This window comes from Dermacentor variabilis, chromosome 2 (genome assembly GCF_050947875.1).
Source record: "Dermacentor variabilis isolate Ectoservices chromosome 2, ASM5094787v1, whole genome shotgun sequence".
Taxonomy (NCBI): Eukaryota; Metazoa; Arthropoda; class Arachnida; order Ixodida; family Ixodidae; genus Dermacentor; species Dermacentor variabilis.
The window spans coordinates 119,442,329-120,019,044 of NC_134569.1; the positions used below are offsets into that span (position 1 = coordinate 119,442,329).

Genomic DNA, 576,716 nt, shown 5'->3' on the forward strand with positions numbered 1-576,716 from the left:
CGTGGAGCCAAATACCAACCAGAATACCGAGTGCTGGACATGCGAGATCTCGGTGCTGTTGTCGAGATCTAGCATCAGCGTTCTCTCCTCGTTCCGCATCGACATTTTTTTTAGAATTATTAACTTTGGGAAACACTTTTGCAAATGTATACGCTGCTAGAGCGCTGCGACACGATGTCAATGCGTGATGCGACACTCATTTCGGGGGCCCGCAAATAAGAACAAGGCATTTGGAATCGAGCGGTAGTTATTTTTTATTGCTCTATAATACACAGGAGCGCTGCGTCAAGTGTTCTCGTTTACATATACATACTGTACAAAGATGCACATGGCCGCGCGATGCGGACGCCATGCGGCGGCGGCAGCAGCAGTAGCGGAGGGACTTGGATGAGGAATGGCGGGACGGGGGTTCGTAGAAAACAAAGGGAAGTGCGCATGCGCGTTGTGCGGGAGCCCTCTGGGGCCCTGCCGGCAAGCCCACACCATCAGGCACCGAGGGGCCCTGCTGCACACACTAGCAGTGGACATACACGCCTGCGCGCTTCCCACCATAGCATATACCAAAATAGTCGCAGCAAGCGCCGCTGGCAAAGGAAGCCAGCGTACCTCTCTTGTCTTTTGTTTGCAAGGGTGAGAGGGATACGCGATCTCTATCACCGTGCAAAGGATGGGCAGTGCACAACGGTCACTGCAAGCAGCTGTACAAAAAAAAAAAAAGTAAGCCACCACCCACAGAGGGGTGCAGAGACGGCAAGTGCCCTTTCTTGCATTTTCTTTGTTTTGTTTTTTTTCACTTTGTACACTCAACTTTCTTTCGCGCGCAACACACCGGAATGCAAGGAGAAAGTGTGACCACGACACGACAATACACGCGCACACACACACACACATTACACATCCAACCTATGGAGTCACACCTCCTTGCACTGGTCGCACATCTCTCTCCCCTCGTTAAAGGTCTCCATACGGGGGCAGCTAGTGCCTGAATCCATGCAACCTGAACCACTACTGGGCTGGCCATGCAGCTGATTCAAGCAACAAAGAAATTCCAGCGCATTAACAGATCTGAGAGGCACTGGAGGCCACGTAAAAACAAGATGCAGGGATGCAGTCATAATCTGGCTTATTTCTGCACAGCAGGACATGCAGCACAGTGCACAAGTGAGCACCCATGCCAGTGAAATGAGCTGAACTGCTCATCTTGCACCTGTGCAAGCATGACAGTCTATTAATAATCAAGAAGTTCTTTCCTCAAGGCATTCACATTTGATATCCGAACTCTGACTAAGCTATGACCATTTAGAAAGAAGGCAAGAATAAAATAAATACTTCAATAGGTTTACAGCACACAGTGGACAGTTAAGGGTGGTTTGACAAGAGCATTGAGCAATGAGCAAAGAATGCAGCCAAACCAACACCATAGATATGTCTTGCACAGCTTTTAAATGCTGCTTTCCACAATAAGATGTGGCAGCCAAATTTAGTGTGATGCCTGCAATGCTGTTGTGGCATCAAAATACTAAATAAAAAGAACATTGTTCTTGATTAACAGACTATGCGTATTTACACATTGTGCATTTGCTGCTCCACTGTAATCAACACGAGTGCATAAAAACAAGCTTTTACTGAGGCTGGCTTCATTTTGAATGCTGTCCACTGATGCAAGCAACCTTTATTTTTAATAAAACAGTATTTAACACTGCTTAATTTTTTGTTTAGTCCCGCAGCAGCTTCCTACTGTACAACACCGAACCAACATGTATTTCTCAATACACACGCTATATAGGCTGCAATCATTCCATCAAACTAGTTAAAGGAGCCAATAGTATACAACACAGGGCAGCACAATGCACAGCAGGCTTGTGACACTTTGTTGCACATGAAAGATCACTAAACACACAACAGTTGACTAATGCAAACATCAGTCATGGCACAACAACTTGACACTGGCCAGTTCCCTAGGTGATGGATACAGGCATTACAAATCAAACAGCCAATCAAAAAATAGTACTCTAGCTCCTCAAAGAATCTATATGCATCTAAACACTCAGATCTTGCATGTAGCACAACAGTATATCGCAATGTCCATGGCCACTGAGGCCACTTTGAGAAGCATGGCGAAGATGTCATTGTAGGTGTTGAGGTCCACAGTAGGGCACACTTTGTTCTTTGTTTTGCTACTCGCCTCCAGAAAAAGAGGAAATAAATAGGCGCATCTGTCTCCAAACAGCACGACTTTAGCGCTTTTACACTGAAAGGTACGAGTAGTACAGAAATGCCACTTCTATTTCAGCTGTTGGAAAGGAAAGGAAGGAAAACCAAACATGGCAGCACAGAAACTGGACAGGTCAAAAGATGTAGGCGCATTGTGGGAGAATGGCATCATCTGAGGAGATGAAAACACCATGTTCCTAAGGAAGAGGAGGATAAAGAAAGGGGGGCGAGAGGGATTCTATCTATATAATATTTCTTGGAATGAGAAGCAAGGTTAGAAATTACTGTTACAGTCCTAACCACACTGCAATAAGCTTATCACAATGTGCTTAATACGGTAATAATAATACTAACAAAATGCAGAACCACATGGCTGACAGGACAACACAAACATTGTGTTTGCAAGTCAAAATTGTACAATACAGCACAACATAAAATACTTGAATAATATTAATAATCGTAATACATATATTCCTAAAACAATGATTAGTTAACTGGTTAGGCATGAAGCTCTCTGAAGAGCCACATGGGCTGTATAATATAACGGGTGCTCCTAACAATATAAAAAAAGTAAACCACCTTGTCGATACTATACAGAAAACGATGCAAGCTATTCAGCACTGGGGCATAAACTTCAATAAAACACACTAAAAAGAGCTTGTTAATAATTATTAACACTCCACCCAATGGTGCCCTGAGACGTATGATAAATAAATAAAACCAACACTTTCTTGGTGCTAAATAAGGTCAACCTAACACACACCGCTCAATAATAAAATGACTGCAGCACCCTCAGGAACTTCTCTGCTATATCAGCAAGCTGGCATCAAAAATCACGGCCACCAGTGCACATATAATCGACAAAAACACCGAGTGGCCTTTGGAGGCAGTGCGCCCGGGACACTCCACGTAAAAACTGGTGCACAATTATAAACATTCAACTAAATTGGTCAGCATCCTCGAGACACTCTGAGCACTGCAGACATTGGATGGACATCATTCCTTGTGACACGAGACATGCAAAAGAGTCACTGCACACAGCTGCAGGTGTTGGGTTCTCACAGAGGTGCAGTTTCGTTCAGCAACGCGTGCGAGCTGTGCTCCCACAAGCCGGCACATCAAAAATGGGCAGTGCCTTCCACATGACAATCCCATTCACTGCAATGGCATAGCAAACAGAGCTCGTGGCAAGGGCCTGTTCGTTCTTGGACATCAGGACATCGCCCTATCCCGCAGCGTTAAAAAAGAACAGAATAGGGTGGGAGTGGCTGCAGTGGAAAGTTGTAGCAGCACTGATATATCAACCTCTGCAACATATTTTTTTTTTCATCCAGCAAAGAAGTTCTGGTGCAGCATAGTCAATGTGGTTCTTGTTTACTTCAACAGAATGCAGCTTATGCAATGGTCGCACTTCCAGACTGCACCAAGATTGCATCACATCTGCTGCACTCAACTACTTTTTGAAACTTAAGGCACAGCCTTCATTGAAGCCTAAGGCCCTTTGCAATAAAGGTCCAGGCCTGCACTTAGGCAAAAGACGAGGAGGAGATGACTTGTGCACATTAAATGCATCATTGGTTATGCCAAGCTTCAACCGGGTTGCAGTTGTCAGACACTGCTCTCATTAGCTGGCCTTTGTTTCAAGAAAAGACATAAACAAAAGGAATGGTGCGAACAAAAATTTTCCAGCATGCTCTGGAAGGCTACGGCTACCCTAGCAAGGGGATTGTCGTCAATGTGGATGGCTTTCCCGAAGAATTGGCAGCAGGCGTTGCAGGCACTTCCCCATGACAGAACGATGACAAACTTGGTGCAGGCACGGTGCTTTGCCAAATGTGCTTGGACGTGTGCTGGACATGCCTGCTGACACTTCTGCTTCCTCGCGAGCATGAGTGGATCACTCAATGCCAAATGTGCTCGACTCTTCAACAGCCAGGAGCAACTTCTCGTGGAGCATATCAAACGATGAATATGGGGGCAAGTCTAGCCTGTTGAAACAGGTGTGAGCCCTGGGCAAGAGAAAAGTAAGGCAATGGTTTCAGGTCTGGTGATGCGTAACCACACACTAAAACACAATAGTCAAATCACGATATAATGAAAATGGATGTAATTAAGTAAATCTAAAATGCTTCTTGTCAATATCAACTGGTAACGAATATTGGATATAGTGACAGCATTTTCGAGATGGATGTGACTTCACTATAACGAGGTTCGGCCGTAGCAACTGCTAGACACAAATATTCATAGCAACAGCAGAATCGTAACACCGTTCAAATAGTCAATTGAGTATGCATAATAAAGAAATGTGCCTTGAATAGTTAAGCACTGTATGTTATATCCTAGCACAAGGGCCGCACCCCCAATTTAGGCCTAAATGTTTCAGAAAAAGTTATTTATGTATGGGCTGCACTCTCTTTTTCAAACATGCGCACATCATCAGACGCAGTATCCCCGTGCGGTACCGACGTGGTAAACAGATGTGTATCGGTCTCCTCTTCCCCTGCAATCTCAGCAGATAATCCTATGGCAGAAAGCTTGTCGATAAGACAGTTGCTGTTGTCACAAAATATGGTTTTTTTCAAAGCAGACACAAATTTGTTTACTTCTTGCTCGTGTATGAGCTGCACACCAAAAATTCGGGCTAAAATCTAAAGAAAGGTAAAGTCCTTAAATGACAATATATATGATAATAAAATATTTCAGTGGTTCTGAAAGTAAAGAAGAGGAACATGAAGCAATCACTAAGGACTGGAGAACAGAGAAGGGGGAAAAAAGAAAGAATAAAGAGAATAGGTCCTTCATACACACAACCTTATCTGAAGGTCGGCATAGCTAAGCAGTATTTGCTCGAGCAGAAGTCTGAAACTTGGTTAGATTAAAATGCATATTTGAAGCAAATGATGAAAAATATGCATGGGCCCCTTTTCCATGGCTGGAAGTTTGCAATGATGATAGTTACCCTGTACATTTGGCTGTAAACAAATATTTAAATAAATTGAACATCAGAATTCAATAGAATACTTCAGATTTGAAACTAAAGTGTTCAATCTGTATTTGAAATTTGGAATATTTGATAACCCCAAAAGAAGGAGCTGGCTTTATTAGGTGCCACATCGCTCTAAAGAAAACTGTGTCCCGCTCAGACAGTGCTAGGCAAATGCATTCTAACAGGGCTATGATGCGCACTTCTCATCTATGGGCCACGTGCATGTACAGGCGCCGACAAAAGTGGTATACTCCACGCAGCGGGAGCTGGAGTAACGGCAAACTGCCTCGCAACGCCATCTACAGGCACCACTGGGATCGAGACAGCCAATGGGTGCCCTTTATTATCTGCAGGCATGTTGCTTGACTCGTATCGATGTAGATGGCGTCACAATGCAGTGTGCCGCTGCTCCGGCTCCCGCTGCATGGAGTATACCACTTTTTTCGGTGCTTGTACATATGGGTAGCTGCGCTTGCAAATACAAACTATTTCTCTCAAAGTGTTGCACCTTTCTCCTGTGTAGCATGTGTCACCGGGAAGCTCTTGCTTCCTGGCAACACAAGCTACAGTGGAACCCTAATTATACGACTTTCTCGGGACCGCGAAAAAGCGTCGTAAAATTCGAACATAAGTTATGCCTATAAAAATACTACTTATTTCGCACGACGGATTTACGAGAAACTTCAATGTAAGCAACTAACATACTCTGCAGGGCTTGGAAACCCAAATTACCAAAAAAAGTAAATGCGACAAGAATTAATGCTGCTGTACAGGTACCAATCACGCTTTATTCAAACGAACCTTTACGGCACTCCACTGCCCACTGCCGCGATTCCCGCCAGCCGGCGCGAACTTTAAAAAAAGTCGGTAAGTTTCTTTTGGACCTTGTTTGATCAGTTAACCAAGAGCTTTCGCTCGAGTTGGGCAGCGTCCAAAAGGAGGTCCTCTGAAGCGTCGCGTGAACAGATGAAGTTCCGGATGCCGTCTATGTGTCGTAGCACCTCAGCGAACATGGTAGGCACAGGCACGGCATCTGTGGCGTCACCATTGTCATCGTCCGATATCGCAGATCGTATTGTTGTCGTCGGCCTCCACGCACTCGGCGAAGGTCGTGGTAAGGTTTAAACCCTCGAAATCGTCGTCAGGGAAACCTGCATCGGCCTCGAGCAGCATCAAGGTTGTTGCGTCCCCAGCACAGGAGGCAGTCTCTCGCTTAAAGCCACAGTGCTTGACAGTGCTTGAACAAGTTAGCAATTGCGCTTCATGACACTGTGTTCCACGAACTGGCAATAAAGTGCATGGCGTCGAGCACAGTGATCTTTTTTTCTGACTCACTGCGTTCCATAGCCGCCAGCCGATGCTGCACTAACTGCTTCCGGTACCCTTGCTTGACGAGCCGGCATCCAGTGGCAGCAGCTGGGTTGTGGAGTTGGCCGGGAAAAAAAACCTTTATGTTCCTCGGGCTGGACGTATCGGGTGGGTGGCACGGTGCGTTGTCCACGAAAAGCAATATTTTCCTCACCTTAGCATCCATTTGTTATCCAGATGCTGCAAAACATTGCTGAAGAGTGAAGACGTCATCCACACCTTTTTGTTGAAGTTGTAGCTGCACGGCAGCGTCTTCAAGTTCTTAAAGCACCGTGGCTTTGCAAACTTTCCAACAACGAGCACGGGCAGCCTCTTGGAACCATCCTCGTTAGCACAGAATAGTGCCATCACACGCTCTTTAGTACGCTTGCCACCATGACAGCTGTCACCCTTAAACGCAACGGTTTGCTCGGGCTGCATATAGTAAAAAATACCGCTCTCATCGGCGTTGAAAACGTCGCAGGGCTTGTATGCAGCAATCATCTCCGGCAGCGACTCCATCCACTCTTTCACCGTCGAAACGTCCATGGAAGTGCTTTCTCCACAGGAGCGACTGTACACAATCCTGTTTTGTTTTTTAAAGCGATCCAGCCACACGTTCGATGCCTGAAAGTCGTCGATGCCCAGACGCAATGCCACAAGGTCCGCCTTTTCTTTAGAATGGCGCCATCAACGTTGATCGCAGAGCTCAGTGCTTGATGCAGCCACTTGACAAGAACTTTTTCTAACTTCTCATGCTGTCCTTTTGCCACTTTCCACTTGAGCCTGAACTTGTTGGCATTCTGCAATATCACCGCTTTGTTTGCCAGGATTGTCTAAAGCGAAGATTTGGGTACCTTAAGGTCCCGGGCAATGCTGGCTTTCGTGGCTCCATGCCTGTTTTACACTTCCTCGATAATATTCAGCTTATCGCCGACTGACAGAACTGTCCACTTTCGGGACATCGTGCGTCGCGTTGCTCCACACAACTCAAAACCTCCGCTGAACGCTGGTCACTAGGGTTACGACAAAGAACACATGCGATAAATCTGGGCCTCTCCGCGCTACCTTGTCGTCGATCTGCTGCTGGGAAACTGGAAGGAGAGAAACGCTTCCCAAACACGACGAGAGGCAACGCTACCGAGAAGAGAGGGAGAAAGTGATTGTGGAGAAGAAAAGGCGCTATTTCAGCAAAGCGAGCGTCGCAGGCGGCTGCTGGTGGGGCAAGTGGCAGGGAAGAAAGCTGCGCCGGAGCGAACCATTCGAGCGGTGTCAAGCGCTCCGCATGCGGAGAGACGGAGCGAGGAAAGAGACCCGCGGCACTTTTCTTTTGCCCACCGTTCCGTCCTGCGCTTGGCGAGGGTCGTCATATAACGCGGGTCAGGCGTAAAATTGCGTCGGATAACCGGGGTTTTTCAATGCATTGCTTCTACGGGGACTTCACTGGGACTGCGCTAATCCGTAATAAAATCTTGGTCGTCGCGAAACTGGGGGACGTATAACCGGGGCTCCACTGTATGCATGCCGCCACGGACTTATGCAAAAAGCTTCTTGATGACATGAGCTCCCTCTTGCTTACGAGTGTCTGTATGTTCCACGCAGCATCGAGAACCTGGCTTTTCTGCGCATCTTAGTTGTGCAGAGGTGGAGTACACCGCATCTTGAAGGACGAAAAAAAAAACGATACCTGGGAAGCAGGGTGCTTTCAAATAGTAATTTCCCAAACAAATCTCACAATATGCTTTATGCAAATGCAGTAGTACACTGCACCTAAGCACTGACAAAACATTTTTGCTCTCTTGTGCGATTGCTCAGTGACAATGGGACAGAAATGTAAAAAGTAAGTAAATGAACACGAGTGAGAGTAGGGTGACAAGCAGAGAAACATGAGTTTGCGCCCTACCTTGGCAGGCTAGTTGGCTTGCCCCATTTTTCAATGCAGAACTTGCGAGGTCCGTTGCTCCCGCGCAGGGCGGCAAAGCCTTCATAGGGGATGCTCGAGGTGCCTGTGACAAACTGGAGCAGCCTGAGCCGCCGTTCATTGTCGAACTTCTCAATGGCCATCCAGAACCACTGGATCACAGGGTGGCCATCGTGGTAGCCTGCATAATAAGAAGGTCGATTTCAGAACCACAGTTTTAGGGTGATTAGCCCATTGGAACAGCAGCACACTAAGGTACAACAGGGACACATGAACGTAAAAAATATGCCGTAAGCTATGTACACACTAACTCAAATTCTAATGCTCAAGATCCGACAACATATAGGCAAAGCATGTTACAGTAAAAGTACAACAAGAGCATCAGTGCATTTAAGAAAGATACAGGCCTGTACAGATTATCGTCGACCCTAGGAAACCACCAATGCCCGCAATGGTCAGGTTTTGAAAATGAGTCGCACTGCAAGTTCCCACGAACTCACAGACACAGGTAAGCAGTTAATCAATGGGGACAGCATAATAAAGATATTCAACATTTACTGAAAACACTAAATTGTGTGGCTTGCCGATTTCTTAAAGAAATCAATCACTTGACTTTTTCACTGGAAAAAAGGATTGCAATGCTTAAAATGTTCCCAAGTTACTCTGTAAAGAATTTGTAGGCATCTTCTGCCAAGTGACATTTTCCAACACATAATGTCAAGGGACAGTGGATCTTGCATTTTGTGGCGTTTCGAGTGCTCCGTTGTGTTTCCGAGGGCTCCGCATCTCTCCTCCCTGCCTGGACAGGATGAAGATGTTTCAGCACTGTTTGCATTGGATTTCTTGCACTGACCACACATGAAGCTTACATGTGCCCATGCAAAGCATACATGCGATCATCTTACTGTTTGCTGTTTATTTCTTTAGCCTGACTACTGGGTCAATAGTTACTGATTAAGTGCAAGAAACAGAGCTCAAGTAATTTTGTGTTAGCTCTCCTTTACAACAGAAACCGTGCCTCAGGTTTCTTTCCTTTGAGAGCTATAATCACTTAACCATTCCTTAAACCGAGAGAGAATGTTGGTGAATACCAAGGTAAAGACTTTCTGCTCACCAGATCGGTACTCCGTGTTCTTCCTCCAGTCAGCAGTGTCTATTTCAGCTGTTCCAGCAATCACCAACTCTAGCTCTCGGGCATCAAAGACTGATACCAGGCGGGAGTCCACAACCTTTTGAAACAGAGAAAAAGAGTAATGAAGAAAATTTCAAATTTAAACTTCATCTGTTGCTTACCTTAGACAAATAACAATATACCATAGCTAAACAACATGCCAAACCAATGCTAAGCTACAACTCAAACACATTGAATTTATTGACACAGGTCGACGTTTGTAGTTTGCCTTTCTTTAATGTGGACTTTAAGAACAAGTCACTTTATGTGCCAGGTGACCATAGCTGTGTGCAGTGACCTTTAGCACTCTTAACGTATATTCACAAGAGTTTATTGACGCAGAATAAATGTTGCATATTTTCACTTATAGAAGAACAAAATTGCATGTTTTTTGTGAATTTGCAAGGGTAGTGGAGCAGAGGTTGCAGAACCAAATTGCATATATGACAAGGTGCTCAGACAACAATGACACTGTGTAGCATCAGACAACAATGACTATGTGTAGCATCAGGCAACAATGACAATGTGTAGCATCAGGCAACAATGACAATGTGTAGCTTCATGAGGCCAGTAATTAGCAGGTACACCAGCAGCATGTTAACTAACTGAACCATTTCCAACTTTCTGGAATCTTCACCATAAGTGTTACCTCCCCAGTGAATGCGTGTTTTAATATCACACCTTTCCGGGAAACAAAAAGTGCATTCATTATGTGGGTATATACAGTATATTGAAAGTGCAAGCCTTCACTTCAATAAGAACTATGAGGGTGGCTGCCCTGTAATGCTGTAACTTGTACCATTACAGGACGTAACTAAACACAAATCTTTCTTCAAAGCTTTTACTATGTGTCAAATGCCAACAAGACACACTGAACCCTTTTGAGACACGGGAAAGCCCACAATAAACTAACACTGCAATGCGAGAGACTCCTGCCTGCTTACCTCGTAGAATCCCCGCACAAGGCACTCGGTCTGCTGGGCAACACCACGCTCGAGGCGCCACTTGAGCATACGCTCAATGTACTCCTTCTTGTTGCGCTCTGAGACAGGCATAGAGCGGCCACCAGGCTTGAGCTCGCGCTCAAGCACATGGCCAGCCACCTCCTCGACCACGGAGAAGCTCAGCTCAAGGCCCATGTCGGTGATGTCATTCTCCTTGAGCCAGACTAGTGACTGGTGGAACTCCGCATCCAGGTATTCCAGGTCACTCAGCGAACAAGGTCTGCATGAACACACAAGTCACAATATAGGAATAAGAAGCATAGCAAGCTCATTCACACATTTTAAATGGATCCTGAAAGACTTTTAACAGAAGAATGCTGCAGATCTGTAGAAGAGGCTCCTGTTAACATGTGAGCCAAGCATTATTGCAATGTATGCAGCAGGGAATTTACAATCTCATGCCAAAAACAAAGAAAAATTGCTTGCTCTCGCATTCACAATGTCGTTATCGCAAGCAGAAAGGCCCACCAACAGCTACTGGCTGATGCATGATTGCGAGAACATTTGCTGTAATACTATTATTGCTAATCTGGACGAAAATAAATAAAAAAATATATATCTGCAATATCAAAAAGACAGAAAAAGCATTTCGTCTTTACACTGCCAGTCTGCACAGGACAGTTGTACGTAGCCTACGAGATAGCAGCAGCATTCTGCATAGCATATATGCCGTGTTGAGCCTTCACGGAGGTGAGATGCTCCACTTTTGGCCGAGCCTTGCCCCCTTGCCACGTCCCCTGCGTAACTTCCAGTGCACTAACGGAGACGAAAAGAGAGAGGAAGCCGCTCACTGTTGTGATAACTACGTCCAACTCAGCTTACACTTGAAGGATTTGAAAAATTTTGGTGGCAAGATGTTTGTGAGGCGACGTCCTTTAATAGTAACACCACGTTGACTAGTTATAAAAGTGTTTCAGGGTCCCTTTAAATACCGTGCTGCATTAGAACATTGGAACTGAAACCTCTCATGCACACAAAACAATAATCGATAGAATAAACTGATGTCTCAATTTATCCTTCATGATAAGCGATGATTACTGTCAAACCTCTGCATCAATGAGAACTGCGATACAAGACGAGTTCAGATCGGAGCCTCCGGCAGGCCGCCGTTGCACTGTGCGAGAGACAACTCGACCACATCACGGGGTTTGCAGCCTAGACATTGTTAAAAGCAACCCATCTTTCCTGTGCAAATGGATGTGAAAAGTGTTCTCAAAACAATGCATTTTACAATTGTAAGCAGTTGTTTTTGAAGCACTGTAGGCTACGGCTTTAACGTGAAGTGGGTTAGGCCTAGCGGGACCTTTGGCACGAGTTGAGGGAGGTGGGCGGCAGGGAGATGCTTGTGTTGTCCCTAAGACTTTCAGTTCCAGCAGAGCGTGGTGTGGCACACCATTGCGGCTCACGCAGCAATGCAATAATTCGAATACAACACCTTTCCGAGCAAGAAGTTTCACACATCAGATGAATGTCCCAGAGCATTCTGGCTGAATGAAGAGAGTGTCACAAAATGTCACTGCCTGCTTTTCATGGCTCTACTAGCATTCTGACAAAATGATGCCTTTGTCAATATGTGCATGCTTCGGCTAAAGGCTGTTATCATTTGGCTGCACCAGTGATGTACAAAAGTGGGGCTTGCATACTGCCACACACCACTTGCTTTCCGATTTATTCAAACTGCTGGCACAACCCGGTACCACCCATACAATCACTCACGACACTCACAGCCTTAGAAGGGCCTTGTAGAATGGCCGGGTGAAGAAGGCGTCTAACAAGTGCTGGTGCACCAGAGCCAAGCCAAGAACCCGGCCGCTGAAGCGGAACCACTCGTGCTGGTTGTCCACAAATGCTGCCATGGGGCTCACTTGCACCGTGTAAGTGTCGTTGGCTGAATACTCGAACAGGCCGTAGTACGGGTTGAAAAGCTCCCGTGACAGCAGGAAGAAGAACTCTCGGGAGGGTCCGCCATAATCTAGCCTGCACGAGAAAAAAGGATTTGTGCTATGTTGTTTACCACATTCAGTATAATTCTATTTCCTTCTGAGGGGGTGATGGGAGAACAAGCTGCTCAGTAATGAGGCCCTTGTCATAGAGCATTGGCTGCGCCACCTTTGCATTTGCGATACAACTTGAATACATATAAAAGAACAAACATTCGTAGAAAGATGAATAAAAAAAAATCAATTGAACAGATACAGATGAAGGGAAGGTACACACTTTCATATGTGAGTACCATTCAAAATACCAATATAAGCTGCACAAAGCCATAAACCCAAAAGCCACACGTGCAGGATTTGAGAATACAAAGCGAAAAAATCTGTGCAATTTAGTTCCCAATAACATTCAGATGCACATTTGGGACAGCAGGAGACAAACTTTATTGTTCCAAGCATGAAATCTTCTGTACCACTTAGCATACTATGGGTCCTTGAAGACGAGAGACAGATACTCATAAAAGCACTACAAACTTGCCTACAAGTATGATCTGGCGATGACTTTTTTTACTTCCACCAACTGCAACTTCACCAGTCAAAACATTATAGGAAGCTCGCTAGAATTCTGATTTCTTGGCCCTTCTTTCTTTCGTTACAATTTCAACAGTACAAGTCACCCCACTCTCTTACGCTTCAGCACCCCATCCCAACTTGGAAGATATTCCCGTCTCCTTTCTTTCACTTCTGTGACATATTCTGGTATTTTCTGTTCCCAGTTGTGGTAGTTCACGCTCATACCAGAGAGGAGCCACCCGAGAGGTCAGAGTTCTTGCATAATGCTAGTTTTCGCAAACTTAAGACCTGCCTGAGCACTATGAAAGGCTTTGTACTACATCACCCTTTAAAAATTTTCATACACGACTGGCATCTGATGTCTGATCGTCTTACATTTTTGTATTGAGAAATTTATCTCATTTAATCAATGGTAAAACCCCCCTTTTTTTTTGCAGCCTGCACTACCAAACATAAAAAATTAAGACCAACGATCGAAGCTCAAAGATATTTTAAAGCTTTTACAAGCTTAGGATGCTGAATGTCAATGCAGAAAATACTCGCCTGTTCAGCTGTAACCTAAACAGATTGTGACATGTTTACTAGCTGCCTGAAGACCCAACTAGAACACACAATGCAGTAAACCAGTACTTAGTTAAAAGAATCTCACCCTTCTTCTCCAGCAAATCCTATGTAGAGTCGAGACTTTTGAAGATCTTTTTTGGATGCAGCCATTATCTTCGTAAATGCATCCTCGAGCAGATGGTCTCGACGAATGTTTAATCTGTGGTAAATGACGCAAGCAAATGCTGTAACCAAAAGAAATGTGTGCCTAGAAAGAAATGTACCTGCTATATTCTGGCCAAAATTTACCCATTTTCTAAGCAAATAAGCTGCAAGCATGGTACACTCCTAAGCTGCCATGTAATAAAGTGTGAACACAGGAGGGCACATTTCAATCACCACAACGGATGACTAGAGGACATATTAAGGCATGATTATACATAACATGCCCATGTTTGATTTTCAGCCTGCTGAGTAATATGTTGGCCACTGCTACAGAGCTGTGCTACTGATCCAGTGGCCGCAAACACTATTTGCTCTGTGCATATCTACTGTACATTTCCTGCAGATCTCTCTGCATAACTGCTCCCGTCATATCTCTGTTCAAACATGGCCAGATGTTGTACACCTGTTAAAGCCATTAAGCCATAATTCTGCTTTCAACTGCACCTTATTCAACTATGCGTATTCAAATAAATTTTCATGGCTTTAATCACACAAGATTCTGTTTTTGCTTGGTTAGAGCAAAACAAAGTTCACTACAAAAGTGACAGAACTCACTTTAATTTGCTGGGCCCTTGACCGTAGCCTTTGGACTCCAATTTGCGGTAAAAATTCCTAAGTTTGGCTTCGAAATCCCTCCGATAAGGCGCTGGAGCTCTAAGATTAGCCCTCTGCAGACCTGGAAGAAATAACGGGGCATTGGCAACTCGCACTGTGACACACGAGCAGTTAAATACTGCGGCACAATGAGCTGATACCAGTAAACTTGCCTTAAAATTGCACAAAGGGACACTCACAATGTGCTTTACAAAATTATCAATCCTGCCAACATGGACAGCATACCCAAGCCCAATTTTTGGCGTGATACGACACAAAGCTATGCTTCGCTACTCAGAAAAACCATTCAGATGGAAACAAAGCACCAAACTTATTGCAGTAACCTATTAGGTGTGGAGAAATGCTGCGAGCAGTAGTTGGCCAGGAGAGGTATTCATGGTACGCACGGAGAGGTTTCACATGACTTGGCACCGGATGCATTGTGCAACTTTGTTCTACGCACACGGGAAACAAGTGTTCCTAGTACTGTGCCAAGACAGTGCGCGTGGTATTCAAGGAACACTGTTGATCGCAGACATCAATGCACCCGGTGCCGAGTCAAGCAACACCTCACAAAAGTGGCTAATATGGGCCCTGACTGCAAACAAAAAGATTACTTGTGGAAGTACTCTGTCTAAATGCGCAGGTGGTAAGGTGTGGAGTGCCTTAAACGCATTCAAAGAGCACACGCACACATGCAATGCACAGTTCTTACGAGCCCTTACAAACTTAATGACATTATGAATACAGTCGCTGACTGATTTTCAGGACCATGCGGGGATTGAAAAATCATCGGAAAAATCACAGTCCGAAAAAGTCAGCCAGAAAAATATATTAGACTTAGAATGGCTTAAAAACATCACTAATAATGCCCTGCCTAATAGTACGCTTGGATGCAATCAGATTCGCTTGGATTTGCGCAAGAGTGACATTGTCTCTCTATCATATAGTTTGACAAGAGCGTCACCACGTTGGCGATCTGCAATCTATATTGCTGGAGATCACCACGGGGATCGAAGAAACGAGCCATATTTCTTCGCAGCACTTGGCTCTAGTGAAGGTAAACGAGGTGGCGCTGATCACACAAATCCAAAGCTGCACAAACGCATACAAAGACGCGATGTCGTCTCCCCGAAACCTCTGCTTTGTGGACACAACACGCGCAAATAGCAACCGAAACTTTAAAATCAATAAACGAATAAAAATGGATCCTGCATTAAGTGATTATGATGATAGTGTTGACCAAAAAATGAAATAAACAAGAAAAACTACTGTCCATTCGAGCATTTTGTCAGCCAAGGAAGAGCGGGCATGGTCTCTGAGGCTGCAAGATGTTCTATGCTCCCTATTGAAGGCTCCCTATTTAGGCCCCAAAGTTCGATTTTCCAGACTAAACCTCTTGTTCCGAGCCACACTAGATGATCTTAAAGGCTGCCATGTTGAATCTTCCGCTGGCTTGGCCAAGCTTGGCTTCCAGTGGCCCATTCTGTATCCCCCAAAATTGGAACGCGCATGCTTTTAATAGATAGCGTACGACATCCCCCAGTGGGGAGGCCATGCCCTCTCTTCCTTGGTAGCCAAAATGTTCTGGGGGGCGGCACTTTTCCTGTTTATTTCTTTTTTTGGTCAGCACTATCATTATAATCACTTAATGCAAGATCCATTTTTATTAATTTATCTATTTTAAAGTATCGGTTGCTATTTGCACATGGTGTGTCCACAGAGCAGGTGGGTCTCGGAGATGACGTCGCATCTTTGTGTGTGTTAGTGCAGCTTCGCATTTGTGTGATCGGCATCACCTCGCGTGCCTTCACGAGAGCCAAGCGGTGTGAAGAAACGTGGCTCGTTTCTTCAATGTCCATGGCGATCTCCGGCAACGGATATCGCACATCGCCAACGCGGTTATGCTCTTGTCAGACTGTATATGAAGACGACGTCACTCTTGCGCAAATCCAAGCAAATCTGATAGCCTCCAAGCATAGTAGGAGCCAGGGTGTTATTAGCAATCTCTTAAAGCTGTTCTAAGCCTAATAAATTTTATTATTATTATTATTTATTTTATTTTTTTTCTTTTGCTGAGCAAAATCTTCAACCTGTTCGATTTTTTGGACTATTTTTCTGTCCCCGCGAGGTCTGGAAAATCGGTGGGCGACTGTAGTAGTATCTCTAAAAGTGATCACTTGAGAATACCACCCTTGTGGGTTTGGTTTGGTACCTGTGGCCAATGAAGCACAAATGGCGTTGACAACACGTCACGCTTTCGTAATGAAAGCTTACTTAAAAAAAAAAAATGCTTTCTTCTGTGGAGGTAAATTGTGCCTGTCAAGTTTTTTTCTGATCACGAAGCCGGGGGGGGGGGGGGGGGGGGAGGGGGGGTTCGTGCTATATTTTTCTTCTATAGATCAGGCATATTTTACATTTAGGTTCACTTTTATTTTCTTACTTTAAACCCATGAATAATTATAAGCATGTTAGATTCGGGGCATGTTAGAATCATGCAAATACGCTATACACTGCACAGCCATATACTAAGTACCTCCAAATTGTTTACTGTTTGATCCCAAGGAACAGAGCACAATTTCAATGGCAACAGAGAGAACGCCCAAGTAATGTAATTTTACAAATCCAGGGGGGGTCAAATTAAAGAACACTTACTGTAGACTATTACAAGCAAGGCTGCGATGAATCGAAGGGCTGAACTATAGTCGAATATGATACGATAACCATATCACGTGCTACCCACCTGGTGAAGCCTGGGGAGATGGCTGAGGAGAGTCCCGTGGAGAGCGATGACTAGAACTGCTCCCAGTGGAATACTGGGCCGGAATGTATGACATGATCTCCTGCTCAAACAAGCTGCAAAACAGTGAGCAGGTATGGAAGATACATAAGAAAATGTGCCTCTCAGCATGGGGACCTCGATTTAAAAAAAAAAAAAAAAGAAGGCACTGGACACTCATCTTGGGAACAATTTTTGTCTTAACCTCACAAGGCCCAATGACCATTCCACATTGAATAAAATTATAACAACTTGTTGTTACAACAAATAAACAAACAATTAAACATTATTTGAGCTATGATTAATTATTCTCATAGTTATTTGGTTTCCTACAGTATTTACAACTGAAACTTTGCTCCAGCGTGTCATAAATGCTACTATGGGCTTTGCTTTAATCTTCTCGTGCACAAATCAGCATTTTCATATATCAAGCCCAGCATATCAAAAATGATACATTGGGCTTTGCGGGGTCAAATATTCAGGAAAGTAAGAAAGGCACACTCATTTCTCGAATGGGGAGAATAAATTCTCACTGTTCTTGCTGTAATCCTAACGTGCAGGCACACCACTACAAGTGGTAGAGATCAAGTGGATCGGAAAGACATTATCGAGTACAGATTTTGCTACAAAGCTATCATGCCCAGACACAAGACATACAGCTAGAATAATATATAAACATAGTTCAAAGAAAAGTAACAACAAAATTGACTAAGAAATACCCACTCAAAAAAAGGCGTAGGTACAAAGGCTAATACAGAATAAGACCAATTACGACCGAACTCCTTGCGACTATTTCTAATTCCCACAAGAGGAAACTCGAATGAATCTTTTTTAATGTGCTCATGTGTTTCTGCTGCGCAGCGCCAATGCATCGCTAGCATCAGCTCTGCAGCAGATGCGCAATCGGACCTATCCAGCTAACCATCGAGCCCACATTCCAGCCCTTTTACAAGATTTTTGTTTTTAGAACAAAGAGGTTAGGAGAAGAGAACATAAAGTGTTGCAGATATTGAGTAACCATCTCAAAGTCAGTTTTACAGCTCAGAGGAGACATGTAAAGGCAGTTGCAGAGATAATTCATGACAGGCTGTCCCGAGCAAGCTATATTTAGTGTCTTCTGACAAATTATTTCAGGCAAGTTGGGCATCAAGGAGTTAAAACTCACTACTTGGCATGCACAAAGTGATGTGGGTGGGCACCTGAGCAAGATGGTGAGGTCGAGGTCGTGCGAGAGGCGTCCCAGGGCGGCGGTTCCCTCTGCACGGATGGCGTGCACACGGTCGCGCAGAGCGGTGTTGGATGCCATTGCAGGGTGGCGCTCGCGCAAGATGTCCAGGATGTTGGGCTGCCTGAGGAAGGCCACGACCTTATCGTTGTAGGCTGTGGGCACACTGCTGCTGGCACCCGGCAGGCTGGCCCCGGCCCCTGCTGTACTGCCCGGGGGCCGGGGTGGTGGTACGGGTCCCCCGCTGGTGCTGCTGCCACCCTGCATGCATTCACACAAGACATTGTCCACACACCGCAATTTCATACAGCACTAACATACAATTGAATACGGCAATAACAATATTGGCAGGGGAAGCGAAAAAATTCGCTTTTGCAAGAATTTCATTGCTGCGAAATGAGACAGTAGAGATAGGGAATACATCACAAAACGAAACTTTACCGTCAAAATTTCATTAGCCTACTTTGGAAAGCCTTGCTTAAAGCTGTAGAATCACACTGACAGCAGCATGAGGTGCACGCCATGTGTCGGTCAGTGATCGCGGTGCTGCCAGGAGCGGTATTCTCGGTGAATTGTTTTTGGATATATGATGACTTTTGTGAGATTCCACATGACCGGCACCAGACGTCGAGCAACAACGTTCCACGCGAGCAACATCGTTCCTCGAGCAATCAATCTCTTGTGGACACTGATATGTGTGGTGCTGAGCGCGAAAGTGATTGGGTCTTGTGTGCCTAAAAGCGACTGACCGAGAATACAGCCATTTGGTACAAACACACATCCGGTGATGCCAAATCTGCATGCAATGCTTGTTTGGTGGTACTGAAACCAGTGTCCTTGAAGCAATGGATGCGTATTGTCAAGACGATTGCTCAATAATGGTCGGCTGCATGAAAGCCCATACAGCAGCCGCCATCTAATGTGGCATAAACAAATCCATCTCGTTCGGGCATGCATTTCTTTGTCCTTGCTGCACTTCTCTCACCCAGCCCCAGGTAAGCAAAAACTATTGTCACATGACGGTAGAGACATGCAGCCGAGCATTGAAACTGGTGATCAACAAACAAGGTGGCCGCCATGGCATATTTCTGGCACACACCATCACTTTGACGTAGTAGTTCTGCGGAAGCCCGCAATTCTGCGGGCTGCAATTGCGGGCTACAATTCTGTAGTAGTTCTGCGGAAGCCTGGTAGATGTCAGATTTTCCCCTTTACACCATCACTTGTGGCACTTGGTTGTTTTTGTGAACAAAAATGGAAGTGTCCAAGCAAGCGCAAACAAAGGAGCTCACTTCGAGGTGACAACTGCCGCCCTCTGTGGAAGCAGTTACTACCACAAAGGCCTGTCTTCTGACCCTTACAAGCTGATCATCATGGAGAGCCTACTAATTGATAGAAGGCACCAACGTTGAGAACTTTCATGGGAACTGCGTCGACTCCAGGATCCCAAATTGCCACATGGTAGCCTTGTACATGGGGGCTATCGCGCTACATTGGAAGTGGAGTTCGGCAGAACGGTACGACGTCATAGGTGGGATTTTGTGAACGATTTGACGATTACGATTGGCCAAGACGGTCACCAGATTTTCTAGTCTACTCATCTAGGGAAGACGACCATTTTAAAAGGTCTTTTTTGGCTGCTCTGGTGTGCTTTTCGGACAGATGTATTCTACTCCGATCTGTAACCTGTGCTCTCCCAGAAAGGTGTAGTCTGCTCTGACCTGTAACTCATGCTACGAGAACGATGTATTGCACTCAGTGCTTCTGGTCAGTATGACCTCGTTCTGCAGATAAGTTTGCCTCTTATATGTAAATAAACTCCCTGTTCCGTTTCTCTATCCTCTCGACCTGGTAATCATCCCTAAAGAAGCAACCCTCATCAAGAAAGCAAGGCCGATAGCGTGGGCCTGTTTAGGCTCCGTGTGACGACCCGATAGCTAGGCCAGCTACCCATTGCAAGACGCACCGGCAGCATTGGCTAGAGAGTGACCGTCAGTCGATGCCAGGCTCTGAGACCATGACCCCCGAATCCTACATCATGCTTTATTACCTAAAATCACCTACACTGTGTTTGTTTGCAGAAATCGGTCAGAGAGGCTTGTTTATCAAGTAGTGTCGACATGAAAATGGCAGTCCAAGCTTGTGAAGCTGTTGATGTGAATTAAAAGTGATGCGCGTCACAGCTAAGATTTTCTAGACAATGCCACCATTGTGGCAGCACACGTAAAAGCAAAAAAGGGGAGGAGGAAGAGAACGTAAGACAAAAAATATTTGGACAACGCTTAATCTTCACTTTTAAGAGTGGAATGCAATAGCATTCAAAGATCCCCGAGTGCTTCTCACGCTTCCCGGCAACTGCAGCTTATGTAACTGTAATGTTTACCGGGAAACGCTGGTGGCAAACGCTATACACAAAGGCAAGATTCGGGGTTCTTTTTTTGATGGTGTGCAAGAACCGAGCAGGCCATGCCGATCCTACTAAGACAGACCTCAAACGGCAGCTGGAAAACGCTATTGCGTTAAAAGGGGTTTTTGTTTTAGTTTGCGCGCAACAGAATTATGTTTCCTCACATATTTAAATTACAATCTGATACGATCATGTCTGTGGGTTTTGTGCAAGCCCTTACATTACGATTTTTCTGACGCATTTTAATTTGAGAAATTCAATTAGTTCAGTAACTTCTGTATGCTACATGGAGAGCCTGTGTGGCTGGGTTTGCGTGGTTTAGAATGATTATTCCCGAGACGGCGGCAGACACTGGACACGGGACGCCGTGTTTTCTGCGACACGGAGCCCTTAACGCTATTGTGCAAAAGAGAGAGAGAAAGGGCATCGTATGGCATGCGCCGAGGCTGGTGCCACGCCGCCTCCTCCCCTCCCTGACTCGTCGAGACGATTTATCCCATTCACTGTAACAAAACTGAGCAGGACACCCGCCTCTTTATATGTAGGCAGCTGTCTCGCAAAACTCCTTGCAAAACTTTTTGCGTGTTGATAAACTGTTCATAGTAATAGAATGCTCACTTTAAACGGGGTTATTATCAATTGGTTTGATTGTAAAATGCGATTAGACACTTCTTGAAGCAACCACATTCAAAGGCTCAGAAAGAGAGAGAGAGAGAAAAAGAAAGCAAGAAGCAGGCAATAAAAAGAAGCCAAATAGGCAAAGTGAAATATCCGTAAAGGCATAACAAAACAAAGTACTACTGTCTTTCTCTATTCTCCACTTCTGTTTACCTTCGTATGAATCAGTTACTCAGCAACATGTGTGTATCTGATTGTTTATTATATGTGTGCCTGGGTGATGATCATTCCTCCTATCCCTGTTAACCTCTTCCTCTATCACATGCGAGTGGCCTGGCCTAATAAGTTGAGCCTGCACTACTCGAGTGCTGCATAGCATTAAGTCATTAAGACCGTAACTTTTGACGTGGACTTTAAAGACTGGAATTCATGTGCTCGGATTAATACAAGTGCAGCTGTATTGACATCACAGAGAAATGAGGAGTTGGAATTACTGTTCAGCAACCTTTCTGTTCACGAGACTTGTCACCATTTCTTATGGCCAGCCCTTTCTCTTTCTGCACCTGGCTTATGTAAAGCTTAGGGGCTGAACTTGTGTTGCAAGCTGTGGAAGCAGCTCAATGTTGGTTAAATAGTAATGTTGATTAAATCAAACTCCCATGACGATGAACTAGCTTCAACATAACTATAAAGCTGAATTCTCTGATAAAGTGAACAGCACAAGAAAATTTGTTTAGTTGTCTCAAGTTTAGTGAACTTTAGTTAGACACAAGTTTTAGCAAATCATCTGCTCCAGTTCCTGTATGTTTGTCTTAGGAGAAATCTATTTTATATGGCTTACCTGCATGCAGACAGTGCAAGATGTAACCATGCCAGAGCAACAGGTGACAGTAAACGTATTGCCATAATATATAATGTGGATTGCACCCTATCACTAATTCTGAAACTAAAGAACTGCAGGTGCTGAACCGCTCTGGCTCGCTCTGGCTCACCCTGGCTGCAGCTTCAGCTCTGTGCCCGTCGTCTTCCCCAGCACTGCGACTGCGCCTCCTGGCCAGGGGAACCACCAGCTTGCTTGGGTTTAAATAAGGCACATCTATGGGCAGCCGGGGATCGATGAATGTTGTGCTTCGGGACGTATGGTCAATAAAGAATTGCTGCAGCACAGAAATGCAGAAAACAGCAGCTCATGACACAACGGCAAGAACTAGCAGAAGGAAATGGTGGTAGTGCGCGATTCTGTAATCCAGCTAGGCTACCATGCTGCTAAGAGGAAGCAGGGGAGATGCAAAGGCAAAGCCACATTAGTAAAAAACTGCGTGCGTCATTTGCAATGTGTCAATGTTGGCCTGACTACTGTTAATGGCATCTCCCGCCATGATCGTCATGTGATAGCTTTTAAATTTGCATGCTCTTTCCACTTGTATCCTACAGCAGGGATCAGCAATGATCCCTGCTGTAGGATACAAGTGGAAAGAGTATGCAAATATTGAAGCAAATGTTGCCAGGAATCAGCAATGATCCCTGGCAAAAGACTAGCAATACTTTTTTATATGAATGAGTTGGCTACTTTTCACTCTCTCCTGTCGTGAGATAAGAAAAGACCCCCCGCCCCCCACACACACACAGAAGGAAGAAAGAAAGAAAGACAGGAAGAAATAGCATGAATATTAAGTTGCTCAAGAGCAGAAAAATGTTGCCACTTGCCTGTTTTGATGGCATGCATTCTGCCGCTGTCGATACTTTAATATGCTCTTGCCTAACTTAATGCTCGTATGCCCACAGTCCTTATATCTGACAGTACTGTCACTGCTGTGCTCAATATGCACTGCATTGCCACTTCTGATATAATGATTCGGTGTCAACAAGGAAACAGATCAATGGGGAAACCTTACCTTCCCTGAGCGATCCAGCTTTGTCTCCCAGCCTCTAGGAAGTTCCCTTGTCTTGTCAGCAAACTTGTTTAGCAAGCTCACCAAGTCTCGGTTGTGCTGATATCTATAATGTGTGCAAAAAAGCAAAAGATTGCGTGAGCCAGGGAACTCATCACACCGTTTAACAATGTCGTAACTCAAAACACTACTTCAAAACTCAATAAAAAAAAAAAGAAAGCAAAGTGACCTCTCAGCAAACAACATACGGAACATCATTACATGCACGTACTGTCTGGCACTCAAAGCCACAAATTATTTATTCAAACTTGACAGGACTGCCTAGAGGCACGAATATTCTGCAGTTTGAAGACACAGATTTACCAGAGAAGAAGTGTCTTCTTCTACACGTAGCTAAAAAACCTCGTCAATGTGCTGCTACGTGCAAATACGCTTGAACGCAGCCAGCTAAATCTGCATTTTGGTCATTTCTGTGCTATTGTTATAGCTAGATGAGAGTATGGCCAATGAATGCATCAAATCCTCATTGCCGGTCAACATGAACCGAGCTTGACTATGCTCTGGTAGCTGAATGACTGCGGCTTTTTATGCAGCTGTCATTGCCCAGTATTTACATCGCTTCATCATGGCCCTTGGTACAGACAGCCAGGATGTAATTGGTGCCATATGGAGCTGTCTGACGATTCCGACCATCAAAAATTCTGAACTGCAGACAATGAAGCCACTTGACACTGAGTCATTATTTAACATGTTAATGAACAAATGCTGGGGATGCAGGCTTGGTTTGGCTTGTCCCATGGTTTGGGCATGGTGAGCGACTACAGTAAAATCTCGTTAATATGCAGTCGCCGGGGAACGTGGACCATGTACTCATTAAGCAATATACTAATTACCCGACAATGAAAGATGAGCGGCTGTAGACTTACCAGCCAGAAAATAATTATGTCTTAATTCTGATTGACACAAATGCAGACAAGTTTCATTTGTGAGCCGGCAGCAAATGATGCATGAGGCAGCCTTCATGATGGTCAACACATGCGCCGCATTGGATACGGAAGGGACATCACCCACTTCCACATCGTTGTCGTGGACGACGTGGAAGCACCAAAAGCTATGGGAGCAGGAAACATGTCATGGGCACCGCGTTTTGACGTCACTATAAGTGGTGACTCCACGGTGAGTATGCGAAAGGTCCGTTCAATGCAATTTCACTATCTATGGTCTGCGCGCATGACATTTTGCTGATTTTGTGCTTGTATGTACCGAAATATGAAGGGAATACTACACACTAACCACTTGGCATGCGGTAAGCGATTACGGCTTAAACGGTCATTTAATGCACTAAGTTCAATGGGGACAGCACGGTGTATTCATCACAACTATATTTAAACCGGAATTACTTATCAAGCAGACACATATTAACTAAGTTTTACTATATAGGATTGACTAGGCTCAGTATTGAAAAGACACTTTGTGTAATATAAGAACAAGAACATTCCTCCTTTTGCTTGTCTCAGCGGATGAATGAGCATGTCATTATGCTAGTGGAGTCAGAAATATCAAACGATGCACTGTAAGGCATTCAAATTTTTGGTTGTCCTTATACGTACCTCCGTAATGTGTGGAGGCGTCGTAAAACTGTCAGTAATCGACGCTGTCTGAATAATCTGAAGTGTATTTAATAAGACTAACATTTGAGACTTGCACCTGCTTTTCGGGAGACATTAAATTTGACTAACTCAACACTGACAAGTGATGTAACACTGAATGCATAGTAACTCAATCATGCAGACTATCATAAGGTGTGCTTGGTTAAACCAGGATAACAGGGAATGAAGAGTTTACAAAAGGCTCTCAAGAAATGCAGAAAACATCAGAGGTGAGCAACATATCGATAAGAGCACCCCCCAAAAAAGCTGAATTTGTTTCTTGTATCCTTCCACCTAGTTACCATAGATGCACATTTATTAATGTTTCCTGGTTCCCTGGTGACCCAAGAGGTCAAGATTTAGTCAAGTCTGTTGCATTAGATGTAATTAATACACAATACAACAACAACCCATAACACTGAAATACCAGCACACAGCGAGAGGTTTTGCAGAGAAATGTACAGAGTGAAAACTTCAAAGAAATAATTTTTACCTTTCAAAGTTAGCAGGATCTCTTCGAATCTTTGCAATCATGTGTTTCAAGGATGAGCTTCTATTGTAAGCAGCCAACGCATCCTAGAGAGACACAAAATCATATAGGGAGAAGGGCACAACTTGTCATAGTGAGATTATGTGCAAAGCTCATCATGATTATATAACGTTAGACTAGCATATACGGCATTCCAATTCGCTGTGATTTAAGTCAAAGGAATGACTCAGACACACTCAAAGCCTTGATGCAATTAATTTAACCTGTGTACCGTGTGGCACTTCTAACATATTAATAATTAAGTGAGCCGAAGAGTTCACAATGAACTCTTGTAGGCAGAGCTCACCATATACAAGAACCTGTCAAAGATTTCAAAACTATTTTTCCCATAGGTGCAACACTAAGACTTCCTAAAGCTTCGAACAACATGCTTCTGATGTGTTCCTCATCAATGACGGCATCCATCCAACAAGCTGAAGGATAGATGCCTAAACAAGCTAAAGCAGCAATTGCACAAGCTCCAGATTAGTTTTGACCACCTGGAGCTCTAGAATGTGCAACCAAGACTGAATAAAAATGTGTTCTTGCATTCCATCCACATTAGAATGTAGCTGCTGTGGCTGAGAACTGAACCCATGACCTCGTGCTCAGCAGCGGAACACCACAGGCAAGGGTCAACTAAAGTGAACTAAACCTCCTGGAAACCACTGACTTTTGCTTCAATAAATGGAAGTGGAACAAGATATGGCATGAAATGAATTATGAGTTCTTGCATGAAAGATAGAAATAGCTGACAATTTTGAATAACACTACCGTAGACCTTAGCAGATGACTGCTTGCTTAGGTTGCCTGAGTGAGCACTTTACAATCTCCTGCATTCCTTTAAAATGACATTAATTACTCAAGTCCCACAGAACCAGCTATGTGGATAAGGTATCACATTGAAATGCCCTACTTTTGCAGCTCGACTGCATATATATCATGTGCAAGTGAGCAATGCCACAGTGAAAAAAGAACAAACAAGGATGAGATTCACCACAAAATGTGTTTGTAGATTTATGATCATGGACAGCATCCTGCCAACGGCATTGCAATCAATGCATTGTTATTTCCACCATGCAGACCCACATTTCAATCCTAGCGGTGAAAGTTCCTTTTTTCACCACTAGGATGTATCAACTCAAGGCAGCTATGATGTCTGCTCTGTTAAGGCTCATTCACACCGGCAACTGACAGCGGTTACTCAACCAAGTTCGTCGCAAATGGCTGCTTTTCTCAAAAAGCGACCATTTTGGGCTAGTCGCTTACTGCTTGGTTTTTCAGCCGTGTGACCAGTCACAAAACTGCTGAACCAATCAAATGAGCAGAAACAGAACGTCTGTATCTGCCCATACTTATTTTACGTAGCGATGCAACTGTGAGCCGATGGCGACTGGCTGGTCGCACTTGCCGGTGTGAGCATCGGTCACCTTCACTCACTTTTTGGTAGCTAGTCGCAAATGGTCGCACGACTTCCTCAAGTCGGCAGTGTGAATGAGCCTACATAGATGCATCGCAGGAAGTCGGCCGGAAGCTAAGCCACGAAATACTTGCGTGTTAAAAATAAACGATGTGTAAGGTCACAGGATCCAAAGGAGAGGAAATGCACACACGACTGCATACAGCAGCACGATGACTCTGCTAAAGCACTGACAAAACATGCTAAATATTATAGTAAATCTGCTAAGATATACCATATGAAGTTTGCCGACAAATATACAGCCTTGAAAGAGAGATGAAGATGACATAGAGGTAATGAATGAAACCGTAACTAGGCTGGCTTCAGAGGCAGCAATTGAAGTGGGAGGCAAGGCACCAAGGCAACCAGTAGGCAAGCTCTCCCATGTAACAAAGGACCTAATAAAGAAATGAGAAAGAATGAAAGTGTCCAACTCAAGAGATAAGATAGAATTCACGGAACTGTAAAAACTGATCAAGAAGGCAAAAATAAGGGATATTCGAAATTATAATGTGAGAAAGACTGAAGAAGCCGCAAGAAATGGACGCAGCCTGAAATCAGTGAGAAGGAAACTTGGCATAGGACAAGCCAAGATGTATGCACTACAACATAAGCAGGGTAATATCCTCAGCAATCTCGAAGATACAGTAACAGCAGCAGAAGAATTCTATACTGACCTGTACAATACCTAGAGGAGTCAGGATGCCTCAACTCGAAGCAGTAATGAACAGGATACAGAAACTTCTATTACTAGCGATGAGGTCAGAAGGGCCTTGCAAGACATGAAATGGGGAGAACGGCAGGAGAGGATGAAATAACAGTCGATTTAATCAAAAATGGAGGAGACATAATGCTTGGAAAACTGGCAGCTCTCTATACAAAGTGTCTATCGACTGCAAGGGTCCCAGAAGAAGAATGCAAACATTATACTAATCCACAAAAAGGGAGACATTACAGAATTGAAAAATTATAGGCCCATTAGCTTACTCCCAGTATTATATAAAATATTCACCAAGATAATTTGCAATGGAATAAGGGCAACACTAGACTTTAGCCAACCAAGGGAACAGGCTGGCTACTAAAGGTTACTATGAAGTCAAGTTAAAGTGATAAAGCAATGCTTTAGAATGTCTAACACGTCAATATAATCGCGAACAGAGCTTTAGTAACCGAGAAATTAAGATAAATGCATGACACGATTTGAGACCCCCCAGTGACATTCCGGTACTAGCCCGATGATGAAGGCACTCCTCATCATAATTTATGTCGCTAGTACTCAACTACTCATATTAAAAAGATAATTTCATTAGGTTATAAGACGGAAGAAAATGCTACTCGTCTACTTCTGTTCAATTCTAAGAAAAAATAACATTTTGACGTTACCCTTCAGTAGTATGGGTGGTCGAAAGGTTTTGTTTTTGCTCGACTCTGCGCCGCGTGCGCCTTGGAGTTTCAGTTGTTTCGTTATCACGTCCTGCTGCGCTGGTTCCGCTGGCTCGTGAAACTTGCATTTGGAACAAGCAGCGAGAATGTCTAGTCCATGTGATGCCGTGGCATGCGTGAATGGTCTGCGGAAGTTGTCCAAGGGCAGTTGCAGTGGCGAATCCAACGTTACTTATCAATGTGTGCCAACGAGTGAACCTCTCCGTTCGAAGTGGTTAAGTGCTGTACCTCTGCACAGCGCGTTGGCAAAGAGCCGAAAAATCACACAGTGTGCTCACTGCAATTTCGTCCAGAGGATTATGAATTCAACGCCGACTTACTGAAGTCGTGTGGAGTGCCTTTCAAAGCAATGCTTTCTCGTAGCGCTGTTCCGTCGGTCTTGCCTGCATTCTCCGAAGTGCAAGAACAACTGCAGGTCGAAGACGGGGCGGTGAGTGCGACATTTGGCTTTCACGAAGGAAAAGCTACAAATGTGTGAATATGTACAGCCATGACATACAGTTGCCGTCGTAGTAGTACGCAACGACCCCGGCAGCGCGAGCCCTCAGCAGCAGGTCACGTTCAGTGCTTAAATCACTGAAGTCGAACCCTGCATCGCGAGCCAATGTGTCGTTGTCAGGGTCATCCATTGCAACGAGCGTCAAAGTTGGCGTCATAAAATAAAGAACCAGCTTATCATCGCGCGCTTTCCCTTCCGCTAGCCACCATAGTTCCGCTTTTGTGCTGCTGTCGGCCCTGTCTTGGCTCCGTTTCTGGCCGCGCATTTGTGTTTTGCACAGAAAAGCCGTAGCCCCGCCTGCGGGCGCCGTTTTACTCAACGGCGGCGCAACGTCACTATGAGACCATGACGTCAACACTACTCGATCAGAGGGCGGGCGATTTGAACTGCGCTAGAGGTATGCGGACGCTTCAGAACACATTTTCTCTTAAAGTAAGTCTCTTCTTCGCATGAAACGAGCGTTTCGAGGTTTCTGGGATGGTATTTCAACAGTCCACGTTGACTTAATATTAACTTTTAGGGTCCCTTTAAGGAAGGGATACCCTACAATGGATCACATCCATTTCATTAATCAGGTAATCGAGAAATCTGTAGAGTACAATCAGCCTCTCTATATGGCTTTCATAGATTACGAAAAGGCATTTGATTCAGTAGAGACACCAGCAGCCATACAGGCATTACGTAATCAAGGAGTACAGCCCGCTTATGTAAATATCTTCGAAAATATCTAGAGATTCCACAGATACCTTAATTCTGCTCAAGAAAAGTAGGAAGTTACCTATAATGAAAGGGGTCAGACAGGGAGACACAATCTCTCCCATGCTATTCACGGCATGCTTGGAAGAAGTATTCAAGCTATTAAACTGGGAAGGCTTAGGAGAAAGGATTGACGGCGAATATCTCAGCAACCTTCGGTTTGCAATGACATTGTTTTATTCAGCAATACTGCAGACGAGTTACAACAAATGGTTGAGGACCTTAACAGAGAGAGTGCAAGAGTGGGGTTGCAGATTAATATGCAGAAGACAAAGATAATAATGAATAGCCGGGCAAGGGAACAGGAGTTCAAGATCGCCAGTCAGCCTCTAGAGTCTGTGATGGAGTATGTATATCTAGGTCAATTAATCATAAGGAACCCTAATCATGAGAAGGAAATTCATAGAAGAATAAAAATGGGTTGGATCATATACGGTAGACATTGTCAGCTCCTGACTGGAAGCTTACCATTATCATTCAAAAGGAAGGCGTACAATCAGTGCGTTTTACCGGTGCTGACATATGGGGCAGAGACTTGGAGACTAACAAAGAAGCTTGAGAACAAGTTAAGGATTGCGCAAAGAGCGCTGGAACGAAGAATGCTAGGCATAACATTAAGCGACAGAAAGAGAGCGACAGAAGAGAGCAAACAGGTATAGCAGATATTTTAATTGACATTAAGAGAAATAAATGGAGCTGGGCAGGACATGTAATGCGCAGGTTAGATAACCGTTGGACCATTAAGGTTACAGATTGGGTACCAAGAGAAGAGAAGCGCAGTCAAGGACGGCAGAAGACTAGGTGGGGTGATGAAATTAGGAAATTCACGGGAGCTAGATGAAGTCAGTTGGCGCAGGATGGATATTTGGAGATCGCAGGAAGAGGCCTTCGTACTGCAGTGGACATAAAATGGGATGATGATGATGATGAAGTTTGCTATATTGACAACATTGCTACATTGACAACAGCAGGGAACTACATAGAAGTGCGACATGAACATGCTTTGTAGTGGGTTTCTAATGATAGAGTAGCCAAGAGTTTTGAATTACGAATCAAGCCTCTGTTGCGCATGCAGTTGAACCTGGAAATGAAACAAGGCATTGTAGTTGTTTCAAAATTGTTCCCGTTGAAGTTTCCGAATGCTGTACAGAAACAGGGCAGTGATTTGCACATTGTGTTGACAATATTCACACGCCGATACAAACAGTCCACCCTTGCTCAATAGCGAGCATACATAGCAAGCATACGGCATCTGTTTGGTGTCATCTCCAGTTCATCTTCTACTTGCGGCAGCACCGCAGCGCATCGACTGTGGGTGCTGTATGAAGCTCTCCCATTGCGTTAGGCAAGTTTCATGACCAGGTGAAAAGTATTTAAGGACTTTGGCAGTATATTCTTGGAACTAAACAAGCGCCGCAAGGTTTCTGGAATGGTATTTTAACAGTCCACTTTGACTTAGTATTTGCCTTTGGTGTCCCTTTAAGATATTTAGAGCTGTACCACTTGGAGTCACAGCTCATGTCATGTAAGCTGCGACTCTAAGCTGCGGTCTGAGCTGTGGCCTGCAGAGCCTTTCTGAGAAATGCAGTACAGTCGACTCTTGTTACAACTGACCCTGATAATCCAACAAGAAACATCCGCTTCATCCGAAGTCCATAATATCTGAAACGCCTCACTTCGGAAACTTTCGACGTGACGTCCAACAAATTTATTGCAGAAGCGAGTGACGATCATCCAAAGTACAAACAAATAAAAAAAGAGTCGTAGTTTCACCCAAAAGGTGAAGCATCGCTTGCGAGAGCAAATTAAGCAAGCGTGGCAGCAGCAGCGAGCAAATTGACCTTCATGCTGTCTCTCGCTTCAATGTGAACTAAACGTCGAGAGCACAGCACATACGAAGCTACTGGCACTGGGCACACTTTGCACACATCGCAGATCGCTTTGAAGATGAGGCTTGTGCGGGCGTGCACTTTGTTCAGATCACAGGTCGATTTCAAGATAGGCACGGGCGCACACTCTGCCCACATCACAGATCGCTTTCGAGATATGGCGCACACGCGGGCAAGCACTCTGTCGACATCGCAGATCGCTTTCGAGGTATGGTGCCCATGTGGGCGAACACTTTGTCCACATCGCAGATTGTTTTCAAGATACGGCGCCCATGCCATAAGCAGCAGCTGCTGCAGTAGAACTCCCCCCACCCACCATCCGTGCCTCGCACAGGAGACAAGACGGCACATTTCTGCCCTGCCTTTCTCCCTCACGTGCGCGATATTGAGCTACGATCGTTGGCTGACCCTCGCAAGTCGCCTGTGTCGACACGGCTAAAGTACATTTTGCACGCCCAATTTTTAAAAAAATTGCCGCTAATTTCATTCACTACAGCAGATAGTCCGTTCTCTAGATAGCGCGGTCCTTTAAAAGCAAACTTTGTTGCATTAATAAAATAGGTAGAACAAACTAAGGCTGAAATATTGTCCATTATATCTGAAAGTCTGTTTTACATGGGTCCATTGCAACGAGCATAGAGTGTAGTAGGGAATAATGGAATTCCACTGCTTCTGATGCTAGGAAACCATAGTCCTTGCACTCCCTAAATAAGAGCCAGTCCAAGCTGAATCTGCTACAAGGAATAAGGAACGCTACCGGCCTTGAGCCCACATATTTTAATGTTCGATTTCATTCTCCATTCTGCTTTTGTCATCATGTGTTGCACTGAATGGCTAATAGCAGCAATAATGGCACTGTGTGGGCATCTGGGCTACATTCAAACAATGAAGAAGGATGAAAAGAATGGAAAATTAAATCAATGGATCGCAAGAAAAAGAAATCTGCGGTTCCCCCGTGCTATGGGAATCACTTTAAGCGAAGATTTCACTTACGTCGTTCATGTGCAGCACGTTGAAGAAGTCTGACCGAGTTGTGAAGCGAACAGCAGGCGATCTTAGTAGTGCCCTCTGACTGTCGGGACTGGAGACCACAGGAGCTGGAGGTGCCGACGGCGTCACGCTTGCGCTGCCACCCACGACCACCTCTTCGACCACGGGCACAGGGGAGGGAGCAGCACTGCTACAAGGAACAGCCGGAGCAGGAGGAGTTGAAGCTGCCAGGCTCAAGGGCCCTGCTGAGGCTGCAGCTGCTGCGGCTGTCATGCGAGGTGTCATGGTGCGCCGTATGCTCTGGTACCTGCAAAGCAATGGCGGTGATTAGCCCTCATGGCAAGTTCTGCAAAGTCAATTGTGGACAGCACTGCATCCTGCTATCGCATACAATTTGTGCTTTTATGAAGTGCACACAAAGCATGAGAAGCTGCCAGCAGTACCCGCATTTACATGTACCACGTCCAACACAACTAAATGAATGCTAGAGTTTGCTACACTTGTAGCAAAGGTGCACTGGCACTTTCAATGTGGTGTGTATACCTACCAGCACTGCAAACATTCATTATGCAGTTATAAAGATAATAAGCTCCTCTGCTTTTTCACAACCACGACAGTGCTCTGAACTCTGCCTTAGGGTTCAAAACTGGGCAAGTTGGCACACATTCCTCTTGCGATTTGTGCAGTGCTCACAAAAAAGAGAGAGAGTGTGTGTGCGGGGGGGGACAACAGAAAAGGTGCTTGTTTTTGGGACATTTGTTTCTGCTGCGAACATTTTTTTTTTTTTGTGAGCACTGATCAAATCTTAAGCACTCTGCCCACTTGATTTATGTGGTTTCATGCCGTAAAGGCAGTGTGGGCTAAAGCTAAAATGGGCTATCAAGAACCACGCAAAACGTTTATTTTCCTTTTAGTGTAAAGCCGGCATTCCAGGAGTCACATTATCTGGCAATGGCGTAGTTTCCTTAGCCATGCCGAGAGCAGTGTACGTTAACAAAATTACAATGAGTAAACAACAAACAAGTACAGTGCTGCATGGTACCAGATCCAGTAATACCGAATGGTGTGACACCCACTTGAAACCTGAAAAGCAAACCCGAAAATCAATCCTGAAAAATGCTCCAGCTCGACAATTAGCTCAAGGTAGCTCGCCTGTACAGTGAAGCATGGCCTCAGCAGGAAGCACTAATTAGGTATAGTGTGCAAGTAGACTACATTTCTAGTAAAGTATTTATGCAGCAACGGAAAGGATCTTACCTCCGATCAAACTGCTGCCTCTGAAGTTCATTACAGGTGGCAGCTACGCCAGCTGGCTGTGACAGCGATGGTCTGTTCCACGTGGTGGTGCGGTTTAGGTGGTCGATGTAGAAGATGCGGCCATGACTGTCAATCCGAGCTTCCCAGTCTGCCAAAAATGGCATAAAATCTTAGAACATCTTTCTCTGGCCCCTTCCATTAGGTTTTTGGCTTTACTGATACAGCCAATGTCCTTTAATTTGCTATTGTTAATTTGTGAGCAGGTTGAATTTCAGTCTCAAAAAGCCAAAGTACAAGGGCTTCAACTACAACAGAACCTTCTTAATATATACTGATGGTTAAGACGTATTTGTGATGTTCTCCGACCCAGTCTCCATAAAGCTTAATGTATTTATTGACTGCTAAGCTGTTGTGACTTGTGCTACTGATAATGGCTAGCGTGTCCCATGACCATGGTACGCACTAACTTACTGTGCTGCTGCTTACTTCTTTGTTGGTGTTGGCAAACGTGAAGAGACACGAACTTGCAGTTGCCAGGAATTTCACATACTACCGTTCAGTCGGTAGTAATGCCACATTCCCCAAAAGTATGTGTGCTAACGAAGTCCCATTGCAATCAGTTTCATTTATGCCAGGAAGTGCTTACGTGGCGGCAGTGGCTCCTCAAGCTCCACACGCTGATACCGAATTGTGCGTTCAGGAATGGAAGGCAGACGGGTAGTGGTGCTGTGCTGCTGCTGCAGCTGTTGCTGCTGTTGCGACTGTGCGACAGTGCCAGCCAAGACAGCAGCAGCTGCAGACGTTGCTGGGGATGGCTCCACAGTAGAAGTTCGGCTGCTTGCCACACTGCAACCACACGCAGTGCACGCAGCGCATACATTATGCAACAATAATATATATTGCCCATTAAAAGCCAGCTTCAGTGGAATTTTTAACCGAGTTGAGTTGATCTAGAACACATAGGATACAACAGGAAAGTTGCCTTGGCCACAGACGTATCCTAATAGCTTAAAGGGACACTAAAGGTTACCAGAAACTCAAGTTACAAGTGGTAGAGCAATGTTCTAGAACGTCTAAGGCGTCAATATAATCGCGAACAGAGCTTTAGTAACCGAGAAATTTAGGTAAATGCATGACACGATTTGAGACCCCACAGCGACATTCCGGTACTAGCCCGATGACGAAAGGACTCCTCATAATTTGTGTTACTAATACTCAACTACTCGTATTAAAAATATCATTTCATTCGATTATAAGACGGAAGAAAATGCTACTTGTCTACGTCTATTCGATTCTAAGAAAAAATAACATTTTGACGTTACCCTTCAGTAATATGGGTGTTCGAAAGGTTTCGTTTAAGCTCGACTCTGCGCGCTCGACTCTGCGCCACGCACGCTTTGGAGTTTCAGTAGTTTCGTTATCGCGTCGTGCTGTGAGGGTTCCGCTGGTTCACGAAACTTTCATTTGGAACAAGCAGCGAGAATGCCACGTCCATGTGATGTCGTGGGAAGCCCTCGTTGCTTTCCCGCTCCGGAGAGCCGGTGTCGAGGCCGCCGTCGTAGTATGCAACGACGCCGGCAGTGCGAGCCCTCAGCAGCAGGTCGCGCTCGTCGGTGCTCAAATCGCTGAAGTTGAGCCCACCATCGCGAGCCAATCTGTCGGTGTCAGGGTCCATTGCGACGAGCGTCGAAGTTAGCGTCATAGAATGAAGTACCAGCTTATGGGCGTCTTGCGCTGGAGTTTGAGGTATAGTAGCGGCGCCTGGTGGCGGTGCGGGAAACGACATCTGGGTTGTGCCAGCTTGGGTCGTATTGAGCTCTGGCTGTGGCAAAGCACGTTTCTAGGCCGAGTTTTGCGTCGATTCGCACATTTTTATTCCCTGTTGCGAATGCGAAAAGGCTCGTCGCTTCTCATAGACCACGCCGACCACGCTGCGAGCTCGCCGCAGCCTATAGTTTAGCGAAAACGGACTCTCCGTGTGCCGTGGGACGTAATGTGGGACGTAATTCGTTTCTCCTTCCGCTAGCCACCATACTCCCGCTTTCGCTCTGCTGTCGGCTCTGTCTTGGCTCTGTTTCTGGCCGCGCGTTCGCGTTTTGCGCAGAAAAGCCGTAGCGCCGTCTGTGGACGCCGTTCTACTCACCGATGGCGCAACGTCACTATGAGACCATGATGTCAGTACTCCTCGATCGGAGGGCGGGTGATTTGAACTGCGCTAGAGGTATGCGGACGCTTCAGAAAGCATTTTCTCTTAAAATGAGTCTCTCCCTGGCACGAAACAAGCGTTTCGAGGTTTCTGTGATGATATTTCAACAGTCCACGTTGACTTAATAGTAACCTTTAGTGTCCCTGAAATCTTTGTATTTACACAATTCCAACATGCTCATGACTCTAATGTGCACCCTCTTTTTCTATTTATGGGCTTGAAGTAAGTGAATAAGGCACATTCAAATCTAGGACACACCAGATTTTCTTAACTTTAGAAAAGAAAGTAGCATCACTTTAATTACTGCAATAAGAAAAAACATGAAACCATGTGGAACTTACCTTAACAAAAAAAAAAAAAAGTTATTCACATTTAACGGCCGTTGCTGTCGCTGCCACTAAAGCTCTTTGTCAAGTGGCTGAATCTATGGACTATGCCATTTGCCAAGTCGCAATGAAACGGTCTGCACGAAGTATGTGCGGATGCACAGCATAGAGCAATATTTTTGCTTGCATTTTATTAATTGCCTGACTTGGCGCTGTGTGAATAAAGTATAATATTGTCATTGTGTAGTGACACAGAAGAACCAGACAGTAGCAAAACTGTGAGTCATGAATTTTAACGCTTTATATGGTGAACTTGTGCCTAGAAAAAAAAGTGACACTCAAAGCACAACAACAGCGGCAAGCACAGTTGTTGGTCATCAAAATCTGGTCTGCAGGCCAAATCTATTGGCTATTTATACATGGCTCATTGTACATTCACGTGTAATCACCTGTGCTTAAGCACAGTTCCAGGAAGTACATTACTATTCTTTTCATGCACGCAATCTGATTACAAAGGATTTCTTTGCTACAGAATTGCCAAAAACATTCGGAAAAGTTCTGATACAAGCAGGCACATCTCGTGTCGAGCGATAATATTGTAACAGTGATTAGCCAGTGCAAAACGGCCACCGGGAAAAGATACACATCGTATGCGTGTCAATACGCACTGCACTTACCATCACTGTTTGTGCATTATAATTTTTCAGCTGGCTGCATCGATATCACTTGAGTGTTACTGTGCTGCATGGGTGCTAATGGTCGACGTAGTGCTACCAGCATTCACACGGTGAAGGCCATTAAAACAAGCACTGAGGTTGGGGAAGAGATGGGGGATGGGTGAACAGACATGCAAGGACAAACAATAATAATAAGAGGAAAGAAAAAGTAGGACAAATGCAGAAATAGTGCAGTAGGACAAGCATCTTCACATCCTTCATTCAAACTGACCATGTGCGCTGGTTCACCACGGACTGGTGAATGACACGATTCACTGTTTGTAATTCATTTGGTGCCAGCTATACTTCTAAATGCAGCATATACACGGCAAATATGCATTATTGAAGTACTGATAACTTTAAATCAAATAATTTTGAGTCAGAATCTAATCTAAACTAGCAAGCATACCTGTTATTCACAGGCAAGTTAATTTGGATGTGCATATCCATGTCCCAGCTCAAAAGTAGATCATAAACTATGGCGCCAGGACTGAAGAAGTAACCAGCTATGGAGAGGGGGATATATCTGGGAACACGTGGCCCACCTTGCATGTAGGACTGCAGGGCTCTCACTAGCAGGCAATAGGCAGGGCCTGCCATAATCACTCTCCCGGTGGCCCAACACTGCTGCTTGGGTGACCTCAGGCAGTGCCAGGCTGCTGTGGTCACTGCGGCTGTATGGCAGAAGGCCAGACCCAGCCAGCCCAGGCCCTAACCTCTGTTCTGGTATGTGGCGCCTGCAAACGAAGCATCCAAGTACAACGGTCATCATGACATTCTCGCAAGTAGACAGGTGGGCAGGCATGGCACAGAGAATGACTCATGGAAACTGGGCAACACCACAAGTTTATGGTCCAAGGCGAGGCAACCACAAGACACAAAATAGAAAAACCAGAGTGCATAGGTCAAGGTATGAATAACTATAATCACACCTATACCACCCATACTCATCACTCCTCATACCCCTCTGTTTTTGCTCTTCCCCTTATCTCTGAGAAGAGTAGCAGGCTAGGTCAACCTCTCTGCCATTTTCACAGTAAATTCTTTTGTCTGTCTCTAAAGCATGCTTTGACACTCACTCATTCCGCAATCCTTACTCACATCATTACAAGAAAGTCTGTTGACACTTTCAGCAAGTTGGGACTCATTCTGCACGAACATTCCCATTTTAATGAATTTCGTGCACGTTGGCCAATGAGACAACCATTCATATCTTAGGTTCTTGCCTTCCACGACACTGCCTGGCCATTTATTCCTCTTGTTACCAGGGTTAATCATCATTTCCTTCTTCCTTCTTTTCTCCTCATCACATGATCCAACACACTCACCCCAGCATTCCATCTAGAATCATTGCTGGAACATCTGCGATCCTTGGCAAAGTTTTTCGAAACTCTTATCTTTCGCTGTCACATCCACATGCCCGTGTCAACACCCTCATTTTAGCCACATGTATCTTCTTAAAGTTACAACCTTTTCATCAAGATAATTTCAGTTCCGTACAACACTAATGGTTTTGCCACAGTTTTGTATTATTTTCTTTTAAACTTGGCTGCCATTTTCTTGTTGCACAGAGCTTCTAAGACATCCCTCTATCCAACCTGTGTTGCTAGTTACCTTGAACTCAGATACTTGAAATGAGTTTTCCTTTTAATCACTGTATTGTCTTGTCCAACTTGCGCCTTCGTCGCAGTGATTTCTCAAGCTGAAAGCCATGTATTTGGTAGTGCATTGGCTAATCCTCAAGACCTTGTTCCTCTGAAATCTACTTCAGCTTCAATTCACTTTATTTTGACATTTGTTGCATTAACAACATTGCTTTGTGCAAAGAATTCCAAGGTGCTTGATCTATACAATGCTCTGTCAGAACAATCAGCACCCTGTTAAACAGAAAATGGTTTAGTAGCAACCTTCAGTCAAGCTCCCCTGCACATTAAAGGGATGAAAGTTGTCCAAAAATGCCTCTCAAGATCATGATATGGTGCTGGTGGAGACATGTCTCAAGATGATGGAAATAAGCATGATTTCAGTCCCTTTCAACCGTTTAACCCTTTCAGTGTCACTGACATACCGGTATGTTTCCGCATTTCTGTCCCGTCATGTTACTGAGGTACCAATACATTCCCCACTCTCCCCAATCAAAGTAACACAAAGTTGGTGTGCTCTAAAGTAGTTCCGCCATCTGTCGTATATTTCTAGAAGCATGCATCCGCAAATGGGAGAGGTGGATCCTGGACTTTATGCACTGTGAACCGCTGCAGTGGCACTGTTTCATTAAAATATTCACAGCGCAGCACAAAGCTATCTGTTGTGTGTGCTTCTGCCACCTGTTATATGTTTATAGAAGCTGTTTATTTATTTGATTTTTTTTTTTATTTTGTGATGGCCGCGCTATTGCGGAAGCGTGCACTTCAGAATGAAACTAGGTACTACGAGTGCATTTGCCATTATCTGTGTCATCTTTTTTCCCTTCTGCATAAGCAAAAATAAACTGTTGCGTTCGTTTTATAATACAGTTAAACCTCGATATAATGAAGTCAGCAAAACTGGCAATTTGCTTCATTATATCAAAATTTTCATTATGTTGAAATTAAACCTTTTGTGCAAAAAAGTGCATTCGTAGATGGATTTTTCTTGCATGGATGGGGCCATAATATTTTCCAAATTACCGGGCAATCGGAAAAACCAAACTTCAACGAGAAAAAAAATTCATTTTGTTGAATATGAGAATCAGCGGTGAAAGATAAAATTTTATGCCGTGACAACATTATCTTCACATCGGCAGTAGAAGCAAAGACAGCCACACTTTTGCATCCATTCCGACCTCTTGGCTAATAGTGTTGCCTGCAGTGGGACGATGCTGTTATGAAAAGCGCTAATAGTTCAGGAGCGAACGCTATGTCTGTCTCTCGTTCAATGCGTCTCCAAAACTGGAGGTCACACAACCTCCATTACTAAAAGCATGGGAAGACGGTGCCACATGATGCCAAGCCATCTCTGCATGCCCATTCTTTGCAGACGTGACAGTTTGTCTCTAAAACAGGGCACACAGGCTGCATATGTGCTCAGCTGCACCGACAGCCATGCGCAGCCACAGCTGTGCTAAAAAAGAAAAGACATGCGCCAACATACAGCACCTCCCCCTACGCGCGCCTGACTGCATTACCGCGAGCTCGCCCCCTCCCTTTCCCCTTGCTCACATGGGAAAACAGCGCTCATCAAGCCACTATCCTTCTCGGCAAACCATCACGCATGCATTTACTAGCACCTAAAGCATACAGCACAAGGGGGCGTAATAGGATTTTATTTCACTAGGACATTATGTGGAACATTGATGCTGCTCCGCTTCAGCGGTCACTCTTGATCATGCGGCGCAAGATTTGAGAGCTGCGTTTGCAATGAACCACCTGTAATTCAACCATTTCACCACCTCCATCCATGGAAGTTTCCATTTATTGTCCCGGTATTCCTTCGTGACAGCAATGACATTTCCTTATATTGAAATCATGTATAAACATACTTCGTTATACTGAGGTACTAAATACTTGGTGTCCAACGGACAAGTACTTTACAAAGTTAAATACTTCGTTATATCGAGCCCTTTGTTGTAGTGAAGTTCATTATATTAAGGTTTAATTTGTCAGAGAAAAAACCCAATACTGGGATGCATCACTTCTTAAAAAAAACCTGATGCTGAAAGGGTTAAAGGAAGAACTGTATTGTGATGGAGACAAGACGTAGACTTGAAGTATATTTATATGCTACTTCTGGAGAAGCCAGGGTAAGGCAATATCAATGAGGCAAGATAGTTGAAGGGAGACACATCCAAGTGCCCCATCAAAATTGCCATCGCTCAGTCAAGCTGCCCTCATCCTTGCACTCAGTCACTCCATAACAATATTTTCAGACTGGCAGAGAGAGCTGCACGATATGGCATGTAGCAGGTGACAACAGACTATGATGAAACAGTGTAACAAAATAAGTTCACATGCCATGTCACCTTGCATAGATGCCAGCACGATGGACATGCCCACACATGAAAAGGCCTTGACCAAGAGACCTTGCCCACTCTCAGATATGCACAAATGTGTAAATATTTACGCTGCCACGTGTACAAACCATGCTCACCTGCGGTGTGCCTGGTGGTGGCTGTGCCGATTGTGCTGCCTTCGAGGTCTAGTGAAAGAACACTCCGAGTCTGAGTGACACCGCTGCGGCGGGTGAACGAGCCGCCTTCGGCGCTGTGACACTTCCTGCCCAGCTGCAAGTTTCATCGTGAGGCATTTTAAAAACTTTTCTATGACAACTGCCGTGCCAAAATGTTACCAATACTGTGTCAGATTACTTTGAAGATACGATACTAATATCCTTTGTTCATTTGCAAAACAGATGTAAAAGTGAAGAAGAAACAACACCTACAAACGAAAGGAACAAGAAAAATTTGTATGCTGAAAATTACAACACAGGCCACATACATGTTGCTAATTATCAGAAAAACAATATACTACACACCACGGCTGTGTGCTTGGAGCAGCTCCTGAAACTATGTGCTTGCGCACAAGAGAATGAAACACAGATCTTTGGCAGCTCTAACTAAAGGAGCAGGCCAGGTCATTTGCTATGCAGCGGTGAATGAACAATAACGTGCTCAACAATGAATGCTGCACCGATTTCCTGGCTCTTTGTGTCTGTAGTAAAAAAATACAATACTAGTGGGGAAAAAAATTCTGCCCAAAACTAAATTAATACCACAAAAGCTTCAGCTCAAGTCCGTACACTTTCATGCTGCCTCTTCTGCAGAATGTTAAAAGTTCACGAGATCAAACATTTGAACAGTCCACTATGTACCCAGTGCCTGAACATACAGAATAAATAAAAGGATCAGTTCTCTTTGTATTCAACTTCATAGCAAATCAACGCATTAAGACCGACAGGATACAAGCTATTTGTGGGGCAATTTGACAGTCACATAAACTTTCTAATTAGTGGTGTTGCCATTACTAATCTCGAGTACAGTTCAAAAGAAAGCGCTTCACGCTTCAATGCAAGGTGGTGCATCTGAGGGTAAAGTGCTCCGAAGTGCAAGTATCTTACAGATTGGTTAAACAAAGGATCCAAAGTGAGCCAAGGCCTTTTATAATGTTGCATCAAAGCCAAACTGCTTTAACAAGCTTTGCTTTTACATTCGTCTTCTAAGCATTCTGACAACTTCACAGTTCACAGGGCCACTCGCCAGGTTTGCACAATGAGAAGTAACAAGCGTGGCAATAGTGACATGCTGTGGCAATCATGGCCTTCAGCCCTAATGTAGGAGGAGGCAGAGGAGGAAGGCGACTTGCAAGTGCTGATAGCCTCTGCTACTAGAAGGGTAACCCGCCTCCTCACACCATTGCCTTGCAGCATTTTATTTGCTTCTAACTCTACTAATAGTATTAAGCTCCATTTAAAATTGTGGTAGAATACTCCTTGAACAGAGACATTTCTGACAGGTCCTGGTAAAGGGCCTTCTGAAAGGGCCCAGCAAAAAGCATACGATTGCTTCTTAGGTGTCACTGTCCCAATGTGGCAATTTCGTGCACCAGATACATCAGCATAGATTGAGGTGAGACTATGATGATTGGATAAGGATGTAATGCATGTTACATATAACCTCATACAATAGCATATACGTAACCTTGTGGCCTTTCTGCTTCCCCCTTCATTGTGAACAAGGCTCCTGGGTGGGGGCTGAAATGTCAAGTTTTAAAGTAAAGCCTTCATTGCGAACCCTCCGGACTTTCCCGACTATGGCTGCTGGATACTGCTGCTATCTTGCCTATTAGAGACAAGGCATGAAAGTGCTGGAAATATTTAAATAATCTCGTAACCAAAATGCACCATTCATAAGCACTTGCACAATTGCACACCAATGTACGTTGAGGTATATCAGACAAACGTTCACTTCGAACTTCGCGGACAATTTTGTTTAACGAGGTGTAGGTTGTGCACCTAAAGAAACGAATTGGCACACTTACATTCCAGGTTGTTGGCCCCGGGTACTCCTTCCTCGTCACTGGCACTCAATGTTTGCGATGATGATGCCTCTGCAGATGAATCTCCCGAGGATGACGGTGCTGGTGACGCACCTCTGCTGACCTCGGGTGCTGGAGAGGGGCTGTCCTCTGCAGCTGAAGACGACACTGTGCCACCAGCATCAAACTCAAGATTGGCTGGCTCACTGTTGGCACGGTCAAAGTCACAGGCAGAAAGCTCATCTGCCGGGGCTGGACCTTCTTCATCCGAGTCCAGTGTGTCCAAAACACCACTGAGGTTCTCGAGAGATGATGGACCACCTTCCTGAAGAGATGAATCTTGCTCAGGAGTCGCCAGCGGGGCTGCTCTTGCCGTTGCCCCAGCTGGCTCGCACGTTGTCTGGAGGGCAACTGGTCGTGTTCTTCTCGGTAGTGTTGGTGGTGGGCTTGCATCTCCAGCAGTCAAAGATGTTGCACTCGAAGAGGCTAGGCTTGCTGAGCTTTCGTCAGAGTCTGCAGGCGCCTCTTCAACATCCGCCGTGAGACCAGCCACTTCCTCTCGATGCCTGGCATGTTTCCACGATGAAGAGGTTGTCTCTTCTGCTCTTGCGACAACATCCAAAGCTCGTGACCGTTCGAGAGGTCTGTGGTGGTGATGCCGCTTGGGGCCCTTCTGCTTTGGGGGTAGTGGTGGCGGCTGATCAATCGAAGCAGCGAGCCTCGGGGCCACTGCCTCCTGTTGCATCATGTACTCCATGTTTGCAAAGGAGGCAGATGCCGGTGCAGCACCTGCTGTGGCAGGCGGTCTAGGTGTTTGGGATAGTCGCCTCACTACTGCCTGTGGAGCTGCAGGGGAGTGCAGGCCATGCTCACTATTTGAACGGACACTACGCCGCGCTGCAGGTTGAGAGGAATCTCTCCTCGGAGTTGGCTCTGGATCACCCGCGGAGGAAGTTGAAGAAGAAGATGATGATGAGGTGGGTGGCGGTGCTACAATGCCACTTCCATTTGGTAGAGAGGTGGTCCTGGCTGTCAAGGGTGGATGGTGTGGCGTTGAAGCGGGTGGTGGAGGGACATCTGATGAAGGAGGTGGGCTTGAGGGGCACGGCTCTGGAGGCACATCGGACACGTAGATTGGGTTGTGGACCTGTCGAATGTGGGTCCACGGGTCTACTGCAAAATAGAACAAGTCAGTGAGAATAGAGGATGGAATGGAGGTAACCCTTATGAACTGGGCAGAAGCACTCTTCTGACTAACCTGGGCCGTGCTCCAGAACAAATGTAAAGAAAAGCTCCCCTGTGACATGGTCTGAAGGTGTTTTGTTAGCAAGAGAGAAACTCATCTCCACAGGAACACCCCTAAAGAAACAAGAGATAGAAAAAAAGAAAACATTACTCCAGCAAAATATTAAGGCAATGTAAAGCTGCTGTTGGCAGAATGCCTAATTATTAGACAGGTTCATAAATATTACCATATTTATCATTTTACCATTAAGCAGTAAGTATGATTTAATGCACACTACTGTTATGCAATTGCAGGAATAGGCTCAATTATACTGTTCCTACTTGGTGTAATGCACAATCTACAACAATAATGCACACACACGTCCTATATGAGAGAAAGTTCTTAATACCTGAGGCCACTTATAAGGCCACTTATACTCTGAGAAGCCAGCAAGAAAGGCAAGCAAGGCACAGTACACGAGGCAGTACCTACAAGACATGCAACCACTCACCCAGTGCAGCGGTCCAGGAGGTCCCACACACGTACAGCAAGCCGACCTAAAAAGCGGCCGATGATTGGCCTGCTACGGGCAAACTTGTCCTTGACCTCAAACTCCAGTACATCAGAAGGGTAGCCAATAAATTCGTACTGGCCAGGCCATGAAGGGTGCACAGTAGATTCGGCAGCACCCGTGCGACAGATTTGGCCATGGTGTGGAAGCAGCAAGACGCCATCCCCCAAACCAGGCTGGACACCCATCTTAACATAGGGATCAGGATTAAAAAACATCCCTTTCTTGAGATTTCGAGCATGTAGGTCTGCAGAGAGAAAAGAAGCAACAAGTGCTATTAGCACAATCTCGCGCTTTTGAATACCAGGTTTCCCTAAACCCAGGTAAGAAAGCAACAGGAACACATTTACCAAAACCATTCTTAAGTTATTCACAAGCCACATCTAGTTTTTATGCATACGCCAGCAGAAGACTTCGAACATATGGCTACTGTTTTCTTCTCAAAGCCATTTTAATTTTAGCCAAGTTTCAAGAAATTATGCTGTATGATTTGAATGCCACTATGCTCATGAAAGCTGTGGAGCTATAGTTTCAAATAAATGTGCACAGTAATTTGTAGTAGCACGCACCTACAAAATGATATATACTTGAGCTTTAGCCTGTCAAGAGACCCAGCATGAGAGTTTGTGTCGGTGCTAGTGCGCGCATTTGAAGCATCCCTACGCTTGCTGATTGCTCATATCTGTTGATGCCAGGTTAAAGCATAGGTTGTTTTAATGACATCAGAGTGGTGCAGCACCCTTCAAAGAGTAGTTAGGCCTTCTGCTGATAATTGAGACCAGTTCCTGAAGCAGAAAGCAAAATTATGCAAACATCTTGCACCACATGATGCCCACATTGAAATCAAAACCAAATTTGTGAAAACAGTTGTTTAAGTGTACTTCACAGTAGCAGTGAAAGGCAATGACACAAAGGCTCTTTCACAACAGTTCTACAAGGAAAGACTATTGATATGTGTGGGAATAAGATTGGTGTTCACATGACAGGTGAACATAGGAAAATAACCTGATGTGCAAGCAACTTCAGTCATGTGAGTTTGTCCTCTTCAGCCCAAGCACACACACATTGCCAATTGTAGTACATGCTCTACTTCTGAGCTCAGCATACATAGAGAGTGAAAATTTGCATGAGCACTCCTCATGCTTGTAAGAAAGGGTGACTATACCATCCAAGATAATCAAAGTGCAGAGAAAATCAGGATAGATATCATTGTGCAGTCAGTATTAGCCTTTTCTAAGACAGTGATTCCTACAACATTGTTCTGCTGCAGCTATTATTCTTGCTATGGAGGTCATATGGTCACCCTACCCATTCTGCTGAAGTAAGCAGACATCACAGTCGTGTAGGTTACCCAATGGCGACAATACTTACTGGTCAAATAAAACTTGACCATCTCCATTGGTATCTGCTGCGAAGAGTAGCCCACCAAAACATCAGAGCCATGGCCATTCTGGAAAAAGGTATTTAAGATAGTATAACGTCAAGAACATTAACAACAGCAGAAATGATTTACCAAAACTACTTTCTGAAAGAACCAAGTCACAATGCACGCCATTACGATCATTCTCTCACTGAGGTACAATGGTCGAGGGGGATTCCCACAAGAGAGTGGTGTAAAATTTAAACATGTGAGCCACCATGTGCACTGTAGTGCTTCACCAATTGTCTTTATTGCCAGTGAGTGCTGCACAAATCTCACAATGTTGCCAATCCATATGCACATGAAGCATGATATGACTGGGATGCACCAAACGACATCAGTGCATAAAGGCATTGTAGACTTGCTATCTTGGCACAATTCGACAAGACACACTTTCATGCCACTGAGGAAAGTCATGCTTGGTTTACAAAGCAACTTGCGACTTAGCCCATTCCGTTCATCTAGCCTTTACGGACAGAAATAAATATCCATGTTTAAACCATCAGAATAAGTCACTGTGTTTAGGTAGCTAGTGGTCTACAGGGTTCAAGCAACAAGGAATTGGAAATGAGCATACAAACAATCGTAGAACAAAATGCAATGAGAAGGATAGAGAGGGAAATGCACTTGTAAGCTAGGTAACTTAAAATGGAATCTGTTTGCATCACTAGAAGAGTCTAATTTGTTTAAAACAGCAGCTAAACAAGTAAAAGAAAAAGCAGAAAAGCTATTTCCTGAACAAAGAGAATTAAGTGCAAGAGTATTAACTGATCTCTACCAAAGCCCAATTCACCTAAAATACCAACACAGAAAAATCATAGACATGACATCTTTCAAGTGTATAATCTACCTAAAAATTCACGAAATTTAGAACAAAGTGGGGAAGCGACTGTTATACATGTGATCGTTGCCTTCAATTGCAGCTTCAGAGCAATGCAGAGCCTGCTGCCATGAAGAAGTTGCACCTGAACACAAAATTCACTTATAAATGCGTTCTGCATTGCAGTGAAGCCCCACACTGCAAACAGAAACAGCATTTAGCTATGATGACTGGACATTCAGCACAAGGTTGTAGCCAGTGCACTCTTCTGTGCTGACAATCAAACTGGGTTGCTTTCTTGAGGATTCAAACATTTTTTTGTATGCAGCTACTAGTATGTGCATGGATTATATGTATGGACTCTTTCTTTTCCCTACTCTAAATGCTGCAAGTAAGTGCAGATTCTCTCTCTCTTCTTTTTTTTTTTTTTAGGGCATGGTGTAAAGCACGATAATACAGCCATAAACACTAAAGATAAGCAAAGGAAGGAAGAGCTTACCATAATTCCAGTGGTGTCAGCCGACCTGCAGATGGTCACCACTGGGCTCACAGCTCTGAGAGTGCCACTTGTCCCATGGTAGTAGCGAAAGCAAACATTGGTTGTCTCTGCAACAAGCGTGTGTTCAGTGTGAGGACATATTTCATATCCCACCATGTCACATAGAGCACTGTGTGCAAAAAAGACAATGCTTGAGAAAAGAACGGCATGCCACAGACAAGATCAACAACATTCTGTTGGCGTTCGTTTTGGGTACAGCAGAGCACATGTAAAACACAGAAATGATCTCCAGTTAGGCAACCACTCAATCTGATTTGGATGTTATTTGTTGCAATCACAAGAAAATGTCACATTTTATTTATTGAACAGAGCAGATGTCTTTGTCTGGTCCCTCAATATATTAGTGAAGATTGCTTAATAGTAATAATAATAATAGTGATAACCAATAAAAAAAGTCTGTATGCCATGTTTACAACTCCACATAACTCTACAAAAAAAGTTAATACAGCAATTCCATGAACAGCACACACACAATTCTGCATTAAAAGTGGATTAAGATGATGTACTACACACGACATAACATCACAAATAACTTGTGAACTGACTCCTGCAAAACTCACATAACAGTGGTACTAACACATCTACCATGTTTATCTTATGCGCCCTAAATGTGCAATCATCAGGTGCAGTATGCATTTCATAGTTGTCAACAGGCTATCACAATTTTCTTAGATTTAAATTTCTGAACGAACAATAGCCAATCTTTTGTATGCAGCCGACTTCATTCCAATCCAGTCACCAGTTGCCTAGCGAGATATTTACTGCATTTCACACTCACACGAGCTGAGGCTTCAGAGTTTGACCAAAACTAAATCAATCCTTTTAAGTGCTCTTAATTGCTGCAGTCACAGTATGTGCAAATCACAGTTTTACATAAAGCACAGCATAACCAAATTGTCATTAGCACAACTTCTGACAATTCTGAGCTGCCAAGAAGTTCCTGTGTATAAGTCTCAATTAGAATGAATGAATGTCCCACCTTCAACAAATGCATCTTTGCAGTCTATGTTCCACAGGACCTGGCCTTTTGCAGTGTTGCTTGGGCACCGCTTGTTTTTGTGCTCCAGAAAACGAAGTGGATCCGTTTCATCTAAAGGTGTGCAAAAGTAAAAAGAAAAAGAGAGAAAAAAGAAAGAATAATCATATAGCTGACACACACATTGCAAGAAAACTACAAATTTTTTTGCCCTTGCAGCAACTTTGATAATGTTGTCCCTAACTAGCCATGAACAAAATGTTCTGCAGTAGCCTATAATGAGAGAGCAGTAGGGCACTGCGCTTTTCTTAAGCTATGCAGTGCATCATTCAAGTGGCAATAATACAGCTGATCAAAATGTCGATTCTATGAGATCAAAGCAGTCAGCAGGTAACAAAAGTGCCCTATTGAATCTATCATGTCAAACATTCCTGTAGGATAAGCAATGTCACATTTTTTCTATGATACTGAATAGCTGCAATTTTGCATTATTCCTGTTACTGCCTACAAGAAAGGCACGGAATGGGAAAAACGTTTGGCATTTATGGTGTATTTGGTGGTGCATTTTTTTCCCAAAGTGGGAAAAAATACACGACATTGGCAAAATGAAGAACAAACAACCAAGACAACATTCCCAAAATACCTATGCCAGAAAAGGTCATTGCAGGTTGTATAGTAACGGCGGGAGAGCACTCCCGCAGTTTTTCTCCAGCCAGTATTCAATAGAAGGGCTGCTGTGGTCTATGCTACAGAGGTGTGGCTAAGATTAAAATGTCCAGTGTGCTTTTGTGGTCGAAGAATGCAAACAACTTCTTTGTTCCTTTTTATCAATGACATAATTCTAAGAAACGCTGGGCTGCTGGCTTTCATAAGCAAGTAAAACACACCAGCCCTGGACTATAAAATTGCCTTTAACTGGAGGACTGACAATATTGTTGACTCACAATGTCTCTTCCAGATTTTGGAGAAATGATATTATGATTTCATTTTGTATGTATTTCTGCATCCTAAAGAAGAAATAAAGCAAGAGAAAGATTCTCGGCTAAGTATTTCTTATGCTAATTAAAGGGTTAACAGCACTGGAGGTCTCCCTGCAGTCAATCATTATAGGACCCTCTTTTGTATGTGACATTAGCATCAATTTGAAAGGAAATAATTGCCATTTACCTGACAATAGCACAAAGCTATAAAGGCACCCTGTTCGGGTTTCTCAGAACGAAAGCTTTGCAGCTGAAAAAGAAATACACCCTGGCTCTGGAACGAATCTTGGACCATTGCCCAGTGCCCTATGCTTCAGTGGCATAGACAGAAATCTATATTTGGGAAGCGGGGGGCTCTCCACCGACAACTACCACTCCTCTCCCTCCCTCTACACACACACACACTTCAAGGAACCAAGGAACTTCAAGTAAGCCAAGGAAATAGTTTACCTAACTGAATATTCACTAGAATATGAAACAGCATAGGGCACAGCAGACATCAAGTAAAAAGTGTGAAGTGCAATTTATGGAGTTATTATGTGCATCGGTATGTACAAAGTGCATATCAGTTACACTACAGCTTATCTCCATTTTGAAAAAAAAAAAAAAAATCTAATTTTCATTTGCACTGATGCTCTTAAAGCACAAGTATTAAACACGGCTGTCTAGAGAGCATGTTTTTGTGCGCTTATTCTGGCACACCTTGTTGCTGAGACACGAAGTCTCACAACTTTCCAGGGGATCCTATAGCCTTGCCAAGAGTTACAGTATTTGAATCTGCCTCTGCCATTGCATCTTCCTCGTTGCACTGTTTTTCAGCACTAACATTGGTAACAATTTCCACATCAATAGTTCAGCACAGGTAAAGGCCTCAGTGTCACTGCACAGAGTCTTCAAACGAAGTGTTGCTGTCAACATCCAGCTGTTGACATACCTCTGTCCCCGTCCTGCGGTCGATCCCCTCGTCGCGCTGTTCCTCTTGCTCACTTTCACCGCACAGGGGGGAAAGGCCTGATTTATGCCAGCAGTTTCTAATTGCAGCTGGTGTTGTTATCCACCAGGAGCCTCAAAATCATTCAACTGAAATATTTGTTATTAAGAAATTCGTTTAACTGAAAGATTTTTGGATAGAATGCATAGGAAAACTGCCGGGGATTTTCTAAGAGTGTGTTATTCTGAAATATTTCTTATTAAAGTGTTGTTCGTACAAATGAGCGTTTGCTGCACACACACACACACATTATATAGATATATATATTTATATATACTGTAATGGTAACGAAGAACACCGTAAGTGAAAGTAGAGGAAGAGAAGGGCAAGCAGAAAGATAAGAGATGTAGTAGGTGAGGGGAATGGCTGGTTTTGAAACGGCTGTGATTTGGGTCTGTTGCGTTTCACTTGGAACCCATTCAAGGTGCTGGACTCCCATCACATTTTGGTGGCAGTGGTCATGTTAATCCACAGCAATTATATATATATATATATATATGGAGGTTGAAGACCACGCAAAGACTTCTAGCGCTCCCTGGACAAGGATGCTTTAACAATGAGGATGCGTGTTATTGCGTTGCCGAAACAACAGTTTGCTTAATTTTTGACAAAAGTTCTTTATTGCTAAGGCGTGCAGCCACTTCACATCAAATTATGCTATCATCCTTATGCTATTTTTAAAAATGATATTTAGAAAAAACGAAAATTTTGTTTACGAATTGATGCATTTATATAATGGATGTCGATGGACCTAGCTGATACATCACTTCGAAAAATGAGCGCTGAAAATAGGGCCAAACAATACAGGACAGCGCACTATTGTGTCTTCTTGTTTGCGGGCCAAACTTGTTGCAGCCCTGGAAACAGTGAAGATAACTGTCGTTTTCCAGCCAGATCTTCTAGAGAGTGGTACGGCGACGGCTAAGTACGGAAGAGGGCGGGCATTATTTCGCAAGATGCCTATTACTCAGTAGCGCTTCTGGCATAAGTGGTCATGCTATATTGTTCTAGATTTAAAAATACAGGAACGAAGCTTTGCGATATAGACCTTCGATAGTATCGTATGATGCAAGTTTCACTCACTTTCAGTGACCTGTTGCCCTACTTGTTTGAAGAGATCTTTGGCAGTAACTTGTGATCACGATGTAGTAGTCATCACCCAATGCATATTTTTATTTGATGACACCTGGAACTGATGAGGCAGACAGTCCCAAGCAGGGCTGCTTCCTGTTTAGAAGCCTTAGTGAAAATTACGGTATCCGTAGTTCACAGTAAAATAAGGGCCAGTAGCTACGAGAGATTTGAAAGTGTCCTGTCTTCTGATGCCTGCCTATTCTGGAGACGTTTAGTTAGGACGGGCTCTCCGCAGCAAGTAGCACGTGTTAGAAAGGGGTAGGTGAGCTACAGCTAGGCGACTGGCCACGGCTGTCTGGTGTTGAGCGATCGCGCAGTGATGAGACGCTCTTCTTGACACCTTTTATGTGCATCCACTCCCTCCTCTCTTCATATCCAATCCATCTTAAAATTATTTTCTGTTAGTCACTGTCGCACTCTTCAGCCTTCACCGGGTTGTTGAATGGCATGGCAGCCCCTAAAATTCCTATATTTCTGTTTCAGTGTGGACTTGAGGCAATTGACCTACCTGGCCTCCCAACTGTTTGTTGTGCCGGTTTCTTAGCTTACCTAGCCTAGCACCCCCATCCTTGATAAACTTCGCTGTGCACAAATAAGCGTTCTGTAGGTTTTTCTTTCTTGTGCCAGTTTTTGCCCTGTTTCATTATTAACAGTGTATACAAACTAGCCTAACATCAAGCTCTCCTCAAGTTTATTAACATAGCGAAAGTCAGAGAAAAAAAAAATTTTAAATGGGGGTGTGCTTATTATGCGTTTCCTAAACAAGCAAGTCACTACATTTTCAGAATGATTTTCTTCAGCACAGCGTGGTTGATGATTTGGTGAAGTACCAGAAATTAGAAGCTCTCCGACGACATGAAGGCCTGGTGGGGAGCAGCAATGCCCCCAAGTTTTATCTGTGTGTTGAATTTTTAGCAGTGATCTCCCCTCAGCAGTTATGGCTAACACAATCTGATCCGGATTGAGCTAGAGGTGTGCCATGAGTGGGCAGCAGTGTTCTGCCCATTGGAGAGGCGATCAACTGCTACTCCCCCCTCCCCATCCCACCCGACAATACGTCATCCAAACAATATTTTCTGCAAGTGGATATGCCTTGCAGTTTTACCTGCCACTGCTCTCGCCTTGCTTTCACATTCGAGCTTTCCCTTTCATCCATGTCACTCTTTCAGAGCCCACCTACTGAAACTTTTTCTTCCGTGGGAAAGGGGTTAGGGTTTCTTAAGACAACTTCGGGGGGGGGGGGGGGGGGTCTGGCTAAGCCAATGAATACCAGTCCCTTTAACATCTTCTGAGCCAACCAGGAGATAGAAATAGCTTAATTTATGTTTTCGTGAAGCTTCCTACACCTTGCTGATTTCCACAGAAAGAAATTGCCGTCAGCCTGTACGTAATGTATTGTAAAAAAAGGAAAAAGAAAAAGGAAAGAAGGAACGAAAGAATGGCTTGATCTGACAGCACTAGTATCCGTTCTAAACAAGAACGAAGAAAGCACACACAAAAAAGAAAACGACTAAACGCGCGCTCGTCTGTCGTACCGGTTCGGTAGAGTCCGATCCAGTCGTCGGGGGACACCTCCTCGCGGACGTCCCAGCTGACCAGCAGCGGGGGCTCGCTGGGCGCCAGCACGTACCGGGTGCGCGACACGCTCAGGCTGGAGCGGCCCTGGAGCGCGGGCAGCCGGCGCGGCGGCACGCCGGGCGCTGCCTCGGCGGGCGCCGGCGGCGGCGGCGGCGACGAGCTGCGCCGCCGAGGCACGGGCGGCTGCTGCGCGCCGCCGCCGCCAACCAGCCGCAGCCCGTGCACGGGCGGGCTGGCGATCATGCCACGGGGGCCCCGCCGCCCACGGTGGTCACCCGCATGGGCGGCGGCGGCGGCGACCACCACCACAGGGGCTGCAACGGAACGGGGAAGGTCGCTCTCGTTGTCGGGGTCAATTTGAAAGCTTCTTTTATTTCTTTTGAGAAAGGCCACTTCACACGCATTTCCACCTTCGCGAGTCTTTTCCGCACATTTAAAGAACCCGGCAACCTGCGCCTCGGGACGTCGTAACTTGTTCAAAATGAAAAACAAGCCACTCAAAAGCTCTGCAGCTCAAAGCGAGTTCTTTTTTTTAAAGTCTCGCTGCATATAAAAACAAACGACGGGCATCCAACAGGCATAGAATAGTCAGCCCAGTGAGCCCCTACCTTGCAAGCACTCAGGGAATACTGGCAACTCGGTCATACTGGAGATACGCACTCTAAGGAAGATATGTACCCATCTCGACCCCGAACCCTAACCGTCATCTATCTCGCGTGCACTTGGTACTTTCAGGCCCCGAACGACACGCACGTATCTGGAACAGCCAATACAAGCGCAGCCTGTATCAGCGTGACATCATGTATGGTGCCATGGTCGCAATCAGCTAGCTGGCAGTGGGCGCGCAGTGCTAAGGAAAGCTTGGGCACAAGCTTGTACACAAGCTGCAACATGGGCGCTCTTAAACATTGCTCCCTTTGGGGGCTTGTCCCACAAAAAAATAATATTCTGCCTCACTTGCGTTTCCTTTCTGGAGAACTCCGCCCTTACTACTTTCGTTTCGAGAATGCCATGTCACGCTGATAACGCGCATACCGTTCGTGACCTGGAAGTACGGGGCTCGCAACGTTAAGGAAAGAAAATGAGCGCAACACAGATGACGATTATCGTTGTGGGACAAGATAATCCACAAAGGGTGCGAACTTCTTTAAGGGTGTGACAGACCCGCCGTGGTTGCTCAGTGGCTATGGTGTTGGGCTGCTGAGCACGAGGTCGCGGGATCGAATCCCGGCCACGGCGGCCGCATTTCGATGGGGGCGAAATGCGAAAACACCCGTGTGCTTAGATTTAGGTGCACGTTAATGAACCCCAGGTGGTCAAAATTTCCGGAGTCCTCTACTACGGCGTGCCTCATAATCAGAAAGTGGTTTTGGCACGTAAAACCCCAAATATTATTATTATTAAGGGTGTGACAGAACGGCGTCATTATGATGATAAACTGCGCATATAGGCAATGATAAATGGCGTCGTATCCCCACCATTTTGCAATGTCTTCCGAAACACGATGCATGTGCCAGTGAACTTAGAAACTGCGAAGTCGGAAGAACACTCAATTCCCGAGTTTTGCGCGAACAGTGATATTTAGGATCGAATAAAATACAGATAGTGCAGACTGCAGGAACAAAGTAAATCAGAACTTAACATCCGAGCACTAGCTTTTTTTTTTAAATATATATGTACAGATCAGCTCAAGGCATATCCGCAGGTTTCGCTTTAACATCGCAGAACTCCAAAACGAGTATGTTGTGTTTGCTAGGATGGTGCGTAGTAAAGCTATGCAGTTTTTTTTTTAATTATCTTATTCGAAGCAGCAACTTGTTGCAAAATGCTAGCAGAGCTAATTACAGGATCATGAGCGACTCCAAGATTGTTACCAGAGGCTCAAGCATGTCGTTGAAAACCGCGGCATAATTAGCCGTTAAGGCACGTAGCAATAAGAAATAGTAAGAAAATGCGAACGATGCAGACAGCCAGTTATTTTACACAAATCGAATACGGGTCGTCATCGACCACAACACATTCAGTCGATGTGGCGCATTTCCTTGACAAATCAGTGTGCACTGTAAAATTATTATTTCAAATCTTATTCGCATCAGTCCTTACTGCCAGAGCATTCAATATCGCCCTTCCACATCAAATTCTCGATTAAGTGATAAATAAAAGCTATAAGTTGGAAGCTGGAACACTCACATATGCTGACATAAGGAATTCGTGGTCAACGAAAAAAAAAATGTTCGAATGTTCGAAATCATCGGTTAAACTGTGACACAAAAAAACGACAAGCAAGCTTCGTACGACTCGCTCTGTAGGTACGTTTCCACCACCAAGTCGGTGGCCACTACCGGTCTGATTGTTATAAGATGACTTTGATTTCCCATTCAGGATTTGCCATTCCACCCCGGAAACCGTGTTTCATGACCTCCTTAATTACTAAATTATGTGGGAGTTCAGCTCACACTCGCGTTCCAACATAAGCTGAGCTCTGTGAAAGAGGCCGAGCCTAAGCACGTGTTTATTATGTTGTTGTTTCAAACGTTTATTAAGCAAAAAGGAAACCAAAGGCGTCTTGCCAATGCACGAGACGTAGAACGCTGTTCAAGAGGAAGGAACTGCTACCGAAGTGAACAATGGGAGTCACGTGGTTTGCTGCAGCATGCGGAAATGTTGCCAGCATTAGCATCACCAGTAAGGTCACGCACGATAATGTGCTGTATGCACTTGACAACTTCCCGCGTTTTCCCAGGCGACGTAACGAAGCTCCGGCCGCGCACTGTATACAGCGGTTGGTCTACACTACATTAATGTTCCCCGCCACAGCATTTGTTCAAGGCCAGCGGCGTGTTGCGGTCCCCGAAGCCAGACAGCGCAAATTCTCGCTGCGAGACAGGCAAAACCCTAGCGTTGTGCGTATATATAGTAACAGAGCCATTCGTTATAACGAAGTAGATGCCTCAAATCCACTGCGGGGAAAGATAACAGTTGTTGCCTGTCTAAAGTAGACAGCTGGATTGACATCACGCGTGTTTTTTAATCATTTAAAAGCAGCGTTCACAACTCGGGCTCGACATTGCTCTGATAGCCTATCTCAAGCAAAACAATGTGTATTAAAGCATGACCTCACAGAGACGGGAAAGAGGGCTGAGCGCACATGCCGGGCCACCGTTTCCTTATGCAGGGGGAGGAGCTACGGTAGTAATCAACATGAAAGAGATAGGTGGAGAGATGAACAAAAACTTTTTGGCTGGCCGCACCGTGTCAAATATTAGGCTTTGAATACCTAAACGTCGGACAACGCAAGAAAGAGGATTGGTGGAATACTATACATGGTTCAAATTATGAGAAAGTGATTAGGAAGGGGAAATGAGACGTGACGCTATCTAGTAAAATTATTTGAGCAATACGGGGCGACACCGGAATTCGACACAGCCGACGTCACAAGCGTGAGTCTACGTTCCGCCGGTTCGGGTTGCCAGCCAGCCAGAGTCGGACGACTTTCGCTTTGCCCTCTCGCCCCCCCGTTCGAGGGGGGCGAGAAGGCAAAGGCGTGCCGCGAAATACCAGTAGCGGGGAAACCTCTTTCTACGCAAAATCCGCCGTTCTGCGAGCACCGGGTGACGAGAAGGTCCCACACAGGATACGAATGCGAAATGTGGGGCACAAGCGTGCCGTGGTGGAATGGAATGAGTGCGGCGGCGGCCCGTTTCAAGTGAACCGCGCTTCCGCCGTCGCGGGTGCCAATGGTGATCGCCTTCCGGCTGTGAACAAGGTCCCTTCGCCAAGCCAAGCCCGTGGGAAGCGGTGGCGCACGTTTTTTTTTTCGTAGCGCGCGGATGGCACGCGATGAAATTCCACGAGAAAGCGCCTTCTGAAAATGATCGGCCTCTCCGTTCGCGATCGAGTTGCAAGCGTCACGCACGGGCGAAAGCGCGTCCATTTATCGTCGTAATCTCGTTCTCTATTATGCAACCATCATCACCCTCGTACAACTTATGTTCATTGGCGTGATAAAAACCTAAACAAAGGGGGATCTCAAGTTACCCGCGTCCTGCGTGGGGTCAGCAGAACCCATCATATACGCCTGCAAGCTTCCTAATCCAATGTGTATATATATAGCTCCACCTAATCTCCACACCACCATCGACTGTGTCTTGATTCTTGACAACTGGGCAGTTAAAAGACGCCACGAGCGCAAGAAGGTTGACAAGGATCAGCACAGATTCGCAACTGACATTGAAACGAAACGTCACAAAATATATAGGCTGGAATCAACTCGTACACAGAGCACCTGGTAAATGTTGAACAGAGTAAAGCGACGATCACCACGATTGTTAATTTAACTTGCCCAGCTGTCTACACTTTCAACTGTGTTTCCCTTCCATTGACACCCGTACTATCATTGCCCGAACAAATAACCGGATTGCCTGCGCCAAGCATGGCAGGAACAACCCAAGCTCCGCTACTTTTTCCCAATCTGCACTATGGAATATGGACGTGGCCGTGTGATTTAGAGATCGAACAAGGGTGGTGTACATCATCACATGCTTGGTCCAGATGACGGAAAGTGAATGCAGCGCGTTCATTCGCTCTTGAGCGTACGCGCAAACAACATTAGGAGCTTATGCGCGCAAGTGCGACGTGCACGAGAACGCGAGCGACAGCACGTGAATTCTGAGCGAGTGCATGTGCTTATCATACTGGCGAGTAAGAACGCGTGCCCATCCGCAAATTTTGCTCCACCACAGTCCACGATTGCCTCCTCGGTCGCCAACGAGACAACGTGAATGCACGCTCTCTGTCGCCGTCTCCCATTCTACAGCACAGTTTCACAACGGCAGTGACAGTGTGCTATCTACAACGACGACAGAGCTTTCTTGACACAACGGCGTCGATCAGAGGAAGTTTCATACACACTCAGACACCGTCCGCGCCTATGCTGCGGCATTTTTCCAGAATGATACAGGGGGGGGAATGTCCCCGATAGGCAACAGCGGCATCCGCTAAAGTGTCAAGAAGACAAGTGAGGCCGCAATGATCGAAAGACGATCGAGGGCAAAACCAAAGTGATATATAAAGAAATCTCCTCCCATCATCATGTATCGCTTTCCACTTGGTTGGTCCGAGCATAACGCAGCCTGTGTGCAAGCTTGAAAGCTTTGAGCAAGCTGCACGCCTTGTTAGATCACAAATCAAGATTTTGGAAGTAAAGTTTTCTGGTTGAGATAGCAGGTTTGAACACCAACCAAAAACTGAATTGCCCCATACGTCACAAATTTAAAAAAAAAAAGGGAAAAGAAAAGCATGGATGTCTCTTGGTGGTATTTATAAAGAAGGCAAGCCGGTTTCAAAAATTTTTACCGTCTGCCGCCTATACACAGACCTCGGCGTACGTATTCATCACAAATAGCGGTCGACCTTGTCCATACACTCTATACCCCGATTTACACAACTACGTAGTCCACTTTTAAGTAAGGATGCATCTCAAGAACCCCACCTTCCTTATCAATAAAGTTAGAATAAAGTTCCGCACGAAACTGCGATTCATTTCTTTTTGTCTTGTAACTTGATACGGTATGCGATGCCAAATATCCGGCTTCTTCGTGCACGTGGTTTATCACATGCTAGATTTTGCGGGGATGATTTGACAAAACGCCGATTATCATCCACAATTGGCGCAGAATGCTATTTATATATCACTGGCTGCAGCGATGGGGGAAAGGAGATGGGGGGAATGGTCCGGAAGTATTCTGACTGTGTGTTTTTTTTTCTTTCGTAAATGCATCTAAATATAAGCCTATAGGTGACGCTGTCGATCCGTGCCCTCACCAGAACGCCAGAACCTGACCAGGTATCGAACAAGGTCGATTCAAATAGGTCGCGAAGCTTCGGGCGAAAAGCGGTTCAGTACAGATTGTCACCGACATCAGCATGGGGGGTTATGGGAGCAGCGTTTGAAGCGCGACTATGTTTGGAGGGAACAAACATTGGGAAAGAAAAACGCGTTTTTTAAATTAAAACGAGACAGAGTTAGATTCATTCAACGAAAATAAAATTCCTAGTCATTCTTATATATTCGTGACGAGTTAAGAAAATACAAGTTTAATTTTATTATTATTAATAAATTCATTTCTTTTCAGCGCCCATCGCTACAGGGGGCGTTGACGCCACTATCACTCGCAATGCACGTCTTGAAATGGGCAGAAAGGCGCACTCAAAAAGTTCACCTGCTGAAATACGCCCCCCTCACAGTTTGTGCTTTCTTGCTTGTCAAAGTTCGTCTGCATTTGGTGACGCGGGTAGCTTCATCGCTTCTTAATCTGTTCAGTTAAAAGGAGTGGGTTACGACCGCCAGATAATTGTGTAGTTGTTTTCGTGAGACTGCGCTGGCCGACGGGCTTGGCATCCGACAATAGGATCAGCACTCTACACCTAAAGCTTTCCTCGGCCTCCAAAGAAAGTATGTTCTGTGCAGGGATGCGATTTCGACAACCGTACGGCTGGCCTCTTCCTGCATCGCTTTCCATGCTGAAAGCTCGAAACACCCGTCAAGTCGAATGGCGGGGCATTTGAATATATAGCTCCAAAGGAAGGACAACAAAACAAATTTCGCGCCTTCGAAAACAAAATGACGTAACTTCTGCTTTTAACGGACATGGCGTCACATTATTTTTTCTTCCGCCGGAAGTGTTCCCACCACATACAGATGGCGCTAAGCCCCATGAACTGCCCAAGGACCGCCATGTTTTCAACGTATGGGTTCCTATGGAAGCTTCGCCACCAGGTAAATTTACCTCGTATCGAACCCGTGACATCGTGTCATGCTCTGGAGCAAAGCGATACGGCCGCTGTGTGAAACGCAAGCACCGGCGCCGGTTACGTTTTTGTATAGTTTCAATGGTAACAAATGGCAAAAATAACTCGACATTGTTGATAGGCGGACCCAACAAACCCGTTACAGTAGACACACCAGCAATCTTGGCGGTGGTTGCTCTACGCGAAAAAAAAAAAAAAAAAAAGAAACGCACCCCTCGATGAAGCCCCCCCCTTCCCCCCCTTTTTTTTCTCCTTTTCTTTATTTTTGCAATATTTAGCTTAGCTGCCATCAACAGTAAGCTGTCCAGCGTTTACCTCCGAATGCAACGGCGCTAATTTAAAATATCATTAGGTGCCTTAACAATTATGTCGTGTATGTTGGTAAACTCAGTGCTGACGCTCTTGTTAGCTGAGGTTCTTTTTTATTATTATTATTGCGCGATTACGTTTTAGTAGAAAAGCACCCCTCATGTGAAATTTTGTTCGATTCAAATTACTACGACAGAATACTGGGCGTGATTATAAGCACTCTTATTAATAGGAATGCTATCCACAGGGCTCTCCACTTTGGCTTCAGGTATGGGTAGTGCTGCACTGTCGCAGATGAAGGCATACCGCGCAAAGGAAAAGGTGGCTCAACACACCTCAAGAGGCGACGCGTCTGTAAGCCTATGCGGCGCGTGACTTCTTCCAAACATCGCTAAATTACACGCACGACGAAGCACTCTACATCAAGCGTCTCCGTGCCGCGGCTTTCGCAAGCGTCATGGGTCGTACTTGAAATACACCACGTCGAAGATGCCACAAGAAACGAACATAGAACGCGACGGTATAGGCGTCACAGGCAACCGCGCCCTGGGAACGATCGGCGACATCGTCCACAAGTCCAGGCACCCTGCTTGTGCTACAAAGCGAAAGAGCTACAGCCGAGTCGACCGCATGGAACACATTTCAAGCACATTTTCAGCGTGGTATCGCCGGGCGTCTGCGCTTAACTCCGCGCGATGCGTATCACGGCCAGAATGCGCACCAGTGGAAATTTCGCTGCGCGTTCCGGCTAGAATTACAGCACGAAATGGCCGCGCAAACGCCAGAAATACATTTTATGTGGTTGGCGCTTTTTTTAAGGAAAGCGAAGGTGCGATAACGTTGAAGCGTCCCGTGCCTGCTCTGTTAACGTCTATACCTCGGAAGCAATACGACTCTGTTTCCCGAGGGCCTTTCAGAATCGTACGCATAGGCATGGGGAGCGCAACAACATGCCACCAACAGAAATCGAGTATATAGATGAAGGCGCGCTTTTATTGCGATTTTCGATGCGAACGCGTCAAATGGCTCATTGAGAGAAAGAGCCGGCATCTGTCGCAGCCAAACGGCACCTAAATTCCCATTGGCTGCGACGCCACCTCACGAGCGAGCCTCGACGGAGCGGAGTGGGCGAAAGGGAACGCCTGCTGCCGCGATAGCGTGCCAGGTGTTGCGTGAGGGGAGAGGGCATCGCCGCGACGCCAAACAACGTTGCGCCAAATCACCATCGTTCTCGGAAGCCTGCGTTACCCGTGCGTTCATTGTCCACGCACGCTCTCACCCCTGCGTTCTAACTCAACGCATTTCAACGCACTCATTTCGCCACGAGAGAGATAGAGAAAACACTTTATAGTAGGAAAGGCAGGCAGTTTTCGGGCCCTCAGTGCAGGGCGGAGGACCGCTCAGCGGCGTTCAATTGGACATTAATGCTTTCGCATTCACAACCTATAAGAAGTGCTTAGGTGTCCTCGGTTTTTTTTTTCTGTTCTTTTTTAAATGGGAGTTTAGACCTCATGAGGTAACGTGCACCAGGCCATGCGTACAGAAACCATCCATTCCGAATGCTGCACGTTGTGGCTCGTATTAGGGAAGCAGTAAAAGCATGGGATGAAATGCGTTGCTCCGAAAAAATTACGTTAACTTCTAGGGAAAAAAAAAAAAAAGGAAGGCGCTTATTTCTGCAAGCCTTTTATTTGATTACGGATTGCGGCGGCAAATAGGTCTAACAGCATAATACGCTTGAGCGTATGTTATGGAGATAATGTAGATCTACTTCACAGGTGAAAACAGTACAAGCTTACGGCCACGGCAGTACAGTGATGAATGAATGAATGAATGAATGAATTCTGTTACTTCGCAAAACAACGATCTGATTATGAGGCACGCCGTACTGCGGGACTCCGGATTAATTTTGACCACTTGGAGTTCTCTAACGTACACCCCAATGCTCGATATATGCGCGTTTTTTACATTTTGCTCTCATCGAAATGCGGCCGCAGCAGCCGGGATTTGAACCCGCGACCTTGTGCTTATTAGCAGCGCGACACCAAAGCCACTAAGCAACCACGGTGGGTTACACTGAAGCCAAATGCGCTCTCAACCGTTGTGTTTTAGCATACATTCGAGAATCTTCGCTGTATCGGCAGTGCTCGTTAAATGTCACAGGATTTGCCAAAGCGGCTCAGATCGTTACTTGCGGTAATAATACAACTAGCGCATATGTCAGTAACAGCAGGTATTACGGGACAATAATGCGCCCATACTATTATAAAAAGTAATCGCCTTGAGCTAGGCGTCAGCACTGCGGAATCTAACTTACCAACTACGCAAGCTGTTCATCACAGTCGTAGATTACGGCGCGCCGACAGCACACTGGAAAACGGTGCGCCCCAGGATTGTTCAACACGACGCAAGGCGAACAAACAGCTCCCAGGGCACGTCGTGGTGCGCACGGTGAAGCTTGCTTGAGAGCGAGCGATCGGCCGGTGGGTAAACGCAAACAAAGCACGCGCCTATCTCGTACTGCGACGTATATCGGCCCCCGTCCTCTCCTACGTGATTTCGCACAAGGTCAAGAGGAAGCATACGCATAGTTGCAAGGATGCACTGCAACGACTGCAGACAATCCCATCGTTCAAGCACTGTGACCTTCACGGGTCTTGTCTATCGAAGAGAAAGGGGAGACGACACAGGAAGTAAAAAGAAGCTGCTGCGCGCTCCCGGGGCTCAAGCCGAGCGGATCATCTTACACATGCGAAGCAGTGCTTCTCTCTCTCTCCCCTCCCCACTTCCCCACGTTGAAAAGGCGTAACTTGAGAGGACGGGACGCCGATTGTGCGGCAGCACCCTTAGCGCGAGTTAAGCAAGAGGGTTCCAAACGACACAAAGCAAAGAAGGAAACCGGAGGTAGAGGCAGCTCCGGCACAACGCGGCGGATCGTGCGACAAAAACGAGACAGTGAGCTCTTCCTTTCATGCCACACAGGGAGCGTAAAGGCGACGTGTAAACACGGGGAGAACGACGACGACCGTGACCGCGCAAACACGCGGAAGAAACGGTATGAAAAAAAGAACGGCCCCAATATAAAAGCGGCCGTCAAGGTCTAGCGACTGTCACAAAAGCTTTACGACGCGGAGGGGACGGGCGGAAATTTCGGCAACACACCGTCGTCGACTGACTGCGCCCAGGAAGCTTCGCGAACGCCAACTCTCGTGTGCGCGGCATTTGCAGGAAAGTGGGACCGAACGTGCACTGCGCTCAAGCAGTTGCGGCAACGAGCGCTCTGGTTCAGCAATCCGGCGTCGACGACACGTGGCCAGCTGGCAGGACGCGTTACATAACACGTATTGGCCGCGAGCTCCGCTCCGAATTTGATGCCACAGCAAGATACCCGGTTCAAACGTGCGCGCGCGCTTGAACGACAGAGCGAAAGGAAAAACTGGCGACACCGGAAGCAAACACAATTCAGCTCTCGAAACCTCTCCAACTTGGGACTCATGTTCGCATCCGGTACTCAGGCGAGATCGCTGACGAAACGCGAATTGTAACGGAAATTCAACGATCACGCGCGACCGCCGACAGTATGACGAAACTTAAGTTCTTGGGCTTTTACGTGTCAAAACCACGGTATGACTATGAGGCACGTCCTAGTGGGGGACACCGTATTCATTTTGACCACCTGGAGCTTTTTAACGTGTACCTAAAGGCTGAATGAAGCTAAGTACACGAACATGTTCTGCCTTTCGCCCCTCGAAATGCGGCCGCCACGGCGGGAATCGAGCCTCGAGCGCAGCACCGCAACGTCATAGCAAAGCATCAAAGGGCTCTGGTACGGCGGGTGTTTTCCTTTTTTTTTTTTTAGTTCACCACATTAAATACACAAAATGCCAATAAAAAAGAAAAAAGAAAGCGGCGGCGGCAGTGAGAGAGAGGGAGAAGTTGATGACGAGCGCGAAAGCACGCGCGATCGAAGTTGTGAAAAAAATTATCAGCGGCTGTATCAAAGACGGGGCGGGCGTGTAGACAAATGGGCACACAGCGCCCGATTGCTTCGACTACAAACCACCGCTAACGCATTGTTGCTTTGCACGAACTAGGCATGTACAAAGCAGTAGTTACGCAAGACCATGTGTATCCGATAGCAATACGGGCTTGCCCGGTCGTGACACAGATCTCGGAAAGCCGGAGCCCGGATGACTAACCTCACTAACTTCACCCCTTTCGCAACGCAATCGTTAGGGTCGAATTATTGTGCAGACAGCGTCTAGCGCTTCCCCATCACCTAATCATCGTGAATAAGTTTACACTGGGTGTTTACAGGCAGAAAAATAGTAAAGAGTACGACGTGGAAACAGCTAATGTGGAAACTTTTGTTTTCTCTGAAGGGGTTTACTAGGCATCATTTTTCATTAAGCCGTAGTCACAAAATTAGCTAACTTGATACAAAACAGAAATCAATAGTATTCACTCGTCAAGAGCTCTGATCGCCGGTTATTTCCGCAGCTATCAAACATTCGCGCTTGCAAGTCCGATGGAATTATGTCAAGTGAACATGTGTGGATGACATCTCGCATGGAGAAGCACACATTATCGACGTTGAAGTATTACAGGAAGCAACCAGAAGCGAGATGAATAGTTATATCGGTGTCTGTAAAATGCGCCCAGGGGCGTTCACGTTAATCAAAACTGTCGGAATTTCGGCAGCTACCTCCTGTAGGTCCGGCGAAGTAGGATGGAAGCGCTTTCTACTTCTGACAAGCCCGTGTCCTACGAAAGCGAGCGCGCACACATGAAAGATTTTAGACTGTTGCACCATATACGACGCCACTAGGCGGGATCAGGTTGATATGCACGTCGTTCCGCCAACAACGCGATCGTCGACAAATTTAATAAGGCCAGAGAGATGGAAATTGGTACAAAACGTTAGGCTTAGTAGGATAGGAAGCTGGCAATATTTCGTCACAATAAGCATTTAATAGGCAGCATCTCGAACTGAACGCCATTACCTGCGCTACAGTTGAAGATATAGAAAAAGAGTGAAGATGCTTACCTTGCACGAGAATCCTAACACGCGGCTCGGATCACAATCATAACAAACTCCGTACACTGAGCATCACTCGCATAACATCCCCACCATCTTGTTACGCCTGCCTGGCGGAACTGATCGAAAAACAGAACAAAAACTACAAAAAGTTGATAGGTCGCGAAAAATAAAGCAAGCGCTCACAAACTTGTTTTCTTTTTTCATTTTCAGTAAAATTTTATCGGCATGTATACGCACAATATTAGTGCATTTTAATAATTTATTTTTCTGAAAATGTTTCTTCATCTTTTGACATTGCGACACAATCGTAGCTTGAGGACTCTCGCATCGCGCCTGGCAAGACTGAACGATCAGCAGCCTTAGAGCGACTTGCGGCTTCCTCTCTCCGTTTCGTCGGCTAGTCGAGCCAAGCGCGGTTTATGTTTTCGCAGTGACGGACGGCACGTGTATCCCGAGCAAGCGATGTGGTCGTCGTCTTGTTTGTGTCATCTAGTTTCGGGAGCATGAAAAGAGAATGCTAGATGGCTGTCAGCGTAGAATATACGAGTTGTGCGTGCAATCGCAACCCCCAAGCGCTGGACTGGGGCCGTAACAATGTCGTAGCTTATGGTGCCTGCAATGCTGTTGTCTTGTACGATCCAGAGGTATTTCGTTCCTTCTCTTCGTAACGATGTTAGTTGAATTAAATATTGCTGATTGCGCAGGCCAACGGTGGTACTGGGGCTGTCACCCACACCCTTATCAACCACAGCGCCAAGGTTAACTGCGTTCGTTGGATCCGCAGAAAAAATAGTAAGCTGTCACACTACTTTTCGATTTGATGTTGTTCCTGCGAATCGTCTCCGGTTGGACGACGAGCATCATACCTAATAGTGTCTTGTCTTCTCCGCTGATCGATAAATCGTTTTCTTCAGGTGCAGAAACGGCGTTACTGAGCACGTCTGTGGATAAAACTGTGACTATATGGGACAAGAAAGAAGATCACGTATGTGTTTGCTCGAATAGGACTGCAGAGGTTGAATTTGTGGCTGTTATGCTTGAACTTACTAACTTCCAAATGTGTCAATTCACAAGTTTATTCCAGCTGCACGCCTTCTTGGCCACGAAAGCGCTGTGACGACGGCAGATGCTCTGTACTCAGGACCTGCAACAAGGGAGCTAATCATCGTTGCAAGCGCTGGCGGAGACTTTTTTATTCGAATATGGGAGGTTGACGCAGGTGCTGTTTGTTATAACTTCAGGACACCGTTCCAAACATTGCTAAATTTTAAAACAAAATCTTCGCAGGATTCACGGTGAGATGCGCCCAAGAGATCAATTTAAAAGGAAACTTTGCAATGGACATCAGGATGTGTTTTCTGCCATCCACATATGGTATGCACTCATAGTCGTTGCTTTTTTTACAGCAGCACACTGTGTTCTTCAACATCTACCTTATGACTAAGGTCTTATATATATGTCTAACAGCCAAACATCAGCAGGTACAAATTAAGATTGTTGTTATGCTGGCATGACTATTTGATGAATTCGACATTGGGCGAAGCGAGATAGCAGTTCCGTTAGTGACTTCTCACCTTTATGCAGATTATCCACACATACTTGTTAAGTAGTGATATTGCCATTTTTGTATTTTAGGCTAGCTTGAAAATAAGGAAGTAGAAGACGTAGCCTACATGCCAGCTGGAGGCCTGTTCTTCGTGCCGCATATCCCATTAAGTAAAGCTGTTTTGCTCTGGTGCACAACAATATTTATCACTGTGAAATTTATTGTGAACTACAAAATTAGTGAACATGCTAAGAGATAAGAAAGCTGCACTACAACTCTATGTAATTCTTCACATTCATAATTTATTTGAAGCAGGGATCAGAGTGGTTCGTGCAACATAATAACAATATAATAATGTGTAAGTAAATTAGTGCTGGTAATATAGCTACAACATTTGTACCACTCTGTTGCAGCAGTAGTCTGTGCTTGGAATAATCTGCAGAAGGTGTGAGCCAGGGCACTACAATGAAAAAAAGAAAAATAGCTGTTGTGCTTTGCATAATGTGTGTTTCTAAGGGGGACGAAGCAACTCAAGCGTTCACCTAGGACTTTCAGTCGTTGTAAGGCACCATTATGTGATTTACACACCCCTGACACAGAATTTAGCTTGCAAAAGCATTATGGTTATGCGTGTGCTTTCTTGTCATCTTCCAATCGATGTAGCATTGAAGTATTAATATACTCACCAATCAAAATTGAACTTAGCTGATAGTGTCCCCAACCTTTTCTACTGCAGTAATTAGTGTCACAACTTTACAGGGGGGAAAATGTGGTGTTACTAATGGTGCAAAACTATGGTATAACAACTTATCACATATACATTTCACAAATCCTTTCAACTTTGTTGTACAGTTCCGCTGCTGGCTTATGGTGGCAATGACATGATGGTCCATTGTTACTACAAGGATACGACAGCAGGTTTCCTGAAGTGCCATACCCTATACGGTCATGAGGATTGGATCAGAGGCATCGCCTTCGAGGAATGCGGTAACAAACTCTGCAGCTTCAAACATATTGATGTGGTTCATTCATTTCATACTGTTCTCACACATGGAAGAACTGTTGCTGTTTTTCCAAGAAATTAAGTGGGATAAAATGCTAGAAATATTTAGCCATTTGTGTTTAGTAAACAGCAGTAGCTTGAGACACTTAAGAAGTGCTTGTTGAGCTAAGCCTCTAGCATCACCAAATGAGGCACTTGGTATTTCTTTATATTATTATAACTGTTTTCTGCTGTAATTTTTGCCCAGGACCCCACGCAAACCGGAGCATTGTAGAAAAAAATCTTCTGATATCGGCGTGTTTTAGCACTACCGCGTGGTATTGCAGCGGTGTTTCGCAACTTGTGGCTTTCCACCACAGTGAGCATTGGGCTGAGGTTCATGAAACTATGGCAAAATTTCAAAAGGTGGCAGCAAATTATGAACACTTTAATAAAATTGGCATGAGTCTCCAATACCAACTTAACACCTTCAATGTCAGTGCAAGACTCTTCATGCTCTTTCTTTTGCACATGTGCATTTGGTATGCTTTTATTCCTTCATATACATTGTCTTTGCTTCTTATGTAGAATATATATACTAGACACTCTGTTCTAATCAATTTTGTTGTCATTCCTCTTCTAAATCCTTCTTACTCTAGCCAGATGCTGCAGTTTACAAAAAAAAAAAAAGTTGTCTGTGTGTTATGGGGGGAAGAGGGCATCTACATTCTTAGAGGCACTTGAATTTTATTATTGAAATTTTTTTAAACAATTTTGAAATGCTATCAGGATGGTGCTTTATAAATTTATGTAGCTGGAATTTCCAATGGGGCCGACTGAAAAGGCCCTTTAGAACCATGCTTTGTCTCCTACTGTGTTGATTACCTTTCCTTTAATTAATAGTCTCTGGGTTTTCTTTCAGCTGACAACAGCATATTTATTGCTTCTTGCAGTCAAGATAGTGTAATACGGATATGGAAGATATCACCAAGCAGGGATGAGGAGTCAGTTAACACTGACAGCGCTGCTGATGAAATCAAACTTCAAGGCACTACGTTTATGGCAACAGTTGATGGTGAGCAAACTGCAGTTTGTCATTTTAAATGTAGTAGCATTTGTATTTACTGTTGGGTGAAGCTCGTCAGCCGTGCATGTTCACAGGAGGCATCAAGGGTTCTAGATCCTGGTATTAACAGCGCAAAACGTAGACGGGACACGAGACGAGAAGGCGACACCACAGCGCTTGTGGTGTCGTCTTCTCGTCTCGTGTCCCGTCTACGTTTTGCGCTGTTAACACCAGGATGAAAAACCAACAAGCCCAAGCTGCTATTCAAGAGTTCTAGAGTTGTGTCAGGTGAAGAAGGCTGGTCTAAAATAAAACCCGCTTGCAGTAGCCACTCCAAGAGACTGAACTCACAGTTCTGAAATAAGTGTGTTGCAGCAGTCAACATGCTATCTACAAGCATTGTAGTGTTGACGCTCATTTTGACTGCACACTGTAGAGCTTGTAAAGTTCAAGTTGCAAGCAGTTGTGCAGTTGCTTCCTGGTTTCTAGCTTGTTCTTGGCCCCTCATCCTCGTCTGGCCAGTCCTTGGATGGTGTTTGTTTATTAATGTCCAGTAACAATAACAATTATGTGGACACTGTAGGAACGTTTGTGTGGTTTTCGTGCTGTCCTGGGTGCGAGGATGACGGCAAGGGCTCGTTGAGAAAGCTAGTGCCTTGACGTATGCTGTCCCGTTCACACATTGTTGGAAGTTGCCCAGTTTGCTGAGTTTTGGAGGCATTTCAAGGTTAAATAGTACAGGGAGCAGCAGCATATAATGTTCACTTTGAAACAAGCATGCGCACATTCCTTGCTGCTGGGGCTCCTCACCGAATCAGAGTTGTCACTATGAGTGCTTGTAGTCATCAAGCCTGATGCCATGCAGGCTTGTGTAGAAGTAAGCAAATGTTTATTGCAATTTATACTGCCTTTACGATACTGCGGCACTTACATTATGTAATATGCTTTGGGGTACTTCGCTATTGCTGTCAGTGCTTTGCCCTTTGGGAAAAACTGCAACTTTTATTTGTGGACCACCTCCTCCTTTCCTTAGTGTATAACACAAGCACTTACATGAATAGGCCAGGGACTTTTCATTGGGAGCAGAGGCCTAGATGACACAGCAGGGCACACAGAGCACAGAAGCGTCTTACTGAGCATGTGATATTTAGGGTGTGCCTCATTAGACAGTGCAGTAAAAACTCGTAATGTATGAGGCATCAGATAATGTCGAAGCGTACATTAGGCATCAGCACTAATGCTGCTATATGAATGCTTCTCATGCAGTTGTCAAGAAAACTTTGTTGAGGCCGCATTACAGTATAGAAAGAAGAATATACATATATGTCAAATCTATGTAAGAAGTTGTAATAATCAGAGTGGCCATGTGCATATTGAGTAACCTTTACAGAAAATCACTCCAGTCTCTTGTAAAGGCCAAACAACAGTTAACGCTGAAAGGTAACTTAAATATATGCCGTCCTGTTATTAAATGTTAAAACACACTAAATTACTTTATTCCACTTCATTCCTGTGTCATCGGGGGAAAGCATCTACTCTGCTACCACTGCAGCTCATATTTTGGCTGCATTATTGCTTATGATGTTTTTACAGTCTGTTTTTTACATTCAACAGCCAGATATTTATTAGGACTTGAGAGACCTTATGTGAGTAAGCCACCTATTGACCATGATTTAACTGTGCTTCATTTTGTGCATACTTTATTGCAGAATCTGCTCAAGCATTTGCAGTTGGCTTGGAGACAGTTCTGTCTGGTCATGAGGGCTGGGTTTACAGCGTGCACTGGTGCCCAGTAACATCACGAGGTGAGGTAAAACATGCCTTGGCAAGGTAAAAAAATGTGCTGTTTTGTGTGTGCTTTAAATATTGTAAAAGGATTATTGGCTTCATGGTTGCAGAACCAAAGGTTTGCTGTGCCGTTAAGGAATAAGTTATGTTACTGAGCTTTGGTCCACCGTGCCACTTACTGAAGGTGCTCGTCCTCTGGTATATGCCAACCAGTCCTCGACATATTTTCCATTAATGCCTCTGAATATTGCATGGTCACACAATATGCCAATACAGATGATGGCCAGAGGCTGAATAGTTGCTTGTCTGATGACTTTGTCAGGCGTAGATGAGTTAGGCTGTGTGTACCTTTAAAGTTGCAGTTTTGAAAGCTACTCAGTGGCATTCTTTAATGGTCTCACTAGACCAGCAAATTCAGCAGAGTGAGCAGAAGTTTTGCAACCCAGAGACTGCAGCGTGGAGCTGCCAAGTTCATCTTCCTCACTACAATGCACCATATATTAAGGATGAAAATAGCTTCTCTCAGTACGTTGCACAGGAGTACATATGCTCTGATGGGGCAAGGTAGGGCAACCACACCAAGATCAAGATGGAAGATGGAAACCACATCAAGATGTGGCGACCACACCATATAGATAGTGCAGATTATTTGCATTGGTCCTCTGGAATTTGTATAGTTTGCATTTTCTTGCAAGACGGTGCTGATCACCGACTTCATTATGTAGTACTCTAAATGATTTGAACTGGCAAATTAGAATACAGTTAAACCTCAATGTAACGAAGTTGGTAAAATCGACAATTTGCTTCCTTATATCGAAATTTCGTTGTATTGAAAGTCAACCTTTTGTGCAAGTAAGTACAGTCGCTGATCGAGGTTTTTTTTTACATGAAAAGAGGCTGCAGAATTTTTCGAATTATCTGGCAATCGAAAAAAGCAAATTTGATTGAGTTAACGATTAATTTTGTTAAATTTGAGAGTCGGCAACGAATGATACGGTATCAAGCCACACACGTCGACAATATCTTCACATCCGCGGTATGAATTAAGCAAAGCCAGCCACGCTTTCACGTGCACTCCGTCCCTGCAGCTGATAGCGTTGCCTGCACTGGGACGACGCTACCAGGAAAAGCCCTGGCAGCAGGGAGCGAATGCTTCATCTGCCTCTCGCTCCAACAGGTCACCGAAACTCGAGATTACGCAACCTCCAATACTAAACGCGCGGAAAGACAGCTTACATGGTGCAACGCCGTCTCGGCATGCCTACTCTTCGCACATGCAGCAGATTACCACTAAAGCAGGGTGCGCGGCTGCGTATGCGCTCAGCCGTGCTTAAAGCCATGCGCAGCCATCGCCGAGACATGCACGCCAGAAATCGAAACTTACCCCCACTCCACCCCTTGCGCGCTTCACCCCTTGCGAACGATATATCGCGGGTATATCGTTCCAACGATCTGCCAGCGTCGCGGCGAGCCGCCACTCGAGGAAATAACGAAGCAAAAGGAAAAGTTAAACTCAACTGGTGTTTTCTCCGGCTGTAACTTGTTCCTCAAGCATACAGACCAGCTGACTATAAACTGAATCTCTATCCTGGTCTTTGGATCAGTCTAAACAAAGAAGCTTGAGCTAACGAAGCAACAGCCATGCGTGTGACCGTTGACTAGATGGTGACAACTGTACGCATCTCGAGTTAATCGCAAGGGCACCGAATCGATGAGAAACTGGCCGTCACGCCCCAGGAGAAGCTGATAAATACCGTCATCCAAATGGAGTGAAAAAGGCAGCAAAATGTTGACCATCGAATAGCTGTCAAGTCTCAACATTGATTTGGCGGCGCTTTAGGAATGTGTGTGAGGATTGGTGGCGGGGAGGGGAGGGGGCGGGCCCCCCAGGCTCTCAACCCCCCCTCCTCCTGGGTGCTTGCCTGGCAAGAGGTTATGAAAAGTTAACACTTCATTATATTGAGAATTTTGTTATATTGAAGTTCGTTATATCAAGGTTTAACTGTATATTGTTGTTAGGCTCTAGATAGAGTGCTCGCATCAATGATTTTTCACAGATTGCTGTTATTGTTAGGCAGTTGAAGATAGTAAGCCAAAAGAAATCAAAAATAATATGAAGACATGCCTGTGCCAATTGTGCAATCGACTTTTGCTGCTGATGCATTTTAGGCGAAGATGGGAGTGAACTGCACTGTCTTCTCTCGGCATCTATGGACAAGACTGTTGTTGTATGGGAACCAGACACTTCAACAGGGCTATGGCTGGATAAGGTGAGCCCATTATTCTAAAGTTGAGTGTTTACACTGGAACCACTGTCCTTACAGAAAGCTTATAATCTCAGAAAGCACCATTGTCTCACAGGAAACAGTTACATAATAGAATGGGTTAGGGAGTAAAACATTCCATGTACAGGTAGAGTACAAATTTAACTCGTGATTCATGCAAGGGCAAACTATATACTTTTATCATGCAAATCATTCGAAACACTGAATTATTTGAAGCTAAACATTTCGACAGAATTACCTGTCTGGTTGGAAAATTGATTAGGACTTTCAGACTGACTCCAACCAAATAAGTGAATTTTATTAGCCCGACGTTTTGGAGCCTGTTCGGCTCCTTCTACAGGGGTTATTCTTAAGGGGTGGCGGTGTTCAGTTTTTAAAGGGTCATTCGTAATGAAAGTCGAAAAGCTGCAGAGACACTTGAACTCCATAGACCCGGATATACAGTTCACATATAAGCGCGAACAGGAGGGATCATTCCCATTCTTAGATGTACAAGTTACACAAACAGACGGTATTCTAAAATTTTCAGTATACCGAAAACCAACCCACATGGGCTACTACCTTCACTTCGATTCCAACCATCCGGCAAACCACGAGGCATCGGTTTAGATTCTTTATTCAAAAGAGCCGAAACTCATTCCTAATCGGAATCAGCTCAAAAGAAAGAAAAGAGAATGGTTCTCAATGAACTTAAAAGGAATGGCTACACAGAGGACTTCATTCGAAAAACAACCAGACAACAACAACAAAAGAAAGAGAGAGAGAGAGAAGAAAGAAACAAACTACGGGACCTTCAACCGTTGACTTCTCCCCTACCCCGCAAACAAGCGTCCATCATCGTCAAAGGTACCAGCGTAGCTCTCAGCCGAATATTGAAAAAAGATGGCTTCAAAGTTGTGCACAAACCGATAAACACTGTTAATATCCTCCTCCCTAAACCAAAAGATCGTCCACCAAAAAAAAAAGCTCAAGGTGTCGTCTACAAAATCAGCAGTGCCGACTGTCTGCTGCCGTACATGGGGGAAACCAAAAACCTAAAAGAAAGAATCAGACAACACGAGAATGATGTCAGAACATTAAACCGTATACGCAGCTCCACCGCTGAACATTCTGAAGACGCCGACCAGAAAATTGCTTTACAAAAAACGCAGATCCTTCAAACAGAGATGAACTCGCGAAAAGGACTACTACTGGAGACATGGCACATTCAGAATACGGGGGGTAACATGAACTGCGTGAAGGGTAACCTACCCTCAGTGTATGTCTATGGCCTTGGCGACATGACGAAAAGAAGAAAAGGACGCCCAGCCAGGTTGATCCCCGCTCGAGGTCGCCAACACCAAAAGGTTGGGCTAATAAAATTCACTTATTTGGTTGGATTCAGTCTAAAAGTCCTACTCATTTATTTGCACTGTCACATGCTCCATAAGATCAGTTTATAAAAACCACTAGGGTTTGACATCTCAGCTTGCATCAAATACTACTATTGAAAAATATCACCAACAAATGATTGTCGTGACCACAAGTATGCACACAGCCAAGAAGAAAGCCGTTTGCCTGCAGTGAAACAATCTGCTGCCTTAAAGCTATTATTGATTACTAGGTTGCCAAGTCCTTTGCAGCCTGAAGCACTGAATTGTCTGAGGGACAATTATTCCATAGCAGTTCCATGAGAGACATGTTCCATAGCATGGTATGCACTTGTTATTCATTAATGCCTCAAGCAACTCTTCTGCAGTTGATGCATTGCAAACTGCTGCATGATACGGCTACTATTTTCCTTGATGACAAAGATAACATATTTGGAATGAAGTTAAGAACCTTGTGCAAGCTTTCACATATTCGCCCATGTGGACATGGGGATGGGCTAGACTGAAGCTTTTCTGCAGATCTTTTTTGTGAGGACTGTATTATGATGCTGCTGCAATACTACTACTGTCTTTCCTTTTCAGGCTCGGTTTGGTGATATAGGTGGAAACACATTGGGCTTTCTTGGGGCAGTATTTGACCCCAGTGGGAACAGAATCCTAGGCCATGGCTTCCAGGGCTCACTTCATATGTGGAAGAGGCCAGAGGTATGCTGCTCCTTCTTACGAGCAATTGGAAAGACTGGGCTCATTGACTGAGATCTTATTTCTTGTAAATTGCCACATTCATTGCAACCTGAAACCTACTTACTGCATTTTGGGTGCACCTATCACTTCTTTCAGATCTTTTCTATTAGGGCTCTTAAGTATTTGTTGTTTTGAGGTTGTACTGTTGTACATGTTGTATGTTAGGAGGGCAGATAGCTGGTATATAACATTTTGATTTTGGAGAAAGAGGGGGATTTTCTTTTTCTTTTTCTTTTTTTCAGCAGACATCTACTATTTGCAATGAGCAGGAGCAGTGCATACAGCTATACATGTCAATTTCCAGTATGTCATTTCAGTGTCAGGTCTCTCCTCTGTAGAATTTTTCCAGTTTGCTTTGCCTTTCTTTTTTCCTTCCTTTCCTTTTAAATTATTACCTGCTCAGTCTTCTGGCTTTAAAGTCATCCTCAATGATGTTTCACCACATGAGCCAGCTTTATTTATTTCAACCGTAAACTTTAGTATTCACAGCCATCTTTCACTCTGTATTTCTTTATCACTATTACTTTGAGAAACTGCCTGAGCCTTCTGTCTTGAACTTTGGCTGCAATAACTATCACCTTTGCCACTTCTCAAACATATCAATTTGAAGCTGTAATTTTGCCATCACACTGTACATGTCTCTGTGCATTGTTGTTTCATCTGATCAGAACTTTTGAAAAAGTTACGAGTCTTCGTAAAATGTGTTTATTTTTAATGCTGCATTGGTAATCGACATCACATTGCTGTTTTGCACCCTCGACATTCTGTCTTGGCTGTTATCTTTGTGCACAGAAACCTTGTGACAGTGTTTGGGTCTTTGGCCACGACCAAATTGTTTTCGGTCTTTGCAACTGAGTTTAGCATTCTGATGAGCTCTGCATAGTCTCATCTAATAAAAGACAAGGGCTCATCTAAAAAAAGAAATGCGCCCAGCTGCAAACCATGATAAATGGAAACACAGAAGCAGCACTGTAGCTTTCATTGTTGCTGAACCTTTTAAACGCAAATGTAGCAATATGTTTGTATTTCATTTTTTTCGTGTCGTCTTCCACACTGTGTTAATTTGTTTCTGTGAATTATGAGGTTACTCAAGCCTCCATACTAGAACCAAAGAACCCAAACAAAAACCTTTTGTTTTTATTATTGTTCCTTTTTTTCCAGAACAACAAAGATAACCTGTGGCAGACCAGTGTGACACCTGGTGGTCACTTTGACAAAGTGGGAGACATTGCCTGGTCTGCTGGTGGTGAATACCTGCTGAGTTGCAGCTCTGATCAAACCACAAGACTTCATGCTCCTTGGATGACACCTCAAGGCAGAGTGAGTGGCCTAAGACATCTGATACACTTACGAACAGCTTTTTCTATCTGTGAAGACAAATCTGCTTCACTAAGGCTTACTTGTTGCGCCTCTGTTCGAAATGATGGTGTGCCTTTGCTCACTTTTTCTGGTGTACAAAACAGAACACAATTATTTGTGACTCATTGTGAATTGTTTTACCGTCTTTGGAAAGCCAAGTGGTGTCCGCATCCTGTGCCTACTGCCATGGGCAGGACAACTACTCAGCCTGCTTCAGATATTTATGACAAACTTCAGCAACAAAGGACTGTCAACACAGAAAAAGCTAGTAGTTGTGCAATGTTTGTACCGCCCTAATATGGCCGTCTTTGTGAAAGCAACCAATCTACACAAATTCTGATAAACAAAAAGTGGTGACAAATTCGCCTGGACTATTCAGTGCAGTATTACATGTGCAGAAGCCTTTCCCTTATAACTTCGCCTTTATAGCGTAGAAACGTAAAAAGTTTTTCGTGAGTATACGTCGCCATTTGTTGTTTTGTATTGTTGGCCAATTTGTAACTCGCTGCTTCATGTGAAAAAGAAACAGCTGAATCCTTATTCTGCCCATGTAAATGCATTTATTGAGTGCAGTAAAAATGTGCATGAATGCTTTACATGCATGAGTTCTTCTTTTCAAAATTGTCAAGAAAAACTTCCATTGGGCTCGTATTTATGCATGCAACTACAGTACAGTAGTACCTCATTCCTACATGCTGGAAAAATATGCGAGTAATAATGTACTAATAGGGAAAACTTGAAGTTCAAAGTCACAAGAAAATTTAGCAAACTCAGTGATAGTTGACATTTACGTATTGCGAAGTGTTGTGCAAATCATTGCAGCACGAGTCGGTGACACGCGCTGAGATGGTTGGGCCCAAGCGGTTCTAGACTTAGAGCTGTACCGTATAATGTAGAATATAGGTTGAGGCGGTATATAGGTCGACCCCCTTGCATTAAAGCAAGGAATTCAGCATAAAAATTATAAGGCACAAAACTTCGTTTTATTTAGTGGTGCCGCCAGACTCGTCACCTGCTCAATCATTCGAGCTGTCTGAACTCTCGTCCAAAGACGACTGCTTTTCACTGGCTGCGTCCCACAACGTGTCATCCTCGGTGCCGTCCAAGGAGTTGCTAATGCAACACTTCTTGAATGCCCGCACCACCATATCGTCGGGCAGCGAGCGCCAAGCCTGCGACACGCATGTGTCCACAGTGGCGAGAGGCTGCCTCCGCAGCCGGCCGGTTGGAGTCGTTGGGTTGTCGCCGGCCATCCACTGATTATACTGTCACGGACACAGTCCTTAAAGGGCTTGTTGAGCACGACGTCCAGTGGCTGAAGTGTTGACGTCATGCCTCCCGGAATGACGGCAAGCTCTGTCCTCCCATCGCGGAGTGCCTGCTTCACACCTGTGTTCAAATGCCCACGAAAGGCATCCAAGACGAGCATGCTCGGACACCACAGGAGTGTGCCGGGTCACCGATTCCAGATGGTCTTGATCCAATTGAGCATGAGGGCCTCGTCCATATAGCCCTTTCATTCACGCGAATGACAACATCCTGCGGGAAAGCCTCTTTTGGCAGCGCGTCTTGATTTTGAAGATTATGTATGGGGGCAGCTTTCTGCCGTCTGCAGTACACGCAAGCATCACCGTGAAGCGCGAATGCTCGTTCCCCGTAGAAAGAAGCTTGACTTCTTTTGCGCCGCGTTCGCACACTGTGATGGGCGACGGTGTGTCTAACCACACCGGCGTTTCATCAGCGTTGCCGATCTGTCCCAACATGTAGCCATGCTGCTGCCGGTTATGGATAACATTATGGATAAGCTGGAATTCAACCAGCTTTTCCTCGTATGCCTCTGGCAGCTTCTGGCAGATTGATGTGCACCGTCGAAGTGCAAATCCCTTGCGTCGCATGAAGCGATGAACCCAGTAAATGGAGCCCTTGAATTGTTCCTTGGGCAGTCCGGATTCTAAGGCGATCTTGATAGCTTTCATGCGGTTGAGTTCTACTGTCACTGGCAAAGATCTGGCACGATGCTCACGGGACGGTGCTTACCACGCTCCTGTCAAGGTGTCCTGGGTCTCCGAGAACAATGCAAATCCGAAGTCACAATATACCGGCATTCCCATGGATACCACAGCGCAGCAGCGCCAGATTTCCCTCTAGGTAGCATAGTAAGAAACTCTATGGCGTTGGTCGCCAAGGAGGTGATAACAATGCGGATGCCGAAAGGTCTGCGCTCCTACATGTTGCCAGATGAATATTCAGGTTGTGCCAAGGGCTGGTATATAAGTCGAGGGGACCTTTTAGTAATATTTTTTGGAAAAAAACCTCGACCTATATTCCGCACTATACGGTAGTTTTTGCGGCTTTGCCAAGTTTATTTGCATGTTCCTCAGATTCCGCTTGAATCGGCAGCTTCTTTGGGTGGGGCATTCTGGTGGGAAGTTTTGATGTGCCCACCTGGCGAGAATCGCTGCGGCACGAGATGCCAATGCACATCGAGCAGGTGGGGCTCAAGCGGCCGGACACACTTTGTGGTTTTCCTATTGCATAATGTTTTATGATTGCAAAGGGAAACCAAAATGAAATCGAACTGGTGGGCGACTGGAATAGAATGGCGCCAGAGTGAAACATGACACTCATTTTGGGTCGCTTGTCACGGGGAACAGCGGCAGGTTTTGGTTATTACTTATTAAATGCATGCAGTATGCTTCCAACGGCACTACGCCACATGCTCTGTCAATCAGATAAATGAAGATGCTTATCGTGATAGGGTTGGCAGTGATAGCAGTGAATGCAGCATGCGACAACCCACAAGGGAAGCTAATGCAGCGAATGGTTGTTCAAGATCATGCGCCTTGTGCCGTTTCTTGTTCACATGGGATCGAGCAGCCGGAAAGGGTGTCATGCTGTCACAGTTTGGCGATGCGCTGGACGTTGTTGCCGAAAGATCGTGTTTTCTGGGAACATATTAACCACCAGAAGAAGCATAACTGTATTGGGTCATTTTTTATGTTCATGGTCGCAAACGTTGGTGTTGAAAAATTGTACAAAATGGGGGGGGGGGGGGGACGTATCAACGAGGTCCTGCTGTAGATGTCTTTCAGTACTTGTTTTGTTAATCAATCACCTAGTTATCTTTTCCCTGCTTTGCATTTTTTAAATCGAAAATGAGGAAGTGTATATTTGTTGAACTAGGGCAGTTAATAACTGCAAATTTATAGAACACAGTATGCAGCATTTTGCATTGTTTATGTCCTTTCTTTGTAGTCCTGGAAAGAGATTGCCAGGCCACAAGTGCATGGCCATGACCTTGCGTGCATCACATCGACTGGACGGCTCCAGTTTGTCACTGGTGCTGAGGAAAAGGTGTTGAGAGCGTTCGAAGGCACCCGCAACTTCATTGACAATTTCAAGAGATTGTGTGGTGTCGACCTGCTTGAACACTCCAGCATTAAGGTACCTTTCCAACAACAAAATCACTGTGCCTGTAGCATGCAAGCCTTTATGAAAGCAATGAGGTAGTTTATTTCCTTAAAGGCCCCCAAGGGTGGGATTACATTTCGAATAGGAAAAACAAACAGCGAAGATTATTTAACATTAAAAATGATCAGTTACACGTTCTTGAAAAGCAGATGATGTACCAATGGAGACGATGTCATAGGGCAGGCTGTTCCAATCTGTAGCTGCTCTAGAAAATAACAAAGTAGAAAACATAGTAATGTGCGATGGTGAACGGGCAACTTGAAATGGATGACAGGTGCAGTAGGATATGCTGCAGCTGTAATATAGGATGCTTGATGGAGAGAATAGAAAAACATGTGAAAAAGGGTGAGACTAGCAAGGTGGCAACGATAGGAGAGGGTGGTAGTCCAGATTGTGCTTTTGAAGATGAAGTACTGACATCATATGAATGAATCAGGCGGCAAGATTTTGAACAGCTTCCAATACTTTGGTTAGATACACTTGATACGGCTTGATAAGGGCTTGATAGTCACCGTAAGCGACACTCATCGCACAGGCACATGGAGAAAGATAGACATGAGAAATCAAAAGTGTACATTAAGAAGAAATAGGGCCCAGAAAAACTAAGCAAGCACTTTAGTGGCAGTGGGAGTCATTAGCTAAGTCAGTAGTCAACACAGGCTGCAGTCAGGCCCTACTTATAGTGCATCATCAAGTGTCTTTAGAATCAGTCTGGAGCCATCACAACAATTCTGGCATGTACTATATATGCATTGTGTACAATCTGATGCGACAGGCTTGTCTTTCTGAAAGCAGCTACAACAGTAACATTACAATGCCCTTATGTTAGAGTGCATGTTGCACGATATGGTAGAGGTGATAACACCAGAAACACTAAACAATGAAAATACAAAAAAAGAACGATGTATTTACAAGCAGTTGCAGCTGCTACCAGCTTTGTAAAAGTTCGTCAGGCCAGTGGAAATGGCAGGCATGAAGAGAGATCATTCTCCGAGGTGGCACCATTATTGCTCTGTGCTCTCTGTCTGTAAGATTAATGAGGCATGATAAATGGCAGCACTTTCTCGGTGACCTTTCAGTATCTTTCAGTATTTCGTGACCTTACAGTATCTGTAAATTCCATTGCCTGTGTTTCCAAGTGATTGTCTGCGGTGATGTTCCCTCTTTAGTGCATTTTTCCTTTTTGTTCATCACAATTTTGGTCTCTGTTCTTTTTTTTTATTGCAGAAGTTCTTGCTTCCTTTGTGTTTTCAAGCCAATCTGGTTTAAGCGCTACAATTGCCCACTTTCATGCGTTTGTGTGCCTAAATGTGGCAGTAAACTTATTCATCTATCCTAAAGGCCTGAGGGCATTACATAGGGGGGGAGTAGTATGCACACCTTAAATCAATTCACGAATCAAGTACAGAAAGGATATATAGATAGAAACGAATGTAAACTACTATATAGACGAATCTTACAAACTAAAAAGGAAAGCATAACAGAATAAGCTAACAAGGCTAAGCATTCACATCCTAAAAGAGTAGTCAAGTGAACGAATTTATGTATGTTATATAGTCTTTTTAACAAGTTCGTAAATGAATATATGTGTAAAGGTCACAAGTTTTAAAGAAAGGCACTAAACATTATCATGATGATTTGTGTCAACATGTATTCCGGACGCCAGGAGCCTATTCTTTCACTGTTTCCTTATGTTTTCTTTTTCTCACTCCAGGAGCTGGCAGAAGGTGCCAGCGTGCCCTCTCTAGGGCTGTCCAACAAGGCTGTGTACGAGAGCGACCTGACTCGCAACATTGATGATGCAGAGCGACACCCGAAAAACCAGTTTCCAGAGTTTTATTTTACGCCCGTTGTCCTCACAGGTGGCCGTTCCTTTCTCACTGCTACACAGTCACTTCAGCATGGTTGCCCACAATTACAAATTTATCATAAGATGCCCAATCTTTAAAGCTTATTGCAGTCGTTCAATAGGCACCAATGCTTTCACAAGTATTTCTTTACGTTCATCCAGTTTGGGGCATAATCTGTTTTAAGAAATACAAATGTGGCCACCGATCGATTTTCAGAGCCGGATTTTTTGGATCTGCTTGATTATTCAGATGCATGCCCTCATCACAGTCGACCACTTCATCGAACCAGCATATAACAGTAACCAAACACCAACTACTCTTACGTGAATAGTTCATAAATTAATTTAATAAATATTTGCGTTTGTGGTGCAATTATAGCTGTGAATATAGTAAAGAAAGCTTGTTAGCCACATCCCTACATAACAAAGTTCGTGAATTATTTTAAAAAGCATTCAACATCTCAACATCTTGAATACTAAAACAATTTGTGTTATATATTTAGATACCTGTAATAGTCACAGTCTTGTTTGTAAAGCCAATAACTTTACTGGTTTTAGTGGTTAATGTTTTCTATTTTCTTTGCCGATTCCTATACAGTTGCCCTTGTCAGTCCTCTAATTGTGCCACAACAAGCAGGAAGGAGTTCTGTATTTGGATAGCCACATTAGGACAAAATTTGCTGTTGTACAGCTGAAAAATAACCACCTTTTATTATGGGCTATGGATGATGAATAGATAACTGAACCTTTCCTTAGAATCAAGAGAATGCGACACATCAAACAGCTTAAAACAAAAACATTAGACTAACCATCCGACACCCATTTACCTGTGTTATCTCCTATTTGTAGTGATCTCATTGCAGTAAACGGACTATATTTTTTTGCTCTTCATAGTTTTTCTAAAGCACTGCAACCTGCATATGGTTCTGTATTTCCGAGTTTCTTTAGGTTTTGAATATTTGTGACAGAACTGTTAATAACTGTTGCATGCTTTCCCAGAGCCACCTACAGAGGAAGACCTCCTGCAGAACACATTGTGGACAGAAGTGAGGAAGCTTTACGGACATGGCTACGAACTCTTTGCACTGACAAGCACACATGATGGCAAACTCGTTGCATCTGCCTGCAAGGTATGGAAGCATATTAGCATCCTTTATGAGCCTTTACCTGCAAACCAGCAAGCATTGTGGACACTATGGTATTGAGTGAGGCATTGGATGTTTGCATCTTAGTACAGCACTTTTTCAAGTTTGCACCTATATTTGTTGTTGCGATAGCATTTATGTGGACACTCCTGTCGCATTCATGGCGTTGGCACGTCCTGCCTACCTGCAGCCTGCCTTGGGCAGCAAAAGAGAATGCAGAACTTGCATTCTGTGTGCACCACACAAAGTGTTACTCTGTCAAATGTGACGTGGTACGCTTGAGCAGTAGCATGTGAGCACGAAACCCTCCCCCCCCCCCCCCCCAAATAAAGAACACTTTGCAGCACGAGCAACACTTCACAAGACTCTGACCACAGCATATCTGATGGTACAACCATAGGTGCATGGAAAATGAATACATCACCATGTCTCTCGTCTCATCACATGGTGAGACTGAGAACTACCTCCCCAAGTGCACTCTGAGTTACAGCACCCACATACACAATAGCATTAATGATAGGAACAATGGTGTTCCCATCAGGCGTATCTCGGCAGATATACTGAGAAGCTGTCACTTGACTTTGACAATCGTCCTCCAATGGTTTCTACATTGAAAGGTTACAATGCATGTCTTGTTGACAGAGACTCAGGGCAGCAACTTACCAGCTCTCTCTCTCTCTCTCTTTCTCTCTCTCAAGGTGCTTGAGAACGGGAATACTGACAGCTTCTTTTGGTGGAAGTTTCTAGTTTGTTATGTCTGGCTCGTATGCAGCGAATAACATTGCTACACAAGCATGTTCTGTTGTCTCACTTCTCATTGCATACACTATGCCTTCCAATCAGTTTTTGGTTGCTACTTTGCAGCATCTTCTTCAAGCTAGTGTTGCAGGCTTTGTTACTCAGTAGCACTGGAATTATGTGCGCAACAGCATTTGCTGTTAGTGTTTTATGCTAGGGTTATTTGCTTGCTCATCAGGCAGAAAGCTCTCTCTCCCACAGTTCTCTGTTTTGCCCTCTTGTCCACCAGCTTCAAGGCATTTGCCCCCCAGGCCATGGGAACATTTTATTGGTAGAGCAGGAACCCCTTCTTGTGCGGTACTTCTACCGCTTGTTCTGTCACATGTGCCATTTCATTGTCTGTTCACCCAGTGAAGTTCAGCAGATGGCTTAAACTGTGCTTTACATTTCTGCTGCATAACTTGTCAATTAACAGTGTTCGCTTGGGTATCTTTTAATACACTACAGAGTGAATTTTTTCACCAAAATACTGATGTAGCTATCAGGACATGACCATTTTAGTTTCAGCTGATGTGTCTTGTCAACTCATTACTTCTTGGGTTGACAGATATGAACATCTTTGCAAACATTGGTGCTAAATTACTTCATGTTCTGAACAGCACCAAACACTATCAAATGAACTCTTTTGTGATTCACCCCAAATTTACAATACACCCTCTACGGCCAATTGAAAATTTATTCAAAAATTTGTTTTGCATTTAAAATTTTGCTTTGTGACTTGTCTCATACATTCAGAGTGATGGAAATGTACAGCTGCAAAATGAATTTGAAACTTTTAATTCTTCAGTGAGTTTTGTCTAGTTTACAGAAGGTGAACTCCACGTGAGAACTCTTTATAAGAACGTCAGAAATGAGAATATATCAACTATTTCATGTCTGGTACAATTAGAAAGCACTTATTCACACACTTCAAATATATGTATGATGTAAAACATTGTGAAAACAATGAAAGAAGTGAACCCATTACATGAAGACAAACTTGCACTGCGAAGACAAACATCCAGCTGTCTACCTCCCAACTCATTTTACTAAAACACTTCACACTTACCGTATTTAGTCGCATAATGATCACACTTTCTTGTACAAAAAATTGGCGCAATTCAGGGGTGCGGTCATTACACCAGGTTAAACTTGCCGCAAAAGAAAAAAAAAATTTTTTTTTCATCCCACATTTGCTGCGGGATGACAAAAGGTGAACAAGCAGGCGGCTGCCTCTGAACAGTGCGGGACATCAAAACAGAAATGGCGGCCGGCGGAGCAAGCCGAACGCAATTTTTTTTCTTCTCGTAAGTACATTACGCGCATTGAAACAGTTTCTTCCGTATCAATAATGAGTAATATCGTAAATATTGGCAAGCTTGCGACAATAACTTAGCCATGTCCACTTTGAGGGGACTGAAACAGAGATGGGCGTGCATAACTGCCAGTGACATAGAAACACATGGCGGGCACGCTGCAGAAACTGCGGCATTTGTCTTACTACCATCCTAATACTGCACGTTTCCACTAAGGGTGGGCGAACATCTTAGCTGTGTTACAAGCTTCGACGTATGAATAGGGTACACTGCTAACGTATCAGTGTAAACGTGGCCATTATCGTTGTCGCTCGCGATTTGTTGCTTGCCCACGAGTGCAGACGAGATAAATCGAAAGGCGCCTTTTCTGTTGTTGTTTTTAACCAAAACCATTATGAAGCATACAAATATTAAAGCCAAGGAAGTTTGGTTGTAGTTCTGTTTTTTTCATGGAAGTGGTGAAAGGGATGAAATGGGACATCTGCTTATGAATGTTTGGTGCATGCAGACCGCTTGGTATGTCATTCAAGAGTTATGCGCGTGGCATTCGACAGATGGTAAGCGCGATCATCATTAGCTAGACTTGGTACACGACATATCGCTGCGACAAGTTCGGGGTGCGGTCATTACACCCGAAAGAAAAAAAATCAAATTTTGACGACAAAATTCAGGGGTGCGATCATTACGCGAGTAAATACAGTATTATTTGAACTTGAAGCAGAGGTCCAATAAGAAGTGCTTGAAGATGATGTTTGCAACAAGTTTAACATATCCTAATTTTAATCAGTGCTTTTGATTTTGATGCACTATCTTCACATGCACAAATGTGCACTGCGCCTGAAGATGATAATATCATTTTGACGATGCAGTTTCCGAGCTTTCCTATCGACATCCCAAATATGGCTCCAATATGCAGTTTCTTAAGCATGTTCTTTTTGTACATCTTTGTTTTTTCTGCTCTTGGGATATCTTATTTGATATTAATCTCGTTTTCTGAACTATGCCATTCGCAGCATTTTCATGCATTACCTGTGTTTGAGTTTACTGGCACTTGTTTAGTGTCTGCAATTGCTAGTGGACTCTTTTGAGGGCCTCCTCCATTATTGGTGTTCTAAGTCAGAAACCTGAGGTGCTCCTATATTTCTGCATAGTACTATCAGGGTGTGCTGTGTGTTGTACAGAATGCAGTCCACAACACAGCTTCGAGACAGCATTGATAATAATTTGCAAGTGGGCCATGTAACATTTTACACAGACCATCCTGTACTCCTTGCTCTATACCATACTGTAGTCAATTATGAGCTAAGAATGCAGGAAAGTGGTGGAAAGTGACGCGTGCCTTAGTTCCTCTATGCTTCAATGTGGCTCCTCATAATGGCAACAATGAGCATGCCACAGTCATTTACTACACATGTGAATGGCCATCAGGTCTGGAGTGAGGAAGACAACTCATAGCACAAACGGCTGTGTTGAAAAGGGATCAGGAGAGGAATTTCCCTGACCTCCTGTCCAAAGAATCTCGTCACCACCAATTCGCCCTGAGGTGAATACCCACAGTAGCTGAGAAGAATAGTGCACCACAGGAGGCTGAATGGCCCCAGTTCATCCCTTGACACGTGGACATAAGCATAACTCACACTTCAGGAAGAAAATGCTGCCCTATCTTGGCGAAGAGTTCGAGGATGCCACAGTGCCTGAGGCTAAGGCAGGTGTCATAATTCATTAAGCACATGTATCTACATGCCTTTCGTAGAGCACTTGCCTCGGCATTCTTAGCCTGTCAGTGATTGTAGTATGTTACAACTTATAAAATACTAGTGAATAACTCATAAAGGAATGTTAACTGTAGACAGCACTTAATATAGGGAAGCATATCATGAGGTGCTCCAAAGTGACTTGATAGGAATTTCTTGTTTCTGAAGATGGGCTTGTGGGTTCTGTTGCCCACATTTACAAATGTAGCACTCTGGTGTTATCTTTTATCTTCCCTTTGGTCCTTGTCCTGAGTGCAGGCAAGCACACAGCAGCATGCAGCCATAATTCTCTGGGACACTGCCACATGGAAGCAAGTAGGGGAGCTTGTGTTCCACAACCTGACAGTAACTCAAATGGAGTTTTCACCTGACAACCTTCACCTGTTGAGCGTCTCGAGAGACAGGTCATGGTGCATACACAGAATTGACATCAGCGGTAAGCCTTGGGGTCATTGTCTTTTTTTTACTCCTAAATTCTTTTTGAGAGGTACTGAAGGAATATTGAGTTAGATTGGAAAAATGGTGCTTCTGAAATAGCAAACAGGTGACTAATTACAAAGAACAGGCTTGGTATACTGGAAAATGAAGCATAACTTGGGCAGCCGGAGACTCTATGGTAAAGTGGACTTACTATCACTTTCTCTGCTGCTCTCTTCGTTTAGGAAACATGTTCATCAGAGAAGCATTTGCGGATAAGAAGACTGCTATCCACCAGAGAATTATTTGGAGCTGTGCCTGGTCTCACGATGGCTTGTACTTTGCAACAGCATCAAGGGATAAAAAGGTAATCTGAAATGGCTACCTTGAACTCTTTTGGCACCCTGTATTCTATGATGCGAGAAGGTGCGAGTATTACGCCTCTATGAGTAGGAAGCATTTCTCTTTCTTGTTCTTTAAAGACATTTCCAGAAGCCTTCAGATTGTGAGCATAGAAGCAATAATGGCTTCAACAGAACTCGGGACATTGTATCTTTCTTGTGTCATCCGGATTCCAACTGTGCTTGCAAATCCCCTAACCTCATTAAAGCTCTCAAGTCTGTTTTCCTTTCTTTGGCAGCTATTCTGCAACCCGTAATAGACCACCAGTTAAATGGTCTGCACATTACATGACCTGTCTGACTTTGCTTCTTTTCTTTAATCTCAATTACATCATCTACCCATGTTTTCCTTTTAATCCATACTGGCATTTAACCCTTGCCACACCTATAATTTTTTTTGTTCTATCACTTGTGCATAGTCCTTAGTTTTTTCTCAAGCTTCTTTGTTATTCTTAAAGTTTCTGCCCGATAGATTAATGCCAGTAGAATGCAGTGATTGTACACTCACCCTTTCAAGGATATTGATAAGCTGCAGATCGCTACTTGAGAATGCCTTCCATATGCACTCCAACCCATTTTTGTTTGCCTGGAGATTTCCTTCTCATGATCCAGGCCTCCAGAGATTACTTGGAATAGAGAAGCTTCTTGGCTGTCTGCCAATCATAGACTCTCATTTCCTTGTCAGGCTTTTGAACATTAATTTAGCCTTCTGGATATTAATTTTCACACCTACCTTTAGACATTGTCAATGCAGCTTCTGAATCAATTTGTTGCGAGCTGTCTCCAGCATAGCTACACAGGAAAATGTTGTGTGGAAGCCACTGACATTGTCCATATGATATGGCTTTTCAGTGGCTCTAAGATGGTTGCTGCTGAAATAGAGCGAAACAATAAGTGTTACATATGGCTGTGTGCAAAAATAAGCTGTGCGTTTTAGATAATGTGACTTGTCAGGCTTCTGTGTATTGTTTAGGTCGTGGTCTGGGGCTGGAGAGCAGACGGTCCTTCTTCAGAAACAAGTCTGGGACTCTTTGAGAGCAAGGCACAGTTGAGTGTGGAGGATTCAGCCACAGCTATCAGCTTTGCACCAGGTTTCTGTAGAGGTGACAGGTAAGAAAGTGCAAAACTCGTTGTTGGCAGCTGTACGAGAGCTTTCATGTTGAAAACCCAGGTACCTTGTAGCCATAGGACTTGAGAACGGAACTATTCACCTTCACCACTGGAGTTCCAAGTCTGGGTGGACTCCTTACGAAACACTGCAACAATCGTATCCTTTGCCATATTTCTTATTATGGGTATTTTCTAGCAGAATGCAGCAACGTGATGAAAATGAGTCCTGTTGAGAAACATTTGGCAGTTTCCTTGCCAATGTTGTAAGCAAGAGGGGAAAGTTTAAGCATGACTGTTGTAGTTTTCTTGAGATAGAAAGGTGCAGTGAAGTTTATTCTGGCCACCTGCCTTATAGGGGTAGCAGAGAGCAAACACAAATGCACAATGCTTATTGCACCCTTGAAACCATTTTGCATTGCTGTCACCTCTTTGCCAGCAGCATCAGCTATTTACTGGAAAATTAAAGCAAATACTAGTGTGTACGATAATGTCAAAGCTGTTAAGGCTGCAGCTAGCCAACATATTCTTGTTCTAGTTCCATATTAATTCAAGTGTCTGTATAATGCTGTTGTATTCTATGTATGTAAGGGCATGAAAAAACCCAGTAAGTTCTGCCTAAAGTGTGCAGGTCTCATAGCTGTGAACAGTTTTTGAGCCCTCCTGCTATAGGAAGCAAGCAGTGGTATTCGGGAAAATGAAACAGTGGACAGGAATAGGTAAAAGTAGCACACAGGAAGTTAAACCGCATTAAAAGCAGGAGTCAAGAACAGGTCATTGTAGATGCCCTAATCACGCGACCCTTGTGCTTGCAGAGGATTGTGAAATTAATGGTCGCAATTGGCAATATGAGCACACAGGTTTGCTGGCACATAATGCTACGTACTGCCCGACTTGCAAGATGGAATATTTGCTCAAGTCCTGCGTCCTTTCATAGCGGGCTGCACTGTGCAATCGTGAACACAAAATGCAGAAAAAAGGCTAGGGGCAAGTAAAATGTGTTTTGTGCCCACTTCCTGTTGTGCTGGCAAGATCGCAGCTTGCACACTTACTTTGAAGCCTGCACAATCTCTGGCAACCCAATGTCAGATCATGTTCTCACGCATGTGTTTTGCAAGGTTGTTTCTCACAAACATGGCAGTGCTAGTCTTTCTGGCACTACCCTTACAGGAAATTAGCTTCTGCACATTGTGGTGTGTAGAAACATTGGTAAGCTTGTGCTAGAAGAGACATGTAGTGGAAATCCTTGACTACTGAAACCAGCATTGCACACCACCTATCAGTGAAGAGATTGAAGTTTTCCCCCAGACAAGACCATGAATCAAGTGCTGCATTTCAGCTGGCAAGCTGTGGAGATGACCACATCGTGCGAGTATACAACATCCCCATGTCAAGCATGAAGCTGTAATTAAAATATATTGTTCCCGTTGGCATCAATGAAGTCACACTGGCAAGAAGGTAGAACTTTAATATTATACTTTGCCATCAAGTTACAAGAGCATGCTATGTGTCTCGCCAGGTATAGTATGTATGTACACAAAATTTCATGCAATTGTTTTATTAGCTTACAAACACAGGACTTTTGAGATGTATGTACAAAAAAATGAACCACAAGGCTCAAGCAAATTAAAATAGTGTACACACCCAGTCACACTTGTCTAGAATACACCGACGATGAAATCTAGATTGCAGCCACCATGCTTACAAGTGACAGTAGGCTTGAAACAGCCTGTAAGCAAATGCTGCTATATGCACAGTATTTCAGCCATTGCATCATAGAAACTGTTATGAAGCCCAGCAGTCACAAGTTATCTCTGCATCATTTGCACATTCTCGTATGTGTGACTGGGTCTGTACAACAGCATGCAAACAATGTGTGCAGCGCAAACTACAACAGTCATTTTGTGAAGGCACTGAAAAGAATACACATTTTTGACATGCCGAGGTTGTCATGTTTCTTTAAGTAAAACTGCTCTTGGCTGGTTGTGCACCTGGTGCGAGCTGGAACTTGTTGAGAGAAAAAAAAAATACATTTTGTATTAAAAATCTGTTTATTAAAGATCCTCTTGGCTCAGACATATTAGGCACCCAGGAGAACAGCCTTGCAGTAAGCAAAGATTCTCTAGGCCAGGAAATGTTATAGGTTTCGGCAAGTGCAGTTTGGATGGTTTCAGAATATCAGAACCAAATACTGCTATAGCATGACAATGAAGCAGGACCTCCGGCCATGACAGTTTCGCAAAGAATGGTAGTGCATTGCAGGGCCACCCACTAAGTTTTAAATAGTAGCTGCAGTCGCAGAGCTCGCTGAAACTACAGTGGACATTACTGCTTTTAATAATAGCCATTCTTGGCTCAAAAGTGGGAATGAAATGCACTTTACCGTCCTATTGCGACGCCACTGAAACACAGGTCTTAAAAGTTTTGAAACATTGCTGAAGATGAGCATTATGAGGGTGTGTTTACACGTGTGAAATGAGTAAAAAATGCGACAACACTGTTCATTATAGCACTCGGCATGTCAGTCAGGAAAAGATTTTTCCTGGTGGCAGTTTCATGCGGAATCTCTCAAGCTGTAAACTCCCATTTTGCCACAAGGTACAAAAACCCAGCTTGACTTAAATTTCGTTTCATAGTATCAAAGTAAAGACTTGCCAACAAACAAAACACATTGTGTGACAAGTACCCACCCTCCCCGATTGCGGAGTTTGGCAAATTAAAAAAAAAAAAAAACAGCCTGAACAAACCATGACCACATTTGACAAATACCAGACAGAAGACGTCGAAGTCTGCTTCAAGCAAAACATGCACAATAAAAGTACAGCTGCGCAACTATTTCTTCCCGTCCCTGACCCCCACACATAGAAATAAAAAGGAATTGTTCTGTCGTACCTGCGACGATAGTGCTAAAAACTGATCTTTCTTGCACCAGACATCATGCTGTACCTGTGGAGGGTGGCCAGGATGTACACATCTGTCGTGTGCACTCAAGACATGGAGGCAGACTGCCTTTGCTGTACGGCCAACTTGGTCCGCGCGCAGTCGTTAAACCCCTCGAAGTCTCGTAAAAAGATCATTTTCCAGCAGAGTCGCAAAACGCCTTTTTGTTGTGGCAACACGTGGGGTGCCGTCTAGCGAGGAAGATGCTCTGCCGCCCTAGTTGACGGAGAACACAGCCTGTCCACCACGGAGATTGTTTCTGACCAGCAGTGGGAGGAGGATTGTCAGCGCAATGATGGCGATGGCAATGGTGTTTACGAAGATTCCCTCTTCGGGAAGATCCTGGTAGTTCGGCGCTCCATTCGCACCACTGCAACAACAAATTGAAGAGAAATAAGCTACTGTGTATACTGCACACAGGCATCAACCAACACCATAGAAGCGATTAGAACTCTGAAGACGTGCAGCGAATCAGCAACACAAACAAGAGTGCCAAACCAATAAAGAGGCAAAGCAAGCAGAATCACGACTTCTGGGATGCTAATTTGAGGTGCAATCTGGTAACGGTTTGGAAAGCAAACTGTTCACTTTCCAAACCATTTTGAGACTACACCCCTAGACCCTCAAATTCTGCCATATCTGTATTCTGACCCAGTCAGAATAACTGCCCTGTGAACCAGTCGGAACTGATGATATGGTGGAGTTTGAAGGTGTCCAGAGATGTCAGAAGGGTACAGAGCCAAGACGGTTGTAGGTGTTCATTAGTAACCAGAGTGTTGAACCAAAAGTCCTTGTTATGATTCACCAAAAATGGTGCAGTACCAGTTCAACTTCGGAGCAAGAAATAAAGGTTCAAACAAGTTCAAGTTCATGTGCATAACAGAATAATTATAGGAATACAGCAATAATTTATTTCGTACAGAAACGTCATGCTGCTGCTAAGCTCCACTGAAAGATTACACCTGTTTGTTCAGGCTGCATGTTGTTACAAAATTATCCAGATCAGACACCAACTGGAAACTTATTGGAGAGAGAGAATATATTGAGGAAATGCAGAGAGTTCTCCAGCTTGCTGCTGTGCTCAGGGGGAAAGGGAACAAGAGAAACATATGGAAATAAGGAGTAATGATGAGGACAGGCAGTAGGACATGATTATATACACATTCGTGTTCAGAGGGCCCGGTCACAGCCTTGAAGCAAGGCCTTGACTAAATATTTAAGAGCCTTGATGGCTCGCTTCATTGATGTTTGGTCAATGGCCCAGTAACACTTTCACTGAATGGCCTGTTAATTGGCGCTAACGAAGAGATCAGTGCCTGCCATTCAAAGCCATACTGGTGACAAGCAAGAAGTATATGTGCTGTACTGTCAGGTACTTCGCACGCATTACAGTCTGGCTAGTCCACGCGTTGGATGCGACGCAAATGTCACGTTAACGCTGATAACTACATAGCCTGTCCACTGAGGCAATGCGCTAAAAACCGCACAACAGTGCTGCTACTTTTACAATCACTTGAAGATTGTGCATATTTACAAACGAGGTAGCATATTTGAGCCGCAAGTGCAGGCAATGGATGGAGAAAAAGCTCCAGAAAAGGTGGCAAACTTAAACGGAAAATCATTACGTTCTGGTTTAGTTCCGGTTCGGTACCCTGGTGTAAACACCTAAACAGTGTAAACACCTCCATGTAATACACGGTTGTGTCGTGAATTCGCCATAAATTCTGGCGCACCCGGAGAGCACTAGAATTGTGGTGTACGTGATAGAAGGGCTTAGCGTGTCCTAGAAATAGCGCTAGCGATGCTGAGCATGCGCAGAAGTTATCTTAAAGATTAACCAGAGCAGACAGCGCATGCTAACGCATGATATTAGTTCTTGCCGTTGAGTGCGGGAGTTTGCCGACGTTAAGGAGGATTTTGCGAACAGGTTTATTTACATTATTCACAGTAATAACAAAGTAATGAACAGCCATGAAGTCATTGACGGCCAGCAGCAAATGGGACGCTGTGGCCCGTGGTAAGACCGAAAAAAAACTCCCTGTATCTCGCTTTTAACCCCTTCGGTTCTTGAGGTCACGTCGTTTTCGGCCAATCGTCGAGCCAGCTCAGGAGTCATTTTCCTCCAATGGCATAGACGCCCGAGCAAGTGCCGTCACATTCGGCCAAAGGGGACGCACCAAGAGCTCCATTGTCCGAGCGTTGAGACTTGCCTCCGGCGTCGCCTCCTCGCCTGGAAGCGCTCAGCTGTAGGAGGCTGGTTATTCTTGAACGACCTTCCAGAGCCGCAAAACAGCTTTGCTCGGGACCAAGATCGATTACCTGGAACCGTGCCAGCCTCCCGTTGCACTTTCGGGAAGAGTCAAGCATGGGGGAAGACAATAGCTCGACGTGCGGCTCATGAGGTGGGGGTCGCCAACCTGTCCGACGGGTCCGGTAACGTGGTAGATGCGCACCGGCGCACCATAATTGGAATGCGACGGTGATTGGATGTGGTCGGGGAACTTGAGTGCCGGCAGGAAAAGGGTCCGCACCCAACAATGGTCAGAATTGTTTCCAAAACTTTCTGAGCTGATGCTCGATAGTGTAGGCAGTCTCGGGTACGGGGTACATTTCAAAACCTAAACGCGGTGTAAGGACATCGAGCGAGTAATGTGCCAGAGCTGCAACTATAGGCTTGAAGAACCGCCATATGCTATATTATGTACCTACGCAGTCTTTAAGGGAGGACATCTTGTGAACACACCTGGCACACCAGAGATTAAGACGCGGTATTCCCAACGACTAATCATTTGCGGTTGCTGGCGTCGTGATTTGTGTGGTAGCTGACATAGGCGTACTTACCGGGGGGGGGGGGGGGCACTTTTTTTGTTGTTGTTGATAACTGGAAATAAAACTGCTCTGACAATGCCAAAAATGCGAAGCGAATAGAGGCGACAGCACAAGCGGGAAGTATGCGAGCTGCGAAAGCAGAGCGGGATGCAGGAATAGCGGCGCGAACACATACAAGGCAGTTTCCGGTACTCTGGATCTAAGGCCGGCGTAACGCGACGATTATATTCCAATGAGATTCCTTTTTGCGCTTCATCAGTGGTGTCGGCGGCCCCCGCCTTCGTTATCACCAGGATCGGACGGTCGTGAGCGGTGGATGATAGAAAAAGAATAGAATCGGTCGACAGGAATCCTTGCATTATCCGACCCGAATTTCGTCGTAGCCGGCACATTAACTCGAATATAAAAGTTCGGTGAATATATGCTTTTCTGTATAAGATTAGCACATTTCTATTCTATAACCTCGGATGAGTGGAGAAATCGAGAAATTTTTTGAATTTCCGCGACTTCAGTAGTTTCCTTAAAAAAAAAAAACCTTTGTGTATGGCTCTTGACTGTTCACACAAGTTTTGCGAGCGCGGAAGTCGCTGAAAATTTGGCTGTTTACGGAACTGTTTATGCCAGTAAAGCTTATCTCCAAGGACGGTCTTCCTATTTATTTTTGTCACCTTTCCATACCTGCTGACCTTGGGCAGGTGTGAACCTGGTGTGAGGCAGGATCACTGCTGATCGATGGGCAGGTATGAACCCTGCCCTAGACAGTCGCGCTGCAGTGAACCGGCTTTCCTCTTCTCAGTCAACCAATCTGTCTCTGACTGTTCTTTCGTTACTGTAAGCTGTGTAGTTCGCGTACGTTTTGAGCGAGGTAGTAGCGCCGCAATGTGTCAAGTTCTTTGCATTAGACAGATGCATCGCAATGTGCAGTGTCCGGCCAGATGTGAACTGCATGTGAAGTACAGTTTCCTATAAAGATTGTACAGATACGCGCGCGTACATACCCGTGCATCCAAAGCTACATATAGACCGTACTTATATCCATGCCTGGCAGTGGCATAGTCTCTTTTAAGGGGGCGGGACGAGGGCGGCACACACTTGACCGGGAATGGGGAGGAAGGGCGGGGCGTGCCTCAAACTAACAAAAAAATTGCGAGAGGTGGAGGGGAGGCGAGCCCGGTGTGCCACCTCCTGGCTATGCCGCTGATGTCTGGATACACCTGCTGATAGTTCAAGCCCAGACATGACACTTGTGCATAACATATACGTCACGCAACTGTCCTATACTACGTCTCCTCGAACTGAACCCGACGACACTGTCCGCAGCAGGCAACCCGCGCGGGCGTGGCTGCACTCACTTGAATCGAGTCTTGGCCGTCTGCATGAGGCCCGTGACGCAGGCAGCCGCCGCGATGCTGAAGATGATCAGGCCGAAGTTGGTGTGAATCGGCACCAGGCGTTGCCGGTAGGTGACGGTGGCCTTGTCGCAACACAGAAGCACCAGGAACGACACGAACCCCACGATGAACTGGGAGATTAGGAGTGAGGATTAAACAGTATAAGGACGAGGAGGAGTTTATTCTTTCGCTTCTGGAAAAGGTCAAAAAGAAGCTACATGTGGTCTAAATTAGGACAGTAATGCAGAAAATGTGGACACAAATATATGTTGGGTGTCCAGTTCGCGTTTCTCTAGCCCATGCTATCAAGGACGACGTAGCGTAGGGTTTTCGGGCACGGTGTAGGAATAATTATTCTTACACCGTGGTTTTCGGGGTTTCATTTGGACCTTGTGGAGCTGTCAATGCGCTACGAGATCTCGTGGTACAAACGTACGCTTGCCACGTGGCATGCGAGATCTTGCGCTGCCGTGGATACCTTAACGTTTGTCCCGCCCACGGCGGATTGACAGAAACATGCTGAATTGGAAGCTGGACTTGGTATGTGGAAGTCACGTTTTAGTGCGTCGGAAGCGCTCAAGAGTTTTGGCTGGAAGCATGTTAGCATCCTAAAGCGCTTCAGCGTCCCCGAGCCTCTCTCCGCGGCATCATGCAAGGTGAAAGCATGAAGGCTTCTTCACAAAGGTCGAAGGCCCCACGGTTTTCATTTCTGTTGCGAAAGGACTCTGGCCGCGTCGTATTGTGGCGCGTGTTCGCGCGCTTCCCTCCCAAACGGTATACTTGCAAGTCGTATGCGCGTGCTGTGCACGTGATTGTGTGCCATGCAGTTATCCTTCTCATTGCACTAGTTCACTAGCGCGTCCAGTGCAGTAGCACCGTCAAGGGACAGCCGATTACACCTTAAGGAAATGAGTGCGCTGTTACACTACGAACATCGTACCTGCAAAGCGAAGAGTCCCATAGTTCCGAGGCCGATCCACGAGTGCAAACTGTAGAAGTGCTTCGGGTCAGCACTGCTGTTGTGCGCCATGAAGGCGGACACTATGCCAATGGTGATGGCCGATATGGACAGCACGAAGAAGATGGTGTGCAGAAGCTTGTTGTAGATCTTTTTGCAGCAGGTGAAGCTGCGGTACACCAGCATCGCTGCAGGAACAGGAGAAACGCTGCCATGTAAAACCGCACGTGCAGACCGCTTGTTATCATATCTGGTTGAACAGTGCCTACGCGCTGGTCATCTGAGCCAACATCGCATATTATGCAATATATAATGGCACACAAATAACCACGTTTCCCCTACTGCGCTCCCTCTTCGCCCACTAAGTTCTTACGGCGCCCATAGTATGTTCGATGTAGCTCAGCCGACCTTAATTAGCGCAAACGTACTACAGTTTGGATATGTGCATGAGCGCAAATTCTTTGTACAGAGCAACCGAAGTTTCATCGAAGGTGGTGATCGACGAGACGCTGCATTTCCCATACATCGCGGTGATAAAGCCTTGCGATTTATGTTCTACAAAGACAGCAACTCAGCTACGACCGCTATGATGATACTTCGTTAAAGACCGTCGACTTGATTCGTGCTATACTCCGAGGCCCACACAAAACTTTACAAAACTTATATCCGAAGTGCCGTACGCGCAGTGGCAACTTTCTCACTAGCTTGCAACGTCAGCAGGGGTATATAGCCGCGGAGCAGATGCTGTGGCGAGCGCCACAGAAGCGCAGCACAGAAATAGCAGCACTTTTCGTTGCCCCAAGGCTTTTTCAAACCAGCTCTTATTGAAAGGCATATATTGAGGCGATGTAATCACCGTGTCCGTTGAGGAAGATGAATCCCCCGGTCATGAGGATGTAGTGGAGGTTGAACTGCTTCTTGATGTCGTTGGCCCATGCGACGCCGCCCTGGTAGTTGAAGATCCAGTAGATGAGCAGCGTGATGGTGCCGAACAGCAGCACCTCGGCCAGGAAAAGCAGCAGGTAGAAGAGCGCCTTCATGGCCGCAGACTCGGTGGCAGCCTTGGAGGCCGCCGCGACCGCACCTCCGGCCTCGCCGCCGCCGCCGCTACGCTGACCGTTGCTGGCCGACTGCTGCTGCTGCTTTCTGCACCGGACACAGACAGGACAAACACTTTAGCACGGAGATGGGCGCACTGCACAAGGGGTCATCTACTCCCAAAGCTTTATATTCTGCATGAGCGAGCGCTTGTGCCAAAGGAAGGAGAGAGATGAATAAGGCAAATTGCAAAAAGAAAGACAAGAAAAGCGCCTATGTACACGAACTGTGTTGTCTCAACACTACGTATTACATATGCGCACATGAAAAACACGGGGAATGCGGTAGATGGAAGTTCAAGACGATGAGCAAAACGAGAACAAGGTGATCGAAAGCAGGAGCCACCTTTTCACCTTGTTCTCGTTTTGCTCATCATATACGCACATGGTCTTATGTATGTACACGTGCCACACAATGTATGTATGTGGAATAGTGAAACGAGACCAGTCAGACACGATCGATTATACCATCGACCATACTGTGCTGGAAATCTAGGGAAGCTAAGCTGCGTTGTATTTGGCCAGCCCTTAGCTACAGGAAGGAGACCATCTGGGTGCGGCGAGTGCTGATGTTACTTTAATTTGTACCGCGGAACAGTATGTGCATATATTCGAAATCAAGAGTTCGACGAAAACTCCTCTGGTCGGTATTGCTGATAGTCAAAGGTAAAACGGACGCCGACCAAAAACATTAAAAGAAAAGAAACCAAGACGTTCCGCCCCCCCTCCCTTCCCCATTGGTCAAGCTTGACCAGTGTATATGTTTGTACTAAGCGATAGTTACTGTCTCCGACGGCATTTCCCTAAAGCTTTACGGGACAGTTCGTACTGGAAATGAAATGTAGAATTTATTAGGTGTTTTTTATATTGCAGTTCTTTGCTATAGATAGCATGGTATTCCAGCCCTACACAGCTCGAGCACCATCTTGCTGTCTCGCTGCCAGTGAGGCCTGAATTTTCGTACTCGGAGTTCATTTGTTCGCGACAGTCCACTTGAACCAAGTTGATTAGCTCGACGACGTCAGTGTTTTCGCGCTCGCTTGTGCAAATTGTTGCGTTTCGCCTGCGACACGTGGTTTTGCCGGCGCGACGGCGGCGGGGCGGCGGACATTTTGGCCCGATCGTCGTCACCGCAACACTCATCGCCAGGTGTTTCCAGGCGCGTCTGCGGCGATGCGACCGCCTAGGGATTTCGTTCCAGTCATTGTGCCCGAAACAGGCGAGGCCAAAGCAGGGACCATCTTCTCGTTACAGTCATTGTGTCCGACCGGCAGCGCCACGACAGTGTGCTGCGCAGCGCCACGACCAGGTGCTACGAGATCGTGCGCAGCGCCACGACATGGTGCTACGGCATCGCTACGACAGTGTGCGTCACCATTAGCCCATTGTACATTCACGTGCTCGTCTTTTGAGGGGTTCCTTCTTGCCCTCAACTGCGAGAGTATAAAAACAGCTGCCCCCGGACGCCAAAAGGAGGGCTCCGATTTCTTCTGTTGAGTAAAGTGCTCTCCCGTCTCTCTACTTCGGTCAACCTGACCGCCAACTCTTTGCGATGTTAAAATAAACAAGTTGTTTCGTTGTTACCTGTCGACTCATGCTTTGCCGGGACCTTCGGATGCTTGCAGTTGTACCCCAGGCCGCCAGGCCAACGCTACCCTTGGGGCTTGCGACCCAGGTACAACCACGGGCGTCAGCGCCGAGTTCCCAACAGATCGTACCAGCAGTCCGATCCCAAACATCTGGTTGCCAGCGGTGAGATCGCCTACGACTTCAAACAACGGTCTGCCAGCGGCGAGATCGCGACAACGGAGGCCAGCAGCAAAGAGATGCAGTTGACTGTATGCTGAGCAGCTCAACGTCGATCCGGGAGCAGTGCAACGAGCCCTGTGTGACGACTGGTTGCCTGCAGCGGAACGACTGCGCGGAATTCCTGCCTGCGAGGTTTGGTGAGTGCGGGACTTTCTTCTACTGAGCTTTGCCAGGCTTTTTGTTAGTGTCAGAAACAGAGCTGGTAATTGTGGTTGTCGTTGCTGCCGGGTTAGTTTGCGGCAAGACAATAGTAAGCAGTAGAAAAAGCAGCATTCAGAGCAGCCATGGATTTGAAGTCGTTGCGCAAACCGAAATTGTTGGAGCTTGCAAGAGAGTTGGGTCTGGATGTCTCAGACAAACTAAGAAAACCGGAACTGATAACGGCTATTCTTGAGTTAGAGGCTGAGGATGACGAGCTGTCGGAATGCCTTGAGACTATTGAGGAGAGGTCAAAAAGACAGGAGCGCGAACTTAAAGAGCAGAAAGAAAAAGAAGAGCGCGAACACGCTTTGGAAATGAAGCGTCTCGAGGTAGAGATGGAACGCGCTCGTAATGGAAGTCAGGCACACGGTGCAGGAGAACGCGTATTGTTCAAAATGACTGACCTGATGCGGCCGTTTAAGCTGGGAGAGGACATTGGTTTGTTCCTGGTTAACTTTGAGCGAACGTGCGAGAAGCAGGGGTTCTCTCGGGAAACGTGGCCACAGCGCTTGCTCACTTTGTTACCCGGCGAGGCGGCCGACGTAGTCGCTCGCTTGGATAGAGAGGAAGCAGAGGATTTCGACAAAGTAAAATCGAGTCTGCTAAAAAAGTACCGGCTGTCTGCGGAAGCGTTCCGTCGGAAGTTTCGGGAAAATGAGAAAGGCAAAAGTGAGTCATATACAGAGTTTGCGTATAGGCTTATGTCGAACATGCAGGAGTGGCTCAAAGAAGAGAAAGCGTTTGGTGACCACGATAAAGTTCTGCAGTGTTTCGGGCTAGAACAGTTTTATAGTCGGTTACCGGAGAACGTGCGATACTGGGTCTTGGATAGGCCAGACGTGAGTACGGTGGCTAGAGCCGCTGAGCTAGCCGAGGAGTTTGTGACGCGTCGAGCTCGCGGAGCTAAGGACGGTCAAAAGGGTGAATTTGGCTCGAAGTTCGAGAGGCCAAAGTTCACACCCATGAGATTAAAGGGGGACACGCGTAGTGCGGATGCGAGCGAAAGCAGTCCGACCAAACGTAAAGAGACGGCGGCAGCCAAACGCAGAAAGCGGTTCGAGATGAGGCGAGCGCGCTTGTGTTATACGTGCCAGAAGCCGGGTCACTTTTCGGCGCAGTGTCCGGAAACAACACCAAAAGTTGTGTTTTTTTCAATAGGCAGCACGGACGAGAACATGAAGCTTCTCGAGCCTTACATGCGAGACCTCCTCGTGAACGGGAAAGAGTGCCGAGTGCTTCGCGATTCCGCAGCAACGATGGATGTAGTTCACCCGTCTTACGTAGAACCCCATATGTTCACGGGCGAGTGCGCATGGATCAAGCAAGCCGTGGAAGCTCATAGCGTGTGTCTGCCGGTAGCAAAAGTGCTTATTGAAGGACCTTTCGGAGCGCTTGAGACGGAGGCGGCAGTGTCATCTATGCTGCCAACCCAGTACCCGTACCTATTTTCAAACAGGTCCGATCACCTCCTGCGCGAGAAGGGGCTTTTGTTTGGTGAAGCTAGTGTTCAGGCCTTAACCAGATCGAAGGTTCGGGAGCTCGCTGCAAAGGCGGTAGTTGCGGGGCCGACGTTATCAAACAACGAAAAAGGGTCAGAGGCGCAGCAAGCTGATATTCAGAGCACGCCCGAACAGAATAGAATTGAGTCTGTAGCGTTGAAGGCGCCAGATACTGGAGAGGAAAATCCCGACGCGGGAAAGTTAGAAGAGCTATCTACTGATTTGCTCATCGCGCCTACGTCAGACGGACTTGATAGGTTGCTAAAAGTCAGCCGGACGGCTTTGATAGCCGAACAAAAAAAGGATGGCAGCCTGGAAAACGTGCGCTGCAATGTCAAAGAAGGTATCGCCAGGAAAACTGCGCGTTTTGTGGAAAGAGGTGGAGTCCTGTACCGGAAGTATCTAGACCGCCGAGGAGTGGAGTTCGATCAGCTGGTCGTGCCTCAATGCTATCGTCAGGATCTGTTGCGCTTGTCACATGGGGGTTCGTGGTCCGGACACCTAGGAGTTAAGAAAACTAAGGACCGTCTCTTGCAAGAGTACTATTGGCCAGGGTGTTTTCGGGACGCAGACCATTTCGTGAGGACATGTGACACTTGTCAGCGGGTGGGCAAACCAGGGGACAAATCGAGGGCGCCGTTGAAATTGGTACCTATCATTACGGAGCCTTTTAGACGGCTCGTTATTGATACAGTGGGACCTCTGCCGGTAACAGCCACGGGGTACAGACACCTTTTGACTGTGATCTGCCCAGCGACAAAGTTCCCTGAAGCAGTGCCGCTTAAAGAACTCAGCTCAGTTGAGATAGTTAATGCACTACTGTCCATATTTGCGCAAGTTGGTTTTCCTGCAGAAATTCAATCAGATCAGGGCACAGTGTTTACTAGCGCTTTGACGACAACTTTTCTCGAAAGGTGTGGGGTAAAGCTGCTACACAGCTCAGTGTACCACCCACAGTCGAATTCCGTTGAGAAGCTCCACTCCGTCATGAAGCGCGTGTTGAGAGCGTTGTGTTTTGAACATCGAACTGACTGGGAGCGGTGTCTGCCTGGGGTGATGTTTGCTTTAAGGACCGCGCCGCATGCGGCTACGGGGTTTTCGCCAGCTGAACTGGTGTACGGTCGCTCGCTTCGATCTCCGCTTCGCATGCTTCGAGAATCATGGGAAGGTAGGGGCGACGACCCAGTCGTGGTGGAGTACGTGCTTAAGCTCCTCGAACGCTTAAGAAGGGCACAGGAGTTGTCAGGTGAAGCAATGACAAAGGCCCAGCAGAGGGCCAAGGTTTATTATGATCGGACAGCCAGGGCCCGTCGTTTTGAGGTTGGCGATGAGGTCATGATATTGCGCACATCGCTAAACAACAAACTAGACGTGCAGTGGGAGGGCCCAGCGCGAATTGTTCAGAAACTGTCGGACGTTAACTACGTGGTAAGTCTGCCAGGAAAGCGGAAAGCACAGCAAGTTTACCACTGTAATCTGCTCAAACCTTATAGACAAAGGGAAGCAGTGGTGTGCATGATGGTAAACGTTCCTGAAGAGCTTCCGGTCGAGCTTCCGGGACTAGGCTCAGTGACGAACAGGGAAGACACCGGTCAAGTCATTAGTGACCTTATCAGTAAAGCACCGCTGTCGCCTGAGCAGAAAACCGAACTACACCAGCTATTACAAGAGTTTCAAGGTCTGTTCTCTGAGAGGCCTGGTAGGACTTCTGTACTTACTCATGATATAGAACTTACCTCCACAGAGCCAGTACGATCCAAGGCGTATCGGGTGTCACCCCGCCAGAGCGATATTATGGAGGCTGAGGTAAAGAAAATGCTACAGCTCGGTGTTATTGAGGCAGGTGAGAGTGATTATACCTCCCCTTTGATTTTAGTTGAGGTACCGGGCAAGGAACCTCGTCCTTGCGTCGACTACCGCAGGCTTAATTCCATCACTAAGGATCAAATTTATCCGATCCCTAACATCGAGGAGCGCCTTGAGAAAGTTAGTAGCGCTCAGTTTATTTCCACCCTAGATCTTGTCAGGGGTTATTGGCAGGTTCCACTTACAGAAGAGGCTAGTAGGTATGCGGCGTTCATTTCACCAATGGGAACATTCCGTCCTAAAGTGTTGAGTTTTGGTTTGAAGAACGCGCCATACTGTTTTTCAAGTCTCATGGATAAAGTGTTGCGGGGACAGCAAGAATTCGCTTTACCGTATCTAGACGACGTAGCGATATTCTCCGCATCCTGGTCTGAGCATATGACACACTTGCGGGCAGTGCTAACCCGCCTGCGCGAAGCAGGCTTGACAGTAAAGGCTCCTAAGTGCCAGTTAGCACAGGCCGAGGTTGTCTACCTCGGTCACATGATTGGTCAGGGTCGTCGCCGCCCCTCTGAAATAAAAGTGGCCGCTGTGCGAGACTTTCCGCAACCGCGCACAAAGACCGATATTCGGTCGTTCTTAGGTGTCGCCGGCTACTATCAGAGGTACATCCCTAGGTACTCTGATATCGCGGCTTCCCTGACGGATGCTCTAAGAAAGACAGAGCCTCAAACAGTCGTCTGGGACGAGACAAAGGAAAGAGCTTTTAGCGCCCTAAAGAGTGCCCTAACAAGCCAGCCTGTGCTACGATCGCCAGACTATACAAAAGGGTTCATTGTTCAGTGCGATGCTAGTGAGCGAGGCATGGGCGTTGTACTGTGCCAACGGGAAAATGGAGAAGTAGAACACCCCGTCCTGTATGCTAGTCGTAAGCTGACCAGTCGTGAGCAGGCGTATAGCGCCACCGAGAAAGAGTGTGCATGTCTCGTGTGGGCCGTTCAGAAATTGTCATGCTATCTAGCCGGCTCGAGGTTTATCATTGAGACAGATCACTGCCCTCTCCAATGGCTGCAGACCATCTCTCCCAAAAATGGCCGCCTCCTGCGCTGGAGCCTCGCTTTACAACAATATTCCTTTGAGGTGCGTTACAAAAAGGGGAGTCTCAACGGTAACGCCGATGGCTTAAGTCGAAGCCCCTAACGTAGGAATCAGCCTCAAAATTGTTTGTTACTGATGTTTTTCTTCCTGAGGCAGGATTTTATTTAACATATTGCTTTTGTTTAGTGTTTCAAAGTGATGATATGCTTTCTAGTGCAATTTTTCAATTTGTGGACGCGTTCTGAGTGATGCTAGACTACTGTAAGGAACTAGGCAGTGGTATAAAAAGGGGAAAGAGCCTGGCAGGGCTTAGTGAGGGTTGTGCCGTGCTTGCTGACTGAGCGGTTGAGTTTTCAGCGTAGTTCTAACGCTTGCCGGGAACGAGAACAAAAATGTGAACTCTCCCGAAGTCACTTTGCAGTGTCCCGTGCGAACCTGAACGAGAGAACGAGGCCTTCTCTGTGCGCTGCGCTCAAGAAACGTCAAGGGACGCCCGACTTCGGTTATGCGCATCATCGAGCGACATCCCTCCGGACAGCGGATGCAGTCCCCTGTCCATCGGGATCTCCTTTCCCCGGCGGGGCGGTCTGTTGCGTTTCGCCTGCGACACGTGGTTTTGCCGGCGCGACGGCGGCGGGGCGGCGGACATTTTGGCCCGATCGTCGTCACCGCAACACTCATCGCCAGGTGTTTCCAGGCGCGTCTGCGGCGATGCGACCGCCTAGGGATTTCGTTCCAGTCATTGTGCCCGAAACAGGCGAGGCCAAAGCAGGGACCATCTTCTCGTTACAGTCATTGTGTCCGACCGGCAGCGCCACGACAGTGTGCTGCGCAGCGCCACGACAGTATGCTGCGCAGCGCCACGACAGTGTGCTGCGCAGCGCCACGACCAGGTGCTACGAGATCGTGCGCAGCGCCACGACATGGTGCTACGGCATCGCTACGACAGTGTGCGTCACCATTAGCCCATTGTACATTCACGTGCTCGTCTTTTGAGGGGTTCCTTCTTGCCCTCAACTGCGAGAGTATAAAAACAGCTGCCCCCGGACGCCAGAGGAGGGCTCCGATTTCTTCTGCTGAGTGAAGTGCTCTCCCGTCTCTCTACTTCGGTCAAACCTGACCGCCAACTCTTTGCGATGTTAAAATAAACAAGTTGTTTCGTTGTTACCTGTCGACTCATGCTTTGCCGGGACCTTCGGATGCTTGCAGTTGTACCCCAGGCCGCCAGGCCAACGCTACCCTTGGGGCTTGCGACCCAGGTACAACCACGGGCGTCAGCGCCGAGTTCCCAACAGATCGTACCAGCAGTCCGATCCCAAACAAAATGCTCTTGAGAACCACGGCTGCTCTGATCAACGTACCACTCCTTAGGCAGCATTTGTGTTCTCCCTTTGTTGTCCCTTTACCTGGCGCTGTTTTGAAACTTCGCTATCGTGTACGGTCTTTTGGCCGCATGCGTCCTTTCACAACAGAAACAGACATGCAGATTCCGAGCATCTCGCTATACTTTACGTTTCTTCGAAAAATGTACCATCTGAGGACAGTTTACTTAAATTGTTTACTGCGTTTATTTCACTCGGATTGATCTAAGTGAACCGCGAAGTGTCCATGAATTCTGCGCAAAAAACTGATACGGACTGAAGACGATGATGATGTAATTAAATATGGTTGTGCAAAAGGTTACGGAGCACGAAACTGAAGACCAATAGGAACCCCCTCGCCATCTGGCAACCTGAAAACAAAGACAGCGCATAGGTCGCACGTGAACCCGCTAAGTGCGGATCCGACAGATTTCTGGCTGAATGTCACGCAATACGGCCAGGTAGTATCTTCTTCCGCAGTGAAAGCGTTCCGACAACTTACGCCTGAATACGAAGGTTTATTTCAGTTCCTACCCACCACTCAAGTTGGTCGGAACAAATCAGAGGCAGCTTGCTATCTAACAGTTCAGAATTATATTGGCGGACAGTACGTGTCGGCCGTGTGCACAGACATTATCACACTATTCTGATCGCATTTACAACGGTGTTCAAAAGCACAGTATCTGATACTCGCAAATTCTTGCAATATCAGGTGTATAAAACAGTCACGTAATTATAGACTTTCCTGCTAGCATATCGCTTGATGTGTAGCGGACACTCACTTTGCTTCTGAAGAAACCCGAACTGATCAAAAAAGGAAAATATCGAATCCGGGCAGCTGACGATGTTTCTGAAATACGGATATATACCCGTAATAAGAAAAAAAGAAAGGAAGAAAATGCGGCCGCGTTATACACACCGTATCTAGAGCATCCGCGCCACCAAAAGCTACCCGGCTCCTTTCAAGGCTACATTAATTTCATAAAGCGTGGGCGCAGCAAGCGGTATGCATGGCTGCGCCCGCGAAACAATTTTTTCGAGTTTCGCCCGAAAAGCGCGTTGCCTCGAGGAGGACATCGGAGGAGGGAAGAATCGGCATCGCATAATGTGGTGCGGCCATGGGTGCGGCCGTTGCTCGCGAAGTCGGAGAACGCCGGAAACAAGGTCGGAGCGCTTGGCAACGCGCGCGCGGGCAGCCGGCCCAGCATCGCGGCGCGGACAATCGGATACGAGCCGCTCTGATTCGCCCTTTGACGTGCGGGCAAACGACGCCGGCATCGCTCGCCGCATGCGATGCGGGCGCGAAGACGCCCCGATCCCTTGCATCGCTGCGCGAGAAGAGGCGGTTGCTTCGCCCTGGCCTTGTGCACACGGGCGGGATGCCGTCTGCTGCTGCCGCGGCCGCCTTCAATGCACACGCAGAACTAATGCCTGTATTGCGAGCCGCAATAGCCGCCCCCACCCAACACCACGATGGGCAGGTCAAGACCCGCGCAACGGGAGAAAAGAAATTCCTTTATTCATTCCTTTATTTACGAAATGAGCTATATCCTAGATATGCGTTCGAGCGAATTGTTGCAACAACGCCACAAGAAAAGAAGGGGGGGGGGAGGAGTCCTGTAGAGGGTGAGTCATTCGAGCTACTTCAGTTTGACGAAGTGAGCGATACATGCGTTTTCGGGGTAGAAGCGCTCTTCGACCGTGTACCAGCGCAGCATTCGGGGCATGACAAAGGCATGCGCGGTATATTCTCCCACCCTGTTTGCTGCGCGTGGCATATGGTCAAAATAAAGTACCAACTATAGCTCAAACCGCCAACTTGTTGAAACGCCTTCAACCCTGCGTGTAGACTATTTCTCGTAGGCTACTTCAATTCCGGTCCACGGACCCTGCTGTTAAGGACTAGAGCAGTTACACGCGAAGGGGCCAGGCGTTCCCGCAATTGTGAAATTACTAACGCGTCAGTATAAGCCCACGTACCTTAAGTTTGCGAAGAGTTGGTTAACATGTGCGCTAGCAAGTACTACGGAGTAACCAGTGCGTTTGAAGAGTTTTCGTATTCAATACACACCGGAACGAATAGATAATATGCTTAGTGAGATGGCAAATTTTGAACAAAACACCTATACAGAGTGGTTCTTCTTTAAAGTTCTTTTTTTTTTTTTTTAATCGCCTGTGGCATAGAGCACAAATCTACCCATCGAGTTGGATTACCCGAAGAGGCGGGCATTTGTTACTGAAAATAAAATTTCACAATCGACCGAGAATATTTCGCTTATCAACTTTATAGCTAATTACTTTAGCACACATATTACAGCATGCGAATTGAAGCTAGTGATTTTAAGAGGCACATCCACTTCAAACGACTTTTTAATATAGCACCAATTTCAAATGCGTAGGCATTTCTATGCCTACCCAACGAGAAAATTGTCCGTCACGTAAAACAATGAATGGCTCATAGCCCGTAACGAAGCAAAAATTGCACTGGCTCGTGCCCACGTAAGGCAGGGGCTACAAGCGCTTAGCAAAGTGAAGCGAACAGTGCATACATTCATTGACATCACCTACACAACACAGAACAGCATGCGTTTAAAGAACAAGCTCAAAACAAGCACCCGATCCACCAACAAAGCATTGCGTATACCCCCCCTCAGCAAATGTAGTGGTTTTGCAACAGCTTCGCTAAATTAACGCTAATTCACCTTAATTAACACCAAAGGTCGAGGGTTCGAGTGCCTTAGTGAACTATATCTTAACTAAACCAGCCTTAACATAAGCGAACGAACGACGAGGGTTGATAAGGGTTTATGCTGGTCGGATCAAGTTCCATAACATTGATAATGACACCGGGCTGCGTGGAGATGAGCAAGTGGCACAGTGCTTACGCATACTTAGACAAATACCAGAGGAATTTCTGCAGGAATTTTTTCAGATAAGCGCTGTCAAACTTGCGGTAATATTTCACTGTTCTTCCACTTTAATAAAACGCCTTTTTATGCACCGAGGGTAAGAAATTACCGGAACACCAGTGCATTTCGTTGCAAACTTTTGAAACGCATATCTCGAGATAGTGCCATCCTCAGAATTCGTTCCATGTGCGCCTGACTTTCGCAGGCACCGGCTACAATACGTAAATTACAATATGTGTCGTAAAGTAACTTAAAAGTTAATGAACGAAACTTTGTTGACTAGTGAAATATTCATTTCGATTTCCCGGCCGAATGAAATCCGCTGCTGAGATAATCCATCTCATGATGTAGAATTGTGCTACAAGCCACGAGTAATGTTTGAAAATTCTGTCAACGATAGAAAAAGAAACACCATATAATACAGCACGCACAACTGAGTATTGGCGCCAGTACTGTCGATCTCTGAAGGCAGTTTCCACCTAACTTGGATAAAAGGCTTCCCTTGATTTCCCTAGATCTGAAAATGTGGCTGTTTAGCTTGCCAATATGATTTCGGTAATAATACATTTTTAATTAAGAAAAAAGGAGGCATCCACCCAATCGTAGCAATTGCAACGAAGGTGGATCTCTCCACCTTGCGGGTTTCCGCAAAACTATTACGTCAAATGATACATTTTTGTGTTATGCAAACAGGCTGCAAATTTTATTTTATATTTCTAAGCTCCGTTCAAAACCCATATTCAACGAAAGATGTCAGCACGTATATACTTTGTTGTTGACCATAGTCCTTTTTGCACATAGAGCAAAGTACCAAGATTACTCGGAATCTTATCTGAAATGTAATGAAAGTGGGTGCCGCAACTCCCTTACAAGGCGCAATTGTTAAAATAGTGGGCTATACTTCAAGACACCAACTTAAATGATGTTAATATTTGTTGTATGATGCGTACTAGCGTAGACTCGCCACACTTACGCGCTTATGCGTCATTTACAGCGAAGCACGCAGATATGCGTGCCAATTTTTGTTCTTTCCTCCAAAGCAAAACACTCCCAAACACATGATCACTGGTGCTCTCTCCAAGGTTGCTCCACCTGCTCCGTTCACGGTGAGCTTTAGTACACGTGTTGCGTAGCCAGCTGTTCAGCACCACGACCGCGTTGTCACGCCTGGTGCTACAGGTGTACGTTTCCGCTTACGCCCAGAATTGACCGTGCTGTTTTGTTTGCTGTTACAGCGTACGTTTGTTTCGCCGGTAACAGAAATATTTCATTCAGAGAGCACAGGAGATGCGATACTTCATTAAAGGGCCCATGTGTATCCGCACCCGGTCGTTTACTTGGCGAGATGCATCCACTGTACTGCTGTACGGTCAAAAGTCGCAGTTTGCGTGCTAATGCTAAGGTAGTTTGCGGGGACTGAAATCAAAACACGCCGTCGCGTCAAAGTCTTAGCGTGAAATCCCCGTCGACTTAAATAAGTTTCCCTAATTACCTAAGGAAAACACAAATTCCCTAGAGTTGGCAGCATTCATTGGCACACGCGTCGTTTTAGAGCTGGCTATACTACGGGCACCAAATGATCACGGATTAGTTTCCTAGATTACGTAACTCTTACTTTGGTTCTGGCATTCACGTGCGTACCAACATCGGAGCTCATCTTACTTGCTCAATCCCTCATTTAGTATCATACTTAGTGTTTCCCGCTTTGTTTATGAATCTAGTGTGTCTGTAAAGTCACTTTCTTTCACAGCTCTCATCTATATTGGATTACAGACGTACATCTATTATTCCCCTTACCCGGCCCTTTTCCCCAGCACAGGGTAGCCAAACCAGCCGGTCTGAGCACTGGCTAACCTCCCTGTCTTTCGGCCTATTTCTCCTCTTCATGCGCGTAACCTACCGTGTTTCCTGTGTTACAGGGGGGCGAAGGCCTTTCGAGCTGCGTCACAGAAGCTTTTGCCTCGGCCTCTTCCGTTTGTTGTAAATTGACTCATATGAATGCAGAAAATCTAGAATGGTGGCATGCAGGGGCGGATACAGGGTAGCACAGAGGGTGGATCTGCCATTGCCCAAGGGTAACTGTTGAAATCGTTTAGCTGATCTTCGCCGATAGTGCGAAACACGACATACCGGCGTATTTGTTTTTCCACTAAGACCATCCAACGCTATAACTGTTCGTGTCAAGCACTAGAGAAATACTTCTGCGCTCAGGACGTTCTTTTTTTTTTTTTCCAAGCACAGTATGCTTACCACAATCACTAAGCGCGACTGGGCCATGCAAGTGTACTAGATCTTTCTGAGCGTGAGCACGGGAGCCTGTGGCATTCGGTACTGTCAGAGCTGTAACGGTGGCGCCAAAATGTTCTGCGCATGCTCAGTAGGTGCAGCGTAAAGGAATTATTACTTCGCGCGCATGTCGTGACGCCATCGTATATTCGTCGTCTGCTACGCCATGTTTTACGGCTGAGAAACGAAGCATTAGCCTCTGGAAAACTTATATCGGGGTTCTTGAAAGGAGCCGTGGTGGAACGTCAATTTGTACTACCACAGCAGACTAGCGGTGACATTGGTTTGCGAAGAATTGGGAAACCTGAGAGCAGGCAAACTTCCGTGCCAACTGTCTACAATTTGCTACCGTGTAGAATCGCACGCAGAAATGGTTTCGGCCGAATTAGAATGTTTCACCGAGTGCTCCGTTGCAAACAGCGGTTAATCCCATTCCGCAGCTATCAAGTTTGTAACTGTGTCTAAACTGTTTCCAAACTTGAACTAAATTATGAAAAATGGTCCGCAGCTTCCTTCGGGTACCCTGTTTCTCTCGCTGCATAGAATTCCCGCACTAATAAATTTGCTAATAACTAATAAACTGCGAGATCAAACGCACCGTTTGATCTCGCAGCTGCGTAGTGTGGCCTATGAGTTAGCTGCGACCTTCACTGAAGAAAAGAATTAAGAGCGCCTATGGCTCTGCCTATAGCGAACTACATGCGAGTGCCCCGACGACGTAATGCGCCGCTAAGGAAGGCTACTCTCGTCACTCACAATGGTTCTGCGCTGCCGCTATATGCTGCACTCGTGGTGCACTAAAAGTCACGTACGCGCTCCCGCGTTCACGCTCAAAACGATCTAGTACACAGCGCACGCTCGATCGAAAAGTTTGAACAGGCGAGGGGAAGCTAATGCGTTTCGGGCTGTTCGGCAATGATGTGAGACAATTATCCTCTACTATTTCTTTTTCTATTAGGGAGCTTTGCCAATAGACATACGTATAAAAAATCTTTAAAAAGTGAAATTAAACAAACCAACGCAGCGACCCGCCGTGGTTGCTCAGTGGCTATGGTGTTGGGCTGCTGAGCACGAGGTCGCGGGATCGAATCCCGGCCACGGCGGCCGCATTTCGATGGGGGCGAAATGCGAAAACACCCGTGTGCTTAGATTTAGGTGCACGTTAAAGAACCCCAGGTGGTCAAAATTTCCGGAGTCCTCCACTACGGCGTGCCTCATAATCAGAAAGTGGTTTTGGCACGTAAAACCCCAAATATCATAATCGAACCAACGCAGCTAGCCTGCGATGCAGTTACTGCAGCAGTTGAGTTTGAGCAACTGACCGTTATCCAGCGGTCACAGTGTCGTAGCGCCTTGTGGCTAATGTCGCGAGCATATACGCTACATATATACTGCATAGCTGCAGCAGGTGACGAGTGTCTGCCGCAAGTGCAGGAGTCGGGCACATGTCACGTTACTTACACGATCAAAGCAGTAAGTATAATCACCGTTGCCGCACTCACGCGAACCGTATATATATAGCACCGAGCGCGGCGACTCGGTCAGTGCACATTACTCTTTCGGATAACAGTATCAGTTGGTTCCCCAAGCCACGTAGGAAGCGTGCGACCGCAGCTTCCTACGTGACTGCGCTCGCATACGCTCGACCGCGATATTCACAAGAATGTCGCGGGCACTTTTACATGCTATAAAAAACAAAACAAGAATTAACACTCGAAAAGTGTGATCAGGTAACGTCCACAGAAAAGCGACGGGGTGCAAAGAAGGCGGAAAATAAAGACAACACAGTATAGGCATGCCGGGAACGAATCGAGAGACGATGCGCGTGTGGAGAGAAAAACGGGCGACCGTGTGAAGGATATAAATGGCACGAAATAAAGAGAATGTCCAAGACTTGAGGAACGGAAGGCGGTGGGAGTCGGGGCAGCGATCGGCCGCGCCGGCCACCTGAACGGAAAGTCAGCGGCACATCCAAGAATAGAGCGAGGCGTAAAAGGCAAAGTGAACGAAGGAATTTACTGGAATGCCATAAAGAAAAGAGTAAAACAAATGTAGGGAAGTGGGTGCATAGTGCATACGAGCAGAGACAAGATGTGCCATCGCGAGAAGGCGTTTCAGAATACTCACCTCGGGCGATGCTCGTGCCGACTATGCCTGGAACGACACAAACGGCGAGTTTCGCAGTCAGCACTGGTTCACAAAAGGTGCAGACGCGCTCGACACTATCGACGGCAGCGATGAGATAGGAGCCTCGCACACGATACCGCAATCAGTTGGCGTGAACGCCCTATATATATATACGCGTACCAACTACACTGGGCGCAAGCAGCGACGCCATCTCGGAGTATCGGAAGTATCGGCTGTAATCGCGCTCCGAAAGCACTCGTCGCTGAGTGGCACATAAATTTCGCTATACAACAAGTAGTTCCGGTCACGGTCATAAAAATCGCGGCGCCAAATATTTGCCGTCGGTGTGTACAGATAGCAGCAAACGCCGCGAAGTCGATCATGCTTCCGCCTTGCATGCGATATTGAATTTAATGCGCAGCATATGCGGCCAGACAGTTTACCACGTGCGCACTGCCATTCTCCGTTTGGATAGTTAATTAAGCAGTACTCGAAAGCGCGAAGAGGAGTTTGCATGTTTATCGTACTTTGCGATTGACAGCGATTCAGAGTGGGGACGGATAAACTACGTTGTCCACTCGGTTTTACATTAGCAGCTAAAATATTCGACGCTCGGTATGCTCGTACTCGATCAAGTTTTCAAATAAAAAGGCGTGACACGTCCAAGGCAAGTTTTCTTGCCTTGCATACGCACCTCTTCAAAGTTCTTGCGCCTGCTCGGCAGACGATCGTCTCATGCCTGCTCCGGAACATTTTTGTCCATCAGGAAGATAACCGGTTAGCAGCGCCTAATTTTAAAGCTTCTCGTCATTGTAACCTCCAACTGTACCAAATATACGGAAGCGTACCAAGCCCTAGTGTGTGTACGTTTAAACTGCAATGTCCGAACGACCAGTATCCAAGGCTCGGAGAGTGCCACAAAGCAAGGGTTTTCGTGGCAGCCAGTTGCCGCATAACTTCCTGCTGCGTAGAAGCAGCAACTACATGGATCGTATTTGCGGCGTACTTAAGGCGCGCCGCCGCCGCGTCATTTCACGCCGCGAGATGCCCTTTGCCGTAAATCAGGGATGAATGAACAACCACGTGGAGACGGAACGCGGCAGCGACCAAGAACGAATTTCGTTCACAAATGCAGAGCGGACAACGTTCGGCACGAAAGACGCGGCAACGCAGCCTCAAACACGTTTGATGTGGTCTAGACGCTGCATTAACACAGTCTATACGGTAAACGAGCAAAACACATGGCTAAGAACGAACGTGTATACCCCTACTAAGAGTGAACGGGAAAGCTATTTTCCTTCCGCCTGAGTTTGACAAAAAAAAAATTTGATAACTTCGCATACACTCCAGTATTTTGGCTCTCGGTCGAAAAATAAATGAAATTAACCGTTGACCAGCCTCGTGTCATGCTCAGTTCATATATGCTGTCTCGACCGCGCGCTAACCTGTAAGTCCACAATCGGATCGCGCCACGAAACAAGCGTCAACACGCGAATCGACTCGAGAAGGACCACACGGAAGACACTCACCCGGGCCTGTAGTACACTCGCTCCGGCGTTTCATAAATACGGTCCAACACGTGCACCAGCTTGGTGTGCGCCTCCGCGTTTCTCGGCCGCATGTTGACGAAAGGATCGACGACGCGCCGTGAAAATACTGCTACAGCGAGGGTTCGCTCGAGAGCGGACGGGAATTCGCGAGGGCAGATTAGGAAGACGACGACGTTCGGCGGCGGCGACGGCCACTGGCCGCGGACGGCGCGCGGCTTCCTTGCACGCCACGCGTCGAGCGGGACTGCGCCGCCTCGTTACGTGCACGCGCCGGCGCTCCTTCGATAGCACAGTCATCGTCGCCTGGTTGTCGTCTCGCGTGCAGGGGGGCGCGACAGCGGACGCGCTCTCTGATAGACGCATCCGTATTCGGTGACCAACAGCGCCTGCCTGGCTGCCGCGTGACGTCAGTCGGGAAACGGAGTGTATGCGTATACAACGCGCGCACCGCCGTTACACTCGAGACGTGCAGAAGTCGATGGGCGTCACTGGTGCGCGTCTAGAGTGCACCTATGTACGCCGTCAGTGGTCGATACAAGCTGGTCATTTTTAGCGGTCTCGGCCGCGTGTTGTCCGATGTCGCGAATCGCTCAATGAAAAGCAACCGCCGAATCCCTGTCCCGTAACAAGATACTGAAGATACCTCGTGTTTAAATACGTGTACGGACAGCACTTCAGTTAAAGTCGCTCGAGCAAACCAGAAGTTCTGAGAAAACACAAAAGTGCCTTCACTCTCTCCCTTTCTCTTCCCCTTCTCCCTTCCCCCAGTGTAGGGTAGCCAACCAGACTATTGACTGGTTAACATCCCTGCCTTCCTGTATTCTTTCTCTCTCTCTCTACCTCGTGTTCTTGGACGTCGTGCCCCGTACAGAGAGGAAAGATAGAATGTCGTTATTACGACATTTAAATGACATCATCTCGCTTCGTTATTACAGAAGTCTTTCGAACTAGTTACCAGTAGTATTATATTGTGCACAAACGGATGCACGCTGCGATTGTCGCTGCGAGCCCGGTACTTCCCAGTAAATAACGGCATGCGCGTTATCAGCATGACATAACATTCCCGACCGGAAAGTAGCGGGCGCGGAGTTTTCAAGAAAGGAAACGCAAGCAAGGCAGACGACGATTATCGTTGTGTGGCAGATATGCAGCCCAAAAGGTGTACCTTTGTCTAAGAGTGCGCAATAAAGCGTTTTTTTCATGTTTTTTTAAAGGAACGGTCGTTACAGTACGATGGTGAATCGATCGAAGCTATAAACTGGTAAGAGACATTGTCGCCAAGAGCGACATCGACGTCGTAGAAGTCAAAGTTTACGCAACTGTTGTCTGCATGGAGGCAAGAAACTTTTTCGTTCTTTCATTTCCGTCCAATGGGCGCCGCCATTATGAAAGCGATGCGGTCGTGACACTTTCGCAACGTTTCACACAGCGGCGCTCATGTGTACGTCGCATTATTTCGCTCTCAGAAGCCGGCCACAACACCCGACTGTTGCGCTGTGCAGTTAGGGAACTTCCGTGTCAAACGGCAAATATGATCACGACCAAATGCTTTCTGCCGAAAAGCTTAAAGTGCAGGGTAGCAAACCAGAAGCTCTCCCTATTAACTTCCCTATACCTTTACCGCCCCATTCTCTCTCTCTCTCTCTCTCTCTCTCTCTCTCTCTCTCTCTCTCTCTCTCTCTCTCTCTCTCTCTCTCTCTCTCTCTCTCTCTCTCTCTCTCTCTCTCTCTCTCTCAAAGAATCTAAGTTCGCGCTCTGCATACGTTGGACGCTAGCAGCATTCGTAATGTCTTTCTCAGTCACGCGGAACAAACTCTACAGTGTGATCCACCCTGTAGGAACGCACATTAGGTTAGTATTGCCACACTGATTACATTTGAAAGATTTATCGAAGGTCCGCAGATTAATTTTAGTAGATATGCCTATATGCCGTAATATTAGCAATTTGCTTAAAATAATAGGTTACAGTAATCTTGCAGTTACATGTGCTCTATCAGCATATAGGTGTTCCTTGTTAAATTACAGGATTCACGAGGGGAGGTATAGTGGTCACATACTGCGCCGGGGAGGCGAATTCCTGCTCTGGCAAGGGAGCGTCTTTTGGAGCTGCGAGTCGGACAGGGATAATCGGAGATCGCTGGGGGAAGTATTCGTCCTACAGTGGACATATATAGTCAGCTGATCATGAATTCTCTTTAACCATGGGCACACACCGAGAAAGCGCCCGCGGGGAACGCGTTCGTGACGTATTTATCCTGTGACGACGATTAACTACCATGACGAGAAGAGATTAGAGAATGCCACTACGTAGTACAAACTACAAAAAAAAAGTATAGAAACAGGAGGGGGGGAGGCGGTGTGGGGCACATGTCAGTGTGACAGACAGACAGCACGTCACTCAGGGATGGCATCCCTTCCGGTTCCCCGCTGTGCGAAATTAGCTTTGACACTGGCCTTGAAAGCTTCGCCGTTTCATTTCGCCGTCGGGAAGGGACCACGCACGCCCATAGTGCAATACTGCGCGCTCTTGATGCGGGGATCGTTTTAGCGGATCTTGAGGAAGCGTATCATGGATGCTGGTGTTTAATGCCGTGTATTGTTGCAAGAACTGTGCTCCGGTATCATAATCATGGAGGTATTACTTGGAAATTTACACTTACAACCGCAGAGCAACAAGCGGAAATGACCAAACCAGACTAATCAAGCAAGTGCAAGTCGTGTTCCCACTGTGTAGGTAGTGCAACGCGGACTCGCTCGAAGCTGCATGGCGGGTTGACTTTTTTTTCCCGTAAGGAGTAGAATCTCGCGAAATGCAGGACATCTGGCAACCACTCGCATACACAAAGAAAGGAATTAAACTAGGAGGTAGCATGACGTAACGTAACCAGCATTTGCAAGCCAACCCTCCGTGAAGCCGTCGCCTTTGCGAGCAGTAAAAACAGCGCTAAACAACAGGACGAGGAGAGGGACACTAACAACTGCGCTGCTCGTAATCATGAACCAACCAGCCCAAATGCGCACTCGTTCGTCGCCTTCGCTCTCTCTCTCTCTCTCTCTCTCTCTCTCTCTCTCTCTCTCTCTCTCTCTCGTGCCTCTAAAAGACAGCCCTGAGTCCGCCGGAGTCGGCACCGTGCGCTTGGTTACCGCTGTGTTATGTTAAGTGGGCACTTGTTCGAGTGGTTTGCCAACCGCTCCGCACACATTTTTCACCAGCCGAACGCCGCATCCACAGGTGATGTGAGGCCCGTGGCCAACAAGTGCACATATTTTTTTCAGGAATTTACACTTGTTACCCGAAGACGGTAACATTTTAGGGCTCATGAAGTGCTCTTGTTGGCGAGTGTTTGGATAGACTGTGTACGTAAATCTGGGTTGTATGTAATATACAGACGAATGTGAACATGTCCGGCCACGCTAACATTAGTACGATTTTTTTATGGAAAGTGGGTTACTGTATTTTGCTCTTGACGTATTACTCCTCGTCTGCTGCTTGCGACTTCTATGGCATCTTGCCTGCTTGCAACTTTGATATATTATTGGTGTTCTATACCTAGATATAATTCGCTTATTAGATAAGACACTGCGATCACTTGATGTAAATATACACGCAAACAGCAGTCAGACCACGTGCAGCGCATGTCTTCATTTTTCTAGTGTGACAATGAGAAACATGTCCAGCAATTGCGGACATTGCTCCTTCGGTCATCTGTTGAACTTCACCGCAATGCACCAGCGTAACTCAATGGGGAGCATATTCAGAAAAACGTTATTTCAGAATTTTGACCCAATTTCAACAACCTTCAATTAGCAATGGCGAGAGAGCACTTTCTAATAACATACGCATTTACGGCACTTTGTGGAGTTAACGCTGGTGCATTGCAGTGAAGTTCAGGTGCCCGAAGGGGCACAACGCCCAGAATTCATGGGTACGCCGGCACCAGTATCGGGTGCTAACATATCAATATACACGCACTCCTGCCACTAATAAATTATTATTAATAATAGTCATAACAATCAATCGCTATGACTTGCTTGGCCTGGTTATTCCGTCGGAAGAAAGTATGGAATGTAGTTTATTTTTTTGTCTCATTCTCTCGGGTAGGATTTCTGCAACAGTTCTCGCCAGTTGTCATGCTACTGTTACTTTATTTGCCTGACACGAGATATTCGCACGAGCACGTTCATGCAAGCACGTGAACGCAGAGTCATCTGTTAAAATGTGAAGCAAAGCCATCTTTTGACTTCTTTTTTTTTCGGGCTAAGCACTTCAACCCACTTTCTTGGCGCCATTAGCGCAAGGAAATCAGCTCGCGTCAAGCCTGCGATTGCGCAGCCTGATGCAGTGATTCGCGGAACTCGACCCTGCAGCTATCGTCGCACTGCAGGTGTTCGTATATGTACGCCATTACGCGTGGTTTCTGAGTGGCTTTGTCTACATCAAACCAGCTCTTTGCCTGCAGTATGGGCTTCACGCTTCAAACCTACAGCTGACCGTCTAACGGAAGAGACGGCTACGCCGTACGGCGAAGGGAGTAATTAAGGCACGCGCCCAGGGCTCTCAAACGCATCGGCACACGTGTGTATTTCTTACGTGGCACTGTAGGATCGGAATATGGTCCCAACTGTCGGGAGTCTAGCCGCAGTGTCCTCCAGCCCATGGAGCACGAGACGCAATTGCCGATGCTACGAAGATGGGTCTTTTACAATCGGACAAGATACATAGCAAAATAGATTTTGTTATGTCAACTTTGACGGAAGGTCGATTGACATCTACCGCGGAATTCTCGGCGCTTTCAATCAAGCCCACGCACCTGGTAAACTCCTTGCGAACGGTAAAAAAAAATACATAACGTACGTAAATGAAGACGTTGGGGATCTCCGTCGGCGTCGCCGCCGCTGCGAGGCGGCTCTCAAAAGTTCGGAGTTGAAAGACCAGCTCTGGGCCGTCCGGCAACGCGAGTATGCCATCCGAGTCCAATGACGTCGAGCCGCCACCTGAGGCCACCACAACCAAAACTGCCGGACCATTCTTTTTAATAAAGTTTATTTTCTTCTTCTCGCGTTGGTAAAACGAATGCGGCTCACAGACTGTGCTCCGAGTAGTTGCCGATCATTTCTGTGACCGTAGCTAAGTAAAAATACAGAAAACTGTTTTTCGTATATACTAGTGCAGGCTGCAAATACGAATACCAGACGTGGTGGGCGGGGGGGCGGGGTGCTCCGTGACCATGGCTGCGAAAATATTAAGTTTATTTCTCAGCATATCCCGCCGCCCGTAAGCTCTTTGATGCCAACTGTACATGTAACAGCCTGTTTGACACGATGACTGGTGCTGCAATAACATACTGCACTGTAACGTGGACGCTCCGTTCAGACCTAACGAAAAATAATCAAGGCATCCAAGGACCGCATGACTGCCAGTGAACGTAAAAGAGCGGCGGTCGCCTAAAATTGTCAAAACATGTGCCCATTAAAAAAAAATCTTACTGCTCGCTAGCGCACATGCTCTGGCAATGCTCCGCGTTAAGCGGCACCGTGTTCACTAAAGAAGAAGACTGGGTGGACGCCCTGCAAAGCGACGACCACCAGACCCAGCTCCGGGCCGTCCAGAGGGCTCACGAGAGGGCGGAGGCTCACGGGCTTCCCGTCCCAACGTGGGTGCGGCCCGCGACCCCTGCCGACAACTAAACCAAGAGTGGGTGGGGAGGGGTTCCTCAGGACACATTAAAGTTATTTCCTCCTCCCGTTTCTTAAGAGTGTACGTATATAAACCGCTTGCGGATGCAGTTGCAGAGAAAACTTCAAACGAAAATAAAGAAAGGCGCTATGAACTTTCTTCCAGCTCCCCCGAAACAGAAGCAAAAAAAAAAAAAAAATCTTGGAGCGAGAGACGTTTCAGCTTACAAGTCCTGAAGCCAGTCGTCCATTTCCGACGCAGGACGGTAGTGAACAGTCTCGAGAGGTCGCATCTGCAGATCCATGTTTCCGCGCCGCGGCATGCTGTAACGCAATTTCTTCGACGCCGTCACCGCCGAGAATGACGGGAGAATCGCGTTATACACAAAAATCCGGCGGCCGGGAACGAGCTGCTATCCTTGCCCGATTTTGGGGACGGCGCGCCCACTTCCCTGTTCGCGACACGGCGCATCGCGATCACCGTGCCACACAGGTGCAAGCGGCGGCATTGAAAAAAAAAAAAAAAAAAAAAAGAGTGACGCACGCGGAATTTGGAGAACGCAGCGTCACGCGGACGGCTCGCCGCGAGTCGTATTTCACTCACGCGCAAAACACACGCGACGGCCACCGCCCGTTGCTTGACGAGTCCGCTGCGTGCGACCTCGCCTGTTGCTCGGCCCGAAGCGCGATATTGGCATTGTTGCCACTCTCCACACACGTATCCACACCTTCTCTCTCTTCCCCTTCTCCCTTCCCCCAGCGTAGGGTAGCCAACCAGACTTGACTGGTTAACATCCCTGCCTTCCCATCTCTCTCTCTCTCTTCTTGCCACTCTTAAACGGTGGAGCGGGCGTGAACTGAGAGTTGCGCGTCGAGCATGAAGTCGTACGGGCTGCCGTGTTAGCCCTGTAATGCCAAACAGTTCCTCATCAAGAAAACGTTGGAAGGACACGTTCACCTTTGTTTATGACCACGAAGTATACGCTTGTAGAAGAAGAAAATGAGGAAGAAAATACGACGCAGCAGACGACTGCGGTTTGATTTTGACCGCAGAGTTTCATAGAAAAATTACCAGAAGGAACTCTGGCGCTAGTGTCCACGGGAGCTGCAGTGGGAGCGGTTGAGCCAGCATGGGAAGTATGGGAAGTGCATGGATTTGCCTAAACCTTGTCCTTCTGGCTTCAAACGGCGTCGTGACCTTGTAAGCTCGTCATGGTCAACAAAGTGATGTGTAATGAATAGTTAAATCAACAGTATTAAGATAGTCCGACGGCAGGAATTCGAACACAGCACCTGTGGCACAGAAGCCCGATATTGAAACCATTATGTCACGGACTCATGCATTGACAAGCGATATAAGATGCCCTTATGAATTTATCGCGGGCAAGCCAGTGCCTTGAGACGCTTGGCGCGTTTCGATTTGGACACCTGGACCGTCTGAACCGTTGCAATTAGTAGCTACTGTGCGTGTTCGCATCGTCTTCTGCACTTCGCAAAGTGCAGATTGCTCTGAAATTTACGACAGTGAAGGCATATAAAGCGTAATGAACAAAGCCACAAGAACGTTTGAATCCACAAGCACGAAGATAAGACAAATCCATGCACTCCCCATTATTCCCGTGGTGGCTGAACGATTTCAGCGCCAGGGTTCCCTCTAGTAATTGTTGTAGGAAACTGACTGACCACCACATGTACCGACGCTGGACATCAAAGCCGTGGACTTGCGCAAAACGTAGAAATACTATATCTGTTAAGCCATCTCGGAGAGTAAAGTATACGTACTGTATAGATTCGATACGTATATAGTTTGAGACTTAATTCGAACACGCGATAACTACGTATTTTGTGTTTTGCGTTTTTCTTTCCAACTTTGCCCAGTGTTGGTTTTTGAATACAGAGACAAACCACGGCGCCAGTGGTTATCAGCGTGACGTCAGAAACCTAGCGGTAACCTTCAAATTGTGGTCGTTCTAGAGCAAGAAAGCTAAAATTTTCATGCTGCGTTTTCGCACGCCTTCGAAGGTAATACAGTATGTTTTACAATGATAAACCATTAATTGTGAACTGTTGCCCGCCTAATCTGATAAGCAATGTATGAGCTATGAGCTTGCGGTAAGTTATTCTATTTCTTTAATCAAATGCACACTTCTATTGGCTTTCCTGCAAGAATGAAGACACGGATGCTGGATAAGTTGAGGTGTAATGACATACGTTTGCTGCTTTTTTTCGTAGGTGCATTGTATAAGTCTGAAATGTATGCCATTTTTGCTGTATAGCATCTAGGGGCCACAGAACTTAATTTTTGCTGTTTTTCGCTTGCAGTCTGCTCGGTAACCTCTCAATATACGCAAGGAACTTAAAACCACGTTTCAACTAGGTTCGAGCAAGCTTTTAAAATGGCGATAGTGAGTTTTAGAAATAGAGCACCCTAAAGTCTTTGTAACTAAAGCCAATAAACTACCGACCTATCTACGACTAATTCCTTTGGAACACTAATGCACCCCGATGGCTGTGAGGCTCTATATAAGGCTATCTGCCGATCGATGCACTGAGAGCCTATCGAAACTGTAACGAAACAAGATTCCGAGGAAATTTTTGGCAGGGTGGAGTTAGTGAACGGTGTAGCCCGAGGGCAATGCCATAGTCGTATAAAAAGCGTTCCTTAAGTAAAGGGTACACTATTTTCTTATTTTTGTAACGCTATCTTTCTTAAAAAGCGTCTTGAAATTGACTTGGATTAATGTTGGCATATGTAGTTTTGTACCATATCTGAGTGCAGTTTGGTCGACTTTGACTGACAAGCACCAATCAGAAAAAGGCGTCTTCACTCTTCGCTTAATCGCCAGTCTTCACGGGTATTCGGTCATCACAAACAACAATGGGAAGTTTCTATTCAGCAGCCATGGATATAGACGGTAAATTACACTCCTGCCGCCAGCCTAATGACTGTTCACACACGTATACAGTTCGCTGCTCTCGTCACAAACTTGTTCCGCACAATTTTCCTTAACACGAAGTTAAAGAAAGAAAGAAAGAAAGAAAGAAAGAAAGAAAGAAAGAAAGAAAGAAAGAAAGAAAGAAGGAAGTGGTCTGGGATATACCGAACAGAAACGACAATCGGCGATGCGAGACGGATTGCACATTACGGAACAAACACACAGATTTCTCCCACCAGGAAATGGCTTCGAAAGGAAAACATCGCGCGTCCACACGGTGCAGAGATGACGCTCACCCACAGTCCGCACGGCAGCAGTATATTTTACGACGTGCTGCGGAAAGCCTGCCGGGGAGATCTTTATGTTGGTCCTTCCGGATCCGCCGGCTTGCGTGCCCTCTCTAGTGATCCGAAGGCTACTCCAACGGGTGAAAACGTCCAGGAAAGCCTGCCGGGGAGATCTTTATGTTGGTCCTTCCGGATCCGCCGGCTTGCGTGCCCTCTCTAGTGATCCGAAGGCTACTCCAACGGGTGAAAACGTCCAGAGGTGTCCAATAGGCGCTCAAGAAACAGAGGAGCATGAATGATGGCACGGGAAGAACGCGCAGCACGGGCCGGAATGAAGTAAGTATAATACGGCCACCTAACCGGCTGTCTCGCGTAGAGTTGGCCGCTTGAAGGGGGCGCGGGCGCGCGTTGGCCCAAGCCAGAAGCTGCGGCGCCGAGCGAACGAGACGGTGACGCTGCAAGCCGGCGCGGCCGCCGAGGGCGCGAAGCAGCGATGCGCAAGAGAGAAGGAGGCGCTGGACGGTCGCCAGACGCAAGGGGAGGCCCTCCCGACTATGTCCGGACACTCTCCTTTCTGGCGCTGGCGACGGGGTCCCTTCTTCGCGCCCTTGACACCACCGCGCTCTCAACTTTTTGGCTGCGGACGGGCCCAATCATGGCTGCATGCTCGCTCGGTCTCTTGTTCTTCGAAACGCCGCAACGCGTTCGGCGTTGCTTTTTGCTTGCGCGCGTGCGCGTACACTCGAGTTGCGCAAGCACGAGAGATGGCTGTTCTGCAGAAAAGACAGCTTTCGCGCAGTTGGTCTTCGCGGCACACACGCGACGTACGTGCGGTGTCGGTGGAAAACTGATATCGTGAGAGATACTGCGGGGTTCTTCAACGTGCACCCGATGCACGGTATACACGAGCGTTCTTTGCATCCTGCGTCCGGATAAGAATGCGGCTGCCGCGGCCGGGGTCGAACCCGTGGCCTCGTGCTCAGCTGGGGGATGCCACACCACGGCAGGTTCAGAGAGAAAGAAGGTACGCCCGTGGGGAGGAGGGAGAGGACGATGTACGTACGTATATACATTGATTGAACGAGATGAGCAGCGAATGAGCACTGAACCAACTGAACGTGAACGAAAGTAGCCGAGGCCTGTTCATGGTTTCGGCGCGAAGGTTTCCTATCCTCACATCCCACACACGCGCACTCCCTCTCGGTTATTAACTGCCACAAAACAGGAAGTTTCTCTAAGCACACTCCCTGGACGCAGTGAGAGAGCCCTTCGAAACTGTCACGAAGCAATCTTCCGACGGAGAAATTACACGCAAGGAAAACTGAAGCCGGACTCCATTTTTGAAAAAAAGAATTGAAAGGTGCATATGGCTACATCATGTACTGAGGAACATTCTTAGATCACAAAGAAATAAGGGGATCCACTGCACCAGCATTCCTAGCTCGTTGTGCGGATTTGCCGCGTTTTCGAAGCAGCAATGTGTCCCATGCCATGAAGGAGCTCCATCGCGACCACCACCGCACCTATAGCAATGATTGGGTCATAAGGAGGTCATAATGGAGAATCACCAGAGCACAACACGTCGTCAAAGGAACGTGTACGCCGAGTTTCTGGAAGCTGCATGCGGATCTGAAATGCAGCCTGCGAATAAAGCGCAGAGAAAACAACGTGACGTATCGAAATAACAAATGTTGCGATTGTTCACAATTTTCCGAGTCATCACGTTGCGCGCGCCCGGAATACGAATAAGGCGGAGGAAAATGGCGTGTGCTGTTGCGTTTCGCCTGCGACACGTGGTTTTGCCGGCGCGACTGCGGCGGGGCGGCAGACATTTTGGCCCGATCGTCGTCGCCGCAACACTCATCGCCAGGTGTTTCCAGGCGCGTCTGCGGCGATGCGACCGCCTAGGGATCCTCCTCGCATTCCAGTCATTGTGCCCGAAACAGGCGATGCCAAAGCAGGGATCTCATTCCAGTTATTGGGCCCGAAACAGGCGATGCCAAAGCAGGGATCTCGTTCCAGTCATTGTGCCCGAAACAGGCGATGCCAAAGCAGGGATCTCATTCCAGTTATTGGGCCCGAAACAGGCGATGCCAAAGCAGGGATCTCGTTCCAGTCATTGTGCCCGAAACAGGCGATGCCAAAGCAGGGACCAGCCTCTCATTACAGTCATTGTGTCCGACCGGCAGCGCCACGACAGGGTGCTACGAGATCGTGCGCAGCGCCACGACAGAGTGCTACGAGATCGTGCGCAGCGCCACGACAGGGTGCTACGAGATCGTGCGCAGCGCCACGACAGGGTGCTACGAGATCGTGCGCAGCGCCACGACAGTGTGCGTCACCATTAGCCCATTGTACATTCACGTGCTCGTCTTTTGAGGGGTTCCTTCTTGCCCTCAACTGCGAGAGTATAAAAACAGCTGCCCCCGGACGCCAAAAAGGAGGGCTCCGATTTCTTCTGTTGAGTGAAGTGCTCTCCCGTCTCTCTACTTCGGTCAAACCTGACCGCCAACTCTTTGCGATGTTAAAATAAACAAGTTGTTTCGTTGTTACCAGTCGACTCATGCTTTGCCGGGACCTTCGGATGCTTCGAGTTGTACCCCAGGCCGCCAGGCCAACGCTACCCTTGGGGCTTGCGACCCAGGTACAACCACGGGCGTCAGCGCCGAGTTCCCAACAGATCGTAACAGCGGTCAGATCCAAACATCTGGTTGGCAGCGGTGAGATCGCCTACGACTTCAAACAACGGTCTGCCAGCGGCGAGATCGCGACAACGGAGGCCAGCAGCAAAGAGATGCAGTTGACAGTATGCTGAGCAGCTCAACGACGATCCGGGAGCAGTGCAACGAGCCCTGTGTGACGACTGGTTGCCTGCAGCGGAACGACTGCGCGGAATTCCTGCCTGCGAGGTTTGGTGAGTGCGGGACTTTCTTCTTCTGAGCTTTGCCAGGCTTTTGTTAGTGTCAGAAACAGAGCTGGTAATTGTGGTTGTCGTTGCTGCCGGGTTAGTTGCGGCAAGACAATAGTAAGCAGTAGAGAAAGCAGCATTCAGAGCAGCCATGGATTTGAAGTCGTTGCGCAAACCGAAATTGTTGGAGCTTGCAAGAGAGTTGGGTCTGGAGGTCTCAGACAAACTAAGAAAACCGGAACTGATAAAGGCTATTCTTGAGTTAGAGGCTGAGGATGACGAGCTGTCGGAATGCCTTGAGACCATTGAAGAGAGAGAGACTGCAAAAAGACAGGAGCGCGAACTTAAAGAGCAAAAAGAAAAAGAAGAGCGCGAACGTAAAGAACAGAAAGAGCGAGAGCAACAAGAGAAAAAAGAAGAGCGTGACCGTCAACACGCTTTGGAAATGAAGCGTCTCGAGATAGAGATGGAACGCGCTCGTAATGGAAGTCAGGCACACGGTGCAGGAGAACGCGTATTGTTCAAAATGACTGACCTAATGCGGCCGTTTAAGCTTGGAGAGGACATTGGTTTGTTCCTGGTTAACTTTGAGCGAACGTGCGAGAAGCAGGGGTTCTCTCGGGAAACGTGGCCACAGCGCTTGCTCACTTTGTTACCCGGCGAGGCGGCCGACGTAGTCGCTCGCTTGGATAGAGAGGAGGCAGAGGATTTCGACACAGTGAAATCGAGTCTTCTAAAAAAGTACCGGCTGTCTGCGGAGGCGTTCCGTCGGAAGTTTCGGGAAAATGAGAAAGGCAAAAGTGAGTCATATACAGAGTTTGCGTATAGGCTTATGTCGAACATGCAGGAGTGGCTCAAAGAAGAGAAAGCGTTTGGTGACCACGATAAAGTTCTGCAGTGCTTCGGGCTAGAACAGTTTTATAGTCGGTTACCGGAGAACGTGCGATACTGGGTCTTGGATAGGCCAGACGTGAGTACGGTGGCTAGAGCCGCTGAGCTAGCCGAGGAGTTTGCGACGCGTCGAGCTCGCGGAGCTAAGGACGGTCAAAAGGGTGAATTTGGCTCCAAGTTTGAGAGGCCGAAGTTCACGCCCATGAGATTTAAGGGGGACACGCGTAGTGAGGATGCGAGTGAAAGCAGTCCGACCAAACGTAAAGAGACGGCGGCAGCCAAACGCAGAAAGCGGTTCGAGATGAGGCGAGCGGGCGTTTGTTATACGTGCCAGAAGCCGGGTCACTTTTCGGCGCAGTGTCCGGAAACAACACCAAAAGTTGTGTTTTTTTCAATAGGCAGCACGGACGAGAACATGAAGCTTCTCGAGCCTTACATGCGAGACCTCCTCGTGAACGGGAAAGAGTGCCGAGTGCTTCGCGATTCCGCAGCTACGATGGATGTAGTTCACCCGTCTTATGTAGAACCCCATATGTTCACGGGCGAGTGCGCATGGATCAAGCAAGCCGTGGAAGCTCATAGCGTGTGTCTGCCGGTAGCAAAAGTGCTTATTGAAGGACCTTTCGGAGCGCTTGAGACGGAGGCCGCAGTGTCATCTATGCTGCCACCCCAGTACCCGTACCTATTTTCAAACAGGTCCGATCACCTCCTGCGCGAGAAGGGGCTTTTGTTTGGTGAAGCTAGTGTTCAGGCCTTAACCAGATCGAAGGTTCGGGAGCTCGCTGCAAAGGCGGTAGTTGCGGGGCCGACGTTATCAAACAACGAAAAAGGGTCAGAGGCGCAGCAAGCTGATATTCAGAGCACGCCCGAACTGAATGAACTTGAGTCTGTAACGTTGAAGGCGCCAGATACTGGAGAGGAAACGCCCGACACGGGAAAGTTAGAAGAGCTATCTACTGATTTGCTCATCGCGCCTACGTCAGACGGACTTGATAGGTTGCTAAAAGTCAGCCGGACGGCTTTGATAGCCGAGCAAAACAAGGATGGCAGCCTGGAAAACGTGCGCTGCAATGTCAAAGAAGGTATCGCCAGGAAAACTGCGCGTTTTGTGGAAAGAGGTGGAGTCCTGTACCGGAAGTATCTAGACCGCAGAGGAGTGGAGTTCGATCAGCTGGTCGTGCCTCAATGCTATCGTCAGGATCTGTTGCGCTTGTCACACGGGGGTTCGTGGTCCGGACACCTAGGAGTTAAGAAAACTAAGGACCGTCTCTTGCAAGAGTACTATTGGCCAGGGTGTTTTCGGGACGCAGACCATTTCGTGAGGACATGTGACACTTGTCAGCGGGTGGGCAAACCAGGGGACAAATCGAGGGCGCCGTTGAAATTGGTACCTATCATTACGGAGCCTTTTAGACGGCTCGTTATTGATACTGTGGGACCTCTGCCGGTAACAGCCACGGGGTACAGACACATTTTGACTGTGATCTGCCCAGCGACAAAGTTCCCTGAAGCAGTGCCGCTTAAAGAACTCAGCTCAGTTGAGATAGTTAATGCACTACTGTCCATATTTGCGCGAGTTGGTTTTCCTGCGGAAATCCAATCAGATCAGGGCACAGTGTTTACTAGCGCTTTGACGACAACTTTTCTCGAAAGGTGTGGGGTAAAGCTGCTACACAGCTCAGTGTACCACCCACAGTCGAATTCCGTTGAGAAACTCCACTCCGTCATGAAGCGCGTGTTGAGAGCGTTGTGTTTTGAACATCAAACTGACTGGGAGCTGTGTCTGCCTGGGGTGATGTTTGCTTTAAGGACCGCGCCGCATGCGGCTACGGGGTTTTCGCCAGCTGAACTGGTGTACGGTCGCTCGCTTCGATCTCCGCTTCGCATGCTTCGAGAATCGTGGGAAGGTAGGGGCGACGACCCAGTCGTGGTGGAGTACGTGCTTAAGCTCCTCGAACGCTTAAGAAGGGCACAGGAGTTGTCAGGTGAAGCAATGACAAAGGCCCAGCAGAGGGCCAAGGTTTATTATGATCGGACAGCCAGGGCCCGTCGTTTTGAGGTTGGCGATGAGGTCATGATATTGCGCACATCGCTAAACAACAAACTAGACGTGCAGTGGGAGGGCCCAGCACGAATTGTTCAGAAACTGTCGGACGTTAACTACGTGGTAAGTCTGCCAGGAAAGCGGAAAGCACAGCAAGTTTACCACTGTAATCTGCTCAAACCTTATAGACAAAGGGAAGCAGTGGTGTGCATGATGGTAAACGTTCCTGAAGAGCTTCCGGTCGAGCTTCCGGGACTAGGCTCAGTGACGAACAGGGAAGACACCGGTCAAGTCATTAGTGACCTTATCAGTAAAGCACCGCTGTCGCCCGAGCAGAAAACCGAACTACACCAGCTATTACAAGAGTTTCAAGGTCTGTTCTCTGAGAGGCCTGGTAGGACTTCTGTACTTACTCATGATATAGAACTTACCTCCACAGAGCCAGTACGATCCAAGGCGTATCGGGTGTCACCCCGCCAGAGCGATATTATGAAGGCTGAGGTAAAGAAAATGCTACAGCTCGGTGTTATTGAGGCAGGTGAGAGTGATTATACCTCCCCTTTGATTTTAGTTGAGGTACCGGGCAAGGAACCTCGTCCTTGCGTCGACTACCGCAGGCTTAATTCCATCACTAAGGATCAAATTTATCCGATCCCTAACATCGAGGAGCGCCTTGAGAAAGTTAGTAGCGCTCAGTTTATTTCCACCCTAGATCTTGTCAGGGGTTATTGGCAGGTTCCACTTACAGAAGAGGCTAGTAGGTATGCGGCGTTCATTTCACCAATGGGAACATTCCGTCCTAAAGTGTTGAGTTTTGGTTTGAAGAACGCGCCATACTGTTTTTCAAGTCTCATGGATAAAGTGTTGCGGGGACAGCAAGAATTCGCTTTACCGTATCTAGACGACGTAGCGATATTCTCCGCATCCTGGTCTGAGCATATGACACACTTGCGGGCAGTGCTAACCCGCCTGCGCGAAGCGGGCTTGACAGTCAAGGCTCCTAAGTGCCAGTTAGCACAGGCCGAGGTTGTCTACCTCGGTCACGTGATTGGTCAGGGTCGTCGCCGCCCCTCTGAAATAAAAGTGGCCGCTGTGCGAGACTTTCCGCAACCGCGCACCAAGACCGATATTCGGTCGTTCTTGGGTGTCGCCGGCTACTATCAGAGGTACATCCCTAGGTACTCTGATATCGCGGCTCCCCTGACGGATGCTCTAAGAAAAACAGAGCCTCAAACAGTCGTCTGGGACGAGACCAAGGAAAGAGCTTTTAGCGCCCTAAAGAGTGCCCTAACAAGCCAGCCTGTGCTACGATCGCCAGACTATACAAAAGGGTTCATTGTTCAGTGCGATGCTAGTGAGCGAGGCATGGGCGTTGTACTGTGCCAACGGGAAAATGGAGAAGTAGAACACCCCGTCCTGTATGCTAGTCGTAAGCTGACCAGTCGTGAGCAGGCGTATAGCGCCACCGAGAAAGAGTGTGCGTGTCTCGTGTGGGCCGTTCAGAAATTGTCATGCTATCTAGCCGGCTCGAGGTTTATCATTGAGACGGATCACTGCCCTCTCCAATGGCTGCAGACCATCTCTCCCAAAAATGGCCGCCTCCTGCGCTGGAGCCTCGCTTTACAACAATATTCCTTTGAGGTGCGTTACAAAAAGGGGAGTCTCAACGGTAACGCCGATGGCTTAAGTCGAAGCCCCTAACGTAGGAATCAGCCTCAAAATTGTTTGTTACTGATGTTTTCTTCCTGAGGCAGGATTTTTTTTAACATATTGCTTTTGTTTAGTGTTTCAAAGTGATGATATGCTTTCTAGTGCAATTTTTCAATTTGTGGACGCGTTCTGAGTGATGCTAGACTACTGTAAGGAACTAGGCAGTGGTATAAAAAGGGGAAAGAGCCTGGCAGGGCTTAGTGAGGGTTGTGCCGTGCTTGCTGACTGAGCGGTTGAGTTTTCAGCGTAGTTCTAACGCTTGCCGGGAACGAGAACAAAAATGTGAACTCTCCCGAAGTCACTTTGCAGTGTCCCGTGCGAACCTGAACGAGAGAACGAGGCCTTCTCTGTGCGCTGCGCTCAAGAAACGTCAAGGGACGCCCGACTTCGGTTATGAGCATCATCGAGCGACATCCCTCCGGACAGCGGATGCAGTCCCCTGTCCATCGGGATCTCCTTCCCCCGGCGGGGCGGTCTGTTGCGTTTCGCCTGCGACACGTGGTTTTGCCGGCGCGACTGCGGCGGGGCGGCAGACATTTTGGCCCGATCGTCGTCGCCGCAACACTCATCGCCAGGTGTTTCCAGGCGCGTCTGCGGCGATGCGACCGCCTAGGGATCCTCCTCGCATTCCAGTCATTGTGCCCGAAACAGGCGATGCCAAAGCAGGGATCTCATTCCAGTTATTGGGCCCGAAACAGGCGATGCCAAAGCAGGGATCTCGTTCCAGTCATTGTGCCCGAAACAGGCGATGCCAAAGCAGGGATCTCATTCCAGTTATTGGGCCCGAAACAGGCGATGCCAAAGCAGGGATCTCGTTCCAGTCATTGTGCCCGAAACAGGCGATGCCAAAGCAGGGACCAGCCTCTCATTACAGTCATTGTGTCCGACCGGCAGCGCCACGACAGGGTGCTACGAGATCGTGCGCAGCGCCACGACAGAGTGCTACGAGATCGTGCGCAGCGCCACGACAGGGTGCTACGAGATCGTGCGCAGCGCCACGACAGGGTGCTACGAGATCGTGCGCAGCGCCACGACAGTGTGCGTCACCATTAGCCCATTGTACATTCACGTGCTCGTCTTTTGAGGGGTTCCTTCTTGCCCTCAACTGCGGGAGTATAAAAACAGCTGCCCCCGGACGCCAAAAAGGAGGGCTCCGATTTCTTCTGTTGAGTGAAGTGCTCTCCCGTCTCTCTACTTCGGTCAAACCTGACCGCCAACTCTTTGCGATGTTAAAATAAACAAGTTGTTTCGTTGTTACCAGTCGACTCATGCTTTGCCGGGACCTTCGGATGCTTCGAGTTGTACCCCAGGCCGCCAGGCCAACGCTACCCTTGGGGCTTGCGACCCAGGTACAACCACGGGCGTCAGCGCCGAGTTCCCAACAGATCGTAACAGCGGTCAGATCCAAACAGTGCCCACAAAGACCCGTCAACGCAAAAACTCGCACAAAACGAGACGGTCACGATTGCCAGCTCGTATACGCTCGCAGCAGCGCGACCCTCGCAATTCTACTCCCTCGCATGGTGACGGAGAGGCCTGTAGCTCGCACGCTGCAGACGCACAGAAAACCCAGGGCGAGGCCATGGGGCCTCATGTTGCGGTCGGCCTTGCCACTCGTGTCGTGTGCGTACGTGTGCGGGCGCCAGGGAGTCATGCAGACTTTTGCGATGCTCGCAGCACGAGACTTGTGCCGCCCGAGTGGCCCCTCGAGGCACTCAATGCGTGTAATTGCGAACTTCTTTCGCGTTCGGGAAAACACTAATGTAGCACGTATATATTGAGCAAGAGAAAAGCGGCATCGGGAGTTTTTTTCATGATACTTTACAATTTTCTCGTTGACACATTTACTAATTATAATAATTGAGAAGTTGATTAATTAAGGCTATTTATATAGTTAGGCGGGATGCAATAAATAATCAGAGCATCTCCAAGCGACGGCAAACATTACCTTGGTTCCGTCAAGCTACGTAGCATTTGCATATTTTTAAAAGTTTGGCTGAGGCTAAGTGAAACACCATGTAGAGAGGCTGACAGCGCCTCTCTACAAAATCTCAGCTCAGAAATCGCCGTGGGTATGCAACGCTGCGTCATGCGCGTATTATCTCAGTCGAATGAAGCATTGGTCTCACGGTCGATTTATTGTCAGTAGCTTACCGACGGGTTAAAAACGGGCGAAGTTGGCCTGATCGCACAATTAGAACAACGGCGCTAAACAACGAAGCGCACAGGGAAGAAATCAGAACAGGCACCGAATCTTAAGGCTATATAGTTACAAAAACCTTGCCAAAATTCGCGATTAACTGAATACAAAAGGTGAAATATTTGTGTTGGCTAAAATTAATGGAATTTATTGCGCTGGCTATACCTGGGGTTTATCGTGAGAGACAAATAATTGCCGCTAAGTCTCTTTTAAACAAATATCAACGCTACAAAGTCATTATGAGTATATTACGATCATTCGATAGCGTTCCTTCTATGCAATTTTCGTTCCTCCATTTTTTTTTACGCGTCTTTGAGGTGGTGATACGTGTGTTTCACAGCGAACTGAATAACAGCGGTATTGTAAGACTGTGCGAATTTAGGACTGCTATTCCGAACTGCTCGAAAACACACAAGCTGACACACGTGCCGATCGATTGAGAAAAAACGTACAGTCAACCGTGCCTATTCGACCGTAGAGGGAGCTATCTTTAGTTTAGGACTGTTGGCCTTGCGCGGATGAAAAGGCGTGACACTGCGCGTTCCCAGTACGGTGCGGAGTCGCACGCAATTAGCAGGACACAGCGCACGCGCGCATCTGTGCGTCTCGCTGTACGAGACAGCCGCAAGCGCGCGGAGGCTGCAGGCAGATAGAGGGCGGAGCGGTCGGCTCGCCATTGCTTTACAATGGCAGCTTCGGTGCATTATGCACGCGCGCCGGCCGCGTGCTGCAACACGCTCGAAGAACGATGCTTCGCGCTCCTTTTCAACGTATACACCGCGTTCATTAGCAAAGGCTTCCCGCCCGACCGCGCGGACAGTTATTGTGCAGGGCCCGTGAAGATGTCCCGCTCATGAATTGGTAACCCCTTTTTTTGGAGAAGCCGCGGCGGCCATAATAGAGCCACTTTCTTGGCGGCAAAGCGTCCCGGATAGCATCGCAACAAAATGGCCTGCGAGTGCTGCCTAACGTTGCCGCGACCCGGGCGTGGCTTGAGGTATGCCTGGTAATGTCCGAAGGCTGAATTCGCAGTGTCTGCTCACCCATGCATGCCGTCCACTCGCAAATGCACCGATGAAGGCGGCGCTGATAGACGGATGTAAAAAACACGTGCATTCCTTTTAATGAGGAGAACTTTCTGGCGCAAGGCATATCACCGCATTCTTGTTTAAGATTCGTAATTGATCTGCGCCTTTACATATGGCTGCAGAAGGGTGAACGACACGCAACGTGCATAAACTCGAAGCCAAACCACGAGGCCAGGTTCGGATTTATTTATTCATTTATTTAGAGGCGAACAGTATTATGTCTGCAACCACTTCCAAAGGTACACAAACATTGCAACCCGAAAGAAAGATGGCAGAAATAGTGAATCTAGAACACTTTGGGCGGTTGTGCGGCGGCGGTCGAGATGAAAGCAACTCGGCGGACACGGAACACAGCCACCCAGGCATTACGGAAACGAAGAATAAAAGGGAACAACGCTCTCAGCCACTTGCACTATAAAGCATGTACGCACTCCCTGTGTAGCATGTGTACATATATGGCTCCCATGCAGATGGGGCTTCAGAAGGGGCACTCACGACAGCGATCCCACGCCGCGTGCACTGAACGCACCATGTTCCGTGGACGTATACTACGGTACATACTACACAGCATACAGGAGCAGAGCGAATGTGCTTTACTGCCAGCAGTAAACGATGCGTTACGCGTGACCGCGTATACGGACGACGCAGACATGACACGCGGTGCTGTATGTACCTGCAGGTACACACGAGACGAGAGCGCAGTGTGTACATACGCCCACATAGCGCGATCGAGATCGCTGTGTGCACCTCCACAGACGTCGGGGCGAGACAGAGAGCGAGGGAAAGCTCGAATGACTCCATTTATATTTTGCCGTCCCAAGTTCAAGCTCGCGGCGGCGAGAGAGAGAGAGGCAGAGCGGCCTTGGCTGCTTCCGCATTCAAGTCCAATGCCAAATGCACGCACTGGTTGGGTTTTCTAAGTGCGCGCGTCCTCCACTTCGGCGGCCCATGCGCGTGCGTGCGGTTGCGAATAAAAAGCGTTTATGCGAAGAGCAAGCGAGCGCGGGTGCGATCCCGGCCGCGTCGGAGCCGCGCGCGAGGCGCCAAGAGCACGCGTGCGCGTGGCGCACCGTGCGAGACGACACTTTGCGTTGTCGAAAGGGCGCAATTATGTGCGAAAGTCAAGGACGCGCCATTATTTTTCTCGCATTCGCAGGCCGTCTCCAAACATCGACAGAAAAAAAAAAACGAGAGGCGTTTTAACGAAGGATTTGCTTCGACGTGGTGGCATTGGACACACCTACACTTGTTGCACGCATCAAGGTGAACCTAAATTTATGTATTTCACGGCATTCTATCTGCATGAAAAGGTGCAGTTACGCATGTAGGAGACGAGAAAGAAGAGCAAATGAAAGTATTTGCTTCGGTTATCAGGGATATTTGGTGGGCCCATGTTGTATGGTATATAGGGTAACTGGCCCTGTACAGAAAGGACAAAGGGGTTGACAAAGGGTAGGGTACATCGCGTGGAGGAGCGTGAGGTGAGGATAGGCGTTGGTCTGGAGTTGCAATGCCTCCAGGCCGTGGCTTCAGCTCTGGTGAGAGATGGGTGTGGTGGCGGCATCGCTCTTCTCAAAAGGCGGCAGTGTTGAAGTGTTTCACAGGAAGTGTGTAGTGCTCGTGGAATGGGGTCTTCTGTCGTCTCTTACAGTGCCCCGGTTGCAGCGACCTCGGGCTATCGTGTGTGCACTATGGTTTCCGCCGACGTCTTCGTGTCCCGGTGTCGATTATCGTGGTGCGGGGTATTTCGTTGAGTCGGTTGAGGATATCGCAAGCTGCTTTATGCAGATGGGTTGTTCACGTATAGGCTCTATACAAGCTGATTGACAATATGTAAGAATATATATTTCCTTACCCTATCTTGATACCGAGATGGCGAGGACAATGGCGATCTCTTCTGCTGCGACGAAGTTGTGTGTATACGAACGGAGACGCGGATGACAGTTCCTCTGGTCTGTCTTGCCACGCCGATTACCATGCCCTAGTGGCTAGCAGAATCTTTCGCCGTCTTGCCATAATCAAGCATTAGCGTCACGTGCGCGATAAGCCAGCGCGATCAGAAATCATAAGCTTTCGTCATCTGCAGTTCCACAGCATTCTGAAGGGTGCGAGTTCAGCTCCACCTCCATTCATTCATCACGATACAAATATGCTTTGGTTTGCTTGTCTGCGTACTGCATTTATTTGTGCTCGCACTACATTATCACCCAAAGCATTTCATACGAGTATTCTTGCATTCCACCCTAGAATATATTTAGGAACGACGTTGTGAGGTGTATATATAAGCGACAAATAAAGAAACACGATCACACTCCGGGGTAACGCACGACGGCTCCCTATAACGCACACGCCCACTCGGGTAATGGAGGAAACAATGGGAGATATCGTAATTCGTGACGACCATTGTGACGTCGCTTTCCATCATGCGACCTTCCATGCGTCCGTATGTACCGAAAGCGACGTGGGAACACTCTCGCGTCGGCACCGGAAGGGCCCTACGCGATTGTCTTCCACTCCGCAAGCATTCATCGCATACGTAAGCCGGTCTCCCACCGCACCTGGCGTTTACTGCACCATGCTTTCGATAAATTTCAACGCTTGAAGAAAGGCGGAAGACTAGAGCTCGCTGAAAATTATGTAACCTTTTGATCTCACATAGCACGTGTTCAGAGCAAGGATCGGTTTGATTTGAAAGATATAATGCTCTCGCGTCTACACTTGCAGTTCTATAACGAAATGGAGTCGCGTGGTTTATTCGTGGCTTAACAGGCGCGTCGACCCCACAGCTCGACAGCGATCACTCGACAGCTACGCCCGTCCAATACATTTGACTCACGAGGCCGTGCAAGTTGAAGAAATGTCTATCGCACACATGCATACGCATACGTTCATCAGAATAGGAACGCCAACTGGGCTAGCCTATATGCCACTGCGTTGCAGCGTTGGCCATAACAGCGAGCCCACCGAGTGCTTTGTATTACATAAGGAGCCGCACTCTTCACCCTTTATTCGCACGCCAACGAAAATTCCGAGGAGACTTTCGGCGTGGGGGGTGCGGTACAGGAGTGCCTACATAACGTCGTTACTACGAGACACTTCCTGTCTGTATAGCATTCCGCGAGTGGCGGCTTGAGAGCGGCAGGGCGAGTGGAATAGAACGCCGGCACATCAACGGGTCAGAGAGAAGTATAGCTGTGGGAGGGCCACACTGAGAGAGCGCACACTATGGTGGCGACCTCTCGCTCTCCGTGCCACGAATGCCAAGAGGACGAAGGTCAGGACGCGGGCGCGTACACAATGCTAATTCGCCGTCGAACGCCGCGCGCTCCCGCGGATGCAGACGAGCGCGTCGTCGGGTCCGTCCCGCGCGCATGCACTACGCAACTCAGCCGCGCAGCGAGTGAGGTGTGGGAAAGGGAAAGAGGTCCCGTGCATCTCCAACGGCGCGGTGTGGTGGTCGGTGTTCGTCTGCGGGTGGGTATGTGGGCCACACACGTGACCACAGCGCATCGAGATGAGTCTCTTAGCTTGCGCACCGCTACGCCGGTCGTGGGAGCGGGCACGGCGCGATAGTCAGCCTCGGATGCAGATGCTTCGCAACCTTATACTACGGGCACAGCACGCATTTTTTTTTTTTTTTTGGCAGCACGGTGGCTGAACAGTGCTTCTTAAAATCGAGGGAGGAGTGGGGGGCGGGGCTTGGTCTCTCCTCCATTTTTTTTAAGAACTGCTCGCCCGCCCATCTCCCCCCTCCTCCGCGGTACACTGTAGCACTGCAGCACCCACTTTACAGGCGCTGGAGGTGATTTTATTACTAGCTTTGTGCGGGGCAGTTCTAACTCTCCCATGTTTTGATTAATGATTCAATCGCGATTAACCGGTCAATGTAGCATGAGTAAAAACAGGAAAGCAGGTGTTGTCGCACTGCTGCACGTATTTCACCGAGGCAGTGCACGTGACGGTCACCGCCCTTTGTTCGACGAAGATTCCTAGCGCAGCATACTGTCTCGTGAGCCACCTGAGCGTGAAGCTACCTGCTCGTGAATTAGTGAAAGTTAACCTCGCTTTATCTAGGTTGCCAGTGAATTCTCATTAATTTAGTTGTGCATTATGTGTGCTGTGTTATACCAAAGACGCATGAATTTTGTACACTTTTGTAGACAAGGAGGTGTGAAACCATAAAATATGTTGTTGTAGTGCCTGAGGTTGTCAATGAAGCAAGACAACTAATGTTCTGCGTTGCAACTAGACTTACTTGCTTTGAGCTCACGTATCTTGAACCCTTTACGTCCCGAGTTATTCTTGAAAAAAAAAAAGACGTTTCCAAAATGCCAATTTTTCCTAAATGCTTGATTGAATCGGCACATGAAATAAATGCTCGAAATACACTCAACATAATATATTTGCAGAACACCCATAAAAATGTCTAATTATAGAGAAAGTTGGCTTCACTACACTACTTGAAATAAGCTTTTACTCGTTGCTTATATATATAAATATAAATATATATATATATATATATAGTAACTCGGTGTGTGCGCGTGTGTGTGCGTGCGTGTGTGTGCGCGCGTGCGCGTGTGTGTGCGTGTGCGTGCGCGCGCGCGCTTTACTGGTCGCCGCCATATGAGACCTCCCCTCCCCCCCCTGTACTGAAGGGAGACTAAGCACTGGGGCTGAATAAAACTTCATAACTCTTTCAGTGTAGTTTTCTCCGCATTATTTGCTTGGAACATTTTTTGAACACGATGAAATATGAAATAAAATACGAATAGCCAGCGTTGTCTAACATGCATCAAGCACCTCCTTGAATACAATTAATAACTATAGTAAAGAAAACTGTATTCGTTGTCATTTGCCTTCTTCGTGCTTGCGTGGACAGATTCTTTTGCTGTCTTCTCTTCGTTTCTCCTCATCCGTTCCCTTTTTCCCATTGCTGAGTAAACCTGGTAAAGCTCTTTGCCTTTCATCTCTTATTTTTCCTCCCTTGCAATGAGGTTACGGGCAGAGTAAAATTTGACGCCGCATAACTCAACATGTCGTTGTTTGATATGCGTGTCAGGTATACGCCACCTACTAAGAGGCTCCGTGTTTTCGTTTAGAGGAGAGAAAGTCCCCACCGAAACATTTTTCTTTCCATGTTCGAAGAAAGTTCGCTGCAGTTAGTAGTTAGCAGTGACGGTGCGCAAGGCAATGCAAGGTGGTGCTGGTGGCGGTGTGCGTTTTTTTTTTTTTTTTTTTTACAGCGCCAGCTTTTAAAACATTTCCAACTAAAACCTTTCCTATGCTGCTCCACCTACTGAATGTGTAACGTGACGTTAATGTCAGCTTCATGGGCCTGCTTGCGACTGTCCGAGATCGCTACGGGCAGACAAGTAAATGAATCGAAGTGAAACTTTGCAGGAACCGAGAAGAACGTGCATATATACGGGTGAGCTACGCGATACGTGCTTGGTAAATTGCTAATTATTTACCGAAGTCTCAACGAACCTTTGCAAAGCCGGTGGGCTTCACGGGGAGCCCTCTAGTTTATGTATGGTCTTCATGCGAACCTCTGCACTCTTGAGCGAACCATTGCGGAGACAGCTGCAGTACCGGCTAAAAATCGTGTAAAGAAATTCATGCTGTCCTCCAGTTTATTCTAGAAAGACTGAAAGTTGAGCAAGTTCGCATAAGGTTAAACTGGTAACGGGAACCGAAGTTAAAGTGATATAAACCTCGTTTCAGCTGATGTACGCACAATATTTTTGTAAGATAGCCTGCAAAACGGACTCATAAAACGAGGTTTCTTGTGCAGTATCGCCGGCACAACTAGAGCGGCCCAAACCCGAGGTTCCGCCCACTCACTGCGAGCCACATAACGGGCATCATTGTAAGAAACGCCTTCGACGACAGCAGCGCGTGCGGCAAGGTTTCTCACCTATAAGCTCGCGTTCACACCTGCGGTTTTCTCAACGCGCTCGCACTGAGCAGAGCTCGGTCGCAAGCTGCTAGCGCTCGACATTGCGCACGGGGGGAGGTGACACACGCGAGGCGCCTGCAGGTGGCGCGCACGCGAGGAGCTTTATCGGTTCAATTAAGCCAGCGTCCGCGCGCTTACGCGCACGCTGTTGCCTTATCGACCGCGGAACCGGCGGGCACACGAAAACGGCCAGCGCCTCGCCAGCTTGTGGGTGGAAGGAGGGGGGGGGATGAATTCTATGGGGAGCGCTGAAACGGACGTGGAAAGGAAGAGCGAAAATTTACGAGCGCTAAATGCCAGCCTCATTATGCCGGGGGCCTCATTAAGCGCACGTCAGAGCAGCAGGATCTCAGTCTGAACAGAACGGAAAAAAAGTCGAGAACAAGAAAACGCGGAGAAAGACGCCGAAAGAGAAAAGGTGGGAGGCGAGAGGACCCACATCTGAGTGCAGGGGCGCGGCGACGGAAGGCGAAATGAGGAACGACTCGACGGAGAGGAGCGGAGGCAGGACCCACGGATGTGCTTTGCGCCTGGATTGATGAAGCATTTAGGCCCAAGCACGGCGACCAGCAGGTTGATTGCGAGTCTCGTGATTGAAACAACGGAGACTAATTGCGAGTGCTTGCGTCGCGCTCTTCTTGATTGTTCCCCTGTGTAGAGGGCACTGAGTTCCGATAACGAGTCTGCATATGTCGACTATGCCCTGCAGACTATGCTATGCATATGTCGACTATGCCCTGCAGCTTGCTCACTTCTAACAGCGTGCGTGCGCGAGAGCTCCGCTTTGTATCAGCGTGAATGTCTCATCTCACACCGCAGAGAGAGAGAGAGAGAGAGAGAGAGAGAGAGAGAGAGAGAGAGAGAGAGAGAGAGAGAGAGAGACTAATGGGCTCCCAGCCAAGTTACGTGTCCGCGCGAAAAATCTGCATACAACCTTTGTTGCGTTTCGCCTGCGACACGTGGTTTTGCCGGCGCGACGGCGGCGGGGCGGCGGACATTTTGGCCCGATCGTCGTCACCGCAACACTCATCGCCAGGTGTTTCCAGGCGCGTCTGCGGCGATGCGACCGCCTAGGGATTTCGTTCCAGTCATTGTGCCCGAAACAGGCGAGGCCAAAGCAGGGATCTCCTTCCAGTTATTGGGCCCGAAACAGGCGATGCCAAAGCAGGGATCTCGTTCCAGTCATTGTGCCCGAAACAGGCGATGCCAAAGCAGGGACCATCTTCTCGTTACAGTCATTGTGTCCGACCGGCAGCGCCACGACAGTGTGCTGCGCAGCGCCACGACAGTATGCTGCGCAGCGCCACGACAGTGTGCTGCGCAGCGCTACGACCAGGTGCTACGAGATCGTGCGCAGCGCCACGACATGGTGCTACGGCATCGCTACGACAGTGTGCGTCACCATTAGCCCATTGTACATTCACGTGCTCGTCTTTTGAGGGGTTCCTTCTTGCCCTCAACTGCGAGAGTATAAAAACAGCTGCCCCCGGACGCCAGAGGAGGGCTCCGATTTCTTCTGCTGAGTGAAGTGCTCTCCCGTCTCTCTACTTCGGTCAACCTGACCGCCAACTCTTTGCGATGTTAAAATAAACAAGTTGTTTCGTTGTTACCAGTCGACTCATGCTTTGCCGGGACCTTCGGATGCTTCGAGTTGTACCCCAGGCCGCCAGGCCAACGCTACCCTTGGGGCTTGCGACCCAGGTACAACCACGGGCGTCAGCGCCGAGTTCCCAAGTCGATCGCTCCAGTGTCGCGATCAAAACATCTGGTTGCCAGCGGTGAGATCGCCTACGACTTCAAACAACGGTCTGCCAGCGGCGAGATCGCGACAACGGAGGCCAGCAGCAAAGAGATGCAGTTGACAGTATGCTGAGCAGCTCAACGACGATCCGGGAGCAGTGCAACGAGCCCTGTGTGACGACTGGTTGCCTGCAGCGGAACGACTGCGCGGAATTCCTGCCTGCGAGGTTTGGTGAGTGCGGGACTTTCTTCTACTGAGCTTTGCCAGGCTTTTTGTTAGTGTCAGAAACAGAGCTGGTAATTGTGGTTGTCGTTGCTGCCGGGTTAGTTTGCGGCAAGACAATAGTAAGCAGTAGAGAAAGCAGCATTCAGAGCAGCCATGGATTTGAAGTCGTTGCGCAAACCGAAATTGTTGGAGCTTGCAAGAGAGTTGGGTCTGGATGTCTCAGACAAACTAAGAAAACCGGAACTGATAACGGCTATTCTTGAGTTAGAGGCTGAGGATGACGAGCTGTCGGAATGCCTTGAGACTATTGAGGAGAGGTCAAAAAGACAGGAGCGCGAACTTAAAGAGCAGAAAGAAAAAGAAGAGCGCGAACACGCTTTGGAAATGAAGCGTCTCGAGGTAGAGATGGAACGCGCTCGTAATGGAAGTCAGGCACACGGTGCAGGAGAACGCGTATTGTTCAAAATGACTGACCTGATGCGGCCGTTTAAGCTTGGAGAGGACATTGGTTTGTTCCTGGTTAACTTTGAGCGAACGTGCGAGAAGCAGGGGTTCTCTCGGGAAACGTGGCCACAGCGCTTGCTCACTTTGTTACCCGGCGAGGCGGCCGACGTAGTCGCTCGCTTGGATAGAGAGGAAGCAGAGGATTTCGACAAAGTAAAATCGAGTCTGCTAAAAAAGTACCGGCTGTCTGCGGAAGCGTTCCGTCGGAAGTTTCGGGAAAATGAGAAAGGCAAAAGTGAGTCATATACAGAGTTTGCGTATAGGCTTATGTCGAACATGCAGGAGTGGCTCAAAGAAGAGAAAGCGTTTGGTGACCACGATAAAGTTCTGCAGTGTTTCGGGCTAGAACAGTTTTATAGTCGGTTACCGGAGAACGTGCGATACTGGGTCTTGGATAGGCCAGACGTGAGTACGGTGGCTAGAGCCGCTGAGCTAGCCGAGGAGTTTGTGACGCGTCGAGCTCGCGGAGCTAAGGACGGTCAAAAGGGTGAATTTGGCTCCAAGTCTGAGAGGCCAAGGTTCACGCCCATGAGATTTAAGGGGGACACGCGTAGTGAGGATGCGAGTGAAAGCAATCCGACCAAACGTAAAGAGACGGCGGCAGCCAAACGCAGAAAGCGGTTCGAGATGAGGCGAGCGCGCTTGTGTTATACGTGCCAGAAGCCGGGTCACTTTTCGGCGCAGTGTCCGGAAACAACACCAAAAGTTGTGTTTTTTTCAATAGGCAGCACTGACGAGAACATGAAGCTTCTCGAGCCTTACATGCGAGACCTCCTCGTGAACGGGAAAGAGTGCCGAGTGCTTCGCGATTCCGCAGCTACGATGGATGTAGTTCACCCGTCTTACGTAGAACCCCATATGTTCACGGGCGAGTGCGCGTGGATCAAGCAAGCCGTGGAAGCTCATAGCGTGTGTCTGCCGGTAGCAAAAGTGCTTATTGAAGGACCTTTCGGAGCGCTTGAGACGGAGGCGGCAGTGTCATCTATGCTGCCACCCCAGTACCCGTACCTATTTTCAAACAGGTCCGATCACCTCCTGCGCGAGAAGGGGCTTTTGTTTGGTGAAGCTAGTGTTCAGGCCTTAACCAGATCGAAGGTTCGGGAGCTCGCTGCAAAGGCGGTAGTTGCGGGGCCGACGTTATCAAACAACGAAAAAGGGTCAGAGGCGCAGCAAGCTGATATTCAGAGCACGCCCGAACAGAATAGAATTGAGTCTGTAGCGTTGAAGGCGCCAGATACTGGAGAGGAAAATCCCGACGCGGGAAAGTTAGAAGAGCTATCTACTGATTTGCTCATCGCGCCTACGTCAGACGGACTTGATAGGTTGCTAAAAGTCAGCCGGACGGCTTTGATAGCCGAGCAAAAAAAGGATGGCAGCCTGGAAAACGTGCGCTGCAATGTCAAAGAAGGTATCGCCAGGAAAACTGCGCGTTTTGTGGAAAGAGGTGGAGTCCTGTACCGGAAGTATCTAGACCGCCGAGGAGTGGAGTTCGATCAGCTGGTCGTGCCTCAATGCTATCGTCAGGATCTGTTGCGCTTGTCACACGGGGGTTCGTGGTCCGGACACCTAGGAGTTAAGAAAACTAAGGACCGTCTCTTGCAAGAGTACTATTGGCCAGGGTGTTTTCGGGACGCAGACCATTTCGTGAGGACATGTGACACTTGTCAGCGGGTGGGCAAACCAGGGGACAAATCGAGGGCGCCGTTGAAATTGGTACCTATCATTACGGAGCCTTTTAGACGGCTCGTTATTGATACAGTGGGACCTCTGCCGGTAACAGCCACGGGGTACAGACACATTTTGACTGTGATCTGCCCAGCGACAAAGTTCCCTGAAGCAGTGCCGCTTAAAGAACTCAGCTCAGTTGAGATAGTTAATGCACTACTGTCCATATTTGCGCGAGTTGGTTTTCCTGCAGAAATTCAATCAGATCAGGGCACAGTGTTTACTAGCGCTTTGACGACAACTTTTCTCGAAAGGTGTGGGGTAAAGCTGCTACACAGCTCAGTGTACCACCCACAGTCGAATTCCGTTGAGAAGCTCCACTCCGTCATGAAGCGCGTGTTGAGAGCGTTGTGTTTTGAACATCGAACTGACTGGGAGCTGTGTCTGCCTGGGGTGATGTTTGCTTTAAGGACCGCGCCGCATGCGGCTACGGGGTTTTCGCCAGCTGAACTGGTGTACGGTCGCTCGCTTCGATCTCCGCTTCGCATGCTTCGAGAATCATGGGAAGGTAGGGGCGACGACCCAGTCGTGGTGGAGTACGTGCTTAAGCTCCTCGAACGCTTAAGAAGGGCACAGGAGTTGTCAGGTGAAGCAATGACAAAGGCCCAGCAGAGGGCCAAGGTTTATTATGATCGGACAGCCAGGGCCCGTCGTTTTGAGGTTGGCGATGAGGTCATGATATTGAGCACATCGCTAAACAACAAACTAGACGTGCAGTGGGAGGGCCCAGCGCGAATTGTTCAGAAACTGTCGGACGTTAACTACGTGGTAAGTCTGCCAGGAAAGCGGAAAGCACAGCAAGTTTACCACTGTAATCTGCTCAAACCTTATAGACAAAGGGAAGCAGTGGTGTGCATGATGGTAAACGTTCCTGAAGAGCTTCCGGTCGAGCTTCCGGGACTAGGCTCAGTGACGAACAGGGAAGACACCGGTCAAGTCATTAGTGACCTTATCAGTAAAGCACCGCTGTCGCCTGAGCAGAAAACCGAACTACACCAGCTATTACAAGAGTTTCAAGGTCTGTTCTCTGAGAGGCCTGGTAGGACTTCTGTACTTACTCATGATATAGAACTTACCTCCACAGAGCCAGTACGATCCAAGGCGTATCGGGTGTCACCCCGCCAGAGCGATATTATGGAGGCTGAGGTAAAGAAAATGCTACAGCTCGGTGTTATTGAGGCAGGTGAGAGTGATTATACCTCCCCTTTGATTTTAGTTGAGGTACCGGGCAAGGAACCTCGTCCTTGCGTCGACTACCGCAGGCTTAATTCCATCACTAAGGATCAAATTTATCCGATCCCTAACATCGAAGAGCGCCTTGAGAAAGTTAGTAGCGCTCAGTTTATTTCCACCCTAGATCTTGTCAGGGGTTATTGGCAGGTTCCACTTACAGAAGAGGCTAGTAGGTATGCGGCGTTCATTTCACCAATGGGAACATTCCGTCCTAAAGTGTTGAGTTTTGGTTTGAAGAACGCGCCATACTGTTTTTCAAGTCTCATGGATAAAGTGTTGCGGGGACAGCAAGAATTCGCTTTACCGTATCTAGACGACGTAGCGATATTCTCCGCATCCTGGTCTGAGCATATGACACACTTGCGGGCAGTGCTAACCCGCCTGCGCGAAGCAGGCTTGACAGTAAAGGCTCCTAAGTGCCAGTTAGCACAGGCCGAGGTTGTCTACCTCGGTCACGTGATTGGTCAGGGTCGTCGCCGCCCCTCTGAAATAAAAGTGGCCGCTGTGCGAGACTTTCCGCAACCGCGCACAAAGACCGATATTCGGTCGTTCTTAGGTGTCGCCGGCTACTATCAGAGGTACATCCCTAGGTACTCTGATATCGCGGCTCCCCTGACGGATGCTCTAAGAAAGACAGAGCCTCAAACAGTCGTCTGGGACGAGACAAAGGAAAGAGCTTTTAGCGCCCTAAAGAGTGCCCTAACAAGCCAGCCTGTGCTACGATCGCCAGACTATACAAAAGGGTTCATTGTTCAGTGCGATGCTAGTGAGCGAGGCATGGGCGTTGTACTGTGCCAACGGGAAAATGGAGAAGTAGAACACCCCGTCCTGTATGCTAGTCGTAAGCTGACCAGTCGTGAGCAGGCGTATAGCGCCACCGAGAAAGAGTGTGCATGTCTCGTGTGGGCCGTTCAGAAATTGTCATGCTATCTAGCCGGCTCGAGGTTTATCATTGAGACAGATCACTGCCCTCTCCAATGGCTGCAGACCATCTCTCCCAAAAATGGCCGCCTCCTGCGCTGGAGCCTCGCTTTACAACAATATTCCTTTGAGGTGCGTTACAAAAAGGGGAGTCTCAACGGTAACGCCGATGGCTTAAGTCGAAGCCCCTAACGTAGGAATCAGCCTCAAAATTGTTTGTTACTGATGTTTTTTCTTCCTGAGGCAGGATTTTTTTTAACATATTGCTTTTGTTTAGTGTTTCAAAGTGATGATATGCTTTCTAGTGCAATTTTTCAATTTGTGGACGCGTTCTGAGTGATGCTAGACTACTGTAAGGAACTAGGCAGTGGTATAAAAAGGGGAAAGAGCCTGGCAGGGCTTAGTGAGGGTTGTGCCGTGCTTGCTGACTGAGCGGTTGAGTTTTCAGCGTAGTTCTAACGCTTGCCGGGAACGAGAACAAAAATGTGAACTCTCCCGAAGTCACTTTGCAGTGTCCCGTGCGAACCTGAACGAGAGAACGAGGCCTTCTCTGTGCGCTGCGCTCAAGAAACGTCAAGGGACGCCCGACTTCGGTTATGAGCATCATCGAGCGACATCCCTCCGGACAGCGGATGCAGTCCCCTGTCCATCGGGATCTCCTTTCCCCGGCGGGGCGGTCTGTTGCGTTTCGCCTGCGACACGTGGTTTTGCCGGCGCGACGGCGGCGGGGCGGCGGACATTTTGGCCCGATCGTCGTCACCGCAACACTCATCGCCAGGTGTTTCCAGGCGCGTCTGCGGCGATGCGACCGCCTAGGGATTTCGTTCCAGTCATTGTGCCCGAAACAGGCGAGGCCAAAGCAGGGATCTCCTTCCAGTTATTGGGCCCGAAACAGGCGATGCCAAAGCAGGGATCTCGTTCCAGTCATTGTGCCCGAAACAGGCGATGCCAAAGCAGGGATCTCGTTCCAGTCATTGTGCCCGAAACAGGCGATGCCAAAGCAGGGACCATCTTCTCGTTACAGTCATTGTGTCCGACCGGCAGCGCCACGACAGTGTGCTGCGCAGCGCCACGACAGTATGCTGCGCAGCGCCACGACAGTGTGCTGCGCAGCGCCACGACCAGGTGCTACGAGATCGTGCGCAGCGCCACGACATGGTGCTACGGCATCGCTACGACAGTGTGCGTCACCATTAGCCCATTGTACATTCACGTGCTCGTCTTTTGAGGGGTTCCTTCTTGCCCTCAACTGCGAGAGTATAAAAACAGCTGCCCCCGGACGCCAGAGGAGGGCTCCGATTTCTTCTGCTGAGTGAAGTGCTCTCCCGTCTCTCTACTTCGGTCAACCTGACCGCCAACTCTTTGCGATGTTAAAATAAACAAGTTGTTTCGTTGTTACCAGTCGACTCATGCTTTGCCGGGACCTTCGGATGCTTCGAGTTGTACCCCAGGCCGCCAGGCCAACGCTACCCTTGGGGCTTGCGACCCAGGTACAACCACGGGCGTCAGCGCCGAGTTCCCAACAGATCGTACCAGCAGTCCGATCCAAACACCTTGTCGACAACGTGCGCAAGCGCTTCGACCACTGTAGCGCGTGATACAATGCTGTCGGGAAACTACTACTGCGCCATGTATGCCCGCATACGTACCCAATAAGGTGGACGAGTTATGTAATACATCTTACGTTACAGCAACAGCTGAACAGAGAAAATGCGTGCAAACGTGCAGACAGCACAGACGGTGAATAAAAGGTTTATTCGGGCGAAGGGAAACTTTGTACTTAATACAGGACTCAGAAAATAATCATTTAACACGGTTTATCGAATAACGGGAGTGTTTATAGCCAGCTTTTATGGTCAATTTTCGGCACTCGTTGCCTCTCGCCGCACCAAACTGCTGCCCTGGGTGGAAGCCGCCGCCTATACGTGCTCTTTTAAAGCCGCAATCTATATTTTATACTGGCTACGGTCTCCCACATGAAGTGCGTCTAATTGCCATGGTTTCGTTACAACCCGTTAAAGGATAACGTGATCGAAAGACGATGAGCAGAGCTCTACAGGGCACGCGTATGAGCAAACAGCAGCGCAAGCGTCCACAATATAGCAATAGCAAAATCCCTCTTCTCCGCCAGAAAAACGAGCAGGACGAGTCTCGCGAGGAGAGGAAGTGTTCCGAAAAAAAAGACCAACGTCCCCAAATCACCCACCTTCATCGCGGAAAGCAAGCAAGGAAGGAAGAGGCAGCAGGTCACGAACTGTAGCGTGGCGGTTCGGTGTGCACTTGTATGGGAGAAGTCTACACGGGGCCTGCGGAGAAGCTTCCGTCGCGGGAACCACGCATGGCGATACGTGCGAGCTCCGTGACCTTACGGCGTAAAACAGCGCGGCCAGAGGTCCACGCGACCTGCCACAGGAAAAGGCCAGAGAAAAGGCCACGGGGGCAAGGTTGGCAACGGCAAGCAGCTTGCCGCCGCGCACACCAGCTCAGAAGCTCGCTTGCAAGCGAATCGCTCGACGCAACGCCGTCCCTTGCGAGCAACAAAACGTCGCCCGAGCTGCCGCGCATGCCCGCACGACAATGCCGGAGTTGGTACCGCACAGAGGACGTGCGAAAACGGGCCGACGCCCCGTGGGCCCTTTGTCTGCGCCGTGCTACGCCTTTGAAATGAAAATGAGACAAAGCGATCGCTGATAGCGACGCAGTCGCCGTACGTGTCAAGGACAGTTCGCATGAGCTGGCCGCTGTAAAGCTGCATCTCATGGGCAGGACCTTGCGCGGGCAATCAAAAAAAGAAAAAAAAAAGCTTGTCGCAACAACGCGGAATGCTTCCTTGTTAAATGTTTCCTATACTTGGACGTGTTTATATGGCCTAGTACCGTGTCACGGGCGAGATTGGATGGGCTTTGAGATAAAAGCGGTTGCGCCGTCATTGCATAAGCGGTGTTTGTCTCCCCAGCTTTACAGCGTATTCTGCGGTCACGTGTATCCTAACAAACCTGCATGAGCAGTTGCATGGGGCACGGTCTTTGACAAATGAATTTCTCAATAAACTGAAACTATTCCGTTTCAGTTATGCCTATAGCAGAAGCACCTTCGGCAAGAAGGGACCTGGAGCTATACGAAGAGAGAAGATTGAACCTATAGGTGCCATCTAGAAGACCGTCGTAGCAGACTACGACTCTCGGCGCTACAGTGGTTGTAGATATATCACCCATGGGAGCACGCCATTTCTTCGACGACGTGAACTTTCGCACGCTACCTTAAATTATCCCAACCGCAGACAAAGTGCATCTTAAACATATATCTAAGGCTCACTGTGTCGCCGGCAAACGAGGGGGTCGGAACCCATACACCGTGAAACATTGCTGGTGCGTCAGTGTTAGCCGAGTTCTACAATATTAGCCTGTGTGAGAATTTGGGTACAACATTTCTTTCGGAATGTTTCTAATCTCCGCAATGCGAATGGGGGCAATAACGCTACCGTTCGGTTGTTACCAGCGTTTGTAGCCTCAGCCGCCTGTATTTTTACAGCGCAGCTGTACGTGGCTAGGGTTCCATGTATTTTCCGTGTCCGTGCGTCAGCAATAAAAAAAAAAGGTGAGCGATATACCGGGCCGATCCGCGGTGGAGGCGAAGCAGACTTCAAGCACTCTACCCCTAATAATAATCATAAATAATAACAACAAATCAAATAAATCAATCAAGATGAATTGTATCAAGTCGGTGGGTATGCTTGAATTGTTTGTGAACAGCACATGGACTCACGAGCAGGAGGCGTTGCCATATATGCGAGTTTAGGAACGATTCTTGTCCTGACATTTTTTAGGTCCGGAGTACTACGAGTAACTCGAAGGCCTCACTACACGGCGTGAACTCCGGGTGAACATTACGAGCCTACTGAACCTACAACTCCATCAAATTCACTTTGACAACCCGGTTAAAATGTATCATAGAAGCCGGCAAGGAACCAGCCACGACCGGCTCAAAAATGGACTATAATTGGATTCAACCGGTGGCTCGTTCTCACCTCGGGAGTCAACACCGAACCAGAGCACAGTGTGCGCACTTATGACGTGCCGTCTTTCTTGTTCGGCAACGCACTCTGTGCACACAAGCGCATTGGGCACGCACACAGACGGATGCGCAGCAGTCGGGCGGAAACGTGGACAGGACCCATAATCTGGCGCCGGGGCGTTCGGCTGACTCACTACTGTACGCGGTCCCAGAGGACCGGAAATGCAATTACTCGGAAAACACTAGCCGACAAGAAAAGCGACAAGAAAAGCGACGACGACGCGACGTTCACGCTCCGCTGAGTGCGAAGCGATGAAGCTGGCGCGGCGGTGATGCCGTGTGCCCGCGTGTAGGAACCTCGTTTTCGGGCGCGCGGCGTCGTTTGCTGCAGAGACGCCGCGATGGACCCTGCGGGCAAGGCTGGAGACAGCCGTACGCAACGATGCTTTCCGTTTCAGCCGGCAGCATGTTAACTTGCAGGGCTAAATGCACCTCTTGGAAGCCAGTGGAACTAGAAGGTGCTATTATACAATACGGAAACATCAGTATTTCTTTGCTTTTACTTTTCTTTGAGAATTTCATTTACGTTTAACGGAACAGATAAAGAGGTAGAATTTCCACATGGATGTCGGCGTGCGCGGCTCAACTGTGGCACTTGATGGAATCACATGGAATGACGTTGTCGAGATTCTTTCCGCCTTGCGTTCTCTTTGTTTTCTTCCTGCGTCCCGCCCCCCGCTTGCATGTCCCCGTCCTTCGCGCTTTTTAGACTTGGATATGTACACCAGCCAGCCCACGTAAACGGCCATGTTATGCGACTGCATGTGAACCTGTATTGTCCCTTTGTGACCCGTGTTGTCCCTTTCTTGCTCACTGCATCAAAGTGCGTGCGCGTGCGTATAAGGTAAACGTGTGTACTTTACTGTTTAATTCATTGGGTTTAACGTCCCAAAGCAACACTGGGGCTATGATGCGACGACATAGCGAAAGGCTCCGGGAGTAGTTCTGACCACCTGGGGCTATTTAATGTGCATCCGAAATCTTAGTGCATGACGTCCTTTTCATTTCGTCCCTGCCGAAATGTGCCGAAATGTGCGGCCGGTAACAGAACGCGTGACCTTGTGCTCGGGGGCAGAACGCCATTGCGCCATCGCGGCGGGTGTTTGCGTATACGCTGATGTACTTGCCAATTTAACGGTGTCGCTGAGTTACTATATATATATGATATAATGAAAAGTCTGGACTTAGAAAAACACGAAACAAAGCATATCTTTAGGTGAACGATCTTCTTATCTGACTTGAAAGAACTATAATATATATGTATGCACATATAACAAAAACAGTCTTAAAGCAGTGCAAACAGTTTACACCGTCGGCTACCCAGCTGTCGCCACAATGGCCGACAGACATGGCTGCAACGTCTGCAGATCCAGCTAAAGACAATCGGACAACCTAAATGCGCAAGTGCGCTCGCTCCAACGAGTACACAATGGCGACCCATTTACGTCGCACGACGGCATGGCACGGCGGATAGTCTCACAGCATCTGTCGGAAGAGCGCGCGGCCGGACTCTCGGATATTGGTCTCAACCGGTCATCAGAGACTGCAGCGGGGGCTCTGCTCCTATTTCTCGGCCCTGTGCAATGGGCTGTGACGATGCGACGCACTTTACCTCTCGTGTACACGTGCGCACGCATTAGGCTTTCATTGCTTATACTTGCGCTCGCTCGTCTATCCGATTACTTCGAGAGACGGACTCAGTCGTTAGTTTCTCCCGTACCTTTTTCGAGTATTAGTCTGTCTTCACTCGCTTCCTTTTCACCGAACCTCTGCAAGGAGCCAGTATGCACTACGGTTGTCTAAGCTGCGTGCGCGCCATTAGGATGCAACTTCCTTTGGGACTATACTGAAGGTACAGGTGCGACGATGGCACGAGTCGTTGGAGAGCAAAATTACTGGTTTAAAGCTTGACATACCGGCTAACTATAGTAGCCAGCGAGTAAAACGACAACGACTTTACTTATTAGTTCGTTCTTCTTAAACAGATCGTAGCAGCTGCAAGTCTAGTGTACGAGCACCATCAGAGTTTGAACGAACATGAACAACAGAGCAGCAGCTTCCAAATCTTTCGCGACACCGTAAACTGCAGACTGCGTAAATGTTGTACCGGACTCGCTTTCTATTCTGATAGCCCCAGTCCCGCCTCACCTCCCCTTCCCCCAAATAAAAAATAGATATAAGAGAAAGAAGGCAAGAAAGAAGAAAGAACTCAGAGGCGATGCGCGGGCTCTTAATTACCGTGTGCCCACTTCCTCACAGGCAACACCAGAAGGGTGGAGCAAGTTTCTCTGATGAGAATCCGGGCAGGGGAAGCCCTCACCCCCTGTCGTCACTTGCCAGTGGAAGGGCTTAATGAAGGACAACGCTACGTGCCTCAACTGTATATTACCCTAGCACTAGAAACCGCTGTGTACCATCTGCTGTGGCCTTGCCCAGGGACACGCGCGGCTTAACCGGAAGCTCTCGCTCAGACATGTATGTACGTCTCGCCTCCGCAGTGACCGGTATACGCATGCCTTCAGCACGTGGATTAAAGGTTACTCTAATTTCAGAGCATTATTGGTCTTCCTGCAGGATGCTGGGGTTCATCCACTGACGTCACCATCATATTTCGTGTACACTGCAGGACGAGGGCCTCTGCCTGAGATATCCAATTATCCACTGAATTATCCACAAATATCCACTTATATAGGAAGCTTTTATTACGGATGTTTCTAAGGAAGCCTTAGAAAATTTTCAAATTCTTGTGTCAAAGGATCCCAGTTTCGTGCGTGGGGCATTGTCGACCTACATGCTGACAATGCTGCAAATTAGCGGTGCTTATTGTTGTATCGGCTTAAGAGATGTGCCACGTATGTATACCGCTGCCAGATGCAGTGATAGTGTTGTTGCATATCTGCGCGTGCGCCAGTGTAATTTACACATATACGCATGTTCTTGTATTGTACCGGCAGTTGTCTGTATGCTACCAGTTTGCGCAGCGCTAACAATATTTTTTTTTCTTTTTAATCACCCAAACGCTTCATCTTGTGGATGCCTCATTTATGTGCGGAATTATATAGTGATATGAGCGCCCCAAGTATTACTAGCATTATTTATTTTCTGCGCTCCTTCACGTCAAGTTCTGACTGCTTTCTTTCGCTCACTGTCACTGAATCATAGACAACAAGGTCTCAAAGGCAAACGATTCGCTGAAAAATGTTACGATTGCAACGCGGAATTGAAGCAGCGTAACTTCCAAGCAAAGGACGAGCGGACGAAAAATATGAGAAAAATCCAGACAGACATCACGCATTCTTTCTGCGTGTCCCTTCCCATAGAAAGAAAGAAAGAAAGAAAGAAAGAAAGAAAGAAAGAAAGAAAGAAAGAAAGAAAGAAAGAAAGAAAGAAAGACGTTCGACTCAAAACCATCTGGCCAATATGTTCGGGCAGTTGTGCACCTTGAGCTAAAACACTATGCACCCATCGAGTTTCGGCCATTTTCTTGCACTGATCTTCCCATCCTATAGAGACACCTTTGAAGATCATGCATTCGTACCCACCTTTTTTTCCCTCCACACTCGTGAGTACCCTGTTTACTAGACTGATGACACACACGCACACGCACACGCACGCACACACACACACACACACACACACACACACACACACACACACACACACACACACACACACACACACACGCACACACGCACACGCACGCACACACGCACACGCACGCACGCACGCACGCACGCACGCACGCACGCACGCACTTAATATATTTGCAGAAGAGGTCACAACTGCGAATGTAGCGGCGAAAGATGGAAAAGCGGAGCCAGCGCGTAAGGACAGGATGGCAGAGAGGTAAACGTGTGAAGTGACAAAAAAATAATAATAAAGGCGCACGAAAAGAAAAAGAAAAAAAAACACGCAAATAAAGGCACAGTAATTAAATATACAGCCTCAGTGCCGCGCTCTATGTTTGAGGGCGGAGCAATCAATAGGCGGCATACCGCGCCCTTGGCTACATATTTACGTCTCCCATCGACTTCTGCTCTCGATCACGCGTATAGGTCACTATATATAAAGGCCGAAAAACATCGCGACACTCCTTCAGCCACACTCGCAACGGAAAAAAAAAGGTTGCTATGGCAATGCAGAGACTGTAAACATGGTATACATGCCGTGTTTACATACTCTTACTACGAGGTCTCACGAGGTGGTATACACACCGCTCATATGAAACGGAACGTTCCAGTGGGCATGGCCTACGCCCCGCGTGAGCTGTTTATAGCGCCACCAACAGGTGACTATGTGGAAACGCTCTACAGCAATCGGCAGTCAGAAGAACGACGAACGCGAAGCCACAGCTATACGGTGGAGTATAAAAGAAACTCAAAGCGGCATGCACCTGAAGTTGCCACTATAGCACCTGCACAGCTTATTGCAGTCGCCTCGCGTAGCTGCACGATAAGCAGCCGCTGCGAATCGCAGGCTATATAGACGATATCACGTGACCCCTTTCGTATGGAGGCGTTTGCTTGTGTACACCTAATGAATACTAACCCAAAGTATTTAAAATAAATTATGCGGTTCTCGGTGCTAAAACCAAGGTCTGGTTACATATAGGGCACGCCGTAGCGGGGGGTTGCGGATTAATTCAATTTTGACCAGCTTGTGTTCATTCAACGTGCACGTAACCATAAGTACACGAAAGGTTTTCCTTTTTTTTTTTTAGTTTCCTCTCCACAAAAATAAGGCCACCGCTGCCGGGATCGAATCTGCGACCTCGAGCTCAGCAGTGCAACATCATACAGGGTGTCGATCCCAGCTAACTTTAGCCAGACTTTAAAAATATGCGAATGCCACGTAGCTGGACTAAATCAAGGTAATGTTTGCCGTCAGGCCGACCTCTCGGCATTTCGTATCATTAAACTTCTCTCTCTCTCTTGCCGTTGCTTGGAAATACTCAGATTAATTCTTGCATTCCGCGTAATTACATTAGTCTTAATTAATCAACTTCTCAAATATTCTAATTACATGAAAAGTGTCCGTGCGAAAATTGTAGACTAACGTGAAAAACTCAGGATACAACTTTCTGATGCTCAATATACGCGCTACATAAGCTTTTCCGAGCGTATAAAAGGAGCCCGCAAATGCACGCAAAATTGTCGCGCGATTGACCGCTCGAGGCACTTTGCGTGTATTCGTGGGCTTCTTTCACGCTCGGAAGAACACTTATGTAGCACTTATTGAGCAACAGAAAACTGTATCGGGAGTTTCTCATGCCGCTCTGCAATTTTCGCATTGACACTTCTCATCTAACTATAATACTTGAGAAGTTGATTACTTACCTAATTAATACTAATTATCTAATTAGGTGAAATGAAAAAATAATTTGAGCACCTCCAAGCGGCGACAAACAACATTACCTTGGTTCTGTCCAGCTACGTGGCATTCGCATATTGTTAAGCTGTGTTTAAAGTTAGCTGGGACACCCTGTATAGTCACTGGACTACTGCGGTGCGCGTCCGCATAATAAACATTTTACTTAACATTTTAATATCTGAAAAGATTCATATAGTTGCGATCTTCGCAAGCATGGCACTCGCACGATATTTGTGGTCAAATGAATTTACGATCCACAAAAAGTAACGACTCGTCCGCGCTGCATTCAGAAGGTGCGAGCGCAATTAAAGCACAAAAATTTGTTTCCACGTTTGAGGTAACATTGAGCCTGCGTATGCAGTCGAGCAAACAATCGTAACCGGTGTGACCCAGTGCGATAAGCTATAGCTTATCGCATTGCGTCACATTGGTTACGATTGTTTGCCTATATATAGGCCGGAATCGAAAAAAGAAAGAAAAGGTTACGTGCCTATGTAGGCTGTTCGTATTTTCGAGCGCGGACGCTATCTGCTAGTTCGTGGGATATATGCGTGAACTCAATTTCTCCCATGTTTCGTGTCCCCTTTGGAAGTGAGCATTCAGTTTGCATTGTGCAAAACGGTCCGAGTGCGCCAAAAACTTGATTAAATAAATTTCAGCATTGCCATTTGTTGGGCCTGTTGGTAAACTGAAAGCATATTTAGCGCTAGCGCATTGTGGTGTCGTCTCCCTTCCGTCCTTGTTTGCTAGCGCTAAATATGCTTTCAGTTTACCAACACGCCCAACAAATGGCAATGTTGATTAAATAACCCGGACGCACACGTGCGATTTCGACTTCGTGGCGTACGCGTATACTATTACGAGACAAGGATGCCCTCAAGGCGTCAACATTTTAAAAATTCACCTCATAAAACCGATTGTGCCTGATATAACATAAACAGAGCTTTCACGCTGCTCATTGTCTCTCGAAATCGAATGTTTACGTGTTGCGTATTGAAGCGACCAAAAGGAATAGGGAAGAAAAAGAAAGCAATGCAGTTTTCCACGTATACGGAATCTAAGCTTTCCGTAAAGAATTAAGTCTGGAGATGGCTTATGGAGATTGAAACTTCTAAATTCCAATCGTGAGTTTGTGAATTAAGAATTGCCCCAAATTATTTGAAGGCTGCACACTGCCTTAGGCACGTAACATGCCTTACCGGCGACAGGCTTCAAGGATGAGCTATACTGAGGCTGCAACGGGAATATTTGCGAAGCTTTAGGAAGCGCCAATAAATATGCGGCAAGAAGTTTGCAGACGATAGGCCGTCGGATCTCACTGGACACCAACCTCTGAAATCTCGATATAGTTTTGTCTCGGTCTGCGTCAGGCATCACCTGTAAACCGCGATTCCCATCAGGAACCATTGGATCATAAAGATATGCCACTGGCCGCGCCAAGAGATCATCCGGCAGTGCACGCCATAGCGCAAACGGCGTTCGGTTCGGCGAAGCGCCGAGACGAATTGGCGCTTTCGTACCCCGCTCAGGTGAGCAAACACGTCTATAAAGAACAGTCTATGCCACATAAGCGATCATGTGCCCGCTGCATGACATCAATGCATCGTGACAGAAACACCACGCTTACTGCGGGGGACCTATACGAGAAACAGCGCTGGCAGTCGAATTGACGGATGGAAGCACGTATACAAAACATTTAACTGTTCCCTTGCGCCGGTCGGCGATATAAATGCAGCCCATTACACAGAACAAAAGCAACTGTTCTTTACAGTCTCATCGTCGGACTGGTTAAGGAACCAATCAAGCGAATCCAATCCGCCCGTTTAATTCCCTTCAAGACGTTATAGCCTACTCTCTTCGCGTCAATCTTCTATTGTTCAACAGACCAAATCGTTAATTTAATTGATTTCGGGCGTAAGTTTTGCAGGGGACCGCACAGCATGCAAGCTCGTGCGCGGTACGCGGTGCGGTTTTATTCTGCCGCCGCGGACGCTATATCGAAGTTGGCAAAGCCGCGGGGCTCGAACAACAGCTTGGAAATTGACCGCACAAGAGAAACGGAGCACTGCAATCCGCGTATACCGCATGCAGTCAGTGCACTGAAAGACAGAACGCGCGCGTGCAATGACAGAACGCAAGATGGAGACGAAAGAAACAAATAACCACAGGGCTCATGTACTGTACTCACACTTCGGGGAGCGGTCGCACGGGCCTGAATTCCGACAGCCACAGCGATTCGGAAGCCATTTCTCCTCAAACACCTCTCTTTCTTTTCTCCCCCTATTTTTCTTTTTTTTTTGCGTTTTCCTCGCGGCAAGTGACACTTACACACGTACTACAGCTGTTGCCTGCAAGGACGGCAGCCACCGACGAGAGCAGCTGACGAACATCATGGGACAGGGGGCGGGGAAGCCACGAGTGCGAGAGTGCGTGCGTTAAATCACGACAGAACGGTCCCAGAACGCCTTCTCCTCCCTAACAGCGCCAGCGACGCCCATGCGCGATATAGGATTTATCGCCGATAAGACGGCGGCGATGCGCGCATGATTTAGAGTTCGGCCTCCCCCGCTGTGCCAGTGACACCCGGGACAACGCCTTCGAGCGCGGCGGTCGCATTCGGCTTGCGGGTCAAAAAGCGCGGGAATTCCGGCACACATCCATTGCTGCAACGGCGAATGTTTCGTGTGTTTTAGCGTATAGTCATCGTGCCAATATGGAAGGGAACACCTAATCTGTGTTCAAGCGACGATTTCCGCAAATGTGCGTCAAAACCTCACTCACATCATTTGCTGTATAGTTCTCGTGTTAATTGCAGAGTCCCTATTACGAAACTTTATTTCAGTGCTCTCTCTAACAGCTCTCTAATGAACAGATCGCTCTCTCGCACGCACGCACGCACGCACAGAGAGAGAGAGAGAGTCTGTGTAAATTGCACTCGACGAGGATCCTATATTTAGATTAGGCTCCTGCGCAAGATCTCCCGCCATACAACTACGATCAGGGCGACTTTCTGTTGAAATCTTATGCAGGAGCCGCCATTGAGTTTAGTTCCGGTGCCTCGGATTCAAAACCAGCAAGTGGTTGCGCTTGGCTAAGGCTATATACGGCAGGGATCCAGAAGAAAAAAAGAAAAAGACAGAACTCGCAGGAAAAAAAAAAAAAGAACGATGCAAGCTCGTCTGGAGTTTTCGCTTTTTGAAAAGCCGGGGGTCGTTAAACCCATCGTCTTTCCTGTTAGCCTCGCTCTACGGCTTCACCTGGACTGCACGAAATGCGCACGCGCGCCCTTATGTTACATGTGGTCCTCTATTTCCCTGGCTTTTTTTTTATGCTTTTTATTTTCAGGTATGAGACGGAGAAGCGGCCCCCTCTTGCTCAGAGATCGTGACTATCCGTGTTACATTCCGCGGTAGGCTGTGTAACTCTTCCGGGCTCCTTCTTTCATCTTTTCATCAAAGTTCCGACAGGGCTTTTGAAAATGCGCAACACGTTCTTCTTACTCATTTCATTCTTTGCTTGTTGGTATTATCTAACAAAGAAAAGTTCGATACCTGTTTTCCCATTCTGCGTACAGGAGAGCTCTCGTCGGCAAGTGCAAAACAACGTCAAGTCGTTATCCGAGCATGCGCAGCTCTCGAGGTCTCGGCTGTGACCTTGCGAAGCATTTCCGGCACTTCGTGAAGCGCAATTTTAGGAGCCATTCGAGTATTCACTACACTACAACTGCGAAAAGAATGCTGCAGTAAATGACAATAAATGTCTCGGCAACTCTATTTCCAAGCATCTAACCGTGAAAATGACGTACACCACGACGTATTGCACACGGCAACCAATCAAATCGCGTTGTTATCACGAGCATCTTTTTTTTTTTTTTCTCTCACACGGTTTTCGTGGCGCTCTCTTTCTTACCTCGTTCACGGTGTTATAACGGTCTAATCGGAACGACGCCGATGGCTCGTTAAAAATGACAAAATAATGACTGTTAAGGCGACGACCCGTGTTTTCTTTTTTTTTTTAAGTGTACGCATTCGCAGCTGTTCGCGTGTCATTACGTCGCCGCGTCGCCGTGGCAATCATCATCATCGCGCCGTCGTCATCGGTATTCTTGTAATCACCATCGCGAATTGACGTATATAAATATCGCCGGTCATTCGCGGTCCAACGTGCCTATGCATATCAAACATACGTTGTCGCGTTTTCTCCCAGCACCATCAGCTCGACAAACCTTGACGAACGACGTCGTTTAACGGCAGAAATGAGGAAAATGGGGCGTTCGGCCACGTCGTTATAGAGTGTCCTTGTCCCGTGTAAAATGTGGTACGCCCCGGATACTTGCTGCTAAATTTGAGATTAGATCGAAGCAAACAAAATTGTGATACTATACATAAGCAGAGCTACTTAGTTTCTATTTGCTTTTTGCGCACGGACACGGTGGGCCAAGGAATGCAAAGGTGAAGACTGAAGTTCCCGGCCGCTAATTCCACTGTAAACATTTACTGTACATTTGTGAACGCTATTCCGCTTCGCCGCTCTTCTAAGCTAGCAAAGTGAACAGAACATTGTACATATATGCTGCACGCTATAATAGAACACATTAAGCGAGAGAGAAATCAAGGATAATAAATGGCAGGGAGGTAGACCAAACGAGCGTCCGGTTTGCTACCCCACACTAAGTGGAAGCGAAAAGGGAAATATGAATAGGAAGCATTGTACGTAAAGCTATGGTTCCACGCAAGAAGAGCCGCTTGTAGGTGCATACAAAGGGAGGAATTAATGACGCGCTCAAAGCGCCGCGGTCGTTCGATCAAAACACGACGTGTTTTATTTTGATCGAGCGGTCGTGGTAATTGCGAGTTCACAGTCGTGCAGCTCTAGAAGCAAGCGCGCATGCCAAGAGCCCTTGGCATCTGAGACGCGCGGCGAGGCACGTTGCTATCTTTCATGCAAGGACGACCCAGCCAGGGTCCTTGGATGGACACGCGAGATATCGCTCGCAAGAGCGTAGAATGATCGCATTCGTTAAACTTCCATGCCCAACGTGCGCGGCAGTCCTCCCTGCGCGCGCGTGTACACACTTGTGCACCTACTTTGTACAGCGTGAACTTACTCCAGTGCAAAATCAATCAATCAATCAATCAATCAATCAATCAATCAATCAATCAATCAATCAATCAATCAATCAATCAATCAATCAATCAATCAATCAATCAATCAATGATGTTTATTTAATGATTATATTTATAGTAGTAGTAGTAGTAGTAGTAGTAGTAGTAGTAGTAGTAGGAGGAGGAGGAGGAGGAGGAGGAGGAGGAGGAGGCGTCCGACTGGGTTGTGCTGGTGGGTTTGTGCCTACAAAAAAACCCCGTTGTCGTCTCCTTAAGCGCGACTTCACGTGAGAACACGAGAGCGGAAGCTGCAAGGGTAGGCCCACGAGCTTTCCCCGTGGGAACGCCAGCGCCAACCCGACTTCCGCTATTTGCTTTCGCGCGCTCCCCGAATCTCGCATGCACGGCGCTGACGAATCGCCCCGCGCAGCTGCGATGCCCGCATGCAGCCAACTTCTGCATTGGCTGGGATGGGCACACGCAGTGTGCATAGCGCGACATTGTTCTTCTCGTTTTTTTTTTAATCCGCGAATCGAGAAATTCGTTGTACAGTCAATCAGCCACCAACGCTCGCGGTATATGCACACGATCTGCGAGGAAGCTAAACCCCCGCGAGGCCTGGGACCGCGGCCTCGAATTCGAATTTCATATTTAGTGGCGGCCTTTGCGACCTACGCAGCGATACATAATATTTGAATCGTAATTTTATGTTTTTTTTTTTCTAATTTCCCAGAAATTCACATTCGTCGTGACACCAGCTTTGTCAGAAACCGGCTGCACACGATCGACTCACGTCGCATCACACGTTGGTTCGATCATTACTCACGTGTGTGGTCACACCATGTCCAGCGCGGTGCGCAACAAGCGGAGGCCGCAAAACACCGCAACTCCGCAGCTTAGGAATCTGAACAATGACTTTTCTTCGTTTTGCACCTGCAGCCTACGGATCGCGTGATACAACGATGACCGCGTATGGGCGTAATCGATGCCGGCTATATATGCGCGGGATAAAGGTCGTCACGCGAACTGCATGCACGCGTCTTCCGTCTCTGGCTGCGCAAAACAAAGGAATAAAGTGGGCGTGCTATCGATTCGCGCGCTTTATACAGCGACACGGCACTGAGCCAGCGAGCATTCATTTCTATAGTTCCACACCTTTCATTAGTAGGCAAATCGACTATATGGGCTTGTTTCTGTGGGTTCCCAGTTCTTGCCGAGCATCGCAAGAAGTACCCCAGATGTACTTGATGGCCTTTTTTGGTTTGTTTGTTTTGCTCTTGTTTTTGAGGGGAAGGGGGAAGATGGTTTTGTCTACGTTTGGTTTCATACAGCAAGACGCCACGGTTTCTAAATTGGCGTGGTCACCTACTGAACCTTTTGGCATTCGCGGTATTTTACTGTCTTGCATGCGATAGGGTAAAGAGCAAACCATTTACATAGCCTTCAAGCTCTAAACACGCAAGAGAGAGAGAGAGAGAGAGAGAGAGAGAGAGAGAGAGAGAGCTCCACGCCTTCCGCCCTTAACGGAGCAGCAACGAGCTCCTGTCCGCACTGCCGTCTGCGCTGCATCGCCACGCACGCGAGGATCCAAGCCAGGGCAAGGGAGTTGCAACTAGACGTCCAACAAGACAAGCGCATTGTCTCCGAGCACGCGACCTTCCCTATAGTCCACGGCCTGACCGAAAGGCCACGGCAGCGATCCACGCGGCCACTTAACAGGTGCCCAGTGGGTATCTTGGTGCAACGTGGGGAAGGAAGACAACCTGCAGCTACTGCATGCAAGGTCAGCCACTGCCCGCTCCACGGAGAGCAGTCGAGAAACGTAATAAAGCATCTTTTGTCTCGCGTAATCGCTTCCTGGAGTTCTCGCTGTCACGGTCTGCTGCTTCGAGAGTGCGATCTGATGGGTTAACTCGGCCCAACTCAAGCGCAGACAAAGAAGAAGAAAAAAAATAACAACGTGCAAAAATATTCGCTGGAGCATCACGTTTGCGGAAAACCAACGCGCGCGCGATATACATGGCATGTTATTTTAGTTTTGTAGCCTGCATATTAGTGTCAGATATGTGTTCTCACAGTTCGAAGGAAGAGGTCTGTCTGGCTTAGAACATTGAGGCATAAAGCGTAAAGAAAAAAGAAGTATGTGCATTATATTTTTTTCTAGTTTGTCGCTTTTTAGTTTAAACGCCTTTCATTCTTTGAGGACGTTACGCGACATGAGCTGCGGAGATACGTCTCGTCCAGGCCAGGCCAGCAACTCCTCAAAATGTTCCCTGAATGTGTCCGTTAAGAAAACGCGGCAGCCGTGCTGCATAGGCGTTCAAGCCATTGCATTACACTGCAGCCTAATATGCATGGATGTATCATAAGTAGTCATTGCCCACATTGTTATGCGTTTCGTCGATTCGCAATAGTGCAGGCGCTTAAAAACAAATCTACGCCTGCGTAAATGTTGCCAAACTATGTGGAAATTATTGTTAGCTTTTTCGTGTTTCATATTCCTCCATCTACTGCCACACGTATACATAGTAACAACTATGAGGGCTAAGACCTTCAGTGCATGTCAACGTATATCTGGCTATTTGGTTTGTACTTTTACAAGTAAACAAACAATCCCACTGGCAGCCGTTGCTTTGCAAGTACATCTGCTACAGCGAGGGAGAGGTCCAACGAACAATAGATGTAATGACGTCAACCGCCGCAAACAAAGCAAATAGGCGGCGCTGCTCAGAACATACACAGAAGGCGCCCGCGGCCCGCGGAGTACGAGAATTCCACGTCGCCGCTTACCTCCCGCCCCCATCCCCTGCTATTTAGATATCACAGGCCATTACACAACGACGTCCGCAACCCACGTACACAGGTGGAAGTGCGCGGCTGCTGTAGACCAGCGCGAACGGGGCGGCTGCGCCAGGCACCAGCGTCAATCTAGCGTGACGGCCGGCCTCCCCTCACGGCTGTCAGCGGCGGCCGTCAAAGACAAGAACCTCGGACAACGACGACGACGGGCACTTCCTTGCGAAAGCACTGTCAGATACACTGCTGCCAACCAAAGCGAACCTATAGCTGTTCTCGACACAGAGTATACACGACAGTGCAAGGGGCCCCGTGCACACCGCACACCGGGCTCTGTCCCATTGAGAAAGTGGGGCAGCTGGCATAGGGAGCCGCGCGTTCCGCTATTTTCGCGCGGCTGATGTAAGAGCCATAGGGCACGCGGTCGCAAAGATAGAAAGAAAAGTCTGTGCCACTACCGAAGAACACATGTGTAGGCGACGCAGGAAAAGGCAGGTCGCTAATAAGTGGCGGCACGAGATGAACTCGTGAAAAAGGAAACGGTAAAGAAAGGAAGCAGAGCTAAGAAAGAAGAGGAACAAGAAGAAGAAGAGGAGGCTACAGACGTCTTGAGTTCACACTATGGTCTCTCTCCTTAACCCTCCCCTATAGCCCTCTTGCGCCATCTTGCCATTGCGAAAGTCAGACAACAATGGTATACGCGTCGTTGTTTTTAATATTCCAGAGGTCCGTGAATATAGGTTCATGAAATTCACCAAAGTTGAGCGCCGTGCTGGATTGTAGTCCCCATAAAGCTATAGGAAGTACGTATATACAGGAACGGGCCAAATGAAAACACGCTACTCTGCAAGGCAGGCATACACTCAGCGTAAAGCTTAACACGCAAAACGCGTGCGCTCTAGGTTACTATATAGACGGTGTTCAATCAACACAGTCCACAATGCAGGGAAGCTTGCCATGCAGGACTGCGTTGAAACCAGTGCGCATGTGAAAGGACATCGCCGATCTGCAGGCTTCGTGTCAAACTTTCTGCACCACAACATGGCGAGTGATAACAACCATCTCTCTCAATTAGCAGGGAAAAAAAATAGATATTGGAAATTCAGAACTCCAGTATGCGACCAATGGTTTCGAAGCTCTTAACAATGCATGGAACCAACGTATACCTACTACAGAATAGAAAGTCTCCAGGTCAGACAATTCGCGAAATTAGGGTTCTCAGTACACGAGACGTTACTACCAGACGAGCGCGTACAGTAGAAAAAAAAAAACCGAACGAAATAGTATAAAATGTAGTCGAAAAGCGCTTCCCCAAGTATTAACGTTAGTCTTTCAGCTAATAGTTACTTGTGTGCACACTTTCCTCGTGGTTACAGCAGACGCCTTTTATGAGTATTGCTCCTCTCCAACGATGTACTTTCTCCTAAGCGACTGTAACGGAACGGACGTCACAGCTATATAGCGCACATTCGTCCCCTTTTTGAGTTGGCGCGCTCTCGAATCGCCCCGAGGCTTCCCCAGCAGCCATCAGCCGCAGCTTCTACGTTGATTCAGAACGGTCGATCTTCATTTCTCATTTGCACGTCGCCCACGAGGCGCACGCGACTTCTCCGCGTGGTTTCGCCGTATGCCGGCGCGACGCCCACGTGCCAGTCGATCTCGCACGCCAAGCGTCGCCTCCGCGCACACACACAAACACGCACGCACGCACGCACGCACGCACACACACATACAAAGAGAACTTTGTTTCCCTTTTCCTGATTTCCCTTCGTTCATTGTATCGGAGTTCCGCGCAAGCCTACGCAAGCACGCCTGCTTCGAAGGTGGGAAGCTTATACTGAAGGCTCATCGGTGTCGTGTACATTTTCCTTTGACAGTTTAAATCGGCTTGCCGGCAAACATGCGCGAGAAGTTTGATTAATCCCACGAATTCTCGAGCGTTGAATATCTCTTGGCGGTTCAGATTATGAGTAAGGCGGATAAACTATTCTACCTGTTAATTGGATAAGAGTGTCTTCCGGAAGCGCGTCACGGCTGTTCCGGCCTGGAGACAAGTGCAGGGGTGGATGCAGCAGAAGTAGCTGGCTGCTTCTTGGCCTGGCAAACATTGCGGCAATCATAATTCGCCTTTCCTTCTTTTTCGTTATGACAGTAGAAAAATAGGTAAGGTGTACATATGACGCTAAGGGCACGGCATGTTGAGTATAGACATTTAAGATGTAAGGAAATAATATTCATAATGAGAGTTGGTTCCACGATGTAGGTTACAGTGTTTCGAACTCATCATTTTCAATGTCTGATTTTTCAGTGACCGCCGATGCTTGATATGAAGCTTCATGGTTCAAATAGCGGTATAACGAGGTTTGAATCAACACAAAGTTGCCGGGGCAGCTGTTTGTCGGTTTAAATTATAGCCAGCTAAAACGCATGCTTAATATCACTGTCTTGCGGGCTTCGCTACGTATACGCGAAAGACCTCTCTTAGAAGACGACGGGGGATGGTATCTCATCCTGCGGATCCGGCTGATAGTGTCCCAGGCGGCGGGAAATCGGAGGAGGCAAAATGAGATAACTAGATGTCCCAGGGACCCAGTCTTTCCAGCAGTCTCCAATTACCTGCGATATCCAAGGAATGACGGAGGAAAGGAATTCTCTCAGTCGCTCCAGCTCCTATAAATTTTCCCTTGAGATTCGCGTATTTCTTGGACACATTGCTCAACAAAGAACGCGCGCAAACTAAGCCATAGACTTTCAATTATATGGTTTAGTATCTAGAACGTCTCAGTTTTAGCAGCTAACCTAGCTCTTCGGTGTTTATACACGAAGCGTCACTGGCAGTTGCCAAGAACTTAGGCAGAGACCTTGCACATGCTTCTAGTTACATATACGGCTATAAGCGACAGAGTCGAGACAAATTTTCCTTGCCAAGCGCGAAGCATTCCGCGCCGGCTCGGAACTCACCTCAAGATTGCATCTGCCGCCAAAGGGGTCACTGTCGCTGACTCGAGCGAATAGCCACGCACTCTCACGCACGTACACCACGTCGCTCGTATATTTCGAGAAGGCGGAAAAGAGGCCTCGTCCCTGGCCGCTGCTCTCACAACTCAGCAGCGGACAAACAAAACTCAAGGGCACACACACCACACGCACAATTATTTTCTTTTTCTTTCCTTGCCGCGACGTCGCTGCCGTCCAAGGATGCTTCCTCTCGTTAAGCTCACACGAGGCTCGGCGTCTATCGTATGCGCCGAGCCAGCGACGGCAGCAGCAGCAGCAGCGGTAACGGGCGGGGTCAACGCCGCTGACAAGCAACGGTAAACCGCGTGCTGTAGAACGGTTGCAGCAGGACGCAGGAGGAGCGATGAGGCGAGAAAAAATAAAAGGCAGCGGCGTCGCTCTTATTCTCGACAACGCGCGGAGGATGACAACAGCAGCCGGGCGGCAACAGCGCCAGAGGGGTGCAACACTCACACTTTGTGCCAGAGGTGGCGGCGCGTGCGCGGTCACGAACTCGCCGTCTCGTCGACTTTGGGGTGCGCGAGCGTCGGGCCCTGGGAACCGAGTGGCCGTCGTCGGGCGAACGCTCGTTCCGGCGGCGGCGGCAGCGTCGGAGGCGCTGCGCTCTTGGCGGAGCTGCGCACCTTCTCTCCGCCGACGGTCGGGAGAGGGCCGAATGACACGGCTAACCGCCGCTGCAGAGGCCAGGAAGGAAGAAGCGCCTGCTCCGCTAAAGGAGTGGGCCCTCTGCTCCGCACAGCCTCTTCCTCGAACGAAGGACAAGCAACATCAGTTGGGGACTTAGTATGGTTGGTTAGTACAGTTAGTAGTTAGTAGAAGCATAAAAGTTGTAGTAGTAGTAGTAGTAGTAGTAGTAGTAGTAGTAGTATAGTAGCTACTGTTGGTAGCAACTGGGCAGCGATATAGGAAAATAATGTCTGTACCGTGGGTGCCGGTCAACGTCGTCTAGGAAGTCGGTCCATGTCGCCACTTCGGCCAGTACGGTGACCGGGAGCCTAACGATATGTGAGGTATCATCCCTATCAAAGAATCCAGCGTGGAGCTGTTGGCGCTTCGGTTAGCGCATGGAAGCCGGGGCCACCACAATGGTTTGGTTATGTTATTCAGTGGATTTGATTACTAGCAGAAATTGAGATATGAGGCTACTATAACATACGATAAAACGGCGCAACTAAATGGGAAGAAAGGAGAAAAACACGCCCTAACCAATTGCGACCATTACCAAGACCTTGACGGTACTGCCCTACCCAAGCGGGGGAGGGGAGGGAGGAAAAAAGCAACGAGTTCATACACTGATTAGGAGATATCGCCGAAAGTGCGGTTCGGTCTGCTGAGATCGCGTTGGCAACAGCCCAGGTACTGACTCCACTACGTTCTTGCAGATGGAACCGGACCAAAACGAACATTGTCGTTCACGCGGTGTGCACATCTCGGGTGTCGTATAAGCATGAATTCTCAGAGCCGTCACAGCTACGTCAAGAGGACGTTCGGCAGCATGCCGAAAGCCGAGTGAGAACGTAAAAAATGAAACTAATAAGAAATAATGTCCACTTCCATAAACAGTGGGGACGACTACCGTCAACAAAGGCGTTTCCCTCGCCGGCGACGCGTCCCGCATACAATAGTCGAAGCGGGCGTGGCGACAGCACCCTTGCATCCGGAGATGCCGCATCCGCCAACATCAACACGCGCTCACCGGGAGCCGGAGTGCCTACTTCAGCCGACAAGCGGGGAGGAAGGCGGTCAGGGCGTATGCGTGCGGGGGGAAGGAGTGGTGGAGAGAGAGAGGGAGAGAGGGGGGATATAGCCGACGTGCCGCCGGTTCCGGCATCACGCGCAACCTGTCCGCGGCACGGCGCGTCTTTTCACGGTGAATGCGAGAAGAGCACGGAGAGACGGCGGCACACATATCACCGACGCGTCCTCCGCGGATGCCAGCATTCCGCAGGATTATTTGCGGTTTTCCGCGCGGCCCCCTTCCAACATGTGCCGACGTCGTAGCGCATGTGATACGTCGTGCGTGTAAATTTAGTTCACTACTGCGTAAAAACACCGGGACACACGTGTCCGGTATGGAACGGAGCGCGACACAAGAGACGCCCTTCCCTCGTATATCACCAAATCCTCTTTCCCCTTCTCCGCGACAGCTCTGCTACTTTCAGGTCGCCTAAAGCTACAAAACTCCGGTGTCCGGTGTACTTCTATAAATCTTGTCCTTGCTCGTGCATTGAATTCTGATCAACTTACGGCGCAGATAGAATTTCGTGAAGTTTGTGGCCCAGCGAGTTGGTTGGTGTTAGGTCGCCTCATGTTAAAGCAGCGTGAGAGTTAGCCGAGTCACCTCAACTCGTTGCGCTCTGTATTGCATCTCGATCGACCTCTGTTGTCCTGCTTGCTAACCTCCTTCTTCATGAGGCGATATCTGAAGCTCTGGAAATGGTTGGTCTCGGCGGTCGACTTTATCATTGGACACGCAGTTATATATATATACGGTCTCTCTTTGTGAATACCGAAGACGGCCCAACTTCTCCACACTATACACCCAACGTGGAGTTCCGCAGGGTGGTGTCTTGAGGTCTTGAGCCCCACACTTTTCAACCTTGTGCTCATTTGTCTCGTAGAGTGCCTACCAAATACAGTGAAGTTGTCATTCTATATATGCCGATGACATCTGCGTCCGGACATCTGGAGTGACGCGTCCTCAAGTGCGTGCAAGGCTAAAAAAAAATCTGCGACGTTGATAACGGCGTACCTTAGCGAACAAGGCCTCAAGATTTCTTCAGAAAAATGTGCATTAGTCGCGCTTACCTGAAAACCAATGACTTCCTACGTCATATCCATCGATGGACAAAATATCTCTCATGTCAGGACGCACAGGTTTTTGGGGGGTAATCATTGACCGTGACTTCTGCTACAGACCTCATGTGGCCGACCAAAAAAAGCGCCTGACAGCCCTCTCTCGTATTTTAAAGTTTTTTAGAGGAAAAACCTGGGGTATACTTCAGTACACGTGATGATGCAACTGCACAATACGCTGTTTATTGGGTATCCGAGGTGCAGCTTGGCAGTGCTGACCAATACCTGCACAACTAACATTCGTACACTCGAAAGTGCTCAGGCCCAGGCGCTTAGGGTTTGTCCAGGGTTGCCATGATGTGCATTAACATCAGAAGCCATTGCAATTACGCTTGACTACCCAGCCAAAATTCACATTGTTATCGAAGCGCTCAGAGCACACGTCAGGCACCTTGCTCGCGCCCGTCTCCACTATATCTCGCCTCAGTGTGAGAAGACCGACCACGCACCTCTTTTCGTCGGCGATATTGCCTTATCGTGTACACCTTCCATCAGATTACACAGCTGCAGCGAGAGTTTTGTTTCCCCCTCGGTGCTTGGCTCAGCCGCAAGTTCAACTGACAGCTAGTACCAGAAATTCGAACGAATGCGCAACTCTCATCCCCAATTCTCAAGCTACTTTCGCTGCTCTTGCTGTACGAAAAGTACAATAATCATAGCCAGCCACCCTGGTCTGTTCTGCAGGATCAGGGATCTTTCCTGCGAAAGTCACCAACTTGAAGTTCGAGGAGGAGGGAAGAGAAAAGTAGAAGGCAGGGAGGTTAACCAGAATAACGTCCGGTTGGCTACCCTACACCGGGGAAATGGGAAAGGGGAAAACAAAGATCACAGGGAAAGAGAGGAGGGAAGGAAAGAAGAAAATTGCGGCGAGTTCACTGACGCGTGAGGTCTTACAGAAATTGCATTAAAAGTCACAGATGGTCGCACAAACCCGTCGTCCTTAAGAAACACAAAAGCGCCTTCACCGCTTTATGGGCCGACGGGCGATGGTGGCGGTGTTCCAGCAGCACTTGCACAGAAAGTGGCCGATTGTCCAGTGTTTGAAAAGCTTTGACAAGTTCTTGTCTCTCTGGGGCATATCTTGGACAGTGGCACAGCAGGTGGTCAATGTTTTCTTCGGTGCCACAGACCTCGCATGCTGCGCTGTCAGTCATTCCAATTAATGTAGAGTATGCCTTTGTGAAGGCCACTCCTAACCAAAGGCGGCAGAGAAGCGCAGCTTCACGTCGAGGAAGTCCGAGTGGAGGTCGGAGTTGCAGGGAGGGGTTCAGTCGATGCAGTCGCGTAAGTCGTAAGTTTGGCGAGTTCCACTCGGTCACTGTGAGACTGCGTGCCAGGTGTCTAAGCTGCCTTGCAGTCCTCGAAAGCGGAATTGGGACGCTGTGCTCTTCTTGATGTGCTGTGCGAGCAGCGTTATCGGCAGAATCATTGCCATTGATGCCACAGTGACCAGGTACCCATTGAAAAACGACCTCGTGACCTTTTTGTTGGACATCATGGTAAAGTTTCACGATTTCGTATGTCAATTGGTCATGACATTCGTGTCGGAGAACTGACTGCGTGCACTGTAATGCCGGTTTTGAATCGCAGAACACAGCCCATTTTCTAGGTCTTTCAGAATCAATGAATCCCAGTGCTCGACGCAGGGCCGTTAGTTCTGCCGCCAGACGACCTGACCAGACACACTGACCAGACGACACTGACAGCCGCGAAGCTTGCTGCTCTTCGCAGAGCACTTCGCATAATTCGAGAGGAACCACCTGAAAAATGGAGTGTCTTCAGTGACTCCAAGCCAGCTGTACATTGCTTGCTTTCTGCCTTACGCCGTCGACTCTACGAACAACTAGTCCTATAAATCCGACAGCTCCTTCACCGCCTCGTCGAGCAAGGACACGACGTCATATTTCATTGGCTCCCTAGCCACTGTGGCGTAATGGGCAACGAACATGCCGATGAAGCTGCTCGATATGCTCATGAAGACGGCGTGTAGGAACCAATGCCGCTGTCAAGAACATATGCACCAGCGAAACTTCGAGTCATGCATACAATGTTGTGGAACACAACTAGTTTCCAGCACACACGTCTGCAGCGACTGGACCCCTGTCTTCAACTTCGTCCTCCACCTGGACTATCCAGACCCGAGATAACGGTTCGTTACCGCCTGTGGCTTGGTGTTGCTTTTACAAAATCATTTCCTATCCGAATCAAAAGGGAAGATAGTGCTGCATCTGAACACTGCGGCAACGAGGAAACTATCGAACACGTTCTTTGTCATTGCCCCGATACAACGCATACAGGCAGTCAGTCACGACCGCGCTGGCGCGTCTTGGCGGCCGGCCGCTTTCGGAGCAGACAGTCTAGAACGCCGAACTGTGCAGTCGTCGCACCACAAGGGAGTCAAGGCGCTCTTGAAGCTCTTGCGTTCGAGCGGCCTATTAGAGAGACTAGTTCTCACGGACGTTCCCAGCCTCCTCTATTTATTTTTCTTGTCTTTGGTTTTTCTCCTTTATTTCCTTCCGTCTTGGATTTCCCATTACCCTTGCCACAGTGCAGGATAGCAAACCAGAATCTCCCTGTCTTTCCCACACCGTTTATATCCCTATCTCCTGTCTTGAAGGAAACTCAGAAGAGTGCCACCTCCCCCTTGCCTTATGCAGTCAAGTTGCCAAGCACCACCGCCACTTCCCTGACGGTCAGTGGATGAACATTTAAGTTACGGCTAACGTCTATACACTGACAGCGATGTAAACAGAGGTGCATTGCTTCTTTGCTCCTTGTCGCGTGCTGTATGTTTAATTTTGTTTTTGTGGATCTTTGGGCTGTTTCTCTGATGTTAGCGAGAGGCTATTTGCATATTTGCATACTGCAATATTGCATATTTGTTACTTCTCGCAGTAAATGTCACTGGTCTCATTTTCCTTTTCCCTTCTCTGTCGTTATTGCATGACAGTTACAAAATAGCTGTCGTCTCCGTTTATCTTGTTAAAGTCATAACAAGGAGAAATTCCGGCGCTCTTCCTCGCACGCCACATGGATCATGCATCGTTCAATTAAAGTAATTTGTGACGTCACCGCTCTGCGTCCTTGACCTCACGAGAAAAAAAAAAGCGAGAAAAGCTCAGCGAATCGCATTCATTACGACAGTAAAATCCGGTAACGTGTCACGGGACCGCCACCGCTAGCTGTTTTCTCGAAAGGGATGCCATCTCTTGCGCGCCACTGCCAAGTCCGAGAGGCTGCATTGACGTCTAGGGCTCTGAAAAGGCCTGGTTACCAGCAACAGGCCTAACAAAAGCCCCCTCGCGGCGCCGAAGAAAGACGCGGACGTCCCGTAAATTTCACAACGCGTCGCCCGAGTCGCCCTTGTGAGCTTTAATCAGCTGCCCCGCTGTGCACATATATACGTATACGCGACAACAGGATGTTGCCCCCGAAAAGGAAGGCACGCAGCTGGTTTGCCTTGGCTGAATTAACAGACAGTCCTTTTCCATCCACCGACCAGCGCGATTATGGCCGCCCGTCCGGTCTTTTTTTTTTTTTTTTTTTGTGCCCCGTCTGGCTTATACGCGTGTTCTTGCTTGCGCTGCTTCACAAACGCAAGTGCAATCGAGATGACGCCTCGCGCGACGATGTTGCGCGAGCCCCTCAGTCGTGCGAGCTCGCCTCAGCGGCGTCCTTACGTTATTCATCCATCGCGCAACCGATCGTAGCAGCACAGGCCCCGCGTCGCAACTGTCGCGCGTCGGTGCTCAGTCAGCAGATGAAGGCAAAGAAGAAGAAAGAAGAGTTTTAAGTTGAAATAAGTGGAAGCATCGGCGCGAAACTTGGATCTATACGTGTTTTTAGCTCCTCAACACCAACTTCAACTCCAAGCAAAACAAATATTTGTTTTTTCCCATGTATCTTCATATGTGGAAACTAACCTTCCTCAGTGAAACAAAAGATCATATATTGCTTGAACAGCGATTCACAGCAGCAGTATGACTTTCTTGTGCGCGCACTATGAAGTGTGGCATCATATACTAAACCTCGGTAAAACAGCGTTACTGTGGATGTGATGCACCAAAGAACAACGCCACAAAATGGGCGTTCTTTTTGTCGACGAGTTATTGTGCGCAAGAAGGTGAAGATTGGAATATGCTGTACCTATGCGGCACGGAAACACCTGACAGACAGAAACAGCATGCACATAACCCGGGAATCGTTATTGTATGTGATCATATGGGCGTAGATAGATAGAGAACTGCGAACAGCGCATTAACATAGTTTTCTAGGCGTATTGAGGCAAGAAAGTATCAAAATATGACTAAAGGACGCATAAGAATTACTTCAAGAGACAGGTCGTTCAGTTATGACGGACAATATCACGAAGCTTCCCCGCCGACTCGGCACCACTAGCGGGACCAGAAAAAAAGCCGCCTCATCTCCGCTCGCAGGTTCGCAATTTGCGCCCCGTCTTTCCGCATACGCAGACCGTCAAGGGAACGCATCGTACGCGAGTCCGCTCTAAATTTGCGAGAAACGCGTTTTCACGAGACCAATTTAATTTAATGTGGAATAAACGTGGTTTAATTCATATAACATCCTGCGGATCTACGACTTCTCACTTTCTTTCTTTCTTTCTTTCTTAAACTCTTTCCAATGATGCGGTGGCGAAGCTGACCTACAAGCTATATGACAATCCGCAACAGAAGCTGCAGTATCTCCATGTATGGGAGCACGAACGCATCTCGTCGTCAAACGCCTTCGCGCTTGACGCGTGTCACGTGGCACGAACGCCACGCGCCTGAATGCCCGCGCGACGCTCACGAGCGCGCGCCCTGTCAATTAAAGCGGGCGCCCTCGCCAGCTGTCACAACACGACGCGCGTGCACAGGTGGAAGGGGAAGGGGGCGTCGCGCACATTAGTTTCTCGGAACAGCTCTCTTGGCCGCTCGCGACGGCGGAGGCTCGACAGAGACGACGACGACGCCATCGAGGCGTCGTTTCGATTCGAGGCGGTCCCGGCAGAGGAGCGAGCCCACGCGGTGCAACTCGTCATTGTCCCACGCACATGCTTTCGCTTATACCAACTCGCGCGAGCTCGTGCTTTTGTGTGTGTGTGTGCGTGTGTGTGTGTGTGTGTGTGTGTGTGTGTGTGTGTGTGTGTGTGTGTGTGTGTGTGTGTGTGTGTGTGTGTGTGTGTGTGTGTGTGTGCGTGCGTGTGTGTGTGTGTGCGCGCGCGCGGGCGAGCTAACGGGTGCGACGTGGTCGGTTGGTTCCAGCGCGCTTTCCGTGGCCGAAAGTCCACACCCTCCCTGTCATACCCCACCAACGTTCCCTCCCCCAACTACACACACAAGCACGCACGCGCACCTCCCCCCAACCCTCCCTCCTCCCTCCTTCCTGTGGTTGCTCCACCGCCGACGTGCGTGCGCGCGTCAAGGTAGAAGAAACAGCTGGTCGGGCCATTTCCGCTGCGCTCGCGCTCTTAGGAATCCAGGTTAGCGCTACTTCGGTGGCAGCCGCGGAAAACGGGGTCCCGACTGACACCCGTGGCGTGTTTCCCGAGTCGCGCCCGACGTGGCAACGGTAGCGACACGCACCCGCTCTTGGGGGAAGAAGGAGCATTTCGAGTGGGTTTCGCTCTGTCGACTCCTTGCGGAGATAAACGAAGCGCGATCATGGCCACCCCGGCCCCATATGCACTACGCGCGCCATTGCGTAAGCTAGCGGCTCAAGTCTAGACGCGTTTCCACATCTTTTCGTTTCGCTTTATTTTCTTTACATTTCCTTTGTGATGCTTTGGGTGCTTTCTGTTTCGCCATGTCAGTGTTTGCAAGCAACGCGATTCCTGCCTTAGAGAACTGAACTCTGCAAGACCTGAGTCAGGAATTTCGACAGCGACAGCACAGCTAAAAAGGCAACCTGGTGCCTCACACTAATCAAAGAGAAGTGGAAAATTCGAGCTAAAGAAGTAAACTTTGTGTTCCATCTTTATTGATGTCGCGTTTGCACCTCGTGGCGCATCGCACGCACTTCGCAATGTTTGTCATAACAAAGCAAATTGTCTAGGAGAGAAAAGTGGTCAGGAACTTTTGTTCAAAATTGTAACATGGACGATGGGCCTCTTCACCATTCGACATTCCCAAGCTCGTCTACCTGCGTGACTTCTTTTTTCCCCTTTAGTTTTGTGTCCGCGCCACGATATAAAGCTTCTCTTTCTAGCCGCCTTGGTTAACGAAAAAAGCCATTTACGGCTGCGCTTGTATGTAATGCGCGAATCTTGTTTACACTCAGTCTCTTGCTTCATCTTCCCGCTCAGTATATTCATTAATTACTCCATTCCTTCACCCCTTAACCACAGCTGTAACTCTATATTCCCTCAATGAAACTTCACTGCGTTGCACGCCTGCACTGCAACTGAGCATAGCACGCTTTGACGCCAAAGGAAAATGCGGATGGTGCACATGTCCCGGGAAAGGGAACGGCGATTAAAGAAGGGCCGGTAAGCTGGCGGCGTGTACGAAGTCTATAGGATGTTCCGGGCACAGGCGTCGGAGCTCTTCCACGTCCGCTAGGCTTTTGGGTTTGCGTCTTTTGTCGCATCATATCACGCACATTAGAAAGCTAAAAGGGCGATTTCTGTGCGAGACATTCCTAAGCCCATTCAGCGACTGCCACTCGGTCTAACTGCCATTCGCTCCAGCGCATTCACTTCACCGTTTCATTCTAAAGAGAGATTAATACGCGCTTATAGAAGCGTAAAATAAGAGTGAGTGGCCCGAAACACATCGCGGGACACAGGATAGTAGCGGAAAAGAACAGGGCGTGTGTCAAACAATATTTAGAGAAACGCTTCTGCAGTACAACATATTGCAAAAGGGCCGGTAAGCCTTGAGTGCCACCCAAGAGTGATAGCTGCAGGCATGATGGCGGCAACGCGGCAACAGGGATGCCCGCAACGACGCGACGAAGACAGCAGAAACGACGACGATGGAAGCTGGCGGCATCTTCCATGACAATATGACGACACGTGCGAGAATGTCACAACGAACTCAAGCGTCGCGAAGCCCGGCATCAAGTATAATTACTTAATTCAATTGAATTAGTGCAAAATAATTCTGGTAATTTCATTATTTCAAGCTATAATCGAACAGCGAATATAACCTCCACGAAAGCTAACCTAGCAATTTTGCCGCTATAGCTCACCATCGCAAGGCCTCTCTTATTTCGCTGTTTCATAAAAATTTCCACCATACAACCTCATACTGCGGCCGCAGTACACTTCAAACCGCGTCGATAACTCTAATAAGGTAGGAATTTATTCCTGCTACCCGAAATATTTATTTCAGTCTTTCATCTCCCGTATGTCCCAGGAATGAAACGCACTAGGTTACCACGACAGGTATCTGGATGCAAAGAAGCTAGCGAATAATTCTGCGCTCTGGTTCATGTCGAGAACGAGACTTCATTGATATGCATAGAGCGTTCGATCCTTCATTACTATATACAGAGTCACATGCGCATTCAAAAAAAAAAAAAAAGAAAACGTTGGAACTGCTCGTATAAGAGCGAATCAATGCTAGGCAATCGTGACTTGAGCGATATTCTTGGCGAAGGCGACAGGCCAATGACAACAAACACTTACGAACGAAAATTTTTGTGAATACGAGCCCTGCTATTTTTACGATGCACTTACGAGGACAACGCGGAGTGTCTGTACAGTCTGTACTTCCGCGCAGTGCGTTTAGGCGTAATAAATATCTAAAAAGATAGTGCAGAGCAATATCAGTTAATTTTCGTAAGCACGACGCATGGTAGAACAAAACGCGTCGGCCTTCGATCTCCTTGCGTTCCTTGAGTCGGTTAAATCCTACTGCTACACTTTCACAGCGCAACTGTTAAAGGGCCCCTCACCCGGCCCCATAGCAAATTTTGGTTATACGCTGTCAGTACGTGTCCAATAGGGAGCGCTCTGAAGCAATTTTTTTTTTCAAATCGGCTCATTAATAGCGAGATATATATTTCAGTGCCTCTCGCCCACGGTTTCAGCAGGTGGGCTCCACTGTCAAGCAAGACGCTCTCTCCACTCGCCCTGTCTAGCCTACGCAAGCGAAATTCCTTCCCTGCGTTCTCCCATACCTGAACTCGAGGGTCGCATGACGCATACGTCACAGGCCCTGCCTTCGTTTTTTTTTTTACTCCTCGATTTTTGTTTTTTCTGCGCTACGCACTTCTGCCGACGGCGTCGCGCGCGAGCTGTTGTCTCGTTCGCGCAGCGCACGATTTTGCGCGCTGTGCACAAGGAAACATGACTAGCGGTATAATTCTACAGCGCTACACGAATACTGAGGCAGAACAAGCGGATCGCAGAGTGTGATCACGCGCTGGAACACGGTAGAAAATGGCATAGTTTCGGTACCTGCTCACGTGACTGCACGACCGTGGGAACAAGCAGACGAAGCGGAAGTACATCTCTCTTGCTTCGTTGCGAAGTAAAACAAAAAGCATGAAGACATTCCGCTTGTATGCTTTATTATTTCTCTAAACTTCAATTCGTCAATTCAAGCAACAGATCGCACAGATAACAGATGTTGTCTTGAATAATTCTCGAAGTCACGTGTCACCACGAGCGACGTCACACTGTGGACACGATTACGTAGGCGCAGGGGCATCGTTACGTCACCATCCGGCTTTGAGCATGGCGGCCGCGAGTGAAGAGGGAAACGGCGTTCGGATTGAAATTTCACATCTTTCCGCGGCGCATAGCGATGTAATACTTTGCAGACACGATTGTTATGGCGCAATGTATGCTCTGCGCTTGTCAGCTCAATATGGCCAGGCCTGGTGAGGGGCCCTTTAAGGGCTACTTTCCCCAGGATCGTGTCCGTGTGTAGACACAAACCTCCCCATACGTGGGCCGATCCCGAAGATAGCGCAATGCCGGGCCGACCCGCGATGGAGGTGAGGCAGGCGTTAAAGACTCTACATACGTGGGCCGACCCCGAAGGAAGTGCAATGCCGGGCCGACCCGCGGCGGAGGTGAAGCCGGCGTTAAGGACTCCCCATACGTGGGCCGATCCCGAAGATAGTGCAATACCGGACCGACCCGCGACGGAGGTGAAGCAGGCGCTAAGGACTACCCATACGTGGGCCGAACCCGAAGATAACGCAATGCCGGGCCGACCGGCGGCGGAGGTGCAGTTCGTCATTAAGAGGAAGCTTTAGCTCGGGTGCTCCTATCTGAATACATGTAAAAGAAGAATTCGTTTCTTTTTCGGCAACTACTGCACCAAATTTGGCATTTGTTGCATTTATAAAAAAAACTTCATATACAATGTGACTGATGGTTTCGAATTTTTTATTTAGGTCGTCAATTTTTTAATAAAAAGTGGCAAAGATTTCAAATTTTCAGAAAACGAAACTATCAAGCTTACAACGCTGTAATTCAGCAATGAAAAATGATATCACATTTATGTGAATTGCATTAATAGCACATATAAAACGGACAAAATTGATATGTTACACATGAATCTCAAAAAATTTAGTAATATGTAAATACAGCTTTTTCAGAACACTTGTACACAACGTAACAAATTCACGTAAGATACAAATTGACATACCAAATTTGTCCGCTTTGACTGTAATAATAGATGCCGTTTAAGGAATCGCAATATCTGTCCTTGATGCAGAGCTATTAGTTTGTAAGCATCATGCTTCTATTATATTAGAACTTCCGAATTTTTCAGAATAGGTTAAACAAAATTCAGGCCCTAAATCGAAATTTCGCTTACAACAGTCACTAGAATTTAACTTTCTCTCTCAAATGCAACAAATTTCATTAAAATCGGTCCAGCAGTTATCTCATAAGAACGTTTTCTGCGTTTTACATGTATTTGAATAGGCCGCATCGGAGTTGGGCCCGAGCTAAAACTTCCTCTTAAGGGGCCCACATACACAGCTTCGCTGGTCATCCTTCTTCACAGACTGGAAGGGCACTGACTTTTTTAATATATTTATAAATCATCCCCATAAATTAACGAAAATAAATGGAAAGAAAGAAAAGGAGAGAAATGATGGGAGACGAAGAATAAGTAAAGAGATAAGTGCATGGTCCAGGAAACGAAGAGAACCGTCATTTTTAGAGACCTATGCTATATAACATAGAGGTAACAGGGAATTTGTGGATATTCTCATTCACAAATGGATTCGTAAATACTGGGGCATCGTTTATCGATTAGAAGGTGCATGCCTTTCTCGAAAGTACACGTATTGGGCGGGGAAGCCCACTGTACGCTGATAAACGGATAAGTAATGCAAATATTCCTGTAAGGATTAAGTACCACGACAGGTACTAAAAAGGAAAAAAAAGAAGTGTTAAAAAGAAAGGAAAAGCGATAGACAGTGAAGATCAGTCGGCTCAAGTAAAGTACAAGCACACGGGCTTTTACAGAGCTTTCTCTTACTTTTCGTTTTGGATCTTCTAGGCTGTTATAAACATAGCCCATGATAAAGCACACTATAACTAATGGAAGTACTCATCGAAGCTCGTTACGTTGTTTATGAGAAACGCCGCGTTTTTCGAAAGAGTACGAACTCTATCCACGCTAGGAGCAACGCACGACCGTAGTACGACGCGCCCGCGTTTTGATTTGAAGCGCTACGGGCGAGCCGGCGCAAGCCTTGAGGCGCACCACACAGATGGCGCTAGGCGCGCGCTCATCTCCGGCGCTTCCTGATTCTCCCGCGCATTTCGAACGCTCGCCAGCGCGCTCCCAGCGCGTTTCCGCGGGTTCTTGACCTTCTGCGCCAAGAAACAAGCGTATTAGTTTATCTGAACGAGAAGACTTGCAGAGAAGCTGACAGGAACAAAGCCGATGCGCAGATTTGTTTTTCCATTTATAATTCTTTCAGATGTAATACGAGAAAATATTCCCCTAAATCCAGGAGAGACCACGTTAGGCTGGCTACGTGCACACAGGAAGGTGTGGTGAAAAATGACATGACGCCTTCGCTTTCACTGACCAGGCACTTTTAGCAACGCGCCATAATTGCTGACGCCGAGCCAATAGAATCGCTGGTGCAGTAGCCCCGTTCGAGCAGCGATTGTGCGGGCTGCGGTTTGTCAATAAAAGGCAGTGTGACACCGGCAACAGGCGGAACGGCGGCGTGCCGGCGTCAGGCTTCACAGAAGTTGGCGCAACGGTCTGCCGTTATAGAACACACACACACACACACACACACACACACACACACACACACACACACACACACACACACACACACACACACACTTACATACAAAAATTTTGACTTGTGTCTTTGTCCTTAGTTCACTTCTAATAATTCTTGGACACTTTGTTAAGCAGACCGAGAACGACATTAACCGTTCGTGGTTGCAAAATATTTGGTTAGTTTCGATATTCGAAAGTAAAGTAGTTCATTTTTAATACAAATACGAATAGTCAGTGTGTAATGTTCGATTCGTATCCGAAACCTCAAATATTCACATACATACATACATACATACATACATACATACATACTGTGGGGTCTCTCACACCCGTGCTCTTGGGACAAAGGAACGACAACACAGTAGTGCAAACAATCACAAGGGCATTTATTGCACCTTTCATAGATCAGTGCCTGCTAGCCGAGTTGCTATCCCCAAAACATGCCGATGGGCGCGCGACAAATCTAGAAGTCTGACTCACCGCGACCGGAAGCGAGCGAATATGTTCGCCCCATGCTGGATCCCAACGCCTGGTCGTTCGCGCGTACAGTCACGCGAATCGTGGCACGTTCGAAGGCGGCCACGCGAGGCGGTCTCGCAGAAGCATGGGTCGCCGCGCGCACGCGGGATACGTCCCCGCCGCGCGCCGACCCGCCGGGCAAGAGGGTCGCTGCACGTGCGGCACGACCGTCCCGCTTCCTGTCTCGAACCCAACAACCTGAGCGCCTTGTCTCCCGACGCCCGAGTAACCCCGCAGCGGCGCGACGCTCGCGCCATCTCTCGCACCGCGCTTGTACCACCCGACCGCCGCGGGCGCCAGGCCACGCGGGGGGCGAAGCCGCCCTGCAGGAGACGAGCCATGCGGGAAAACTAGATCTCAGGGGAGGCGTGAGAGTCACGCATCCCCACATCCCCCCAACCTTAAATCACTACATATTCCGGCGAGACATGTGACACGGTCTAACATCAAACTGTGCTTCGCAAACAAGGTAGAACATTAAACAGTGGTCGCGCCGAAGAAATGTCCGCACGCTGTCCATAACATGCGAGCCGACATTGTCCTTGGGTGCACCGCTGGCGTCCGCCGGTCACAGCGGCAGCTTTGCAGACTCGACGGCACGATGCCAGGCCAGGACTCCGGAGACGACGACGCAGTAGTCGGTACGAACAAGCGTCGCTCGCGCCGCCGCGCCCTGCTGGGAAGAGCCGCCGTAGCTGTCGGTGACCGCCGGCTCTTTTGTCCGCCACCGAGGGTTGTGAGCTAGATGCAGGAGGCCGCCGAAGTCGCCGCGCCGAACTGGCCACAGCATCACCATCGCCCGGGGTGGCTCGATCGTAGTCCGGGGCAGCAGCAGACGATGTGCAGGTGACGGCAAACCAGGGGTGACTCCAATCACGCTGCGTAAACTCAACACACTCGGCAAACACTAAAGTAGTGCAAGGGAGAGGAATTATGCATGCGCATCGCCCACGTGGTACGATGTTCAACTCGGCTAGAAAAAGATCGGGCAGATACTCAGATGCTAAGTTCACGTGAACGAAGCTCGCTTTCTTGAGTCGAACGAGTAATTTCAGTTCGTGCGAGGCTAAATAGAATGAGGGAAGCGAATTGCAACACCTCAACGCCACGGTCCACCAGGTTGTGTCCCTCCACGTGCGACAGGCAGCTTCGTAAAGCGTTAGGCCTAAAGCGTCGCTACCCTGACAACAACCGGCATCCAAAAACAACACCCAAAATGGGCGCAAAACAGGCAGCCGCGAGGAGACGTTAGCTCTGTGAGGTGGTCCTACTCCGCTCGGTGCACAAAGCATCCGAGTTGACGGCGCCCACCGTCCCAGACGGTGTCGGAGCGCCCGGTGCCAGGCCGCAATACCAGTCAGCCCGTAGTGGCACCCGTGGCCCGCGGCCACCCGGCTCCCAGAGCCGCGACTTCATCCGAGTCAAAGAGATAGAAGAAGCTATTTACATAAGAAATTCGGATCACCCACGAGGCTTCCGTACTCACTCGCTTCAGGCTTGTCACTGCTCTGCGGGCGCTCAGCCTCGCTCTCCCAGGATGCAGACCACGTGGCTCTCGTACCGACGAATGCCATTAAGAAAAAACACTTGCGAAAAGGCTTAGCATGTTGACATGTTCAAACACACTACAGCCACCATCACCTCGCTCAAGAAAGCACGCCGCCGACGCTAGCGATCAAAATTCACGCTAGGCCTACGCTTCGGTTCAAACAAAGGTCTCGAACGAAGCAAACTGTTAAAACTATCGTCCGATGCCCCAAGAGCCCCACGTTGGGCGCCAGATGTGGGGTCCTCTCACACCCGTGCTCTTGGGACAAAGGAACGACAACACAGTAGTGCAAACAATCACAAGGGCATTTATTGCACCTTTCATAGATCAGTGCCTGCTAGCCGAGTTGCTATCCCCAAAACATGCCGATGGGCGCGCGACAAATCTAGAAGTCTGACTCACCGCGACCGGAAGCGAGCGAATATGTTCGCCCCATGCTGGATCCCAACGCCTGGTCGTTCGCGCGTACAGTCACGCGAATCGTGGCACGTTCGAAGGCGGCCACGCGAGGCGGTCTCGCAGAAGCATGGGTCGCCGCGCGCACGCGGGATACGTCCCCGCCGCGCGCCGACCCGCCGGGCAAGAGGGTCGCTGCACGTGCGGCACGACCGTCCCGCTTCCTGTCTCGAACCCAACAACCTGAGCGCCTTGTCTCCCGACGCCCGAGTAACCCCGCAGCGGCGCGACGCTCGCGCCATCTCTCGCACCGCGCTTGTACCACCCGACCGCCGCGGGCGCCAGGCCACGCGGGGGGCGAAGCCGCCCTGCAGGAGACGAGCCATGCGGGAAAACTAGATCTCAGGGGAGGCGTGAGAGTCACGCATCCCCACAATACATACATACATACATACATACATACATACATACATACATACATACATACATACATACATACATACATACATACATACATACATACATACATACATTTTCCTTTTATGGGCTGAGTTTGCTGGACAGAAGTTTGCAGGGACGGCATGGCCACAATTAGTACATGACCGGGGTTGTTGGAGAAGTATGGGAGAGGCCTTTGCCCTGCAGTGGGCGTAACCAGGCTGATGATGATGATGATGATTGCTGGACAGTCTCCTGTCAGACACTCCATAAATAAACAGCAACAATGCAAAAGCCGCCGTAAGTGGTCTTCGTCTGGTCTTCGCGTATATGCCTCGAATGACTTAACGCGTGAGAAGGGGAACCGAGGGGCTCGATTTTGTTATTCATGACCACATAAAGCCAACAGGCAATGCAGGAAAGGAAAGCATCGGGGAAATTAACCGTGGTTGCAACTGGAATGTAGAAAATAATGATGAAAAGGGAAATGAAAGTGGACAAAAGGATAACCGGTGGGAGACGAGCCGGTGGGAGACGAGCGGAATGACTTAAGACGCTCAGTAAAATTTTAAAAGCGCTAGTCAATAAGTGCTTGACACTTCAACGGTACAGCCTCGTAGAATAAATAACAGTTGAACATACTTATGCCAGTCCGACAGACCTGACAGAAGATACGTCTAATCAGGTAAGCTCCTGGCGACCGTGAAATGGCACGCCCCGTATTTTAACGCGCTCTACCCTCAAAAAGACGCTAAAGAGAGAAATAATTTGAGCAGTGTGAGCTAGTTTGCTTTGTAGAAGAATAAAACTGCCACTCTTGCCGTGATAACACGCTTGGTAAGCCACAAACAACACAAGTTTCAAACATTCTTTTACTAAACCACAACGGCCCAAGTACGAGCGCATGCTTTAAAATCCGCGACGTCCCATTGACGTACCAGCGAGGAGGTTCCGGCGCGAAATTCAAAACATGACACTTTGAACTTAGTTCTCTGTTCTAATTGCCAACCGGTTATCGCGAAATTAATGAAGAGAGAGTTTCGAAAGAGTTATTTATCCGTCTAAACTGATTTAGTGTTTTTACTTGTTGTTCCTTTAGCAAACACCTGCGCATTGACGTCTTTATGGACAGTCCAAGTGATCGAAATTAACCCATGCCTCCTACGTGGTAGAGGTAGGGGACTTCTCATCGTCCACGGTATGGCTCTGAAACAGAAAATACCTCCCAGCTTTCAGTGGTTGAAACGTATTCTGCTCTCCCCTTTCTCTCCACGAAGAGTAGCAATGTCGAGAAGTTTCACTACAGGTCAACCTATCTTTCTTAACATGAAATTCACCTCTCCCGTCCTAGAAGGAAGTAATTTATTTACGTAGGCGTTTCCACCGCGTAAAATATTGTCCTGAAGAGTGGAAACTTCCAATAGTTAGAAAGAGCCACTAACGTTCCACACGGCCTCAATGATGCTGAATATCATCTTACAATTAAACAACTGTTAGCTATGGAATAATAATAATAATAATAATAATAATAATAATAATAATAATAATAATAATAATAATAATAATAATAATAATAATAATAATAATAATAATAATAATAAATAACTTTGTATGTAGTTCCTAGACTCTGTTCTTGAAGTGTAATCGTTTTCTTCTCTCTCTCTCTTTTCAGGCTAGCTCAGCAATTGTCTGAAAAAAAGAATGAGACGGTCAAACTAAAATGTGTGCTCTAAGCAAAAGACAGGTATCCTTGCGACACTTCACTCAAAACATTTCTTTTTTTTTTCAAGTGCACCCACTCAAGTTTGGCGTGAGACATGTCACGACAAAATGTCTACGCCTGTTCTTAAATGCATACACGCAAAACAGCATATACCACACGAACGGCAAAGCTGTCGCACGTGCAGCTCTCCAAAGCGGGCTGCATGCCTTCGAGCGCTGTTCTCAAAACGTGAATCTCAAAGACTCTCTGTCGTTCGCACACTGCAAGTTCATCCCTGCCGAGTTCAGGACACGGCAAATGTGCGCCGCAAGCTGAGAAAGCCGAGACGTTATCTGCCGTAATATCGTCGCAAGAGCTTTTGCAGTTGTGCTCACACTTCTGCTTAACGCACATTAACTTTTCTGTAGAGCTATGCAAAGGTTCACATATTTCGAACTTCGGCTGCCTAGTCTATTTCTGCGAATTTCCCAATAAAGAAGAAATGAGAAAGGGCAAAATAAAAATTAACAAAAAGTGAATCAAGGGGTGAAGCGACCGCTGCGACATAGTATCGTTGTCAAATCGTCAATTTCCTCCCTTCGGCGATAACAGCGCCGTACTGTAGCATCAAGCTCCCCTAGAAATCAGAACGTCGCTACTAAATTTCACTGAATTTCTATTGTCAGTACAGTGTGTTATGAACAAAAGAGCGAAACAGTTTGAATAAGAGAGTAATATTTATGATAGATGGACAGGTTGAACTCCACTGTGGACTGGCTACGTACTCCACATGGCCCTTTTACCGACGACAGAGTGTTAAAGAGAGAGGGAAGGTGAAAATTCGATAAAATATGTAGAGAGAGAGAGAGAGAGAGCACAGTTTCGTGCACATTTAAAGGTTTGCACCGGGTCTACACATGCAAATATACGTAAGGACAAAGCACGTAATTACAGTAATTGCGTGTTACACGCATCATGCATAACCTGTTCATTGCCCCATCATCTGTCTACACTAAATGCACTGCACTATAGCATGTGCACTATGTATGACAACCCATCTGCAATTTGCCTCAGCGCAGGTGCGGTGCGGTACACTCAAGGAGGTGTGCGCGCTACGCAGTATACCTTACGCCATGCGCACCGTGTATACTAAACCTTTTGTATTCCGTCGCCAGCCCAAGTTAAACGAAAGAAATTAGAAGGTCAGAAAAGAAAAACTCGGAACGCAGTAACGGCTACTGACGCTCTCGATCGTCCGGGGCGGTCGCACAGGAAACCCGGCAACGGCGAGTCCGGCAACTGCGTAGCCGCACAACGAAACAAAGATGATAAACGATGACGCGTCGGCCGAAGAAGGAGAGGGAGAAGAGGAATTAGACGCGGCGTATATACCACGAAAGCTGCGAAACCAGCCCGTGACGTCGGGAAGCGTTCGGCGGCGGCGTCAAAACGTTACAGCCGGCTTGGCCCTCATGGGCTATATCGGGCGCCCGGGATGAAAGGCTGCAGCGGCGAGCGGGCAAGGGTCGGGGCCACGTCGTGAGCGCCGCAGGAGAGGATGCTGGTGTAAGAGGAGGAGGGAGAGCTCTTCCTGACCGTCGCTCGCCGCTGCTGGACAGCGCGACGTCCTTGTTGCGTGTGTACACGGACACGTGCCACCCGGCAGCCTATTATTCGAACGCTCCGCTGACGCCGGCTCTAAACAAGGCACCTATTCAACGACCGTCAGGCACACACACACACGCACGCGCGCCTGCGATTACCCATAGGTACACCTTTCCGCGTGCGCTGCCGTCGCTACCCCTCCCCCCCCCCCCGCGCGGCAATTAAGGGGTGGCTCGCGCCGAAGACAAACGGATACCGGGTGTTGGTGCCGTCGTAGGTGGTTGTCGCGCATTACGGACGATGGCGTCGCGCGTGCCGAAGATGGATGGATGGATAAAACTTTATTGGATCTATTTAAACGTGGTTGGGCCCCTAGACATCCGGGAGCCCCCTGGCCGACATCTCTAGGCAAGCACGGTCCACCAGCCAGAGCTGGTCATCTGAGCAAGTGACCCGAAGAGCGGCCTCCCACGAGGAAGAGGAGGTGCGGGAGCAATCGGTGAAGGCATTCGCGTGACGCGTACGACGGGAGTCGAGTACTTCATTAAAGTTTTGTAGAAGAAGCACGGTCGGATGAACGTGCACGGCAGGAGCCAGGTCAGCGCCCATGTGTTCGACGAGGATTAATCCCCAACGGAGATAAACAAAATAATAATGACGAAATAGACATGTATGTCGCAGAAGTTGGACTTTCTCTCATTTTCCCGCGCGCTAAATCGCCGGCACTCAATTTCTGTTGACCCCTTTGAGATTTAGTACACCCTGGGGCGAATTACGACAAATCGGAAAAGAGAAAAAAAAACGCTGAATTTTTTTTTAAATTTTCATAGTGACACATCGCGATCGAGCTCGATCCGGGTCGAAATTTTCGACCGCGAGCGGCTCCTTCCCGCTGCTTGCGCAAAGGAGACAATCGCGATCGAGAAATTCGATACCGATCTGGCTTGACCGATGATCTAAGGTGACCAAACGATACCGGTACCGTAGAGTATGGCGTGTCTTATTTTTTCTCATCATACTTTCCAGCTACAACAGGACAAAATTGAATATCTACTCACTGTAGACGTAAGGTTATTAGATTTTGTACACTGCATTTAAGAAACGCTCAAGATCTGTCAGTAGCTATAGTCAGTTTACGTCAGTGACATGCGCAACTTCTCAGGCTGTAAGCGTCATTGACTGCTAACAACACTCTTTTAGAAACGAAGTTTTTCTTTGCGAATGACGCCGGGTTTTCGTGACCATGGGTGCTGCGCGGCTGTTCTCTATCCGAATAGGCCAAAGAATCATAGCTGAGGACGCGCGCAACATCGCCGCTGGGTTCGTGGCACCACCACCAGATGGCGCTCGCCTCCACGCATCCGCGGCAGCGGCCACAAGGGGGAAAGAAAGAAAAACAACCAGAAAGCTCACCTTCGTGCATCCGCGGCATAGGCGACGGCATTACATTAGTATCTCTAATACGCCTGAATAAAGCCTTCCGTGTCACTTTGTGCGGACATTCAATAAACGCACGCTTGTGTTCCGACTCTTTATGCACTCACACAAAGCTTCACTGTACGTAGATTCCAATTACTCGTTGGACCTGCTGCACTTCTTTATTACTAATATTATCAGCGTATCTCGCCATCACGTTATAGGATGCGTGATTACGCTCTCTCATTACACAGTCCATGAGAAGTCCACAAACTTCCCGTTGACACGCAGTCCGTCAATAACTTTGCACTCTTAACCAACTATTTATTGACTACGGGATGCGTTTCCCATGTGTGTACAACATGAGAAATCCAAGTGGCGGCTAAATATTCTAGAAATTCTACTCAAGCCTACTTGTACGTTTATATGTTTCATCAGTGATTACCTATATAGGAGTATCGATAAGCTATCGGCAGAAAAATAAATACATAATGAAGAACAATAGGCAGACAAAAGAGTCTATAAGATCACACGAATCTATCTTTATAAAGTTGCAGCGTCAGCAGAGCCCCTGAGCGCACCACGATGGCATTCGACGCACTTGAGCCGTTCTTGACGCACTCTCGAAGGTGGCGCCGATGTGCTCGCCCAGTCACTGTACTGCACGCCGCCGCGTTCGCGCCACAAGAGGCCCGGAATTAGACGGACGGCGTCAACAGTTCACGAACTCGCCGGGCCGCTGCCCCTGCGCGGCCGGAGCGCGCTCGGCAAGGCGCCAGAAACTGCCAAGCAAGCGGCGCCTTGCACCTCGATCCGGCACGACTTTCGTGTTCGCGGCGCGGCCAGTGTTTTAGGGGCACGGCATAAACGGGAGCCGCCAGCTTTTTCAACACGAGCGGCTCACGCCTGCTCGCCCGGCGATGGACGGCGACTCACGGTCAGCTGGCGAATGGTGCGTGTCAAGAAAACAAAAGAAAGCTGGCAAATAGCGTAGTAGAACGAGAAGTAACGTTGTACGCGGGAGAAGGGGGAGGGTCGTCGGCTTATACAACGGGGCCAACGAGTGTTTCGACGCGAGAGGCCATGCGTGCCAACCGGGATCGGGCGAGTTGCTTTCGCCCTCACTACTATACTGCGTGTGTCTAGGCGGTGGCGGGTGGTTTTCCAGGCAGATTTTCTTTTTTTTTTTCGCTTCATATTTTTTCTACCTCCCTCTTCGAGTCTAGATGCAATGCTCGTTGCTCTGGCGATGTCCAATGGACCGAACGACCTTGCAAGGCGACAGCCCGCGGCGGTGGTGCTCGGGGAGCAGAGAGAGGACCGATAAAGGCGCCCGAGACCGCGCTGGCTGCTGCACCCTGCCGGGTAGCTGCTCCGCACGCACACGCGACAACGCGCACCTCCTCTCACAGCCACATTTCCTCCTCTGCCTCCTCCGCAGTCTGTTTCGTTAACGGGGACGGCCCGGTTCCGCCGAATGATGAAAGACAGAAGATAAACGTTACCGCAGCGAATGGCGGTCGCGTTTGATAGGGCGCAGAAATGTGGCGAAGCTGGGGGAAGCTCGTTTCGACACCACGGCTGCAGTCTCCATCAGACGACGCGCGCACCCAGCAGCCGTGGAACGGCACTGAAGTCGTGCGTATACGTGCTCCGCACGGTGTAACCAACCAGAGACCACGACGTATAGCAGAGCACTGCGTCGCGAAGCAAGCAGCCGGATAATAAAACGAGGAGGACAAAGCGTCGCTCGGCGGCGGTTCATGTAACCGTTCGCGCGAAACGTGCGCTCTTCATCTACCATTTGCGTCATTAAGACAAATTGACAAAGGGCCGGGTCGCTCGTGGATCACCCATCATGACTCAGCGGCACTTGAAACGACGTGGACTGTCCGTGGCACAATTCCGTGCTGCTGAGTCACGTGAAGCGCGAACCGCGGACTGCATTGCCGATTTATTCCGCACTATATACACGCGCCACGTGACAGTGAGTCGTCATTCAGCTCCGCCAGTGAGCCTAACTTTAGGGAACCGATGACAGCAAGAGAGAGAGAGAGAGAGAGCTATTTAATGAATACACGAAAACGTTTTGCCTGGAGGCATGCCTGTCCTTCTACTACAGATGAATAATACGAAGCGAAATTATATGCACAGTGCACTGTCACAGATACACAACATACACAGAACGCACCACACATCAACAGGCGAAATAAATACAAGCTAAAACATCTCACTGAGAACGCCGTCTGTAATGCGAAAGGTTAAGGTTAACACCTGCACGGACATCAATTTCAGAATCAACTGGCTACGCCATAACCTTCATTGGTTCGTTAAGGCTCCACGTTTTGGCATCAGCACGAAAGTGTTGTGCGTACATATACCGACGTCGTTTACATTATAGCTGCGTGATGAAAGCTTAGCGATACGTGCTCAGTTCCTCTGGAGCCGTGGTCTTCCCAGCGAAAGCCACCACCATCAGTTTCAAGACATGTCACCCAACGACACCGATGGCCGCGGAACTTGCAGCCCTTCGCGCTGCACTTCGTCTCGTCAGCCAAGAGCAACCTCGAAGGTGGTCAATATTCAGTGACTCGAAGGCTGCACTGCAATCTTTGCTATCGGCCCTGCGGCGCGGACCACACGAACAACTGGTATTTGAGATTAGAGAACTCATTCATACCTTAACTGAGAAAGGACACCACGTGACATTTCAGTGGCTTCCAAGTCACTGCGGAGTCATAGGGAATGAACACGCTGACAACGCTGCTCGGTCGGCTCTTCAAGGGGACGAAGAGGAGCCGATACCGTTATCAAGGACAGATGCCGCTCGAAAACTTCGAACGATCAGCCGTGACATCACGTTCTCCTTGTGGAACGCTGGAAGTTTTCACGACTACCGACTCCACAATCTTGACTACTCTCTACGCCTTTGTATTCCAGCTGGACTCTGCCGTCGCGAAGCCACCCTGCTTTGTCGACTATGGCTAGGGGTGGCTTTCACCAAGTCTTTCGCTTACCGAATTGGATGGGCCGACGACGCCACGTGTGAGGACTGTGGTAACGAGGATACTTTTCAACACCTTCTTTGTGACTGTCCTCGATATAATTTACAGAGACAATCACTCGCAACCGCGATAGCGCGCTTTGACCAAAGACCTCTCACAGAGGAACTTATTTTACAATACCGCCATCACAAGCCGTCGCAGCAGAGGGCGACGAGGGCACTGTTGCGGTTTTTGAGGGCGACAGGATTGGACAGGCGGCTGTAGCCTGAACAAATGTTGATAGTGTGGCAAGTGTCACTGTGCTGTGCGATGACAGTATTCGGTGCCAGTGACCGATGGTGACTGTGTCTAGGCTCCTTCCTTTCCTTATCTCTACTTTGTTACCGCTTTACCTCCCCCTCCCCTCTCTCCCCAGTGTAGGGTAGCCAACCGGATCTTTTTCTCTGGTTAACCTCCCTGCCTTTCCCCTTTCCTCTCTCTCTCTCTCTCTCTTGACGAAGTTTTAATGAAAAGTCTATAATACCTGCGCTGACGGTATTTGTCGACACTTGAGAGTACTAGAAGACTTGTGGCTTCTTCTACAATTACCATAAATAGCATCGTTTCATTTGCTGCGTAATTCTTAAAAAAAGAAAAGACTGTTTGTGTGAATAAGTCCTTGCTACGGACATTTAAGTTAAAAAGAAATACAAAGAGAATTGTGCATCTTTCTGACACGTCAAAGAACTCTGAAGCAGGCTTCACGGCAAGCAGTTGTGAAGTGAAAAAAAGCCATCAAAAAGGGGGAAGAAAGCCTGCCCAATGCCACGCTGACAGTGATGTCAGCAAGACTTGTTCAGCCATCGCCAGCTGTCTCCTGTGACATTCTTCAGTGAAGTGGAACAGTGTTCTACACGCGGCACGTTTTGCAACTGCACCACATGCACAAGTTTCCGGAAGCTGCTCGCACGGCTCGGTCATGTCACAAGCGACAAACCTTTCAGCTCATCTTATACGCTTCCGCACGTAAAGCAGACGTCCCAGCTGCCCTTAAAAATGCGTCCGGGTACACCGCTGTATACGCTTCAAGAGCTAGGATGAAGTTGTAGCATTTGTTCTGAACTTGGGCATTTGTTTGCAATTTAACATATGCGCATCTGTACGATGCTATACAAAGAAACGTTGTCAGATCCCCCAACACACACCTTCATTTGCGTTAAAGTGACCTTTTGCTTCCTCCCCTACATGGACGGACGTTTTGTAATACATATAGTCTGTTTTACTTGCGTGTTTTTCCTTAGTGTGCGTCATGGTATCTCTCTACCTTTTCTAACGCGTGTTATCACGTCTAATTATCGGCCACATGTTTTCAGATTTTACAAATTTGCCCTCTTCCCTTTCGCAATTCATGCGTATTAAGTATATCGATCGCTTCACTTTTAAGGCCCCTTCGAGGCGTGAGGGTCAAATGAGTGAATGAAACCACCCCGACCCAAGGCTTGCAGAGTTCCATCATCATCTGGTAGCCATAGGAAATCCTCGGCTCGCTGTGCTGACCGCCGATGCACGAAAGCTCGTGACCGCGGGTAGGCAGTGGGTCAGGCGACGCCCCGGGCAGTGTCGCGATCCCGTGACCGCCGGTATAGGACACACACGAGCGCCCATCAGCCTGGAACAGGACTAGCGTGACCGTGTCGGTGCCGCTCAGCCGGATACTGACGATTCGAGAGCTAGCGACCCACGTCGAGAACGAGGCGGAATCGAATCGCCAACGCTGAGCCGATTCAGCGCTCGCGTCCGGCTGATCACGCTTTCATCAGAGTAAAAAAATGCCGCGGAACGAAGCGATGATTGCGCTGGCGTTGCGAAAGGCTAAGCATCTCGAATCACATGGCGCCTCCTGCGACGGCCAAGGATTGGTACACACTGCCGTGTGCGCGTACCTTAATTGTTTATAAGTTGGGCGTGCGTATATCATGTCGGGCAAAAGTTAATACGAGTTCGTAGCGTATACGTTCTCGCTAAGTGGTGTCGCGTACTTCGTAGACAGCTAGATGCACTCGAGGTGAAGGAATACATGGAGAACAAACACGACAGATGGCTATAACGAATAAATGACTGCATGAATTTCTCGTCACACAAGCGTTTTATTTTAAAGAGCTTATTTTCTATTTATCGCGAAATCATCGATTATTTATAATGGCCCGCATCTGACAGTAACGAGTCGGGTATATATGCAGAGCGGATGCGCTATAAGAGCGTCCCTGTGGGTTCTAGGTGAATCATGCTTATCAGCTCTATCGCGAGAAGGTCGAACGATGTATTTAGTAACTTCATGAACAAACAGCAACAGTTGTCCTGCAAGAAAAAGGGGACATTTAACATTTTCTTCAGTTCCTCACCACGTTACCGCACACGCGAGAAATATATTTGTCTCAGCATCGTACGGAATGTGAACGAAACAGAAAAGAAAATTATTTTGTCGCGCTTGTCTCGCACACATCAGCGGAGTCATCAAATCGTTTTCCACTCAACGCGGATCTTTCGACCGTGCAGAACGAAATATAATTCCTCTCGAGAAGCATTTGGCAATCATTAGCGACGTCTTTGTTCCGTGTCCTGGCTGGCCGGATTGTTACTTCCATCGCGGGAAATCGGTCGCGCGGTTCCGCCGCCTCGCCTGTCATCGGATTCCGATATGAGGACGCCGCGGGAGAAGACCCGGCTGCAACGAGGGCCGCTGTTGCTGCTGCTGTCGCTCCTGGGAGCAAGAAGATCCGTTCGAGGACACCAGACGAAAGAGGGAGCGGAGGGATGGGTGTTCCAGGAGCTATAGAAATGGGGGGGGGGTAGACGATGGGGGGAGGGAGGGGCTGAGGGGCATGTCTGTGTGTGTGTGTGTGTGTGGAGGGGGGAGGGGGGCAGATGGAGCCGTACCGCACGCCTGGCGTGCAGTCCCAGCCAGCCCGGCCGGCCGCTTTGCCGAAACGCACGGCTTGAACTCCGCGGCATCTGGGAACGATCAAACCCTCTTTCCTTCCTCTCCCATCACCTCCCTCGTTTTTGAAGAAGAAGAAAGAGGATGAGGAGGAGAACGCAGAGAGAAAGGAGGAGGAGTTCTCACTGAGCAACCGCAACGGCGTACGCGAAAACCGCAAGAAACAAACGCCGCGAGCGGTCTTCGACAGCGGGCCAGTGCGATATAGAGACGTGCTCCCACGGCCCTCTCGGGGTTCATCTGCCCTCCCTTCGTGCAGGGGCTTTGCAAGACGACCAGATGTGAATGGCCATCGCAGCGGCAGCCGAAAGTTATAGAGCGATACAGACTACGAGCATGCCTGTGTCGGCAGTGAAAGAGCGGGCGAGGGCGCGCGCAAGCGTGCACTTGAAGAGAGAAAAGCTGTTCGTTTCGTGGCACAGTTCGCCCTTGCGCGATCCTCGACAGTGACAGCTGATCTTTGCATAAGAGCGCCACTCTCTGACGCGCCGTTGCCGCCGGCCTTCCTTCGAGAGTTGCTCGCAAATTTCTGCCCGCCTCGCGACGGCTCTGCAGTGGAACAAACGAGGAGGCCGGTTCTCGCTAGAGACGGACAGTAATGACTCAGATTCTATCGACACTGACGCAAGGGGCGGGACACGTTCACCCGGCGCGTGTATCTTTATCAATTTCCTCTGACGACGTTGACGAAACGTGCGAGGCCGCTGCACTATGCTTGTCTCGCGCACGAAGGCGACTTCGCGTGTGGCGTGCAGCTGACAGAGTCGCCCTTTAGCGTTCGGCTACAAGAACAGTGCAAACAGAGTACACTTGTTAGAATAGATTCTGCATTGTAATTGTGAGCCTGATCGCAATCGCATAATCTGGTATCTGCGCGCCTAATGAGCGACATCAAAAGTGCTAACAAGGACTCCGGTTAACCTCGGTCCTGACATTTCCTACTGGTATTTCCTTTTTGCTCTCTCTCCTTCGATCTCTTACATCTAAAAAAAAATTATCACGTCTGCAGCGTTTAATCATGTGGTACAACGCCAACACATTGATGTTACTCCAACACCATTTCACCAATGAAAACCTCAGTGACACTGTTAACTTTAGCTCTTTCAGTGCTAAGGTTAACAGCTTCATTTGGCTACATGTATGTGGTCAGAATTAGTGGGCTTGGTTACCTTTTCTTTTTTTGGAACGGTAACTTCTGTCTACAGCTAGACAGAGCGCATATAAAGTGTATGCAAGCGCTGAGCCACATACTCAACAACCCCTCCTTACAGGCACGGAGCACTGTATGCACTTACGACGTACGTCCCTGGTTCCGAGTAAAAGAGGAAATAGGGAACTCTCGCAACTACACGCACTGTTTCGATCCAAGCGATCAAACGCCATTCGAGCATACGCTAGCGTATACACGCCGGTGCTTCCGAACAAGTATACAGCCGCCCGTCTCTTTCTTATAGTTTACGCTTGGAACGAGTGAGTTGCAGAGGCCGCATCGGCTACGACTCCCACAACCCCTCCCCATGGCGTGGATAATCACGTGAACCGCATCCCTGACCACACGCATGCGTGCGCGCGGAAACGGGCGGCGGACGCTTCGGTAACTTGCGGTGTCCGTGAGGGAAAAGAAATAATAAAAGAGTACAACCACAAGAGCAGGGAAACCTGGGCGCTGCTTCCTCGATGCGAAGTCACCCAGAAGCGCACGGAATCCGCAACGCATCGTCGGCATGTGGGACTCGCACACGCAGCGTGCGCGCCGTCCGTTCCGCCGCGCGTTCGTGTAACGTTTTATTTGAGCGCAGAGACAGCGGAATGCGCCGTGGCCGTATACGATATAGCGCTTGTTCCTTCGCTCCTCTCGCACTCCTTCCACTCCACCTTCTGCGCGTGTAGTCGCAGGGCACGCCGCTGAGACAAAAGGGGTACCGCGTTCGTTCGCGCACAGGAAGCCTCGATCCGAAGGCATAGTGTGCAAGGGTCAGCGCGCCAGCAGCGTTATAATTCGGTGTCTGTAGATCGGATCGGACAGTATTTAAGATACTTGCCCTTTCTTTCCCTCCTTGTTTCTTCACACGCCGCAAATATAACAAAAGAGTCGAATTATCGTTTAGGTTAGCGTGAACATATGCCACACTGGCCACAAGTTGACTTTTCTCCGACTTCGTCCGACACTGAGTCCGTTATGTGTATTGTTTGGATCCCACCGATGGCATCGGTTGTTGGGAACTCGGCGCTGACGCCCGTGGTTGTACCTGGGTCGCAAGCCCCAAGGGTAGCGTTGGCCTGGCGGCCTGGGGTACAACTGGAAGCATCCGAAGGTCCCGGCAAAGCATGAGTCGACTGGTAACAACAAAACAACTTGTTTATTTTAACATCGCAAAGAGTTGGCGGTCAGGTTTGACCGAAGTAGAGAGACGGGAGAGCACTTTACTCAACAGAAGAAATCGGAGCTGTTGCGTTTCGCCTGCGACACGTGGTTTTGCCGGCGCGACTGCGGCGGGGCGGCAGACATTTTGGCCCGATCGTCGTCGCCGCAACACTCATCGCCAGGTGTTTCCAGGCGCGACTGCGGCGATGCGACCGCCTAGGGATCATCCTCGCATTCCAGTCATTGTGCCCGAAACAGGCGATGCCAAAGCAGGGATCTCATTCCAGTCATTGTGCCCGAAACAGGCGATGCCAAAGCAGAGATCTCGTTCCAGTCATTGTGCCCGAAACAGGCGATGCCAAAGCAGGGACCATCCTCTCATTACAGTCATTGTGTCCGACCGGCAGCGCCACGACAGGGTGCTACGAGATCGTGCTCGACATGGTGCTACGGCATCGCTACGACAGTGTGCGTCACCATTAGCCCATTGTACATTCACGTGCTCGTCTTTTGAGGGGTTCCTTCTTGCCCTCAACTGCGAGAGTATAAAAACAGCTGCCCCCGGACGCCAAAAGGAGGGCTCCGATTTCTTCTGTTGAGTGAAGTGCTCTCCCGTCTCTCTACTACGGTCAAACCTGACCGCCAACTCTTTGCGATGTTAAAATAAACAAGTTGTTTCGTTGTTACCAGTCGACTCATGCTTTACCGGGACCTTCGGATGCTTCCAGTTGTACCCCAGGCCGCCAGGCTAACGCTACCCTTGGGGCTTGCGACCCAAGTACAACCACGGGCGTCAGCGCCGAGTTCCCAACAGATCGTACCAGCAGTCCGATCCAAACATCTGGTTGGCAGCGGTGAGATCGCCTACGACTTCAAACAACTGTCTGCCAGCGGTGAGATCGCGACAACGGAGGCCAGCAGCAAAGAGATGCAGTTGACTGTATGCTGAGCAGCTCAACGACGATCCGGGAGCAGTGCAACGAGCCCTGTGTGACGACTGGTTGCCTGCAGCGGAACGACTGCGCGGAATTCCTGCCTGCGAGGTTTGGTGAGTGCGGGACTTTCTTCTTCTGAGCTTTGCCAGGCTTTTTGTTAGTGTCAGAAACAGAGCTGGTAATTGTGGTTGTCGTTGCTGCCGGGTTAGTTTGCGGCAAGACAATAGTAAGCAGTAGAGAAAGCAGCATTCAGAGCAGCCATGGATTTGAAGTCGTTGCGCAAACCGAAATTGTTGGAGCTTGCAAGAGAGTTGGGTCTGGATGTCTCAGACAAACTAAGAAAACCTGAACTGCTAAAGGCTATTCTTGAGTTAGAGGCTGAGGATGACGAGCTGTCGGAATGCCTTGAGACTATTGAAGAGAGGGAGACTGCAAAAGAAAAAGAAGAGCGTGAACGTAAAGAACAGAAAGAGCGAGAGCAACAAGAGCGTGACCGTCAACACGCTTTGGAAATGAAGCGTCTTGAGGTAGAAATGGAACGCGCTCGTAATGGAAGTCAGGCACACGGTGCAGGAGAACGCGTATTGTTCAAAATGACTGACCTGATGCGGCCGTTTAAGCTTGGAGAGGACATTGGTTTGTTCCTGGTTAACTTTGAGCGAACGTGCGAGAAGCAGGGGTTCTCTCGGGAAACGTGGCCACAGCGCTTGCTCACTTTGTTACCCGGCGAGGCGGCCGACGTAGTCGCTCGCTTGGATAGAGAGGAAGCAGAGGATTTCGACAAAGTGAAATCGAGTCTTCTAAAAAAGTACCGGCTGTCTGCGGAGGCGTTCCGTCGGAAGTTTCGGGAAAATGAGAAAGGCAGAAGTGAGTCATATACAGAGTTTGCGTATAGGCTTATGTCGAACATGCAGGAGTGGCTCAAAGAAGAGAAAGCGTTTGGTGACCACGATAAAGTTCTGCAGTGCTTCGGGCTAGAACAGTTTTATAGTCGGTTACCGGAGAACGTGCGATACTGGGTCTTGGATAGGCCAGACGTGAGTACGGTGGCTAGAGCCGCTGAGCTAGCCGAGGAGTTTGTGACGCGTCGAGCTCGCGGAGCTAAGGACGGTCAAAAGGGTGAATTTGGCTCGAAGTTTGAGAGGCCGAAGTTCACACCCATGAGAGCAAAGGGGGACACGCGTAGTGCGGATGCGAGTGAAAGCAGTCCGACAGAACGTAAGGAGACGGCGGCAGCCAAACGCAGGAAGCGGTTCGAGATGAGGCGAGCGCGCGTTTGTTATACATGCCAGAAGCCGGGTCACTTTTCGGCGCAGTGTCCGGAAACAACACCAAAAGTTGTGTTTTTTTCATTAGGCAGCACTGACGAGAACATGAAGCTTCTCGAGCCTTACATGCGAGACCTCCTCGTGAACGGGAAAGAGTGCCGAGTGCTTCGCGATTCCGCAGCTACGATGGATGTAGTTCACCCATCTTACGTAGAACCCCATATGTTCACGGGCGAGTGCGCGTGGATCAAGCAAGCCGTGGAAGCTCATAGCGTGTGTCTGCCAGTAGCAAAGGTGCTTATTGAAGGACCTTTCGGAGCGCTTGAGACAGAGGCGGCAGTGTCATCTATGCTGCCACCCCAGTACCCGTACCTATTTTCAAACAGGTCCGATCACCTCCTGCGCGAGAAGGGGCTTTTGTTTGGTGAAGCTAGTGTTCAGGCCTTAACCAGATCGAAGGTTCGGGAGCTCGCTGCAAAGGCGGTAGTTGCGGGGCCGACGTTATCAAACAACGAAAAAGGGTCAGAGGCGCAGCAAGCTGATATTCCGAGCACGCCAGAACTGAATAAAATTGAGTCTGTAGCGTTGAAGGCGCCAGATACTGGAGAGGAAAATCCCGATTCGGGAAAGTTAGAAGAGCTATCTACTGATTTGCTCATCGCGCCTACGTCAGACGGACTTGATAGGTTGCTAAAAGTCAGCCGGTCGGCTTTGATAGCCGAGCAAAAAAAGGATGGCAGCCTGGAAAACGTGCGCTGCAATGTCAAAGAAGGTATCGCCAGGAAAACTGCGCGTTTTGTGGAAAGAGGTGGAGTCCTGTACCGGAAGTATCTAGACCGCAGAGGAGTGGAGTTCGATCAGCTGGTCGTGCCTCAATGCTATCGTCAGGATCTGTTGCGCTTGTCACACGGGGGTTCGTGGTCCGGACACCTAGGAGTTAAGAAAACTAAGGACCGTCTCTTGCAAGAGTACTATTGGCCAGGGTGTTTTCGGGACGCAGACCATTTCGTGAGGACATGTGACACTTGTCAGCGGGTGGGCAAACCAGGGGACAAATCGAGGGCGCCGTTGAAATTGGTACCTATCATTACGGAGCCTTTTAGACGGCTCGTTATTGATACTGTGGGACCTCTGCCGGTAACAGCCACGGGGTACAGACACATTTTGACTGTGATCTGCTCAGCGACAAAGTTCCCTGAAGCAGTGCCGCTTAAAGAACTCAGCTCAGTTGAGATAGTTAATGCACTACTGTCCATATTTGCGCGAGTTGGTTTTCCTGCAGAAATTCAATCAGATCAGGGCACAGTGTTTACTAGCGCTTTGACGACAACTTTTCTCGAAAGGTGTGGGGTAAAGCTGTTACACAGCTCAGTGTACCACCCACAGTCGAATTCCGTTGAGAAGCTCCACTCCGTCATGAAGCGCGTGTTGAGAGCGTTGTGTTTTGAACATCGAACTGACTGGGAGCTGTGTCTGCCTGGGGTGATGTTTGCTTTAAGGACCGCGCCGCATGCGGCTACGGGGTTTTCGCCAGCTGAACTGGTGTACGGTCGCTCGCTTCGATCTCCGCTTCGCATGCTTCGAGAATCATGGGAAGGTAGGGGCGACGACCCAGTCGTGGTGAAGTACGTGCTTAAGCTCCTCGAACGCTTAAGAAGGGCACAGGAGTTGTCAGGTGAAGCAATGGCAAAGGCCCAGCAGAGGGCCAAGGTTTATTATGATCGGACAGCCAGGGCCCGTCGTTTTGAGGTTGGCGATGAGGTCATGATATTGCGCACATCGCTAAACAACAAACTAGACGTGCAGTGGGAGGGCCCCGCGCGAATTGTTCAGAAACTGTCGGACGTTAACTACGTGGTAAGTCTGCCAGGAAAGCGGAAAGCACAGCAAGTTTACCACTGTAATCTGCTCAAACCTTATAGACAAAGGGAAGCAGTGGTGTGCATGATGGTAAACGTTCCTGAAGAGCTTCCGGTCGAGCTTCCGGGACTAGGCTCAGTGACGAACAGGGAAGACACCGGTCAAGTCATTAGTGACCTTATCAGTAAAGCACCGCTGTCGCCTGAGCAGAAAACCGAACTACACCGGCTATTACAAGAGTTTCAAGGTCTGTTCTCTGAGAGGCCTGGTAGGACTTCTGTACTTACTCATGATATAGAACTTACCTCCACAGAGCCAGTACGATCCAAGGCGTATCGGGTGTCACCCCGCCAGAGCGATATTATGGAGGCTGAGGTAAAGAAAATGCTACAGCTCGGTGTTATTGAGGCAGGTGAGAGTGATTATACCTCCCCTTTGATTTTAGTTGAGGTACCGGGCAAGGAACCTCGTCCTTGCGTCGACTACCGCAGGCTTAATTCCATCACTAAGGATCAAATTTATCCGATCCCTAACATCGAGGAGCGCCTTGAGAAAGTTAGTAGCGCTCAGTTTATTTCCACCCTAGATCTTGTCAGGGGTTATTGGCAGGTTCCACTTACAGAAGAGGCTAGTAGGTATGCGGCGTTCATTTCACCAATGGGAACATTCCGTCCTAAAGTGTTGAGTTTTGGTTTGAAGAACGCGCCATACTGTTTTTCAAGTCTCATGGATAAAGTGTTGCGGGGACAGCAAGAATTCGCTTTACCGTATCTAGACGACGTAGCGATATTCTCCGCATCCTGGTCTGAGCATATGGCACACTTGCGGGCAGTGCTAACCCGCCTGCGCGAAGCGGGCTTGACAGTCAAGGCTCCTAAGTGCCAGATAGCACAGGCCGAGGTTGTCTACCTCGGTCACGTGATTGGTCAGGGTCGTCGCCGCCCCTCTGAAATAAAAGTGGCCGCTGTGCGAGACTTTCCGCAACCGCGCACCAAGACCGATGTTCGGTCGTTCTTGGGTGTCGCCGGCTACTATCAGAGGTACATCCCTAGGTACTCTGATATCGCGGCTCCCCTGACGGATGCTCTAAGAAAGACAGAGCCTCAAACAGTCGTCTGGGACGAGACCAAGGAAAGAGCTTTTAGCGCCCTAAAGAGTGCCCTAACAAGCCAGCCTGTGCTACGATCGCCAGACTATACAAAAGGGTTCATTGTTCAGTGCGATGCTAGTGAGCGAGGCATGGGCGTTGTACTGTGCCAACGGGAAAATGGAGAAGTAGAACACCCCGTCCTGTATGCTAGTCGTAAGCTGACCAGTCGTGAGCAGGCGTATAGCGCCACCGAGAAAGAGTGTGCATGTCTCGTGTGGGCCGTTCAGAAATTGTCATGCTATCTAGCCGGCTCGAGGTTTATCATTGAGACGGATCACTGCCCTCTCCAATGGCTGCAGACCATCTCTCCCAAAAATGGCCGCCTCCTGCGCTGGAGCCTCGCTTTACAACAATATTCCTTTGAGGTGCGTTACAAAAAGGGGAGTCTCAACGGTAACGCCGATGGCTTAAGTCGAAGCCCCTAACGTAGGAATCAGCCTCAAAATTGTTTGTTACTGATGTTTTCTTCCTGAGGCAGGATTTTTTTTTTAACATATTGCTTTTGTTTAGTGTTTCAAAGTGATGATATGCTTTCTAGTGCAATTTTTCAATTTGTGGACGCGTTCTGAGTGATGCTAGACTACTGTAAGGAACTAGGCAGTGGTATAAAAAGGGGAAAGAGCCTGGCAGGGCTTAGTGAGGGTTGTGCCGTGCTTGCTGACTGAGCGGTTGAGTTTCAGCGTAGTTCTAACGCTTGCCGGGAACGAGAACAAAAATGTGAACTCTCCCGAAGTCACTTTGCAGTGTCCCGTGCGAACCTGAACAAGAGAACGAGGCCTTCTCTGTGCGCTGCGCTCAAGAAACGTCGAGGGACGCCCGACTTCGGTTATGAGCATCATCGAGCGACATCCCTCCGGACAGCGGATGCAGTCCCCTGTCCATCGGGATCTCCTTCCCCCGGCGGGGCGGTCTGTTGCGTTTCGCCTGCGACACGTGGTTTTGCCGGCGCGACTGCGGCGGGGCGGCAGACATTTTGGCCCGATCGTCGTCGCCGCAACACTCATCGCCAGGTGTTTCCAGGCGCGACTGCGGCGATGCGACCGCCTAGGGATCATCCTCGCATTCCAGTCATTGTGCCCGAAACAGGCGATGCCAAAGCAGGGATCTCATTCCAGTCATTGTGCCCGAAACAGGCGATGCCAAAGCAGGGATCTCGTTCCAGTCATTGTGCCCGAAACAGGCGATGCCAAAGCAGGGACCATCCTCTCATTACAGTCATTGTGTCCGACCGGCAGCGCCACGACAGGGTGCTACGAGATCGTGCTCGACATGGTGCTACGGCATCGCTACGACAGTGTGCGTCACCATTAGCCCATTGTACATTCACGTGCTCGTCTTTTGAGGGGTTCCTTCTTGCCCTCAACTGCGAGAGTATAAAAACAGCTGCCCCCGGACGCCAAAAGGAGGGCTCCGATTTCTTCTGTTGAGTGAAGTGCTCTCCCGTCTCTCTACTACGGTCAAACCTGACCGCCAACTCTTTGCGATGTTAAAATAAACAAGTTGTTTCGTTGTTACCAGTCGACTCATGCTTTGCCGGGACCTTCGGATGCTTCCAGTTGTACCCCAGGCCGCCAGGCTAACGCTACCCTTGGGGCTTGCGACCCAAGTACAACCACGGGCGTCAGCGCCGAGTTCCCAACAGATCGTACCAGCAGTCCGATCCAAACAGAGCCCTCCTTTTGGCGTCCGGGGGCAGCTGTTTTTATACTCTCGCAGTTGAGGGCAAGAAGGAACCCCCCAATAGACGAGCACGTGAATGTACAATGGGCTAATGGTGACGCACACTGTCGTAGCGCTGCCGGTCGGGCACAATGACTGTAATGAGAGGGTGATCCCTGCTTTCGCATCGCCTGGTTCGGGCACAATGACTGGAAGGAGAGGATGATCCTTTGCGGTCGCATCGCCGCAGTCGCGCCTGGAAACACCTGGCGATGAGCGTTGCGGCGACGACGATCGGGCCAAAATGTCTGCCGCCCCGCCGCAGTCGCGCCGGCAAAACCACGTGTCGCAGGCGAAACGCAACAGTATCCTCTACTTCTGTTCCGGAATGCTGACTGGAGATAACACTCGGCTTCGGAGACGTAAAGCTGTCCCAGCGCTTTCAGCATGTGTATGTTCAATTATCCCTCAAGAGAAAAGTTTACAACCAGCTGTGCCTTACCAGTACTCACGTGCGGGGCGGAAACCTGGAGGCTTACGAAAAGGGTTCTACTTAAATTGAGGACGACGCAACGAGCTATGGAAAGAAGAATGATAGGTGTAACGTTAAGGGATAAGAAAAGAGCAGATTGGGTAAGGGAACAAACGCGAGTTAATGACATCTTAGTTGAAATCAAGAAAAAGAAATGGGGGGGGGGGGGCATGTGCAGGACACGTAATGAGGAGGGAAGATAACCGATGGTCATTGAGAGTTACGGAATGGATTCCAAGGGAAGGGAAGCGTAGCAGAGGGCGGCAGAAAGTTAAGTGGGCGGTTGAGATTAAGAAGTTTGCAGGGACAACATGGCCACAATTAGTACATGACCGGGGTAGTTGGAGAAGTATGGGAGAGGCCTCTGCCCTGCAGTGGGCTTAACCATGATGATGATGATGACGATGATGATGTTCAATGCCCGGCCCAACTACTGCTTAGCGTTAAGGTAAATGCGACGTCTGTTAAGTCAATAGATGATGCTATACTGCAGCTTGCACTAAAGTAAGGACAACAGTGTGGGCAGGGCTGCTGCGGCACATATGTGCCGCATATTGTTACGTGTTCTGCAACATCGTGTCGGCCGGAAACGCGCATGTCGATATTATTATTATTATTATTATTATTATTGTTGTTGTTGTTGTTATTGTTGTTGTTGTTGTTGTTGTTGTTGTTGTTGTAGCAGGCACAAAGCGACAGAAATATACGTACGAGTGGAAGAGTCCCGTACGCTTTCATCTGTTATCCTTGCCTTTTGAAGTTAGAGAAGCGGGTGACTGAGAAATGGCTAAATTAATAATAAAGTGGCAGAGGGTATATATATAGTACTTAAGTGACGTCCAAAACGACGTTAGCTCACTTGACAATGACCTCAGTTGGTTCACGAGTTTTCCGAAGATACGGAATCAATCAATCAATCAATCAATCAATCAATCAATCAATCCGAACACAACAGTAAAGTGACACATAGGAAAATATGCAGAAGGAGCTTCCACGCTTACAAGCCACAGGCGGGATCTCCTACGATACACTTTGTGTTTACGGCGCCTCGCACAGTTGCAATGACGACACGGTGACGATAACACTCCCTTTGGCACGGAATGTGGACGGTGAAATCGAGAGAGCTGAAGGAACCCGTCGCAGTGCGTCCACTGCGCACAATTCATGCAGTCTTCCATTGAAGGATGTCATATCTTATCAGGTGTACGGCATCGAGATACGCGCACGCGTACCCGTTGTAGCCCGTAGAAACCGGCAGAGCCACTGAGGCGTTACACGAATGGGAGCGAGGAAGAGAATCAGAGGAGAGGACGAAGTCCTGAGAGAGAGAGAGAGAGAGAGAGAGAGAGAGAGAGAGAGAGAGAGCCAACGCGCGCGCACACACACCGGTCCCGCCAGGTCCGTCCCATTTGACAAGTGGAGCAGTCGCTCGGCTGCCGCCGCATGCGGCCGACGAAGACGACGACTGACAGACAGGCCGGGAGACGGCCGACGCCTGCCGCAAACTCCGCGGCACGGAAAGGAAGTCGAGAATGTTTGCCCGCCGATATCCCACGCTTCTTGGTTTTCGTGCGGGCTGCCTGCGCTACACAGGGCGCGTGTTTGCTCGCGCGGGCCCGTTACTTCTCGTGCACAGCGCGCATTGCGACTGTGCCTGTCCGGGAGAGGCGACCGCGGTACGTTATATTTTAGTACGAGTGCCGCACGTGGCTCCATGCTGAGGCTGCGAGCTGAAGGACGGCTTCGCCGGGAGAGAAGGACAAGAGAGACAATCGGCGCGGCGCGTATACTCGAGACAGAGGCATGACGTGCGGGGGTCACGTGCGTGGGCGCGCGGTGGATGCAGTACCGGGTGAAAAAAAAAAAGAAAACTCATTAAAAATGATAAAGAAACGTATACTTGCTGCCGCGAGCGGCAACGTTCACTTCGTTTGGCTTCAACATATTAACATGCCACAGACGTCCTTCTCGGGCATAGTGGTTTTCGAAGCGGTGGGGCTACGCCAGCGGTCGACTATGCGTACAGCCTCGTCGCTAAGCACGAACTTCAACGCGAGCGGTTGGTGAGACAACTGTGTCGATCGTATTGTTGCGGCTTTCCACAGCTGGGTGGCTGCGGACTGTGGTACACGTATACCTTTACAAGGTTCATGGATGTGTGATTTGCAGCTATATATGTTCACCAACAGCCGATATGCTCGTCATCGTCCTTCTAATAACTACATCTGTTGATACATGTGAAAGTACACATCAGGCAAGAACATTGATCAATCCGCACAGCACCTTCGCCTATATTTACCGCTGTTTTCAATACATATTTTCAATATAGAAACGATTACTCGCGATTTTAGAGCTAATGCTAGATAATGACAAAAGTATGACAGCGAGAAAATGTAGAAATACTTACTGCTGTATTAAACGTTGCGCTACAAGCAAAATAAAAGGGAGCAGAAGACCTCGATCGGTGTAGTGACTTTCGGCATAGGGAAAAAAGAAGTATGTAACGGTTGCATCTCACTGGACGCCAGTCTGACTCGATTACTGCAAAGCATGGTGACGTTTCTAGGTTATAATTAGCGTACTGACTCGCACGGCGTGATATTGTGCGGCATCGAGAAAAGAGAACACTATACGTGAAACCTTTCGAAGGAGAAACAGAGAGAGCGAGGTTATCGAGGGACGCGCTTAGGGTTATTGCGTCTTCGCGGCGAGGGAAAACACCGGAATTAAGTGCGCGGATGACGAAAGAGGAAATGAGGTGGCGACAAAATTTGTGGGACATTGTTGTTACTAGAAAAGTAAAAAAAGACGGCGAGACGGCACACACAGAAACACGCGCACTTCCAATTTCCCTTCGTAGTCGCTCCTTTCCTGTCGGGAGTCTACCTGAAAGCCTGACAGGAATTGCTGTTACTATACCAGGCAGACGGGTATTTTTTTTTTTCAAAGAAAACGCGGATCAGGCGGTTCCAAGGAACTCACGGCGACAAACGCAATTTATCTATACGACTGCGTGTGCTCCTGAGTCATCAGGTTGGAAAGAACCATTCACTCTTCGCATCCCGCTTCCAATACGTTTCCTCGCAACACATTTCCCACACATCAGGGCTCCGGCAGTCCTTTGTAGGACAACGGCAAATTTTTATAGGCAATTTTCCAAATAGCTAAGCCTTCCGCAGACGAGCGGCATTACAACATAATGGATGATTTGATTTGATTATGGGGTTTTACGTGCCAAAACCACTTTCTGATTATGAAGAACGCCGTAGTGGAGGACTCCGGAAATTTTGACCACCTGGGGTTCTTTAACGTTCACCTAAATATAAGCACACGGGTGTTTTCGCATTTCGCCCCCATCGAAATGCGGCCGCCGTGGCCTGGATTCGATCCCGCGACCTCGTGCTCAGCAGCCCAACACCATAGACACTGAGCAACCACGGCGGGTAACATAATGGAGGCTCGGTAAATGTTTCAAACCTGTAGCAGCTAAATGCGCATTTCATATTTTGAAGATACGTTAAGAACGCCGCCGCGGTTTCCGCATGTGAAATCATGTGCTACCGCATGTACGACGTATAAGTCACGCGTCAGGGACTTCTTTTCGAATGACGACCATGTGTCACCATCAGATGAACATATGTGCAAAGTGGAGGAGGAAACTTTACAACATCTCTTCCACATTCTTGTCATTGTTTAATAATAATAATAATAATAATAATAATAATAATAATAATAATAATAATAATAATAATAATAATAATAATAATAATAATAATAATAATAATAATAATAATAATAATAATAATAATAATAATAATAATTTTACAGCCATTCCAACCACCCGATCATCACTTAACGACATTTTTCATAAAATTGCTTCATGCTTCATTCATTTAACAATTTAACGCTGTGGAGAAGTTGGCAACATATTGTGCTTGCTACCAATATTTTCAACCCATAATAAATAAATAAATAAATAAATAAATAAATAAATAAATAAATAAATAAATCATAATGCTAGTGTGCTGCTCTTTCCAGGATCTTTGCATCACGCTGCAATTAGTGCGAATTTTGATAACTTCTTGTGGCTTTACCAATTGCTGACATGTTTGACACTCCTCCAGTATATTTTGCAAGACCCGCACTCTATCCTTCAGAGTTTCATTACGATCAAACGTTTAGTTTTATCTTGCAGAAAGCTTTCAATTACCCTCCCGGTTACTGTTATTCGACTTGGATAACGTCTTGTGACTTCCAAAATTAATCTTTATATACCTTTCGAGTTAGCCTACATACACACAACATTCTCCGCATACTTGAAATATATACGTCCCGATTCCACCATTACTTCTTCAACTATCAGTGCGGACGCGGTGGTCACAAAAACGCACGAACTAACAAGATCGACCCATTTCCTGTGTCATGACTGCTGTTCGCAGTAAAGTGGCTTGTTTGCTTGCGTAAAGCAGCCTAAGCCATCCGAGGGAGCAGTTAAGCTTCGGAGACCGTATATCCAGCTCTGAAACCTTCGATATCGTTATGCAAAACCCGAAGTATCCAGCTTATATAAAACCAGTTACGTCCGTGTCCCACGGGCGGTAGCGCCAGCAACAACATCAAAGAAAATGGTTTTGAAATAGTTCCAATTTCACCGGCACGGACCACGCAACTCGTGGTACAGCTTCCCGCACTTATGGGCCTCGCAGAAGTTTTCCCTCACCGCGTACCTCAAGCACGCACGCAAGCACGCACGCACGCACGCACGCACGCACGCACGCAGACCAGTGAAGTTGCCTTCCGGGCGAGTTGATTCGTGGCACTTAAAGAAAAGTACATAAACCAGCTCGGAAAATGCCGCAACAGGAGCATATAGGGAAGTAGACGGGACAAACCAGAATGTTTGTCTCGTTCACATTGTGTCGTTTCTGGCTCTTGCTTATCATACTGCGAGATACGAAAGCAGCGACACACAGCGCACTCGTGCGCCCATAGTCACAACCCAGCAACGCCACTGCGCAATCAAATGCGCGCCGGAGATCGAGACGTCACGCGAACCAAAAACACTCACGGAAGCGCGGCATACCGACGCTCGTTCGTTCGCACTGTATACGCTGCCGCGGCGGCGTTAAGATTGGGACGGCGCGAGCCACAGCCGCCGCGGAGGTCGCCCAAAAGACTCGCGGCGGCAGCCGACACCGGCGCGGCATATTAAGCGGCACAGGTAATTGTCAGGAGGACGATGCGAAAGCCATCGGGTCGACAGCGAGGAGTCATGCCGGGCGGCATTTGCAGCCCCCCCCCCCCCCCCCCCCAACAGGAATCGGGTCAACCGCGTGCCACTAGGCGTGCGGACCGTTTCTTCGGCGCATACGACCTCCGAGCCGGCGTCGCATCGTTAGCATCGTTCTCTTCTTCACGAAGAGCTTCGAACTCTCTCTGTCCCTCTCTCTCTCTCTCTGAACAGCTAGCCAACCTCCGAGGCGTCCTCGCTTCGCTTCCGCGGTGATCCTTTTCGTTTCGGCGGCGCTCCCCCCTTTATTTCTCTTTCGAAAGTCGCACCGACGGCGGCGTTTCAGCTCGGAAGCGTGGTGGTGGCCGAGAAAGTGTCTTCCACTGCCCCATAACCGCAGAGAAAAGAGACCCTCGCCACAGAACTTCCCCTTGCCATCTCATCCCTTTCAGACTGCAGCTCTCTCTGCAGCGTCGTCGTCGTTCGACTCGGGTCTTTGCAGATATTGGCGGCGGCAACAACTCGTCCTACTCTCCCCGCTTCTCTTGCCATTGCGTGGCTGCAGTGAAGCCGAGTCCTTTCTCTGCGAACGACAAACGGAAGAAGAGAAAACGCCCTCTGGTAACGGGAAGGGGGAGCAGACACCGTAACCCTTTTGCTTTCTCTAGCAGCTCGTTCCCGAAGGCAGTTCTGCTTCATCTTCACCGCAATCACGCGCGTGATACTCATCTCGATCTCCGCAACGTAAAAGACTCGCTTCGTGGGAACGCAAGTAATATATAAATAAGAGAGAAATGAGAAAGAGAGAAAAAAGAAAAAGAAAACGACAGCGAGCAGTCTTCCGCCGCGAGCGTCGTTGCTGGTCGCTTTTGTCGAGCCTCTTATCTCTCTCTCTCGTCTCAGTGGGGCACGCGTATATACCACACTCCAGCTATTGCGCATTTTCGTGCAGCAGCGTGATATCCATCGCTTTTGTGTCAGAGGGACAGGCTTCTCCTTTCCCTTCTTTCTTCTTTCGTTCATTTCATTAGAGGTTTTTTTTTCTGATTTATTTTGTCGTGCGTGTCTTTGTGCGCGCCGTTGCACACACTCTTACGTAAAGCAGGTGCACCGGATAGCTGCTGTAAATGTCAGATATAACTGCAGATGCGTATCTCGCGTTAATGGATGTCCATTTAGAAACAAATCGCATTACTTGATAACAGACCTGGTGAAAGCTTCGATTTACGTCTGGAGCGAGGGCATCTTCAAGTCGCCAAGATATGAATGAATGAATGAATGAATGAATGAATGAATGAATGAATGAATGTAAGCTCATTAAATGGGTATGCTACGCAGCCATGCAGCACATGCAAGCATCACCGAATGCTGCGTCTCTGCGCAGCGTCAGGCTTTCCTAACCGCGAGGTTTCCCGAACCCTGCAAATATGTTGCGCATTTGCAAGTTTCGTGTGGCCAAGCCGAAAACGCGCAGAGTCGCACGCGGTGAACGAAATCGTGTAGACTAATTTTTACCTCCTCTGGTCCATGCAAGGCAACGGAATATCGCCATATAAAGGAAGACGGCCGTTACGAAAATCAACACAAGCTATACACCACGGCTGCGCGCACACGCGTTTCGGCAGTTGTAAGTTGTAAGAGCTCGGCAGCCGTTGCAAAGCATCGGCTCGCCGCGAAAGAAGCGCGCAACGAACACACGGTGACGTTATTTTTACCCGCGACGGCCGTCAAGAGCCGATGCTTCAGCGTGACCCCGCAGCAGCCTGTCCTCCACGCCTCGACGTATCCTGCTGCGATCGCCGCCGCCTCTTGGCGTCCCTTGGCGCCGCGGTGCTTCTCTTCGACCGTATATACTTGCCGTCGTTGACGAGAGCGGTGCCGCTATGCATGTCTAATCGGCGGGCCGCCGGTGAGTGAATCTCCATTTTAGGTTTCCACTCTCCCACCCCACCTCTCTCTGAACCCGTTTGCGTCGTACCTTCCCTCCGTACAGTGCGTAGATTGCGAAACGAAGTTTATGGCCGCACATTCTGTTCGCGCCTGTGCGGAGTCACGATCTCCGCTGAAACGGTAAGCGCAAATACACGGCATTCAAAGAACGGAAATCGAGGATTAAAACGACACGAATTCACGACGCTGCGCGTGCGGAGCAGGAATTTACGCACCGAAGGTTTCGAAGGCATACGCTGCAGCGCCATCAACAAGCGGGACGCGATTAACATGGGTGTTTCTTTAACTGTATACGCCACATACAAATACGCAACGCGCATATTACGACTGATTTCTCATTTTGAGAGCAATCGAATCAAATTGGTTAGGTAAGTGGCGTTTGGTGTTCCACAAGTTTGTTAACTTGACGTGACCGAATGACAAATAGAGGAAATGTTTTGATATAGTATCCGCCGAAGTTGGCGGCGCGCCTTTATACCGTTTAGAGCGGTTGCATCTTAACAACACTACGACCACAAGCTCTGTTCACAGTGCTGTGTTTCCAGTTTACGCAGTTTTTTTTTTCTTTGCTTATATAGCGCCAGTGACCATCGCTGGAAGGGTGGAATGTTCAGCGCCTCATTCAACAATGATTATACAAAGCGGTTTTTACAAAGCTTAACGTTGTTGATCAATAACGGGCAAGTGTGCTGTGTTCTATCCTTTGGAGCTCAGTACGTAAGCTAAGTCAATTACAGCATTACGGCCAACTGCGGAATATAGTCGGCAACGACGCCAGCGCTTCGCCCACCGAGAAATACAGCGTGTGCCCCGTACGTATAAAGTCAGAAACAAACGGTAACATTGTGGCTACTAGCTTTTGACATGGCATTTGAGCAGATATTTTTCAGTTAGTTTAGCAACTCCTCCGCTTCCACTTCCTCTACACTTCGTTGCGACCGCCACCTCCACGCTTTGACGCATTCGTTGCGAAGGAATTTCAGCGTTGTTTGCGCGTTGCATTTGCATACGGTTGCTCTTTATTTATCGGTATGGCGGACAGTAACCGTTAGCGGCTACGATCTCCCACATGCCTTGTGTTATCATTCTTGCTGCAAAAAGATAAAGAAGAAGGATAAGAAAAAGAAACTCTGCGCACGTCTACCCCTAGCAGGTTCGAGGCCGTGGACGGCTCGCAGAAGATAAAATATTGAGATCACGGCCTCAGAACTATAATCTATTCACAGAAAGAGCATATAGAGCACTGCTGCGGCCCTCAGATACAAGCTGACTGTGTTGCCGTACATATGCACGTGCATCAAACACCGTCGACACCACCTACACCTGACCTATAGACTTTATCAAAGCGTTATGTGCGCGCACATAACGTTTTGATACTTCCGTTTCTTATTTTCTTGATGTCTCTCCCTTTCCCTTCGCCGCCCTTTTTCTATTTAGTGTATAGATGAGCAAACAAAGAAGTACGCAGTCGTAAACCTTCCTTCCTTTATTCCTATCATTATATTCTGTTGTGTTGTATGCACAACAGACTCTCTTTGAGGTACGTATGCTGTTTGTGGTTCCTCCCTTCTTCAAAGGAACTCATTGTGCACAGCATATATAGTATATGTATTGCCGATGTATACACTTTCGGAATAACCGGCTCTCAGGAGCAACCATTTCCCCGTACAATCATTACTTGAAAAAACAACGACACATAGGACGAAGTAACAGAGCTGTCCGTTATGCCAAACCTGCATCAGCAGCCTCTTTTGCGACACCGTCAATGGTACATCCTTTTCCCGTTGTTACTCAAGCTCTTCTTCCGCCTGCAGCTTGCGCGATCGAAGAGCTGCGGATGCGGCACAAGACGCAGAAGAATAGCAACGAAACAGATTCAACGAGGACTAAAAACAAACAAACAAACAAAAACGACGACTCCGATCGCGTGGCAACAGAGACAGAAATAACGTGCGCGCACGGCGACGAGCTATATCGCGCAAGAATGGGAACGCGCTGGTCACGAAAAGCGTGCCGTACGCGTCTAATCCATCTGTTGTGCATATACCGGTTTGTACATGGGAGCGTATAAATAGGTACGAGCGAATATTGATTGCGACGGGAAAAAAAAGTATAAACCAAAGGAGTGCGAGCTAAGGAACCGGAAGTGAGCAAGATGACAGTTGACCCCCCAGTGCCTGTGTGCGTTGTGTTCGGAACAAGCACCTATAAGCAAAGGGACAAGAAAGAGCACTATATACGTCAGGGCGCAACAGGATGGAGGCTACAGGTATGTATAGGGAACGAGAAATAAACGCGCCATCGCTGCCTGCAGGCTTGTGTGGCTGCGCACGTGCTGTATGTTAACTAACCAACAGCACGTGTGAACCGCCGCTCAAGGAGGAACGCATGCGAACACGACCCCGCATGCAAAATAAAAAAAAAATAGATAAGAAATGGAGACCCTAGTTTTGGATAGTGCGTATAAAAATAATCGAGAGGGGCATCTCTCCCAACATGCGGCGGAAAGGCTGCAGCACTCATTATTCTTCTCTCTCTCTCTTTCCAGAAACGGAACCGCGGCTTTTAACCTTGTTCCTAAATCCGAAGAAAGCTCGACTCGTTATCCAAAAAAAAAAAGAAAGAAAGAAAGAAAGAAAGAAGGGTAGTTCGGATTACGACTGCCCTCGTTGAAAACGGCGCAGTGAAGAGACTGGGACATATATAGAAGGTATACGTATAAGAACAGGAGGGAGAATTATGCTGCGAATATTACCGTATGACCTTATGTATAGTGGGTCATACAACAGGGCTATGCACTTATATTTTAAACGTTCCTTCGCGCTGCGTACCACGTTAGCAAAAAAAGAAAATTCAAAGTAAAAGAAAATTACGATAGCCCCAACGGCGCGCTCGGAGCCCACCCGCAGAGCGTGGACTGGCTTAGAGCTGTATGCGCGGCGGCCTTAAAAGCTCTACGAATATGACACGCCGAGAGCGGGTCGCCGAATGCCACGTTATCGCGATTCCACGAGCCCCGTCGGATATTCGCCGCTGTGACAAACGACGCGCGTCAGCGTAGAGCCGGAGACGTCGCATTAAACCTGGCAAGGACGAGCACCGGCGAAGATAGGCGAAGCTTCTAATCCCGGACGGCGCTCTCTCGTGTACGGTCGCATCTGGCTCCATTCATCTCGTCCGTAAAGGGGAGCGCTTGTATAAATCACACCACGCTTTCGAAGTGCGCACAGCGAAGACGTAGACTTTCGGCAAATATTTCTCGGAGCAAGCGTACGTCGCAGGGTGTGGCTCGCGCGCCCTGGTCGCCCGCGCCGGTCGACGTGCATAGGCACCGACGCAAGAGGCGTTAGACAATGCGGCCGTAGATCTCGTACATCCAGCGAATGCGTCATGTGCACGTACGGGCAGCAGCCTTCGCAACGAGGCAGCGCGAGCTATAGGACAACCCCGTCTTCTCCGCGTGTTGAGAACAACGCGTCGTCCCGCAAGCGTTTGCACGTTATTTGACATCGCTTCTCGTGAGCATACGGCTGCCGCGAGGCACCCTGTGTTCTTGTTTTTGTTGTCTCTGAATAAACAGCCTTATCATGGAGAGAGAGAGAGAGACAGAGAGAGAGAGAGAGAGAGAGAGAGAGAGAGAGTTAGGTTATCCAGAGATTATCTCCGGTGTGCTACCCTGTACTGGGGGAGGGGCAAAGGGATGCGATAGGTGAGAAATAGAAAAGGGGAAAAAAGAAAAAAAAATACGAAAGAAACACAAAACACTAGGCGCGCACGAGTTTCGGAACGCGCCCGGGACCGCCTTTTCTTACGTCAGCTTGACCTGTCCCCATAATATTTGTTCTGCACTTGTGAGGCGGCCACTATTAAAAGTAATAATAAATAAAGCGGGGGATGAGCTTGTGCATTTTATTGCCTCCAGCGTACGTACGATGCGCACGATCCATGATCGCGATGTATAGTGCATGCGCGCTAACTATAACGTACGTTTTCTTTCGTGGATAGCTGCCTCGCATAAGACAATAAATTTCAACTTGTATAGGTCACAGTACAGTACGAATAGATGGCGAGTAAATAAAGGACGGCCCCGCTTCCTGCAGATTCTACGCCATAGTGTCTTCTCAGAGTTCCGTGGTCACGCCAATGCTGCCTAAGAAATCATGTCGGTGCCGCACGAACACTGGTCATGGTCGCTGAGCACAAAGGAACTGACGTATGGCGCAATTGTAACTGCAACGTTCCAAATCTGCATCTTCATGGCAAGCGGTGACGGAAAGCAATCCTCCATCGGCAATATGAAATTACGATAACCCAAATTTGCATTCAGAAGACCATAACGGCTCAACGACTGCGCCTAAAATAAAAATGTTTCGTGAGACTAAACGTTGAACGCGAAATCTTTTTTAATACATGCCACGTGTCACGAATGAACGCGCGCATGACGAGTGACAACTGCTTGAAAATCACTTCGGTGTTCTAGCTCGTATTTCAAGACGAGCGCGCAAGTGGCGAGATGTTGGCAAAAATTGCCTAGTGGCAACACAACACCGACAAATAAATTGGTGCGTGGCTGGGAGACGGTCTTCTGTGGATCGTGCTTTCTTTGTATAACGTTCCTTACAGATTAAGCGTTTTTTCTTAAGTCTATATAATTGTAAACTACCTACCTTCCACAAACCTTCACATCTCTCTCATAAGTATATTCTTTCATCCCAATACTCTTCCATTCCTTATTGCCCAGAAATATTCGAGGGGACCATGCACTTTATTGTGAGACACTTACTGTTCCGTTTAGATTCCTGATGAAATAAACACTTCATCATCATAACCGTCAGGTCAGCATCGTCGTTGTTGACGTCAGCTTAACTTGTCAGTGATGACGCACATTCCCAGACTGATTTTGAGAGTACGTTAATGGGGCGCCTAAAGCCACAAAACTCTCCTATGTTAAACATATTAAAATAAATGAAATAAGGCGGTAACGCGCGAGAGCCTTCCGCATTCAGATTATTATTATGCGTACATGTCACGTGCCCGTGCAGTCTCCTGCACACGCCGAACGTTCGCCACGCGCGCGTCGCCCGCGGGCGCTAACTCGTAGCCTCCTTTAGTGTGTAATGCCCGTCATCAAGCACAGCTCAGAGACACGTGACGGCAGCTTCACAACGGCCTCTTACGCAGCACGGATCGGCGAGTTTATCTTTCTTTCTTTCTTTCTTTCTTTCTTTCTTTCTTTCTTTCTTTCTTTCTTTCTTTCTTTCTTTCTTTCTTTCTTTCTTTCTTTCTTTCTTTCTTTCTTTCTTTCCCTTTATTTATTTATTTGATGCAAAGAATCATGACGGACAAAGGCAGTAAAAAAAGACAGCAATTACAGAAGAAAAAGTGCACGTAATACATAGCGTTGATTCAAAGGCCGAGAAAAGTATCGCGGTCGTGAAGACCGTGTAACAAGCAGTCTATATATAGTATAAGTACTGGGAGCACACGCTACGCGCAAATAAATACTCGGGTTTCTTGGCGCGGTATACTTCTGTATTAAAGGGAGGAGTTGGAAAAGGTCGCCTCCTATATTCACCGTAGATAAAAGGAGCCGCCGTTCAAGTATAGGCCATAAACTTTAAGTACGACAAACGTATTCGGCAGCTCTTATAGGGCAGTGGTTTCTGCCGAAGAAGCACCCGGACGTCCAAATAACAGTTTGACGGCTGAAGAAGGTATTCACGACGTTGGCCTATTCAGCGCATCTGAGCTGCATGCAGACATACTTCATTAATATCATCTGAAGGAGCATCTCATATATATATATATATATATATATATATATCCAGGCTTTCTATGGCTATCTTCGCGGAAGTTGGGTTGGCTGCGTTTCTCGCCGAGTAGGCTGGGCCCATCCCGAAGGCTGTGTAATCGAAGCTGGTTATTTTGTGGGCCGATCTAGACGTGATATCATCGCAGGGATTTTAGTCTGGTTTGTATCGCGGGCTGATCATGGAGGTATAACGATATCAAAGGCATGGATCGACTGACAGATATACTGCTATCGCATTACAGTCGCTCAGGTGTAACATGTGGACTAGGTTCTTTGCCTTATTCTCTTGGTTTGACGTCAGTGTCTTGCCAAGAAGCAGCAGCAGCTCGGAGAGGGAAAGAACAAAAAACCGCTGTGACGTCAGCGTGGAGAAGTTTATAGTTTAGAGAAGAAGCACTTGTGCAGTGGCGCTGGTTTACACGTTATAGATGGTGTTAGTATATATAGCCCAGTGCGACCCCAAAGGACATTTATCAACGTCTCGTTTGGGAGGTGCAATTGATCATGTCTTTTCAAGGGCTGTAGACACTTCAAACGTAAGGTTTCGTATATTTCAGTACATGCAGCCCTAGTTGCTATTCTACGTCTATTCTACCTGCACCGCGAGACCAACAGCGTCTCGGTATTAATTGAGGATGTGATGGAAGCCGTCGCGGGTATAGATATGCTCAGATGTGAAGCAGCTGGCGATAATTCAATTAGTTCAAAGAATACAGAAGTTAACTTAATACATCCTCGTGTAAATTGCTTCAACATAAACAATGCTAACACCTTCGTGACACGAACATAGCATCTACATAACGTAAACATAGCATCTGCAAAACGTTACATAGTGTGCACATTAATGTAACCTCACATAACGTCAGCACATTTATCATTACCACAAACATGTACATCAAAGAAACTTGGCATCGGCCCATTTCTTCAGTACGTGTGGTGTGCATAATCTGTTCCATTCGTTATTTCTTTCCCAGACAAGCATTTTCTCTGGTTAACTTCGCTGTTTTTCTTTTTCTTCTCTATCTCCCTTCTGGCGCTTGTAGCACAGGACAGAACAAACGCAACACAGAATGAAATAGGCAACACAAACGATACATCGCAGTAGACCATTATTTCACGAAATGGGCGTGAGAGGTCTCTGTATCATCATCATCATCATCATCATCATCATCATCATCATCATCATCATCATCATCATCATCATCATCATCATCATCATCATCATCATCATCAGCCTGGTTACGCCCACTGCAGGGCAAAGGCCTCTCCCATACTTCTCCAACAACCCCGGTCATGTACTAATTGTGGCCATGCCGTCCCTGCAAACTTCTTAATCTCATCCGCCCACCTGACTTTCTGCCGCCCCCTGCTACGCTTCCCTTCCCTTGGGATCCAGTCCGTAACCCTTAATGACCATCGGTTATCTTCCCTCCTCATTACATGTCCTGCCCATGCCCATTTCTTTTTCTTGATTTCAACTAAGATGTCATTAACTCGCGTTTGTTCCCTCACCCAATCTGCTCTTTTCTTATCGCTTAACGTTACACCTATCATTCTTCTTTCCATAGCTCGTTGTGTCGTCCTCAATTTGAGTAGAACCCTTTTCGTAAGCCTCCAGGTTTCTGCCCCGTAGGTGAGTACTGGTAAGACACAGCTATTATATACTTTTCTCTTGAGGGATAACGGCAACCTACTGTTCGTGATTTGGGAATGCCTGCCAAACGCACTCCAGCCCATTCTTATTCTTCTGATTATTTCCGTCTCATGATCCGGATCCGCCGTCACTACCTCCCCTAAGTAGATGTATTCCCTTACGACTTCCAGTGCCTCGCTGCCTATTGTTATTTGCTGTTCTCTTCCGAGACTGTTAAACATTGCTTTAGTTTTCTGCAGATTAATTTTTAGACCCACTACCCTTCCGCTATGCCTCTCCAGGTCAGTGAGCATGCATTGCAATTGGTCCCCTGAGTTACTAAGCAAGACAATATCATCAGCGAATCGCAAGTTACTAAGGTATTCTCCATTAACTTTTATCCCCAATTCTTCCCAATCTAGGTCTCTGAATACCTCCTGTAAACACGCTGTGAATAGCATTGGAGATATCGTATCTCCCTGCCTGACGCCTTTCTTTATTAGGATTTTGTTGCTTGCTTTATGGAGGACTACGGTGGCTGTGGAGCCGCTATAGATATCTTCCAGTATTTTTACATATGGCTCATCTACACCCTGATTCCGTAATGCCTCGATGACTGCTGAGGTTTCGACTGAATCAAACGCTTTCTCGTAATCAATGAAAGCTATATACAACGGTTGCTTATATTCTGCACATTTCTCTATCACTTGATTGATAGTGTGAATATGGTCTATTGTTGAGTAGCCTTTACGGAATCCTGCCTGGTCCTTTGGTTGACAGAAATCTAAGGTGTTCCTGATTCTATTTGCAATTACCTTAGTAAATACTTTGTAGGCAACGGACAGTAAGCTGATCGGTCTATAATTTTTCAAGTCTTTGGCGTCCCCTTTCTTATGGATTAGGATTAGATTAGGTGTCTGTATCTCATCCAGCAACAACTGCAGTTGAAACTTGATTTAACGAAGTCATGCCCACGCTCGAATTGTTACGTTAAATCGAGAAGTTCAGAAAATCGAGTAAGAGATTTTTCGGTCCTTAGAAATCTAAAATCTAAAACCGCCGCCCCTATAGCGCCATCTGGTATGTAAGAACGTTAGTGAATGCTGAGGCCGTTGTGCCGTAGATGGGCGCAGCGTGCAGCATCGTCAAAATAAAGCTCGGGCCGTGACTAGGGTGCCCGGACGTTTTAACGCGATAGCGTCATATAGAGTGCACTCTGGAAGAAAAACCCGTCTGCGTCGAAATTAGCAGAAATCACAGGTTTTTTTTTTTTACTCATTTATTTGTGGAAGAGCTTCGATAAATCAGGTTTAATGCAAGCTAGTTCCGTTAATTCGGCTTGATGACAACATTGAACCTAATGGGTACTTGCCGGGGAATGGAGATTCCTTCACTAGATCGGGAACTTCGTAAACTCGGGTTTCGTTAGATCGAGTTTTAACTGTATAACGGAGATGATAGTTGGAGGCGTCAGCCTAAATATATATATAGGCGACACAGACCACTCCAGATGGTACCTGACAAAACAGCGGCGCACGCACGCACGCACGCACGCACGCATTCTGTGGAAGGCCGCGACTCCTGATCCGTAAATGTTAGTACGCTCATTGACTATATAATGAAGGTGCATTTGGGTCATCAGCGTTTCCATAATATAGCGTGCGCGTCTTCACCGTTGTGAATAGAAATAGCGTCTGCTCTGCTATCTTCGCCTCTGGAAAACACACACACACACACACACACACACACACACACACACACACACACACACACACACACACACATATATATATAGCACCCGCCGTGGTTGCTCAGTGGCTACGGTGTTGGGCTGCTGAGCACGAGGTCGCGGGATCGAATCCCGGCCACGGCGGCCGCATTTCGATGGGGGTGAAATGCGAAAACACCCGTGTGCTTAGATTTAGGTGCACGTTAAAGAACCCCAGGTGGTCAAAATTTCCGGAGTCCTCCACTACGGCGTGCCTCATAATCAGAAAGTGGTTTTGGCACGTAAAACCCCAAATATTATATATATATATATATATATATATATATATATATATATGTGTGTGTGTGTGTGTGTGTGTGTGTGTGTGTGTGTGTGTGTGGTCGAGAAGCGGATGTCAAACTGCGTTCTTCGTTTAGAAATAGTTTTAAAATTTATTCAGCAAAGCACTGATCTCCTTAGAGCCATTTACAGAGGAGCAACACATACGTTCCTCACAGGTCAAACATACCGCGCTTACAGGTTTTTGACGCCACGCTTTGGTTATCAAACTAAAATTTCACGCTGCCAGCGGGACAATAGCATTGATCGGTATTTGACGTCTCAAGCTCTGCTGTGCACTTACTATGTGAAAATGAGGCTAACAATGCTAACAAGGAAAATGTAAGAGTGATGTCTACCGGAGCAGAATGCCCATGAGTAATTATTTCCATCTATCCCATACATATTCCCAAAACGATGATATACTTGTGTCGCTGCGATGACATACTTGTTTCAAACGATAATTAATAGGCCGCTGCTATAGACTGCGTCAAGCCAACCGATCTTGCATGCATACCTAGTCCATAGCCGTGAAATATCCTCCATCTTCGATCACTGCTGCCAAGCTTCTGAATACTTATGAATTCTTTTCAGACGCCCACACACGTTTTCAATGCACTATACGCTTATCTCTTTCTCTCTCTCTCTAGCAAGTTATGTCATAATCCTCTACATCTCTCTCTCTCTTTTTTTTCTTTTTCAGCCGTCACGTCTGCGGGAGCTTCCTGGTACGATTAGGAGTCGTTTCTTGAAAGCTGTTCTCTTGCATGCACCGCAACTACGCGCACAGGTATACGTGACCCAGACAATGGCAGTATGCAGATCATTTCGTCATGGCGTAGTACAATGCGTAAAAGGCGGCTGGCACCGCTGCCGCGAGTGAGAAAGACGAGGAAGGGAGTCGTGCCGCGAGGCGGGATGCACGGACAGCACACGCATGCCGACTGGAGGGATACTCGTCGCCCGCGCTCAAGCGCTGAGCTCGGTTTATCCCTGAGAATTTCACGGCGGGGATCAAGGGAGGACAAAAGGGTGCGGGGGGCTAAGCGGCGAATGTCAGCCCTGCGCCATGTATACGTTTCGAATCTTCGCAGACACGAGCACATAGCTGCGTCGATGAAAACGTATACCACAGGGACAATGCACCGTAGCGTTGCATATCCCACCAGCGCCGTTCCGGTGGACTCCAAAAGGACGAAGGCGAGCGGTTATGAAGAAAGGTCGGCTCTCGTTCATTGGGCTTACAGATCAGCCTTTTCTTTTCGCTATTTTCGCTTGATAAAAACGTCAGTCTGCCCCTTCGACATGTTCCAGCTAAGGTACGGTATTGAAGAGGTGAAGAAGAAGCCGAGCTCGAAGCGAAAATCCCCAGCCCACGCAAAATCTGTATATTGTCCGGACTATTGCGAAGTGACGCCAGCACCCTTTGCAGTGTTGGACTATATAGAAGCTTTACGCCTCACAAAACCTATGAGCATCTCGCCGTGGTTGCTTAGTCGCCATGGTAGCCACCCTAGCTATGGTGTTGGGCTGCTAACCACGAGGTCGTGGGACCGAATCCAGGCTATGGAGGCCGAATTTCGATGGAGGCGAAATTCGAAAACACCCGTGTACGTAAATTTAGGTGCACGTGAAATAACCTCCGGTGGTTCAAATTACTACGGAGTCACCCGCTACGGCGTGCCTCATAATCAAATCGTTTTGCTACGTAAAACCTTTCTTAAAACATGTAAGCAGAATCGTATGTTTTACTACCAGGTACCTATCAGAACCTTAAGAGGTACACATGAACATAATTTCCGGATATCTCAACTGCACATTAATGCATACGCCAATTCTTTTCCCCCAGAACAATAGATGAGTGGAACAGACTACCAACAACCGTTATTCGAAGTGATACCGTAACACAATTTGAAAACAAGCTGAAGCAAATCACGTCCTAAAGAAAATTTTGTACATTATGTTAGATATAATACAGACTGTGTTTATTGTCTCCGTATATTGCTGTTGTATTTGTACTGTTACTAGTTTCCCGGTGTTTTATGAATGTATTCTCAAAAAAGGCAGTATTTGGTGTATAATTTGCGTGCATTGTGTATAATGTACATTATGTTATTTTCATTTCCTGTGCTGTACCCCACACCTGTAACGGCCTCCGGGCCAGCAGTATGACTAAATAAATAAATAAATAAATAAATAAATAAATAAATAAATAAATAAATAAATAAGTAAATAAATAAATAAATAAGTAAATAAATAAATAAATAAATAAATAAATACAGAAGACCTTCGTCCAGGAAGAACAAGAGCGCATATGTAGCATTTGCTGTACAATTAGCAATTAACAGAGAAATAAATAATTCAATGCATGCAGTCAGAACAAGCCCTCATTGGTAATCTCATGCTACATATGCACTGAATTAGGTCCTCAGATTTTACTAGCTATAGAGCAGATTGCGCGAGGCCGTCGGCTCTCGGTGTGAACGCCTAATTAATTTTCAAGGACTCATAGTAGGTTCTATTCGGAAAGAATGTCCACGGATTAACTTATCATTATCAGATATCCGGCTAGGTCTCAAAACCGGCAACTTGTCTCCACGAAGTAGAATAAACCTTGCAAGTACCTGTGGAATTGAAAGCTGTTGAGGCGTTCCCCTTACACAGCGCGGACGGCTCTGTACGAAGAAAGACAGCAGTACAAGAATCTAGAAAGCTGCAAGGTGGGAACGATCGGTTTATGCTCGTGGAAGCGTGACCTTCGGCAGAGTTGCATGCGGCCGTCCCGACATTATAGCGGCATAATTCTCTGCTCTTCTCCGCCCTCGCTCGAACGGCAGCCGGCCGCGTGCTTATGCATGCGGCGCGATCAGACGTGTCATTTCGCGAAACTTGGCGCGCAGTGCGAGCGTTGCGTCGAGCGACTGGCGATTACCTCCGCGCGCACCTCGAACCGAAGGCGCGCGCATGCGAGCGGCCGCGCTTAGCCGTCGGAATATTTCGGATAGCGTGCCCGCGTGCGTGCTCTCTGTCTTCCGTTCGTTCTCTCCCTCTATCTCTCTTCCTTTAACGCTTACGGCTGGGCGTTCTTCTTCGGCCTCGCTTTGTGGCTCCGTTCTGTGTACGTCTGCATCCAACCGACCTGTCTTAACAGAAGCCTTGGCCGGCAGAAGACACACAAGGTCGCAGTTCGCTCGCTACGCGCGCCTCACAACGGTAGTGATAAAGTGTGGCGAAGTCCCATCGGCCGCGGGCGGTGTCGATCGCTTGCGGATAGGAAGAGGAGAGATAGAGGTTTTTAAATAAATGTTAAATAGGTTTGCCTGGCAGTATGTCTAGCATGCTACTCTCGACGACAACTGGCCGACGGATACGGTACGCGCATCCTATAGAAGCATGCGTTCGGCAGAGCTACTCCACGTCACGCGGAGGTTAATTACTCGTTCGGGTCATCGCAGTCGTGCGTTGTCTTTTTCTTCTAGTCTACTCCCCCCCCCCCTTTCTTTTTTGATCATCATGAACACAAATAAGTGCATAGCATTAGCAGGCTTCGTACAAACGATGTAATTTTCCTATATATATATATATATATATATATATATTATCCTTGGGCTTGTTCACCCTTTATTCGGTTACTTCGTTCGGGTAACTCCGTTTTTCCGCTCTTCCACTGGCTATAGCACCCCATTTATTTATATTCGCCCCTTTTTTATAACGTGCGCGTTTGCACGACGAAATTAAAGCGAACGTTCACGAAACACTGCCGGAAATAGCGACTTCACTGAGGAGAAAGAACAAGAAGCTTCCTCTCAATTTATAGCACTATACTGACAGAGTTGACAATTGGGCGAGAATTCACCTAACTGCTACTCGGAACTTCACGGCTACTATTTGCGCGATCATGAGGGCGATCATGAAGGCGACCTGGAGGCGGCGGATCATCGAGGTATTCATTATCAAAGGAAGGAGTGAGCCCAGAGTCACACACACACACACACACACACACACACACACACACACACACACACACACACACACACACACACACACACACACACACACACACACACACACACACACACACACACACACACACACACACACACACACACACACACACACACACACACACACACACAGACACACACACACAGACACACACACACACACACACACACACACACACACACACACACACACACACACACACACACACACACACACACACACACACGCACGCACACGCACGCACATATATATTCAATTGAAACAGAAGGGTGTAGATCGTGATGCTTCGTTCATCGCTCTTTTCCGCCTTATACTTTTTAGCAGTGATTGTTACATTACATGCACTTTGGTAGTACAGTATATATGAAACGCTAGTCTTCGAACAAACTCAATTCGACTAAGTTTGCGCCCGTTTGTTCCATTTGTTTGCTCTTCGTATATAGGTTCGCAGAAATCTGTATCCATCTATGTGAAACACTGCAGAAACTGCAGTGTTGGAAGACACATGTGCATGGAGTCTCCGCGCCTGTCTACGCTGCTAGAATGTCCTGCTTTCGCAGCTTCCGGTGCGCTACGTAAAGTGATATGGCCGACGGCACGCGCACTTCCGTGTACGACGTGTACGTGACACAAGCACCACCACTCGTGTGCATAAAATGTGTTGTTCCTTTCTCAAAACTCTGCGCCGCCTGGTATTCGTCTGGTGTCAGAGCAGCACGGAGAAAGCAGCATTCACACTTGATGGTGCATTTACTTCAGTCATCAGTCTTGCAGCATCCACGCAAACAAAAGTCCATTTGCTATGCCATGTAAAGTTGGGTCCTGTCGGTGACACGTCGTTATCTGAACCCTATAGAAACAGGCAGTGGGGTGGGTGGTGGTTGTGCTTGGACGACACTCGTTGTCTGCGTGTTTGAATTGCGAGCTTACATACGCACAGAGGCCACCCACGTTGAAGAGAAACTCGTGTGCTTGTACCCCGTCCGTCTGACAGGGCGACGCGTTCGTGTGTGACCGCGTCGCATCGCAGTGTGAGGGCGCGGGCAACAAGGCACTCAATGACGAAGACCGGGTGCGACCCCTTGGGACGCATCTATAGCCCTCGAGGCTCAAGCAACGGACACAACTGGCCATGCCAGTCAGCCAGCCTTTTTAAACGGTTCATTCGAAGATATATATAGAGACGACGGCATTCAGCGACTGCTAAGTGCGCTGCATACGTTTAGTGCTTTATCACGCGATATGTATTCGGGGACAGCAAACAAAGGCGAAACTCCAAACACAATGGCTTCTTATTCTTGGATGTGCGTGTTGCAGGCGTATACCAATTGGCTTTCAAGGCTAACATTCCATGATCACGCAAGGGCAGCTCAATGGGTTCAAACCAAGGCGCTCAACTTCACCCAACACGCAAACGTGTATTGGGAAGTATATTTATTATAGGTAATAATTACCCTTCTATGTCATTACAAGAAACGTGTCTCCATGGGATGTTCATACCCGATAAAAAAATTCCGGCAATACTCACCTGACGAGGAATGTCAACGTTAACGGGATTAGCATTGAAGCAATGCAGGGACATGCCATGTTGCCAACGCATCATGCACGAAGCGTGTATGGGAAGTTCACACCCAACAAAAAATGCAGCCGGGCTCCTTTTTCGCGTTTCATCCGGGCACGCTGAGCCACGTATTGTTAGGGTTGGCGTCTGACACCACGTGGCGAGAGGTCATTCACACTACCACCTGAGCCGGAGCCCACGGGCGACCTCTTCCCCTGCTCTCATGGTCGTGGCATCGTGTGTGCTTACCTCATCCCCTTCCCCCCCCCCCCCTGAGCCGGAGCCCACGGGGGCCCTTTCTCCGTGCCTGTCACGTGTCATTCGACGGAAGCAAGATCCCGCCCACAACTTGTAGAGAGCCTATTTAAGGGGCTCCGAAATGTGCTCTTGAGACTTCATACTTGATACTTCATACTTCATGCTTTTCTTATTTTCTTTCAACTACCTTTGAATAAACCGTGCAAGTTTCGCACTAGCAAATCGTCTCGCCCCTGCTTGGTCGCCATGATCTACCGGATGCCTGCAGCCCGCCGACAACGCCACGCTACCCAATAAGTAATATCGGTCGAGCTTCGATAGGCAGGCGCCGCTACTTCTCGGCAGCAGTACGGTGCTCTACCCTGGAGTACGCAACAGTATATAGTGGCGCGGCGACGAAGTCCGCGCGTGGCGAGTGTGTGGATATATATCCAGACGATATCATCTGAATGTATATGACGCAGGATCGATTCCGACCAGCACCGGCGAAACTTCTTAAAGGACGCTTTTGTCGTTGAAGAGCGGCACACACCCAGTGTCACATACCCAGTGAGACATGTTGGTCCGACAGTTGATTTCGAACCCGGTTGCCCCGGCGCAGCAGCCCTATACTCTACCCATTAGACCATGGGTTATACAACGTGACCCAACTTGGTGGGAAAACGGTTAGAGACGTAGACCGACGGATAGGCAGACAGATATAGTTACCGTAAAGTGCGTGAAGTATCCCAGCTAGGAATGCTAATCGCATCAGAAGCAAGCTCTTGCTGAGCAGCCGAGCCAACTGGGGTGAGGACAAGGTGAATGGTGACGAACTTCGCGATAAAGCTTCAGCAATGGCATAGCGCTGCTCGGCCTCCTGTTTCCAACAGGCACAAATTGCCCGTCCCCGTAAAAGCCTCACCGCTGCACAATGCAGCAGGCTGGCAAAGTGAATCATTCGGTTCCCGTCATTGACAGAGGAACCGGGGCAAATGCATTGAGAGTGAGAGTAGCGCCGCTTCTCTACACGATCCAAAGAATCCGAGGGTCAAAGTATTACGAGAGGAGGAGGAGTCGCTGTGGATTCCGCGCGGTGTATACATACGCGCGGTGCACCGTGCGACTCCATTAGGTGTGGCGCGCACTCCTTCGTCGCACAGACAAAAACACGTAGAAAACGACGCGCGCGGACGCTCAGCGCCGGGGACTCGTCTTCGACGGAGCGTCTCTATTGCCTCACCCGCGACCGAATCGCGGCAGCGTGGCAGTTGGCCGTACAGCCACAGACAAAAGCCACGCGTAATGGGCGAGAGACAAAGGATTGTGCGTGCGCTGACGCTGCCGCACAGCAGCCCAAGCTGATGGAGCTGAGTGCCACCGACCGCGAGGCTTGTGCCTTCCGGCCTTGTCCATCGCCGCGCGGATGCACGGGCGCTCCGGCGAGAGAGCGAGTTGGGGTGGCTTTGCCTTTCCTCGCGAAAACCCGCGCGTAATTCTGTCTTTTCCTCTTATTGCATGTGCGCGCGCGCGCGCGCGCGTGTGTGTGTGTGTGTGTGTGTGTGTGTGTGTGTGTGTGTGTGTGTGTGTGTGTGTGTGTGTGTGTGTGTGTGTGTGTGTGTGTGTGTGTGTGTGTTTTGATTACATCAGTCGACCTCTCGTGATTCTCGGCATCCGTACGTCGGGACAAGCGACAGCACTGGGTACGTTGCGCACTGCAGAGCTTACCAGAAAGTGGGGGACGGAGAGAGAATAGAAAGAGAAGAAGGGGTAAAGACCGACCGACAGACGTTCCCTGAACGCATTCGCTCTCAATGAATGTGTCATGTGGTCGATCATATAGGCTTCTTGATATTTAAAAAAAAATGAAAACGCAATAGCGCCTCCGGGAAAAAAAAAATACCACGCAGGAGAGCTTAGCTCGCTACATCCGCAAGAAGCGTCCTTACACAGAGGAGCGCATGCATATAAACAGCCGGAAGCGATGCGTGTGTGGTACTTCTTCGTATACACTGTCATTACATATTAACGACCGGCTGTAACTGTGCCGGAGGCATAGTCTATGTTACATACGGGATACAATAGAAAAAGGTGAAGCGCGTCAACGGTACCTCCTGATGCTTCAGTCATAGCATTTATGTGCGATGGCGTAAATAGTGTTAAGAACAAGGGTAAAGAAGTGCTAGACAGACCGCGTCATTAAAAGAACGCCACCGCGATGTGATGCAACAAAAGAATTAAACAGCATACGAAAGATATCAGCCCTTCTAAGCTACGGGTCGAACTTATATGCTTCAGTTGTTATACGGCGGTAATAAAATTGACACGTATACCCGCGAAGCAGGCATCCTTTAAGGCTCACTCACATTATAGGCCGACCCGACGCTGACAGTCTGCCGACGGTCGGCGAAGAGCTTGCCGTCGGTACAGTGTGACAGAGGCGCCGACACGAACGTAAAAAACGATGTCGCCGACAGTCGGCAGTCCTATAAATCGGTGTCGGGCCGGCCTATAGTGCGAGTGAGCCTTTAGGAATGCGGAAAATTGGCGTTGCCGAGCCAAGACGCTTATCAGCAGCTCACGACCTGGTAGCTCATTCTCTGAAATCCCTGGGTTTTATTCTGGGCTTAAACACGCAAGTTCCAGAGCCGGCATTCAACAACACAGTCACGGCCGTCTTCGGACACCATCAAATAAAAAAAAAAGAAATGAAAAGTTGCGTGCCCTTCGCGTCAGTCGAACACCAAGTCCGCTGCGCGCACTGAATGGTACAACGACCGGAATCTCTTATCTCGAGATAGTCTGGCGCAAGCGCACGGCTTCGACAGGGCGGCCCATTTCGCAATCGTTAACCGATTCACGAGAAAATCAACCGCCTCGTTCGCATTTTCTGTGTCCACAAGATCCAACGCCGACTGTATATGTATACCAACATTCCCTGCGCGCCAGGCCCAGTCGAGAGAAACAGCTTCAGCGTCTTGCCTGCTACCTCGCTTCTTTCGTATCCATTGCGAGACATCGCAGAGCGATAGCACGTGATAAAGTATATAGGAACTTCTCCATGACGCGCGCTTTTGCCCGAGCGGTGGCAGTGGCCCAGTCTGCGGGCTCGCTTCCGGTTGCGCGCCCCTGGCACCTGACTCTGCCGACAAGGAAACAGGTTTTGTGCTGTACCAAATTATAGGCAATACTTTTTTTTAAATGACACATTGAACACAATCCAATGAATAAAACACAGTTCTCGGCGGCACAAGTATACTTCGAGGGTGCGCAGACGCGAACGCTCAGTATAGCGAACGGTGGTCTGTCTTGAAATGAAGGTTTCCGGAGATCGACCGGACACTTTGGCGTGTCGTAGCTCTCAGAGCTTGTGACGTGTGACTGCGCAAGACTATTCCATTTTCTTTATGTTATTATCTTCCTTCTTTTTCTCTGTGAGCCTTGTCGCGTCCTATTCTATTGGTATGCATTAATGGCATTTCGCCGTTGGTAAGTTCACCACACGTTTTTTTTTTTTTTCATGAAAGTAAATCGTTTTCTGATGATAAAGCAGAATTGCCAGCAGACACGTCGGTTTCGAAGAGCAACTATCAAATTACGGCACAAACTTCGCCGCTTCAGTTGCCACACATACACACGTAATGCAGCACTGCGCGATCATCATAGTTCGCTCTGCAGTTCATAAAACGCAAAGCAGTAGCAACGAGCCCTTTGTCAGCAGCTGCCCCTTTAGGCGCAAACCATTGCAAAAATAAATTTGCAGTCTATGGATTTTCTAGACTTCACATGGAAGTCCGTGCCTTCTTATAGACGCATTATTTCACATGTATAGAAATTATTCCAACTGTTTAACAGGTTTTCTTTTCCTTTTTTTTTGCCTGTTGAGTTCATATAGCCTAGGCTGTGTACAGTATACTATACATTCGACCTTAGTGTAAATAAAATTTATATAGAATTTGAATTGACGGTCCACATAAGTGTTTGTGCGAGCAGGGGCGTCAGCTCATATCTGTGAACTTATCTGTGGGGTTAAAACGGCTGCTGCAACAGCAAGTGGATGCGCAACAGAGAGTTTACGAGCCTGCAACGGGAAGTTGCCACTGAAGCTCGTCGCCACCATCCAAAAAGTCAAGGCTGGAATGCATAAGTGATAGCTAGCTGGAGAATACCGACGCCAAACGTCGACAAGGGGAAAACTGTGGCAAGCCGAGATAAGTAAGTTATAGGGGAGGAGTTCAACAAATTTACATGCCCGGGATGAAAGATACTTTCCGCATCCGGGTAGTCTTTGTCATTGTCCGTGCATGCTGGCAGCTGCTTTAGCGTAATAACTTTGCACTGAATGCTGACACTGGTCCTCAATGTCATTGTGGTCGCAAAGATCAGTATGTGCAGAATTGAGGAAACAGACTCTCCAATAAGATACAGTGGCGTTCGACTGGAATATCACCACGTGCGATGGCACTGTCCGGCACAGTTCCTTTTACAGAAACTTAATGGAAAGAAATTTTTGAGACTATAAAGTTGTTTTAGCGTTCGTAAGTCGCATATGTATGGATGCGCCGATGACTTGACACGACAGCAAGGAACTAGGCGCGATGATTGCAAGTTGCAAACTGAAATAAACTGTTAATAGAAAATAACTTACGTAACAAGTCAGTGCGCGTTCCCAGTGCATATTCCCGCATAAGAATTCTAATTAAGATTACTTTGGAACGTACTTAAAGAGTTTTGGCTTGACCCAAACCATATACCGCGTGCGGCGCAAACAAGAACGCTAAATATGCTGTCCGAGCGTGGGTATGAAGGGGCTGAGAGAAAGAGCGGTACACGGGATTCGAGAGACGAAAGAAAGGCGATCTCGTCAGTCCGTCACGAGACGCCGCAAAACGGTCCATTTGATCCGCCCACCAGGGACGCGCGCCTTTCCCGCGGTGCTGCTGCCTCCGTTCTTACTGTCATTATTATTTTCTTTTTCGCCGCTCACTCGGCGAGAATTGATAAATGCCAGCTCAAGCGAGGCGTGCAAGATCCGTCGGTGAGGTGATAGCGCCGCGCCATTTCCTCAAGCTTGTTGCCTTAGCGTTGACGTGCACATACCGGTCGCACACAGGCGCTCTCGATTTACGCTCGGGCAGGGGCGAGAAAAAGCGAGAGAGAGAGTGTGTGCGTCGTCGAAGGTCGAGCCTGACCCGAGGCGTCACACTAGGTCGAGAGAAAGAGTGCGGTTATTCGAAAGGGGGGAGGGGGGCGAGGTGATGGGCACGCAGCGAGCGAAAGGAGCGAACCCGACTTTCCGGCGGCCGGGCGAGCTCTCCGAGTCGCCTCTGGGCTGACCAGCGCCGGGCCGGTCGCCGCGTTCGCGTGCGCACGCGTCCACGCGTCCCGGCTGGAGGCGAACGCGGCAAGGAGAGCACGCGGAATTCCGCGGTGAGGCGAGCAGAGAAACGGCGGGGCCGCCGGACACACCCCGGCCGTGCCCCACCGGCGGCACTGCCCGGGGCCAGGCGAGGAGGCGACACCTCACCGCCGGCGGGGCCGGCTCTTGTGCGAGCGCGGAGATCTCGCCGGTGGCAAAGCGACGGGAACTCGTGCTGTGCTGCCGCGTGCGAACGGACTTGCTCTATACACTCTAAGTCCCGGGGAAAACGGGAGTAACTGCGCAGTAAGTGCTAAAAAGAGCGCTTTCGTCCTTCGAGGCACTAACTGCATGAACGTGCATGCCGTGTGCAAATTGCATGGTCGGAAAGAGAGCGACGGGAGGACGAAGAAGTAGTAGAAGCTGAGGACGCCGGCTTGAGTTATTGCACGCCATCTTGTACAACTGTCTGTCTCGCCGACGCCGGGTACAACTTCCATTGTCTGTTCGTGACAATATCTTGCTTGCAAAGAGTGCTCAAAGAACAGAAAACGGCCTTTTGAGCGCGAAAATGAGGGGCGCCGTAAGGGGACATGTACCAGCCGCTGATGTATACAGGTGTGTCGTATTCGGTCCCTTCGCGCTGTGCCGCAGTGAAGTGCTGTTTCCGGAGACTAGTATGAACCAGCGCACATATGTAGCAGCTTGCATGGTGTGTGATGTGTGAGAGTGCGGCGCGCTCAGAGTCACTGTGACACTAGGTGTGCTGTGCGTTCAACGCCCCGCTCATTGTAGCGGACAGCCACTTACTCGCAGCTAGCGTATGGTGCGAGAGGTTGGTGTTCGTGACCAGATTATACATGCTCTCCGTTATCTTTCGAAACCATTGTGCCTTGTGAAAAGCGACGTAGTGCAAACAAAGGCACAACGCTTGTTTCTTTCTTTCTTTGTTGTTTCAACATTGCAGCTTTCACTAGCTGACTGTCTCCCACCATCTTCCTGTCAGCATCTGACAGCAATTACACGAGATATTTCTACTTTTACGGAATAATTCTGCAGAATGTCTTCTGTACGCGGACGGTACCACTGTTTACACTTCTCATAACGATATCTGCACGCTACCTGAGCGTTTTAAGGGATGAACTAAATAATATCAGTAGTTGGTGTAGAAAAAAAATGCTCATTAACCCTCAGAAAACAAACTTTATAGTTCTTAGTTCACACAATATACCTCGACCTAACCTTCCACCAGCCTACATAGCGTCTCAACCAATATTACCATCTAATGAGAGTTCATGTTTAAGTGTTCTATCAGGCTCCTTTCTAAAATATAATTAGCATGTCAGCTTCTTAAAAAAGAAAACCGCTTATGGTATCACGGTGCTTTTAAAGGCAAGACGCTACTTTCAAAAACACACTCCCCTGACATTGCATTATGCCTTTATTTATAGCCATTTAAATTATCGTATCAGTTCTCGGGGTCTTACATATCACTGTCATATAGCTCCATTGGAGCACATCCATAATAACGCTGTCCGCATACCATCGCATCGGCTCCTTAAAAAGCGCATGTTACCCCCATCTTCACTGAGGTAAATCTCCTCACAATAAATAAAGTTATCTGGTATAACCACAGCATCGCTATTTACCGCCTGCTTAAAAACCCACAATTACATTTTGTCATTGGCAGAAATAGTCTTGCTTTCCCTAACACTAGTACGTTCTCTGTACAAAATAATCTGTTACTTCTAAAATTACGCTCCAATTACCGCAAACTGTTGGTTTCGCTAGTGTGAAAAATGTGGAATAATTTACCGGCTCGTGTGAAAATTTCCCCTACATTATCATCGTACCAGCGTTCACCGAGAGCTTATACACTACCCTGTATAAAGTGCATCTCTTCTTCGGTAATACTTTGTTTTTATTATTATTATGTGCATTATTTATCTTATATATGTTGCGATACGTTATATTGCTTTAACATTGTAGAAATTTAGTAACCGTCCTTTGTTTGTTCCTAACTGCAATTGAGGCCTTTTTAGTTATTTGTTATTATGTAACTAAGAACAAGAAGTCCCACCGCAGGTTCTAACTGTGGGGCCTCTTTCTGTATAACATCTCCTATATGTACCACTAATGAAACAATAAACTTGAATCTGAAATCACAACCATATCCTCTGCGTCTACCTATTTTGGTTGCGAAATCAAATGGTCCCATACTTATTTGACTGACGCCACTAACATAATGTCAAAACTATAGCAACGCCACCTATATAAGCTATCGCTGGCACACATCTGTATCATCGTCCCCTGGCTTGTCACATTCGAATTATCCCTTGGCGTCAGCAGAATGCATGTTCACCACGCGTAACTTCCGCGCGCATAAGTACAGTCGAGTGCAAAAGTTTAAGGACCAGAGTTGCCGCTAAATTTCCTTCTTTTTCTAGGCGTAAAGGATGAAAGCAAGTGTACTGCCCAGGTGCACCTGCTTTACCAGCGCCATACTTTTATACAATTTCACGTTGAACGGCTGTGCTAGAAGAAATTATTATTATTATTTTTTCATATGCCGCGTTCTCTAGACGTTTGCACTCGACTGTTCGTTTGAAAAGTCACGAAGCCCTTTACTTTTCCCAGCTTCACAGACACATCACTTTTTTGAGATCGACGCATAATAGCGACAAGGTCATGTTCACTTCTCGAGAAACGTTCGCGTATATAATGTACACCCACTAAACGATGCGACCCCGCTGCTGCCGCAAAAGAAGGATCGAAGTTGCGAGGTTTGTCCGTAAACACTTTTTTATTCCCGCAAGCGCAAGGAGCCTATATGGCACCGCAGAAGTGACGGTGACACTTTCCCGATGCGCCACTGGAGGAAATATATGGCTTGAGTTTACGGCCACTCAACCGGCGGCAACAAATGGACTGCCGCATGCGCACAGGTCACTATAACATTCCAAGTGCGAGTGCTTTCGTTTAAAAGAAAGAGCAGCTATAGAGGGCGCCACCTTTCGCGCCTCGCTAGCCAGAGAGCACATATACGCAAAGGTCCAGACGTAGTATATATATACGCATGCTTTAGAGGAAAAGAAGAGGGGCAGAATAGAGAAAAATTTCGAGGTCAACGCGATTTCAATGGGCGAAGTGCCAGCTGACAGAAGACGAAGAATGAAAGCTTGGCACGCATTGAACTGCATCGCACGGCTGCTTTGTGCGTTTAAGTGCGCCGTCGCTCCAGCGAGAGCTTGCGAAGCCGACATTCGATTGCCTTTTAACCCCGTCTGCATGGTGGAATGTGTGCAACTTCCTTGCAGTATGACGAGCTGCAGAGAACGAGAAAAGTAAGAGGTGGGTCGCCGGGATCGTGCCGTTTTATTACGTCGCGCGCGCACGCAAACACAGACACACAATTGCACACATGCACGCAGGCACACACACAAACACACACACACACACACACACACACACACACACACACACACACACACACACACACACACACACACACACACACACACACACACACACACACACACACACACGCACACACGCACGCACACGCGCGCACGCACCTACAAAAGCAGCATTTTCGTTAAAGCAAGCCTTATAGTTTAAGTCGTTTTACTCGAGAAAGGGGCTCTGCATGATACATGCCGGTGAGGCGTATAAAAAATCTGAAATCAACAGCAACTTAGAGCGCATTACCTACAAAATGTGCGTCGAAATACTCGTGTACTGTACATCGATGTTCCATGTATCGTTTACTTCAAAGGTACTCTTTACACGCACTATAATTGACAAAGCAACGTAAAATGCTCATGCATTTTGTGGCACATTTCGCAGACGTTTATCTCTCAAATGGCCTCGGTGTACGCCTTCAAAATAGACATACTATAAATGCCCTAGCTGCGCACTGACCGAGCCCAACTGCGTGATTTCAAAAGTGTCCGAATGTGGTTAATGAAAAATATTTCATCCAACCTTAGACTTAAAGGCCTGATTGACGACTATATCCTTCCTTTTCCCTCGTGGACGCAGACTGCATGTAGTACAGCGCTAAATAAAGCCTCTCTCTCTCTCTCTCTCTCTCTCTCTCTCTCTCTCTCTCTCTCTCTCTCTCTCTCTCTCTCTCAAATCTGGCAATATGGCGAATTTGAGAATGCCCGAAACACAATACCAGGAAACTACTGAAAGATTACTAGAAGACGTATTCATGTAATATTCGTGTATTCCATGAAACTTCTATATATGAGGCCTGGTTGAATACCGCAGCGGAGCATGAGCGAGCAAATTGCACATGTTCTTGTACAAAATTTAATCAACAGTCACTGACTACGAAAGTTAAGCATCAGTGGATAAAAACGCTTCTATATATATAAAAAAAATCTCTGTATAAGCGAACAGCAATGGCCGGCTGGTTATTGAGCAGGAATGGAGCACGAGGCGTCGAGTATACGTTCAGCTTCCCATTTCTTTTCTTCTTTTTCTTTTTTTTTTTGATATCCTTGAAGGAACTCTGCGCATGCTCAACATAAAAATTTGCAGAGGCTTGAGGACAATGCGGGAACCTACGTATAATTTTATGACGGCGCGATATAGCGCTCCATATTCCTCGCGCATAATAGAATTTCTTTCACCAAGAGCCCCGTCTCGTAATTCTGCGGATCATTAGAAATTTAAAGGAGGCACTATCTGACTTTCAGCCACTCCGTACGTTTATGTGGCACACCATATGCACATAAAAAGGCGTTGCCACCGCTGCCGGCCGCGCGTGGACATGTGTGCCCAGTGCAGGGCCGACCGCGCGGCGCATGTAACAGCCACCGCGGTGGAAGAGAGCGCGGAATAAAGGACGCCCCCCTTGCCCTCCGGGAGATGCATCCACCGGGGAATCCGGTTCCGCGACTCGATCGCCAAGAGCGCCGTGGAATACCACCGCTGGCAGCCAAGCGGGCCACAGAGAAGCGCCACTTAGGACGCGGCCGCCTCTCGGCCGGGGACGACCGACCCTTCGCCGAACGGTCCCGGCAGTCAACCCCGCGGCTTTACTACGAGTCAAGTGCGAAGGCATCTCTCGATCAGTGCACAGAAACAATGCAGACAAAAAGCAAACGTGCGAAGAACCGGTAGCTTACGTGCGTGGCCGCTGGCCCCTGTCATACAAGAAGGGATGCGCCTGGGACGTATAGTGCGATCCGTTATGCATTATATGTTTCTTTTGCTCGCTCAAACTTACCTGTTTTCACGGCCGCGTTAACATTCGCCGTGCAAGTATCGTATTACTCGAGCATCTCAATAAACGCAGGCTTGAGTGCACATGAGTGCCGTAACAACTGCCGGTATTTAACTTGTTTGTTTTTTTCTTCATCCGCAAACCTTGAACACTGAGAGTTGTTTGAATTTTCGAGGTGACGCATCGGCATCAGGCTGCGAGCCCTGTATGCACCAAGTACGTATCATTGCAGCTATGACCATGCGCACGCGACCTGTATGCGCATAGCCAACATGGACTTAAAGAAACAAATACCCTAATCCGGTTACCTTTACGTAGAATACGTGACTATAACGAGGCTCAATCCATCTCCTAATCACAGTCGACGGAATGATCTTGCCCCTTATAGACTATTCGGTACCACTACGTTCCTCAGTTTAAAACACATCAACCAATCTGTCAGCCGGTTCATGAAAAAATTACCACGTCCTCGATGAATACCCTCTCTAGCTATACAGATCAGACGTCGCGCAAGGCCACGAACATAATTATACTATGCGGTATGAATTATCCCGATTTCAAGTGTAGCGACCGTCACGAAGGCACCGGCATTGGTCCCCGACCGGTAGAGGAATATATAGTAAGACAAAAGTAATTTCTGCGAGCTAACATGCTGCTTACTGCATATATCATCATCATCACTCACAACCTGAAGTAGCATGTCAGGCGAACAGCCAGGCTAACATCTCCAGCATATCATTAAAGCTTGTGAGCTAACACGAGTGTGATAATTAATAACTTAGGTGAGTGTGCAAATTGCCAGGCGACAGTGCCGTTATTTTACTGGCACTAATAAGTTGGCAAGAGCCCTAAGTTTGGTCGTGGTGGTAACCGAAAACCCAGTGCGATGCCGTCTGGATCAGCCCAGTTCATTGTCCCCGCGGGTGTCCCATTAAAAGCGGACAATGCGTCTTTCAATAAGCCACGAAATGTGGGGAACATGTCTCTAGAGGATAATTATGCACCCATTACTCTTTCACATACGCTTTAATTATTACTGAATGAGCACGTAACACTTCCTCCCTCCTCTTCCACCACTCCGCACACAGGTAGAAATTTTGTAAGCAAGACGTCAAATGGTACTAACCCGGAAATAGAGTCACCACATTTATTTTGCGAGCTTAGTTTAGCACGTTTACTTATTTTTCTTTTATACCAACTGATCGTTCCGGTATATTTTGTAGTACTCTTTATAAATTTATTTATTAATCGTCATTTTAACCTTATATAAGCTCAACTGCTACAGCAATTGTCTGATATGTGTATATATATTTGTGTTCGCGACCTCTAGTTGGTTCACGTGTTAATAACTTTCTCGTTGTTGATAGCCTTCCCTCTCCCACACTGAGGCCGTAGTGCCATCTGTCTGGATAAAGGAATCCAATCAATCCGTCGCTCCTTATTGCTTGATCTACAGGCTGTGCATTATGTATATTGTATAAATTGTATAGGAAGCTTCATGTGGCATCCCCTTACCAGATGTCCAAATAAATAAATAAATAAATAAATAAATAAATAAATAAATAAATAAATAAATAAATAAATATTAATTCGTTCAGTTTTGTCGAGTAGTGCTAAGAAGGGAGTACTTCGACCAGCCGTAAGCGTGCTCGTTAACTGGAGGTAAGATTACCAACAATTTTTCAAACGCTGCAACGTCGTTCGCGCAGTGCCGTCACAACCTCGCTGACGCCAGTTTTCGTCATTCGTGCCAAGAGTGTCAAAAGCTGCGCATAATCTTCTTTCATTTCCTCCTCGCGCTATTTCTAATAGTACACCCAATGACACACTCAGAAGCACCCGATTCACCTCTGACAAATCGCGTCGGGGTGACGCACGGTCTATTTCGTATAGGTTAACGCCCTGCGCTACGAGGAAGCAAAAAAAAAAGAAAAACGTATATGCTGTGGGCTAATGAAACACTTACTATAATCTAAGGAAACTGGCTGTAAACGGTGTCTTGCCCGCACCAGCGTGACGGAGACAGCAGGACGTCGTTCGTGCTGGATGAGTACATTTCGAAGCCATTTTTTTTTTCGGGCATTTAGGTCGTGCTACGGCAAGATGAACACGCTCGCGTTCGTTCGCCGTTGATTCGGAATCACTAATCGGAGCCGCGAATATTGCACACGAACCCAGGCTGTCGAGCGAAATTGATTTTCCTTGTACTTACAGCGGAACGCTAAGAGCACTGCATGAGCCGTCCCGTTAACGTTTGAGACGACCAAATTAAGGAATTGAACTTTTTTCTTTTTTTTTTTTTTCGTCGATACTGCTTTGAACGAGCACGGATATACTTTTTCTGCTGCGAGACTTCGTAGTGCAGAAGCCCGCCTGTAGTCAAGATAAGGTGCCCCACCGTTACAAATATACGACGAAAAGTGAAAGGTGTACACTACCGGTGTAACGACGCGTGAGGAGTGTCAGTACAGCGTTTCAATATTGTGTGCACTTTCTTCGGGGTTGACATGTTCTCGAGAACGAGCGTATACTTGATGTGGGGCTATTCGCGACTTGAGACAAAGCAATTCTACAGCGTACTCCACAGTTGGCATTCTACCAAGCGCTGTGCTGAAACGCATGCATGTCAAGGCAGTGTCGTCTGCTAGATGCAATGGAGAAGAAGGAAGTTGGAGGAATAAACTGGGAGGAGTGCGCATGCGTGATCTACGGCATGCGTCCCGAGGGAGAATTGCATAATTCTAAAGTGGTGATCAGGCGGATGACGCGTTTTCTTTTTTTTTTTTCAATTTCTTGAAAGCCTGCTCCATCTCTCGCCTTTTCAGTGTTCTGGAGCACGTTCGACGCGAAGTGGTGTCGCTGATCCTCCTCCTTTTGTGCCCTGAAGGTGCCACACATTTCATCCAGTGGCATATAACTCTGCTCGTTTCGTTTTCTGCAGTATTATAGCTGCGCTTTCACGTTGTTCTTGTGCGTGTCCTGTAAGCGTGGCCTTTGGTAGTGGTGTGACTGAACTTAGTTTATGCTCAACTGGTACACGGTTCATTTAAGATAGCTTGCTGCAGACGTGTGTTTAGTCTCAGTACGGTACGCGCATTTTGCCGTTCAAACCTATAGTGGTCAAAACTCGCTAGGTTGAGCCTTTGGTTCTTGTAAACTTGAAGGTAACCCTTGCTTATCGATAAACTATAAGACAAACTGCCTACTCCCGGGAAAACGCTAATAGTTCGGGAACTAAAGCCCGCTTGCTTACGAAAAATTCGCTCACAGAAAGACTGGCGTTTTCGTTAAGAATAGAGCTGTAACTGACCAGCATAGCTTGACATTTCTCGTTAGTGTATATTCAGTTTCAAGTATTGACCCAGTAAATCGTATATAAACGTCGTGCACGTTGTGGTTATTTTACGACTCCCCAGTCCCGGAACAGCTGCATCCCTGGTTTACGGACAGTAAGCCAATATGTAATCTGTTTTTCCAAGTTTGTCTCACGTTATAGACAATGGCATGCCTACGGTTGTGGTTTCAGCGCTCCCGAACGGAGGCCTGGAGGTAGCTATAGCAGTTGAGGCGGTAAACGTATACAGGCGCCGTGAAATCATATTACACAGTGTGGGAGCAATCTACCGAGGTCAATTGCTCTCGAGTCACTCCGTGGAGCTAGAAAGCACCCCGTGGCTCAGAAGATGCTTTCACTCCGTTTAGTGAAACAATACTTCAGCTCCCTTCCTCCGCATAAACGCTTCTTTGCAGGAAGCATATAGATGAGGAGGGGGAGAACGCACCGAACGTATACGACAAGCTTCGACTGGATGCCCAAGCGTAACTGCAAGAATCGCGCGGGGGAAAGAAAGAAAGAAAGAAAGAAGAACGAAAGAAAGCCCCGCGGAGCGATATATCGTCTGCCGCAGCACCGAGTGGAGAGTGCGTGGGGGGCCGGTTCGGGCTAGTGACGGCCAACGGCGGCGCCAGGAGGCCAATGGGTCATGCCGCCGGCCCGATCGCGCTCCCACGAGGCGCATCTTGGCCGAGTGCGGTGATTTACGAAGACCAACTGAGCGTGTTTACTCGTCGACCGTGTAAGCAGCGCGTGTTTGCGTTTGTGCGCGACGCAGCAAACTCGGACGCGCGCTAGCGAGCGACGCGTTCGAAATAGAAACCTCCGGCAAGTGAGCTCTCTCTCTCTCTCTCTCTCTCTCTCTCTCTCTCTGCGTACACTCGTGCTTACATATCTCTGGACGCTCCTTAAACGAATGAAGGAATTAGAGGCCGGAATGTTGGTTTCATTACAGCGCCGCGCGCGCCACCCATTCATTACATATGATAGTGTCAACCGGGCGCCTTCTGGCCGCCGTGCTGCGTGGCCACTAGTGCACGTTCGCTGCATCACATATGCGGCTTCATTAACACGAACACCCCTGTGAAGGTTGGTGAACTGCTTATTTATCATTTGGACTGAGAAACGCAGAAACCGAGAAAATGTTGGCGCTAGCGCCGCCGGAAGCCTTTCGCACGTTGGGAAAAAAAAGAAAAGAAATGAACCAGCGAATGGACTCTTGACAGCGAGACATAAAAGCCCTACCCTTATGCATAAACACCAGTTAGCCTCTATCGGTATGGAAACGTATGCTCAAGCTCCGCAAAATCCTTAAGCTCCGTTGCTATGTTCTTGTATCTCTCCTTTCTGTTACTAATATTTTTTTTTCTTGATCCTCGTTTATATTACGTCCTTGTGAATACATGAAAAAAATTAATTATGTGGGTTTTACGTGCCAAAACCACTTTCTGATTATGAGCCACGCCGTAGTGGAGGACTCCGGAAATTTCGACCACCTGGGGTTCTTTAACGTGCACCTAAAGTGAGGATACGGGTGTTTTCGCATTTCACCCCCATCGAAATGCGGCCGCCGTGGCCGGGATTCGATCGCGCAACCTCGTGCTCAGTAGCCAAACACCATAGCCACTGAGCAACCACGGCGGGTGATACTTCATAAACAGCCAGCATGCAGTGAGACATTACGAATACTGGCGTATAATTAATTCCTCAACACCAGAGCCTCAAGCACACGGCAACAACTGACGCACTCGATCGCTGCAACCAGCCCTGCCCCGCGAAACCGGGTTTACCTGGTCGAGTCGTGCAAGCGGCTTACGTGCTTTCCACCCGACTTCGAGTGCTCTAGCGCACAGGATCAAGGAAAGACAAACGCAGAACAGCCGAGCTATAGGGCACGCAACAGACGCGTACAACCGGCGAACAGGAAAGACCCCGAAAAGTGCTTATTGCCCCGCGGCCAGAGCTTTTTTATTGACTCCGCGCGCGTCGAAGCGCGAACGCGCGAACGCAGCAGCAAAATGACGCGCACCGGCGCTCACCCAGAGACTAATCGCCGCAGCCACGCTTTCACCTTCGTCCAGCCATTACAATACTCGACTGCCGATCGTTGAACTCTGGCCGCACGGCTTCGCGCAGTGAAGCGAGCGAGCGCCCGGTACACACACACGCGCCCGCCGCGATTGCGGGAAGACTGCGCGAGTCGTAAGGAGATCATAAGGCACACTCACGTGTGTGCGCGCGCGCGCGAGTGAAGAAGTTCGCCAAAAAGTCGTACACACGCACGCACGCACGCACGCACAGAGCGTCGCATCTGCCAAGATTCATTCGTCGAGCTTTTGCCGAGAGTCGCCGGCCTCGCCGTGAATGCGCCGGCGCGAAGAAGCTCTTGCGTGCAGCCAGCCGCCAGGCAACCCGCTGCGGTGCGGTGCGGTCAGCGCTCGACGTCGTCGCATGCGCGACGTCGCGCTGTGTGCGTGCGTGCACACGAGGCACATCCGCGGGGGCCTGACCCGACCTTTTTTCCACGCTGCGTCGCTAGACAGAGGAGCCGCGCTCGAGAATTAGGATCACGACCGAAGAAGAACAAGAAACACGGGCGAAAGAAGTGAAAAAAAGAAGGGGATGGGGGGAGGCACTCCAGGAAAACGGAGAAGGCATTTTGCGCCTCCGGGTCTGTATAAAATAAATCCCCGAAGCATGTCGTAAGAGAAAACGAGGGCGGCAAAAGACGGGAGAGGGAGGGAGGGAGAGGCGCCAGCGCATTGAGGCTGAACCTTTGGCGACGACCCGACGACTCCGTCCGTGGCACGACGTGGGTGCTATACGTGTTGTGTGTGCAGACGTGGGAGCTCTGCAGAGATGCGACCGTTGCGTGCTGCCGGTAATTAGGAGTGGTGGAGTTGCCCGCGTACGAGATCGGTGAATTGAAATGCTCGTTGCACACGCCGCATCTATATACGGAGCGATTAGTCCATGTCCATAACACATCTGGAAGGTAAGCGCATGTGCGCAGGATAGGGAAAGGAAAACAGGCGGCTTAACCCGCCTGGCCACGAAACAATTAACCGTACTTCGTTTCCGTGCAACTTGTGCCGTAAAAAAACGAGCAAAAAAAAAAAGAAACTAATTTGTTTGTTCACTTTGCTAACTATATATAAAGGACATGTTGCACTGCAGCCTACGTCGCTCCGAATATAAGTACCGAGAGAATCCGTGTTTTCTTTTAATTTCGTGACCGAGAATACCATCGATTTCTATTAGGGGCTTCCATTACGGCCTTCTTTTTCTCCTAATCAAGAAAGCAGAATGCCGGAACTGCTTTGAGGGTTTACTTCATTATTAAACAAACGAACCGAAAGACACTCGGGTCATCATGAAAATAACGTTTCACATGAAGCGTGAAGAATAAATGCTCTTGAGCTAATAATAATAATAATAATAATAATAATAATAATAATAATAATAATAATAATAATAATAATAATAATAATAATAATAATAATAATAATAATAATAATAATAATAAAATCAACAGTGCATTCTGACTGTATATATGTAGGCTTTGTCAGAAGCTTCTGATTCAAACCATTACCAGCAACGTCTATGAACAGGCTCTGTTGCATCCCTCCTGTAGCTATAACTATATACTGCTCTCAAGTTCAGAATAGTGAGAAGCGCTGTTCAGGGCTTTTTAGCAACAAAACACTTATTGGTGGTTCAGTACGTGGCTCGTTCGCAACAAGTTCCTTTACACGCACAGTCCACTGACACACGCTATCCGAAAGGACAAATGAGGAATTTGTGGCACGCTTGAACTTTGCCTTCTACGCAGCGAAACCATTGTACAGCAGTTGTTACGAGAGAATCTTAGCAAACCAGTTCATACTTCTCGAATAAACACGTACTATAGAGATACTGGCACTGCGGTCCTCGGCATTTCCTTTGCATGCTCTAGCAGAAGCGACGGAGGAGATTTCAAGTGAATTATGACGCGAGGCACGTCTGGTACGACACGCACCGCAAGTGCACCCTTGGAGCAACGGAAAGTGAGCGGCAGCGCAGCAACGTGTATCCGTTCGCCACCGCGGTTATAGCGTCATCATTCAGATGCGCCGCGCACAGCTCGCCTTCCCTCAGCCATTCAACGACGGCCTTGGAGAGAAGAAGCACAATAGAATAGCTCGGCAGGCGCGGCGAACGGCGAGCGGCCGGTGAAGGAAACGATAGGCAATACATTGCATTCAGTCTAAACGCAGGTAGTTGCCACATCAGAAGAAGACGAATTTAAAGGGAAAAAAATATAAATGAAGCCAAGGAAAGCGCCTCTCGGGCAGCTCAAAGGAGCAGGACGAAGCCCGTCAAGGAGGCATCCGCGCGAAGGCCGGACGCAGGTTCGTTGATCCGGCCGCCAGCTGAGGAGGAGGAGAGAAGGGGGCGTCCCGAACCAGAACGCCTGCGCCGAGCAGCATCGGCACCCTTCCGACCGGGACGGCCCGCGGCTGCTGCTCCGCCGGAACCGATACTCGGCGTCGGGGGGCAGGAACCAAGCAAACACGAAGGCGAGGAAACGCGCGGGCACGGAGCGAAGAATCCGGAGGACCGGGAGGAGTAGCACGCAGCGCAGCCCCGCGCTCGTATTTATAGCCTCCCTCCCCCCTCGTGCAGCGCCCGCATGCACGTTCAGCCTTGCCCGCGGCAGACCCTGCCTGTCATTACGCGGCCCCTTCGCAGAGTCCGTAATCGCAGCTGGCTCCGTCCGAGCGCGTCGCCCGCTCCACCTGACTCACTCACTCTCTCGCTCTTTCGCCGCGCTAAGGCATCCCCTTCTTCTTCTTCCTCTTCCCGGCAACGCCATCTTGAAGAGATGCTGCGCTTGCACTCTGGGCGCACGAACCTTTCTCGCTCGTCTGTTTCTGTTTTGACTGCAACGTCCTCCCGCGAAGTTCCTGCCGCGTGTCACCCCCGCCGCGGAGGTATGGCGAGACGCGACGCGAAAATTCCTTCCAAGGCTACCGCTAAGAAGGGAGAAATTGCGCGGCGAAAGCACGCGCCCGCCCGCTTGGGAACAAAGGAGAATGAGTGACTCACGTCGGAGGCCACGCGACATCGGGATGGCTCGCGGAACGAAACTGTTACGAAGGTCGGACAAAAACAACGCGAGGCCGCCGCAGGACGCGATTTAACGGGACTTCCGCGCCGCGGGAACGATATCTTCGCACGCGCGGATAGCCCCAGTTTATCGGCAGCGTCCGCGGCGTAGGCACGGCCTGGTGAGTATATCTACATGAGTATACATCTACATGACTACATCTACGTGAGTATAAGCAGGCAAAGCTGACGTGTATAATGCGGCGGATGCTGAGATCAGAAGCGGACGAGTCAGTGCCGAGACGGAAGACCGCGCACGAACACGCAGAGTTCCCTCCTTTGTGAGCGCACGTAAAGCCGCATATGCGCCATTCGATTACCAGAATACCGCGCGTGTAATCGGCGGAACTGAAGGCTACGGGCACAACAAGACCGTATTATGCCCGCCCGCAGACACGCCCGTAGCTCGACCATTCACACAACGTAATAACGGATTTCATGCGTAGATATCGGAGCATAATAAGAAGGGAGGCACACCGCTGGAGCATATGGACGGGACTGGGGAAAAGCTTGATAAAGAAACGAAGCCGCGCTGTTTCGCATGACAAGAATGGTTAAAAATAAAGACAGAGTAAATAAGCGATGAGGAAGCAGTTAAGCTCCGAACACATGTGTGCGGAGTCGGCAGCCACAAGAAGCAAACGACGGAGCTAACGACCCGGCAAAAGGGAGTAACCCAAATTCAAATACAGAAGCGCTAACACCCAAGGAGGACAGATGCAGAGAAGGGGGAGAGCGTCGGAACAGTGCTCCGGGAAGCGCAGGCGAGCAAGGCAACCGCGCACTGCTGGCGCAAGCACTGCTCGCCGGGCGCGCAGCGTGAGAAGCAGCACGGCTTCGGCTGCAGCAGCTAAGCCACGCTGCCGCGGCTGGCAGCGGGGACGGAAGCCTCTTCCTAACCCTTTCCGTTGCGTGAGCCGCGCTTAAACGCTTTGCCACGCGTCAACGGCCAATCGGCGCTGTCCCGTGCCAACCGACGACCCTCATGCACTGCTGGAGTCTCGCGCTGACGGCGAGATCGCAGTATACACTCAGCCTCGCCAAGATGCAGACGTGGGGAAGGAAGGGGGCGAAGACAGGGCCGCGCAAGAGTCGCTGCCTTGCGCGGATTTTGACGTGAAGCGGGTCGACACTGCAGCGCAGCCAACCGCCGCCCCCGTGTCGCGCTCCCAGCGGCGGCCCCGCCGACCGCTGGCCACAATCTCGCATGCGCTGTTTGGACGCGCGAAATAACTGGCGTCGATTACTTGTATATTCACGCGAATACACGAAGTTACAAATGTAATCAAATGGCTAAGACTATTAAGTTGCAGAAAGAGTACCTTGAAAGGCTATTTGAGAACACGTCGATGGTTTTCCAGAGTTATATGTCTTGCACGTTAAGAGAGAGAGAGAGAGAGAGAGAGAAACTCGACGAATACAGCGTGTATGTCAAAGATTTCTTCGAGCTTTGGTCTACTGCTTGGTATATATGCATAACTGTGGCCCCATGGGCCATGTGCTTGCCGTTAGAAGATTTACCAGAAACTCTGCATGGGATACCACTAAAGTGCTTCCGCGAGTTTTTTTAAACAGAGCCCTGTATGTAACGGTTTCCTGAGAAACACTATAGAGCCGCTGCCTCTCCTGGCGGTCTCGTTTGAGTGCAGGTTTATGCATGTAAAATGCGCATGTACGTTCTGCGCCTTTTCTATTTCTTTTGTGTGTGTGTGTACTGCGAGCGTCGGAGCGGGAGGTAAGTACACCAGCTCCAAATTTGCTTCGTAAAAAAACAAAAATAAAAAAACAACACTATTTCGTTCAAGCTCATCAACCGTGTTCATATCGCCCGCTTTCATCATTTCATTTGCAGACCATGCGTGTTACCTACGTATTGGCCACCACAAGAACTCTTGTGTTCTCCACAAGAACACAAAAGAACGATGCTATTCAACGAAGTAGAGCCTTGAGCTGCCGGACGCTGTACGGGAAGCTTCGCCATCTATCATTTGCAACGAAATGCCCTTCCGTTAACCACTCGCATATCTCCGTGTCAGCACGTTTGGCACTGCGTGCGTGAACGTGCGTGATATATGTTTCCTTTTTCTTTAGGATCAGTTCCAAACACTGAATATGAACACAGCTACAGCGGGTCAGCGAAATAACTACCTGATTTTTTGCGTCCGGCTCATCGCGCCGGTGACAGCGACGAACAATTAGGTTTCGTAAAACATAAGTGCCAAGCAGAAAACGACGTTTAGCCGAGGTTATAAAGTTGATCGGGTATTTTGCGTCCCATGGGACATGAAAAAACCTCCAAACTAAACCTCACCGGCGGCTGTTTCTTAACGCGCACCTAAACATAATCACACGAGCGTTCTTTTCATTATGCCACGATCGGAATGTGGCAGTCGTTGCCGAAAATCGAGCCCCCCCCCCCCTCCCCCCCCTCCCCACCGCGTGTTCGGCAGCAGAACGCAGTAAGCGCTGAGCACGCGCTCAGTTTCCTACAGAGATACATATGCATGCGATACAGCTGTGTACAAGATCGCGGTGCGCGCCTGTCACAAGTCGTATACTGCGCCCGCTCAAGCGGCCCCGCCAGACGCAGACCTGTCCGGCCTGTCCTCCCGCGAGACGCAGTGATTAGCACCTATACGCCTGAAGTGCTGCCGCTTTCGCCTTCGGAACCGCAAGAAACGCCACGCGCCCGGCGTGCCTGCTTTGTCATATAGTTGGCTGCGTGCGCGCGCGCGCGCACCTTGACACACTTCTGCCTCGTTGTCGTCGTCCGTGCCGTATGAGACTCTAGGTGAAATGGAAAAAAAATAAAGAAAGAAAGAAAGCTGTATAATAATAATAGACGACCAGCAAAACAATACAAAGATAATCGTTCCTCCGAAACGTATAGACGGTCGCGGGCGGTGTCAACGCCACGTGCTATATCTAGGTGGCGTTGGCGGTGTGCGCACCAACCACGAGTGAGGAGCTCTAGCGGCGAGCTCATCACAAACGCGTTAGCGCCAACGCCGAATGCCTTCTCTCGCATACATAGGTATATGCTTCTTTTCCGCACAAATGGTGTGTCCAGACAAAGGACGGGGAATAGAAAGGCTCGCGTGGTCAGCGCTTGTATAGGCGTCGCTATAGCGCTATGCAGCACTTCAAGAGTAAAAGAAAGGGATAAATGAATAGGAAATCATTTCTCTCCTTAGCGAAGCGGGCACGCGAGGCTTAAATGTCCGCGGCAGGTGGGGTACGCAGTGCGCGGGGATACACCATTGTGGCCCGGAACGCTGGAGAAGCATAATTACGGCTGGCCGCGGACTGTAAGCGCGGCGCTTTTGGAAAAGCCACAAGCACGGCCTTATACAAGGCGGCCAATTTCGCTCAGCGCTGTATAGAATAGATACGGTTGCGCGTCGGCCCGCGTAATTATACGCAGGAGAGAGGAGGCATTTGTGTAGTCCGCTATTCGGCAGCCCCTGTATAGCTGTTTCGGATTCATTTAAATCGCCTGCGTATATCTTGTGGCAGTCGCGATATTTTGCGAGGCCTGCTCCCCCGACTTAGTGAACCCTGAAAGGAACATTTTCGCGCGGTTTTAACGCGATAGCGTTAATTCAGGGCCCCGCGCGTCGCAGAAAATCCTACGTCGGCGTCCAGCGTCGACCGTCGTTTCGGCAAAAATAATTCCGAACTGCGCATATACCCAACCACGCAGGCCCTCCATGTAGCGCAAAGAAGTTATACTGGACTAACTGAATTTCTTAAAGTAAAATACGTCAGAAAAACCGTAAAGTACGACTTACACACAACCTACAGGCGTGATAGCGTCGGATTGTAATTTGAATATACGAGAAAACATAATTCCGTTACGAGGAAACTCAAACACAAGCCCATTTTCCAGCGTGTCTAAAATTCATAGAGCGGCCATTCATAGAGCGCGCCCGCGCGCGCTCTACGATGGATGTATGTAACGGGGTTAACGTGATACGCTCTCGGAGCATTTCCTAGTGAACAGGAGCAACGCTTCTTTCGGGGAACTACCGCTTACCCGTGAGTAACCGAAGCGTATCGTGTCGCCTGCAGATTAAGCGCGCGCGCGTGCGTATGCCGCCGAAAGAAAGGTTCCGCCTTCCTGTGCGGATCGAGCCGAGAGAGGACGACGATCGCAGGGCTGCGCACTTCAGCTGCACCGCACCGCATTCACTCGGCAAGCGTACAGAGAGCGCGCGCGACCGATGCCGAAAGCCACTCCAATTTCCATTTCTCTCGCGCGTCGCGCGCAAAACGCAAACGCGCCGCATCCGCGCACGGCGCATATCTCACGTCAAAGGACGCGACACCTTCGGGCGGTGCCCAGGAAAACCGCGAACAGATATCGAAGAACGCATATACATCGAGTCGGCTGGTGGTATACCGCGATCGCGCGCAAGTCAAGAAAAAAAAAAACAGCAAAACGACGCAAAATGTGCCAGCATTCCGAGGGCGATCCCCGCGTATCTCGAAATGCCGCGACCGTATAGCACATACGCGCGCGGACGGTGTTATAAGGCCAGGGGACGAGGTCAACGTTACATCTTGATGCCACGGCAAAGCCGAACCGCTGACACCGCGAGTAGTTTACTAGGTACTCGGGGCGCAGCTACATTGTATCTGTTACGGTGTCGTACGTGCGACTCTGAACCGCGCAGCGGCAGCGTCGGTACAAGCGCACGGCATTCGAGGCACGCACCGCGACCGCGGCACGCTTCCGAACCCCGCCGCCGCATGCTGCTGCTCCTGCTGGAGGAAGGATGAACGGGCGGCGGCTGCGCGGCGGGTGTTGTGACGAAAGATGCCGGGCGATACGCCGTCTCCACGGGAGCGAGCTCCTCTGTTGCGGAGACGCCGACGCAAAGTCTGCCGGCAGAGCCAGGTCACCGACTTGGCAGCTGCCGCATCCTGCGCTCCAGTGATACTGATCACGGGCGCGGCGAAAACGCGGTGTTGGCGTATAAGCGTATATGCGTCTCTGACGTGGCACCGGCGTATTGTTCACCTGCACGTATTTCTTCTTCCTTTTTTAAATCTTTACTATTGTGCCTTTCGCAAATGTCACGTGCACGAAATCCGCCCGTAACGTGTCGTGAAGTTGCGTTCTAACGCCTCTATCTCCGCCATCCCACTCCTATAGCTGTGCTCCGCCTGCGTTTTATTTTTTATTTTTATTTTTATTTTATTTTTGCTTTCGTTAATCGCTTTGTCTGTTCGGCGTTCTCTCGCAAGGCTGCTGCTTTGCGGTTGCGCTCTTCTTTGGCAGACAAGCTCACAACACGCAATCCGAAAAAAAGAAAAGCAGATCCCAACATTCTGCGGGGAATCGGTTTAAGTGGTTATAACCAAACACACTCTGGTTCGATCGCTACCCTATATGCTGGGAAAAGGGGGTGAAGGGATGAGAAATAAAGGGGGGGGGGGAGGCGAGGTAGAACACGGAGTGTACGGATCCACAGTTGCACATCAAAATTACAAGCGGACACGGATGTATGTCGACTTCAGAGACACAGGCAGCTTTCTGAGCTTGCGGCGGATTATAGGCCGCAGTCCAAGGACCTTTGTCACCGATAATAGCGTTGAGACGAGGGGTGCCAGCGCGTGTGGAGCACAAACTCCGCACTTCACTCGACTCTTCGAACAGTTGCGTAGAACTATGTTCGTGGCGAAAGTGACCGCGGCCTAATGACCTACAGCTGCCTCGCGAGCACTCTGTAGGCAGTGACAAGGCTGCTAGGAAGCTCCGACGAAGGCTATAGCGTGCGACTGACTTCAATTACGGAGCTCTTAGTACAACGAATTACAAACAACACTGCCATGCGTCTCCCATCGACGATCCGTGTCCTTGTAGTCCCAACCATCAAACCTCTCCGCGGCAATGTATAAAACATGATTAAGTCAGAGCGAGAGAAACTTTCGGGCCATTATGGCTGCAGATGTGCATATACTGCGAATGCACTGCGAATTGTGGAGGACTTGCGGGGATTCCCTTTTTTTTCTCTCTAGAGTTTGCTAGTCCAACAGTTAGCTTAGAACTCGGGCGTTGTTATTCGTTGCTACCTGCTATGCTGTACTTGTGTTCGAAGCGGGGGCTGATCACCCGTCACAGAAAATAATCCTAAAACTAATGAGAGTTCTGTGCCCGTAATCACAAGAAGTTCTTAAGCTAGTAAAGTTCGTAAGAACAAAAACCGTCTGGCATTGACAGCGAACATCATATTATTATTATTATTATTATTATTATTATTATTATTATTATTATTATTATTATTATTATTATTATTATTATTAAAATGACAAATTGAAGAGGTTGGCGCCTTTATGGCGGCACCGTGATCGTGGCAGTGAACATATTATTGGCGAAAGCCACCGACCAGTCAAAAAAAGTTCAGCATGCAGGATGGATAATCGGGCGAGTTGGTATCGCTTGACGGTTACAACAGGGCGCCTAAAACCGGACATTTTTTTTGAAAGATCATTACTACTGGTCTTTATTTTTTTTGCATTTTCTTCATGTTTTTTTGTCATTTGTTTTTCTCTTTGACGCGCCTGGCTCCTTCGAAAGTTGTGTGTTTTTAACATGAAGGTTGTTTTTTTATATAGTTATCTTTGATTAGGCCGAGGGGCTGGGTAAAGATAATGCGACTGTTATGCTTTATATACTGGATGTTTCCGTGATATAAACTTGAGTAGATAATTAGCGCCGCATGGTGTTCCTTCTTTTACTCAGACCGTGTTTAGAGCAGTGCTGTTGCAACACTGCAAACATGAAGCAGAAAAAAGTTCTTACGAACAAAAATCTTTGTGAATTCAGCCCCTGAGCTGTATGAACCGCGCGTCAGCACATTACTGTTAACTTTTCTGAAGCCTGCGCCACATATGTGTGTGGCGGAAACTGAAACGGGGCAGGTACCGGCAATAACATTTCCTGCAGAAAGTATGTATGTATGTATGTATGTATGTATGTATGTATGTATGTATGTATGTATGTATGTATGTATGTATGTATGTATGTATGTATGTATGTATGTATGTATGTATGTATGTATGTATGTATGTATGTATGTATGTATGTATGTATGTATGTATGTATGTATGTATGTATGTATGTATGTATGTATGTATGTATGTGAATATTTGAAGTTTCGGATAGGAATAGAATATTACTGACTGAATATTACTGAATATTATTTGTACTCAAAAATGAACTACTTTACTTTCGAATATCGAAACTAACCAAATATTTTGCAACAACAAACTGTCAAAGTCGGGTTACAGTTTCGGCCTGCTTAACAAAGCGTCCCGAAGTTATTAAAAGTGAACTAAGGACAAAAATTTTTTTAAGGCAATGCAGAAAGTAAATGGGTAATGCGAGCTGTGTTTTAGATATCGCGGCGGTATACCTACGCGAAAACCTGTCATTTCTGTTTGTAGTCTGTAATTTATAGCGTTCCTTCGGTGTAGTCACGTATAGAAGTTTTATCTTTTACGCTACAAGTGATCCTTTTCTTGAAACGGGCTCTTTTACATAGTCCACGGCACACAAGTCATTCAGCAGCTTATATTTTTCAGTAACATCGATGTTTCTTTTTAACAACAACTTATTCAGCGTTTTTGAAAAGCTTGTCATACAGCAGCCTTTCATTCTTGAAAATCTCGTTTGCGACTAGGATCTAAAGATGTAGAGAGGCGGTTTCTGCAGTTTTTTTTGTTGACAATTATTGATCGTGAGTTGCTAATCATCTGATGCTAATTATTCGCGATGGTAGGCGGTGTTGTTTTCTTGTTGCCTTTCTTCACTTATCTGTTCAAGTGTGACACCTATTTCTACCGAAATAAATAATCCTGTATATATATTGTAATGGGTGCACTGAACAGTTCCGAAGGTAACGTCTCTTCGTAACCGAGGTGGCAGGTGACGCAGAGCAGGAACAGCTGGTTGCCCGAACGGCTCACACTCGTGCCAAGCACTGGCGATCCGGCTGGCCCACTGGTTGCACAGCAGGCATGGAAGAGACAATCTGGCTGGCCTTGTCCTTGCGCTCTTCTTCTTCATTACAATATATATATATATATATATATATATATATATATATATATATATATATATATATATATATATATATATATATATATATATATATATATATATATATATATATATATATATATACTTAGAAGACAAGAGCTTCAAAGCTCCCGTCCCCTGGTTTTGCCGGGAGTCGCGCTATCGCAGTACAACGGACGTCAATAATCTTTAGCCGGAATGAAATGTACGAACCCGGCGGAGCTGCCGAACCTCACGATTTCTGGGAAAGAATCGCGAGAAAAATCCGAGCCTTGAGCGTCGAAGCTCACGCTCAATATATGGCATTTCATAGTACGAAGAAAGCTGCAGCAGTAACTGTTGGATCCTGGCCGCAAAGTGCGGTCAGTTAGGAAGAAAAAGTTGGAAAAAGGTCTGATGCCGGCCGCAACAGTGATGCGAGGAAATCATTCGATTTTCTCGTCTTCTAATTCCACGGCATATGACCGAGTATGCTCAGACCCGACCGACCAAGCACGACTGAATTGTTGCGCGCGCAACGAAGCCAGACGACGAAATAAGCGCTGCGCACGAGGTATCGTGGTTACGCAGAAAGGCGAGTTGTTTTACGTGTGTCGTTAGAAAGAAGGAAGGCCACTCTGGCGTGTGTGCGTGGTGATGCCAACTCGTGCTCGCACTCCAAACTGCGGCTCGCAGCCCAGTGCACGCGTACGCGGCCGGATTGGATTCCGAAAGGTAAACCTTGCCTTCCACCGGCATATATGACGCACAGCGATCGAACTGTGGGAGCCATTTGAAGGCGAGCAAGTATATACGCTGCGTTCGACACGTTCACGCCCGCACAACCGCGCGCATGCATACACCCCTTCGCGTGCAGCCGCTCCTATTGTTCCTGGATTCCCGGGACTGGTTCCTTCGGCCCGCGCCTGCGTGATCGCGGCCGATTGGCCTCATATATATATGCGGGCGCGAGTCTCTGCGGAGAGCGGCGCGGGGCCGCGATGGGAGATCGGCGCCGCGCTTCACGATCGAGCCATGCACGGCTACAGCATGGGCAGCGGCAGTGCATGATTCGCGGGCGCCGAAAGGCCCACGCAGCTGTGCCACGTTTATAACTTTCATAAGTTTTTTCCCAATCTCGGCGATCGCGACTCGCCGTCGTGTATAAACGCCGCATCCGTGGAACGGCGCTGAGCTGCTTAATACCTATAGCGCACTACCGGTCCATCGGTTTGCAGCAGTCACAGATCGTGGCAGACGCGGCGAGTGACGAGGTCGAAGGAAAATCGCTGTTTTATTTTAGATGGCACCGCTTTACTCCACGCAGCAGTCACCACCAACACAGTAAGCCCCCGACATGGATTTTCCTTGGCCGACCGCGGTGAAAGGTTCGGCGTAAAAAGGCGCGAGCTCTCAGCGAGGTTCCAGTCTCGTTCGCGATCACCGCTGTGGTCATAGAATAAAGAACCGACTGTGGTGCCCACCAAGGACGAGCCTCCCAAGCGAGGCCTTAGCACCGCAGCGATCCGCGTGGCTCGACTTTCTCATCGCGTCATCGATCACAGCGCGTTATGAATCATTCAGGCGAGAAACGAATGATCCTATACACAGCAGGAAAGAAATGATGCAACGAAGTGAGCTACGAGAAATGGTTAGCAGATGCAGACGCGATCTTGGACCAGGGCGCATGACACACACGCTGTGACATTAATTACGCAATGCTCCATAATCCCTTCGTAGCTTTCGACTTTATGTAGGCCACATAAGGTGCGCGAATCGATCAGCCAATTCTACGATACTTCATTCGAGAAGCGTGTGGCGCGTCATGTGCACGTAGCGCCTCCGACGGTTTCCGCGTGAACAGGAACGGCACCCCGGCACACAGACGAGTTTGTCCTATAGAACGTGCGCATCATACACAATTTAAGGCGAAAGAACCGCTGCATCTTCAGCTTCGTTTCACGACACGGATAGATCACTGTGGTGGAACAGGAGGTGCCGATAGACAGACGGCTGGTGTATCGGAAGTCTGAGTGCCATATCAGCCTGCCTGCACACAGACGAAAACAGGAAGTGTACAACGTGTGCACGTCCGAGTCTGCCGTCTGCGCACTCTGTTCGAGAGAGAATGTGCCCGGTGGGCCGCACTCCGAAAGCAAGCGCGACAAGCTGCTACATGTTTCCGGAGCAGATACGAAAGCGTCTTTCGTGCCAATTTGTTGCCACGAGAGACATTCGGCAGGCTTCGGCGTGCTTTATGCGTGCGGTTCGGCTTTCGCTTTTGGCCCAGTCATATGTGTGTACACGATCGCTGCTATGCCTCCGCCATCCTGCTACTCTGTAAGCGGCGCTGTATAGACACACACCACACATATAGCTACGCGTTGCGGAGAAAACCGCGGTAATGCATATACGGCGTAGTTTCCGGAAGTACAACACAAATATACAATCGCGCGTGTATGCGAGTCAGCGAAATGGGCTAACAAAAATATATAAAAAAAGAATGAACAAGAAATAAATGCGGCGGCGAACAGCCTCGTAAGACCTAAGACCAGAGTCTCGAGGTGCGGCGGCTGAAGTAAGCTCCAAAAATGCGTAAAGGAACACAAGGAAAGCAATAAACAGAAGAAAACAGAGGCGGATTCCACGAACACGCGACGGTGGAAGCAAGATGGACCGCCCTATATGCCGTTCGTATCTGCGCACTCGTGCGCACAGCCGCGCACTCTCTTTCTCGCCGACGGGGAGCGCACCCCCGACGCTGCCTGCACCATTCCATTTTGGGATCGAGGTGCGCTTGCCGGGGCAAAAGCGCAGGCGCGCTGTCCCTGGCTGTGCGCGTCCCCATCGTCGCTCGCAGAGCGCGTCCGCGCAAGAGAATATTGAGTTGCGAGACTACGTCAACCAGCCGGAAAGAAGAAGGAAAAAATATATATGTACATCAAGGATATAAAACCCGAAAGTGCCGTGTGCGTATACCATGCATCAAGCGACCCGGCGAACGCACAAATCGCGCGCCTTGTTTAGACGGGGCGTGCGCGCTCCTTTTTCGGCACCCCTGCGACGAACCCCGGCGCGGCTTTCGTCGCGGGGCGAGGACCTCGGCCTTCGGGACTGTCGGCCCCTCTCCAGCTCGCTTTCCTATAGGCCGTCTCACGAAGTGTATATAGCGTTCATTAGCCGCAGCCCCGCCCGCCTTGATCGCGTATATGCGCTGGGATACGCGCAACCATCGACGGAAGTGAGTTAATGAGTTCAGCAGCATGGCCCGCGTTTGTTTTCGTCCTCGTCCGTCGACGGATGCTATACGGCGCGTTCGCCCCGTGATAAAGAGCTGACGGGTGAGTCTCGGCGGGCCATCGCTCGGTGATTCATGAACGTTATAACTTCATTATGAGAGGCCAGTGGCTTTAAGCGTACACACAACAGCCGCGGGGGAGAATTGATGTCCTCTCTCTGTCTTAAATGTGCTTCACAGATACGAAAACCTGCGCATCAGTTGACCAACCTCATCTGACGGAAGCTTGCAACCACTTTATTTTACATTAAGTCATTAAGTATACAGCGTCAATGCAAGTAAATTATATTTCAAGCATCGGTCAGATATCACTGAGAATAGAATATATCATCAGACATAAAGATTATTATTATTATTATTATTATTATTATTATTATTATTATTATTATTATTATTATTATTATTATTATTATTATTATTATTATAGTCTAGCTACTTTTTTTCGTCCACTTTCATCTCCTTACTCTTTCTACACTCCAGTTGAAACTACAAATAATTTCCCTTATGCTTTACTTGGCTTCATTATCTGTTGCTTTCATGTGGTTATAACTAACAAAATTCGGGTCCTTCGGTTCCCATTTTTCTCGTTCAGATATACAGTAGAGTACACAGGAAAGCTATATCACTGACGTTGATAATCAACCTAAATTTTTAACTGAAAATCGTCTCTATCTCCTTCTTCCAGCACAGGGTAGCAAACCTGACGTAAGTCTGTCTGTCTGTCTGTCTGTCTGTCTGTCTGTCTGTCTGTCTGTCTGTCTGTCTGTCTGTCTGTCTGTCTGTCTGTCTGTCTGTCTGTCTGTCTGTCTGTCTGTCTGTCTGTCCGTCCGTGTATTGTGGGGACGTGTCTACCTGTACTTCGACCGTCGCCCTCAAGAATGACAGCGTGGGACCATAAACAGACAAGGTTTATCTTCTTCCAGCGAAGCCAGCCAACCAGGCCAGCTCTGACCACTGGGCGTTCTGAGAGCGCGCACCAAACCTCGGGCCATCCTGCGCCACGGGAAGTACTTCTACCAGCAGCTGGCGAGAGGCGCCCCGCATGCACAATCTAATATGTAATCTTTTGGAGAAAATATTTTACCGTGATTCGAGACTGTTTTTGTCATGCTGTCAGCACTTTATTTGAGGCTCGCGAACTCATAGTTTCAAGTCCTCAAAAAGACACATCATTTGCTTCTAATGAAGCGTACCATATTCCGGCACGTATATGGGCTGCTGTAAACAGCTGTGCGCGGCGTAGACTGAGCCAGAGTGCAACTCACACAGCGACCGGGATTTCAGCAAGGGACGACTCAGACGCCCACATTTCAACGGATGAAACCATGAGAACAGCAAAACATTGTTCCTCTCACCAATAAGCGGAAAAACGTCAGCCTTTCCTGCTTCGACAGCTGCCAGCAAAAACAAGCGCTGCCTTCCGCTCGCCTCGTTTCACGGTCGCAGGCATGCACTTGACTAACGGTTTGTTTGCTTGGCCCTGCAAGACGGTTGAAGGAGCCCTTGGAGCAGCTTCAAAAGTAAATGCGGGAGGGAGAGAGAAAAGACAGCAGGTTCAAGGCGCCCCCGAGTCTAACATCCGTTCAGCCGGAACACTTGCTAACGTGGGTGTTTCGACTCGACGGATCCACTGACTCGCTAGCTTCACTGGCTAGCGGATGTTTGATTTAAAGCGTGCATCTTGCTCGTCGTCGTCGTCGTCGTCGTTGTTGTTGTTGTTGTTGTTGTTGTTGTTCCTTACTAGGAAATCGGTGGACATTCGCTCGGCCTGTATACTATGGTCCATTTTACGTTTACATGCTGACGCCTCGGTGGCAGCACCTGGTCTAGCGAACGCTTTTGGCAGATATTCACGAGGTCGGTATCGATAGATCTGCCGTCACAGCGGGATAACAATACTCAGCAATACAAGTGCCTTCACATCACGTTTTATTGACCGCTAAGTTCTTTGCAAGGCAACCTGAAACGACGAACTCGAACCTGAACACGTACCAACTCAAATATGGCAGCTACGATATAACAACCATATTTTGTTAAGCCCAACCCCTCAAATGTACGTTCTCATCCCCTCCCCCTTCCGCCACTCCCCAAGTTGGCCGAAATGTAAAACATATTTCAAGGTACAAGCAAGGAATATGATGTTATTGCAGAATATCTGGGAATTACGATCAAGCGATAGATAGATAAATCCCGCGAAAGGCGAGGACGTTAACCGGACGATGAATATACACTTTTTACCCTGCACTGGCAAAGAGGCAAGGGGAGACAGAAAGATAAAGAAATGTCCTGCCCATGTCGAAGAGAAAATTACAGTGTTCGTGAATTGCTATTCGCTATCGTAAAATTTCTGTATGGTCAGTCGCTCAAGTTAGCACTTGACAAAAATTACTTCGCGTCGCCGCTCAAGAGTTCCGTCCATGCCGGTGTCGGTATCACAAGACAGACAGCCCTCGTTTCATTTTTTGATCGAGCCTGTTTGCGGAGCTTCATTTTCCGAAAGGCTACACTACACCGACGTCTCGAACTAAACTATCATATGTTCGGAAACAAATAAGGCCCCGTTTAGATTCACTAAAATACTTATTTCTGGCTCTTGTTCTTTAAGAAGAGAGAGCAAGCGCTAAATTCGAGAAAAAAAAAAAAGGAAACGATTGCGCGCAACAATGGCTAAGCCTATGCACTATTTCAATCAGCAATGCCCTGCTCAATGTCAGTTAGATATATTTTGTACGCGCTGGAAATGGCCGTTGTGTTCTTTCTGCGCGTTGTGCAATAAACAGCCGCCTGCGACTCGAACTTCGAAGGAATAGTGAACGTGTCTGCACATTTGTGACGCATCCCTTTAAAGGTTGCTTCTTCACACTGAATATTTCTGTAGGGAGAAGCCCACCTCTGCAATTTTGCTTCAGTATAGCACGGATCACCCAGTATACCGCAACTGTAAATGCGTTCGTGTAAACAAAAACGTTAAGATGGTGACTGCACGCATTGTTATATGTATAGGGACACGTCAAGCAGGACCGATCGAACCAAAGGTTATCTATATTTTCGGACAGACATTCAACAAAACGCGCACCGTCGGACCTCTTGACGGGCGCCATCAAATACCCCTCAGGAGCCTCAGAAAGAGGCGTTTCGATGTATGGTAGCTAAAATGCACACATTTAGGTTAGTTAATAACTTTTGAGGTTGCCTGGAATACAAAGCGAATATCAAAGTCATTGGAAGCAATCAGGAAGTTGTAAAATATATGGGCCGTAGAAATGGAGGCAGGGGAAGCGTCACCGAAAGCACATGGATAGTGCACAACGGCAGCGCGCCACAGGTTTCGAAATATGGATTTCCCATCTACATTATATGGAAGGACAGGGCAAAAAGCTGGCGCAGGTTTTTTACAAATTTATTTCTCTGTCACTGTACATCTCAATTTCTACCGCGAACGTTCGCAGGCTTTGTAAGGTAAACATCGGTTCACGTTTCTTTTTTTCTTTTTTCGTGCTTCTTCTGAACGTCGCCCTTCTGCCCGAATTTTATCGAACTCATTCGCGCGTACAATATTTAAGTTGATGGGCCATTAGTGAGCGACTAGTGGGCGATGAGAGCTTTGGATCTGTAGCGAAGCAACTGTCGTAAGCGCCTACGTCTCGCCATTCATCTCCCATCCGTCCCCCCACCCCCCACTCGTACTCCTCCTCCGACCTCTGCATGTCCTTCTCAAGAGACGACGAAATCAAAAGCATCACGTGCACGTCTGAGCCCACGCAACTTATACGCACAAGGCCATGTGAACTCAGGCACGCGTGCGCAATAATTGGTTCGCGAAGATTTGCGCTACGCTGTTGCGCGGTCCGCGCGGGCATCGCCACTTACGTAACAACCCCGCGGCGGGCACTTCACAAAAGGCGGGGGCCCGTCCGACCGACTAGCTAGGTCCCCGCGATATACCGAAGGGATACACACACGCCGTTTTAATCGGCCCCTCGACAAGGACACGACCCACTGAGCATGGCAAGAAGACCGAGACATTATGTTGTGATGTTTTCCAAGCCGGCGTGGTATACATAGAATAAATTAATCGACAAGCGAAGCGCCGATCTACAGAAGAAACAGCGTGAAAGCGAAACCGAGTATCAACCGCGACGAGTCTCGATCCGCGGTGAGCTCTCGTATAGAGCGCGCGCGGGCGTGTTTTTTACACCAGCCGAGATTACGTAAAGGAGAAATCTGCGCTGCACATGCAACGAGTGCGCGGGGTCAGCTTACAGCCCGTGGCGTCGCAACTCTGGAGCCGTTGAAGCGGCGGTGCCAGCGTGGAACGCGCGGCTTGCGCAGAGGCGGATTGGCGATAAGTCTGAGCTGGAGGCGCGTGCAGATATATGATCGCTGCGGGAGAAGAAAGGGTTGGCCGCGAAGAAAAAAAGAAGAAAAGAAAAATAAAGATCACGTTAAGGAGAAAAGGTGGTGGCTGGCGCTGCTTAAAATGCAACTCGTCGACACCTCCCCGCAGATCCGGATCCCGATCTCTCGAGACTGTACGTAGACATATCGCGCGAGCGCATTCCGCACACGCCTGCGGCAAAGCTCGCCGATGAGGCGAAAGACTGCCACAAAGCCGAGCAGTGGGTCTATCGGTGAGAGTCGCGCCAAGATGCACACTCCTTGTCTCTTTCCTCCTCCTGTTGTCACGCTCTCTCTCTCTCTCTCTCTCTCTGAAGAACCGAACTCTCTAACCACATGCCGGTTACCCATACACCGTGTGCCACTTTCCAACCAGTCGATTTGCCGCGCTAATCTGTAAGACTAACTTAAAGGAAATCCTTCCTTACGTAGAAGGAATCTAAATACTCGCTCGGTGTTACGGATGCCCTTAATACGCATAGGCGGCAGCGTACTATGTTGCATAATACAAGTAATCTCCTTCATCGGTCAGCTGTATATACGTGTAACAGTATATGACAACGCCCTTGCCTTGCGTTAACCTATATAGTGCATATAACTTCAGTCATGAACATGTAAAAATACATGACGTAGCCTAATGTACTTTAACGTGTTTATAACAACATTAACGAGTGCTGCGTAGGACGCCGTAGAGGCGGTCGACGGGGAATTTCGTCGAATTCTGGACGTGACCGTTTTCGCAGCGTGTGTCTGTTTCAACAGCAGTCTCCGGAATCGGGTTCCCATAGACCGCAATTTTGAGCGCGGCACACCGTATACTAGAGTTGTGCAGGAGCCTTGGCTATAGATGACACTCCTCAGATCCAAATATTTCTATCCTCCACGCTCAGACTTCGAAAAAGAGAGAGAGAGAGAGAGAAAAAAAGGCATGATATATTTGACGCTTACACATAACGCGTTCCCCTTTATGGGCGTATTCAGGTCACGTAGGTATATGTTTAAGTTCCTGAGACATCGAGGTTTCCTCAACAAGAAGAAACGCTATTTCAAATCGCACGAACAAACAAATTTATAGCTCACGTCTCCCAAATTTTAAGTATCACTGAGCCTACTCGAAGTGCTGTCCTGCGACATGCACATATCTGTGGACTTTTCAGCGGTACACGATTTATACGCTCCACACACGGCGTCATAATACGCTCAACGTTTCATTAATTCGGCTCTGTCTTGCACTATACAGATCCTCGCATCTGAAAATTTTTGCATTCAGCAAGATCCGCTGTCACTGAATGAAATAATAAATGAAACAGTCAATGGGAGTGATGTCGTCAGCGCATACAACTCCGTCCATATTTGCCTCGGTAAATAGTAGTAGCAGGACAGACAGGACAGGACAGATAGTAGCAGGACAGAGACGTGCTCCTCCGGCCACCAACATCTTTCTGTCTATTTCTCTCCTATATAGCTAGATACGTTTCCTCTCGTTAAACTTCTTTCTTTCCTTCTCATAATCTCTCTGCCCTCGTACAGTTTCCTTTCCGTTTGATCCACCCCTTACGATTTTTCCTCGGCGATTTCAGAAACGTGTCAGTGTGCGATCGCTTAAATGCCCGTATTTACGCGTATATAGCACATGATGTATGCCGCAACGCGCCCACCTGTTTTGTCTGTATCCTCTGTTATTGTTGTTTTTCTTTTTCGCGGCAGCCGGCACAGCAGCAATTCGAGGCCTGCGCCCGCTTGCTGCTGAAAGCCCTGAAACTGGACGCGCGTTGACGCCAATGGATATGATTTAAAAAAAAAAAACTATGAGGAATAAAAAACAGAACGATGCGAGCAGCGCCAACAGGACTAGACGAGTGTTTTGCAACTCTGGAATGTTTCAAATGCTTTCAGCTACTGCCCGCAGCTTACTCCACGCGCGGCGAGCGTTAGACACGGCACGGAGAAGTCTGTCGGTAATGGCCGACTCCCCCCCCCCCCCCTTTATGCTAATCGACCATTCTTTCGACTGCTAGTGCGTGGCGTTCTCAAGGTATCTGGCCGCGGGATGCGAGCGCCGAATCCTCTCGCAGTCATTCTTATAACTCGGCTGATGCACGCAGTAATAAAAACGGTCGTGCTCTTAACTGCTGCCAGGTCACTGGGAGTCGCAGGTTCGCAGTATCGACAACCTGCACAGGGTGACGTCACCAACATGAGGCGAGGCGGCCGTTAGCATCGACGCAGACACAAACAATTTAGACAGTGCAAAAGTGCTCGCGTATTTAGATTCAGATGCATGCTAAACGACACCACGTAGACAAAATTAGTCCAGATTCCTACATGCAGTATCTCTGATATGTAGTCCCATTGTCATTGATTTGGGACGTTAAACCCCTCGAATCAACGAATACTATTATTCAAGGGGCTGAAGTGCGCAGTGTCATTGTGCTCTTTTTGCCTGCCCTGTAGCTCGCCATGTCCGCAAACATGCTGCTTCTCCGTACGCGTATATATATACGCAAACATTGTTTCTTTCGTTGCGTCTAGCTGTTAGCAAGAGTTCAGAAACGATAAGCCGCCAGGCGAGCGACACCGAAGGTCACTAGTTTCTATGCTCTTTAAGCAATTAAATATAAAAGCTTGCGTAACACATTGCGGACTATGAGAGACGCTGTATATATAGCGTGCATGACTTTGCATTTGTATCGACCCACCAGGTGATTCTGTAAGGTGCATTCAAATACTGGGATTTTTTCCGCTTTAGCACAGCGGCCAAAGAACGAATTTGCAACCTGTCATCATTTTGCGCGCGAAAAAAAAAACGCGCTTTCCGCTTGTATATGCTATAACGGCTCACATCCGCAGGCATCCGATATTATAATATCGGATGCCGTACACCTGCGCGTCCAGACGAGCGCGAGATTTCACAGATCGTTGAAGCAGCTCACATGCTACATAGCGCTACAGCGCGTAATTCTGGGCACACGAACGATAAAACACAATACAGTGTAGTGTGCACGGTACTCAACATCTAAGCTTGCCGCGGGCAATGCGGCTTCTCCTTGTGACATAGCGAAAGAAGCCGTACAAGTTAGGGGCGCGCTGCACGTAAGCGCGCGTAATACCGTGCAATATACGGCGGGTCGTACACAACGAGAACCACGCTGCGCCAAGTATAAGAAGTCCACGCACATAAGCGCCTGCAAGACTGCAGCGGAGCGTTTTTTTTTTTCTTTCGCAACGTGGCCGAGGCGCAGCGTGCATCGCCGCCGCAATTCGACGCGGGCATTCCTTAACGTGCCTCTGGGAGGAAAAAGAAAAAGAAAGAACAAGAAACAATCGGCTCTTCGGCGAGAGCTAGCTCGACCGGTATGCCGGCGGCAGTAGCCAGCGGCTACCACAGGCGCGTTAATGGACTGTATAACGGCTACACGCGGTTTATATACGCGGACCCTTGTGCGGCGACCGCAAGGCGACGCAGTGATACGACGCGCGATACGTAGGTGTCGCAAGCGGTCAATGCGAACCGTGGCGCTCAGGGCGAATGGAGACGTCATCCGTGGAATGCCACAAGAGAACTGTCCACGAGGAGGTGGGACACAAAGCGAGGAAGACGATGCATGCACGAACCGCCTGAGGGAAACGAAGGAAGCGAGGAGGAGGGGCCAGACAGAGGAGGGACGGAGTTAACGGAAGGAAGCAGATGCACGCGTGGCGTTTGCAGTGGCGACCAACGACCTTTGTGCAAAGCGACGAGCCATATGCACCATGCCCCCCAGGATGTCGCGCGGCTGCGTGCGCTACTCCGCACCTGAACCAAACATTATTGCTACTTTTTTATGTGAAGTGAAAAAAAAAACATAAATAAAAGATTCAGAGATGGGCATGGTAAATACTCCGAGTCGGGATCCACCTGACCTACCGAATGAAACGCGGTATATCCGTCGTGTGCGCTTCAGGGTGTATACTTGCTGCGTTGTTTATCGCACATACGTCACGGAACGCTGTATACAAGCTACAGGCGCCACGCGTATGGTCGTACCTTTCGCCATATTAGCTATATACAAGTTGTTTCACGTAACTTGAACCAAAGATATCTTAAAAAGTGGTTAACCGCAGCTGAATGAAACCAAAACGGCATGTAGTTTGCCGTCATGCGGCGGCAAACCATATGCCAGCAAACCAAATACGATAGCGCATGAGTGCAGTCACGTGGTTTTATTTGATATTTCGCGGGCTTTCTTTAAACGCCGAAAAAATCACTACGCAGTACGGTTGCGATAAAAAAAAGATGGATCGGTCATTTTTGAATCCCCTCTACCACGCAACGAAACGCACTTCGTCCTATAGAGTGAATATTTAAAGAAAATGCATAACTAATCTGAGTTAACTAATTAAGCGGAATATAAAAAATAATATTCTAAGGGGCCCCACATGGCGGCGAACCATATGCCGCCGGCTTCATTCAGCTGCCGTTAACCGCGTTTTTTTAAATCTTTGGCTCAAGTTAAGTGAAACACTCTGTATATAGTCTTGAACGAGATGCTTCCGTACACGAGATCACACGAAGTGTGGTGAAGGCCGGAGCTGAAAATGTTACGTTTCGTTCTGTGGGCCTGTTTAATTATGCCGTGTTATGACTGAGATTTGCAGTCGCGTCTGTTAAACCCAGCTGCAGAAGGCGTTCAATTCGAGCGAAGTGCTAAAGGCGTCGCGCATGTATAAGTGCACTGATTACTTCCATTTTAACGTGTAATTTCAACTTTAAGCAGCATTTAGTCTATAGCAGTCCTGAAAATTTATTTGTGATTACACATCTCGGGAATACTACAACCACATGCTTGGCACAATCCGCCATTTTTGTGGGCATGAAACTCATGTTCGCTGGACAACAACAACAATGAAGTGGTAGTCTTCGCAGTTGGAGAATTTCGCTGTCTCAGTAAACGAGTTCAAAGCCGAAAGCATCGCTGGAATCTGCTGCATCCATCTCTCTTTCTTTCGCCCGATATCTCTGCAAAAGTTATATATAGGATATGTCAGCCTACACGGCAGGCAGTGACTCTCAAAGATATTTATCCTTTATTATTTCGGCCAGTGATCGAACCAACGCTACCTCGCTATCAGTGAGAGTCTTTCGTTAAATAGGAAGAAACAACAGGCTCAGTAAAAGAAAATGCGGCTAGAAGATGGTAGACCGTGATCTGAAGAAAAATCACTGCAAATGATGCCGCAAGCGCACCACCCTAGCTAATATAACATGCATGCCGTTATGGATTGCTAAATCTGCTGCGGCGATTGCGAAGCAATCGCAACAGAACAAAACAGAAACATGAAAGACTCCGCATATAACACGAAGCAGTGCCCGGTACACGCGATCAACGAGTCCGAAAGAAAGGTCCACTTCGCGCCTGCGGGCATACGCCGACCTCCAGATGTAATGCCAAGAAGGAAAAATGAGTTGAGCTGTAAACAGAAACGAAAAAAAGGGAGAAAAAGAAGACGCGAAGATAAACAGGCGCGGCCGGCCGACACGTAGTCATCGTCGCAGCCTTGATGGCCGCGAGCGCTGACATCGCTTCAGATCCAGTTGTCGTGTCTCGTGGGTAGTGCCGAGAGTATGAGCTGCCAAGCCGAAAAACGAATGGAAACGCACCTCTGATCGGGCGAGACTCTCTCTCTCTCTCTCTCTCTCTCTCTCTCTCTCTCTCTCTCTCTCTCTCTCTCTCTCTCTCTCTCTCTCTCTCAGACGCCGAACACGCGTCCAGCCCGAACGATGGCGACCGCTTCGGCGCCGCTTTGTCGTAAACACGAAGGCGCGAATGACAGCATTCAAATTTTAGGGCAAGCTAGGGCCAGATCCTGATATACGAATGTATACATTCTACCACGGATAAAACCTGACAGCGCGCTTGGGGGCTGGCGTCATTATGACAGTAGACAGTGGTCAAAGTGTTGAGAGTAAGAGTGTAGACGTCCAACATATAGCAACAATTTCAGCTTGCACGTGCATGCTGATATTTAAAAACACACACACACACATTCTGGGGTTTTGCGTGCCAAAACCACAATCCGATTATGGGCGTGCACGTTATAGCGGGGGACGCATACCAGAACAATTTTTACCACCTGCAGTTGTTTAACGAGCACCCAATGCACGTTAAACGCATATATATATATATATATATATATATTAGTCGAAACCACAAACCTACAAACCTTAATAACGTTATCGCACTGTTTAAGCACAACGCGATTTTCATCAGCCACAAAGCGGGACGCGAGCCAGACAAGTAATTTCGCCGCGTAAGGGGTCGGATTACATGGGACGTCATTAACGGAGCCCATGCTGCAACGTCAGCCAAGTGCTTACTCAGAAAAAAAGTCGCGCTTTCCGGAAATGCTTGATTGCCTTAGTGCCCTAGTCTAAACAAGGACCCTGAGGGCAATTGTAGCCCCGTCGTGAGGGTTCTCGCTGACACACGAAACCGAGCACGCGCGTAAAAACGCGCCGCCTGCCACTACGTCTATATGAGATAAGCTTCGCTGCAACTGCAGGAAAGGCCGATGTACGAATTAAAGCGCTGAACACATTTTTTTAGTATAAGAATTCATATGGTATGGTGCGACTATACGTGCGCGTCATTCCGCGGAAAACACAGAGTTATGCAATATCTGGCGATTTTTATAGCACCTTCTTCTGACTGCACCACTCAAATTTTTAACGTCATTTCATGTAGAAATTGAAAAATCATTACATAAGTTTCCGAGTAACGCGTTACATGTGCACAAAATGTTAGTGAAAGACTACTTGTGCTAAATGTTACGTTCCGCATATCCTGTTTCCATAGTGGTTATTGTGTTCTTTCTGTGTTATTTTCTAAGCGTTGTTACCCAGTACAGGGCAGCCAACATGAGATATCCTCTGGTTAACTTCCTTGTCTTTCCTTTTCTCTCTCACCTTCTCTGTTGTTGATTCGTTAGTGAAAAAAGAATGGAAGTCATCATGTGTCATTACTTGTGTGCTACACGAAACGATGAAAGGGTTTTTTACAACTTTGTAGCGCCTTCATGCGAATGTGCCAAATACGTGTACCGTTTGTCACCAGGAAGGTGGGCCTCGTCAGGCAATGAACGTTTAGCCTACTCCACGAAGTGGCGATGTATGCTACCTGTACGATGTTCTATGTAGAGATGAAACTCAATAAAGTCAACGCCAAATCTTAATAAACAGAACTCGCAATATTAGCGCCTCCTCCGACAAGAAGTTCTCTGATGTGCAGCTTGGAGTGTGCACTCTCTGTCCTGAGGAGTTGCATGGCGCCACGTGGCCACTGCATCATTGCCATGTTAGGGTCACCAGCTGTAGACAGAACGATTTATTCTCGCATGTCTTGTAACAAAGGAGGCGCTGCAATGTGGGGTCTTTAGTTGAGTGCGTTAGCGCATGCGTAGATGCATTCATTGACACTTCGCTTCTTAATCGCTACCAGTTATAGTTTTTTCAGCAAAAAGCTTCTTCAGTGTTCCACCCTAGAAGGTACGCGACTGTACTTTTCGATATGCTCATCACAGTTCACTTTTTACCCACGTCCACGCGCTCACTCGCACTCGTCATTGGACGGAGCCCGCACCTCTCGATCTTTTCCGTACAGTAAAAATGACGCCTCGACGACACGTCACATGTGATCCTTCGTAAAGAAAAAGAAAACGCGAAATAAAAGAATCTGAAAAATCCGCATCCCAGCGGCACACGCGTGCACGCACGACGAGTTTTCGTTGTACAGCACTCGAGAGCCGAAACGCGCGCGCTCGCTTTCGTCCGCAACGGAGGGCCAACAGACACATCCAGTACAGGTCGCCCTGGCCACACCGGACCCAGGCGAGCGTGAACGTGTCCACACTCCGCGTGGCTGGCAACACGCCGCGCGAAAACACGGCCTCTCTCTCCGCGGTGCTTCGGAGGTGAAAGAAACAACGAGCGGGCTGCTCGCCCAGCGCAACCGTCCGCGTGCGGTTTGGCCGTCCGTGCACGTGCACGCGGAGTTCCGTGGATCGCGGACGCCGCGTGCGGCTCGGCGCCGTCGGCGACGGTCTGGCGACGACGCGCCGCCGACCGAGCATCGGCGGCAGCAAGCAGAAGTCAGCCGACCGCGACAGTCAACCGAAGCAAGGCGAAGAAGCACGGAGGTGCCCCATGAGTGCCTCGGAAGAGCCCACGTTGGGGTGCGGGACTTGTCCCGTGTTTGGAAGGAGCCCCGTCTCCCGAACCCATCATGTCAGTTTTGCTCGTATGCTTGTCTTTCGCCACTCACGGCGTTACGTGGAATTCCTATTTCTCGTTCTCTTCCCGTTATAGAAAGCGATAAGGAAGGTGAGTTTCGCCGACGCTAAAAAGAAAAAAGAAAGAAAGAAAAAGAGAAAACGGACTTGCCTCGCGCTGTCTCTGCTACGTGTCCACATCACTTAACACTAAAAACAAAGCGAGTGTCTGCAACTCATTTATGCAGGAAGAACAGATATGTGTCGCCTATTTGACTGTTTTTGAGAGTTTTCGTATTTTCCCCGAGTATGCCCAATAACAGAGAACGTGCCCCTCGTTATAACGAAACCAGTCGTTGTAAAGCTCTCGTTATAACTAAATAGTTTTATTCGAAGTATCATTTTATTCGAATTTGCAAGGCAAAAGTTAAAGAAAGTCCGAGACCACTATACTCTCCTCTCGAACACACTGGAATACACCGGTCAGTGTCGTCAGCATGTATGTATACAGGGCCGCCGACTGTTAGGCGAAGCCCTTCGTTGGTAATCAAGCAGCCCGGCAGTTCACTCAGCTTAAAGCAAAAAGTGGTATGGCGCGCACCTTACGCGGATTACCTCCTAATGAAAGATTAATCTGCAAGCCTTTATTCCTTGCCTAAGCTGCTATGTGGGCGCCTGAATACTAATTAGACGTTTCTCCTAAAGGTGTGTAACCCCGTACATGGCGCTTTAGTAATGCGCATGCGCTCACAGGATAATAATGCCAGCGCACGTATCGCGTGGTGCGTGTAAAACGACTGCCTCGACTATAGTTCGCGCACGAATGCAGGAAGGCGTCTGTGCAGCGCGAAATCAGCACACGTCAATTCGGAGTAACAGACTTGGTATAAGCCATTATTGGCCGCTACTAAATATCGCGGTCACGAATCACATCGACGGCTGCGTAGTCAATGCTTCAACAGAGAAATTACACGGCGGCCAGCGACCGGGGTATACTGAGATTTCGTCCACGCTTGGTGAAGGAATGAGACCTGGATTACACCGCAGCCGTTTGTCGACGCTCTGAGCACCGAGCACGTACACTAACGACCAGTTCTGAAATGCTACGCTAAAACGCAACCGGTATATGCCCCGACCGGAGTCGAGTTTCCCTCTAGACTCCCCCATTTCACTCACGCGAAGGAAAGGCTCAGGAACGAGCCTCTGGGCAACGACGCCGAAAATGTAAGAAGAAAGAGACGCGAAATCCGCCCAAGGTTATAAGCGCGTCCATGTAGTTGCGTTGTGTGGCGCATGACTCGCGCCCGGCGCTTGGTGACACCACGTGTTTTCTTCGACGCCGTCGTCTCGTCGGTTGCGTCTACATGGGGGGGACCTTGATGTCCAATCGAGCATCACCGTCACACGCCAGTTGGCTCCGCCGCCCAAGCAGAGCGCGTGCGTCGTTTTACACTCCACCATGGAGGTGACACCTTTTCTCCTCCGGTGGCCGCTCTCTTTAAAGGGAAAAAAACTAAAAGCGCTCGCCAGTATGTGGACACGGGAGAACATGTGTCCGCGGGAGCTAGCTGGACCTCAACACGAGAAGCGTCAGAGCGAGAAAAGGACCTTTGTTGAAAATGGCGAATAATCAGCGCGTGAATGTTGCGCTCGCTCGCCTCCCCGTCCCTCATATATGGCGAAAGGCTTTTCGAGAGCTATTCGTTTGCAAAATGGGAGCAAGGGCCGGAAGAAGACCGAACGACGAATGTCAGGTGTATCTCGGCGTTCACAACGGCCCTTGTTTCGCGGACTCAAGATCTTATTCGCCTCAGCGCTGCTGTTGTCAAGCATAACAAAGAAGGGTCGTTCGTATACAAAGTGCTATTTCCGTTTGCCAAGAAGTTCAACTGTCCTAAGCAAGTTGTAGATACTAAAGCTTCTGCTTCGACCGTATAGTATAGTGCACGTGCTCGAGGGCGTCCGCATGAGGGCGCTCTCGGCGAAGCTTCTTCATCGAACAAATTGCGTTTATAAAAGCAACTTCGAAAGGCGCATCGAATGGATCGCAGTGACCTCCTCCTGCCTCCAGAGACGTCGAGGCCGTAAGATTTCACGGGCGCCTTCTAGTGAGGCCGAACTTCGCCACCGGCGGCGGTCCAGTATGTAGTCTACAAACGATGCCGAGCGGTGATGGATTCGCTCCATTGTCACACGCCGATCCGCATTTCGGCCTGGCAAGCCGCAAATCCTAAACTCCGGAAGCAAACGCGCGCACACTCCTCAGTTCGGTTCCCCCAAGGACTCGCCCGCTTCGGCCATTGTAAAATTTCTCAAAGAAGTGATTCACGTCCGCAGCGTGTTCCGCTTTCGTCGCAACAGCAGCAGCGGCCACGCAGAAGGACGCCATCAGAGGTCGCCGGCCGCATTGTTCGCCGTCCGTGTCCCGCGCGCCGCGCATACGCGAGTTCTGACCCCACAACCCGAAATCAGAGCAGCCAGCCGATGCCCGGACCAGACGCCGCGCGAGTGGGCAGATGGCACGATGCATGCGAAAGAATGCGCTGCACTCATCTCGGCAGGCCTGTCTCTGTCACTGCAATTAGAGGCCCGGCGAACAAAAAACGCGAAGATGCATGCTGCCATTATCCTGTAGACTATAGAATGGTCGCGTCGCCGTCCGGTCCTGATGCGCGGGCGCGCCGTGCCGGGTCATTACACAGCGCGCATTAGTAAGGTCACGCGACCTATAGGAGCATAGCCAGCATATATGGGCTGTATAGAAGATGCCGTGGCACCGCCCAGACGAGCGCGGCAGCGTGTCATCGATATTAAATAAGACATCGCCAGAAGCGCAGGCAATTATGTGCTAAGTGACTTCAAACCGTGTATATGTGCGAGCTGATAAACGCAGTAAAAAGAATAGTACACATTCGTCCAGAGTCTATATATATAGAGAACGAAATTACGGCACTCCCTAACAAGCCCTTAGGTAGTAGAATATAAAAACATTTATTTGTGGCGATGCTTTGTCCACATCGTAGATATTTACGAGAAAAGCTTCAATTTACGCAGAAATAAATAAAGAGGCAAGTCGCGCGCGCGCGCGCTTTTTTAAATAACATTTATCTACCACCCTTTGCGACAGGATACAGGTCGTTATAAGTCGATACCACGCGGCTAGCGTATTCTTGTACATCCCACCGGTGCACACGCATGGCGCGCTAGTGGTTTCCTAACCAGCTTTCGTGCCAGGCTGCAGCTTCCATGCATGGGCACGTCCACATACAGCGTTTCTTTCTTTATATACATATAAGTTGGAAAACGCCAGCGCAATAATCGATATTGCATCACGTGGCAGCGTCCCTCGCGATGGTCTATAGAGCGATCACGAATGGTCAGAACTGTTTTTTGAACGATCTCTGGAAACGCCATTCGTTGGACGCAATTGTGCTTGCACTGCATGCGGAGTAGACATCACACCAGAGTCTGGTGCACAACGATATCCGCGGCCACTCCGAATCATCTCAGACAGCACTCGCCCGGTGTTTCACGAGCTCATAACGGATGCACTGCGCGGCGGGCAGCCACTGAATGCCGCGCCGGCTGGCTTCTGTCAAGAGCTGAAGTCGAGAGCCCCGCTGCAGGAGGCAGACGGCAGCTTCGACTCGCACGCTTGCCCGCGCTTGATCAACAGGGCGGCGGCTTGAAATGGACGGCTGCGTTCGCGGCTGTGCTGCGTCAATCTCTAACGCAACAATTAAGCAAGCAGCGCTTGGAGATTTCCTTTGCCGTTATTAATCTCCAACGCTTGACTGAGCCCCTTGGCAATAAATTCACGGGAGCCAGCAGTCTCGCGTTACGACGGTGCTGTTCATGCACACGACATTTCCAATAGACCTTTCTTTGTATTTTACCGCTAGTTTCGGCGATATACGGCGTCTGTCACGTTAAGGGTTGCATCGCATATATTCGCTCCAGCTTCTATACGCGGAGTTTCGGGTTTCGCATCGATGACGGATATTTTAGGTTCACGACATGACTTCCTCGATCTGGCGTGTGCGGCGTGGCGTCCCCAGTGCAGGGCTGCCAGAAGAGGCTGCTCAGCCAACTACCCCTGCCTTTCCTTTATCAATTTTACCTCCCTTTCCGGGGAGGGCACAAAAACATTTATCCGCTAATTACTGAATTACTCCACAACACTAAAACGATTCTCTTAATGTATATATCCTTGAGGATAACCAATAAGGGCTCCGGCTGTAGCATTTGCGGGTTGATGATTAATTACTCCACACGACAAAATGAGCTTCGTGACGGCTGCATGATGGTAAATATATTTACCTTTTCCCTAAGGTTTCGCGCACATTTTGAAACGAAAGAAAAGGAAAGGTGTATGTCGGAGATCTCGAAGTCTCATCTAAAAAAAAGGAAAGGAGCGTTTGTTTTAGCTGTCCCTCAAGTGTTCCTTCGCGTGCAAGATTCGGAGATTGCTCCGACGTGGGAAAATGCGCGATTGGCTGTTGTGCGCCTTGCACCGAAATTTGCATAGCGGCTTCACGAAAGTCGCGCAGTGTTTACGCCGGCGAGCTTAAAGGGGATGGTAGGGTACATAATAATTTTTTTAAAATTTTATTACTAAATAGTAATACACACTGTGCAGAGCAGAACCGTGCAGTGTCGAGCGCACAGGAGCGCTCGAAGCCATTAAAAAATGAGGCCAAGAACCGCGCCTCCTCTAGTATATAAGAATAAACATAAATTTGCGTTTATCTCAGTCACTTTTTCCACATTTTTCGAACTTTTCTGTACCTTTTCTGGAAAACTAGCCGTCCGATTACGCAGAAATTTTCTTAGTATTGGTGGCCGGCTCTACCTGTGGATTGTGAGCTACCTCAGCGGCCGTTTCGTTTACATGTCCACGCCTGACGGAGAGACTAACCGTCATCAGTTCCTCAGGGAGGAGTTCTCAGCCCAACATTATTTAATGTGGCACTGATTGGCCTGGTGAGCGAACTTTCACCTCACATCCACATCAGTGCATATGCAGATGACATCTGCATCAGGGCTTCTGGTACAACACGCCCACAACTACGTGCGAAATTACAACGGGCTGTGTCATCTACTTCACGATACATACGGCGTCAGGGTTTGCGCTTAGCTGCCGGAAAATGTGCTGTGGTTGCATTCACGCGCAAATCCGTCTGCCGCTACCCGATCTCCATTAACGGTGTCATAATACCTTATGTCTCCCACCACAGATTCTTGGGCATTATCATCGAGCGCGGTTTGTCATGGACGAGGCATGTTAATATGTTGAAGCAAAAAACTTAATCTGTTTTGCCATGTTCTTCGCTTCGCAACAGGCATGAAATGGGGCCCCACAGAAGGCTCATTACTAAGACTTTATCAGTCTCTTTTCGTAGGCTACATTCGATACAGCCTTCCGATACTCTCAAACTTGAGCATTTCCTGCTTACGGACATTAGAGAGCGTCCAAGCGCAGGCACTCAAAATATGCCTCGGGTTGCCAGAGGAAGCCCACGTATGCCCATTATCGGTATACCCGTCCCACGAACCACTTCGTGTGTATTTACGCTTACTGACACAACACCATTGCCATCCATTGACGTCGGTTCTACATGAGCGGCCGGACAGCAGTTTCACAAGTGCACTCCGCTGCCATCTACCCCACATAACATCAGGCTATGCCCTTTCATATATCACCCCGTCAAACCACCATGGGTGATGGTTCAACCTTCCGTATGCGTACATGTCCCCGGCATACTAAAGAAATCATTGGTTCCCGTCAGTGGACTACAACAACTTGCTCTCGCGTACATCTGGTCAGAATACCAGACATATGTTCATGTTTACACAGACGGCTCCGCGTCACCTAAGGCATCGACAGCAGCTGTGGTGATACCAGCCCAACAGATGACTCGAGGTTTCATACTAGACCATAATTCTACATCAACCGCTGCAGAGCTTGTGGCTATTCGGGAAGCGATTCGCCACATCTGCGGGGAAAGACCTCAAGAGTGGTGCATTTTCACGGACTCAAAACCCGCGCTGCAAATTTTGGGATGCTTCCTGCGCCACACCGCATATCAGGTTCTGGCACTGCAGATCACCGAGCTACTTTCATGCGCTCAAGAAAAACACCACCGCATAGTGTTCCAATGGATCCCGGGACACTGTGGGCTCGACGGTAATGAGATGGCCGATGCTGCAGCAAGACGCGCCCTCAGCAATGGCCTGCGAACTGTAGTGCCATTCTCCAGACCGGACATCACATGCCTCCTGTCGGAATTAATGAGGAGTGCGACGAGAAGATACTGGGCCCAGCCAGACGCTCGTCACGTCCGCCTTAAAAGGCTGGATCCCGATATGAAATTTCCTATTCTGCGTGGAATTCCACGCCCTCATACATGCCTGATACACAGACTGCGATTAGGCGTCGCCTTCACGCGCAAATATTTGCACATTATTGGACGTACAGGGTGGTTGCTTGAGCTAGTTGGTAATTCATGATCAAAAATAACGTACAGCGCGAAGGACAAGGACTGCGAAGACGACATACACAGCGCTGTGTATGTCGTCTTCGCAGTCCTTGTCCTTCGCGCTGTACGTTATTTTCGGACAGACTCCCCGGACTGTTCTGTGTGTGGCGCTGTAGAGACTATAGAAAATGTTCTCGTGGTGTGCCCTGAGTATGCGCTCGAAAGATTGACAATGGCAGATACATTGAGACTTTTACAAAATGGACCACTGTCGGAGGACCTCTTGCTAGGCCATGGCCACAGAGTTGGCAGACGACAGAGACAATGCGTGCACTTTCACGTTTCCTAGGTGACACGGGCCTGGATTCACGCCTGTGATACCAGTTGTGTAATGTGTCCTTCACTTAGTTCCTCCCATTATCATCCCCCATTGCGACCCTTTTTCTTCCCCTCTTCCCCTTCCCTTACGTAGAGTAGCAGGCCAGATGCTCCATTATCCGGCCGACCTCTCTACATTTTCCAATCATTAAAATACTTCTTCTTCTTCTTAGACTACACCTAAATCCCTTGCAAGTAGCACAAACCTAAAGCTTCGAAAAAAAAAATGTTTGAGTTAAAATTAAAAAAAAAATTTATTGGAGAGCATCTCTTATGGTACGTGAGAAGCGAGGGCAACAGTTCTTTTTTTCTTCTGAGATGAATGTAGGAACCCAAATTTTTTAAGGTTCAGATTAAAGCCACTATCAGGTGGAATTAGTGTGCAAAATTTCACGGTCATAGTATCGTTGGTTTCTGATAAAAGGTACATTTAATTTTGCTTCCCAGCCTCAAATCTGATTCTCAAGTACAAAAAAAAAAAATAGCAATGGCTGCAGTGAAAAAATACAACGTGACCAAAAGCATTCTTATCCAACACGCAAGATTTCACAATGAAATATGGAACAGTTGTTCAGATATAAAGCTGAAACCAAGATGACCCATTGGCCCTGCCATATACGCGATTAAAAGAAACAACGTTATATATTGTTCAAGGTCTTTTTTAGCACACACACACACACACACACACACACACACACACACACTATATATATATATATATATATATATATATATATATATATATATATATATATATATATATATATATATATATATATATATATATATATATAACGAGCCTACATCTTCCATACGAATCACCGACCAAACTTTGGGTATGGTCTAAAAGCGCGTTCGATCCAAAACTACGTGGCAGTACAGACAATAATATAAATAACACAAAGCTGACCTCGACAATATATCAATCACGTTGAAGCAAGGACATTTCGTACTATCATTATAAAAACGTGTTATAAAACTGTCGTGCGCAATTATACTGTCAGCGTGAGCATATGTGGATATTCGCGTTTGACACCTCAATTTTCCCGCGCTGATATTTACTAATCAGCGTTCTTCCACTCGGGGCACTAAGCTTCGACATAACTGGAAATGTGCCCCCGACGCTCGCTCGTTTGTGAAATGTAACAGAAGCACGTGATGCGCAAGATACTGTTATGCAACATATATTCAGGTGACAAACGCCAAGCATGACACGTGTTAAACGCAATTAAGGCGCATACGCAGGTTTTCTTTTCCTCCTCTTCGCAGCCACGGTTAGTGCAAGGACAGCACAGCAGCTGGAACATTGACGACGAGTATACATGTTTAACAGTGACTAAAGGCACCAGCCAAACCTCTATTTAGCGTCATATGAACACGAAAATGCCGTAGCCGAGATCCGTTTGTCCTTATTGAACGGTACAAGTCGACGGAGAGCGCGTAAACGTACTTCTGGGCAAAAAACAAACTTCGTATGTTGCGCTTTAACTGAAAGGGAAAAAAAAAGACAGAAAAAGAAAATGAAACGAGGAGGACGGGAAGGAGGAGGGGGTGAAGTGCGCAATTCTGAAGCATGGCTTCACTGCGAGACACATCTGCTTAGCGCGAGGTTGGTGGTGAAACTATACCATCTAAGCTTATTATTCGGCCTCTTCGGCCTGCACGATAGAACTATTCCTGTCAGGGCACGAAGAGCGAACAGCTCATGTGTCGAGAAAGAGTCCTTTTCTTCTTCTTTCACTGAGCAAACCTAGCTAAAGCATTTATTGATATGCAGCTCAAGACACACTGGAACCAAATCGTTCTCGAGATATAAGGTAGTTTTCAATATGCGCCGCGCTGCAAACAACACTGTGCAATTTCTTCGACTGAAAAAAAAAAAATGAAAACTGTCTTAGGTCGGACGGTGAGCAGCGGCTGACCGGCCGCAAGCGTTGCAACAAGCACTCGAAGCAGAAGCCCGCCGCATCCACGACGAAAGAACGCGCGCTCGCGCGCGTGTGCACATGTTGCTCAAACTCTTCGCACTCACTTGGATGCCATTTCTCCAACGTTGGGCGAGCGAAAAGCGTCGCAGAAAATCCGACAGAGTGGAATGGGTCACCGGGATGTTCTCGTCGACGTCGGCGACGATGTGTATGCGTCGTCGGAGCGGGAATACACCGTTATCCGCGTGCACAACTGCCACAGACGGCGACGGCAAACTTTTTCCCCCCGAGTCTCTCGCGCGTTCAACACGCTTTCCAACCGCCGAAGCTGCCGAAGCGCGCTCCTCACGCTGCGTCCAAAAGAAAGCGAAGCAAAAGCGGCGAGTCGTCACATGACCCGAGGCGCGCCCGGCGATTGGCCGACCTCCAGAGTGGGGCCCGGCGGAGAGCGGTGTAGGGGGCAAATTGCGCTGCCTCCGCCGCCGCAGCAAGAGCGACCGGACGGACGGCGGGAAAAAATAAAAGTAAAAAAAAGAAAAGAATGTCGAGCGCTCAAGTAAAGATCCAAAACTCGTCCGGCAGGTCTAAGGACCCTTAGCAAAGGGGGCGACGTTTCTTCCGTAAACCCAGCGTAACCCAAGAATGAACTGAGCGGTGCCGCCGTGGCTGACGCCGCGGGGAAAGCATTCTCGAGCGGGTGTTTCGCTGCGCCATCTACTCGCCGCTCCTATTAAAAAAAGAGAGAGAGAGAAAAGAAGAAGAACATAAGAATCTAATCGCCGCGTGCGGCGCCGTTAGGAAATCCCCGCAGGTTTGCCCGAAGTTCTAAAAAACCAAGTGAGTCAGTTTTCCGTGACTGTAATTGCTATGCAAAATAGTGTATATCATACAGTTTCTAAATAAATAGTAATATGAAACTCCATGAGTGTATATGGTATGCAGGTTCAAAACAAGCAGTCGTGTTCGCAGCCAATATCACTGATTTGCGATGAAGTGACGCAAGTATATTTAAATAATGAATTAACGTCATAACAACGCTAACATTATATATATATATATATATATATATATATATATATATATATATATATATATATCAGGGGCGTAGCCAGGGAGGGGGGCTTATGGGGCTTCAGCCCCCCCCCCCGAAATTTTTTCGTGGTGTCATGCGTCGCCGACTAAAACAACCCCCGGCGCCGGAAATCATGCTCGATTTCGCCTAGAATGTCCTTTTTACGCTCGAAAAGCGATTTTAGCGCGAACATTGCGCAATTGGGCTGGATTTCGCGGCAACGCCAACGCACCGGGAGCAACCGGGAGTCACATATCGTAACGCCCAAGGAGCTCCATCCGAGCACAAAGTTTCAAAGGCGTTTTAATGACGAGCGGGCTTGTCGCGGCATCTCGCGCAGGCCGCGGAATCTAGGGAGCGCTTGGATTTCAATTCTGAAACTTCATGGGTATAAAATTCTTGTAAACTTTTGATGCGAAAGGTGCATTGGCATTTCCAAAGTCGTGCTTTAGGTTTTAAATTCCGGAACATTGCGGATTTAATGTTATAAACATTTCACGCCAAAGGTGCATTGAGTTTTCTAAAAGAAAGTCGTACGTCGGACCATACAATGAGACAAACCAAGTCAGCACACTGTCAGACAAGTTTGCAAAGCACGCAGCGAGGTCCTAAGAGTCGAAGCGTTGTGGTGGTTCATCCGTGCCGTCATGTCAAAGAAAAGAATATCAAAATTTTTTTCGCCTGCGCCAAAGTATCCATGTCAAGACACTAAAGCCGCAGCAAATGTAGCTACGTTCTTATTCATTTTTCGAATTTGACTTTTATTCGCTAGTACACATTGAGCCTCTTCAATTTTCTTGTTCTCGCTAGCCGAGGGCTCCCAGAGCCCGCCAGAGCGCATGCGTTTTTCTCGTGTTGCTCCGACCACCGCGTGGCGCATTTTGGGGCGCATTCGTTTGTCTGACCGAGTGGATTTTCGCCTGGCAGAGTTTTGGACGCTTTCTTGCTAGCAGACGAGTAAAAGAAACAATTACTGGTCACTCGCCGCCATCACTGTGGGGACTCGACGGATTGCGACGCGTTCGCTTGAGCGCAATCTGTCCGGAAAGTCTTGTCCCGCCAGTGTAGGATGCCGAGGAGTATGCGTATGGTAATTCTCTGTGGGCCAATTGAGCGTCCTACGCTTTCTTCGATTTTCCTTCGGTAGCCACATGAGGTGCGCAAAGTAGACATTAGGTTGTGGCCAACATACTTTCCTTTGCGTTTTTTCATTTCGGTGCCCCCGCCCCACAATATAAAAAGAAATACATTGTTGCGGCGCAGTGAATTGCCGCATGGTAAAAGTTCGATTTCGTTACTTCTTTTGCGGAGGGTAAATAACCACGGGACGCTTCAGTAGCCGGGTGCTCTTATTATATTATTGCGATAGCAGTTATATAGACACTCCAGGCGCATTTCTGCCGTCGCCTTCATGTTCCGTATGAAGTCCAAGGGCGATAACATCGCGACGGCGCTCCGCACACCGTATGTGCGAGTGAAAGCGTAAAGGGGCACAAAGGCGGCATGGGTGAGCCGACAATGGCTCAGTCTTGTGTGCGCAAGGGAGAAAATCGGGGATGAAGCGCGCCGCCTTCCGTCGCGGGGCGGGGAGTGGATTGGTAGGGGGCTGTGATCTGTGAATCTATGGTTGCGCAACATGTTTATTGGCCTTGTTTGACGCATCATATATAGTGGCTTTTTCTTAGATATGGAGATTTATTGGAGACTTATACGTATATTTTGATATCTTGTTTCGAGATTCTGTGTATATGTGCAGTGAACTTTGTTTCCAGTGACACTTTTTTGTCCTAGCTGTATCTTCGCATTTTTGTATTGCATTGTATCTTCGTATTTCTAATGCGAAGGCGAGTCAAATGAAAGTGAACCAACCCCCCCCCCCCCCCTGCGCAATAATGGCACGGTTCATTATCTGCGAGGCATGCGCATGGCACAGAGGCATCTCCAATTTACAAAAGTGACACGCAGGTGTGAGGATCAAGGTTCTTTAATGCTCTCATACACTGGGTTGAACATGGTTGCGTGACATAATGGACACTCCAAAAGTTTAACAGCGGGGTGTCGTGAGGTTTCTGACAGATGAATATGTTTCCTCCCCAAAAATTCGTCTTCGCTGCCGCGTACGTTGAACATTGCATTTCATTGGCCACTGTGAAGCGTTAGAGCATACGGATAAAAAAAGCGCGATAAAGTTGCAAAGACGATCCAAGACCGGGACAAAGCCACCGCTCAATCACCCCCAACACAGTTGCAAAGGCTGATTAGACAAGAACGGAGGATAAGCATCGATGAATTGGCAGTGTGTGAATATGAGTCACGATTCGAGTCTCACCATACACTCTAAAACAAAATGACACCCTCTGGGTCGTATCTTACCACAAAACAATAAACGTCATCTGTCTTGTCCGCATTTCCTTTCTTTAACGCTGCGAGCCCGGTACTTCGCAGTAAAGAACGGTATGCGCGTTATTACCATGACATAGCATTCCCGATGGGAAAGTAGCGAGCGCGGCGTTTTCAAGAAAGGAAACGCAAGCAAGGCAGATGATGATTATTGTTCTGTGGCAGATATACACCCCAAAGGGTGTACCTTTTTCTAAGAGTGTAATTCATGAATATCTCGGTTATCGGCTCTAGTGTGCGCAACGGATGGCAGAGATTTTGAACCACCGCCAGAAGACGGAGAGGTTCGGCGCTGCCTTGACTCATCTAATCCGGTATCACGATGAGCGTGACGACTTTTTGTCTGCTATTGTCACCGCGCACGAATCATGGTGCCACTACTACGAGCCTGAAACACGACGGCAAAGCTTACAGTGCAAACATTTGAATTCACCACCCCCAAGGAAAGCAAAAGCCGTCATTGCTGCCGGAAAGGTGCTGTTGACTTTGTCTTTTCGATCGTCAGGGGCCATTATTGATCGAATTTGCTAAACCTGAAGAGACTATCAATCGTTTCCGATATTGTGAAACGTCGGATCGGCTGTGTGTTGCAATCAAGAACAACCAACGTGAAAAATTGAGGAATGGGGACATTTTGCTTCACGACAATGCCCGTCCCCACGTCGCTGGTGTGGTGAATACAAAACTGGCAAAATTCAAGTGGGAAACGCTGCAACATCTGCCATGCAGCCCAGACCTGCCGCCTTGCGACTTCCACATTTTGGAGGGTCAAACAGCTCAAGGGAACCAGATTCGTGTCGGACAATGACGTGAAAAAGTCAGTCGCAGACTTTTTGAAGCAGCAACCAAAGGGACTTTATGAGACAGGAATTACGCGACTTGTTAGTCAGTGGGACGTATGTCTAAATGCTCATGGAGACTATTTAAAAAAAAAAAAAAGTACCCCGTTTGTCATATATTTGCATTGACTCACTTTCAGTTGACTCGCCCTCGTATATTTTGCAGAAATCCTTCTTCTTATAGTGCCCTCCGTTGCGACCATAATTTCAGAGCAATTACATTACACGACCGGTGACAGCTGCTCCTGCGCAATATAGACATTCTTACAAAGGACATCGTCATTGAGATTTTTCCCTGGTCGTTGCATACGTACAAAAATGTGAACAAGGTTCTTGAATGACAGACAGAGTTTGCTCTCTCTCTGTCATTCAAGAACCTTGTTTACATTTTGAGAAAGGGAAGGAGGCTAACAAAGTTTTATAAAAATATTTGTCCTCAACTTGTTCATTTCATGGCCTTGACATTTTTCATATCAGCGGCATGCGCTGCTTTGCTGGTTACAAACTGATATAGTTCTAAAGTTTGTGTGATATTAGCTTTACTTACTAAATATACAGAAAACATGGAAGCATGGATATCAATTATTTCGGGCGCAAGTTTTGAGACATACGTGTATATTCTCTTATGAAAAAATACATATTTAACTTGTCTTGACACTGTGTAGCGTTCAAGAATTCGTTTGCAGCAGCTTTGGCAATGGCAACGCACTTATTATTAATGCTTAATGTATTTGATCGCTCGACAGTTTCTATAAGGAGTAGGCCGAGCTGCAAAGTGAGCCCTATATATATATATATATATATATATATATATATATATATATATATATATATATATATATATATATATATATATAAGAAGCCAACAAACAAGAACACCAACGACAACACAGGGGAAATTGTACTTACTGATTGAAGATCACGTACTCGTGACGCCTGCGGCTGAAAGGATGTTCCATATCCGCGCCAAGGTTTGTGAGTGGTGGCGCTGGCTAACACTCCCAGGGTTAGTACTAGCAGTAACACATAAATACCCCAGAAAGTGAATGGGAGAACGGCGCCGTGGTAGCTCAATTGGTAGAGCATCGCACGCGTAATGCGAAGACGTACGTGGGACCGTTCCTCACCTGCGGCAAGTTATTTTATTGCGATAGGAATTATATGGACACTCTAGGCGCGTTTCTGCCGTCGCCGTGAGGTTCCGTATGAGTGAAAGCGTGTGAGGGTGAGCCGGCGAACGCGGTTTAACCTCGCGTGCGCGAGCGAGGAACGCGGCCCGGATGCGTGCCCTCTCCTGTGGCGCGCGAGGCAGGGAGGTGAGGCGACGGAGGAGGGGCGTTCTTCTCTGGCGGCTGCTACGGTGCCTCGTTGTCCCCCTCGCCCGCCGCTCCGTACAGAGTGGAGGCAACCGCGGCGTCTACTACGGTGCTGGCCACGCGAATCGCGGACGCTGAAGTAGACGCTTTGGCGGACGCCGTAGGGACGCGTTGCTGGCGCTCGTGTCTTGAAAGTGATCTACGACGTTGGCTAAAGTGCACGCCCACGCGGGCCTCATCTTCAAAGCGATCTGGGATGTTTGCAGAGTGCGCGTAGTGCCGGTAGCGTCTTATGTGCTGTGCTTTCGACGTTTTGTTCGCGCTGAAGCGAGACATGCATGAAGGTCAATTCGCTTGCTTCTGCCGCAATTCCTCACTCCAGAATTTTCTCAGCGAGTTTCTGCGCTCGTCGAGTGAAATGTGTGCATGTTTACCTGTGTGCACGAGACACCGTGGTGGTTAATTTAGTCAAAACACGTTGACGGGCTAGTTGGCTTGAATCCATGATAGAATGTGTAGGCGCGACTGAACAAGGACGTAGAAAGAAGCAGACACACAAAACAGCGCTGTCTCTGTTTGTCTATTTCTTTCTACGTCCTCGTTGAGTCACGCTTACACATTCTATCATTGTTAATTTAGTTAGTTAAGTGAATGTTTACAAGTTTATACGGCTGATAAAGCTACTATCCTTACTTCGTACAGCTATCTACTAATTTGCTATCGCAATCAGTGCTTCGCCTTTTGGTCGGAACTTGCGATTTTTTTTTCATCCGCTTTAATTTTCATTAATTTATTATTTTTTAAGTTCAGTCAGTAAGTACAAGTAATTTCTCTTGTGTTGTCCTTGGTGTCTTTGTTTGTTGGCTTCTTATGCTATGATTAATAAAGATCGGGCCCCTCGGTTAAGATGAAGCTTTAGCTCGGGCCCAACTCCGACGCGGCCTATTCTAATACATGTAAAATGCAAAAACGTTTTTCTGAAATAACCCCTGAACCGATTTTAATGAATTTTTTTCATTTAAGAGAGAAAGTTAAATTCTAGGGACTGTCGGAAGCGGAATTTCGATTTAGGCCTGAATTTTGTTAAAAGGATTTTCAAAAATTCGCAAGTTTGAAAAAAAATTGTAGCACGAAGTTTACAAATTAATGACTCTGCGTCAAAAACAGATATCGCGTTTCTGTAAACGGCATCCGTTAGATCAATGAAAGCGGGCCAATTCGATGTGTTATTTTACATCTTCCGTGAATTTCTTACGTTGTATACAAAAGTTCTGCAAAAGCTGTATTTCCATAGTACTAAATTTTTTTAGATTAATGTGTAACGCATCAATTTTGTCCACTTTAGATGTACTGTTAGATGCAATTAACAGAATTGTGATATCGTTTTTCATTGCTGAGTTACCAGAGTTGTAATCTTGATAGTTTCGTTTTCTGAAAACTTTCGATTTTTACTATATTTAATAAATAATTGACGACCTAAATCGAAAATTTGAAACGAAAAGTCACTAGATATTAAGTTTTTCTTTTAAATGCAAGAAACCTCGCCAAATTTGGTGCAGTTGTTGCCAAGAAAAACGAATTCTCCTTTCACATGTATATAGATAGCAGCACTGGAGCTAAAGCTTCCTCTTAACCCCCCTTTCTTCTTGTTCATATATATATATATATATATATATATATATATATATATATATATATATATATATATATATATATATATATATATATATATATATATATATATATATATGTGTGTGTGTGTGTGTGTGATGGTTTCATATACTTGAATTTGCCTGCTAAATACGAAGAGCTGCTGAGGTGCCGTGCGTGAAATTAATGCTGCATAGATGCTGCTACATTAATCCTACTATGCGACAGGTGGTGGCGTGGCGCAGAGGTAGAGCACCGAGACTCTAATCTGAAGGTCGCAAGCTCGAATCCTTACGAGCAGTAAAAACAGCGCTAAACAACAGGACAAGCAGAGGGACAGCACTGTTGTCTGTGTCCCTCTGCTCGTCCTGTTGTTTAGCGCTGTTTTTACTGCTCGTAATCATGAACCAACTAACCCAAATGCTTACTCTTCTCGAATCCTTGTCTAGTCCCCTACATCTTGCAGGCTTGGTGTGGCGCTTGACACTGCAAAAAAAATGTGCCGAGAGCCAGTGGGGTTGTATACCAATCCAGATGTAACCAAATTAGGACGGCCCACTAAGCTTTAACAAAGACACACTCCCTCACCAGAACAGGAATCGGACTCTCTGGTGCAGTATTCAGCCACTACGTCCCTCATGGCTCCTACACCTAACCCATGGCACTGAGTCCCCATGCAGCGGCTGCGGAGCACTTGACCAAGGCAGCGGCCAGACCTGCGACGTGGCAGAAGGCACCAAGAATCTCTGGATAACGATAAGCTAATACTGGAAACTAAACCTGGCAATGTTTAACATGGGAACACTCTCTAGTGAGGCTAGCTTAGCAGGATAATTCCTGCTAAGCTAGGAATAATAGCCTGATAATTTCTTTTTAAAGGGACCCTGAAACGCTTTTGACGATTTGCTACAAACATACTGAGTCGTTAGAGTAGGTCCTTCTGATCATTAATTGACACATCTAAGTGCTCTGCGTAAAGCGTGTAATTTATTATAAGGTTTTAAAAATGCACATCGCTGCCGATCGCAGCGCACTGCTCGGCGGAATTTTAAGCCGCCCCTACCCATATGACCAAAATCACCCATATGACGTCAGTGGGGCGAGCTATCCGATTGGCTGACCAGGGCGCGTGATCGATAATTTTTCCAACTTTATGGTAAACAAATGATCTTCGTAATAGTTGGAATGTTAGTTAATTTGTTTTTATGATAAGAAAGTAGCATAAAGAGAATGCACAAGAACAATTTTTCAGTACATTAAGCACTTCCGGCACACAGCAAGTGTCGTCTGCTTGCGTTACAACGTACTCCATTTTGACGAGAGCTCCGCGGTCACAGTTGGTCTCAGTCTTTTCGCGAGCACTATGATTCGACTTTGTTGCCTTGTGGACTGCAAACGTAGCGACTGGCAATATGCCAAGCTGTGACATCGTGTCCCTCTGCAAGGCAGCGTACGAGCGAACTGGCTGCTGCGCATCGGACTACCGCTATCCGATCGGCGCCAGGATTTGCGCGTTTGTGGCCGTCACTTTACACCGGAAGATTACTAACGCAACAGCGTTTCGCGAGTCCCGTATTAGGGCAAACGTAAGCGCAAGGGGACAGGGTCTGGCCGCTTGACTGTGCCGTAACGGGATGAGCCGATATGAGCAGAAGGGCAAATGTGAATGGTCTGCACGATGCAGCCACCTGGTGGCATAGAGCGCAACCATACACAGTAGCAGCAACGAAGCGTATTCTTCTTTGCTGCTGGTGCGTATTTTTCGCAGGAGTGTAATCATCGACACGTTGTTTTTATAGATGTTTAAAATGTTTTACACTTGGTTAGAGCAATATTAGCGCTTTGTTTGGCTGGTTAAGCGCTGCGCCAACAAGTGTCCGGACCGTGTAGACCGATCAGGCCGCTCACGTACGTCTACGCCAAAGTTCCTTCATCAGCTTGAGTTTATGCCTCCAGTGATTTGCCGAAATGACCAGCTTGCATGTGGTTAACGGAATACCAGACACGTTCGGCGCTACGACAGAATGCTCGCAACGCAAGCTGCTTCGATAGCTCTCGCTTGGGGTCGACAGCCAAGCGGCTAGCGGAGAGGTCTCGCGCGGGCGGGGGCGGGTTCCAAAACAACCGGAAGTGGACGATGTGACGTCGCATCGTGACGCAGGACCAGTGAAGGCGGAGCGTAGCCCCGCTCGCTCGGCGAATGAGTTGAGGAGGAAAAGCGTGGATGGGGAGGAGGGTAACTTCTAATCGCTTGTAGCTCCATTAATACGTAACGCTTCACTTAAATTGTGGTGCGAATGTTCTACTTAAGCTCTACACTACGCGTCTACAAAATTTGTCCGAACCGTTTCAGGGGCCCTTTAAGGAATTATCAGGCGTTGCCTGGAATTTTATTGGCCTTAGTGTGATTAGAACTGGTGAGGCTTATACAGTGCTGACTATCGACCATGTCCTCTGCTACAGAGGTTTTCAGATAAGAGAGATTGTGAAATAGGATCTCTGGTCCATAAGGACACAGCAGGCAACATTGATGAACTCTCTACAGCATTAACAAGAAGTCGGCGTAATAATGCTAAATGGGAGATAAAAACTAAAGGTAGTACAAGCCTATACTCCAACCTACAGTCATGATGATGAAGAAATAGAACAGCTTTATGAAGATGTTGACTGAGCAATGAGAACGGTGCAAACTCAATATATTGTAGTCATGGGCGACTTCAATGCAAAATAGGGGAAACGGCAGGCTGGGGAACAAGCAATTGGCAACTATGGCATCAACTCTAGGAATAGTAGAGGAGAGATGTTTGTAGTATTCGCGGAGAGAAATAGACTCCGAATAAGGAATAAATTCCTCAGGAAATGCATTAACAGGAAGTGGACCTGGAAAAGCCCTAATGGAGAAGCCACAAATGAAATAGATTTCATATTTTCTGTTGATCCCTGCATAGTGCCGGATGTAGAAGTGTTAGGTAAAATGCAGTGACCGTAGGTTAGTTAGGTCCAGGCTTGCTCTCAATTTGAAGAGAGAAAGAGTAAAATGAGCAAGAACAGGCCAACCTAGACGCAGTAAAGGTAAAAGCAGATGAATTCAGGCTGGTGCTCGCAAACAACTATGAAGCTTTAGAACAGGAGGATGAAGATAACATAAAAGTAGGGATGCGCGAATATTCTAAACTTTTGAATAACGAATAGAATATTATCCTATTGAATTCAGTAGGAGCAATAATAATATGGACAATTCGATTCGGTTGTCGAATCGAATATTTAACGTTCATAAATGCAAACATTTTTCGAATACTTTCAGACTATTTCAAAACATCAACTGCGCCCAAATAAACATAAAATTGGAGCAAAATTACGGTAAATTTTTGTCCCACGTGAGCATAGTGCAGACACAAAATATGTGAACTTGCGTAATGGAGCAGGCTATGCCCCTTAGGTAGCCATACTTTACAGGTGGTACAGCGATCATTCGCACTCTCTGAAGAGCCCTTTGTGTGCGAAGAAACTATCTGTTTCCTCCTATTGCTCCATTTGTGCTTAATGAATAATGCATAATAACGTACTATACAATGACGGAAACTTGCTAACATTAAGAATACTGGGATGTCAACATTGTTTTATTTTCATTGGGATAACGGTTATTCATTATCCGAAAACTATTCGATATTCGATTCGACTCGATTCCCCTCTGGCACTATTCGATGCGTATTCGATCTGGTCTCAAAAATCCCTATTCGCAAACTTCTACATAGAAGTAATGAATGAAACTGTAACTAAGTTAATTTCAGAAGCAGCAATTGAAGTGGGAGGTAAGGCTCCAAGGCAACCAGTAGGTAAGCTCTCCCAAGTAAGAAAGAACTTAATAAACAAAAACAAAGAGTAAAAGTGTATAACTGAATAGATCAGATACAATTCACTGAACTGCCAAAGCTGATAAACATGAAGAAAGTTAGCGATATTCTAAATTATAATGACAGAAAAATTGAGAAGCAGCAAAATATTGCCGCAGCATGAAATCAGTGAGAAAAAAAAACATCGCATAGGACCGGGCAACATGTATGGAGTGAAAAATAAGCAAGGTTGCCAACAGCAACTTCGGTGATATAGTAGAAGCAGCAAGATAATTCTATACTGATATGTACAGTACTCAGAGCAGCCGTGCAAGCTTCATTTGAAGTAGTCATGAACAGGATAAGGAGGCTCCTTCCATAACTAGCAATCAAGTCAGAAGGGCCTTGAAAGACATGACCCGGGGTAAAGCGGCGTTAGCATATGGAATAACAGTCTATTTAACCAAAGATGGAAGAGATATCATGCTCGAAAAGCTTGCGGCCCATTCTACGCAATGCCCCACGGCTACAAGTGTACCAGAAAGCTGGAAGAATGCCAACATTACATAAATCCATCAAAAGGGAGATGTTAAACAATTGAACAATGATAGACACATTAGCTTGTTTTTAGTATTTTATAAGATATTCACCAAGATAACTTCCATTAGAATCAAGGCAACACTTCATTTCAGTCGACCAAGAGAACAGGCTGGCTTCAGGAAGGGATATCCTACAATGGATTTCATCCATGTCATCAATACGGTAATTGAGAAATATGTGGAATGCAATCAACTTCTGTCTATGGCTTTCATGGATTATGAAAATGCATTTGATTCGGTAGAGATAGCAGCTGTCATGGATGCATTGTGTAATCAAAGAGTACAGGAGGCTTACGTGAATACCTTGGGACATATCTACAAAGATTCCACAGCTATCTTGGTTCTCCACTAGAAAAATAGAAAATTACCGGTCAAGAAAGGGGTCAGGCGAGGAGACACAATCTCTACAATTCTATTCACTGCATGCTTACAAGTATTCAAGCTATTAGACTGGGAAGGCTTACGAGTGAGCATCAATGGCGAATATCTCAACAACCTTCGATTTGCAGATGACATTGTCCTGATCAGCAACACTGGGGATGAATTGCAACAAATGAATGAGGACCTTAACAGAGAAAGTGTAAGAGTGGGGTTGAAAATTAACATGCAGAAGACAAAGATAATGTTCAATATCCTGGCAAGGGAACAAGAGTTCAGGATCGCCAGTCAGCCTCTAGAGTCTCTAAAGGAGTACTTTTATCTAGGACAATTACTCACAGGGGACCCTGGTCATGAGAAGGAAATTTGCAAAATAAAAATGAGTTTGAGTGCATACGGCAGGCATTACCAAATTCTGACTGGAAGCTTACCACTGTCATTGAAAAGAAAAGTGTACGATTATTGCATTCTACCGGTACTAACAGAAATTTGAAGGTTAGGAATGAGGCTTGAGAAAAATTAAGTTAAGAACCACGCAACTAGAGATGGAACGAAAAATATTAGACGTAATGTTAAGAGGCAGGAAGAGAGCAATGTGTATTAGAGAGAAAACTATCGCGGAAAGCCGATATTCTAGTTGGCATGGAGGGGAAAAATCGAAGTCGGGCAGGCCATGTAATACGTAGGGCAGATTACCGATAGACCATTAGAATTACAGAATGAGTGCCAGGGAAGGGAAGCGCAGTCGAGGATGGCAGAAAATTAGGTGAGGTGATGAAATGAGGAAATTTGAAGGCGCAAGTTGGAGTCAGCTAGCGCAAGACAGGAGTAACTGGAGATGGCTCGGAGAGACCTTCGTCCTGCAGTGGACATAAAAATAGGCTGATGGTGATGACGATGATGACGACAACAGGCAAAGTGCCCGCAAGAACTGATTGTGTTACAAGTGCATAAAGGTAGTGCTATGTTAAATGCAGCACTTCGGTACTTCTTGCACTCTTGCAGACTGTGTTTTGCATTCTGCCTAACTACATAATTAGTCTTAATTAATTAATCAAGTTCTCAATTATTATGGTTAGAGGAGAAAGATGAGTGAGAAAATTGTAGAGCAACATGAAAAAACTCCCAGTACAGTTTTACGTATACCTCAATACGTGCTACATAAAAGGATTTTTTCAAGCATGAAAGAAGCCCGTAAATACATGGAAAATTGCCGCGCGACTGGCCACTCTGGGCACATTGCGTGAATACGCGGGCTTCTCTTGTGGTTGGAAAAACACTTCGTTTGTCGTTCTTCTGCGCGAGCATAATTACTACGCATAGTTGCTGCTCTAACGCAATGCTTTTTTTTCTTGTTTTTTAATTAACGATTTTCAAATTCACAATTCCATTTGAAGCCAGAAGGACGAAGCTTACGTGAAGCCATGTACTAACCATCATTCAAATGCAGGCCGAACCGCCATGCTTGCCGCGCCCATGTACACACTACAGAGTCATCTTGAAGTTTCTGGGGGAAATTCCATTCGGCAAGTGACTCGGATCGTCAGACATGGATGAGGCGACTTTGCTAGCTACAAGAATAAACGGACAACTTGCAGCGCACGAAGGGACGCAGTGAGACACAGGTACATACATCCAACAAAGCACGAGAAGCAATTAGTGTTCCAGTAGAGATAACCTACATACGCCAGCGTCGACGATAGCGCGAAAACATGCAGTGCTGGCACCGTAGGAACCATAATTGAGGAAGCCCTCTAGGTGTTTTAAGTTGATAATGATGGTGAGGGCATGGCCCAAAGGCCCAAAAGAATTAGGTTCACACACGACGCAGCCGATATAACCCGGGAACAGTTAGGTAATTTTTTTAAGCGAATATTTCTATGCGAACCCTTCACGGACCTTGCCGACTGTGACTGCTGGCTCGGTTCTGCTGTTCGAACGGGTGGATCACCTAGCTGCTGTGCTGAGGGGAATCTGGTTCGAAACCAACCGCCAGACCAATTTGGGTCGCTGGGTATATATATATATATATATATATATATATATATATATATATATATATATATATATATATATATATATATATATATATATATATATATATATATATATATATATATATATATATATATATATATATATATATTTTACTTGCCGGATGCCAGAATATTTTTCTTTTGTTCTTTATTTCCTGCATTTGAAATAATAGAAGTACATATGTGACATACTTTACAACGTATACATTAGCACATACGTTAATACAAGTACACACGGAGTGTGCCCTGCATACAGCACACAAGCACGCCACATTTTCAATGAAATTTTTTTCGCATACACTACGTGTTAATGTTGGCGTGGCAAATTCTGGTGCGTGTTGCATTCTCATCTTCCATATACTTTGAAAGCTGAGAACCATGAAGAGATCGTATGAAATTTCTTGGTGTTCAACGGGTAAAAAAGCGAATGTCATATGGCCTTATCGGAAAGTCATTTTTTAGTGTCCTTTATATAATGTGTCTCAGTGAAACGCTTGGTTCAAACAATAGATAGAAACAAAACATATTGTTCAGGTCTTCTTCCAGAGATTGCAGTTAGTCATTCATGGGACAAAGAAACTATTTTCGTGTAACTGTGTTTTAACTGATAATATGCTGACGTGCAATAAAAAAACAAAAAGAAAGACCTGAATGCAGGTTTTACTGATATTTACATACCTAAGAAAGAAAAGCCTTGGTACCAGCTTATCATAAAAATTAATGGACCAATCTCAGACATCCACATTTTACTGGTTTGGGAAAAAAATTGCATGACTTGAACGTTTCCGTCGGGAATTCCTAATAAACACGGCGAAGGCCCGATTGAAAGATTTTTGTACACTTGCTCACAGCATACACAAGGCTTGGAGAATGCGCCATGCCTTGGTCACCGAAAACATGTTGCACATAGTTGCTCTCGCGACTGTAGATAAGTCCCTGGCATGCTAGTTTTCTGTTTTCTCCCAATACAGTCTCTTTGTTCACTCCAATACTGTGTCGTTCCACGATAATGCCAAAGTGGCACACAAGTATTTTTGAAGCAAGGTTTTGCATTGTACGTATTCAAGTAATTCAGGCGTGTGGTCCCTAATTTCCATGCGAGAAACCTGAATATTTCCAGCAACTTATTACACTTCCGGATGTTTTACAGAAGGTAACTACAGGTTACAGCACTTATGCGTTTTTGATCATGGAAAAACAGCGCCACATTATCCATGTAAGCGAGTACTTTAACGACGCATGACTTAGAAGTGTTTGGCTGCGAGCTAGTTGGTACGGGTCATTCAATTTAAACAGCGCAATAATAAAAAAAAAGGACAAGGAAGAGCACAGGACCAGTGCTGGTCCTGTGCTCTTGTGATATTTGAAAGGCAGCAGCTGTATTGTGCAAGATTTCACTCCACAGGGCTTTGCTAGGCAGGCAAAAGGCCGATTTTTCTTTTTTTGTCAGTACAGGTACTGCAACCAACCGCTTAATATGTTTGCCCTGGCACTATGAGCACGTACAGTGTATATTAAATAGCCAAATTTCCTTGCTTATACACTGACACATCAAGTGTAGCATGCAAAAAAAATACAAAATACAAAATGCCGAGTTTATTGCAGCGGAGCCGAGTTATTTGCAGGTCTACAGCAGAGTTCAGGTTAACCGCCATTGGAACATATATCTACGCAACCACAAAAGAAGCGGAGGAGCCGAAAAAGACGAACACATAACTACAGTTGACAGTATCCTGCAGTGAACTTTACACACTTCGCCGAACACGCACGTTCCACAGTCTACAGTCAACAGCCTTTCCAAGCAGCAGTCGACAGTACACCTTTCTCAATGCTGCTCAAAGCTTTCTCTCTCAAATTCCCACCTGCCATGTAAAATGGAGTTGCGCACCCACAGCCGAAGAAGCACACTTTCGGTACTCTTTTCTCTGGCAATGTTAACCAGTCAGTTCGTCACCAGAAGATGGTGAGAGGCACTCCCAAGCTTTGTCTGCGGAAGCGCTTATTTGCTAGGTCCCATTGCCACGTGCGTTGCCATTAGCATCAGTGTCTCTTAATTCTGCCAGGTCTTGAGCAACGAAATTCGGCAGAGACGCTTAATACTGCTTATGTGTGGGAATGAGAAACCTGGGGCAAGAAGACGATCGAGGCAGGAAAGATACAAAAATGCTTCATTCATCGTTTTAAATAAATACCCTTGGTTTTAAATAGCATAGGAGTTATATTTTTTTTGGTTTTGTGCTTTCACAGCCTTATTTTAAAGAATGTGATGGTTTTTCTTACCGTTCATTTTCACGTTATTATTATTATTATTATTATTATTATTATTATTATTATTATTATTATTATTATTATTATTATTATTATTATTATTATTATTATTATTATTATTATTGCAAGCCTGTAGTCACGCCAGTTCACGTAGCGTAGCGTCAGCGATGCTCGCTGCAATGTTTCATCGCCAGATCACAGCTCAGAATAAACACACGCGGCACAAATGGTGCATCGTAAGCTCGCAATAATATTTCCGGCACGATAGACCACCACAAACAGTTTGGGAATCCACTCCGATGAAGGCAGACACCAGGCACGTACCCGAAATTCCACGAGTAAAATGGTTTCAGCAGTGAAATGAACTGCACTGCAGACTTTTAAGTGTCAAATGCTCAGACTCCATACATTTTGTCCATGTCTGTTGCACACCTCATCGCTTCCGCCGATGAAAAGACTCTTCAAGAACAGCAGACGCTCCGGAGGCATCAAGTACGACGCCATTTTGAAAAGGCCGCATGACGACGATTTTGTTTGCTTCTGTGATTGGCTGGCGGAGTAACACAAATCAGCGCGGTCCGTGCGTCTTTCTTGCCAACTCCTGTTATTTAAGTTCTATTCTACTAAAGTAATCTTAATTTTACACTTTCGCTTCTTTACTTATTCTTGGCAGTGTTCTTCCTGCGCTTCTTTCCTGCGCGAGTCCATTTGACGTGGTTCTTTGTTTCCCAAGGAAAGGAGAGGAGTATCGCACAGGCGTACCTGTCAGATACATCTTATTTCATTTCTCGTTTGTGGGTTTACGCGTTTTTATGGCGAATGGTGGGCGTTATTCACATTTGTACTAGTAAAGGTAACCCCCCCCCCCCAATTTGCATAGAAATGTTACCTTAGGTTGGGCCCCTCCCCCCGAAAAAAGTCCTGGGTACGTGCCTGGCAGACACACATCACTGACGTGGCTCGGCCCAGTTCGAAGCGAGGGTGGTCATCATCTCCATCGGTGGGGTCACTATGCGTCTGGCTCGTGAAGTCAATCTAGAGTGTGCGCCCATTGGTGGAGGCTTGCGTGCACACGACTATAGATGGCACTCACGTCCGCGCATCCGCAGCACCGGCTGTGCGGAGCGAAACAACAACAACAACAACAACAACAGAGAGCTCGCCTTTGCGCATAGTGTTCGTCACAAACGTTTCCCGGTAAAGATTATGACTGCATAAGGTGCAGTTGCGGGGAAGCGGCAACTTTGTGGTCGGTCTGTATATATAACGCCGCACATTGCGGCTCTGCCAGGGGGGTGCGGTGATTGGTGTGATGCCTCGATATATCACGAAATAAAAACACGTATAGAGCTGTGCTCAAATTTCGCTTTAGGAAGTATCGAAATCATCGGTGAATTTTTTCATCCCAGCACTGTGGCACTACACGAACATGTAGTGCCATTGTAAAATATGAAGACGCCTAATAAACAGAATCACATAAGAGAAGAAAACGGGACAGGGCGCCACTCGCAACTGTTTTATTTACAGGACGCAGGCACATATATACTGTAAATAAAACAGTTGCGAGTGGCGCCCTGTCCCGTTTTCTTCTCTTGTGTGCGTCTGTTTATTTGGCGTCTTCATATTTTATAATGAACAGCTACCAAATAGCCCAACAAGAAGTGCTTTTATGTAGTGCCATATGGTAACAATTTGCGCAACCATAGTCTACTAGTCTACTACCATAACAACATAGTCCATAACACCATAATCATAACAACATAGTCTACTAGCAAGATGCTTCAAGTAACACCGATTCTCACAGTGTGCGTGATCTGCAAGATTTTATTGTGACACATTCTTTGACTCGTACCAGGCACCTTTCTGCGGTAAATAGATAGGCTCCACTCTTGTCTCGTTTCGGGCTTCTTGAACAGAAAGGAAATTCAAGACCGAACCTCTGACTCCCAGGATATCAACTCGATGTTCTAACCAAGCCACGATTGATCTTCTTTTCTTCATTGCAGGGGAGTAAAACCGAAACACGTATACACTAAACACATCACATGGAAATGATTGAGCAAAATCGAACACAAATTAAAAAGGTGGTACCAGTCAAGAGCATCGCTAGAGCGCTACTTCCCGCGCATGTGAATTATTTTTTCCTAAAACTAGTTTTTTGTGCCAGCGTCAACCATAAAAGCTCTTCGATACGACAGCCGCGTGCGTCGCGTCACGTATATCATGTGCGCGCGCCGGTTTCCAAACGGCAGATGCTTCGCAGAACTATATTCTGGTCCATATAGCAAACGTGAGGTCTGCATATCTTTTTCTGTATCTTCATAATCTTGAGCAAAATATCAATGACAAGAATGCCAAGGGTTCTTAGGACCATCCTGCGACTGAAGTGACTTGCGATAGCAAATTATGCAAGTGCTTAATCACTCTGCAAACACCAGAATGTGGTACATGGTGTTAAGAATGGCCCAGCTGAAGTGCAAGTTTTGCCAGCCAGTTGCGACAGCGGCGGCAACTTTTATTGGAACGCCACCGTTGCGCTCTAGCCTCGTCGCCGTTGTGACTGAATGTGTTCGGCGGACCAACTGTTGTTACGGAGCCCACCACCGCCACCCTGGTCTGCCGCGAGCGGGGGAGCGCTCGCGGGAACGTAGCTAGAGGCTCCTTCCCACGCGCCGTCCAAGACGCAAGACAATGGGCATCGGGCCGCGCGGCAGGGGTCAGCTCGGGGAATAAAAGGCACCTTTCCTGACACAAGCCCCGAGTTCTACGAAGTCCGTCTGACGTTGGCTCCGGACCGTGAACCTCGCGCAAGGAAGTGTGTGTAAACCGTCCCGCAAAGAGGCGACTCGTTTACGATGACTGGTCGGCCGTTTCCGTCACCTGGGTATCGGGGGAGGACCGTGTGTTTATAAACCGCTGTTGTGCGGCTGCTAAGGGCACGTTCTCAAGCAGTCATGTTAGACTGATGTACTTTCTCTCGCAGTCATGCTAGACTGATGAACTGCGTGTAGATACTGTAAATAAACCCATATTCCTCGTTCTCGATGAGAAGCAGTCCTTCCCTTCATCAACGTCCTCAGCGTGGATAAGTTGGACGACGGCATGGGCCAGCTGCCTTCTAATTCATGCCCTCCAATCTTGACAACGGGTTACGAGCGATAGGATTGAGCCCCCAATCCTAACAACTGGCTGACAGCGGTGGGATGGACTTTGCGACGTGGTGTTGTGTCTGCCGCGAGTGCTTGGTTCTTGCTTTGACTCTCTAGGCTTCATTTTGTGGTTGTTCTGTTTAGAACTGTAGGGAAGCTAGATTGCTGAGTGTTAGCTAGGTTGTGTTTTCCTAGCTAGATTTAGCTAGCAGGACCAAGGAAGTAAAGCAGCAATCATGGAGTTAAGGACACTGCTGAGAGACGAGTTGTTGATTGTTGGTGAGGAACTGGGCCTAGATGTACGCAAGGAAATGCTAAAATCGTAATTATTGCAGCTAATTTCCGAACAGGCCAGTGAGGAAGAAATTGAAATGGGGTTTGAACTTCTGAAAAAGAGAGAAGAACGAGAGAGAAAAGAATAAGAGAGAGAGGAACGCGATAAAGATCGCGAGTTAAGAAAAATGCAACTTGAACTTGAAAGCAAACGTTTGGGTCTAAAGGAAGTGAAGGGGCTCTGGGACGATCAAGTAAGGCAGAATCATACCGCATGGACAGGCTATTAAAGCCATTTGAGGTCGGGACCGACATAGGCTTGTTCCTATGCAATTTTGAAAGGACTTGCGAAAAGATGAACTTCGGTCCGAGTACATGGCCACAGCGGTTGCTGTCTATGTTGCTGTGTGAGGCGGCGGAAGTAATCGCCAGACTCAGTGTACAGGATGCATAAGATTATGCAAAAGTTAAGGCTATAGTCTCCTGAAGAAATACCGCCTTTCAGCCGAAGCCTTTCGGCAAAGGTTTAGAAGCACAGGCAAGAAAGATAGCGACGGGTATCCGGAATTTGCATACGGCTTAAAGGCCAACCTAGTCGAGTGGCTGAAAAGCGCAGAAGCGTACGACAGAAGAGACATGATCATTGAATGCGTACAAAAGCATCCCCCAAGCTGTGAAACTGTGGGTGCAAGACAGATCGAATGTAAACACTGTGGAAAGGGCGGCTGAATTAGCCGAAGAGTACGCAACGCGTAGAAAGTTGAACGCCGAGGACGGTAATTGGGACGATTGAAATGGACCGCGGAAACCACTTCCGTTCAAAAAGGGTTCGCAGACTAGACGATCGAAGCCTGTAGACGTGGAGGAAAAGCCCTCAGAAAAGAGCGAGGAGAAAACTAACGGGGAAACCGTACAAAAAGAGCAGAAAAGAAAATTCGAATCTTTTAGACCAATCCACTGTTATAAATGCCACAAACTGGGACATATAGCTGTAAACTGCGGGAAGCCCCGTGTAGTTTTTTCCTACGTAGAGGAAAAAGACGAGAATATGGAACTTTTGAGCCCATATCTTCACGACCTGCAAGTTAATGGCAAACCATGCCGAGTGCTAAGAGACAGTGCCGCCACGATGGACATTGTCCATCCGTCTTACGTGACGGTAGATGACTTCACCGGAGAAGTAGCATGGATCAAACAGGTTGTAGAAGAACACAGCGTGTCTGCCCATAGCCAAAGTCAAAATCAGTGGACTACTCGGGGAGCTAGTGACTGAAGCTGCAGTTTCCAAATTCTTGTCACTACAATGCCCTTACATTTTTTCGAATCGTTCAAATCGGTTACTGCGTGAAAAAAAGCTTAAGCTGGGATAGGGCGTAGTACAGGCATTGGACCCGAGGCCAAACTCGTAAAATCGCGTCGCTTTCGGCTGAAAATGCACAAGCTGCTCCAGCGGAAGCAGAAAAAGGAATAACTTCAATACCCGAATCCGAGCTAGGCCCGAGGGACATAAAAACACTTTAGGGGAGCCTGCCAGCTGACTGACTCTAGTGATACGCTCATTGAGAGCGTATCACTAGAGTCAAAGTTCAAGCCTGCAGGAAGAGCAAGCTGATGCACTCGCAAGCGAGACAGGGTCATCACTATCACCGGCCTCAAAGAACTTTGATCAGCTCTTACGTGTGGATAGAGGGTCACTGGCAGTCGAGCAAAAGAATGATGAGAGCTTAGCTAAATTACATCACACAGCTAAAGAAGGCATTGCTAGGCGCAACGTGACGATACATGAGAGAGGAGGATTGTTGTATCGGCACTACAGAGATCGAAAGGGTAGGATTTTAGATCAGTTAGTCGTATCTACTAAGTACAGGGAGGACCTTTTGAGTCTCTGTCATGGAAATGGGTGGTCCGGTCACCTAGGCACAAACAATATCGGGTTACAGGTACTTGTTTACCATGCTGTGTCCGGCTACAAAGTTTCCAGAAGCAATCCCTCTGAAAGAGCTCAGCTCCACCGAAGTAGTAGACGCGCTTTTGACAGTGTTCGCACGAGTTGTGTTTCCAGCCGAAATTCAGACAGATCAAGGGTCAGTATCCACCAGCGCACTGACTTCCCCATTCTTGCAAAAGTGCGGGGTAAAGTTAATACACAGTTCCGTCTGTCACCCTCAGTCAAACAGTGTAGAGAGGTGGCTTTCAGTGCTTAAGCGAGTTTTGCGTGCGCTCTGTTACATGCACAAGGAGGACTGGGAGAACTGTCTGCCGGCAACTTTGTTTGCTTTGCGAACGGTTCCACAGGAAGCGACAGGGTTCTCGCCAGCAGAACTAGTGTATGGGAGGACACTCCGTTCTCCACTAAGAATGTTAAGAGAGATGTGGGAGGAAAGAGGAGAGAGTCCTACAGTGGTTGAATACGTGCTAAATCTGCTGGAACGACTAAGCGCAACCCAAGAATTAGTCGAAAAGAACATGGGAGCACCTCAAAAGAACGCCAAATTCTATTACGACAAGAACGCGAGGCTTCGTACGTTTAACACCGGAGACCAGGTACTGATCCTCAAACCTTCAAGAAAGAACAAGCTTGAAGTTCACTGGGACGGGCCCGTTAAAATGTTGCACAGACTTTCAGATACTAACTATGCTCTGAAAATGCCCGGTCGCAGGAAGGAGGTTAGGATATATCACTGCAATGTGATGAAGCCGTATATAGAGCGGAGCGGAGTCGTTAACTATACCATCAAAGAGCAGGATGGCACTAGTAACAAGTTTAAGGAGTATAGGGCGACCTCCAACTCTGAAATCGGCCTAGAAGAAGTAGTAAAACATTCGGTAAGCTCGCACGCTCTAAGACCCGAGCAGCTAGATGAGCTAAAAGGGGTGTTAGGGGAATATCTCGACAGATTCAGCGATCGGCCAGATAGAACCGAACTAATAACGCATGAAATAGAGCTGACATTAACCGAACCAGTAAGATCAAACCCTTACAGGGTGTCTCCAAGACAGAGAGAGATTATGGAGGCAGAGATACAGCGCATGCTAGAGTTGGGAGTTATTGAGCCCGCTGAGAGTGACTACACGTCACCGCTAATACTGGTAGAAACTCCTAACAAGGACCCCCGTCCGTGTGTTGACTACAGGAAGTTAAATGCCATCACTAGGGATCAGCTGTACCCGATACCCAACATTGAGGAACGAATTAAAAGAGTTAGCGCTGCTAAATGCATTTCAACTATAGATCTCGTGCGGGGGTATTGGCAAGAACGACAGAAAGCTGAGCTAGTTGGTAAGGATTCATTATGCAAATAGAAGTGAGGCGTGCAGACAGGACACAAGAGTAGAGAAGTGGACAACACGGTATTGGCAAGTTCCCCTTTCAGAAAGTGCCAGCCGCTATGGCGCATTCATCTCACCTGTAGGCACTTTTCGCCCTCTCGCATTTAGCTTCGGGCTGAAGAACGCGCCGTTTAGCTTCTCTAAGTTAATGGATATTGTCCTAAAAGACTTGCAGGAGTTCGCCTTGCCATATCTTGATGATGTAGCAATTTTTTCGGACAGCTGAGAACAACACGTATTGCACCTGAAACAGATGTTCTCACTGTTGAGGGAAGCCGGCTTAACGATGAAAGCGGAAAAGTGTAAATTTGGTTGTTCACAGGTTACTTATCTGGGCCATGTTGTCGGCCAGGGCACGAGACGGCCGGCCGAGCTGAAAATAGCTGCGATCAGGGAATTTTCTCAGCCGCACACGAAAACAGACATTCGTTCATTTTTGGGACTTGCGGGGTACTATGAACGGTACATTCCGAATTATTCGCAAATGGCAAGTCATTAATGGACGCCCCTACGAAAGGGAGCACTGAGTAGCGTACACTGGGATAAGGACAAAGAGAACACTTTCCAAAGTTTGAAAACACTATTGGTTTCTCGTCCTGTGCTTCGCGCGCCAGACTACATAAAGGATTTCATAGTTCAATGCGACGCAAGCGATAGAGGTATGGGCGTGGTACTTAGTCAGGTCGGCGACGATAACGAGGAGCATCCTATCCTCTATGCCAGCCGTAAACTAAATGTAAGAGAAGAAGCCTACAGCGCTTTAGAGAAGGAATGCGCTTGTTTAGTTTGGGCCGCCCAGAAGTTGTGTTACTTGTGCGGAGCGAAGTTCATCTTCGAGACCGACCACTGTCCTCTGACGTGGCTCAATCAAATGTCGCACAAAAGTGGCCGCTTGCTCCGATGGAGCCTCACTGTCCTAGAGTACAACTTCTCCGTTAGATATAAGGGAAAGTTGCATAGCAATGCGGATGGTTTTAAGCAGGCTAATTTGAATTCTGCGTTTGAGGGTCCCGCCTGAATTTTAGGGTTACTAGTGTTAATTTTGTTAAGCTAAGAAGATCCCCTCTCATTTAGCAGGATTCCCTCCATGATTGCTGAATTTGTCAGCACGAAATTGCTTCAAAAATTGGCATAGCGAAATGTAGCATTTTTTTTGTTTTGTTTCTGCACTTATGTTTTCTTTGAAGCCTAGCGGGTCTAAAGTGAGAGCCAAGGTACGTCATCTCGGCGCAGAGCCGTGTTATTTTGCTGTGTTCATAGGAGGTTGTGGCCAAGTACTGCACCAGGGTGGCCAATCTTGCTCTGGTGAGGGAGTGCGTTACCGGTTCTGGTCACCGGGATCAGGCCACACTCCAGGCCTGTTTGTGCAATTTTATCAACACGCGGATTTTTTTTTTTAAATCCGGTGGAAAATTGCCGGCACCGGGATTCGAACCACGGACCTCTTGCACGCGAGGCGGGTGTTCTACCTCTACGCCACCGCTGGACTAAAGTAATGCTTAACAGTCTCGGGAGAGAACAGCAATTTACAATAGGCAGCGAGGCACTGGAAGTCGTAAGGGAATACATCTACTTAGGGCAGGTAGTGACGGCGGATCCGGATCATGAGACGGAAATAATCAGAAGAATAAGAATGGGCTGGGGTGCGATTGGCAGGCATTCCCAAATCATGAACAGCAGGTTGCCATTATCCCTCAAGAGAAAAGTATATAATAGCTGTGTCTTGCCAGTACTCACCTACGGGGCAGAAACCTGGAGGCTTACTAAAAGGGTTCTACTCAAATTGAGGACGACACAACGAGCTATGGAAAGAAGAATGATAGGTGTAACGTTAAGGGATAAGAAAAGAGCAGATTGGGTGAGGGAACAAACGCGAGTTAATGACATCTTAGTTGAAATCAAGAAAAAGAAATGGGCATGGGCAGGACATGTAATGAGGAGGGAAGATAACCGATGGTCATTAAGGGTTACGGACTGGATCCCAAGGGAAGGGAAGCGTAGCAGGGGGCGGCAGAAAGTTAGGTGGGCGGATGAGATTAAGAAGTTTGCAGGGACGGCATGGCCACAATTAGTACATGACCGGGGTTGTTGGAGAAGTATGGGAGAGGCCTTTGCCCTGCAGTGGGCGTAACCAGGCTGATGATGATGATGATGATGTCCTTGTTGGATGTTTTGGGGCGGTGACATCACTACACAGGTGGTCGCTGCGAGCCAAGGCATCATCCCCCTGGCCACCAGCCGTTCTCTTCCTGCCCAGCGGTTGTCAGCGCTGGACAGTCGAGATTTTCTGGGCCATGGAGGCGCTGTTAAGAACGGCCCAGCTGAGGTGCAAGTTTTGCCAGCCAGTTGCGACAGCGGCGGCAACCTTTCTTGGAACGCCACCGTTACGCTCTAGCCTCGTCGCCGTTGTGACTGAGTGCGTTCGGCGGACCAACTATTGTTACGGAGCCTGCCACCGCCGCCCTGGTCTGCCGCGAACGGGGGAGTGCTCGCGGGAACGTAGTTCGAGGCTCCTTCCCACGCGCCGTCCACGACACAAGACAATGGGCACCCGGCCGCGCTGCAGGGGTCAGCTCGGGGAATAAAAGGCACCTTTCCTGACACAAGCCCCGAGTTCTACGAAGTCCGTCTGACGTTGGCTCCGGACCGTGAACCTGGCGCAAGTGTGTGTAAACCGTCCCGCAGAGAGGCTCCAATCTTGACAACGGGTTACGAGCGGTGGGATTGAGATCCCAATCCTAACAATGACTTGTGTGCGCTGTCGTATAGCACTTCGAAGTGCTCCTTCGCGTCTCTCGCACATGCTTACCCTAACGTATGTGTTCTTAATGCTCTTGCTCATCAAACGCCACTTCAGGTGCACGTTGACGAACTTGCGTTAGCAGGGTGCAGATTCTACCCACCTTGGAGATACCTTTGTTTACTGCGGCACTGCCCCATCTGAGACGGGGCAGCGACATATATATAGTCACCTGGCCTGGTTGAGTTAATCAGAAATGCTATGCATGCTTTTCATTCTTGGGTGCCTCGATAGCAGCGTCGCTTCTTTATTGTCCAACGGATAAGGTGACCTATCTTCCCCCCAACATGCAGGTCAGGGGGCAGGTGCGGCCACCTCAGATGCAGGCTGGGAGGTCTTGGGTCCCAGCAGCTTCAGCCAGTTGGACAAGCCGGAGCGGGAGCTCAGAGTCCAAGCTGCGCAGCAGGGTCTCCCAGGTCTCTACTACCTATATTGTGCGTACCCCCTGGAGAGTACGAGCATTCCCATATTATGTGGTCGAGGGTCCCTCTCGCCCCACAAAGATTGCATCTATCGCTCCTGGCCTCGGGGAACATGTGGTTCGCCATAACCGGGTGTGGATACGTATAAGTTTGTAGTCGTCTCCACGCGACTGCTTGTTTGTTATTTAATTTCGGGTCTGGCGGGGATACCAGTCTGCAATCCAATCTATAATGCTGCGTGATCTCCCCAGATTTTAGCATGCGCTCTCCGCTCCCTTTGTCATCGAGGGGCCCCGCAGTGGCTCAGCGGTAGAGATCTCGAGCGAGCTTGTGGGCCACCTCATTGCCGGGGATGGCTTCGTGCGCCGGAGTCCAAATTATTTGAATTTTTCTATTCTAACTTTCTCTGTTCCTAGGATTCTGGCCCCTAAAGGCGAGATCCTTCTCTTACAAAAATTTTGTATGGCAGTTTTGCTGTCACTGATCAGAAATTTCGCGTCCGTTCCAGTGCAAGCTAACGCGATCGCAATTTCCTCGGCAACCTCTATGCTCTGCCCGCGCAGAGTGGCAGCTGTCAAGGGATTACCCCGGCCGCTGACAGTCGTTGCCACCGTAAAACTGCCGCCACCTCTCGCTGCGTCCACACAGGTCCCGAAATTTTGCCAAATTTGTAATGCTTCGGCTCGTTTCTGCTTCCTGTCTTTGTTATGTTCCGAGTGCATGTTTTTTGCCAGGGGGTGATAATCAGATTTTTTCTGACTTCCCTATCGACCTCCACCTTTTGGGTGGGGCCTCCATCCGAATTTATTCCAACTTTGGTCAATATGGCTCTTCCTGTCCTCTTGGTGCTATGTCTCTCAATTTGAGAAGTTCGCATCGCTTCCGCCAGTGGGAACTCTGGTGCTAGTGTTTACAGGAGCTGTAATGGGGGCAGTAAAGCCAGCATGGGAATTATGGGAAGTACATAGCTTTGCCTAAAGTTCGTCTTTTTGGCTTCAAATGGCTTCTTGACTTTGTAAACTCGTCATTCTCAAGAAAGTACTGCGCAATAAATCATTAAATAAATGCTATTAGAATTGTCTGACAGCATGATTCGAGCATAGAAGCCCGATATTGAAACCATTATGCGACGGCCATTTGCATAGACAAACGACACAAAAGGCCCTTATGGTTTGTCGCAGGCAAGCCAGTGCCTTGAAAGGCTTGGAACGTTTCGATTTGGCCACCTCGACAAGCTGAACCATTGCAATTAGTAGTGTTCGTGCGGGTTTGCAGCATCTTCTGCACTTCGAAAAGTATAGATTGCTCCGAAATTTACAACAATGAAGACATAAAGCACAATAAACAAAGCCACAAGAATGTCTGAATCCACAAGCACGAAGATCAGACAAATCCCTGTACTGCCCATCATTCCCATTGCAGTGCCAGAGTTCCCTCTAGTAATTACTGTTGGAAACTCCATGGTACAGGTTTTTGACCTTGCCACGAAAAAAAGCCTTCACAGAACATCGCAATTTCCCTTATAGGAACTATGCATGTTTTGGGGGCAATAAAGGTTATAAAATAAGAGCGTTCCCGACACCCCACCCTCTGTTTCTTGCACACTCTTTTCTGACCTTCACCAACTAAACAAATTAGGTTTTACAATGCTGCACCTTTGTCAATGCCATTTAATTGGATGGCCCAGTGGTACGATTCAAAAACCCAATGTGATAAAGAAGGACAACCAGTGGTTTCAGGAATCTGTATCATGACATCCTTGGTAGACAAACCCCAAGTGAATTTTCTGTGACAGTGGGCAGTTCTAGACAATTAACTGCTACGGTAATGAAGAAGCCCAGGGTCAAGCATAGCCTCTTCTGGCTAGAACTTACCAGCTTTTTTCTTATCTTGCTTGTTTGAGAAAGATTTCAATGAGAGCTGGAAATGTTCACCTAAAGAAATGTATAACATGCTACTCCACATGGTTAGGGTGAAATATCAAGTAATCCCATGACACACGGGTACTGCAAAGTCCTTTGAACTAAGGGACATCTACTGTCAAGGCATACACGCGAGGTGACACGACAAAGGAGCACCTCCTTTCTGGTAAGGGTCCCTGCGGAAAGGGAGATATCCAAAGTACTTTATGGGCATAAAGGTGTAGTCCGCCTATGTAGCCCATCAACAACACAAAAGTTGCTGAAACACTTTGCAGTCCTGGTGATAATTAAATTGCTTTCAAAAATGTTTCTTACAGTTAACAGACGCCTAATTTATCTTGCAGTGAGCTTTTACTGCAACCATACATTTAATTGAAGCATATGCAACTGACCCCGTCATAGATGTCGCCTTTGTCGCATCACCACACTCGCCTCAAGCAGCTTCATCCAAATTTTTTCCAGCCATTCTTTCACTGGCCCAGCACTACAGTGAAATAGAATATATGGGCAGTGTGCCACTCGACGTGCCCTGTGTCACGCAGTGGTGCTCGTAATAGCGGCATTGGCGTAGCTAACTATTGAACACATCTAGAAAACCGTAGCTCTACCCATGGCCAGTCTGGATGCCAGACACGCATTCGAGACCAGCCACGCCTCTGCACTAGCAGCGTGCTCGCTCATTGCCCATTGCTGTTGACAAGGAAGTTCAATTTCACTACTAACAAGGCACCACACAGATAACAAATATGTGAATTGTAATGCTGCAGCAGCTCTCTTATGCATCATGCTTTCATTTCTTTTGACTGTATACTTTCTTGTTTTGCACTGAACAGGTGCACAATGTTTTGGCACTTTGTCAGTTTCAGTTAACACAAGCAGCGTCTTCCGTTTTGCTGCCACGCTTTCTGAATAAAATATAAGGGAGATCGCACCATACCGTGTGTGATCGGCAAAGCTCCTTTTCGTAAGGGGTCCTTCAGTGCAATGCAAAGGGGTTTACTTCAAAGGACTTTAGTTCACCCACGTGTCAGGAGTATTAGGGATTTATAAATGGGGCAAATCATAAAGGACTTTAGACCTGCATGTCGCAAAAAGTCGAAAGTGCCTTTTGCTTTGTGCAAAGCAAACGCAGCATTACACCAGAGTACAAGGCCATTTTACAGATTAAGGCAGGCAACTCGACAGAGGTTTAACAAACTCAATTCTTGATGTTATGAAATGCTTGCATGTACTATCGGCATTAAAAGAAACACGAACAGCGGAGCACATGACTGAAGCTAACTGACGGTATAGTGCGCGCCATCTAGTCATCAGAATTAAGAGGTATGCACATCCGGTTCGATGACGCTCCCCCTATACTGCAACATTTTCGTATCTGTTCTGGTTTTCTTTAATATTAAAGCCAGAAAAGAAGAAAACTTAAGGTAAAATATTGCAGTGTAGAGGAAGTATTATCGCATGGTGTAGTTTGCAGAGTCATCTTTCTCGCTTTCAAATAAAGCAGAACCAGAACAGAGTAAAAAAATGGCAGTACAGGGGGAGCATCAATGTGCAGTGTGGTCAAACCTGATGAGAGCGCCAGTCAATGGTGATGACCAAACGGCGCATACTGTACCTTCAGTTATGCTTCGTCTATGCACTTCACTGTCAGTGTTCCATTTGACACTGATAGTAGTACATACAGTCAAAATCCCCGGTAACGAAATTCTTGGGACAAAGAAATACTTTTGTACCCTGGCTAATGCCCATAGGATTCAATGCCTTTCGTATCTCTCAACAACGAAATCTCGCTGTACTTCAATCTCGCATCAACAAAATTTGCCAGAATGTAACCCCACATATTCCCTACTCGCGCAAGGCTAGCATGCTCCAAAATATGCACAAATGCGATTGCTTTGCATCAAAATTGCATAAAATAGCACCACATTACACTCGCGTGGGTGCCGCCATTTTTGTTTAGAGAAATAACCAAGTGCCGGAAGTGATCCCACCGAAACAAGTCATGGCCGCCATCTTGTTTGTTTATTGCCCGTTTGAAGCAGCAGCATGTTGCTACTGACATGCGAAGATGGTTTTTGCAAGCCTAGTGCAATACGTAATGTGCACCTCGGTGAGAAAAATGCAGCAAGAACAAGGAAATCCATGTCCCACCAACGTGGAATTGTTTACGTCGCTTGAAATGGCGATCGCAGCATGGAGTGCCCCAAATCGGGTAAAAATTGAGTGTTCGTCCGGGAACACACATTCTTTGCTTCAAGAAGGCTAGTTTTGGTGCCATCCGACAAGCATCATGTGTGGATTCGGTGCAGGAAGTGGATTTGTGCGAAAGGGCCGTAATCTCGATCAACTGCCTTTGGGTATACGAGATAAGATCAATTTCGTGCTCAGCACAGGATGCATCGGAGCCTAGAAGGCGTCGAGAAATGCTGCTGAATGCGTGGAGCACTGTTGCTCTGCATCCGGTGCCGAGTTACGCAAAATCCAACAAAAGTGATCGCATCTCCAAAAGCAACCGACTAAGAGCAATGCTCCATGGCAGCGCTGCCACTGGTGATTGACGCATGCTGCACACTTTGCATCGTCGGCAATGCGGCAATGCCTCGAGCAAGCTCGTGAAAGTAGGCTAACGGAATTTTGACAGTTAAGTTTTGTTCTGTGACACATTGCCTATATGTGCCGTCTCATTTCACAATAACGAAATTGTCGCGACAGTAAATTTTTTCGTGTTCCCCAACAATTTCGTTATTGCGAGGTTCAACTGTATCATATTTGTCAAGTCCTCATGAACACATTAGAGTACTGCGCTGCTGAATTTTTAATAAGGAATTATTAGTAAAAGCAATATTCAGCCAAACTAGATTCAAGCATGCACAATTACACCTGTTCGGAACACATGATAACATGTCTGTGTTGTCCTCCTAAGTGCTACATTTAACACCATGCTGCACTTATCACATAAACACAGCCTACACACTATTGAAACCTACATTCTAGGAAGCTGGCGCAGGAGTTTCCAAGTAATGTCCTTTCACCAGCCACACAACACGCAAAACAGGAAATTAATTCCTCACTGCCTTGGAGCAATGCAGTGTAGGTCTCACCCAGGATTACAAAACGCACTGAGTGCTTTTGATAACAGTTCCATCTGTTGCCATTGAATAAACACACAACACAGTAGTATTGTTGATTACCGTTTATTTTGTCACTCGCAGATGAAAGGTTGGAAATTGGGAAAAAAGCTAGCCTAATGCTCGATAGTTAAGAGAAAAATTCCCACCTACATGATTGGTTAATATTCATTCCCTCCTTGCCAGCCTGAAGTCCCATCCTATTTATCGTCACACACCAGCAACCATAGATAACTTGCAAAAGCAATCTTATGTAGTCGCAATTGTGGCAAAATGCCTGCACTAGACTACAGGGAGGAAAAAAAGTGAAAAAAAAAAAAAAAAAAACGGAATGGTGCAGAAATACCAAGGGAGATTCCAAGTCTTTAAGGTGCGTTTCTATAACTGCATACACCCCTATTTGTTCTTGATGCCCAGAATGCAGCATGCAGTTCAAAACTGTAGCATCTAACCTTCAACCAGTGCTTAGAAAAAAATATAATAATAAATAAAAAACTTGTCTTAAAAAAATTACTAGGTTAAAACCTTGCCCCAAAATGCTTGTGAGAACAACAAAGGGACTTTAGAAGCACTACTCTGATTACAGATTTACACCACCTGCTTCAGGAAGAAAAAAAAAAAAAAGACTGAATTTTTTTTTTCCATTCAAGAAAATATCTTTATATTAAAGACAATGGTGTGGCTGTCCTCCCTCCCAATCTCCAGACTTTCAGATCATTGGATGCCCGATTCGTGTCAGTTCCTCGGAATGTGAGAGAAAATGCTTTCTGCAGCTAGGGTTGCTGGCTGTTCCCCCATCTTCGTTCACAATTTTGGCTCTTTGCTTAGTGTTAAAAAACAGGCCACGCTCTTCATCCCTCCTTTTGTAGCGTCCGTTCAAGAAGAAGAAAAAGCGCTTCTGGCAACAGTTTCCGCACGGGTAACGTATAAGTGTTACAAAAACACATTTTTCTCTCTCTCTCTCTTGCAGAGCAGAGCATAGCAAAGTTATTCTTCACAATGATAAAAGACTGCGTGAGCTACGCAGGTGCATTAACTGCTGAACAAGTTGAACGTAGCTACAGCAAGAAGCCACTGAAAGATCTGTGGATGTTTCACTGCAGGAGTCCACTTCCGAAAGATTACAGTGCAATGCCACATGCACTTGTCCCTGCAATGCTCATGCAATTCGTCACAGCCTGGATGCAAAGATTGTGGAACTTCATCATTTAGTAAATAAAACAAGCAGAGGGATTTATCCCCTTCATGCAGTCCAACTATGGTGCTGCACTTTCCCACTGACAAACAGTGGAGTCTAGCTTAGTCAAGTCAGTGCACTGTAGAATGGGAATTTTGCTGTTAAATGCACAATCAAAATCACTCAAGAAGGCCTTTTTTTTTTTTTCATGTGTATGTCATGCAACACTTGCCAGCACAGCTTAGTGACTGGCCAAGTGATCCAGGATTTACACGTCTTGGAACACTTTTAAAAAAGGTCTTTTGTCTAGAAAAACGCGCTAGACTCTCTCCGAAAATGTCCAGAGGCCCCAAACGTTTGTGTTTGTCCTCCACAATAACATTTTGTCCTAGCTCTTTGAAGCAGGAGCAAACACCTTCGATCGAGTAACAAACAAATAAATATGAGAAAAAGTGCAGCCGCAGATCTCATTTAATGAGAAAGCTACTATGATTGCACCTCTCTTGCCGTTCTTGGAACAAGCAAGAGTAAACTGCACTTCAGCACAGACCTGAAAAATGCATCAATCACAAACCACCTGGATCAGCTAAGCCTGAAGTCCTAATATTAGTGCAAACAGTCCAAAGGTAAAACGAAGGGAACAAAATAAAGTATGCCTTGGCTGCTGAGAGAGCTGTTACTGAGAGAGAAATGCAATTGGCTAGAGGTAGAAGCCGATAAAAAAATGGGAAGACGTTATAGGCCAGCCTGCAGCAACTTGCCTCCTTGTCGATCGGACATGAAAGCTACATCAACCTTTGTGCAGGCTTGGCTTTGCATATAGGCCCTGCCCCACACGCGTGGGACCGGATGAACGCAACACTGCCCCAAGGTCGGATTAAGGACGCGGGTGAACGAAGAGGAGGGAACAGCCAAAGGCCGAAGTGCAGCTCATCTGACTAGAGACGGGTTTTCTTTGAACAAGGTACCTTGAACATCAAAATGCTAGGGTTTTCTGCCATGTGGGTGGCAGAACTCCTCTGTTCAATCCAGGTTGACCAGCATGCTGCTGAGCCAGGTACCCTGCCTGCCTCACTTCTTGGTCATGATCTTCAGGTACTGCAGTGCGCACCGCGCTGCAGCCACCTGTGCCTGCTCGGGCGTGTCGGCCGTGCCAAAGCACACTGCCAGCGGCAGTGACGTCAGCTGGACCAGGCACTGGTGCTTGCCTGCATCAACAAAACAAACAAGACGAAGATGAGCGGCAACATTGGGTGCGGTACTACATGCTCTTATGACAAGATGCTAGAAAATACAAGGAATGCAGTTGACCAAGCTGAAGCAGGATGGCTTGGGGAGAACGGGCTAACATTTCAGCACATTTACAGGTTCATTTTGGCACAATGAGCTGGACAAGCATCAATCATATTAGTGATTGCGTGTATGAATGATTGAGAAGATGCCTAAAATCCTGTACAAGCAAAAAAACAAAGACAACTGCTCAATCAACAGGTGTTCATAGTGTTAAGATTGGGGGCTCAATCCCATCGCTCGTGATCCGTTGTCAAAATTGGAGTCGGGTATGAATTAGAAGGTAGCTGGCCCATGCCGTCGTCCAACTTATCCACGCTGAGGACGTTGATGAAGGGAAGGACTGCGTCTCATCGAGAACGAGGAATATGGGTTTATTTACAATATTTATATCAGTCTAACATGACTGCTTGGGAGAGAGTGTCAGTCTAACATGACTGCTTAAGAAAGTGAATCGAGCATCCACACAACAGCCGTTTATAAACACTCAGTCCTCCCCCGATTTCAAGGTGGCGGATTCAGCACAAAGCCTGCTTCGTCAAGCGCATTCTAGCTGAAGCGACGGAGAGTGGAGGATGCGCGTATTGTTCCCGACACAAAGTCGACTTAGTCACGCCGTGGCTAGAGGTTGGTGGCAGTGCCCCACCGCAACTGGACGGCAAAACATGCACTGCAGCTGGCCGTTCTTAACAATAGTCATAGAATAAAATGCTAGTTCACCGACTGCGTGTTGGCGCTGCATGATCTAATTTGTTTCTTTAATTACTCACATGGCATAAAAAAAAGGAGTGCACAAATATTCTAAACTTCATATATTAATCGAACAGTCCTTGCTGTTTGATTCATATTTGACTGGAGAATTCGCTACTACACGAAACATTTGGATATTTGTTGGCTCAAATATAAGGAATTACAATAATCGGGATTCTACAGGGAGAAAGAATGATGCAAGTTAAGTGGGTTCTGAATGATTCTGCTGCAGGAAAGGTGCTGTTGCCTAGGTCGAGGCAGCAGTTGCCTTAGACCATGTGGTTACCTTAGATTAGACCACTTGTGGTTTAATAATATGCACCCAACGCTTGGTAAGGAGTGTTTTTACATTCTGTCTTGACTGGAGTACAGCTGTGGCAAACTGAGAAATACACCCACCACCTTATGCTCAGAAAAGAACTATCTCTCAGTCATAGCACACTTGCTCTCCTCCCATGGTGGAGATGACAGGCCCTGTAGTTACAGTCAATGTCTGATTTTCTGGACTTTTTACACCTAACTGCAGGTCTAAAGTGGCATTCATCTCTGCCATTTTGATTATCTCCAACGTTGAACCCCCACTCTCACATGCTGATCCGCTAGCTGTAGCCAGCTGTAGAACTGTGGCCACCGCATTGTATTGAAACCACAATCCAGCGCTCTCGCACGCCAATCCGTTGGCAGCCACAGCTTGCCTTAGCTGTAGCTTTTGTGTTTAGTTGTTTGGTGAGCCTTGCAATAGGTCGTGCGACCACGTTGTGCTGCTATGCGCCCCCTTTGACGTTCGCTGAGAAGCTTCCTGCTGTTTAGTACTGTGTTTTTCATCGAGCGGACTCACAGCTGATAGCAATGGCAATGACTACGCCTTCATCACATTCGCTCACGGCTTTGAGGCGCACAATGCCCTATCGTAGGCTGAGGATGAAAAAGAAAGTCGCCATCATCAAGCAAATTAGAAGCAGCCAGTCACAAGCTGACGTAGGCAAGGAGTTCAGAATTTCGATGCAAACAGTTTCGGATTTCATGAAAAATAAGTTGAACATCTTGGAAGTCGCCAGAAAGTCAACTGGGACTAAAAAAAAAATAATAATAATACAACACAGGGTGTTTACCCACAACTTGAGGAAGCACTCCTCGTGTGGTTAAATACCATGAAAGCAAAGCAAATCCCAGTCTCGGATGACATCTTCAAGCAAAGGGAGGAAGGAGGCTTTCGCGCTTCAAATGAACGTCAAGGACTTTCAAGTTCAGCATGGGTGGCTTAGAAATTTCAAGAACCGCAATGACCTCAAGTTCAAGAAGATGTGAGGGGAAAGCCGCACTGTCGACGATTCAGCCATTGTGCAGTATCGGAATGGAAAGCTACAGCCTTCGTTGCAGCAGTTTGCGCCTGAGAACATTTTCAACTGCGATAATAGTGGATTGTTCTACATGTTCACAGAGAAAACACTTGCAATTGCTGGTGACCCCCGCCATGGCGGCAAACACAGGAAAGAGCGGCTGACTGTCCTCGTCGGCAGCAACATCTTGGGCATCGAGAAGCTTCCGATGCTCGTCATAGGAAAATCGAAGAATTCAAGGTTTTTTAAGGGGGCAACCCTACCTGTTCAGTATGAGGCCAACAAGAAGGCCCGGATAACACAGCAGTTATTCGAAGTGTACATTTGCAAGTTGAAAATAAGGTTCGAACAGCAGAATCAAAAAGTTCCGCTCTATGTGGACAACTCTGGTGCGCATGGCAACATCAGAGACCTAAAGGCTATACAGATGCAATTTCTGCCACTGAATATCACAGCAATCCTGCAGCCAATGGACCAAGACGTGATCCGCAACCTGAAGCTTCTACACAGGTCACGCATGCTCAGCTGCATGGTGCTGTGCTCAGACAGCGGCAAAAGTTACACCGTTAACCTTAGGTCTGCTGTTGGCATGCTTGCAGACTTGTGGAACGTGGTTAGACAAGAGATGCTTAGCAACTTTGGCCATGCGGGCTTCACACTGTCTTGTCCGGAGAGAACGACAGCATCTGCGATCAATCTCCTTTCATGGATTTTGTGTTTGACGACCTGCACCCCGCTGGCGTTTTGGTTCCAATCAGCATAACTTCGCCGCTGACGACAAAAATCTCAAACTCTGTGTGGAGGATTCGGATGACTCAGACACTGAGAATGAAGAGCCAGTGTCTGCACAGCTGATGAGCTCCGATTTGATGTGAGCACTGATGACTCATCAGTGTACAGCAAAGATCTATAGCAAGTGGAACATGGTGCAAAAGAGGATGAATGATCCTTTTACGCTGCCAAGGCTGTAACAGGTAGCGCTGACCAAGCTGAAGATAGCGCCGGCTACCATTAACGACACCCTCTGTCGAACTTTTCAGAGCCACCTTGACAATGCATTGGCAGAGTTGCAGCACAAGTCTGACACTTTATCCCTGACCATCTCCATCCAAGAAATACCTATAAAATGGTGCATTTTCTACAAGAAACAGCTTTCTTGGACTGCCAAATTTTTCTGATGTTCTCATGGTTTCTTGGGTGTCAGAAAAATTAGGCATTGACTGTAATCCACAATAACCCAGTACACGACAAGTGCATTATGAAGGGTCAAGGGAATATGAACAGTGATCACATCTGTAGCGTATCTCTTATAACAATGATTCAGTGTTTTTGGTTTTTATTTTCGTAAAATATGGCAAGCTATATTCAGCTTCTATTCCCCCCCCCCAAAAGTTGTGTTTTTTTTATTAATCTTTTTTCCTGGTAAACATGCACTGCTTTATTTTTTTCGTTCGACAATGTTTATTAGAGAGTTATTTTTGTTATGGAGTTATCAGTCAATTTTTTTCAGTGAATATCTTGTGCACTAGTTTTGTTGACACTGAAATGCACTGTATAACTGAACATCCCAGGCTCTTCACCCGTGCAGTTGCACCCAATGCAAAGAATAACGATGTTTTATAACAATGTTTTAGAAATTTAAGCAAGACAAAGGCTTCAAAAGAGGATGGGGACGAAGTAATTAAGAGCGGCCGAACCGAACAAGGCATTCCACAGCCTGGAGGCAACAATTCGACAAGAGCACTTCATCGGAACAAAGATAAGTCCTTTTGCGAAGTGTTAGCTACAGCCCGAGGTTTCCATTTCATGCTCACTGATGATCACTTCGAAGCTTTAAAGAACCATTCAGCAAGCGCACGCTGCTATATGGCCATGCAGCTATGCAGGAATTAAAGATGAGGGAATTTGAGGTTCAATCACAAATGCATTGAGGCTTTATTTGCAGGTAGGAAGCTCAGACACAAATAAGACAAAGATAGCTGGGACAACCAGCTAACGTTCGACTTTGACCTCTCCAGACTCGTTGCATCGTGTAATTGCAGGCTTGCCAAGACATGCCAATTGTCATTTTATCTTTGGTGACAAATTTTCATTCAATGACCCTTTTCAGTTAAAGCTAGGCGTGTGGGAATATTAACAAATTTTGCATGGCATCAAATATTACATTTTTAATATTCAATTAGATTTGAAAACCAGGTATTTCAATATTTTCAAATACTAGATGGGATGCAAATACAGACGAACCCACTTATTATGATACCAGATTTAACAATACTCCGATACAATAAGCAACTTTTCTGTGTGTCTTATGGTAAAACAAACCACTCACTACAATGTTCCCGTGCTGCATTACTGGCTATAGAACTATTTGGCCACTAAGTAACTGTGGCAGAAAAGAAAGAAAAAAAAAGAAAAAGAAAGGAAGACAAAAAAAAAAATGCATATTGCACACCTTCGCCACACCCGCCATCATGCCCCGCACCCCTCATGACACACCTTCACCCTATGCATCACCAGCCTTGTGGGCCTCTCTCCCGTCTCCCTTGGCGACTCGTATTGAAAAGGGGTGGAAGAGAGATGAGAGAGGGGTGCGCAAGGCCGATGAAGCAACGGAAGCTTGCCGTGTCTGGTGCTGCTGTAACCGGATTGCCTTTTCCAGGCAACCCTGTTATAACAATGATAGGTTACAATGGTGGGATTTTCTTGGCATTTGATTATTGTTATAAGTGGATTATACCCCACTTATAGACTATATTTGTGGACAACTTTCTGTGGCTGTGAAGAGAAAGCTATGGGGGCGGAGCTTCTGCACGTGTTACCGCGCCAAGTAGTCCGCCAGCGTTTGACAGTGCTTTTGGTTGCTCGGAACAGGCACTGAATCAAAGCAGCTTCCACGTGCAATGGTTTCACGTTTGCCGAGATGCAGAAGGGAAAAGCCACGAAATAAGCGAACTCTTACATTCAGTGGTGTGTTTTGTCTAATTTAACGGTTGCTGATAAGGTGTTTATGTTTCCTCGTCTCCAGCTTAAACTAATGTGGATGGAAACGCGGGACTCTTTTCAGAAGCACTCTCCCTTTTGTGCGCTTCGCCTTCGTAGCTTTCCTTCCGATGGTATAGTTTCTATTGTCAAACTCGGCGGTGTTGCACGGAACCTCCACCCACCTGTGCCTTCGTGGCGCTGCAGTCGCACCCAGCTTCACTTCCTCACTAGCTGGCTACACGGACGGGCCAGACAATTCACGTGGTGCAGTGTTGGTGTATTGTGGTTGGCTGTTGACGGTGGATTTCAGCAAGCATGTTATCTGGGAAACTGGGGCCTTCACCGCGTTTGTTGCTCAGGCGTTCCACCTGCGGCCGTATTCTGAAACGATCCACTTTGGCGATACTATCGCCTCAGCAATAGTTCGCCGTCAGGCACGTGCTGATCGCTTGTTTTAGCAAAATCACATGAGCTACATCATGAGCTTTTGCTCAACCAGCCAATCAGCGTGCGCCTAACAGCGAACTATCGCTGAAGTGGATTGTCTCAGAATACAGCCCCTGCAGCCATTATCACCGAACTTAGGTCATTTGTGCCTGGAGCTTTGAAGCATCCATTTGGAGCCCTAACATCTGTGCTGTCAGCCAATGAAAGCATTATAGAACAACTAACAAAGTCAAACAAGGTGTGGTGACCTGTTCTGGGCCATCTTAGAAGAGCTGTCAGAGAATACGCTGAGTCTTGCTGGGTGCGCCTTGCACTTTCAGGAACTGAGTGCAAGCATCCTTAAATTTTATTTAGTAGCGTGCATGCATTGTTATGCATGGTTCCTCCTGGAGCAGCGGCGGGTATCCAGTCTTGAAGCAAAGGCAGCGAGGAAATGTGCCAAACTGCTGTAGGTGGAGTTGGTTTCCACGTGGGCGTAAATCATTTGCCTAGATTATGTCCCTTGCGACAGTTTAGGTCTTAGCTATATATGTGGGGCATGCAGTTGTATCTTTTCTTTTTACTTCATTCTTTTTAAGTAACGCATTCATTGTTTCACAAGAAAGTTGTGCAGTTATTTTTGTGGATAATAAATTTGGTTTCGCTGGCTGGCTTATTACTGGCCCAGGCCAAACTTAATTAAGCAAGTAATATCAGCGACGAAATGTGCCTAGTTGCTCTAGGTGAAAAGTAAACTGCGTGAAAGGTTAAGATGACAGGAAGGAACACACGACACCGAAATGCAGCTTCTGCACTTCGTCGTATGCGTTTCTTCCTTTCGTACAGTTTCCCTTATTTCAGTATGAACCAACTAGCCCGATACATCTTATTGCTGTAGGTGGATACCGCTTTCGCAAGGTATCACTAATTCGGACAAGGGAGACCGCCAGCGAGCATGAAATATGTGCAAGCTGTCCGTCTGCACGAGCTCAAGGCTGCGGCGAGGCGTCTGCAGTGGAGCTCGATCGAGCGGAACCACCATCTGGTGGCTGTCAAAGGAGTGGTGACAGCGGCGGTAAGCGCACGGGCGGAGAGTTTGACAACTGAAGCTAGTCTAGTAATGTTGGGTTCGATTGTATTCGAAGCAAATGAAACATACTGTTGGCTCTGCAGCAGCCAACACAATTCCTTGCGTTTGTTTCTATCTAATCTATGAAAATGATGTGGCCGTTTATATGCACAATTTTCTGGGGGGGGGATGGTAGAAAATTTAATGCATAAGGTACTGCATTTACTCGATTGTAATGCAAGTTTCTTTCATGATTTTTGTTGCTTAAACTATAACTGTGCGTTGTGTTCAAATAACAATAAAATTTGCAATTCTAAAACAAATATCCTAAATTCCACGGTTTTTAGCATTACATTTACAACCTGTACCTTTATGGCTTGATCCAATCTATAGACAAGTAGATCAAGGTCAAAACTTGTTTTTTTTTTTTGGCATCAACACCATTTTCACTGTACTTGTGACTGGTGCCGCGGTCACGGTGCTGCAGTACCCTGAGGTCTTTTGCATTTAGACTCTGTTTATTCATAACCTTATGACGATGTAGTGCATTCAATATGACACCAGCTTCGAGAGACTAGCAATTCTGATGGCTGAGGAGGAGGGAAATTCTAGCGTGGCTTGGTGGCTCGACGTCAACGATTCCCGGACGACAGGATGAGCAGGAAGCCCTCTTTAAATGAAAGGCCGGTCAGAAAGGCTGTGTGGACATCGTAGTGTCCTGGTACTGTCCCCAAATGGTTGTGTAGCTTCTTAAGAAGTGCTTGATCTAAAACAAGCTTGAAAATGACGTGATCACGTATAATCTCTTAGTTTTGCTTTCGTGAGACAGCTCGTCCCAGTATGAAATCTCTCAAAGTATATGGCCGATAGTGTTCTTGGCACTGATAACGAGCTTGGCCCAGCGCCAAAAACACTTTTCGGGGAGGCTTTTTGCGCAGAGTCACGTGAAATTTCGCGTAAGTTAAACTATGTCCAAAAGGGATTGCCCAAGAATACCGCCCAAGGAAACCTGAGACTTGAGACGATGTTTCCGAATCGTGATTTTTTGAATGAAGGTACCATATCTTCTTCCGTTCACCTCGCGTTACATTAGTGGTTTAATTTTTTTTTCTTTCACCTGAATGGAAAGTAGACCCTTGCGTTAAAATTGCGGTCGTGCTACATTCGAGTATAAACGATAAGCACAGCCACTGGGCAGCTAAGCTTTGCAGGAAAGCTTCGCACAGAGCATGGGCACACAAGGGGCCCTGAACCACTCTTTATCAAAGTTGAGAAATGCAGTTGACGTTAAAGTACACTCTTTCAGGAAAGCTTTACAGAAAAAATCGACACCCATCTCACGATGACTGTCAACCGTAATGTGTGTAGCACTGAAAAAATATTTCGACACAATGTATTTCCACCGTCGAAATGAGTTAGAGATGAGGCATGTAATGCAACGGGATTCTGCCTTCACGCTTCCATAAGAACACTTGGCATCTAGTGTCACCACCATGTGGCCACTGAAATGCATAGGTGAAATGCATCATGCGGCAGCTGGGCACCTCCCTTGCACTTATTTCTAAACATGCTGTGCCATCTAGTGGTGCTGCCAAGAAGCGACAGCTAATGTAGGGCCAAATGTCTCCAAGTTAGCAGGCAATACTAATGCATAGGTTGGCAAGACCAGACAGCATGAATGACAATTTTATGAATTACAAAAAGTCAAATAAACTTTTACTGTAACAGCTTACTAGACTATTTTTTGTTTTACTGCTGACAACATAATTGTGATCTTATAACATGTTAAAATATATAAAGTGAATAAATGCATCTGCATATCCATTACACTATATGATACTCAACTTTAAGCATTTGTATTCGATTTGAATTTGAAAATTTTGATCTTTGCACATTTTTAATTAAAACTGAATGTCAGAAAACAAATATGGTGCAGCTTCTTGGTTCTTGTTTCTTTGAAACGAAAATGCTATACCCTAGTTATAAAAAAGGACTTTGTGCACGCGAGAAGCAATCATGTGCAAGGTTTGTACACACAGCCGCAGAGTGATCCCTGTTTGAATGCTCATTCTGTGTTTTCATTCATAGTGAATGTGCCTCTGTTTATGCTGAACACAGTGTCAGAAAAAATAACCAGCATAACTGGAGAACTGAAGGAAGAAAAACTTGAAGCAGTACACACCATCGGGGCTGAGCTCGTCTATGGGCACGTAAGTAACCTCGAAGCTCTGCTCGTCAGCGATCTCACGCAAGAGGCCGACGTAGTCGATCCCTGCAGTGCTGAGAGAGGTGCCCTGCAGGCTGGTCAGCCGAGCACCGTCCGAGGCCTGCAACTGCCGCAGCAGCTGCCCCACCTGCTGGCTGTGCCGGGGAGTCAGCGCACTGATGTTCTGCTCCTTCAGCCCCATGTAGCACTTGGCCTCCTGGAGCACGGTGCTGCAGGGTCCCAATCCACCAGAGCCAGAGCTGAGACCAGACTCGTTAAACTTATCCTGCACGAAATTAAAAGCAGTGCAGTGTGTTCACTCATCTCTCTGGCAGCTGCAGGCACAACGGGAGGGAAAGAAAAGCTTCCTCCTGTAGCTTGCACGATCCTACCTTCAGGCCAACTGCAACGAAATTTCTGTTTAGCTAATTTTTTTTTGTACAGTGAATCCAGGATGTATTGAATTATTGTCTATATCAAACAGTTGTAACATCCCCTTGAAAATCCCATACAAAAGTATACCATTGTACTTTGTGTGTATCGAACAGCTGTTCGAACCGCTACATCAACATATCAGACATGCCCCTTCAAGTGTGTTTCTCCAAACGGGGACGCAATCACTCAGTCGAACATAATACAACTGCCCTCGCGGCATTTGTAGGATTTACCGCAAGACACTGATGTATTGCAGCAAATCGGACTTGAGGAAACTGGCCCCCTTCGTGCAACACATATTAGACCCTTGCCCATTTTTTCAGGTAAAAAAATAAAGAGTGCAACCAATTTCTACTTTGCTTAAGAGCTCTAGTGTAATTTCTATGTCAGGTTTTCTACTTGGGGCTCATTGAAGAAAGCTTGCGTTTGATTTCGGGATGTGTTAGAATCGGGCAAATACTGCCAAATGAATTGGTGGTGTGTTTGAGTTTTTTTTCTGCATCTTGTTTAATTCCACCTGCTAGATAATTAGATTAATTTTGTTGGTCCTGTCAGACTCAAATTGACAGAAGTCGACTGTATATTTATGACCACTCCGCAGTGCAAGTGACTTGCGACATTCATGTGCAAAACAACTAAGCCCTTGTGTCTTCATACGCAGAGCAGTGAATTCCTGCTTTTAACAATCTGGGAAAACTGTTCCAGATATGCGGAGATTTCAGGTAAGCTTCAGTAGTCATATGCTATATTTTGAATTGCCCATACAGTAGAAAACCGCTGATAGTTTTTCAAGAAACTGCAGAAAAAAAGAAAAAAAATCTACCAGCCAGGAAAGCATAACCGTGAGGAAGGCCGCAAATCACTACAGCAGCGTCAAAGAACCCTGAATGGCTGCCAGTACAGTTATTATACGTCTCGGTGCTCATTCTGTGACTGGGGAAGACACGCATGTATAATTAAAGGGACCACGGAAACCTTTTCTAACTAATCATAGAATGGCCTCACTGTTAAAGGACATCGTCTTGCAAATCTCATGCTTCAAATATTTTTCACATCCTTCAACTATAAGTGGCGCTGCTGCACCGGTACCCAGCTTCCTTTCTTTTTGTCTCTGCTAGTGCTCTATTTCAGAGACGCTGACTAAACAAAACCAGCAATTATGCAACACATCTAATGCTTGCCAGCCCAAAAGAATAAATGTAGCCCTGCACCAGGCAGATATGGCCCAGTGTGCATGGTTCCAGGCAGGTTTTAACCGATACACACTTCTTCAGGTGCTTTGACAACTGCTCTGTGCATGTTTTCTCCTGATATGCTTTGCAGCGCCTTGCTTGTGTTTACTGCAAAACTGTTCACTTGTTGCAACGTACCAGTTGGTCACACAGCTCAATTTATGTGACGGTCACATTCAAATGTAACGCAAGATGCCAGAACATTGCAGAATGGAGACGTGTCAAAGGGTAACATAACACATGGGAGCCAATGGGATTTATGTTGGGACCGTAAAAGTGTGATGTAGCAGCCAGGAAAACACAACAATGAGGAACATATTAGCAGGGTTCTGCTGTATATCGAATGATCTTTTGCAACAGGGAAATGTAAAAAAGTCAGTCAGGTTCACTAAGTGCACTAGAGGCCCTCCATAAATTATCCAAGTGCAAATCGCTATTAGAGGCGACATTTTGAGCATGCTGGTCAAAGCTGAAAAACATGTTAAGTAATTTCTCCCTGCTGGGTTCCAAGTCGGGTTATGCTGAGAAATAAAAATGTGGATAACTGCAATAATGTGGGCCCATGAAAGACTAATGGAAAGAAAGATCCCATTCAAGGACTCAATCTGGGTACTTCCTGTAACATTTATGTGAAAGAAATGAAACGCTACAGTGAATAAACTTCAAATGATCAAACCCGTGCTCAAAGGGAAGACATGTCAATACCAGGAACATATGAATTTTTTTTTTACATTCGAGTAGGGCACAAACACCTTACTCAAAACGTTTTATTGAAACATGAAGAAACACCAGTGTGATTGTTGGCAGCAACCTCTAACTGTGAAACAAATGTTAATAACATGTCCAGCGTTGGAAGAGAAAAAACAAAACATTCTCATGAATTTTACAAAACACCAACAAAGAGGTGCAACAGTTGAAATAAAATTTGCAGCAATTTTAGGAGCAGGAAAATCCAAACTTGGAGCAGGTTAGGAGAAAGAAAGCTCCATTTTGGAGTACTAAATTGCAAATTTGGATCATTTTAATAGACAAGAAAGCTTACTTTTAGAACAGAAAACAAAACGATATGAACTTTTACAGCAACTATGTGTAATTAGCTGCAGCAATCAGACAGGGCTACAAACCATTAAACTTCAGCACAATAATGCTTTAGTTTCAGCGGACAAAGTCCTGCAAAAGTGACCAATGAATTCTGCAGAAACCTGCAAGGTGTGGTGAATTCGTACGAATCTGCAAAACAGGTTTATCTGAATGCTTGGAATATTCTTATGACCAAGCAAAGAAATACAGCATAGAAGAAGAAGGCTGGTAGGAAAACAACAAACACATTTTTAAATCTAAACTCCAAAGTGCTCTTATACATGAGCAGCATTTGACTAGTCTAGAACTTGACAAGCTGAAACTTATTTGTAAGGATGTGCGAATACCGAATAGTAAGTCTCGAATCAAATACCAAATGGAATCAAGAAATAAAAGCCGGATGTCGAATTGAATATCGAACAACAAAATTATTTAACAGAAGCTAGAATATTTACAAGCTCTCATGAAAAAAAAAAAAACGGCTGTTGTACGTGATCTGGGGTCAACTCCCTCCGGGCCGTAACAGTGTTACCAGCCATTGAAAACAACTTTTCACTTGGTACACTCGTTGCTGGAATGCCCATGTACTTCATGGCCATCTTGCACAGTCCTGGGAAGTGTTGCTTGCCAGTTCCTTTCCAGAATGCTAGAGGGTCTTGGTCCTTACTGCAAGTGGGCTCTTGCAGGTACCGCTGAAAATCCTCGATGTTGGCTGTTTTGGAGGAGTGCCTTCTTTCTCATGATGCTGCCAACTTCTCAATGCTGTCCTAGATACCGCTGACGCGCTCCTTGTGAGCTGCAGATGTTGACGCTTCAGTACAGTCACTTGATACTCCTCCTGGAGAGCTCTGCAACTCAGTTCGTGCAAGCTCCAAGAGCCTTGTTTCCTGGAACGTTGGAGCACAAATGATGTTCTTAAACCTTGGGTCACAGGCAGTTGCCAACACATACTCCTCTTGCTCATCCTGCCCTGGAAACCTTGTCCTCATGCTTTTCAGCAAGTTTCTTGCAAACTCTGAGGTGTCATCATCGGCTGCAATGCAGTCTTTAAGGACCATTTGTGTTCCACAGAGAAATGGCACTACTGACGAGAAAGTTGCACACTTCTGGCCATTAAGGTCGCCGATGCGATTAGTTCAAGAGCTTTAATGAGCCCAGCCACTGCTTTCCACTCCTCTGGTGTCAGGTTGGGCACAGTTGTCTCAGAGGTGGCAAGCTCTAAACAGCTGCACAAGACGTGACAGCATGTCATGCTCACTGTTCCATCTCGTTTTCACCTTGTCTTGAGTAAGTTCCAAAACTGAAAGCTCCATTCATCGCTGGCAATCCTGCAGTCTTGTTGCAGCTTGGGCACCGTGTTGTTTGTAATGACCAACAATTGCGCGACACTTCTTGAGAATGGCAGTAACTCCTGCTCTTTCTTTCTTGGCATCTTTTATAGCTAGTTGCAGTGTATGGCGCATACACTGCATTGGGACACAAGAAATGCCCATAAAGGCTGCACGGAAGTTTCGTGCATTGTCCGTCACCACATAGACTGGCACTTCTTGCAGTGGCGGCTCCCAGTTATCCATCATTGCTTGCAGGTGCTCCAGGATGTTGCAAGCAGCGTGGCTCTCGGTCACACTCCGGTTGTCCAAGGCAAAGCTTCTCGTATTGAAGTTGAAGGTTAAGTAGTGGCAGGTGAGGCTGATGTAACTTTGGTTAAACCTCAACGTCCGCATGTCACTTGTAAACTAGATCGACTCTGTGCCTTCCTGGACATACGCATGCATTCTCTCCTTGACAGCCATGACTGTCTCTGTACAACCCCGGGATGATAGTCCTCGAAAACGTTGCACGGCTGGGTATATTGTACGGCTCCATGTGTTTCATCAGTTCTTTGAAACATCGACTGTCGACACAGAGGTAAGGCTGAAGGTCGAGCGCCAGCATTCGGGCAATCCTCGTGGCTATCGATGTTCTCTTGCGCTGCAAGAGGTCCTTGCCTGGCTTCAGCACACTTGTGATGAGTGGCTGTGCACTGTCTGGTCTTCCTTGCTTCCTGCTGTCTCTAAAAAAACACAGTGTGCAAAGAAAAATGCTTGTTCTTGAGATGGTTCGCAAGTGGCAGCAACGTACTCGATGGCGTTCGACGTTCCGTTTCACAACTTTTGCACGTTGTCTCTTGGGCAGAGTTCTTTACGAAATGTTTCCAAATCGCAGTTTTCATTTGTTCAGTCATGTCGCCCTTGACCAAGAGCAGGATCGTCACATAACGTTTTCCAACAGATAATGCAGATGAAATTCGAGAGCAGAACACGTTGGCTTGGTTTCCAATAACTAGGGACTTGGTGGTTTCAGACTGCCCAGTGAAATGATGCCAATGGCCAACGACGCGAAGCACACCCGGGAAACGAGGGAAGAGAAACTGGCGCCATCTCTATTCCGCTTGCAAAAGTAAGAAAGAAATTGGTTGGCTCTGCGGCCGAGAGGTGGCGTGAGTGCCGCCTGCGCCAGCCATGCAACGACGCGACGCAGCGAACCGTGGGGTGCCGTTTCGCGGTTCGCAATGGCACCCTTTCTTTTTGCGCTCGCGAATTGCAGTCTCCGATTCCTCTCAAGTGTATCTACAACTTTTGCTTGTGAAGGAAACGAGACATAGTGCAGCCTGTGCGAGCGACGCAAACAAAAGGCTGTTTTAGTTGAGTTTCACAGTTTGGCTGCGTCACGACCACAATTAAATCTGCGTGCTATTAGGTTCATGGCATGCAGGCTCTGTGTATGTAGAGCCTGTGCGCTAGACCATGATGGAACAGTAGAACTGAAATGTGTTTCGCATATTACCCGCCAACCAGGCTCCCCGAATATATCGAATATTAGAGTAACCGGGTACTTAAGATTCAATTTGCATATCGAACTATTCAACAAGTTACAATTCGATTCGTATTCATATATTCAAGTATTCGCATACCCCTACTTATTTGCATACCTAAGAGTTCTTCCATCTGAGCAAGATCTGACTGCACTGGAAAGCCATAAGACAAAATTGACTAAACTGGTCTTACCTAGGACAATAGCCTAACTAGCAGCTTTTACGTGACTAGTGCAGATGTCATTGACATGACAGCAATGCTTGCGTTTTCCAACATTTTCTTTCCGAGCAACCCAAGTTTATTGAAGTGTCTGCTCAAGGCTTGGATTTCCTTTCATTAAGAGCACATGGCTACTTTCTACCTTGTTCGTGTTTTTTTTGCTTCACACCCGAGTTGATAATTTACTCGGCATTAGTGAACAATGCCTTGCTGGCCGCCAGTTAGTCCTCTAAGCGCTCTTTTCTGCTTCAAGAGTGGGTTGCTCCGAGGCAGGCTCTTCTGTTCCCTACATGCAACTAAAGCATGCCGCAGTGTGCTGCCCGCAATTGTTTCTGGCCGCTTCCAGAATTTGCACAAACATCCATTTTTCTTAAGGAACGAATAGACTAGCGGCAGGCTTCCCCAACAGCACGCCACGCAATGTCCAGCCAGAGAGCCTCTGCTGCTGTCGTCTCAGTGTCGAGCAAGCGCCGAAAATGCTGCTAGGCCTAACCAGCTGGCTGTTTGCAGCAAGGCTGTTGCATACAGTTCTCAAGAACAACAGCTGAGGATTGCAAAATGCACCGTTTAGAGAACACTTTATTTTTCATCAAATCAATTCACACACAAAAGAAAAATGTGCTGCTACTTGCAGTGTTCAGACTGTGAGGCACGTGATGCATCTTGCATGCAGTGCAGCAGCGGCAATACACATGCTCCGAGAGTTGAACTTGCCTCGTACTGCATCTCTAGTCCGTGCTACAGATTTGACAGTGGTCGTCGCTTGTTGCCAAAGATAAAATTAAGACATCGGTTTAAATACTACCAGCCGTGCGACTGAGAACTTCAGCGGCTAGCCGAAGCATTTTCACGCAGCTTAGCAGAAAAATGGTGCCATTGTCACAGATGCTGCACCCCTGCTAACACCGATATCTCTTTTTGATCTTATTGGAAAACACTTATATTTCTTAACTTGTGTTTAAGGTTTGAGAGGCAACGGGTGGTTGACGGATCATAGCCGCAGTTGCCGTTGTGCCATAAAACTCTACATAATTAAACTATTTCGAAATCTTTGGAAGTTCAACATATCTGGGATCAACTGTATATGTACAATCACCAAACGATTATTTGGCCTTGACTGGGATCGCTTAAAGGCTCCAAAAAGTGGGAGTCCACAAAAAGCAGATTCATCACGGGTGTCTTTATTCTGCAAGTGACCAACTTGTAAATGCATTGTTGTACAAACAAACGCTTGCATTCACGCAAATCAGTCTCACAACCAAGCCTATCCCTCTGGCACAAAGTGGTTCTTGGCATCTTTAATGCATTTAACATTCACACATCATTGCAATTTATTACATGTCATTCATTCCATTCTACATAATTTTCATGTCAAAGAATACAAGTCAAAACAACTCACATCCTCGCCGTTCAGGAGGCCATTCTGAACATTCTTGATAAGTTCAATCATTTTCTTGGCAGCCTGACGTTTTGCCAGGCGTTTTGACTTGCCTTTGCCTGAAAAGAAAGAAAAGGAGGGGTGTGAGCGGGCTATGTGCCGATAAAAGTGGCCTGGGTGTGTAGCAGATATAATTAACGAATACAGTAAAACCTTGTAATTCAACCCTCGTTAATTCAGAAAATAGGATAATTCAGACTCATCCAGTGGTCCCAGCAGCCATATGCATTACTTAATACAATCAAACTTTCGTTACTTCTGATGTATTTGGCCGAACACCAGTTAATTTGGACAACTCTCTGAGCTCGGCGAACGTGTAGCACTGTAAACGTGCACCGCATGAGCAAAAATGGCGCTAGCATCCAACCAAAACAAAGTGGCAGAGTCCACAGTGCCATAGACATCACATCAGCAGAAATTTTATGTGAATGACAGCAATGCTAGAATGTTTTGTCTCTATTTGCACCTTTAATGCCTTTATTCTTGCATCAACCGCCGTGCTTAACAACGCATTGGTCTTGTGCCTTCATAAGTGTGTAGTTGCCATCCATGATCGCATCAAGAGCCATCACGGTTCCATCCACAGCTGTTTTAAATCTGTGCACATGTTGGCCGGGCGCCTTCAGAACTGCAAGATGATCAGAACTTCAAAACTGCAATGACCGTGTCAATAGCAGTTGCGGTTTCTTCCACAGTGGTTGTGGCAAACAGTCATTTCATTCTGACTTTGTGCAAAGCACTGTCGAGGATGAAAAGTACTGGCTATATCGCAATGGACGGACGATTTGTTGGCGACCAGCTCATTGGTGAAAAAATTATCAGGATGTGTGCATGGTAGCAACAAGCATGTCTCAGGTGAAGGCACGCGCCACGGTAACGCTGCGAAGGCAGTTGCGAGGCCTTCGCCACCTCAAGAGCCAGTCAGTCACGCGATGGCAAGAATTCCAGCTTCTGCACTGCCTTTGTGCAAAATAGAAACAGGATTTGCTCATTTATTCGGTAAATAAAATTGTATTCACATAGTCAGCATTTGTTTTTGTTTTCTTGATCCCTCGAGAATTTGACATTCAGTTAATTGACTTTTTTTTGGGGTCCTGTGAAATCCAAATTAATGAGGTTTTGCTGTACAAGCTGCCATCCTGCAGAAATTGTGCAATAATTTTTTCCCTGCTCAGCATTACACTGCTGCTGTCTTGTGAACCATGTTGTCACTCGACTACGTGAGTGCACTACAGTTTTCTAAGCAGGCTCGTACAGACGAGGAACTAAGCCAAATGTTTTAACATAAAAGGAAAATATCATGACTAAGTAACATGCTAATATATAGCAGGACAAATAAATCTGGTTGCTCATCAGTTCCTTACTGCCATTGTGGCCATGACCACATTACAAGTTGCAGTGCAGAGCATAGTACTAATACAGTATATACGCAACATCAAGATAACAGAAAAAGAATACAGTTAAACTTTGCAATAAGAAAATCAGCGGGAAACAAGAAAAAAGCTCATGTTCGTGAGAATTTCATTGTTGTAAAATGACAGCAGAGATTGCGAATGCATCTCGGAATGAAACCTTACAGTCACAATTTCGTTAACCTACTCTGGCAAGCCTTACTCGAGGATATGGAACCGTACTGCCGACAGCACAACGTGCGCCCCATGCAGTGGTGGCACGGCCGTGGAGCACTATTCTCAGTCGAGCGTTATTGCGAGATATTGCGAAACCCGGCACTGGACGTGGAGCAACAGCGCTCCACGCACGCAGCAGCCCTTCTCCAGCGCACGCTGTCGCCCTTACATCCAAACACACCTGGTGCCGAGCGCAACAGTGATCATATCTCATATCCCCGAAGGCGATCGATCGAGATTACGGCCCCTTCGTGCAAATCTACGTCCAGCGCCAAATCTGCGTGCAATGCCTGTTGAATGGCACCGATACCAGCGTTCTTGAAGCAAGGGACACACGTTCCCGAACGGTGACTCAATCACAGCCTGATGCGTGGCAGTCTGCGCCACGAGCACCATCTCGTAAACAAGTCCACATCGGTAGGACGTGGATTTCTTGGTTTTTGCTGCACTTTTCTCGTAGAGTCACACATTGTGCACTGCACTAGGGGTGTAAAAACCGTCGTCGCATGGCAGTAGCAACATGCGTGCCACTTCAAACAGGTGGCCATGACGTGTTTCCGGCCCACACAACAGCTTCTGGTGCTTGGTTGGTTTTGTAAACAAAAATGGTGGCACCCATGCGAGCATAATGTGGTGGTATTTCACGCAATTTTAGTGCAAAGCAAGCACATTTGAGCCCATCTTGGAGCCTGTTAGCCTTGCGTGAGTAGGTACAGTCAAACCTCAATATATACAACACAGATATATCAAACCCTTTCTAATCGCAACCCTTTCTAAAAAAATTGCATGCATTTTTAATTTTTGTATTTCAAACGGGGTCGGACGTAAAATGGATCTATAGAACTCCGCTACCCCAGGCCACGTGCACTCTGTTGATAGGCGGACAGCTTTCTCGCAACACCCTTGAAGACAGCGGTGGCGCAATGGGCGTTCATGACTTCTGCGCACTATAGCTGGACACATTGAATGTGCTAAGGGGGCCACTTGAACGTAGTGGCGTACACATGCGGCGGTTTGGCTGGTTCGACAAAATCAATGACACATTGCATTTACTGCACTGACTCCTCCTTGGCACCGTGCTCTACTCCTGCTGCGCCTCGCAAGGAATGGCGGTTTGCTTCTGCGTGTGTTCACTGGGCTCCCTCATAGGTGCCACGGCAGTCGCCACTTAATACTTTGTTATTGACGGTGTTTCAAAATGCTTCGATTGACGGATGTGGAGATTGCGGCGGAAGCAGCAGCCAAACGAAGATGCTGCCGAGGTTGATCCTGCAAGCGCTGGTGTCGCCCCGCTCTTAACCTCAACTGAGGCTGTAGCTGCTTTGGTCCTTCTACGTTGCTACTGCGGCACAACAGAAGGCACGGGCCTATCGCTTGTGGATGTTAAGGATGCCATGGTTAAGCCATGGAGTAAGACATTTAGGAGGTGAAACTCCCGTCAGCGCGAGCGAGCGCGGGCGACCAGATAAGGTCACAATTGTTGTATGTGCCGACGGGGCCATATACAGTGGCGGCGCCATGCGGCGCGTCGTAAAAGCCGCAGAGAGAGAAAAAAAAAATGCAGCGCCCGGACAGGCGGCTCCAGCGCGCTTTCAACGACGGTGATTTCTTTCCAGGCCGCTAGGCGCCGCCAGCACGATAACGGCTCCGCGGGTATGTGACTTTTTCTGGTCGCCGCAAACAGCGGAGTTTCCACTCCTAAATGTTTCTTGCTCCGTGGGTTAAGCACACGGCTGCCAATAAGAAGCAGGCTACACTGCGGCAGTACTTTCAGCCAAAGAAATAGATACTTCGTGTGAAGCTTCAAGTGAGTATTTACTGCGTTACTATTGGTTCATCAATTGATTTGTACAAGTTTTTTATGCATTTTTTATGTGATTATATATATCAAATTCAAGCTATATCAAACTATCTTGCAATCACTGCACTGTTCGATATATCGAGGTTTGACTGTAATATGCGGGACTATGTTCTGCTAAATTTCGTTGATGCGACACTTTTAGCTCAGCAACATTTCACTCTCGAGAGGTACGAAGTGCATTGAATCCTACGAGCGTTCACTGGGGATACGAAAATATTTTGTTGTCGCAGAATTTTGTTATCGCAGGCTTCGACTGTATTCAGAAGGTCATTACAAGAGTGGTGTTGATGCCAAGCTGAAATCTACAAGTAAAAACGCGAATAACTAGCAGCCTTTACAAAACAGTGTGTGATAATAAGCACAACAATAGCATACATGGGTCGCAGTTGACGTGGCATAACAGTGTAAATACAGTTGTCAACCAATAATTTCGATAGCTTCACACTACCGCCACTTCTTGCTTCATAGACATAACTGAAGAGGACTGAAATTTCCGATGCATTACAGTGTGCCATTCGACGATTTGGACTGCCTGCATGAACTAATGCAAATTCAACAATGCAATTGAGCACAAAGAGCAACGTTTTGGTTCTGACACAGTGCCTGCACTATGTCAAAAGAAAAAAGGAGAAGTGGCAAAGCCCAGCCGATCTAGTGGTCACCGACTGCGCCCAAGCCATGTGACAAGTCGAGCTGCTAAGCTGTAAAAGATACATTTGCGGTTTACCGTACGTGTTCCGTGTGTCCACAATTTGTTCATTTAGGTGTGAAATAGCGACATGGTCCTCAGCAACTTCCTGAACTGTTATTGCGTAATTCTGTCACTCTAAATCATCAAGCAGCTTCAAATGGTGCCGACTCCACCTTCACCGATTAAATTAAGTTCTAGGGTTTTGCGTGCCAAAACCACAATCTCCTGATGAGGCACACCCTGGGGGGACTCCCAATTATTTTGACAACCTGGTGTTCTTTAAAGGGATACGGACACAAAAATTGGTGGGTGGTTTTCTGCGTCAGAATAAAAGTTGAACTGTTAAAAATGACGAATACAACAAGCTGCTTAGAAAAAAAGAACGAGAAACACCTTTCTTTTGCGTTTTCTGTTGCGCCTTGCCTCCAAGCGGCCGCCGGGAGAAGCTGAAACTTGACGTCATGACACCCCCGCGTGCCCGCGCACGCGCGGCCAAGGTCAGCCACAGCCGGCACAGTCTTTCTGGAGTGTCGGTCCCTTGCAGCGTTTGTTTATTGCCGTCGGCTATGTTCGCACGTGGTCTGTCTGAAACATTATCCCCGTCAGCGCTCCATGCAGGTGGTGCATCTTACACGCGTGTTCGCACGGTCGTCGATCGGTATTGAAGCATTCTTCGTAGCGGAAGAAAATGCCCAGACATTACTGCGTCCACGGCTGTTATAACAGCATTATCGGTCGTGACACGCCGTCGCGCACGTCTCCCAGAGACAAGGTGCGTGAACTTTGCATACGTACCTGTCAGCCACCACACCCAGCATGGAGACTTCTAAAAAATGGCTTCACTTGCGCGGACCACTTCGTCAACGATGCTTATGCGACCAGGCTAGCCCGGCTGTGCTCAAAAGCCTTGGCATGCCGCTTAAAAGGCTCCTGTTGAGGCAATGCAATTCAAAGAGCGGGTGCTTAGTGACGCATTCGTAACTGTTAGCTGTGTTCGCCAACTTTTGTTGTTCTTGCAACAGACCCTCTCTCTTTCTGTATGCATGTAGCCGCAGCGGTGACCGCAGAAGTGCCTGTTGAAAGAAGGGAAATTACCCTTTCATTGGCTGTGCAAGAACAGATATTCTCGGCTTGTGACAGAAATTGTTTACCCTGCGGATGCATGTGTTTATCACAAAACAAAATAGTCATGTTGTGTGCACTCTCGCTGCGTCTAATATTGAACGACAGCATACGAGCGCTCTTTTAATTGATCAAATATACAAAACACAGCCAGTGAATGAACGCCAGACAACAGCATACATGTGTAGTAATCTAAAATGCGCAGCACATTTATCTACCTTGCCGTTTCACACGTTGCTTTTCAACCTCAAGCAAAAAATTACGAATTTTCATAGGTCTCTGCATAATCATGCGTCAAGTTTCATGACTTGGTTGTTTGCGCAGCATTTCCCTATTAAATGTCACAGCTAAAGACTTTCCTTTGTCTATGGCCACAGAATCTATGTAGCTAAGTGATCTGGTCGACGGGTCCCTAGCGCAGCCGCCCATCTCAACGAGTTCAACCAGTAAATGGCTTCTAATGGCGTGAATGTGAAAGTAGCCGTAAACACAGGGCTATGAAACGGCTGGAAAATTCTACACATGCCGTGCCTCGTCGCGTGAAAACGAAGTGCACAGCGATCAAAAGCCGACAGCGTAGGTAAGCACAAAGCGACGAGCTACGCTACCTACGATTCAGCCGTAATAGCTCCCTTTCTGCCTCAACGCGGGTCACGAAACTAGGCATTTTGCATCCTACGTAACATAATTTTAGGAACTGCTGGTGCTGCACTTCAAGTTTACTAGAAAAAGAAATTAACATTTTGCTGGCCCGGACTGCCTGACCGGCACGTTCAAGGCCGCCTGCTCTTCTTTGCCGCTTGACGCGGAAGGCTCGTAACCGTAAGCGATTACATTTCTTGCTAAGTTGGAACGGTCCTCATCTACAGACGTGTACTCATCGCTGGTAGAGGCACCAGAACCCAAATCCATGCTCGCGATTGCGGCGGCGGCGCACCTCGAATGACCGTGGCCGGCCGGCTGGCTATCCGACGGGGGTGTCGTGACGTCACGCCTTCCAACTCGCTTGGGCCGTGCGGTGTTGCGCGCGCTCACAAAAACGTCAAAAATAAAGCCATCCGCTGAAAAACGAGCGAAGTGACTACTTGTTTTCGGTGTACTCGCACACTGAGGACTCATTTTCTGTATTATCGTAAAATGTTCAGATTTTGTGTCCGTATCCCTTTAATGTGCAACCGATGCATAATACACGAGCCTTTTTAAATTCCAGCTCCCTCGGAATGCAGTTGCCACGGCCAAATTCGAAATCGTGACCTCATGACTAGGGGCACAATGCGTAGCACCACTGAGGCAAGGAAAAGGCAAGGAAGTACAGCAGACTATGATGAGTGTTGTTTGGCACGGAATACAGGAAAATTTGGTTGCAGCCATTGTTTGTTTACTATTTTACCATGCAACTATATAAAGTTCACTTCGGCAAAAATCACTACGTGAGTGTTCTGTGTTACTGCAAGTGTGCTGGTCATGTTTTCTCTGTCAGTGGTTATAAGGGATACTGTCACCCTTGCATGCAGTAGTGCCTAGTATTTTTTCTTTCTGAAAAGGCACATCAAAAGTGATATCCCCAAAAGTGATTCCAAGGCAGAGGCAATCAAGCTGACCCATTTCATTGAGGTTGTTGACAAGGCAGGAGATGCCAAAAGTGCGCTCGTGGGGTAGGCCATCCTCAATGACGGTCTCGTAGAAAGGGGGCCGCCAGCGAAGCTTCATGCAGAGCTCTTGCAGCTCCCCAACTGGGTTGCCTGCAATGCCGTCGTCCTCGGCCCCAGATGCCGCTGACGCCGTGCCCCCCAGGGTGCCTCCCAAGGGTGTGTTGCCAGGCAGCCCATTGTTGCTTGGTGCCATCTCACCTCTGCACAGGCACGTTAAACCATACATATTCCTTTGCCACAGTACCTTGCAGTGCTCACTTAAAAAAAGAACTTTGACGTTGTTTTCATAAGCTCCCCTCCCCTGCTCCAGGACATCTACATTAGCAACTTCTGGCTACTTTCTAATAAGCTTTTTTTTTTTACTATGTTAATTTAAGGCAGTAAGTTTATAAACATACCAGAGATAAGGCACAACTGCATAGAGCAATGCCTAGAACAAGCCCTGGCCAGTCATGCAAAGCTACTACGCACAGATGTACCAATGGTCGTGGATGACCTTACAGCATAAACTGTAATCTATTTGTTAATATGTACAAGTATTCCACATTTACATTGCTGTTGAGTTGCAACCTCTGACAATGGGCACAAAAATCTATCAACACAAAGATTGCTACTCATGCAAGCTAACAGGAACTGTTCCTTGTAGTATGTCTCCGTGTCCTCGGGTATGTAAAAGGCTTAGAAATCATGACTCATCCTGGGCCATAGCAAAGCATCAGCCCAAAAGATAACAACACCACGCAACATGTTTCTTGCCCCCATGCCCCATACATTGTTGGGGCAATGGATAAGTTGATAAATAACAATTTTAAAAGTTACAAACAGATGAGCTGCCATGTTCAGTGAACACAAGAAATTGCCAACTCACACTGCTGTGGTCACTGTCTCTGTTGGATCCATGGAAGGAAGGTCCTCCATGACTGCAGCACGGTACTTTGCAAATGGACCATCATCGGCAAGCAGCTTTTCAAGGATAGCCCTGGCAGCAGCGTGTTTGGCCTTTTTCTTGCTCTGGCCAGTGGCATTGGCAACCACTTCACCCACCTGCACCCTGTAAGACAAGGCAGCTACTTTAACGGGAAAAGTTAAGGTGTTGAACACTCTGGTGTCATAGCAGAAACAGAGGATATGCAGTCAATGTGTAAATAAATAGGGGAGATGGATTGAACAAGAAACTTAATGGGTTTATTGTACGGAATTTGGGACTTGCAAGGCAGTGGACAAGGATTGAGAAATTGCATGCGGAGAATTCTCAAGAGTGCAATGAAGTAAAACTGAACAACAGCACTAGCTGCAGGTCTTTGTATACAAAGAGGCACAGTCTGCAGGGTTTGAGACCACTCAAACGAAAGAGAAGTATGCCTGATACCTGGCATGAAGATTTTGCCCCCAGAACATTTCTGAGGACTACAAGGAAGTGGACCCAAAAAGCAGTGAGCCATGACGTTATTAATATAAATTATAGAGTACTACAGCATACAATCACCATTTCCAATGGTGAGGCAGCAGATACAACAGCATTCTCTCCCATATTTCTTTAATGAACACCTGACAGCTTCAGAATATCGAACAAAGACGTGCATCTAATGAAAAAATCCTAGCAGGCACCGAACTGTGAGCAAATGCATGCTCCCTACTTCTGACTTTAGATTGGCCAACCAGTGCCACCTTCCCAGAGTGCTTATTTCTTTTTCTTGATGCTCCAAGAAAGCTAACACATGCAAGTAGAACAAGAAAACAAATTGCAAATTAATCTCAAGAGCAGAATGTCTGTGCAGTGTGCCATATGTTGTTTTGTTCCCTTCTTTGTGTTTGTCATCACAATCAAGCATTGCCAGCATCGACGATGACCACACTGCAAAATAGATGTCCTTTGCTTAATTCAAAAACAAGTTGTCATAGTCCCAAATAACTAGGGATGGGCAAACATCAAAATTTTATCAAACACGAATACTCAGCATCGAATAATAATAAGCGCATGCAGTAATTAGCAAGTTGGTTTATTTTCGCATGTTGAAACATTGCAGTTATATTGTCATGGGTAAAAAAATTAAATTAGTAAGCCGTTATACAAAAATATTGTGTATTTGGCTCATGTTAGCTTTGGAAAATTTAATAATTTCTTCCAGTTGTCTGTTCTCGCCAACCCCTGTGCCTTATTATACCGCATCAATTTCCCATAAAGTCAGAGGCATTCAAACCTGTACCAGTTGTTACTCATCGTATTTGCTGTCAAGCAATAAGCTCATTACTGGGGGCAGAACCTGCACAAGAGTGCACCCGTCGCTGTTCGCAAACCCCTGCCCTTTACTACCGAGAGGCTGGCTTTCCTGCAAGTTTTCACATCCAGTGGCAAAGTGTGTTTTACAGGTGAAATTTTGCAAGCAGCACGAAATTATCGCAAAATTCAGCACAATTTCACACATTTTCTTAGATGAGGTAGAAATAAACGCTAAGAACCATGTTTGCTCCCCCATGGCCAGCAATATATTCTATTTGATTCGCATATTCGTATCCAATCGCATATTCGAAAATTTTTGAATAACTAGTTTTCAAATCAAATATGAATATTAAATATATGATCATCACCATCATCAGCAGCCTATATTTATTTCCACTGCTAGACGAAGGCCTCTCTCTATGACCTCCAATTACCCTGTCCTGCACCAAGTGATTTCAGCTTGCACCTCAAAATTTCCCATTTCATCACCCCACCTAGTTTTCTGTCGTCTTCAACTACAGTTCCTTTCTCCTGGCACCCATTCTGTAACGCTAATGGTCCGCTGGTTATCTATCCTACAGATTACATGGCCTGCCCAGCTCTATTTTTTTCTCTTAATGTCAATTGTAATATAGGCTATTCCCGATTCTCTGATCTACACTGCTCTCTTCCTGCCTCGTAACATTATGCCTAACATTTTTCATTTCATTGCTCGTTGCGAGGTCCTCGAGTTCTCGAGCTTCTTTATCAACCTCTAAGTTCCCGCCCCATATGCTAGCACCAGTAAAATGCAGTGATTGTACACCTTTCTTTTCAATGATAGTGGTAAGCTCCCAGTCAGGATTTGGCAGTGCCTGCCGTATGCACTCCAAGCCATTTTTATTTTTCTGTAAATTTTCTTCTCATGATCAGGGTCTCCTGTGAGTAATTGACCTAGATCAACATACTCCTTTACAGACTCTAGAGGCTGACTGGCAATCCTGAACTCTTGTCCCTTGCCAGGCAATAGAACATTATCTTTCTTTTCTGCATATTAATCTTCAACTTCACCCTTACACTTCCTCTGTTAAAGTCGTCAACCATTTGTTGTAACTCGTCCCCAGTGTTGCTGAACAGGACAATGTCATCTGCAAACCAAAAGTTGCTGAGACATTCACCGTTGATCCTCACTCTTAAGCCTTCCCAGTTTAATAGTTTAAATACTTCTTCCAAGCATACAGCGAATAGCATTTGAGAGATTGTATCTCCTTGCCTGACCCCTTTTTCTTGATAGGTAACCTCCTACTTTTCTCGTGGAGAACAAAGGTAGCTATGGAATCTGTAGATATTTACCAATATATTCATGTATACCTCCTGTACTCCTTGATTACATAATGCCTCTATGACTGCTGGTATCACTACTAAATCAAATGCTGTTTCATAATCTATGAAAGCCATATAGAGGGGTTGATTGTACTCTACAGATTTCTCGATTAGCTGATTGATGACTTGGATGTGATACATTGTAGATTATCAGAATATCCCTTCCTGAGCCAGCCTGTTCTCTTGGTTGAGTGAAGTGTTGCCCTTACTTTATTGGAAATTATCTTGGTGAGTATTTTATACAATACTGAAAGCAAGCTAATGGGCCTATAATTTTTCAATTCTTTAACGTTAGTCTCCCTTCTTGTGGATTAGTATAATGTTGGCATTCTTCTAGCTCTCTGGTACATTTGAAGTTGTGAGGTACTGCGCATAAAGGGCCTCAAGCTTTTCAAGCATAACATCTCGATTTTTGATTAATTCAACTGTTATTCCATTTTCTCCTGTCGCTTTTCCCCGGGCTGTGTCTTGCAAGGCCTTTCTAACTTCATTGCTAATTATAGAAGGAGCCTCTGTATCCTATTCATTACTATTTTGAATGAAGGTAGCGTGGCTGCTCCGGGTACTGTACAGGTCTGTACAGAATCCTTCTACTGCTTTTACTATATCTTCGAAATTGCTGATGATATTACCCTGCTTATCTTTCAGAGCATACATCTTTGCTTGTCTTATGCCAAGTTTTCTTCTCACCGATTTCATGCTGCGTCCATATTTTTACTGTTTCCTCAGTCTTTCTCCTGTTTTAATTTCGAATATTCCTTGCTTTCTTCTTGTTGATCAGTTTTGACAATTCCATAAATTTTATCTGATCTCTTGAGTTGGACACTTTCATGCTTTCTTTTTTCTTTATTAGGCCCTTTCTTACTTGGGAGAGCTTACCTATTGGATGCCTTGGTGCATTACCTCCCTTGCTGCTTCTGAAATCGTCCTAGTTACGGTTTCATTCATTACCTCTATGTCATTTTCAGCTCTGTTCTAAAGCTGCGTGTTTGCAAGCACCAGCCTGAAATGGTCTGCTTTTATTCTTAAAAATATAACATTAAACATTTTTGAATATTCATGCACCCCTTAAACACTTTAACTAAAAACAGATTCAACTGTTTTATTCCTGCTTTTAGTCACTGCAGTTTTTCCAGCTGCAATCGTAAATTCCTGCATTTCATTTGGCGATTTCTCTTACGATGGCTGATTTCTTTAAGTTTCTTTTTCTTTACAATTCCTGGTTTTCGATGCCTTCCAGGTTATTGGACCGTCTGGGGCGTTCTTGCCCCTTTCCTGTATTGATAGTGTAGCAATGCTTATGAGCTCGATAGTCACTGTGGATGGACTTGGAGCTACTTGAATGCCATATTGAATGTCCGTGCACTTCAAGATGTCTACGAATACAGCCTCACTTTAAGATCTGCAAGTGTCTCTTCTCTGTTGGCTCACATGGTAGAGCCACCACCCCGGAAGGCGTTGGTCCTAGATTCGATCCCCTGACGAGGACGAATCTTTCAAGTGCGAAGTTTTCTTTCTGAGAAACACATAAGTGTTTCCATGGTACCTTTGTGCAACTCTCTTGTGGATGACCAATGTATTTATTTCAGGCTACTTGAACCTGCCCAGAGTGCCACCGAGTGGCAACACCAACAGCACAGCTGATGATTTCTATTTACAGACCCTTCAAAATGGCGTGGCGACAAGCAGTCACCTAGCCTGCACAAGCTAATGAAGTTCTACTACATCTATTGCAGTCTACCATTTTCCCCATCTCTCCACCTCTTCTTGCATCATTGAAGCCTATACCTCTACATTGTACAGTTACCTGTGCCGGTACCAACCACAGTTCTAACAATAATAATATTTGGGGTTTTACGTGCCAAAACCACTTTTCTGATTATGAGGCACGCCGTAGCGGAGGACTCCGGAAATTTTGACCACCTGGGGTTCTTTAATGTGCACCTAAATCTAAGCACACGGGTGTTTTCGCATTTCGCCCCCATCGAAATGCGGCCGCCGTGGCCAGGATTCGATCCCGCGACCTCGTGCTCAGCAGCCCAACACCATAGCCACTGAGCAACCACTGCGAGTACAGTTCTAATAAGCTCTTCCCTACTCTTTTTCCCACCAATGCTCTAAACGGCTCTTACTTATACCTATTTCTGACCAGTTAATGCTCCTACCTGCTTCATATCCTAGCACTTCTGGAAGGTGGATGTTCCCTATAGTTCTTGCTTAGTGAATATTGTTATATTATAGTGACATGGAACCACCACCCAGCAAAGCAAGTGACACTCAGCAAAACCAAAGTGGCGAGCACACTCGTCTATATCATCAAAATCTGATCTGCGTGTCAGATGCTTCGGCTATTTATACTCGACTCATTGAACGTTCCAGCGTAACCAGTGGTGCTCGCACAAGTTCTAGAATGTACAACACTATTTCAGTCATGCAAGCAATCCGATTAAAACGGTTCAGCGACAACACGGGTAACAGACAGAACCAGCTACAAGAATAGAGAATCTTCTGATACATGCAGGGTGCATCTTGCACAGAGCAATGTTTGAAATTTGTTAGCTGGTGAAAAGCGGTCACCAGAAAAAGATAAACAAGTACATTTTCCAATATTGTGGCATTCTATTGCAATGTGCTAAAGCCTCTGAACTTATGCTGCAGCAGGCACACCAACAGCTCACCTGTACATGAAAGTAGGTGCATGCACTGCGCCTTCAACAGACAGCAGCTTGTACTCCGGAGTGAGGCAGTTGCGGGCACACAGCTCCTGAAGGATGCTGATGGGCGTCTTCTGGTTCACAGATGCTGCTGCTGCACATCACATGGGAGCATTCGAGAAGACAGGAGATAAGTCAAACTATAATGAGAGCCACTGAGGTACACAAATCTCAATGAAACTTGTACAATTTCATCGGCAGTTCAGCTATGGGGACCAAAGTGTCTAAAACGTGTGCAGTTTTCACACAAACTAAACTATAAAATTGGCATGAACACTCTCAGTTCATGCCATCAAAAGGTTAGCTTCTGCTGGTCTTGAAGTCAGTATGAACGTAGAAATGTTGGTGGTGACAATTTACAAAGCTGCCTATATAGAAAAAGCGTGTAGGATACTTACTGTCATGAGAGACCATGTTCAGCTTGTCAGCAGGCATGGAGGTTTCAGCTGCAATGAAACCTGCATAAAGCAATTATTGTTCTATTTTGTCTGTGGAGAAGAGTGGTGAAACATGAACAGTCAAAACTGGTTGTACCTAGCCGTTAGCACTCCTGTTCCCAGCATATGCATGTTAATAATGTCATCCCCGTCATTGGAATTAGCGGCTTTCTAGACTGACAGGTTCAGTTTTGGCATATTTTGTTTTGCTGATTTAAAATTATTTGTTTTCCTGCATAGTTAGGTAAACTGTGCACAACAGGAGATGCATCCTTCAATAGGTGTCCCAGGTGCAAGACACTCTATAAAGTAATCTGCCATTTTGGTAATTTTCCAATGAGCTGATAACAAGTTTCATTCATGGCCGATTCTAAAAAAATTTACGCAGCCTGACAATTATGAAGCACTGATCCAACTTTGACAACCAGTGAGTAGCCTGTAGTGAGGAAATACTGTGATATGCAAATCCTGGCATGGTAATAATAAATGGAATGGAAAAGGGGACTCAAGGCTAAAAGGTCTTTGAATTACCGAGCACAGTCGACCTGAACTCTTTTTTCATTACAGCTAGGCTAAAATATCTCCTAGGCCTTGCTGGCATGTGTAGTGCTAGACCTGAAAACACAGTGCACCTGATGTTGCTTTCCGCTCTGAATGGAGGCACATTAATGCAGATTGTAATTTGCATTAGAGGGTCCCTGAAACACTTTGGACAAATTCTGCAGACATGTAGGCTGCAGCTACAGTAAAACATTAGCACCACAATTTAAGTAAATTGTTTCATACTAAGAGAGCTACAGATGAATACGAAATACTGTCCTCCTCAGCCATGCATTTTCTCATTCACTGAGTGATCGGGCTATGCTCTGCCTTCACTGGCTCTGCGTGATGCGACGTCGTGTCGTCTACTTCCGGTTGTCTTGGAGCCAGCACGTAAAGCCTCTGCAACATCTCTGCTAGCCGCCTGGCCACTGATCCCCTGTGAGAGCTATCCAAACAGTGCATGCCTTGAGTGTTCTGTTGCAGCTCCAAGCGTGTCTGTTATTTCGGTAACTGCAGGTGAACTGGGCGTTTTGACCGATGGGCGGAGGCATAAACTAAAACCCCTCCATACTACTACTCCTGTTAAGCTGATGGAGGTGCTTTAGCGTAAATGTGGGCAGCCTGCATAGTGCAGCTACCTGGTGGCGTAGAGCTTAACCAGCCAAACACAGAGCTGCTATTGCTGTAACAAAGTGTAAAACATTTTAAACAAAAATGTGTTCACGATTATGCTCCTGCTGAAAATTTACACTAGTACCAAAGTAGAATGCACTTCGTTACTGCTATATTAGCTCTGTGTTTGTCTGCTTGAGGTCTGTACCGCCAGAAAAACTAAAACATATCAGACACGCTAAAACTCTCCAATGTGGTAGTGATCCTCCGGCGTCAAGTGAGGGCCGCAAATGCGTAAAAGCTGGCGCAGATTGGATACTGACAGCCCAATGCACTGCAGCCATACCGCTCACATGTTGCCTTGCAGAGGGACACAATGTTGCAGCTTGAGACGTTGGCAATTGTTAGATTTGTAGCCCACAACGTAACAAGGGCTACTCATGGTGCTTGTGAAAAGAAAGCTTGAGACCAGCACGGTCCATGCGGCTCGCTTTAACATGGAGAATGTTGTAACACAAGCAGTCAACACTTGTTGTGTGCCGGAAGTGCTTGAGTGTAGTGATAAATAGTCATTGTGCATTCTCTTTCTGTTACATTATTTTTGAAGAAACAAATTAACCAACCTTCCAACTATTACGAACAACATTTGTTCACCATAAAGTTGGAAAAATTATTGATGACGTGACCTGGGTAGCCAATCGGATAGCTCACCCAACCGACGTCAACTGGGATAACTATGTAAATTGGGAGGGGGTGGCTGAAAACACAGGATAGCAGCGCCGCTGCAATGGGTAGCAATGCACATTTTGGAAACCTTATAATAAATTCAGTGCTTTACAGGGAGCCCTACAATGAGTCACTTGGTGGTCAGAAGTACCTACCCTGACAATTAGGTACATTGGTACAAAATCAAAATCTTTTCAGGGTCCCTTTAAACCATTTTTTGCATGGCATGAAGGTTTGAGAAGAAGCCAATAAAAACAGTTTCGTGAATTCTTCACTTATTTGTTCATTTACATACAGATAATCTTAAAACCAATGTTAGTCTCACGGTTCCTGCTAAACCAAACATGCTTTAAACATTGCCTGGATTCAGTTATGCAATTACAACACTTGGCACTAAAGTAAGTGATTAAAATTTAATAAGAAAGTCATAGGAACTGTAATTTTACACAGACTAACAGTATGAACTGAGTTCACTTTATGAAGTGTAAGTGACTTAATTATAACCTGTGGCCCTATTTCTTGCAAGCAACCAAAAAGAGAATGTACAAGCCTTCCAATTTTAAGGCCTCGGGTTCCTCTAGTGTATGTTGCTTTCACTTCAATGCTTCTCCGAAAGAAGTTGCTCATTAGGCCATGGACACAGCCGAGTAAGTTGCCTACTTTACCTCTTCTGGCATTGCTGCAACGTCGGGGCAGGCTGACTGCGTTGCTTAAAATGCATTAATTCATGCTTAACTGGGGCTATCATGATACAATGGAAAAATTTCAGTCAATGACATAACACGCATAAAACTAATTGAAAAACAAAAGTATATATAGGGACACTAAAGAGAGCGGCAGTAAGATAAGGCATATTAGTAAATTATGTTTTTAGGACACTAGAAAGTTCTATCTTATTGTGAGCAGCTCATTGGTAGACCAAAGAATAGGCAAAAATTAAAAATAGCGGGTGACATGCCCCTTTGCAGTTCTTGCACCAGCTTTTCCCGACGTCAGGCATTTTGACATCACCTCCTGTCTAGTTAATTTCATAACAATAAAGACTACATTGCATCCTAAATGAACCAAAAACTCAAGCTAATAAGCTTTAAGGAAATTTTATGTGCTAGAACAGACAAAATAAAATAAAAATAACTTATATCAACAATGTCACACGGCATTGTAGTTTGGGCATGAAAGTTTGGAATTCCTCTTCCTTGCTAGTAATTAACGCTATTCCACCAAATGGAGGAAACGATTTTGAAAGAATACTTTCCCATCTGAGCTGGTTTAGCATTTATCTTAAGTGTCCCTTTAAAGATAACTCCCAGCTTCAAATACAATGAAATTTATTTATGGAGGACATTGCTTTGATACTTAAGAGCACCAAGCATGCTTCTCTTAATCTCTTTTCTTGCTTTACTTAAAACCCAATTTCGCACAAGTTCTTCTGACAGGAGCACTTACAACTTATTTATAAATGAATAGTGTTAGACAAAGCTTGGCATGTTTTGTTCAAGCAGAACCAACTGTGCAATTAACTAGGATCATACAAATCAATATTTCGATATTGTGTCATTTGAAAACTGATCATATGAAATAGTTGACACTTTTGGTTATTTAGGCTGCTTAAAAGCTAAGGCACTTACACTTATCACAAAGATGCATTGCTCAGCTCACTTAGACTACATTACTATGAAACAATTCCTATTTTGGCTTTCGAATTGAGAGTCACGATATAATGAACATTTGTGGCTTTCTCGATCAGCAAAGAAAAGAAACAATCGAAACAATCTCTTCCTCCTTTTACATAAATTGACGCACTTGATGGAAAGTGTGTGAAATATTTATAATGAGTACTGGAACACAATCCAACATTCAATATGAAAAAAACAAAGGGGGGGGGAGAGGCGGGATCAGCTAATAAAAAAAAAAGAACGAAAGGCAAGTAATCAATAAAAATCATCAAAGTGCACCGCGGTACTGTTTTGAAAGATTGCTATATATCCCCCATCCCACCCCCCTTGCGAGGACACATGAGCATGCGTGCATCCACGCGGTGCGCTTAATATCGCATTGCTGAAATGTCAGCTCTCTACGCGGGCGCAAAAGTTCGCACGCCAAGTTCTGATCAGAGAGGAGGAGGGCGAAGGTAGAGGAGGGCAGATTAGACGCACGCCGGTGTGTTCACGACTGATCGCGGTCCGCAGTTCAGAGCATACCACCATGCTACAAAACCTTTCAGGAGACGCTGAAAGGCACACTGCATATTATATTTTACAGCAGATGTAGCCCCGCCGTCCTGGATAAACTATAATAACAGGAACTCCATTCTCCACAATGAGCCATTCATAGCGGCATTTAGCTTGGATTCCCACACATTACCTCATTAGCAGCGAAACACATAAGCCGCAATGCAGAATTCCTGCGCTGCAGCGCTTATTTCGACGGCGCAGGCAAACATGATGCAGAACTTTGTACTGTGTCGCGCTATTTGAGGAAACACAGGCGTTCAGGGCTAAAGAAAGACGGAGAACTCAATGAAGTGTGGCCTACCGGCATTTGCATGCCTTTGGTCGCTCCTGCGTTTAAGCCAACCACGAGTCACCCTAATACCAGATAATCACATGCCTGCAGCAAAAAGATAAACTAGAGCAAACAGTGCAAATGGGGAAATGATAAGCCGGAAGAGTGTTGCGGAAAATAATAGCGCACGTATATTTTTTTTTGTTAGAGAAGTGGACGCTTTGCCTCGCACCAAGCGCGGTGGAGGGAAGGCTTGCAGTATACAAGGTGAAGACAGTGCATAGGGAACAGTCTTACCTGTGGACTCCATGCTTCACTTGCTCTTTGAACTATATCTTTTGTATTAAATGAACACAACACGTGCAGGACCTCCCGGACTACAAAAGAAAAGTCGGGTCCAACCCACGGACCACGGACTTGAAAAATTGCAGAAAGCGCCCTCTATGCGTCGCTGTTCTCTTAATGCATTACCATTCATATAACTTATATAACGTAACCATACAAAACTTTTAAAAATAAGCTCATTTTACGTGTCATATTTGTTTTTGTCTGCGCGCAAGTAACTTTGACTATTTTTAATGTTTGCCTTGACAAGCTTTTTTTTTTCACCGCACAAAGTTTAAGCGCTCTATGCCTACATCACCTTGTGCTTCGCTATGTAAATCCTGTTGTAGAATTGAAAGGCATGTGGCGCCCCTGCCGTGTTATTAGTGCAACAACTCTCAAGGAACGGCACAAGCTTAGAACTGTCCGCTTGGCCTTGCGATTTCCATCATTCAACATCAGTCGTAGTCGATCCGTGGACGGTGTACTGCGTCCGTCCTTGCCGTGCTCGTGCCGACACGCGGTTGTGCCGTAAACTATCGTGTTTTGTCTTCCCGGCATGGCTGTTTAGTCATTGACTTCGCTTAAGCTTTGCGATCATGGGGAAAACTAAAGGTCAGTGTTTTAGACAGAATATATTTAGGAAATAAAGAAAACAGCACTGCTTGTCATTGCTGTGTTATTGGGTTTTGCTGCGCTCTCATTGAATCGTGACCGTAGCCTTCAGTTTGTTGACTTTGTGCGTTTCCCCTTTGCTTTCAGGTGCGAAACGCTGGAAGAAAAGGCAAGAATTTGAAGAAAACACGACAGAAGAATTGGGTGATGACGACGATGGAAACGGAGGTACTGCTCACAAATTTTGCTCTCCGCACAGATGAATTCTTTGTTGGTAGCCGTAGCGGCTTTAATAAACGGTTTCGTCATTTTGTTCATCCGGTGTTGTTTATCCTTGTGTGTGTTCTCTTCGTGGTTTTTTTTGGAGATGGAGTGCCTGCTGCTGCTAGCCAGAAACTCAGCACCGCTGCAACGGAAGACGAATTCGGGGCCAAGGACTATCGTTCACAAATGGAGCTTAGGCCCGATCATACATCTCGTCCTCTTTGGGTGGTAAGGGGCTGAATATGTTTTGAGCGGTGTAAAAGCTGTGCCTTTCAATGTCCCCTGAAACTGGTCTTATTGCCTGTAATCGCTTGTTTGTGCAGTCTAAAGAAGTGTTGTGTACTTCCTAGATACAACTAGGAACGTATACGTATCACACTGCACTGCCACCCCTGTAATTTTGCTAATTCGTTGACTTTTTGTATCTCACGCAGGCTGCTGATGGCCATGTCTTTTTAGAAGCCTTTTCACCGGTGTATAAGCATGCGCACGATTTTTTGATAGCTATATCTGAGGTAAGCTGATCTTTCTCGTTGGTTTAAGTTGTGAGAATTCGGCAGCACTCTTATGCAGTTGACTGCACTACCACTTGGAGGGCTTCGTTTTCCCCAACTAAACTAATTAGTGATGTTTTAAGATAAAAAAAAAGGTGTGTTAGTGCTCTTATTGGAGATTTCATGATGGCACTTAATTGACTGAATATTGGTGACCTACATCTGTTCGGCAATGCATTAAAAGAAAAGCTTCAAAATTGCTAGTGTGTTGGCGTAAACATAGCAGTGAAATGCTGCTGGATCTCAGTTGTATATTGCGTATCGAATTGTCAGTTTACGCTATGCACATATGGAATTCAGTTTCAAAAATGGTAACCGTGTAACTTGCTTGGGACAGTTATTATCGTGATTAATTTCAGGTGCCTGTAAGGGAACAATGAAGAGGAATATTAAGTCATGACTGATTAGTACATTACAATTTTAAGGTGCCATAAAGGCCACTCTTTCGCGCATGGACCCAGAAAAAGGCATACAGCTGAAAGAAGGGTGGTGATACCACCTTGAAGTTCCAATACCAGCACACCATGACATCATCAATTTTTATGGCATTTACTTGGCAATAAAGGATTAAATTACATTGTAGAGGAACTGAGAACTCAACCTAGGGTTGCTTGAAAATCTGCTCGAGGCACAAAAACTGTGCAAGCATCTGTGAAATCACACTGATGTATTGGTCCCATGGCTAAAGATTGAAAGTCAAAAGCAGAAACATTGTATTTTCTTTTGTCCGTGCTGGATCAAATCCTGGTCACGGTGGTTGTCCTTCGTAGCAGTGAAATGCAAAAACGACCATGTGCCATGCACTGGGTACTCATTAAAGAAACCAAGGCGGTTGAAATTAATCCGGAGTCTCCCACTAGGACATGCCTCATAATTGGAATGTCCTTCTGTAACACCCCAGAATGTATCTTTTTTTCCTTTGTCAATAACCAAGCTTTTGGGCCATGTAGACAGAACCACTCTTGAAAGAATACCACACTAATCTAATCTAACTTAGTGTTACTCTTTATTGTTCCTTTACTGTATGCAGTTAACTCTTACCACTTAGTCACATTTGTGTTCTGGAAACTCCCAGCCCAGTGATATTTGCATCTGTATTGTGATTGGTGCCTGCTTTGATGGCATTAAAAGCATTCATAACCACTCGTTCTGACATGACCGCACCTTTTCTTTACAGCCAGTTTGCAGGCCCCACCACATTCATGAATACAAGCTGACATCCTATTCCTTGTATGCTGCAGTCTCTGTCGGACTTCAGACGCAAGACATCATAGAATACTTAAGGAGGCTTAGCAAGACTAGCATTCCAGAGGGCATCATAGAGTTCATAAAGGTGGAGTAGAGCAAGCGTCTTTGCTTACCGTTGTGTAGCAGCCCTTGGCAATTGAGGCAATTTATTTTGTCTACAAGTATATATTTTTTTCAGCTTTGCACTGTCAGCTATGGTAAAGTCAAACTTGTCTTGAAGCACAATCGGTACTTTGTGGAAAGTCCTTTTCCGGTAAGGGTTCCTTTTATAATAATTTATCTATGGTTTATTTTTCATTCATTTTCTGTGGGTATTCTGAGCTTGTTTGTTTGGCGCTAACTAGTTTGTGAATGAATGTTTCAGGATGTACTCCAGAAGCTTCTCAAGGATCCAGTTATACAGGCATGCCGCTTAAGGCGTGACGCTGAAAATGACACAGATCTGAGCGTTGTCACGAGGGATATCTTAAGTGCCACACTTGTAAGTTGACCCTCCACCAAGCAAAAAATCTGTGGAAACACGTAATTTCTATAACAACCTTATAGAATTTAGTAAAGCAATGAAGGGGACTAGTTGGTGAACGTTCATGGTTATATTGCGCTCAGTTTTACAAACACGACATTAAGGAAGGACAGGACGTGGACGGACGTAGCGAAATCTGAATTGCGCTACGTCCGTCCACGTCCTGTCCTTCCTTAATATCGTGTTTGTAAAACTGAGCGCAATATAACCATGAACCTTATAGAAGTTGTACAAATTCTTGTACATTTCCACTGATCCCTTTGTTTCTTTCAAGAGACTTTCTTTTTGAGTGCAATTGAATGTCAGGCATTATTTTTTTCAAGGTACCCTCTGTCACTGTGAAAACCTTAACTATCATAGTAATAATCTTAGTGTTCTTAGGGTAATGTGCATAAAAGGTTTGGGATGAGATCACCGATTGAGGCACATGCATGGCTTGTTAATGTTTGGTAAACGTGGAAGAAGTTGTCGAATGGATGATCATCTGAGCACTGCATAAAGGTTATCTTAACATGTTGTCTGTTTTTAGCCTACCAAAACTTACGCTACAGAGGACAAGGCTGACGATAAAGTTCAAGCGGCTAGCGTTCCTGATGACATTACTGCCTTTTATGAAAAAATGGAGAAGGATGAGGATGACATAGAAGACTCTCAAACAGTGTCATTTGAAGTCAACCAAGACCATATTGAAAAGTTGCAGAAGAGGTAGGGGTTTTGATCTTTCAATAGGAACCATGAAATCCACAGTATGTGCATAAGGTCTCCTGATGATATTTTTTTACATGTATATAAATGTGATCCAGAAATTCCAATAACAGTCTTTCTGCATGTTACTTTCTCTCTTTTAGTTTAAGTTTAGTTGTTTAGGGAGGAAGTGGAGTTGACCTATAGACAGAAACTTGGCAATGAGCTGTATACATGTCCTTTTTTTTTTTTTTGTACAGGGCCATCTTTTTCTTGTTTTTCTCTCTTTTCTTTTGTCATAAGGGACTGACTTTGAACTAGCTTGCACAAAGAAAACTGGTATTTGGTCCAACGAGCGTGGGTTATTTGTATGGTTCATTTAGTACGATTTGTTAAGATGCAGTGAACTGGGCAGCAGCAATGATGGACATTACCTACCTCAGCGGCTATGGAGTTCCGGTGCTGAGCTTTAGGTTGTAGGTTAGATTCCCTGTGGCATTTCGCTGTATTCAGAATGCAAAAGTGGTCATGCTTAAATTTAGGTGCACTAAAGAAAACCCAAGCGGTTGAAACTAATCCAGAGCCCCTCGCTATGATAGTGTTGCTCATAGCTGCTCTTTTGCTTTGGGATGTTAAGGTGGGGTGAGACTTTCGAACGTGGTATGGAAGAATTGCAATCAGGGAGTCATGAGCACGGTTGGGCTTTTTAAATTATTCGTATGGTATCAGCTATAGTTGGGCTGTCTATAGAGCTCAAAAATCTTTAAAAAAGTATACAGTAGACTCTGGATAAATGAAACTCACTTAAATGGAAATGCCGCATAAACGGAATGAGTGTATCATATTTGGTTGGCCATCCATAAGTAAAATGTTTACAGACTTTGTTTAAATGGATCGTTTTTTTTTCTTTTAGAATCCGGCTAAACATGCCTGGAACTGAAACTACCACGTACTTCGTAGATGGTATGCTTCATGCAAAACAAACCATACAGCAACCATGTAAAATAATGATGCTGAACAGTCAAGAAAATGCAATCTATCAGACAGTTACAGTGTTATGGCGTCACCAGCTTCTATGCAGCGTTCACATTGCTTAGTTTTCTCATTACATGCCTTGTCATGGCACCGTTCAAATAGCAAAATCGCAATGTGCTAACGCTGCCTGCAAAATTTGATGTCGTTGAAGACGTAAAGCATGGCGAAGTTTCACATGAACTTCAAATCCTAGTCACGGATAATGAAAAACGAAGAAATGATACACGCTACCACTAATGGCAGCATTTTGATGGATTGGGTGCAGTTACATACATCCCAACACAAACAAATATAAAGGGTACTGTTCTTATGGTTGTACAATCCGTGAGGCGCCAATTTTTCTATCAGTTGCCTTTCTTCAAAAGGCAATACAGCAGGGGTTGCATCTAAAACGGGCATTAATGGCTTCGCAAGAAAGACATTATTCGAAGAGCTTAGTAATGTACACTTGTTCACCGTGGTAAAGTTTAAATTCTCAATACTTTGCAAATAAAATTATTGTTCTTGATTATTGCTTCATTCACTTATGTAACTTTGGATAAATGGAACAAATTCTTATCTCATTTCGAGTAGCGTTTAAGCGAATTCTACTGTATGTCAGTTTCTGTTTTTTCACAGATGTACCTTATTCAAAACTTTTAGTCACAGAGATGTAGGATTTTGCAAAAAGCACAGTGATATTATACATTGAAACTAGAATTATACAGATGCCTAAAAAAGAATTATGGTAAACATTTTTTCTCTTCTTTATATAGCAACTGCCACTATCACATGCTTCCTGCTTGTGTACTAAGCTCCCATTAACTTATGGATATTCATCCCCAAGTATTATGTGGCACTAACTCAAATATTCACAAAATTTAGTTTATGTACACCCAACAGTTTGTTAGAAAAAGATACCAAAGTGTCATTAAATTGCATTCTGAGAAAAAGGCCAATAAAGTGGTGTTAAACTGCTTGATTTATCAAAACGTCTCTCATAATTGCAGTTTATTTTGTGGTTATCATTGCCACAGCCTTTTTCTCTGTTTCTGTGGCCCTTCCTTTGCTGTTTTGCTTTAGCTTTCAATTTGAAGTCAGTTTGTTTACCCCCTGCAAGTCCATTGAGAGAATGCACATGGAAACACACAAAGGTCCAGGAGCGGCCCCTAGGTGCTTTAGCACGCTTGTACTTCAGCACTTGAGCAGCACCAAAAAAGGCACATAATAGGTAATTGACAGATGCGAGGTAGGTATTCTCCTAAGGGCAAGCACCACTATAAACAAACAAGAGGAGTGCACGAGAGCTACTAAGACCTCCCAAATGACTCTACTGCATAGAAAAATAATGTTGCAGAACCGAAACCAAAACTCTTGATGTTCAGGTGTTGCAAACGGAAAATACTCACTATGTAAAAGAGCCTAATTTGCTGCCTAATTTTTTTAAAATTTAGCATTTTCATCTCTCTGCTTTGAACCTAGTTCTCTTGGTCACTCAGCAATGGCATACCTGCAACGAAAAAAATAGGTGCAGCAGATGGCAGTATCGACAGAGAAACTGATATTTCTTAAAATTGTTAGAATGTGGTCTTGTTGATTAAGCTTATTAAGATACATAACAGGGCTAAGTAATGAAAGACAGCCAAAAGAAATGCAACACTACGTCCTCCTGCCCCTTTGTTTATTTAACTGTGTTTTGTCTATGTTGGCACTGTTTTGCCTCCATGGTGATGCTTATTTTGCAGATGTTAGTGCTAATTAAATCTGTTCAGGCATTTGCAAGTGTTGAAGGTGCTAAAATTATACATGTAAAGCACTTTTCTTTTAGAGCTCAAAATTTTAAGAGGTTTTTTTCTGGCGCATTCACGTCAACACAGGCACCAGAGCAGGCTCAAGAAATGATAGTAAACGCAATGAAGGAATGCTGAATAAATGTTTCCTGATTGTGGCATCTGTGGTTCCATGCTCCATAGAGCATTTTTTGTACAGGTTCAGAAAATAGCCATTAGTCTGCATTGTAAGACCTATGCCCTGTGAAATTATCAGAAGATAAGGGTGAATCTTGCACGAGTAAATATGGTACGAGTTGATTTGTATAGGAAGGTTGCTTTAGAAAAAGCTGTAATATTGTTAGAAGAGCCTTTTATGTAAAAGATGAAGTTGATTTTAGCTTTACATTGTCTGTTGACTGTGGAAAAAGAAGTGCTAGATCTTGGTTTTTCTTCTCCAGATGCATAGAACTTGAGTATCCTTTGTTGGCCGAGTATGACTTCAAGAATGACACTGTCAACCCAGACATCCAGTAAGCAAGTTTTGTTCATCACGAGCAGTTGGTTTCTTCTCATAAGGAATGTATTTGAATAAAGCGCTTCATTCACTTACAGCGTTGACCTGAAGCCATCTGCCATACTCCGACCATATCAGGAGAAGAGCTTAAGAAAGATGTTTGGAAATGGACGAGGAAGATCAGGGGTTATTGTCCTTCCATGCGGTAGGCTGCCTTGAGTTCTGTTAAGGCAATTTGCTGCTGTTCTTGTATTTGAAATCATATTTTGTAGTCAGTGACAATCATAATGCTGGCTGCAGTACTCTCTTAATTACTTCATGTATTGTTTCCATTTGTCTCTTTGCACATAACGGAAATAGTAGTATCTGTTTCGGTGGATTTAGTGAGTATTAGTGAACTAGTGCTGCAGTTGTCGAAGATGATTATGCAGTGCACTTAAATTGAAATAAGCATGCATTCTTCTGCTGTAGCAACAGCATTTACAATTTTTGTTGGAAGCCTCTCGTTCTTGCAGCATGAAATACATAATAAAATAGTGGTGCGCAAAAAATTATTGCCATCTGGCAATACTCTTTTTTTGCACACAATAAATAATAATCTTGTGATTACTTCGGTGACAGGCATAACAGAATGAACGCATGATTGGTATACAAGTCCTGAGCTATACAGGCCTTCTGTCATACTTGTTTCAAGCTTGCAAACTTTCAATTGCTCTTCAGATAGAGCACTAGAATTGTATTTACTCTTTCCATGCCACAGATGAGTTTCACTTGTCCAGGGATTTCTTTATGTCTCCAAAGTGCTTGATTTCATGTGCTTTGTGCAACGGGCGTGACGTCAATGAGTGGCACTATGATCATTGGTTGAAGAGGTAGTGTGCGATTTATGTTCTCACGACTATGTGAGTACTGTGGAAAACTAGGGCTTTGCGTTTTACAACCATTTTAAATATCGCATGAGTTGTTGCAACCAATAACGCATCAACATGCCTTGGGAACACATGCCAGGCCATGGGAACACCTTCAGCAAGCTGAGCAGGCTTGGCAACCGTGGTGAACCTACTTCTGCTAATACCCTGCCACTATTGACGCCATTCTGTGATGTCATGGGAAAGTGGAATGTGGCAGCTTGAGCCGTGAAAATTCGAGTTGGGGGTAACTCTTATTTTGCCTGTCGTTAAAACTTTTTCTAGCCACTAAACTGGGTGTGTGTGCATTACTTATCATAATTTTTTTACTCTGCTTTTTGACATGCTGAGAATAGATCTAGAAGAAATATGGTAGCCTGAAAAAACTTGCTGGGCCCCTTTAATGTGGATGCTGTGCTGCTAAATGGTGCAAGCATCCCAGAAAACTGATTTTAGGCAGGCAAGGTTAGCAGAATTGGTATGCAAGTATGGCAGACCAGTATGTTAAAAACGGTGGCACAAAGTTAAGCGGCTGCAGTAGCCCCCTTCAATGGTGGAATTGGTGCTTTCTCACTCTCTCTCTCTTTTTAACGTTTATTAATTTCAAATAAATAATTAGACCTGGAAAGCTCTAGTGAGTCAGGTTCAGAGGTTCAACTTAGTATTGACAATTGGGAGCAAGAGTCCGAGCCTCTGGAAGCCGGTCTCGTATGGACACAGCTTAACGAAAACACTTTGCCGCCAGGGCCTCTCTGATTTCTTTTCCTCACAGCACCAGGAATGACTGCTCGCATGCAGGACAACAAAAGCACGCTTGACTTCTGTTCCAAAAAGTGCCAAGCCTCATATAGATTTTTTCTCTGTTCATGTCTATCTGCAACTCAAAAACATAACTGTTATAACAACTGACAATGACAAATGAACTGTTGATATTGCAATTATGACAACTGTTCACAATAAATCAGTCATAAAATTGGGAAATTACTTTGGTTTTCTGAAGGAAAAAAAAAGTGGCATGGAAAGAGTTGATTAAGGTTCTCTACAGGGTTGGGAATGACCTTGTAATGCCAATCTTGTGTGCAGGTGCTGGAAAATCGCTGGTGGGTGTCACAGCCTGCTGTACCGTACGCAAGCGATGCCTTGTATTGTGTAACTCTGGCGTGTCCGTTGAACAGTGGAAAGCACAGGTAAACATATTTGATTTTACTGGTTACTGGCAGTTGTTACTTGTTAACTTTTCATTGTTGTTATTGTTGTTATTGTTGTTATTGTTGTTATTGTTGTTGTTGTTGGCTGGTTTAGCTTCCGTGTACTTGTTTAGCTTTCATGTGCTTGGAAATTTTTAGTAATTCTGTTTTTAATTGTTGCAGTTCAAGATGTGGTCAACAGCAGATGACAGCGTCATTTGCAGGTTTACATCAGAGGCCAAGGACAAGCCTATGGGTGAGTAAAACACAATGCACTTACACTGATTGGATTGGTAGCAGTTGTTTTCTGAAAAGGTATTCTGCTATTGTGCTCAGCGGAATTTCAAGGATAGTGGTACTTACCAGCATGCATATTGTACCTTCATAAGGATATTGTATTGTGCAATGTGATGGCGACAATGTCGGGAATGCTTGAAGTTAGATGTTTTGCCTCTTCACTTGCATGTGTTTGTTACAGGCTGCACAGACAGCACATAGAGCTCTGACTGCATCTTGCCTGCCACAAATCACATGTATTGAGCATACCAGGACACTTGCTGTATTGTCCTAAAGAAATGCAATAATCTTGTTTCCTGTCACCAAAGTACTGAAGGTCGAGGTAACTTTTCACCAAGTGGATAGTCGCACGCAAGTGGGTTAACATCAGTTCGAACAAGCATGTGCAGTATAAATGTACCTTTAAATTAAAGGAGGTACTTAAAAATGGTACCACTGTACTTATTTGTGCACTTTCCTACGTAATAATAATTTTAACGGAGTACTGACACAATATTTTGAAGTCAAAGTAACTTGTGAGATTGGTTTCTGTGAACACACACATCATCTACAAAATGTCAGTGCTAAATGTAGCTTAAAACATATTTAAAATCGGTTTTAAAGTATATGTACATGCAGAAAATCACAAAGCACGACAACTCACGACATTGACATCAACAATGTGGCTTTGTAAACATCCTGGATCATAACAGTAACAGCGCTACATCACGAGTTTGTGTTGGCTACCGTGCTTGTTCCTTGCATGTTCTCTTGCTCCTCCCACGACCTAGCCCTTCATTGCCACACTCTCAGTCTGCGTCTGTTGTAGTTATAGTGGGATGCTCTCAGTGTCGCTGCAGCAGTTTTTGTCATGCTTGTTGATGTGTTCGTTGACTGAGCTGCACCGACCCCACACAGAACGCGAGTGCAGCACAATGTTGGGTGCATAGTGCGTCGTTTACCACTTCCCAACACATTCCGGGCTGGGTATAGTCATGCATAGGTTTCCTTGCAACGGCCCTCAGTGGCAGAAGTGGGCCAAGTCAGTGCATGCCACTGGACACGAGGAGTGAATCCCGCTCAAGAGCAAGCTGCATTTGCTCACCTCATTTCAACTGTGAAAAAAAAAAAAGAAGCATTTTCCACTTACCTCTGCTTTGCCTTACTGAAAGTTTGCAGAAAGATCACATTTTATTATTGCTTAGTGGTTCATTATAACACATGGCACTCTTTCTTGCCTGGCTTTTTAGGAAAAAAATTTGAATTTGCCTTCATCTGCGGCAAAGCCAGCTGTTGCCAAGACGGCGCTAGCATGGACCTGTGTTGCCACCTATTGGTAGCTGCTAAAAGCAAAGCAATTGTTCTGGCAGGGTTGCCACGTGGGCAAGGCAGTTGGTTTGAAGATGCCTGCACTTAAACGTGGTCGGCAGTGACTCCCGTCTGGAGAAAACGGTTGCCACTGAATGACAAAACAAGGACGAGGACACAGCGAGGACATTGTGCTTCATGTGTGTGCGTAGATTGAGAAAAAAAAAATAGCAACGAGTCTCACACGCTGGCATTTGAGTCACAGTTTCGTGCAATCACGTGACTAGCTGTGTTTACAAACCCACTGTCCTCTCTTGTTGCTCTCTGAAATCGAAACTTGAACTCGTTGGTATAAACAAGGCTCTAAATAATTCACTGGCTACTTATTGCAACAGAAAAGACAAGATCCAACATTTTGTGTCAGTGCTCTTTTAAAATGGTTGTTCCCACAGTAAGCTTTTGACTGCAGCATTCAATCTGCTTTTCTTTTTCCTCATTACAAGCTTTTGTATAGATTGAAAGCCATTGAGTGAATATACCTGCTACAATATTTATTCAAAGCAATTCATACTACTGAAAACGGCTAACATCCAAATACACACAACTGTTATTTGTGGATGACATTGTCTGTTATGCAAGCAGCTTGCTACAAGGGAAGGAACAAGTATGTATGGGTAGCATTGCATGGTTTCTGTAATCAGCCTCAATTTCAGACCTCCCAATTTTCTCGGTCTTAATTATTTTCCATTGCCAAAATTATCATTTTCGTCGCACTGATGTGAAAGCCTGACATTACTCGTGTAGTCATACAGCAAATACTGCTACCTGGGTACGATTTCACAGAATGCACTGTAATATAAACTTAGGCTGAAAATGCATTTAGCATATCAGAAACATCTCATTTGTTGTGAGGTGCCTTCCGTGACTTTCCAGCTGTGGGAATGGAGTCCCCACACCTTGAGGGTCAAATGAAGTCCTTTGCTTCACCACACTTTGGCAAGGCACGTATGCTGGTGTTGCAGAAAAGATGAGCCTGGTAAAAGTCAGCGTGCATGCTGTGTGCAGCGTGCATCCAATTAAGGAATTGCGATAGCTGGGTTGGTGGAAGTCACAGTGCCTGACATGCATTGTGAGCGTGAAAGAAAGTAGTGTTTTTGTCAGAGCACTGTCTTGAAGGAATCCATGTGGCTTTGTTTTTCACCTCGCCTGTGCAAGCGAGGTCAGTGGGAAAAGCTCATTGTTCTAACTCTAGTCGTCACCACTATACTTCGCGTATTTTTCCAGTTTGAATCAGATCACATGCTTTCTTTCTTTTGTTTGTTTAAGCATTTGCAGTATGTTATCTTCATTTATTTTCATAAAGGCCTGCTGCACAGAGAAAGTCAGTGTTACCATGTAGAAGTTTCACATCTTCAATTCAAGGGAGCTGAAGAAACTAGCCAGTAAAAAGCGCCAGTAAAAACAGTGATAACGAAGCGGCAGCACAAAGAATATATTTGCTTCATTAACTGCTTGCTTTTCTTGTGCAATGAAAACAGCACTTTATTTTTCTTGGAACAAGGAGTTGAATGACCTCAACAAACCCTATTTGCCCATCATTGCCACGCTTTGCCTTGTCAGCTATATTGATCATTCAGTTTGGAATTGTACTTGACCTGAGTTGGTCTAATTATGGATAACTGTTTCTTGAGGAAAGTTCCGCAGTGGACTAGTTGGTTGGACATACTTAACACTATTGTGCAGAGTGGTGAAGGGACAGGACTTGAGCGAGAAAACAACACACGACACCTGAGCGCAAAAATTGTGCTCAGGTGTTGTGTGTTGTTTTCTCGCTCAAGTCCTGTCCTTTCATTGTTCCGCGCAATAGTGTTAAGCATGTTTCTTGAGTATTGTTGCAGAGCTGACGCCAAGCTCTGTGAATTACTGTAAGAATGTTCTGAAAGGTATTATCGAGAGAAGATAAGTGTCATTTCGTACATTTTATGTATGCACATAATGGCTTTGTTATTTTTGTTTCCTTGATGTAGTCATAACCACTTAGGTTATTCTCGTAATTTTTTAACTGCATATGTTAACTTTATCTACTTTTAGGGATATTTAAGCTGCACAGAACCACAGCATTTGTTGTGCCAAATGTCATTCGCTACAAATGGCATCAAATTTTCTCTTTGTGGCCAGGGCATTAGTAATTGCATATGCACGGGATGTGTTTGCTATGGTCATATTGCACTGCCTGTATCTGTACCCACATCTTCAATGCCTTCAGTCACAGTAACTGTAAATGTTCACTATACAAGGGGAGGCCCAAAAGCTTCTTATTTTTTTTTCTTCTCATTACAGATATGCATTTATGGTTTTGGTGCAGCTGTAACTAAGAACTGGTCAAAATCTCATGCCTCGCCTTAAGATCATGGAGACGAGAGAAAATTCTGGTAAAGAAACAAGTCGTATTCGAGTAACCTTATAACAGTTGCGGAAAAAAAAAAAAGGAATGCTGGCTCTGTTCCACCATTGTTCTTTTTTTTGAAAGGGGGGGGGGGAAGCAAAACAGCAGCACATTTAAAAATTACCGAGAGCATCTGGGGTAGCCAACTGCTTCTCTCCAGAACATCCACAAATGGCCTTCACATTTTGAGGTTTGGTGTTGATGCATAAAGGAAGTGGTGCCCTAGTTCGATGCCTGCAGTTGCACTTGCAGCCCAAATAATGACAATGGCAGACACTTGCTTTAACATGTGCTGTGTGTGGCTATTAAGGAGATGAATTACGCAGATGAGCACACCACATAACGATAACTGAGCTGCACTAGTAGATTTTTCCTACCCTTCCTCTGTGTCCTGTGGCCAGATGCTTAGGAACCCAATGCCTTTATTTCCATGATATTCTTGCCAAATATTAAGAAATCAATCACATTTTCTTCAAGCGAAGAGCGGAAGACAGGTTTTCAGGTTCAGCTGTTATGTACTGCATTGAACACAGAACACATTGTACACTCTGAAGGCTTGTTTGCCAAAAGTTGTCTAGAATGTCTTGAGCACATCATGACAGGGGTCTTTTACCCTGCCTTTGTTCACGGTTTGAACAAAGGCAGGCCCCCTTTTTTATTTCAGTTTTGGGAAAGCTTTGAGGAAACAAAGGACTTGCTTTTCTATGGTAGTAGTTCAGCTTACTGGTGCACCCAAAACACCACCCTGTCCCTCTGATCTTACTTGAGCTGTTTTCTTTGCCTTAGGATATGAAGGTGCTATGCTGTCATCAAGGCAACCTGTAGAAAACTGAATAATATATCAAGGGATGATTAGCTGTATTCCAGTGCAGAACACCAATATTTGAGGAAACGTATCTCAAGGTCAATACATATACTTACAAAAGCATATCAAAATCTCAATTACAATCAGAACTCTAACATCCAAGTTTTGAAGTAAAAGAAACCTAAGTAGACTGAATGATCATTTTAAATTAGGCTTTTAGGCCTCCCCTTGTGTGTTGGGCAGTGAGAAGTCCACTTGACCTGTTGAAAACTATGAGCTACTAGTGTAACTATGTTTTGCCTACACTAGGAGTTGCATCTTCTTTTTCGGATGTACTTTCGTACTCTGCTACTTTATGCTAAGCACATCTTTTATTCAGTTACGTACACTCAAGCAGGGAGGAAACTTAATCAGCTCAGAATACTGCAGCACAATAACCTTCTTAATACTGTGTAGGCTGCTGTAATGGCTGCACATTTCTTTCCAAGATATTGTGAAAGAAAATTGGCAGGCATTCTATATGCAGATAAAAGCAAAATTTTTTGTTTGAATCAAGGACAGTGCAAAAACACGAGGTGAGCAAGGAAAACGAACTATGCAGTGCTGACCTGCAGCTGGCGTTTATTTTGGCTGAAGCGCAAGTTCAGATGAAAAGGAGCACGCAGACATGTGCGAACCTCCCTAGTGGCCAATGTTAAACATTTGACTGCGTCAAGGTAGCATGTGAAATGGCGTATATTAGTGTTCTAGGGCCCCTGCTAAAAGTACAAGAGTTCCGTATTACTGCTCACCTGAGGCCCACTTTTCACCTTCTGCTGTAGAAATGTGCTGAATCGGATGGTCTCTGTTTACAGGCTGTGGGATCTGCATCACTACATATTCCATGATCACGCACACTCAGAGACGTTCCTGGGAGGCCGAACAGGTCATGGCTTGGCTGAAAGAGCAGGAGTGGGGGCTCATGCTGCTTGATGGCAAGTGCGAAATTTAGCAGTTTATTTGTCATGTCTTAGCAGGTCTTTAGTCATTTGACAAGTCAAGACTGCAGGAGTGGCTCCTTCAAAAAAAAAAGAAGTGTGATCCGCCTGCCATTTAACCCTCTGCACTCCAACAAATTGTTCCCTTACAGTTGTCAGTGGCATAGGGATGAGGAGCTTAGCTGTTCAGCAACATTGTGCGCACTGTGGCCTTGCATACAAAGAGCTAAAATCTCTTATTGTGCACAAACAGGCTGTTTGAAGAATTGATTAGGGGACGGATATCACTGACCTTGTCAGTGATACCGCCAATTTAGCCAATGAAACACGCCAATTTAGAACTAACTAATGCACACATTTTCCATTTTCACACTCTCCAGTTCATACATTGGTGTAATTTCAGCTTGTACACTTAATCTTATGTACACACTTTATGTGTGTATGTGCATGCATGCTTGCTAGATAAGGGAGTGGATTGATCTCTTTGCAAACCTATCGCTCACACCTGATGTACAAGAGGCTCCCTCAACAGGATGAGGAGCTTCTTGGCAAGAAAGCAGCGTAGGAAAGCAAAGGCATACGAAAGATGAAGGAAGGCGAGGGGAGCTATAGATGAGGTGGCTTGCTGGCTCATGTATACATATTCTCTTTGAGTGACATTTACAACTGCATTCTTTACCTGCCACTGATTATAAGTCGTGCTGCTGCACTCAATAAAGCATCGATATTTAGTCATCATGACAGTTGGATTCCTTGTGCGCCAATAAAAGCGGTGTTACTGTATTTCATGAACCAGCATTTCATCAGGCATCTCTTTTCCATTGTAAAATGGAGGGTACAGGCCTGAAGAAAAGGACGATATGAGTCATTGCAGAAAAGAAAAAAAAAGGATTATGCATGTCATGCAACTGATTGAAAGCGAAGAACAGGTGTGTTTTGGTTAACGTGTTCAGAACTCTACAGAAGTGAGATTGTTTCATCTTATAGGGGTGCTGTTTTATCTCGTTGACATCTCTTGTGGCAAGATGAAAATGGAAATCGCAGAAAGCAACATATTTTTCACAATTCTTGTGTATGTGTCTTAATTCCTATTTTCTGTTTCTGAATTTCAAATCGTGAGTCGTTGCAATAAAATACCCACAGGCATTTATGTCAGCCTGTGCAGCACACAGTTAGCAATAAAATGCGCTTCTTCATTGAGCCTAAAATTTTTGGTGTAGCCTAAACTTCTGTGCGATTTATTATGCATGCCTAGTCTTTGCTCGAAGAAGTTCATCTTGTCGTAGCACTTGTGGTCCACAAACTTTCTTTTGCGCACTGCACTAAACAGCTGCTTTGCTTGTGGCTCTGTTGTATACTGACAAAGGCATGACTTGCCCTGCAGAGGTTCACACCATTCCAGCCAAGATGTTCAGGCGGGTGTTGACAATAGTACAAGCACACTGCAAGCTGGGTCTAACGGCCACACTGGTCCGAGAAGATGACAAGATCCAGGATCTCAACTTTCTCATTGGCCCGAAGCTGTACGAAGCGAATTGGCTTGAGCTCCAGAATAATGGTTACATTGCCAAAGTGCAGTGTGCTGAGGTGAGTGATTGGTGCCTGCCGAACTGCCATCGGATGTGAGAAGAAGATCCAGCTGATCTATTTTTGCCAGTAAGATGTCATGTAAGGTTCCTTGAGGTCCTGGCGAGCACTGAACGCCATTGAATACCAAAGCAATTTTGAGGCCTTGAAAACCTTTAAAGAGGCCATGATACCAAATTTTCAGACTTGAGATATGCATTGCGTGCTAAACCGTACATGCCCCACAGTTATCTGGCAAAACTTGAGCTCATTGTGCAGTAGAAAATGTGTATTATTAAAATTTTTTAAATTGCTGTTGAACCATGCAGAATTTTGTCAGCACTGATAGATGATGAAATGAAGCATTATGTGTGGTCAGTAGCACGGTATACACATGGTTTCGTTTTTGTATTTTTATCTTGACGGTCAGCGCGGCATACTTTCTACAAGCATTCTCTGGTTCATGCGGTTTTTATCACGCAAGTTAAAGAATTGTGGACACAGTACAATAGCAACATTCTTGCTGTGCTGTTAGGTACCATGGCATGCTGAGCAAGGATTCAGCAAGGCACGCATGCAGTCGCCCCATAGTTTTTGATGTAGCAAAAGCCATGGTAAAATGGCAGTTGCTGTTCATGAGAGGGGCTTAGAGGCAGCGATTTCAAATTGAAATTCTGGGTTAGAATGTGAGCGGGGAACCCAGTCTTTTTTGCGTGTAGTATAATCATATTGGTCCCCCTACTCTTATGGCTGTGGCACATTCAACTGGTCACTTTTGAGAGTGTTGTGGGGCTCTTTGCATTCAGTTAGTCGAAGCCGAGTACTCGGAAGAAATTCGTGTGGTTCGTTCAGAGCACCACGCTCCAGCCTAGGGTGCTTGAAGGCACTCCCAATTTCAACCTGGGAGCGCAACCGAGTTGTTACAGAATCCTGTTCTTGTGGCTACACTCATTGCTCTGGGAGCAGCTGAGCATTTGGCTGGGACAGGCCTTCTCTGTCTCTAATCTTGAGAGGGCTCCACATCGCTGTAAACAGAGTTGAAGCACGGTAGAAACTAGCCAAACAATCGAATGTGCCATCAGTTACAGTGATTAACTGAGACTAGTTGGATGAACGTGTCATGGCCCCTTTAAGTGTCATAATGTGCTTAAAGGACTTCAGAATTTGAGCCACACTTTGTAGATTTTGCTTGAGCATTTGGCCGCAAGGTTGGTGCAGTGTAAGTTCTAAAATGGGCTGGCTGGTTTGTGCACAGCGCAATCACCAGCCCAGACAACGGGACAAGTGGTACAAACAGGACATCCTGTTTGCACCACTTACCCTGTTATCTGTGTTGCTTACCCAGTCAGCAGCTCTGCGGTGGTTGGCGTTGGTTCACTCGCTAAACATTTTTCACAAACCTTCCTTATTTGTGTGCAATGAAAAAAAGAATTAGCTTATTGTTGTAGACAACATTTTGTTTTTAAGCCGTGAAACATAATGTTGTTATAAGCATTAAAAATGCTTTGTTATTGCTTTTGAAGTGTTTAAAAAAACCTTCCAAGAAACTGCTATAAACCCTGTTATACAGAGTCATTGAGCGTCTTAGTGACTGTGGCATCAGAATAAGAGAGGCACAGATGTGGTTCGGCCTTTAGTTTCTGGCCTCAATTATGCTCCAGTTCCTAAGGAACTTATTCCTTGGTTATGTGAAACTTAGGTAAATAACTTTTATGCTATAGAAACTTTATTTCTATCCTTTTGCATAGTCCTTTAGCAAATTGCAGGTACACAAATGTCTGCCTTAAAGTACCCTGTACATTGGGTAACAGCTTTGCTTTCATTTTTAAAAACACTTTGAGTGCAAAACAAACAGGGACGAAAAAAAAGGAGCAACACAAGGACGAGCGCTCTCTAAGAACTAACAAGACCCATCTGCTTAAATACCCACATATCTGCGCGATCCAGTCAACAGAACACGCCAATAACGCATATAAGAGCACTTTTGATAAAATGCCGCAGATCAACGCTACAAGGTCAACATAAAAACACCTAAGCGTATAAAACAAGCACTTAAGACGAAAATATGTCAGGAGCAAATTCTCTTTGTCTGACAATGAAACGGAGGGATGACTGATGCATTTTTGAAGTAAAAGTAAGTTCGAAAGTAAGGACGATGCAAAGAAAGAATGCAGTGTTAAACATGCACGTAAGAACCAATTTGTCGATTACACGACGAACATTGTGTATCAGATTCTAATGACGTGTGGTCATGTGTACGTAGAGCAGGCTGCAAGATGCATTAACACGAGACTAAGGGAACACTTGTCTCATCTGAAAGGTCGCCTTAGTACGCATTTGGCAATGCATTGTCAAGAGCATGCGTGCACACTTTGTCTTAGTAGCACCGACATATTGTTTAGGCATAGAAATCAAACCGCGAGAGAAATTATGGAAGCTCACTGGATTGAAAAACTAAAGGAAAAATGCATCAATCATCCTTCCGTTTCATTGTTAGACAAAGAGAATTCACTCCTGTCATCATATCTTTAACGCATTTTCGTCTTAAGTGCTTGTTTTATACGCTTAGCTGTTTTTATGTTGACCAAGTAGCGCTGATCCGTGGCATTTTGTCAAAAGTGCTGTTATATGCGCTATCGTCATGTTCTGTTGACTGGATTGCGCAGATCTGTGGGTGTTTAAGCAGATGGTTCTTCGAAAATAAAACCAGTTGCTAGAAAGCGCTCGTTCTTATGTTGCTTTTTTTCTTCATCCCTGTTTGTTTTGCGCTCAAAGTGTTTTTTAAAATGAATCTGTTCCAACTAGGCCGACTTGCAGTTATGCTTCAGCTTTGCTTTGTTCTAGGTGTGGTGCCCAATGACACCAGAGTTCTACAGGGAGTATCTGCAAGCAAGAGCATGCAAGAAGATGGTGAGCATTTTATCGCTGAATCTTTTAAAAAATATGTGCATGTAGTAGGCATGCGATTCCTATTGGTCAGGTCTTCCAATGCGACTTTGTAAATCCTTGTTTTCATTTTTTAGTCATACTTGCATTATTGCTTTACCACACTTGACTGTATCTGCCCTTTTGATTTATTGATGCACTACAAACTTGTTACTGTTCCTTGTTGTTGACAAACGGCCTTCCCACCCCATTTTTCTTGATTGGGGGTGCAATTGTGTATTTTAGGCCTTGCAGCTGCAGTTTTCACAGCAACCAAGTCATCTCCAAATGTAGAACAAGCATTGGGACGTTTCCATATGGGTAATCTAACAGTCTAGAATTCTGATTGACCAAAAGTTAAACGTAAAACGGAGTTATTTGGTTTATTGGTGGTCTGTGTGGATCAGTCTCTAGAGTTGTATCTTGGCCGTAAACTTATTACGTTTTACAGAATGCCGAGTTAACACAAGTTAACACAGCCATAGCAATGCTGATAGCGACGTCTTGTGGCACATTGTGCAACAACAATGCATTCGAAATGTTTTTGTGTAGCATGAGTGTTCTTGTCAAAGGAAAATCATAAAAGGACTGCATCTCAACAATTATGTAGCTACCGATGCTTTACAGCAGCAGTTTTAAGTAGAATATGGTAGGTCCCTGCTATAGCTGTGATTTCTGTGCTGACCCAGTATTCTGCATAGGTTTATGCATTTTCCAACAAGCTAAAACACTCTACTGTTGTCAGTGACTTGCTTTGAGCACTACAACAAGGTATTGTGGGGGTGATTTCTGTTATTTCCATGCTTACCAATTTCACTGAATGAGGATGTCCTTTACATGACCTTTCATCTGCGCATCTTTTTCAGTTGTTATTCGTCATGAACCCAAACAAGTTCAGGGCCTGCCAGTTCCTCATTAAATATCATGAGAGACGAAACGACAAGATCATAGTATTCTCTGACAATGTCTTTTCCCTCAAGCATTATGCCATCAAGATGAACAGGTGAGCCTTAATGACTAATAGGATGATGTCGTGAAACCACAACGTGGCACATAAACTTGGAAGGCAATCTGTTAACGTGGATCTTGTAAAGTGTGGTGACGTTAGTGCTTACAACTTTAGGGATATTTCTCTATATCTAGGGATTTTAGGTCTTGATTAGGTTGAAAAGGAAAATTTGTCCAAATCTAGAGGAATTTTGTGCTGAGACATTGAAACAGTAGAACGACTGACGTCCCAGCATGTTTTAATTTGCCAGCACAAATTATCTTCACATTAACATGCAAAGTATGACTTATGACTTCTGCTCATGCTGCAGTGCAGTTAACGTGTCTCACCAAGTAAATGACAGGGCGCCGATGCCCTGGGCTCTTTATGGAGACACTGTTATTCTGTTGTGCCGGTCATACATCTAGCTATGCTGTAGATGTTTGTGCACCATGAATGAAATATTTTCTCATAACTGGCTAAACAAACATATGCTGCAAGGCCAAACAAAGCAGCATGAGCAAACTTGAACGTAAGTAGAGACATATACCTAGTGCCAAGCACGACAATGTGGTCATAGTGCTAAACAGATCACTATACACACGTCTACTAAAATTTACCGGGAATTATCCATTGGCGGAGCAACCTTGCACTGAGTCACAGTGGTCATGTTTTTGGACAAGTTTTGCCGTAGAAGAAAGATAAAAATTAGTCGCGTATCTGCGTGCTTCGCTGCAAATGATGTGTGAGCACATAAGTGTGGTGGGGCTATGTCAGTACTCGCATGCAAAACAGAAAAAATTATTCTCGACTATTGCATTGGTGTCATGAAGTGGTACCCAACTTCCTTACAATACGGATAGAGTTCTGTGTAATCTTGGCAATGTGCTCTACATGCAAAACAAGTCTGCATGGTATAAACTTGCTGACGGCTTCTTCTGTGAATGTGGCTTAAGCATGAGACATCCTTGTTAGCATAACTTCCACTCCGGCATTATATCAGCTTGAGAAAAGCGACTTCATTATTTGAAACTACTATTAAAACAGCCTTACAAATAAATTTACACTATAGATGTTGTAGTCTATTTTCATAATACAAACAAAAATTAATCTTCACAGAAATCACATTTACAAACTGATAGCCAAGAATGGCACCGCCGAGCGGCGCTGCCGCGCCGGCGTGAGAGTGCCGCATGCGGGGCAAAGTTCAACTAGCCGGTGTAGAGCTCTTCCATCTCTCGTTCACACTGCCTTGATTGCCTCTTGCACTGCGCTTGTTTGGGCACGTTTCGTACCGCGCGTGGTGTGTGCCTACGTATGTGTGTGGGTGGACGTTTTATTTGAAGGACAATGTACATGTTTCTATTTGCCTTTAAGAATATTGGCATGCTTGACAATTATTTTCATTGCTGCAATGCGGCGAAAGGGCAGCGTCTGCTTAGCCATACAAGTGACACAGCAGCTAGTTGGAAACAACATTGTATGTGCCGCCAGAAAAATCGTCGGCACATACGATGTGTGTTAGCTAAAGTCATTTTTGCAGTTTCCCACAAAATGTTTGCTACAAATCTGTGTTGTCTCCGATGGCAACAACGGACTTCCATTGACACTGTGCAGAAATAAACAAAATATATCGCCGCATAGCACAAATACGACATGCGCACACAACTTTAACTAGTGCGTCCCCTACAGTACAGAGTAGAGACAGCAATGTAAATAGCTTGGCCATTTTTTAACAGTGCTCAAGAGACAGAAGTTGAAAGTATTAGTAATCATTTCTGCTTCAGCAATGCCGGCGCGACCAAGCCACGGGCGTTTATCGTTCAGTAACTCGATCGATCGGTGCAGTGGTGATGCAGGAATGAACTTCGGTCATGTTCAATGCATCGTGCACATATTCAATTTCTCGGCACGCGTGAACTTCGGCCACTGCTAGTGCATGCAACAGAAGTGGTGTCCATTCTTGGGCAGCGCACACACAAACGAAACACGAGAAAGAAGACAGGACAAGCGCTGGTCGAACAACTGTAAGTTTTTATTTGACTAAAAGGATTATATACCTAGTAATCATGAAATTCATGTGAATTACACGTAAAAAGTGTCATACACTCATGAGTGATCAATGAACGAGATCGCTTCATTTGCGAATTGTTTACTTTGTTCAGTGCACCGCAGTAATCCATGTCTGTCGTCGGCTTTTTCATACCATTTTCTTGTGAATCGGCAAAATTTCACTGGTGACATCAACCCTTTCGTGTTTACATTGCTGTCATGACAGTTAACACCACAATAATAATTTCCAGTCATCCAAAGAGGCACCGTCGCAAACAAGAGACGTTTCGTGCTCAGCGCGAACTGAACGCGGGCGCGACCTTGAAGGGAAGCAGCGGAAACGTACACCCGTTGGATGTGAAATCGTTCTGCCAGGGGAGAAATGAGCGCTGGTGTCTAGGATGAAACTTGGCTCGCGGACATCTATTAAGAACCACATTTTCCACATATCTAGAGAAATCTAGGGACATGTTTTTATTCAAGTTAGGGTAAAACTGGCTTCGGAGGTTGGCAGCACTGGGTGATGTTCCCATCCCCCTGATGTGGACGTTCTTTTCTCTAAAAATGTAAAAGTACTTTTGAAATGCAAATTTTAATACATTTCCACAGTGTATAAATTATCGGTTCGTACCTCTCATAATTTCGCATACAGTTGAACGCCTTTATAACGGAGTGCTAGGGACCTCCGAAATAGTTCACTATACGGGCTACTTCATTGTAAAAGTTGCGCACTGCACTGCTCACAATAGAAATAGGACACAATATTTCCTTGGTTATACAAGTAATTTTTGTTGTAGAGGTGCTCTACTGTTTTTAATACACTGTTATGCTTTACATGTGTAATTTGCTGATCAAGTACCGCATTTGCCAGATTGTAATGTGCCCCAGTTCACTTGAACGGAACATTCCACCAATTTGTAAAAGGAAAATATAGCATGCCCTCCGCGTTCGTGGTAAAAAAAAACCAGACATGCAGAATGAACCTTCACAGATGAGAATTTTCGTTTATCTAGTGACTTTCCATAATGAAAGTGTCGTCGCCATTTGTGCTCCATTGGCCAGAGATACTTGCACACTGGAGTGGTATTCTCGAGCGATCACTTTTAGAGAAACTGCTACAATTTTCCTGAAACTCTGCATTGGACTTGTCAAAGTATCCACCTGACAGCATTTCTGGCCCTGAGCGCAAATAGCTAGCTTGGCACAGTGCCGAAAACATTGGGGCCGATTACACTGATGCATCCGGTGCAAGTCGTGTGAAATCCCGGGAAAATGAAAGTATCTCCCTAAGTTATTGGCCGAAAATACCGCCACGATCGTAGTCAAGTACAAAATGTACCGAAAGTAGCTTTCACAAAAACTTGCTCTCGTTATTTTGTGATGGCAATGGTGCCGCGTCTGATGGCTCTGGCGGTAGCCTGTTGTCAACACTGCCAATGCAGTTTTGTTTTCATATCCGATTGTAATGTGCGGGCAATTTTCAGACCCATTTTCTAGGAAGAATAGAGCGCATTAGATGTGTGTAAATACAGTATGAACATTTATGTATATTTATGAGATTATTGGCATGAGAATGTGAGTGGCACGTCTGCTCCTCTAGCCCGGTCGTGGCTGTGCATAACTATCTGTGTGTCTGAGCACATATGCAGCCCACGTGCCTGATTGTTCTTTTAATAAAGTTTATCTATCCTATCCTTTGTACATTATCTGCAGCAGGTGCAAATTAAGGTTAATGGCAAATTGAAATGGCTGGTGGCTTTGGGTGCCCTGCGTGCACGCATGGCATCATGCTTGTTAATTAATTAGTAAACGAATGTTTACTTCAATTTATATTGCTGATAACACCACAAATCTTACTTCGTGTAGTTAGCTAATACTTTGCTATTGTAGTATCAATGCCTCACCTTTTTGGTGAAACTGCGACTTTCTTTTTTCTGTGTGTGTGTGTTCACAGTAATCACATGGCATGCACAAGTGTCATTACAGTCCATCATGCATTCATTCTGCTTTCTTTCTGTGGCTGGTTAAATATAAAAAAAAAGGCTTCACATGATTTCTGTTGTCTTCCGACAGGCCATACATCTATGGTCCTACATCTCAGCAAGAGCGAATGCAAATCCTGCAAAACTTCAAGTACAATCCCAAAGTGAACACCATCTTTGTGTCCAAGGTGGCCGACACCTCTTTTGATTTGCCAGAGGCAAATGTCCTCATCCAGGTGTCCGCTCATGGAGGCTCCAGGAGGCAGGAGGCTCAGCGATTGGGTCGTATCCTCAGGGCCAAGAAAGGTAGGTCTCATCCTTGGTGCCTGCTGTTCTAGTAGGTACAAATGGTTAGAGCCTTCCTGTATCTTGGCACAGGAAGGCTCAAACCATAGAGTTCTTACTAAAGTTACTACAAGAAAATCTGGTGTTGCAATCCAACCTTCATGGTAATGGTGGGTACTATACACAGATTCTTCTGCGATTTGACATGGCTTCATGGAGAAGTAAACTGTGGCTTCTTTTATTGGTCTTTGTGGTTAAAGAGTGCTGTGTGCTAGTCATGCAACATTTCTTCAAAGGAGTGTTGATGGCATATTATGTTCTCATTGTGTTACATACTTTTGAATGAATAAATATGTCTTGGCACTTCTGATTATCCGTCCCACTAAATCTGGATGGCCTGTGGGCTGTGGCAACAAAAAAAACTAAAGGTTTTTCAAAGCCAGAAGGACGAAGTTTAGAAAAATTCATATATTGTGCATCACTCCCATGTTGAATGAAGCATTATACGTACTGGCAGTGAACGTAGACACTAGTGCCAAATTTTGCTCTAGTAATTTTACCAGGGAACTCTGCCTTTGCCAGCCTACTGTGGCCACTCATTGGCTGTGGTGTCCCAATGCTGAGCACGAAGTGCGAGTTTTGACTGCCACTTGTGGCCGCCACATTCTGATGGAGATGCAGTGCAGGAATTCTTGTACACTGGAGCCCCCTACGACAGTGCATAGCTGCCAGCTTCCGCATATTTTTCGTAATGTTTGAGAATTCGGGCTCATTCTTCGAGTTTACAAATATTTCGTCAAGTTATACCACAAAATAACTTGTTCGCGAAAAAATATAGCTTGTCCACCTCCCCATACTCTTGGAAGATTTCTCATTGTGAAAGGACACCAGAAAAGTACCTGCTTTGACCAAGTTTATTCAGACATGTCCCTGAAGCAGCTGACGTTGGTAACAGAAATGTCGCTGAAGAATCACTGTGATCTGAAAACATAACTTGTTGCTTGTCAGTATGTGCAGTTCCAAGTTTGGTTACCGTATTTACACGATTGTAAGTCAACTCGAATGTAAGTCGACCCCCCCATATCGCTTGCCCGAAAAAAAAAAAAAAAAAGCCAGAGGGCGCATTCGATAACGAAAATTTATTAGTAGCTGACATGGTCACTGGACTACTCGTCTTCACTAGTGCTGCCATCGTCATCGTTGCTGCGGTCCCACAGCGCGTCGTGGTCTAGCGAAATTTCAGATTTGGCAAACGACCGCACCAGGACATCTTGCAGAACAGCAGCCCACGCCAAATGCACCCAACCACACGCAGCCGTCAGGGAGGCTCTTTTGACAGGTCCGGTTGGTGTAATTTCGCAGTCTTCTGCCGCCAGCCACTCGTACTCACGGCGGAGCAGAACCTTAAAATTAAGCCGAAGGTCCGGGCTTGTTTCATGACTACGTCACACTTCACTGGCAGGGACTGATCACGCATTTCAGCGACGCTGCCGCAAGCTTAGCCTACAGCTCCGGAAAGCGTCCAGACTTCGGCACGTGGGAAATTTCTCACTTGCCGCCACAGGGTGAAAATTTCGCTTCGCTGCAGTCGCCACTCTCGCACCACCCGTTTAGAAACATCGAAATTGCGGCCCGCTGCGCACTGATTTGTTTCTTCGGCGTAAAGGATGGCAGCCTTCTTGAACGCTGCTGTGAACGAGTGTCGAAAGATTAGTGGGCCTGCAGCACTCATGACGACTGGGGAAGCATAGAAGTAGCACGTAGCCGGGAGTCAAGTGGAGCGCGTCAAAAAGTTGGTCAAACCAATGCCAATGCCTTTAAACAGAGAAAGAGAAACCCGCGAACGGTGTCTGCTCTTCCATGAACTACCGATACTCCCCGCAAGCGCCGCCGTTATAACTTTCTCTATGGTTATAAGGGTGCCGCCGCAAATGGGAACAGCGGCGCTTCCATCAACTATCGACACCCCTATGAGTGTTGCATGCACTGTAAGACTAAAAAATGTTGAAAAACCCTTCCGAAAAGCGAAAAAACACGCGGGATAGCGAAAAGATACGGGTAGGACCATAGAGCAAACATAAAATTGTAACTATGTTGTAGCTCTCGTTGGTATCGCTTTTTTTTTGGCGGGGCCATGTTTTGGTTTCGATTGTAAGTCGACCCCCCAACTTCAGACTTTCAAATTTTAAAAAAGGGGTCGACTTACAATCGTGTAAATACGGTAGTAACGTGCACATGTATATCACAAAAGGTGTGCCCAGGGAAAATTTTAGAAAATACTCTCCATTCGGTGTTATGTCTGTGGGATTTTTACGAATTCTAAAGTTCGCAGGTTGGCAGGTATGATAGCGTCTCTCATAGCTTGTGTATTTATTTGGGATGTTAAATCCTGTGAATCAATCAGTGAACGACTTCTCTACCATTTTTGCAAGGGAGTGGGTTACTCCCCATCCTAACATAAGGGGATCCCACACTCCTTCAAAATGCACATGATATGAGCATTTTCTGTAGCCCCACAAACTGTATACAGTTAAAGAGATACCATGGGTCAGTTTATGCTAACGTAGTGGCTTCTCACAAACTTAGTTGCAAGCCATTTTTGGAAACTAAGCCAATAATTCAGAAGCTTTTGGAAAATAAGGTTCATTATATAGAAATCTACAATGCCCGAGTCTGCTGTAGTGCCTCAGCAAAATCGTGTTTGAGTATGTCTGTGGCGCCATCCCTAATATAAAATGCAGGAGTTCATGCACAGAAACATCACACCAGCTGTAGTGAAAACACAGGCTGAAATACTTTCTAAGATTTTGAGAGGCGAGAATGAACTGTTCATAATATTGCCCTGATTTGCGCGTTCCTTCATTGTCTCCTTTCATTATTCTTGCCATTGCGATGTCTCTATAGATGTCTTCTTTATTTTGAAGATATGGTTCTTAAATAAGCATTGTCAAAATGAGCACTTCTTTGTGGTCCTTTCCTGCCTGAGATGTCTTTTTATTAAGCATGTTTCCTCCCATGCCGTTCCTAACATTATGCAAAAAGATAGCCGTTCAGTGCAGCAAAGCACTTCTGGTTTGCAAGACATACCATGTTGCAAGAATATCAACACTTTGTTTAATGGTTTCATGCTTGGTGTCCCTGCACAGGTGCCGTGGCTGAAGAATACAATGCCTTCTTCTATTCTCTGGTATCTGAAGACACTATGGAGATGCATTACTCGCGAAAGAGACAGCGCTTCCTGGTGAACCAGGGCTACAGTTACAAGGTTATTACCAAGATGGCAGGCATGGACGAGGTGGGTTCCAGCTGCCTTTCTTGCTGGTTTATTTCTTTATTTATATGCAACAATAGTCTTTGAGGATAGTTTCAGCTGTCACTGTGTCTGTAGGCTGTGCCACAAAACTTGCTACCTCATGCAGTCTTCTTAGTATCTTTGGTTACGTGTGTGGAGGTTGTAATCTCTTTTTAACACATGTAACAATCATAAACAATCTCATTGCAGAAAACTGATACAGTCTACACTCGTTACAATGGCCCCACGTACAACAGACTTTCGGATATAAAGAACCATATTTCAATTTTCTATTAATGTAACGAAGTTTGCTTTTAACGGACCGCACTACAACAAACTATTGGCTACAGCGGATGAAATTAGAGGCAATTTTTGTCAAAATCGGGCATGTAAAACGGACTTTTGCCATGTCGACAGAGACTAACTACTGACTTGCTAGGGTCAGCCGATTATCATGGCTAAATATCGCTCGTGCAAGAAAGGAAGGCAGGGTGGAAGCACGCTGTCTTCTTTTGCGCACGAGGCATGGGGTGGGGGGGGGGGGGGGGCAAGAGAGGGGGTTCTACTTCAGCGGCTGCTGTTTAAGGTGCGGCCATCATATCTTGAAAGCGATCTGTGATTTGGACAGAGTGCGCTGTATGCGCTGTGCTTTCAATGTTTAGTTCGTGTTGAAGGGAGAGACAGCACGAAGGTCAATTCGCTCGCTGCTGCACTTCCTCCTTCCAACGTATTGAAAGTGACTTTCTGCAGTCATCGAGCGAGATGTGTTCATGCTTACCTGCGCCCGTGACACCGTGCTTGTTTATTTAGTTAGTTAGAGAATGTTTACGACTTTATACAGCCAATAAAACTAGTATCCTTACTTCGCATAGCTGTCTACTTATTTGCTATCGCAATTGATGCTTCACCTTTGGGGCGAAACTGTGACTTTTTTTTTTGACGATCGTCACTCACACTTTCCAATAACATTGTTACACATCGCAATCAAAGTTTCGGTAGTGAGGCGTTTCGGATATTACAAATTTCAGATAAAACGGACATTTTTTGTCAGATTATTAGGGTCTGTTGTAACGAGAGCCGACTGTATCTTGGAGCTGACGTCCGAGACATTTCCAGCGCCCTGGGCAGGGGAAAACAAAATGGTTCCCTCGAACAATGCAGGAAAGACTGCAGGACCGGAAAGACACTGGTCTTCAACTCCCCCCCTTCCCTATTCACCCACCCCACCTGGAAACATCAGTGATGTAAACAGTCATAACGGTAGTGAAGGCATGAAGATATCTCTTGGTTTGGTGGTACATTAGCTACTCTGCAACACACGGGCACGCTACACTGGTCACACATGTGCAGACTACCAATTTTGAAGAGCTGCCGTTGTTCCTTGCACATATTCTCACATTCTCCTCTTCCCACAGGAGGACCTTGCGTACCGCACAAAGGAGGAGCAGACAAACCTGTTGCAGCAGGTGCTGGCTGCCAATGATGCTGATGCAGAGGAGGAACGCGTTGCTGGCGAGACTGGTCCAACTGGCCACCGTGTCCAGGTTCGACCTTTTTAGTGATAGCTTTAGTGATAGAGATTATGGGCAAAGTGCCTCGAGCGGCCAGTCAAGCGGCAGTTTTGCGTGTATTTGCATGCTTCTCTCACGCTCGGAAAAAACACTTTATGTAGCACGTATTGAGCAACAGAAAGCTGTATCGGGAGTTTTTCATGTTGCTCTACAATTTTTTCTTTTACACTTTTCATCTAACTGTAGTATTTTAGCAGTTGAGTAATTAAGACTAATTATATAGTTAGATGCAATTAAAATATGACATGAGTATCTACAAGCAATGGAAAACAACATTACCTTGGTTCTGTCCAGCTACGTGGCATTTGCGTATTTTTAATGTTTGGCTCAAGTTACATGGGACACCCTTTATGATGTAACTGAAATGGGAGGCTTACAAACAAAGTGGGAGTGATTTCTCTTTGATGGCCAATGAGTGCGGAATGTCATTGCACAGCCTTTAAAGGCCTGGAATGCTTTTGTAATACCCAGTTATTCACCTTCGGCAGCCCTATTGCCTCGTGTAATTTCTCGAGACCAAAGCTTTCATGAAACAAAAATGTTGAGCACGTTGCAGTGAAACACTATTAACTTTAACCGTAATTTAACACACAGTGTGCACAAATAAAAATGTGAATGTGCTGAAATCAGTAAATTTCAAAAAAAAGAGCACAGGATGTGGCATGCACCAAGTTGCCTTATTTTCATACATATAGCCTGCCTCTGCAAATAACCTGTACTCCAATTAGTAACTCTTGGAAAAGTAAAAAAATATTTGCATGTGCAACTTGCGTAAGTAACTGCATGCAAATCTTTATAAAGCCAACCTGCCCGCAATGTCTTAACACACAGCAGTATTTCAATAACAGTGTTTGGCTTTGTCAACATTCACTGTCGGCTCCTGTTTAATCCGCAGCTATGGCCCTCTCTACTGTGTTGTAACTAATGTTTTTTTATTTTTTGGCATCAGTTAGGTAACACACAAAAATACAATGGGTTTGTTCCATTATGACCTCTATTGTACAAATGAGAAAGCTGTCTTTGCGAGAGGGCTCTGGATGTTCTGCTTGAGTGCTGCGGAATGCTTTTGTAGCTACAGTCGAACCAGGATTTATCGAGCCCACCTGTAATGAATTATTGCGTACATCGAACAGCTGTAAGATCTTGAAATTTTTCATATGAAATTTTTATTTTTTATGTTGAATTACCTATGTATCGAACTGTCTTGTGATCCCCTTCGGATTCAATATATCTGGGTTTGACTGTAATGCATGTACCTGTGTGTGCTGACATGTGCCTTAGTGCATACTGAAAAGTTTTTGCGCTAAAAAACACAACACACACAAGAAAGACGACGACACCACAGGCACTCTTTTGTGTGTGTTGTGTTTTTTGGCGCAAAATCTTTTCAGTATGCAAGATCACCAACTAGCCCAGCAGTTAACTCTCCTAAAGTATATTGCCTCAGTGCACTTATCTTTGCATTTGAGCACCATCTTTACAGTAGAGACAGCTTGTCTTTCTTGTAGCATGTGCTTGCATGAGTTTGTAAATTGGGTCACATCCACCTGCTGTAAGATCTAAACATTCTGCCATATTTACACATAACTCCCCTATGGTAATTGCATGCAGGTGTTATGTGGAAGCACTTCTGTGAGCTCTTTACAGAAATATGGGATAGAGTTGTGATATAATCTTTTTTTTTTTCATATGTGCCTCTTGTTGCTACTGAAGACATACTTCTCTAATGAATTATAAGGAGCATTCATTTTTATTTCTTGCATTTGTTGCAGATGTCAAGAAGAACTGGAAACATGAGCTCCATGTCTGGCGCCGACAGTGCAGTGTACCTAGAGTACAGGACTGATAAGAAGAAGGACATGGGCCTGAGGCATCCACTTTTCAAGCGTTTCCGGAAAACTTAATCTCAGCCTAGGTATGCTGAAAGGCATGCGACCTCTTGGCATGGGTCCATAGGTGCACAGGCACCTGGAGCCAGGTTCTAGGTACTAACACGAGTTAAGAGGAAGCTTTAGCTCGGGTGCTCCCATCTGAATACATGTAAAAGGAGAATTCGTTTCTCTCGGCAACCACTGCACCAAATTTGACAAGGTTTGTTGCATTTAAAAGAAAAACTTAAAATCTAGTGACTGTTGGTTTCGAATTTTTTATTCAGGTTGTCAATTTTTTTACTAAAAATTGGCAAAAATCGAAAATTTTCAAAATACAAAAGTATGAAGTTCACAACTCTGTAACTCAGCAACGAAAAATCATAATACGATTCTGTGAATTGCATCTAATACTGCATCTAAAGCGGACAAAATTGATATGTGACACGTGAATTCTAAAGAATTTAGTAATATGGAAATACAGCTTTTGCAGAACCCTTGTAAACAACGTAACAAATTCATGTAAGATGTAAAATGACATCGAATTTGTCCGCTTTCACTTTCAAATTTTTGGAAATTTTTGTAACAAAATTCAGGAGCGAAATCGAAATTCCGCTTCCAACAGTCACTAGAATTTAACTTTCTCAAATACAACAAATTTCATTAAAATTGGTCAAGGGGCTATCTCGGAAAAACGTTTTTACATTTTACATGTATTTGAATAGGCTGCGTCGGAGTTGGGCCCGAGCTAAAGCTTCCTCTTAATGTAAATCACTAATAGCACTTCATACTTTTGACAGTCGTATGTGTCAAATATATTGTATACTTCAATATAACAAATTTTGATTGCTATTAATATAGAGCCTACTGTGTTATCTGTGATGATTGCTTTGAAGTTGATCCTAAATGATACATGCAGTGAACATTCACCATTCAATAGTGCTAGGTATTGTATGGAGAAAAATAAAGAAAGAAAATACCTGTTAAACATACAATCCCTCTAATGTGCAGTGATGTGCATTTCTTTTCCCTCCCTTTTTGCAGTGTATAAAACATATCAAGTGGAAGAAGCAACACGTCATCGCACATTCGTATACTGTTATAATTAGTCGTTTAATAAAGCAGTAAAATGCTTTTTCTTTTTTTACTAAACGCAGGAGATTCTGCAAGAGAGCAGACAGTGGTGTATCTAAAGAGATTACTTCAAAAGAGTGGTGCCTATGTGTTATGGGCATTATTTAAATAAACACTGCAATAATTGACACACAAACTTCTGCGTGTTGTGGTTCTTGCATGGTTCAGTGGTACATCTTGTACACTGTCAAGTCATCTCGCGCTCCATTCTTCAGGTACAGCACAGCATAATAGTATAAGCTAACAACAGTACTGTGTATACTCGCGTAAGGGTTGCAGCCACCTCGACTTTGGAAGGCAAAATTTTGGGGGAAAAAATCAAAATGTCCCACTGGAAAGCGAAGTTAGTTCTGTTGCTGCTAGATGACGCTAGCTGCTTTTTCCTCAATACCATTCAGGCCAGCGCCGCCATGCCATTATTTCTTTGTGTGGCGCGTCGTCTCGGCTGTGTTTGGTGTGCTTCCAGTCAGATCAGTGGCATTTTGCCTCTAGAGAAGGGAGCCCTATTTGGGTCAGTGCTGGTCGAGGACGATGGGCCGGCATCTTAGGTCGTTTACTGCAGCGTTGTCATCTGCACCTCTCTGCTGCCGCCGGCCTGATTCGTGTGAGGGCTGCACCCAGCCAACATTCTAGAAAAAAAAAAAAGTGCGTCCTTTACATGGGTATATACGGTATTTCATTTGATCCTGCACAGAAAGTCTAGATGTATCAGGCTTCCAGTGGTTCCATTGATCCCGGAAAGGTTATTGTGAAGCATCTTGTGAGCCACAAAATCGTTGTCAGTCAATGTCTACTCTGAATGCACATCATTTGATGATGTGGCATCATTCAGGTATGTATTAACACTTTGCACTGATAGAGAGAGTAGACCTCTTTATCTGTGGTAGCTCTGAGGCATTAAAGAGGCCCTTCTATGTGATCTGTGACAGCTGTCGGTGTAATGAATCGTTTTCATCATGAAGCCGAAAGCAGCCCCACGAAATGTGTGGAACATGTGCATGCACTGCAACAACCACCCCATAGCCTGCAACATCACCTATCTTCACATACATGGGCAACATTGCTAAGCAGTCCCTCATTTACCAGTGGGTGCCCAGCCACTGTGCTATTCCAAGAAATGTTAGGGTATGTAAAACTCCCGGAAAGAGGCTCCATTACTAGAAGTAGAAGGATATCTTCAAGTAAATCCAGCAGAATTTTAGTTGTGGCAAAGAGAGATGCTTAAGAAAACGGGATTGCCTCTGGAGTCCACTGCTTCACCAGAACAACTTCCTGTGTACGGTTGACCGATGGGTAAAATTCAGAGTTGCACTGCTACGCTTCATCAAATCGATACACTGAATCATCGGCTTTGACTCTGCATCGTGGTTATAAACAGTTATGTGTCACATGGGCTGAACCACTGATCCACGCTGATAACTGCGATGGCTCAAGGCCATGGAAAATACGGGGCGATCTTCTTAAGTGTTACGGAATTTTTAAATCGCCTGTTGCAGATAACACAATTTTAGTGCCTTGAACTGGATTATTTGCACAGGTGGACATTACTTGCATGAGAAATTAAAACACATATTCAACTATTTAACAAAAATTTGCCAATTTCATAATTAATTACTTTATGGCACTTATTGTAACTAACGAATCGTAGCTGGTAGTTTGCAAGGCATATCCACTTGGAATTTCCAGGATGACACTGCACCAACAAACTCGCTGCAAAAATGCACTATTCCACTACATTTCTCACGAAACGCTCTTTTATGCACTTAAGCATGAAAGTAGCTGAAACAAACAGTCATGCATTTCGTCCCACACTTTGGGAAATACCTCAAAACTGGTGTCATCCTGGAAATTCAGTTCAAGTGGATACATCTTCTAAGCTCGCTGGCTACAGCTCATAAATTGCAACATGTGCCGTAATGTATTTAATTACAAAATTAATTAGTGAAATTTTGCTAATTAACAATATGTGTGTCAATTTATTGTGCTAGTAATCTACGCCTCTTGAAACAATACACCTCAAGGACAAGAACTCTGCTATCTGCCACAGGCAATTTTTTTTTATTCTTTAAAAATTAGGAATGATCATTGCTGTATACTACTTGAATGCCCCAGATAGCACGACGAAAGATCTTGTATCAAGTGTCAAAGGGACAACATTTCTCATGCTCCACTGAAGTTATGTGGCATCTTAAATCCCTTGCCCTGTCCATCAAAACAGCAGCAGGACTCCTTCTTCTGCCATCCTACACTCTTAAAAAAAGTTTACACCCTTTGGAGCATATATTTGCCACAAAACAATAATCGTCATCTGTCTTGCCCGCATTTCCTTTCTTGAAAGCACTGCGCTCGTTACTTTCCTGTCGGGAATGCTATGTCATGCTGATAATGCGCATGCCGTTTGTTACTGGAAAGTACCGGGCTCGTGGCGTTAAGGAAAGGAAATGCGGACAGGACAGATGACGATTATTGTTGTGTGGCAAATATACACCCCAAAGGGTGCAACTGTTTTTAGAGTGTATGAAATTTGGTCCAAATTTCTTGCCCGTCTCACCTGCAATTATTATCGCATTTACTCGCACATCTTATGTTTCTTTTTTTTTTCCCCTTCTTTTCTCCACCCTCCTCTAAAATCTCTTGAACCCCTACATGCATGGAGTACCTTGTTTGCAGTCGCATATGTGTTGGTAAAAGTTTTCTTCTTAATAAAGAGCTTCTCTCTCTCACTCTCAGCGGTATCCAGAACGATCTAACCTTTCTTGCAGCAAGACTAATTAGCATTGGTGCACTAAAGCATGTGGTCTGTGCTTTTATGTAGAACTGGTACTGTACACGTTTTACACTCTGAACAGCTTGGCCAGCTGCCCTGAAGGCAAGCACTCACACTTCTCTTTTTGTTCGAACCCACAGTTATCACCATTGCGTGCCAACTGCAACCATGTGTCTCTTGTGGAACAAACAAGTGCATTTCTTTGACACTTGCTGTGGGGGCTCGCTGGCTACGGCAGTTTGCCATGCATGAGTTTGCGGGTTTAATTCTCCACTGCCACATTGTGATGGGGCTGAAATGCAAGAATGCTCATCTGGTTAGATATAGGTGCACGTTTTTAAAGAACCCCAGGTGATCGGAATTATTAATCCAGAGCCCCTTCATGATGGCCTGACTCGTAGACACAATGTTGCTTTAAATTGTGGAACCCCATGAATAAAACGATCAATCAATTCATTTGACGCACCGGACATACATTAAGCAACAGTAGCTTGTCCAAACATATGTTGGTTTTCTTGCAGCAATAAATTGGAAGGGAAATGCCCCGGTGGGCTTGATGGATCCCACCTTCAAATACTAATTGGACCTGTTTTGTAAAGCTTTTTCTTTTTCTATGGTCGGTGACATAAGCTTTTGCTGGCATCCACAAGAGTACAGTTTCTACAAGCTCAACAGGGGCTATTGATGGCAGTTTATAATTTTGCTAAACAGGTAACACTATTTGTGACTATGGAAAACTCGATGGGATGGTTGGATGGATGGAAAGCTTTATTTGGTCCTGCAAGTAGTAATAATTAACCACTAAGCGGGTCGCTCCCACGTCGGGACCGGAAGGCCAAGCCTCACGGCCACGTCGTGAGCCTGCTGGACAGCCCAGAATTGTTCATCCACGTCCGGCCTGCGAAGTGCAGCCTCCCACCTGGACACATCCTTGATCGCAGAGTCTTGAATTCTTTCGCAAGACCAGAGCATGTGTTCGAACGTGGCTAAAGCACCACAATCTTGGCAATAAGGCTCTGTATACATCTCCGGATAAAACATGTTCAGTCTCCGTGGGCAAGGATAAGTGCCAGTCTGTAGTAAGGCCCTTGACATCAAGTAGTAAGTGCCTGAGCCCTGTTTAGTTTAGGATGCGGCAAACCGTAAACCCTGCGATTAAGATTAAGAAACCATCGGAGAAGGAGAAGAGACTCGATGCAAGGTTGGATGAAAACTGGCCATTGCTGCCTGTAAATGTTCCATGCTTATGTGGTGGTAGAACTTTTGTCTACAGGAAATGCACTGTGGATTTCCCATTATGTAATGAAGAGTCATCCAAAGGGCATGCTGTTTAAATACCTTCTGTAGTTTCCCTTACTGTTCGAATCTGCCAAGGGAAGCTCTAAAACCTTACTTTCGGTTCTAGACTTCCTGCTTTGACTGCAACCCCCGCTCCACAATTTCTGGATAAAATTGTTTTTTGTTTTTCTTATTGAATGATTTGTGTTCGGCCCTTGACAGTTTAATCCATCTTTCCACACTTTTGTGGGTTCGTTGGTCAGCGTTGCTGCTAGTGAGATTGTTCACAAAGATGCTTTGCTTTTTCCCTGTTTTTGAGGGAGCAGGGTCCTTGGGACTGTATGCACATCTTCATGCAGAGGGGGATCTATGGTGTTCGCAAATTGCTGTCCATTTTGAGTGTTTTTGAGAAACCATTGCAGATGAGCCTGTGCGCTTTTCATTTCTGTGCACTGTAGACGCACACCCCGAAATTTGCACTTGATGCGTGAATACTGTATCGATTTGTGTCTAGAAATTGAGGACCGTTAAGTCTATATGTGAGGCTGCATGTCATGTTTTGTCAGGCTGCACGTTTCACATTTTGTCAAGCTGCACATCAGTGAGTCTCATGTTTAAGGCCACGTACCTGTTGCACAGACTTTTTTCAGTCCATATATAGTGCGATGCTCCAATTTCCCCGAGTGTAGGCAAGTACATATTGTATCGGCTATTACTGCGATAAGGAACTCCAGGTTTGCACTTCTCTGATAGTGCTTTGCCAGTTGTGCATATTGATACTGCACATTTTGAAACGACTTTGTATGTTTGCATCAAATTACGTGCCAGTGCTATAAATTAGCTTGCATTATTGACCACATTTCTCACCTGCATTGAATGTCCTGCAGCATAACAAGTTCTGACGAGACAGACTGAATGCCCTGCAGTAAAACAAGTGCTGACGACAGGAATACATTGTGAACTATACAACTATACTACATTCATAGGCCTATTCAATGCAGTACTGAGATACGTGAAGCAAGGGCTTTTCCTTTAAAGTATTGTTGAGCACGGAAGTTTACAGAACATGGCAGCTTCAAGAAAGCAAAACTTTTTTTGCTATTAATGCCTGCATCTCAGAACTCAAATGCAGATCTAGTCTTGCTTCTCTATACAGAGTGTTTTAGCTGCACCAAATTTAAAAAAATAGCCAATGGCACATAGCTGAATTCTAAACCTTCATCTAAATTACTCGATGAGGCGCCCCATTACTTCTATGAGAAATCAAAATGCTTAATTGAAGAATTAACATCATTATGCTAACCTTTTTAATTACTCTACAGCACATACTTCAATATACGAATTGTACCTAGCAAGTATGCGAGGCACATCGACTTGGAATGAATTCTCAGGATTACGCCAGTTTTTAACTGTAAAAATGTCTGACGAAATGCATTGGCATTCATTACTTTTGTGCTTCAATGCATACAACATTTTCTTAAAAAGCAAGTGGCACTACAGTGCATATTTACCACAAATTTGATGGCGCATGTTCCAACACCAGTGCCATCAGAATTCATTGAGAGAAGACAATATGCCTTGCAGACGCACCAGCTACAATTCATGGATTGAAATATGCGCTATAATATCATTGAGAAGTGAATTAGCATAATTGTGTTATTTAATTTGGCATTTTGATTTCTCATGGAAGTAATGGATGCCTCATTTAGTAATTTAGATGAAAGGTTAGAATTGTTCTATCTGCCACAGGAAATCTTTAATAATTTGGTGCAGCTAAAGAAATGAACACCCTGTGTATCCGCTGCAGTTGTTCTCGGTTATACCATCTTCGGTTATACATCAGTTATACATTCAAGATACAAGAAAATAAACTGCTCCTATGCACGAGAGACTATTGCAGCAGCAATACCTTTGTGTAATGCACAGCCTTACATTGATGTCATTCTCGAGGCATAAAGAAAAGATGAGAAAAGTTCTGAACTGTAAGAGGACACAGAGCATGGCTTTAGAGCCATCCTGCAAAAGCACTTGCACCATACATACAAACCAGGTGGCCAATGCAATAGCACTCTAAGAGCATGCATCCAACTTCAACACCTTACCATTATGCTGTTATTGTTACCATCTCACCGTTATACTGTTTTCACTCTAGCAGCAGGAGCCTGACAAGAGTTTTGTAACTAGCTGCATACTTAGCAACTATATATGCAGCACATCACTTGTAGCAAATGTAGGCTATAATAACAGTTGGCTGCTACTGCTACACATCTTAGAGGCCCATGTGATGCCCACAAAAGCAGTTCTGTTAAAAAAAATGTTTGTGCTATAACAGAAGTCTCCTATAGCCTTTTTATTCTATGACTGCCCTTGACCCTAAACTGTTTTTTTTTTATAATGCCATTGTGGAGATGTGTATAAAATACAGTCCTATATATGCATGCTCTATTTTTTTGTTCTAAATGAGCTTGAAGCCTACACCAGTGTAGAGAAATGCATTCCTCTAGCAATAAAATAGTCTAAATGTATGGGTGAGGGTCATGGCAGGTCAGTAATTTTAGCAAACTGAAGGTAAGGTGGGCATAAGATTTTTAGGATGAGATGAAGGTAAACAAAATTTGAGGACATTCGTCCACCTCTGGTTTCACCATATTACAGCATTGTATATCATCCCTGTTTTCTATGGCATGCTGTTATGAGGCAGCAAAACAACCAAGTGGTCATAAACAATCATTTTAATGTCCTGCAGCATATGATATGTACAGTGGAGTACAGCAACAACAATGAAAAAAACTTGGACGTTCTCAGATGTGCACAATGAGTCCCGTGTATCAGGGCTGAGTACACTCCAGGTGAAGAGATAATGTAATGACTACCTATTATTATACACCCATGCCTTGAATGTGTGAACATGGCATTTAGTGTTTTGTTATCAGAGAGTACACAATACTGTTTTTAGTGTCTGTAGTTTTGGCAGTCACTGAACACTACAAAGTTGTGCCACACGCTACGACTGCTAAGGAAAGAGAAAAAAACTGTACTTGTCCTTTTCTCCCACATATCACAAGTGAAACGTATTCACATTAGTCTCTGTCCATAACTATGTACACCAAACAGTCCTTTATTACACCACATTCCAAACATCAACTCAACAGCACCGGGCCTGCGCTAAGCTCTTGAGCATGAGAAATGCCTCACTCTCTCTGCGCACTGGAAAAAGTCATGCGATAGATGAGAAATACTTTGTTCCCCAGCAACTTCCAGCATGGCTTGTGAAACGCACCCAAGACTGCACATCTGACTTCTCTGCCATGTCTACATTAGCTTAAAACACCCTCAAAAGAGCATTCGTGAATATTTGCTTGCTGTAACAAACGACTAAAAAAAAGTGCGGCTTAAGCTGCCGCATCTATTCAACACTCAGCACCACTTTCTCTACATTGCACTCCAACAGTGAATTGGGAGAGAAGCTTTTAAGACTGAAAATGTCACTGCTATGGAAACACCTTGCGTTACCATATTAACCTGCTTGTCTCGAAAGAAGCTCCACGACACAGCTTCTCACCATAACACTGGAGCAGGTTAGTTGTCCTTCCCACGCTCAGTTGGAGTTGCTACCATTTGCCTCAAGGCTCCTCGGGTCTGTTGCAGCTGAGGACGACAACTGAACACCTGCTCTGCACGTCAACGAACACAAAACGTTCGAACAAGAAGTTTGCTCCTTGTCGTCCGTGGCTCGTGTCCCTCTGGACAGCCAACCCTGCTCGTGTCCCACGGCTTGCTTGCTTCCGTACCTTGGTAGAGGCAATGAAGGTCGTTCTCAAGTCACTTGGCTCAGTGTGGTGGCTGTGCTCTCCGATGGGTTGAGCATCGTGAGATGCGTCAGGTCAGAGTGGAGCATCGAGAGGCTGTCGTCGGGTGGTGGGCACACCTTCTTCTGCAGGCTCTGGATGTAGCTCTGCGAAGCACCCCAACACGCCCGGAGGAACAGGTTTTCGTTGCCGAGAAATCGGTCGACGCGGTTCAACAGGCGTCGCATTGAGCAGGAGCAGCATAGATAGGGTAAAGAGGAGAGGGAGAGAAAAAAGGCCCAGTCTCTCAAACCCTGGGGACATCTCAGCTCGCATTTGATTTTGTTTGCCAGGTAAAAAAAAAAGCTGTCGCTGTGCTTGACAAGGCAGCCAAGGTTGCAAGGACACAGACATGGAGAAAAGTGGTGGTATGTTACTAAGGCAGTATGCAATCACTTTGGCAATGGTTCTAACTTAAATTTATGCACTGTTTCAGAAGTAAAGTGGACAAAAACATCCTTGGTTTTTCACAGGCTGACGAGTCGTCATGCATAAGAATGCTTGTCAAAGTGCATGACTTGCACTTACACCTTGTTGTATTAACAGCTGCATTCACATTTACTCCACATGTTACAAAGCGAGACATGGGTAAAGCATTGTGTTAAAGAGTGTGCTCATTTCGATACACATGCAAAGACCATGTCACTACACTGGCAGGGGTGGTGATTATTTTTGTTCAAATCTGCAGTTGCACAGAAAGAATCTGATGATTAAACAGCACAGATGTGAAAGCAGAAATTGTGCGTGCTTGTAGTCATGCAGTGTACTTTAAGCATTTTTAGTGCAGTGGAAGAGGTATAGGTGCACAAATGTCTTCAAGCAGACGTGTTAAGATAAGCAACAGAGGACCATGGCTGCAGAGGTAGGTACTGCATGCAGTGAGACACCCAGGGATTGAAAAGGCCCACAGCCAATGTTAGTAAGTAAAACAAAACATCTACAATATCTCGTTCATGTTTAAACAAGTCGGGTTTTTAAGACACAATGAATGCGACGCGTTTTTATTTATAGCCACAGGAGCGGCTTTGACTGGCATTAACCTTGAGCTTAGCAATTTAGCTGTGGGATATGGGGAGGGAGGAGGCTTGTTGGTAACTTGCCATAATACCTTAGAAATGTGCTGTGACAAGATACAAGACGACAGACAAAGAGGAGGACATGTACGGACCAAACACTGGTCTGTATCCCTTTTCCCATTGAAACCTTTGTGCTTTTGTGCTCTATCATAGTGTGGTTTCAAAACATTTGAGGGCACCTATGCCAGCTGACAAGACGTCCATCATTAATGCATTGCATGTATGAGGACCGAGTTTAATGCTGGTTTTTCCTTGTTACAGCACAACTTCTTCATAACTTTTAAATGTTATTAAGTGCAGGTAAAAGAATACATGAAGTGACAGCATGAGCGGCATCATTTGGACACTTCGTTGTTAGAAAACACAATACATTACATATGTAATGGAGCATGTGCTATCTTACTTTGACATAGAACAAATTTCCTTGTTGCTTTCCTTTAATATTTGCAAATTTTGGCACTGTAAGTATACCACAGCAACCTGTTATATGAAACTAAGTTATGACACCAGGCATCCTGTAAACATCAAAAAGGTGAACAAGAAGGTGGCAGGCTACTACCTCGGACATGATAATTTGGGCATTAAAGCAATTGCAGTGTAGGTAGCCAAAAGCTACATTAAGCAAAATTGAATACTTGTGTAATGCAAGCAATGTTAAAGAATAACATTATTGAAATGCAAAAAGGTGCCCACTGTAATTCAAAGGTCTTTGAGAGGTGCACAGAGCTACCATATTCATTACCACTAAAATACATTGAAATTTAATTGCCAGGAAAGCCAAAGCAGTCCTATCAGTGAGAAATAAGTTTACTAAATCAAGAATGCATTACAGAAGTGACAGACTACCAAGCAAAGCAGTTTGTGAATCACACATTTTTTTCTAGAGTAATGGCAAATACGCAATACCATGCTGCTAACAGAATGCTGTAATATAATTAAGTGAATGGCATTCTAACATCTATTACTCGTAGGTCCCTTGAGCTGAGATTATCAGTGGCATACATTATGCTAGTCACAACTGCAAATATATGCGATACTGAACAATACACTAACTATATAAAATAATTAAGATACTTTACAAGAATCTGGTGCCTCCAGACAATGTTACAAGCTATCTAGGCAATGTTACAAGCTATCTAGGCAAATTGGAGTCTGTGGCACACTGGATTTATCACAGAATGGAAAGGCTATGTTTTGTTCTGCTGCTGTCATAGCAGACAGCACAGCACTGAGTGCTTAATTTGTGCTTTGCACCACCAGCTGTCATAAGTGCATGCTCCTCGCATCAGACCTCTTCAACATTTGTATCAGCTGGTGGCTTATTGCCTGTTGGAGGCTCGGAGTCACTCTTCCTAAGAGTTTGCCGCTTTCCGGTGTTTACTAAAGCAGCAGTATTACCTTGATAAACATGACACATTTAGCGATGGCCTTAGCAATGACATACGCCTGCACATGACCACCTTCTCTAGCCCTCCCTTGGCATGTCCGTATATCTCACCTGGGAGATGACATCTCCGTGAGCAGTCCGCACCTGGTACAAGTATCGGTATTTGCGCTGTCGTTGCTCTGCACGGGATTCTTCTTGCCTTATTCTCTGTAGGTTGAGTTGACGAGACCTTCGGGATGGCCCAACTGCAGACAGGATAAAGAAAATTACTTGTATGTTGCACCAAAGATGCAGACCCCATAATGTAAGGCCAATCGGTTGCCCTGTTAGACACCGGAGGATCGATCTAGTGACAAGCCTCAAACATATTGATTGCATGGTCGCTGAAAAAGGAGTGCACTAGTAAAAACAGCATTGCTCAATGACTGTGATAGCATATCGTACGATAAAGAGTGGTACATAAAGCAAATGAGGGCAAAGGAAATGAAAGGAGGATGCATATGGTGACTAACAGAAGCTATAACAACTATGTATAAACATGATCAAGTGCTCATTGAGTGCTCCATTCCTACATGTGGACGTACATGGGCTTGGCAGACAAGCACCCCACCAGTTGACCGGAGCAGTGGAACAGACTTGACGTCAGAAAGCCGTTTATATGGATGAACATATGGTTCTCCCCGTTGTTATTTTCAAATCTCGTTATCATGAAGCACGTAGATGAAAGTAAAAGCCAAAGCCAACCAAGCTTTCCTGCAAGCCAATCCTTTTTAATAGCTGGGCTGGCAGATAGCAGACTTGGATCTGCACAATTAATTGGCAGTTTTGCCAAAAGGACCAAGCACTGATTGCCATAGCAAGCTTCAGCATTGTGCTTGATCTCCTCGGAAGGTGTTCTAATAATACACGGGGATGACATCCTGGCGCAAGGCTGCATGTGAGGCAATTGCTGCTACGTAGCAGGAACAGCAACCTGGCAGCTGCTAGGCATTGCACCTTGATGGTGTATGCGACGAGACAGACAGAAAACCGTTGCGATTTGTCAGCAGCCAATAAAAGGATTGTATCATTTTAGTTGGACGTTTACTGTCACCATCGCTAAGGCCGTTGTATGCACACAGCTGCTCGGCAGGAATGCTAGTGTGCATTTGCGCAATACTCATGCCAGCAGCAGAAGGCAGAATGCTGCTCTGTCTCTGCTGCCGAGCCGATTGAGTGACAGTACGTCCACTTGGCCTCGTCGTTTCTGCTGTCAAACACACTGCATTGTCGTGTGCATCTCTGGGGACCTTCTAACCTCTGTGCACACGCCACTCATGTGTTATTGGTGTCGTGACAGCAGCAGTGCCAATGGCCTGGATGTGCCTCAAGTTTGTATAATTGCGATCACAATAAAACAAAGGTATTGCTAGAAGTAAGTGTTCTAACATACACCCATTGGAAGTAGTGACCAATCAACCTTATCCATGGACAAACACTGCACATAAATAAATCCTCAGCACATCAAATAATCACCTAATAAGTATAGCATCTTATCCTCAATTGAGCACCCAAATCACATCAGACACCTAACAGTAACAGTACTACCATTGGCCATACACAGCCTGTGGTGTGGCAGACAAAGATATGGAGGGGAAGGTTTTACATGCTGCCTTGCTGGTGGATAGGCGTCAAGCCGGGACCACTCTTATGCTTGTTCGATGACCTCAACATATTTTTTTTAGAAGTGTCAGTGAAGGAATGGTCTAGCAAAGATGACTGGTCAGACAGAGCTAAATCTCCCTTTTTACATCTCTATCTGCTGCACTGCAGGCTACAACCAATGGTAGCATCATCACAATGGAATGAGTGAGCATGCAATGCTCCACATACTGTCAGAGTGGTAGGTGCCACGGCCAGTGAGCCGCCACTGGGTGATCACTCCGATGACGATGAGCAGTGGCCACAGAGCCAGTATGAGCCAGGAAAACCAGCACAGCGGCAGAGGGGGCTTGAGTAGGATCACACCCAGGGACCAGTCTGTCAAGCGTGACCGACTCACAAAGTAGTCCGAGCCTACCACCATCATGGCACCTCCATACACGCTCGTGCCCAGAATTGTCAGGGCTGTGTGGGGCAAAACATGTGCAAGCATGTAGTGTGGCCATAGCTAACAACTGTATTCAATGCCTATTACACTAGCCACTATGAACAAACCTTGGCAGTTTCATTTGATTTGTTAGTATCCTCATGGACCTAAGGCACTACAGAGTAAAAGAAACTAGGGAATATAGTATAATCATAGGAAATTCCTGGTTATACAATGTTAACTAATAATGTGCAACAACAAAAAATGTCTTTCATGGAGGTTACTGACACAGGAAGGCAATTCCAGTCCTCCAGAATACATGGGATAAATGAATACAGGCAAGCCATTGTGCAACATGTGTTGGTTCTGACCTAATAAATTGTGATCAATGCAGTAGCTGTTTTTATTATGACCACTGCCCTACATCATACTGAACTAATAAAATGCTCGCAATATCTATCGCTGCAAATGGCCTCTGCAGTCCTGTGTGAATATATGGAACAATTCCAGTGATAGCCATGGCACATGATTGGAGCCCTGTGTGTCCTTGTGTATTTTCTAGTAAACCTAGAATGACCTTTTGGTTATACTCTGTGAGCCCCATGACACTATTATACAGGCGCAACAAGCAGATCGAGTGGCTGACCTCAACATCTACTACACTACCTCGAGCCAGAGTGCGTCAATCTGGACAGGTAATTTCTATACAACCATCACTGAACACATCACTTTGAGCCAGGGCTTCTCTCTCGCATTTCCCTCTGTACCCGCTGTGTCATCTAGAAGTGCCGCTGCGAAGTCCTTGCATGGCATGTGTCTGAATACATATTCAGACAAGACTGCCTGAATATACAGGGTGAATTTTTTTTAGCTGCACCAAATTTTAGAAAATTTCCTGTGACAGATGGCAGAAATCTAACCCATGATCTAATTTACTCAATGAGGCGGCCATTACTTCTATGAGAAATCAAAATGACTAATTTCACACATTTCCCTCTAGTAATTGTAGCTAGTGAGTATGCAATTAGGCATAGAGACTTAGAACGAATTCTGAGGATGGCACTGGTTTCGAGATATGTGCTGTCAAACTTGTGGTAAAAATGCAATGTTGCTCCACTTGCTTTAGAAAAACGCTGTTTTATGCATTGAAGCTCAAAAGTAACTGGACAAAAGTAATTTCGTTGGACACTTTAAAAATTAATATCTCGAAACTGGTGCAGTCCTCAGAATTTGTTCCAAATGGAAACGTACGAAAAATCGGGCAGTCCGAAAAAATGAATATTGCATGTTTTTAACTGCCCCTTAGGGGCTCAAATTGTCACAGGCACGTCCAGAAAAAGCTTTTAAGGCCTGCCAGTACACTTATTAGGCATATCGGTGCTCGTACTGTGATACGAGATGGGGGTGCACCCACGTATATTTAGGGAATAGATACTGTGACCTGTGACAATTGCCCTTTCCCACATTTGTTAAGCTTCACGCAATATGTTGCATAGGCTTGACTGTGTACCGTTGCTGTATTGGCGCGAAGCTAACTTTTGGAAACGGCCATTACGCAATGCGCTGTGCTTCCTGAGCATCGAAGCCAATCGTGTGGATTACAAAGGCAGAGTTGGTGCCATTGCTGACAGCAGCGAATTCTTTCAATGAAAAAAAACACGACACCGCATGGGAAGAAGCTTAATAGCGAATGTAGAAGCAGCTAGGCCTAGCGTTGCCGCGGTAGTGGCTACGGCTGCCAGCGGATCTGCGCGCGAGAGCACTGGTTCGAGGCGGCAAGATTATCAAAATGGCGGCGATGGTGGCTTTGATTAATGCTATTTCAGACCTGCAGTCAGAGCAGAAAGTCCGAGATATCAGAGGGCGAAGTGTTCTTGAGTCCTAAATTTTAGACATTCTTATATATTGACTCTATGGGGTACGTGGTGGTGCCACGAAGCGATGCGAATTATCGGGCACATCCGAAAAATCAGGCGTCTGGAAAATCGGTCGTTAACTGTACTCTGGATACTCCTCAAGCCGATGACACGGCGTCAATGATGATTCGTTGCAATTTCTCTGTTACTGGAGCCAACATTCCCACGACTTTCGTTCCCTTTCAATAAAATTACAGCTAATCTTCCCTTATAGAAGACTATTCCCTGAGTATCTCCAAACTATTCAAATTTCCTCACAATTCCTAGTTTTCCTGGTTGGTAGACACCCTGATTCACCAGCTACACTTCATAAATTGAAATATGTGCGGCAATGTAAGTAATTAAGAAGGTTATTATGTTAATTGTTCAATTAACCATTTTGATTTGTAGAAGAAGTGGCCGCCTTGTCGAATAATTTAGCTCAAGGGTTAGAATTGGGCTGTCTTGCATGGCAAATTTTTAAAATTTGGTGCAGCTAAAAAGAACACCACGGGTTTCATTCTGCCCAGCACCCCATAAATTGCAAAAAAAAATTTTTTTTTTCATTGAAGAGTGGCACAATCCAGTGACCCAGATTGATGTCAAAGAGGTTCATTGAAGACAGCACATACCCGGTGGAACACACCCAGTGACCCAACCTGGTCCCATGGTTGGTTTTGACCCCGGTTCCCTCAGCACAGCAGCTCCATGCTCTACCCGTTAGATCATGAACTACCCAGTGACCCAAGTTGGCATGAAAGAGGTTAGATACGGACAAACAAGCAAACAGACGGCAAACTGAGTGAAGTTCCCAAAGAATGCAATCACATTCGAAGGCACTGTACAGGCCGCAGTACCTTTCTGCCAGAAGAGGTTGAGCACAGCACCCAGGATGCTGCAGGCGAGGAGGATTCCAACAGTCAGCCACACTGTGGACGGCGTGTACCAGATCCGCATCAGGGCTATGCTACCAAAGCCTGCAAACAGCCCCGTGTGGAAGCCGGTCAGGAAAAGGCCCGCATGCTGCACCAGCATGGTGATGAGGCCAAACAGCAAGCCAGCACCGAGGGAGACGCCTGCATTGCCTGCTGTTGGCAGGAGGCTCTCCACAGTGCAGATCTTGAACACCACAAAGGAGCCAAAGAGGAAGCCCGTCAGGAACATCACAGCCTTGAAGCAGCGATACCCTGGGTGCAATAGTGGCAGCAGCACAGAAAGAAATTAACGAAACAGCTTGTAGCAGTGGATGGTGTCGAAGCCACCAAGACATATTAGCACTGCTCAGTACATGCTGCCACAATCTCTTAGGTCTCACTAGTAAGTATAGGTTAGTAGCAACATGGTTTGAATGCCATTCATTTATCAATATGTTTGTTTATCACTAAGTCTGCACAAAGACACCAGCCAGCCCAAAGACAACTACTTGACTCCGCATGTAGAGTGCGAATACAGAAAATAAAAACAGCAGTTTTACTTCTCTTTCTCCTTCTCTATTATCCTCCTACAAACATTTTCCAACAATAGTCTTGCTTGGAATGAGAAATTGAACCATATTTGTGCCAAATAAAAAATGAAAATTTATGTTTCTTCCTTTTATAGATCTGTATCTGGCAGATGTTTCCCTTCAGGTTATGCACATCAACCAAATTATTTTTTTAATGCCCACAAGGTTAACTCACCATATAGTGTGTAGACAACACCAAACACCATGTACATGCCACACAGGATAGCCACTGGAATGTCATAATCAAAGGTGAATTCTTCACAGTCCAAAGTCTCAGATGAGTTGGTGTCTTGCCCATGGTCAAAGAACTGGTCCTGCATTGTTGGGCTGGAGGAGTCCCAAGAGGAAAATAAATAAAAGGGTTTGTGTTCATTAGCATACAAACTCTTTCGTCATAATGAACACTGGCATTTTGAATGTGCTGGTCATTAACACTCTCATATATTTTGCATAGCAACTAAAACTGTTTGTGTTAAAGACAACACAAGTCATGTGCAAGGCAGTTGTGCTAAATTTTAGCAGGGAGGATTCCCGACTAAACGTGCTTAGCCTCAAGAGGCCTCTAATGTCATCATTCGACAAAAGTATCCATCACAATGATGCTGTGATCTTGACAACCTGTCAAATTCCAAAGCAGGTAGCAAGTCGTTCGCTAACATGCAAAAGATACCCAAAGAAAACAAAGTGTCCGCAGGAAGAGGGAGACAAAGTGATCAGAAGTGGCTGAACAAAGGAAGCCTCAGCTGCATCCAACATTTCGACAATTGCCTTTGTAAGAGCAACAAACAATTTCCTTGGCAGCATTAAAATTAATTTAATTCTGGGGTTTTACACACCAAAACCACAACATCATCATGAAGCACACTGTAGTGACATATTCTGATTTCATTTCGACCACCTGGAGTTCTTTAATGTGTACCCAACGCACAGTACACGGGTGTTTCTGCATTTTGCCCCCATTGAAATGCAAGTGCTGTGGCTGAGATTAGATCCCGCGCACCAGGGTATAGCAGGGCAACACCAAAGCCACTACGCCACAACGGCGCGTTTTGGCAGCATTTTATAGAGCTTACTGTCCCAATCTCCAATGGGGCAGGAGAGTGAGCAGTGTGAAAAAGTAAAGTTAGGGCAGGGTAAGGGAAACGTAAATGTTTAAAAGGAGTGATTACTTATGAGTGTAAAACGGGAAGGTGGTGGATCTGCAGGTTTTTCTAAAATTGTGCAGGTAGAAAAAAAAAAATAAGATGCACAATAAGAAATGAATCGTCATGTACATGCAAGCAGCTTTTGCAGTGGCTAACCCTTGTTTATAGGAAATTATTATGTCACCATGAACAGAAAAGCTTGTACCAATCACACCAATAGCAGTAGTCTGGATCTCCATGATAGCCAGAATCGCATGATAGCCAGATCGCATGATAGCCAGAATGTGTGCAGATTTGGGTGAAATTGGAACAGAAGTGCAGTGCTTGTTGTACACGTCCCCTTTACTCCTGTCCTATCTACAGCATGCCTTTGCAATATTAAAAAGCCAGGAGGGGCAGGGTAGATGTGGAATAGTGGAGGTGTTTTCACTATGCAGGACAGTGCATGTACTGATGAGACATATTTATTTACTTATTTGTTTATTTACCAAGGAAATGACCCTTCTGAAGAAAGGCACCCCATTGAGCATGTTTTACCATAAGGCGTTGCTCTGTCTGACTATTTTCTGCTTCCAAACCAAGAAAATAGAACTGAGCACTACAGGTTTTAAGGCTATACATTGCTGCCATCTTAAAATAGCAGTTTTCAGTACCTGTCATAAGGTTCAGAGAAAGATTTCAGTTACAATGACATGCCCTTAAGAAAAGTGCCGATAGATATTCCTGCTCACATTTCACAACTTACGATATCTTTTCTGCTTGTGCAAGAAGCTGCGAATAACATTTTGCCAATGTGAATATAGCTTAACAAAGCCATTTATATACATATATTTTTTTTACAAACTGACATGACATAATATATTGAGTTGAACAGGATCAGACAGTGTGTTCCAAGCACAGTATGGTGGTTGACAAGATAATCATACATAATAGTTTCCAATTAAGTCATGTGTCTATATCCATTAGGGAAAAGACAGGGAATGCGGGAGATGGAAATTCAAGACGATGAGCAAAACGTGAACAAGGTGAATGCAGGAGCCATTAGGGGTATTTAAGGAACTAGTATTCAATTACTTTTGTTACAAGAAAAAAAGGCAGGTGGAAAAACTACACTATACAGGGTGTCCTATACAGGGTGACCCAACTAACAATATGCAACAAAGTTTAGCAAAACCAACTGCAGATTATTGGCAGACACGTGATGAATCCTCCATAATTCTGTCTCCTTGATTAGATAGAATAGTAATTTATTTAACTAACCCTTTAATTATCAAGTTTCATTAATTGTAAGCTGTTGGCAGTGACACGGTGACTATTCCGCAATTTATTTCTCCTTAAGTATAGTTAGCAATTAACTAACCTTTTAATTATCAAATTTATGGTATTGGTGAGCGTCACTATGAATATATACTAAACACATGTAATAAACATAAACAGAAAATTAAGAGAGAAAAGGAATAAATTTCATGCGTTTAAACGTGCTTCAATGCCGACACAGGCATGTTACGCACTGACGATTTTCCGTGCTCTCGGCACAGCGCGAACACGATACTTAGAAGTTCAGACATCGCAACCCACGATGCTAGCCACACAGAAACAGTTAAACGAAGGGAACAAACGGATAGGCGCACGCAGTCAGTCACGAGCTCACCTTTTAGAGGGAGACAGCTTTGGCACACATATAAACAGCAGAGACGCTGGTAGGCGTACAGGTCGAGCTCAGAACCTCCAAAGCGCGGGCTCGCAGCAGGCAGGGGTCATGCCTGCTCCGGAGGCCCCGGTGCCTGCAGAGAGTGCATGCGCGAGAGAATTAAAGACAACACGCGCGGCTGCAGGAACGAGACCGCAAAAAAGCTGCGCCAGGCTACGACAAAACAAAACGTCCCACGCACGGTCAGCAGATAGATTGTCGCGGCACGGAAGGCGGTCGACGCATGCGGAATGCGCATGTAGCTGCGCAACCAGAATAGCGGCCAACGCTTGTTTCACCGTTACCGCGTACGCGAAAATGAATCCGGGCACATATATGATATATATTTGCGCACAGCGCCGGCTGCTCGCGCCAGCTGCAGCGACACGAGGCACGCGACAGGCGCGTTCCATTATTTGGAAAGCGCGTCGCGGCGCTGCGCGTTTGAGCGTACGTTCGTCAACGCGCTTGCGTACTACACACACTATACGGCACAGAGGGCGCGACGCTGTTGCGTGCGGACCGGCAACGGCCAGCTGGTCAGTAACGAATGCCCAGATGACACGCTACGGGAAATACCGTTAAAGGAATACGCGACTGCAGCTGTCGCATAGCTAGCTGATAAGTCACCAAATCATTCCATTTCGTTCAGAAAAATAGGAGAGAGAGACGATTTTTTTTTTCTTGTCATGTTCGTACACTTTACATCGCGCGCATGCGTGACAACAGTCAACTCAGCTATGGTCAACGCAACTGCAAAGCTTGTCGGAATGAAAAGTGGACAACGGGAAGCGATCTAGACCACGTGTTTTCCTTTCCGTATTCGCCTTCGTGAGCGCTACTCACACTGCTGTGATTCACACACGCACGCTAATTTTTGAGGAATAGAGCACGTTTAGCAATGGGTTACGCCAATTATTCACTGCTAGCGCTTCGCTCCGACATGTCTGACTGCACGTATGTATATACAGCGAACAACCGTTAGAAGTACCATGCTACCACGCATAAAGCGCGCACTAGCTGGAAAATACCTCAGGATTTTGTGACTTTTATCTGCTTTAATTTTTTGCACCTCGTCATCGGATCGCACGCCGCGTCGTCGCCGTTATCACGCCGATGTCAATCATCGCTACTGATGAGCAAACAACAATTGTTACAAAATACGTAAATCGTAAAACGCTCAGACGCTTCCACGCGCAGGCACTGTAGCTATTACAGTACGAACAACTTACTCTCGACTACAGCGCGCGTCAAACACTGACAGTTCCATTGGAATTGTATAAATTAGGACAGATAATAGTTACATATATAGGCAGGTTTATAGATTTAGCTGGGCGTGTTAGGTGAAGAGGTTAGAAGCAACACGCTTCCAGCTACTGCATTTCACTTTTCGAAAAAGAAAAATAAAGAAAGAGGAGGAAGAAGGAACCACACCGGCACTGACGCGTATTGCAGAACTATGAACAAAGTTCATAAATACGCAATTAGATAAACAAGTAAATAAACCAACAAACAAGTAGAACGTGCACTAATACTATCCGAGTATACACTAACAGTGTCCGAGCTAATCAACAAGAGACATTTTGCTTGCGTCCACCCGTGTCTATTCGGCACTGAAATAAAAGTTTCGTGATTGATTGATCGAGAATTCACCCAATAAAAAGATGAAATGCAATAACGCTGATGAACGTAAAATAAAGAGTGAAAAGAAAATGTTTCAAGAACATTTGCAGGTTATCGACAGATGCGAACATCGAAATTCAATGTAAGTTCCGGAGAATTTGCAGATACATAGTATATACTACTCGAACTAAAAGATGGCGCGGAACGTGTTTATAGCATGTATGGGGAACACTGGGAATGCGTGCGGCACGTTAGGGCGACAGCAGCACATGCCTCACGCTGCATAACAAGGCAATTAACAATGCGCTCAACGAACACATCTGCTACGCTCGGGGCGCGTCACGCCACCAACCCCCTAACGTTAGCTTCTCCCCGTAGCAAGCGCGCTCAGGACGGAGCAAGCCTCGCAGGAGCAGGCAGGGACGTGGCGGATGCCATACTGGAGACTAATCAGAGTCAGACGTAGCGTAAACGCAGGAAAAGCTTACGTAAGCATGACATATCAAAGAACAGCGCTACTAGAAGTCACCTTGGCGGGACTTCTCGGGGAACCGGCCTCGACTACCGTTTGATACGTGAAAGATACGAGCGTGTGAGACTTCTGGGCGAAAATTGCGTCGCCTCAGAGTTGCCAACGTTATAAGTTCGCCGATTTTGAGCACCGCACAATGGCTTCATTTTTCTTAGTCGCACACACAAACACACAAAGAAGAGAGCGGTGGTACCTGTCACCTGCAGTAAATACGACTCCGCACTTCGTGTTCCCAAAGAAAAGAGGAAACAGAGGAGGAAGAATGAAAACTAGCAAAATTAGAAGGAGCAAACGAGGCCGCGCACGTGCCTGATGTCACAGGCAGCGCTTTTACCTTGAAGTTCACTCTTGCACTTTGAAACTTTCTACCACACTACAACACCACCAACAACAACGACAATAACTACTACTACTACTACTACTACTACTACTAATAATAATAATAATAATAATAATAATAATAATAATAATAAAACAAATGAAATAGAGCACGCATAGTGCTCAGTCAAGTGTGCGGGTGACCCGCCGCGCGCCAAGCTGCCTGTCGTCGTCAGCCCGGTTGACGAATTCTGCATCGTGCGCCGAACCCTTTCTCCACGTCTCTCAGCCAGTCGGGGCGTCGACGCGTCGCGTGCTTTTCTTTGCGGATCTCGGTAGACAAGCGCTGGGGGCGCGGTGCGCAAGTGTGTCGTCTCGCGGGCGCCCGTCGCCTGAGAGGCGACGTCCCGCAGACGCCGCCGCCGCAGGCTCGCCCTAGACACTCACTCACATTTGCGGCTCGTAAAAGCGGGTCAACGACTGCTTTGCACAGGCGGGAGAAGGTCTGCCCTGCCCCAGCCTGCGGCTGCGTCGCACTGCTGCCGAGGAAGCACCGCGGTTTCGGCAGCGGTCTACCAACCCACGCAGGGACGCCTCTAGCTCACCGATTCAGTACACGGAAATCTAGGGCGGTGTTGAGTTGCCTGTATCCGGTCTGTCCAGGACTTGTTCTTTGCCCGGCCGTTAGCGAATGTTGCGGTCGACTTCTCTAAGCACAACATCACACTCCAAAAAAAAGTTTGCACCCTTTGAAGTGTGTATATGCCACACAACAATAATCGTCATCTGCCTTGACGCGTTCCTTTTCTTTAACGCTGCGAGCCCGGTGCTTTCCAGTGACGAACTGACGAACGGCATACGCGTTATCAGCATGACATAGCATGCCCGACAGGAAAGTAACGGGCGCGGCGTTTTCAAGAAAGGAAACGCATCAAGGCAGATGACGATTATCGTTGTGTGGCAGAGATACACTCCAAAGGGTGCAAACTTTTCTTAGAGTACACAGTTACAGTTAAACACCGGCCGCAACGACAGCTAGGTTAACGGGTACCAGATCTCGAGTATGCGGGCCCAATCGGCGGTTACAATATGCATCACTCTCTATTGACTTTGAACGGAGCACTTAATTTTCAGGCGGGCAAACACGTGGACACTGCACACGTCATTTGCGAGATAAGAACAACGCTTAAAGTTAAGCGTGACAATCCGTGCGTGTCGAGCAAAATTCAACGTAAACGTTACGTTATCTTCACCGAACGACCTTTTCAAGCAATACCCGCGATGCATTACGAACGCTCGGCGTTCGCCTCTCGCTTACACACACATGCAACGCAGACGAGCGAAACGGGCGCGATCATTTTCGTGGACGCACGCGAGCTCGACGTACGCAGACGAAACGTGTCGTGCCACATGTTACGAGCTCGCGCCTCGAAAAGGCTGACTTCAACGCTAAATTAAAACGCTAGCACACACTGCGCGAATGCTCACGGCGGAAGCAAGTCCTAACGTGACTGCGAGAACGAAAGGAGGACCCGCCACGCCGGCCGTACAATCTAATCGCTTCCGCAAGCGGCGCAATTAAAATACAGATGAGGCGGGGTCGCGGCTGCGAACCGTCGGGACGTCGTCAACACGACTGCGCCTGCCTCCTCCTCATCGTTGCTTCTCCGGACCACCGCAGCGGATCCGCTCGAGAAACCAGAGTCGGAGCAGCACACGTGCACTCTTCGACGTGAACCCGAACGGCAAACTGCAGGGATGGAGTTAACCGCGTCCCTCCTCCCCCTCTCTCTGCTCCTGGGCCGCTTCCGCAGACAGCACGCCGTCTCGCGCGCGGGTAACACTAAAGATAACGCGCTCGAGACGCAGGAAAGGGGGAGGGGCGGAGATGCGGCGCAGCGGGAGAAGCGGCAGGGAGGCACGCAGGTCGAGCGAGCAACGCGACAGCCGCCGGCGCGCAGAGCGAAAGGAGAGCGGGAGAGGTCGGCTGTGCTGATGAGCGCGGCTGCAGCTCGGCGGGGAAACGGTTCGCTGCCTTCGAGCGCGCTTTCACCGGAGCAGAAGTGCTGCGGCCGACGTGGGATTCGCAACTGCATTCTTCAGGAGGCGCCGCGTGGCCAATGCGTGGACGATGGCGCGGAAGGGTGCGCGCGTGGCGTATGATGTATATACGAACCAACCTGTCGACTTGCATTAAGCCAGACTATGTGGCTGTTTTCCTGCCTCGGAGAATGAGAAAGAGAGAAAAAAAAAAAAGAAGATGGATAATGCGTGCTTGACGACTGTTTCGAGTCAACACGTCAAACTGTTACGCACGCGACATATCACTTATTCAGTCGAGATAAGAACAACGAAAGAAAGCATGAAAGCGAGATTAAAACTACATCTCTTCATTTTTACAGCAGAAAAGTAGCCGGTGTTAAGCATTAGGCCTACAGGTATGCACGCGCGAAAAGAAAGAAAACCTTTGCGGCTGGCTTCATATGCCATATCACTGCTGTAACAATGGCGGATCACGAATTGCGCTTTCCCGCCAAAGGTTTTACCGTATACCTTTTCCCACAAGGGCCCATTTCAGACGCGGCGGCTCGCCGTGGCTGAAGCTCCGCCGCGTGGAAACGTCTCGGCCACCGCTCCGGTTGTCGCGCCGCACACGCACCACGACGTCCTTCTCTTCTCCCCGGTGAAAAAACGCAGGCCGCGGCGCGCTCGAACGGTCGCACGCGTTTAAGCTTTCCCAACGTTCGGGCCGATCGGGTGTCGCAAGGCCCTCCGCCGCCGCTCGCGTCGCGACAAATGGTATACCCCGCCCCCTGGCTTCCCTTCTTCCGCGCAGCGGCCAACGTTGGCTGCCGCATGCTGCTGCTGCTACTGCGAACGCCGCAGCTTGCCGCAGCACTACGCAGGCTGCGGCAATTGCTTGGCCCTGCCACACGCTGCTCCGTTTTCTCGCTAATTCAATCTCCTTTTTTTGGCCCCCGCCGTCGTATAATATTGTTTCGCAGAGAACGGCCCGTCGTCGTCACTTCGCGAGACGACCTTGACCTCCGGTGCAGTCGGCGAGCAGATGTCGCGAGGCTCGCAATGACAACCTTCGCACAAGCCGCGCGGCAGCCGACTCCCGACTGTTCTACGAGACCGAAAAGCTTACAGCCGGCAACGACAACAGCAAAGAGAGAGAGAGAGAGGGGGGGAGAGATAAAAGAAAAAGTAAAAAAAAAACGCTACTAAAGATTAAAATTTCTCGCAGATTGTCTCTGCGCAACCTTCAAAAAAAAAAAAAAAAAAAGGAGGATGGGTGCATGGGGCTTCGCGGATTCATTGGAAATGCTGACAAGTACCGTATGTCGCCCACAGAAGTATGCGAAGTGCGCGCTTCCACGCGCTTGCTATACGAGTGAGTTTTAGTCTTCTCCCGGCTACTGTGTTCTGTCTAGGAATGCATTAAAGGCAGCATAGCCCACACATACGCTTCGTGACGCGTAGACTCAGCGGGCACAAAGAGCACAGGATTGCAGATGTGTCTGAAACAGGAAGGGGAAAAAAACAAAGGAGCTAGCTAAAGTGCCCTGCGAGTTCCTTGGCCTGTCGATCTTGAGCCGTTTTCGCATCAGATGGCGCGAAAATGACTTTCCATTATACATGGCATCCTGTGTAATTAAAATATCAGAGTTGGCATTTCTGTCGCGCGTACCTACGTTGCGAATGTCCTTTCACGCCAACTCGTTTTCAGCAAAACAACTGCCCGGCTGACAAGGCTATACATTGAAGTCACGTGTATTTCGCGACTTTTTAGCCTCTGCGCGTAATACAATGAGTGGAAAAGGAAACTATTTTATATCACATGTCTGGCGAAGTTTGCGATCACGAGAAAATGAACGACCGGATTTGGCAGCAACGCGTCCTGATAGACTTCACCTGAGAGACCGAAGAAGACGCCGAACAGGCGAACAGGCAAGCAACCTGTAGCCCCGGAAGACTCCAGTAACCGCTTAGCCGTCCTCGGTTCAACCACGCTACGCGACGAAAAAAATAAGAGAGAAAGCAAGTAACGAAGTGCAGTTCCACATGTGTAATTTTCATCAGGCAGCTGTCGGAACACGGCATACGTCGTTTGCATTGACTTCTGAATATCTGAGACAACTTGCACAAAAATGGTAAGGCGCGCCGAGAATTACATTAGAAAGAATTGCCTTCACTGTTTTCCTCTGCTTTCCATCCAAGCGCCAGAGTTCCTCCGATAATGCAAAAAAAAAAATGCATTAACGGTGCAGGCGGGAAATTACTTCATACGCCAGAAACGGTCACGACAATAGCGGTATACCAGAGAAGCTGACAACCGCAGTTGCCAAGGTTTCCTCCGCAAAGCAGCGACGCATTGTGGGGAAGCGCCAACAACAACAAAAAAAGGAGATGGAGGGAAGGAGCTGCAGAAGAAAAGGAGGAGGGGGGAGGCAATAGCTGAATGCGACAGCGAAAGTGCGCGGCGCTCGAAAGAGCCACGGGACATGTACAAAATATAAAAAGCAAGAACGCGGCGAAAAGAAACAAAGAAGCGCTTAAACAAAGAGCGGAACGGAGAGCAGGAAAAGAGAAGGACGCGGGAAAGAGAGCGATCCAACGCGAAGGCCACTTTGGGCGGGCGGCGAAGCCGAAGCGGCGTCCGGACGCGGCCGTCATCGGGGCGCCGATCACGTCGACGTCGCCGCTGCAGCGCCGGCGGCTGCAGTAGCCGGAAAGCGCGCCGGGTGTACGCACCGGGCTATCGCTCAAAAACGGTGCAACGTTGCAGAAGCTACGCAGCCGGCGCGAGGGTTTTTTTTAACCACGAGATGAACCCATCCCTAGACGTTCGCACCCACGGAGGAGAAGGGGGCGTGATTGATCGAAGCTGATCCGCTGGCATATCACGACAGCCGTATACGCGGAAGAACAAGTTACGCTTTAAAGAAAGGCCACGCGAATCGTGCACGACATTGATCATGTATAGCTGCAGCAGCGCGTCCACCGCCATGGGCATGTCTTTTAAGCTCACCTAATGCTGCGCGTTTTTAAGTGCGATATATAAGAAGCACTGCGTAACGCATGGATGGCGTAGGCCGCCTTTCGACGCCCCCCGCTCCTCCCACTATATAGGCGCGTTTGCGGCAGCAAATTCGATTACGCGGTCAGCGGCGTCTCTGCTTGAGCATTCACGTCGCACCGTTCGAGCTGGGACATCTTTTGACAAGTGCGCGCGCGGTAGGCACGTTGAGGCCGTTCGTCATAGACGTTCACCTACCATTTTTTTCTTTCTGTATATTTATTCGTTTGCCTTTTTTCAGAACATGTGGAGGCGCAGCTAAATATAAACGCTGCGACAGTGCGGTGCGGAGCCAAATGTGTTACGGTACGCCGGACACTGTGCCATAATGCCGTGTGTCTGTAGGTTGCGCGGCCAAACTGAGGCCAGCAAAAACCTATTCTTGCTGTTTTCTTTTTTTTTTTTTGCGGTTGTCGCGAAACACTGAAAGACACTCCGCGGCATTTCAAAAATTTAGGAGCGCTGGCGCGCCAACTAAAGCTGCAGCCGACCGGCCGCATGGAACGCGCGCCCCAAGGAAAAAAAAAAAAAAAAGGAACGCGGACAAGAAAAATGAATAAAAGGGTTGGGGGAAGAAAGAGAGAGAGACATCCACCAAGCAAAAGAACGAAGGCTGACGTCAACAGATGAATAACGTAGATCCCTCTAGCACCAAAGCCGGCGGGCCACCCCCTCCTGTTTCACTTTGTTCTCTAATTTTCCTCCTTCGAGTCTGACATCCGATACAAGAAGCAGCGAAGTATAGTTGTGTACGGGGTCACCGAATGTTCACTCAAGACCTGCGCGTTGCAGTTTGCCGCGACAAAACCCTGCAATTCCTCGAGCATCCCATACACTTATTGTCCTTTGCAATAGAAGTCGCATATGCGCCAGAGAGAGTATACCCAGAGAATTAAGTAGCCGGGGCAGCCATCTGAGGTTAAAGCTTTCTTTTTAACTTTACTTCCCTAACCCCTCCCCCCTCCCCCGCGAGAGCAATTAACATTGCATAAGGTTCACATACGCATTAGACAGAGCGCCCCCGGGGAATTAGTAAGCTGCACCAGCCAACTGAGGTATACTTCTCTAACGAGGGCAATTAACATTGCAGCCACTCCAGCAGCGCACTGCGCAGCACATTCACACATGTATAAACGACTGCCCACCAGCAGCCCCCCATCGACTGTGAAATAACATTAATCCTGCACTTTGCATACTTAAGCGAGGTCGTTCTCGAGTTCTGCCAACTTTGTTGTCCTTCTCGTCTTAATTTCGTGCGCAGTACTATACACTCTCTTATCTTTACGTCTAGCTACTGCGAAAACGCCAGGGAAATCAGAGATCGAATAACGGTTTTGCCGACTCTGCGCGCGCTCCGCGCAGTCGTCGGCAGCCACGTAGAAACGAAGAAAAAGTAGATGCTTTCCAGATCCCACTCACGGCCAGCCTGCAGCAACAGTGCTCCCAGCGGCAACCGTGCCCTTCCTGCAAACTTAATCAACAGCTCGGCCCACATCGTGGCTGGCCGCGATATATAGGACACACCCTAGCGGGGAAAGCACGTTCATTGTCGCCGCCATCCGTATATACTATAGTTACCCCGCGGCACGACCTCGGCAAAACCAACTTTCGTAGCACCCTGAGAACGAAAAGACAGAATAAAAGCCCAATGCGACTTCTCTCTCTCTCTCTCCCTCCCTCACTCTCTCTCTCTCTCTCTCTCTCTCTCTCTCTCTCTCACACACACACACACACACACACACACACACACACACACGGCTGCCTAGTTTCTCGATTGTTCTTTCTTTCCTCAAGAAGAAACGGCGGAGCCGCTATAGCAACGCGCTCGATCGATGCGATAAGGCTAGCTATAGCGCGCGCGCCGCGAAGGCAACTGAAACCATCAGGCGAAGCCTCATCCCAGAGCACACACTGCAGGCACACTGCGTCGCGGTCGTTTCCGCGAAAGTGAGCGCGCGGGACGCATGCATGCCGCGCCGAGTGCGCCGCGCGAAGATGCCTCCCCTCTCGTGACGGCGCAGGTCGTCCCTTGCGCGACGGCAGAAGATATCGCACAGATCGCGCTTATGTATACACGCCACCCGCCCCACGCCATTGCTTCGCGCGGCATTACACGAGACGGAAGACGTCCACGTATACATCTACAGGCGGCCGCGCGCTAAGTGCACGTTGACACATATCCTCATGTATGGAGAGCGCGATTAGAACTTTGCACGACGGATGCGTTTCCGCGGGGCGCCGCACCTGTGAAAGTTGCACATGAGCGCGCAATCTCTCTATAGCGCGCGCAGGCGAAAGCTAAACCTATACCACGGCAACCGCGGCGAACGAGATTATACGCCCAACGCCGCCTCGACGTTTGTCTCCACGCAGGACCGTGCCCCTGGCGAGAAGTTCGAACGACAAGCGAAATAAAATGCGATCCAATACTGAGATAGCTGTCTCTCGTTGGATGAGAGCACTCGCATTGTCGTCACAGGCACCCGCATTGTGGTCACGGGACATTAGCTCGCACGATGCCTGTCGCAGGGCGCTGTACGTATATGCAGACCCAAAAGTAAGAAAAGAAAGCTGCGAAGTTATCGACAGGAAGTCGAAAGGGTTCACGAGACGTGACTGGAGTGCAGATCTGTTTTCACCAAGGCCGTGCGTAATACGGTGACTCGCACGTTCGAAGAAAAAGTAGGGACGAAGAAGACAAAATCGAAGGCAAAATCGCGCTTTAACGCGTGCAACTGCGAGTGATTTTCCGGGAGGTGAATACTGAAATAAAGGAAATTGCGCTATAATCAGTTTATGATCGCGGCGTTGCTGTATACACAAACGTGGGGAGGCTGCAGAGCACAAGCAGTTCAGCCAGGAAAAAATAACACTCACAATCTCCTAGCTGTGGAAGTTGTGTAATTATGCGTAAGCATTTACTAATCACCTGCCGTTTTTTTAGCCGTACGCTGCTGTGTTAGGTATAATTGCGAGAAACACCGCCAAAGAATCGTGAAATGGTGAAGCGGAGTTGCAATACCTAAACGTTGACGAGACCAGTATATGAGACGACGAAGAAAAGGCGAGTAGTCGCAATCTTCACTCACGTTATATAGGATGGCGCGTTTGGATGATGCCGCTGCTTCGTGGAAGACGGGAGATGGCCTATGCGTGCTGTAGTACGTGACGTAATTGAACAGTGTCATGTTTGGTAGACCTCGTACGTAGACGTGTTCAATTACGCTGCCTCCTCTCCATGCTAGCGATATCAACGGCGATCAACGGTATACTGCGGCGGCGGATGCGTATGGCGCGACCACGCGGGCCCTATCTTGAAAGCGATCTGCGATGGGGACATAGTGCGCCGAGTGATGATAGCTTCGTGTGCTATGTGTTCCCGCCGCTCAGTTCGCGTTGAAGCGAGAAGCAGCATGAAGGTCAATTCGCTCGCTCCTGCGGGCCCTATCTTGAAAGCGATTATTTTACGTGACAGGCGGACGGACGGCTTTCCTCGTTGGGCAGGCATATATAAATGCTTGCGCATTTAAGAAATGCTTATGCATTTAAAAAGTCCACTTTTACCCCACGTTCGCTACTGAAGGTCCCTGCCTTCGATTCGGCACATCTTAATTAACATCAGATATGCACATTTTTTCCTCTCCGAAACCGAAGGGTCTTGTTTTCTCGGTTTAAAAAAAAAGGCGCACGACCTCGCATGCGAAGAAAGGACGCGCACCCGGGCTCTGAGCGAGGTGTGCCCATAAGTTCGCGTAAAACTGACCACACGTACAGATGCCGAACTAAATGCGCCGTACACGACGAGTTCTAAGGTATAGCTATTTCTCCATGCGAAACTGACGTAATTGCATGCACCAAGCAGGAGACTGCAGCGGTCAGTGCCACGCATGAAGGGTCACTGCACGCAAATGAGCGAGCGTGAGCGCAATCATTCGCCAATTATACCGACGGTTGGCTTATACGACCGATTTTAACATCAGAAAGCGGGCATATGAACCCACGCGGGTCCGATAAGACACCTACGTTGCCTTAGTAGTGAGCCAGCATCCAGAGGCCGAAGGCGGAGGGAGCCGGCGCGCCTTTTTCCGGCCCGGCGTATCAGGGACATTATACGCTGCAAAACGGGCATTTATATGTGCGAGCACGGAGACAACGCACGCACGCACAACACCGACACAGGCGCCGGCGGGCACAACGGAGTCGGGCTCGGAGTAGCCAGACTTGCGCCGATAAGATCGCCGACGCGGAGTGTGGCTCGCCCTTGCCCGCGAAACCATGAGAAAACGAGCGCAACCGCCGCCGCCGCTGCGCGTCTGTGTATCGGCGCCGTGGATCTCGGATCTTATGCACGCATACACAGACGAGTTCGTTTGGAAAAGTGGGCGGGCGGGCAGCCAGGGCGATACGCTCGGATGGCTACCTGCAGCTAGGCATCAACAAAAGATGGAGCTGTGGGAATAACAAAGAGGAGTGTACAGTTCAATAAAAGAAAGAAGGAAAGAGCGGCAATGTTGCAAAGAAATACACAGAAGTAAAAAACAATAGCGACTGCTGAACCGACACACTAGGCTGACACACCTACACATAAAAAGAAAGAAAAAGAAAGAAAGAAAGAACGGTGCGCTGCAAACGTGGGACTGTATACCTGCAGAGACAGCGGGTTCAGATGTCCATACGTGCGGGCGATTGCTTCCTTGGGAAGCGAGAACGATGATGAGCAGCATGCACCGCGCATTGTTACGGGAAGGAGAGCCGAATCATTGCATTGTGTTGCTTATAGATAACCTTATCAGGAGAGAGATAGCTAACACGGCCGTGTGAGTTTTGTGTGTATACACTTATATACCACTGGTGCTTCGCGTGCATACGTCATCAGAAGGGAGTGAGACCAGTAAGGTCACACCCATCGCATAAAATAGCTGGTCAGGGGCCTTTTCGCCGAGTCGTTACATATACGAGACTACATGGGAAAATACCATGATATAGCGCTAAGCGTTGCCCCCGACGTCCACTAAACGCACTGGCTTTTGAGCTTTCCGCGCGGTTTGGTGGATCACGTCTATAGGAGACGCATATGCCTTTGTTATCTACATTTTGGTGAAACTGAATGTTTCTCGGTAGCGCTTCGGCAAGTGTTACATGCAAAGTCGGCACGACGCGCTCGTCAGTCTTGAAGCAAAAGTCTCATCGGCATTCGCTTACAAAACCATGCAAAGCTCACATATACCGTACACATTAGTGACTGCGTACGATAAAGACCACTCGCATTTACAGTCGACTCTCGTTAATGCGACCCTTGTGGGACAGCGAGATTTGTTCGAATTATCCAAAAGGTCGAATTAACAAAACGCCGGTAAAATCAACGAATTCATATATATATATATATATATATATATATATATATATATATATATATATATATATATATATATATATATATATATATATATATTGCATGAAATAGTCTGTCGTCGTGAACAGGCCATATACTTCTGTACAGTATATATTGCAATGACTATACAAGTCACCGTCGTCGATCAGTGGCCCACAGACTGCAACACTGTCGTGACTACTCATAGGGTCATGTGCAAGTCATCATCATGACTCCAAGACAGATTGCTGCCGTCACATGTATACACTCGCCTATGGAAGCAGTAACGCCGTCTGTGGAATTTCTTGCGTTTTCAAGCTTTTACTAACCGCTGCGCGCATGAAGGGGCGCCGGCATGCGGGTCGAACTAACCGAAGCAGCATCCTTTCGTGTTCGGAATAAACCGAGTTTTCTTTCTATAGCGATGTATACTGTTTCTCGCGGGGACTTTCCTGTGCATTCGAATGTGGCGAAAAATCGAATTAACCGAGTTAACGAGGTCGAATTAACGGGAATCGACTGCAGTAATATTATACTTATTGCATCGTGTAGCCATGTACTGTATATGTCAAGGTGCCTTACACTGCTAATTGTGCCCACGTCGCGAGTTAGATGGCGCGCGCAGCCCGCGCGCCCCGAGTGAGTGCACACATTTATAAAGTCCGCCAATGGACGCGCCGTGTTCCACTATCGCGGCGGACATCCAATAGTTCTAGTTTCTTTCTTCTTTTTTTTCGTTCTTTTCTGCCCAGATCATTAAACACCACCAGAAACTCCAGTTGGCCTAGATTGATTCGGGAGCGTCTCGCCGCATCTCTAGCGGAGCTACCGCTCCATGGACATATATGCACTGCGAACATTATTACAGTCATAACATTAAAAAAAAAAGGTAATAGCAGAGCGATGGAAGGAAGACACGAAGTATCGATGAGGAACGAGGATGACCGGTACGAGCGAAGAGAAAGAAAACGCAGGGAAACAAAGCTGGCCAGCGCGACGATATATATCAACCTCAATCCCGTTGGGGGAGGCGGGGAGGGGGGGGGGCGAGCACAAATCAGCGTTCCGCACGGATGAAACGGCGAGTGAGAAGAATGCGCGCACGAAATTCGGGTCGATGGCGGCGTAATAGCGAACCCGGCCGCACGAGCGAACAAATGAACGCACGGACGGAGCAGGAAGGAGCCGAGACGGCGCCGGGCGCATCTGGCGCGGTTTGTTTCGATCCCACGTATGCAGCGCGCCAACTGCATGCACGGGTGAAAACACGCACCGCGCAGCTGACACAGCGCGCCGCGGTCTATACGCCTGCGTGCGATGTAGACAGAATACCATCCGTCCTGTGCACAGTACACATAACGGTGTACATAGGCGCAGGGTGGCATCGGATAGGACGCGTAGCCGAAGTATATATTGTAGCGAAGTGGCGCAGCCGTTAGATATCAGACGCATCAGCTCACCAGGGAGACGAAGATGAAAGGGGATGAGCTCTGCAGGGGCAAGTCCAAATCCGCAGGTACGACGACGAGAGGTAGCATTTCAATTAACTAGGTTTATTCACATGGCATTTACCGTAAGTTTAAACTGTACAAAAATATCTACAAACGAAACGATGTCATACCCCCGTCGATGGCCTGCCTGACTGGCCTCGTCTCCCCTGGTGAAGCTGCGCCACCTGCTGCTGTCTACTTGCTCACACCTCAAAAACTACTCGAACTATTTCATAAATAAGTTTACACAGTATCCAAGGGACACATTTCTCCACCAATGGGCCATTTCGTTACTCCAACCAATCAGGCAGCCCGACATCATCCAATAAGCGTCAGAGTTTAAGGGGCCAATAAATAGTCGCGTCAACACTCCGTACAAAAAGTACTCTGACCATAACTAATCAGCTTTTGACAGCCGAGCATGGAAAGAGGACGCGTTATGTGCACGTGTGCCGTCAGGCGCGGCGGCGGCGGCGGCAGAACATGCCCGCGGCGCCGTCGCGGTTATTTACAAAGGGTCGAGGAGCCCGCGTCGAGGAGCCCACAAGATTCCCGGAAAGAAAGCCAAGAGGCCCGCGGTATACTCTTTTCGCGACAATATATATGAACAATCACAGCATCACAATTCTATGCAGTCCCGAATTCCTCCGTGCATGGCCACAAGCCTCACTTCTTCAGCGCTGGTTTCTTCCCATTCGCCGCGCATGCGACCAGCAAGCACTTCAATCGCGAGTGATGGCGCGCGCCGCACGCATTCTCCCGACGCAAGCTGCCTTGTTGGTATTGTAATGACTGCGATTGCGGAAGCCCGAGTTACGCAATCGGTACACGCATCTCATAAGGCGGCGAAGGTTTCTTTCTGTTCGCGCGCGCGTTATTCGCGCCACGACCCTGCGTGCAGCTCGCACCGCTGGCGCGCCTCTGCGCCCCGGAAAACGCGCGTTTCGTGACTGGCGTGGATTTCAAGGCTGCGCTGCCTGCATGCATGGCGGTACTGTAGGGCGGATGGCACGGCCAACGCGCTTCGCAGCGGCGGGTAACAGCCGTTTCATGCTAATCGTATACAGCGCACGGCGCAAGAGAGCTGCGCCTTCTTCCTTTGTGCAGGTGTGTATACGCGCTGCGCGAGTTCCGGCTATATAGCCTGCGATCTAACAAAATGACACTCGACCTTCAAATTATTTTCACGCTACACACTTCAATTTTTCAAAGTAACAGCCGCGTCGTTGCGGGATAGAGAGAGAGGGAGAAAAGAAGAAGAAGAAGAAAGAAGCAACAAAGCCCGACGTCGACCGTTATGCAACCAAACAGTGCGGCGCCGCCGCTGTACACTTTGCATGAATTCCTTCCCGAACCTTTGGGGTGTACGAGTTGAACGCAAGGCAAACGAAGCCGCGGGGGAGACGGGAAGCGTCACGTTCTCTCGGGCGCAACCACCGCAGACCGGATTGTAACACGACGCTGAAATTCCGAACGGTCGCGCCTCACCAAGCTTGGATCGCAGAACGAGGACTGTTGGGCACTACACATACTGTCTTTATTTCTTGTTCCCTGCACAAATTTTGCACGCGCTCACAAAAAGCGCCCGCCCGAAAACCTCGATAACGAAACTTCCCGAACTAGGAAGTAAAACCGAAGAGACAGAAAAAAAAAAAGACACGTAACATCGGAAACACTGAAGTAATTACACATCCCGTACGTCGGCGAGCATCAACAGACATAAAGATCGAAAGCTAACCACGTATTGCAAGCGCGAACGCACACCGACGACTGGCGCCTAAGTTGCCAGCACCAAACGATATAAGCAAATCGAGATTTGAAATGGAGCAGACATAGATGCTTTTTCTTTTTTTTTTTGCGGCAGCAAGACAAAGTGATAGCAAAAGGAGAAGCGTTGCTTACTACATGTCTCCTTAACTCAACAGAGTGCACACGTAGGCTACGGGATGCATTAAGCAAGAGCGGTGAAGGTGGGACTATTGAGGAAGACACCCTGCAGGCCGAAATCAGTTTGGAGTCTACCGTGCATGTGCACACGCACAAAACAGCGACCTGTCGCTGGCGTTTCTTTTCTCGTCCCGTTTTCATACGCGCGCCGATTCTTGCGCGTGAATCGGAGAAACCGAGTTCCATTTCAATTCGCGCGCAGCGCGTGCCAAGCCCTTTCGCGCCAACCAAATCCGAGGAAAAGGGAGCCCGGTCGATTTTAATCAAAACGCTCCCACGGTCGCGTCGATGTCGAAAGGGCCAGCCGTCACACGCGCAAGGCAAGATTCGGCGGGCAGACTCCCGCAGACCTTCGTCCAAAGGCGCCCGCGGCGACAACGCGGTTCCCGGGAAGTTCCCTCGCTCGGCCGTTCCGGGAAGAAAAAAAAAAGAAAGAAAGAAAAGAACAGCGGTCCGCAGCAACCACTGCCGCAAAAGCCTTGCGGGCATGTACTACGACAAAACCGTCGGCCCGGTTCGGACTACTGGAGACCCGTTGCACGCACGGCGTATGAATCAGCGGTCTGCCGTGTACAGAGAAAGCTCTACAGCCATCGATTCCGGGGCGCTCCTGCCGTCGGGCCGGCGCGGCGCCAGTCGCACCGCCGGTGCCAGTTCCGGCCGACGGCGCGACGACCGCACGTATATATATATATACGTATATATGTACTCTATAACGGCGCACACCCGCCGAACCATCCAATGCGGCAGCACGCGAACGCACTCGTTACATATTGCATGTGCGGAAGCGCGGGGAGGAGAAATCGGCCACGTGCGCGCGTCGTTAACAAAACGGAAAGCGTCGTAGGAGCAGACAGAGGTTCGTTGCGGCCCAAACATCTGTCGGGCTGCCGACAACGTCGGAACACACACCATATATATAGTGTATATGTATGTTCGAGATGCCGGCTTTTGCGTCCATTCGTGTATATATTTCATGCCAGAACAATGATGTCGCCGTCATGAAAGCGTCATCACGTCGTCATATATACGTTCCAGGTCACGACAAGGCCATGAGCACTGCAGCTTTTATTGTGATATAACAGTTAGATGGACACTCCAGGCGCATTTCTGCCGTCGCCGTGAGGCTTCGTATAAAGTCGAAGGCCGATAAGATCGTTGCCGTGCGCGGTGTGCCGCAGTGTATGTGCCAGAGAAAGCTTGCGAGGGTGAATCGGCATATAGGTGTTTGCGGCTTAATCTCGCGCACGCAAGCGATGGAAGCGGGGTGGAAGCGCGCCGTCTTCCGTCGCGCGCAAGGATCCTGGGGGAGGGTAGGAAGAGGGCGCGTTCTACTGCGGGCGGCCGCACGCGCCGCTGCATCTTGAAAGCCATCTGCGACGGAGACAGAGTCCGGCCTCGCGCTGTTTTTTCGCAGCTTAGTTCACGTTGGGATGCGAGACACAGCACGAAGGTCAATTCGCTCGCTGCTGCTGCCGCACTTCCTCGCTCCAGCGTTTTGACAGCGAGCTTCCGCGGTCACCGAGTGAGATGTGTTCATGTTTGTTCGCCCGTGCGTGACGCCATGCTTGGTAATTAAGCTAGTATGCCTGCGTTTATACAAGTTTATACGGCGGATAAAACTACTGTCTTTACTTCGTATACATGTCCACTAATTTATCCCGGCCACGGCGGCCGCATTTCGATGGGGGCGAAATGCGAAAACACCCGTGTGCTTAGATTTAGGTGCACGTTAAAGAACCCCAGGTGGTCAAAATTTCCGGAGTCCTCCACTACGGCGTGCCTCATAATCAGAAAGTGGTTTTGGCACGTAAAACCCCAAATATTATTATTATGTCCACTAATTTGCTACCGCAATCGATGCTTCGCCTTTCGGGCGAAACTGCTACTTTATATAACACCCGAATACTTAATATACATGCAGTGACCTGTATTTGCTTGTATATAACGCACAAGCGGACAAGAGCGGAGCGCTAAGTAGGAGTGCACATGTGCGCTATGCAGTGGGGAAAAAAATAAAAAAAAATAGAAAAGTGGTGTCCACAGAAAGTGCTGTAAAGACTGGGAGTTGTAGAACAGTTCTTGCTGGGCAGATACCTCGACATTCCGATACAATGTGCCGAGTTCTCTTCGGACGTTTGCTGTATCAGACACATGCCTCATCCTGTTGCGTATATTTGTTCCGGTATGCTTTTATCCCCAGCAGACAACTCTTGCATCGAATAGCATGGTGCTGCCCTATGTGTTATCGCGCAGATTTTTTCTCCCGATTTCTTTCTTGCCGTGTTTGTAAATCTCTATGGTTTTTTCGCCCCCATTCTTCGAATCCAATTTACAGCCTGTGCTTTTCTCACTTTCTTTCTGATGACTCAGGGTTGTCTATTTACAATTTCAATTACTCTGTACTTGGGCTGCCGACATTTCCGACCTTTTCCTCCACTCTGTGTCCACGCTCTTGAGATACAGGTATACGTGCACTTAAGCTGCCCATTTTTTCCCGCCAATGTTCCCGAGTCTTTCTTAAAAAAATTACCTTGCTCTGCGATTCTCCGACTTTAAAGGAAACTTAGACCATGTCACCTTCCATTGCACCTCTTGTGGTCTTACCGTGGGCCTCAAATGACACTCCGCCCACCGACCTTTCTTGTAAAGACTGGAAGTCATAGAAAAGTGGGAACTTAAGGTAAGTTAACTATGTATATGCGTTGCTACAATATTATAAGTCTTCCATAACCTTTAGATGTTATGATAGCAGACTGTAATATGTTAAACAACAACAAAAAAACGGAAGAAAATTACAGTACCAGAAGGCGAAAAAGCCGTCATTCATCGACGAATGGTCGAGCATGTCTTATAGCGGAAACCAGTACACAAGGGGACGTTCGTGTACGCCAGCAATTCGCTACGTATGTGCACGCAACGTAATATTTCCTCGGCGGCGCCAAGTCCCCTCTAACGTCGCCCTTTATTCCTACGGCCATTTAGAGATTCGCTTCCACATTCGCAAATACAGCGCCGTCAAACCAGGCGCGTCACGCCCGCAATCACGTGCTCTCTCTGCGGGATGCGGCGGGCATCATGCGGGAGACCCCGCTCGCTCGTCTCTGCTTCATTTAATTCCAAGCACACCCGCTTGTGATTCATCGTCATACTGCGCGCATACTGCTATGCGCACGCACGCGATTGGGCTATATAGCTCAGACGAAGTTTCGTTGTTTTGACGACGCCCCCCCCCCTCTTCTCCCGCTCTCTCTCTCTCTCTAGCTGTGCGCGACCACTTGGATTTGTTCCATCATGCTGGTCGGGCTACCAAAACTTTATCATCAGTACTCCCCTCTCCTCCCCAGCCTCCCCACTCATCCTTATGGCTCACGGGACTCTAGAAACAGGAAGGGTCATTGACTTGTTTAACAGACGTCTCTTATGTATACTCCCCACCGTCTGCCTACGCTGTCCCACGCAGGATCGACGCACAACTACGCTGTATAACAGCCCTTCCCGTTAAAAAGAAAGAAAGCTCAACAAAGAACAATCACTGTTCCCCAGATGGGATGAAAAAGGCAGAACAGAGAGGATGGAGATTCGGAAAGCCGCCGCTAACCTGGAAACCTCAACGCGTTCGCCCCACCGAAAATTTAGTTGTTTCTTTCAATTCACGCGCGTCACTGACATCGCTTGCTTTTAAGAAGAAAGAAAGAGTGTGCGTGAGTGTGTGTCGGGGGTTGGGGAAGGATGCGCGTAACTTGGATAAGGCGAAAGAGAGTGCTATATTCACCGACCAAAACATTTAACGTTATTTCTCGCGCAATTTTCGGTGTCATACAAAAGCAGCCCCGGAAACTTTTCGGAAAAACACTTCGAACCTGTCCGCTTTGTCGTGCACGGCCACTACTACAGCAGCAAGCCACTGTGCCAAGACGCACGTGCATCGCCATGGGTAACCTAGCAGGAGGAAACAAAAGACGAGAAAAGAATGAAAGAAAGAGACTTGTCACCGTAACCGACAGAAGCAATGTCGTGGGGGGCGATGAAGGGCACGGAGGCGAACACAACGATCAGGAATGAACGAAAGAAAAAAGAAAGAAAAAAGGTGAAGAAAAGAGAGGGCGAAACAGCAGAAGCCGAAATAGGGAAAGTAAAAGTCGTGCATTCATTGTTCACCCTTTGAAGTCCTCTCTTCCGCGCTCAGCTCTCAGGAGGTCGGGTGAAAGGCGGCGCTCACAACGTGCCTGAAGCCCATACGTTGCCAAGTCGAAGTATGCGCAGGGGCGGAAAACGACAAAGGTGCTGGGAGGAGGAGGGCGCAAGGGCCTTAGCGCAGCGCGGGGTCGGCTGAATGGCCAAACACCATGAACGACTGCGCGCCAGCACAAAAGGGTGGCAGTGGGGAGAGGGGGAGAAGAGCGACGTGAATGGAAGCGCCGAGAACCAGGAGCTGGAAGGCAGCAACGAAGGGGCCCATCGATTTGCCGCGCCCCTTCCTTCTTTTCTCCCCGTGCCTGGGTACCCGAGAAGACTTCCGAGCCAAGAAGCGCGTAGCGGGCACGACTTCTGCGCTCTCTGGAACGATGATGACGCAACTTGGCAGCTGCCCTCGCACCGTGAAAGACAGGGGGTGCCCGAATGAACTGGGCCAACGAACTTCCTCCGAGCCGAGCGGAAGAGCCACATATATAAGCGCTTGCCCTCGGGAAGGAGTTATACCATATGCCGTTCTCGCCTTTTCATACAGGTCGCCGTGGCACGCGTGCTAGCGCTTGAAAGGCGCGATCCCGTGGGGTCTGGAGTGCGTATACGAGAAACCGAGCCAATCCTGCGCAGGCTTCGATGCGAGCGACAGGGCCCGCTTTTGCACGAAGCCTCTTCGCAATGCTCGTTGGAAGATGGTGCTTGTCCTCCGCGAGCGCAGATACTATCCGGCGGAAAGAAGGGAGCTTCAGCCGTGTCGTATTTAGAGCACGAAAAAAAGCACCCAGCCGTATACGATAAGATAACCTTTCCCTCCGGTGGCGAAGTGTAGCAGGAGATTACTGTTTAAACGTGCGACTGACACGACAATCGTGACATGTCTTCACGAAACCTTGCCTGACGATAAATAGCCGCCAACACCAGTGAGTACCACGGTCACGCACTTAAAGAACAATGACGACGAAAAATTCACTGTATACGAGTCTGGCTTCCACTTTATGTTACACATATATACCTATTCTAACACATCAGTGACCGCGTATGCCGCCTTCCTGTCTCGTCCTTCGTATTTTCGCTTTGCGCGACGTTCAAGATGACCCAATATCAGCAAGCCCATGCTGTTGCAGACTATCCTTCATCGGAGTGCCTAACAAGCCCATGGACTCTCCTTCGTCGGCTACAATACCTAGCATATCTTTCTCGATCACTTCCGTGCGCTCTAGACCAAGGTAGCCTTTCCACCCATTTATCTTGGGTAATAAATACGTGTTTATCATCATCACAAACCTTACGATTCACGGGACGATAAATTTCAAGTAACAGACATCTTTGAATGTTAAAGCGATTTGACGGATATACAGCATCAATTGGACAAGGCCGCTGGACACGTCAAAGCGGGCCTCGATTGCAAATAATAAACGGACTTATTCGACAATGAAGGATAGCACAACAAAATCAGATTATAGCAGTCATGTGCTTTAGAGTGCAGCTCATAGGACGCACTCACTGGTCGAGTAAAGAAATAATGCGCAGTTAAAACCATTTGTAGACGAACTGTCTCATTGCACGCGCGATTTCTGAACCATTTATTTTGTATCGATAAAGTGGTGTCGACCACTCTCTGTACAGCAAATCGCTGTGGTCTTAGCAAATTCTGTTCAGGGGCCGATAACTCGCCACATGACCACATCATCATGATAACACTGCAGCTGTAGGGAAAAGGCCTGTCCCACCCTCACGTCAGCTAAGAATCCATCCTATGCTCCACATTTTGAAAGTTTCGGCATGCCGTTGTGATAACGCATAATGCTTGGCCACTTGAACGAACTCCTGCGCCGCGCGCACAGACATATTTGCACAAGTCTATACACACACACACAAACACACCGGCATCCACAGCGTTACATAAAACTTGTTGCTGGGCTAGTTGGTTCGCAATGCTTAGGAAGAATAAAATGCGCGACGCAGACAAGGACGAGAGGACAAGGGACCCTTGACCTCTCGTCGTTGTCTTTGCTGCGGATTTTATTCTTCCGAAACACCCATATAGCGTTATATGTAACTACAATACGGCGGTCGCGGACAGTTGCAAACATAAGCACAATGTGAGATAAGGCATACGCGCACCATACGCCGCCCATCTCGAGCATCTGGGGCCACGGGCGACGAAGTATAGCGATTGAAAAAGTCGTTATTAGGAATCACGCCCTGGTGCGGAAGCATCCGCGCGCAGAGTTGTCGTGCGTTCGCACGACATGGCAGTGCTTTATAGCGGACTCGTGAACGCCGAAAAGATGATGCGTTCCCGCTATGGTCAACGCGTTACGACTTCCGGGATGAACGACGTCAATTGCGGACAGCGAAGAGAAAAGAGGACAGGAAGCGGGCGACGGATAGCGAGAAATTGGGCTGTTCATTTCGTAATACCCTCTATACCCCCTCCCTTCCTGTTCCCCCATGCACTGAGTACTACACTAACAAACCAGTAGCAAACGGACACGAACATTGGGAATTTTGCTCCGTCGTGCTGGTGCGGCGTTTCCTTTCATTTCTTTTTTTTTTTTTTCAGTTCTTTTTCTGTAGTGCTCAGCGCATTATACAAGACGAATCTGCATACGTATTTCCGGTCGATGTGCTGTTTACTGTGGGCAGCCCAGAAGAGGAGCGCGGAACGTGCGGTAAGCGAACCGCTGTCACGTAAAGGTGGCCCCGTCTCAAAGACAAGAGTTGCACTCGCGCGCGCACCCCTCTCCCGCTCCTCAACCCACCCCGCCCCCTTCCACCCCGAGGGGAGCCCAGAGCAGGAATCGCCGGGACCAGGACGTTCGCACGCAAGGACAGCGGGGCGCGCGGGCGAGACGCACCCACACCTCAAAGCCGCGCCAGCAACGGCTGCAGGTCGCGTAATCGCGAAAGAAACGCTTGCCGCACACACTTAAAGAAAAGCGTGTAAATGACCTCGTCCAGCGGGTTGTCCGGTTCGCTGTCGCGCGGCCGCCAACGGCCATGTCGCGGAAGCAGTTTCTCGCCTTTCTGTCCAGCACAGCCCACCGGATTATATATATAGGTGGAATAATCACGCGTGTTCACGCTGCCTTGACGAAACTGGGCGCTGTCAAACTGCCTCTTTTTTGGACAGCCGTCCTCCGCGGCACACGCGCGAAATTCGATGCGAATGCGCAGATAGGAGAAAATTACAACAAATGCAAGGCGGCACACACGAAGATGTACAAGAGCCGTCGCATAATGTGTATGTGCGTGCGCGTGTTAGCGCGCATGGTGCGAATATCTTTACATTATTGTGACCGTTTTTAACGTGTACCAAAAACATGGTATACCAGCGCTTCTTTTTTTTTTTGCATTATGCCCCTATCGTATTTAGAAGGAGAAACATTGAGGAAGTAACGTAAATGACGCCCACATGTGCGTTTCAAGCGCAGACAGTGCGCAAGTTGGCGAAGTAAGCAACCTGCGCTGGCCACGAAAACTTCAGCAAGCGACGTGCGCACGTTTGCGTGTTCCGGCGACGCGACGGGAGCACGGTGTGGACAAACAAATAAACAAACAAACGTTGACGCTCTTGCATGCAGCGTCAGAAAGAGACGGCGAGAGTATATAGTAAGCGACCGGGAAGCCGTCACGGCGCGCACGTGATAGCAGCTGCACATCACGCCACCTGCGGCGGTGTGCTCCGCGCATCCGCCATCGAGCTGCAGCAGTGACGGTAGCCCACAGTGCTCGGCGACTTCCTCAGCGACGGCGGGTTGTTCACCCGCGTATGCGCACACGCACGAGTGTATACGGGCCACGCTCGCGAAGGAACAGCTCCTTCCCAGCGGCGTGTGGTCGTCTCTGAACACCTGCTCTTCCCATGCATGGTTCGAGAGGCAACGAGGTAAACTTTCACCTGGCGACAATCAGCTTCGGCGACGGAAAAGTATAATGTATATTATGTGGACTAAAACCGAAACGGAAGTTGTCGGTACACAAAAGAGAAACGCAAATATCAAAGGACAAAAAGTAAACACAAGTGGAAGGAGCGTCACGGGTATACACTACGCATATGTACTACAAGTGCACGCACGCTTCGCAACAATTTTTTTTTCTTTACCGTCTCTAAATTTCATGCTGATCTGTGCTGCACAACACCACCGCTAATTGCTTTTTCACCGTTTCTTCGTTACGGAAATACACGTTCCGATGAATGCGTTAAGTAAACGCGGCGGAACGTCGTCAGGGGCTATTTGTGCAAGAATTCTACCTTCGCTTCGGTGAATCCTCTGTCAGTTGCCAAGTTGGCTGAATAGTCTTCGCGGCGCGCGGCGCCCCACCCCCCTCCCCCTCCTTTCGTCCTCCCGGTTTCTTCGAAACCCTCGTAGACGCTATCTCAAATGCCCACGAATATTCGAGGTCTCTGCTATCGTTGTTATTCCTTGCTCGCCTCCTTTTTCGCGGTGTTTCGACACTTATTCCTGCAGATTTCTCGAGGCTAGCGATTTTTCTTCCTCGCATGGATGCACTTCCGACATTCAGCTTTTGCTGCGCTCACACTCTCTTTCCCACAAGACGCGTTTCTCGATCTCTTTCTGGCCTGTTTTATCGCGCCTGCGCCAGTTTCCATTTGACTCGTCCGTTCTGCACACACCTATACCCCCAACCCACTTTCGGCGCCACGGTCGCACCCGTGTTCTCTCCATTTATACGTCCTTGGGCGCTTTTACGTAGCCTCTTTAAGTGCTCCTTTCAGGAAGTCGCGCAGCACATCGATTATTTTCAACGTTCTATTTTTATCCTTGTTTTTGCAGTTCAGATTTGAAAAGTAATTTGCTACGTCCAGCCCGATTGTCTTGCAGAACGCCTCCACTAGGTATCTCGTTATCCGCACTTCTGAAGTCGCTGAAGGCTGACCGAGGATATATTAGTCTATGGCCTAACCTCAATAGGACTTACCTAAAAATATTTTTTTTACAGTTGTTAATTTCTTGCTCAAAGCACGTTGTTAATCAGGCGAGATTTCATTTCGGACACCCATGTATATTATAAAAAATAGAAAAAATAAAGAAACAAATTCGTTTTCATTCGTGCTCGATTTATTCGCTTTTCGCTTCTAAAAGACGACTGCCCTATTCATGTCGTCTCGCCATGAGAGTGCACCAAGGCCGCCAAAAATGAGCTCAGCTAGGAATGATGGCATCTATAATAATAATAATAATAATAATAATAATAATAATAATAATAATAATAATAATAATAATAATAATAATAATAAGAAAAAGAAGAAGAAGAAGAAGTCGGACTATTTAGACTCGACTAATTGTATTTCTAACTCACCCGATTCTTGGCAAATCCCCCATAGCGGGTATGAGCCCCAATTTGAGGAAAGCCGACCATCTTTGCTGCGAACTGCTTGGGATGGCGCGGTGATGCCTGCCGTGCTTGGTCGCGACCAAAACACACAGGCGGCTATAGAAAAGCGCCGTGCGTCGACGGATGTAGAACTGATTACAGGCTTCTTTGTCGAGAAACCTTACGCTTACGGCAAGCGCGACGTTATATTTCTAAAGCGCATCACCATTTTCCAAGATGACCGATATGCGTGCGCTAACCCATCCCCGAACGGTGTCAGCGCACCCTCCGCACCCGTTCGATGATTCGGCGGAGCTATAATGCGTCCCATTAGCCGCGGACTCTTCCGTCTCGACCTTAGCCGCCAGGCTATGCCATCCGTATTACGGCACGCACTAATGACCAGCACGGCCTCCGTCAGCTGCTCCACTTTTTCGCGCAGCCAGCGCGCCCGGCCACCATCCGGCCTCGCGCCCCCCCACTCCTTTGATTGCTACTCCGTGCGGGACTCGGTATGAGTGCAGCACGTTCGCGCGCAACTATAATTTTACTCATGTTTGCACTCTCGAGCACGACGGCCAGAGGTCGTACTGAACGTCCTTGCACCCGTCGTGACGCTCGCCATGCACTTGCCGTAACTTAAAACACATCGCGGGTATATTTCCGACCTGTCTGACGGTATTCATGGACTATACAGTATCGAAACTGCTATAGAGCTGTCACATATGCAGACAGCTACAAGGGAAGCAAGATCTTATATAGGCCCCACAGCAGCAGAACGCCAGAGACGCGATGCTGCGATTTTTGATGAGGTCAACCAGACTGAGTGACCGTACACGCACAATGCGCTGGCAGTTACAATATACGTCGGCGGGTTCAGTGCGGGAGAACCGCTGACTTTCGCTAATACTTTTTTTTTTCATTTTTCCATTCCTACCGTGTAGAGCAGCCAACAGGATTCAGTCCTGGTTAATCTCCCTGTCTTTCATTGTATCATTTTCTCTAGCTCTCACTTTCAGATTGTTTTCTTTTGCTATTGAACTGTATTGAGCAATGCCGCGTTGGCTGCGCGCAACTGCAATGTGCCGAGTGTGTTATCATAAGGTGCGTCATATATCTATATGAGCGATACCGCCACTGCGACATAACATGTCAGGACAGGCTTCCCGCCTTGAACACAAAGCAGCGAGTTACATAACCCCTTATCGCCAGTCCTTGCATACATGCTTCACTTCTCGCGAGGACGCCGCGCACTTTACGCGACTCAATGTTCCGCGTCGAGTGTGGTCATTGCGATATCATGCTTGCGATATCATGCGTGCGTGCGTGCGTGCGTGCGTGTGTGTGTGTGTGTGTGTGTGTGTGTGTGTGCGTGCGTGCGTGCGTGCGTGCGTGCGTGCGTGCGTGCGTGCGTGCGTGCGTGCGTGCGCGCACAAACGTGTGATCCTGCCCTGCCACCGTCTCCCGTGCCTAAACTCGCCGCGCGCGCATTTCGGTACGCTTACACACATTTACGGCTCAGGCCACGAAAATGACTAGCGCACGACCTACTTGTTCCGAGAAAGAAGCAGGCACGTCTAACCAATTCGTGCCCAAAGGTTCCGCGGCGAAACACCGCGCCTCTCGCACACAGCTGCAGCGGCGCGGACTCATTTCCGGGCAGAGCGGCATGTATATATATCTTCTTAAAGCTGCGGCTGCAGAGGAGTGAAGGACAGTTCCCATTTCGCTGCAACCGGCTGCGACCACGCGCGCGCACGGAGTGCACGCGAATCTGTATTATACGTATCACTAAATACCGCGCACCGTTGTCAGGGTATGGAGATCGCCAATTACGAGGAACGTTCACGAAGAACGTAATACGCAGGCGCGGTTCGTGGCTATAGCCGGTGCAATGACGCTGGCCAATCGAGCCAATCGCGACTAAGTCACTGTTGTCAACGCGTCGGTCAGTTAGAGTGCAACCGCCGCTGTGAATGCGCATCGTGATTGGCCGGCATCGGGCGACAGCGTTCTGCCCCGCTGCACGGGACAAGTATACACGCAGAGCCACCACGCGTGCTGCGGTTCGTTCGTTCTACACACCTCTACACCGGAGACGTCCTCGCCTGGCGCGGGCCGCGAGCCCGCAACGAGGAAGGAGAGAAGGCATTCACAAGCGAGCGCGTCCTGATTGCGGCGAGTTCCTTCCTGACCCGCAGCGTGTATACCGGTAAATGTGGGCGCAGGCGTATCCTTTTCGCGTCGTATAGTACAAGTATACGTGTGGACAGTGGCGTAGCAACGGGGCGGGTGGCCGTGGGCCCCGGGTGCAAGGGGCCAGTGGGGAGAGGGGAGGGTGTCATATACGTCTGAAGACACCCGGAAATTGTCGATATCCTCGCCTTCCTGGACTACACCCGGGGGGAGGGGGCTGACAGAAGACCTATGGGCCCCGGGTGCCAGACGATCTAGCTACGCCACTGCGTGTGGAATAATCCCGCTGTAGTTTACGGCGCCCACGACCGAGCAAGGCGTGCTACGACCGGATCGCGCGAAGAGCGCGCGCACGCGTTTGAGACGAAGTCACGAAATCCTATAAAACAGTTGCATATACACGCACGTTGCAGGGGGGCGGGTTTACGCTTTCCCGGGCGGCAAGCTGAACTATTTCGCGAATATTCGTGTATACTGCGTGACGGAGATGCGCGAGAAGCAAGACACCCGCGGAGTGGAATAGGTGCAACCGAGGACACATAAACTGTCAACTGTGAAGGAAAACAATGCAGACGATATACCTCGAATGCTCGACTAATAATACGCGTTCTTATGGAAATAATTTACATAAATTGTTTACTCTCGATTGGTTATATCAGTTGTCCTTAACTCTTTCCGTAATAAGTCAGCCGATCATTAAACAGAGCTTTATGAAGCCCGCACCGCACTGGCTGAAACGATTGGGCCAATCTTTGCGACCGGAGGCGGCTATTTCTTGATGTTCACGTATACGCAAGACAGCCTGGCGCATATAGCTGTCTTTGGCACGAAGCAAGGCGTTTTGCGATGCGTTCACGGGCCTCGAGCTGACGCACAACACAATCGACGCATTAGCGCACAACCCGCAATTGTGCGCAGCCGAGGAAATGTGCACAGCCAGAGAGTATATACATGCCACTCGTTCTGCCACGAGCCAGAAGCACGACGGTGCATGTGTACGCAGCTTCGTGCACGCGATGGTGGGAGCGGCGCCCGTATACCGAAGGGAGACCAATGAAGGCGCCTTCGCTGTTGCGAACGAAATGCCAACGTGTGCATGGTACTGCACCGCTCCTCGTTAACTCTCGGGTGCCTAAATTTCACAAGCACTGCGCGCAGTGGTCGCGACTGCGGGACGCCATCGGTATATACGCGTATATATACTGCCAGCTGCTTGTTCTATACGGACCCCTGTGTGAATAATAATAATAATAATAATAATAATAATAATAATAATAATAATAATAATAATAATAATAATAATAATAATAATAATAATAATAATAATAATAATAATTTGTTTACCGTGCCCAGAAACAACAATGAGGCCCAAGTGATGGAGCACTCGTACAACAGAAGAAGAAAGCAGGGGAATATAGGGGGAAAAAAAAGCAAGAGTACATACAACAATGCGCAAGCTGAATACAAAAGAAAACGGAAGGGAAAGGGCAGTTGAAAAATATGTGAAACTACGACACAACGCAAAGCTAGATCGCAAAATAACATTTACGGCGAGTCATGAAACAAAAGAAGATCATGAAAATAATACGACTCTGTATTCTGTGGACGGTTGAGTGTACGTTGGTGATGACAGGCAGGAAAATGGAAAGGTCTATGTTCTTTAGTGATCTTGCGCGGAATACGAAACATGATACAACTGAGGAGTTCGGAGCAGGTGACAATAATAATAATACTAAGAAAAAGAAGATGAAGAAGAATGGTAAGAATAATAACCACCCGCAACCTATCAGCAATAAGGAGAAAGTGGCGGAAATAGAGGAGGCACCGTCTTCTTGTTGCACGTACAAGTTCATCGACCCGTTTCTCCGCCACTCCATAGATGTGGATGCTCTGCGAGGAACGGGCGCGATTCGCTCGATCGCGGTTCTATTGGGAGGAGCGCGAGGAGCTGGCAAACACTGGCGGAGCGGGAAGGTCGACCCTGACAGTGATTGAGGCGAGCGGAGAGCTAAATGCTGCACTGGCGCGTGGCAACGAACGCGAGACGGTGCGCGCGTTCTCGGAGCTGATTGGGCCTCGTACGCACCCGCGCAAGCAAGCACGGCGCGCATATATGCCGTGTGCGCACTCCGACGGCGTGGTAAGCGCGTCTCGTTTTATACCTGCACACCACGGAAGGCACGTGTACATAATGAACGAGTGATCGATTCCCGAAGGCAGCAGCTCGGGTGTATACCAACGGCTCTTGAATGGCATATGTCATAACGAATTCGGTGTGCTCGTTTCCTTCATTAAATATCAGCCGAGTACATTATATATATATATATATATATATATATATATATATATATATATATATATATATATATATAGCTCTCGAAAACTCGCAGTTCTCGCAATGTCTCGCCGGTTTTGCATCCAGTCTTGACAACGTGCATATATAGTACGACTTATTGCGTTCTTATATTACGTCTTAACGCTTATGCACGCAGCGGGCTGTGCGGTTTGTGGAATTGTCTTGGATTTAACGTATACAGTTCTGCGTCCCCCCGCCGTGCACGCGGACCGCTTCGGACACGAAAAGGCACCGCGCGACGTCGCGCAAAAGGCCCCAGTATACGCCACATGCGCTGAGTCACAGTGAGCTGTATACGTCTTGTCAACGGCAGTGTGTCCCTGGCGGAGTCAAGTATCGAACCCGTGGACGTCGAGACAGCCGGCACGCTGCCGATTATAGGCCTTCAGCTTTCTTTTAAAGCGAAGCCTACTTTGCTATGTGGTTCCTGAACAGTTATAATATGGTTCGCGAAGAGCGCTAAACGCATGCATGTCTGAGGACTATAGTGCAAGAGGCAAGGAAACAAAAACAGTGGTCGAACGAGGACGCTTGCGGGCCGTATACGTGCAGACACCTGCGTACTTGGAGGCATTCGCGCGAATAACGTCAACCGCCTTTGGGGGGGGTCGGCGAATTGTGGTCGAGCGAGGTTAAAGATATTTACCGAACGATGGCCAACATGTGGCCGGTACAGCGTCACCTTTAAACTCCTGCATGTACAGTGCACAACCTATACAACACACCGTTTGATTTACCAAGGCAGCGTGGTGAATTCTTCCACACAAGTGTGAACCGTTATAAAAGACCAGGAAACTTTCCTGCGAGAAAGGCGAGCTTGGAGCAATGCTCCCAATTATAGTGGATGAGCTGTAGTAGCTTTATAGTAATGCCAAGTGAAATTCGAGCAGATGTTTACGAGCTATAGTGTTCTTTTTTTCAGTTTCTGTGCTAAAACCGCATGTATAACGAAACCAAATTGTACCGTTACCGGTTATATCTTAGCAGCACTAACCACACGCCTTAGTTTAGTGTCGTTGTGTAGAGAAAATAAGTCATTACTCGATCATGTGTGGGGCGCGCGTGCACAGATATGGCGCCTTTGTCTGGCCACGCGTGGCGGAATAAGGAGCTAAATTTAGCCTCTCGCTTGGCGTTCATACAGGCATGGCACAGCAGTACGTTTGTCGATTCGGGAGCGGGAGTGGTCGCCTTTGAGAGAGCTCGGTTGGCCACATTATACGTATAATCTATCAAACTCGATCAAAACCGTGCTAATCATGAGTAACAAGGCTTACAAGTGTGCCTCATTATTATTTTTTTTCGCTGAAATTTGGCGGTTGCTCGGGCATGCATGGTGCCCCCTTGTTCGACACTATAGGGTCCAGAAATGGCGTGAGGAGACTCGGCATGCAGCAATATGGAAGGATGCCAATTCGCGCCCACCACACCAGCTTTGACCAGGGCGGGCCGACTATGGACCACTATGGAAGCGCGTACGCTTCCAAGATAGTTGAGCCTACAGTACTATATAGCTGCACCATAAGTTAAGCATGTAAGCTTCGTAATATGTGAATAAATGCCATTTGTGCATTTGGTTACGTCATTTATGTACACTGTGCTGACCATACTCGCTCAGCAGCACGCAAAAATCGTTTCATGTACCCCACTGCGGCTACGTCCCAGACACAGCTTACCCGAAAATTCTTTTTTGCCTTTTCCTGCGATAGTTTAGGCTGGTTTCGAGCGATGCCGAAAAAAGCTGAGCGACTCTCGCGAGAACAACTGCAATGTTCATCCATACATTAAAAAAAAATATCGTGTGAACTTATCACATTGAAAAGACAGAACATCCATCCCAACAAGCCAACAAAAAATAATGATAATCTTGGGCAAAATAAAACGGCTTGCTATCAAGCGCCTGAACGCTTCGCAAGCACCCCGCAAGATGATACGAGTCTTCGATTGACGCAATGCAGAACTTTAAGGAGTAACTAAACCAATAAAAAAGACGAAGAAAACCAAATGCTCATGCGTATGGATATACACACATCACTAAATAAAAAAGACCCACGCTGAACTTATAAGAGAATGAAAGGCCGTACAAACATGCCACCCGCTCACAAATGCGCAGAATCTTTTCAATTGTGACATGTATAGTCTATCCCGCCGCTTACAAACGATAAAAGTGCATAAATATGAGATCGGCAGCATAACTTCGTTGCCGAGGGGGAACCTACACGGATTCTTGGTGCGCCGTTCATCGAGAAAGCTTTTGCCCGTTCGCATATCCGCCACGCAGTATACTTCTTTTTCTCCCTCCGCCTTGATGTATATAGCTGTTTACATCGGCGCGAGCTGTCTAAACAGGGCGGGACACGGTATACGCGAAGGAGCGAGAAAGGCGCCTATAGAATGCGACGATATATCTTTGCCTTCACGGCAGCGCAGATCGAGCTTTCTGAAGCTCTTTTTACATCCGCGCACAAAGAGAGAGAGAGAGAGAGAGAGAGAGAGAGAGAGAGAGAGAGAGAGAGAGCAGCGGTCGAGGCGGCGAAGTGAGCAAGAAATCGACGCGCGCAAGAAGAGACGCACCGGAGCTGTTTGTATTCGTCTATCGAATTTCACGGGGATTGCGAGCGAGCGCCCTTTTGTGACGCCCTGCAGACTCGATGGATTTTTGCTTGACGCATGCAGAGTGACAACGACACCTCTGCGCACGTACATGACGTGCGACACCGAGCGAATTTCAGGCGGGCGAGAATGCGCGATTGTCTTCGGGTGGTGTATATAATAAACATTTTTTTTTACACTAACAAGAGTGTTTTAAACGATGTTTGTAACATTTACAACACATTCTCGCACCCTATATGAAGGGTGTTGTATAGGGACCTATGAAGATTTCTCTGCATATATGCCTGCCTTTGTCCTACACAAGGATGTTACTGCCCGCAGTTCAGGAATCGAGCTCCTTGTCATTATATGGAACTAAACAGGTTGAATATACCGAACAGACGCCTGTAAGCGAGTTTATCGTACGGAAATTCACGTGCCCGCATGTACGGCAATTCCTCCCGTCCGGGAAAGTGCAGCAGATATATAGGGTAGCGATTTATCATATGACCGTGCGGCCAGCTGCGTTTACGTACGGCAGAGCTAAAACGCTAGCAAGGAAAGTGCACATATATCCGTACTATAGCACAACAGATAGTTTGGTAACGAACACTATATCGTTACTCGAAATCAAACAAGCCTGGAGAAGTAAAAGACACGATTGCTTATAAAGCATCAACAACCACGTTGTCGGCAGACCTCGGTGACCAAACAACATTGGTTTTTACGGCCAATTTACGAGTAAACATGTTTTTGGTCTGTTTTTCTCGGAGAGCTTCATTTCTCCCGACGACGATCGACGCTGATTCAGCGCAAGGTGAAAAAAGATGGTTTACAAATCGAGCAAAAGAAGGGAATGGCAGTGCACGACTTTCTAACCTTTCTCACCGGCAGAGCCAAAGTTACGAGGATCCGCTATACGTATACACACTTACCAATAAATGTTCCCGAAGCGTGAAAGTGAAAACCACGGTAAGTGAAAACCTCTCATGGCATGAAGTCTTTGAAGGATACACAGGAACGCTTCGAATGGACCTTTTGATTTTCTGCTGCCGTTATGGGGCAAGGAAATCCTTTTGTGAGTGTGTGGGTGTGTGCGGGCGTGTGTTTGTGTGTGTCTGCCTGTTGAAAACTTTTGTAGGCGCACTTAGTGCAGAGCTCCTCTGGACAACGCTTCGCAACGACTGATCTATAACAATGACTTATTCCTCTCTCACGTACTCTACCAGCACTTTTCTTTTTAAAGTTAAATGCATATACTTGTCGGTATCGCATATACGCCGGCTACTCACATTGCAATAACAGAGAACTTTATTTAGATCAGGGGATGCAAACGCCTTGCGTTTCGCTTGCGTATGCAAGTCACTTGGGTCCCAGCAAAACTATAGCAGTGTTTCGGTTCAAGCGCATACGCAAGGCGGTTTGCAAGCGTCCCTCTGATCTAAAGCTTTCGGTCAAAGTACAAAACACGCAAATAATCCAGAGCTCGCTTTAAGGCAAAGGTAGGCAAGTCAGCTTTCTTTCGTATTCCTGGAACGGAAAGGCGCACTTTTGCAGCTTGTCGTACATACCACAAGGCTGACGGTTAACGTGCTGAGGGCGTGAAGCATGATGGCGGCAGTGAGTGACATTTCGTGTTGCGGACGGTGGAGAATGACACACACATATAGTTATTCCACTCAGACCAGCTCCACCGACGCAGTGCATGGTTATCCAGTCACGATCGATCAGCACCAGATACAAGATTTCCCACGTCACAACTCCGACGGGTTCGGAGCTTACTATACCCTCCGTCGGTAGGCAATATTCTGAGACTCAAAGGCGGCCCTATACAGTGTCTATTGTCGGCTACATTCGTCGCGGGCCTTGTTAACAAGTTGTGTCGGAGATGCAAAAAACGCGCCACTATGTAATCTCGAAAGGACACAACATCGCGTCTCAGTGGCTGTATGGGTCGTTGCGGTATCTTCGGCAACGACCTCGCCGACGTAGGTGCTAGAAAAGCATATGAAGGAACAACTAGCACCTCAGCAAGCTCGGGCATGATTTGATATGGCACCCACCTGACTTCACTCACCATCGGTTGCATTGCAGAAGGGTCGAGTTATATATAACTCGACCCTTCTATGCAGCTGCGCCAGTTTTTCCATAAAGTAAAGAAACAGTACTGCCGCTCACGCCAGGGCGTTGCATTCGACAATGCATACTCCTCCCTTGATTGGGATGACCGATAACTTGGAATACAATGCCTGTGCTGGCGAAGAAGCTGTGGAACACTTTCTTTGATATTGCCCGTCCTTCGAAAAATGAAAGGCTTGGCCTTCGCACAGCTCTAAGCCAGTTAAACCGAAGGCCTTTCTCGTTGGACACGATCTTGGGGCCATGACCTTGCATGTAGCGGCTGCGGAAGGAGCACTACCGGAGTGAGCGATCGTCAGTGATACGGAGCAGAGAACTTTCACTATACGTTGGCGACATCAACAATCAACAACGGTCTTTATCTCCTTTTTTCTTGCCTTTCCCTTTCCCTCTCTAGAGGGTAGCCAACCGGGCGAAGTCCTGGTTAACCTCCCTGTCTTTCACTTATCCTTATATCTCCTTCGATCGCTTTTATTAAACTTCTCTAATGAACGCTAGCTTGTCAAGTGGAGAATGGTGATGACAGGTGTTACAACAAACTTTAGACGATATGAGATGAATGTCCTCGCTTTTCACATACCAGAATTGGCAAGAAGGTTATGGTCTCCTATACGAGAATCATCTAAAGTAAAGAAATACAGAAAGAAAAGGTTATATGAGCATAAACACACTTGTCGGGCAGTGCGGCTCACGGTAGACGGGGACGAAGTTCGGCCCCAGACGACCAACACCACCACAATTTAAAGAGAACTAGGCGCGCGCAGTTCAGGTCACTTTCTCGGGGCTGCGCCTTCGCTTTGGCCGTTCGTCGTCTCACTGGCAGCGCTACCGAAACGCCCAAAAGACTGCACACGTCCGTGGAAAGCACAGCCGCGATATAGGGAACTTTCGCATACACGCACAGCGCTAGAGCGCGTGTGCATATAAAAGGCCCCCCAAGCCGCAGTTTGCCTGCCCGCCACTGAGGAGACGACATGCGCGCGCGAAGCAGCAGGGTTGGCCACGTCGTTTCCGCCTTCTCCTGATGGATTTCCGGAGAACTTCGGCCGTCTACGCGCGTGCCAGCTGCCGACAACGACTTCCACTCAGGCGCCTCTACTTGGCAACGTTTACGACTCCTCTTAAACGGAATGAGAGACAAGCGCAGAAACATTAATTTTGCAATTTAAATTGTGCGGAGTCGCGAGAGAAAGAAGAAAGAGAAAGCAAGGATAGGAAGGCAGGGAGGCCGACCACACGAGTCTCCGCTTCGCTACCCTACACGCGGGGCGTAAGGGTAAGGGGGAACTTGCACTTTGAGCACCCGGGTTTCTTTATAACGTGCAGCGAAAATGCGGTGCACGAGGATTTATACGTATTTGACCACATGGACATGCGCCCGCCGAGGCCAAACAATTGCGACCTGCAGAAGCTTGTAGATTTGTTCCAGGCCCCGGAGTAAATACGTTGTTCGCAAATTCGCTGAATCCACAGTAGGCAAAAGTTAATACGCGATCACGTCGGCGTACCTTCAGAACATGCGCCGCTACGAAGACGACCAAAGGGATCATCACACGTTCCTTTTTATTTAATTTACGTGAGGAGCATTTCTAGCATCGCTCCTCGGTTCACGCCTCATTTGAAAAGCGCCAGCTAATTCTGAAACGTCCTCCTCTCCTTGCAGTCTTCAGTAAGTGGCGTATAGTTCATGAAGCGAGTCAGGGGTCGAGGTTATACAATTGGAATATTAACCGCGAACACATTATTTGATATAAAGGGGGGGAAGAGAGGGGAAAGCGTGCATATTTCGCATTATGTTTATGCGCCTGGGAGTAAGTCCCGATACTCGACGTCGCCCTGAGGAAAGCATGACGATATATTCAGAAAAAGAAACAGGGTCCGAAAACGACACAATATTTACAATTGCGCGTAGGGCCACTCAATTTGTTCAGCTGGCCGGCAAGAAGAGCTTGGGTCACGCGAATACACGCGAGAGTATTTACGGAAAGAAGTGCATATATATAGCCACGGCACCGATTGAACTACGCCACACTCAGCGTCGACCGTACACAAGCCCTCTCCACAGGATGCAAATGAGCGCTTGAGGTTTTGAGCACGTTTCATTTTTGCCCGACTGCGCCCTCCTCGAGCCCACTGGCAACGAGACTCGGGACCAATTAGACACGGTTTGTGCAAAGAGATCCGTGACTGGTCGCCTGCAGCTTCGATCGATCGGGCTTGATTCTTGGCCGGCTGTGCTGTCGAGCATAGATCCTGCACGAGTGCGTGACGAATTAGCCACGGCTTATGCAATGAGTCTGTCGCTGCATATGCATACGGGCACGTGCCGTGCGCGCGGGTCGGAAGCGGTGTTCTGAGCCACTGCAGCTGCCGCATGCGAATCCGAACGTGACGTGCGCCGCACGCTCGAGGTCTCCTTAACTTCGACCCCGGAGGAGCCCTGGGTCAACCTGCACCGACATCGAACGACCCTCCACGCGAATCGCGCTACGTCACAGTGCGTCCGAGCGGAAGAACCGATAACTGATATGCCTCAGTTTCATTATGGCAGAATAAGATGGAATACGGTGGCAGCGGATCTCGCTGGTGTTGTTGTAGTTATACTTTCCGCCCACATGTGACGTACACACGCACACGCGCGCGCACGCACGCACGCACGCACGCACGCACGCACGCACACACACACACACACACGCACACACGCACACACACACACACACACACACACACACACACACACACACACACACACACACACACACAGAGAGAGAGAGAGAGAGAGAGAGAGAGAGAGAAAAGCGAAGCCAAGCACTTCCCGTCAGATGCATCGCGCATTGCGCCGATATACATCCAGCGGGTACGGGCGTCCTCGATACACGACGCCACGGAAGTTACGTCACATACGCGACTCAAAAACCCACATCACTCAAGCGACACCGCGTATACACCACCCCCGCTGCGCCGTTCCTTGTTGCTTGCCAAGAAGACGCGAGTGCGCGTTTGGCCCCGTCCGCAACGAGCCACCTACTCCTGTACACACTGTACGCCATCCCAGTTTTCCACGCTCTTTTAAAGAGCGTGCGCAGCTGTGGCCGCGCTGTCTCTCGTGTATCGCCGCGAAGCGTCCTCCCCCCGCGACCTGTCGTTTTCTCTCAGACAATTCTCTCAGCGCATGCGCTTGTTACGTGGTGCGCGTCCGTGTTTCAAAGCGACCCGCCGCGATGGCGGCACCACGGACCGAGCCGCACCGTCCGCTCATTAAAAAAAAAAAAAAAGTGGTTCTCACGGTCTCCTCCTCTCTCGCCCGGTTTCCGCCGCACTTGAGGCAGCGACGAAAGCTGCAACCTCGCGAGGAGGAGAGAAGACACCGCGGGCGGCTGGGCTTCATCGCAAGTGGGACCATGCAAACCGTGTCCTCTCGGTTCGCTCATTCAGTCACTGCACTTGAAGGCAGAGCACGATGCAAGCGGAAGAAGAGTCAGCGGGGTATTTTTAACGCGGTGATATAACAGCATAAACAAGAGAGTCGGTAGAAAAAAAGAAAAAAAAAAGGCTTCCCCGCCCCCCCGCTTTCTCTTCTTTATTTTCGGAGAGAACGAGAAGCTGGCGGAAAAAATGGGGATAGTCACGTAAATGCGCCTCCAAACAAAGGCACCACTTTAATTTCTGCAGCTCGAGCGAGAGAGCTGGCTTTCGTGAAAGCACTTCGCTCGCTTTTGCCCGGACGTCGCACTTACCAGGAGGAAAGACAGAGTTTAAGGCAAGCCCATTATAAGCTGCAGAAATCTGCAAGCCGGCTGGTTCGCGCGATGCGCCATCGCTTGAGTCGTGCGGGACGTATATAAGGTTCGTTGTTTTACGTAATATGTGGAATATGGCAGGCCAGACCTTGCAGCTCGCTATAAGCGTTCCTACAGCTGGCTTCCTTCCGAAATTCAGCGGGGATAGAGAGGGGGGGGGGGAGTACAATCAAGCTATGCATGCGAAAGAAAAAAAAAGAAAGAAAAAACGAAGGAACAAGGAAGGTATTAAGATTTTCCCTTTCTGAAGGTTTCGAAAATCCGTCGTCAGTCCTGCCATCATTCGACTTCCACCATATTTCATTTTTCTTGGCATAATAAGCGGCGTGTCATCTATTATAAGCTGCAGTAGCTCACAAGGTTGCGCTACCGTATTCCACCGTTGTATAGTTCTATACACGCACACGTCCGGTCTCGTGCACCACCCCCTATATAAGACTCGTCAGTATACAAAATGTGCAAGACATAACAGCTTCGAAATGTGTGTATATGTCTTAGCGGTGCACGATGATTGATTCATCTAGTGCGTTAACTGCCAGCAGATACATACAGACCATTCAGTTACGGTCTATATATAAAGCGCCGCCACGGTGAAAGCTCTGGGCTGCGCGGCAACGCGTGTAAGTTGTCCAGGCTTGAGTAAATCGACCCGAAGAGTCACCGTGTTCGCCGAACCTCAAGCATTTATAGCCTGCTAGCCTCCTCATGCTAGTCTGCTGATCTCAGCTATAGCCAGAAGCGAGGCGCAAAAGTAGACCCTTCGAGGCAAGGCGCTTGAAAGAACGATGGCTCTACATTGGCTCAGTGCAAATAAAAGTCTGACTCAGAGGGCTATGCGTGACTCAAGAGATTACGAAGCGCCATGACGCTTCTCAGGCCGTTCCCGTCACTTTACCATGATAAATAGCGGGGCCAAAGTTGGTAGATAGGATAATGCTGAAAGAATGTTGAAAGAAGGAAAAAAAAAAACATCCTATATAGAGCTCGCATTCTACAAATGCGCTACGCCATCTATCGATCAGCGCCATTTCGTGGGTATACACAATAAGCAGAGAGGACTCTGAAATAAGGCCCCTTTAACGTATACGACAGCCTCTCTCGTCCGCTATTTCCATTTTTTCATTATTTTCCACGTTGTCTAGTTAAGCGTTTCTGCAGAAGGCATAAAGAGCGACTCAAAGATGAAAGCCCCAACCGACAGCGCGTATAGGCCATCACTCCATCTATTTTTTGAGTCCTCGGCTTTTCGCGGTCCAATCGAATATTCTGCGTTTCGCCAGTCTTGGAATGGTTTACGAGATTGGGCGACAGTTACACCGCTTACAGGTTGGCCGTCACAATGTACCGGCCGGTCGCATGCAGTGTACGTTAGCAACACTTGTAAAGATCCCTGCGGTATATATATATATATATATATATATATATATATATATATATATATATCCCGAATCTACATGTTGAGCTGGATTATATTGGAAGAGGCGGAGGTTACTTACACTATAGAAATAAAAATGAATCACTGAATAATTAACAAAATTTCACTAATCAACTTGTTTAACTAATAACATGAGCGCACATAATGCAATACACGAATTTAAGCTGCAGCGATTTCACATAGCACATCCACTTAAAACTAATTTTGAAACTATAGCACCATTTTTCGATAAGCGCAGTCAAACTTGAGGTAAAAATGCACTGTTGTTCCGCTTACATTTTTTTTTCACCAAACGCCTTTTTCAGCATTGGTAGGCCGAAAGTTGAAACACCAATGAATTTCTTCGCAAGCGTTGGAAATGAATTTCTCGGAACTGGTGCCATCCACATATATCCATGTGGATATGGCTTCCAAAGTCACCGGCTACAATTCGTAAATTTCAATGTGCCGTAATATAATTACTTTATTGGGCAAATAGCGAAACTTCGTTAATTGTATCGTTTTGATTTCCTGTGCAAAGAATGTCCGGCTCTTACAGCAATTAGCTCAAGAAGTGTAGAATTGTGCTACATGTCGAAGGTTATACTTAAAAATGTTGTCAACGCTCAAAAAGTGGGGAGAAAAAAAAAGAAACACCCTGTATATACAGCCTAATGTGGCGGCTCCCAGTGGTTCTAACTGAAATTGCCTGCGTGTGTCTGCAGAGAACAGACAGACAGTGCTACGCCAGAGTGGATGCGAACGAGTAAGAATAAAATAGATAACCTTGAAAGTAACAGCAACGCGGCATAGAGGAAGCTGTCAATGGCACAGTGCGCAACATCCGAGAGGCTTCCTTCCCGACCGTCACTTTGCGAAGGGAATAGGTTTCCGTTCGGCGGAGGTCACTGCAGCTACAGGAGGTCATCTGCATCATTTAGCTATCGTTTAATAGCTGCACACAGATGGGACGACAGGATACATTAGGGGAAGCTCTCCCAATACCATAATGAGAAATTGCAACTATACCCACTTTCTAATAAGTGCACGCGCACATATCACAAACACACAAACGCCGCCTACGAAAAGAAATGCAAACACGACACACACACACACACACACACACACACACACACACACACACACACACACACACACACACACACACACACACACGCCTATCGCATCCATTTGCCCCCTCCACCAGTAGAGGGTAGCCAACCGAAGATAATATCTTCTGGTTAACCTCCCTGTCTTTCCTTCGCCCCCCCCTCTCTCTCTCTCTCTCTCTCTCTCTCTCTCTCTCTAAGTTCCTGTCCACTGTGCGATAAAAACCACACTACACACGTAACTTACGAGTGACATTACTTAAGTAGTCATTAAACGCACATAAGAGTTCGTAAGAGTCTACAGACCGAATAAATTACGTTGATGTGTACAAAGAAATGCCGAAGGGCTGTCAAAACACAGCTGTGTAAAACCCTTCCGGTGTGTATTGATGGTATTAAGCGGTGTGTGCTTAGCAACCCTTGTTTCCCTTCGGGATACTGTTTTGCTCTCTCCCCTTTACGACCACGCATTCTTGTGGAAATACAGAATCGAAGGGACAGTCGTTCCGTTTGAGACGACGAGCCGGTTCCTGTGCATGGAGCCGCAAGTAACTCCGCCCTCGGCAATCCGATGCTCTGAAGAGCGGAAGTGAACTTTCATCCTCGCTTTCGAGCAACTTAGTTTGAATTTCTTAGGGCAGCGCAATTTTTTCTTGCGCAAGAACACGAAAACACACACAGGGGGTTCAAACGATGTAATCAATTGGTGGCCCCCACCAAAGGGGTCCAGCAGAATGCCGGTCTTGTCACGTGCGCAATGGTCCAGAAGGGTTTTAAAGTAGAGCAGGCAATGTCTTAGAAGAAAACAGAAAGGATTTACAGAAACCGAACTCTAAACACGACAGCTTCAAAGCATACAGACACATCGGCGCTTGAACCGTGTTTAGCAGAAGCAAGGTCACACTCGACGCGGGAATAACAATGGCGGTGAAAGCGAACCTCGGCGGTATGGGCGGGAAAGAAGTCAAAGCTGCGCGGTGCCCAATGCATGCCAGTAAATCGGTCACGGTGGTCAGCCGCAACGGCGCTGCATGATGGCAGCCGTCGTTCGCGAGGCCGCAGTGGCCGGCCAAGACACACTGGAAAAGCCGAAAGCGCGCGTGTAAAAAGCGTACACGAGGGACGGAGAAGCGGTGGGGAGAGGTGCGGCCGGTCATTCGCGGACGTCAATCTTACCCTGACAGCTGCAGCACTGCAGCGCAAGGTAGGCGGCGCCCCTAAGGTCCTAGAGCTGGTTCCGGCAGCTCTTTTCCAGCCGCACAAAGCTCGTTATCAGTTCGTGCACGGACAGAGGCCAGGAGAACAAGATTTTTTTTTTCCCGCTAACACTATGATAGAGTGCAAGAAGAAGATAAAAGGGAAAGAGGAAAGCGCGGGGAAAATTAATCCAAGAACTAGGTTCGAGATGATTAATTTCTCCTCGTGCTGCTGCTGCTGCTAACTGCCAGCCTCATGACTAGTCGCTATATAGAACGACTGCCCCGGCAAAGCGGTGGTCGCGGGTTCGATGACCCGGACAAGGACGATTTTTTTTTCTAACTGCGAAGCTTGCTTAACGAGAAACCCGTTTAATGCGCGTCTTTCAACGACATCAATCTGGACGATTACTTCTATAATGATCTCCACGGAATTGACTAACTTAATTCGCGTACGACATACCAGCCGAGTTCACGTCGAACATGCAAATGTATTCGTTCGTTGCACAAACTTGCGACGAAAGTCAACAGAAACCGTAAAAGAGAGAGTTAAGATAATTTTCTGCGCGAAAATAGTCATTTGACCTAGGTCAGTGAGCAAAAAAAAAAAAAAAAAAAAAGGAAGACGGAAATGAAAAGGAAATATTACCGAATCGTCGCCCGCGATCTTCCTGTGCCATTTACTGCAGCCTCAGACTGCGGGAGTACTTTTTTTTTTTTAACTGTCGTTATCATTCTTCATCCCCCATTTAGTTAGCCCGCCCTATTTTATAACCGTGCGGGCCGAGCTACAAGTGGGACGCCCCGTGCAAAGAGGAGTATGCCTGCGTAGTATAACATCCGATATAGTTAGAGGCGGCAGCCCAGGGGCGAAACCAGTCAAACCTGTGCGACCCACAAACCAGCGCAGTCGCCGGCGTTCGCGCGCCCACTAATCCCGCCGGGGGCATGCGAGCTTCGAAACCTCGATCGCCGACACACTCGCCGGCCGCCGTCGCGATGGAAGGTCCCGGCGCCGTCGACTGCGGCAGCGTTTTCCTGCTGCACTGCGTTCACAAGAAGATACGCGCGCGAACGACCGCGCTGACCGTGTTACCGCGCACAGCGGAATGTGCCGAAAGTTTGAAGGCCGTCGAGCGACGTCGAGTATACCGATGATGATCATCTCGCCGCGCGCATGGACTCGGTGAACGACTGGGGGGAAGGGGGGGGGGGGTGAATGGCTCAGGGTATAGGATACAGAAAGCGGAGAAGGGAGGGACACGCAAACATAGACCGACACAAACGACGCCCGCTTCTTTCCGCACATACAGTGTGCAATGCGTTGTCGCAGTGAATGTAGTACTTACACCGCAGTGATCACGGCAGAGAAAGCTCCATTATACGGCAGCGCCGCGGGTCACGAAGATCGTGACAGCCCAGCATGCAGGAGTGTGCATTCATCGAGGGACATTATGTACGTGCATTCGAGAGCCACGAAAAGCAAAAGTAAATCGAAGAGCGCGCGCGTGGACAAACGCGCCAAGGCTCCTCATACACACCGAAGCCCATCTACCACTCCTTCCTTTCTCCTTTTCGCGCAGTCATCTCTATTCTTCGCGGCGTTTACGTAAGAAATAATCGGTTATGCGGGCTGCGTCAGTGCAACGCAGCGACGCAGGTGCGTATTTTGTGCAGGAAGAATCGGTTTACCACGTGTATTCTCGGAGAAGAAAATCTAACGCCGGCGACACGCCCACCGCTCGTGTGTCTTCCGTGTATACCGGAGAAAGATTTACGCGAATGCGCTCTAGAGTCTGAACAGGAAGATGCATTGTCTGTCACAGAGATCGATGTAATTTCGCGGGCGATGTAAACCGTCCAATGTAGAAAGACTGCTTCAGCGTTTTTTTTTTCCTTTTTTTCTTTTCGACAGCGCAGGTACGTTATAGGTGCTATATAACAACACTCTACTGACATTGCGTACGAGAGGTAAACATGGCTCGCCTTCGCAGACAACATTCGCAACGAATACAACGAATTTTCATTCCGGTTTATGTGAACGATCGCGCATGTGTTAGAACAACCAGGCCCGTGATGACACTATGCGAATGTATATATCTATAAGAACCCGGCAGTTGTGACCACGGGACCTGACTGCAGTAAAGACACAACGTTCGTAGCATTCAAGACCTGCAGTCAACTCTCACCTGCGAAATGCACGAAAGGCAAAGTCGACCGTGTGGCCCTGACGGCTGCCGAGTTCTCGGCCCCCCAAAATAAAAGCCGGACGCTCCACCACGGAGGCGTGTCGCGCACACACAGGCCTGCCGTCGCCACCACTCCAGAAAAAGCACTCGGGAATCGAAACAAGGGTGTAGCAGAACAAGAAAGGAAGCACAAAACACACCAAGGCGGTGCCGGACCGATCGACGGTCGATGCTCGACGTCCGCTCTTGAACGGACAACGAAGTCGCGGAGATCCTCTGCTCCTTGGCCACGGAGACGAGACAGGACAAGCTCGATACACGCCCGGCGAAACGACGACGGCTGGCCGCAGTCGCGGTGCTTCCACCGGTCCGTTGGAGACGAGAATCCCAACAAAGGGGAGGCCGACAGCGTTGGCCGACGCGTTGCCCGCTGGCCTCACAAGCGCAACTGCGCCGGTCGACGGTTCGGCCGAAAGTAAACGCGGCGCGGCCCTTCTGCTGGAGTGTGTATGCGCGCTCGCGTCAGCGACAGCGGACGCGAGCGAACGATCGGAGGACGCGCTGCCGTCGCCGCGGCGCGCGCACACGTATATCGGAGAGGCTGTGCTACCTATCGCGGGGCACTGCTGCTGTTCTCTCCCTCTCTCTCGTCGAGTGGACGGAGAAACGCAAGAACGGCCGCCACAACCATGAAAAAGAGAGAGAACTAGATATTCTGCATTGACTCGCGGTTCGCTCACTCTTTCTCGATACAGAGGGAGAGATAGAGAGAGAGAGAGAGAGCGGGCGCAGTGCGCGGTGGTCGCTCACCGCACAAAGAGGCTACTTGCTCCTCCTTCTCGAAACTAGAAAGACACACACGAACACAGTCGCCGCGGTAAAAAGACTGGAACCAGGTCACACCAGCCGCCGACGCGGCGCGGCTCCCTTCTCCGACGGGCCCCGACGGCTCACCCCCACCTCGCGCGATCGCGGTTTCTCGCGTTCACTTCGCGTCGAGATCCCCATTGAGAGCCCCCAGCCCGATACTTGCTTTCGTTTTCTTTTTTCTCGAAGGGCGACGGCGCCTCGCGTGCGATACTGTGCAGACGCCGATTGGCAGATCACGACGGTCGCTGACTTCACTGTGCTCGTCTCGACCGTCCGTCGATCGCGCGTATATACTGAGGTCGAGCAAGCGCTCGCCGCAAACGAGTCCCACCGCTCCCCGATAGAGAGATGTGTCGTGTACGGGGCGAGATAGAGAATCATGCGTGTGTCGCGCGTATGCGCCAAGCTTCGCTCACTGGCGCCCCGAAAGCGGTGTTTCCACGAGTCGCTGCAAGCAATCGGCCGTTGCTATATTTACAGCTAGTGCTTCTGCTATACATCTAAAGAGGAAATAGAAGCGGGTAAAGGAACGGCGAAGGCCAGATTTGTACTCGCATTTTTTGAGCTAAATAGAGCGTACCACCGCCGCCAGCGTTAACGCGATTCTTGCTTTCATTTAATTTAACCTTGACGCCTTTTCTTGTAAACTTGTACGAGAATAGCGGAGGAAAACCCCAAAGCAGGTCACCACTCGAGTTGGGAGTATGGGCGCCTGTACGCAGAGGGAGCGCAACAATCAGGGAAACGTCCAACAAACTGCTATCAACTGAGCTCGGCGAGCCATCAAACTCTCTCAAGTAAACGGCGCGTGTTTTCTGAAGTGCCGAGGCTGTAACATAGTACACAGCGCTTTTCGTCTGACGACCTCCTCGAAACCAGGCAGAAAAAAAAAAGTATTTTATAGCGACGCCAAGCCCAAATGCTCTTGATAGGCGGATCAACCTTAGTGCGTGCAGCAAAAGGAGCGAGTGAAACTCCGTCGACTTAGAACTTCGCTCCTTCACGCCTCATTCGCTTGAGAAAGTGTGTATGTGTACTTGGTAAGGGCTGCTCGTTCAAGCGCTGTTTGATCCTTCGTTGTTTGTTTTGTTTTTTTCTCGATCGCCTGCAAAATTTATTTCGCCTGTCTTGTTCTACAACGTTACGATAAAAGCGCTGGTTTCAGTTCTCACGGTACGCCGGAGTCGATGAACGAAACGGAGACATCCGTGTCAGCCACACCGTTCTCGAAAAGCACAATGCTTTGTTCATATCTGTTGACGCGATGAACACGGACACGGAAAACGAGCAAGAGAAGTACACAGCAGATTCGCGGCAATGGCTTCTGTCCCTGTCAAATCATATGTTCAGTACTCTTGTGTTTGACGCCTTTATACATATTAGTATACAGCAGGGTCCATACGCAACACGAAGCAATGTGCGTCTTTGTAAGGAGTTCACGAATAAGCAATTTTATAGCGGTTCTTTGAAATATGTATATATAGGGTGCATGAAGTGACAGGCGTCGAGACAGATGCGTTCAAAGAAACGTACCTAAGGATATGCCCCCACCCACCCCCTTTATTTTGTGTGGGTTGGAGATGGAGGGGGGGGGGGGTAAGAAACGTCCATATACGCATTCAATAAGGAGTAACAGTTTTAAGAAAGAATACTGACAGCATATGCAGCAAGCAGGTTGAGCGTATCTTTACCATATATAATACAGTATACAAGTATGCACAAGCTTAGCATTCAGAACTGCGCTCAACTCCAGATATACCGCTAGGCTTTACTTCTCTTTCCCTCTCTGTCGGACGTCATGCGCGACAGCACGCGGCCACATTCCAAGCTATATCGAGGAGCTTATACAGGACACAGCGAATATCGATTCCTGCTATAGCGTGTACCGGCATCATCGATAAATATCACTCGGCGAAGGCGAACCGAAGAGGCCAAGACGAGTATTAATGGATCACTGAACAAAGCGGAGGAGAAGGAAGGAGGGGGGGGATCGTACGGCAACCCTGCGCACCTCACTCGTCGGAACGGTGGCGCCGCGAGACGCAACGGCACAAAGCTGGTTCGTGTGTTACGAAACAAAGGCTTGATGAGCCCGCCCCACGAACGCACGTAGTACGTGCGCGGTTCTTCGTTTGCGAAGAACGGAACCGATTTCAGTTTTATTTTTTCGTTCTTTGTTGACATTCTAGTGTGAGGAAAAGAATGCAAACGCAGACAGGACGTCACGGCGAACAAGGTATATAACAACCTACGCGACCGTCGAAAGCGAGCAACAAACGCGAATGAGGGAGCAGGGAGGTCGGTCAATTTGCATTTCTTTCTATCTTTCTTCACGTATATACGAACCATGCGCGCATACTTGGTTAGCGCCTGTGACAGTCAGCTATACAACGAACAAGCTTACGCCGACCGCGTGAAGGGATTCGCGCTGGTGTGCGGAGCCGCACGGAGCAGAATTAATTACGCCTTTGTTCTGAAACAAGCTCATTTGCTCTAAGGGCGTTGTCTTGCGGTACAGCATACACGGACATGAAAGTCGTCCCTACACACACACACACACACACACACACACACACACACACACACACACACACACACACACACACACACACACACACACACACACACACACACACATATATATATATATATATATATATATATATATATATATATATATATATATATATATATATATATATATATATATATATATATATATAGAGGTCGTGCATGGCTTGTTTTCTCAATATGCTCTTTAGTCGAGGAAAAAAAAAAGAACTTATATTAAGTTTCTGCCCACAGCTGCGGTAAAGAAGAGATGCTTAATCGCTACATACCTCTATTTTAGAAACGCTCGGTCAGAACTGGGTCGACTCCGAACCTGTCTTAGCGGCTTTGCCCTCGTCACGCTCCTAGTTTCCATCGCCGCCAACTGTTGCCGCACTTTTGCAGAGTTAATGTACATCGCAAGCGATGTTTTTTTTTTTTTCCCGACTGCCGCGGGTTTCTTATACTTGATAGTGAATTAAAACAGTAACCCAGCGAGCGATGAATACGTATATATTCGCACTCACTAGAAAGAAAAAAACGAAAAAGAAGCTGAAGAGGATGGACAATGAAAGTTCAGCCAAGAAAACTTCATTTCCCCCTTAATAACTGCCCGTGAAGTTTATAATCCCGCGATTGATGATTACGGAATGCGAAGACAACGGGAAATTCTATAATAAATTCTTCTTCAGTTTGAAAACCGATTATTAGGAGAAAAATGGGCGTTTAAGTCTACAGGTAATACGGTATAATTTATTAATGGGGTCTCTGGGAACTTACGTAATTATATGCACGCTCTCCGAGGCGCGTTAATTGTTACGGCCATGGCTATGCAGGCCGCGTAACGGATGAAGACGGAGCGCTGCACACGTATGTTAATTAAGCGCCAGCATACATATATGACACTTATCGTTCTACTGCAGACCCTAAGCGAAAATATGCGCACAGCAATCTTCACACCGCAACGCGTAATAACGCATACGCCGACGGGGATAAATGCCTTTGGTGGCAAATTCATTTGACGGTGTATACGACAGAAACGCGCCTGAACTCATGTTTCTGAACTAAATTTCACGACTGTGTCTTATACCACTGGCCTAAGAAGGCAAAACAGTAGCAATCTCAACGAAAGTCACGTAGTTGCTTTTCGTTAAGAAAACTCGCACAAGGCGTCAGCGCTAATGTCGCTGCTCACGCACAATCAACTGCGGCCTCTAGCCCAGGAGGAGGAGGGGGGGTAATGGGGGGGGGGCACTGAAAGCAACGGTATGGAGCGGCAAAGTTACACGCCCAAGCATTCTGACACTGGAAAGACTGGGCAACAAAGGCCGCAGCAGATATGGAGAGCGCTCTTACATATAGTCACAAAATGCGAATGTATACCGGCCAGATTCATATAGTTTGCAAGCATCTTGACAAACACAAGGCGTAACTGCACTCGCCTATATAATGCATAATGGTTTATCGCAAACTTCTGAGGAACGTCTTCAACGTTTACTGGCAAGAGGGCTGCGAGTGTGTCTTGGGGTTCCGCAGGCTACCTGGAGTTCTCTAGTAATTGCTGAAGCTCCTCACCCACCATTTCCAGTCATACGAAAGGTTGAAACATGCCGACATATTTATCGTATCTTAACCCAACACGAGAAGCATCCATTAAACCTTGCGCTTACCGAAAGAAACAGAAGCAAAATTCACGATGTTGTTCGAGAACGTAAAGCATTATTACCAAGATTTGAATTATTCAAAGTGGATGTTTGTTACCCTCCCTGGATGTTAACATGTCCTCAAATAGAATTATCGGTTGAAGGGATTATATCTAAGAGAGACATGTTCATAGTAGCCGCACAACAACTCGAACTCTTCCAAATTTACTCCTTATATCCCCAGTGCATCCACGTTTATACAGATGGTTCGTGTCATAAAAATTCGTCGACTTCAGCATTCGTCATTCCCCATTTAGCGCTAGAGCAAACATTTAAATTATCCCGAAGGACATCTTCCACCGTGGCAGAACTGTTTGCAATCCTGTGTGCTTTGCGTTTCATAACATCAGAAAAACATTCGCAAAAATGGGTTATATTTAGCGATTCGCAAGCCGCTCTCACATTACTACAGAGCAATAAGAAAAATTCTTTGAACACTTCGCTATTGTATGAGACACTCAAAGAACTTACAAAAGCAAGCGCAATGAACCACGTAATTGAATTCCAGTGGATACCTGGGAACTGCAATATTCCTGGTAGTACTGCAGCGGACGCAGCTGCGAATCGAGCGCACAATAACGCGGAGACAACCAATCTTCCTCTATTGCGTAGTGAAGTCCGTCTGCTCCTGAGACAGATTTCTTGTCGCCTCAGCAAAACTACCTGGTTTGATCAGCAAACTAAAAACTCGGAGTTATACTTTATGGACCCATGTATAAACTTATCAATGCCGGAAAATCTAAGGGACAACAGAAAATTTGAAACATAGATACACCGCCTGCGTCTCGGTACTGCATTTACAAAGCACTTCTTGTACAGGATAAAACATGTTTCTAGTCCGCAGTGTTCTTGTGGCCATCCAGACGAAGATGTGAATCATCTTCTTCTCGAGTGCACGAAATACGATCCACAAAGAAGGGTACTGCAAGCAAATTTGTTGATGTTAGACAGAAGACCATTCACTCTAAAAAAGATACTTGGCCCATGGCCAACTGCGGGCCTTCTAGAAAGAGCGCTTCTTGCTCCGAAAAAGTTTTTAGAGGTCACCAGCATTTTGGGAAAATATTAGGTGTCATGCAGATGATCCGAATACGCTAAATGAGTAACACAAGCGTTGTCTGTGGTTCATAATTGGTTTATGTGGTGATCGCAACTTTTACGCAATATGTATAATTCTGTTCTGTACTTGCAGCGCATTACATGTGTTGTGTGTTTTGGCTGTACAAAATATCTGACTTTATATGTGCATACGTGGACTGAACTAATGCACAGAACTTTGCGACTGATATACTGTTGGACTGTATATTTTTTTATTTATCCAGTGTTCTACTGAGTGCCATATTTCGTGTCGCTATTCTCGTTTTTTACGCAAATTTGTTTCCTTTGCCAAGTGACAAGGAGTAGCCGGTGCCTCCATAAAGGCGCCAACCTCTCCTAATATTCACATCAAAAAAAAAAAAAAAGAAGAAAAGAGAAACCACCTGTGCGATTATACCACCAAACGCTAAATGTTCTATAGTACGGAATGATATATTCGTTTAGCGAAACACGACGCCATACCACGCGCAACGCGGAGATGAAAAAGAATAATTAAAGGAGCTTTTAGTTATTCCTACGTGAATGAATGCGAAAACATTGCGACCCCCGCGCGGTGCATATGCTCTTTCAGTCCTTTTAATTTAACTTCGCCTTAACACCCAAGGTCGAGGGTTCGTAGCCTTTTTGTACCGTCCAGTGATCATGCCAACGCCGGATTTTCCGCCTCATGAGCCATATAATGCTTTCGCATCAAAAAAAGAAAAAGAAGAAGAAAAAAAAGTTCGCTTTGAAAGCCTCGCCGCTTTTCAACGCTCTTCAATAAACTGCGCCTGCCGATCTGTACGGACGAGTGCAGACAGAATGCCCTCGCATGACAGCAAAGACAACCGAGGGACACGATCGTCCCTATAACTGACTGAACGCCTCGTATACACAGCACTTGCCTCCGGTCATCGACGCTGTCAACGAGGATCGATGCTCATCTTCGCTGCAGAGAGGACGTGCCAGAGGGCCTCAGAGAAAAAAAAAGAAGAAGAGTGCCGTCGAACCATGACATCGCGCGGAGAAGGGCCGGCGAACAAAAGAAATGGTGAAGGTTGGGGGGAGGCAGAAGCGATCGCGCCATGCTCGTCTGGGCTCGTAATGCATATACGGGCCGACTACTCGGGTTTCGCGCGTCCCGCTCGGAGTGTCAGCCTTCTCGGTCCGTCGACGACAGCCGAGACAGGAGCGCACGACCGGCCGTCGACGCGGCGCTCTCCTCGAGCACGCAACGGCTATACGGCGGTCACGCCACATCCTTTCCCGCCCACACGCGCGGTGCTTTTGATTGGCACGCGAAAGGCACATCTATAGGAGGACCGCGGCGTTCGCGAATAACCGCAGCGAGGCTACATGCACACGTGGCCACAGCGCACTCCGGACTATGACGGTACTGCATACACTGGCACCAAATGCGAATTCGAGGATCCGAAATTTAAAACGCTTGGGAAGAAACGTGCAGCCAAGTCTTTATGCAAGTCAGGGTACATAAATATTCTATACCATTACAAATATGCCAGTTTCGAGACTTGCGAATAGGGGTGCGGGGGGAATCACAGATTCTCTTCTATCTGTGTTTCTAACCCCTACTGCAATGCCCTCGGGCCACTGTAGGTAGCGAAATAAATAAATAAATAAATAAATAAATAAATAAATAAATAAAACGCTTGTCATCTCGTTCGATTGTGCTATCGATTACGATGACCTAAAGGTAAAATAAGGTAACAATACGTACGAAATTGTACGGATGGCAATAGACGATAGCCCACGGCTGCCGAATTTGGAACACCGTTCAGGCGAAGCGTATATACTATATAGCAAATGGTGCACCGGCGCGTCCCGCGAATATCGCGTTCGTTGCAGCGGCGCAGTTATACTGGCAGCGCTGACAATTCATTGCCCCATTAGCGAAAGGAAGAAGCAGACGACGACGGCGCTTCCCATAAACAATGGGACAATGCCGAAACAGACACGGCGTGGTGCGAGGATCGCCTTACACTGCGGCGCCGGTGAAGCGAGTCGACAAACGTCGCGCGACGCGATGCAGCGTGCAGGGAAGTTGGTTCTTTATTCTCTACGGCAGGGCTGCGAGAAGAGTGCCGCCAAGTGTGGCGCACCGACCGACCGCTCGAGCGCGCCGACCCGGCAAAGGAGAGCGGAAGAAAGGGCTTTCCCGCGGGCGGTCGGTTCCAGGGCGTAAACCGCGAACGCATATACGGTACGCGCCGCGACGAAGCAAGACAAACGACCGCGCGATAACTCGCTGTCCCTGCCAGGCTCGTGGCGCTATAGGCAGTGTGTATAGGATCGCGCAATTCCCTCTCGAAAGGCGCTTTGTTAGTGGCACGCCCGTTTGATTTCCATTTGTGGAGTACGGCGCGCGCGCGCGCGCGCTCGTTGGGAAAGGAATAGGTACAGAACTATAGCGTACAGGAAAAGGCGATAGATGCTTGCATCTTTTTTCTTTTTTTTTTTTTTAGCTTGCGTGGACGACGCGGCAGTGCACGGCCATTTGCCTATACGTTGGGCGCGCGCATTAAAGGAAGACGACATGCGCTGCCCGCTGCAGATCCAAAGGGGTCACTCACGCTCGTGGTGACATGCACGACAGCAAGAAGCCCACTCGAGAGCCCCTGCGCGTGTATACCGCGCGCTCGCCCTTTTAGCTGATCATACGTTCGCAAATTGCGCACGGCACGCTAAGTCAGATATATATCTCGCTGCTTGACGGCCGGCGCAGCCTTGGTCGACCTATATAAGATAGTTATTACGAGAGATGAAATCTTCACCTTGGATACGTACGGTCCGACGGGTGTTGCAGAGTGGATGATGCTAACTCTGCACGTGCCCTACTTCTAAAGAGACCCCCCCCCTTGGAAAGAGGAATCCAGAAAACAGGACGCGGTTGAGTTAATGCGCGTTGCTGGTAATCTTGACTTTCACATCAAATCAACCATTTAATGAAGGCAGTTTACGAAGTTTTACTGTCGGGCTGGCCTACGGCAAGAAAATGCGTAATAGCTACGCAAAAGCCAGCAGATGGACATAGACAAATAAAGTAACGAGACAACAAGGGGGATTAGTTAGCCGGAGCTTGTTATGGCTCTCCATCTACGCACCCTGTACTAGAAGAATAAGGAGATGCAGACTTGAAGCTCAACGAAGGAGTTTTCAGTCAGTGGAGATGAAAGAAGAATGTGCGCCCACTCAAGCATTCGAGAAAGCAATAACCGTGACTTAGAATGACACAACAGAACCATCAGCTTTAGGGAAAGAACCTTTGCTAAAGTGTAAACGAGTTGCCACATCATGCAGTGTCATGACAATTGATAAAAGAAAGAAAAGCCGTCCCAATTTCTGATACATATACAGAAGCAAGAAAAGCGCACGGACACCTTGTACGCAGATCGAACTCTAGATATCCATAGAGCGGACCGCAACGAAACAAATTTAATTTTGACGTGAATAAGGATACAAGCATTCGCGTGGAGAGGTGCCCGAACTCTGCGTCTCAATCATAGATGGAATGAATTTGAGGCAACACTGCGCGTATATATAGTGTTATGCACGTGTCCGTTCTCTCTCTCTCTCTCTCTCTCTCTCTCTCTCTATATATATATATATATATATATATATATATATATATATATATATATATATATATATATATATATATATATATATATATATATATATATTTGAGTTACACTCAAAGAACAACGATAGCGGCGAAGACAGTCGATGATCGTCGAAAATCTGATTAGCAGGTCAAGCGCGTCGGCTTTAATACGTCAGTCATCGACGGTTCGAGAGTAGGCGCTGGTGCCTGCGAGTCTTCCAGAAAATTCTACACGATTCGCGTCGCGCATACATGAAATCAGATTACACAAGGTTCGGTGACTACAGCGGTATAGAACCATCGATAACATTCGAGAAATTTCCGGTACATGCAGGCGCGTCCTGCGCTGTGCGATAACATTTGTTAGGCGGTGAAACATGGTCACCACTGCATACATCTGCACTTTGTAGCGAATAGCAAGACTGTGTATACAGGGCGTCCCAACCATCATGCACCAAGATTTAAAAATATGCAAATTCCACGTAGTTAATTGCACAGAACCAAAGTAATCTTGTTTGCCGTCGCTTGGAGGTATTCAGATTATTTCTTGCATTCCGCCTAATTACATCATTAGTACATGCAAAGTGCTTCGAGCGGCCAGTCGCGCGCCAATTTTGCGTGTATTCGCGGGCTTTTTTCACGCTTGGAAAAAAAAAAACTCATGTAGCACGTATTGAGCAACAGAAAGCTATATAGGGAGTTTTTTTATGTTGCTCTACAATTTTCTCATCGACACTTCTCACTTAATTACAATAATTGAGAAGTTGATAAATTAATTAAGCCTAATTGTGTAATTAGGAGGAATGCAACAAATAATCCGAGTATCTCCAAGCAACGACAAACAACATTGCCTCCTTGGTTCTTTCCAGCTACGTGGCATTTGCATAATTAAAAAGAAAAACCTCGGTGCATGATAGTTGGGACACCCTGCGTACTACACCACATTCTGAAAGCGCAACCAGAAATCACCGAAGGAGAAGCACGTACACAGGTATCGACCAACACTTAAAGCACGACGGCGACGGGACCAACGCGGCCGTCGACGCGTAGGTCGGTTGCAGCTGAGGCTCGTAATGAGCGGCGATAAGCGCGTAACAGGTAGACAGACCACGTGATCGAGGCAGGCGTCGACCGGGCGCACGCGACGCCTACGCAGTTATTCGCGCCGACAAAATCTAATCTATATACACACTCGCGGCCCTTGCCGCGACGGGACCAAGTTCATGGCGCAGGCCGCTTCCGCCGGTGTAAAGTGTGCGATTAAGCCACTGTCTTCCCATTCCAGCCGCGTATACAGTTTGGAAAAAGATTTAGCGCATATAGCGCTAATTAACGTGAAACAGCCACGCGACTATAGGCCGCGTATTATTAATGGGATAATAATTGTGCACGGTGTAAAAGAACAGCGAACGCCACGCAGATTTCAAAGTACAGAATGAAAGCTCAAGCTATACGCGCGTGAAAAAAAAAAAAAAACATTGATGACATTTGACACTCATGCGTCCCTGTGGCAAACAAGCAAAACTATACTAAAATGTGTGCAGCATACTGATAGGAATGTAATCGCTATGGCGCAGAATATAATCAGTTGCATGGTATTTATTTAGCCGCTTCATGTACTCCCCCCTTCCCTTAAAAAATTGTACAAGAGTTGTAAATAAAGCAGGAGGAGGAATGAACGTTTATTGTGAGAAACAGCGAGAAAGTGTTCTTTCTTCGCCCTTGTTAGGGTTGGCGTCGGAGCCCACGGGCGATACGTCATCCCCCTACCCTCTACTTGGTCGGAGCCCACGGGCGATACGTCATCCCCCTACCCTCTACTTGGTCGGAGCTCACGGGCGACAGGTCATTCACCCTACCTACTACTAGGCCAGAGCCCACGGGCGATACGTCATCCCCCTACCCTCTACTTGGTCGGAGCCCACGGGCGACAGGTCATTCACCCGACCTTCTCCCGGATTCGTCGAAAAGAGGATCGACTTCTTCCCGTGCTCGGTAATGCAGGAGGAGGGGCCCTCTCTCTGTGCCTGTCACGTGTCATCGACGGAAGCAAGATCCCGCCCACACTTGTAGAGAGCCTATTTAAGGGGTTCCGAAGTGTACTTTTGATATACTTCATACTTCATGCTTTTCTTATTTTCTTTCAACTACCTTTGAATAAACCGTGCAAGTTTCGCACTAGCAAATCGTCTCGCCCCTGCTTGGTCGCCATGATCTACCGGATGCCTGCAGCCCGCCGACAACGCCACGCTACCCAATAAGTAATGTCGGTCGAGCTTCGATAGGCAGGCGCCGCTACTTCTCGGCAGCAGTACGGTACGCTACCATGGAGTACGCAACACCCTATAGGTGGCGAAGTTCGCCCTAGTTATGTTTACAAATATAGTACACTTTCTTAAGGGGAGAGAGGGGGAGGGCTTTTCGCGAAGCGGCTAAATAAATACCATGCGACTGATTACATTCTGCACGGTTTGCGTCAAAGCGATTAACTGCCTGCCAGTTCACTGCACACATTTTAATATCGTGGGATTGGAAACTTCACGTCGAGGGCTGTTATTAAGGACTAAATGGAGCTTTCTTGATGGAGGGGCAGTAATACAATTTTCATGAGCCAAGCGAAGTAAATATATTTTTTTACTCATTTCGTATTTTTAGTTTCCCTTTTCATCCTCTTCATTTTTCTTGTTTATCTTTTCGTACTGAGGGAAAATGAATACGCATTAATAGCTGGTTGAGCTACTGTAATAACTTCATGACATCTGATAGTAATTCAAATGTGGCAAACAAGTGAAACTTGTTGCCACATTAAAATGTGTGCAGTACACTAATGTGAGCTCCGTACCAATTTTCGGCTATATTCTCACGAGAAGTTTGTGGGAGACCGGGACAGTTCTGTGGAATCACGCAAGGCGCTGGAGGGTTCCTCCGTCCCCCTAGCGGGCTTCGGCAGAACTGATCAATTGCCATATTCGGTCTCCCTGTGCTTCGAAATGTCGATTAATTCGGCTTGCTGGATAGTGAGCTCAGATGGTAGAGCGACGGCCCCACAAACGCATTAGTCCCGGGTTCGATCCCCGGACCAGGACGAATTTTTTTCTCCCATATACAGTGAAGCTTTAATTATTTCTGCGAAACTCGTATGGGTTTCCTTTGATGCTTCGCAATACAGTCGAATGGATTACTTTTTTCCCCTTCGTCAGCGTCGCAGCGATATTGATATCGATGTGTACTACTTCCAAAGAGCTATAATATAGGCGGATTCTTGTTTACGTACAAGGGCATGTAATTTCTTGTTCCGGCAACAATTCAGCACTTGCAGCATTTTGTGTTGCTATACCACATGAAGCACGAATGAATGCAATAGTCCGCTCAGATTATCGCTGAAGTGGCTCGACTGCACAAGCCATTGCGGTTAGCGTCCACCGCGTAGAACACGCGCATTTTAACATACTTCGACGCTTTGATGACTCGATAGAAACACATCGGCATATGTACGTACAAGTAACTGCGATATGGACGCCTACAACCCGGCACAGTTCCCAGACGAAATCTCACCTTTTACACCATTATCTGATAAGACGACATGCTTTACATAGATGGGCACAACGTGCACGCTGCCCTTAAAATATGCGTGCGGCTGCGACACTTTATGGCAGCACCGCGGTATACGTAGCTGACTGCCCGTGCGGAGGGCGCTATCGCGCGCACACAACCGCTGCCGCAGTTCCTGCACAGGACGCCCAAACACAATGTGACCTCACGGACCTGTCACATGCCAATCTGACGAGGCATGCCGACGCAATGAGGCGAGCCGACACACGCCCACGCAATGCCGACCAACAGCACCATACCTCAAGTATACAGCCGCGCTAAGGTACGGATACGCCTATTGTGTGACACAGTGACGGAGATAAGGCTGCAGCGGCACTATACACTGCATCACTGTCAGGCGCGATGCGCGCTCGTGACGTCGCCGGCGAAATTGGCGGCGGCGGCGCCGCGGGAGGAAGGCGTAACAAGGGGAGCTCCTTCCGAGAAACACGCTGCGCCGTTTCACGCTGCACTTGCAGTTCCCTGGTTCCGTCACACTCGGCTGCACACCGCTGCGCAGATGCGTGCGGGGTCCGCCAGCGACGCGCGCACCGCAGCTGGCGAGCTCTCTCGATACGCGCTGTATCACGAAGTCGCTTTCGAAACCGCGCGTCATAACGTTTTGTTCACGGAGAGCACGCTGATACGCGAGGTTGCTTCAACTGCTCGTCTACGAACGCGTTAAGGCTCGCACGGCGGATAATTACTGCTATATACTCTTCTTTTCGGTATCCGCTGTGAAGCTTGTAAATTGAGTAGCCCCTGTATAGACAGAGAGAATCGTTCTTTAATGGCTGCTCGAGACGTTCACCTGGCGTGCTGCTCCACGCGACGAGGATGGCATACTGCCAAACTGCGCATTCGTACACAGCACACGCACACACAGTAACAAGACACTTTATAATGTGTCTGCTCGAGGAGAGTGCATCTGAGAAGGGCGGCTTCGTTGCGCGCAAAGCGATAACTATACCCGCGTTGGTTCAACGTCCAGATATATACACGGTGCAACTAAGGAACTGCCACGTAAATTTAATGGAGATTTTGACAGTAGCCCGATGTACAGACATGTTCTCAATCGAAGAACACGGTAGCGTAGCCACCTAGAGGTAAGGAGAGCAAACGTTGGAGTGAGCGATTGGGGACGCTCGAACCAAACACACCAACAGAAAGGGGACCGATAAATGCACGGGCGCGGCAGAGGGCACGGCCGCGCGTCACAGGCGGACGCGATCCATCAGCGTACGGAGCCAAGGCCAACGCGGCTATAGCCAACACAATGACCCATTCTTCGCAGAATGTTGCTGTAAGCTGTGTGGTCGGTTACATTTTGCTCAATAAGTGCCACGCGACGAGAAAGAAAAATCACACCCCCCCCTCCGACGTACCCACTCAGACTTAAAAGCTCTCGGCGGCACACAAATGGACATAACCCCGCAGGGCGACGTGCTAATGCGATGAAGGTTTACCCCGTGCCATATTCCCAAGTTTCGCACACAATGGGTCATGCACTGCTAACAGCACGGAAAAAAAAAAAAAAGAGGCAAGTGAGTAATGGGAAGTCAACAACAATTGTTCCGGCCTCAAATATTGTCCCGTGTGGCGTGACGGCGTTGCCGCATGAAGTATGGCTTTAGAAAAAGTAATAATGAATACTTAATAGGTAGCCGTATCACACGGATGCAGAAGGAAGGACGGGAAAAGCGGTTATTCCCCGCTATGCGTTTTAACGTTCAATATATGCAAGATAAAGTTACAGCAATAAGGACGTCGCAGAAGCTTTTTCTTTAAAGTCAACAGAGACTGCCTTCTCGTATACAGGTGTCAACATAGTGTATCTTCGAAATCGAAAATGCACCGTTCTTCAACCGTACTTTTATTCTTTCGACTCGAAACTCGAGCGCGAAGGCAAGTGCCTTCCATCTCCAAAGGCTTGCACAGCTGTGAATGTTACTTAATAGCAGCTGCAAGCACACCGCGAGCGTGATTTGAACAATAAAACAGGGCGCGCAAGAACCTCACCTGAACACGGTATACGTGGGTCGGTTTTCTTGAACCTCTAACCTTTCTTTGATAAACGACGCACGCTGTAGTAAGGCGACAATCCAGCCGCGCTCTAAATCTCCACCGCTACATGCAAGCATAGGTGCCAGCGTCTGCAGAGTATCGAGTTCCTGCACAGCGCATACGAGCGATTAATCAAATCGGATCTTCATTTCGACACCAACCGTTGAGACACACATTCAAAAGTCACAATCGGCGTGACGAATGGCTGTGTGCCCTACATATATGCAGGCACACTGTTACCTCATACGCACGATACCGATCGTCCTGCATTGCGAACTGTTCGGCTCTCGTGTCTCACTAACGTGCTCGTGCGCGGCTTTCGACAGGCACGTGCCCCATTGAGTTGACCGCCTCCAAGGACTGTCACGTATGGAGAGAACTCGTTAAGCTATACACATCTGCCCGCGTTGCTTGAATGAGTCTGTGCTCACGCGCACTCTACACGGTGGCCACAGCGGTCGCGCATCCGCAAGTCGACACGTCGCACAAGCCGTGTACATACACGCTCGGCCCATCTGTCGCACAACGCTGTACAGCTGCAGAAGAGGCGCCCGTCGAGGCGCACAGCTCTGACAGCCCGAACACGCTCCGAGCAAACGCCCGTGACAGCATCCCTGACCCGTGGTGGTCCCGTTATACTACACACGTCGGGATAACGTTGCGCGAGCGCCTACAAGGAAGGTATAGAGCTGTGTATGTAGTACACGTCGCGAGACGGGACAAGTCTTCTTCGAAACTGGATGATGGGTTGAACAGGCGCTCGCTGCGTAGGGACGTAATAAAACTTTCAAACAGGAACGCCCCCACGCATTCACCCCCCGCTGCCACGGTGCGAGGCCGACCTCTAAAAGCGCATTTTGCGGTCGCGCAAGAAGGAGAAAAGAAGAAGAAAGGGAAAAGACGCGCGTACATCGGCGCGACCTCCAACTGCACCCTCTCAAGAGAGAGAGAGAGAGAGAGTTCGGTGAAAGGGCAAATTGAAAGACAAAAATACGAACGAAAGCGGGGCGGCCCGATCCAAGGCCCCGATGCGGTCCCTGCCGTTACGTCGCCGATGGACGTGACAGTAATACTCGGTGAGACCGCGTACAAGCTCACGCGCGCGCCACTGTTTTTACACAGCCTGCACGCACATCTTATATATATATACGCGCCGACTTATAGCACAGTCCTCTACACACTGCGAAACGGGGTGAGACACGAAGGCGGGCGATGAACTTTGTTTCTCCTCTTTTTAAATAAAGCTTTTGGGGGTTATAGTTCAAATTCACCCAGAAAAGTGCGGTGGCGTTTTTGTCTTATAGAGAGCGAGGGCGTGACACTGCGTGACCTACATCGACGGGCGCCCCCCCGAGTTTGTGGAGCAGCTTTTGATGGAGCGCTAGCCCTGGGCACTTTCTTTCCCTTTAATCTTATCGTCTTCGATGCTCTTTCACCCGCGTATCTCGCTTCCACATCGACGCTCTACGGGGCACGACCACTGAGGAGCTTAAATTGAAACGCGGAGGGTCAGAAGTGAATTAGGGCGCCTCTTAACGCACGATTAACCGAAATGCGGGTGTCAAGTGGCATCACTGCGCCTACAGCCAGCTATATTAAACATGCTCGAAAACTTAAGCGTCAGAGCCTGGATGACGCTGACGTCGTGCACATAATGAAACACGTGTTTATTTTCATTATAGTTGGAATTTCCGCTAATATTTAAGGTGTTCCAGATAACGTTAGCCAAGCTGTTATAAAAAACCGTCTGCCAAAAAAAAAAAAAAGTTTTTGTGCTGCGCTCATTCGATCGTAGGGATATGTTTTTTTTTTTTATGTGCGCTTTATGCACCAACCTCTTCTAGTATACCACTTGTGCTGTATTTTGCAGTGATAATTATTTATAAAGCTCCCCTCAAAATGAAATTCCAAGCAACCCGTGCGGGCTGTTTGAGGGCTCTATCACAGAACGTCTACTATATCGCGTATCGACATTCGCTTTATTCGGCTTAATCTATCAGGTCGTCTCAGAATACAAAGCCTCAAGTCTTTCACGGGTCGAAGCAGCTGTAAAATGAAAATGACGTTCTGCCGTCTTCTTAAGTACACAAAGTAATGGCCTCTAACAATTAGGGCAGTACGAAATGTACGCAAATATGCATTGGTCACCGCCCTCCCGCCGTGAAGCTCGTCGTTTGTATGCAGCGGCATCCACTCTCACGCACTCAAACCTAGCGTGGAAGGGACGTTACACACCCCACGCAGAGGTGCGCAACGCGCAGTTGGAGGTAACAGCTGCGCAGGCGACATGCTGGAGACAGTAGTTCAAGACTGGCCGTGAATGAATTGCTGGCCCAATGAATTTTTTCTTCGCCTGCGAATATTTCTTTCTGAAAGTCTTATATACGGGTTTCTTTTGTATATCCTCCTGCTATACTCTCGAATGGATCTTTTTTTTTTTTTTCTTTCGTAAGAATTTGTCCATCTCGTGGATATTCCGCGCAACTGATTCGCACGTTCAAATATTCAGGCAGCTTTAGCGAAGCGGATTACACCGTTACTGTTACGATTCGAAGCCACGTCTGCCAGCTTTACGCGTGCTGGCGCCTGGAAGGCACGGCGTAAACTACAGCTATAGCGCGTCGTGTAAATCTGGGACAGTATACTGTGGTAAGGATAATACATTTGCTAACGCGATCATTCGGAAGCAGGACTTGACGAGCACTGCAAGACGCGAGCCCGTGGAAGAGAAATCAGCTCATTCTAGGTTCTCCATCTGTTTGAACGAAACGATAGCAGCAGTTGTTGGTTGAGTGAGGCATTTATACTGCGCAGAAGCAATAAAAGAGAGAGGCAGCTGCGACTAAATGAAAGGCGCGTGATCGAAAGATACGATAATAGAAATCAACCCAGGAAACACAACTAAGGACTTCGCAGAAACCACCGACAATTATTGCCAACGCAAGCGAACAGTCGAAAGTTTCTAGAAAGATATTCACTTTATTAAAGGAATGATGCGCTTAAGGTGCGTATATGTTTGTTGCAGCGAGAATATTTAGGTAGTGTCTGTTGTTTATTGCGTGATTCCATAGGGAACAGAGCCGTTAATCAGAAAGAGAGAGATAAACGAAGGAAGAGCAGTGAGGTTAAAAAGAAGAAAAGCCCGATCTACTATCCTGCAAGCGGGAAAAGGGATTTAAAAAGGTACGACGGGAGAAACATTAAGTTTTATAACAAAAATCAGCACACACACAAGTCTGAGCGAGTACACGTCGCTAACCAGCACATTTGTAGCGGTAATATGGGTGGCTACACAATTATCTGACACGCCATTTGTGCGTTGCCTCCAGCGGCAAGAGCGCCGGCGTGGAAGGCGGCTGCCACGCTCCTCTCCCACCGCGAAGCCCTTTCCCGAAACAGCTTCAGGGGAAGAGGGCAGATAGAAAGGAGGAGGGATATGCTTCTCGCACTCCCCCACAGCACGTGCATCTGCGTAACTCGAGTCAAGCATAAAAATATGCAAATTCCACGTAGCTGGACAGAACCAAGGTAATGTTTGCCGTCGCTTGGAGTCACTCATATATTTTCATTCCGCCCAATTCCGCATCGGCGGTGAAAGACCGACTATCACTGACGAGAAAGGAGACGGGTGAAATAGCCAAGGAAATCGAGATACTTTAAAAGATGCAGAGAGTATCAATTTTCGCAGCTCTGAAGAAACAAGAAACCGCGTATTCGGGGACATGTAAAAAGCATCGGAACCCTTCCGGCATCGCGGCGAACGATGCCAACTGAGCGCACTTCGCACTGAGCGTCGACACGTCCTTCCAAAGGCATGCGTGTTAAGCGCGCGTTCAGGCAACGAGCCAAGAATTTTTTTTTTTTTTTACTTATATCGAGTGGAGTTTGTCGTACATCGATGTCGCGGCAACAAAGCCTCTTTCCACTTCGGAGAGAGGAGAGACCCGCCCGGTTAATCCAGCACCGCGTATACGCGAGCCTTCCACGCCTTGATTATATCAAGGCTAGGAAAAGGTGCAGTGTTTTCAAAGTTAGCGTGTATTATAAAACATAAAAAAGAATAGTGCAGGAAAAGCAAGAAGAGAACGCTGTTTACATTACGGCGACAAATGGGCGGCCGGGAGAGAATTAAAGAAAAAGAAATCGGGCAGGGAGATTAACAAGGCTGAGCCCGGTTGGCTACCCTGACCTGGAGAAGTGCGACTGAAAGATGATAAAAAAGATGAGAAGTTTGTGCACGGACACACGCGCAACGCGTACACAATCGCTCCGCACACAAGCGGTCGCATAGTCTGGCGCCTCTCAAGAAAGGCGTTATTAAGAGAGAAGCGAGCTCGACCTTCCGACGCGCCGCAAAAGAAATGTCAGCACTGCGCGGAATCAAATTGAAACAAAACTGGTCTATAGGAAATTAGCGAACTGAAAAGTATTCATGAGCCGCACATAGCGAGGTGGACACTGCTGCTCGGCGTCAAACGCCACGCACCGCCGCTGGGTCGGGTGGGCAGAGCAATAAATAAATAAAAAAAAAAAGGCGAAACGCGACGTGCAGACAAGCGCGGGAGATGCGGTGGCCTCAGGTATATGCAGCGCGTGTGGAAACACGCGTTTACAGATTGCACCAATGCGCTTTCCTCCTTTGAACTGTGTTTTGCACTTTGTCGTGTTTGGCAGCGACGACTGAGCAACGCAGTTTGACGACACGGTGCCCGCTATATACTCTCTTATATATACACGTACCAAGCAAGACTGAGATAGAGTCTCCCCGCTCCTCGCTTTTATATGGGCCATCCTATCAGCGAACAAATTTAGCCCGCACTTATTTATACGCACGGCTGCGGAGTCTGCTTCGTCCGTACCAGCCTCCAGTGCATCTTCTCTTTAAACCACACACTCACGTACACATGCACAAACACACAAGCGGACGCAATTCCAGTTTATCCTTCGTCTAGGGGATGAATGAGGTGTGTATGGCATCCCCTCGCCACCCTTTCTCACCCTAGGTCTGCAGAAAACTTCTGCTCAGCTGCAATTCATCCAGCATTTTCACACGGGTTACCCCGGGCTCGGCACTCTATTAGAAAATTATATTTCCTAAATACATAGCGCCGGTATTCTTACACGCGCACAATTACGTAATGCACAGCAAGCTGCCTTCCGAGAGCATAGCGAAAAGCCACGGCTTGCCCCTCCCATAGCGATAATAATCAATTACGGCGTTTCACGTGCCAAAACCACGATCTGATTATGAGCCGCGCCGTGGTGGGAGACTCCGGGAATTGGGACCACCTGGTTCTTTAACGTACACTTAAATCCAAGTACACGGTTGTTCTCGCATTTTGCCCCCATCGAAATGCGGCCGCCGTGGCCGGGATACGATCCCGCGACCTCGTGCTTAGCAGCCCAACACCACAGCCACTGAGCAACCACGGCGCGGGGAATGATAATAAGCTATGGTCATCATCCTACGGCTAAATCCGTATGGCCAATCTGTTTACTGTGCACTACTACTACATGGCCGAGTGCTTACAGGCCACACGTCGCCTCGAGCGCAGCGTTCCGAACAACGAGGCCACGCCGCAGCGGCCCAACACGGGCTCCCAACCCCACTCGCGCGACAAGGCCATGGCTCGGAGTCACGCACAAGCGCCCAAGGCCACCGGAGGCGGCGGATGAGTGCGCGCAAGCGTGAATCAGCTGGGCACGGCGGGCGACAGTGGCGCTGATCGATGCGACGCGCCGCTCTTCGCCCTCGTTCTGTGCAGCACGGGGGTCTATACTGTTGCGCTATGTGGGAAGGAGAAACAATGGGGACAAGCCACCGACCGAGTACGTTTGTCCACCCTATTATACACACAGCAGGGGACATAATTTTAGTGGCGATTACGCGGCAAACGTGAGGGAAATTCGTTAACATTACGTCGCACCTATTAGAGGTCCCGGATCCATGGTTGAAACCGCGTTCAACATTGCGAAGTGTTCAGAAGCTGGCTCGACGCACGTGGTGCCTCTTCGAGGAGCGCAGCATACAAATGACGGTGGTCCGGAGCAAACCACACACACACACACACACACTATATATATATATATATATATATATATATATATATATATAATTCGACACTTCTAATTCTAACGTATTAAACAAAGGTGAACGCGATGACGTAGTATGCGCGTCCACAAATACGCGCGATAGTTAATGCTCAAATGTTTACTGCTTTCTTAAGCTCCTGATACCCGAAGACAGCGCAGGGACGTAATCGCTTTTCAAGTTGGTTTTTGTTAATGGCTGGTTCATTGCTAACGTGAAAAGTCCTATTTTTTCTATTTTTTGCGATAGTATACACATGGACACTCCAGGCGCATTTAAGCCGTCGCAGTCACCGTGATGTTCAGTATAAAGTCCAAGGACGATAACATAGACGCCGCGCCATGGCCGCGCGCCGTATGCTAGATGTGAGAGTGAAAGCGTGAGAGGCTGAATCGACGATGGTGGATCAATCTCGCGCACGCACTGGAGGAAAGGGGGAGGATGCGCGCCGTCTTCCGTCGCGCACAAGGTACTGGGGGTGGGGGGGGGGGGGGGTCTACTCCGGCGGCAGCTGCGTACGGCGCGGCCACACGGGCCCTAACTTTAAAACGATCTGCGATGAGTACAGTTCTAGGTGAACCGAGGAGACTCATAGCTTCGTGTGCGCTGTGTTCCCGCCGCTCAGTTCGCGTTTAAGCGAGAGGCAGCACCAAGGTCAATTCACTCGCTGCTGCTGCCGCGCTTTCTCGCTCTAGCGTTTTGATAGCGATTGTGCCCGGTCGTCGAGTGAGATATGCTCATGCTTGCTTGTGTGCGCGTGACACCATGCTTGTTAATTTAATTAGTAAGCGAGTGCTTGCAGGTTGATACGGCCGGTAAAGCTATCCTATCCACGTATAGCTGTCTACTAATTTGCTATCGCAATGAATGCTTCGCCTTTCGGGCGAAACTGCGACTTTTTTGTTTCTAAATGCAACGCTAATATGTCAAAAGTATAGCGTCTTCACGAACGTTGGCAAATTGTTTTTTCATGTTAGTTATGGTAAAAACCGCCTTTATCTGCCTAAACACAAACATGAAAATGAAACATCGTGTTAGGTTCACACGTTGATGCTGGATCCTGGATTTTCATGTCAACTTGCGGTAGTCGAAACGAACTTCACGGTTGCTTTTCGTCGTCGGAGAGAGAGATGAAAGCAAAGGGAATACAGGGAGAGTCTTCGTCTAAGACGACACAGTGGTCTACATATATATATATATATATATATATATATATATATATATATATATATATATATATATATATATATATATATATATATATATATATATATATATATATATATATATATATATATATATATATATATATATATATATATATATAGATATATATATATATATATATATCAAATTAGTGTCAATTTTCTCGAAAGCTGACGGCACGCACATGATTAAACTATCTCAATACAGTTCCACGTACATCTGACGTCACATCCAGGATTAATATTTTACGTAATCACTTCCGAGTTAATTTTTGAAATGATTGGAGGTACTGGGCAATAAAATGTATAAGAGTGCCTCAATATGCCGGTCGGACGACGGTTAGAGAAAATAATATAAGAGAAAATAATATCTCGAGCACCATCCACGCAAGTAGCTTTTGCAGCCGTCCTGTGGTTCTTAGAAGAGTGAACCGTGCTTGTCTTTCTGACTCACAGGAGATGCCGTCGCGTGTGCGCGCACGCAATTTTCTGGGACTATTTACCTATATTTATGTATGCTTTTTATCGGCTCACCTATGTCCGGTAGCAAAGAGAGAGCAACCTGTTAAAACTTCCTGGCCTTTCCCTCTCACCCCATTTTCCTCTAATACGATACCGTGTGCATTCCATTGTCCATTGCCACGATTCCGAAGTGCGCTCAATCAGAAGTGTTCAACGCAGAATTTCTGGAAATTGATTCGGTTTAACTGAAAAAAAAAATTATCCTGCATTTATGCACATACATAGCTGTACAGAGCCTATACGCTGTGCGTGCACGGAGAACGATTCATGGCTGCTTCCACGGCGCATACTGAATAAAGGTTTATACGCAAGCGGACCGTAGCATTTCACGAGGCGACTGGTCTCCCCCACGATGGTATAGCCACGAGGATGTCAGAAAAAGCGTATTAGCAGTCCGCACCAGACTCCACCGACGTCGTTCTGTTACAGCTAACGTCTGAAGTAATGACCAAGCTCGCTGTCAGCCACTCCCACACACAATGGACCATTACAGCGAGTGCACTCACAACGATAGGATGCAGCATGGCCGGAAGAGAGGCGGGCCGGCACTGACGAGAAATGGAATGAAGGCATACAGGGTCGTCCACATTTAGGGAAACACCTCGGATGTGTTCAAGGCAGTGTAAGTTCAGCATTTCTTCTTTCTACTTTAAGCGGGTAGTGTAAAAAGAATTTTTCTGAGTCTTTACGAACTAAAACAAGAATCTCATTAAGATGCACGCTGATAGTGGCAGTGTGCGGATTAATTTTGGCCACCTGGGGTCTTTTGACGTGCATCTAAATCTAAGTAGACGAGCGTTCCCGCACGTCATCCCCACCGAAATGCGGCCGCCGCGGCCGAGTTCGAGACCACGACTTTGAGCTATACAGCGCAACGCCATAGCCACTGGGGCTATATACAGCGGCGGGTACGCGGAAAATGTGCCCTATATAGTATAAAGACGACTACTGTGAGCGTCTGTTGTGAAAATATAGTTCTTCGGCATTTCGTGTCAATATTAAACTGCTTTGAGCGCTTAGATGCTGACGTGGCGTTTCTCTTAGCTGTGGACAATCATGCACATATCACCGCCGCTGGATAAAAAAAGGTTTTATCCAGCGGCCGTGCACATATATTCGCGTACAGTCGAAGTCCACTCTGTCGACTGGACGCAATGATGCGCAACGCTGGAGGCGAACACGATGCAAACCATGAGCAGCGCGCAGGAAAGAACACGGCGTTCCCGTGTACCCTGGAGGAATTGAGGAGGAGGATGCGGACGTGGACTAAAAAGAAGAGCAGTAGGCTCCAAATGTGAAAGGGTGGGGTGGGGGTGAGGGGGGGGGGCGATCGAGGACGCTCCACTGCGAATGAAGAGGAGCGTAATTTTAGCTTGCCGAGACGCGCGCCCGCGCAAAGGCACGACGACGACGACGAAGCTGCAGGCGCGTCTGTATATACGACCTGCTTCACCAGCCTCTTTTGCCCTCCTTGTCGCCCGAAGGACGGCGAGAGCAGGGTGCACATCGTCGGAGAGGGGGGGAGGGGCGAGGCTAATTTGAATACATACAGCCGCGCGTGGTCAGGGAGGCGATGCACGCGCCAAGAGGGGCACATGTAGGTCGAGTTGCCTTAACGCAGGGTGAGCGGATGCGGCAAACGAGCCCTCGGAAGGAGCCATATACTTCGAGTTTAAAAAGCGCGAAAAGACGGCGACAACAAGGAGCACACGCAAGGGACCAGCGCTGTTCCCGTGCCCCGACGAGAGAATAAAAAATGTCGAAGGCGAGACACAGACACTGAATGCTACGCACCATGCCGTTTCTCAGAAAATGCTGGCTCACTATTAAACCGGCGAAGTGCACCGCGACTCTAGCTATTTGCTTACTGATATAGTAAGTTTTGCGCCTGATAATACGCCCTGCCTAAGCGACAAGGTGGTCAGGGTGGCAAGGTGGTCGCGTGGGACTTCTTTAATGTCCGGCGAAATATCAGTACCCTGGAATCGGAAAGTTCCCTCGAATCAATACGTTGTACAAGAGATCTGTCAATGATTAACGGGTGAATGGTGAACGAGAGAAACGACCACCGCTTAAGAGCTCGGCGTCATAAGCGGCAAGGTGGTCAGGGTGGCAAGGTGGTCGCGTGGGACTTACTTAATGTCCGGCGAAATATCAGTACCCTGGAATCGGAAAGTTCCCTCGAATCAATACGTTGTACAAGAGATCTGTCAATGATTAACGGGTGAATGGTGAACGAGAGAAACGACCACCGCTTAAGAGCTCGGCGTTCTATACCGAGTAAAGTCAATACAAATCCGGGCCATAATGGCCGACAGAAATCGGGACGCACCGCTAACGAGCGTCATCACAGGCCAACCAGTTGTATAGTATATATACGTAGTCGAGAGCTTATTTTTACCTCTCAGCGGCTTGAGAAGTTTCTTGATCATGCACGCGGCTACTTAACCAGCATGCTACTCGAAGCAACGGGAACAGCAAGGACTTCGATGTCTTCCCACCAATAGTTTTCTAAATGTGGTCGCATGCACGCCTGCAGGAGGTAAAAGAAGACACCTAATAGACTAAAGCAGCCCAGAGACAATAACTGCGCTAGGAACCTGTACGCTGCAATGCACCCCTTCACATAACGGGAAATGCAAGAGGGGGCGGAGGGAGGGGGGAGAAACAGTCCATAGATTCTCACCGTATGCATACTCATGCATGTGAAACATGCCACCGAAACGAATGGTCATATCCCGTTGCTCTTGAGATCAGTCACATCAGCCTCCTCAACTTGACCGGCCGCATATTCGCTGAAATCGAACTAAGCGTGTTTAAGGCTGAATTTGGCACGAGCGTTGGCATCAGCATGCCAGCTCTCTCTCTCTCTCTCTCTCTCTCTCTCTCTCTCTCTCTCTCTCTCTCTCTCTCTCTCTCTCTCTCTCTCTCACACACACACACACACACACACACACACACACACACACACACACACACACACACACACACACACACACACACACACACACACACACACACACACACACACACACACACACACACACACACACACACACACACACACACACACACACACACACAGAGAGAGAGAGAGATCGCGTCATGAGAAAAATTAGGTTAGCCGCAGCATTTTACATAAGGGGTATGTACGCACGCAAAAAGACTCTACAGGGCGACGAGGCTTGAGCGCCGCTGCTCGGTTCGTATATATGGCGATCGCAATAGCAGTCAGTACGCGGATGACAACAAACAAAATGAAAAGCAAACGGAGAAGTGCGAGCGCACAACGCCGAGTTGGGACACGGAGCTAGACAAACGAGCAGGATGCGCGCTTATATCGCCGAAGCCGTTTAACTCGATCGCCACACCCATAAACTGCAGCTTAAGAGGGGCCGGTAATCCCTTCGGCACACATCGGGAAGACGTCGCCTACCGCAGGGCGCCCCTTCCTTCTTTCCGTCGGCCTGTGCTGTTGCGAACTTGCCAAACGGCGGCACTGTACGAGCACTATATATCAGCATAAATTCAAGCGCGAATAAATTGAAAGCGACTATAGCTTCGTTATTACATTTCCAGCTACGCCCGGGTGGCTTAATTCAAGCTCTACATTGTGCATTTTAGGTCCACAACATGATCCAAAACGGGCTACGGAACGATTGCACATAGCACTTCCTCGTGTTCACAGGGAACAAGTGTTCTCATTACGTTTTTCTTCCGCGTTTCAATTTATGTGGATAACACACGCGTAGAGCGCGCGCTTATACGCCCTGCGGCATCGCTGTCCAGCTACGCAAGAGCTCACCTTGGTGCCAGGCTCGGAAGAGGCGGGCGGTAAAAGAAAAGATAAAGAGAAAGAAAGAAACAAACGAAGACAGAAAATAAAGGCAAAGGGGTCGCACTGCAGTCGCACGACCGGGTGACGTACATCACGGAGCCGCGTGCATTCTTTCCGACATGGGCGCACGGAACAGTTATAACTCTCCGCGAAGCACAATGGACCGCGAGCGGCGCGACGACGCTGTCCCGATGCCGCGCGCGCGAGTAATTGCTCGGCTCCCAGGGAGTGCGCGAACAGAGCCCGGTGTCTCTCTTTCCGGGTCGGCAAAGGGAGCGGGCCGTTATTTTCGAGGCGTCGCGTTAAAGTCGTTCAGCGGACGGCACAACGCATTCCTGGCTCCTCGCATGCGCGTGCCATCTATTAAACTTGTTCTATGCGAAAAGAGAAAGAACAAGAGACGAGAGCTAGGACGGGGCAGATAAAAAAAAAAGCACATATATACGAAAGATAACAGCTATAAAGCGAAGCGGAAACACGTGTGGAAGCGGCGGAGTTTTACAGCCGAGCGACATGCATCCGAAGCAGAGGCGCCAGACTGCAGGCGGGTTGACGCGACTCACGCACGGGCTTCAGGCGAAACGCTGCTCCACGTACGATGACCTTCCCGTCGTTGAGTTAAGTGAGCGCCTCCACTTACGTGCTACCTATAGGTTCCGCCTCTTGCTCCAATAGGATCGCTAATCCCGCGGAGACATACAGGAAACGTAAGGAGAATTAACCGTTTGTGACACATAAATGACAGACTCCAAGTGCAAATCGACCATAATGCGCAACATAACTGATCGGCACTTCCTTGTTGTTATCGATTTTTTTTTTTTTGTCAACGTAAGCCCGTAAGAGAGAACAGTTACTAAACGAAAAAGAAGCAGCTGAACTTATGACAGCAAAGTCACTTCCTGCGCGAATCCGTCCATTACATTACCGAGCGTGGTTCGAAAGGTGCCCGCTGCGATGTGTTCGCACGACGCCAGCGGAAAAGCCAACACACGGCCCGCACCATCATTTAGAACAATGGCCACTCACTGGAGAAGACCCGACAAAATGACACGGCATTTACGTTGAACCAATGCACGGACGGCGACGACCTCTTTGATGGCACAGGTAAAAGCGCAGCCTCAACTGTACGCGCGTATAGCCGTGACATTACTGCGACTTGATGTCAAAGCAACAATGACAGCGAAAGGAAATGACTGACAACGAAGAACGCGTTTCCCTCAAGAAACAGGCGCGACGTCGAGCGGTCGATCTATAAGGATGCAGCATCTCCAGACTGATGTTACACGGCAGCGTATGTGCGGCGGTCACATGCGGAGAATTGCACCTGGCCATCATTTACGCAACAACCAAGAAAGAAAATGACCAGCTCGAAGAAGTATACACGCGGTAACACGTTCGCTGGCGTGCGCGTCATCTCTACACTCACGCGATGGTGAAGGACGACGACGGGCTCGCGGTGCTCTCGTAAAATTACAGACGTCGTCGTCGACTCGGTGGCGGCGGCGCTACAGCGTGACGCCCGCCAAAAGCAAACGAGCGACCGAAACTGGTTCCGCCACAATTCGGCCTCGCTCCCCCTTCCCCCACCCTTTGGTCCTTCCCACAGAGCGCGCATATACATGCGCGACGACACACTCCGCAGTCAGCGCGGGATGATGCGCCGACACAACAGAGGCAGCGAAAAGTGGACGGGACCCCGCGGAACGTACTTCAGACGCATCCAGCGTACCCAGCGTCGCGGAGCGTTTATTTCACCGGAAACTGAAGAGTAATACTAATTTAGCATACACAGTGGTAAAGTATTCTTTGAAAAATCACTATACTCCTTTCGCGGAAAATGGTTGATTGCTATATAACGGGCAACAATGAAGACCGAAACCACGTTATACACTGTTGCGTTTCGCCTGCGACACGTGGTTTTGCCGGCGCGACTGCGGCGGGGCGGCAGACATTTTGGCCCGATCGTCGTCGCCGCAACACTCATCGCCAGGTGTTTCCAGGCGCGACTGCGGCGATGCGACCGCCTAGGGATCATCCTCGCATTCCAGTCATTGTGCCCGAAACAGGCGATGCCAAAGCAGGGATCTCATTCCAGTCATTGGGCCCGAAACAGGCGATGCCAAAGCAGGGATCTCGTTCCAGTCATTATGCCCGAAACAGGCGATGCCAAAGCAGGGACCATCCTCTCATTACAGTCATTGTGTCCGACCGGCAGCGCCACGACAGGGTGCTACGAGATCGTGCTCGACATGGTGCTACGGCATCGCTACGACAGTGTGCGTCACCATTAGCCCATTGTACATTCACGTGCTCGTCTTTTGAGGGGTTCCTTCTTGCCCTCAACTGCGAGAGTATAAAAACAGCTGCCCCCGGACGCCAAAAGGAGGGCTCCGATTTCTTCTGTTGAGTGAAGTGCTCTCCCGTCTCTCTACTACGGTCAAACCTGACCGCCAACTCTTTGCGATGTTAAAATAAACAAGTTGTTTCGTTGTTACCAGTCGACTCATGCTTTGCCGGGACCTTCGGATGCTTCCAGTTGTACCCCAGGCCGCCAGGCCAACGCTACCCTTGGGGCTTGCGACCCAGGTACAACCACGGGCGTCAGCGCCGAGTTCCCAACAGATCGTACCAGCAGTCAGATCCAAACATCTGGTTGGCAGCGGTGAGATCGCCTCCGACTTCAGACAACTGTCTGCCAGCGGTGAGATCGCCACAACGGAGGCCAGCAGCGAAGAGATGCAGTTGACGGTATGCTGAGCAGCTCAACGACGATCCGGGAGCAGTGCAACGAGCCCTGTGTGACGACTGGTTGCCTGCAGCGGAACGACTGCGCGGAATTCCTGCCTGCGAGGTTTGGTGAGTGCGGGACTTTCTTCTTCTGAGCTTTGCCAGGCTTTTTGTTAGTGTCAGAAACAGAGCTGGTAATTGTGGTTGTCGTTGCTGCCGGGTTAGTTTGCGGCAAGACAATAGTAAGCAGTAGAGAAAGCAGCATTCAGAGCAGCCATGGATTTGAAGTCGTTGCGCAAACCGAAATTGTTGGAGCTTGCAAGAGAGTTGGGTCTGGATGTCTCAGACAAACTAAGAAAACCTGAACTGCTAAAGGCTATTCTTGAGTTAGAGGCTGAGGATGACGAGCTGTCGGAATGCCTTGAGACTATTGAAGAGAGGGAGACTGCAAAAAGACAGGAGCGCGAACTTAAAGAACAAAAAGAGAAAGAAAAAGAAGAGCGTGACCATCAACACGCTTTGGAAATGAAGCGTCTCGAGATAGAGATGGAACGCGCTCGTAATGGAAGTCAGGCACACGGTGCAGGAGAACGCGTATTGTTCAAAATGACTGACCTAATGCGGCCGTTTAAGCTTGGAGAGGACATTGGTTTGTTCCTGGTTAACTTTGAGCGAACGTGCGAGAAGCAGGGGTTCTCTCGGGAAACGTGGCCACAGCGCTTGCTCACTTTGTTACCCGGCGAGGCGGCCGACGTAGTCGCTCGCTTGGATAGAGAGGAAGCAGAGGATTTCGACAAAGTAAAATCGAGTCTGCTAAAAAAGTACCGGCTGTCTGCGGAGGCGTTCCGTCGGAAGTTTCGGGAAAATGAGAAAGGCAGAAGTGAGTCATATACAGAGTTTGCGTATAGGCTTATGTCGAACATGCAGGAGTGGCTCAAAGAAGAGAAAGCGTTTGGTGACCACGATAAAGTTCTGCAGTGCTTCGGGCTAGAACAGTTTTATAGTCGGTTACCGGAGAACGTGCGATACTGGGTCTTGGATAGGCCAGACGTTTGTACGGTGGCTAAAGCCGCTGAGCTAGCCGAGGAGTTTGTGACGCGTCGAGCTCGCGGAGCTAAGGACGGTCAAAAGGGTGAATTTGGCTCGAAGTTTGAGAGGCCGAAGTTCACACCCATGAGATTAAAGGGGGACACGCGTAGTGAGGATGCGAGTGAAAGCAGTCCGACCAAACGTAAAGAGACGGCGGCAGCCAAACGCAGAAAGCGGTTCGAGATGAGGCGAGCGCGCTTGTGTTATACGTGCCAGAAGCCGGGTCACTTTTCGGCGCAGTGTCCGGAAACAACACCAAAAGTTGTGTTTTTTTCAATAGGCAGCACTGACGAGAACATGAAGCTTCTCGAGCCTTACATGCGAGACCTCCTCGTGAACGGGAAAGAGTGCCGAGTGCTTCGCGATTCCGCAGCTACGATGGATGTAGTTCACCCGTCTTACGTAGAACCCCATATGTTCACGGGCGAGTGCGCGTGGATTAAGCAAGCCGTGGAAGCTCATAGCGTGTGTCTGCCAGTAGCAAAAGTGCTTATTGAAGGACCTTTCGGAGCGCTTGAGACAGAGGCGGCAGTGTCATCTATGCTGCCACCCCAGTACCCGTACCTATTTTCAAACAGGTCCGATCACCTCCTGCGCGAGAAGGGGCTTTTGTTTGGTGAAGCTAGTGTTCAGGCCTTAACCAGATCGAAGGTTCGGGAGCTCGCTGCAAAGGCGGTAGTTGCGGGGCCGACGTTATCAAACAACGAAAAAGGGTCAGAGGCGCAGCAAGCTGATATTCAGAGCACGCCCGAACTGAATAAAATTGAGTCTGTAGCGTTGAAGGCGCCAGATACTGGAGAGGAAAATCCCGATTCGGGAAAGTTAGAAGAGCTATCTACTGATTTTCTCATCGCGCCTACGTCAGACGGACTTGATAGGTTGCTAAAAGTCAGCCGGTCGGCTTTGATAGCCGAGCAAAAAAAGGATGGCAGCCTGGAAAACGTGCGCTGCAATGTCAAAGAAGGTATCGCCAGGAAAACTGCGCGTTTTGTGGAAAGAGGTGGAGTCCTGTACCGGAAGTATCTAGACCGAAGAGGAGTGGAGTTCGATCAGCTGGTCGTGCCTCAATGCTATCGTCAGGATCTGTTGCGCTTGTCACACGGGGGTTCGTGGTCCGGACACCTAGGAGTTAAGAAAACTAAGGACCGTCTCTTGCAAGAGTACTATTGGCCAGGGTGTTTTCGGGACGCAGACCATTTCGTGAGGACATGTGACACTTGTCAGCGGGTGGGCAAACCAGGGGACAAATCAAGGGCGCCGTTGAAATTGGTACCTATCATTACGGAGCCTTTTAGACGGCTCGTTATTGATACTGTGGGACCTCTGCCGGTAACAGCCACGGGGTACAGACACATTTTGACTGTGATCTGCCCAGCGACAAAGTTCCCTGAAGCAGTGCCGCTTAAAGAACTCAGCTCAGTTGAGATAGTTAATGCACTACTGTCCATATTTGCGCGAGTTGGTTTTCCTGCAGAAATTCAATCAGATCAGGGCACAGTGTTTACTAGCGCTTTGACGACAACTTTTCTCGAAAGGTGTGGGGTAAAGCTGTTACACAGCTCAGTGTACCACCCACAGTCGAATTCCGTTGAGAAGCTCCACTCCGTCATGAAGCGCGTGTTGAGAGCGTTGTGTTTTGAACATCGAACTGACTGGGAGCTGTGTCTGCCTGGGGTGATGTTTGCTTTAAGGACCGCGCCGCATGCGGCTACGGGGTTTTCGCCAGCTGAACTGGTGTACGGTCGCTCGCTTCGATCTCCGCTTCGCATGCTTCGAGAATCATGGGAAGGTAGGGGCGACGACCCAGTCGTGGTGGAGTACGTACTTAAGCTCCTCGAACGCTTAAGAAGGGCACAGGAGTTGTCAGGTGAAGCAATGGCAAAGGCCCAGCAGAGGGCCAAGGTTTATTATGATCGGACAGCCAGGGCCCGTCGTTTTGAGGTTGGCGATGAGGTCATGATATTGCGCACATCGCTAAACAACAAACTAGACGTGCAGTGGGAGGGCCCAGCACGAATTGTTCAGAAACTGTCGGACGTTAACTACGTGGTAAGTCTGCCAGGAAAGCGGAAAGCACAGCAAGTTTACCACTGTAATCTGCTCAAACCTTATAGACAAAGGGAAGCAGTGGTGTGCATGATGATAAACGTTCCTGAAGAGCTTCCGGTCGAGCTTCCGGGACTAGGCTCAGTGACGAACAGGGAAGACACCGGTCAAGTCATTAGTGACCTTATCAGTAAAGCACCGCTGTCGCCTGAGCAGAAAACCGAACTACACCAGCTATTACGAGAGTTTCAAGGTCTGTTCTCTGAGAGGCCTGGTAGGACTTCTGTACTTACTCATGATATAGAACTTACCTCCACAGAGCCAGTACGATCCAAGGCGTATCGGGTGTCACCCCGCCAGAGCGATATTATGGAGGCTGAGGTAAAGAAAATGCTACAGCTCGGTGTTATTGAGGCAGGTGAGAGTGACTATACCTCCCCTTTGATTTTAGTTGAGGTACCGGGCAAGGAACCTCGTCCTTGCGTCGACTACCGCAGGCTTAATTCCATCACTAAGGATCAAATTTATCCGATCCCTAACATCGAGGAGCGCCTTGAGAAAGTTAGTAGCGCTCAGTTTATTTCCACCCTAGATCTTGTCAGGGGTTATTGGCAGGTTCCACTTACAGAAGAGGCTAGTAGGTATGCGGCGTTCATTTCACCAATGGGAACATTCCGTCCTAAAGTGTTGAGTTTTGGTTTGAAGAACGCGCCATACTGTTTTTCAAGTCTCATGGATAAAGTGTTGCGGGGACAGCAAGAATTCGCTTTACCGTATCTAGACGACGTAGCGATATTCTCCGCATCCTGGTCTGAGCATATGGCACACTTGCGGGCAGTGCTAACCCGCCTGCGCGAAGCGGGCTTGACAGTCAAGGCTCCTAAGTGCCAGATAGCACAGGCCGAGGTTGTCTACCTCGGTCACGTGATTGGTCAGGGTCGTCGCCGCCCCTCTGAAATAAAAGTGGCCGCTGTGCGAGACTTTCCGCAACCGCGCACCAAGACCGATATTCGGTCGTTCTTGGGTGTCGCCGGCTACTATCAGAGGTACATCCCTAGGTACTCTGATATCGCGGCTCCCCTGACGGATGCTCTAAGAAAAACAGAGCCTCAAACAGTCGTCTGGGACGAGACCAAGGAAAGAGCTTTTAGCGCCCTAAAGAGTGCCCTAACAAGCCAGCCTGTGCTACGATCGCCAGACTATACAAAAGAGTTCATTGTTCAGTGCGATGCTAGTGAGCGAGGCATGGGCGTTGTACTGTGCCAACGGGAAAATGGAGAAGTAGAACACCCCGTCCTGTATGCTAGTCGTAAGCTGACCAGTCGTGAGCAGGCGTATAGCGCCACCGAGAAAGAGTGTGCGTGTCTCGTGTGGGCCGTTCAGAAATTGTCATGCTATCTAGCCGGCTCGAGGTTTATCATTGAGACGGATCACTGCCCTCTCCAATGGCTGCAGACCATCTCTCCCAAAAATGGCCGCCTCCTGCGCTGGAGCCTCGCTTTACAACAATATTCCTTTGAGGTGCGTTACAAAAAGGGGAGTCTCAACGGTAACGCCGATGGCTTAAGTCGAAGCCCCTAACGTAGGAATCAGCCTCAAAATTGTTTGTTACTGATGTTTTTCTTCCTGAGGCAGGATTTTTTTTTAACATATTGCTTTTGTTTAGTGTTTCAAAGTGATGATATGCTTTCTAGTGCAATTTTTCAATTTGTGGACGCGTTCTGAGTGATGCTAGACTACTGTAAGGAACTAGGCAGTGGTATAAAAAGGGGAAAGAGCCTGGCAGGGCTTAGTGAGGGTTGTGCCGTGCTTGCTGACTGAGCGGTTGAGTTTCTGCGTAGTTCTAACGCTTGCCGGGAACGAGAACAAAAATGTGAACTCTCCCGAAGTCACTTTGCAGTGTCCCGTGCGAACCTGAACAAGAGAACGAGGCCTTCTCTGTGCGCTGCGCTCAAGAAACGTCGAGGGACGCCCGACTTCGGTTATGAGCATCATCGAGCGACATCCCTCCGGACAGCGGATGCAGTCCCCTGTCCATCGGGATCTCCTTCCCCCGGCGGGGCGGTCTGTTGCGTTTCGCCTGCGACACGTGGTTTTGCCGGCGCGACTGCGGCGGGGCGGCAGACATTTTGGCCCGATCGTCGTCGCCGCAACACTCATCGCCAGGTGTTTCCAGGCGCGACTGCGGCGATGCGACCGCCTAGGGATCATCCTCGCATTCCAGTCATTGTGCCCGAAACAGGCGATGCCAAAGCAGGGATCTCATTCCAGTCATTGGGCCCGAAACAGGCGATGCCAAAGCAGGGATCTCGTTCCAGTCATTATGCCCGAAACAGGCGATGCCAAAGCAGGGACCATCCTCTCATTACAGTCATTGTGTCCGACCGGCAGCGCCACGACAGGGTGCTACGAGATCGTGCTCGACATGGTGCTACGGCATCGCTACGACAGTGTGCGTCACCATTAGCCCATTGTACATTCACGTGCTCGTCTTTTGAGGGGTTCCTTCTTGCCCTCAACTGCGAGAGTATAAAAACAGCTGCCCCCGGACGCCAAAAGGAGGGCTCCGATTTCTTCTGTTGAGTGAAGTGCTCTCCCGTCTCTCTACTACGGTCAAACCTGACCGCCAACTCTTTGCGATGTTAAAATAAACAAGTTGTTTCGTTGTTACCAGTCGACTCATGCTTTGCCGGGACCTTCGGATGCTTCCAGTTGTACCCCAGGCCGCCAGGCCAACGCTACCCTTGGGGCTTGCGACCCAGGTACAACCACGGGCGTCAGCGCCGAGTTCCCAACAGATCGTACCAGCAGTCAGATCCAAACAACACGTCAAATTTCCCGTCGGAACCTTTTGGCGCCGGGCACGCGTCAGGGTGACCAATGTATGTTTTCATATTTGACCCGTTTAGACACGGGAGAAGTTTTCAATAACTGTTAGCTCGAGTCTTTAGAGTTACCTTAAGTGTTGCGTAGTCTTCACCTATAGACCGACAAAAGGGCAGAGTAGGCGTTGTCAAAATGCATGACGTCACGACGTGCTGGCGCGCGCAAGTCAGAGAGACGTTGCACCCGCCTTTCGTGTTTGCGCGGCTTGCCCGATAAGCGTCCTCGTGCACAGAGTATGAGCAGCCGCTTTGGTATTGCAGAAGTGTACTTGACCGATACAGCTGAACTTAATTTACTCCTCTTTAGTGTCCGTATCTCGCAGCCCCATATTATCGCGCTGTATACAGTTCCTGTAGAATTTAATTCAGCGTATTATTTTAACGGACGTATTTCTAACTCTATAATGCTGCAGACGACTTGTTTCATGCCAAACATCTATAGTGACATTTATTAAGTATTGTGCAATGGTGACCCTTGTTTATATTACATATATTCCTTGATTTGTTACTAGTTGCGCTAATTCAGTTCATCACGCTCTTATTTCATTTTGTGCTCTTATTTGTGGTGTTATTTTGCTACACTGCCTTACAGTTAAGCCCCTTTACGCGGAGTACCTAGGGGACTGTAAGGTGTACCTGTTAAAATATGTTCCGTGCGGCAAACGGTGAAGAGTAGACAGGTAATAACACACCCCGGTACTGGTTCTTGCTGTGATAACAATGAGCACTGTTATCGCTCGACGTATAACGTTAACGCGCTGACATCCGACGCCATGCGGATGTCAACTTGATAAGTATACACGCGCGCGACAAGGCGCATGTGTGTTAGTGCCCAGCGGTGCTCCAGTGTAGGGTTCATCGAACTGAGTGCAGTTTATCTCGCTGCACTCTGATACCGCGACGGAAGGCGATGCCGACATGGACGTACGTTACGTAACATGCAGAAATGCAGCGCACAATTAGGTGATTACGCAAGATGATTACGCGTCGGAAATACTCTTTCAGCCTCAAGGGGTGCAAGCTCCGTGCGGTGATAACTGATAAGGGTCTCGGTAGCCGAGCTGTGACAATCTGAAAGGTTATGGCCATAAAAAAAAAAAAAAGAAGAAGAAGAAGGGAAGGCTACCGAGGATAGACGTTTATCGCGTATACGGTTGGAGTGTAGACAAAGAACTGAGGACAAAAAGAAAAGAAAAAAAAAAGCGGAGAAACGCCTCTTGATTTCATACACGGAAACATTCATGCACAATTGGAGACCTTTTCACAATTGAAGAGCACAAACCGAACCGTAGCCTTCCGCGCCCGCAAACAGCGAGTGCTCATTGGCTTGCACGCATACAGTGGGCTCGCGACGGCTTATATAGGGTGGTGCGATTCTGATCATCGCGTGAGCGGTCGCACACCCCGACGAATAACATTCGTACGGTCACCATGCACGGGCAAGAATGACGGTTATAGAGATGGCTCAAGAAAGGACGTTTCACTCTGAGCTATACGGTTGCCACGTGCGCGGTGAGAAATAGCGGTCGGTCCGTCACTTCTGTCGGGCGAACGGACAGTTAATTTCGCGTTGCTTCAGCGCGCTTCCAAATTAGAGAACCGGACCTCACGAAACGGACAACAGAGAGGCGAGGGACGCGTCCTCACCTTGGCGGTCGACAGCGCGCGCCACCATCCATTCGCTGCCGTGCGAGAGCTGTCCTCGCTTCGGTCACGACGCTGGATGGACGCGCGTGCACGCAGGGTGCACAATCGCCTCAGCGCCATGCGCCGAGCCTGAGGACAGGAGCCGTAGAGCAGCCGTGGAGGGACGGCGTGTCTCCGCGTGTGCGGCTCACTCGGAGAACGCAATGTACCACGGGTGCGCCGAACGCGGTACACAGCATGAGCGTTGTTTCATATGAGCGGCAACGACAGTGCGCGCGCAAGCCGTTCAAAAAAGAAAAGGGGGGGGGGGGGGCTGCATGGTGCGTGACTGCACGCCGCGGACAGACGAATGCGAGCCTTGTGTACGGCACAGTGACTGCCACGAAAAAAAAAGAGTGGCAGTCGTAGCTGGGCTACAGGGTCATCCACAAGGAGAGATGGGGAGAATATATTTTATTCGATCGAAAGCGAGTAAGAGAACCTTCGTCCAGGGGACCTCTCTCTTGCATCGCGTTGGCGAATAAGGAGACGTGGCGCCGACTTCAGTTTATGCTGGCGCCAGACGCATGACGAACAGACTTCCACAATTAACGACGCCAGGAGTTGCTAGCCCCGGATGTCAGGCAGCTGTAGTCGGCTATGCAGGTTTCGAGGGGAATGTGAATCGGTACAGAAGACACTCACCAGTAGAAAAGCGTTGACGGTAGCGTAAATTCGCCATGCATATCTGAATTCAGACTACTGTTTAATTAACAGATATGTATCTGCTTGAGACGTCATATTAGTCACTTTTTTTTGTTCATTTTTCTATGAAGTGGAGCAATATTGCAGTTATACTGGCTTGAGGTTTGACGACGTGTTTCCCTTACTATGGGAGCATACGACCTCGCAGAGGGCAACAAAAAAGTGGCTCGATTCGAGCACTAAGCTTTGCCTTGTATCCCACGATCGAAGTCATGGAGTATTGAAAAGGTTAATGAAGAGAAACGAGCACAACCACACAGTATGAAATAACAGAGCATGTAACAAAAAAAAAAAGCTTGTAATAAATAATGGTTTATTCGCACCATAAAGTTCAACGACGCATGTATGACTTCCGTAAACAAACGCGAAATAGAGGGCCCCCGGGAAAAAAAGAAATCAGGAATGTACCAGGCAATGTAAAGGCCACTAAACATCAGGATTGACAGAGGTCGCAACAAAAAGCGATAACGTCGTAAATATATACGACCGCGCTCACAGACGCCCGGGCCAAAGACCTGCCCGCGGTTGTGGGAGTTGTGTTTTCGGCATTCTATACCCTTTCTAACAGCTTTGTGCACGTGTCAAGCCTTGCTTAATGAATGCCACTCGAACAGCGCCGACTGCATACTGCGCGTAATTACAGCGATAACATGCTATATCTTTTCACGCGAGGGTACACATGGGCCTCAAATGGCTGTTGGCGATTACGAGGTTATGGGGTACGTTAAATTACTGACAATAAAAGCTGCGCTAACAAACTACAGAACTGCGCGCTTGAGTTATAACGTGATTTCCGTTAGTGTTAAATAGCTCGTTCCATTCCACCAGACAACCGACAGTTAATCTTTTACCGAGCCAGAAGCTATCTAAATCGCGTATATAAAATAACTCAGCCTGACTCGCACCCGCACGAATTACAAGTCAAACTTGCACATCATGTACACGCCGTGTGTATATATAGTGCCATTGTTCTTGAGTTATGCATGATTGATGACGTCAGTATAGTCTAGGCACATCCCGTATACTATACAGGTACAATGATAGTACAGGTGTTCTGGGCTAAACGAAGAAACGATGACGTAAAGTATACATATCGAGAAATACGTATATATGTATACAGAAAAAAGATACATAGAAAGAGAGAGAGAGAGAGAAGTGCTAAGCGTGCACATGTGCAGATAGATAACTGCGGGCAGATCACAAAACCCACGCTGGGACACATTTACCTCCTTTTGTATTGGAAAGATACCGCAAGATCAGCTTTCGGGCTACGTGCGCAACAGAGAAGTGTGACCTGCAGGGGCTGCGCACGAGTGTTTTGTCGGCACTCGCCTATTTCGCATCAGCTCGTTGTCTCAGTCGCCAGGGAAAAAAAAAAAAGGGGGGGGGGAGAAAGGAAAAATAACCAAAATACGCGATACCAAAGAAAGGAAGGAAGAAAGGAAGACGACCAGGGAGCGTAAAATCTAGTTTTGACTCGCAGTCGAAACCCTGAAAGGCAGCACTTGTCGACAGGAGGACAGATGGGACGGCGCCACATCCCAACTCCGATCAAAGCGGCCAGGGCGCCGTCAACGGCAATGCCGCATTCGCTGACGAGCTATGGGCCCCGATGGACGGCGGCGAGCCAAATAGGGGGAGGGGCGGTGCAGGTCTTTTTCGAGAGGGAGATGAAGGCGCCGTTCTGCATCGGGTCTGCTGCGACGGATACACACGCGCATGCCAGTGCGCGCATCTCGCAGGAGGATGCTGCCGTTGCCGCTCAGCTGACCGCGCGGGCGCGCCATTCCGTCAGATCGATCGACGGCTCGGCTCCCAAGATGGCGGCCGCCGCCTGAGGAGCAGCGGGAGCAGCGCGGCATCGCGCGTCGGAGTAATAAAGAAGAAAGGCAAGCAGGCAAACACGAGAGACACACGACGACTACAGGTGAAGCCGCGCGAGTCTGTGCGACAAGCAGTTACGAGAAGGGGAATGAGGGGTGGACACGGGAAGCCGCAAGCGATGAAGCCACCGAGCAGGTCGATGGCTGCAGCCTCGGCTCGAAACGAGAAAGAAAAAGCAGGAGCTAAGCAGATATGGAGGGGATGAGTCGTGTCGTCTGCAGCCCTCCGGCGGTCTTCAGAGGGAGAGGCAAGGCCTGTATACGTTGCCACTGCGCGAATCGGGGTCAACCAGACGATGCCAATGGAAGAGCGAAAAAAAAAAGAAAGACGCCCGGGCTGCCGTCTTTTCGAAAAACCCGGCGGCACAGAGTAAACGAGGCTTACAAAAAGAAAAGGAGTGTGCGCGGTGGATGATAAACTGCATCAACCGCGCGCGCCACCCAAACTATCGCAGAGACATCAGAGTGAGCGGCCCCAGCTGCATATACAGCTTTCCTAGATCGCACTGCGTAGACACGTCTGGCCGAGATTTCCCGCAAATCAGACAGTGTGAAAGCACACAAAGCCGCCCGAGGGCCACACAATAAATAGGGGCGCGCGCGCGGAGGACGTTCAACCGGCTACTGCAACACCGTTGGGTAGAGGGCGACGGGCACTGCCTTGCTTACGTAACGGGGATTCACGACTGGGCAGACGGAAAACGCGAGATCATTTGTCTTCCAAGCATTGCGGGGTAGAGCGCGAGCAGAATACGTGCAGACGTTTGAGGGAAAGTTGGCGGGGCCTGTATGTAAACCTATAGTCTATGCAAACACAGCTCCACCTCAAGGAGCATTATAACCGCTAGTTCACCGTTATTTCTAGCCACAAAAAAGAGGTTATCCGAGTAAGTACTTAATCAGCATATTCTTAATTCATAATCAGTAACTTGTTTTCTGAACTTTCCACAAGTGAAGCATCGATCGCTTCCAGCGTATCATAAACGCCACTATAGAGGCAATGAGTAAGAGTTCCCGTGCTTGAATCAAAACTGAGTTATAAAATTCAGCATAACATGAATGATACGTTGGGAACTACAGGTATATATGTAATCGCCCAACCCTACAACCCTTCAGAGCAGACGACACAGGAAACAGCCAGCAGTGCAAAATTCCCACGCGCGCTGTATGATGTCTTAACACTGTGTGCACGTTCCGCTTTTCGCAGGCGTGCCTGCAGGTGACGGGCGCGATATATATGTTTAAGAAACAGCCGCACCACGCCCTAAGCGTTTCCTCGCTTCAATAAATCCGTCAACGGCGTTCACCGGAAAGGCTCGCAAACGATCGCCGCCTTTTTACGACGCGGATCATCAGTTTCATTTCACTTAGCTCCGCGGCACGCCGCAGCCCTTCTCTTTGCGCACGCCGCGCTACACAAACATATCGCTGGAGAGAGAGAGAGGAAAAAAAAAAGGACAGAAATTATTTATAGACAACGTGCGGCTGGGATATATACACGGCACGGGGCAAAAGAAAAAGCAATACTCCGCGCAACAACGCTTTCCACTCGGTGCAGGCTCTGCTGGGCAAATTGCCAACGCGAGAAGACGGAGCGCGCACAAATGAGGCCGACGCCGGCGCCAAGAGTTTGAAGAAGCGGAAGAGGACCCCTTCTTCCTGCCGGTTCGTCGTCGTGCCCACCGCGTCCTCGAGCATAAGTTATATACGCCGCGCAGGAAGGACACAGTAACACACACGCACACACCTCGACGCAACTTCGAAGCAGCACCCGGTATGGTGTTGGTGCGTCCCTTTCACACAGCCGCCCAACCGAGAGGCCAAGAAGACGGCGATGACAACGCGACGTGAACGACGGAGCGTGGCGGGAGTGGGGGAGAAAAAAAAGGTCGTTCACCTCCTCGTCCTAGCCGCTCCTCGCACCAGCAACGAAAGCTTATCCAGCGAGCCTCTGCTTCTGCTCCGCGGACGTCCGATCCAGCCAGCCAGCCAACGCTCGCGCGCTGCATGCTGCCCTGGACGGGAGCCGTGCTTGGGCGCCGTGCGACTTTGATGTGACCTCCAAGACAGTACAACACGACGATGTCAACTATCCGGACGCAACACACTGATCCACTCTCCGGCCTTTTCTTTTCCCAGATTCAAGCGTGTCAAATTTGCGCCTCGCGTGCGAAACCAAACACTTCTTAGCCCAAATCTGCCGCTCCAGTTTCCTTATAGTGGATGCCACACACTGTCGTGCCATTTGCTACACGCTATCGCACCACCGCGCAGGTATCGCGACGTCTGCCGCGTCAGAATCGTCATACCGTCGCACGCATCCCGTTCGCGCGTTGTAGCTCACTTTCATTTTTTTACATTTTCCTCGCCTGGTGTACCTCGCGTTATTACTCTGGTCCGTACTATACGCGGGTTTTTGCGGTGGTCGAGTTTACACTCGCATCCAACGAGCGACGCATCTTTATACCTGCAAGTCAACGAAGTTGCAAAACAATGAAAATAAACACGGTTGCAAATGATGGAAATAAGCTTTCGGCGTTCTCCGAAGAGCACACCCACGGGTATGCTTTTGCATGTTCTTCCTTTCAAGAGCTTATTTAATCTATCTACGCATGAGTGATGTGTCCCGTCGCATGTTCTGTGCCCCAACTCTGAACGTTTCTTTATTCTACACCATTCAAGCGGTCACATCGGAAGGCGAAAGCCGTTACTTTCCTCTTAAATTTAGTGACAAAGCACACAACGCTACAGAGAAAACATTTTTCTGCCGAGCAATAATGGGAATCATCAAACGGATGAAAAATTGGGCAGGTTTTTTTTGTTTTTTCTTTATTTTTATGGTAATTTATAAATATAACGCCACAAGCATAATTTAAAGGTGGAGGGAGAAAAATAAATTCCGGGGTTTTACGTGCCAAAACTACAATTTGATTACGAGGCACGCCGTAGCGGTGGACGCCGGTTAATTTTGATCACCTGGCCGGGGGTTCTTTAACGAGCACCCGTGCATGGTGCACGGACGTTTTTGCATTTCACCCCTATCGAAATGCGGCCGCCGTGGCCGGCATTCGATCCCGCGCCCTTAGAAGCAGAGCAACGCCATGCGACTACGCCACCACGCAGGTTAAGGTTATGTATGCTCTGATATTGCGCACAGAAGGTATATAGGGATCCCTCTTGCAAGCTGTCATTAGCAAACTTCGCGCATACTGCTGAACTGAACTACAAGTCGGCTTTGCCACAGTGCCTTATTTAGTCAGCTATGGCCTCTGCCGAGGATTCCCAGTGTTTGGCTTCAGAATAGACATGACGACGTTGTCATCGCTCTATAGAGGTAACTCAAGAGACTAAATGGCGCATTCGTATTATATTCCCGGTGCCGCAGTTCCCATGAATGGGCGCGTCATCGAACCGCTTCAGCGATCCCGCGCGCCAGTCCGCGGGAGAGTTCCTGGGCGCTCAAGTTACCGCGTCTGAACATATACAACATAGAAAGCGACCTTGCTACGACCTCCATAGCCAGTGAACCTGACTGAACGCAAATGCCGAAAGGGCAACCTGATCTTCTTCTTCTTCTGCTTCGTGCTAATCGAGTTCACCGCAGGAAAAGTGCCGCTGCGAAAGTTCTCCAGTTACATGTGCACGTGCCAGCATGACGCCACTCCCGCTCAAGATGAAGGGATGAAATTTCCCACTCATTCTAATGATTATTCCGTGCTTGTTGCTGCGTGGCAGTAAGTTTCCATAGTATTCATTCCGTTACTCTAGCGGACCACCGTTTCTATAGCCATGTATGCCGCCAGGGTTTGTGCCTTCGTAATTAGGTTCAGCTCAAATTGCAAAGCGCGTTGCCGTGACGCTTCTCCTATATCATCTCATTTTCGCTCCCATGCGCTTTATTTCTTTCAAGTTTATTTTCAAGATTTCATTATTATTTTCGATATGAGGCGGATATATGTCGCGCCGCCATTTGCGGACCTTGATGCAGTTGATATAAGCTGGGCGAAGCTCTCTACAAGCACAGGTTTTCAAATTTCGGGGCGCTTTAACAAATTCGATAAATTAGTTTCCCCTGCATTCGCCCTCGCAAGTTCTGATTGAACGAAAAATCACAAACGTTTGCGTATCACAAGTAGGGAGCGTAGCAGCATCGGCGTCAACACGTCTCGCCCTATTGCACAGCCATCTAGCGCCCTATTAGCAGACGATGTCCAAAAGCACGCGTCAGATCAGCCGAGTCAAGTTTTTCGCAAACAAAGAAAATCAAAAGCGCCGAAGCGTCGCGATATCTATGATAGCGGTGCACTGCCGAGCGAGGCCGCCGTTATCGTCGTTAGCCATGCAGCTATATACGATCTCCACAGGCCCGCTGTCACGGGACATAGAAATGCCGCGGGGCTTTACGCTAGACTAGTCGACCATAGCTCGCACGCTAGGCTGCAACGGTGGTGTTACTACACAGCCGTCCACGAAAGACGGTAGAGCCTACAACAACAATAACACAACAGCCTTCGCGCACCTACAGAGAGGTACCTTATTCTAAAGTGCAGCAAACGCTAGAACACACAGAAGGGCTTTCAAGGGAGCAACTCCAAGTCTCCACTACCTCTTTACACCGTCCCGTTACCAGGCGCCTCATCGTGCATCCACGCACGCACGCAAGGCATGGTCGCTGCACGCTTCCACACTGCAGAGCCAGTACGCGCCACACGGCAGCTACACTCCATCTCGCCAATTCCGTGCAGTGAAGAGAAAGCTACGAATCGCGTCAGCCAACTAGAAAAGAACGAGGAAGAGGGGCTCCTCCAAGCCAGCCTCTGAGCGACGTCGACTGAATGAGAACGTCACGTGAGGATTAGTAGTGCACAATGGGCGATCCCTACTGCCTTCCCCTGGAACACGCAGCCGGCTGTCCTTACTGATTGGCTGACACGAGCCCTATAACATTTGATTCACAGCACGGAACTTGCGGAGCGGTGTAACGGTGGGACGGGGTTCGCGTAAAGGCATGCATATACAGCGTGAAAGCGCAGCCCACCCTGAAGCCAGCTCCATTCATTCGTCGTATTTTCTTTCTCACTCTCTCTCGTTTAAACCGCATACGCGTGACGACAAGGACAACAACGCCGGCCATTTCAAGCTGAAATGCAGGCCGCGCGAGCAAGCGCACACACCATAGCTGGACGCAGCAGCAGCAGCAGCAGCGGCTTCGTCGCCGCGCGCTGAGCCTCGTGGAAGCGTCGATGAGGAAAAACAAACTGAGCGGAGAAGACCGACGCGCCACTTCTTCTACCGAAGAGGAGATCCGCTGTCTGCGAACAGGCGGCGCCGGTCGTGCTGTTTCTCTACGCGTCATCAGGCGCGCACGCTCTGAAGGAGCAATATAGAGGAGTTATGTCGCACGACACACCGGGTCTCCCTTCTTGCCGCCATTTCCAAGAAGTGCCCTTTTTTTGTTCTTCTTCTATACAACTTCGGACGAGCGCCGTAAACGAGCGCGTTTAACGCTCAGTGCACGAAGCGTTGACTTGGCCACCGAAGGAGAGCATGCGAAGCACGCCATCGAGCACCGAGAGGCTGTGCGAACCATGCGCGCTGACGCTCACCAAATGAGTCAGTTCTAGAGAGAGAGAGAGAGAGAGAGAGAGAGAGAGAGAGAGAGGACGTGCGATAAAGCCGCTTGCGCAATCTATTTTACTCACGCGAGGTGCGTCAGTGCCTGCTCTATGCACCGTGAATCATTATTTCGTTTAATTCGTACACTCTTACGTGCCAACTCCCAGAGCAGTACTGCAAGGAAGTCGCGGGTAAATATGCGACTGGAGTGAGATGGTGGAATCTCTCCTATAGATATATGCATCACAAACAGCGATACGTATGCAATAGACTACACTTGCATTGTGTCCGAATATCGAGCAATTAGCGCTACATCTTTCTTTTTTCTTCACTTTACCGCGATTCACACCACTGCAGCAGCTGCAAAGCTGAAGACTGAAAAGAGCTAGAGAGGTTACGTAAATAGAACCGCTTGGCTCAGAATTTTACGGCTGGTATTTCTAACACACAACCAATGACGCACTTCTTTCCGGACAAACTCTTACCCCGGTATAGGAAAGAACGACGGCCAGGAATCTAACATGGGATGTCGTGCGCAGTGTCGCAACGGCAAACATAAACCGTTGCGGCTGTGCGCGCGCGACTGTACAGATGAGATGTAGACACGATGTTTCAGAGCGGCCGCTGGAGCTATACTCTCTCCCATTATTCTTTCCAGACGCGACCACGAGCAACAAGCGCTGGGAGGCCGTAAACGCTTGAACGGCACGCCAATGCATTCAACAGACCATGTTCCTGCTGGCATCGACATTTGCACGTACAGCGCTTCAAGCTTGTCGCATAAGGACAATTTCCATATTCGTAAATTACCGGTAACGTAGCCTGCGTGTCTATACACCGTTCATTTGCGTATCCTATAGCTTCCGTGGGCTGATATATATAGTGTCCTAAACAGGGTACTTAAAGTAAATTAACCTTATATACACGATGCCTCATGACCTCGAGCGTACCGGAATCTTGGAAGAACGCTAACATAATTCTAATCCATAAGAAAGGGGACGCCAAAGACTTGAAAAATTATAGACCGATCAGCTTACTGTCCGTTGCCTACAAAGTATTTACTAAGGTAATCGCAATAGAATCAGGAACACCTTAGACTTCTGTCAACCAAAGGACCAGTCAGGATTCCGTAAAGCCTACTCAACAATAGACCATATTCACACTATCAATCAGGTGATAGAGAAATGTGCGGAATATAACCAACCCTTATATATAGCTTTCATTGATTACGAAAAACCGTTTGATTCAGTCGAAACCTCAGCAGTCATGGATACCTTACGGAATCGAGGTGTAGATGAGCCATATGTAAAAATACTGAAAGATATCTCTAGCGGCTCCACAGCCACCGTAGTCCTCCATAAAGAAAGCAACAAAATACCAATAAAGAAAGGCGTCAGACAGGGAGATACCATCTCTCCAATGCTATTCACAGCGTGTTTACAAGAGGTATTCAGAGACCTGGAGTGGGAAGAATTGGGGATAAAAGTTGATGGAGAATACTTTACCAACTTGCGATTCGCTGATGATATTGCCTTGCTTAGTAACTCAGGAGACCAATTGCAATGCATGCTCACTGACCTGGAGAGGCAAAGCAGAAGGGCGGGTCTGAAAATTAATCTGCAGAAAACTAAAGTAATGTTTAACAGTCTCGGAAGAGAACAGCAGTTTACGATAGGTAGCGAGGCACTGGAAATGGTAAGGGAATACATCTACTTTGGGCAGGTAGTGACCACGGATCCGGATCATGAGACTGAAATAGCCAGAAGAATAAGAATGGGCTGGGGTGCGTTTGGCGGGCATTCTCAAATCATGGACAGCAGGTTGCCACTATCCCTCAAGAGAAAAGTGTATAATAGCTGTGTCTTACCAGTACTCACGTATGGGGCAGAAACCTGCAGGCTTACGAAAAGGGTTCTGCTTAAATTAAGGACGACGCAACGAGCTATGGAAAGAAGAATGATGGATGTAACGTTAAGGGATAAGAAAAGAGCAGATGGGGTGAGGGAACAAACGCGGGTTAATGACATCTTAGTTGAAATCAAGAAAAAGAAATGGGCATGGGCAGGACATGTAATGAGGAGGGAAGATAACCGATGGTCATTAAGGGTTACGGACTGGATTCCAAGGGAAGGGAAGCGTAGCAGGGAGCGGCAGAAAGTTAGGTGGGCGGATGACATTAAGAAGTTTGCAGGGACAACATGGCCACAATTAGTACATGATCGGGGTAGCTGGAGAAGTATGGGAGAGGCCTTTGCCCTGCAGTGGGCGTAACCAGGCTGATGCTGCTGCTGATGATGATGATGAGAGCCTAAAACTTATTCAGCGAAACGGTGCACACAATTTGAAATATGGCGATGTGACATGTGTAATGTCTTCTTCAGCGGGGACAACATAGGAATTACAAGCAAAATCTAGCTCAAGTAACCTCGTTCCGCGACGGATAAAGAAGGCTATGTGGAGATTGAGGTTAGCAGTGTGCTATAGAACCTATAGATATGGTCCGGAAGCGACGGTAGAGTGCGCTAGCTAAAAGGAAGCTCCGCGACATTGAGAAAATGCGCTGGTATGAGTATAACTATACTGTACACAAAAGTACAGGAGAAAGAAAATTGACACTTTCAAGATACGAAGCTGGCGTACAGAGCCCTAGCTGCAAGCTTATTAGACGGCCAGCTATTGGCGAACCAAATTGTTCCTTCTTAAATTAGGTTATAAAATTTAATGTTTTCTTCAAGAAAGAGTCGGAAAAGAAGAACATTCTCACTTTGGTGGGCATATCATGCAGGGCATATCATGGAACGGGAAAAATTATTTGCTCGCTAATGTTGAAGGTTAAAAAAAGAAATGACAATAACCCGGGGCGGTCAATATGCACAAGATGGATAAACTAAGTTATTCGGACCCCGGAAAGGTCTTAGCTTTAAAGAAATCATGCTTGATAGGTACCACTGGAGGCCAATCAATCAGTGTGAATCGGATATATGACTAGAATGCCGCTAACAACTACACATGTGCAAAGAAAACGATCGCGGTCACAGAGGCACACCGATGCGTGAGCCTCTTGTCCTCTGTGCCCCGTGATCGCCCTGTTTCTTTCTTTTTTTTCTTTTTTTCTTTTTCGTAGCACCAACTAGCCCAAGTGGACACAAACCTTAACAGGAGCAGAACATTCACGTGAACCAAGTGTATGCAGAGAAGATGTAGAGAAGGAGGTGCGGAGTGACAAGGCAATATTAAGTCCGCGAAACAGTTGTAACATATACTATATGCATGACAGCTAGAACGGTTGGGGCGCGCGCCACAAAAAGAAAGGAGAGCTATACGTCCATGAACTGGGTAGCGAGATGCACACGATGGTCCAGTGCAGAAGACGGCAATACAAAGCCCTCAAGGTAAGAATGGCGTGGCTAAATGAATGAGTGAATTGGAATGATGAGCGCACGGACAAGGTTAACCGAATCGTCGATTCGATGTCTGCAGTGAAGCCACTGAGTCGGCCGGATCGCTAGTGCTTGGCACGAGTGAGAGTCGGTCGGGCTTCCTTCGCTGCGTCGCTTGACTACAACGCTTACGCTACCAGCTGAATACACCCCTTTACAGAATCAATGAATGAATTAGTTAATTACTTAATTAATGAACGAACGAATGAATGAATGAATGAATGAATGAATGAATGGTTTTATTCAGTTTAAATATATAAACAACTTCATTTACCATTTCACCTGAGCCCTTACGATGACTGCTAGTCATGGGCTCATGCAATTCGTACACAAGTAGAAGCAGCAGTGTAGTTGAAGACCTAGATTCAATAAAAAAAGACAGAAAAAGAAATTAGAATACGATAAGGCAAGGTTTAAGAAGTGTAGTCGAGGAGGTCACGGTTGATACGGCAAACTAATGATGAAGTTGACTCAGGATTGACGCTGACAAGCTGATGAAGTAAAATATCATGAACCATACATTCTCACAATTTTACTCTAGGAAGTGCCTGCAGGCACTTCATGACGCCATATTTATTTGAAAAAAGAAAAAGGGAAATAAGGAAAAAGGAAACCCCAAAATCAACAGGGCGTAAAAACGGGAAGTCAGCCCTTCAATGCCATTGAGATGTACTGCGCCTGCAGATTCTTTGGCGAAGAAAATATTACTTAGTTCATCTTAGTCGCGGCTGATGCGATTAGCAAAAAAATCAATCGAGGCACGTTTTCCTCGCGAAATATGTCGGCCCCCCCCCCCTACAGCAAGCGCAGGAGTTTCTTTCGATCTTTCGCAATAGTTTCTGCGCGGGACAGCGGTAGCGCAGCTGTGAGGCAGTCACGCACGGCGACACAGTACATTTTTACTGGGGAGGCGCACGTCCGCTGGTGGCGAGGAGTTGCGACACGCCGGAAAAGAAGCGTGTAGCGGGCGCGAAGATGGCTGCCATGTTCTGTACTGTTATATCATGTTGCGTCATCATGTCGACAATACAGGGACCGTTCACGTCGAACGAAATGAAATGAGCGTTATTCAAGATTGGGAAAAAAATAAATAAAGGAAGTTACCGCGAGATTCTATAGAATTTGCTTTGACTTATATACGGGACATTAGGCTCTTCTATAGGTTGCGCAAGTAGGCTATTACAGTTAGGTCCCAATTGACAGCTGTTAGCGGGACTAGTGTGCGGCACTTAATGTAGAAACAGCGCCAAAACGCGGATCACTGCGCTGACATGCCAACAGGGACGTATATATGTAAAAACAACGCTATAGGCGCGAATAATATTTTTTTTTTCATGCTCAGCGAAATTTTTTTTTTCTGCTGCTCTTACATAAGGTACCTGTTGCTCGAAATAAATACATAAATAAATATGCTGAAACCTCCGAGAGCGATGTATGGTAAGCGGATGGTGCATGCAGTACTGGCCCTCGTACTGTTGGCTGAATGCATCCTCAAAACAATAGAAAACTTTCGCGAACGTCCATTGTATGGCTGCAGCACTATTGCATGCGACGAAGAGAGAAGGAAGTACAGGAGCTGGGCATGCGCTACCGCCCCTCCCATATGCGAATCGCAATTCATGTGACACTACGATTCACAAAACCACTGCCCTTTACGAGGGAGCCTTTCTTTCTTTTTTTGTGTGAAGGAAATGCCAGATGCGTAAAGTTTCTTTAGTATGTCTTCATATAGGCGTTGCTTTGTCGGACGAATGCACTTCTGCACATTTTTTTTTCGGGTCAAACGACAATCGATTCTGCATATGCAAGTTGATGATTATGATTTAATGGCATCCCCCAAGTTACGAGAAAGCTCTGCTCCGTTCAACAATACTTAGAAAGAGAGAAAGAGAGAGAGAGAGAGAGAGAGAGAGAGAGAGAGAGAGAGAGAGAGAGCAGGAAGAGAGGGGAATGACTTAAAAAAAAATAACGAAGGATAAGTACAGTGCCCATTATATGAAACAATAAATGCCACGGATCAAGCTCCTTTAACGACCGGCTTTGTGACTGTCGTCGTAGTATAGCGGTATTTGATACAAGAAACTCGGGTGATTGTGGAAAGGCCTTGACGGTTTCGAATGTCACCGAGTCGTGTTCAGCTCTTGGTAACACCATTAATGGGTGGCCTCCAGTAAAACCTGTGAAGCGAGAACACATCTACCCGTACACTATATGCAGAATTCAATTTATCCGTTCTGTGCATGGCCGGCGACGTTTTCATTGGCCTTTACATTATACATCTGCCTGCCCGCGGAAGGAAGGCAGGTGGGATTCTCCAAGGCCAGAAAGTTTGGGAACCTCTGAGCTAGAGCTAGTTTAAATGCGTCGATTTTTTACACCGAACTAACGCCACTATAGCAGCGCTGACAAACGTTATACGGCCGTTTTCACGATTTTTCGAAAAAGAAACTGAGAAAGGAAAGAAAGAACACATCACTTAAAAAGTTTATAATATATGTTCAGGAAATGTGGGGAACGTCACGGTCGCTATGCAGGCAAATTTTGAAGTGTGTGGGTTAAATATATGGGTTAAACGAAGACCGTTAAACCTTCGTTTCAGGCCCGTTTAAAGGTGTTTTAAATGCTTGCAAAGCTTCCCATCTTCCATGGGAGGACCAAAAAACGGCAAATGTGTCATATTTAGAGGAAACAGGGGTCACTCTGCAGGTGAATGTACGGAAATTTTAATGTGTACAGGTGAATCATGTGCTCTGAAGATTGCTGAATATTCGTGTTCTCCAAATTTTCGTTCGTTATATACGAGGCGTGCAGATGGCTTTGCCGGTCTCTCCGGTGATCAATGCGAGACACGTTGGCCAATGTTGGGAACTATGGCCAATTCTTCTGGCGAAGTAAAATATGTCTGGATTAATTACTGCCTTTGCAAAAAAAAAACTTTCTCTGCAAGTTCTCAAAAGCGTTATATGCGGGCTGGGTTTCAAACAGGTCAGTCATATATACGGGCAACATTTTAAAGTATGTGCTTTAATTACAGGTAACTGAAGTTCTTATTGGAACAGCTAAAAAGAAGCAACTAGTTTCTCTGGAAATTGGGTCCCGATTCTGCAAGGTCGCACAGGTCAACTGTCTTTCTCCTTTATTTGCGTGTTGGTGTCCGTGCTTCCCCCTTCTCTGGCTCGTACAGGGTAGCAGAAGTACTTTGTTGGGGAAGTTGCTTCATACTGGACAGGGTAGCAGACTGCAGAAACTAATCCTACCTTGCTACAGTCACTGCTTTGCTTACTACTGCATCTCTCGCTCTCTTAGTATCCGTAAAATTGCGGGAATAAACGCTACACACGAGAGACATGGACGTTCATCCTGGCCCTCTGTGTAGCATGTTTATCTATGCACTGGTTCCAGTTTATTGTCCGCGCTCAGATCCCCCGACAAAGCAATTTCTTATATTTTATTTTTACTGCAGGAGTACTTGTCAAGAGTTGTACATCTTGCGTGTTTTCTCGAGCAAGTACGCTTATCTATTCAGCGTGGTTGTTACGTAACGTCGCAGTCGCAATTCGTAACCCACTGATACGTTGCTAGATCGTGTTCCTGCACCACCACCCTCTTAAGACAAAACCGGAATTATGAATAGCATAACGACCTCAAAAGATAGGTGCAAAACAGCGCACAAGTTTATCGCAGGGGGCCATTAAGCAAGAAATAACAGCGCCAACGTTCACAAACAGGCAGAACAGAAAAAGAGCACCCTCGGCGTTTTGCATGAAGCATGCTCGACCGTAAGGTCTCTGCCAGTGCATTGGCAAGCATCATAGCGCCAGATATCAGTAACGAAAACCTGTTGTCCAGACAAATAAATTCAATGTCATGGTCCACATAAAACAGAAGCAACGTGGTCCGGCCGGGGCGCAAAAGTTCTTATTCACAAGGACTTCGTTTGTTTGGATTGCACACACAGTAGCAAACGAATGAAAACCCCACAAAATGCGAAGACGTTCGTGTAGAATATAAACGACGAAGTGCACTTTTGCACACACAGGAACAATAGAAACCACTCCCAAATCGCTGCTGACAGGAACGAACATTTAAATATGCACACGCTCAGGTTTGCTTACAGATATATAACCACTTAATTTACTGAGATAGAATTTGTTCTTGCCCAAGACAAAATAAAAGCCATTAAATTGTGAATGTCAATGTGGACCGCGCACGACCGACATCGCGAAGTCGCAACCAACGCGTGAAACTACTTTCGGAGTTCTAAATTCAGCATTTGTTATCCTAACAGAAATCACCACCTTGAGTGACTGACGGGGAAGGAATTGTAAGTTGCATTGAGTCAATATTCGTGGAATGGGCAAGTCCCTAATATCCATCGGGCAGCTTCGAAAAGCTACTGGCGTCCCAATGCGTAACACAGTAGCACAAGCATAACGGTATTTTACCGACCGCTCACTTGCGAAGCGCGATAACAGTACAAGTCAAGGAAAGCTACAGTTACAATCCGTTAATTGCTCATATTGGCACTACAGTGGTACTACCTACACTGCTCAAAATAGTCGAGAGGAAACGGAAGCAGTGGAGGCCCTTGGAGGCCCCACATCTCATGCGCAGTGCCGCAAGATCAAGTGGATCAATGAGACCGCCAGCCGTAGGCAGCGGCGTGACAGGTAGGGAAATGAAGAGGTGAATATGTTTGAATGCGTTTACCTAAGTGTTTTGGTATCACAATGTAGCTGAAGAGGGCTTCCACGGCAGCGCTTGCATATGTGGTCGGCAAAACACACGGAAGAGAACTTCACCACATGATGCACACGATCAAGAAGTAACGAACCACCGACTGCAGCGGCTGGCAACCAAACACAAAACCGCGCAAGAGCAGACGAAGAAAAAAAAATGTGACGATAGCGACCCTACCGGTTCTGAATGTAACTATGCAAAGCTTAAAACTATTTCTTGTTACTGAATGTCAAACCGTGTGAACTTTTTTTTACAAAATAAACTACCACAAACCTCACGTTAATTTTTTATTGGCGTGGAGTTAGTTTTGGGAGATATGTAAGTCTCACGCGTCTGGTGTTCTCTATCACACGCTTTAGGGGGCGCTTTCCGCGTTACACAATGCATGTGATGTTTTACGCGGTTTTGAAGCTAACCCTAAAAATGCGGCGGTAGTTCAGGAGTTCAAATGTAAATGTGTAGATATGTCTCGCGTTTCTAGAAGTTCATTTGACAAAACGTGAGTAGTCAAGCGGCAACTGGACATGGCGCAAAGTGAAAGTGACTCGTGTCTGTATTGGAGCAACGTCACCACGCCGGTGCCCGATAAACAGTCGCGAAGCCGCTTCAGCAACAGGAGTGCATCGTTTTCTCAGCGGCAACAAGAATTTGGCACCCCTGCGTCGTCCTACACGAGCACCATCGCTCAGATGAATAGGAATGCAAGTGCCGTCACGGGAGGATCTATCGTAGGCTTCGCTACGCCCGGCGGTAGATCTTCGCGGGCCGGCAATGTCAGCGCGAACTTCGAAGCCGCTGACTTGACCGCGTTCAGTGCATCGGCGCTGGCGACTGAACATCCAGCGGTCGTAGCTACGGCCGGTATCTACGAAGATTTTATGGAAGCCTATAAGGCCCATCAAAGTAGTCAGGACGTCCTTGTACTGCTTGAAAAGTATGAAAACTTGTGTGACAATTACTTAGCCAAAGTGCGAAAAGTGACGGAGCGCATGGTTTCTCGCAAGGGCGAATCCGTGTGGACCGAAGCCATGGTGTGCCAAACCTTGCTGACCGAAGAGCGCAATACATGGAAGCTCACGGGTGCCCTCCTGCGCGACCGATTGAAGGCGAACCAGTGCATGGAAGAAGGCAGCGACGACGACGCCATGCTTGTCGATGGAACTCGCGAAGCTAGCGACAAGGAAGTCATCGACGCGCTTTTGGCGAGGGACGCGTTCGTACGCCAGGCGCAACTGGTGGTCGACTGGTTGGAAAGTTGCGCGGCGCTTCAACGTGGGATGGGCGACGACGACGAAAGGCTCGAGTACTTCGCCGACGGAGGCTGCGCATGGGAAAACACGCTGCACCATCTCCTGTCTCGTGCCTCCACCGGTATCGCACAGTCGACCTACGTAAGCGAACTGGATCCGGACGCGCCTTCGCGGTTACGCCTCCCAATACACGACTTGGACCGAGACGACGAGTGTCGCCTATTCCGCAGCGTCTTCTACCACCTACGAGCGGGCCAGCTGCAGCGGGCTCAGGAGCTGGCGGCAGACAACGGCCAGCATTGGCTAGCCGCCGCGGTTGAAGGCTGGCGGCCCTACCACGACCCAAACCGTGGGAGCAGCATCAGCATTATGGGCACCGATTCAATGCAGCCGGCTGAAGGCGACCTCTACCGGGACCTTTGGAAGCGCGCCTGTTGGGAAGCTGCCTCGAGTCCCACGTGTTCACTGTACGAGCGCGCCGTATATGGTGCCCTAAGCGGCAATGTCCAGGCACTACTGCCTGCTTGTACCAGCTGGGAGGATCAGCTGTGGGCGCGCATGCGCGTTCTGGTGGATGTGTGCGTGGAGCAGGAGCTCCGCACCGCCACGCAGCAAGCTAGGAGCCTCGAGCCACTGCCATCGGGCTACCCCAGCAACCGTGGCACCTTCGAAGCCATTTTCCGCGATCTGCAAGCAGCTACTGGTGATAGCGACCAGCGCATCCTAGATATTACACACATTCTGCAGCGATATGTGGTGCTAAATGACCCTGTTTCTATGGTTGAAGAGATGCACGAGTGGGCAACCAGTCAGCCAACAGAGCCACCGCTTCAAACAATGCGGTTTCTGGCTCACATGGTACTCTTGCTGCGACAGGTCTACTGCGAGACCAGCACTGCAGCGTGTGATGCTCTTCTTCGCACCTATGTAGACTTGCTCATTGATGAGGGGCACGTTCCCTTGGTTGCCACGTATACAGCCACGCTTCCAGCAGCTGATCAGGTCAACAAGTACACACAGCTGTTGCGCAGCCTCAAAACAAGGGACCCCGAAGAACAGGAATTGTGCCTTCAGCTAGCACGGGTGGCTGGGCTAAATGTGGCTGCCATTACTCGAACACTGGTTGAGCAGGTGCGTGTTTCTGGTGACGAACCAATAGAGCTTCGTGCAATTTCCACTGTGCCTTCTTTGGAGACCACGGCTGAAGATAGAGAAAAGGTAGCATCGCTGGAGTGGCTTCTCTTTGACTCGTCTAACAGGGGCGAGGCACTTAAACAAGCCAATGCACTCATGCGCGGCTTTGTGTGCTTGGGCAAGATTGGTGCTGCGCGGGAGACATTCCGAAAACTGCCTGTTGACTCTGTGAGGGTGGCAATGGAGCAGTGGAGCCGCTCTTCGGGGCGTGACAGGCAACTTCTGGCTGAGGAGGAGAACGCTGTGCGAGAGTTCCTGTGCTTCGAGGCACTGCTGAAGGTTCATGCCAGTTTCCAGGAGTGGTTCAATCAGTTTCACAGGAGGAAGCCAGCAGCTCCCGAAGAGCTTGCTCCAGGGGCTCGCTTTCCTGAAAAATTGGCTCACGAGCACAAGGTGCGAACCTACACTATGGAGCTAGAACAGTGGCAGAACTTGGTCACTACTTTGGCCAAAGAGGTCAAGAGGGACGTCTTCGACGTGCTCCTTTTCGTAGATGGAGGCTGGATGGTGGACCAGGGGGAGACTCAGACCAGTGGTGACAACCCGCGGAGCCGTCAGATGGCGGCACTGCGCAGGCTGTGCATTCCGCAGCTGACCTTTCTTCTCATGGAGGCCTTGGAAGAATCTGGGTTGGCCGCGGAGTTCACCGAAGTGGTGGACACCATTGCGTCAGAGAGGCAGGCGTTGTACGAAGAGTTTGGTGATGAGGAGCTGAGAACACTTTTGCAAAAGAGCAGGGCAGCATCTCTTATCCTGCTGGATGAAGGACTTGACGCCTTAGGATTCCCACTGCAGTAATAATGTGACTTCCTGTGCTCAGACTTAACAAGAGTGAAAATATGGGAGAAAGGTTGAAGTGAGTGAGCAAAACGAGGGACATCTTCCACTCTTGTTTTCTCCAGCGTTGTCATGTGCGACACTGCCACTGCCATACACCTTGTAAATGACATCTAGCTTTTGTCTACACATGACTTGCAGCATGAAATTCCCTGTGTATTACATAATTGCAGAAAGCGCATTCATAAGTCATTGCCTTTGTTGTTTAAATACTTGGGGAAATGGTGAGCTGCTGCAATACCATGCTTGTTTGGTTATCTTTCACTGTTGTCTGTTTCTAGTAATTTTAACATTTTTACTTAAATTCTAGCGCTTTATCAATAGTTTGCAAAGTCAACCTCATCACAGCTTGTACAGGATGTGTAAAAGACAATGAGTTTGTAAGGTATACAAATATTTGAAGTTTTCACCTTGCGCACAAACTAAATAAAAACTGGATCGGCCTTTTTCAGCAGTGTCAAATTTCTTAAAAACATTAACTACACGAAATTACTTTTATTATTAGCAGAAACACACTTTGTGCACAGGACAAAATGTTCTGGACACTTGCACCTACAACTGATTTACGTTGTCTGCTCTTGCATTGTCCCATGGAGTGTTATCACTTATAGTGCTTGCAGCATATCTAAAATGTTGTTACACTGCACAAAGTGGCAGTCATTGCCACAGTTTCTGCACAATTGCCTTCACAAAGTTGGGATTGGTCGAAGACGTTCCTAAATTCTTAATAATCCTAACCAGCCAGGTAGCTGTGTCAAAATGTTTAGCTTTTAATGTAGTGGTTGAGACAGTTAATTTAATTTGATAGTGTTGGCTGCTACGTTGCTTGCTCCCCTGGTAGTTTTGATGACCATCTGTGTCCATCGCTGGAATTGCAAAATTGTTGGTGAGAAGAGTGCAAAGCTAGAAAAAAATCACGAGCCATTCCACTCTGCGACGGTGGATGACCAGCGAAGCTGTGCAGCACACGAGGAGGAGACAGAATTTTGAACAAAGGTACGGACGCCTTTATTGTCTTCATCAGTGGTCATCGTAACGAAAGGTATGCATGCACATTTATGTTTATGCATCCGTGTTCATTTGTTATATGCATTCAAGTTTTCATTTCGCAATGTATCGAGGCAAAGAACTTGAAACCGAAATCACTGCTTTGACTGGCAGTGGGCCAGTACTGTCGGCGCCTTCGCAGAGGGAGGGGCAGTATGGGAACAGAACGCTGGCATGACGAGCGGCAATGGAACCAGCTGTGGAAGAAGGCGACAAACACACAAGCAGGGGCACGGGCACAGTTGTGCCGAGGGGTGCCAACGAGCCAGCTGTGGTAGAATACGAATGCGCGAGCAGTGGCGCAAGCCATTGCTGATGATGATAGTTTTTTCTTGCACAGATTTGTTCACGGACGCAAGAAATGCATGGAACCCTGGCCACAAACAGCTTCGATGTAAAACAAATGATGCTTATTGTGCTGCAAGGATTCGAACTTAAGACCAAGAGATTGGCAGTCCAGGGTTATACCTCCTGGTGGCTGCACAGTGCAAGGGAACATTACACTGGGGGGAAAAAATGACATGATTATACCTCTCGGTCAAAGCTACAGCACTAGAGAATACTATCCCGAAATCGCAGTGGCCCCAGCGGCTTCCGTTATTTGCCAACGCCTGCTCAACATCTGTCTAATGGATAAAGCTGGCACCTGCATTTACTTCATGTCTTAGCACTAGCCTTTCCCCTTGCTGAGGAGAGGTACTAAATTTTCTTCTACATGTAATGGCAAATATTCAGTGTGTCTGCTTGATCTTCATTATTTTTTTTTTTTTCCGAGTGGTTGGCTTCTCATGTTTTCTGGATGGCTTTGACATCTTGTTTTCTTCAAGGATTGCAGGAAGCCTATTAATGCGGTAGTCCAAATATAAATGAGAAAAGTTGAACAAATCCAGCTGTAAGGAGCTAAAGGATTGTTTTATTAGACACCATCGGCTAAGTCCAGATGGGTAAAAGCGGGAAGAAAAAAACTAGCCTTTCCACTTCACCACTGGGAGGCACAACTTTCACTAACGAATGTGACTCTAAGCTATTTTAATTGAAAGAAATTGGCGAGCTTGCATCTGCACATGTTTGCTCCAACAAACATTGCATGGGAAAGTCTATGGCTTGCTGCGTGTAATATTTTGCCAACTATTGCATTATTTGGAAAACTGGTTTTTCTACGACTTTGCTGTAAAAACTGAAATAGTGCAAACTTATTAAAAAACAAAGCTTTGGTAAACGTAACAGAAAAGCAACTTACTCATAATTTACATGGCCTGGAACAAGCATTATGGAGGGTATTGCATATCAGTACAATGCCTGTGGAAATAAAACACCAGATTTGAAAGAGAATGCTGGATTGTGGTGCACATGAACACCCAGGGTACTGCTATGTCGAAATACAGGAGGCTGCTTTTACAGTCGCACCTCTATATTGACAAAAGCAGATAAATTGCGAAGTTTCTTGCCTACATCCCAATATAACAAATTTATGCTTGCAACAAATATAGGATATAACGAAGCTATTCTTGTGTTGTAGGCAACTTTCTTGTGGCAAGGTTTGGCTGTAGTTGATTCAATATTTTTCATGTTTTTTTGTGTGATTTTCCCATCAAGCAAGCATGTGTACGTCATTGCATGTTTTTTTGTCCTAATCCTTTCTTTGCACATGGCACACAAGAACTGGCCTCCTGCTTAAAATGGTCAAGTATTCCAAGAATTAGCTGGTAGTAGGGAAGAAGCATGTTAAGATGATCTCAAAAAATGCTAATTTCTGGATATTTCTAAAGAAAGAATAGATGCTAAGAAGACAAGGCATGAATTGGCTGAGTTAAATGTGGCCAGGCCAAAGGGGCCGAGCAGCTCTGCTGTGGTTTGAAGGGCAAACCGAGCAACATTTTTAGGTGTATGGATCTCAACTAAATCTGTATTTTAGGTCGTGCTGATTACCATGATCGCGTGCAACAAACAACCTATAGCTTAAAGTTGTATAGCCTCTCCACAAATTAATTTTTAAGGGACACTGAAGAGCAACACTTAATGGGTTCAAGCTAATTAAGTGTTCTAGCAAAACAAATTTATTAATTTGGGGATGAAAGGGTTATTACTAGCAGAGAAAATGCAGGCCAGACTTCACCGAGTTTTGTGCAGAAACCTCAGCGCCACTAGGTTGTCATGGCATCGTGGATTTCCAATTGCTTTCCTGTACTCTGGCAGTTTTGGCACTGTGAAGTCCTTGAAACTTGGTAGGTTGACTCACTGCTTCCTTTTTAAAGCAGTGTAGTTTTCTACCACTTAAGGATTAACTGGGTCTCAGTAGATTCTGTGCATGATGTCACGATAAACTGGTGCTGGATCTTCAGAGCAGTGTCACCCATCTGTCTTTCATGCTCTCATTCATTCCAGCTTACCAGTCTCCTAAGTTTGGCCTTCTACAGCAAAGCTATTAAATGCTAATTGCAACAAAATTTTACTTTGGCTAAACATGTTATAAATCAGCTGTACAGTTGAAACTCGATTTAACGAAGTGACGGCCACATTCAAATTATTTCGTAAAATCGGGAAGTTCGTAATATCGAGAGAGGAATATTTCAGTCCTTCGAAATGTAAAATTGTAATGTAGCGACACGCAGAGGCTACCAAGGCACTGTATTTGCCGCTAATACAGCCATCTGTCACATAAACCATGAAATAACGAAAGCAACCACTGCCGCCACTACTGAGGCGGTGTTGAGTCGGCTGTTCCGTGCATGGGCGTGGCATGCAATCTTGTCAAAATAAAGCTAGGGATGTGACCATGGCACCTAGATGTTTTAACACTATAGCTTTAGAGCGTACGGTCGAAGAACCCGTCTGTGTCAAAATTAGAAAGAAATCGCCCCTTTTTTTACTAATTTATTTTAGAAAAAACTTCATTAAATCGAGTTTAGCCAAGTTTGTTTCGTTAATTTGCGTTGATAACATTGAACTCTATAGGTACCTGCTGGGGAATGTAAATGTCTTCGGTACATCGAGAACTTTGTAAAATTGGGTTCCGTTGGATCAAGTTTTACCTGTATATACCACTCAACCGAACTTGGCAAAAGCCATGGCACTGATGTGTAATTGTAGTTTTCTTGTTAGCAGCATTTAAACGGCATCCAAATGCACAATGTCTGTAGTTGGTGGTAGTTATCATAATGCAAATCCCAGCACGCCCCCTCCGTTATTTTTCAGCCTTATCTCGGATGTCACGTTGAGTAGCTGCATGTCTAGGTTAGAATGCATTACGTTGCGTGTAAAAGACGTGGACAAAAGCAAGGAACGAAGATGCACACACAGCATAAACTGTCAACAATTTTATTGTGAAACTATCGTGACAATTTTATATGTTGCCGAACACCAATGCGCATGCTCTGAGAAAAGTCATTCCATGCGTGTGCAGCCACTCAAAAATGCTATTTCTATTGCTGACTGTGTATTCGATGGCACGCTGATGCACTTGTCTTCCAGTTTTGACATATTCTGTGCTCGTATTATCAAATGTGGCAGTTTATTTCTGTTTTTTTGCAATTATTGAACACTAGTCAAGCAATGGTTTGCATCCGCACTCTTTGCAATTAATGGTTGACCATGCACCTGTCTTTGTTGCAGGTACAAACCATTGCTTGACGACTGCAAAGGTTGGCTAAGATCAATTTAATATCTGTTCTTATGATTTCCTTCATGCCGTGCCATTTAAAAAAATTGTCTTTAAAGGATGAACGCAGGTCTCTCAACAAAGCTATGAAGCACATGCAAAGGCTTGGGCATAGTGACGAATGGATATGCTCTGAAAGTGATGAATGGTATGCTCTGGATATGGTGAAGCGTTTGGAAAGACTTTGGTAGATTTTGGGCAGTGGCAAAATGGACCCCCAGGACTTCCGAAGGGTGTGAGAACACTATTAAGCAGCTTCACTGTTCTTGATGTACAGGTTGTTCAAATTGGCATAGAATTGCAAAGCGTTTTTTTCTGCAATTGCAGAACTTATTTAAACAACTTTATTACTAATATTATTTGTATGAACCCTTTAAAAATTGTCTTGTACCACTCCCAGTTCATGCCCTATGTTTCTGTTTTGTTGCCACTCTTTACACCATAAAAGGAGCAGCTATTTTGGGAAGCTGCCAGTAAAAATGGATACCAAAGGCATTTTTTGTTTGCTTCTAATACTTTGAATCCATATTTCCCTTGCTGCATTTCGCAGGATAACACTCATTTAAGCTTGCGTATCTCGAAAAGCAAGGACTGAAGAAACCAATGGCACTTATATAGGAGCCAGTCATGAGCAAGATTTTGGTTATAGTTATTGAAGTATATGTTACTAGAGGTGTGCAATGCTTTACGCTTTGCCTTTGCTCAGCCACACTGCACCAACTGACGTAGGTAGCGTTGCATAAAATGTGAGTGCATGGGTAGAAGACCATATGCAATCAGTGAACGGCTCTTGAACAAAGTTTCCCTCAGTTCACACAGGAGACTTGTGTTGGAGAGAAGTGTCATTTTCACGCACCAAAGATGCCCAGCTTGCTAATCAGTTCACTCCAATGCATACAAATGCATGCTTCTGTGTGCCCCTTCATGCTGTTGGTCATTACCAGATTTATACATGTTACAGAAGAAAATTAACTGATTATAATTACAATTGCTTCATTAAAAATGCAATTGATTACAGCGACCAATTACTTTCCCACAAATGTAACTGAGCAATTACTAAAATGTAATTGACTACTTTTATGTTACTTTCGCCCATATCTTTGACATTGCACAAATATATTAAATGTAATAATGAGCTGGCCTGGCTCTTTCAGTGTTTCTTCCACAGCCCTTTACACGTTAATCTACACTAACACCTGCTGCGGTGGCTCGGTGGCTATGGTGCTGCGTTACTTAACGCCGGTTCAATTCTTGGTTACGGCAGCTGCATTTTGACGGAAGCTTAATGTAAAAACGCTCATGTACCTAAACATAGCTGTACGTTAAAGAACTCCAGATAGTCAAAATTAATTCGTAGTCTTCCACTACGCTGTGCCTCATAACCAGATCCTGGTTTTGGAATGCAAGACCCAATTTTAAAAAATTTTATCTTCTATACTAATCTCATTAAAAAATTTTTGTCAGTCATCTGCCCTCATTTTGTTCTGATGAAACCAGATGAGCAGTGATACTGATAACTCATTCAATAATCATACCTGGGGGAAGGGTGGCATAACATATGAATCTTGTGCTCAAGATGGTGTTTATACTTAGTATCTGGGTCCTCTAGAAAGTGCAGCACATAATTGTCACTGGTTCTTAGAAGGCGATCACTGTATGGTCAATAAAAAGTGGAAAAAATTGCCCTTAGATGATTTCCTGGCATCAGCATCTGAAGTGGTGGTTCCCACCTAAGCCATAATAGTGCCAAGTTATATCAATCAGTTCAATTTGTACGCCAACATCTGGTGGAGCATTAAGATGAGGAAATACTGTGTTCACAGGTCTTCTTGTCTGAGCATGCATATCTGCAAGGGTGCTGCATGGCGCGACTGCTGCCGTTCTAAATTAGTTTCCTTCCAAATTTAAGTGCTTGACGCTAGGTTGCCTGTTGCGTCTCGTCTAATCAGTAAAGTAAATGGTCACATGTAATCCGTTTCAGAAAAAGAAAAGTAACTGAATTACAGTGAGCATTACCGAGTAAAAGAAGTAATTGAAAGATTACATAATTACCAAAATTTTTTACTGATTACAAGTAATTATTTACATGTAATTCCTTACATACAAGTCTCAACATTACATGACTAGTTTAGCCTCCCCCGTCATGCAGATTTGTGCTTCTGCCAGGGGTTTAAATTGTACACCACAGCAGACATTGATCAGCATGCTGCCTTTGATGAAAGAGGTGTAACATCTTGTTGACAGCAGCAAAAAGCCCCCCATGAAGGGCCAAAAGAAACTAGGAGGGAGCGTTATGCAACAAAACTGAAATCTAAGAAAGTTGGCGCAGTACGTCATCATCTTGTGGTATGTTTTAGCATCTCCCACCACCACACTCATTGTGTACCTTTCCAAAAAGACACTGGATGCAACATTAATATGCAGCTGCTGCTCTCGCAAAATGCAACAAAGATGAATGTGCACATTACAGGAAAGATTGACGTTGCACAAACATATCAAGAGAAAATGTGCACAGAGTGGTTGGCAGAGCACCCGAACAAAGTACGCATTGACTATCATCATCATCATCATCATCATCATCATCATCATCATCATCATCAGCCTGGTTACGCCCACTGCAGGGCAAAGACCTCTCCCATACTTCTCCAACTACCCCGGTCACGTGCTAATCGTGGCCATGTTGTACCTGCAAACTTCTTAATCTCGTGCACCCACCTAACTTTCTGCTGCCCCCTGCTACGCTTCCCTTCCCTTGGAATCCAGTCCGTAACCCTTAATGACCATCGGTTATCTTCGCTCCTTATTACATGTCCTGCCCTGCCCCCATTTGTTTGTCTTGATTTCAACTAAGATGTCATTAACTCGCGTTTGTTCCTCCACCTAATCTGCTCTTTTCTTATCCCTTAATGTTACACCCATCATTCTTCTTTCCATAGCTTGTTGTGTCGTCCTCAATTTAAGTAGAACCATTTTCGTAAGCCTCCAGGTTTCTGCCCTGTACGTGAGTACTGGTAAGACACAGCTGTTATACACTTTTCTCTTGAGAGATAATGGCAACCTGCTGTTCATGATCTGAGAATGCCTGCCAAATGTACCCCAGCCCATTCTTATTATTCTGATTATTTCAATCTCATGATCCGGATCTGCGGTCACTACCTGCCCTAAATAGATGTCTTCCCTTACCACTTCCAGTGCCTCGGTACCTATCGTAAACTGCTGTTCTCTTCTGAGACTGTTAAACATTACTTTAGTTTTCTGCAGATTAATTTTTAGACCCACCCTTCTGCTTTGCCTCTCCAGCTCAGTGAGCATACATTGCAATTGGTCCCCTGAGCAAGGCAATATCATCAGCGAATTGCAAGTTACTAAGATATTCTCCATTAACTCTTATCCCCAATTCTTCCCCCTCCAGGTCTCTGAATACCTCCTGTAAACACGCTGTGAATATCATTGGAGAGATCGTATCTCCCTGCCTGATGCTTTTCTTTATTGGGATTTTGTTGCCTTCTTTATGAAGGACTACGGTGGCTGTGGATGCGCTATAGATATCTTTCAGTATTTTTACATACGGCTCGTCTACACCCTGATTCCGTAATGCCTCCATGACTACTGAGGTTTCGACTGAATAAAACGCTTTCTCACAATCAATGAAAGCTGTATGTAAGGGTTGGTTATATTCTGCACATTTCTCTTATCACCTGATTGATAGTGTGAATATGGTCTATTGTTGAGTAGCCTTTACGGAATCCTGCCTGGTCCTTTGGTTGACAGAAGTCGAAGGTGTTCCTGATTCTATTTGCGATTACCTTAGTAAATACTTTGTAGGCAACTTACAGTAAGCTGATCGGTCTATAATTTTTCAAGTCTTTGGCGTCCCCTTTCTTATGGATTAGGATTATGTTAGCATTCTTCCAAGATTCCGGTAGGCTCGAGGTCATGAAACATTGCGTATACAGGGTGGCCAGTTTTTCTAGAACAATCTGCCCACCATCCTTCAACAAATTTGCTGTTACCTGATTCTCCCCAGCTGCTTTCCCCCTTTGCATAGCTCCCAAGGCTTTCTTTACTTCTTCCGGCGTTACTTGTGGGATTTCAAATTCCTCTAGACTATTCTTTCTTCCATTATTGTTGTGGGTGCCACTGGTACTGTATAAATCTCTATAGAACTCCTCAGCCACTTGAACTATCTCATCCATATTAGTAATGATACTGCCGGCTTTGTGTCTTAACACATACATCTGATTCTTGCCTATTATTCTTGCCCTTTTCTTCACTGCTTTTAGGCTTCCTCCGTTTTTGAGAGCATGTTCAATTCTATCCATATTATACTTCCTTATGTCAGCTGTCTTACGCTTGTTGATTGACTTGGAAAGTTCTGCCAGTTCTATTCTTGCTGTAGGGTTAGAGGCTTTCATGCATTGGCATTTCTTAATCAGAACTTTCGTCTCCTGTGATAGCTTACTGGTATCCTGTCTAACAATGTCACCACCCACTTCTATTGCACACTCCTTAATGATGCCCTTTATATTGTTGTTCATTGCTTCAACACTAAGGTCTTCTTCCCGAGTTGAATCCGAATATCTGTTCTGTAGCTTGATCCGGAATTCCTCTATTTTCCCTCTTACCGCTAACTCATTGATCGGCTTCTTATGTATGTTTCTTCCGTTCCCTCCTCAAGTCTAGGGTAATTCAAGTTCTTACCATCCTATGGTCACTGCAGATCACCTTGCCGAGCACGTCCACATCTTGTATGATGCCAGGGTTAGCGCAGAGTATGAGGTCTATTTCATTTCTAGTCTCGCCATTCGGGCTCCTCCACATTCGCTTTCAGCTATCCCGTTTGCGGAAGAAGGTATTCATTATCCGCATATTATTCTTTTCCGCAAACTCTACTAATAACTCTCCCCTGCTATTCCTAGAACCTATGCCATATTCCCCCACTGATTTGTCTCAAGCCTCCTTCTTGCCTACCTTGGCATTGAAGTCACCCATTGACTATAATCTACTGGAAACCTAGCATACTAGGTTGAGTCCACTGAGCACAGCAGAGAGTCGGAGGTCATGTGTTGAGCTGACTTTTGGAGGCGCGGGAGAGAGAAAAAGCAAAAGGGACAGCTTCTTGGTAACCATGGAGACATAGGTTGCAAAGGTTGACTGTGCAGCTCCCTCCTAGTGCTCTTCCTTCATGGAAAAACCCAAAGGAGGAAATAGAGCAGGATGAAACACTGGCACAGGCTGACTTGACCGTTGGCACACTCCAGCACCTCGGCTGGTGCAAAGCGAGATGTGGGGAAAGGAAGTGAAATAATCACAAGCAGCCATTTTCCGTAGTTACACTGGCGACCGCTGTCACTGCTGTGCACTTTGGGCTAAACTGCTCGAAATTTTTTTACGACCAGGCATTTTAAAATACCCAAGTGTGCCCATTCCTTACTTTTGTGTAGCTTGAAATGCCTATTTATTGATAGCGCAACCACCCAGTCTTTATTATGAGGTTTTTAATGTTGTAGTACGATACTTGAACCTCATTACTATGAAATTGCAACTGGCATTAAGGTATGTTTGTTATGTTCAAGACTCGCTATACGTATTCTTCACCTAATGAAATCGGAGCGACCTTTTATATTTATTTCATTTTTGCTGATAATTCATTATATCCATGTTTATCATCTAGAGATTCAACGCAGGTAGAAGTGCAGGCCAGTTCGATGAGGCAGAAGCACAGGCCAGTTGGTGTAGCTCTGTCAATAATAAAACGGGGCAATATACAGGACAGAGAACTATCCAAAACCACATGAGCACCATAGCACTCCTCTTGTTTGATTTGGTTCTCGGCCGGCGAATTTTGTTTCATCCTCAACAATATGGATCGCTTCGCTGCTTACAAACAGGTGGCCATGGGCAACTCTCCATTTCTCTTTGTTGGCACTTCAAGAGCATTCACTAAAATTAGCTGGCAAGAATTAGAATGGCAGGTCGCAACAGTTTGCCAGTGTGTGGTGTGCCAGCTGTCCATGTGCAGACTTACGATGCAGTCTATGTAGGGCATGAGGGTGTGTCAGGAGCTCCTTCTTTTGTTTGTTTGTTTACCACCACCATTCCATTTGCTTTTTTTAAAATCTGAGATTAAAGGAATGGCTTCTTGTTTAGTACACATGTAAATGTTAAACATACAAAGTACTGCATACATTTGTTCGATATATAAAGCACCTATTTCTCATGCAATATAAGTATAGCACTTTGTAAAAAATTTAAACTTTTTTCTGCTACCATTATATAACCTTGCATACGAGGTCATTCAATGCATTGCAGTTTTTATCTATATTAGATGCCTTTCACTGCGACACACTTGCCTGGAGTGGAAGTATACAATAAATTATTTGAAACTACTGTCCTTCATATAGCCAAGAACATTTACGAACACAGGTGAACGATGCTCAGGGGTGCACAAATTCTGAACCTAAGTGATGAAAGAGTGTTTCAAGCTTAAAACAGCATCGCACATAGCTGAGCGAAAAATGCTGTTAGTTGCCACCCATCACAGGTTAGTCAAGGAGGGAGGGAAATGTCAGCCGTCCCCACAGCTCCTGCCCTTCAACCTTCTTATGAGCAAATTTGTTGTACACAGAAGAGAAGTCTACTTAGAGGGGTTTTTTCATAAGACATGGTTGCGGAAATTTCCCATAAATCAGATTTCTTACGTAAAATTTTTGCATGCACTCCAGTTAGAGGTATTCTTCCCACTACCTAATAGGTGCACGAAAGAGCCAAAAAAGCTTTTTCGTACGACTCAAGAAACAACATGAACATCTAAAAAAAAGGAGAGAGTTCTTCACTTTCTGTAGCTGCCTAAAGCACGGGTCTGCACAAAGTGGTACAGCACAGCCCTGACAAATGCAATGAACCTGCTTGTTTCTCTACTGCTTTCATGTTGCAGCATCAACAAAGCAGACTCACACCAAATTCCGAATAAATGATGCTTTTCTGTTGCTAACAAAATTATTTCAAAGCTTTTAGCACCTTCTGATGTCGCAACTCGCATGAAACGATTGAGCAGTCACCATCACCAAGATCGGCTTAAAGCATCAGAAAGACTGTTAATCCAAATTTGCAAGAACAGAGGGCACCAATGCACCTTTATTTCTAGTCTCTGCAAGATGGCAACACATTCCTGTGGTGGGAATGAAACAGCCCATGAGAGGGCTAAATCCACGCCTGTATCTGTCCATCCTTTCCTGCTCTGCAACCCATAGAGTTTCATAGTATAATTACTAGAGGGAACTCTAGCGCTGTTGTCTATGGGAACTGCAATGGGGGCGGTATGCCGGCATGGGAATTATGGGAAGCACATAGATTTGCCCAAACTTCGTCCTTCTGACTTCAAAGGGCTTCTTGACTTTGTAAACTCATCACTTTGATCAAGTACTGGGTGATACAAATTAAATAAACATTATTAAAATTGCCCGACAGCAGGATTCAAACACATGACCTCTATCACAGAAGCCTGATATTGAAATCATTATGCCACGATCATATGCACCAATAAGAGCCATAGAAAGGCCTTATGAATTTCTCGCGAGCAAGTCAGCGCGTTGAGATGCTTGGTGCGTTTCCGTTTGGCCACCTTGCCAGGCTGAACTGCTACATTTAATAGTGGTTGTGTGTGTGCTTGCAAAGTCTTCCACACTTAGCAAAATATTGAGTGCTGTGAACTTTAGGAAAATGAAGGCAGATAAACATAATAAACGAAGTCGCAAGAATGTCTGAAGCCACAAGCACAGAGATCAGACAAATCCATGTATTTCCCATCATTTCCATTCCAGCGCCGGAGTTCCCTCTAGTAATTATTGTAGGAAAATATATGCTGCAGCCAACAAAAAGTAGATAATTTTGCTGAAGAGTATGCATAAAATGCTACACATGAGCTTGAGGCATGAGGGATGTTTTATTTAAACACATCACAAAATAACTCCTTAAACCCTCAAGCACTTTGGACGAGCTTAGCTCATCAATATGATACTCATAAACTTTACCTCGTCAGCTAGTCCAAGGCAATATTCCCATTTTCAAAGTGATTTGAATGAACAAAGTGTGTCTACTTCTACTACATAGATGGCAACACTTTTCCAGCACTCAAAGGAGGTGCTTATTTGGTCTTTGTTCTACTACATAAATGGCAGCACTTTGGCAGTACTCAGAGTCTGCATTTCTGAAACTGCATCGTTTTGGGAGCCTTTTCGCAGATGTTGAAAGATCGGGTCTCTCACCGACAGCGTGCACATAGCTTGCGCAGGACCTGATGCGAGCCCTGTGGCAAAGGTCTCTGCACCATTTTCATGCTTCATTTAATTTCACACACTTTGCGACTTTCCTTAGCAGTGGAAAAATAAGTGAAAAGCTGTCTTTGGTGCTACGCTTTGTTTCCCAGAATAGTTGGATTTGAAGCACGGCCTGTAATATTTGTGGCAATGACTACACATATATTGCTCAATGAAGAGGTAAAAAGAGGTTTGCAAGCATAAAGTTTATGTAAATTTGCTCCAAACGCTTTAGAAACGTTTTGCAAGAGAAAGAAATTATGCCACTAAATTTGTTATAAATGAGTAGTATATACCAATAAACCAATGTTTGAAAATTCCTAAAAGTGGTAATTGCACAGTTTTTTGTTAATGGACTTTAAAACAGCAATAAACAGACATATACCTGGTGGTGTCGACATGATGAAAGTACCAGCACGCCGTGTCCGAGGTTTTTCAGTGTGCCACAGGCACTCAGGCTGGTTCCCGTAACCCAAGGAGGTTTTACAGGCATAGCAACGCATGGAGAACCACAGAAACCAATCAAAGCTCGCAGATGTCAGAGTGTATAACACTGGCAGAGGGCTCGCCATGATACCTTGCAGCAGCCGTGGTATCTATGCTACACAGCGGCAAGGCCTCCCAAGATTGCGGATGTCGAAAAGCCATGCATTAGGTAATGGTAACCAGCAAGCGGTAATGGTGGTGACCTTCTTCAGTTTCAGTATCAGAAACTGTTGTTTTGTACAGCTTTTCGCAATGCTGCCGCTTGTATAATGAATGTCAAATTTTGCACTGAGGCTCCCCTATATCTACATTATCTTAAACTAGGCGTTTCACAGAGTCCAAGATTTAACTGCAGCTGGAATTTATGGGCTATGCTATACACAGGACAGAAAATTTTTTTTACTGATAGGAAAGGTTGGTAATAAGAAATAAAACATGACCCCAACAGTTCTTGGGCTGTAGGTGTACTACTGCCATCTCAAGGATGAAGGGGTCTGCAGCAAGTACCCACTCCAAGTACCCATGCTGGTAATTGTCAATTTCTTTTATTCACAGCCTTTAACTAGCACTTAAGCAGATGAAACAGGCACTTGACCGTTTATATTATTATGGGGTTTTACCTGCCAAAACCACTTTCTGATTATGAGGCGTGCCGTAGTGGAGGACTCCGGAAATTTCGACCACCTGGGGTTCTTTAACGTGCACCTAAATCTAAGTACACGGGTGTTTTCGCATTTCACCCCCATCGAAATGCGGCCACTGTGGCCGGGATTCGATCCCGCGACCTCGTGCTCAGCAGCCCAACACCATAGCCACTGAGCAACCACGGCGGCTTAGGCACTTGACCGCTGAGTAGTATTATGCATATTCCAAACATTGGCCTCCGAGATTCTCAGCACATTGCTGGCCATGCTCAGGCCCCACGCTGCTTCTCAATGTAATGGATTCCGCTGCACTTCCAGCATACTTTGAGGGTAGTGCTCTTTTTCACTTTCGGTATAAAAAATGTTGCTATTTAGCTAGCGTTTCGTGATGATCTAGGCTTATTTTAAGCGGTGCAAACTTTCTTTGCAGTTGGCCTTGAAAAGGAGCATACACTATAAGCCACGAGAGTTCTTCTCACATAGCACACCCTCATTGGTTTGACAAAGAAAGCTTTGTGCCTGCTTCAATGACTGTGCTCTGCAACTACAGTGCCACGTGCAAGAATTTGGCACTTCGTTCAGACTCAAAAAGATTCACTTGCTTTCTACTGTATAAAAAAACAAAAAGTATGCCCTAAAGTGCCTTAAATGGTAACCCTTTTCATTTCCAGTTTTTTTTTTCTTTTTTTAATGATGGGGCACTTGACATAATGTGGCTGGCCTTTATCAAATATCATGAGACCACCTTATTCAAGTTCATTCCCACATCTTCTAAATTCCTGCCTTGTCAATTTCCTTGCCACCTGCACTTCGGCTGTCCTTATGAATGAGGAGCTGCTACCTTTTTCTTACAACTATAAAAAAAATTATGGAAGATACTGTACATTTTATTGCAGTCGACACAGGACATGCCATCTCTTTTGCCTAAGCCCCATTGGAAGCTTGCAACGTATACAGAGCTGCTGGTTTTAGTATGTCAAAACCATTCAGACGAATGGGTTCGACGACAAACATGCTATTTAGCACATGTTCAGAGATCCTGTATTGTGCTTGATGCCTAGTAACAAAAAGAGCTTTGTTGCATGCAATAATTTCGATGAAAGCATGTTTGCATACAAGTCACTGAATGCCTTAACGAAATGCACACACACACACACACACACACACACACACACACACAACAACAACAACAAATATAGAAAGGTATCACCAAGTAAGTAATATATGCAGACATGTAGAAGTATAGGCTTTAATGTATGAACTTGCATGGACTTGGAGCAAAAAAAAAAAAAAAATGAAAACTTTGATAAAATGCCATAGTAACATGGAAGGCTTTGGACTATTCTCACTGACAGTGCTTGACTAGCAACAATGTGATATACATGCAAAAGGCATAACCTCTGACATCAAAACAAGCTATTAAAAGGACATAGGTGTACTTTGCCATGTAACTCTGAACTGATGAAATGGATAAATGCAGTAGAAACTGTACAAGCCCAAGGTAGTACACTAATGCAAGCTGCAATGAATGAAATATCAAGACAGTGGAGCAGATCCACGAAAGAATCCAATTTTGTCCATTACATTCCATACATGTATCCTTAAAGTGTTTTACACCAAGGCTTTCACCATTTGTTTTGATGAACAAAAAGAAAACAATAGCCAGTGGCCACTTTTCCCTGAAGACAGACTTATGAGAAGAAAATAAATAGTCCCGTCACTTTCAAACTACAATTCTATACAAAGTTCTGCCCAGCTGTTGCTTAGTCTCCTTCTTGACTTGGCTTCTCGATTCTTGATTTTCTGCGTCCTCTCCTTGGTTCCTCGTCACCCTTGGCAGCGCCAGTAGACTTCGATGCCTGTGACGTTTTTCGTGGTGCAGACTGCTTTTTCGCACGCTTTGCAGTGGGGCTGGTGCTTTCTGTGGACTCTAGAATGCTTTCGTCATCGCATTTGCTCGTCGACGAGTCTTCGTGCAAGAGTTCTGCGAAGCGCTTTCCCTTGCGAGTTTTGGTCACTGTGCTGAACTGCTGCGTTCGTAGTCTTTGACGCCTTGCAGCCACGCTTTCCCCTTTGTTGGAGTTTCTTCTGTCCTTGCGGACCACGCCTGCAGCCTTGGTAAAGGATAGAGCGACCGAGGTCAATGCATCTGGTTACGCACAAACTACAGGCTCAGGCTGCTTTCATTCAAGAAATAAGGACACACTAGTATATATACTATAATGGACAAATGAATCCATACCTGCCAACCTCTGAACATTAAAATTCGTAGAAATCCCAGGAACATGACATTAGGGGTGGGAGAGAGAGCAAGCATGCATTATATTTAAGGTTTGCCCTGAGCACACAAGCAGCAGCTAACTTGGAACAGCGGAGACTGACAAGCAGCAGTAAATCCCAGTGACTTTATCAGTGATTTTGCTGTTGCTGATTTCACCTGTTTCTGTAGCTTGTCTGAATAAGCTTGGTCGAAGCAAGTACTTCTCTTGGTGTCCTTTCACAAGTAAGATACGTCCAACGGCAGGTTTGGAGACCGACAAGCAAAACTTTCTTGCGAGAAAAACTTACTTTTTGTAAGACTTGATATTGCAGCATTCACAAAATCTTAGAAGGATCCCTAGGTTGTAAACATTACGAAACATTTTGGAGAGTTGTCAGATATGCGAGTATAAGCAGGTTAGGGCTTACTAGAATCCATCCTTTCGTTGCTGCTTGCACCTTGTGTGATGCTGGCACGATATCAGCTTACACGCTTAGTTTGAGGCTTACATGAACTTTCAAAACCGATACAAAGTCAAGCTTTCAAGTTATTGCTCTTCAAAGGTGTTTTACTTTAGACTTTCCAACCATTCACCTTTCCCTTTTTCTAATATAGTACATATGCACAATGTGGAGTCGTGTGTACAAGATTCCCATACCTTAGGCTAGAAATGCACCCGAAGCTTGAAGCATTAATAACAAACTGATAAAGGTGCACAAAAGCACTGCTAAGGACAAATTACAGAGGCAGTATAGATATAAATCTAAAAAAAGGTATTCAAGAAAATGCCCAATCTTAGTCGAATGGAGACTCTACTGCACTGCATTTTTATTAATGCCAATAGTAAGGTACACAGACTTCGAAACCTAAGTGCACAGAGGTTTTAGTATCATGGAGGATGTGCAGACATACAGTAGCGATGCAAAACTATTGTACACCACATATACTCAATATTAACACACATTTCCTTCCCCCTTAAAGGTTCGCTCAACTATGACAAACAATAATCGAGTGTAAAACCAAAACTGCAATCTTGCCCTGCCAATCTCAAGTGCTTCCTTCCAATCCAGGACTGCTGTGACAAGTGGCTTCCACTCACATCCAATACATTTTATTTTTCTGAGTGAGAACAAATTGCTATTTTCTCTCTTACCATTTGGCATTTGCATTTTGCATTCTTTATTTCTGGCTGTGAAAAATCGAGTGTGCATTACAATCGAAGATGCGCGAACGTGTTAGAATTTAGTAGATGCAGACTACCAAGAATACAGAGCTTCTTTTTAAACTGTAGTTCATAAAAAAAAAAACACTATTGACAACATAAAGGAGGCTACATTACTATCGATATTACTATTTAGTCTGCTGAGTTACTATACAGCCGACAGTGATACAGTAGAACATCATTATGGCAAAGTGCCATCTAACGTGAAAATACCTTTTTTAATCCGATATTTAGTGCAAACATCAATTTGACACATGCTGATATCGGTGGGAAACAGTTAAGGATCACTTCTTTATATCTGACAATTTATTATATCTGTGTCTGTTATCCAGTTCTTATTTTTACTTATTTTTTTAGCTGCACTAAATTTTAAGAAATTGTCCGGGGAAGCTAGCACGATTCTCATCCTTGATCTAAAATACTTGATGAGGCGGCCATTACTTCTATGAGAAATTAAAATGCCTAATTGAGTAATTCACATAATTATGCTCATTAACTTTATAACTGACTACTTTACGCACATATTTTAATCTACGAATTGTAACTAGTGAGTTTGCAAGGTGCATTCACTTGGAACAAATTCTCTGGACTATAGCCGTTTTGAGATAATATTCAAAGTGTCAGATAAAATGCATTGGCGTTCCAGTTAATATTGTGGTTCAATGCATAAAACTATGTTTTCTTAAAAGAAGTAATTGGAATGACAAGCATTTTATTAGACACATTGAAAATTAATACCTCGAAAGTGCTGCAGTCCTTACAAATGGTTCCAAGCGGATAGGCTTTGCGAACACACCGGCTATAATTAGTAGATTTAAATATGTGCCATAGAGTGATTAATCAAATAGTTAATTATCAAAATTGTGTTAATTATTCAATTAAGCATAGTGATTTCTCATAGAAGTAATGACCACCCCATCGAATAATTTAGATCAAGGGTTAGAATGGTGCTATCTATTACAGGCATTTTTTTTTAATTTGGTGCAGATTAAAAAAAAACACCTTATATTGTGGTTTGATTGTGTTGGCTGTCACCATTACCAAAAATTTTGTAATAACTGACTGTCACCAGGAAAACTTGTAGCTGGGCTGGTTGGCGATTCCTGTTGGTAAAAGCCTCAAGCGCACAAAAGACACACTCCCATACTGTACCCATGCATGCAAAGGGTCGAGAATGTGCGAAAGAACAACATGTTTGTTATTTTCAAGCTTCAGAAGAAGAGTGAAAAGAATATGTTTGGCCTTGGACGCTTTCTTTAATAAGAAGTATTAAATAGGTGGTTTTGATGCTCTTTTCGTGCGTGTGGGGAAAATTATGTATAAATTCTAGCACCCATACTGCGAATAATCAGTTGCTAGTAAGCACTTGTGTGCAAATACAGAGGGTGCTTTCCTGGGTGTTTGCGTGAGTGTAAGTTAATGTATGTGCTTTTTTGCTTTCTTAAAGGTTTTACAAAGACTAACAGTCAGGTCATCTTTTTTTTTTTTCTTTTTTTCATTGATTAGGTTACGGTGAAGCAAACTTGCTTGTTAGCGCAAGATATTTGTGTTCAAGCAGCAAAAATATTAAATGCTGTCACCAACTAATTTGCAGATGTGTGATTTTTCGGACCTGGGGAAGTATTCTGTAAGAGTCCACCTAGTGGAGACATCCATTTCGTCTACTGCTGAAGTGCTGACTGGCTGTGGCACCTCGCTACAACGGACGCATAGCCCAGACCAGCCAATTAGAACTTCAACAGCAGAGGAAATGGTCATGTCCACTATGTGAACTCTTACAGAATACCTCCACTGTGCATTTATTTGGACTTCCCATGGCACTGTCACCTGCCCCTGGAATCAATGTACAACAGCAACTGAAATTGTTTGATGCTGCGTGGCTGTGAACAAAGCTACCAACACATAGACTCAGCACGAAACCACACGTTTGGCTGCCGTCTGCTAAGAAAATTTGCTAATGGCATCAAACATGAGATCATGCGCACTGGCTAGAATCATAGTCGTACAGTAGGGTCTGCATGTGGCCCCCTTCATGCCTGAAAAATCGGTTGGTGACTACACCTGGCGAGTGGAACTTGAAATGCGTGGATGAAAGAAAACTCCATATTGAAATGGCACATTCTGGACTGCAGCTTCGCTTGGTAGAACCGCAGCCAACAAGCCGATGAGGCTATCTTGTGTGATTGCACAGATCGCATGGTTGCCTATTGGCAAATGTGCAAAGCACATGTATGCAGTTTATTGTTGTTCCCGTGCACCTTACTGGCATGACGAGCCCCCAACAGGCAGTCAATGTAAGCAGGAGACCCTTTGTTGGGATGCTGGAGGCACCACGATTACGCAATTACTCTGCATAGACGGGACCACAATATTTTTTCTGTTGATATCAGCATGTACCTTTAAGAAATATCGGATGTAACAAAATATCTTTTTTTTTGGCAGATGCGACTTAAGTACGAGGTTTGTTGTTGGCTGGTCTGTTGAAACTGTTACATTTCGCCTACGACACGCGGTATAGCCGGCGCGGATGCAACGGACGCCGGGGCTTCGTTCAAAGCGGCGGACATTTTGGCCCGTTCAGCGCTGCCGCAACGCCTCCCCGCCAAGCGCGTCCAGGCATGTTTCAATGCCACGTGTCTTCGTGTGTGCGTGTGTGCATGTTGGTGCCCACGCTTGTCAAAGCACGGCAGCCGGGGAGAGGAGCTCCCCAACTGTGAAGCGAGGAGGTCTGAACGGCGCCGGCCCGGCGGATGCGTCACCTTCTAGTCTCAACGTGCCCGAGCGGCGCCATCACGTGCGCCCCATCCAGAGCCGTTCCTTCTTGCCCTCAACTCCGAGAGTATAAAAGCAGCTGCCCCCGGACGCCAAGAGAGAGGCTTCGAATTCTTCCGTCGAGTAACGTGCTCTCCCGTCTCTCCACTTCGGTCGACCTGACCGGCCGCTCTTTTGAGATGCTAGAATAAACAAGTTGTTCTGTTAGTAGTTGACTCATGCTTTGCCAGGACCTTCGGATGCTTCCAGTTGTGCCCCAGGCCGCCAGGCCAACGCTACCCTTGGGGCTTGCGACCCAGATTCAACAAAACACTGAAACCAGTGTTTCCACAGACCAACAAGATAATTAGCTTGTGCTGCTGTAACTACATGAAAGACACTGTGTGATCTTATACTATCGACAATATAATCAATAGTTTCTTGTACCGTGACAATCAGCAGCTCAACAACATCAATCAACAGATCATGTTCGACAACACAGCAGCTCTACGAAGGGAAATCGTGACACAGTAAGCCGGTGTTTTGGATCCACTCGAGTCAACTGTTTACTGCACTCAAGTGTGCACAAAGAGGCACCACCTACAAATGGATGAACAGTAGGTCCCTTACCTGCTCTTGCAGACTTCGATACTTGGCTTGAAGCACAGCAACTTCCCTGCAAAGCAACGAAGTAGTAAATAAGTGCATAAACGGAGGAAACAGCACGATTGTGGCATTTGCACATAATCAGGATTCTGTGAGCTTGCAAAGTTTTCTTTAAGACCATGCTTCAATAAAACATTCTTAGATGAAGAGATTTATTCAAAGAACAACTATTTTGATAACGCTGATCTGTACTCTACTGCCACTATACACACATGCAATACATGCACATACACAAAAACAAAAAAGGAACTAAACCAATACCGCATTTTCTTTGTGTGAGTGAGGAACTAAAAACTTTATATGCAACATTGACTTTCATGCAGATTATACTTTATGTCTGTCTGCATGAGGTTACTTATTTGTATTTGTTACCCGAGGTAGGTATCATCATAGGTGTGAGGACCAATTATGAGGATATAGTAGTGCGTAATGCAGAGTTCTCATGGCATGGCCAGAAAAGAGGGGTGTGTGCACACTGGAAAATGTTAATACACAAACAGAATTCTCTCATTTCAGAAATGGAGGTATGTACTATTCGATTTGAGAACAGGCCATTTGCAAAAATGCTGCTGCACATGTGTGAGAAAAATTACCAAAATTGTCTGGACCACAGTCTAGTAGAATGTAGTGTCGCGATTATAAGCATTGCCTTTAACCAAACCTGTTCACCCCTCTACTACGGGAGGGTATGGCGGTGCCGAAGGCTATTGAATGGCAACAATAATGAGCATTTTAGCGCTATGTGATATATTAGGCCCACAGCGCATGGACTGCCTCTCCATGGAACCAAGGTGATGTGCCATGTGATCAACGTTTTAGCATATATTGTAATGGCATACTGCCTGTACTTCATCAAATAAGCATGCTGACGATGCAGTGAAGAATCAGCTGCCAACAAATGAAAAGCACTAAATTCTGTGGTGCCATCTGGTAAGTAGAAGTGAAAACACTACTTATCAGGCTGCTGGTGCCTTAGACCTAACAGCATCAAAAACAAACAGTTGATTTCAATCATAATGACAAAATATCAGTAATATTTTACTCTGACATGAAATGGGATTAGCAATGGCCCCAATTTAACCATTTACTATTTCTTGCCATCACAAATGGTAGCAGGAGTCAGAGTTTCATAAAATAACTACTAGAGGGAACTCTGGAGCCAGTGTCTACAGGAGCTGTAATGGAAGCGGTTGAAGCAGCATGGGAACTATGAGAAGAACATGGATTTGCCTAAACTTTGTCCGTCTTGCTTCAAACGGCTTCGTGACTTAGTAAGCTCGTCGTTTTCAACAATGTACTGCGTAATAAGTAATTAAACAGACATCATTAAAATTGTCAGGCGGCAGAATTCAAACTCAGGACCTCTAGCATAGAGGCCTGATATTGAAACCGTTATGCCACAGAAGCATGCTTCGACAAGTGACGTGCATGCATGCCAATGCCTTGAGACGCTTGGAGCGTTTCGATTTGGCCACCTCCACAAGCTCAATCGTTGTAATTAGTAGCAATTGCCCATGTTCACAATGCCTTCTGCACTTAGAAAAGTATAGATTGCTCAGAAATCTACGACAATGAAGGCATATAAGCCATAATAAACAAAGCCACAAGAATGCCTGAATCCACAAGCACAAAGATCAGACAAATCCATGTACTTCCCATCATTCTCACAGTGGGTCAACGACTGCAGCGCCAGAGTTCCCTCTAGCATATTGTGGGAAATTCTATGGCAAGAGTGAATTCAGATCGAAACAAGTGGCTTGAGCTCTACCATGTTGTTATGCAATCACGCACACTGACAAGCAGTGGTAGCTGCCGCTATGATCACAAGTCACTACAGTCCATAGCAGTCCCTAGCATGGGTCCACAGCATGTAGCCCACATAGCGCACTTACCCTTATCTTCGTAATCCAAGCTCTATATCAGCTGCAATTGCTCGGTGATCCATAATTTCCGAGACAACACTTCCAAAAATATGATACTGCCACCGAACAATAGATTGGACATGCTCTACCATTCCGACAGCTTTGCAGCACCATCACTGGTTCCACAGACATAACGTATGAGGATGACCTAAATTTCAAACAACTTACAAGGCAATGTTTGATAATTTGGATTCCACCCTGCTTCGCCTGCATGACCATGTGCCAATTTGGCTACTACCAAGCCGACCGAGCCAAGCAGAGATAGTGATATATTTGTTTTAATATGTTGCCAGTTCCTCTGTGAAGTTGAAGGCAGCAAAGCCTAGTTGGATAGTTGACCCAGTTGCAGCCAACTTCACCCAAATTACAGCACCAGCCATACCAAGCCACCAAGTAGTAAAGGCTGCATGGCTCCACTTGTGGTTTGTCTTGCGAGTTTTGGACATTCAGTGTTTGTTCCTTTGCGTGTGACGTGATCCCAGGTGATTTCTTTGATTTACAGTCGACTTGCATTAATTCAGCCCTGACAGGACTGAGGAAATTGGTAGAATTATCTGGGCTGTCGAATTAAAAAAGAGACAGAAAAACTTCAAAACACACGGCCGATTCATTTGGCAGTATTTATGTACCGCCAATTCCTACATGGCCCCGACTCAAACGGGCACCTGCTTTTTAGGGGTTCAAAGTAAAAGACTAACACAGAAATGGCATTATAGCTCGTAAACAAAGTAGAAATCGAACGCATACCAAATGTTTTAATAAGGAATACCTAGCGCACCTCTGATTTTGGCAATAAAAAAAAGAAACAGTGAACTTTATCTTCACAGAATGGAAATTTATTTGCTTATTGTCCATTGTCACCGCTCTCAGACAGCACTTTATCACTGTTTATGAAGAACCACAATGTGTTGTCCTAAGTATAAGCCAGAGCACATTTGATATTCTACATTTATTAAACGACTCTGCAAGGATTGCAAACGAGATGGTGGCCAAAGCCCTGACCAGCCACTTCGCTAGTTCATCCTGCGACACATACAATTCTTTAGAATGCAAAGAACATGCGACTTGTTGCCACAGCTTAACATGTAAAATAACTTATTGTTTGAAAGTGCTTTCATAACCAGGTTGAAAGTGACGCATCGTTACGCTAAGGGAGAACTCATGCTGTTGGCACCCATAGCTGCTATCTTGTAATGGCAATGGCAATGACGCTGGCTAGGCTGGCTCTCACGGTAGGCTGTTATGAACATGGTCTTGGTTTTGTACCAGACCGCATCAACCAAGCAATTTTGGATGACAATGCTTGGAAGAGAAGACAAGTATTACAGTCTGGTAAATACTTCAGTAATTCATCATGAGCTATCAGTGTCACATTAAAATCTTCCTGGGGCAGGCCGAAAACAGGCGTTTTTGACAAGAGATGGCACATGTTCAATGCATTCACTGTGCCACAAGTGCCGCCAACATGGACACTGTCGCTACTGGAGTCACTACTGCAGCCATCATTGGGGTAAGATGCATGCACGATAACCAGCCAAGTTCGAATTATCTGGTGAAGGCTAATTTCAGGAATGAGTTTTCTCCCATAGAAATGTATGGTCACTGGCTGTGACCTTCAGTCCGGATCACATTAACTGGATTAGAATTAATGGAAGTCTACTGTATTATGAATTTTTTCCCGGTCACAATCCTCAAGCAACTTCCAACAGTGCCAACTCCAGCTTTGATGTCTCTACTGAAGAGGGCAGCAATTAAGTGAGGGAAGTGCTGGGAAATTACTATTGCAGGAAACCCATGATCATGTGGCAATTTTAGCACAGTCGACCTCGGTTCGTGTTGCAGGAGGTGAATATTTGGTACCATGCATAGACAGTACTCTCGTCTAACTGTAGCAACGGCGTGATAGTAAAGAGCTTTATAATATTAGAAAGGAATTGTGTCAACGCTACGCATGCGCATGACACAAACAGGATTTGGGGTTTGCTTCGGGCACGCTATATTCTAATGTAAAAGGGAGCCCCAAAACTTGCCCCAGAAGCTTTGCATCAATAAACATGCTGGCACCCAATAAACATGGGACCACTTTAACCTTACGCCAAGTTTGACTAGATTCTTGGGAACTTGTAAATTTCATGAGCTACAAGTGATGATATAGGCCATCGCTATGTCTTACCTCACATAAGTGGCAGAAATTAATCAATAAAACTGCGCTGTTTTCGAGTTCAGTTATCCATTTCAGAGCCTGTAGGCCTAAAACAGAAATGCTTTGGCTATACAGAGAGAAGTGGCCAAATCCTATGGCAAAGCCCAAGATGTGGCCCAACGTGGCAGTGAAGCGTGTTAGCCAAAGACGATGCCTTTCCAATTACTATTTTTGGAATGGCGACACCAAAGACGGCAGAAAATTGATGGACAAGAAAAATGTAAGAATGACTCATTTCGGCATGACGAATTATCAATACTGTGAAGCTTTGAAATCTGCTTCACAAGAACAGACGGAAAAGAACCTACTAATACTAATGCTACTGATGCTCAAAATTATTCTAGTAAACTGCAGCGAAAGTGAGTTTCTGATGAAAGTAAGAAAGCTGGTCACTCAGAACTCAACATAATATAAATTATGCTCTCAATCATTTATTTTAATGCTAGGCACTCTTATTAAAAACAAAACATGTATGCCAAAGCAGCTTGTTTGTCATCTTTTATTTATCATTTGTTTTAGCTTTGCTTTCTAGCAGTAGTGGTGCCGCAAGTGCAAGATGCAAAGCTAGGCAGGTCGCAAGTGCAAAAGACAGGCAAATCAGGTTGCATACAAGCATATGGCAGATCAATTCTGCGGAATTCCACAAGGTGGAGGAAGGTTCGTGAAACGAATAATTGACACCCACCCGTATATAGCATGAAGCTACAAAGAAAACCCACACGAGATTCTCAGGAATAAAGCTTTGTAGTTGAATATAAATTTTTCCTGGTCCCGGATTCATTATCATTCGGATTCATATTGATTGTCCTTGTGCTTCGAGTTGTTGATTAATTCACCCCCTCGCTGTGATCTGCTAGCGTCCTGGTTAGCTCACATGGCAGAGAAACCGCCGCGGAAAGGCGTTGGTCGCGGTTTCGTATCTTGGACCAGGACGAATTTTTCTTTAACCGCAAAGCTTTGTTTCTGAGATACACATGTGGGTGTCCTTTGTAGCTTCATGCTACATATGGGTGGATGTCGATGTTTCCCTTTATGCAGGTATATCTTTGCGCTGCAACGCGTTGACCAACTTTTCTGGCTGCCCATAACATTAAGGCACTTATTTTCTGGTGAATTCAATATTTCGGACGTCCATCTGCTTGGACCCTTAGGCGGGCCCCATTAAGTGTGCATTGCCGGTCAATGGCTGTATTGCGTACAGTACTGTGCATGTTATTGAATGCCATATTAAACAGGGCTCTTTTGTATTTCCAGCTATGTTTTATTCGAATAATTTTCCAGTCCCCTTGAAATAAAATTAACAAGGTTCCAATGTAGTTTGTTGGTTTCCTATTCAATTTCAAAAAGGTTTTCTTGCGAGTAGCTTTTTGTCTTCTCAGTAATGTTACAGCAAGTGTTATGTTTTCCTGGATTATGCTTTCCTTTTCTATGGTCCTCTAAAAAATGTGTGAATGGGGGTCTACTGTATTGGCATTTCAATAGAACTTCTTGGCCAAGTAGGTTGTGTCTGCTAGACGTTTATGGGTGCAACATATGACACAAAAAAAGGAAGGAAATGCACAAAGCAGCATCACAAACTGACTTAATGATTCAAAGTACAGAAAATATGCCACAATTTTCGTGCATGCACAACACAAAATGCAGATGCTGTGACAGTGCTAGCATATTAATAATGCACCAATTACCCTCAAACAAGTGCACCTCAGGTAAGGTAATCGATGTGCCACAGACACACACACAGAACCTTTCTTTTTGATAAAATATGCCTGCCCGAGTTCATGTGCTGTTTTATTGCCTCTCCTTCCCAGAAACTTAACACGAAGAAAGCCCTGTTGACACGAGCAGGTTTTGCAATGCACGCTAAGATGCACACCATCCAGTTTGCAGATGTGTGTGTCTTTCCTTTGCATGTCTCCTTTCGTACCCAAAAACAATTTTGACATGAAGATAATGAAATTTTTGTATTTATGCGCTTCTATTACAAGACAATAGAGAACGGAGTGCCTCACAAAAGCAGCAGCAAGGACAGCAGCGGAGAGTGGCCATCATGCGATTAAACAAGGTTGACGAGGAATGCAGCCACCAATATTTAGCAACCTACGCCTCACAGAGCACACAATGCAGAGTGGTTTCAAGGCACCAAGTAAATGTGGAAAGTCTTACATGAGCTATGCTGGAGATTGCCGCACTTATGGCATAAATAAGCACATTAAATGCACATGCTAAACCAAGAGAAGCATTGTCTAAAGTAGCCAACACACTCCAGGTGCATTTTCAGTACGGCATTGCCCAGTGTAGATGTGCTAGTTTCATGCCAAGCCACATGCACAGCGTATCCATAGTCAAAATGTTTGTCATTCCATACCTACCTTAGCGAGCAAACACATAAGCAGATTCTGTAGATAGCAGTGCGGCTGTCGCACAATATGAAATGAAATATGAAATATGTGCCCTGGTGCCGGGTGACATCCCACAAAGAATACATCAAACATCTTCCATCTGCTTGACGCTTAATGTTGAGGTGCCTTGCCTTCCAGCCTATTACATTTGTAGCACTAAGGTCTAAAGAGGTAGGTATTTTCTCTACTAAGACCAGTTAACAGAAAAATCTGCCACCATCAGTGACATTTTACCTTGTTAAGTATTCTCTTATTACACAAAAGCCCTCTACGAAAATCGGTTTCAGATTTTACGATCACTTTCTGTCTGAATACATATTGGTATTCCTGCACTTACTCCTAAACTGACGACATCCTTGATGGCTGCAGCAGATTCAGCAGAAAATCACGAACGAGACAAAAACTCATAGGAACAACTCACACCATAACCACGGCTGTGATGAAAATGCTCCATTGTAACCAAACCTCAAATTCAAACAGCATATGCACTTCTAAACTTGCACAAGCACGCTATAGACAGGACAGAAGAAAAGGGGACATGTCCCACAAAGTATTACACTACAAGTGCTGACTGTACCTAATTCTTTAATCTAAAGTGGGAAAAGTTCAGTCTCACTTTGACAGGATGAAATTCATGAACATGCTTGCGTAAGTCATGATTGGAGCTCCGTGGCTGTTTTATGATTTCTAGCCCACCTAGCTCAACATCAGCCAGATGCTCTCAGTACAGCGATCAAGAGTAATGGAAAAGTCATGGTGCAACTTTTTTTGCATTTCTGACAGGTCATGAAGAAACCAGTGATAACAGAAATTATAAACTCACCTGCAAAGGCCTTCATAGATATCTTCTTCGACGATGGCCAGATCTCTCACTGTAGGTGTTTCTTGAGCAGACTTCATTGCTACGTACTGTCGATGAATCAGCGACAGTTGCTGCAAAGACAGATATATAGTAGCATACTGAGTGTCGTTGACAACTGAAGAGCCGGAATGCACACATTCGCTACTTTGCACCGAATACCTCTGTCTTGCCCTGATGAGCAAAGACTGCATTAAGATTCTGTAGGAATGTTAAAGTGAGAGCATCTCATCTAAGGCAACAAAAGAAGAAAATATAGTCAATTTAATTTACAGAGATTGCCACGCAGCCATAACTGCATGCTTTCACACAGGGTTGCAAGAGTTCTTCCTGTGAGTAAAAAGTGAACGATAAGTCGACCAAATAACTGCAATAACAAAAGGATACCATGTTAGCGGTAGCAAATTAAAGGCAACTCAAATTCTTATCAATCTCATTGGAGGAGCAACGGAGGTGCTGCTATGAACACTTGTATTTTGGAACATCAGTCTCTGCTTGTAAAATGGCAGATTAGAAAAAGTTAATCAGAATAATATTTGGCCTAAGTCTAATTATGACTGGTCGCTTCTGGCTGAGCCTGTACTTGCTCAGCATGAACATACTCCTGACTGAGCATGTCCAACAGTTGTATGTACCATAATATTTAAGCACATGCTAGTTCAGTGCAGCTGTATTCAGCTGTATTAAGCTGCACTTTGCGATTTGATTGTGCTTGAAAAGCTCTACACAGATTGACTGGGATGAAAACACGATGTGTGTGTGTTTGACAGAGATGCAGTTGTTGGCTAGGGCTTGAATACAAATATTTACACACATGTAAATGTAAACAAATGCATACACACAAGAAAATGCCATGTGGGTAGTAAAGACAAAGAAAAAAGAGCAAAATTATGGATATAGCGACATTTACTTCCCACCATAAACTCACATCAGCCTCTTCTTTCCCTTAAGATTTTGGAGTTAAGCCACCGTGAACAAAAATGCAATACTTGCCCAAATGTGTATGTGCATGCAGTGCATGAGTGTTTGTAAGAGACTAAAGTGTCTCAATATATGTGTGCTGGCATGAACACTTGTAACGTGAGCTTCATAAAGTTCCATAGGTTGTGTGGCAGCCCTGTCACACAGCAAGGTCTTTGTGCCAGAGGTGAGAGTGCAACTACGACTATTGGACAAGAATAGTACTATATTGTCACGAAGGCTGTGCAAAAATAATGAAGTGACGTTTTACAGTCACTTAATGACCATCAGAAAATAAATGGTGCAAAACAAAAGTTCAGTACAATCCAGCACTTAAAGCAGTGGTAATCAGTTTACCTCAGTCAATTTTACAGTAAAGATGTTAAGGGGAGTTCTACTACGATTTTCATGTGTCGAAGACCAGCGGGTGGAGTCCCAAATTTGCTTAGAGGTGAAACTATTAAGCCCTTAAAGGGCGCCTCACCAGGCCACATAGCAAACTTTGGTTATATGCTGGAGGTTGTTACATGCCCTCTAAAAAGTGTTATACTGTAAGAATTTTTCAATTGGTTTACTAATAGCTAAAACAAAATTATTTAAGTGCTGTGAATCCCTGAATTCGCAATACTTTGCAGGCACAGTCGTTAGCGCACATTGCATGCACTGCCCTTGTCGGTTTGAAATGACCAGATGTGATGAGGGGTCCTTTAAGTGTTTTATTATTTTGACCAAAAGTAACCTCATGTTGCTTTTTAATTAAGGCTTATTCTGAAACCTCACTCCATCGAAAGCTCTTCTAAAGCTTTTTCAACCAGTTTGTTTCAAGTTACAGTGAAACGTCGTTAAACCGTACTTGGCTGGAGCTCAGAAAAAGTATGCACAAAACAGTAGTACTGCTTAACCAAAATAGCATGAGATCGCCCACTTACCTGTTAAAAACGCAACTCAAAGAGAGTGTGATGAAAGGGAGAAAACATTCATTATTTATTCACTTCGTGCGACAAAAGTCTTATTTTCATTTGATGCCGCTGCGGCCTAGCAGCAACGAAAGCGGCCTAAAACCTACTGAAGCTGCGAGCCAGCTTTTCAGCCAGCCCCTCTTCTCGCCTAACACTAGCATGGCAGATTCCTTGTGGGCGTTACATATTCTCCGTGCACAGGTGCGGTAGTGTTGCAGAAGTTGCGGGGCACTTTTTCATTGCGGGGTGCTGTTCTCGTCGCGACGATTGCATTTATGAGGCTGACGTAACGCGCAGCTTCTGCCACTGTCGGGCCTGAATCGTCCGTGCTGTCGCTTTCCGTGTAGTCCTTATCACTGTCGCTAGGGGACACTTTGGCAACAACAGAGGCAACGATGGCAAAAAGTCGAACATCGTAGCCAAAATCTCTTTGTGGTCGCAGCAGCGCTGCCGAACAACTTCTTCGCATTCCAAATGCCACACACCGTAGTCAACAGTAGACCCATGTCACATGCCAGCGCCAACTTTTCACGTCACATTCGATAGCACGAACAATGTCTAATTTTGTTTCTAAGCTAAGCAGCCGGCGCCTTTTATATTCGAGTTTCGGCATGACGCAAGTTCTCCCTTGCACGACGCCACAACACTCTCTGGCACGGCGCCGAAATGATGTTGATGTCGATGTGGCTTAATGCACAAACGCACAGGACGCTTGGAGACCGTTGTGCTGATTTCTGAGGCTTCTTGTTCTGCCGGGCTGCCTGATGGAGACGACGCACCGCCACGTTTGCGTGACAAAAAGTGGAAACACTACGTGCTAACCGATCCGTACACAATAAGCTGGTACGGTTTATGCGGATACAAAACACATTATGTTCAATGCCACTGAGTCGGGGATTTGACTTTACTACTTTTAAAATGAAACTGCTGTTTAAGCGGGTACGGTTTAATGAGGTTTTACGGTAGTAGAAAACAAAGACCACAATAAATGCATCTCTGCAGCGCTGATGAAATGGCTGCCATATATGTTGTAGAACATGAAAATTTATTCAACGCAGCCTTCGAGGCCTTGAAAATGTGCTGCCAGCTATGAAGTAAAACAAAGAAGAGCGAAATAACCGCAGATTTCAAACACCAGTACTGCAGCCATCTATGTAGAAGAAGAAAAACTAAGTGGATGTGCTGAGTTCGCCCAAATCACCTTGAAAACAAGATTAGTGCCACTGCCCAGCTGGGCTCATCCAAAGCAAGATTAACGAGCATCACATTGGCAATCTGAGCTCATCCAAACACTTAAGGGGTTAATGACTCTAAAATAAATGTTCTCTTTCTCGTACCACATTGGAATAAGCAACAACTTATACAGCTAAATCTCGATATAACAAACTTCAAATAATGAAATTTTCTACATAACGATGTATCTGCCTTCTTATAGCTTCTCGTACAAACACAATGGACGAGTATCTTGAGTCTCAATATAATGAAGTGTGTGTATGCACGAGTTCAATAAAATAATGTTTCACTGGCGCCACAACGAAATACAGCCGAACCTCGATATATCAAGCAGTGCAGTGATCGTGAAATAGTTCGATATAGCCAGAATTCGGTATATTAAGTCATGTAAAAAATGCATAGAAAACTTGTACAAATCAATTAATGAACCAATTGTGGTGCAGTAAATACTCACTTGAAGCTTCACACAAAGTATTTATTTCTTTGGCTCAAAGTATTGCAGCAGTGTAGCCTGCTTCTTATTGGCAGCCGTGTGCTTAACCATGCCATCCTCAACATAGTCAAAACAATCCACAAGTGACAGGCTGGTGCCTTCTATTGTGCCGCAGTAGCGACGTGGAAGGGCCAAACCAGCTACAGGCTCAGTTGAAGTTGGGAGTGGGACAACATCAACCCTTTCAGGATCAACCTCAGTAGCATCTTCATTTGGCCACTACTTCCGCTGCGATCTCCACGTCCACCAACTGAAGCATTTTGGAACACTGTCAATAACAAAGTACTAAGTGGCGTCTACCATGGCATTTTTGAGTGAACCCAGTGAACAACATTGTCGCGTGCTTTTGTGAAAGCAAACCGCCATTCCTCGTGAGGCTCAGCAGGCCCAGAGTGTGGCACTGAGGAGGAGCCAGTGCGGCAAATGCAATGCGTCGTTGACGTTACCAAACTAGCCAAGCCGCTGCGTGCGCAGCAGTCGAGAACACCCATCGCGCCACCGCTATCTTCGAGAGTGTTGCGGGAAAGCTCGCTGCCTGTGAACATAGTGCACGTGGTCTGGGGTGGTGGAGTTCTACATATCCATATTGCATCCGACTCCACTTGAAAAAATGCAAGTGATTTTCCAGGTGATACAGAAAGTGTGCGATATACATGTCATCATCATCAGCAGCAGCAGTAGCAGCAGCAGCAGCAGCAGCCTGGCTACACCCACTGCAGGGCAAAGGCCTCTCCCATACTTCTCCAACTACCCTGGTCATGTGCTAATTTTGGCCATGTTGTCCCTGCAAACTTCTTAATTTCATCCGCCCACCTAACTTTCTACCACCCCCTGGTACGATTCCCTTCTCTTGGAACCCAGTCCATAACCCTTAATGACCATTGGTTATCTTCCCTCCTCATTACATGCCCTGCGCCCCCCCCCCCCCATTTCTTTTTCTTAATTTCAACTAAGATGCCATTAACTCGAATTTGTTCCCTCACTCAATCTGATCTCTTCTTATCCCTTAACGTTACACCCATCATTCTTCTTTCTATAGCTTCTCGCGTTGTCCTCAGTTTAAGTAGAACCCCTTTCGTAAGCCTCCAGGTTTCTGCCCCGTAGGTGAGTACTGGTAAGACACAGCTGTTATACACTTTTCTCTTGAGGGATAATGGCAACCTGCTGTTCATGATCTGAGAATGCCTGCCAAATGCACCCCAGCCCATTGTTATCCTTCTGATTACTTCAGTCTCATGATCCAGATCTGCAGTCACTACCTGCCCTAAGTAGATGTATTCCCTTACCACTTCCAGTGCCTCGCTACCTATCGTAAACTGCTGCTCTCTTCAGAGACTGTTAAACATTACTTTAGTTTTCTGCAGATTAATTTTTGACCCACCTTCTACTTTGCCTGTCCAGGTCAAGTATGCATTATGCATTGTAATTGGTCCCCTGAGTTACTAAGCAAGGCAATATCAGTGAATCGCAAGTTACTAAGGTATTCTCCATTAACTGTTATCCTCAATTCTTCCCAATCCAGGTCTCTGATTACCTCCTGTAAACATGCTATGAATAGCACTGAAGAGATCGTATCTCCATGCCTGACGGCCTTCTTTATTGGGATTTTGTTGCTTTCTTTATGGAGGACTACGGTGGCTGTGGAGCCGCTATAGATATCTTTCAGTATTTTTACATATGGCTTGTCTACGCAATAATTCAATAAATCTATGTTCAATATATCGAGGTTTGACTGTACTGAGGCAATAAACGAAAATTGCCATGGACGCAGATTATCAAATGGTTGAATTACATATTGTTATCGAATGGAATTCTCAAATCACAAGACATGTGAAGAGCGGCTGCCAAAACAGAGCAGCAGGACCCTCTCACTGCCATGTTTTATATGAAGTCCAAGAGCGATAAGATTCTAATGCACACCGCATGACGTATGCTGTGGGAGTGAGGGAAAGCCCGCGAGGTTGATCCGAGAAGAATGGTGGCTGGATGCCTGTTGTCTTCCCGAGTAAGCAAGGGGGAGGGGGGTGAGGTGGCAGGTGAGCGTATGTCACCTCCATGGCTGCGCAAATGGCTGTCAGCACAGCTGACAGCTATAAGCACAGCTGGAGATGGTTGCAAATAATGGGTGTGCCAAGATGGCCGTGGCTTCATGTGTTCTACCTTCCTGTGCATTTAGTGCTGGAGCGCATGTAATTTTGAGTTTCAGAGACACATTGAAGCGAGAGGCAGACGCAGCATTTGCTCTGCCTGCGCTCTTCATGATAGGGAGTCCCACCTTGGTGCCAGAGTGGACGAGCGTCGCAGGCTTTGCTTTGTACCGCCGATGTGAAAACATTGTTGACACAGCACAACGCCATAACTTTGGTTGCCAACTGTCAAACTGAACAAAATACTTTTTTTTCTCATTGAAATTATTTTTTCACAATTGCCCGGTAACTCGAAAAATTTTATGGCCCCTTCCATGGGTAAGAAAAATTTGCCTGTGACTGTACTTATTTGCATAAAAGGTCACATATGTTGCATTTGCATATGTCGAATTTCAACATAATAAAATTACGATGTAATGAAGTGTTGATTCTACCAACTTCGTTATATCAAGGTTCAACTGTACAAACACTTCAGAATTTTAGTTTTTCACATGGCGTTATACTGGCTTCATGTAGGTGGTCAGCTGGGCGTTTGTATGGCTGCAGAAACCGTCAGTAATCGGAGTGGGCTACAGCCGCACTTGAACTGGGAATCAACTGCTACTCCATTTGAGTAAGGCTGTGAGCCAGCAAGCAGACTTCAGACTAATGCTTCCGAAGGGTGTGAGAACTCGCCTATACAGCTTCACAGACTTTGACGTATCAGATGTTAGATTGGCATATATCTGTGAAGGCTTTCTTTTCTCAACTATTTAACATCATGCGAGCCTCGTTTCACAGCTAGTTTAGCTGGAAAGCATCCTCACTACCTTGGAAGGCGCAGAGCCAAGTTTCATAACTGATTTTTGCTCAAGAACTAACATGCTCATTCTGGTAAAAATCCTTTACGTTGCATACCTGGAGTGTGCCACTTTTAGTCATCCTCTCCAGTGGAGAAAACACCTTGGCGCTGGCTGCGGCAAGTGTACTGACATCCTCCTCTTGGCCATGGTACATCACAGGGCTCCTCTGCATAAAAATGCAAATATGATATTCAACCGCTAGCACACACATAACAGCAGCCAAAGTGTGAACTAGCAATCTGAGGAAGCCGAAGAATGCAGTACTATTTTGAACAGTTAGCATGCGATAGCTCAAGAATATCACAGACTTGCGACTTTTCTGTCCAGTGGCATGCTTAAGATGATTAACACAATAGTGAAATCCCTTGCCCCACCAGCACATTTGCATTCGAATGATCCAGAATCCATTGTGACAGAAATAAGTTAAGCTAGCAACGTTACTCAAAAAATACACCTAAAGATCAATATGAAGACAATGAAGTGACACAATGGTGCTTTTGTCTTATTCTTTGAACTGCGTGTCTGACCAACTCACTAAAGTGAGAGTTTCTGCACCATACTTCAGCCAGTTATGTGGTCCAGAGACACCGGCTTTGGAATGTTTTCGCTTTTGCTGTTGTATTACTTTTTCTTCAGACAGTAAGCAGTTTGCCAGACTAAATTAATTTACCTTATCTGTACAATTTGTATATAATGGTTGTATATTGCACCTCTCTATATCTATCTGCCCCCCCCCCCCCCCCCCATCCCTAAAGTATCTATTCGGGGAATATTTTTTTATTTAGTTTTTTTTATTGACAACATTTTGTAGAGCACAATTTGGTCCTTGTAGGATGGGCACTAATACAGTGCAATACAGAAACATAAGAGAGGGGGAAAAAATTACCGACGATTACGTTACTTCCTAATGCGAAATTTGAGCGCAGCAAATAAGCTGTTTCACCTTTTCGATAGATTGAGGCAAAGAAATCGAGCAACACATGTATGCGCTATCACAGAATTTTTTTTTTATTTTTCACACGTATTCCTTTAACAAAGACTCCACTAGGTAAGCTTCTGCTTCGGCGGCACGCACCTCTGGATTTTGACGGCGACGGCGCTGGGCCTCTGCTCTGGCAGCTCGTTTAGCAGCAGCAGCAGCAGCAGCAGCAGACGGAGGACTTCCATCGGTCGTCTCGCTCATGGCTCAGAAAGAACTGGCAGATAATTTCGCAGTGGCGAACGGCAGCGGCAATTTCGGCTCGGGCGGTGCACATATACAGATCCGCCGCCACCGATCTGGCTCTCTGATTGCCACCGCACAGGGCGAACGGCAGCGGCAATTTCGGCTCGGGCGGTGCACATATACAGATCCGCCACCACCGATCTGGCTCTCTGATTGCCACCGCACAGGGGTTGCATTGGAGGAGGAGCGAAGAAAGGAATTAAGTTCGAGCCGGCGCTTTGACAACCGGAGACTCTCAGGAAGAGGGGGGAGGCGTGTACACCCAGCGGCAAACGATGGGGGCAGAAGCGCGCGCAGCAAGCGGACAACACGATAAAGGGAGGAGGGAAGAGATAGCAGCGACTGACTGATGCCGCTGACGCCGATAGTGAGTCAACCCCAGCTGCGGAGTTGGTTTCAGGGACAACGCCGCCGATGCCGACACAAACAATATGATACCCTCGCTTCCGCAGCGCTAAGAACCAGGTCTAGCCGTGGGAAGGTGGTCACGTATTCGTCGACGTGCCGGGGCCTACGTGAAATAACCGGCGCGTCGGCAACTGAAGAGCACCCTATCCGCCACACAAGAACAGGGGGGGACGGGACCCTTTCCTCCTCTTTCTGCATGGCGGCGACGGTGTTCTATGCAGTCACGTTATCTTGACTCTCTAGCGGCGTCAGCGGCATCCAGCGGTATCAGTCGGTCGCTGCTAGCGCTGGGGGGATGAAAGGGGGGCGGAGCTGGTTACGAGGCCGACGACAACGCCGACGACGACGCGAAACCCAGGAACGGACGCCAAAGAGCTGCGCTCTAAAAAATGTAGGCATGAAAAGCAGACATCAAGATGCTGCTTCCATGAATGGTGCTGGGTAGCACTCCCAGGGCTGGATGTTGTACACATACACATATGCCCACAAAAGTGAACGGGAGAGTGGTTGCTGGAGTAGCTCAATGCTATGGCACTACATGATTAATGTTAGGTATGTGGGTTTGGCTCTTACGTTGTGTGGTCATTCACTTTCATTTCCGTTTTTATTATTTCTACATTTCAATTAAAAGAAACAGTTAATTTCACCAATGCTTTCCCTGAATACATTATCTATTGGCTTTCTGTAGTTGTAACTAACAAAAATCCGAGCCCCTCGGTTCTCCCGAGTCAACATTTCATGCTTTTCTTTAAATAATGTCCTCCAGTTAAAACTGGCCGAGCGGGCGCGCCTAGTGGCTGGAGCTCACAGAGCCCTCGATTGAGGACCCAGCCCGCGCCCCGTCACCCCTGCGGGGTGCTGGTGATATTATTTCAATAAAAATTTATTCCCTCTCTTTCTCTCTCCATCTCGGTGAGAGCCAACAAACCAGCAGTACAAGCAAAAGAAGAATTTGAAGATGTTGATGCAAGCTTGCACCAACAGGGCATAAGTTATAGGCCATTAAACCAGCACTCTAGGAGGCATGTATAAGTTTAGAAACCATGTCACTGCATTGTGGATTGTAAGTGTGTGCTGTCTGATAGTGAGGAGCCTAGTGTCAAGATGGTTTCAGTGCATGCCCGCATTCTTCCTTATATAATGGCCTGTTTGTCCAGTCTCTTTGTGCTGAAGTGCCTTCTGATCGTCAGAATTTGCGGCCACTACAGCTTGCTGCACTGATGACAAAGCAGCGGCTGCTGCCAGTACAGACACTGCAAGCAGCCACTTCCAGAATTCAAGATGTGCCAAGCTTTCACATTGGTAATCATGAATGTTTTGCTGTTGCTTCATCATCAGCACAGCTGGCAGCTGCTGCAGCAAATTCTGGCGAGTGAGATGGGCGTCAGCTCAAAGCGACTGTACAAGCCGATGAGAAAGTAAGAAAGGATGTGCACTTGCATTGTCACCCTTTTGATACCAGGCACTGCACCTACAGACGTTGGCAGCAAGGAATTTATCATGCAGACCTATAATCTTTAATCTTACAAGCATGCTTGTAGCTGCCCTTGACCTTCCTGAATGAAGGTATTTAGAGGCCCACGTGTGAAAACATCCAAGCAAAGTTATAGAGCACCTTGTGTGTCATCTTAATGTATGAATTTCAACCAGCTAACTCATGACAGGTGGCATATGTGCATGCACATCTGCCACCCGTTAATCAAAAGTCTGGAGATCAGTAGCAGACATCAAAATGCAAACATAGGCCGTAGCAGGCAGCACAGAGCATGGTTGATAAAGAACCAACAAAGAAGAGCGGAGAGCTCCTTTGTCAAGCAGAAAAAAAAGAAGGGGGGGGGGGGGGTATTATACATTCTCAGTGACGTGACCCAGGCAGAATCGCTGCCATATTGCTCCTTGTATCACCCTATGTGAGGGAACAAAGAAAGAATTGAGGGGGAACGGAGAATGTAAATGGCACACTGATATTCAGTTTTTCTAAGGAATTCCTCCTGGAAAATACTCCTTGCTGGGTGCCATACTCATTGTAATGTTTGATGCAAAATCTACAAACAGGTATTACAGGGCCCCTTTAGAACAACATAAACGCACCATGTACCTGTCTCAAGAGGGCAACAAAGTGAAAACACTTCTCCAAGCGCATTCTGTAGAGGAGGTAGCAAGCATCCAAGTGCTGCTCTCTGCTGGCTATCCGCAAGAGCACCTCTGACTGCTCCCAGTCCGACAGTCTGAGTCTTATCTGCGCATACATCACACCAAAGTAAAACACTTGTCTTTTGCTTACTGTCCATGTCTGTCCAAAACATTCTTTTCTAAAAACTTGCACAACATTAAATATTCATTCAATAAATCATATTTTATTGATCAGGTTCAGACCACAAACTGGGATGACTTATATATAGAAAGTTGTGCCGAGAAGGCATTTACTACGTTCCTTTTTAGAATTACTAAATGTATTGATAAGTGTGCTACTTATTCTCAAGTCACACATTGGTATTCTACTACTCCAAGAAATCCTTTGATCACACATGCCACGTTGCGTTGCATAAAAAACTTCTTAAAAAGTAATATCACAGTTTTAACGTAAGTTTTAAAAGTCACTTCCATAGATAATCAAACATTCTTTCCACTGTTCTCAGGTGCACGAAATGAAACTACTACGAAAACAACATATCTGAAAACGGAAACGATACTAGGCATAACTGGGAACTAATTAGATAGTTTCTTAATATGAAAGAGTGCATCAGAAAAATTATCCTCAATAATCACAAACACACCAAAGATCCTGATGTTGCTTACGCATTTAGTGATCACTTTGCTGCTTCTGATAATAGTCCTCCAACTAGCACAGTGCTAAGTATTTCATGTAGCTCATGCTCATTTTATCCTAGCCCTGCTTCACCGTGAGAAGTTTACAATGTTGTTTCATCCCTGAAATCAACTGGACCTGGCCTTAATTCTATCAGACGAGCACATATGAGGCTTGTATTTACCGGTATCTCACCTGTCCTTGCTGATATTATTAACAAAGTGTTCCACACTGGAGTATTTCTGAACTGACTTCAATTTGCTAATTTCAGTCTTCAAAGAAGGCCGTCATCAAAATATTGACAATCACCATCCCATTTGTATCTTGCCATTTTTTAGCAAGGTTATTGAAAAACTTATCTATACTTGCCTCACCAACTACCCAAACAAGTAAAGGCTTACCACTCTCTTCCAGTTTGGGTTCCAACATGGCTATTCAACTGAGTTAGCACTAGTTCACTTCACTTAAAAAATTGAACATGCCATTGATCGGGAATTGTAAGGGGCTATATTTATCAATCTGACAAAGGTGTTTGACAGACTAAATCATTTTATTATTAAAGTATTTTATTACATAAGCCAGAGAAATTCGGGATTACAGGTCCAGCTCTCGAACTTTTTGGTGCTACTTGTCTAAATGTTCTATAGCTGTCTGTGGTAATAGAGGGTTTTAGCCTGTCCGGTATTCGGATAAACACAAGCGGACTGGGCATTTTACCAGGTGGGCAGATGCCCAAACATGAATGTCTTGCATGGTGCAGCCACCTGACAACGCAGAGCTCAATCACACGAACACAGAGCTAGTACTGCAGTAACCAAGCGCACTATTTTACTTCACTGCTGGCGTAAATTTTCAGTAGCAGCGTAATTGTGTTGCTGTAAAAAATTTACACCAGCAGCAAAGTAAAATACACATTGATTACTGCAATATTACTTGTTTGTCTGGCTGAGCTCTGCGCCACCAGGTGCCTTCACCGTGCAGGCCGTTCTCGTATGCGTCTGTGCTCATCCGGTGAAATGCCCAGTCTGCTTGCCCAGTGCCTATCGCTGCCATTCTTGTTGCAGTTATCTCTCCAACCATCAATCTGCGCAACCTGTGAACAAAAACAGTGGCATGAAAAGTATTTGATAGCCCCTTTGAGAACTTCGCCACGAGTACACACCTCGTGCAAAGGTTATGGGATGCGTTGGCCACTAAGTTCGTGGCATGTCTGCAATCGTATCATGGCACTGTGGCATGTTTCTACAAGGTCAAGCACATTACGTCTTGTGATAAAACACGTTTTAATGCTGAATAAAAGTTCCGCTTGCTCTGCAAGTTCCACCATGCTGGCTGAAGGACGCATTCATCACTGAAATTTGCAGCACATCTCTTGTTATAATGTGTCATTTTGCCTTCAGCTCACGAACACTTCGCTTGCACTAGCTCCCACATTGCATAGGATCTGCATACCATTCGTTTCTTTTTTTGGGTTGTGCATAACGAGCACAGTCGTAGGCCTATGAGGGATCTTGCCAGATACTTTTTATCAAACTTTCCATTATGTTTTAGTTACCGTTTCCCTTACATTTAAAAAACTGAGCAGAGACCATCGAACGATGAGAGCCAATGAAAATTAAGTGATAGCTTATTGGTGGATCAATTGAGATGTGCTGCTCGGACACTTAATAGTTAGTTTGACTGGTTAATGATATTAGGTGTACGAGTGCTGTAATGTATGGTATGTTGGAGTGAAATTGCTAAGTAACTTGCAGCTTCAAAAGACAGGGAACTCTACCATATTTGAAAAGCTTATGCCTTTTGGGGCTTATCTTGACCCAGAACAATACTCTGTGTATGCCCGCATTTCCTTTCTTTAATGCTGCGAGCACGGTACTTCCAAGTCATGAACAGCTTGCGCATTATCAGCATTCTAAGTTTTTAACAAAGGAAACGCAAGCGAGGCAGATGTCGATTATTGTTGTGGGACAAAATAAGCCCCAAAGGGTGCGACCTTTTTGAAGAGTGCGTATGGCTATGACGTTAGATATGCTGCGGCCAGCATTTTCTGAAGCATTGCTCGCACTGCAAAGGGATTTTAGAACTCTGCGCTCAGCTCCAGTATAAATTATGTTTGACAGAAGAATTCTGTGTATGAGGGACGCTGGTTCTGCATTCGTTTGACACCTGTAGCAAGTTGCAGGTGCTTGATGAAGCATATTATACAAACAATCAGGCTTGACATGATGTCATCTCCTAGAGCACGGCTATTATATGCGCGGACGCACCACAATACATATTTGCGGTAAAGGAAAAAAAAAAAAAGAACAGTGCAGATGGTTTCATTTTGAAACAGCTGACACGAGTCGTATTGTACTTGAAAAAAAAAAATTATATTACTTCATATTTCATTAAGACGCGTCTGTAATGCCCGACCTGGCTGGATGAAATGAACGCATCACGCAGTTAAGCGCAAAACTCGAATCCATTGAGCGCACTTGCCCAGTACAAGCTTGAGCTTTATGGTGAACAATAAACGAATGTGTGTTGCGAGAAACAATATGCAAATTGCTCGCGCTACAGACAGCACTATGTTCACGAACCCAATTTCGGGACCGTCGGCTGCATGGTGGAAACCGAATACAGCATGTAAAGACCACTCTCTCTCCGAATGAGCAAGTGGGAAGCCATAACTGCAGTACGATAGGAATTATTTCATACGAACCTTCAATTTCGGCACCGTTGGCTGCATGGTGTAGACCGCATACAGCATGTAAAGACCAAACACTCTCTCTCGGAATGAGCAAGTGGGAAGCCATAACTGCAGTATGACGGGAACTATTTCTTCGAAGAACTGCAAAAGCAAAAGCCAACAGTGACACAACGCGCCACTCTCTCCGGCAGCTGCAATAATAATTCTGTTAAGGCAACAAGGTAATGCAAGGATTACTATTTGCGAGTATTTGTTTGATCTAATGAAAGAACGCGTGTGACAGACATACAATGGTTTGCCTGAGTCACACGTCGCGTCCTAAGCATAAACAAGAACGCACATCGCGCGTACACTTGAATGTCTGCTACTCACCAGACGAAGTTCCCGGTCCTTCCGACCACTGAAAGGAAAGAGCGTACATTATTTCCATGCAAATTTCCGTCGTAATACGACGAGCTTACCAAAACACCAAAGAAAACTTTGCCTCCCGCCAGACTTTGGAGAACGCATTGTATCGTAGACTTTCCACTGACATAAAATTTCGTAAGAGCATGTTCATGTCAGTGTGAAATCCAGCGGATACTTTCTTTGGAATTTTCACACGACTCATACTGGGTTCGTATCACTTTGCTTTAGCTTAACGAGCAAAGTTATGCTATAAAGGATGAGAGCAACATGAAATTGGCCGGCAAAAAACACGAAAGGAACTTCGCAACGCAATACAAACGAACCGTAAATGCCGCAAACGAGGGCGCCACGTGATTAGCAAGGCGCTCTCTCTCCTTGTCATGATGCTGTCTAGTGCTCTCTCTCTTCTATAGCCTCCGAGAGCGTGGTCTGAAAAGCCCTCTATGAAAAAGCCAAAAGCCCCGCGCGGGCACTGGTCCGGCCTCCGAGATTATGCGGCATGAAAGGGTAAGTTGTGGTCATAATTTTCTACGGGAGATAGCATGACCCAAAAAATAAATTGTGATTGAGAAGTGTTGTTCGATGGAGAGGAATGCTCACGGCAATAGAAAACCATAGCAAGACTTTGTCGTAATTTGGCATCTCGAAGGCCATAACGAGATTGCCCTCTTCTTACGCCGTAGTTGTTCATCTTAGCCACGAGATGGCAAAACCGAACTTAACGCATGAAGCCGTAGACGTGGTTTACTGTGTAGGTAAATAAAGCGCAGTGACTGAACGGTGTTGCTTTTCAATTTCTGAAACCCCTTCAGCTTAATTTTCTGGTCAGAAAAGCCTTGAATGAATTCTGGGGTTTTCCCTGCCAAAACCACGATTTCATTATGAGGCACGTCGCAGTGGGTGGCTCTGGGTCATAATGAACTTATGAAGAGTGTTAAGCCCTGTGTGATTTATGATAATGACGAAGCCAAGTTTGTCAGTAATTGCGGAACATCTGTGAAAAGCTTTTAGAATTGTTGTCTTTTTATTTGCGCTCTATGTTTGTTGAATGGAAAAGGAGCACGTTGTTACAGAAGTCGGGAACTTGTATAGGGTCAAGGGTGGCCCCAGCCTTAAGCCGTATTTTTCTTAGTCGAGTTGATAGTTATATGGCTGGAAATTAAGGATGTTTGGCCTGTAGTTTCTTTAAGTACGTTGATGTTTTCTTCATCATCACGGAAAGAGAGAATCGAAATAGTAGGGTAGTTTAGATTTTAAAGATTTCCAAGAAATGCGGTGAAGGTTTAAAGTTTACCTTTGTCTTGCCTGCTGATGGCGAGCGCTCAATTCCTGGATGTTAGACTGAAGTTTCGGGAGGACCATTTGTGTTGGTTATGTAAGCGACATTCTGTAAAGGCGCTGTGAAATTTTTGCTCAGGACACTATCACTGTAAAATAATATACACCCTTGAAACGAAAAAAGGCGTAAATGTGTCTTTCAATCACGCCTTTAGGGTGTCAGTTACATAAAACACACCGTAAGGGTGTGAGTTATAGACACATTTGCACACTTTTTCCCTTTTAAGGGTGTAAATTGTTTTACAGTGTAAGGTAGTAAGAACCGCCATTATTACGCTGTGCTGTGCGTGGTGCTACAGAAGACATGCAGTCAATCGTTGAGGGATAGTTTCCTTGGCCAGATTCAGAGATTACAGAACGCGGGTTACTCGGATAGTGAAATTTTGAGGGCCTGTCATAATCTGATTAAGTGGGTAAAGGGTACTGATAAGGTAAAGAATAAATCAAAAGATCCCGAGCGAAAGGAAAAAAAAAAAACCGGTGGTGATGCCGTATATACAGAAGTTTTCGCATTGCTTGAAGAACGTGAAGTTTGTGTCGTCATGTCCGCTCCCAACAAGCTTACCCCGATTTGTTCCCGCTTACATTAAAAAAAAAAATGTTTGTCCTTGACAAGGAATGCAGTTTCTGTTTCGATAAGTTAATAAAATAAATACGCTAAATGTAGATCTTGTAGATCTTCTTTTGTTTACAGGTTGCCGCTGTCTTGCGGGCAGGTTTATGTGGGCCAGACCGGTCGATGTGTGAACATTAGATTGAAGGAACACTTGTCATCATTAAAGGTGCGGGGCGTTTGCACTTGCACTTGCATTGTAGAGAGCATGGGGGCCGACCGTTAGCAAAAAAAAAAAGATCTATTTGTTTATTCTGGCATAAGGATCAAATCACGAGAAAGCTTATGGAAGCCTTTTATATTGACAGGGAAGGGGAGAGATGTTTCAGCGAGTCGTCTGTCGCTATTAATAATAAAGAGTTGAGATATTTGCAAGAACGTGTATCACGATAGATTGTTGTGAAGTTTGATAATGAAAGTCTTTTATTATTTTTCTTTGTTTTTTATTTGTTATGACGCACTGGTTTATTCCGCGTAGTTCGACACGTCACCAGGATGGCTCCTGCTGCGCAAGTACAGTTGTTTAGTTGTTGCGCTGTCGGCCAATGTTTATAAATGAGATATTCTACGAAATAAACTTCAGTTGCTATGTAGTCAGCGCCCGTGTAAGTTCTTCTTTGCCAAAGTCCTTGTCCGTTTAGCGCTGTTACTTTCAAAAACATGAATTTAGCCCAGGCTTCCCATCTAGTATTCGCAGTTACCATTTACCATACAGGGAAAAGGAAGAAAAGGTGACGTGAGAAGGCAAGGAAAACGCTACTACTATAGAGACACGACAGCGGTTGCGGGGAAACTAGGTATATATAACTTCAAGGTACGATACAGTACGTTCCTGCTATTTCTAAAAAATAAACACTACGAAACTATGTCAAGAGGACAACTTACACAGGCGTGCAGTAGCAGAGCCGCATTAATTAAAGCGCACTGCAGGGTCTAGGAGACACTATATACGGAAGCAGTCGTACATCAACGCTTATTTGCCTGCCGAGGTAGCGTTGTGGCTATGGCATTGCTTAAGGTCGCGGGTTTGACCCCGACCGCGGCAGGCGCATATGGAAGGCGGCAAAATAATAATAACAATAATAAAACGCTCGCGCACCTATAGTTAGCGACACGTTAAAGAACATCACGGTGTCAAAATAAATCAGGAGTCCGCCACCACGGCGTTCCTCATAATTCGATTGTGGTTTTCCCACTTACGGCCCCGTGATTCAATTAAAGTTTAGTACATCTGCCACGATGCGATGTGCCATGTGAGGCAATGACACCTCAACGCCTCAAGCAAACACCTCTCCCTGTGTGTTCTGTGCAGTACGCAGACAAAATGCAGTGGCGCACGCAAGGGAACGTTTAACATCAACTCACCATTCTCGTGTTGAACTAAACGTTGAAGAAATTAAAAATTCGCCGTCAACTATAGGTTACGAAATATGGCGCACAACAACGCCTCAAGGAAACAGCTCTCCCTGTGTGTTCTGTGCAGTACGCAGACAAACAGCAGTGGCGCACGCAAGGGAACGTTTAACATCAACTCACCACTCTCGTGTTGAACTAAACGTTGAAGAAATGAAATATTCGCCGTCAACTATAGGTTACGAAATATGGCGCACAACAACGCCTCAAGGAAACACCTCTCCCTGTGTGTTCTGTGCAGTACGCAGACAAACAGCAGTGGCGCACGCAATAAAACGTTTAACATCAACTCACCACTCTCGTGTTGAACTAAACGTTGAAGAAATTATATATTCGCCATCAACTATATGTAACGAAATATGGCGCACAACAACGCCTCAAGGAAACACCTCTCCCTGTGTGTTCTGTGCAGTACGCAGACAAACAGCAGTGGCGCACGCAAGGGAACGTTTAACATCAACTCACCACTCTCGTGTTGAACTAAACGTTGAAGAAATTAAATATTCGCCGTCAACTATAGGTTACGAAATATGGCGCACAACAACGCCTCAAGGAAACACCTCTCCCTGTGGGTTCTGTGCAGTACGCAGACAAACAGCAGTGGCGCACGCAATAAAACGTTTAACATCAACTCACCATTCTCGTGTTGAACTAAACGTTGAAGAAATGAAATATTCGCCGTCAACTATAGGTTACGAAATGTGGCGCACAACAACGCCCCAAGGAAACACCTCTCCCTGTGTGTTCTGTGCAGTACGCAGACAAACAGCAGTGGCGCACGCAATAGAACGTTTAACATCAACTCACCACTCTCGATCGTGTTGAACTAAACGTTGAAGAAATTAAATATTCGCCGTCAAATATAGGTTATGAAATATGGCGCACAACAACGCCTCAAGGAAACACCTCTCCCTGTGTGTTCTGTGCATTACGCAGACTGTTACGTTTCGCCTACGACGCGCGGTTTAGCCGGCGCGACTGCAACAAAGCGGCAGACATTTTGGCCCGTTCGGCGTCGCCGCTACGCTCCCCGCCAAGCGCGTCCAGGCATGTTCCGATGCCACGTGTCTTCATGTGTGTGTGTGAGTGTATGTGTCATTGTGCCCGACCAGAGGCGCTACGAGAGTAGAAGTTACCTTCTCCTCCCAGTCATTGTGCCCGACCAGAGGCGCTACGAGAGTAGAAGTTACCTTCTCCGCCCAGTCATTGTGCCCGACCAGAGGCGCTACGAGAGTAGAGGTTACCTTCTCCTCCCAGTCTTTGTGCCCGACCAACGGCGCTACGACAGTATGCGTCACCTTATCCCATTGTACAATCACGTGCTCGTCTATTGAGGGGTTCCTTCTTGCCCTCAACTGCGAGAGTATAAAAACAGCTGCCCCGGACGCCAAAAAGAGGGCTCCGATTTCTTCTGTTGAGTAAAGTGCTCTCCCGTCTCTCTACTTCGGTCAACCTGACCGCCAACTCTTTGCGATGTTAAAATAAACAAGTTGTTTTGTTGCTACCAGTCGACTCATGCTTTGCCGGGACCTTCGGATGCTTCCAGTTGTACCCCAGGCCGCCAGGCCAACGCTACCCTTGGGGCTTGCGACCCAGGTGCAACCACGGGCGTCAGCGCCGAGTTCCCAACAGGTCGTACCATCGGTGCGACCACAACAACCGTTGCCATCGGTGGGATCCAAACAACTGTCTGCCAGCGGTGAGATCGCGACAACGGAGGCCAGCAGCGAAGAGATGCAGTTGACTGTATGCTGAGCAGCTCAACGACGATCCGGGAGCAGTGCAACGAGCCCTGTGTGATGACTGGTTGCCTGCAGCGGAACGACTGCGCTGAATTCCTGCCTGCGAGGTTTGGTGAGTGCGGGACTTTCTTCTTCTGAGCTTTGCCAGGCTTTTGTTAGTGTCAGAAACAGAGCTGGTAGTTGTGGTTGTAGTTGCTGCCGGGTTAGTTTGCGGCAAGACAATAATAGGCAGTAGAGAAAGCAGCATTCAGAGCAGCCATGGATTTGAAGTCGTTGCGCAAACCGAAATTGTTGGAGCTTGCAAGAGAGTTGGGTCTGGATGTCTCGGACAAACTCAGAAAACCAGAACTGCTAAAGGCTATTCTTGAGTTAGAAGCTGAGGATGACGAGCTGTCGGAATGCCTTGAGACCATTGAGGAGAGGGAGACTGCAAAAAGACAGGAGAGCGAACTTAAAGAACAAAAAGAGCGAGAGCAACAAGAAAAAAAAGAAGAGCGCGACCGTCAACACGCGTTGGAAATGAAGCGTCTCGAGATTGAGATGGAACGCGCTCGTAATGGAAGTCAGGCACACGGTGCAGGAGAACGAGTATTGTTCAAAATGACTGACCTGATGCGGCCGTTTAAGCTTGGAGAGGACATTGGTTTGTTCCTGGTTAACTTCGAGCGAACGTGCGAGATGCAGGGGTTCTCTCGGGAAACGTGGCCACAGCGCTTGCTCACTTTGTTACCCGGCGAGGCGGCCGACGTAGTCGCTCGCTTGGATAGAGAGGAGGCAGAGGATTTCGACAAAGTGAAATCGAGTCTGCTAAAGAAGTACAGGCTGTCAGCAGAGGCGTTCCGTCGGAAGTTTCGGGAGAGTGAGAAAGGCAAGAGTGAGTCATATACAGAATTTGCCTACAAGCTTATGTCAAACATGCAGGAGTGGCTCAAAGAAGAGAAAGCGTTCGGTGACCACGATAAAGTTCTGCAGTGTTTCGGGCTAGAACAGTTTTATAGTCGGTTACCGGAGAGCGTGCGGTACTGGGTCTTGGATAGGCCAGACGTGAGTACGGTGGCTAGAGCCGCTGAGCTAGCCGAGGAGTTTGTGACGCGTCGAGCTCGCGGAGCTAAGGACGGTCAAAAGGGTGAATTTGGCTCGAAGTTTGAGAGGCCGAAGTTCACACCCATGAGAGCAAAGGGGAACACGCGTAGTGAGGATGCGAGTGAAAGCAGTCCGACCAAACGTAAAGAGACGGCGGCAGCCGAAGCCGAACGCAGAAAGCGGTTCGAGATGAGGCAAGCGCGCGTTTGTTATACGTGCCAGAAGCCGGGTCACTTTTCGACGCAGTGTCCGGAAACAACACCAAAAGTTGTGTTTTTTTCATTATGCAGCACTGACGAGAACATGAAGCTTCTCGAGCCTTACATGCGAGACCTCCTCGTGAACGGGAAAGAGTGCCGAGTGCTTCGCGATTCCGCAGCTACAATGGATGTAGTTCACCCGTCTTACGTAGAACCCCATATGTTCACGGGCGAGTGCGCATGGATCAAGCAAGCCGTGGAAGCTCATAGCGTGTGTCTGCCGGTAGCAAAAGTGCTTATTGAAGGACCTTTCGGAGCGCTTGAGACGGAGGCGGCAGTGTCATCTATGCTGCCCCCACAGTACCCGTACCTATTTTCGAACAGGTCCGATCACCTCCTGCGCGAGAAGGGGCTTTTGTTTGGTGAGGCTAGCGTTCAGGCCTTAACCAGATCGAAGGTTCGAGAGCTCGCTGCAAAGGCGGTAGTTGCGGGGCCGACGTTATCGAACAATGAGAAAGGGTCAGAGGCACAGCAAGCTGATATTCAGAGCACGCCCGAACTGAATAAAATTGAGTCTGTAGCGTTGAAGGCGCCAGATACTGGAGAGGAAATGCCCGACACGGGAAAGTTAGAAGAGCTATCTACTGATTTGCTCATCGCGCCTACGTCAGACGGACTTAATAGGTTGCTAAAAGTCAGCCGGTCGGCTTTGATAGCCGAGCAAAAGAAGGATGGTAGCCTAGAAAACATACGCTGCAATGTCAAGGAAGGTATCGCCAGGAAAAATGCGCGTTTTGTGGAAAGAGGTGGAGTCCTGTACCGGAAGTATCTAGACCGCAGAGGAGTGGAGTTCGATCAGCTGATCGTGCCTCAATGCTATCGTCAGGATCTGTTGCGCTTGTCACACGGGGGTTCGTGGTCCGGACACCTAGGAGTTAAGAAAACTAAGGACCGTCTCTTGCAAGAGTACTATTGGCCAGGGTGTTTTCGGGACGCAGACCATTTCGTGAGGACATGTGACACTTGTCAGCGGGTGGGCAAACCAGGGGACAAATCAAGGGCGCCGTTGAAATTGGTACCTATCATAACGGAGCCTTTTAGACGGCTCGTTATTGATACAGTGGGACCTCTGCCGGTAACAGCCACGGGGTACAGACACATTTTGACTGTGATCTGCCCAGCGACAAAGTTCCCTGAAGCAGTGCCGCTTAAAGAACTCAGCTCAGTTGAGATAGTCAATGCACTACTGTCCATATTTGCGCGAGTTGGTTTTCCTGCAGAAATTCAATCAGATCAGGGCACAGTGTTTACTAGCGCTTTGACGACAACTTTTCTCGAAAGGTGTGGGGTAAAGCTGCTACACAGCTCAGTGTACCACCCACAGTCGAATTCCGTTGAGAAGCTCCACTCCGTCATGAAGCGCGTGTTGAGAGCCTTGTGTTTTGAACATCAAACTGACTGGGAGCTGTGTCTGCCTGGGGTGATGTTTGCGTTAAGAACCGCGCCGCATGCAGCTACGGGGTTTTCGCCAGCTGAACTGGTGTACGGTCGCTCGCTTCGGTCTCCGCTTCGCATGCTTCGAGAATCATGGGAAGGTAGGGGCGACGACCCAGTCGTGGTGGAGTACGTACTTAAGCTCCTCGAACGCTTAAGAAGGGCACAGGAGTTGTCAGGTGAAGCAATGACAAAGGCCCAGCAGAGGGCCAAGGTTTATTATGATCGGACAGCCAGGGCCCGTCGTTTTGAGGTGGGCGATGAGGTCATGATATTGCGCACATCGCTAAACAACAAACTAGACGTGCAGTGGGAGGGCCCAGCACGAATTGTTCAGAAACTGTCGGACGTTAACTACGTGGTGAGTCTGCCAGGAAAGCGGAAAGCACAGCAAGTTTACCACTGTAATCTGCTCAAACCTTATAGACAAAGGGAAGCAGTGGTGTGCATGATGGTAAACGTTCCTGAAGAGCTTCCGGTCGAGCTTCCGGGACTAGGCTCAGTGACGAACAGGGAAGACACCGGTCAAGTCATTAGTGACCTTATCAGTAAAGCACCGCTGTCGCCCGAGCAGAAAACCGAACTACACCAGCTATTACAAGAGTTTCAAGGTCTGTTCTCTGAGAGGCCTGGTAGGACTTCTGTACTTACTCATGATATAGAACTTACCTCCCCAGAGCCAGTACGATCCAAGGCGTATCGGGTGTCACCCCGCCAGAGCGATATTATGGAGGCTGAGGTAAAGAAAATGCTACAGCTCGGTGTTATTGAGGCAGGTGAGAGTGATTATACCTCCCCTTTGATTTTAGTTGAGGTACCGGGCAAGGAACCTCGTCCTTGCGTCGACTACCGCAGGCTTAATTCCATCACTAAGGATCAAATTTATCCGATCCCTAACATCGAGGAGCGCCTTGAGAAAGTTAGTAGCGCTCAGTTTATTTCCACCCTAGATCTTGTCAGGGGTTATTGGCAGGTTCCACTTACAGAAGAGGCTAGTAGGTATGCGGCGTTCATTTCACCAATGGGAACATTCCGTCCTAAAGTATTGAGTTTTGGTTTGAAGAACGCGCCATACTGTTTTTCAAGCCTCATGGATAAAGTGTTGCGGGGACAGCAAGAATTCGCTTTACCGTATCTAGACGACGTAGCGATATTCTCCGCATCCTGGTCTGAGCATATGGCACACTTGCGGGCAGTGCTAACCCGCCTGCGCGAAGCGGGCTTGACAGTAAAGGCTCCTAAGTGCCAGTTAGCACAGGCCGAGGTTGTCTACCTCGGTCACGTGATTGGTCAGGGTCGTCGCCGCCCCTCTGAAATAAAAGTGGCCGCTGTGCGTGACTTTCCGCAACCGCGCACGAAGACCGATATTCGGTCGTTCTTAGGTGTCGCCGGCTACTATCAGAGGTACATCCCCAGGTACTCTGATATCGCGGCTCCCCTGACGGATGCTCTAAGAAAGACAGAGCCTCAAACAGTCGTCTGGGACGAGACAAAGGAAAGAGCTTTTAGCGCCCTAAAGAGTGCCCTAACAAGCCAGCCTGTGCTACGATCGCCAGACTATACAAAAGGGTTCGTTGTTCAGTGCGATGCTAGTGAGCGAGGCATGGGCGTTGTACTGTGCCAACGGGAAAATGGAGAAGTAGAACACCCCGTCCTGTATGCTAGTCGTAAGCTGACCAGTCGTGAGCAGGCGTATAGCGCCACCGAGAAAGAGTGTGCATGTCTCGTGTGGGCCGTTCAGAAATTGTCATGCTATCTAGCCGGCTCGAGGTTTATCATTGAGACGGATCACTGCCCTCTCCAATGGCTGCAGACCATCTCTCCCAAAAATGGCCGCCTCCTGCGCTGGAGCCTCGCTTTGCAACAATATTCCTTTGAGGTGCGTTACAAAAAGGGGAGTCTCAACGGTAACGCCGATGGCTTAAGTCGAAGCCCCTAACGTAGGAATCAGCCTCAAAAATTGTTTGTTACTGATGTTTTTCTTCCTGAGGCAGGATTTTTTTTAACATATTGCTTTTGTTTAGTGTTTCAAAGTGATGATATGCTTTCTAGTGCAATTTTCCAATTTGTGGACGCGTTCTGAGTGATGCTAGACTACTGTAAGGAACTAGGCAGTGGTATAAAAAGGGGAAAGAGCCTGGCAGGGCTTAGTGAGGGTTGTGCCGTGCTTGCTGACTGAGCGGTTGAGTTTCAGCGTAGTTCTAACGCTTGCCGGGAACGAGAACAAAAATGTGAACTCTCCCGAAGTCACTTTGCAGTGTCCCGTGCGAACCTGAACGAGAGAACGAGGCCTTCTCTGTGCGCTGCGCTCAAGAAACGTCGAGGGACGCCCGACTTCGGTTATGAGCATCATCAACTCACCATTATGAGCAACATCAACTCACCACTCTCGTGTTGAACTAAACGTTGAAGAAATAAAAAATTCGCCGTCAACTATAGGTTACGAAATATGGCGCACAACAACGCCTCAAGGAAACACCTCTCCCTGTGTGTTCTGTGCAGTACGCAGACAAACAGCAGTGGCGCACGCAAGGGAACGTTTAACATCAACTCACCATTCTCGTGTTGAACTAAACGTTGAAGAAATTATATATTCGCCGTCAACTATAGGTTATGAAATATGGCGCACAACAACGCCTCAAGGAAACACCTCTCCCTGTGTGTTCTGTGCAGTACGCAGACAAACAGCAGTGGCGCACGCAATAAAACGTTTAACATCAACTCACCACTCTCGTGTTGAACTAAACGTTAAAGAAATTATATATTCGCCGTCAACTATACGTTATGAAATATGGCGCACAACAACGCCTCAAGGAAACACCTCTCCCTGTGTGTTCTGTGCAGTACGCAGACAAACAGCAGTGGCGCACGCAATAAAACGTTTAACATCAACTCACCACTCTCGTGTTGAACTAAACGTTAAAGAAATTATATATTCGCCGTCAACTATACGTTATGAAATATGGCGCACAACAACGCCTCAAGGAAACACCTCTCCCTGTGTGTTCTGTGCAGTACGCAGGCAAACAGCAGTGGCGCATGCAATAGAACGTTTAACATCAACTCACCATTCTCGTGTTGAACTAAACGTTGAAGAAATTATATATTCGCCGTCAACTATAGGTTATGAAATATGGCGCACAACAACGCCTCTAGGAAACACCTCTCCCTGTGTGTTCTGTGCAGTACGCAGACAAACAGCAGTGGCGCACGCAACAAAACGATTAACATCAATTCACCACTCTCGTGTCGAACTAAACCTTGAAGAAATTAAATATTCGCCGTCAACTATAGGTTACGAAATATGGCGCACAACAACGCCTCAAGGAAACACCTCTCCCTGTGTGTTCTGTGCAGTACGCAGACAAACAGCGGTGGCGCACGCAAGGGAACGTTTAACATCAACTCACCATTCTCGTGTTGATCTAAACGTTGAAGAAATTATATATTCGCCGTCAATTATAGGTTACGAAATATGGCGCACAATAACGCCTCAAGGAAACACCTCTCCCTTTGTGTTCTGTGCAGTACGCAGACAAACAGCAGTGGCGCACGCAAGGGAACGTTTAACATCAACTCACCATTCTCGTTTTGAACTAAACGTTGAAGAAATGAAATATTCGCCGTCAACTATAGGTTCTGAAATATGGCGCACAACAACGCCTCAAGGAAACACCTCTCCCTGTGTGTTCTGTGCAGTACGCAGACAAACAGCAGTGGCGCACGCAAGAGAACGTTTAACATCAACTCGCCATTCTCGTTTTGAACTAAACGTTGAAGAAATGAAATATTCGCCGTCAACTATAGGTTACGAAATATGGCGCACAACAACGCCTTAAGGAAACACCTCTCCCTGTGTGTTCTGTGCAGTACGCAGACAAACAGCGGTGGCGCACGCAAGGGAACGTTTAACATCAACTCACCATTCTCGTGTTGAACTAAACGTTGAAGAAATTGTATATTCGCCGTCAACTATAGGTTACGAAATATGGCGCACAATAACGCCTCAAGGAAACACCTCTCCCTGTGTGTTCTGTGCAGTACGCAGACAAACAGCAGTGGCGCATGCAAGGGGACGTTTAACATCAACTCACCACTCTCGTGTTGAACTAAACGTTGAAGAAATGAAATATTCGCCGTCAACTATAGGTTATTAAATATGGCGCACAACAACGCCTCAAGGAAACAGCTCTCCCTGTGTGTTCTGTGCAGTACGCAGACAAACAGCAGTGGCGCACACAAGGGAACGTTTAACATCAACTCACCATTCTCGTGTTGAACTAAACGTTGAAGAAATGAAATATTCGCCGCCAACTATAGGCTATGAAATATGACGCACAACAACGCCTGTTATGAACGGCCCGCTGAGGTGCCAGTTTTGGCAGCCAGTTGCGACCACGGCGTCAACTTTTCTTGGAAAGTCACCGTCACGCTCTAGCCAAACTGCGTCTCTAAACCTACTGTGTGCGGAGGACAATGCCGCGTACTCGCCTCTCTGTCGCGGCAGCCGAGATGAGTTCGACGAACCAGGCTTTATGACTGAACACGCCGCCGCCGACCCGGTCTGAGGTGAACAAGGGAGTCCCCGAGGGAACGTAGTACGAGGGCCCTTCCCACGCACCGTTCCTGACGTCAGCTCCGAGTTCTTCGAAGACCGTCAGACCTCGGTTGAGGACCGTGAATCTGTGTGGAAGTGTGTGTGTGTAATCTCTTGTGCAGAGAGGCGACTCGTTTACGATCACTGGTCGAACGTTTCCCTCACCTTGGGATCAAGGGAGGACCGAGTGTTTATAAACCGCTGTTGTGCGGCTGCTCGAGTGTACTTTTTCTCTCGCAGTCGTGCTAGACTGATGAACTGCAACGTCATTATATAGATACTGTAAATAAACACATATTCCTCATTCTCGAAGAGAAGCAGTCCTTCCCTTCAACAACGTCCTCAGCGTGGATAAGTTGGACGATGGCATGGGCCCGCTACCATCTAATTCATGCCCGACTCAAATATTGACAACTGATTACGAGCGATGGGATTGACCTCCCAATCCTCACAACTGGCTGACAGTGGTGAGGCGGACTTTGCGGCGTGGTGCTGTGTCTGCGCTGAGTGCTTGGTTTTTGCTTTGACTCTCTAGGCTTCATTTTGTGGTTATTACGTTTAGAACTGTAGGGAAGCTAGATTGTTGGTTGTTCGCTTGGTTGTGTTTTCCTAGGTAGATTTAGCGAGCAGGAACAAGGCAGTAAAGCAGCAATCATGGAGTTAAGGACACTGCTTAAAGACGAATTGTTGATTGTTGGTGAGGAATTAACTGGGCCTAGATGTACGCAAAGAAATGGTAAAAGCTTAATTATTGGAGCTAATTTCCGGACAGGCCAGTGAGGAAGAAATTGAAATGGGGTTGCAACTTCTGAAAAAAAAAAAAACGAGAAACGGGACTGAGAGAGAGAAGAACGAGAGAGAGAAGAACAAGAGAGGCAGGAATGTGATAAAGATCGCGAGTTAAGAAAAATGCAACTTGAACTTGAAAGCAAACGTTTGGAGTTGTCTCAAGGAAGTGAAGGGGCTCTGGGACGATCAAGTGAGGCAGAATCATACCGCATGGACAGGCTATGAAAGCCATTTGAGATCGGGACCGACATAGGCTTGTTCCTATGCAATTTCGAAAGGACTTGCGAGAAGATGAACTTCGGTCCGAGTACATGGCCACAGCGGTTGCTGTCTATGTTGCCGTGCGAGGCTGCAGAAGTAATCGCCAAACTCAGCGCGGAAGATGCATACGATTATGCGAAAGTTAAGGCTAGTCTCCTGAAGAAATACCGCCTTTCAGCCGAAGCTTTTCGGCAAAGGTTTAGGAGCACAGGAAAGAAATATGGCGAGGGGTATACGGAGTTTGCATACGGCTTAAAGGCCAACCTAGTCGAGTAGCTGAAAAGCGCAGAGGTGTACGACAGCAAAGACGTGATCATTGAATGCATGTGTCCAGAGCAGTTTTACAAAAGCATTCTCCAAGCTGTGAAACTGCGGGTGCAAGACAGAGGGAATGTAAACACTGTGGAAAGGGCGGCTGAATTAGCCGAAGAGTACGCAACGCGTAGAAAGTTGAACGCCGAGGACGGAAACTGGGACGGTCGAAATTGACCGCGGAAACCATTTCCGTTCAAAAAGGGTTCGCAGACTAGACGACCGGAGCCTGTGGACGTGGAGGAAAAGCCCTCAGAAAAGAACGAGGAGAAATCAAACGGGAAAACAATACCAAAAGACCAAAAAAAAAATTCGAATCTTTCAGACCAATTCGCTGCTATAAATGCCACAAACTGGGACATATAGCTGTAAACTGCGGAAAGCATAGCGTAGTTTTTTCCTACGTAGATGAAAAAGACGAGAATATGGAACTTTTAAGCCCAGATCTTCACGACCTGCAAGTTAATGGCAAACCATGCCGAGTGCTAAGAGACAATGCCGCCACGATGGACATTGTCCATCCGTCTTACGTGACGGTAGATGACTTCACTGGAGAAGTAGCATGGATCAAACAGGTTGTAGAAGAACACAGCTTGTGTCTGCCCATGGCCAAAGTCAAAATCAGTGAACCATTCGGGGAGCTAGTGACCGAGGCTGCAGTTCCCAAATTTTTGTCACTGCAGTACCCTTACATTTTTTCGAATCGTTTGAATCTGTTACTGCGTGAAAAAGGGCTGAAATTGGGAGACGGCGTAGTACAGGCATTGACGCGAGGTCAAGCTCGTAAAATTGCGTCGCTTTCGGCTGAAGATGCACAAGCTGCTCCAGCGGAAGCAGCAAAAGAGATAACTTCAATAACCGAATCCGAGCTAGCTCGAGGGATGAAAAAACGGTCGAGGAAAGCCCACCAGCTGACCAGCTCAATGAGAGCGGATCGCTAGGGTGTCAAAGTTCACCCGTGCAGGAAGAGCCCGCTGATCCACTCGCAAGCGAGACATGGTCGTTACTATCACCGGCCTTAAAGAACTTTGATCAGCTCTTACGTGTGGATAGAGAGTCACTGGCAGCCGAGCAAAAGAATGATGAGAGCTTAGCTAAATTACATCACACAGTTAAAGAAGGCATTGCTAGGCGCAACGTGACGATACATGAGAGAGGAGGATTGTTGTATCGGCACTACAGAGATCGAAAGGGTAGGATTTAAGATCATTTAGTCGTACCTACTAAGTACAGGGAGGACCTTTTGAGTCTCTGTGATGGAAATGGGTGGTCCGGCCACCTAGGCATAAACAAATCAAAGGAAAGATTGCTTATGGAATACTACTGGCCTGGCTGTTTCACAGACGTAGAAAACTTTGTAAAATCATGCGACGCCTGCCAGCGCTCGGGTAAACCGGGAGAGACATGGAAAGCTCCACTAAAGGTAGTGCCCTTAATAACAGAACCTTTCAGACGACTTGTGGTAGACACAGTAGGGCTTCTACCCAAAACTAAATCGGGTTACATGTACTTGTTTACCATGCTGTGTCCGGCTACAAAGTTTCCAGAAGCAATCCCTCTGAAAGAGCTCCGCTCCACCGAAGTAGTAGTCGCGCTTTTGACAGTATTTGCAAGAGTTTGGTTTCCAGCCGAAATTCAGGCGGATCGAGGGTGAGTATTGTTAGGGTTGGCATCTGACACCACGTGGCGGAGAGGTCATTCACCCTACCCCCTCTGAACCGGAGCCCACGTGCACCGGAGGGGTCATTCACCCGACCTTCTCTGAACCGGAGCCCACGTGCACCGGAGGGGTCATTCACCCGACATTCTCCCCGGATTCGTCGATGAGAGGATCGACCTCTCCTACCCGTGCTTGGTATTGCAGGAGGAGGGGCCCTCTCTCCGTGCCTGTCACGTGTCATCGATGGAAGCAAGATCCCGCCCACACTTGTAGAGAGCTATTTGGGGGGTTCCAAAATGTACTTCGATATACTTCTTACTTGAGATTTTACTTCATGCTTTTCTTATTTTCTTTCAACTACCTTTGAATAAACAGTGCAAGTTTCGCACTAGTAAATCGTCTCGCCCCTGCTTGGTCGCCATGATCTACCGGATGCCTGCAGCCCGCCGACAACGCCACGCTACCCAATAAGTAATGTCGGTAGAGTTTCGTTAGGCAGGCGCCGCTACTTCCCGGCAGCAGTACGGTATGCTACCTTGGAGTACGCAACAGTATTCACCAGCACAATGACTTCCACATTTTTGCAAAAGCGCGGGTAAAGTTGATACACAGTTCCGTCTATCACCCTCAGTCAAACAGTGTAGAGAGGTGGCATTCAGTGCTTAAGTGAGTTTTGCGTGCGCTCTGTTACGAGCACAAGGAGGACTGGGAGAACTGTCTGCCGGCAACTTTGTTTGCTTTGTGAACGGTTCCACAGGAAGCGACAGGGTTCTCGCCAGCAGAACTAGTGTATGGGAGGACACTCCGTTCTCCACTGAGAATGTTAAGAAATATGTGGGAGGAAAGAGGAGAGAGTCCAACAGTGGTTGAATACATGCTAAATCTGCTGGAATGGCTAAGCGCAACCCAAGAACTAGTCGGAAAGAACATGGGAGTAAACTCAAAAGAACGCCAAATCCTATTACGACAAGAATGCGAGGCTTCCCTACGTTTAACCCCGGAGACCAGGTAATGATCCTCAAACCTTCAAGAAAGAACAAGCTTGAAGTTCACTGGAACGGGCCCGTTAAAGTGTTGCACAAACTTTCAGATACTAACTATGCTCTGAAAATGCCCCGTCGCAGGAAGGAGGTGAGGATATATCACTGCAATTTCATGAAGCCGTATATAGAGCGGAGCGGAGTCGTTAACCATACCGTCAAAGAGCAGGGTGGCACTAGTAACAAGTTTAAGGAGTATAGGGCGACCTCCAACTCTGAAATCGGCCTAGAAGAAGTAGTAAAACATTCGGTAAGCTCGCACGCTCTAAGTCCCGAGCAGCTAGATGAGCTAAAAGGGGTGTTAGGGGAATATCTCGACAGATTCAGCGATCGGCCAGGTAGAACCGAACTAATAACGCATGAAATAGAGCTGACATCAACCGAACCTCTAAGATCAAAGCCTTACAGGGTGTCTCCAAGACAGAGAGATATTATGGAGGCAGAGATACAGCGCATGCTAGAGTTGGGAGTTATTGAGCTCGCTGAGAGTGACTACACGTCACCGCTAATACTGGTAGAAACCAATAACAAGGACGTCCCCTCGTCCACGTGTTGACTACAGGAAGTTAAATGCCATCACTAGGGATCAGCTGTACCCGATACCCAACATTGAGGAACGAATTGAAAGAGTTAGCGCTGCTAAATACATTTCAACTATAGATCTCGTGCGGGGGTACTGGCAAGTTCCCCTTTCAGAAAGTGCCAGCCGCTACAGCGCATTCATCTCACCTGTAGGCACTTTTTGCCCTCTCGCACTCAGCTTCGGGCTGAAGAACGTGCCGTTTAGCTTCTCTAAGTTAATGGATATTGTCCTAAAAGACTTGCAGGAGTTCGTCTTGCCATATCTCGATGATGTAGCAATTTTTCCGGACAGCTGGGAACAACACGTATCGCACCTCAAATAGGTGTTCTCATGGTTGAGGGAAGCCGGCTTAACGATGAAAGCGGAAAAGTGTAGATTTGGTTGTTCACAGGTTACTTATCTGGGCCATGTTGTCGGCCTGGGCGCGAGACGGCCGGCCGAGCTGAAAATAGCTACGATTGGAGAATTTTCTCAGCCGTGCACGAAAACAGACCTTCGTTCATTTTTGGGACTTGTGGGGTACTATCAACGGTACATTCCTAATTACTCGCAAATGGCAAGTCCATTAACGGGCGCCCTCCGAAAGGGAGCACCGAGTAGCGTACACTGGGATAAGGACATCGAGAACGCTTTCCGAAGTTTGAAAACGCTATTGGTTTCTCGTCCTGTGCTTCGCGCGCCAGACTACACAAAGGATTTCATAGTTCAATGCGACGCAAGCGACAGGTGTAGGGGCGTGGTACTTAGTCATGTCGGCGACGATAACGAGGAGCATCCTGTCCTCTATGCCAGCCGTGAACTAACTGTAAGAGAGGAAGCCTACAGCGTTTCAGAGAAGGAATGCGCTTGTTTAGTTTGGGCCGCCCAGAAGTTGTCGTGTTACTTGTACGGAGCGAAGTTCATCTTCGTAACCGACCACTGTCCTCCGACGTGGCTCAATCAAATGTCGCACAAAAAATGGCCGCTTGCTCCGATGGAGCCTCACTCGCCAAGAGTACTTCTCCGTTAGATATAAAAAGGGAAAGTTACATAGCAATGCGGATGGTTTGAGCAGGCTAATTTGAATTCTGCGTTTCAGGGTCCTGCCTAAATTTTAGGGTTATTATTGTTTGTTTTGTTAAGCCAAGAATGTCCCTTCTCATTTAGCAGGATTCCCTCCATGATTGCTGAATTTGTCAGCACGAAATTGCTTCAAAATTTGGCATGGCGAAATGCAGCATTTTTTGTTTCCGCACTTATGTTTTCTTTGAAGCCTAGCGGGTCTAAAGCGAGATCCAAGGTACGTCATCTCTGCGCAGAGCCGTGTTGTGGGGTTCGTTTTGCAGTTGCCTGTCCTTGTTGGATGGTTTGGGGCGGTGACATCATTACACAGGTGGTCGCTGCGAGCCAAGGCATCACCCCCTGGCAACCAGCCGTTCTCTTCCTGCCCAGCGGTTGTCAGCGCTAGACAGTCGAGATTTTCCGGGCCATGGAGGCGCTGTTAAGAACGGCCAGCTGCAGTGCAAGTTTTGCCGGCCAGTTGCGACTGTGGCGGCAACTTTCCTGGAGCGTTGCCGCACACCTCTAGCCACGGCGTGACTAAGTCGACTGTGTGTGAACAACAATACGTGCGTCCTCGACTCTGCGTCGCGGGAGCCGAGATAAGTTCGACGAACCAGGCTTTGTGAATGAACACGCCACCGCCGATCCGGTCTGCGGTGAACAAGGGAGTCCCCGAGGGAACGTAGTACGAGGCCCCTTCCCACGCACCGTTCCTGACGTCAGCCCCGAGTTCTGCGAAGACTGTCTGACCTCGGTTGAGGACCGTGAACCTGTGCAGAAGTGTGTGTGTGTGTGTAATCCCTCGTGCAGAGAGGCGACTCGTTTACGATGACTGGTCGAACGTTTCCCTCACCTTGGTATCAAGGGAGGACCGAGTGTTTATAAACCGCTGTTGTGCTGCTTCTCGAGTGTACTTTTTCTCTCGCAGTCATGCTAAACTGATGAACTGCAACGTCCTTATGTAGATACTGTAAATAAACCCACATTCCTCGTTCTAGATGAGAAGCAGTCCTTCCCTTCAACAACGTCCTCAGCGTGGATAAATTGGACGACAGCATGGGCCCGCTACCATCTAATTCATGCCCGACTCAAATATTGACAACTGATCACGAGCGATGGGATTGACCTCCCAATCCTCACACGCCTTAAGGAAACACCTCTTCCTGTGTGTTCTGTGCAGTACGCAGACAAACAGCAGTGGCGCAAGCAATAGAACGTTTAACATCAACTCACCACTCTCGTGTTGAACTAAACGTTGAAGAAATTAAATATTCGCCGTCAACTATAGGTTATGAAATATGGCGCACAACAACGCCTCTAGGAAACACATCTCCCTGTGTGTTCTGTGCAGTACGAAGAGCCTTGATAAACAAGAAGTATCCTGGGTGAAACTCGACCTGTAGGGACAATATGATTCTGAGACAAGTGAGTGTGTTGGCGTAGCCTATAATTGTAGCATTGGATTTACCCTACACTTCGTGAACGAGATTCCGCCAGTTCTTACTCGTGTGGTACCTGTACGGCACCTGCTGCACGAACGCAGACGCGTCGGGTATTTACTAAAGTAGACTCGCCGAAAGTTCCAGCGTAATCGCTGGTGCACTACGTCACTATTCGCGTGGCGTTCGCAATCTATTACAAAAGGTTCAGCTACAACACGGGCAACAAGAATCGGCTGCAGCAATTGAGAATATTCTGATACATGAAGGTGCATCTTGCGCCGAGCGATAACGCAACATCACTGCTTCCCATGGCGCAATTTTTCACTCCGACGACACAGTGATTTCAGTCGGTCCGCGACCGCCGCGATCGTCGCATCTCCCCGCCAATTCGGTCGCGCTGTCGCAGCGATTTTTGGGCGGGCCGACATCAATGGGGCTTTTCGGGTGTTGTGACGTCGTCTCCGCGGTTAGCACTAAGCAATTGTAAATGCAGAACGACCACAACGCATGCACACTACTCGTACTATTATTAAATAAGTAACAATTAACGTTCAAAGGTATTACCGGCATTATCGATCGTTTTATTGTAATAAAATAGGGGGCGCGAACACATTGAGAGCTGTAGTTAGTCTTGGCCGTCGCACTCATGGAAATCGCGCCGACGCATGGGAAGCACGTGCTGCTTCTTTTAACCCAACTTAAGTGCTTTGAACGATCCTAGCATGTAAATGTGTCAGCAGCGAAAATCGGTCAGCGACGTGTGCGGCAGCAACGAATTTACAAACCGCGATGCGGCTGACACAATAGAAAAGCGAAACAAAAATAAAAAATAATAGCACACGTTCTAAAGAAAAGTTAGAAAGCAACAAACATTAAAAGTCCCGAAATTAATGAGCGTAGAATGGCTTGAAGGTTGTATAACACGGGCCCTGTTGTAGTGTCGGCTGTCCGTCGTTTGCTGGTGGTTCTTGACACGCAGTCGGCCTAGCTGTCGGGCTTCTTCGGCGCGCCGGAGAAAGGCGGTGACGTCGAACAAAACTATACACAGTTCGCGTGTTGTAGTTTAGTGCAGCGCAAGATATACATATCTCTCAATATATATTACCAACCAGACACGAGGGAATGCATCAGCGTCTACATCGGCAAGGCGGGCGTGCAGATTGTGAACGCCTCCTGCGAACTCCCTCGAGCATGACATCCAGCAGGATGGCCAAATGGTCAGCGACAAGCTTACCGGCCGTATCGCATATTCTTTGAACACTTCTTTGTTTCGCCAGCACCGGCGCCGGTCGTTGTGTGATCAGGCGCGCCGTGTTCGTCAATCTCGAGCCCAACGTTGTCGACGAATTGCGCACCGCCAGCTCTGCCAGGAGGATGCTTCCATCAACTAAGTGCGTAGCCGTCGCGCCACTGGCAAGAAGACCGTCGACGTCGTGCTTGACGGCATCCGGAAACTGGCTGGCCGCTGCTCTGGTGGATTCCCAGGTTTTTATATATATATATATATATAGATGTGTGCGTGTGATGTTAAGTGTTTATCACTGTATATATCATAATCATCACATCAGCACCTGGAGTAGCATGTCAGGCGAACAGCCAGACTAACATCTCCAGCATATCATTAAAGCTTGTTTTTCTCCCTCTCAGCTGCTGTTGTGGAACTGCATAATTCCATTTCGACAACCAACACGACCTCGGAGCACGCGGACTGCACATTCATGGTTGACAACGTAGAATTACTGTATATAAATTTTTTTAAAGGTTGCATGTGGCAGATAGCTCAATTCTAATTTATGAGCCGGTCTACTCAAAGCGGCGGACACTACTTGCAAGAAAAATTGACATTCGAAATTTTCAAATTAATAAGAATCCACTAATTAACTTTCTAGCTAATTATCTTCTTACCTATATTGCAATTTACAAATTCTAGCAGCAGACTTCGCAAGGCAGATCCACTCGGAACGAATTCTCAGGGCGACTGCAGTTTCAAGATATAAATTCCCGAACTTTGCGAAGTAATGCGCTGGCGTTTCAGCTGCCTGCGTGGTTCAGTGCATGAAACGACGTTTTGCTAACAAATTAACTGGAACGCCAATGCATTTCTTCGCAAAGTTCGGGAATTTATATATCGAAACTGGTGACATCCTGAAAATTCGTTCCAAGTGGATCCGCCTTGCGAACTCCACGGCTATAATTTGTAAATTGCTATATGAGCTATAATGTCAATAATTAAAACTTAATTAGTCGATTTTGCATCTCAATTTCTTTTGGTGATCACTTTTAAGTTTTCCGGAAATTTTAAATACCGCCCGTGGCCGATAACATAATTCTACAGTCCTTGAGCTGGATTATTCAGAGAGCCGGACATGCACGAGAAATCGAAACACATATTCAACTAATAAAAAAATCACCAATGAACTATCTAATTAGTTACTCTAGGACAAGCAGTACATTCTGGTATAATTCCCAGTTGATATTCATGGGGCGCGTCATATTGAAATTTACGTATTGTAGCCGGTGAAATGGCAAAGCGTATTGATCTGGAATGAATTTCCAGAATGAAACTAGTTTGCCGATATGCGCCATGAAACTCGCCCTAAAAATGCACTGTTGTCCCACTCACCCATTTAACCAAACGCTGTCTTATGCATTGAAGCACGAAAGCAACTGGATATTTCTTCCCACATTTTGAAAAATGGTATGTCCAAACTGGTATCATCCTGGAAATTGGTTTCAAGGGGATACATCTCGCAAACTCACCGGCTACAATTAATAAATTGCAATATGCGCCATAAAGTAATTAATCAAGAATGAGTAAATTTTGTTTTATTATGGTAATATGTGTTCCGATTTCTTGTGCTATATAGTAATGCCCGCCTCTTCGATTAATCCCTCTCAAGGACAAGGATTAGGCTATTTGCCAGAGGCGATATTTAAAAATTCCGGAAAATTTAAAAAATGAATGTATCGTGCAAGGGCTCGCTTACCAAGCGAGCGCGTGAGGACCAGCCGAACTGGCTATAGATAAGTACCGCACGTGATATTCGCGGCAATCTGATTCATTGCGCTATACGTATACGCACGCTTCTTGTGAAACCAACGTTCTTTTGTTCCCGACTTCCACTCCTGTCTGATCTGATGCACGGTGTCAGAAGGGGGATGTGCAATCAGCTCGTCGACAGCAGCAACTGGCGAATACGACGGATGCACCGGTCATGACGGCTGGAGCTCTAACCTCAAGCCGCCGGGCCCGCTTGCTGCTGTCCGGAAGTATCGAACAAAAAAAAAAAAAGAAGAACCCTGGAAGGGATTCGAACAGACGTTTGAGCTGTTCTTGGAGGCAACAGTATCAGCGAAGCAGCCCAGGATGTCAGCCGTGAGGACTGCGCTTCTGCCGAGTTTTGCCGGATGGCCCTCGAGCTATTTCGCAATATTTCATTTTCCGAGGGCGCAAGGAAGCCCCAGGACTGTGAAACTGTAGCAAATGATTTCGCAGAATACTTCCGAGAACAGCAGAATAACGTTTTCGAGAGATACTGGCTTCGATCGTAAACACGAGGAGAGTGCGAACCTTTTGAACCGTTTCATGCCGATCCGGTAACTGTTATTATTGATTTTCGGTTAAGGCGCACGTTATAAGAGTATCAATTCGGGTTCGGTTCAACGCCCTGGTTATGAGCTGCTTTTAGTGAATTTTGGCACCTTACTTCAAGACTTACTTTTACGTTCTTGTTACCTTTCTTTTCTTCAATGCCGGTTTGTTCCTATTTTAATTTGCCGGTTTATATTTTAATACACATTCGTTCCATGTGAAAAGTATAGTAGCCGGCGCCACTTAGCCCCCAACGTCTCCTGCATATAATGTAATATTATATTCAAAATCCCTAACTACTTTATGTAAGGAGTAACCTGGCTGTTACACTGGCTGCAGTCGATGGTGCAACAACTGCGGTGGTGTTTCCAAAGCGCACAAGACACGCTTTGACCGAGTTCCCGTGTTGCACAACTCACAGGTGTCTGGGATTCGCGCAGCTGGTGGGTCTTTCCTTGATCGTTTCTTCGCTCCTTTGGTCAACTTCCTGAAAATGACCGTCAAGCTGTGGCTATATATACGCGCAGAAGTAAACAGTTCACGCCTGTTCGCCGCTTTCGCGGATCTGGCCGCAGCAAAGTGAAAGCAGACAGCGCGTCTTTACGTTACACACGCGTACGCGACGCCTCTTTGTGTATAGACGGTCGGGGCTACAGTTTCGATGTTACAACTTTCCTTCAGACTCGGATGGGAAACGCAGTGTCGCAATATGATGGACGTGTTGTACAAACGTAAGGAAAATACACGAACGTGGTGTCGGTATATATAACGTTCGCGAATATTCTAGTTAAATTCAGGGAACGTCATACGCTGCTTAATCTTATCCGGGGGGTAAGTGAGTAAAGCTGACTTTTCAAGAGTTCGCGCTTGCGTAGGGTTTTAGGCGGAGGCCGAGTTGAGAGGCAGCCCCGGAAGCCATATCATGCGTGCATCACTTGATCGTCAAAACGACAAATATACCAGCCGCTTTCGGGGAAGATATTGAACCATTAACGAACGCAGCCCAAAATAGACTTATTCAGAGGACCAACCGGCCATTATCAACGTCCTTGCTGTTTCACGTACGAGCCGCTGCATGCATGCATCCGCCGTGATCAGTGGCCCAGTTGCAGTCAAACCATGATAATTGCCAGAACTGTCTGCCTATATCGCACCATTACAGGAGAAGAATCCCACAGGCGTCCGCTCCACCCGGTGCTTTTTCGGGAACGCACCTTTTGGGGTGGCGGATGTCAGGATCAACGGGATTATCACGAATGAAATAAAAACATTAACGTGAATGATTAACTCCTTAATATTATCGAATGATACGATGTAATTGCAGTAATACTTAAATATTGAAATAATACGTGACCCTCAAGGTTGTTAATTATGTATATTAAAAAAAAGGTTAATAATTTTATCGTTCATTATTCCATTCATTAGTGATTTACTACGCGGATGCTGACGTCCACCACCCGGAATTGATGTATTTGCACGAATATAGGGAGTGCTTAATTTGTTTTCTCTAAAGTTACGCATTCTTGTGTTTTATTTAGCCCTGCTGCTATGCCTCGCGCAAAATCGCGCAAGCTAGGCGCTGTCACTGTGCATTTCGCGCCATTTTTCTTCTAATTTTGAACGCTGTTACTGCCGCATATCAGGGCTGTTGAGGCGTATTAATTGCAACCTCGAGAATGTCGATCGGCGCTTTTGTGCAGGAGCGCCAACTATAGTCGAGCAGGTCGAGCGGCGGGTCACCGTGCAGCCAGAGTCCTTCCCTGGTATACAGTGCATGCAAGGCACTGCGTGTTCGATCTACACGGACATTTCTGTCTAATAACGTTGGTGGCATGGAGGAAGGACGACGCTGTTCTTGCCGATAGTGGCAAGACATCAGCAGCGACAACGAGTAAATCGTGCTTATACGTACGCTTATCTTTTCATATTATTTTGCCACCGCAGTTCACAGTATATAACGAACAAAAGAGCCCGGCGGGCACCCGATTTTATCCATTGTTTTCTGTGTATAATTGCAGTATTACGTCGATAAGGTGGAAGCTTGGGCGAGTTGGTGATTCAATATCGACATGTTTGCACAGCGCAAAATACGAGGACTGAAGGAAGAACACAACACAGGCGCTGTGCCTGTGTTGTGTTCTTCCTTCAGTCCTCGTCTTTTGCGCTGTGCAAACAGGTCGGTATTACGTCGCCGTATATTGTGTCGGGATAGCAAATGATGCCTCATAAAACACACGTTCTGGCGCTTTTTTTTAGAGAGCAATACGACTATCTACATTTATTTGATAGGTTTACTTTAATGTCACCCTGAAAATTCACCGTGTTACCATGGTAAAAAGAAAGATTCTGAGCAGCGTTTGCTCTTGACATGAAGAGGCGGTCTGCAGACTACCTCTACATATAGTTAAGAGTTATACATGCTTATCACTGCTTGTTGCTGGGCTAGTTGATTTATACTTGTTATGGTGTTAAAGATGCGAAACGATATGACGGACCGACCGGGCAGGAACAAGAGAAGCCGGTTAGCATCGAATGCAGGAGAGAGAGAGAGAGAGAGAGAGAGACTGCTCAGCAATCTTGTATTAGAAATGACCCCTGTCGGTTTCTTAGCAAAATGAAATCTTAGTGACTCGGATACAATGAATCTGTGGCTGCGCTGTAACTGTGCACTGAGAGAACGTCGGGCTTCAATTTTGTAAACCTGTCGTGTTTTAAAATTGCTTTACGATTCTGAAACGCGTTTATGGGCACCTAAGAAGAAAACGCGCACCTTCAGAGAAACATACTCTGCACTCGTGATACAATGCATGCGACGTCCTAATAACAAGCGAACCAAGTTGCTGCGAGTCTGCAACAACGTTTCGCCCAATAACGATTTTTGCGCATTGTCTCGCACGATCACATTTGGGGCACCGTGCAACCTACGTCCACGGAGCGACGAGACAGCTCGGTTTGGCAATGAACACTGCAACGACCGCAGGCTCTCAAGGTTATACGCACGCGCGCGTGCCCGTTACGTACGATGATTCACGCTTTGACGGCCACTTTCCCTGTCCTCGTTCCAGCCGGCTTGGCTTCTATGACAGCGCAGAGAGCACAGCGTCTGGGAAGTTGTCGTTGCCATGGGTTTAATCGAGGGCACTTCGAGATAGCATCGTCTACGGAAACAGGCCGCATCGCGTGGCTATCGCGCGTATCTGCTGATGCACGATCGATTGAAGTACGTATACAGGCGGTATATACGTCTCCAGAGAGCTGCGCCGGCTTACGGGGCATCCTTGTTCTCGAAGTACTCGTGGGGGAGTCGTTGAGAGGGGCACAAGGATACCGATCCGAAGCGGTGCCTACATCTTACCGATAAGAGCGTTCCGACCTTCCGGCTTTGTTCCCCTCGGTGCGCTTTCGTAGAATGCGTTTACTGGTAAATGCATCTCACCAATTTCAAACCGCGGCCGTCTCTGAATAGTGATCGTTCTGTTCGTTCTTTTTCCCGAGAAAAAAAGGAATATGCAAAGACAACGAGGACTTTTGTCTGGCGCAACGCCTGTGCGACTGTAGCACTGTTTTTTCTTTCCTCTTTTATTATAGCAATAGCCGGTGAACGAGCAACAGGAAAATTCTATATTTGCTCTTGCAGACGTCGCGGACGATATGCTTGTGCCTTATTAACGTCCATATCTGTGTGCGTTCGTGCGTGTTTGTGCATGCGAGCGTCGGCATACTCCAGGAAAGCCACGTGTGATTTAAGGAAGTAATAAACTCGTCTGACCGGCAGCTTGTATACTTCAAGGAAAATTTTCACATTGGCGATCTGTGGTGCACAGTGAATACGGTATGTTAAAAGCAGCCTTCTGCTGCGTGAAAAGTCGCGTTGTGAGCCGCAATGTGCATGGTGAAGACCGAAGGACTATTACCCCTGTATGGTATAAATGATGTCATATGTACCCATAGGTCTGTGTTTTGCAGTGCATTTAAACGTCGGTCGCTCAGATGGACCTGTCCTCTAAAAAAAACTTGCAGGCGTGATTTATAAGCTGATATATAGTTACCGAGAAATAAAGGAAAAGGGGAGCTCAGCTGTGCTTGTTGCAGGGGGAAAAAAGTAATAAAAGTAACACTGGAACTCCCGCAGTGTGCTTTTCTATAGCATGCAGGTTCGTATTCACCTGGGTGTTGTTTGGATGGGTGAAGGTGCAACGATGTGGTGCTAGCCGCGTCGACAGACGAACGAAACGAACGACGTATACGTCGGCCGTTTATCAACGTTGTATACCGGGTGTTTCAGCGAACACTTTCACATTTTTTAAGGTTGCCTGTGGCACAATTCTAGTTGATAAGTTGGTCTACTCGAAGAGGTGGACACTACTTGCTCAAGAAATTGAAATTTTTATTCGACTAATTAACAAGAAATCACTCATTAACTTTTTAACTACATACCTTATGGTCCGTATTGCGATTTACAAATTCTAGCCATGGAGTTCACAAGGCGGATCCACTTGGAACAAGTTCTCAGGATGACATCACTTTCGAGATATGAATTCCCGAACTTTACGGAGAAAATTCCCCAATATTTCTGGTGTATATGGACAGCGGCACATATTTAGTGGACCCATATCCAATAGCCCAAGTTGTTGCGTGCTCCGCAAGACCGCAGCCAACAGCCAGTGCCCACAAAGGGTTTGGAAGAGGAAATGAAAGCTCCGTTTAAGAAGAAAAAGAAAAAGACAGGACTTCGTACGCGTCTCACAATTTAACATCACATTGCACCACTTATTCAAGGGCATATTAAGAAAAAAATGTGGTCAGACAGCTGCTTCTGCGCGACACTGAAGACAGTGAGATACTACTGACTGTCTCTGTTTATGTTAGGCAATACGCCGCAGCACAAGGAAAATTGAGGCAAGGTCAGGCGCTCCTAAGCTGTTTGCAATCGGTGGATCGCGCATTACGTGAGATTGGTCATGTGCCGAAGGCGGACAAGCTTCGCTGTGCTGCTTTTTTCGTTGATGGTCTCCTTAGTTGGACCATTCTTGAGCGACGCGTATCGTCCTTGTCGTTTAGCGAAGCGTTTGCTCTTTTTCTTTTCAGTGCGCTTGAACGCGCGCGCGCAAGAAAAAAAAAAAAACATGCACGCAGCTATTCTAAGAGAGCAATTACCTTTCCGTGGCTCTGCAGCTCTAAAGTGTGAAAACCTTTCTCAAAATACCTTAGCGCCTAAAAAAGCAGAATAGATTTTCTGTTCCGTAGAATGCGTAGTAAGCATACGAGAAATGGCATAAAAAATAAAAAGAAAAAGAAGGAAAGAAGGAAAGAAAAGAAGAAAAAGAAAGGCGCCGCAAAATTATTTTCACCACCGTTGGCACAGTAAAAACCTAAACCGCCGGCCCACTCGATGCTGTCCAAAGGGAATTTCCGCGTTCCCTTTGCAGGGCCATGCGTGGCGGGTGGTTTCTAGCTATTTTCTCTGTCGTCGTAAATAACAAACTAAACTTAAATAAAAGGGAAAAAGAAATAAAGTAAAAGGAACAAGCTGCGTCATACTTCGTTTTCCTGCTCTGCGGAGGAAGACTTCGAAATAAAGAGAGAGAGAAAGAGAAAGAGGCAAAAAAGAAAAAGAAAAGAAAAGCCCGAGAAGAAGCGATATATAATTGCCGAGAGAGGGTCTCAGAACGCGATATCTCGACCGGCGGAGCACGTACCCTCCTCTTCTCCGGAACGTGCGTTCCGAAGGAGAAGGAGAGGTCAGTGCTGCTGGTCGAGAAAAAGTTGGTTGGTTGGTTGAACTGCTGGTCGAGGAAGTGGTTCAAGGCGTCATGGCCATAGTTTCTGCTGGCGTTGATGTGGACGGAACACGCAGCGCGATATGTGCGCGCATATTTGACCCTACAATCAGCCTCGGAGATCAAGTGTGTAATTCTGAATGTTCCATTCACTAATGTGACTTTATTGCAGTATTATCCTCTTTTTCTAAGCTGCGGCTTAGGAGCCATGAAACATACGCGACGATGGTAACAGCGTGGGTACTGTTCTGCTACGATAGGAGGTGTGTTGTTATACTTTGACGAGCGTTCAAACTGTTCGCTGCAGGTTACATTGCGTGACTACTTGGTTCGATGGATGAGGTTTCCGCCCCTGAATAAAATAGTTTTGGCAAGTAATAGCAGCATACCTTACAGTCCGAATTAAGCTTGTCCAGCAAAGGGTCTGTTTAAGAACTGCGCGAGCGTCCTAAGCAGTGGTAGGTGCTGGATTACAGACATCTTTGTTCCATATACCGCATGGTTCAAGCATACGGTATCAACGGTTATATATCTATAAACGTTGTGCGGCGTGACTATGCGAGGTCGTATTGTGGCGTTAGCCGTTTTCTTTTGCTTTTTCGAGAAAGAGGATGATAACCGAATTCTTTTTTTTTTCGGTTGTGTTCGTTCCATTCTCTACGACGCACTCACACGTATTACGGCAATGTTGTCCTCAAAAATAGTCATCGCATTCTTTTTATGCGATACCTCTCGTATATTATGGCTGTATCGAGGCCAAAAAGGCAATGCCGAAGCACACAGCTTACATATGTATCGTGCTGGTTCATCAACCGCAGTGATTGCTGTGTTGAGCTGCGCCATCGGCCTCATACAGGAAGGCTAGCGTAGACGTATAGTAATTTCAAGGCTACTAGACTTGAAATGCGCGAGCACGATGCCGGTGATCACGAATATTTGATAGCGCCTGCTGCTTGGCCGTGCACGAGCATGCGCTCTTATGTTTTACTCCTAACGCCAAGCGATCAGACAGTGAGCTGATTTATCATTTAATGCTGGTAATACAGAGACACCGGGTTTATTAGTTGAATTAAAACCGATATAAGTAAAATAGTTCGCAACACATACACACACCGCGACTGATAATGCGCGTACACCGCGGATGATAAAGCGCGTCACATTTTTGCGCCCCCAAGACATATTTCCGCCTACTGTAGTTACCTATGCACCGAAACGCTTCCCTGACGACCTCATATGAACGAACATGGCGTAAATTTCACAGAGTACGACCTAAAACATCTCGAAATCGTTGCGCAGCACGCGACAGCAATACTTTCAAGCAGCGCCGCGCCAGATCGTCCAAGCCAGAGAGGAGCAAAAGCTCTCCTCACGCCCTATCCTCCTCGCCCGATGAAACGGTCTGTAGACCAGAGTGAGTCAGAAGGTCTCCGAAGGAAAGTACGCATAAATTATCGCCCAAACTCATTCTTTGTATGCCATTTTTTTTCATTCTATTCCTTCTTTTTTTTTATTTCCCCGTACGGATGGGAGCAATGTGAGAAGAAACACTCACTTTCTTTTTCTTTTTTTTTTAAGGCAACGACTATTCGTTATTTGGTGGTTCAAACTTAAAATGTCCATATGTAAGAAGTAGGTTTCCCGCTGAACATTTGGCTTCATAGAACGTATAATCTGTTACACGGCTGTCTGTTTGTAGTCACTAAGGCATTTTGAATGCAATCTGCGTGTTCCCTTGCACATTTCTCTAGAGGTTGCATGTTCACTCGTCCACTTATTCCTTGTATCCCTAAGTCTTGGAACTCCGACCCACACAGTCACACACGCACACTTACGTTGGCAGGAAAAATAGCAAAACGGGGCTCACTTCTACTTCTTCTTCTTCTTCTTCTTTTTTTCATTTTATCACCATAGACGGTACTTTCCGGCGCGTGTAAATTGTCCAGAAAACTTCAAACGACGCGCATTTCACCAGAAATTCACCCAGCGGTTAATCTTGTCCTGCGTTCATTTAGTGCCGTGTGCCGAACACGCGGGCACACGTAAATATATGCTAGTCATTCGACGTAATCGACAGTGTCGCCTTTAGCGCACGGATGCCCAAAATCGTTATTACACGAAAACGGTTCCTGGACACAGGGCGAGCGCTATATGACCTTATCTTGCAGATTATCTAACGTCAGTAACACTCCGGCGCTGACCAATTAGGTAAAGTCTGTGTTAACGCACGCGACCGCGGAGTTCTGGCGCAGATTGAAAGACACAGAGTCCGCGGGCTTTGCTAACTAAGAGAAGAAAGCGACTGCGCTTGGGTGTTTAGCGCCGGCGCTGGTCGGTCTGGAACACCTTTGTCGACACATCGCATCGTCGTCGTGTCCGTCCCACCCTGCTTGGATTCGTTATGTCGTTAAACTACGTTCGCGTAATCGCCTCGTCGGTTTAACAGCAACAGTCGCGCGACGCTGGCCGTTATATAAACCAAGAGAGTTGCGTGAGTCATCGAATCGCCCAGCGAGACACACGAAGTCCTCTTCGCCCCAAGGCTATATACAAGGTGTAGCGGGAAAGGGCCCACGGAGCCCAAATTAGAAAGCGAAGCTTCTGACGAACAGTCCTCCCGCACATGCATGCACTCACAAGCAGCCCATATAGTTTTCGCGTCACGTCCTCCGATGTACGGTCTCGGGAAAAGAGCCAGCCCCCCCCCCCCCCACTCCCCCCGGAGTAGGACCATCCCGAAGATCTTCACCTTGCTTGCGCGGCGGTCGACTCCCCACTGTATGACGCATGCGCAAACGCTGTACGGGCAGGATGCGACCTCGTCGGCGTCTTAAGCCTGGTCACGTGCTGGATCGGAGCACGTCAGCAGGCACGCGCGAGAAATTGCGCCGTTCTTCGTCGAACTCCTAAAACGCCCTTCCAAGCCGACAGCCGGGACGGTTATTGACTGCCTATTGGAGACTTACCTAGTGCACGGTGACGCCCCAAGCACTCGTCATAATCGGCGAGCGGCGTACTGTTTCTCGACGAACTCGACAGTTTTGAGCTCCGACGTTTTCTTCGCAGTTCGCGTACTGAATCTCGGGATGAAAATGAGCAACTTGTGCAGGATACGATTGTGTGGTCCAATAAAAGTGGCAATTACAGGTCTAGCTGGTAACGACTTCGATGTAATGAAACATGACGTAATGCTGACGCATGTCTCTCGCACTTACCGCTAAATAATCCCCGAACTTCTTCTTCTTTTTTTTTTGTCTGCGTTAATCTGCTCACAAACTATGCATGGCTATAAGCAGAACCAACAAGGAGATTGCTGCCGTTACAGCAAGCTCGGTACTTATGCCGTTTCCCTATACCAAACGGTGACCGAGACAGAATCAGTTTGGCCAGAATTCGTATTTGGATTGGCCAATCGCATTGACTGAAGGTATCGGCCGGCTAATTTCTCGCGCAAAGTCGGAACGTCAAAGAGCGCAACCAAGCAAGTGCCACGACTGGAATAGCAAAGTCTCTTAAAGAACATTAGAAGGGGCAAAATGCGAAAACACCCGTGTACTCAGACTTATGTGCACGTTAAAGAACCCCAGGTGGCCGAAATTTTCAGAGTCCCCCATTACGGCGTGCCACACAATCAGATCGTGGTTTTGCCACGTAAAATGCCAAATTATTAAAAAAAAGACGCTTATAATATACCGAGCTGCGCGACGCAGAGCTGTCATTGTAATCTATAAAAATATTCTCGGCCATGAATAATAAAAATTTGCGATATTTTACTACGTTAAGCAGTAAAGAGCTCGTAATCCGATTGTCCCGGTGACCGTCACGCTTCCTTGTTACCTCGCGCTAGAAACATAGGAAACTAGTATAAGATAAGAAGAAGAAGAGGAAGAAGAAGAAATAAGAGAGATAGATAGAGAGAGAGAGAGAGAGAGAGAGAGAGAGAGAGAGAGATCAAGAATGTACGCGTGTAACAGCCAAGAACCCCCACAGCTCTGAAGCGGGTGCTTTACCAATATTATACAACTGCTTTTTTTTAAAAATATATTGATTACATTATAAAAGAAAGGAAGGTGCATAAACAAATACATAGCGGCGAAGAAAGCCGTCGCCACGTCTCTATACAAGCACAAAACAAACACTTCACAAGACAATTAATAAAGCAAACAGCTCACCAGAAGGGAGGCGAACACGCTTCACCAACACTGCATATACCAGACCTGGGAAGACTGACTCATCGCAAATGTCTTTGAACTGTGAAAGCGCT

General features: G+C 47.0%; 8 protein-coding genes across 25 annotated transcripts; 3 read left to right on the forward strand and 5 right to left on the reverse strand.

Annotated features, from left to right (window-relative positions):
- Positions 1 to 236: 236 nt before the first annotated feature.
- Positions 237 to 65,699, reverse strand: LOC142572617 (E3 ubiquitin-protein ligase HECW2-like). Of its 5 annotated transcripts, none has more exons than XM_075681849.1 (25): positions 65,581 to 65,699; positions 53,372 to 53,728; positions 48,735 to 48,845; positions 47,696 to 47,802; positions 46,328 to 46,406; positions 44,897 to 45,203; positions 44,419 to 44,519; positions 43,164 to 44,330; positions 41,278 to 41,410; positions 37,698 to 37,889; positions 34,551 to 34,750; positions 33,905 to 34,052; positions 32,651 to 32,954; positions 25,576 to 25,658; positions 23,437 to 23,539; positions 22,534 to 22,698; positions 18,491 to 18,777; positions 17,256 to 17,368; positions 14,474 to 14,594; positions 13,800 to 13,913; positions 12,369 to 12,620; positions 10,584 to 10,863; positions 9,583 to 9,697; positions 8,451 to 8,649; positions 237 to 4,223 (listed from the first exon to the last, which is right to left on the reverse strand). In XM_075681849.1, exons 2-25 carry the CDS (start codon positions 53,655 to 53,657, stop codon positions 4,112 to 4,114), a joined length of 5,079 nt encoding a protein of 1,692 aa, XP_075537964.1. In that variant the 5' UTR covers positions 53,658 to 53,728; positions 65,581 to 65,699; the 3' UTR covers positions 237 to 4,111. The 5 variants fall into 5 exon arrangements, with proteins under 5 accessions (XP_075537964.1, XP_075537962.1, XP_075537963.1 ...); XM_075681847.1 differs by having other exon boundaries at positions 43,164 to 44,333; XM_075681848.1 differs by lacking the exon at positions 65,581 to 65,699 and adding an exon at positions 62,851 to 63,057 and having other exon boundaries at positions 43,164 to 44,333.
- Positions 65,700 to 65,965: 266 nt separating this feature from the next.
- Positions 65,966 to 90,384, forward strand: Elp2 (elongator complex protein 2). The gene is made up of 19 exons (XM_075681852.1): positions 65,966 to 66,218; positions 66,279 to 66,366; positions 66,489 to 66,559; positions 66,649 to 66,793; positions 66,862 to 66,948; positions 67,973 to 68,107; positions 69,025 to 69,177; positions 70,878 to 70,973; positions 73,126 to 73,226; positions 75,194 to 75,316; positions 76,517 to 76,675; positions 79,970 to 80,158; positions 81,900 to 82,047; positions 83,034 to 83,164; positions 87,285 to 87,462; positions 87,689 to 87,810; positions 88,818 to 88,954; positions 89,016 to 89,111; positions 90,215 to 90,384. The coding sequence occupies exons 1-19, from the start codon at positions 66,096 to 66,098 to the stop codon at positions 90,357 to 90,359; spliced, it is 2,427 nt and encodes an 808-aa protein (XP_075537967.1). The 5' UTR covers positions 65,966 to 66,095; the 3' UTR covers positions 90,360 to 90,384.
- Positions 90,385 to 90,399: 15 nt separating this feature from the next.
- LOC142572620 (uncharacterized) lies at positions 90,400 to 279,343 on the reverse strand. Of its 9 annotated transcripts, none has more exons than XM_075681861.1 (6): positions 279,121 to 279,343; positions 113,263 to 113,289; positions 97,926 to 98,215; positions 97,052 to 97,257; positions 96,073 to 96,242; positions 90,400 to 92,261 (listed from the first exon to the last, which is right to left on the reverse strand). In XM_075681861.1, the coding sequence occupies exons 1-6, from the start codon at positions 279,129 to 279,131 to the stop codon at positions 92,108 to 92,110; spliced, it is 858 nt and encodes a 285-aa protein (XP_075537976.1). In that variant the 5' UTR covers positions 279,132 to 279,343; the 3' UTR covers positions 90,400 to 92,107. The 9 variants fall into 9 exon arrangements, with proteins under 9 accessions (XP_075537976.1, XP_075537973.1, XP_075537969.1 ...); XM_075681858.1 differs by lacking the exon at positions 279,121 to 279,343 and adding an exon at positions 158,493 to 158,566; XM_075681854.1 differs by lacking the exon at positions 279,121 to 279,343 and adding an exon at positions 120,717 to 120,889.
- Positions 279,344 to 310,481: 31,138 nt separating this feature from the next.
- LOC142572621 (protein Loquacious-like) lies at positions 310,482 to 347,434 on the reverse strand. The gene is made up of 8 exons (XM_075681863.1): positions 347,302 to 347,434; positions 342,580 to 342,639; positions 342,146 to 342,275; positions 336,753 to 336,935; positions 335,834 to 336,084; positions 328,892 to 328,989; positions 321,648 to 321,957; positions 310,482 to 312,816 (listed from the first exon to the last, which is right to left on the reverse strand). The coding sequence occupies exons 1-8, from the start codon at positions 347,312 to 347,314 to the stop codon at positions 312,680 to 312,682; spliced, it is 1,182 nt and encodes a 393-aa protein (XP_075537978.1). The 5' UTR covers positions 347,315 to 347,434; the 3' UTR covers positions 310,482 to 312,679.
- A 342-nt stretch (positions 347,435 to 347,776) lies between these two features.
- On the forward strand, positions 347,777 to 380,086 carry hay (ATP-dependent DNA helicase hay). The gene is made up of 21 exons (XM_075681864.1): positions 347,777 to 347,943; positions 348,091 to 348,171; positions 348,311 to 348,435; positions 348,642 to 348,722; positions 349,939 to 350,094; positions 350,188 to 350,262; positions 350,374 to 350,490; positions 351,062 to 351,237; positions 354,461 to 354,532; positions 354,615 to 354,721; positions 356,508 to 356,611; positions 356,795 to 356,867; positions 362,301 to 362,420; positions 363,808 to 364,010; positions 366,834 to 366,899; positions 367,781 to 367,917; positions 372,028 to 372,242; positions 375,368 to 375,516; positions 376,929 to 377,057; positions 378,857 to 378,999; positions 379,997 to 380,086. The coding sequence occupies exons 1-20, from the start codon at positions 347,928 to 347,930 to the stop codon at positions 378,986 to 378,988; spliced, it is 2,334 nt and encodes a 777-aa protein (XP_075537979.1). The 5' UTR covers positions 347,777 to 347,927; the 3' UTR covers positions 378,989 to 378,999; positions 379,997 to 380,086.
- A 6,759-nt stretch (positions 380,087 to 386,845) lies between these two features.
- LOC142572625 (transmembrane protein 198) lies at positions 386,846 to 497,713 on the reverse strand. Of its 6 annotated transcripts, none has more exons than XM_075681866.1 (7): positions 497,554 to 497,713; positions 398,706 to 398,838; positions 396,085 to 396,236; positions 395,263 to 395,592; positions 392,315 to 392,548; positions 390,554 to 390,687; positions 386,846 to 388,086 (listed from the first exon to the last, which is right to left on the reverse strand). In XM_075681866.1, exons 3-7 carry the CDS (start codon positions 396,227 to 396,229, stop codon positions 387,949 to 387,951), a joined length of 981 nt encoding a protein of 326 aa, XP_075537981.1. In that variant the 5' UTR covers positions 396,230 to 396,236; positions 398,706 to 398,838; positions 497,554 to 497,713; the 3' UTR covers positions 386,846 to 387,948. The 6 variants fall into 6 exon arrangements, with proteins under 6 accessions (XP_075537981.1, XP_075537982.1, XP_075537983.1 ...); XM_075681867.1 differs by lacking the exon at positions 497,554 to 497,713 and adding an exon at positions 443,834 to 444,151; XM_075681868.1 differs by lacking the exon at positions 497,554 to 497,713 and adding an exon at positions 443,634 to 443,776.
- Positions 497,714 to 497,949: 236 nt separating this feature from the next.
- On the forward strand, positions 497,950 to 501,315 carry Nup107 (nuclear pore complex protein Nup107). Its single transcript, XM_075681865.1, has one exon. The coding sequence runs from the start codon at positions 498,108 to 498,110 to the stop codon at positions 500,823 to 500,825; it is 2,718 nt and encodes a 905-aa protein (XP_075537980.1). The 5' UTR covers positions 497,950 to 498,107; the 3' UTR covers positions 500,826 to 501,315.
- Positions 501,316 to 516,235: 14,920 nt separating this feature from the next.
- Pbp45 (proximal sequence element A Pbp45) lies at positions 516,236 to 543,836 on the reverse strand. The gene is made up of 8 exons (XM_075681872.1): positions 543,529 to 543,836; positions 543,440 to 543,467; positions 543,080 to 543,208; positions 539,665 to 539,805; positions 535,989 to 536,099; positions 529,264 to 529,373; positions 521,881 to 521,926; positions 516,236 to 517,131 (listed from the first exon to the last, which is right to left on the reverse strand). The coding sequence occupies exons 1-8, from the start codon at positions 543,675 to 543,677 to the stop codon at positions 516,781 to 516,783; spliced, it is 1,065 nt and encodes a 354-aa protein (XP_075537987.1). The 5' UTR covers positions 543,678 to 543,836; the 3' UTR covers positions 516,236 to 516,780.
- Positions 543,837 to 576,716: the final 32,880 nt, after the last annotated feature.

What these genes read in the sequence shown, in the direction of transcription:
- LOC142572617 (XM_075681847.1), bottom strand. Translation starts at nt 53,657, where the DNA reads ATGATCGCCAGCCCGCCCGTGCACGGGCTGCGGCTGGTTGGCGGCGGC. An exon ending in CGGGGCCAACAACCTGGAAT is followed by an intron (nt 41,411 to 43,163) that starts GTAAGTGTGCCA and finishes TGAAACTTGCAG; the next exon opens with CTGGGCAGGAAGTGTCACAG. An exon ending in GAGCTGAAGCTGCAGCCAGG is followed by an intron (nt 18,778 to 22,533) that starts GTGAGCCAGAGC and finishes GAATGCATGCAG; the next exon opens with GGTGGCAGCAGCACCAGCGG.
- Elp2 (XM_075681852.1), top strand. Translation starts at nt 66,096, where the DNA reads ATGGCTGTCAGCGTAGAATATACGAGTTGTGCGTGCAATCGCAACCCC. An exon ending in GGATGACACCTCAAGGCAGA is followed by an intron (nt 76,676 to 79,969) that starts GTGAGTGGCCTA and finishes CTTTCTTTGTAG; the next exon opens with TCCTGGAAAGAGATTGCCAG. An exon ending in CAGCATCAAGGGATAAAAAG is followed by an intron (nt 87,811 to 88,817) that starts GTAATCTGAAAT and finishes TGTATTGTTTAG; the next exon opens with GTCGTGGTCTGGGGCTGGAG.
- LOC142572620 (XM_075681854.1), bottom strand. Translation starts at nt 120,811, where the DNA reads ATGCCGCGGCGCGGAAACATGGATCTGCAGATGCGACCTCTCGAGACT. An exon ending in CGGCACGAGCATCGCCCGAG is followed by an intron (nt 98,216 to 113,262) that starts GTGAGTATTCTG and finishes TGTCCGGTGCAG; the next exon opens with AAAGCAGCAGCAGCAGTCGG. An exon ending in TGGGACTCTTCGCTTTGCAG is followed by an intron (nt 96,243 to 97,051) that starts GTACGATGTTCG and finishes CTAATCTCCCAG; the next exon opens with TTCATCGTGGGGTTCGTGTC.
- LOC142572621 (XM_075681863.1), bottom strand. An exon ending in GCACCTACTTTCATGTACAG is followed by an intron (nt 336,936 to 342,145) that starts GTGAGCTGTTGG and finishes CTTGTCTTACAG; the next exon opens with GGTGCAGGTGGGTGAAGTGG. An exon ending in GCCTCCTGAACGGCGAGGAT is followed by an intron (nt 321,958 to 328,891) that starts GTGAGTTGTTTT and finishes AATTTCGTGCAG; the next exon opens with GATAAGTTTAACGAGTCTGG.
- hay (XM_075681864.1), top strand. An exon ending in GGTTATTGTCCTTCCATGCG is followed by an intron (nt 354,722 to 356,507) that starts GTAGGCTGCCTT and finishes TCTTGTGTGCAG; the next exon opens with GTGCTGGAAAATCGCTGGTG. An exon ending in CCAAAGTGCAGTGTGCTGAG is followed by an intron (nt 364,011 to 366,833) that starts GTGAGTGATTGG and finishes GCTTTGTTCTAG; the next exon opens with GTGTGGTGCCCAATGACACC.
- LOC142572625 (XM_075681866.1), bottom strand. Translation starts at nt 396,229, where the DNA reads ATGCAGGACCAGTTCTTTGACCATGGGCAAGACACCAACTCATCTGAG. An exon ending in TGTTGTCTACACACTATATG is followed by an intron (nt 395,593 to 396,084) that starts GTGAGTTAACCT and finishes TATTGCACCCAG; the next exon opens with GGTATCGCTGCTTCAAGGCT. An exon ending in CAACCTCTTCTGGCAGAAAG is followed by an intron (nt 392,549 to 395,262) that starts GTACTGCGGCCT and finishes TGCCCCACACAG; the next exon opens with CCCTGACAATTCTGGGCACG.
- Nup107 (XM_075681865.1), top strand. Translation starts at nt 498,108, where the DNA reads ATGGCGCAAAGTGAAAGTGACTCGTGTCTGTATTGGAGCAACGTCACC.
- Pbp45 (XM_075681872.1), bottom strand. Translation starts at nt 543,677, where the DNA reads ATGAGTCGTGTGAAAATTCCAAAGAAAGTATCCGCTGGATTTCACACT. An exon ending in AGGACCGGGAACTTCGTCTG is followed by an intron (nt 543,209 to 543,439) that starts GTGAGTAGCAGA and finishes TTGCTTTTGCAG; the next exon opens with TTCTTCGAAGAAATAGTTCC. An exon ending in ATCTATGAAGGCCTTTGCAG is followed by an intron (nt 521,927 to 529,263) that starts GTGAGTTTATAA and finishes GTTGCTTTGCAG; the next exon opens with GGAAGTTGCTGTGCTTCAAG.